This window comes from Hemiscyllium ocellatum, chromosome 31, assembly GCF_020745735.1.
Source record: "Hemiscyllium ocellatum isolate sHemOce1 chromosome 31, sHemOce1.pat.X.cur, whole genome shotgun sequence".
In the NCBI taxonomy this organism is placed as follows: Eukaryota; Metazoa; Chordata; class Chondrichthyes; order Orectolobiformes; family Hemiscylliidae; genus Hemiscyllium; species Hemiscyllium ocellatum.
The window spans coordinates 46,153,994-46,641,580 of NC_083431.1; the positions used below are offsets into that span (position 1 = coordinate 46,153,994).

The 487,587-nt window shown below is 47.1% G+C and overlaps 2 protein-coding genes across 2 annotated transcripts; one reads left to right on the forward strand and one right to left on the reverse strand.

The window, feature by feature from the left end:
- The first annotated feature begins 23,264 nt into the window (after nt 1-23,264).
- LOC132830362 (GAS2-like protein 2A) lies at nt 23,265-125,494 on the forward strand. The gene is made up of 6 exons (XM_060848009.1): nt 23,265-23,897; nt 53,842-54,083; nt 81,381-81,488; nt 87,271-87,367; nt 91,391-91,694; nt 121,834-125,494. Exons 1-6 carry the CDS (start codon nt 23,531-23,533, stop codon nt 123,614-123,616), a joined length of 2,901 nt encoding a protein of 966 aa, XP_060703992.1. The 5' UTR covers nt 23,265-23,530; the 3' UTR covers nt 123,617-125,494.
- Nucleotides 125,495-198,579: 73,085 nt separating this feature from the next.
- LOC132830503 (ras-like protein family member 10B) lies at nt 198,580-480,873 on the reverse strand. Its single transcript, XM_060848266.1, has 3 exons — nt 480,658-480,873; nt 291,674-291,798; nt 198,580-198,850 (listed from the first exon to the last, which is right to left on the reverse strand). Exons 1-3 carry the CDS (start codon nt 480,871-480,873, stop codon nt 198,580-198,582), a joined length of 612 nt encoding a protein of 203 aa, XP_060704249.1.
- Between the last annotated feature and the right edge of the window lie 6,714 nt (nt 480,874-487,587).

Here is a 487,587-nt window from a genome sequence, read left to right on the forward strand (position 1 = left end):
CCATAGTCCATATCATCCATGCCTTATATATATATATCCATGTGCTGATCTAAAAGACCCTCAAATGCCCCTGTCATATCTGTCTCCACCACTACCTCTGGCCATGTTCCAGTCTCCTACCACTCTCCAGACACCTACCACACTCTGTGTAAAAAAACTTGCCCCTCACATCTCCTTTCCCTCTCTCACCTTAAACCCTTGCCCCCTAGTTTTAGACATTTCAACACTGGGAAAAAGATTCTGACCGGCAACCCTCTCTCATAATTTTACAGATTTCTATCGCTTTCCCTCAGCCTCCTTTGCTCCAGTAAAAACAACCGAGTTTTTCCAGCCTCTCCTTAAAGCTCACACTCTCTAATCCAGGCAGTTTCCTGGTAAACCTCTTCTGCAACCTCTCCAGAATCTCCACATCCTTCCTGTAATGTGGCGACCAGCATTGGACGCAGTACTCTAAGTGTGGCCTAACCATAGTCTCATAAAGCTGCAACTTGACATCCTGACTTTTGTACTCAATTCCCTGACTAATAAAGGCAAGCATACCATACACTTCCTTCACCATCTTATCTACTTACGTGGCCACTTTCAGGGGTCTATGGGATTGAACCCCAGGATCCCTCTGTACATCAGTGCTGTACAGAGTCCTGCCATTAACTGTATACTTTTCTTTAACATTTGATCTCCCAAAGTGCAGTACCTCACACTTACCTGAATTAAACTCCATCTGCCATTTCTCCACCCATACCTACAACTGATCTATATCCTGCTGTATCCTTTCACAACCTTCCTTAACTCCACCATTCTTTGTATCATCTGCAACCTTACTAACTCACCCATCTACATTATCATCTCAGTCATTTATATATATCACAAATAGCAGAGGGCCCAGTACAGATCCCTGTGGAACACCACCAGTCACAGACCTCTAGCCTGAAAAACACCTTTCAACCACTACCTTCGGCTTTCTATGGACAAGCCAGTTCTGAATTCACGCAGCCAGTCACCATGGATCTACGCATCTTAATCTTCTGGTTGGGCCTACCATGAGGGACCTTGTCAAAAGCCTTATTAAAATCCACCTGGATAACATCCACTGCTCTATTCTCATCGATCACCTTTGACACCTACTTGAAAAGTTCAGTCAAGTTAGTAAGACATGACCTGCCCTTGCACAAAGCCAGGCCGACTGTCCTGAATTAGGCTGTGCTTTTCCAAATGCACATAAATCCTACCCCTAAGAATTCTCTCCAATAACCTCCAAAACACTGAAATGAGACTCATTTGTTTCCTGGATTGTCCCTATTTCCCTTCTTGAACAACATTAGCTACTTGCCAGTCCTCTGGGACCTCTGCAGTGGCAAATGAGGAGGCAAAGATCTTGGGCCAGGCCCTACGCAGCCATCTCCTCTCTTGCCTCTCTCAATAACCGGGGGGCTCTGGGGACTTATGATGATGAAGGGTTATGCCCGAAACATCAACTCTTCTGCTCCTCAGATGCTGCCCAACCTGCTGTGCTTTTTCCAGCTGCACACTTTACCAACTCTGACTTCTCCAGCACCTGCAGTCCTCACTATCTCCAACTCATCCCCCTTAATGGTCTTCAAACTACAGATTAAATGCTCCAGCGGTAGTGTAACCAACAAAACAAAAATAAACCAGGCTTTAAAGTACTCATAACTATGTTATTTAAAGTGCCACTCCTGGGGCTAATGATGCCCTTGCGCCCCTTCAGTGCCCACTGCTTTTGGAAGGACTCAAGTACACTGATGGGCACCATACACTCCTCCAGGGACATCTGGGTACTGACCTAAGTCCCAGATGAGAAGAAGGTTGACTGAGCCCCTCAGCCTGTTGCTTGGATCTGTTTATGGCCAGCGGGGACAGGCTCAGGTTAGTCCAATCAGGACAAACAGTCTTGACACCAACCCTCCCTCCATCCCTCCCCACCAGACCACGGGGGGGCAAAGTTCAAGTGGATGGGGTTGAAGTTGAGGAGCAACTCCCACAAAAAATGGAATCGCCGCTTAGCATCTGCATAAATATGAAACCTAGTCTCCCCGAAGTGTAATGGTGGCATTTTGGGGTCAAAAGGAAATGAGCAGGAAACAGGGCCAGTGGGCACCCAGTGAAGAAAATATCTCATGTCATCGTGACATGATGAAGCATTGGAAGTGACATCGTAGTGAGATCTCTGTCTATTTCACACATCACAGCTGTTTAAACTGCATCTGCCTAACAATGTACAAATTCACCATGAAGTATAACTCAATGATTACCGCTCTACTGGGCCAGAGAAAACAGTTTCTCCCAAATCATTCCATCAAGCCTCGACAAAACTTTGAAAACCTCTATTTCCTTTCTCCACTCACAGGATGTGTGTGTCCCCGGCTGTGCCAGCCTTTATAGTCCATCCCTAGTTGCCCTTTGAGAAGGTAGTAGTGAGCTGCCTGCTTGAACCACTGCAGCCCATCTGTTGTGGGTTGACCCACAATGCCCTTGGGGGAGGACTTCCAGGATTTTGACCCAGCAACAGTGAAGGAACAGCGATATATTTCCAAGTCAGGATGGTGAGAGTGGCTTGGAGGAGAACTTGCAGGGGGTGGTGTTCTCATGTATCTGCTGCCCTTGTCCTCCTAGATAGAAGTGCTCATGGGTAAGGAAGGTGCTGTCTGAGGATCTTTGGTGAATTCCTGCAGTGCACCTTGTCCATAGTACACACTGCTGCTCCTGAGCGTCAGTGGTAGACGGAATGGATGCTTGTGGATGTGGTGTCAATCATGTGGTTGTCTTGTCTCAGACATTGTCAAGCTTCTCAAGTGTTGTTGGAGCTGCCCCCATCCAGACAAGTGGGGAGTATTCCATCACACTCTGACTTGTGCCTTGTAGATGATGGACAAGCCTTGGGGAGTCAGGAGGTGAGTTACTTGCTGCAGTATTCCCAGCCTCTGACCTGCCCTTGCACCCACTGTGTTTATGTGGTGAAGCCAGTTCAGTTTCTGGTCAATGGTAATCCCTAATATGTTGATATTGGGGGATTCAATGATGTCAAAGGGCGGTGGTTAGATTGTCGCTTATTGGAGATGTCCACTGCCTGGTATTTGTGTGACGTGAATGTTACTTTGGTCTCCTCTTAACCTTTTCTGTTCAAAGGAGAAAACCTGTAGCTTCCGTAACCTGTCCACTCACCTGGAGACCCCTCCAATCTGATAAACTGCCCATCCACCCTCTCTGTAGCTTTGATAACCTTCCTATGATCTGGATCACACAATACCTCGCCTTTGGAAGTGCAGTCCAACGTAGTCGCACACCCCAGATTTCCCCCTGTATTTTATTCCATATGTGGTCTGTTTGTGCTAACGTGAGTAACTTGTCAGTACAGTCTGGGTTGACTGGTGGGTTCTGTGTCCATTCATGTAGTTTCTACACCAGAGTCCCTGTAGCCTGGTAATCCCTCTATAATCCCAAATCCCTCAGTAATCCTAAATGTCTCCACAACGCTGAATCCTTCAATTTAAAAAAAAACTTATAATTCCAAATCTTCCTGTAATCCCAACTCCCTCAATTTCTCAAATAACCCAATTCAAGATATCGATTGCTTACTGACATAGGTGTCTATGGTTGATTGGCTTTCCCAGGCAACCATTTCTATGCAAAGAGGACCACTTTTAATGTAATCAAACACCCTGAGCAGTTTTATAATGGGATCCATTACTCCTGACATATGATAGTTCAATGCACTGACTCCTGGCTGCTGTGCAGAGTATAAAGACACTGTCCCTTCACTGATACTGTCACTGTTGTCATTGTATTACTTTGTTCGAGTTAATAATCTTGAACGTGTCCACAATAAGCGTTAAGAGTCTTTGCTTAGCAAGCGTTACTGACTACTTAGCAATGGAACAAGCCTGCTGTATTTGCCCAGAGTGGAAGAGAAAGGCTTGCTTTTAAAGTGTGCCTATGATGACCTTAGACTGTTACAGATCACGTCTGTCCTGCTGTTTGGTGCAAGTGCAGCAGAAACCCATATCATCGCATGAAAGTACTCAGCAATCCTGCTTTTAAAGCAGAATGAATGATTTGAAGCATTTATAAGCCTGTCTTATTCCCATTTGTAGACAGTTTTCAAAAGTGCCACCTTAGCACATTCCAAAAAAAGCTTCAGAGCCAGCTAAGTGTGATGGCTGTTGGGAGGTGGGATTGACAGCAGCCATTTTGAGCACAGCAAGCTTCCACTAATGGCACTGAGGCGAACACCAGTTAATGGGGTTTTTTAATTAACATGGTTTGAGGAATTCGAAGCTATTAGGACCTTGTGCATTTATCATGTCTTGCAGTAAATCATAGAATCATGCTGTGACTTATCAAGAAAGGATTTATACTCCGTACTAGATTGGATTCATCCTGCTCCCGCCCGGTCTAACCCTCCAAATTGCCAGAATGTGACCCTTAAAACAAAGATGCTTGGGGTAAGCAAAATATTTGATTTAATCCACACAATCACTTTGTACTCAGAGAGGACACTACAGTGGAGGTTGGATAAACAGCCCAGCTGAAAATGTGTTGCTGGTCAAAGCACAGCAGGCCAGGCAGCATCTCAGGAATAGAGAATTCGACGTTTCGAGCAAAAGCCCTTCATCAGGAATCCTGATGAAGGGCTTTTGCTTGAAACGTCGAATTCTCTATTCCTGAGATGCTGCCTGGCCTGCTGTGCTTTGACCAGCAACACATTTTCAGCTGTGATCTCCAGCATCTGCAGACCTCATTTTTTACCGGATAAACAGCCCAGCCTACTTTACTGTACCATTATTCATTCCACTTATTGTAAAGAGAATGTTCAAGACAAATCATTTATGTATTTTTCAGGTTTAGCCTCACCTCAGTCATGTGGTGTACTATTTGAAATTCCATCACGAGCAGGAATGTACCCAACGTGCTTCACAGTTACACGGGCAGAATTGGATGTCCTGTCAAAGGAACTCAATGGAACCACAGATTTTGGTTTGGGGCAGAAATAAAAATCAGGAATGTTTCTAGAATCCAACTCCCCCCCTGAGGGAAACAGTCACTTGTTTGGAATTTTGACCATTGTATCCCCTGTCCAATGAAGAATGGCTGTCAAGGTTGGAGAGCCAATCAGAAGGCTTCCTGGATCAGAGGACAGCCCAGCTCCAGCACAAGGTAAGTTACCAAGAGGGCTGCTTTAACAAGAAGGTGCTCTCTCAGGCATTTCTCAACAATCTAATTGAAAATAGAGAAAACATCGATTAGTGATGCAGTTGTCAGGAGAGAGGGTTAGGCTGGTGTGGGAGACAGTCCCTCTACAATCTGGTCTTAGGCCTCACCCCCTGTATATCTCTCTGGAGCCTGGTTCCCAACAACAGGCCCATTGACATGTCAGGAAACTGGACACTGACTGGGAAGTTCCGCTTGCCTCTTTAACATTACCTTCAACAAGATTAATAGGTTGCCTGCCTTCATATTAGGGGATTCGCAGTAGGGTTAAAGTCAACGAGGTAAAAACAATGACTGCATATTAGCCGATGTCAGGGACAGAGTCAGGAAACTGCCACATGAACCAGTCGGTATTTTCCAGGCCTGTCCTCACTAGGCCTCAAAAACCCTGACCTGTGGAATCCCCTGGCACAGAAAGAAAACATTAGCTCCTTAAGTCTGTACCTCCTCTCTGAAGGTGTTATACAATTTTAACCCCAGTCATTTCCCCACAAACCCTGAAAAATGAGTTATGTGTCTTTTGAAAGTTGCTAGGTATCAGATTCATCATTATACTTGGTGGTATATTTCAGACCTTCACAACCCCGTGTGTGAGCTCACGTGCCCCCTTCTCCCTGCAGATCTTTATTTTCAATTCACAACCTTTGCTTACCCATCCATTTGTCAGAGAAATCAGCTTCTCCTTAGCTGCTCTATCTAAATTTGAGTATCTCAATTTAGTCTTGCCTTAACTTTCTCTGCTCAGAGGAGAACACTTGCAGTTTCTACAAATCCTTCACTCAACTGAAGTCTCTCAACCTGGTAACCCTCCTCTGGACCATCTCAGAAGCCTCGATAGCCTTAATATAATGTGGTGTCAATAATTGCACAAAATATTCTCGCTGGATATGAACTAATGCGTTGTAAACCTTTGGCATGACTTCCATGTTTCATATTCAATACCCCAATTTATATAAAGGCATGCCTCCCAATATATTCTCTGACCAACATGTCCTGCCATTTTCAAAGGTTTGTAAATAGGAAGTCTTGGGCACATGTATTCCTGTCCCTCCATCAAACCTATACCTATGATTTTGTACCTAGGTATCTTGTATCCAAACTGGCACAGTGAATGGTGATATTGTAAACTTTTCAGTGTACTCCTGTATTCCTGTACTTGAGCTCATGTGACAATAAAACTTAATTCTAATGCTATCATTTTGATATCATTCTTAGGGCTATAGGATTCAAAGGGGATGAGGGGAATACAGGAACAAGATATTGAGTTTGATGATCAGCCATTGACATTCTGAATGACTGACTAGGCTCGAAGGGCCAACTGGCCTCATCTTGACCTTATTTTATACATTTCTACTTCGATGATATTGTCTCTCCAAGTTTGCTGCCAATTGCATCATTTCACAATTATCCACATGGAGTTGTATTTGCCATGAGGCCCATCTCACCAGTGCATCTTATGGAGGTGGGGTAACCATCTTCACATCTATCTCTCTCTAGTACTGCTCCTGTATCCAAGGTAGTGTCGTCAGAGCTTCTGCCATCTCTGTCCCTCAGCAACTTAGGAAGCACGGATGGAGAAAACACTGGGTGTCTTGCCAGGTGTGAGAGATGCCAGTGAGATATTCGGAGAGAGTGAGGAAAAACTCAATGAGGGGGGTTGGGTCTTAAGGGGAAGCTGAGAGGAGGAGAGAGTATCAGGGATTGGAAAGATGAAAGGACAGCTAGAGGTTGGGAATAGGGAAGAAAGATGTCCGGGAGACTACAGCAAGACGAACAAAGAAATCTTCAGGGTTGGAAGGCATAGATGAGGCTAGGCAAAGTCAGGAAGGGAATTTATTACTTTTTTTCATTTCCAGCTCTCAGAGCGAACAGAGCCGTTGGCACTCCTGGGAAATCCCCACACTACCCCCTAACTGCAGTAGTGCTTATTTTGCCCCAGCACTCATGTTAAGAAGGGAATTTAATGAGTCTTTGAAAAATGTTAAATTCCAAACAGCCAATGCAGAGCAGCAAGGACAGAAGTGTGGACTCTGTGCGCGAAGAGATCACTGGAATAATTGAATTTGAATGAACCGAGGAGACAGACGAGCGTTTAAACAATAGACTAGGGGACACTGAGGCAGGAGCGAGTGACGTTATGGGGAGGGTCTTTGTGTATGGAGAATACATGCAATCATACTTAGGAGGCAATGGCCTAGTGCATTATCACTGGACTGTTAACCCAGAGACCAGGCAATGTTCTGGGGACCTGGGTTTGAATCCTGCCACAGCAGGTGGTAGAATTTGAATTCAGTAAAAATCTGGAATGAAGGGTCTAATGATGATCATGAATCCATTGTTGGAAAACCTATCTGGCTCACTAATGCCCTTGAGGGAAGGAAACTGCCATTCGTACCTGCTCTGGCCTACATGTGACTCCAGACCCACAGCAATGTGGTTGGCTCTTGACTGCCCTCTGGGCAATTTGGGGTGGGCAATAAATACTGGATTAGCCAGCGACGCACTCATCCAGTGAATGAATAAGAAACAATGCATTTGGATGCACCCCTCAGATTCAGTCTGAGCCAAGGGCGGGATTAGAGATGGAATGAGGGGGCATTGGTGGCAGAGTTAAAGCTTCAACCTTGTTAATGTTCAGCTTCAGAAAATAGTAACCCATCCACAGTTGGATGGCAGATGACCAGCCTGCCAATATGGGAAGTGAAATGATCAAGGAGGCATCAAGAATTTTCAAACAGTTACTGTGTTATGGAATAAAGGTAGATGACAACGGTCATAGTAAACAAAAGGTTCCAGAGACATGTAGGTTTGCACTCGTGGTTTACCTGAGTCCCCGAGGTTAGTGAAGGGCTTTAGTAATTGATAATTGCATCCTTTTTTATCTCATTCGCTTTCCCTCTGAAGTCTACAGTTACCTTCCTATTCTCACGAGGCCTGGGAATCTATTATTCAGCCTCACTGTCACAATTGTTGTGGAGTTGTATTCCCAGAAGGCCTCACATGCTCTGTATTTGAGAATCAGACAGCTGTCAATGCGACATCTGCCTCTCAGTGCAGACAAGTTCACAGACGTGTGAACTAATGGCGCTGGGAGGATCTGATCACCGGGTTCCCACAGAGAGCCTGGTATCCAACTCAGTGCAGTGGGGATACCTGGATTTCATTTGTTTCTGCAACTCTGTTTATTGTCGTACTCAAACCCAACCCCTCGAGGGAACAAGGCAAAACTAAAGTGTAGTAATGTGGGATTTCTCCAGATTAAATGGAGAAAATCTTATTAAAACAACTGTTTAGACACAACCCTGCTATTGATAATTACAGTTGGCGTTCTTCCCTCTGTGAGCTGATGTCCTTCATCATTGATGTTGAGTGAAAGTTCCTCTTAGAGACAGTCCCTGACTCTGGGAGTTGCAGATATATTATTGCCTGGTTCTCAGTTGTTTTTGGTTCGTTTCACAAGCAGATAATTCCAGGCATTTAATACTATCTCCCCCCCCTCAACATTCAAAACACACATAGTAAAAATATCACCGTCCAGTGACATGGGGAGGTAGGGGTGTGGTGAGCGGGAGTTGCAGTTTTTGGGGGGTGATTGGAGTTTTTTGGAATCCCCCTTTCTGAGATTTCGAGTATTTGAGTCAGGGCCTTTACTGAAGGTTTGCAATCTTCTTTCTGCTATCGCTCTGATGGGAGAGGGGAAGGATTTGTTGCTTCATATTGACGCTGCAAACAGGCTTATAAACAGTTTACCCTTTTATCGGATTAAGCTGGCTCCAAAAAGCGGTCTGCAATCGATTCCACCCTCATCGTGGCAATGAGAGCACTGTGAGATTTACACCCTTGTCAGTGAACGGCAATATAATTTATTCAAGTTAGTTATACACCGGGGATGGTTAGATCTCATCTGGAGTCCTACAGCCCTGGTTATAGAGTCATTGAGTCACACAGCATGGAAACAGATCCTTCGGTCCATGTCGAACATCATCCCAACCTGAACTAGTTCCACCCTCCTGCTCCTAGCCCATGTGCCTCCAACCTTTCCTATTCATGTATGTATCCAAACATCTTTTACATGTTGTATTTGCAACCACATCCACCACTTCCTCAGGGAGTTCATTTCACACTTGAACCACACTCTGTGTAAAAAAATTTGCCTTTTGTGTATTTTTTTTTAAATCTCTCTCCTGTCACCTTGAAATTCCCCATCTTAAGGAACAGCCAACTACCATCAATTCTATGTACACAAACCCTGTTGTACATACCCAGTGAATCATAAAATCCCTACAGTGTAGAAGCAGGCCATTTGGCCCATTGAGTCCACACCAATCCTCTGAAAAGCATCCCACCCAGGCCCAGCCCTCTACCTTACACCTGTAGCCCTGCATTTCCCATGGCTAATCCACCTAGCCAGCACATCCCTCGTGAGCAATTTAGCATGGCCGATCCACCGTGTCTTTGGACTGTGGGAGGAAACCAGAACACCCAGACAAAACCCACATAGACACGGGGAGAATGTGCAAACTGTACACAGACAGTTGTCGGAGGGTGGAAGTGGACCCAGGTCCCTGGCGCTGTGAGGCAGCAATACTAACCACTGAGCCACCGTGCCTGTACTTAGTGAGTGTATTTAGAGTGAATGCATAATTAATCCTTTCCTTCGCATCTCCCCAAGTTCTTTTACAGTTCTCATTTTTACCTATAGCATTTAAATACAAATACTTAACACTTACACCCACCTTTCCTGGCCTCCTGTCACTATGTACACTAGAGGACTTGTTTAATTTGAATGATTAATCTCCAACAGATTCTCTGCTCAGCTTTAGCATGTGCAGAGTGTATGCACAGTCTTGTTACTTCCTTGGACAGTGAACACCGTGATGAAATGGAATGGCACCCCTTGATGATGGCCTGTTTTTGGATTGTGGTTTGCAAACATTTCACAGCATTGATGGGAAAACAAAAGCAACTACCCAAAGGCAAAAAAACTCCAGGGCTTCAGGGATCACAGCTTCGTGAAAAGGAAGACAAGAAAGTGAGATTTTCCCTCTCCTTTCTCTCTGCTTTACTCCCTGAGGTAAGGAACAAATGTAATCGATGAACAGGAGAGTGAGAGACAGTGCTGAAAGTAAGAAGCTCTTCACTGCTTTTACATTCAGGACTACAGTGTAGAAGCAGGCCATTTGGCCCATTGAGTCTACACCAATCCTCTGAAAAGCATCCCACCCAGGCCCAGCCCTCTACCTGACCCCTGTAACCCTGCATTTCCCATGGCTAACCCAACCCTTTGTACAGGGTTGTGCTATCACTGTGACCATTCCTGTGGTGGGAGGCTGCTGGTCTAGTCACCACCAGGGCCAAGATGAGAAAGCAGGACATCTCAGCCCCACCAACAGAATAAACTGCCAAAGGCAAGACCAACAGGGAATTCTTGTGTAGTACTCTGATTGGCAGAGCTATTTGAAAACACAACTTCCTTCTGCCAGTGATTATTGTCATGAGGGAGACGATGAAAAGTCTTGTGCTCTCTTCTCCCTCTCCAGGCAGAGTTTCTGAAAGACTACATTATCGCTCATTAACATCCAACAGCAGAGTTTTCATTAGCTAGTCATTCACTGTGACCTTGGGGTTCTGAACATTTCTGTAATAAAAAGGCTTTGTCCTCCATTAATGTATCTCTTTGTTGTCTCACTTGAGTGAGAATACTAGTTGTCAGTACAAGAGTTTTGTTCCATTTTCAGATTGCTTGCATTGTTTGACTGGCAGCAGCTAGACTGTTAGTTCAGTCGTGTAATGAGGTAGTTAGACTGGGCCAATTCTGGTTGTGTTCAAGCTAATTATGTTATTAAACCTTAAACCTTGCTGCATGTCCAGGTGTTTGATGGTTTAGTCTTGCAAATTTGGCTGAAAAATAGAACGCTCTAGTAGATGCTGTTAAAATCCTCTTGCAGCCTCCAGCTGCTGTCTATGCAGAGCAATAATTTCTACTCATTGAATATCAGTATGATCCACTCTGGACTTAAGGATCTCTTTCTCTCTGGAAAGCTTGTTATTAGCTGCATGAAGTGGTTCCACTGCATCTTGAAGGGGCCTTTTCTTGAGGAATTTAGGGGCAGCACGGTGGTGCAGTGGTTAGCACTGCTGCCTCACAGCGTCAGAGACCTGGGTTCAATTCCCGCCTCAGGCGATTGACTGTGTGGAGTTCTCCCTGTGTCTATGTGGGTTTTTTTCCGGGTGCTCTGGTTTCCTCCCACAGTCTAAAGATGTGCGGGTCAGGTGAATTGGCCATGTTAAATTGCCCCTAGTGTTAGGTAAGGGGTAAATGTAGGGGTATGGGTGGGTTGCGCTACAGAGGGTCGGTGTGGACTTGTTGGGCCGAAGGGCCTGTTTCCACACTGTAAGTAATCTAAATCTAAACTCTTTCATAAACAAGGCAAGCTCACGTTGAAGTTCTCTGTGCATGATTGAAAGAATTTGTTTCATACAATTGGCTTCTGCTTGTGCAGACATGAGGAAGGCAAATGCAATGTTAGCCTTCATTTCTAGAGGGCTTGAATATAAAAACAGAGAGGTGCTGCTGAGGCTGTATAAGGCTCTGGTCAGATCGTTTCTAGAATATTATGAGCAGTTTTGGGCACCGTATCTCAGGAAGGATGTGCTGGCCTTGGAGGGGGTCCAGGGGAGATTTACAAGAATGATCCCAGGGATGAGGGGCTTGAGGTGCCGTTGAGAACTCTGAGTCTGTACTCAATGGAGTTTAGAAGGATGAAGGGGGACCTGAATAAAACGTACAGAATACCGAAAGACCTGAACAGAGCAGATGTGGAGAAAATGTTTGCACTAGTAGGAGAGACTAATATCCGAGGACACAGCCTCAGAATGAAGGGGCAACCCTTTGAAACTGAGATAAAGAGGAGTTCCTTCAGACAGACAGTGGTGAATCTGTTGAACCCATTGATACTGAGGGCTGTACAGGCCAAGCCATTGAGTATATTTAAGACAGAGATGGGTAGATTTTTGATACGTAAGGGCATCAAGGGATACAGGGAGAAGGCAGGAGAACAGGGTTGAGAAACATGATTGAATGGCAAAGCAGACTTGATGGGCTGAATGGTCTCATTTTGCCCCCTATGTCTTCTGGTCTTATGGTCATACACCCCTTGATTGAAAGTTCAATGATCCTGAATTCTCTTTTGAGGCTGTGAGACCTTTCCTTTGCTTGAATGAACATATCTGTCTAATTCCACAATTCTTGATATCTGCGATTCATGTAGGATGTTATCAAGCTTTAATTGCAAAGTTACTTCTTTGCCTCCCAGTGGTGGGTGTGGCTTCCTACTCTCGGAGCCACCTAACAGGGACTGTGGTTGCCATTGCTGCATCTCCTGGACAGGTTCCATACAATGTGTCGATAATTCACTTCGCCTTTATCATCTTGAAGAAGGGACTAATTCTCCTTAAAAGGGACAATTTGGAGCTCAGGAACACCATCCCCATCTCAGTCCAACCTTCAAGTGTGTTGGTTTCCTTCACTGTGAATATATTCTGAAAGAATAAACCTCTCTCAGGAAGTCCCGTTTGTGGCTGGCCAACACCTTCCTTTGCTGCCATTTCTAGCATCTGTTTTCAAAGAAATGCAGGGTCTGGGCTGTCCACTTGCAATGCCAGCACTGGATTCTCTTCAACCTCACCAACCTCCATATACATCGTATCATCCATCGTCATTTCCGCCACCTCCAAACGGACCCCACCACCAGGGATATATTTCCCTCCCCTCCCCTATCAGCGTTCCGCAAAGACTACTCCCTCCATGACTCCCTCGTCAGGTCCACACCCCCCACCAACCCAACCTCCACTGCCGGCACCTTCCCCTGCAACCGCAAGAAATGCAAAACTTGCGCTCACACCTCCCCCCTTACTTCTCTCCAAGGCCCCAAGGGATCCTTCCATATCTGCCACAAGTTCACCTGTACCTCCACACACATCATCTATTGCATCCGCTGCACCAGATGTGGCCTCCTCTATATTGGGGAGACGGGCCGCCTAATTGCGGAATGTTTCAGAGAACACCTCTGGGACACCCGGACCAACCAACCCAACCACCGCGTGGCTCAACTCCCCCTCCCACTCCACCAAGAACATGCAGATCCTTGGACTCCTCCATCGCCAGACCATAGCAACATGACGGCTGGAGGAAGAGCGCCTCATCTTCCGCCTAGGAACCCTCCAACCACAAGAGATGAACCTAGATTTCTTCAGTTTCCTCATTTCCCCTCCCCCACCTTGTCTCAGTCAAATCCCTCGAACTCAGCACCGCCCCCCTAACCTGCAATCTTCTTCCTGACCTCTCCGCCCCCACCCCACTCCGGCCTATCACCCTCACCTTGACCTCCTTCCACCTATCACATCTCCATCGCCCCTCCCCCAAGTCCCTCCTCCCTACCTTTTATCTTAGCCTGCTGGACACACTTTCCTCATTCCTGAAGAAGGGCTCATGCCCGAAACGTCGAATCTCCTGTTCCTTCGATGCTGCCTGACCTGCTGTGCTTTTCCAGCAATACATTTTCAGCTCTCTTCAGCATTGATCAACTAAAGCTATTCAATTAGCTTTGATGAATAAGAAATGTAATGCTGAGGCCTACAAGGCAGACAAGAAAGGGACTTTTTGATAAGTACATGAATATACAAAGAATGGAGAGATATGGACCAAGGGTAGGCAGAAGGAATTAGTTTAAATTGGTGTCATGTTCAGTATATGATGAAGAGCCTGTTCCTGTGCTGTATTGTTTTATGTTCTACGTCTCTATAAGTCCATTTCTTTTCCAAAGAAATGTAGCATGGATCTGGCCACTTACTCCGATTCTTCAACTTCCTGAGTTCCAATGTTTAATGGAAGACTGTCTGAGGAGTCATGGCCTCAACCAAGTATCTGAAAGGATTAATGCTTCTATTCTGGTGTCCAATTCACAGTTGGTTTCCCTAAGCCATTTGCTTAGAACCTTGCATGTTAATCTTGCAGGTCTGTACCTTCAGGGGAGTCAAATCCTTGCTGTAGGCTTCACACTCTGCAGCCACTTGTTCCATCGCCTGTATTTACTTCTGTTGGTCACCCTCTTTGCATTCACAACCCCCTACAAAACTTGGTCAGATGTCCACCAGTATGGCACGGTGGCACAGTGGTTAGCACTGCTGCTTCACAGTGCCAGAGACCCAGGTTCAATTCCCACCTCAAGTAACTCTCTTTGTGGCGTTTGCACATTCTCCCTGTGTCTGCGTGGATTTCCTTTGGGTGCTCCGGTTTCCTCCCACAGTCCAAAGATGTGCAGGTTAGGTGAATTGGCCATGCTAAATTGCCCGTAGGGTTAGGTGAAGGGGTAAATGTAGGAGAGTGGGTTACGGGTCGGTGTGGCCTTGTTGGGTCGAAGGGCCTGTTTCCACACTGTAGGTAATCTAATCTAAACTAAAATCAGTAAAGCTCCTCCATGCTTGAACCATGTCCTGTTCCTGTGCACTTGATGTAGAGTCTATTTTCTAAGTTGTCAAGTTCTTCCCATGTCTGTAAGGCCTTTCATTTCTGTACATTACTCATTTTTCTCTGGAATTTACTGTGTACCTCTCCTTGCTACTCAGGGCCCACCATCACTGAACTTCACTTTCGGCATTTTCCCCAGCTTTGGAGTTTTTTGTTTCTTTTACTCATTCACTGGCTAGGCCTGCATTTAGTGCCCAGAGGGCAGTTAACAATGAACCAGATTGCAGTTGTTGTGGATATGTTCGCCGAGCCAGAAATGTGGATTGTAGACGTTCTGTCCCCTTTCTGCCTGATATCCTCAGTGCTGTGGAGGCTCCTGTGAAGAGCTGCCATACTGCCGCAGTTGGAATGTATTTGGTTTCATTCCCACGGCTTTCGGTTGTTTGTTGTAGCGGCCGGTCTAGGTCAATGTGTTTATTGATGGAGTCTGTGGATGAGAGTCACGTTTCTAGGAATTCTCTGGCTATCCTCTGTTTGGCTTGTCCTATTACTGTTGTTTTCTCCAGTTTCCTCATTTCCCCTCCCCCCCCACCTTGTCTCAGTCAAATCCCTCGAACTCAGCACCGCCCTCCTAACCTGCAATCTTCTTCCTGACCTGTCCACCCCCACCCCCACTCTGACCTATCACCCTCACCGTGACCTCATTCCACCTATTGCATTTCCAACGCCCCTTCCCCAAGTCCCTCCTCCCCACCTTTTATCTTAGCCTGCTGGACACACTTTCCTCATTCTTGAAGAAGGGGTCATGCCCGAAACGTTGACTCTCCTGCTCCTTGGATGCTGCCTGACCTGCTGCGCTTTTCCAGCAACACATTTTCAGCTCAGATCTCCAGCATCTGCAGTCCTCACTTTCTCCTATTACTGTTGTATCAAATTTGTGGTCCTTGTCGATACAAAGGATAGCTGGTTTAGTGACTAATTGATGTTCATGCATGAGAATTGCTAGTTGCCTGCCTGCCTGTTTGTCCCACAAACCTTTACACAAACCTTGAATTAACCACATTACTGTGGGTCTGGAGTCACACACAGGCTAGGCCGGAAAAGAAGGCAGTTCCCTTCCCTAAACAGAATTAGTGATCCAGATGAGTTTTTCTGACCATGATCATCATTAAATTCCTAATTCCAGATTTTCATTGAATTAAAATTCCAGCATCTGCCAGGCAGGATTCAAACCCAGGCCCCCAGAACCATCTCTGAGTTTCTGGATTAACACTCCAGTGATAATACTGCTAGGCCGCTGCCTGTCCATCTTTGTATGGGAAGAGTCTTTACTTCAGACCCAGCCTGCAGCCCTGTGAGTCTGGTCAGCATTGTGCTATGTACGAATGTGAGGTCAACATTCTTGTGAGTGAACAGTAACAGACTTCATTGAACATACACAGAAGATGAAAACAGTTAACATCTTATGTGGAACTCTACAGACCCAGGCCCAAATCTAACATCACTGGCAAAGCTCCTTTCGCGTGTGCGCAGTACGATACCCAGAGTACTCCACTCCGGCAATGTTTACACTACAACAACCTCCACCAACCCATTTGAGTCCTTGCACTCCTCCAATTCAGTCACTTATGCAATCCCACTTTTCATTGCTCCACTAATAGTGACCTCAGCTGCCTCAGCCCTAAGGGCAAGAAATTCTTCCTTCAACCCTCTCCCCCTCTCTGTTATTCCCTCTTCTATGTTAATTCCCTTCTTAAAATCCGTATCTTTGAATTGCTGTTTGGTCACATTGCTAAGTATCTCCTTAACTGTGTTACAGTTTGTTGGGAAGCTCTCTGCTGCATTAGAGGTGCTAGATCAATGCACAGCGAAGCTGTTGTTTATGCCTTTTGAGCAACCTGTTATGAGAGTGGATGCTAGTGTTACACAGAAACCCCTTGTGGCCAGTGTTGCTCAGAAACGAATGGGAAGAAACCTCTTCTCATTCTGAGTAAAACAGTGACGCGTTGATTCTTGCACCATCGTGCTGCTGACTGTGCTTTCAACTCATAGTCTGCTTTTAGCGATGTTTAAGTCTGTACTACCAAGAATTTATTGAGAGGAAATCCTTGATGCAATGTATGTTGTGCATTTGAATAGCGTCCTTCGATAATTGTGCACCTGGGTATGAAGTTGATGGATGGTATCGAATGTGTTAGCTCCTAAATGTCTGGTTGGAGGGAGTCGTTGTTTATTTTGAAACAAGTACACAGATTGGCCATGATCTAACCGAATGGCACACTGTTCCTGATTAGCAAGATGGTTAGCACTGCTGCCTCACAGCATCAGGGACCCAGGTTCAATCCCACAGTCTGGCGACTGTCTGTGAGGAGTCTGCATGTTTTTGCTGTAACTGTGTGGGTTTCCTCCCACAGTCCAATGACACATAGGTCAGTTGGATTGGCCGTGCTAAATTGCCTTATAGTGTCCAGGGATGTGTAGGTTAGCCATGGGAAATGCAGGGTTATAGGGTAGGGAAGTAGGTCTGGGAGGGATGCCCTTCAGATGGTTGGGCTGGACTTGATGGGCCAAATGGCCTCATTCCGCACTGTGGGGATTCGAAGGGTGAGTAATCAGGTGAAAGGTAAGAGAGATTACATTGAGGAAGCGTAGCAAAATGAAATTGCAGCCGAAATGCTGGAAAGCCAGATTGGGAGGAGCTGGAAGTGACGAAAGCCGAACCAATCAGCTGCACAGAGAGAGTAGGGGGCACAGGTTAGAACTGGACATTGTTAAACTCAGTGCTGAGGGCGGAGAGCTGTTAAGTGCCTAGTGGGTAGATGAGGTGCTGACCTTGTAGTGAGCTTGAATGGAACAGTCTCGGAATCCAAGCTGGGTCACAGAATTAACAAGACAGTGATAGACGACTGAGCCTCAGGATTGCAGCCTGTACCCGAGGGGGTTTGCAAAGTGACCATGCAGTCTGGCTGGTGGTAGAGCAGATGGCAATGTGAGCAGTGAAGGCAGTCAACTCGATTATTCACAATGCCACTTGGCCAGAGTGTGTGAGGCTGTGGAGGAGAGGAAATATCATGTGTCGAACCTGTTCTGCTGGTGCAGGAACGTGCTGTAGGGCAGGGAGACAGTGTTGAGGGGCAGAAACAGGGGCAGTAAAAAGGGAAGGGAGAGAGCAGAAGATGTGTTTGGAGGTGGCATCTCACAGAAAGATAACAGAAATGGTAGTGGAAGATCTATTAAATATGAAGGCTGGTCGAATGGACTTAACATCACAGTAAGAGCACCCAGTGTGCAGTGAGATTGAACGGAAAGAGAGAGTGCAGGAAATAGGGTAGATATGTCGAGTGCCCTGTCATCCACAGAGAGAGGAACCAGCAGTGTAAGGTCACTTTGAAATGTTTTTAAAATGCCATGATGTAGGTAGCTCAACAACTAACTGGTGCTGAAACGCAGAAATACTTTGGAGTTGAAAGAACACTTTTGAAGGTATTTACAATGTTTAAAAACCTGAATCCACCCTTCATGAGGGCAGTGCAGTCCTGTCCATTAGGTAATGACAAAGAAAACCAGCAATGTCTCTCCCCCCACCAACCCCACAATGCCCCTCCCCCCACCAACCTCACAATGCCCCCTCCCCCACCAACCCCACAATGTCCCTCCCCCCACCAACCCCACAATGCCCCTCCCCCTACAAACCCCACAATGCCCCTCCCCCCACCAACCCCACAATAATCCTCCCCCACCAATCCCACAATGCCCCCTCCCCCACCAACCCCACAATGTCCCTCCCCCCACTAACCTCACAATGTCCCTCCCCCCACCAACCCCACAATGCCACTCCCACCACCAACCCCACAATAATCCTCCCCCACCAACCCCACAATACTCCTCCCCCCACCAACCCCACAATGTCCCTCCCCCCACCAACCCCACAATACGCCTCCCCCCACCAACCTCACAATGCCCCCTCCCCCACCAACCCCACAATGTCCCTCCCCCCACCAACCCCACAATGCCTCCTTCCCCACCAACGCCACAATGCCCCCTCCCCCACCAACCCCACAATGTCCCTCCCCCCACCAACCCCACAGTGCCTCCTTCCCCACCAACGCCACAATGCCCCCTCCCCCACCAACCCCACAATGTCCCACTCCCCACCAACCCCACAATGTTCCTGCACCCACCAACGCCACAATGCCCCCTCCCCAACCAACCCCACAATGCCCCCTTCCCCACCAATGCCACAATGCCCCCTCCCCCACCAACCCCACAATGACCCTCCCCCCACCAACCCCACAATGTCCCTCTCCCCACCAACCCCACAATGTCCTCCCCCCACCAACCCCACAATGTTCCTGCACCCACTAACGCCACAATGCCCCCTCCCCAACCAACCCCACAATGCCCCTTCCCCACCAACGCCCCCTCCCCCACCAACCCCACAATGCCCCTTCCCCACCAACCCAACAATGCCCCTGCCCCCAACAACTGCACAATGTCCCCTCCCCCACCGACCCCACAATGTCCCTGCCCCCACCAACTCCACAATGTCCCTGCCCCCACCAACCCCACAATGCCCTTCCCCCACCAACCCCATAGTGCTCCCTCCCCCTCCAGCCCCACAATGCCCTTCTCCCCACCAACCCCACAATGTCCCTGCCCCCACCAACCGCTCAATGTCCCTCCCCCCGCCAACCCCACAATGCCCCTACTCCGACCAACTCTACAATGTCCCTGCCCCCACCAACCCCACAATGCCCCCTCCCCATCAACCCACAGTGCCCCTCCTCCACCAACCCCTCAGTGCCCCTCACCCCACCAACCCCACCATGCCCTTCTCCCCACCAACTCCACAATGTCCCTGCCCCCACCAAGCCTACAATGTACCTGCCCCCACCAACCCCACAATACCCCCTCCCCATCATCCCACAATGCCCCTTCCCCACCAAGCTCTCTGTGCCCCTCCCCCACCAACCCCACCATGCTCTTCCCCTCACAACCCACAACTCCCCTCCCCCTACCAACCCCACATTGAATCCTGCTTCCAGGAAAGGTTGGGGGACAGCGGGGATAGTGGTGGGATTTGCCTTCAGAGCCAAACCAATCAATGGTGATGAGTTGATGAAAACAACATCAAGGACACCCCCGGGGAGCTGGGCATGGAGAGACGTTGGAGACCTGAACCCTGATCAGTCTTTCTGACCTCAGCTCACACAGAGGAATGCTACGCAAAATAGTTAAGTGCAGTAACAGCAGCAATTCGAAGCAGGCATGATGCTTTCCATTTATCAAGCACTCACACATGGAAACCAGGGAGGTCTAGCCAAATTGGCTTTAGGGTAGGAGACACAGGGTGGTGATGTGGAGGGCTGCTTGTCAGACTGAAGGCCTGTAAGCCAGCAGTGAATCACACAAGGATTAGTGCAGGGACCACTACTTTTTGTCATTTATATAAATGATTTGGATGTGAATACAGGAGGAATGGCTGGTAAGTTTGTAGATGACACCAAAATTGGAGATGTAATGGAGAGCAAAGAAGGTCACCTCAGAGCACAAAGGGATCTTCATCAAATGGACCAATGAGCTGAGGAGTGGCAGATGGAATTTAATTTTGATAAATGTGAGGTACTGTATTATGGAAATGCAAATCAGGGCAGGCCTTATACACTTAATGGTAAAGTCCTCGGGAGTGTTGCTGAACACTTGGTGTGCAGGTTCATAGTTCCTTGAAAGTTGAGTCAAAGGTAGACAGAGTCATGAAGAAGGTGTTTGATATGCTTTCCTTTATTGGTCAGTGTGCTGAATATAGGAGTTGAAATGTCATGTTGTGGCGGTACAGGACATTGGTTAGGCCACTTTTGGAATATTGTGTGCAATTCTGGTCTCCTTGCTCTAGGAAAGATGTTAAACTTGAAAAGGTTCAGAAAAGATTTACAGAGATGTTGGCAGTGTTGGAGGATTTGAGCTATAGAGAGAGACTGAATAGGCTGGGGCTGTTTACCCTGGAGCATCGGAGGCTGAGGGGTGACCTTACAGAGGTTTATAAAATCATGGGAGACACAGATCGGGTAAATAGACAAAGTCTTTTCCTCAGGGTAGGGGAGTCCAAGACTAGAGGGTATAGGTTTAAGGTGAGAGGGAATATTTTGAAAGGCACCCAAGGGACAATTTGTTTACACAGAGGGTGGTGCGTGAAGGTGCCAGAGGAAGTGGTGGAGGCTGGTACAATTACATTTAAAAGGCTTCTGGATGGGTATGTGAATAGAAATAGATGTGGGCCAAATGCTGGCAAATCATGCCCCTCAGCCTCCGACGCTCCAGGGAAATCAGCTCCAATCTATTCAGCCTCTCCCTATAGCTCAAACCCTCCAACCCTGGCAACATCCTCGTAAATCTTTTTTGAATTCTTTCAAGTTTCACAAACACCCTTCTGATAGGAGGGAGACAAGTATTACATGCAGTATTCCAATAGTGGCCTAACCAATGTCCTGTACAGCTGCAAATATGACCTCTCAACTCCTGTACTCAATGCACTGACCAATAAAGGACAGCATGCCAAACGCCCTCTTCACTATCCTATCTACCTGCGACTCCACTTTCAAAGAGCTATGAACCCGCACTCCAAGGTGCCTTTGTTCAGCTGCCTGTGCTTGGCCCATATCCATCCAAACCTTTCCTATTCATGTATTACCCAAATGTCTTTTCAATGTTGTAACTGTACTGGCACCTACCACATATGAACCGCTTCTGTGCAAAAAAGTTGCCCCTCATGTTTTTTTTCAAAAATCATTTTCCCTTCATCTTAAGAAAATCCCCCTAGCCTTGAAATCCTCACCCTAAAAAGAAGACATCTGCTATTCACCTTATCGATAACCCTTATGATTTTTTTAAACCACTATAAGGTCACCTGTTTGACCTCCTATGCTCCAGTGAAAAAACTCCCAGTCTATCCATCCTCTCCTTATAACTCAAACATTATTCCCAGCAACATCTTGGTAAATCATTTCTGAACCTTCTCCAGCTTAATACTATCCTTCCTATAACAAAGAGACCAGAACCACACTGCAGAAGTGGCCTCACCAACGTCCTGTACAATGTCAACATGACATCCCAACTCTAACCTCTGGGAGGAAAGGAATTGCCTTGTCTCTGTCTTAGATGTTTATTTTTAAACAATGACCCCTAATTTTAGATTCTCCCATAAGAGGAATCCTCCTTTCCATGTGTGCTGTGTCATGAACTGTCAAGATCTTATTTGTTTTAGTCACATCATACTTCACTCTTTCTAAACTCAAGCAGAAACAAACGTACCCTGTCCACACAAGACAACCACTCCATTCCAGGTATTAATCTGGTAAACACTCTCTGAGCTGTGTCCAATGAGCTTATAGCCTTGCCTGAATAAGTTAACAGTATGGTACACACCATTCCAAATGTGGTATCACCTGTATAACTGAAACATAACCTCCCCATCCATTCAAACCCTTCCTCAATAAAGGTTAACATTCTATGAACTTTGCTGAAAATGTGTTGCTGGAAAAGCGCAGCAGGTCAGGCAGCAGGAGAATCGACGTTTCGGGCATGAGCCCTTCTTCAGGAATGAATTCCTGAAGCAGGGCTTATGCCCAAAACATCGATTCTCCTGTTCCTTGGATGCTGCCTGACCTGCTGCGCTTTTCCAGCAACACATTTTTAGCTCTGATCTCCAGCATCTGCACTCCTCACTTTCTCCTAGAAGGTTCTATGAGCTTTCCTAATTACTTATAATACCTTCAAACTAACCCTTTTGCGATGCACTGACTGGGAGAAACAGTATTCTTGAAAACTGTTGTGTTACCACTGTCTTACCAGACCTGAGGGCTGCTCTCCCATTATAGAGAGAGAGAGAGAGAGGGACAATGTGTGGTGATTTAACCTGAGGGCCACCACACCTCAACCTCAAAGGGAGAGGTTGAGGAGAGTCCTTCATCGTAACTTCAGCTAAGTGAGAGGAATTGTATCATACTCCTTCACAAACCAACCATCCGTCCAACCCATTGAGCTAAAGTGAACCCCATTAGTATTCCTAATACCCTTATTTGAACAGGGATAAGGGAAGGGAAATTGACCAGATTTTTATGGTGGTGGAGGAGGAAGAAAGTGCCAGGGGGGTGGGGTTGGGGGGTGGGACGGTGGGAGAAGAAGTAGATATTGATCAATGTAAGGGGGAGAGAAACACATTGCAGAGGGAGAGCAACTGACCGAGGGTGGGGAAGGGAGAGCAACTGACCAGGGGTGGGGAAGGGAGAGCAACTGACCGAGGGTGGGGAAGGGAGAGCAACTGACCGAGGGTGGGGAAGGGAGAGCAACTGACCAGGGGTGGGGAAGGGAGAGCAACTGACCGAGGGTGGGGAAGGGAATGAAACTGACCGAGGGTGGAATTGACACAGAGGAGGGGAGAGAAACTGGAAGCCGGGAGGGGAAGAGGAGGTGCCCCGAGGGCAGGAGCAGCACTCTCAGGGAGATGCTGTGTGTGTGTGTGATTACTCTCGGTCCCGGGCAGGCACGGGTTAAGCCTGGAAAGGGGGAGGGACGGCTTTCCCGTCGCTAGGGAGAGGGCTCGGTTGGAAACACAAAGATGTGGCTGTAAACACCGAGACCGGGAAGGCGGGGGGAAGGTGAGGCTGCCTGACCAGACTCCTCTCCCGGAGCCCGGGCAGCAAGTTTTGGGGGAAGTTTGTGCATCGCAGGGAAGGGGCTCTGCTTTCAAGTTGGAGGGGGCTATGAGGAGTCCCTGCAACCCTCCTGAGGGGGTCTGGCTGTGAACCAAGCTCAACCTCCTTCACCCCCGGGGGAATGGCCAACCCTCACAACATCCAGTCGGCCACCGCCAAGAGTATCCGGCCGTTCCGATCCAGTGGGGAGTACCTGCTAGCCATGAAGGAAGACCTGGCCGAGTGGCTGCATGAGCTGTATGGGCTGCAGCTGGATGCCCAGGGACTGCTGGATGCCCTGCAGACCGGCTGCCTCCTGTGCACCCACGCCAACAATGTGACCAGAGTGGCCAGGGATTTCTCCCGGGAATACCCCCAGCTCCTGTCCAAGCTGAAGCTGCCCCACGCCGGGGTCACCTACACCACCTCAGCCCAGGCTGGAACTTTCCAGGCCCGGGACAACATCTCCAACTTCATCAGCTGGTGCCGCAAGGAGCTAGAGATCCAAGGTGACTGTGTAACTTTCTCCAACAGCTCCTTCCTTCTCTCTGTCTCTGTCCCTGTCTCATCCTCCAAGTCAACCCTTAACTCTGTCAAGGTACAGCCCTCAACAGTGGGGACAGCGTGGTGTCCTAGTGGTTGGCACTGTAACCTCACAGCGCCTAAATTCCATCCCATCCTTGGGTGACTGTGTGGAGTTTGCACATTCTCCCCGAGTCTGCGTGGGTTTCCTTTACTAAATTGCCCGTAGTGTCACAGATGTGTAGGTTAGGTCAGGGGTAATTGTAGGGTAATAAGGTAGGGGAATGGGTCTGGGTGGGATACTCTTTGGAGGGTCAGTGTGGACTTGTTGGGCCGAAGGGCCTGTTTCCACACTGTAGGGATTCTCTTCTATAATAAGGTACTAGCAACCAGCTGTTTGGGACTGCCAACTGCAGAGAATCCAGGAGGTGTGTATTCTAATCTGATGTGGAGGTGCCTGTGTTGGACAAAGTTAAAAATCACACAATGCCAGGTTATAGTTGAACTTGACCTTTAACCTTATTCCAAGCTGGCCTGTGGTTTTGCAGGAGCTTCAGATGTAGACCCAGTGAACATTTCTGCCTTCCACTGCTGTAAAAGATTTCCGTCCTGTCCCCTTCGAACCACTTCTTCAGTCTGTTCCTCCCCGAGAAAGCTTTTCCTCAGTGATCTCATCGTGTTGTTGCTGGGCTGTTATACCAGAGACTAGGCAATGGCCAGAGAACCTGGGTTATACCAGAGACCAGGCAATGCTCAGGGAGCGTGGGTTATACCAGAGACCAGGCAATGCTCAGGGAGTCTGGGTTCGAATCCTGCCATGGCAGATGGTGGAATTTGAATTCAATAAACATCTGGAATTCAGAGTCTAATGATGACTATGAACCCATTGTCAGAAAAACCCATCTAGTTCACTAAAACCCTTGAGGGAAGGAAACTGCCACTTTTATCTGGTCTGGCCTACATGTGATCCAGACCCATAGCAATGTGATGGACTCTTAACTGCCCTCTGGTCAATTAGGGGTGAGCAATAAATGCTGGCCGAGCCATCAATGTCCTCATCATATGAATAAGTAAAAGAAGTTCTGACTAATCATTCTATCAATCACATAAATCTGTGCCCCTCTCTGTGTAATTGATTTTCTTCATATCCCCACTAATTTGTCTAGCAATCGCCTTAAATCTGTGCTCCACCCACCCTAGTGAATGGCCCCTTCCCCAGGGACAACATGCCTTTCCTGTAGAGTCTACCCCGGCCCCTCATAACTTTGAACACCTCAATTGAGTTATCCCTCAACCTCCCCTACTCAAAAGTGAAATGACCCGAGCCTGTCCAATCTTGCCTTGTCGCTGCAGTTTTCAGGCTCTGGTAAGAAGCTTGTAAATCTGCCCTGTACTCTCCCCAGAACAATTCTGTCCTCTGGTGATCAGAAGTGTACCCAAAACACCAGCTGCCTCCAAACCAGTGTTTTCAACAGTTCCACCATTATACCCTGCTTTTGTATTCCGTACCTTGGCCAATAAAGGAAAGTGCTGTTCGGCTCTTTGACTGTTGTAAGTATCACAGTAAGTGTGATTGCTCCCTCCACCTTTGTTTTCCTTCATTCATCTGAAACCTAAATCCTCCCACCTTGTCCCCACAGATATAGCCGGACTTGCTTCTTATGTCGGTATTAAATGGACTTAATTTCAGCAAAATATGAGTAAGGAAACGAAAGGAAATTGCATTTATGTGGCAGCGTTCTTAGCTCAGACCACCCCAGTGTGTTGTTGGCCAGCTGGAGTATTGGCATTGTTGCAATGTAAGGATTATAGGTGTTGGTTTGGTCACAGCAAGGTCTTACAAACAGAAACGTGACAAATGATTGGATAAACTGTTTTTACCGTTATGTAGAGAGATCAACATTAATAGGGGCAGCAGACACAACTCCCCCATTCAACTGTTGAAATAATCTCATGAAGATTTCACAACAACAACAACTGTTTTATACAGTGGCCTTAATGTAATGTAACAGCGTTGAGGTTTCACAGCAGCAAAATGAAGCTAAACGTGACACCTGACAACTTACGGTGGAATTAGTCAGCTTGATCAATGAGTTTGGGCTTTAAGGCTGATCTTGCATCCTCTTGAGGAGGCTGGCAGGACTTGGTTTGATGCCTCACATGAAAAATGTTGCTTCCGGCTGAGCAGCAATCCCCTCATTGTCAGTCTGCTTGAAGCCAGTGAGAGAACGTGGCACAGTGTTGCAAAGGTGCATCATGGAAGGTTAAACCTGCTTCCTGAGTTCTGTGTACAAGGGGAGGTCTGACCAGCAGCGTACTGATCTCCACCTTGGGTAAGGAGGCAGATTTCGAGGGTTGGAACTCTATTGACACTGATCTGATCCATACTGGCCGTCCAAAATCCCTAACGGGCTGTGATAATGTACACTTTTACACGCATGTTGTGCGCTGCAGGTATAGATAGTGTTGGTAAAGGTTCCAATTTTCTCTCCATCCCACGCTGATCAAGAATCTCTCGCACTCTTTCCACATTCCTTGGTGTGTGCTGGAATGATTTACAAGTTGTTTTGTTTGACAGTGTTATGAACCCCACCTCCTTGGTCAACAAGTCTTGAGCTGGGATTTGAATTGACACTTGACAGTCTCCTGGGTGAGAGGGATAGGGTTCAGTGATTAGGAACATTTAAGCGATTGCTGGACATACACATGGATAGCAGTGAGTTGAGGGGTGAGTAGGTTATATTTTACATAAGGAATAAATCTCGGCACAACGTTGTGGGCCAAAGGGCCTGTTCTGTGCTGTACTTTTCTATGTTCTATTATTGAGTACAGATTTCCAAGGGGGCAGAAGAAAAGATTTCTTACCGATATTTAATTGGAGGAAATTCTTACTCCCCAAAATTGGCGGACATCAAAAAAAACATCCCTAGCTACTTCACCGGAGTGTTATCAGATAAAAATCTCTGTCAAATTTGTGGGAGTGACTAAACATAAGTGGGAAAAACATTGGCACATCGAGGCTAATGTGGGAAATGTGAACTCAATCATTCTGGAATTGTAGAATCCCTACAGTCTGGAAACTGGCCCTTTGGCTCAACAAGTCCACACCGACGTTTCGAAGAGTAACCCACCCAGACCCATTCCCCTACCCTATCTTTACCCCTGACTAATGAACTTAACCCACACATCCCTGAACACAATGGGCAATTTAGCATGGCCAATCCACCTGAACTGCACATCTTTGGACTGTAGGAGGAAACTGGAGCACTCAGAGGAAACCCACACAGACGCAGGGATAATGTGCAAACTCCCCACAGAGAGTGGTCCCTGGCGCTGTGAGGCAGCAGTGCTGACCACTGAACCACCGTGCCTCCCCACAGGAAGGGAGAACAAAAGGACAGAATGTCTTTTAAAATGGTGAATAAACTGCAGAAAGCTGTAACGCAAATGGAACTTGTGCATGAAACACAGAATGCTCGCACCAGGGGGCAGCAGGTAATCAGGAAGGTTAAGGGGACGTTGGCATTTATTTCAAGGGGTTTGGAGTGTAAGAGTAGGGAAGTCTTACTGCAAATGTACAAGGTGCTGGTGAGACTACAACTAGAGTACTGTGTGTAGTTTTGGTCCCTTTATTTCAGGAAAGATATATCATTGGAAGCACTTCATAGGAAGTTCTCTTGAACGACCTCTGGTAGGGGTGGTCTTATGAGCAGAGGTTAAACAGATTGGGACTCTACTCAAGGTGGCTCAGTGGTCAGCACTGCTGTTTCACAGCGCCAGGGACCCGGGTTCAGTTCCAGCCTCGAGTGACTGTCTGTGCTCATTCTCCCCATGTCTGCGTGGATTTCCTCCCGTAACCCAAAGATGTGCAGGTCAGATGGATTGGCCACGTTAAATTGCCCATAGCGTTCAGAGATGTGCAGATTAGGTGTATTAGTCAGGGGTAAGTGTAGAGTAAGAGGGGAATAGGTCTAGATGTGATACTCTTGGAGGGTCGGTGTGGACTTGTTGAGCTGAAGGGTCTGTTTCCACACTGTAGGGATTCTATGATTCATTGGAATTTAGAACAATGAGATGTGATCTCATTACAACATGGGAGTTTTAAGAAGCTTGACAGGGTAAATGCTGAGGGGTGTTTCCTTTCACGGGAGGATCTACGACAAGATGAAGACTGAGATGAGGAGGAATTTCTTCTCTCAGAGAGTTGGGAGTCGTTGGAAGTCCTTGCCAGAGAGAGCTGTGTGGGCAGTATATTTAAGGTTGAAGGAGATAGATCCTTGATCAGTCAGGGAGCCAGTTACAGGAAGGGGGCTGGAAAGGAGATGGGAGAAATGCCAAATCAGCCACAGTCCGCTTGAATACAAGTGCAGGCTCACGGGGCACAAACCGTCTACTGCTGTTCCCATTTCATATGGTGTTTGAAGCTTGGTGGATTTTAAGAGAATTCTTAGTACAAAATTGCTGGATAGATACATCTTTTCCAAGCTTTTCTACTTGCACTCAAGAGGACTGTTTGCAAGAATACAAATCTATCGAACCACCATCGAGCCATTGAGTCATACAGCATGGAAACACACCCTTCGGTCCAACTTGGACATGAATTGGCCTAATGCTGTGGTGAACAACTACAACTAATTCTGAACAACTTCTCCATTTACACAGTGAAGGATTCCTTCATATTGTGATGCCTACAGAGGTCTTGCGTGTGGATAGCAATGCAGTGTCCATGTGCCTGTTTGGCATTGCTAACCTGTTCACCAATATACCACTCAAGGAACTCATACACATTTGCAATGCGTAACTACATTGTGGTGATGTCAATCTACTTTCATTGTGTGAGTCAATGTTCATTGAACTTATGAATTTAGGTGGGTGGCATGGTGGCACAATGGTTAGCACTGCTGCCTCACGGCACCAGAGACCTGGGTTCAAGTCCCGCCTTGGGCAACTGTCTGTGTGGAGTTTGCACATTCTCCCTGTGTCTGCTTGGGTTTCCTCTGGTTTCCTCCCACAGTCCAAAGATGTGCAGGTCAGGTGAATTGGCCGTGCTAAGTTGCCTGCAGTGTTAGGTAAGGGGTAAATGTAGGGGAATGGGTCTGGGTGGGTTGCTCTTCGGAGGGTTGGTGTGGACATGTTGGGCCGAAGGGCCTGTTTCCACACTATGAGTAATCTAATCGAGTTGTTGTGCAGTTGAGTTAAGTTTTAACAACAGGATGTATACACAATGGGATTGCTCTGGGATCCCCATTCAGTCCAATTCTTACAAGCATCTTTGTTGGGTTCCATGAGAAACATATCTTTGGTTAATACCTAACCTTCTATCCTTTGGATATTTCTGATTTGTAAATGATATATTTGCTAGTTTTTGGATCTGTAAGTGCTTTTTAATAATTCCTTACAGATCCTAATGAGCTTCACCTTGTACTCAAATTCACCCTAGAAATGGATCAGTCAGATAGGCTCAGTGTCCATGACATGCTGGTTGAGAAATCTGTCAGACGGTTCTTTATTAATGTCTATGGCAAGCCAGCCTTCACTGGTCAAATTCACCCTTCTCATCAAACTCCAAAATGTTGCTATCCTTTACTTTTTGATCCTTGTGAGTGTTCTCCTGAGTGCAAGACCAAAAACTTCTGTAAGTTTTTTTTGTCATTTATTCTGAGGACGTGGGTATCGCTGGCTGGGCCAGCATATGTTGTCCATTCTGAATTGTCCTTGAGAAGGTGTTGGGATCTAACTTCTGGACTTGAAGCGATCCCTTTCGTGCAGGTAAAACCACGGTGAAGAAATGGCATTATAGTTCCAAAGTGCTGAGGATAGATCCTTTAGAGAATTCCAGGATCCAGTGCCACTGAAGGAATAGAATTCTACCTTCAGATCAGGTGGTGTGTGATTTGGAAATGACATTGGGATTGGTGGTGTTCCCATGTCTCTACTTCCCTTGGCCTTCTAGTGGTTGCTGTCAAAGCTCAGCAGGTCTGACAGCATTGGAGTTCTGAGGAAGAGTCACCGGACCGGAAACATTAACTTCGATTTCTCTTCACAGATGCTGCCAGACCTGCTGAGCTTTTCCAGTAACTTCTGTTTTTGTGTCCAGCATCCACAGTTCTTTCGGTTTTTAGATGGTTGAGTTTGTTGGTTTGGAAGGAACCTTAGTGAATGTCTGCCGTGCATCTTGTAGATGGTGGACATCGCTGCTACTGAGAGTGGAGTGGATATTTATGGATGTGAGGCCAATCAAATGGGTTGCTTTGTCCTGGATGTTCATGAATGTTGTTGGGGCTGCACCCATCCAGGCAAGTGGTAAGTATTCTATCACACCCCTGACTTGTGCCTTGTAGACGGTGGATAGACTTTGGGGAGTCAGATGGTGAGTTAGCTGTTGCAGGATTGCTAACCTCTAACCTGCTTTGGGATTTTTCAAGCATCCTGTTTAATTTATTTTCTGGTGAATGCAAACCCCTAGGACACTGAGAATGGTGGTTTGGAGACAGTGAAGACTGCAGATGCTGGAGATCAGAGTTGTGAGTGTGTTGCTGGAAAAGCACAGTGGGTCAGGCAGCATCTGAGGAGCAGGAAAATCGACATTTTGGGCCTGATGAAGTATTGCCATTGAATGCCAAGGGGCAATGGTTAGATTCTTTCTTGTTACCAACAGCCATTTCCTGGCACACCTGTGGTGAGAATATTACTTGTAATTTTGAGACCAAGGCTGGAGATTATTTAGATCTTGTTGCATTTGAACGTTGACTGCTTCAATGTCTGAGGAGTTCCAAATGATGCTGAACATTGTGTAATCATCTGTGAACATCCCCACTTCTGACCTTGTGATGGAGGGAGAGTCATTGATGAAGCAGCTCAAGATGGTTGGCTCAATGACATTATCCCAAGGAACTTCAACAGAGATGTCCTGGGGCTGAGATGACTGAGATGACAATCACAACCAACTTCCTGTGTACCAAGTGTGAGTCCAGTGGAAAAGTTGCCCCCGATTCCCATTAATTCCAGTTTTGCTAGGTTCCACATGGTAGACTGGTCAGTAAAGTCAGCTGAAAATGTGTTGCTGGTCAAAGCACAGCAGGCCAGGCAGCATCTCAGGAATAGAGAATTCGACGTTTCGAGCATAAGCTCTTCATCAGGAATGAGAGAGAGTAGCCAAGCAGGCTAAGTCAAGTCACATAGGATCCAGGGAGAGGGAGACAATTGGATATAAAATTGGCTTGAAGGTAGGTGACAGAAGGCGGTGGTAGAGAGTTGCCTTTTGGACTGGAGGCCTGTGTTCCACAAGGATCGGAGCTAGGTCCACTGCCTTTCATCATTTATACACATGATTTGGATGTTAATATAGGAGGCATGGTTAGTATGTTCATGGATGACATCAAAATAAGTGATGTAGTGGACAGTGAAGGAGGTTATCTTAGAATGAAATAAGACCTTGATCAGATGGGCCAATGGGTCGAGGTGTGGCAGCTGGAGTTTAATTTAAATAAATGTGAGGTGCTACATTTTGGTAAGGCAAACCGGAGCAGGCCTTATACAGATAATATTGGGGCCCTGGAGTGTGTTGCCAAACAAAGAGACCTGGGGCGCAGGTGCATAGTTCCTTGAAAGTGGAGTCACAGATTAACAGGGTGGTGAAGAATGCATTTAGCACTCTTGCCTTCATTGATAATTGCATTGAGTCTAGAAGATGGGATATCATGTTGCAGATGTACAGGACATTGGTGAGGCCGCTCTGAGAATACTGCATACAATTCTGGTCGCCCTTCTATAGGAACCATGTTGTTAAGTTTGAAAAGGTGCAGAAAAGATTTATAAGGATGTTTCTGGGACTGGAGGGTTTGACCTGTAGGGAGAGGTTGGGGCTGTTTTCGCTGGAGCTTTGGAGGCTGAGGGTGATCTAATAGAGGGTTATAAAATCATGAGGGGCATGGACAGGGTAAATAGCCAAGGTCTTTTCCCTGGGGTGGGGGAGTCCAGAACTAGAGGGCATAGGTTTAGGGTGAGAGGGAAAAGATTTAACAAGGACCTAAGGAGTAGCTTTTTCACACAGAGGGTGATACATGTATGGAACAAGCTGCCAGAGGAAGTGGTGGAGGCAGGTACAATTACAACATTTAAAAGGCATCTGGATGGGTATATGAATAGGTAGAATTTAGAGGGATATGGGCTAAATGCTGGCAAATGGGACGAGGTCAGATTGGGCTGTCTGGCTGGCATGGACAAGTTGGATCATCTGTATGACTCTCTAACTCTATGAGGACAAATCTCAATATTCTGCAATCTCTCAAGTAATTTGAAAAAGTTGCAAGATTTTAAGAAAGATTCCTTTAATTTGGATAGAATGGGTCTGTATAGGAATTTATGTTCTAACAAGTGTTAGTGAGCTAACTCTATGAGCTTGAGTGATTATCATTGTTGGTGTAACTCAAGATTGTTCAGACAGTGCTGCCCAATTGTGGAATCAAATTGATAACAGTCGGTTTATTGACTTCTGCCAGCACAGGCCAATTGAATAATGTCTGTACAGTATACACTGTGAATAATGGAAAGTATGTGTGTTTGATTTGATTGGTTAATCACTGTGACATATGACCTGTGTACCTGGTATCACATGGGCTCTGAAACACAGACCTCATTTTGCTTTGATGTGGAGGAGCCGGTGTTGGCCTGGGGTGGACAATCTTAATCAGGTTGCTCCTTCATCAAGTAGTTGTGAAGCAGGACCATAAGACACAGAATTTATAGCAAAAGATTACAGTGTCATAAAATGATATACTTAATAGGCTTAGATTGTTATAAAGTCTTTAATCTTTTACAATGGGTTACAGGTTTCAGTTCATTAATGTGTAAATCCCTGTAACCCATTCTAAAAGATGAAAGACTTAACAACAATCTAAGTTTGTTCCATACATCATCTTACTTGCATGACACTGTAATCTTTTGCTATAAATTCTGTGTCTTATGATCCTGCCTTACAACTACCTGATGAAGGAGCAGTGCTTTGAAAGCTTCACAGACAAACCTGTTGGACTATAACCTGGTGTTGTGTGATTTTTTTAACTGATTTTGCTCAATTGTGTGGTCGGCGGAGTGTCATTTTCACCCTTTTCTCTCTTAATATAAACTGTTGTGATCATTTGAAATTTGACATTCTTGTGTTGGTCCTGACGAGTGTGAAATGAAAAGCTGTAGTTCCTGTCTCTCTTTATACCACATACTCACATCAGGACAAATTAAAATTTTATCTTAAAATTCAATTTAAAATTTGAATGTGGCTTGTGACATTAAAAGTGCGTACCTGCACTCAGCAGAAGTTGCTGATAATTTACTCTTTATTGATTGACTTTGGAAAATCTCCAGTTCTTTCCACGTTTAAATTTTCCAGTGGGGTTTCCATTCCTGTCAGGGTCCTTGATCAAAGTGGATCCTCTCTTGTCCTTCTTGAACTGTGTAAAGTCTTCATCATCGTCACTGGCAGTCCCTCGTGGATGAGGATGACTCTCGTCCGCTCTCAGGGTGAGTCTGTCGGTGGCTGAGCAGACCGATGGGGCTACCACAGGCTGTGTTACACTGGGGGGAGGGAGGGGGCAGGTGGTGGTCCCAGGAAAGGGCTGACTGGGGCGTTGATGTGACCGTGTGCTCCTTTCGCTATTTTCACTTGGCTTCCATTTTCTGCCGACGGATTGAGTCGAGCTGATGGACGCCTTCCCGGATGCTCCTCCTCCTCCCCCCTTGGACTAGTGATTCCCGGGTTTCTGTGGGAATGCTGCACATTGCTAGTTGAGGCCTTGAGGGTGCCCTTGAAATGCTTCGTCTGTCCATCTGGGACTCGCCTGCCGTTCCGAAATAGAACACCTATTTCTCTCAAAGTCTTTAATGCAGTTGGTCATCGGGTTGTCTTCCAATCTTCTTTTTAACTCTTTATCCCTGTAATTTCCTCCAGTCCTCCTGCTGTCAGCCCTCCTCTAATTCTGACCCCTTGACCAGTCCTAGTTTTAATGAGCGCACTGTTGGTGACCATTCCTTCAGATCCTCAACACTGGCATTCCCTCCCTAATGCTCTCTGCTCTTTTACATTTCCTACTTTAAGACCCTCTGTAAAATATTTTTTCATCTCTGCCTTCATGTGGCTCAGTGTCAAATGTTTCTCGACATTTCTACAAAGCATTGTGGGATGTCTTGTCATATTAATGGTGTTTTATAAATACAAGCTTTGAGGTTGATTGCCTTATTGTGTTTATTCTCTAATGTCGAGGCTGGGCCAGTAAAGAGCATTCAGTTGGTGCTGCATACTAGGGTGGTGGTCCCTCCCTTCCTGTAATTCAGTGAGCAAATCGCAAGGACAGAGGTCTTTGTTATTCTTTTAAAAATAATAATTCTGTCTCCTATTTCTAAAGTGGCACTGCTGCTGTGCAAGGCGATCTTTCTAAACTGTCCTTCAGTTTATAATTACAAATGCACTGGTGGGCCACATATTGTAGGAACAATGAAATTATGCGGAATCGGTCCAGACAAGTCATTTAAAGATTGTGGCTAGATTCAAAACTAATCTAAAAAAGTCTTAGTTTGCTTATATCGGGCTGCAACACAAAAGGAAGGAATTTTGATTTCAGTGCACCAGTCAGATCCCATGTACTGCTTTCGGTTTTGGGCTCCACATCCCAAAAGCTGGAAGCAATCTCAATTGACATACTCAAACAAGAGCTGGATCGTTTACCTGAGAAGCAAGAACATGCAGGGTTGTGGGAAGAAGGTTGGAGTAGATGTCGGAGAGCTGGTGCAGTCACAAATGGGCCGAATGGCCACCTTCTATGTTGCTACAATCCTGTGATTCTGCAGGAGGTTACAGCAGCTTGGCAGAGAGTACATCCTCGATTCACTAGGTTAAGGATGTCTCAATATTCTGAGGACAATGAGCACAAAAATGGCTCGTAGTTCCTTCAGTGATGATCTGATTGAGATGTTTAAAAATGTTGAGCTTTAATTGGGTAGATGTGGAGAAACAATTTATTTTGTTCGTCAAGAACAAGGGAACAGAATCTTGAAATGAGAGGAAGGTCAGTCAGGAGAGAAATCAAGAATATTTTTTCATAAACAGTCTGTTCACACCCACAAAAAAAGAGAGTTTTGAAAAGGTTGGCATATTCAGGATTGAGATTGTCAGGACTTTGTTGTCTAAGAGTGTTTTAATGTAGCGTAGAGTCCAGACTAGAGAGATTTCTATATTTAAGACAGTCTAATGACATTGTGGCACCTGAAGTTCTGTATGAAGATACCCATCTCACCTTCTGGAGTTTAATATGGATAAATGTGAGGTATTGCATTTTTGGTTAAACAAGCATGGGCAGAGCTTATACAGTTAAAAGTAAGGCTTTGGGTAGTGTTGTAGAACAGAGACCTAGGGGCTCAGGTACATAATTCTTTTGAGGTTTGTCTCACATGTAGACAGGATGGATAAGGAGGCGTTTAACACACTTGCCTTCATTGCTGAGACCTTTGAGTGTAGGAATTGGGTTGGTCATAATGAGGTTGTACAAAACGTTGGTGAAGCCTCTTAGAGTCACAGAGATGTACAGCACGGAAACAGACCCTTCGGTTCAAGTGGTCTATGCCGAATGGATATCTTACATTAACTTCTTCGCTCTCCACTACACCTCCAATTTTGGTGTCATCCCCAAGCCTACTAACCATACCTCTTATGTTTGCATCCAAATCATATATATACATGATAAAAAGCAGTGGACCCAGCACTGAGTATTGTGGCACACCACTGGTCATGGGCCTCCAGTCTGAAAAGCAACCCTCCACCACCACCCTCTGTCTTCTACATTCGAGCCAATTTTAGATTAGATTAGATTCCCTACAATGTGGAAACAGGCCCTTTGGCCCAACCAGTCCACACCGACCCTCTAAAGAGTAACCCACCCAGACCCATTTCCTAACACTATGGGAAATTTGGCATGGCCAATTCACCCTGACCTACACAGCTTTGTGACTGTGAGAGGAAGCCAGTGCACCCGGAGGGAACCCACACAGACACGGGGAGAATGTGCAAACTCCACACAGACAGTCACCCAAGGCTGGAATTGAATCTGGGACCCTGGTGCTGTGAGGCAGCTGTGCTAACCACTGAGCCAACATGCTGCCCCTATCTACATGACTATCTTTCCCTGTATTCCATTTGATCTAAACTTGCTAACCAGTCTACCATGCAAAACTTTGTCAAAGGCCTTATTGATGTCCACATAGATCATGTCCACTGCTCTGCCCTCATCAATCCTCTTCATTACTTCTTCAAAGAACTCAATTAAGTTAGTGAGACACTATTTCCCATGTTGCCTATTCTTAAGCAGTCCTTGCCTTTCCAAAAACATATAAATCCTGTCCCTCACTTTCCTCCCACCGATGTCAGGCTCACCTGTCTATAGTTCCCTGGCTTGTCCTTACCACCTTTCTTAAATAGTGGCACCAGATTAGACAACCTCCAGTCTTCCGGAATCTCACCTGTGGCTATTGATAGACAAGCAATCACTTCCCTAGCTTCCCACAGAGTTCTAGGGTACACCTCTCTGGAGTACTTTGTCCGGTTCTGGTCACCCTGTTATAGGAAGGATATTATTAAGCTGGAGAGAGTTCAGAAAAGATTTACCAGGATATTGTTGGGAATGGAGGGTTTGAGCTATAGGGAGAGGCTGGATAGGCCGGGGCTTCTTTCCCTGGAGCGTAGGAGATTGAGGGGGTGATCTTATAGAGTTTTATTAAATCCTGAGGGGTATAGATAAAGTGATTGGTAGGTGCCTTCGAGGGTGGGGGATTTCAAAACCAGGGGCATATTTTTAGCGTGAGAGGAGAAAGATTTAAAAAAGACATGAGGGGCAACCCTTTTACTTAGAGTGGTTCAAGTGTGGAATAAACTTACTGAAGATGTAGTGAATGTGGGTAGTTACAACATTTAAAAGACATTTAGAGAAGTTCATGAATAAGAAATATTTGGAGGAATATGGGCCAAGCGGGAGGTGGCAGGTGGGACTGATTTGGTTTGGGATTATGGTCGGTATTGATTGGTTGGACTGAACGGTCTGTTTCCATGCTGCATGACTCCATGACTGCAGTCCATCTCTCTATGTGATGGAGTCAAAGTAGTATCCATATTCAGTCAGTTAGTCATGGTTATATAATGTATAGCAACATCAGTAAGTATTGATTATGTGTGTATGCGCTTGCTTACTTTGATGCTTCAATGGAACATTATCAATGTGGTGTGGGTGAAATGCAGTGGTAGTAATTTCAGCAGGGCGTCATTGTCACCCCAAGCGATTAACAGTTTTCAGATAACCGTGTAAATAGGTGGGGTTGTTAATAAACTTCAAGATATCTGACTCAACAAGAACCCGGTCTTTGTGGTATGTTTCACAGGCTAAGATGCAGAAAACCGCAAACTGCATCTGAAGCAATTGAGTGCTTTGAGGGGCTGAGTGGCCTACACACAATGATAACTGGAATTTCCCCAGCTCAGTGGGGGTGAATTTTGGGGTGTGCCTGGAGGAAATACATCGAGGCAGCTTGTAGAATGACAGACTGGCGACAGAACAGAAGGAGGACTTGGCTGGCTACGCTGGCCCCTTTAATTCACATTGTGTCAGACTTCTCCATGAAACCCCACACATTCGCCGTTTCTAAACAATAATTCACTTCCCTTTCAATGCCTTGATCGATCCTATCTCCACACACTCTCAGGCAGTGCATAGTAGCTCCTGATGTGAAATAGATTTTCCTCACACCAGGTTACTTCTTTTGCCAATTACCTTAAATCTGTCACCTCTTATATTCAATCTTCCACCAATGAGAACAGTTGTTGCTTAAACCCCCATGTTTCTGCCTCCTTTCCCTCACCTCTAAGGCTCCCACTGCCAGCTGCTACCCACTTGGTGATAGTCGATAGCCAATAAAGCTAAAGGAAATTACAATTAGTGCCTGTTTTGTGGTTTCGATTAAACATTACTGCATGGCACAGGTCCATTCCAGTTTCAAGGATCTCTCAGTGTCAGGGAGTCATTGTTCCTGTAACTAGCAGGCAAGTTAGTCGTTGAGCAGGTGATGGCCTAGTGGTATTATTGCTGAGCTGTTAATCCAGGGACCTGTGGAATGTTCTGGGCATCCAGGTTTGGATCCTCCCATGGCAGATGGTAGACCTTGAATCCAATGCAAATTGAATTCAGTACAAATCCTTAATTAAGAATAAATTCATTGTTGGGAAAAATCCATCTGATGCCCTTTAGAGAAGGTAACTGCTGTCCTTACCTGGTTGGGCCTACATGACCCAAGGCAATGTGGTTGACTTTTAACTGTCCCCTGGGCAATTAGGGATGGGCAATAAATACTGGCCTAGGCAGTGACCCGCACATCCCGCAAATGAATTTTAAAAGAAAGAGTCAGGTCAGTAAAGGACCAAAATAATATGACTCAGGGTGGGGCGACATGAATTGCCAGCTTTATCAAAACTGAAAACAAAGGAAAAATATACAAATATAATTCCTTGAGGGACTTGGCTAAGAGAAATACATTCCATATGTGGCTCTGTAAGTGGATGAGCAGAGGATTGAAGGAGGAGCTGTTAATGATCAAACTGGGGAAATAAAACATTGCAGTAAATTAATATTTTAGCCAAATTATAGAACAGTAAGTTTTATGAAGAGATGCAAGCAAAGTGGAAAATGTGGATGAGTCTGAGGTAATATGGTAAATCATGCTTTTCCTCGTCGACGCAAGATGATAGTAATGAGCACCGCGCTCTCCCACAGTGTTGATGTGTATTCCCGATAAGTGAAGCTGACTTCAGCATATATCTTCTGGAAGCCTGGAACAAATGAAAAAAGGCTCCAAACAAATTGCTGTCCAAGAATAGGCTGCATTTCTGAAATCAGCAGGGGGACGGACCCATGAAGCAATGATTTTTGTTTTGAAGGGAGTTAATCATTACTGGGGCAAGTGGGCTGCTCGATCTGTCCAGATCCAGGAGAATGATTCCAGAGATGAGGAACTTCAATTGCATAAATAGTTTGGAATCGTTGGGACTGTTTTCCATAGAAAGAGGAGATTTGATCGAGGTGTTTGAAATCACCAGGTATCCGGAGTGATTGAGAGTCTATTGGGAAGAATTGGAATGAGAACAAGTGGATGTGGATGTAAGGTAATTGCATTGGAGGCCGGGGGATAAGCCTTCTCTCGCAGTGGATGTTTTAGTTCTAGAATGCACTGTCTGAGACTGTGCTGCTGGCAGATTCAATCCAGACACTCCACAAGGAACTAGACTGTGATCTAAAACATAAGAATGTGCAGGGTTACAGGGAGAGGGCATGGGCACTGGCACCAGGCAGACTGCTCCTTTGTAGACACTATGGGCCATCTGGTCGCTTAATCTGATTTGTTATGATTCTGCAATTCTTTTTCAATATGGTGCCCGCCCAATCTCCCACCTGGTTGGCTGCCTGCTGTGAGATCAGGTTGTTGTGGGCTGGGCATGACCCAGAAGTGGTGGCACACCCACAATTATTCAAGTCCCTATGATTCAGCCTCTGTGTTGCTGTCTGCCCCCATTGCTGAAGAAAATTGACATCGACTTTTGGACATCCAGTCAATTATTACCCCGTTGAAATGTCTCATGGTTTTTTTAAAGACATTTTGTTGATGTTATGATGAGTATAGCATGTTTAGCACAGTTCTGGCTAGTGAAGAAGTAGAAATTTCTAGTGCCTTTGTACCTGATAAATTCCTGTCTCTACACAAAGCAACAAGTGAAACCACATGTTGTATATAGGGAGTATGATCAATTCAACGAGTCAATAGAAACCTGGCTCCATTCATCAAGCAGAGACGTGGGGAGCATTAACCTTGTTATTCTTTCTCGTACAACTAGTTTGGTCAGGTTTTTGCTCAGTGAGTTACAAATCACCACACATTGTGTAGCTAAGACATTTGCAAAGGAGATACTTTACTTCACCGAACCTGCACAGAGGTGAGAGTGATTTGATCCATGATCATACTGTTATTTCTAACTGTTCCTGGCCATCTCCACATTCATTGCAGCCATGCCATCTATAACAGATTGTAGCAGACTGTAAATCACAAGATTAGAGGGTCCAATCCCACTGCAGGGCTTGAGCTCCAATGTCAAGGCTGACCTTTCAGTGCTGTGCTAAGGGAGTGCTGCACCATCAGAGATACTGTCTTTTGGATTAATTGTTAAACTACGATAAAGTCTACCTGATTAGATGGATGCGAACAAACCAAAGACACTGTTTTAAAGAAAAGAGGTGTCGTCAATGCCCCTGACAACACTTGCCCCTCAAACATTATTAAAAAAGTAGGTTATCTGGATATTATCACATTGCTGTTTCGAGACATGCATATTGATTGCCATATATGCGTTATAATGTTACTTAACAAAGTAGGGTGTTGGTTAACTCTGTTGGCTGGTTAGTCATCTCAACAGTGTGAGGTCAATTGCCGCACTGGCTGCGGTTACCATGAAGGTCCCTCCTTCCCAACCTGTCCCCTTGCGTGAGGCATGCTGACCTTTAGGTTAAAGGTCCCCACCAGTTCTCTCTAATGAGAGAGCAGCCTGTGGCCTGCTGGTGCCTCTACTCACTTTCACCTTACGTTAAGAAGTACTTTGCTGACTGTATTTCGAGATATCCAGTTCTGATGAAAACGGTGATTAAATGCAAGATGTTCTTTTCTTTTAGTGGATAAAAGTAAAACCCAAAATATGTGGAAGATGGGCAGCTTCTGTGACAGTGAACATTTCGGGTCAGAGCTCTTTCAGCAGAACTGAACAGTGTTCACCAATGACCTGAAACGTGAACTCGCTTCCTGTCTGCACAGAAACTGCCCGAGCCATTCCAATGTGGCTGGAATTTTGGCTTTTTATTTGAGATTTTCTTCTCATGTAGTATTATTAATAAGCACCTGACCATTGATATTAATCACAAGTTGCTGCTGTATCTGTGCTTGGGGCATAATACACTCAAGGAACATCAGATGGGTTAGCTACTGAATCAATGAGCAGAAAGGTATTAATGTCAAATTGGGTTCAAGCAGGGATGTCAGAAAAGATAGAATTTGTTCGCCATTACACAACACATTTGAAATGTGGATCTTAAGACTGATGCTAGGAATTCCATATAGAATAACTGAAGACACATTGTAAGATGTGATAATGCCTACAAGAACTGTATTCTAATGCAACCCACTCAACCATTACCATCAAGCCAGGGGACCAACCCTGGTTCAATAGAGAGTGCAGGAGGGCATGCCAGGAGCAGCAGCAGGCATACCTAAAGATGAGGTGTCAACCTGGTGAAGCTATCAAACAGGACTACTTGCATACCAAGCAGCATTAGCAGTGAGTGATAGATAGAGCTAAGTGATCCCGCAACCAACGGATCAGATCTAAGCTCTGTAGTCCTTCCACATCCAGTTGTGAATGGTGGTGGACAATTAAATAACTCACTGGAGGGGGCAGTTCCACAAATATCCCCATCCTCAGTGAGGGAAGAGCAAAGCACATCAATGCAAAAGATAAGGCTGAAGCTTTTACTGCAGTCATCAGTCAGAAGTGCTGAGTGGATGATCCATCTCTGGCTCCTCCAATGGTCCCCAGCATCACAGATACCAATCTCCAGCCAATTCGATTCACTCCCCGTGATATCAAGAAACGTTGGAGGCACTGGATACTGCAAAGGCAATGGGCCCTGAGAACATTCCGGCAATAGTACTGAAGATGTGTGCGCCAGAACCTGCTGCTCCCTGAGCCAAGCTCTTCCAGTACAGTTACAACTATCCAACAATGTGGAAAATTGGCCAGATATGTCCTGTACACAAAAAGCAGGACAAATCCAACCCGGCCAATTACTGCCCCATCAGTCTACTCTCCATCATCAGTAAAGTGATGGAAGGGGTCATCAACAGCGCAACCAAGCAGCATCTGCTCAGCAATAACCTACTCAGTGATGTCCGGTTTGGGTTCCGCCAGGGTCACTCGGTTTCTGATCTCATTACAGCCTAGTTCAAACCTGGACAAAAGAGCTGAATTCCAGAGGGGAGGTGAGTGTGAAAGTCCTTGACATCAAGGCCACATTTGACCGAGTATGGCCTCAAGGAGTCCTGGCAAAACAGGAATCAATGGCTATCCGGGGGCAAACACTCTGCTGGTTAGTCATACCTGGACATATAAAGATGGCTGTGGTGTTGGAGAACAGTCATCTCAGCTCCAGGAGATCTCTGCAGGATTCCTCAGGGTAATATCCAAGGCCCAACCATCTTCAGCTGTTTCAGAAACTCAACAGGATTCACCACACAAACACAGTGGCCACAATAGCAAGTCAGAGGCTGGGGCTACTGCAGTGAGTAACTCACCTCCTGACTCCCCAAAGCCTGTCCACCGTCTACAAGGCACAAGTCAGGAGTGTGATGGAATACTCCCCACTCGCCTGGATGAGTGCAGCTCCAACAACACTCAAGAATCTTGACACCATCCAGGACAAAGCAGCTCACTTGATTGGTACGACATCCACAAGCATCCACTCCCTCCAGCAGGAGAAAGTGAGGACTGCAGATGCTGGAGATCAAAGCTGAAAATGTGTTGCTGGAAAAGCGCAGCAGGTCAGGCAGCATCCAAGGAGCAGGAGAATTGACGTTTCGGGCATGAGCCTCCTGAAGAAGGGCTCATGCCCGACACGTCGACTCTCCTGCTCCTTGGATGCTGCCTGACCTGCTGTGCTTTTCCAGCAACACATTTTCAACTCCCTCCAGCACCAATGCTCAGTAGCAGCAGCATGTACCATCTATAAGGTGCACAACAGAAATTCACCAAAGATCCTTAGACATCACCTTTTGAAGCCATGACCACTTCTGTCTAAAAGGACAAGGACAGCAGGTACATAGGAAAACCATTACCTTCATGTTCCCTTCCAAAGCACTCACCATCCTGTCTTGGAAATTTATCACCCTTCCTTCACAGTCACTAGGTCACAATCCTGGAATTCCCTCTCTGAGGGCATTGTGGGTCAACCCCCAGCAGGTAAGCTGTAGCGGTTCATGAAGACAGCTTGCCACTACCTTCTCAAGGTAGTTGGTTGATGAAGGGCTTATGCTCGAAACGTCGAATTCTCTATTCCTGAGATGCTGCCTAACCTGCTGTGCTTTGACCAGCAACACATTTGCAACTACCTTCTCAAGGGGCAATTAGGGATGGGCAATGGTGAGGTCCACATTCCATGAGCTAATATGAAGAAGCCCATCAGGAATCACTAACTAACCTCCCTGTGAAGCTCTAAAAATGAGTTCCCTCAGGAACAGGCAATGGCCTTTCCAGCTTGAACTCATCACCTGAGCCCTTTATTAAGCAAACCCAGGGCTGGATCTGCAGAACTGAGGGTCCCAGGCTGGGACTAGCCAATATATGCCATGAATAGTGACTCTGTTGTTCACCAATAAATGATGTTCTTTCCCAGTCAGGCCTCCCGAGTCACTACGTAAGAGCAAAAGGAACTCTTGAAGAGTGATATCCAGAAAAGGAAATGTTGGGATTTCAGCCATTTTGATCAGAGCTGGAAAATTACAGTGATCTTTTCTATTGAGGAACGTGAAGAGGGGTTGGCCAGGGTGTAGGTGAATGATGGGATGACCCAGAATGATGCAGACAGTTTACAGTGTGTGTGTACGGATGCCACAAGACAGTTGAACATGGGATAGCAGGACAGCAGATCTCTTGGGCAGAGTAGCATAGCAGCTTATTGCACATACAATATTTCCTTTTAGTGAAGTTGATGGAATTGAGTATTGGGAAGGGAGATATACAGGCAATTAATGAGAGGCAGATTACTCTGAATCCACACCCAGGTCACCTCCACCCACCTTGCATTCTGACTTAATTTGAGCCTTCCCCATCCCTCTCAGCTCAATGGTTGATGTTTTCAGTGAGTTTCATACCAAGTACGGTCAAAGGGGGAATTGAGAGATAGATGGTGATAGGGGGCATAATTTTAAGATGATTGGAGGGAGGTTTAGGGGAGATGTCAGAGGTCGGTTCTTTACACAGAGAGTGTTGGGTGTGTGGAATGCACTGCCAGTGGTGGTAGGAGAGTCAGAGACATTAGGGACATTTAAGTGACTCTTGGATAAGGCACATGGTTGATAGTAAAGTGAAGGACATGTTGGCTAGCTTGATGTTAGAGTAGGCTAAAAGGTTGGCACAACATGAGGGCTGAAGGGCCTGTACTGTGCTGTACTGTTCTATGTTCTTACTGTGCCATGGCTATGGTTCAGTTACAGGTTTGAATGATTTTAGAAAGTGTCGTGGACTGTGTGAGATGAGTGCTCCAGGCTCTGTAAGGCAGTAGGAAACCTCATGGCAATATTTCCCTTTCCTTTACTGAGGGGATTTGATTTTGCAGGTGACGGAACCTCACCAGTACCTGACCAATGTCAGCATCTGGATGGTGAATGCCAGCAGCACAAGCAATTCCGATCTTCATCTACCTCCAAATATACCTAGATTCTTGTCCCTATCTCTGGCCCAGGAGGCCTGGGTTCAAGCTCTACCTGCTTCAGCCTCCACATCTGAACAAAAACCGAAAGAGCAGTGGATGCTGTAAATCAGAAACAGAGGAAGGGTCACTGGACCTGAACCGTTAACTAGGAATTCTCTTCACAGATGCTGCCAGACCTGCTGAGCTTTTCCGGCAACTTCTGTTTTTGTTCCGCATCTAAACAGACTGATTGAAAATATCGACAATAGAGTCAGAGAGTTATACAGCAAGGAAACAGACCCTTTGGTCCAAATCATCCATGCTGACTAGATATCTTATATTAATCCAGCCTCATTTATCAGCACTTGGCCCATATCCCTCTAACCTCTTCCTATTCATATTCTCATCCAAATGCCTTTTAAATGTTGTAATTATACCAGCCTCCACCACTTCCTCTGGTGGCTCATTCCATACAGGTACCACCCACTGTGTGAAAAAGTTGTCCCTTAGGTCCCTTTAAAATCTTTCTCCTTCCACTTTAAACCAATGCCCTCTAGTCTTGGACTCCCCTACGTGAGGGAAAAAACCATAGCTATACATCCTATCCATGCCCCTCATGATTGTATAAACCTCTATAAGGTCACCCCTCAGTCTCCACAGCTCCAGGCAAATCAGCCCCAGCCTATTCAGCCTTTCCCCATAGCTCAAACCTTCCAACCCCAGCAACATCCTTGTGAATCTTTTCTGCATCCTTTCAAGTTTGACAACATCTTTCCTATAGCAGGGAGACCAGACCTGAACGCAGTATTCCAAAAGTGGCCTCAACAATATCCTGTACAGCCAAATCAACTCCTACACTCAATGCACTGACCAATAAAGGCGAGCGTACCAAATGCTACCTTTTATTTCAGCATGGGTCACTGGATCCATATCTACCCCTCTCTCCTCTCACTGACTGAGGCTAGTTACAGTACACCCAATGCTTCATGTCCCAGGTTCCCAGCCTGAACGTCCTCAACCCGAGAACTGAGCTTCTGCCTGAGCTGGTCTAAATATCGCAGTTTTATCCAGAATGCTGCCTTTATAGTGTATGCTAATAGCCTAGGCAACAAGAGTAATTAGACCAGGACAATTGAGAAATAGGACTGTGGGATATAATTATGCAAATTGGACAAATGTCAACCCCACTGTTTCATAAGACATGACATAAACTATTGACAATCTAAAGAGTTGAGGTAAAAATTATCAGTTGCTATTGCCTTTCAAACCAATATTAATTTATAATGAAATACAGAGAATGCTGGTAAAACTCACAGGTCTGGCAGCATCTGTGGAGAGAGTTAATGTTTCAAAACCAGCGTGAACATCTTTTGATGTGACCTTATGGAAGTTTATAAAATTGTGGTGGTGAATGGCTGGTGTCTTTTCCTGAGGGTGGAGGATTTCAAGGTCAGGGGGCATATTTTTGAGGTGAGAGGAGAAAGATTAAAAAAAAGACTTGGGCACAGATTTTTTTTACACAGGGAGTGATTTATGTGTGGAATATACTTCCAGAGGAAGTGGTGGATCTGAGTACAGTTGCAACGTTTAAAAGACATTTAGGTAAGTCCATGAATAGGAAATGTTTGGACGGATATGGGCCAAGCGCAGGCAGGTGGGACTAGTTCAGTTTAGGATTATGATTGGACCAGAGGATCTGTATCTGTGCTGCATGACTCTATAGATTAGGTTCCCTACAGTGTGGAAACAGGTCCTTCGGCCCAACAAGTCCACACCGACCCTCCGAAGAGCAACCCATCCAGACCCATTCCCCTACATTTACCCCTGACAAATGCACCTAACACTACTTGCAATTTAGCATGACCAATTCACCTAATCTGCACACCTTTGGAGGAAACCGGAGCACCCGGAGAAAATCCACGCAGATACTGGGAGAACGTGCAAATTCCACACAGAAAGTTGCCCAAGGTGGGAAATCATCCCAGGTCCCTGGTGCTGTGAGGCAGCAGTGCCAACCACTGAACCACTGTGCCACCCCAACTGCCAGACCTGCTGAGTTTTTCCAACATTCCCTGTCTATTCCAGATTTCAAGCATCCACAGTAATATGCTCGTAAAAGACTTATGATGGTATAGAAAGCCTGTGCATGTTAATTGATCTCTAGCAGGTCAGAGCTCTCTATGAAACACATATCATTTAAAAATGCTTTATAAAGAAACTTTCACTGACCCCAAATACAGAATAGGAAGATCCCACACTCTCTATTCAACTTGCCCCTTGATCACCCAACAACCACTTGCTGCAGGAGATTGCAGTTTGTGATCAGGACTGGGATCCACAGTGATCTTTAACCCAGTGGTTCAGACACTGATTCTGGCACGCTCTCTATCGATGAGAAAGCAGCACAGACACTAATTTGCATGCATGCCGTGTCTTCAGCAAGGTAAAATGTGCCAGAATATTTCAGAGGAACCTTCATACAATGTTAGCTTCATACGCAGCATAAGGAAAGATGGCAGGGGAGGGTAAACATGGGCGGAGTTTAGTGAAGGATGAGGCAGTGAGGCTATTGAAAAGAGAGGTGGCACAGATGAGAAGGGCTGAGTGGTCTCCGATGCTGTGTCTGTTCTATTTTTCCATAACATTTGTGGGTGGCATGGTGGCACAGTGGTTAGCATTGCTGCCTCACAGCGCCAGAGACCCGGGTTCAATTCCTGACTCAGGTGACTGACTGTGTGGAGTTTGCACGTTCTCCCCGTGTCTGCATGGGTTTCCTCCGGGTGCTCCGGTTTCCTCCCACAGTCCAAAGATGCGCAGGTCAGGTGAATTGGCCATGCTGAATTGCCCGTGGTGTTAGGTAAAGAGGTATATATAGGGGAATGGGTGGGTTGCACTTCAGCGGGTCGGTGTGGACTTGTTGGGCCACACTTGTTTCCACACTATAAGTAATCTAATCTAATCTAACATGGCAAATGTGCCGTGCTCGAGGTGAACAAATGATTTGGGGCCTTTGTTGTCAAAGTCTCCATTGTTCGGGTTGGCATAGTAGCTCAGTAGTTAGTGCTGCTGCCTCACAGTGCTAGGGACCCAGGTTTGATTCCTATCTTAGGTGATTTTCTGTGTGGAGTTTGCGCATTCTATTAGTGTCTGTATGAGTTTGCTCCGGTTTCCTCCCACAGTCCAAAGGTGTGTAGGTTGGGTGTATTGGCCATGTTAAATTGCCCATAGTGTTCAGGGATGTGTAGGTTAGGTATATTAGGTAGGAGGGAATGGGTGGGTTACTCTTTGGAGGGTTGGTGGGCCAAAGGGCCTGTTTCCACACTGTAGGGATTCTAGGTCTTCTTCATCACATCATTATGTTTGATGACCAGTAATTGATAGAGATCAATTGCTTTGTCCAGTTAATAATTGTATTATCATTGTGACAGTAGGGGTGAAATCTGCTTTCCCCTCTCAATTCTCAGCTCCAATGTTACTCATGGAGCTCACAGTTCACAGACCTTTTGTGTCAGTGTAGCAGCTCATCTTCAACCAAGAGTAACAAGATCAGTTCTCATTCAGGAAGGGTGTTGTCTTTGCACGCTCCTGTCTGGTAGTCAGGAAGAAACATCAGGGTTTGGGATAGCTGGCAGGAAAAGATTAATTATGATCTGCTTAAGACAGTAACGGAGATAGCTCTGAGAAAGATGTAAATGCAGTTTTCCTGTTTATGGTGTCAGAGAGAGCAGAGCTTGTTTAATCACAAACTGTAACATATGATAGTTAACCACTCCTCACCAAGAGATAGTATAAAAACCTGGACAAAGGACCAGAGATCCTTTATAAATATTTTAATAATATCACTATAGATGAACACCTTGTAGTGTATTACTGTCGGGGCCAGATCTGCCTTATAACACTGGGGTACTGTATTGATGGGAGCAACTGTATAACTAGCCTGTAGTTGAGTACACATCTACTCCTGTGTTGTGGCGAATGTAGCTTTAGTGTGAAAAGGACTTCCTTGTATGGTAATACAATACGGTGGCTCAGTGGTTAGCAGTGCTGCCTCACAGCGCCAGGGACCTGAGTTCGATTCCAGCTTCGGGGGACTGTCTGTGTGGAGTTTGCACATTCCTCCTGTGTCTGTGTGGGTTTCCTCCAGTTTCCTCCCACAATCCAAAATGTGCAGGCTAGGTGGATTGGCTAGATTGCCCATAAGGTTCATGGATGTGCAGGTTGGATGGATTAGCCATGGGAAAAGCAGTATTATAGGGAAGCGGGGGATGGATTAGTGTGGACTCAATGGGCTGAATGGCCTGTTTCCACACTGTAGGGGTCTATAATGCAGTACTATAATGGGATCTTCCTCTTCTTCTTTGGTAGTACCTCAGGGCCAGGGATGACTCTCAGCTACTCCAGTGTTGTGGGTCCTGAAGTGACTAAATAATCAGATACTGCTCCCATCCTCCCTCCCCGGCAGAGGCAGGGGGGTGTTTGCTAAATTGTGTGTGTGTGGGGAATGAATCCCTACAGTGTGGAAACAGGGTCTTCGGCCCAACAAGTCCACACTGACCCTCCAAAGAGTAACCTGCCCAGACCCATTCCCCTTACTAATGCACCCAGCCTACACCTCCCTGAACACTATCGGCAATTTAGCATGGCCACTTCATCTAACCTGCACATCTTTGTGATTGTGGGAGGAAACCCACGCAGACACAAGGAGAGTGTGCAAACTCCACATGGACAGTTCCCCAAGCATGGAATGGAACCCGGGTCCCTGGCAGTGTGAGACAGCAGTGCTCGCCACTGAGCGACTGTGCCGCCTCACAGATGATTTGCATATCATACACTCCTTCTGCTGTTTGCACTTGGTCTTCATCTGGGTCTGGCAGAGGCATTCAAAATGGTTGCTCGTCATTCTTCATCATTTTATATGGCCTTGGGCAAGAGATTTCCTTGAGTTAGTGGATATGATGGATTTCTTGTGAGAGTTTTGAGGACAGAGTTTTGAGTTTTGAAGTATTCTGTCAATCTGGTAACCAGCTGGTTGGAGCTCAGAGTAGAGAGTTTGTTTTGGGGTATTTGTGTCCATTATGGAGATGATGCTGCCCACTAACATGATTAATTGTTCATAACTGATGCTGAGACAATGGGGAGGTTGCTCTGGGTGAACACACTGATATTGAAGCATCGCTCCTCTGGTGGGTTTCAGGACTTTATGGAGGCTTTACTGGTGATACCCTTTGAAGGACTTGACATCTTTCTTGTACAGTGTCCATGTTTGTTACCCATACAGAAGGTAACATGGTGTCCTGTGGACAATGAGCTTGCTGCTGGGATTAAGGTCTTTGTTATCACACACACTATTCCTCAGATGGTCAGAAGTTGCACTGGAGGCCATGTTGGATTTCATCGTTGGTGCCTGTCCACACTAGAGGTGCTTGTCCATACTGAGGTATGGGAATTGGTCCAGTGAGTCTCTATGGGTCTTGATAATTGGCTGATGGTTAATAACAGCAGCATCAGGCTGGTAGAGGACCTTTGTCACCTACCGGTTTAGTCTAAGACCTGCTGTCTCACGTGCCTCTGTGAATGTGTCGATGATGGTCTAGAGCTCAGGCTCCGAGTGGACACACACAACACGGGTCATCCACACTCTGTAGCTCGAAGATGAAGGTTGGGTCGGTCTTGGTTCAGTACTGGAGGTGACGCCGGTTCAATGGTTTCCTGCTCATCCTGTAGAGAAGCTCCACTCCAGTGGGAATCTCCATGGAGATGGGGGCGGAGTGTTACCGTGAGGAGGATGGGGGCGGAGCGTTGGTGCACTGATGCAGTCTGTGACCCCACTATTGGGTCAGTGGTGGATCTGTTGGTGAGGAAAAGGGCTGGCGTGCTGTCACACAGCTGGAAGAGGATGGTGACGGATTTCTGCGGGCAGCTACATTTAAGCCAAAGGTCAAAGAAAGCCTTGTGTAGAGTTTGCAGGTTCTCTCTACATTTCTCTTGATCTTCACAGCAATAAAAGGTCCATGTCCATTGTGCGTGCCAATGCACTGGGTCCACATTGTGTCTCCAATAGGAGCTCTTCAGCCATTGATAGAAGGTGATTGAGGAGGATCTATTATTGGTGAGTACAAGTCTGTCTGTGCCCGCATAAGAAGAGGGTACGATGCACAACTCATTGATCAGCAGTTCCAACATGCCACCGTGAGAAACTGTAGTGACGTCCTCAGGAGCCAGACATGTGGCGCAACCGACAGGGTACCCTTCGTTGTCCAGTAATTGCCAGGAGCCAAAAAAACTACGCCATATTCTTCGCAGCCTGCAACACATTATCAATGAGGATGAGCACCTCGCCCAGACCTTCCGCACACCTCCATTTCTCATCTTTAAATATCCACCAAACCTCAAACAGACCATTGTTCACAGCAAACTGCCCAGCTTTTAGGATAACACGATCCAACCTTACCAGGGTACACGCTGCAAGACGTGTCAGAGTGTGGACATGGATACCACCATTACACGTGAGGACACCACCCACCGTGTAAGCGGTAGGTAGTCACGTGACTTGGTTAGCGCTGTCTATCTCATACGATGCAGGCAAGGATACCCTGAGGAATTGTACATTGGCGAGACCAAGCAGACGCTACGACAATGGATGAATGGACACTGCGCCACAATCACCAGACAGGGGTGTTCTCTCCCAGTTGGGGGAACGCTTCAGCGGTCCGGGATATTCGGCCTCAGGTCTTCAGATGACCATCCTCCAAGGCAGACTTCGGGCCAGGCAGCAACGCAGAGTGGCCAAGTAGCCAAGTTCGCTACCCATGTGGATGGTCTCAACTGGGACCTTTGGGTTCATGTCACACTACCCCCTCTCACACACACGCATGTTTACATACCCATGCACTCACACAGACCCTCTCTCATACACACACACATACATCCCCCACACTCACATCCATGCACACACCCTCTCACAGGCTTATCCCCATCACACTCACACACACACTTTACCAAGCTTGCACACATGCAAACACACACTCACACGCGCAATCTTTCTCTCTCTCCCTCCACCCTCCCCCGCTCACATCCTTCAAGCGCGCGCGCACACACACACACGCATATAAGTCTATGGGGTGCATTTGTATTTGCAGAATTATGTTTGCAGATACATTCTATTTTGCTCAAAAATGCATAATCTGCGGGCACTCAATGCAGGCAGTCAATCCATGTAATATTTTGTAAATTCCACTTTGGAAATAGAACCAGTCTGACTCAAGATTGGGATACAGACACACTCTAACCTCACACCTTTAAGGCATTGTCTGAGCTGAGATGTCACCTTTTTTTTCAGAAAACCTTACATTATCTTGAGAATGTAACTTAAAAGAAGCTCTGGGATTTACATATTAATGAAGCGAAACCTGTAATCCATGCTAAAAGATGGAAGACTTAATAACAATCTAGGTTTGTTCAATATATCATTTTACTTGCATGACACTGTGACTTTTTGCTATAAACTCTGTGTCTTCTGGTCCTGCCTCACAACCACATGATGAAGGAGCAGCGCTCCGAAAGCTAGTGCTTCCAAATAAACCTGCTGGAGTATAACCTGGAGTTGTGTGATCTTTAACTTTCTGTTCTTATACAGCACCAATCCAAAGAATAAATCAGATTTATGGGAGCAGTTCTGCAGGTTAACACAAGGGGGAGTTGCATAACATTGGTCAGGGGAGGGACGAATCTGATCCTTCCTCTTGCCCTTTCCAGAAGACCCGGATTGCCCACACCCTCCAGGAGCTTTTCCTGTTTCAGTACCACCCTCAGTTTTGGGTGTCAGACAGAAAACCGTGGATCGAAGTCCCACTGTAGAGACTTGAGCCACAGAATCTGGGGAAGTGCTGTAATATCAATGATGCTGTGCTCAGATGAGATATTAGATGGAGCCCTAGCTACCCTTTTTGGTGGTCAGATCCCATCTCACTGCTTTGGTTATATGGTCCCTCTTGTGGCACAGTGGTAATGTCTGTATCTCTGAGCCAGGAGACCCAGGTTTGAGTCTCAACTGCTCCAGAGGTGTATACATTCCTGAACAGGTTGATTAAACAATATTTACAAGTAAAGGTAGCGGCATTCAGTCCCTCAAGCCTGTCCCACCATTTGTTAAGACCATGGCTAGTCTGTTTTTGATTTAAATTCCACATTTCCATTCATAATTTTTGATTCCTTACCTGACAAGAATTGACCAGCCTCTATCTTGAAATATTCGTTGAGCCCTGTCTCCACAACCTTCTGAAGAGATTTCCTGTGAGAGAACGGATTTTCCTTCTCAGTCTCTGCTCTCAAAGGATAATTACAGTACAGAAATGAAAATGTGTTGCTGGAAAAGCGCAGCAGGTCAGGCAGCATCCAAGGAACAGGAAATTCAACATTTCGGGCATAAGCCCTTCATCAGGGCTTAATTACAGTACACCCAATACTTCATATCCCAGGTCCCCAGCCTGAACGGCCTCAACCCGAGAACTGAGCTTCTGCCTGAGCTGGTCTAAGTATCACAGTTTTATCCAGAATGCTGCCTTTATAGTGTATGCTAATAGCCTAGGCAACAAGAGTAATTAGACCAGGACAATTGAGAAATAGGACTGTGGGATATAATTATGCAAATTGGACATGTCAATACTGTCAACCCCACCGTTTCATAAGACATGACATAAACTATTGACAATCTAAAGGGCTGAGGTAAAAATTATCAGTTGCTATTCCCTTTCAAACCAATATTGATTTATAACGAAATACATACAGAGGATGCTGGAGAAACTCGCAGGTCTGGCCACATCTGTGGAGAGAGAAGCAGAGTTAATGTTTCAAATCCAGCTTGAACATCTTTTGATGTGACCTTATAGAAGTTTATAAAATTGTGGTGGTGAATGGCTGGTGTCTTTTCCCGAGGGTGGGGGATTTCAAGATCGGGGGCATATTTTTGAGGTGAGAGGAGAAAGATGAAAAAAAAAGACTTGGGCACAGATTTGGTTCATGTGTGGATGAAGTTCCAGGGGAAGTGATGGATGTGGGTACAATTATATTTAAAGACATTTGGTTAGGTAAATGAATATGCAATGTTTGGGAGGGTATAGACCAAGCCAGGCAGGTGGGATTAGTTTAGTTTGGGAATGTGGTTGATGTGAACTGGTTGGACCGAAGGGTCTGTTTCCGTGCTGCACGACTCGATGACTCATACCATGACTGGATCACAAAGAATTCTTTATTGGCTGTCAAGAACTTTGGGATAGGGCAGAGGGGAGGTGCTCTGAGATCACTGCAGGTCATTTTTTCTCGACCCGCTGCCTGTGCGTTGTCTCCTGAGCTTTGGAGGCAGCTTGGATCTGACTGCTGACCCTGTTCCAATTTGCAGATGTGTTAATGTTTGAGACCGAGGACCTGGTGCTGAGGAAAAACAAGAAGAACGTTGTGCTGTGCCTGCTGGAGGTGGCGAGGAGAGCCTCCAAATTTGGGATGTTGGCCCCGGTCCTCATTCAGATGGAGGAACAGATCGAGGAAGAGATCAGGGAGGAGATGGATTTGCCATCGGAGACCATCCCTCCGAGACCCAAACCACAGAAGGAGCTGTGTGATTTCAGAAACTTGGATGAAATGGTGAGTACACCCATGACTGCACTCTCTCGTTGACCTACACTGAGCCACACATATTCTTCATAATACCCAGTCATGGAACAAGAGACCATCCTGCCCATTGTATCTGTACTAACCCTTTGAAAGAACTATCTGATTAGTCTACCACTTTGGGCAGCACGGTGACTCAGTGGTTAGTACAGCTGCCTCACAGTGCCAGGGACCCGGGTTCGATTCCTGCCTTGGGCGACTGTGTGGAGTTTGCACATTCTCCCAGTGTCAGCGTGTGTTTCCTCTGGGTTCTCCGCTTTCCTCCCACAGTCCAAAGGTGTGCATTTTAGGTAGATTGGTCATGCTAAATTGCCCATAGTGTTCAGGGATGTGTAGCTTAGGTGTATTAGTCAGGGGTAAATGTAAGGTAGGGGGAATTGGCCTGGGTGGTTTACTCTTCGGAGGGACAGTGTGGACTTGTTGGGCCAAATGGCCTGTTTCCACACTGTAGGGAATCTATTTTCTAACATATCTCTCCAGGTATGAGGAACTTAGTTATAAGGTTAGATTGGAAATACCAGGACTGTGCTTCCGGAGGACAAAAACTGTGAGACGGGGCATGGACAGAGTAAATAGACAAGATCTTTTCCCTGGGGTCGGGGAGTCCAGAACTAGAGGGCTTAGGTTTAGGGTGAGAGGGGAAAGATATAAAAGGGACTAAAGGGCAACTTTTTCACACGGAGGATGGTATGTGTATGGAATGAGCTGCCAGAGGATGTGGTGGAGGCTGGTAAACTTACAACATTTAAGAGGCATTTGGATGGGTATATGAATATGAAGGGTTTGGAGGGATATGGGCCGGGTGCTGGCAGGTGGGACTAGATTGGGTTGGGATATCTGGTCAGCATGGACAAGTTGGACCGAAGGGTCTACTTCCATGCTGTACATCTCTATGACTCTAAGACTCTTTGTTTGAGGTGTTCAAAGTCATAAAGAGTCTGTAAAGAGGATATAGGGAGAATATTGTCGGGAGAATCAAGAACCAGTGGATATGGTTGAGAGGAATGGAAAAAGAATCAAAGATATGATGGGCAAAATGTTATTTTCATTCAGCAAGTGGTTAGGATTGGAAAGGCACTGCCTGAAACTGTGGTGAAGACAGATTGAAGGGTGGTTTTCAAAAGGAAGAGAAATAATTTGATGGGCTGTAGCAACAAGTCAGGGCATTCAGATCAATGAGTTGTTCTGACAGAGAACAGGACAGGTCAAATGGCCTTCTGATGCTCTGTGACCATTCTTTAATTCCATGATTAGATGTTTAACCTTTTCTGTCCTAAGAGTAACCACAGGCTCACCAATTATTCCACACAACCCGGGTTCATCATTCCGCGTGCCATTTTTTTGGATTACATTCCCTACAGTGTAGAAACAGGTGCTTCAGCCCAACCAGTCCACGCTGACCCTCCGAAGAGTAACCCACCCAGACCCATTTCCTCTGGCTAATGGACCGAAAACTATGGTTAATTTACCATGGTCAATTGACCGGACCTGTATACGTTTGGACTGTGGGAGAACACCCGGAAGAAACCCACGCAGACTCGGGGAAAGTGTGCAAACTCCACACAGACAGTCACCCAAAGCTGGAATCGAGCCTGGGATCCTGGCTCTGTGAGGCAGCAGTGCTAAACACTGTACCACCATGTCACCTGTTCTTTAATTAGAGAGAGTATCCTGAAGGTGGGAGATTGGATATCAAACAGCAGAGATAGGGAGATTCTAGTCCATGGTTGGGACTGTGTCAGCTTAGCTGTAGAGATACTGTGATAGGTCTGTGTTAGTTTAGCTGTGGTGATGCTGTGATGGGTCTATGTTGGGTCAGCTGTGGGAATGCTGTGATGGGTCTGTGTTAGGTTAGCTGTGACGATACTGTGATGGGTCTGTGGTAGATTTGCTGTGGCGATGCTGTGATTGGTCTGTGTGAGGGTATCAATCCAGATATGGTTGAGAGGAATGGAAAAAGAATCAAAGATGTGATGGGCAAAATGTTATTTTCATTCAGCAAGTGGTTAGGATTGGAAAGGCACTGCCTGAAACTGTGGTGAAGACAGATTGAAGGGTGGTTTTCAAAAGGAAGAGAAATAATTTGATGGGCTGTAGCAACAAGTCAGGGCATTCAGATCAATGAGTTGTTCTGACAGAGAACAGGACAGGTCAAATGGCCTTCTGATGCTCTGTGACCATTCTTTAATTCCATGATTAGATGTTTAACCTTTAGGTGCTAGGTTAGTAGTGGAGATAATGTGATGTTTCTGTAAGATGTTAGCTGTAGCGATGCTGTGATGGGTCTGTGTGAGGTTAACTATGCCGATACTGTGATGGGTCTGTGCTAGATTTGCTGTGGTGATACTGTGATGGGACTGTGCTAGATTTGCTGTGGCGATGCTATGACTGGTCTGTGTACGGTTAGCTGTGGAAATAATGTGATGCTTCTGTGTTAGATTAGCTGTAGAGGAACGTTATTGGTCTGTGTTATGTTAGCCGTAATGGGTCTGTGTTAGTTTAGCTGTGGCGATGCTGTGATGGGTCTATGTTAGGTTAGCCGTTGAGATACTGTGATGGGTCTGTGTTTGGTTAGCTGTGGAGATACTGTGATGGGTCTCTGTTAGATTATCTGTGCAATGTTGTGATTGGTCTGTGTTAGGTTAGCTCTTGCAATAATGTGATAGGTCTGTGTTTGGTTGGACTTGGGGATTCGAACTGAACTGCTGTGCACTTCCAGCACCACGAATCCATAACCTGTGTTAGGTTCGCTGTGGCGATGGTGTGATGGGTCTGTGTAAGGTTAGCTGTGGTGATTAGGTGATGGGTCTGTGTAAGGTTAGCTGTGGCGATAACATGATGGGTCTGTGTTAGGTTTCCAGCATCTGCAGTCATTGTTTTTACCGTGGGGATATTATGATGGGTCTGTGTTAGGTTAGATGTGGCAATGGTGTGAGGGGTCTGTGTTAGGTTAGCTACGACGATACTGTGATGGGCCGGTGTTAGGTTAGCTGTGGCGATGCTGTAATGGATCTGTGTTAGGGTTAGCTGGCGAGATACTGGGATGGGTCTGTGTTAGGTTAGCTGTGGGAATGCAGTGATTGATCTGTGTTAGGTTTGCTGTGGTGAAGCAGATTAGTCTGTGTTAGGTTAGCTGTGGCGATATTGTGATAGGTCTGATTAAGGTTAGCTGCGGTGATATTGTGATGGGTCTGTGTTAGGTTAGCTGTGGCGATGCTGTGATTGGTCAGTGTTAGGTTAGCTGTGGCGATACTGTGATGGGTCTGTGTTAGGTTAGCTGTGGCGATACTGTGATGGGTCTGTGTTAGGTTAGCTGCGGTGATATTGTGATGGGTCTGTGTTAGGTTCGCTGTGGCGATGGTGTGATGGGTCTGTGTTAGGTTAGCTGTGGCGATACTGTGATGGGTCTGTGTTAGGTTAGCTGTGGCGATTCTGTGATGGGTCTGTGTTAGGTTCGCTGTGGCGATGGTGTGATGGGTCTGTGTAAGGTTAGCTGTGGTGATTATGTGATGGGTCTGTGTAAGGTTAGCTGTGGTGATATTGTGATGGGACAGTGTTAGGTTAGCTGTGGCGATACTGTGATGGGTCTGTGTTAGGTTAGCTGTGGTGATATTGTGATGGGACAGTGTTAGGTTAGCTGTGGCGATGCTGTGATGGGTCAGTGTTAGGTTAGCTGTGCCGATACTGTGATGGGTCTGTGTTAGGTTAGCTGCGGTGATATTGTGATGGGTCTGTGTTAGGTTAGCTGTGGCGATGCTGTGATGGGTCAGTGTTAGGTTAGCTGTGGTGATACTGTGATGGGTCTGTGTTAGGTTAGCTGTGGTGATTATGTGATGGGTCTGTGTAAGGTTAGCTGTGGTGATATTGTGATGGGTCAGTGTTAGGTTAGCTGTGGTGATTAGGTGATGGGTCTGTGTAAGGTTAGCTGTGGCGATAACATGATGGGTCTGTGTTAGGTTTCCAGCATCTGCAGTCATTGTTTTTACCGTGGGGATATTATGATGGGTCTGTGTTAGGTTAGATGTGGCAATGGTGTGAGGGGTCTGTGTTAGGTTAGCTACGACGATACTGTGATGGGCCGGTGTTAGGTTAGCTGTGGCGATGCTGTAATGGATCTGTGTTAGGGTTAGCTGGCGAGATACTGGGATGGGTCTGTGTTAGGTTAGCTGTGGGAATGCAGTGATTGATCTGTGTTAGGTTTGCTGTGGTGAAGCAGATTAGTCTGTGTTAGGTTAGCTGTGGCGATATTGTGATAGGTCTGATTAAGGTTAGCTGCGGTGATATTGTGATGGGTCTGTGTTAGGTTAGCTGTGGCGATGCTGTGATTGGTCAGTGTTAGGTTAGCTGTGGCGATACTGTGATGGGTCTGTGTTAGGTTAGCTGTGGCGATACTGTGATGGGTCTGTGTTAGGTTAGCTGCGGTGATATTGTGATGGGTCTGTGTAAGGTTCGCTGTGGCGATGGTGTGATGGGTCTGTGTTAGGTTAGCTGTGGCGATACTGTGATGGGTCTGTGTTAGGTTAGCTGTGGCGATTCTGTGATGGGTCTGTGTTAGGTTCGCTGTGGCGATGGTGTGATGGGTCTGTGTAAGGTTAGCTGTGGTGATTATGTGATGGGTCTGTGTAAGGTTAGCTGTGGTGATATTGTGATGGGACAGTGTTAGGTTAGCTGTGGCGATGCTGTGATGGGTCAGTGTTAGGTTAGCTGTGGCGATACTGTGATGGGTCTGTGTTAGGTTAGCTGTGGTGATATTGTGATGGGTCTGTGTTAGGTTAGCTGTGGCGATGCTGTGATGGGTCAGTGTTAGGTTAGCTGTGGTGATACTGTGATGGGTCTGTGTTAGGTTAGCTGTGGTGATATTGTGATGGGTCAGTGTTAGGTTAGCTGTGGCGATGCTGTGATGGGTCAGTGTTAGGTTAGCTGTGGCGATACTGTGATGGGTCTGTGTTTGGTTAGCTGCGGTGATATTGTGATGGGTCTGTGTTAGGTTAACCGTGGCGATATTGTGATGGGTCTGTGTTAGGTTAGCTGTGGCAATGCTGTGATGGGTCTATGTTAGGTTAGCTGTGTCGATACTGTGATGGGTCTGTGTTAGGTTAGCTGTGGCGATACTGTGATGGGTCTGTGTTAGGTTAGCTGTGGCGATATTGTGATGGGTCTGTGTTAGGTTGGACTTGGGGATATGAACTGAACTGCTGTGCTCTTCCAGCACCACGAATCCAGAATCTGGTTTTCATCATCTGCAGTCAATGTTTTTACCATGGGGATATTATGATGGGTCTGTGTTAGGTTAGCTGTGGCGATGCTGTGATGGGTCTGTGTGAGGTTAGCTGTGGCGATGCTGTGATGAGTCTGGGTTAGGTTAGCTGTGGCGATGTTGTGATTGTTCTGTGCTAGGTTAGGTGTGGAGATACTGTGATTAGTCTGTGTTAGTTTAGCTGTGGCGATACTGTGATGGGTCTGTGTTAGGTTAGCTGTTGAGATACTGTGCTGGGTCTGTGTTAGGTCAGCTGTGAGAATGCTGTGATTGGTCTGTGTTGGTTAGCTGTGGCAATGCTGTAATGGGACTATGTTAGTTTAGCTGTGGAGATACTGTGATGGGACTGTGTGAGGTTAGCTGTGGCTATGGTGTGATTGGTCTGTGTTAGGTTAGCTGTGGCGATGCTGTGATGAGACTCTGTTAGGTTAGCTGTTGAGATACTGTGCTGGGTCTGTGTTAGGTTAGCTGTGGAGACACTGTGCTGGTTCTATGTCATGTTCACTGAGTAGATATTGTGATGGGCCTATGTTTGGTTAGCTGTGGCGATACTGTGATGCATCTGTGTTAGTTTAGCTGTGTTGAAGCTGGGTTTGGTCTATGTTAGGTTTGCATTGCGATACTGTGATGGGTCTGTGTTAGGTTAGCTGTGGAGATACTGTGATGGGTCTGTGTTAGGTTAGCTGTGGGAATGCTGTGATTGATCTGTGTTAGGTTCGCTGTGGCGATGCTGCGATGGGTCTGTGTTAGGTTAGCTGTGGCGATACTCTGATGGGTCTGTGTTAGGTTAGCTGTGACGATACTGTGATGTGTCTGGGTTAGGTTAGCTGTGGTGATGTTGTGATTGTTCTGTGCTAGGTTAGGTGTGGAGATACTGTGATTAGTCTGTGTTAGTTTAGCTGTGGCAATACTGTGATGGGACTGAGTTAGGTTAGCTGTGGCGATGCTGTGATGGGTCTGTGTTCGGTTAGCTGTTGAGATACTGTGATGGGACTGTGTTAGGTTAGCTGTGGCGATGCTGTGATGGGACTGTTAGGTTAGCTGTGGCGATATTGTGATTGGTCTGTGTTAGGTTAGGTGTGGAGATACTGTGATGGGTCTGTGTTAGGTTAGCTGTTGAGATACTGTGCTGGATCTGTGTTACGTTAGCTGTTGAGATACTGTGCTGGGTCTGTGTTACGTTAGCTGTTGAGATACTGTGCTGGGTCTGTGTTAGGTCAGCTGTGAGAATGCTGTAATGGGACTATGTTAGGTTAGCTGTGGCGATACTGTGATGGGACTGTGTGAGGTTAGCTGTGGCTATGGTGTGATGGGTCTGTGTTAGGTTAGCTGTGGCGATACTGTCCTGAGTCTGTGCTAGGTTAGCTGTGGGAATGTTGTGATGTGTCTGTGTTAGGTTAGCTGTGGAGACACTGTGTTGGTTCTATGTCATGTTCACTGAGAAGATATTGTGATGGGCCTATGTTTGGTTAGCTGTGGCGATACTGTGATGCATCTGTGTTAGTTTAGCTGTGTTGAAGCTGGGTTTGGTCTATGTTAGGTTTGCATTGCGATACTGTGATGGGTCTGTGTTAGGTTAGCTGTGGAGATACTGTGATGGGTCTGTGTTTGGTTAGCTGTGGGAATGCTGTGATTGATCTGTGTTAGGTTAGCTGTGGCGATGCTGCGATGGATCTGTGTTAGGTTAGCTGTGACGATACTGTGATGGGTCTGTGTTAGGTTAGCTGTGGAGATACTGTGATGGGTCTGTGTTAGGTTAGCTGTGGAGATACTGTGATTAGTCTGTGTTAGGTTAGCCGTGTCGATATTGTGATGGGACTGTGTTAGGTTAGCTGTGGCGATACTGTGATGGGTCTGTGTAAGGTTAGCTGCGGTGATATTGTGATGGGTCTGTGTTAGGTTAGCTGTGGCGATGCTGTGATGGGTCTGTGTTACGTTAGCTGTGGCGATAATGTGATGGGTCTGTGTTAGGTTAGCTATGGCGATACTGTGATGGGACTGTGTTAGGTTAGCTGTGTCGATACTGTGATTGGTCAGTGTTAGGTTAGCTGTGGCGATACTGTGATAGGTCTGTGTGAGGTTAGGTAGGGAGATACTGTGATGGATCTGTGTTAGGTTAACTGTGGAAATGCTGTGCTGGTTCTATGTCAAGTTAACTGAGAAGATATTGTGATGGGTCTGTGTTAGGTTAGCTGTGGCGATGCTGTGATGGGTCTGTGTTAGGTTAGCTGTGTGAATGCTGTGTTGTGTCTGGGATGGGTTAGCTGTGGTGATGCTATGATTGGTCTATGTTAGGTTAGCGATGGAGTGATATGTCTGCGGTAGATTTGCTGTGGCGATATTGTGATAGGTCTATGTGTGAGGTTATCTGTGGCGATACTGTGATGGGTGTGTGTTAAGTTAGCTGTGGTGTTGCTCTGATGGGTCTGTGTGAGGTTAGCTGTGGCGATACTGTGATGGGTCTGTGTGAGGTTAGCTGCGGTGATATTGTGATGGGTCTCTGTTAGGTTAGCTGTGGCGATGCTGTGATGGGTCTGTGTTACATTATCAGTGGGGATACTGTGATGGGTCTGTGTTCGGTTAGCTGTGGAGATACTGTGATGGGTCTGTGTAAGGTTAGATCTGGCGATAACATGATGGGTCTGTGTTAGGTTGGACTTGGGAATACGAACTGAACTGCTGTGCTCTTCCAGCACCATGAATCCAGAATCTGGTTTCCAGCATATGCAGTCATTGTTTTTACCTTGGGGATATTATGATGGGTCTGTGTGAGGTTAGCTGTGGCGATATTGTGATGGGTCTCTGTTAGGTTAGCTGTGGCGATGCTGTGATGGGTCTGTGTTAGGTTCGCTGTGGCGATGCTGCGATGGATCTGTGTTAGGTTAGCTGTGACGATACTGTGATGGGTCTGTGTTAGGTTAGCTGTGGCGATGCTGTGATGGGACTGTTAGGTTAGCTGTGGCGATACTGTGCTGGGACTGTGTTAGGTCAGCTGTGAGAATGCTGTGATTGGTCTGTGTTGGTTAGCTGTGGCAATGCTGTAATGGGACTATGTTAGTTTAGCTGTGGCGATACTGTGATGGGTCTGTGTTTGGTTAGCTGTGGCGATGCTGTGATGGGTCAGTGTTAGGTTTGCTGTGGCGATACTGTGATGGGTCTGTGTTAGGTTAGCTGCGGTGATATTGTGATGGGTCTGTGTTAGGTTAACCGTGGCGATACTGTGATGGGTCTGTGTTAGGTTAGCTGTGGCGACACTGTGATGGGTCTGCGTTAGGTTGGACTTGGGGATATGAACTGAACTGCTGTGCTCTTCCAGCACCACGAATCCAGAATCTGGTTTCCATCATCTGCAGTCATTGGTTTTACCGTGGGGATATTATGATGGGTCTGTGTTAGGTTAGCTGTGGCAATGGTGTGAGGGGTCTATGTTAGGTTAGCTATGACGATACTGTGATGGGTCTGTGTTAGGTTAGGTGTGGCGATGGTGTGAGGGGTGTGTGTGAGATTAGCTGTGGTGATGCTCAGATGGGTCTGTGTTGGGTTAGCTGTGGCCACGCTGTGATGGGTCTGTGTTAGGTTAGCTTTGGAGATACTGTGATGGATCAGTATTAGGTTAGCTGTAGTGATGCTCTGATGGGTCTGTGTTAGGTTAGCTGTGGCGATGTTTGGTTAGCTGTGGCGATGGTGTGGTGTGTCTGTGTAAGGTTAGCTGTGGCGATGCTGTGATGGGTCAGTGTTACATTATCAGTGGGGATACTGTGATGGGTCTGTGTTAGGTTAGCTGTGGAGATACTGTGATGGGTCTGTGTAAGGTTAGATCTGGCGATAACATGATGGGTCTGTGTTAGGTTGGACTTGGGAATACGAACTGAACTGCTGTGCTCTTCCAGCACCATGAATCCAGAATCTGGTTTCCAGCATATGCAGTCATTGTTTTTACCTTGGGGATATTATGATGGGTCTGTGTGAGGTTAGCTGTGGCGATACTGTGATGGGTCTGTGTTAGGTTAGCTGTGGCGATGCTGTGCTGGGTCTGTGTTAGGTTAGCTATGTGAATGCTGTGTTGGGTCTGGGATGGGTTAGCTGTGGTGATGCTATGATTGGTCTGTGTTAGGTTAGCTGTGGCGATGGAGTGATATGTCTGCGGTAGATTTGCTGTGGCGATATTGTGAAAGGTCTATGTGTGAGGTTATCTGTGGCGATACTGTGATGGGTGTGTGTTAAGTTAGCTGTGGTGATGCTCTGATGGGTCTGTGTGAGGTTAGCTGTGGCGATACTGTGATGGGTCTGTGTGAGGTTAGCTGTGGCGATGCTGTGATGGGTCTGTGTGAGGTTAGCTGTGGCGATGCTGTGATGGGTGTGTGTGAGGTTAGCTGTGGCGATGCTGTGATGGGTCTGTGTTAGGTTAGCTGTGGCGATGCTGTGATGGGTCTATGTTAGGTTAGGTGTGGAGATACTGTGATTAGTCTGTGTTAGTTTAGCTGTGGCGATACTGTGATGGGAATGAGTTAGGTTAGCTGTGGCGATGCTGAGATGGGTCTGTGTTAGGTTGGACTTGGGGATATGAACTGAACTGCTGTGCTCTTCCAGCACCACGAATCCAGAATCTGGTTTCCATCATCTGCAGTCATTGTTTTTACCGTGGGGATATTATGATGGGTCTGTGTTAGGTTAGCTGTGGCAATGGTGTGAGGGGTCTATGTTAGGTTAGCTACGATGATACTGTGATGGGTCTGTGTTAGGTTAGGTGTGGCGATGGTGTGAGGGGTGTGTGTGAGATTAGCTGTGGTGATGCTCAGATGGGTCTGTGTTGGGTTAGCTGTGGCCACGCTGTGATGGGTCTGTGTTAGGTTAGCTTTGGAGATACTGTGATGGATCAGTATTAGGTTAGCTGTAGTGATGCTCTGATGAGTCTGTGTTAGGTTAGCTGTGGCGATGTTTGGTTAGCTGTGGCGATGGTGTGGTGTGTCTGTGTAAGGTTAGCTGTGGCGATGCTGTGATGGGTCAGTGTTACATTATCAGTGGGGATACTGTGATGGGTCTGTGTAAGGTTAGATCTGGCGATAACATGATGGGTCTGTGTTAGGTTGGACTTGGGAATACGAACTGAACTGCTGTGCTCTTCCAGCACCATGAATCCAGAATCTGGTTTCCAGCATATGCAGTCATTGTTTTTACCTTGGGGATATTATGATGGGTCTGTGTGAGGTTAGCTGTGGCAATACTGTGATGGGTCTGTGTTAGGTTAGCTGTGGCGATGCTGTGATGGGTCTGTGTTAGGTTAGCTGTGTGAATGCTGTGTTGGGTCTGGGATGGGTTAGCTGTGGTGATGCTATGATTGGTCTGCGTTAGGTTAGCTGTGGCGATACTGTGTTGTGTCTGTGTTAGGTTAGCTGTGGCGATACTGTGATGAGTCTGGGTTAGGTTAGCTCTGGCGATGTTGTGATTGTTCTGTGCTAGGTTAGGTGTGGAGATAATGTGATTAGTCTGTGTTAGTTTAGCTGTGGCGATACTGTGATGGGACTGAGTTAGGTTAGCTGTGGCAATGCTGTGATGCGTCTGTGTTAGGTTAGCTGTGGCGATACTCTCCTGGGTCTGTGCTAGGTTAGCTGTGGGAATGTTGTGATGGGACTGTGTTAGGTTAGCTGTGGTGAAGCTATGATTGGTCTGTGTTAGGTTAGCTGTGGCGATACTGTGATGTGTCTATGTTAGGTTAGCTGTGGCGATACTGTGATGGGTCTGTGCTAGGTTAGCTGTGGGAATGTTGTGATGGGACTGTGTTAGGTTAGCTGTTGAGATACTGTGCTGGGTCTGTGTTAGGTTAGCTGTGGTGAGGCTATGATTGGTCCGTGTTAGGTTAGCTGTGGCGATACTGTGATGTGTCTATGTTAGGTTAGCTGTTGAGATACTGTGCTGGGTCTGTGTTAGGTCAGCTGTGAGAATGCTGTGATTGGTCTGTGTTGGTTAGCTGTGGCAATGCTGTAATGGGACTATGTTAGTTTAGCTGTGGAGATACTGTGCTGGTTCTATGTCATGTTCACTGAGAAGATATTGTGATGGGCCTATGTTTGGTTAGCTGTGGCGATACTGTGATGCATCTGTGTTAGTTTAGCTGTGTTGAAGCTGGGTTTGGTCTATGTTAGGTTTGCATTGCGATACTGTGATGGGTCTGTGTTAGGTTAGCTGTGGAGATACTGTGATGGGTCTGTATTAGGTTAGCTGTGGGAATGCTGTGATTGATCTGTGTTAGGTTAGCTGTGGCGATGCTGCGATGGATCTGTGTTAGGTTAGCTGTGATGATACTGTGATGTGTCTGGGTTAGGTTAGCTGTGGCGATGTTGTGATTGTTCTGTGCTAGGTTAGGTGTGGAGATACTGTGATTAGTCTGTGTTAGTTTAGCTGTGGCGATATTGTGATTGGTCTGTGTTAAGTTAGCAGTGGCGATACTGTGATGGGTCTGTGTTAGGTTAGCTGTGGAGATACTGTGCTGGTTCTATGTCATGTTCACTGAGAAGATATTGTGATGGGCCTATGTTTGGTTAGCTGTGGCGATACTGTGATGCATCTGTGTTAGTTTAGCTGTGTTGAAGCTGGGTTTGGTCTATGTTAGGTTTGCATTGCAATACTGTGATGGGTCTGTGTTAGGTTAGCTGTGGAGATACTGTGATGGGTCTGTGTTAGGTTAGCTGTGGCGATGCTGCGATGGATCTGTGTTAGGTTAGCTGTGACGATACTGTGATGTGTCTGGGTTAGGTTAGCAGTGGCGATGTTGTGATTGTTCTGTGCTAGGTTAGGTGTGGAGATACTGTGATTAGTCTGTGTTAGTTTAGCTGTGGCGATACTGTGATGGGACTGAGTTAGGTTAGCTGTGGCGATGCTGTGATGGGTCTGTGTTAGGTTAGCTGTGGCAATGCTGTGATGGGACTGTTAGGTTAGCTGTGGCGATATTGTGATTGGTCTGTGTTAAGTTAGCAGTGGCGATACTGTGATGGGTCTGTGTTAGGTTAGCTGTTGAGATACTGTGCTGGGTCTGTGTTTGGTTAGCTGTTGAGATACTGTGCTGGGTCTGTGTTAGGTCAGCTGTGAGAATGCTGTGATTGGTCTGTGTTGGTTAGCTGTGGCAATGCTGTAATGGGACTATGTTAGGTTAGCTGTGGCGATACTGTCCTGGGTCTGTGTTAGGTTAGCTGTGGCGATGCTGTGATTGGTCTGTGTTAGGTTAGCTGTGGAGACACTGTGCTGGTTCTATGTCATGTTCACTGAGAAGATATTGTGATGGGCCTATGTTTGGTTAGCTGTGGCGATACTGTGATGCATCTGTGTTAGTTTAGCTGTGTTGAAGCTGGGTTTGGTCTATGTTAGGTTTGCATTGCGATACTGTGATGGGTCTGTGTTAGGTTAGCTGTGGAGATACTGTGATGGGTCTGTGTTAGGTTAGCTGTGGTGATACTCTAATGGGTCTGTGTTAGGTTAGCTGTGACGATACTGTGATGTGTCTGTGTTAGGTTAGCAGTGGAGATACTGTGATGGGTCTGTGTAAGGTTAGCTGCGGTGATATTGTGATGGGTCTGTGTTAGGTTAGCTGTGGCGATGCTGTGATGGGTCAGTGTTACGTTAGCTGTGGCGATAATGTGATGGGTCTGTGTTAGGTTAGCTATGGCGATACTGTGATGGGACTGTGTTAGGTTAGCTGTGGCGATACTGTGATGGGTCTGTGTTAGGTTAGCTGTGGCGATGCTGTGATTGGTCAGTGTTAGGTTAGCTGTGGCGATACTGTGATGGGTCTGTGTTCGGTTAGCTGTGTCGATACTGTGATGGGACTGTGTTAGGTTAGCTGTGGCGATACTGTGTAGGGTCTGTGTTAGGTTAACTGTGGAAATGCTGTGCTGGTTCTATGTCAAGTTAACTGAGAAGATATTGTGATGGGTCTATGTTTGGTTAGCTGTGGCGATACTGTGATGGGCCTGTGTTTGGTTAGCTGTGGCGATGCTGTGATTGGTCAGTTTTAGGTTAGCTGTGGTGATACTGTGATGGATCTGTCTTAGGTTAGCTGATGCAACACTGTGATGGGTCTGTGTTAGTTTAGCTGTGGCGATACTGTGATGGGTCTGTGTAAGGTTAGCTGCGGTGATATTGTGATGGGTCTGTGTTAGGTTAGCTGTGGCGATGCTGTGATGGGTCAGTGTTACGTTAGCTGTGGCGATAATGTGATGGGTCTGTGTTAGGTTAGCTGTGTCGATACTGTGATGGGTCTGTGTTAGGTTAGCTGCGGTGATATTGTGATGGGTCTGTGTTAGGTTAGTTGTGGCTTTGCTGTGATGGGTCAGTGTTAGGTTAGCTGTGGCGATACTGTGATGGGTCTGTGTTAGGTTCGCTGTGTCGATACTGTGATTGGTCAGTGTTAGGTTAGCTGTGGCGATACTGTGATGGGACTGTGTTAGGTTAGCTGTGTCGATACTGTGATGGGTCTGTGTTAGGTTAGCTGTGGCGATACTGTGATGGGTCTGTGTTAGGTTAGCTGTGGCGATGCTGTGATAGGTCTGTGTGAGGTTAGCTAGGGAGATACTGTGATGGATCTGTGTTAGGTTAACTGTGGAAATGCTGTGCTGGTTCTATGTCAAGTTAACTGAGAAGATATTGTGATGGGTCTATGTTTGGTTAGCTGTGGCGATACTGTGATGGGTCTGTGTTTGGTTAGCTGTGGCGATGCTGTGATTGGTCAGTTTTAGGTTAGCTGTGGTGATACTGTGATGGATCTGTCTTAGGTTAGCTGATGCAACACTGTGATGGGTCTGTGTTAGTTTAGCTGTGGCGGTGCTGTGATGGGTCTGTGTTTGGTTAGCTGTGGAGTTACTGTGATGGGTCTCTATTAGGTTATCTGTGGCGATGTTGTGATTGGTCTGTGTTAGGTTAGCTGTGGCAATAACGTGATAGGTCTGTGTTAGGTTAGCTTTAGCGATAAACCTGATGGGTCCGTGTTAGGTTAGCTGTGGCGATGCTGTGATGGGTCTGTGTTAGGTTGGACTTGGGGATATGAACTGAACTGCTGTGCTCTTCCAGCACCACGAATCCAGAATCTGGTTTCCATCATCTGCAGTCATTGTTTTTACCGTGAGGATATTATGATGGGTCTGTGTTAGGTTAGCTGTGGCAATGGTGTGATGGGTCTGTGTTAGGTTAGCTACGACGATATGTAATGGGCCGGTGTTAGGTTGGCTGTGGCGATACTGTGATGGGTCTGTGTTAGGTTAGCTGTGTCGATACTGTGATGGGTCTGTGTTAGGTTATCTGTGGGGATACTGTGATGGGTCTGTGTTAGGTTAGCTGTGGCGATACTATGATGGGTCTGTGTTAGATTAGCTATGGAAATGCTATGATGGGTCTGTGTGAGCTTAGCTGTGGTGAAGCTATGATTGGTCTGTGTTAGGTTAGCTGTGGCGATGGTGTCATATGTCTGCGGTAGATTTGCTGTGGCGATACTGTGATAGGTCTGTGTGAGGTTAGCTGTGGCGATACTGTGATGGGTCTGGGTTAGGTTAGCTGTGGCGATGTCGTGATTGGTCTGTGCTAGGTTAGGTGTGGAGATACTGTGATGGGACTGTGTTAGGTGAGCTGTGGCGATGCTGTGATGGGACTGTGTTAGGTTAGCTGTGGCGATGCTGTGATTGGTCAGTTTTTGGTTAGCTGTGGCGATATTGTGATAGGTCTGTGTTAGGTTAGCTGTGGCGATGCTGTGATGGGTCTGTGTTAGGTTAGCTGTGGTGATACAGTGATGGGACTGTGTGAGATTAGCTGTGGCGATACTGTGATTGGTCTGTGTACGGTTAGCTGTGGTGAAGCTGGGATTGGTCTATGTTAGGTTTGCGTTGCGATACTGTGATGGGTCTGTGTAAGGTGAGCTGTGGCGATGCTGTGATGGGACTGTGTTAGGTTAGCTGTGGCGATACTGTGATGGGACTGTGTTAGGTTAGCTGTGGCGATGCTGTGATAGGTCTGTGTGAGGTTAGCTAGGGAGATACTGTGATGGATCTGTGTTAGGGTAACTGTGGAAATGCTGTGCTGGTTCTATGTCAAGTTAACTGAGAAGATATTGTGATGGGTCTATGTTAGGTTAGCTGTGGCGATACTGTGATGGGTCTGTGTTTGGTTAGTTGTGGCGATGCTGTGATTGGTCAGTTTTAGGTTAGCTGTGGTGATACTGTGATGGATCTGTCTTAGGTTAGCTGATGCAACACTGTGATGGGCCTGTGTTAGGTTAGCTGTGGAAATGCTGTGCTGGTTCTATGTCAAGTTAACTGAGAAGATATTGTGATGGGTCTATGTTTGGTTAGCTGTGGTGATACTGTGATGGGTCTGTGTTAGGTTAGCTATCGAGATATTGTGATTGTTCTTTGTTAGTTTAGAAGGAAAGTTTTTGTGATTGGTCTGTGTTAGGTTAGCTGTGGCAACGCTGTGAAGGGTGTATGTTAGGTTAGCTGTAGCGATACTGTGATGGGTCTATGTTAGGTTAGCTGTGGAGATACTGTGATGGGTCTATGTTAGGTTAGGTATGGCAACGCTGTGATGGGTCTATGTTTGGTTCGCATAGGTGATACTGTGATGGATCTGTGTTAGTTTAGTTTGGCGATGCTGTGATGTGTCTACGTTAGGTTAGCTTTGGAGATACTGTGATGGGTCTGTGTTAGGTTAGCTGTGGTTATGCTGTGAATGGTCTGTGTACGGTTAGCTGTGGAAATAATGTGATGCTTCTGTATTAGATTAGCTGTAGAGGAACGTTATTAGTCTGTGTTAGTTTAGCTGTGGCGATGCTGTGATGGGTCTATGTTAGGTTAGCTGAGGTGATGCTGTGATGGGCCTGTGTTAGGTTAGCTGTTGAGATACTGTGCTGGGTCTGTGTTAGGTTAGCTGTGGCGATGCTGTGATGGGTCTGTGCTAGATTTGCTGTGGCGATGCTATGATGGGTCTGTGTTTGGTTAGCTGTGGAGATACTATGATGGGTCTCTGTTAGGTTATCTGTGGCGATGTTGTGATTGGTCTGTGTTAGGTTAGCTGTGGCAATAACGTGATAGGTCTGTGTTAGGTTAGCTTTAGCGATAAAACTGATGGGTCCGTGTTAGGTTAGCTGTGGCGATGCTGTGATGAGTCAATGTTACGTTATCAGTGGGATAACTGTGATGGGTTTGTGTTAGGTTAGCTGTGGCGATTATGTGATGGGTCATTGTAGGGTTAGCTGTGGTAATGCTGTGATGGGTCTGTGTTAGGTTATCTGTGGGGATACTGTGATTGGTCTGTGTTTGGTTAGCTGTGGCGATACTATGATGTGCCTGTGTTAGATTAGCTGTGGAAATGCTGTGATGGGTCTGTGTTAGGTTAGCTGTGGGAATGCTGTGTTGTGTCTGTGATGGGTTAGCTGTGGTGATGCTATGATTGGTCTGTGTTAGGTTAGCTGTGGCGATGGAGTGATTGGTCTATGCTAGGTTAGGTGGGGAAATACTGTGATGGGACTGTGTTAGGTTAGCTGTGGCAATACTGTGATGGGACTCTGTTAGGTTAGCTATGGCGATATTGTGATTGGTCTGTGTTAGGTTAGCTGTTGAGATACTGTCCTGGGTCTGTGCTAGGTTAGCTGTTGAGATACTGTGATGGGTCTGTGTTAGGTTAGCTGTGGCGATGGTGTGATATGTCTGCGGTAGATTTGCTGTGGCGATACTGTGATGGGTCTGTGTTAGGTTAGCTGTGGAGATACTGTGCTGGTTCTATGTCATGTTCACTGAGAAGATATTGTGATGGGTCTATGTTTGGTTAGCTGTGGCGATACTGTGATGCGTCTGTGTTAGTTTAGCTGTGTTGAAGCTGGGTTTGGTCTATGTTAGGTTTGCGTTGCGATACTGTGATGGGTCTGTGTTAGGTTAGCTGTGGAGATACTGTGATGGGTCTGTGTTAGGTTAGCTGTGGCAATACTGTGATGGCACTGTGTTAGGTTAGCTGTGGAGATACTGTGATGGGTCAGTGTTAGGTTAGCTTTGGAGATACTGTGATTGGTCTTTGTTAGGTTAGCTGTGACGATGCTGTGATGGGTCTGTGTTAGGTTAGCTGTTGAGATACTGTGCTGGGTCTGTGTTAGGTTATCTGTGGGAATGTTGTGATTAGTCTGTGTTAGGTTAGCTGTGGTGAAGCAGATTAGTCTGTGTTAGGTTAGCTGTAGCGATGGTGTGATATGTCTGCGGTAGATTGGCTGTGGCGATATTGTGATAGGTCTGTGTGATGTTATCTGTGGCGATACTGTGATGGGTCTGTGTTAGGTTAGCTGTGGCGATGCTGTGATGGTTCTGTGTCAGGTTAGCTGTGGCGATGCTGTGATGGTTCTGTGTCAGGTTAGCTGTGGCGATACTGTGATCGGTCTGTGTTCGGTTAGCTGTGGCGATTATGTGATGGGTCACTGTACGGTTAGCTGTGGTAATGCTGTGATGGTTTGTTATGTTAGCTGTGGTGATACTGTGATGGACCTGTGTTAGGTTAGCTGTGGCGATACTGTGATGGGTCTGTGTTAGGTTGGACTTGGGGATACGAACTGAACTGCTGTGCTCTTCCAGCACCACGATTCCAGAATCTGGTTTCTAGCATCTGCAGTCATTGTTTTTACCTTGGGGATATTATGATGGGTCTGTGTTAGGTTAGCTGTGGTAATGGTGTGAGGGGTCTGTGTTAGATTATCTGTGGCGATGCTGTGATTGGTCTGTGTTAGGCTATCAGTGGTGATACTATGATGGGTCTGTGTTAGATTAGCTGTGGTGATGCTCAGATGGGTCTGTGTTGGGTTAAGTGTGGAAATGCTGTGGTGGGTTTATATTGGGGTAGGTGTGGCGATGGTGTGATGGGTCTGTGTTAGGTTAGCTGTGGTGAAGCAGATTAGTCTGTGTTAGGTTAGCTGTGGCGATGCTGTGATTGGTCAGTGTTAGGTTAGCTGTGGTGATACTGTGATGGGTCTATGTTAGGTTAGCTGTGGAGATACTGTGATGGGTCTGTGTTTGGTTCGCTGTGGCGATGTTGTGATTGGTCTGTGCTAGGTTAGGTGTGACGATGCTGTGATTGTTCTGTGTTAGTTTAGTTTGGCGAAGCTGTGATGGGTCTCTGTTAGGTTAGCTGTGGCGATATTGTGATTGGTCTGTGTTAGGTTAGCTGTGGCGATGCTGTGATTGGTCTGTGTGAGGTTATAAATGCAGATGTTGTGATGTGTCAGTGCTAGGTTAGTAGTGGAGATAATGTGATGTTTCTGTAAGATATTAGCTGTAGCGATGCTGTGATGGGTCTGTGTGAGGTTAACTATGCTGATACTGTGATGGGTCTGTGCTAGATTTGCTGTGGCGATACTGTGATGGGTCTGTGTTAGCTTAGCTGTGGCGATGCTATGAATGGTCTGTGTGTGCAGTTAGCTGTGGAAATAATGTGATGCTTCTGTGTTAGATTAGCTGTAGAGGAACGTTATTGGTCTGTGTTAGGTTAGCTGTAATGGGTCTGTGTTAGTTTAGCTGTGGCGATGCTGTGATGGGTCTGTGCTAGATTTGCTGTGGCGATGCTATGATGGGTCTGTGTTTGGTTAGCTGTGGAGATACTGTGATGGGTCTCTATTAGGTTATCTGTGGCGATGTTGTGATTGGTCTGTGTTAGGTTAGCTGTGGCAATAACGTGATAGGTCTGTGTTAGGTTAGCTTTAGCGATAAACCTGATGGGTCCGTGTTAGGTTAGCTGTGGCGATGCTGTGATGGGTCTGTGTTAGGTTGGACTTGGGGATACGAACTGAACTGCTGTGCTCTTCCAGCACCACGAATCCAGAATCTGGTTTCTAGCATCTGCAGTCATTGTTTTTATCTTGGGGATATTATGATGGGTCTGTGTTAGGTTAGCTGTGGTAATGGTGTGAGGGGTCTGTGTTAGATTATCTGTGGCGATGCTGTGATTGGTCTGTGTTAGGCTATCAGTGGTGATACTATGATGGGTCTGTGTTAGATTAGCTGTGGTGATGCTCAGATGGGTCTGTGTTGGGTTAAGTGTGGAAATGCTGTGGTGGGTTTATGTTAGGGTAGGTGTGGCGATGGTGTGATGGGTCTGTGTTAGGTTAGCTGTGGCAACGCTGTGTTGGGTGTATGTTAGGTTAGCTGTGGTGAAGCAGATTAGTCTGTGTTAGGTTAGCTGTGGCGATGCTGTGATTGGTCAGTGTTAGGTTAGCTGTAGTGATACTGTGATGGGTCTATGTTAGGTTAGCTGTGGAGATACTGTGATGGGTCTATGTTAGGTTATCTGTGGAGATACTGTGATGGATCTGTGTTATGTTAGCTGTGGCGGTGCTGTGATTGGTCTGTTGTAGGTTAGCTGTGGCGATACTGTGATGGGTCTATGTTAGGTTAGCTGTGGAGATACTGTCATGGGTCATTGCTAGGTTAGCTGTGGAGATACTGTGATGGGTCTGTGTTAGGTTAGCTGTGGCGATACTGTGATGGGTCGGTGTTAGAGTAGCTGTGGCGATGCTGATATGGGTCTATGTTAGGTTAGCTGTGGTGATACTGTGATAAGAGTGTGTTAGGTTAACTGTGGCGATGTTGTGATAAGAGTGTGTTAGGTTAGCTGTGGTGATACTGTGATGGGTCTGTGTTAGGTTAGCTGTGGCAACACTATGATAGGTGTATGTTAGGTTAGCTGTGGCGATACTGTGATGGGTCATTGCTAGGTTAGCTGTGGCAACGCTGTGATGAGTCTATGTTAGGTTAGCTGTGAAGATACCGTGATAGTTCTACATTAGGTTAGCTTTGGAGATACTGTGATTGGTCTGTGTTAAGTTAGCTGTAGTGATGCTGTGAGGGGTCTATGTTACGTAAGATGTGGCGATACTGTGATGGTTCATTTTTAGGTTAGCTGTGGTGATACTGTGATGGCTTTGTGTTAGGTTAGCTGTGGTGATACTGTGATGGGTCTGTGTTAGGTTAGCTGTGGCGATACTGTGATGGCTTTGTGTTAGGTTAGCTGTGGTGATACTGTGATGGGTCTGTGTTAGGTTAGCTGTGACGATACTGGGATGGGTCTGTGTTACGTTAGCTGTGACGATACTGTGATGGGTCTGTGTTAGGTTAGCTGTGACGATACTGTGATGGGTCTGTGTTACGTTAGCTGTGACGATACTGTGATGGGTCTGTGTTAGGTTAGCTGTGGCGATGCTGTGATGGGTCTGTGTTAGGTTAGCTGTGGTGATACTGTGATGGATCTGTGTTAGGTTAGCTGTGGTGATACTGTGATGGGTCTGTGTTAGGTTAGCTGTGGTGATACTGTGATGGGTCTGTGTTCAGTTATATCCTGCGAAACTGTGATTGGTCAGTGTTAGGTTAGCTGTGGCGATCATGTGATGGGTCTGTGTTAGGTTAGCTGTCGCGTTTGTGTGATTGGTCTGTGTTAGGTTAGCTGTGGCGATACTGTGATGGATCTGTGTTAGGTTAGCTGTGGCGATGCTGTGATGTGTCTGTGTTAGGTTAGCTGTAGCGATGCTGTGATGTGTCTGTTGGGTTAGCTGTGGCGATGCTGTGATGGGTGTGTATTAGGTTAGCTGTGACAATACTGTCATTGGTCTGTGTTGGGTTAGCTGTGGCGATGTTGTGATGTGTCTGTGTTAGTTTAGCTGTGACGATACTGTGATGGAGAAAGTGATGGGGGAGGTGACAGCTTCATGGTATTATCACTGGACTGTTAATCCAGAGACGCCAGTAATGGTCTTGGTAGCTGAGTTCAAATCCCACTATGGCAGATGGTGGAATTTGAATTCAATGAGGATCCTAGGATTATATTCATTGGAGGTTAGAAGATTAAGGGAAGACTTAATAGAAACTTACAAGATAATACATGGTTTGGAAAGGGTGGACACTAGGAAATTGTTTCCGTTAGGCGAGGAGACTAGGACCCGTGAACACAGCCTTAGAATTAGAGGGGGTCAATTCAGAACAGAAATGCGGAGACATTTCTCCAGCCAGAGAGTGGTGGGCCAGTGGAATTCATTGCCGCAGAGTGCAGTGGAGGCCGGGACGCTAAATGTCTTCAAGGCCGAGATTGATAAATTCTTGATGTCACAAGGAATTAAGGGCTACAGGGAGAACGCGGAGTTGAAATGCCCATCAGCTATGATTGAATGGCGGAGTGGACTCGATGGGCCGAATGGCCTTACTTCCACTCCTATGTCTTATGATCTTATGGTCTTATGGACTGCAGATGCTGGAGATCAGAGCTGAAAATGTGTTGCTGGAAAAGCACAGCAGGACAGGCAGCATCCAAGGAGCAGGAGAATCGACATTTCGGGCATGAGCCCTTCTTCAGATACTGTGATGGTCCTATGTTAGGTTAGCTGTGGTATACTGTGAAGGGTCTATGTTTGGTTAGCTTTGGAGATACTGTGATGGGTCTGTGTTAGGTTAGCTGTGGTGATGCTGTGATGGGTCTGCGTTAGGTTAGCTGTGGTGATACTGTGATGGGTCAGTGTTAGGTTAGCTGTGGCGATACTGTGATGGGTCGGTGTTAGGTTAGCTGTGGCGATGCTGATATGGGTCTGTGTTAGGTTAGCTGTGGCGATGCTGTGAAAGGTCTATGTTAGTTTAGCTGTGGAGATCCTGTGATGGTTCTATGTTAGGTTAGTTTGGCTATGTTGTGATGGGTTTGTGTTAGGTTAGCTGTGGTAATGGTGTGATGGTCTGTGTTAGGTTAGCTGTGGCGATGGTGTGAAGGGTCTGTGTTGGGTTAGCTGTGGCGATGGTGTCATGGGTCTGTGTTAGGTTATCTGTCGCGATGCTGTGAAAGGTCTGGGTCTGTGTTAGGTTAGCTGTGGTGATACTGTGATGGGTCTGTGTTAGGCAAGCTGTGGCGATGCTGTGATGGGTCGGTGTTAGGTTAGCTGTGGCGATGCTGATATGGGTCTGTGTTAGGTTAGCTGTGGCGATACTGTGATGGGTCTGTGTTAGGTTAGCTGTGGCGATGCTGATATGGGTCTGCGTTAGGTTAGCTGTGGCGATACTGTGCTGGGTCTGTGTTAGGTTAGCTGTGGCGATACTGTGATGGGTCTGTGTTAGGTTAGCTGTGGCGATGCTGTGAAAGGTCTATGTTAGTTTAGCTGTGGAGATCCTGTGATGGTTCTATGTTAGGTTAGTTTGGCTATGCTGTGATGGGTTTGTGTTAGGTTAGCTGTGGTAATGCTGTGATGGGTCTGTGTTAGGTTATCTGTCGCGATGCTGTGAAAGGTCTATGTTAGTTTAGCTGTGGAGACACTGTGATGGTCCTATGTTAGGTTAGCTGTGGTATACTGTGAAAGGTCTATATTTGGTTAGCTGTGGTGATACTGTGATGGGTCTACGTTAATTTAGTTTGGCGATGGTGTGATGGGTTTATGTTAGGTTAGCTGTGGAGATACTGTGATGGTTCTATCTTAGATTAACTGAGAAGATATTGTGATGGGTCTATGTTTTGTTAGCTGTGACGACACTGTGGTGGGTCTGTGTTAGGGTAGCTGTGGCGATGCTGTGATGGGTCTCTGTTAGGTTAGCTGTGGCGATGGTTTCATGGGTCTGTGTTTGGTTAGCTGTGGCGATGATGTGACAGATCTGTTTTAGATTAGCTTTGGCGACGCTGTGATGTGTCTGTGTTAGATTAGCTGTGACGACGCTGTGATGAGTCTGCGTGAGGTTAGCTGTCGAGATACTGTGATTGGTCTGTGTTGGGTTAGCTGTGATGATTCTGTGATTGGTTCTGTTCGTACCTCGCTCACTTCTGACTTTTGTTGGGTTCTGACTCTGCAACAACGTACCTTCTGTCATTGTTGGGTGAGAATTGCTTGAGGTTCAGATGAGAATTCTGTGTGTTCTTCCTTTGGTCAAATAGCTGCTTGGATTAATAAGCTAAGAAAGGGTGAAGGACTTTACTTTGTGGTACATATGTGTACATGCTGATAGCAGCCAGTGCACAAACAAACATGAACCAATACCAGGGATATCGACCCCAACATGGATCAAGCATGGTGACACTGTAACCCCACAGGAGACTGCCACAATGGCAGTGTACCCCAATGAGAGACAGCTGCTAAGGCACAGAACCCCAATAGGAGACTACCAAGGTGTTCCTGTATCCTAACAGGGAACAGGCACAGTGGCATGTACCCCAATAAGACGCAGTACAGGTGGTAGAGTAACCTGGCATGAGACAGCCACTGTGGCACTGTACCCTATTAAAAGACAGCACAGCTGGTACTGTATCCCGCCAGAGGATAGCTGTAGTGGTACAGTACCCAGGCAGGAATCGCAGCTGAGAAACTGGAGTTAAACATGAGATCATAATTAAGAGTCTGGACCCCAAAACCAGTTTTACCCTCAGCCCCTCACTGAGCCCGTCCTGTCTGTACCTCTGTGTGGGTCAACATTCAGCTGGGGATGACACAGACAAATTGGGTTGAACCAAATAACTGGCATGTTTTCTGTAATTTCATTACTTTGCCATTGGCCCATTCACTATACCATGTGGTCCCTTTGATATCGCTGACTGCTCACAACTGAAAGAGACCGGTTCTCATGTGGGCCCTATTTGTCCCTGTGTGCTGGACTGATACCTGGTCCTGGGGGCTTGCAGCAACAACTTGTGAAGCAGTGCATTCAGGAATAAAGAACTAGGGAAGGAGTCTCCTGACACGATTCGTAGTCAAAAGTTGCAATGCGTGATCTAGGGAAGAATATTGAATTTAAAAATTGATGCAGGTTAAAACAACTGTAAAATGGCAAATAGTATTTTGGAGTTTGTACATCAAAGTACTTAATACAAAAACAACAAGATAGTGTTCAATTTATACAAATCTTTGATTGGGCTACAGATGGGGCTCTTTCTACAGTTTGAGGCTTCCCATGAAACAGGATCCACAACTAAAACTATTATAACATGCATGAAATTGAAGCTAATGTAATGAAACAGGAGGAATAAATAGGAACAGGAAGAGGCTATGCAGCCCATTAAGCTTGTTCTATCACACACTCAGATCATGGCTGATTTATATCTTAACTCCATTGACACACTCGGTTCTGCATCCATGAACGTCCATTTTTGAACAAAAATCCACCAACCACAAGTTTGACAGTTTTGAGTCAATCTCGAAGCTGTGCCTAGGTACCTTGTATCTAAGCAGGCGCTGTAATTAGCAACATATAAACATTTCACTATACTCGTTGAGTATGTGTGACAATAAAGGCTATTCTATTCAATCTCCAGCCCCAACACCGATTTTTGCAAAACAATTCTGAATGTCCACTTGCTTTTGTGAACTTATGCACACTCTAAGACCGATTTTAAAGTTATGTCCTATTGTTCTGATCTACCGCAACATTCTCTCTGTAGACCTCCGTTGTTTCCAACTCTCTACATCCCAGAAGCTGTGTTGCAGCGACTCCCAACATCCTTCTCTAGTTTAACATTCTTCAGATTTCAATTCCCAACTTCTTAAGTCAGCTTCTTAAAAATCTTTGCAATTAAATCTATCCATCACCTCATCCCCTCTTTATAACTGTAACCTCCTTCACCCTTGCAGCCTGCTCCTGAGCTCTCCAGTGCAAATTCTGGCCCATTTCTGTCCCTTGCGCTGAAAATTTCAACCCTATGATTTTGTGAAAATCAGTGCCTTTTGAACGACCTCATACAAATATCTCCGTGTCTAATGAGACCCTTGGGTACGCATGTTGTTTCACACTGCCTGGAAGTTTTGTCAGTGAAGATCTAATCTTCAATGTGATGTTGATCACTCCTGTGATTTAATCCAGCTTCACAAGCAGACAGGAGAGACCATCGCTCTCACATCGAACAGTGGGATGGCAGGATTTGTGAGTCTTCACACTGAGTCAGAATTCTGTCAAAGAAACTTCAGAACCTGTTCTCCAATCAAACTTGATGTCATGAAGATCTTTCGGGTCATTTCTCTGAGTGGTTTCTCTAATCAACCTGTTGGGCGTGTTATTACATGAGCTTGGGGCAGTTCAGACTTGAACCCAGCTCTTTTGGTGTAAGGGTAATGACATTGTACCACAATAGGGCCCCCGTCACGATTTTAGAAAACGTAATCTATTTTTCTAATTGACCTGCTTCGAGATGTTACTATACAATCCAGAGCAGGTGGGGCTTAAACCTGGTTCTCTCAGTTCAGGGGTAGGGACACTACCACTGCACCACAAGCGTACCTCTTTTGTTGATTCCTTTCTGTATTTAACCTATTTTTTCTGATCATCCTGTACAGAGATGTTATTACACACCTCTGGAGCAATCGATGTCATGAAATTTCAAGATTTGGAGATGCTGGTGTTGGACTGGGGTGTACACAATTTAAAATCACACAACACCAGGTTATAGTCCAACAGGTTTAATTGGAAGCACACTAGCTCTGAAAACTAGCGTCGCTCCAATTAAACCTGTTGGACTAGAACCTGGTGTTGTGTGATTTTTAACTATGAAATTTCAATAACTTGAACAATTTCAGCTGTGAACAGTTCCGTCCCATTAGGGCTGACACTGAGAAGGGCTTTGGACCTAAACGGACTCTGTCACGTCCAAACAATGGTTAAAAAAATGCATTGTTAATCAGTGAAAGTGACCATAGTCCAAGATGACTGGGGACTATTCTGTCGTTAGAGAGAGAGAGAGAGAGAAAGAGAGAGAGATGGCTGGTGGTCAGTTTAACCTGAAGGCCGAGGATGAAAAGGTTGGAACTTCCTGGTGACCTCAGCCTGTACGAGAATTGGACTCATGCTGTTGGTATCACTCTACATTGCAAACCATCCATCCAGGCTATCGAGCTAACCAAACTCCCATCTAACCAGCTCGAGATGACGGAGAGGGTCAGGTGGAACATCCTCGCAGAATTAGCAGGGGGTGGGGTCTGTCAGCAGCCACTCTGCATCCTCCTAATGTTGGGTCCCGTTATTGGGATAGAGAGTGCCTTTGAGTGAGGGGGTATTCTTCCATCCCTGCTTGAGGGGAGCCTGCTCTCACATGCTGAATGTGAGTCCCCTGAGAGCTGCTCATGAATTACTAGCAGACTGCAGCAATTCACTATCCGTGAATTGGGATCTCATTCCAGCTCCTGGTGGGAAGGCTGTTACACCCCTTACTTAGTTAGGCAGAGATGGAAGTCGATGGGGTCCCCATCTCACACCTTCTGGCTGCTAGGGGAACATTAAATTCAGCCCTAGGTCTCTCAGCTGTCTTTGTATCTGCTGTGCTTTAGAGCTGGATGTTTTGTAAGCCCATAGACCGTGCTTTCAAAAGCTCCACTGAGCACATCATCCAGGCTGACCCTTCAGTGTCGCACTGCTGGAAGTGCCTTTTGTCAGGCGAGAGGATAATATTTTAAAAAATCAATTAACAGGGCAGGGGTGTCTCTGGCCATTTATTGCCCATCCGTCATTGGCCAGAGGGGATTGAGCATCAACCACATTGCTGTAGGTCTGGAGTCACATGTAGACCAGACTAGGTAAGGATGGCAGTTTCCTTCCCTGAAGGACATTGGTGAACCAGATGGGTTTTCCTGACAATCGACAATGGATTCACGGTCCTTATTAAATTCCTAATTCCAGATTTTTATTGATTTCAAATTCCACCATCTACGATAGCAGGATTCAACTTGGGTCCCCAGAACATTACCTGAGTCTCTGGATTAACAGTCCAGCATTAATACCACTTGGTCATCAGCTTCCCCATAAATTGAGTCTCTCTCTACCCTCTGGCTGTGAACAACTATTTGAAGAACAGCAAGGGAGTCCTGGCTAATACCAGCTGATCTAGTCAGTGAATTCATTGCCCATGTGGGAGATTGATCTATGTGTATATATATATATATATCTTGGCTGCTGCATTTCCTACATTACAACAGCATTTTTGAAATGCATCCCTGAGGTTGTGAAATGTTTTGGAACATTCTGAAGGGCTCTCTTTGTTTACCTGTGTTTTTTTTAACTTGGCAGGTACGTCACCTGGTGAGCCGGTGTACCTGCCCCGATCAGTTTCCCATGGTAAAAGTCTCCGAAGGGAAATACAAAGTGGGAGACTCCAACACTTTGATTTTTGTGAGGGTGAGTGGTCGTGGATATCCAGTTTTTAAAGAAATATTGGCAAGGGTGTCCGTGAACCAAGTTTGCCCCAGGTTTCAGTCATATCTTCTCTCCTCATTTGCGAAGAGGAATTTACAAACTTGCAAGCCTTTCAGAAATTCACCACTTCTTCACAGACCCACGTGCAGGGTTTTTCTGGAATAGCTGAAAAGTTGCCTCATGGCAACAAAAGGACTGGATTAAATCTAAAAACTCATTTTAGGATTCCATTGTCGTGTCTGGACAAGAGGATCATCTATGGTTTAGAACAGTCGAGTTAATAAAATGATCATTTGGGCCTGTCGGAGAAATGTCCCATTTTCCAATAAACCTCGTACACATGACCACTTAGCTTTGAAAGACCGCTCCGCACTGATGACTCATAATCTCTCCACCCAGCTACAGGTGAATACAATTCATAAAAGGTTACAAATGGCTGACTGTTGATTACAGAACAATACAGGTCTAACTACGATAGATAGTTTCATAATATTAAAAGGCTAACAATACTATGGTCTAACAACATGGATTAATTGAAAAATGGTAACACGAGGCTGGAAATATTACTAGCCTAGGCATATCGATTAATTGAAACTGATTGAGTAGCATCCTGTTCATAGTGGCAAATGGTCAATGAGTATCAATATTAAATACTCTGGTGACATCTTCTCTTCAGGGGTATTGCTTTAGCTGGAGCTCCCATGGACAGAGTGACCCCTCGGGGGACTCATCAGTGACACAATTTTGTCAGTGACAGAATCCATTTAGCGGCTCATTTAACTTACGTGTTTCCTCTGGTCAGGGCAATGGCTGTCACAGCCACTTCCTGTGAATGGCTTCTATAATTTAGCCACTGTTTCTCCTCTAAGCAGGGTAAGCATCTTACCCAGACCCCACCCCCTTACCCTTTACGGTAACCCTGCATTTCCCATGGCACCCAGCCTGCACATTTATTTGTTTGGAGATAAGTCCACTCACATTGTTTGGTTTGATGCAAGGTCCCAGTTTCGCTCCTGGGATAAGGATAGTGCTGATGATGTCAGCATTCATTGTCCCGAGAAACTGGTGGTGAGCTTGTCTCTGTTTGACACAACTGAGTGGCATTCTGAGGACAGGCCAACGTCAAATGCATTTTGTGGTTTCGTTCAATATATTTGATTATGGGATGTGGGTGTTATTGGCAAAGCCAGCAATTATTGTTCCACCCCTCATGCCCAGAGGGCAGTAAAGAGTAAACCACATTGCTGTGGGTCTGAGTCACACATCGTCCAATCCAGGTAAGGATGGCAGTTTCCTTCTCTAAAGGACATATGGGGTCCAGATGGGCTTTTATGACAATTGGCAATGGGTTCTTCCAGCACCACTAATCCAGAAAATGGGTTCATAGTTACCATTACACTTTGAATTCCATAGAACATAGAACATAGAACAATACAGCACAGAACAGGATCTTCGGCCTATGATGTTGTGCCGAACATCTATCCTAGATTAAGCATCCATCCATGTACCTATCCAATTGCCGCTTAAAGGTCGCCAATGATTCTGACTCTACCACTCCCACGGGCAGCGCATTCCATGCCCCCACCACTCTCTGGGTAAAGAACCCACCCCTGACATCTCCCCTATGCCTCCCACCCTTCACCTTAAATTTATGTCCCCTTGTAACACTCTGTTGTACCCGGGAAAAAGTTTCTGACTGTCTACTCTATCTATTCCTCTGATCATCTTATAAACCTCTATCAAGTCACCCCTCATCCTCGCCGTTCCAACGAGGAAAGGCCGACAACTCTCAACCTATCCTCGTACGACCTATTCTCCATTCCAGGCAACATCCTGGTAAATCTTCTCTGCACCCTCTCCAAAGCTTCCACATCTTTCCTAAAGTGAGGCGACCAGAACTGCACACAGTACTCCAAATGTGGCCTAACCAAAGTCCTGTACAGCTGCAACATCACTTCACGACTCTTGAATTCAATCCCTTTGCTAATGAACGCTAATACACCATAGGCCTTCTTATAAGCTCTATCCACCTGAGTGGCAACTTTCAAAGATCTATGTACATAGACCCCAAGATCCCTCTGTTCCTCCACCTGAATAAGAACTCTACCGTTAACCCTGTATTCCGCATTCTTCCAAAATGGACAACCTCACACTTGGCAGGGTTGAACTCCATCTGCCACTCCTCAGCCCAGCTCTGCATCATATCTAAGTCCCTTTGCAGCCGACAACAGCCCTCCTCACTGTCCACAACTCCACCAATCTTCGTATCATCTGCAAATTTACTGACCCACCCTTCGACTCCCTCATCCAAGCCATTAATAAAAATTACAAACAGCAGAGGACCCAGAACTGATCCCTGCGGAACTCCACTTGTAACTGGGCTCCAGGCTGAATATTTACCATCTACCACCACTCTCTGACTTCGACCGGTTAGCCAGTTTTCTATCCAATTGGCCAAATTTCCCTCTATCCCATGCCTCCTGACTTTCCGCATAAGCCTACCATGGGGAACCTTATCAAATGCCTTACTAAAATCCATGTACACTACATCCACTGCTCTACCCTCATCCACATGCTTGGTCACCTCCTCAAAGAATTCAATAAGACTTGTAAGGCAAGACCTACCCTTCACAAATCCGTGCTGGCTGTCCCTAATCAAGCAGTGTCTTTCCAGATACTCATAAATCCTATCCCTCAGTACCCTTTCCATTACTTTGCCTACCACAGAAGTAAGACTAACTGGCCTGTAATTCCCGGGGTTATCCCTATTCCCTTTTTTGAACAGGGGCAAAACATTCGCTACTCTCCAGTCCCCTGGTACCACCCCCGTTGACAGTGAAGACGAAAAGATCATTGCCAACGGTACTGCAATTTCCTCTCTTGCTTGCCACATAATCCTAGGATATATCCCGTCAGGCCCGGGGGACTTGTCTATCCTCAAGTTGCTCAAAATGTCCAACACATCTTCCTTCCTAACAAGTATCTCTTCTAGCTTACCAGTCCGTTTCACACTCTCCTCTTCAACAATATGGTCCCTCTCGTTCGTAAATACTGAAGAAAAGTACTCATTCAAGACCTCTCCTATCTCTTCCGACTCAATACACATCTCCCACTACTGTCCTTGATCGGACCTACCCTCGTTCTCGTCATTCTCATGTTTCTCACATACGTATAAAATGCCTTGGGGTTATCCTTGATCCTATCCGCCAAGGATTTTTCATGCCCTCTCTTAGCTCTCCTAATCCCTTTCTTCAGGTCCCTTCTGGCTATCCTGTATCCCTCCACTGCTCTGTCTGAACCCTGTTTCCTCAACCTTATGTAAGCCTCCTTCTTCCTCTTTACTAGACATTCAACCTCCCTCGTCAACCAAGGCTCCCTCACACGACCATTTCTTTCCTGCCTGATAGGTACATACACATCAAGGACACGTCGTATCTGCTCCTTGAAAAAGTTCCACATTTCCACCACATCCTTCCCTGACAGCCTATGCTCCCAACTTATGCTCCTCAAATCCTGTCTTACAGCATTGTAATTTCCCTTCCCCCAATTGTAAAATCTACCCTGTTGTGCGCACCTATCTCTCTCCAAAACCAAGATGAAAGTCACAGAATTGTGGTCACCATCACCAAAATGTTCACCCACTAACAAGCCCATCACTTGTCCCGGTTCATTACCGAGTACCAAATCCAATATGGCCTCCCCTCTGGTTGGACAATCTACATACTGAGTTAGAAAAGCTTCCTGGACACACTGCACAAACACCGCCCCATCCAATCTACTTGATCTAAAGAGCTTCCAATCAATATTTGGGAAGTTGAAGTCGCCCATGACTACGACCCTGTGGCTTCTGCACCTTTCCAAACTCTGTTTCCCAATCTGTTTCTCCACATCTCTGCTGCTATTGGGGGGCCTATAGTAAACACCCAACAAGGTGACTGCTCCTTTCCTATTTCTGACTTCAGCCCATACTACCTCCAAAGGCAGATCCCCCTCAAACTTCCTTTCTGCAGCCGTTATATCATTTCTAATTAGCAATGCCACCCCCCCTCCTTTTTTACCACCCTCCCTAATCTTACTGAAACATCTGTAACCAGGAACCTCCAACAACCATTCCTGTCCCTCATCTATCCATGTTTCCGTGATGGCCACAACATCGTAGTCCCTTTTTTTTACATTTAAAGTTCTCTAACTTTATTTTTAAAAAGTTATTTACAATCTGTTGTGCTCAGAAATTCCATGTTTTTATTGAATTCAACTTTCCCTAATTGCCATAGAATCATAGAATCCCTACAATGTAGAAACAGGCCATTTGACCCACCAAATTCAAACCAACCCTCCAAAGGGCATCCCTCCCAGACTTAACCACCCACCCCTCACCACCCCCACCCTGTCCCTGTAACCCTGCATTCCCTAAGGTTAATCCATCTAACCTGCACATCCCTGGATACTATGGGATGCTTTACCATGGCCAATCCATCTGACCTGCACATCCCTGGATACTATGGGATACTTTACCATGGCCAATCCATCTGACCTGCACATCTTTGGACTGTGGGAGGAAACCGGGTCACCCAGAGGAAACCCACGCAGACACAGGGAGAATGTACAATCTCCACACAGACAGACTCCTGAGGGTGGGATTGAACCTGGGCATGTTGGGATTTGAACCCAGAACATTAGACTGGGGTTTTGGATCCAGAGATATTACCAGTGCAAAATCACCTCTTCCTGGGATTATGTATGGGCCAGAGTAGACAAAGATGCAGGGTTCTTTCCCGAAAGGGCATTTAGTGAAGTTTGACATGAAGGACGATACAATAGATTCATGTTCATTTTGATGCAAGCAGTTCTTTTATTTCCAGATATTGTAAACCTGAATTTAAATTCTCAAATGACCATGGTGGTTTATTCAATTAATGTTTTCTGGATGGTGAAAATAATATTACAGTGTCCTTGTTGAGCATCAAACATATTTTTCAAAAATCCAAAATGCAGTTGACACTTGATGCCCTCTGAATTGCTATAGAATGCCTCTCAATTATAGGTCAAATCCACAAGAACTTTTATCTGGATTCTTCACAAAGGTTATCCTCTGTAGTTGCACCTGATCTGAGGCCACTTCCTAACCCTCTGTTTGACCATCACTCCTTGCCAACCCACATTGGCTCTCGGTCTGAAAATGCCTCCACTTTATCTTTCTGGTGTTTGTATCCCTTCATGACATTGATTGCCCATGTCTCTGAAAGGTTTCATAACTTTACCTTCTTGGTACCTAGGAATCGCAAGAACTGAGTGAGGCATAAATTTCAGACAGCAGCGAGCTGTCCAGTTTGTATCATCTCCGTCCACACTGTGATGAACATCTGCAAATGATGCATTAACATTGGATGTTCAAACACACCAACCCAGTGTTGCAAAAGCATTGGTCAGAATTAATAATCCTCTGTGGAACATACCTGGGCCAGATCTATAAATTTATTACTTTAATGCAGTCACAGTCATCACTATTGATCCCCTTCTGTTCCATTAATGTGGGTGACAGATTGTATTTGGATGCCAAGAAGGATTCCATAATTTGGTGCTGAATTGTGTGCCAGACTCCAATATAGATTCTTGTGTGTATTGATTTCAAGAGCTGAAAACAGCTTGTTCTAATAATTAAATTAAACAAATACAATACAAAAACATTTTGCTGGTCTTGTTCAAGGAAAGAGATATTAAATGTTCTCAAGGCTCACTCCTGCCTTTCTCTCTTATTTTGTAGATCTTGCGGAGTCTTGTGATGGTGCGAGTGGGTGGGGGATGGGACACCCTGGAGCATTACCTGGACAAACATGACCCCTGTCGTTGCACGTCACTCAGTAAGTGCCGGTCGGTCAGGAGCTGCTGGCTAGAGAGATAAGGCACAGGGTGAAGGGAGCATCCAGAGACAGCAGTACATGTATAAAGGCCATTTTCCATTTCAAACTTCAGTGGTTTTGCAGTGGGCATGTTGGGTATTTTTGTTTGGTCCTGCAAAACTTATGTGCTGTTGAGAAAAAAGGCCGATCGTGTTGAAGATTTTCATCTTGCATTAAGACCATAAGACATAGGAGTGGAAGTAAGGCCATTCGGCCCATCGAGTCCACTCCGCCATTCAATCATGGCTGATGGGCATTTCAACACCACTTACCCGCATTCTCCTCGTAGCCCTAAACATTAAACAGGGCAGTTGCAAGAATCCCAATTCAAGATGCAAATCAACAAGTGCTGGTTGGTTGAGGTATTCCCATGGAGAATGCACCACATAATGGCAATTAATCCTTAGCAGCCTGGTTTGGATAAATCTTTCACCAGGTTGGGTTCACTATGGTCAAGGTATTGTCCTAAGAAATGAACCATCAAGTGGTGTGTCGATAGCCAATTTTGGGCTGTCAGTCAGGACCCCAGTATGGTGCATTTGTAGGTACTGGAAGCTATACGTATTAACACATACAGCCCTGTTCTTTGGAAAGAATATGTGCACAGCTTCTGTTTTGAATCAGCAAAATAGGTGGCAGCTGGTGCATTACTCAGATCACTGCCCTGACCAAACAGAATCAACCTTCCTGGTTTAAAATTTAAACAATGCCAGCAGTTAACTACCGATCATCATACACCAGTGCAGTTCCATGGCATTGCCTCTATCAATTCAGAGTCTGTTTGCCAATCAATCAGTTACTTCCTCTTGTGCAGTATTAGTGTTGGTTTTCCCCTTGAATTGGTATTCTTGTGAATTGTCCTGATGACGACATGATGAAACACTTCAACAAAATGTGTCCTTTTTCAGCAATGCTTTAAAGATTCTTAATTGGTCCACTTAAAGCAAAAAAAACTTTACAGGGAGGTAGATCGCCATTCCCGTTTCATCACTCCATTGATCTATCGGAAATTCCTACTGAACAGCAGCAAGAATGGGCGTGCAATGACTCATGCAGGTGTCTTAGCTTCAGCTTGGCAGGTTATATTAGGAATGGGCAGCAAGTGGCACAAGTTGAGACTGAATTTCTGCTAAACAGGCAGTGGAAAACCAGGTTGGATAAGCCGGTGTCTTCCCCATTACTGAGAACTAGTCTGTAAGGATTTCTGACCATGCTTCACTATTCTTTTAACATTTTTAGAATAGCAAATAAGGAGAATTGATTGGACACAGTTCATTTGAATTGATAAGAGCCACTCTTGTTATATTACTACATAAGAGCTGCATGACAACAATAAAGGAACATGTAATAAAGGAAGATGAGTCACAGTGATTGTGGGATGGGTATTAGAGAGCAGAGATCTAAGAATCTGGGAGGGAAGTTGCTTAAATGCTGTAATTTGGGTTCTTCAGCAGTCTATGTTGAGCTGCTATTATCTATTTTGTATAAATCTATAAATATACATGAATATATACACACATCTGTAACCCAGAACTAGCAGTTGAGACAATGATATTCAAATTTGCTGATAACTAAATTATAGGTTTGACAAATTGTGAACAAGAGTTAAAGAGTGTAGGAGGACACGATATAACAACATGGGCAAGGAGCCAGCACACAAAGGCTTTTCTCTTTATTCTTTCATGGGATGTGGGCATTGCCACTATGGCCAGTATGTGTTACCCATCCCTAACTGCCCTTGAACTGAGTGGCATTCTGGGCTGTGTCAGAGGGCAGTTAAGAGTCAGCCACATTTCTGGGACCGACAAGGAGTAAGGATGACATATTTACTCCCATAAAGCACATTAGTGAACCCAAGGGATGAAGGAAGTTTCACAGTTGCCAGGATGGAGACTGGCTTTCAGTAGCTGAATTATTATTTGCCTTGCGGGGTTTGAATCCATAGTCCCTGAGCCATGAGGCAAATCCTCCATGACTACCAGTTTTGCACCTCACTCAGACAATAAAGTGAAGATTAGATTACCTACAGTGAGGAAACAGGCCCTTCAGCCCAACAAGTCCATGCCAACCCTCCGAAGAGTAACCCACACAGACCCATTTTCCTCTGACTAATGCACCTAACACAATGGGTCATTTAGCATGGCCAGTTCACCTGCCCTGCATGTTTTGGACTGTAGGAGGAAACCCACGCTGAGAATGTGCAGACTCCACACAGTCACCCGAGGCTGGAATCGAACCCATGCCCCTGGTGCTGTGAGGCAGCAGTGCTAACCACTGGGCCACCATGCCACCCTATTATTCCTGGAGTCGTTACAAAAGTTAAAAATTTTTGAAAAAGTATGTAAAATTCCCCAGTTTACTGTTCTTTAAGACCAGTTTGATGGATGGAAAACACAGACCAGTTTTCTAAACTTAACATGAATTACTTTTTATTTCAACTCAATAGATTCTGACTACATGTAAACAATTATATATTGTTGACATATAACTCCACTAATTAAAACTCTGATCCTCTTATATATTTCCCCTCGATGCACACAGGCATGCAAAAAACATTTGTTATACATAGAGGGAAAACCTGGGAAAGTAGTTCCTGCTCACAGGGTAGCTGGAATAATTGTTATGATTCTTCTGCCAGTTAGAGTACTGCTTCTCAGTCACCTTTCTCTGGATGCTTCCACTGGTTTTCAAGAGGCACAGGGTGGCTGGTTCAGCTACAAAACAATCAATTTAAAGTCACTGCTCACAACAAATGCTGTTGGAAAGATAAACTAGTTTCCTTCAGGATTAAAGTGGGCTTTGCTGTAGGTAACAAAGAGAGCTCCTGAACTGCTGCAGATCTGATTTCTTTTCTATATTATCAGGCTGGTCCAGCTACGTTGAGAACCAATCATCAGATGGTTGTTGGCAGGCAGAGGCCTTTGTTGTCGATAATTGGTCACTAGTCCATAGACCAATCAGCCAGTTGTACTAACCAAAGGCCTATCTGCACACGATCCATCAGCTCCAATTCATCTGCAACCAGACTTTAACCACTGCTTGAACAAGCAGCTGAATAAACAAATAAGTGTTAGGGTACTTGCTTTCAAGACAAGCAGCAATCCCACAGCAATCCTTGGCTTTAAAATGGCTCTTCTCATTTCAGTCCACCATTAGAAATGCCAATGAAATAAAAAAAAGGCAGGGTTTTTCATAGTCCAGTGACTAGGTAGTGCAGGCAGAGAAATATGTAAGTACAAAAAGGTGAGGAGTGTGGGTGTGGAAAGAATTAGAATATAGAACATAGAAGGGTACAACACAGAAACAGGCCTTCAGCCCACAATATTGTGCCGAACTTGATCCCAAATTAAGCTAATCCCTTCTGCATACCTTTGTTCCATATCCCTCCATTCCTTGGATATTCATGTGATTATCTCAAAGTCCCTTAAACACCTCTGTCGTATCTGTCTCCACCATCCCCCAGGGCAGTGCAGTCCAGACTCCTATCATTCTTTGTGTAAAAACACTTGCTGCTCACATCTCCTTTGAGCTTTCGCCCGCTCATCTTGAATGCATGCCCTGTGGTGTTAGAGATTTCATCAACTCGGGGAAAGAGATTCTGACTTGTCAGCCCTATCTATGCGTCTCATAATTTTCATTCAAGTCTCCCCACAGCCTCCGTCGCACCAGAGAAAAGAAATCCAAGCTTTTCTAGCCTCTCCTTATACTTGCTGTTTGAATAGTAAGACTGTAAATGCAGGAGAGGAGCAGAGAAGCAATAATACTTGTAGATAGCAATCTGAAAATAGTGAGACATGGTTGAATATTGAACACACTGGATAAAACTGGATGGGGAAGGCACTGACTGTGCATAAGACCTTCGATAGACTACAAATGCAGTATTATGTGAAGTTTGGGTCTTGTGCCAGCCTGCCAATTGAGTTCCAGAGCCGATGGCAGGTTTCCAGTCTTTGAGTAATAACATGACCCTTGAATTTTGAACAGCTCACAAGCAAGTGTCCAGGTTCAGCAGCCCACACAGACCTGTCAATCCTGTTCACCAGATCAAGGTTCGCCTGCCACCAAGGACAGACCAGACAAACAAACCACAGACGGCGCTCATTCTATCAAGGTCACAAAGTCCCATGCCTCCAGTGGAGTGGAGACTCAATACGCCATCTGCTGTCTCAACACGTGGCCGCAGTGCAGTTCGGCCCCCGTCACCCGATGTTCACACCCCCTCTGCAGGTCATTCAACCACGAGGACACCTCGGGACAAATCAGAGCCACGGCAACTCTTTCACACCAGGTAGGGCAGTAGTATTGGGAGTTTACATCACTGTGAGATAGTTATTAAACTGCATTGGCTCCCTATTGCTTCTGACCTCATTAGAATCTTATACATATTGATATATTCAACACAAAACCTACACTACATGCTCTGTTTATAACATCTGTTTATGTCCTCAAGACGTCTTAATTAGCCAATTAAGCATTTTGGAAAGGTAATCACTGTTTGCCTATTCAACACAGCAAATTCCTACAAATGGGATTGAAACTATGTTGACTGTAATCTGCTTTGAACACTGAAAGGGCCTTGACATCTTTAAGGATATCAAGAAACAGGCTGAACTCAGCACACAGAAACCTGAGAGACAGTCAATCCGAAACAACAGCCCATCTGGTCTATGTGTTGGTTGAATGGTAAATGTTGAGGAGGAGGACACTGGGCAAATTGTGGCCAGTAAAGGGTAAATATGAAAGGGTATTGGGCTCAAGGGGCTGTAATCACCTCTAACTGACTAGATGGGTACAGCTCCAACACCATCCAGGCCAAAGCAGGATGCTTGATGTGCATCGTTTTGGATATTTGAACTTTATTTTAAAAATAAGGGCAGATGAATTTTGGCTATTGTTTTTCTTTAGTTAGTAAAGGTCAGAAAGTCAATTTGGAACAGAGTGTCAGTCCTAGGAAAGCATGTTTGCAGGAGAGTCCCTGGGAGTACCCATATACTGTAATTGGATAAGATATTAACTATACAGTTGACCCTATTACGGGCTGAAACAACACATTAAAGCAACTAGTTTAGTTTGGATTTCAAAACAGAAGGTTTCAGATTTTATGTTAGAAGGTAGAACTGGTTCTTGTAGCTAGAAAATCAATACCATTCAGGTTAGTAAAACATCTAATTGAAGTGTGTGTTTTTCTATGTGGAACTTCTGTCCAATCTATCCTGACTCGGAAGTCTTTAAGTTGTCAGAACTGAGAATGTTTAAACCATTAGAATCAAATACAGTTCAGACCAGCGGACTTGGAAAGGAATCATAAAGAAAAGACTGAACAATCCAAAGGGAAGAAACTGGAAAGTGTCTAAAAGATTTAACTGAAAAGATTTAAAAAGCTAAGAGTAAGATTTCTCTGCGATTGAGCCTCTGTGATGGATGGTGGTGGGAAACAAGTTAAAACTTTGTTTTGATGTTAGTGTTAAGATCTCTCTAATTGTCTTCTATATATATTTTTGTTGATGTAATGAACTTGTATTCTGTTCATAAAGAGAGTCCACAGCCTCATTTGAAAATCTTCCAATGACTACCCCCATGTCAATGAACTGCACAATTTATATGGATGACCTATTAAGCCTGGTTTCATTCTGGGATCTAACTTGCCCAGTATTGCCGTCAACTGGGACAGTAACACCCCATCCACCACCAATGTATAGGTGCAGCAGTGTGTGCCACCTACAATATGTTCTGCAACAATTCCGTAGCACCTTTCAAATTGGTGACTTCTTTCACCTTGAAGGACCAGGGCTATGTTGCAAGGGAGCACCACCATTTCTCCTGCAAGTTCTCCTGCAAGCCACATACCATCCTGTCTTTGGAATATATTGCCATTCCTTCACTGTCGCTGGGTCACGATCCTGGAGCTCCTTTTGCAGCAGCACTATTGGGGTTCCTATGCTACATGGACAGAAGTGGTTCAAGAAGGCAGCTCACCACCATTTTGTCAAGGTTAATTAGGGAGGGGCAGTAAACCAGGAATGGATAAAGTAACAGCTTGACTTCTGTTCTTATGTAAAGTTTGGAAGGGGTTGTATGAGATTGGAATTTGATAGAGATACGGTTTGGAAAAGATTTGAAATGTCAGAAATTGAATAGTAAATAGTGAAAGGTTAATTGCAATGAGCAGTGAGTCAGGAACAAAAGGATGGAATTTGACAGCAGCAGTAGTAAATCCCAAATAAGGGTCAGGTGGAACTTTTTTGTACAAAATGGGGTTTGTCTATTTATTCCAACAGGATTCACCAGCAAATGGTCAATAAATTGCTAACAGGTTGTGGCAGTGAATCAGCCTGTTAGAGTCCAGTATAGCTAACAGCACACCTACATTGAGCAACCCATCTGAATGGTAGGGATTTTTATGAGGATGGGAATTTTCCGTTGTAATTGTTAGCTGTGAATCAATACCCATACTGAGACCATCATCACTGAGCCAGGCTCAGCTGAACGCTGTACAAGAAGCTGAGTGAAGCTGCTTGCAAACTTAAACTTGTCTGAAACCAGCAGAATTTTTAAAAATGAGTTAAGTGGAAGCGATTAGCAGACTAAAATAAAACAAAGAACTGTGCGGAAATCCGAAACAAAAACAGAAATTACTGGAGAAACTCCACATCTGTGGAGAGAGAAGCAGAGTCAGTGTTTCCAGTGATCTTATCTCAGTAATTAGTAGGCTGATTTTCTCCCTTTGGCATACAGCAAATAAAAAGTTGCAAGTCCTTCAAAATAAGCAGAATCTTTACAATAAACATCAGTGGTGATGGACATTTATTCAATGCAGGTTTCTGTCTCTGATCTGCTCAGGCAGTATGAGTGGTAGCAACTGCACGAGAATTTGCAATGCATAGTCCAAAGCAGCTATTAAAGCTGCTGCATTCGGAATGCTTAACAAGATATTAGATACACTTATGTAAAAGAAGAATTAAGCTAGTATGGAGAAGGAACAGAGATTAGCATTGGTCAGACTGATGAGAAGGCAACAGTGTAACAGCCTGGAGTCTGAATGGCCTCAGTATGGGCAGTAGATTAGATTAGATTAGATTCCCTACAGTGTGGAAACAGGCCCTTCGGCCCAACCAGTCCACACCAACCCTCTGAAGAGTAACCCACCCAGACCCATTTCCCTCTGACTAATGCATTATGGGCAATTTAGCATGGCCAATTCACCTGACCTGCACATCTTTGGATTGTGGGAGGAAGCCGAAGCACCCGGAGGAAACCCACACAGACACGGGGAGAATGTGCAAACTCCACATAGACAGTCGCTCGAGGTTGGAATCATAGTAGTTTCTATGGGAGGTGCTTTCTACTAATCATTCAGAATGGCAATATTCCATCCATCAAGCTGTATCACGTTTTTTTGGAGTTCAAACACATTACTGATGAGACAGAACATTAATACAGAAGGTTTCTGGTTGTACTTGATCAAAGCGATGCACAGAATGGCAGCAACTCTCAACGAGTCAGGCCCAGTGTATGTGAAGAAAACAATGTAGCCTGACCTGCTGAGTGTTTCCAGAATTCTTAGAACTTGTTTGTTTTAGATTTCCAACATCTACAAATATTGTTATTTCTCAAGGGAGTGACAAGTGCAGGAGAGCAGAGGAGAGAGAGCATAAACTACCTACTATTCTGATGGAAGAGGTGGATCACTGGGGTAGGCTGGTTGGTCTGATTATTTCTGGAACCTCCTTTTTTTGGCCAACGTTACCACGTGGAAAGTTTCCATCTCTGACACTTCTTGTCTGGTTATTATTCTGTGAAGTGGCTTTGTTGTCTTCATCACATTGAATTGATGGGTGCAGCTCCAACAACATTCAAGAAGCTTGACACTGTCCAGGACAAAGCAGCCCACTTGATTGGCAAAACGTTCACTAACATCAACTCCCTTCATCACCGATGCTCAGTAACAGCAGTGTGTACTATCTCCAAGATGCACTGCAGAGATTCACCAAAGATCCTCAGACAGCACTTTCCAAACCCACGACTACTTCCATCTAGAAGGACAAGGGTGGTAGGTACACGGGAACACCTGCAAGTTCCCCTCCAAGCCACTCACCATCCTGATTTGGAAATATATCACTATTCCCGTGTCAAGATCTTGGAATTCACTTTCTACTGGCATTGTGGGTCGACCCACTGGGTAGAATGCAGCAGTTCAAGAAGGCAGCTCATCACCACCATCTCAATGGAAACTGGGGATGGGCAATAAATACTGGCTAATCCAGGAATGTGACCACATCCCAATGAGTGAATTAAAAAAAGAAGCGTTTTCTTAAGTTGCTCATTGATTTGAGGATGATATCTAATTCAGGTTGCAGGTTTGCAAAGTCTTAATGTGACCAAACAGATCAATTCTCGACCCACAGGCATGGAGGGGCTGAGGCAGTGAGGTCTGGATCGCAGGATTTGCTTTTCCTTTCCTTATCAGAGAATATTTACAGCACGGAAAGAGGCCCTTCAGCCCATCGTGTCTGTCTCCAACATCAAACATCCATCTGTTCAAATCCCTTCTGTACTAATGTTCTGTCTCATCAGTAATGCGTTTGAACTCCAAAAAAACGTGATACAGCTTGATGGATGGAATATTGCCATTCTGAATGATTAGTAGAAAGCACCTCCCAGTCACTCCCAGCATGGAGGCTGGTGTTTGACCATCAGGGCACAGAGTGCAAGTCATTCTAGTTAATTTTGTAGAGGTTTGGTCTGAATGCCCCTGAAGTAGGGTTCAAAGGCAATATTAATAGTTGTTTGACAGCCCTGACTTGCAATCTGGAGGATGTGGTGGAATTTCTTCAGCATTCTTAAGTATCAGTGTCACATCTCCCTGCAGTACAGGAGTGTGTCTGTACATCAGGCATTTTGTTGACTTGTGGAGATCTTTCTCACCATAGTCTCCCTGCTATATAAAGGTTGAGTGGGCAGAGATGAACCCGTGTTGATCTTCTCAGCGATAATGGCTTTTTGTGTGAACTGGCTGCTGAGGTATGGAAAATGTTCGTCATATTCCAAAGCCCTCTCCTTCCAGGCATACACTAGAACTCTGTGGGAAGCTAGAGCAATGATTGCTGGGCCTCTTGCTGAGATAATTGTATCATCGATAGTCACAGGTGAGGTGCCGGAAGACTGGAGGTTGGCTTTCGTGGTGCCACTGTTTAAGAAGGGCGGTAAAGACAAGCCAGGGAACTGTACACCAGTGAGCCTGACATCAGTGCTAGGTAAAAACAATGACTGCAGATGCTGGAAACCAGATTCTGGATTAGTGGTGCTGGAAGAGCACAGCAGTTCAGGCAGCATCCAACGAGCAGCGAAATCGACATTTCGGGCAAAAGCCCTTTATCAGGAATAAAGGCAGTGAGCTGGAAGCGTGGAGAGATAAGCTAGAGGAGGGTGGGGTGGGGAGAGAGTGGGGGAGGAGAGGAAGGTGATAGGTCAGGTAGGAGGGTGGAGTGGATAGGTGGAAAAGAAGATAGGCAGGTCGGACAAGTCTGGACAAGTCATGGGGACAGTGCTGAGCTGGAAGTTTGGAACTCGGGTGAGGTGGGGGAAGGGGAAATGAGGAAACTGTTGAAGTTCACATTGATGCCCTGAGGTTGAAGTGTTCCGAGGCGGAAGGTGAGGCGGTCTTCCTCCAGGCGTCTGGTGGTGAGGGAGCGGCGGTGAAGGAGGCCCAGGCCCTCCATGTCCTCAGCAGAGTGGGAGGGGGAGTTGAAATGTTGGGCCACGGGACGGTGTGGTTGATTGGTGCGGGTGTCTCGGAGATGTTCCCTAAAGTGCTCTGCTAGGAGGCGCCCAGTCTCCCCAATGTAGAGGAGACCGCATCGGGAGCAACGGATACAATAAATGATATTAGTGGATGTGCAGGGAAAACTTTGATGGATGTGGAAGGCTCCTATAGGGCCTTGGATAGAGGTGAGGGAGGAGGTGTGGGCACAGGTTTTACAGTTCCTGCGGTGGCAGGGGAAAATGCCAGGATGGGAGGGTGGATTGTAGGGGGGCATGGACCTGACCAGGTAGTCACGGAGGGAACGGTCTTTGCAAAAGGCGGAAAGGGGTGGGGAGGGAAATATATCCCTGGTGGTGGGGTCTTTTTGGAGGTGGCGGAAATGTCGGCGGATGATTTGGTTTATGCGAAGGTTGGTAGGGTGGAAGGTGAGCACCAGGGGCGTTCTGTCCTTGTTACAGTTGGAGGGGTGTGGTCTGAGGGCAGAGGTGCGGGATGTGGACGAGATGCGTTGGAGGGCATCTATAACCACGTGGGAAGGGAAATTTCGGACTCTAAAGAAGGAGGCCATCTGGTATGTTCTATGGTGGAACTGGTCCTCCTGGGAGCAGATACGGCGGAGGCAGAGGAATTGCGTATGTTGGGAGTTCCTGGACTAGGGGGGATAGGACAGTGTCGAGGTAGGTAGAGATGAGTTCAGTGGGGCAGGAGCATGCTGAGACAATGGGTCGGCCAGGGTGGTCAGGCTTGTGGATCTTGGGAAGGAGGTAGAACCGGGCAGTGCGGGGTTCCCTGACTATGAGGTTGGAAGCTGTGGGTGGGAGATCTCCTGAGGTGATGAGGTTCTGTATGGTCTGGGAGATGATGTTTTGGTGATGGGGGGGGGTGGGGTCATGGTCGAGGGTGCAGTAGGAAGAGGTGTCCTCGAGTTGGCGTTTAGCTTCAGCGGTGTAGAGGTCAGTGCGCCAGACTACCACTGCGCCCCCTTTATCCGCTGGCTTGATGGTGAGGTTGGGATTGGAGCAGAGGGATTGGAGGGCTGCGCGTTGTGAGGGTGAGAGGTTGGAGTGGGGGAGGAGGGTAGACAGATTGAGGCGGTTAATGTCTCAGCGGCAGTTGGAAATGCAGAGGTCGAGGGCAGGTAATAGGCCAGCGCGGGGTGTCCAGGTGGATGCAGTGTGTTGAAGGTGGGCGAAGGGTTCTCCAGGTGGCACGCCGTGAAGTCGAACAATTCTTCCGTCGCCTCCCCCTCCGAGCTTACTTTCACAATCAGGATTCCCGCCCACCTTCCGAGATCCCAACATACATTCGAGGCACCACCCACGCCCTCCACCTCCTCCAAGACTTCCGTTTCCCTGGCCCACAACGCCTCACCTTCACCATGGATATCCAATCCCTCTACACCTCCATCCGCCATGACCAGGGCCTCCAAGCCCTCCATTTTCTCCTCTCCCGACGTCCCCAACAGTACCCTTCCACTGACACTCTCATTCATTTGGCTGAACTGGTCCTCACCCTTAACAATTTCTCCTTTGAATCCTCCCACTTCCTCCAGACCAAAGGGGTAGCCATGGGCACACGTACGGGCCCCAGCTATGCCTGTCTCTTTGTTGGCTATGTAGAACAGTTGATCTTCCGTAATTACACCGGCACCACTCCCCACCTCTTCCTCCGCTACATTGATGACTGCATTGGCGCCACCTCATGCTCCCGTGAGGAGGTTGAGCAATTCATCAACTTCACCAACACATTCCCCCCTGACCTTAAATTTACCTGGACCATCTCTGACACCTCCCTCCCCTTCCTGGACCTCTCCATCTCCATTAATGACGACCGACTTGACACTGACATGTTTTTACAAACCCACCGACTCCCACAGCTACCTGGATTACACCTCGTCCCACCCTATCTCTTGCAAAAATGCCATCCCGTATTCCCAATTCCTCCACCTCCACTGTATCTGCTCCCAGGAGGACCAGTTCCACCATAGAACACACCAGATGGCCTCCTTCTTTAGAGACCGTAATTTCCCTTCCCACGTGGTTAAAGATGCCCTCCAACGCATCTCGTCCACATCCCGCACCTCTGCCCTCTGACCACGCCCCTCCAACCGTAACAAGGACAGAACGACCCTGGTGCTCACCTTCCACCCTACCAACCTTCGCATAAACCAAATCATCCGCCGACATTTCCGCCACCTCCAAAAAGACCCCACCACCAGGGATATATTTCCCTCCCCACCCCTTTCCGCCTTCCGCAAAGACCATTCCCTCCGTGACTACCTGGTCAGGTCCATGCCCCCTTGCTACCCACCCTCCCATCCTGGCACTTTCCCCTGCCACCGCAGGAACTGTAAAACCTGTGCCCATACCTCCTCCCTCACCTCTATCCAAGGCCCTAAAGGAGCCTTCCACATCCATCAAAGTTTCACCTGCACATCCACTAATATCATTTATTGTATCCGTTGCTCCCGATGCGGTCTCCTCTACATTGGGGAGATTGGGCGCCTCCTAGCAGAGCACTTTAGGGAACATCTCCGAGATACCCGCACCAATCAACTACACCGCCCCGTGGCCCAACATTTCAACTCTCCCTCCCACTCTGCCGAGGACATGGAGGTCCTGGGCCTCCTTCACCGCTGCTCCCTCACCACCAGATGCCTGGAGGAAGAACGCCTCATCTTCTGCCTCAGAACACTTCAACCCCAGGGCATCAATGTGGACTTCAACAGCTTCCTCATTTCCCCTTCCCCCACCTCATCCTAGTTCCAAACTTCCAGCTCAGCACTGTCCCCATGACTTATCCGGACTGGTCCAACCTGCCTATCTTCTTTTCCACCTATCCACTCCACCCTTTCCTCCCTGACCTATCACCTTTATCCCTTCCCCCACTCACCCATTGTACTCTATGTTACTCTCTCCCCACCTCCACCCTCCTCTAGCTTATCTCTCCATGCTTCCAGCTCACTGCCTTTATTCCTGATGAAGGGCTTTTGCCCAAAACATCGATTTCGCTGCTCGTTGGATGCTGCCTGAACTGCTGTGCTCTTCCAGCACCACTAATCCTGACATCAGTGCTAGGCAGGTTGTTGGAGGGAATCCTGAGGGACAGGATGCACATGTATTTGGAAAGGCAGCATCCGAGGAGCAGGAAATTCGACGTTTTGGGCAAAAGCTTTTCCTGCTCCTCGGATGCTGCCTGAACTGCTGTGCTCTTCCAGCACCACTAATCAAGAATCTAGTTTCCAGCATCTACAGTCATTGTTTTTACTTACGTATTTGGAAAGGCAACGACTTATTAAGGATCGTCAACATGGCTTTGTGCATGGGGAAATCATGTCTCACAAACTTGATTGAGTGTTTTGAATAAGTAACAAAGAGGATTGATGAGAGCAGAACGGTAGATGTGATCTATATAGACTTCAGTAATGCGTTCGACAAGGTTCCCCATGGGAGACTGGTGAGCAAGGTTAGATCTCACGGAATACAGGGACAACTAGCCATTTGGATACAGAACTGGCTCAAAGGTAGAAGACGGAGGGTGGTGGTGGAGGGTTTTTCAGACTGGAGGCCGGTGACCAGTGGAGTGCCACAAGGATCGGTGCTGGGTCCTCTACATTTTGTCATTTACATAAATGATTTGGATGCGAGCATAAGATGTACAGTTAGTAAGTGTGCAGATGACACCAAAATTGGAGGTGTAGTGGACAGCGAAGAGGGTTACCTCAGATTACAACAGGATCTTGACCAGATGGGCCAATGGGCTGAGAAGTGGCAGATGAAGTTTAATTCAGATAAATGTGAGGTGCTGCATTTTGGGAAAGCAAATCTTAGCAGGACTTATACACTTAATGGTAAGGTCCTGGGGAGTGTTGCTGAACAAAGAGACCTTGGAGTGCAGGTTCATAGCTCCTTGAAAGTGGAGTCGCAGGTAGATAGGATAGTGAAGAAGGCGTTTGGTATGCTTTCTTTTATTGGTCAGAGTATTGAGTACAGGAGTTGGGAGGTCATGTTGCAGATATACAGGACATTGGTTAGGCCACTGTTGGAATATTGCGTGCAATTCTGGTCTCCTTCCTATCAGAAAAATGTTGTGAAACTTGTAAGGGTTCAGAAAAGATTTACAAGGATGTAGCCAGGGTTGGAGGATTTGTGCTGGTTGGGGCTGTTTTCCCAGGAGCGTCAGAGGCTGAGGGGTGACCTTATAGAGGTTTACAAAATTATGAGGGGCATGGATAAGATAAATAGACAAAGTCCTTTCCCTGGGGTTGGGGAGTCCAGAACTAGAGAGTATAGGTTTAGGGCGAGAGGGGAAAAATATGAAAGAGACCTAAGGGGCAACTTTTTCACGCAGAGGGTGGTACGTGTATGGAATGAGCTGCCAGAGGATGTGGTGGAGGCTGGTACAATTGCAACATTTAAGAGGCATCTGGATGGGTATATAAATAGGAAGGGTTTGGAAGGATATGGGCCAGGTGGTGGCAGGTGGGACTAGATTGGGTTGGGATATCTGGTCGGCATGGACAGGTTGGACCGAAGGGTCTGTTTCCATGCTGTACATCTCTATGACTCTATTTATTGGAAGTGGAGTGTTTGACTGACGCAATCTGGGTTGATATGAACTTTAATTTGGAAACATTTGAAGACAGGCCCAAGTTGCTTAGATGCAGATTTGTAAAGATTGAAAACTGTTTGCATTGCATATTTGGTTTGATTATTATTACCACGTGTACTGAGATACACTGAGAAGTATTGTTTTGCACACTAACCAGACAAATCATATCTTACAGTAGTGCATCAGGGTAAGAGAATAGAACGCAGAATATAGTTTTACTGCAACAGAGAAGGTGGAGAGAGAATCACCTCTAATATATGAGTTGGAGTAATGATGTGGAGGTGCCGGTGCTGGACTAGGGTGGATAAAGTTAAAAATCACACAACACCAGGTTATAGCCCAACAGGTTTATTTGGAAACACTAGCTTCCGGAGCTGACGACAAAGAGTCAGTTAGACTTGAAACATCAGCCCTTTTCTCTCCTTACAGAAGCTGCCAGACCTGCTGAGATTTGTCCAGCATTTTCTCTTCGAGCTTTCGGAGCGTTGCTCCTTCATCCGTGCCTAATGAAGGAGCAGTACTCCGAAAGCTAGTGCTTCCAAATAAAACCTGTTGGGCTATTATCTGGCGTTGTGTGATTTTTAACCTAATATATGAGAGTTTCATTTAAAACTCTGATAACAGCAGGGAAGAAGCTATTCTTGAGTTTGTTGGTGTGAGTCTGAATGAGTTAACACTGAGTGTGCGGTAAGACCTGCACATATTGATGAAGTCATAGGGACTTGGGGGAGAACCGCTCAGGATCTTGAAGGACTGACAGCTAACATCTGGAATTCCTTAAAATCTAGGTAACAATATGTATTAAAATTAACATCAGCTGTAGCTATTTGCTTACATGGAAAAAAATGTCTCTGTTTTCCTTGAGAAAGATACAAAATAAAGTCCCCAGACTTGACTGGGAGAATGAAGAGTTGAAGGAAATTAGTGTTAGTAAGAAAATTGTCTTGGAGAAATTCACGGGAGCTGAGAGTTGCTAAAATTCTCGGACCTGATAGTTTTTAATCCCAGAGTGTTGAAGGATGTGACGAGAGTGATAGTCACGGGTGATTATCTTGCAAAATTCTGGAGTGATTCCTGCAAGATTGGAAGCCAATGTCCCCTCAGTATTTGAGAATGGAGCAAGAGAGAGAACAAGGAACCCCGGACCCATTATTCTTATAACAGCATTTGGAAAAACGTGAGTCTCTATCATAAAGGACACTTGAGTATAAGAGCTACAATCCTGAGATGGGTGGGTTGCAGAGAAGAAGAAATAAGGGGGAGGTATTTTCTCCCAAATCCTTAGGCTAAATACAGAGATTAGATTCCTTCCAGTGTGAAAACAGGCCATTTGGCCCAAGTCCACACCTACTTTCCAAAGAGTAACCTACCCAGACCCATTTCCCTCTGACTAATACACCTAACACTGTGGGCAATTTAGCACGGCCAATTCACCTCAACTGCACACCTTTGAATTGTGGGAGGAAACTGGATCACCCAGAGAAAACCCATGCAGACACAAGGAGAACACGCAAACTCCACACAGCCAGTCGACCGAGGCTGGACTTGAAGCTGGGTCCCTGGGGCTGTGAGGCAGCAGTGCTATCCACTGAGCCACCGTGCCACCCTAAAAAGTTCCATCAAGTGTGAAGGCCTCAGCTCGAATTACCACTAGTGGTTCATCGAGAGAGAGAGGTTTTATCGAGAAAGCTCTGATAGAGAAAGTTCTGAAATCGGCCTCACCACCACCAGTGATGTTGTGGTTCTGTTCGCCGAGCTGGAAGTTTTGGTTGCAAACGTTTCGTCCCCTGGCTAGGAGACATCATCAGTGCTCTGGAGCCTCCTGCGAAGCGCTTCTTTGATGTTTCTTCCGGCATTTATAGTGGTCTGTCCTTGCTGCTTCCGGGTGTCAGTTTCAGCTGTCCGCTGTAGTGATTGGTATATTGGGTCCAGGTCGATGTGTCTGTTGATGGAGTTTGTGGATGAATGCCATGCCTCTAGGAATTCCCTGGCTGTTCTCTGTCTGACTTGCCCTATGATAGTAGTGTTTTCCCAGTCGAATTCATGTTGCTTGTTGTCTGAGTGTGTGGCTACTAGGGATAGTTGGTCGTGTCGTTTCGTGGCTAGTTGGTGTTCATGTATGCGGATTGTTAGCTGTCTTCCTGTTTGTCCTATATAGTGTTTTGTGCAGTCCTTGCATGGTATTTTATAAACTACATTAGTTTTGCTCATGTTGGGTATTGGCTCCTTTGTTCTAGTAAGTTGTTGTCTGAGCGTGGCTGTTGGTTTGGGGTGCCGTTATAAGTCCTAGGGGTCGCAGTAGTCTGGCTGTCAGTTCTGAAACGCTCCTGATGTATGGTAGTGTGGCTAGTCCTTTTGGTTGTGGCATGTCCTCGTTCCGTGGTCTATCTCTTGGCATCTGTTGATAAAGTTGCGTGGGTATCCGTTTTTGGCGAATACCTTGTATAGCTTGAAGAAGCTATACCTTGAAGAAACCATGATCTCATTCGACGTGACGGCACTGTTCACTTCGATTGACAAAACCCTAGCCAGAGAAACAATAGCCAACCTACTGGACATACATAACAGAAACCAGGAGGCGGAACCTATCAACAAAGATGGCATACTTAAACTACTGGACTTATGCCTCACTACACACTTTACATTCAACAATCAGATATACGAACAAATCAACGGAACACCCATGGGATCACCAATCTCGGGACTCATAGCAGAGGCAGTTATGCAAACAGCCCTACCACAAATTCAACCCAAACTCTGGGTCAGATATGTCAATGACACTTTCGTAATCATCAAAAACACGGAAATAGAAAAAACACACCGGATCATCAACGCCACACTCACAGGCATCCGATTCACGAGAGAAGTAGAAAAGGATAGCCAACTCCCATTCCTAGACGTGATAGTACAGAGAACACCGAACGGAGAATTCACCACAAGGGTACACAGGAAAACAACACACACAGACCAAGTCCTAAACTATGAAAGTAACCACCCCAACACACACAAACGAAGCTGCATCAGGACACTATTCAAAAGAGCTACAACACACTGCAGTACACCAGAACTGCGAAAAGAGGAAGAGGAACACCTATACAAGGTATTCGCCAAAAACGGATACCCGTGCAACTTTATCAACAGATGCCTAAGAGATAGACCACGGAACGAGGACATGCCACAACCAAAAGGACTCGCCACACTACCATACATCAGGAGCGTTTCAGAACTGACAGCCAGACTACTGCGACCCCTAGGACTCATAACGGCACACAAACCAACAGCCACGCTCAGACAACAACTTACTAGAACAAAGGAGCCAGTACCCAACATGAGCAAAACTAATGTAGTTTATAAAATACCATGCAAGGACTGCACAAAACACTATATAGGACAAACAGGAAGACAGCTAACAATCCGCATACATGAACACCAACTAGCCACGAAACGACACGACCAGCTGTCCCTAGTAGCCACACACTCGGACAACAAGCAACATGAATTCGACTGGGAAAACACTACTATCATAGGGCAAGCCAGACAGAGAACAGCCAGGGAATTCCTAGAGGCATGGCTTTCATCCACAAACTCCATCAACAGACACATCGACCTGGACCCAATATACCAATCACTACAGCGGACAGCTGAAACTGACACCTGGAAGCGGCAAGGACAGACCACTATAAATGCCGGAAGAAACATTAAAGAAGCGCTTCGCAGGAGGCTCCAGAGCACTGATGATGTCGCCTAGCCAGGGGACGAAACGTTTGCAACCAAAACTTCCAGCTCGGCGAACAGAACCACTACAACAAGCACCCGAGCTACAAATCTTCGCACAAACTTTGACCACCAGTGATGTGGTGAGGTTAAACATTGCTGCTGTGCTTTCTGGTATATGTTTCAACGATCCTACATTGAGTGGCGGCTTGTCCCAGAAGCATTGCCCTCCATCCTCCGAGTTAATTGGACTGTTGCTTCTTGCGGAGAGGTGCTGATGTTGCCAGTGGTCTCTCTTTGCCAGAGATTATAGGTTTTCTCCTTCCATGTTCTTCATATAGCAGCATGGCACATCATGACACAAACTGCTCCAGGGCTCCATTCATTGCTACTTGTGTCTGACTGTCTGCATGCGGACCCACCACAGGGGTCATGGGAGAACAGAACATTCACAACCAATCCACAATATTTCACCTGACATCTGCACACTCGCATTTCCCTTGCAGATTGGGGTCACTGACAAACAATATAAAGCAGTAATCCGAACTGACTATGTAATTAATCTTCAATTACCTCTCCCTCCCACAACACTGACCTGGGATTGGAATTGAGCCCTACTTGGATATGCTTTACATTTTAAACATCTAGCTTTTCCTTCATTTTTTTTAAAAATGGCTCCCTTCCCTTCCATTCATTACAAAGCCTGAGAAAAAAGGCTGAAAAATGTGTTGCTGGAAAAGCGCAGCAGGTCAGGCAGCATCCAAGGAGCAGGAGATTCGACGTTTCGGGCATGAGCCCGTCTTCAGGAATGAGGAGGGTGTGCCAAGCAGGCTAAGATAAAAGGTAGGGAGGGGGGACTTGGGGGGAGGGGCGTTGGGAATGCGATAGGTGGAAGGAGGTTAAGGTGAGGGTGATAGGCCAGAGTGGGAGTGGGGGCAGAGAGGTCAGGAAGAAGATTGCAGGTCAAGAAGGCGGTGCTGAGTCCGAGGGTTGGGACTGAGACAAGGTGGGGGGAGGGGAAATGAGGAAGCTGGAGGAATCTGAATTCATCCCTTGTGGTTGGAGGGTTCCTATGCGGAAGATGAGGCCCTCTTCCTCCAGGCGTCGTGTTGCCATGGTCTGGCGATGGAGGAGGCCAAGGACCTGCATGTCCTTGGCAGAGTGGGAGGGGGAGTTAAAGTGTTCAGCCACGGAACTGTTAGGTTGGTTGGTGCAGGTGTCCCAGAGGTGTTCTCTGAAATGTTCCGCACGTAGGCGGCCTGTCTCCCCAATATAGAGGAGGCCACATCGGGTGCAGCGATGCAGTAAATAATGTGTGTGGAGGTGCAGGTGAATTTGTGGCAGATATGGAAGGATCTCTTGGGGCCTTGGAGGAAAGTAAGGGGGGAGGTGTGGGTACAGGTTTTGCATTTCTTGCGGTTGCAGGGGAAGGTGCCGGGAGTGGAGGTTGAGTTGGTGGGGGTGTGGATCTGATGAGGGAGTCACGGAGGGAGTGATCTTTCCGGAATGCTGATTGGGATGGGGAGGGAAATATATCCTTGGTGGTGGGGTCTGTTTGGAGGTGGTGGAAATGACGAAGTATGATACAATGTATCCGGAGGTTGGTGGGGTGGTAGGTGAGAACCAGTGGGGTTCTGTCCTGGTGGCGATTGGAGGGGGCGGGGTTCAAGGGCAGAGGAGCGGGAAGTGGAGGAGATGCGGTGGAGAGCATCGTCGATCACGTCTGGGGGGAAATTGTGGTCTTTGAAGAAGGAGGCCATCTGGGTTGTTCGGTATTGGAACTGGTCCTCCTGAGAGCAGATACGGCGGAGACGAAGGTTAATAAAACAAAAACTAATGCTAGGCCCTGAGCAAGGCCCTTTATTACAAATCAGTTCAGAGTACGGCAGCAAGGCATTCAGGCTTCAGTTGTATGGAACCATTAGTACTGGGCCCCTGCACATATCGCTGGGGATTCTAATCTGGCTCCTTCAGAACTGCAGAGGAGCTGAAACCAGCACAGTTCCCCTGCACTGCAGGATAGTCAGGGAAATCAAAGCCCACTTCCCTTTGTAGCAGTGCGCCACATTCTAAGATTTATAAGTTCAGCAGCACAACAAGATACCTAGTGCCAGGTGGGTATGGTGCCAAGTTAGTGACAGAATGGCCAGGGTGTGATAGGCTGTCAGACAGTGGAACAGGATATCAGGGCCATGGGGGGGGGGGGGGTAAGGTATTGGTGCTGGGGGCAATTGGGACGCTGAAAGAGGAGGGGAGATGATTTGATAAGACTGGTGAGGGAGGTGGCCAGCAGGGCTTGTTGGTATTGGGCTGGTGGTTGGGGAGGTTGGTGCTTGATGGTGTGTGCTCATGGAGGTGGGGATGTTTGTCAGGGGAAATACGAAGTCGGAGGAAGAGCAGTTGGGAAAGTGCATGGTATGTTGGGTTAGGGTTGGGGTCGGAGTGAGGGTTAGCCTCCTTTTTAATTGTTTAACTTAATGGAAGCAAATCCTTTGAATTTTCCATCATTAAGGCTTCTTTTTTGGAGGGGAATACATAGGGGAATTGACATGGGAAGTCATGTGTGTGTGTGCGTCTGTGTGTGTGTGTCTGTTTGTGTCTGTGTGTGTCTGTGTTTGTGTCTGTGTTTGTGTGTGTGTGTGTGTGTGTCTGTGTTTGTGTCTGTGTGTGTGTGTCTGCGTGTGTGTCTGTGTGCGTGTGTGTGTGTGTGTAACTTTGCAGGTTCCTGACACAACTGCAGTCTGTGCTGCTCCCTGGTACCAGAATGTACAGGCCCCCAACCTGATCGTACTGCATATGTCTGTTTCTGTATAACTGGAGCATCTTCTCCACAGGTACTGTGGTATCATTCGGGAAGAAGACCATAGCGCCCACTTCCTTGAGGGGAACTGGGAGTGAGCACTAAATTCTGACGCAATGCTCATGCCTTGGAATTTCCAGGAGAATCTGAGCCAGTACAATACACTGACAGGCCTCCTCCATGTCACTTCATTTATGTGTACAGGTTTTGTTTGATGTGTACAATTTGCCCCTGTTTCTATTCCATTAAGTAAAATGTGCTTTGATTTACAGTCCCCACGCATGCAAGTGACGTGATGTAACTGAGCAACTTGTTTTCCACCTCTTAAATAAGGATATTTAATGCTGGCTATTCATCTAAATGGATCTGTTTAACAGCTGATTATTTGGTACAAGAGACCAGCCAGTCATTGCATTAATCTGCTCTCAGATGTCCAGCTAATGCTTACACAAAACACAGCTTTATTCTACAAATTAGTTCTGTATTTAACATTATCATTGTCAGTCCAGCCTCTGAATAAAAGGGAATCACTTACACTGAGGCTGTGTTTATACTGTATTTACTGAGCTCAGTGTCAGTTCCAGTGGCTGGGTTTCTTGTTTGATGGCCTGTCTGGTGTCTGACTGCTATTCTAAGAAGGGTCTGCGCATCTAACTTGTCAGCATTGGAAGAGACAAAGCTATTAAAGGTCACAATCTAATGGAATGGCAGAAAAGGCATCAGAGGATGAATGATTTCACATGTTTCAAAATCTGGTTACAGAATGCGTTGTGCTTAAAGTGTGGACTGTAGTTCTTCCCCAACCCATTTTGATTGTGTTTTCTGATTGGTTCATGGGAAGTGGACATCCCTGGCCAGACCAGGCCAACATTTATTGCCCATCCCTAATTGCCCAGGGGCTGATTAAGAGTCAGCTGCATTGATGTGGATCTGGAGTCACATGTACGCTCAGGCCAGATAAGGATGGCAGATTTCCTTCAGTAAAGGGCATTAAAGAACCAGCTGGGTTTTTACACCCCTTGACAGTGGCGTGAGTTATTACAACAATTGATATGGTCACTGTCAGCTTGGCATTTAATCACCGATTTCCGAACCTGAGGTTCTGGATTACTAACCTAGTGACATTACCACCATGCCACCACCCTCCCCATTTCAATTAATTGCTTAAATACAAGGCAAGATGTCCAAAAGGTTACAGTCACCTTTAATTTGGGTTTTGATTGACACGGGGAGGTGATGGTGGAGTGGTATTATCACTAGACTATCAATCCTGGTCACGTCCTGGGGACTCAGCTTCGAATCCTGCCAGGGCAGATGGTGGGATTTGAATTCAACGAATATTTGGTATTAGGAATCTAATGATGACCATGTGGCAATTGTTGGGAAAAACTCACCTGGTTCACTCATGCCCTTTAAGGAAGGAAGCTGCCATCCTTACCCAGTCTGGCCTATATGTGGCTCCAGAGCCACAGCAGTGGGGTTGATATTTAACTATCCTCAGGGCAATTAGGGTTGGGCAATAAATACTGGCCTCCACATACCACATATGAATTTTTTAAAAATCAGTTTGGATTTTGGTGAATGGGAGGTCAAACTGAAGTGGTCACAGTTTGGATCTGCGAACCTGAAACGTGAACACTGATTTCTCTCCACAGATCGATCATAGAATCCCGACAATGTGGGAACAGGCCCTTCAGCCCAACGAGTCCACACTGACCCTCCAAAGAGTAACTCACCCAGACCCTATTACTCTACATTTACCCCTGACTAATGCACCTATCCTATACATCCCTGGAAACCACGGACAATTTCGCATGGCCCAATTCATCCCGACCTGCACACCTTTGTGATTGTGGGAGGAAATCTTAGCACCTGGAGGAATGTGCAAACTCCATACAGGCAGTCACCCAAGGCTGGCATCGAACCTGGATCCCTCCACCTCTGAGGCAGCAGTGCTAACCACTGAGCCACCATGCTGCCCTGCGGATGCTGAGCTTTTCCAGCAATTTCTGTTTTGTGTCTCCCCGAGAGAGATTTACTCCTTCAGTTCTCTTTGCAGTTAGGTCGGACCCTGACTCTGGGTTTCCATGACAACTTCAGGACCCCCAGTAGTGTCTCAGCACTTTACAGCAGAAATTAATTTTCTTATTGGGGTCCATGTATCGAGTAACATTTGCCCAGAATTTTCTAAACTCTATTGGTGAGCTTCTAAATGCTGGAGAAGAGTTACATTTTCCTTCACATTTAACAATTACTCTTCTCTTCATATTTTATCAACGTTATTATTGTATCTTTGAATGTGGCATTTGTAATGGACTGTGCTTCTGTAAGCTTGTCATATTCTCCCTTCAGTGGTGCTGTTATAACGATGCCAATGATGATAAAGTGTAATTTTCTCTGGCTAAATTTAAACTGCAGTTTCCATTACTCATGGGATTTATTGAATGGAAAATTAAACTGAAATGGCAAAAGCTATAACTTTGCAACGGAAACGAAATTATAACCTACACAATCAGATCCAGCTACCCCTGTTCCTTAAACCCAATTGACTGAAGGCTCTATCCTCAATACAAGCCTAGTTTATATAATCTGTCTGCACGGTTTTAAACTACTTTAGCTCTCGTATTATTCTAGGTGTATCTGCATTGCTACTCTACCCATGGCCTCAGATGCTGTGTCCAGAACTAAACCTGAGCTTTATTTAACTAGAACGTAACTTCCTTTGTGTTCCAGCACTACCTTAGATAACAGCTAGCATTCCACCAATCTTTTAAAGGACTTTTTTTATCCAAGCCCATTCGTTGTACCACTGAGCCCTGAATTCACTTGGTACACTATTTGAGCTGCAGTGTACTCTTCCTATTGGCTTTCCTGCAGAGTAGTACTTTACACCTCAAGTTTACTTGGCAGCTTGCTATCACCAGGAGATACTGTTCTGACTTCTCCCCACGTCTCCTGTTTTGACTAAGTAAATGCAATGAAGGTGATGGAAACATGTTAGGGTTTTTATAATCCACCCAATCTATCCCAATAGGATGTTCAAGCTAATCATGCCTCGGCCGCAGGTTACTAATGAGCATTTAACTGTGACACAACTTGGTTTCTTACGTCAGGAAAATGGAGATTTCAGCAGGAGTCTGCTTCCTTTTTGAACACAGTTAGCAGGCAGGGGCACCAGCTGTTTGAGGCTACATTACAGGAACCTGGTGATTTCCCTGTGAGACTACAATTATTCATGCCACTGCCTATTCTGCTAATTAAACGCCCAGTTTGTTGGGGGAGTTGAACCACAGCAAGAAGATATGACATCAAACTCCTTATGTAGAATTCTTCTGAGCAATATTGTGACTGATGCTGCTGTCTCCTGCCATGATCGGGCATTGCTCTGGACTACCTGTCCTCTGTTATATTGGCAAAATGAAGGGGGGGGGGGCAAAGAGTGAGTAACTGTAGGTTAATTAGCTCAACATCCATTGTTGGAAAAATGTTGGAATCAGTTATGAAAGAAGTAAAAACAGCACATTTGTATGATCATAATGTAACCATGCAGAGTCACACAGCACAGAAACAGAAACTTTTGGTCTAACCAGCCCATGCCGATCATAATCCCAAAACAAGTAGTCCCACCTACCTTGACTCATAGAATCCTTGCAGTGTGGAAACAGGCCATTTGGCCCAACAAGACCACACTGACCCTCCGAAGAGTATCCCACCCAGACTCATTCCCCTACCCCATTACTGTATATTTCCCCTGACTTAATGCATCTAGCCTACATACCCTTGAACACAATGGGCATTTTAGCATGCCCAATTCACCCAACTGCATGTCTTTGGGAGGAAACCCACACAGACACAGGGAGAATGTGCAAACTCCACCCAGTCACCTCGAGTCTGGAATTGAACCTGGGTCCCTGGCACTGAGAGGCAGCTGTGCTAACCACTGAGCCACTGTGCCACCCTCATGTCCCTTCAAATGTTTCTTATTCACGTACTTACCTAAGTAAATTTTAAACATTGTAACTGTACCCCGAAAAATTGCTGCACACATTCTTTTTAAAATCTTTCTCCTGTCACCTTATGAATATGCCCCTGGTCTGGAAATCTCCCACCCTGGGTTTATTTAGTGAACCTGCCATTCCCCTTACCTGTGCCCCTCATGATTTTGCAAACCTCTATAAGGTCACCCCTTGACCACCTACCCTCCAGTGAGAAAAGTCCCAGCCTATCCAGCCTATTTTTCTGTCTTAAACCCTCCATTCCCAGCAACACCCTGGTAAATCTCTTCTGAACCTTCTCCAGCTTAATGATGTACTTCCAATAACAGGGCGACCAGAACTGCACACAGTACTCCAGAAGAGGCTTCACCAATGTCCCCAATATGGCGTCCCAACTCCTAGGCTCAAACATTTGAGGAATGAAGCCAGGCATGCAAAATGCCTTCTTAATTACCATATCTATATTTGACACAAACATCAAAGAATTATGTATGTGAATCCCCAGTTCTCTCTGTTCTGCAAAGCTACTTAAGACTCTATTTTTGATTGTATAGCTTTATGACTGGGAAATCGTGCCTGACTATGAGAATTCTTTGAGGAAGTCTCAGCCAGAATGGATAGAGGGAAACCAATAGATGTGTTGTACTCAGACTTCCAGAAAGCAATCAACAAGCTACCTCACGAGAGATTAACTCATGACATAAGAGCCCATGGTTATATATTGATGTGTGTAGAGAGTTGGCTAAAAGGTAGGAAACAGCGAGTGGGGAAAAAGTTTTCAGGTTGGGAACTGGTGAGCAGTGGGGTACCACAAGGATCAATGCTGAGGCTGCAACTGTTTATAATATATCTCGATGACTTACGAGGAAGGCAGTAAATGTACTGGAGCCGAATTTGCCGACGACTCTAAAGTAGTTACGAGAGCGATGCAAACAGTTTATGCGGAGACAGCAATAGGTTAAGTGAGTGGGCAAAAGGTTGGCAAATGGAGTATATATGGGAAAATATGAAGTTGTTCGACTTGGAAGGGGGAGCAAACGAACAGAGCGTTATTTAAAAGGAAATAAACTGCAGAAAGTTGCAACACAAGGGGATTGACATGACACACAGAAAGCTCGCACATGGACGTAGCAGGTAATCGGGAAGGCTGATGGAATGTTGGCCTTTATTTCAAGGGGGTTGGAGAATAAGAGTAGGGAAGTCTTACTGCAACTGTACAAGGTGCTGGTGAAGACTGTGAGCAGTCTGGTCCCCTTATTTAAGGAAGGTTTTAGTTCATTGCAGGCAGTTCAGAGAAAGTTCACTTGGATGATCCCTGGGATGGAGGGACTGTCCTTCTGAACAAAGGTGAAATAGGTTGGGACTCTACCCACTGGAATTTGGAATGAGAGGTGACCTCATTCAAACAAAGGGGACTCTTAAGGGGCTTGACAGGATTTGCCCCTCTTGGGAAGTCTAGGACCAGACAGCATAGTCTCAGATTTAAGGGGTGCCAATTTAAGACTGAGATGAGGAGGAATTTCTTTCTTAGATGGCTGTGAGTCTTTGGAAATCCTTGTCACAGCGAGATGTGGGGGAAGAATCCTTGTGTGTATACATAGAATTCACAATTCGATTTTATTGTCACAAGAGTTTTGGTCAGTAGCGGACTCGAGTTACAGCAAAGGGCAGGAAAATGGGTGTGAGGAACATTGCATCAACCATGATTCTACTGAATGGCAGATTAGGCTTGAAGCATCGAATGGCATAATCCAGTTCCTATTTATTATGATCTAACGGCCCCAGTTGCTTGTGGTGTCGTAACCTCCCACTCCCCTTCTCTGAACATACAATGAGTGTAAGATATAATTAAAGACAGAAGTGAAGTCTGTAAATGTGGATAGGTTTCTAGATAGAAACATAGGAGCAAGAGAAAGCCATTCAGCCCATCGAGGGTGCTGCACCATTCAATATGATCATGGCTGATGATCCAACTCAGTCACCTCTTCCCGCTTTCTCCCTTTGATCACTTTAGCACTGAGAACTCTCCCTAACTCCATTGTGAAAACATTCAGTGTTTTAGCCAGTGCCTTGCCCTTAACACCACAGGCTGTTATATGTTATTTAGCAGCCACCCATGCCTTGTCAACAAATCTTCTGGAAATCCAAATAGCTTGTGTCTGCTGGCTCTCCTTTGTTGAACTTACTTGTTACCTCCTCAAAGAATTCTAACAGATTTGTCAGCCATGATGTCCCCTTGACGAAGCCATGCCTATTCTGTCCAAGTACCTCCAAATACTCAGCAATTTCATTCCTAATAATGGCTTCTAGAATTTGACTAACAACTGAGGTCAGGCTAAACGGCCTGTGGTTTTCTGAGTTTTGTCTCCCTCCCTTCTTAAATAGGAATGTTGCCATCAGCAATTTTCCAGTCCTCTGGGACCCTCCATGACTCCGTTAATTCCTGAAAGATCACCACCAACACCAAAAGTCTCCTCAGCTATCTCCTTCAGAGCTCTGGATAATATCGTCCATATTGTCCAGCTGATCTATCCACCTTCAGACCTTTCAGCTTCCCCACTACCTTCTCCTTAGTGATAGCCACAATACTCACCTCTGTCCCCTGACTCTGGTGTGTTCCACTGTGAAGACTGATGCAAAGTACCTACTCAGTTCCTCCACCATGTCTGTGTTCCCCATTACTACTTCTCCAGCCTCATCTTCTAACAGTTCATTGTCCACACTTGCCTCTCTCTTGCCTTTTAGACTTCTAAAAAAACTCTTGCAATCTTCTTGTATATCACTAACGAACTTACACCCATATCGCATCTTCTCCCACCTTATTGCTTTTTTAGTTATCCTCTGTTTCCCAATTCTGTGGCTTCCACTAATTTTTATCTCATTTAGAAGCATAAGGAGACCAAAACTACACACAGTATTTCAGATGTGGTCTCACCAGGGCCTCTGTACAATTACAGCAAGACATTCCCACTCCTGTATCGAATCCTCTCACTATGAAGGCTAACATACCATTTACCGTCTTCACTGCCTGCTGTACCTGCATGCTTACTTTCAGGGACTGGTGTACAAGGACACCCAGGTCTTGTTGCACCTCCCCATTTTCCAAGTCTCATTAGTCAGACAATAATTTACCTTGCTGTCCTTGCTACCAAAGTAGATAACCTCACATTTATCCACATTGTACTTGGTCCGCCCACTAAAGGAACTTATCCAAATTACACTGAAGCATCTCTGCATCCTCCTCACAGGTCACCCTCCTACCCAGTGTTGTGCCATTTGCAAAATTGGAGAGAATGTGTCTCAGACCCATGCTTGTTTTCAAAACCAAAACATCATCGATCAAGCCAGATTTTAGTCAGCTTATGACTTGTCCACTCATAATATTATCAGCTGGGATGAAAACTTAGGTCTGACTACATTCAGTTTAAACATTCTCTCCCTTCTGCATTGATGTAGCAATGTGTACTCCGTACTCGGGTGTATAGTACTAACTCACCAAGCTCCCTTCTGCATTGATGTAGCAGTGTGTACTCCGTACTCGGGTGTATAGTACTAACTCACCAAGCTCCCTTCTGCATTGATGTAGCAGTGTGTACTCCGTACTCGGGTGTACAGTACTAACTCACCAAGCTCCCTTCTGCATTGATGTAGCAGTGTGTACTCCGTACTCGGGTGTACAGTACTAACTCACCAAGCTCCCTTCTGCATTGATGTAGCAATGTGTACTCCGTACTCAGGTGTATAGTACTAACTCACCAAGCTCCCTTCTGCATTGATGTAGCAATGTGTACTCCGTACTCGGGTGTACAGTACTAACTCACCAAGCTCCCTTCTGCATTGATGTAGCAATGTGTACTCCTTACTCGGGTGTATAGTACTAACTCACCAAGCCTCCTTCTGCATTGATGTAGCAATGTGTACTCCATACTCGGGTGTACAGTATTAACTCACCAAGCCTCCTCCTGTATTGATGTAGCAATGTGTACTCCGTACTCGGGTGTACAGTATTAACTCACCAAGCCTCCTTCTGCATTGATGTAGCAATGTGTACTCCATACTCGGGTGTACAGTACTAACTCACCAAGCTCCCTTCTGCATTGATGTAGCAATGTGTACTCCATACTCGGGTGTACAGTATTAACTCACCAAGCTTCCTTGTGCATTGATGTAGCAATGTGTACTCCATACTAGGGTGTACAGTATTAGCTCGCCAAGCTTCCTTTGGTGGTACTTCCCAAAACTTTGATCTTTGCAGATACCAGGACAAGTGCGGCAGACGTGTGGCAACACCACCTTCTGTGAATCCTGCTCTATCCACCTGCAATATGTCATTGTCTTTTTCACTGTCACTGATGCAGCATTCAGCAAGGCTGAATGAGAATATAGCTCAGTTGGTCGCAGTAGAATTGGGGGCAGGAGGTTATAGTTCACGTTCCAGTCCAAACTGGAAGCAGACATTAACTGAGTACCTCTGCCCCCTAGTGACCTGGTCTTGTAAATGGAGGCAGGGCTGGTAAGTTGATAGTACCCATTCCCTTGTAGTGTCCATCTGTCTACTTAGAGTCATAGAGATGTACAGTACAGAAACAGTGCTTTCAGTCCAACTCATCCATGCCGACCAGATATCCCAACTGAATCTAGTCCCATTTGCCACCACCTGGCCCATACCTCACTAAACCCTTCTTATTCACATACCCATTCAGAAGACTTTTAAATGTTGAAATTGTACCAGCCTCCACCACTTCCTCTGGCAGCTCTTTCCATACACACACAACCCTCTACGTGAAATCATTGCCCCTTAGGTCCCTTTTAAATCTTTCCACTCTCACCCTAAACCTATGCCCTCTAGTTCTGGACTCCCCGACCCAGGGAAAAGACCTTGTCTATTTATTCTATTCATTCTCCTCATGATTTTATAAACCTCTATAAGGTCACCCCTCAGCCTCCGATGCTCCAGGGAAAACAGCCCCAGCCTGTTCAGCCTCTCCCTGTAACACAAATCCTCCAACCCTGGCAACATCCTTGTAAATCTTTTCAGAACCCTTTCAAGTTTCACAACATCTTTCCGATAGCGGGGAGACTAGAATTGCACACAATATTCCAAAAGTGGCCTCAGTAATGTCTTGTACAACTGCAACATGACCTATACGCAGTGCTCTGACCAATAAAGGAAAGCATACCAAACACCTTCTTCACTATCCTATCTACCTGCGACTCCACTTTCAAGGAGCTATGAACCTGCACTCCAAGGTCTCTTTGTTCAGCAACACTCCCCAGAGCCTTACCATTAAGTGTATAAGTCCTGCTCTGATTTGCTTTCCAACAATGCAGCACCTCACATTTATCTGAATTAAACTCCATCTACCATTCCTCCTTCATCTCTTAGCAAAGCAGCTGTCTTTTACTCCACAAGATGATATCGGAATTCAGCCTGATTTGAAATTCTGGGTCGATCAAACTGCAGAGTTTCAGGTCAACTGACTCCTTCCTTCAATCTTTAGCTGTCCATTCTCTCACCAAGGGGATGGTCATAGGTTCAACTTAATGTCCCTCCTTGTAACTGCATAACGTGTGTGTGTGGCCATGACCTAGTGGTATTATCGCTAGACTCTGTGACCCAGATAATGCTCTGGTGAAGCCTGATTCGAATCCCACCACAGATGATGGTGGAATTTGAATCCAATAAAAATCTGGAATTAAGAATCTAATGATGACCAAGAATCCATTGCTGATTGTCAGGAAAAAGCTCATCCCTTATGTCCTTTAGGGAAGGACATTGCTGTCCCAACCTGGTCTGGCCTACATGTGACTCCAGATCCACAGTAATGTGGTTAACTCTTAACTGCCCTCTGGAAAATTAGGGTGATAAATGCCAGTGATGCCCTCATCCCATGACTGAAGGCCAAGCTACAAGCTATCAAAGATGTAGTCATACCTATGTTAAGATCACAGTTGTTATTATTACTGGACAAGCTCTTTCCAGGCTGAAATCTGGCTTGATAGATCATATTTTGGTTTTGTTGAGGTGGTTCCTCACTTGAATATAAGCTAGTGATACTGCAAATTTGGATTTTGACAGTAAAATGGAAGTTTATTTTACAAAACAAATGAAGGTAAAGTACAAGAAAAAAACAACTATTCACCTATAACACAAAGGTAAAGGTTTTGAAACATGGAGTTAAATGTCTACTTTTTGTCACTTACATAAATGATTTGGATGTGAGCATAAGAGGTACAGTTAGTAAGTTTGCAGATGACACCAAAATTGGAGGTGTAGTGGACAGCGAAGAGGGTTACCTCAGATTACAACAGGATCTTGATCAGGTGGGCCAATGGGCTGAGAAGTGGCAGATGGAGTTTAATTCAGATAAATGCGAGGTGCTGCATTTTGGGAAAGCAAATCTTCGCAGGACTTCTACACTTAATGGTAAGGTCTATGGGAGTGTTGCTGAACAAAGAGACCTTGGAGTGCAGGTTCATAGCTCCTTGAAAGTGGAGTCGCAGGTAGATAGGATAGTGAAGAAGGCGTTTGGTATGCTTTCTTTTATTGGTCAGAGTATTGAGTACAGGAGTTGGGAGGTCACGTTGTGGCTGTACAGGACATTGGTTAGGTCACTGTTGGAATACTGCGTGCAATTCTGGTTTCCTTCCTATTGGAAAGATGTTGTGAAACTTGAAAGGTTCAGAAAAGATTTACAAGGATGTTGTCAGGGTTGGAGAATTTGAGCTATAGGGAGAAGCTGAACAGGCTGGGGCTGTTTTCCCTGGAGCGTCGGAGGCTGAGGGGTGACATTATAGAGGTTTACAAAATTATGAGGGGCATGGATAGGATAAATAGACAAGGTCTTTTCCTTGGGGTCGGGGAGTCCAGAACTAGAGGGTTTAGGGTGAGAGGGGAAAGATGTAAAAGAGACCTACGGGGCAACTTTTTCACGCAGAGGGTGGTACGTGTATGGAATGAGCTGCCAGAGGAAGTGGTGGAGGCTGGTACAATTGCAACACTTGAGAGGTATTTGGGTATATGAATAGGAAGGGTTTGGAGGTATATGGGCTGGGTGCTGGCAGGTGGGACTAGATTGGGTTGGGATATCTGGTCGGCATGGACAGGTTAGACCGAAGGATCTGTTTCTGTGCTGTACATCTCTATGACTCTATATCATCTCATGAATTTAGTGTATTTTTTAGCTCCCCATGTTCGTGTCTACCTGGAGTCTTCATATGCCTGAGTTCAAATTTTCTCAGCTTCAGAGTCCCTTCATGGTTTTACCCAAACACTTCTGGTTTGGAATTATTATTAAACTCCCTGGACTGAAGTTTTTTTTAACAAATCTAAACCATTTTACACATCAATATTCAGCTAAGATTGCTGTAGAACTATCCAAACTGAAAATAAAACTGAAAGGTTTCTCTCCAGGTTATGGATATTTCCCCAAGCTTAAAAACTGTCCAGAATCTTCCACTGGAAAACCTTATATCCTAGATTGTGTACTTTCACTTGTAAACTCCTTCAGTGTAAGCAAAAACCCATTTGTTCTTGGAGGCTATCTGTCTCAAACAGTTTAAAAATAAATCCCCATGAGTGCGAAAATACTTAAAAATTAATCGTTAAACCCCTACAGACAGAAAATCCATATTCCACAATTTCAAAACTCAAATATCCAACTCAAAAATAAATGATTTAAAAATGTGTATAAAATCACACACCCTACATCATACATAACACATAACACAGTCTGTGGTTGTTGGAGGTTAATCATTCTCCGTTCCAGAACATTGTGTTCCAGGATAGTGCCAGCTTGCAGCTAGACCATTGCAACAATCAGGCTTATGATGTCAAGTGGTAAACTGCATTTGTCCTGCACCAATGCCAAATAGTGACTATCTCCAACACGAGACAATCTGACCATTTTCCCGTGATATTCAATGGTGTTACCATCATTGCAAACTGACTATCATTACCCTGGGGGTTACCATTGACCAGAAACTATGCACTACTAGCCCATATCTATACTGCTGCTACAAGAGCAAATGAAATGCTGGGAATTCTGAGCTGAGTAACTCACCTCCTGTCTGCCACCATCAACACAGCACAGGTCAGGAGCATAATGAATCCTCTCCACTTGCTTGGACGAGTGCAGCTCCAACAACGGGCAGCATAGTGGCTCAGTGGTTAGCACCGGTGCTTCGTACCGCCAAGGACCCGGGTTCGGTTCCAGCCTCGGGCGACTGCCCATGTGGGGTTTGCACATTCTCTCCATGTCTATGGGGATTTCCTCTGGGTGAGAATATTTCCTCTCATAATCACAAAGATGTGCAGGTCAGGGTGAATTGGCTATGCTAAATTGTCCACAGTTTTCAGGGATGTGTAGATTGGGTGCAGTAGTCTGGGTAAATGTAGAGTAATAGGGTAGAGGAATGGGTCTGGGTGGGTTACTGTTCGGAGGGTCAGTGTGGACTTGTTGGGCCGAAGGGCCTGTTTCCTCACTGTAGGGATTCTAATTCAAGAAACTCGAAACCTTCTCGCAAAAAGCACCCGTTTGATTGGCACCTGACCTACAGTATTCACTTTGTCCATCACAGATTCTCTGCAGCAGTAACATGTACCGTCCACAAAACATGCTGCAGAAATATACAGAATCTCCTTCTATAGCACTTTCCAAACCTGGGACCATGACCATCCAGAAATATAAAGGCAGCAACTGTATGGAACACCACCATCTTCAAGTTCCCCTCCATACCTGACTTGGAAATATACTGCCATTCTTTCAGTGTCATTAGGTCAAAATCCTAGTGCTCTCCCATTCAACAGATATGGGAGTAATTGCAGTTGGGGACAACTCATTAACTCCTCAAGGGCAGTTAGAGATGGTCAACAAATGCTTGGCTTACCAGCAATGCCCATATCCTGTAAAGGAATGAGAACACACCTGCTCTTGCTGCTAATGCTGTCCTTGATCTGGATGCTGTATTCATGCAATACACCGTGCTGTGGAGCTGTGGGGAAACTGTTTACATTCTCTTAGCTTCTGTGTCTGATGTGTCTATTGTAAATTCCTAATCAGTTCATTGATACCTGCTGCTTTGATCACCACCTGACTACAAAGGTGGGTGGGGAGAATCCTAAAGCAGGCACTGAATCACTCACCTTACATCGCCAACTGGGTGAGCACTTGTTTTAGGGAGCCTTTACCTAACGGCAGTGTCTATAACACAGGCCCAGATCCAGTATTGAACATTGCAAATAGTTTCTAACCAGCCTGTTCAGTGATGGTATTACACACCTCTGGGGCAGGGGGGCTTGAACCTGGACCTCCTGGCTCAGAGGCATGGATGCTACCACTACATCACAAGAGCCCTCAGGGAACATTGTATGGTGAGAAATTGGTCCCCTCTTGCAAACCGTCATTTTCTACTCAAGAGGCCTACGCTGTGTGGAGAAATTTCTACCCCATAATCAATTTTACTTAACTAAAGATCACCTCAGTTAACCTTGAGGATAAACTAATGCATTTCTTTCTTGCTAATGGAAATGTCTCTGATTTAGGCAGAAAGATCGGCCAGTTACTCCTTCCTACCAGACGTCAGGGAACGTTGAGAGCACCAAAGCCAACTCCAACGCTACCACAGCAGCTCGAACGGGGCGAGAGAGGAGCAGGACTTTGCCAGCACCTTCTAAATATTCTGCGACCCGGGATAACAAACACACCCTTGTGTCTCCAGTGGATGCCAAAAAAGTACCAAGTCAGCTTGCTGTTCCTCAACAACCCAATACCAGGTTGAACCAGACTTGGACCAGTGCCCAGTTTACTGAGTCTAGAGTGGACCAAAGTAACTCAAATGAAGGCAAGCCAAGCACCAGTGCAGTTTCCCAGAAATCCTCTTCTGAAATGACCCCCCGAACTTTGAAAGGCTCAGTGCGGAGTAATTCGCCTGTGCCCAGCCGGGTCAGTAAGCTCTCCCTTGTTCAAGTTGCCGAGAGGAGAAGTGACAAGGGTCAAGTGTCTCATCGCCCTCTCAGCCCGGACCGTACCTGTCAAGAAGGCTGTTGGCAGGAGCCAAAGTGTGTCAGCAAGCCACCACACGATGGAGACAGGACGTGGTCTCCACCAAAAAGTCGGATGCGCTCGTGGACGCCTGAGCCTTACAGCCTCAATAACAATAATAACAAAAGTGTGAACAGTGACATGCGCGAGCTGTGTACATACACACCTCCTCCCATCAATCCTACACAAGAGTCAGAACTCTACAAGAGCCTCGAAGATGAAATTGTGTCCAATATGAAGGCTCTGCAGGTGGGTCTACATGAGGACAATGTGGAGGGCAGTGAACCTAATGCATTTGCTTTGGCCCCCGGTCTGTCCAGTTCTTCAAAATGTAAGCAACCTGATTCTCCGACTTCATCCAAACGTTCGGTTTCCTCACTCCCCAGTCTTTGTGAGAACACTAGTCGGCCTTACAGCTGTATCAATGTGGCGTCAACCCAGACAGGGAGAGTGACTGAGAATGGCAGCAGTTTTAACGCTGTTCTGGCTGAACTTGTTAGTGGAACACAGAAACTTAATCGGGTGGACATTGAGAACTGGATAGCAAAGGGCCCAAAGATGTTGCTCACTAAATCGAGTGCTAATCCACAAGCAACAGCTTTGTCCTCTGTTGAAACCGTCACACCTTTTCCCAACAGAATTGAAGTGAAAAGTGAAAGCTGTACTAAGATTGGATCAAAATCTGTTCAGTGCAATCAACAGACCAATGACTTTAAAGGCACTAACCTCAATAATGTGAAGAGTCAAATCATGTTGGCTCAGAATAATTTGAACGCCGTTGAGGTGAATTCCAGATCCACAAATGAAGGATCTGATACTAATTCCTCGCTGGAATGGATAGATCCACCCTGCACTCTCCAGAAAGCCAAAGCTCAACAGGAAAGACAAAAGCGGTCACTGAGAAAGCCGGAGAGAGTTCCTTCCATCTACAAACTGAAGCTTCGCCCCAAGATCCGGCCCAGGAGGGACAACCGACCTGAGAAGAAGCCATCAAGAATTCCCACTCCGTTATCCTACAGAGAGGCAGACAAAACTGTAAAGGGTGTGACAAAATCTGGAAACTCCCAGAAATCCCACAAAGCCAACAGCAAGGTTTCGAAGTCCAAAGTTCAGGGAAGACAGATCCCGGCTTTACATTTCACCAAACCTGAGGAGGATCTTGGTTCAGGAGAAGACTTTTGGGTTCATCAGCGCAGTGTTTCGCCAAGTGACAGAACTGCAGCACAGCAATCCATTATACAGGACGCTGGGCAAAGACAAGAAGATGAGGAATCTTGGGTTTAAAAGCTTGAAAGAAAACCTGAGTAATAGCTCAACCTCAAGCAATCTGTTTATTGACCATCAATATTTTAGTGTGTGTATGTTGTTCCTCAACACAAACACTCCATTGCAAGGCAGAAGAAACCGCTCAGCCAGGTCCACGGTCACTCTGAAAGCCAACACGTTTTATAATGAAATTAAACCTGGTGATAATTGCATAAGACAAAAGGTACAAAAAAACCAGCAGCGTAACAATTGCACTATTTAATGCTAATTAACCCAATCGAGGAGATGGCACACGCTCATCCAGAAAGTGATAAAAAGTTTGAAAGTCAATCAAAGGGGCATTAAGTGAAAGACATTTTGTTCCTTATCAAATGACCATCTTTATACCATGATCAGCAAGAGTGAATCAATTAAAGTGTGGGGTTTCAAAACTAATTGTTTACAAACTCTGATTCGGTTTTGATGTGTTTATAAGTAGTTTCACAAATGATTATAATGAGCTTATCACAATGTCACTTGTTTTATAGATTTATATGGTGTCTTCTTTGTTTTTGATCAGGTTATTAATAATACTGTTTATTCCCACTTGGTCAGATATGAAATCCTAATTTCTCCCCTGTATTCATATTTGGATAACAACCTGAATAGTCCTAATTCTTTGATCTCGAGTCCACCCCTGACACACGAGTATGTGAGGGCCAGGCCAAATGGAACATGGGGTTATATCAATGATCAACTTTAAATTGAGAGCCCAGCCATTCGGGGGTGGGATCAATGAACGCATAATCCTAACAGAATTGGGAATAGAAACTTGGACTGTGTCCACTACAAAACTGTTGAGGCTAATTGAGCTCAATTGAAAGCTCAATGCTGATGGATATTTGCTAGGTCAGAGTATTAAGGATAATAGAACCATGACAAGACAGGTGTTCTTATACATGATGATTGAATGGTAGAAATGGTTCAAAATAATACATGGCTTGGAAAGGGTGGACGCTAGGAAATTGTTTCCATTAGGCGAGGAGACTAGGACCCGTGGACACAGCCTTAGAATTAGAGGGGGTCAATTCAGAACAGAAATGCGAAGACATTTCTTCAGCCAGAGGGTGGTGGGTCTGTGGAATTCAGTGCAGCGGAGTGCAGTGGAGGCCGGGACGCTAAATGTCTTCAAGGCAGAGATTGAAAGATTCTTGATGTCATGAGGAATTAAGGGCTACGGGGAGAATGCTGGTGAGTGGAGTTGAAATGCCCATCAGCCATGATTGAATGGCGGAATGGACTCGATGGGCCGAATGGCCTTACTTCCACTCCTATGTCTTATGGTCTTAAAATGCTAAATGAATCCTAATTTCCAATGATCCTATGGCTTATAAGTACCAGATGATTATGCAGAAGCTATGCTAAGTATTAACAAGGGCTTGGAATGATGGTTGTGGTTATTGGATGATATGTTCTCTTGTGTTCCATGTGGTGAAGTTGCTAACACACAGGACTTTGCCACATCTAGTGCCTTAATTGGAAAGCAACTGAGGGTTCATAATTGTGATGCACTTACCAGTGGGAGAATTGTTCACCAGTACACTGACCCTTCCTATCCCGCACCAGAGACTTCCAATTCTATCGCATCCACATTTTACGAAGAAATTATTTTTGTTGCTGTACTGTTGCTAATTTATTTTACAGTCAAAATAATTTCTGGAAAAGGAGTAGACAATCATAACTATTTTCAATAAAGAGATTTTTCATTGAAACATTTGTGTGACTTAATGGGGTTTTAACAACTTGTTAAGACTTGCTTCATCAATTCCTCAGGCCGCACTGATAATGGGCAATGTCATATTAACGTGCCATGCTGTAATAATGCCCTCCTGCCACTTGAGGTGCTGCAGCCTCTCACAGGTTTGTTACTTTGAAATGTCAAATTCTTGGGAATGACTTCTCAGGGATCAGCTAAAATGGAAATTTATTTGTTGATTTATATTCAATAAAATAGTTAAATTAAAAATAGTTTGTTCAGTTGGTGAATGACACCAGGAAACCGAGCAATCAAATTACTTTTTATAAAATGAGGGTGAAAAATCCAAACAAGCAAGTGGTAAGAAAACTGATTAATCACTCCAAAATATTTGTGAGATTTTTTTGTACTGCCATCTTAATGTTTCCTTTGTTGAATATGTTATTAATAAAAGTAAAATTTGCCATAGATGTCCTTGAAATAATAATTTAAAACACCAGTTTAGAATTGTGTTTTGTGACAGGTGTAGTTGCCTACAGAGTCAGAAATACTTTTAAAATGTTAAGCTCTGTTGTGCTATGGGGAACCTGTAGTCCAATTAGAAGTTCTAGATTTCACTTTAAAGAGTTATAAAGCTGTATAGCATGGAAATCCTTGGTCCAACTCACCCGTGCCGACCAAATACAGAGGAAACTCGATTCTCCGAATATCAATTATCCGAAGGTCTCAAGGTCCCGATAGAAACATGACATCAAAGAGGTGTTTCCAACCCTGATTGTGTCTTATGTTTACAATGATGGAAAATGAATATGGCTTACTGAAATGCTGCCGAGACCAGTCCTGGACTTCAGTGGGAGCCCAGGCACCGTCTCCAAATGACTGACCTCCCGCCTTCTCTCTCTTCCCACATTTTCCCTGGATTTCTGCACAGGTGTGTCCCCTAAACCCCTCCTTCCCCAGATAATCATGGGTACAGAGCAAAGTTGGAACTTATTAAAAAGTTGCAGTAAAAAATTGTGTGTGTGTGTGTGTGTGTGTGTATGTCTGTGTGTGTGTGAATTTGTGTGCCTGTCTGTGTGGCTGGATGTGTGGGGTTGTATGTGTGTCTGGCTGCGTGTGAGTGGGCGTGTGTGTGTGTGTGTGTGTGTGGTTGTATGCGTGTATGTCTGTCTGTGTGTATGTCTGTGGTGTGTGTGTGTCCGCATGTGTGTGCCCATGTGTGTGTCTGTGTCTGTGTGTGTGCCTGCCTCTGTGTGTGTTGTGTCTCTCTGTGTGCCTGTCTCTTGTGTGCCTGTGTCTCTGTGTGTCCATGTCTGTGTGTGTCTGTGTGTCTATCTGTGTGTGATGTCTGTGTGTCAGTGTGTATGTGTCTGTGTGTCTGTCTATCTGTGTGTCTGTGTGTGTCTGCGTGTGTGTGTGTGGGGGGGTTGAGCGTGTGTGTGGGGCTGTGTGTGTGTGTGTGTGTCTGTCTGTCTGTCTGTCTGTCTGTGACTGTGTGGGGGTGTATGTGAGTGGCTGTGTGTGTGTGGCTGCATGCGTGTATGTCTGCATGTGTGTGGGGCTGCGTGTATGTGTGCCTGTGTGTGTCTGTCTGTGTGTGTGTGTCTGTGTCTATCTGTGTGTCTGTGTGTGTCAGTGTGTATGTGTCTGTCTTTCTGTGTGTGTCAGTGTGTATGTGTCTGTCTGTTTGTGTGTGTCTCTGTGCTTGTGTGTCTCTGTGTTTGTGTGTGTGTGTGTGTGTGTGTCTTTGTGTGCGTGCGTATGTGTGTGTATGTCTGTGGGTGTGTCTTTGTGTGCCTGTGTGTGTGGCTGCATGTGTGTGTGTGGGGGTGGGGGGCTGTGTGTGTGTGTGTGTATCTGTGTCTGTGTGTATGTGTCAGTGTGTGTGCCTGTGTGTGTGTCTTTGTATGCGTGCGTATGTGTGTATATGTCTGTGTGCCTGTGTGCGTCTGTGTCTGTCTGTGTGCCTGTGTGTGTGTGTATGTCTGTGTGTGTGGCTGCATGCGTGTGTGGCTGTGTGTGTGTGTGTGTGTGGGGGGGGTGCTGTGTGTGTGTGTGGGGGAGGTTGTGTGTGTGTGGGGGGGTTGTGTGTGTGTGGCTGTGTGTGTGTGTGGGGGGCTGTGTGTGTGTGTGTGTGTGTGTGTGGCTGTGTGTGTGTGTGTAGGGGGGTTGTGTGTGTGTGGGGGGGTTGTGTGTGTGTGTGGGGGGGTTGTGTGTGTGTGGGGGGGGTTGTGTGTGTGTGTGTGGGGGGTGTGTGTGTGTGTGTGTGGGGGGGGTGTGTGTGTGTGTGTGGGGGGGGATTGTGTGTGTGTGTGTGTGTGGGGGGGGTTTTGTGTGTGTGTGTGTGTGTGTGGGAGGGTGCTGTGTGTGTGTGTGTGTGGCTGTGTGTGTGAGGGGGGGTTGTGTGTGTGGGGGGGGTTGTGTGTGGGGGGGGTTGTGTGTGGGGGGGTTTGTGTGTGGGGGGGGTTGTGTGTGTGGGGGGGTTGTGTGTGTGTGTGGGGCTGTGTGTGTGGGGGGGGTTGTGTGTGTCTGTGTGGGGCTGTGTGTGTGTGTGTGGCTGTGTGTGTATGTGTGGCTGTGTGTGTGTGTGTGGCTGTGTGTGTGTGTGGCTGTGTGTGTGGGGCTGTGTGTGTGTTTGTGTGTCTGGGTGTGTGGCAGTGTGTTTGTCGGGGACTGGGTCGGGGTGTGGGATTGACACAGCGAGCACTTGCTATGACTGTCCTCTGTTCAGGAGACTATGCAGCAGTACACCCCCGCAACACCCCCTTATCCACTCCACCCTCGCCACCCATCCCCGACCCCTGACCCCCATCCCCGTCCCGTGCCCGTCCCTGTCCCGGGGTGGACGGTGTCGGGGGTGGAGTGGATGGGGGGGTGTGCTGCTGCGTAGTCTCCTGAACGGAGAGCAGTCTTAGCAAGAGCTCGCTGTGTCAATCATATTAAAGTGCTGGGGGTTGTGGGCGGTTACAGCAATGCTGCAGCTCCCTTACACACAGGGGTGTCTCTGCTCAGAAACCACCCCTGAGACAGAGAGAGGGAATAAAGCAGGCGGAGTGGGGAGAAAGGAAAGTTCCGAAAACTCTGAAGATCGACTTGCAAGGGGCTCTCAGTTACAGATGTTAAATGGCTTGTTTTATCACTTGCCTTGGACAGCTACAAACCGCCCTTCACCAATATTCCTCACCGTGCCAAGGTGCCCGTTTCGATTCCACCCTCGGGTGACTGTCTGTGTGGAGTTTGTACATTCTCCCGGTGTCTGTGTGGGTTTACAGATACAGTCTATTTTTGCTCAAAAAGCACACAATCTGCAGGCAGCCAGCCCTTATAACATTTTATAAATTCCTACTTTGCAAATAGAACCATTCTGATTGACTAGTCAGCCTTTTTTATAAAACCTTAAGTTATCACAAGAATTTGACTTAAAAGAAGTTCTGGGATTTAAATATTAATGAACCGAAACCTGAAACTCATTCTAAAAGAGGAATCTCGGTTTGTTCAATGTATCGTTTTAATTACATGGCGCTGTAATCCTGGGCTATAAATTCTGTGTCTTACGATCCTGCCCCACTAGTTATCTGATGAAGGAGCAGTGCTCTGAACACTAAAGCTTCCAAATAAACCTAGTGTTGTGTGATTTTTAACTTTCCTAATGAAGGGCTTATGCCCGAAACATCGAATTTCCTGTTCCTTGGATGCTGCCTGACCTGCTGCGCTTTAACCAGCAACACATTTTCAGCTCTGATTTTTAACTTTGACCTAGTCTAACACCAGCACCTCCTCATTATACTGACATTGATAAAGGAAGCTGGAATGAATGAGTAAAGAGAGCAGTCTAAGATAATACAGTAGAGCGATGCATTTGAGAACGTCCCACGTTTTGGTGTAAGCAAAGTACATAATGAATTGAAGAGCGTTACTAAGGGGTAAGGAGCATGCTGCTTCAGGTGCAGAGTATGGGGAGGCACACATGGGTCAGAATAGTCTCTCAATGTGCTGTATTGGCTTAAAGCGAAAGATAAACCACTTTCAGCCGCAGGACATTAATCAAGTTTTGAAAATCTGCGACCTCCCTGACTCTTTCAGTCTATTATTGTCTGTCTGCTCCTCTCTTTACTCTCCACACACCAGAAAGCACTTCACAATTAGCAGAATTATCACCACCATAGTGATCTCTCAGTGCCCAGCACAGAAATCTCTCAGTGTCCCAGCATGGTGATCTCTCAGTGTCCCAGCATAGAGATCTCTCGTGTCCCAGCATAGAGATGTCGCAGTGCCCAGCATGGTGATCTCTCAGTGCCCAGCATAGAGATCTCTCAGTGTCCCAGCATGGTGATCTCGCAGTGCCCAGCACAGAGATGTCTCAGTGTCCCAGCATGGTGATCTCTCAATGTCCCAGCATAGAGATTTCTCAGTGCCCAGTGTGGTGATATTTCAGTGTTGAAAATGTGTTGCTGGAAAAGTGCAGCAGGTCAGGCAGCATCCAAAGAGCAGGAGAATCGACGTTTCGGGCATAAGCCCTTCTTCAGGAATGCTTATGCCTGAAACGTCGATTCTCCTGCTCTTTGGATGCTGCCTGACCTACTGCGCTTTTCCAGCAACACATTTTCAGCTCTGATCTCCAGCATCTGCAGTCCTCACTTTCTCCTCTGATATTTCAGTGTCCCAGCATGGTGATCTCTCAGTGTCCCAGCGTCGTGATCTCTCAGTGCCCAACTGAGAGATCACCATGCTGGGACACTGAGAGATCTCTATGCTGGGACACTGAGACATCTCTGTGCTGGGACACTGAGAGATCTCTATGTGCCCTGCATAGACATCCATCAGTGTCCCAGTATGGTGATCGCTCAATGCCTAGCATGGTGATCGCTCAGTGTTAAAGCATCATGACCTTTCAGTGTCCCAGCATGGTGATCTCTCAGTGCCCAGCATAGTGATCTCTCAGTGCCCAGTATAGAGATCTCTCAGTGTCCCAGCATGGTGATCTCTCAGTGTCCCAGGATGGAGATCCCTCTGTGCCCAGCACGGTGATCTCTCAGTGTCCCAGCATGGTGATCTCTCAGTGCCCAGCATAGTGATCTCACAATATCCCAGCATTGTGATCTCTCAGTGTGCCAGCATGGTGATCTCTCACTACCAAGGATAGAGATCTCTCAGTGCCAAGCATAGTGATCTCTCAGTTTCCCCACATGGTGATCTCTCACTGCCCAGCATGGTGATCTCTCTGTGTCCCAGCGTCGCGACCTCTCAGTGTCCCAGCACGATGATCCCTCAGTATCCCAGAATGGTGATCTCTCAGTGTCGCAGCATGGAGATCCCTCATTGCCCAGCATCGTGATCTCTCAGTGTCCCAGCATGGTGATCTCTCAGTGTCCCAGCATGGTGATCTCTCAGTGCCAAGCATAGAGATCTGTCAGTGCCAAGCATCGTGATCTCTCAGTGTCCCAGCATGGTGCTCTCTCACTGACCAGCGTCATTCTCACTCAGTGTCCCAGCATTGTGATCTCACTGTGCCCAGCATCGTGATCTCTCAGTGCCCAGCGTAGAGATCGCTCAGTGTCCCAGCATGGTGATATCTCAGTGTCACAGCATGGTATTCTCTCAGTGCCCAACATGATGATCTCTCAGTGTGCCAGCATGGTGATCTCTCAGTGCCCAGCATGGTGATCTCTCAGTGTCGCAGCATAGAGATCCCTCACTGCCCAGCATCGAGGTCTCTCAGTGTCCCAGCATGATAATCTCTCAGTGCCTAGCATGGTGATCTCTCAGTGCCCAACATGATGATCTCTCAGTGTGCCAGCATGGTGATCTCTCAGTGCCCAGCATGGTGATCTCTCAGTGTCGCGGCATAGAGATCCCTCACTGCCCAGCATCGAGATCTCTCAGTGTCCCAGCATGATAATCTCTCAGTGCCTAGCATGGTGATCTCTCAGTGCCCAACATGATGATCTCTCAGTGTCCCAGCATGATAATCTCTCAGTGCCTAGCATTGTGATCTCTCAGTGCCTAGCATAGTGATCTTGCAGTTTCCCAGGATGGTGATCTCTCTGTGTCTCAGCATCGTGATCTCTTTGTGTCCCAGCGCGGTGATCCCTCAGTATCCCAGCATGGTGATCTCTCAGTGTCCCAGCATGGTGATTTCTCACTGACCAGCGTCATTCTCACTCAGTGTCCCAGCATTGTGATCTCTCAGTGCCCAGCATCGAGAACTCTTAGTGCCAAGCATAGAGATCTCTCAGTGCCAAGCATAGAGATCTGTCAGTGCCAAGCATCGTGATCCCTCAGTATCCCAGCATGGTGATCTCTCACTGACCAGTGTCATTCTCACTCAGTGTCCCAGCATTGTGATCTCACTGTGCCCAGCATCGTGATCTCTCAGTGCCCAGCGTAGAGATCTCTCAGTGTCCCAGCATGGTGATATCTCAGTGTCACAGCATGGTGATCTCTCAGTGCCCAGCGTAGAGATCGCTCAGTGTCCCAGCATGGTGATATCTCAGTGTCACAGCATGGTATTCTCTCAGTGCCCAACATGATGATCTCTCAGTGTGCCAGCATGGTGATCTCTCAGTGCCCAGCATAGAGATCTCTCAGTGTCCCAGCATGGTGATATCTCAGTGTCACAGCATGGTGATCTCTCAGTGCCTAACATGATGATCTCTCAGTGTGCCAGCATGGTGATCTCTCAGTGCCCAGCATGGTGATCTCTCAGTGTCGCAGCATAGAGATCCCTCACTGCCCAGCATCGAGATCTCTCAGTGTCCCAGCATGGTGATCTCTCAGTGCCTAGCATGGTGATCTCTCAGTGCCCAACATGATGATCTCTCAGTGTGCCAGCATGGTGATCTCTCAGTGCCCAGCATGGTGATCTCTCAGTGTCGCGGCATAGAGATCCCTCACTGCCCAGCATCGAGATCTCTCAGTGTCCCAGCATGATAATCTCTCAGTGCCTAGCATGGTGATCTCTCAGTGCCCAACATGATGATCTCTCAGTGTCCCAGCATGATAATCTCTCAGTGCCTAGCATTGTGATCTCTCAGTGCCTAGCATAGTGATCTTGCAGTTTCCCAGGATGGTGATCTCTCAGTGTCTCAGCATCGTGATCTCTTTGTGTCCCAGCGCGGTGATCCCTCAGTATCCCAGCATGGTGATCTCTCAGTGTCCCAGCATGGTGATTTCTCACTGACCAGCGTCATTCTCACTCAGTGTCCCAGCATTGTGATCTCTCAGTGCCCAGCATCGAGAACTCTGAGTGCCAAGCATAGAGATCTCTCAGTGCCAAGCATAGAGATCTGTCAGTGCCAAGCATCGTGATCCCTCAGTATCCCAGCATGGTGATCTCTCACTGACCAGTGTCATTCTCACTCAGTGTACCAGCATTGTGATCTCACTGTGCCCAGCATTGTGATCTCTCAGTGCCCAGCGTAGAGATCTCTCAGTGTCCCAGCATGGTGATATCTCAGTGTCACAGCATGGTGATCTCTCAGTGCCCAACATGATGATCACTCAGTGTGCCAGCATGGTGATCTCTCAGTGCCCAGCATAGAGGTCTCTCACTGTCCCAGCATGGTGATCTCTCAGTGTCCCAGCATGGTGATCTCTCAGTGCCCAGCATGGTGATCTCTCAGTGCCCAGCATGGTGATCTATCAGTGTCGCAGCATAGAGATCCCTCACTGCCCAGCATCGAGATCTCTCAGTGTCCCAGCATGGTGATCTCACTGTGCCCAGCATCATGATCTCTCAGTGCCCAGCGTAGAGATCTCTCAGTGTCCCAGCATGGTGATATCTCTGTGTCACAGCATGGTGATTTCTCAGTGCCCAACATGATGATCTCTCAGTGTGCCAGCATGGTGATCTCTCAGTGCCTAGCATGGTGATCTCTCAGTGTCCCAGCATGTGATCTCTCACTGCCCAGCACGGTAATCTTTCAGTGCCCAAAATGGTGATCTCTCAGTGTCCCAGCATGATGATCTCTCAGTGTCGCAGCATAGAGATCCCTCACTGCACAGCATCGAGATCTTCAGTGTCCCAGCATGGTGATCTCTCAGTGTCCCAGCATGGTGATCTCTCAGTGCCTAGCATGGTGATCTCTCAGTGTCCCAGAATGGTGATCTCTCTGTGTCTCAGCTTCGTGATCTCTCTGTATCCCAACGCGGTGATCACTCAGTATCCCAGCATGGTGATCTCTCAGTGTCCCAGCATGGTGATCTCTCACTGACCAGGGTCATTCTCACTCAGTGTCCTAGCATTGTGATCTCTCAGTGCCTAGCATAGTGATCTTGCAGTGTCCCAGCATGGTGATCTGTCAGTGCCCAGCATGGTGATCACTCAGTGTCCCAGAATGGTGATCTCTCTGTGTCTCAGCATCGTGATGTCTCAGCATCCCAGCATGGTGATCCCTCAGTATCCCAGCATGGTGATCTCTCAGTGTCCCAGCATGGTGATCGCTCACTGACCAGTGTCATTCTCACTCAGTTTCCTAGCATTGTGATCTCACTGTGCCCAGCATCATGATCTCTCAGTGCCCAGCGTAGAGATCTCTCAGTGTCCCAGCATGGTGATATCTCAGTGTCACAGCATGGTGATCTCTCAGTGCCCAACATGATGATCTCTCAGTGTGCCAGCATGGTGATCTCTCACTGACCAGCATAGAGATCTCTCAGTGTCCCAGCATGGTAATCTCTCAGTGCCCAACATGGTGATCTCTCAGTGTCCCAGCATGGTGATCTCTCAGTGCCCAGCATGGTGATCTCTCAGTGTCGCAGCATAGAGATCCCTCACTGCCCAGCATCGAGATCTCTCAGTGTCCCAGCATGGTGATCTCTCAGTGCCTAGCATTGTGATCTCTCAGTGCCTAGCATAGTGATCTTGCAGTGTCCCTGCATGGTGATCTGTCAGTGCCCAGCATGGTGATCTCTCAGTGTCCCAGAATGGTGATCTCTCTGTGTCTCAGCTTCGTGATCTCTCTGTATCCAACGCGGTGATCACTCAGTATCCCAGCATGGTGATCTCTCAGTGTCCCAGCATGGTGATCTCTCACTGACCAGGGTCATTCTCACTCAGTGTCCCAGTATTGTGATCTCACTGTGCCCAGCATCGTGATCTCTCAGAGCCCAGCATCGTGATCTCTCAGTACCTAGCATTGAGATCTCACAGTGTCCCAGCATGGTGATCTCTCACTGACCAGTGTCATTCTCACTCAGTATCCCAGCATTGTGATCACTCAGTGCCCAGCATTGAGATATCTGAGTGCCCAGCAAAGTGATCTCTCAGTGCCAAGCATAGAGATCTCTCAGTGCCAAGCATAGTGATCTCTCAGTGTCCCAACACGGTGATCTCTCAGTGCCCAGCATAGAGATCTCTCAGTACCAAGCATAGAGATCTCTCAGTGCCCAGCGTCGTGATCTCTCAGTGTCCCAGCATAGTGATCTCTCAGTGCCTAGCATAATGATCTCTCAGTGTCCCAGCATGGTGATCTCTCTGCCCAGCATGGTGATCTCTCAATGTCCAGCATAGAGATCTCTCTGTGCCTAGCATAGAGATCTCTCAGTGCCAAGCATGGTGATCCCTCTGTGCCCAGCACAGAGATCTCTCAGTGCCAAGCATTGAGATCTCTCAGTGCCCAGCAAAGTGATCTCTCAGTGTCCCAGCACGGTGATCTCTCAGTGCCCAGCATAGTGACCTCTCACTACCAAGGATAGAGATCTCTCAGTGCCAAGCATAGTGATCTCTCAGTTTCCCCACATGGTGATCTCTCACTGCCCAGCATGGTGATCTCTCTGTGTCCCAGCGTCGCGATCTCTCAGTGCCCAGCGTCGTGATCTCTCAGTATCCTGGCATGGTGATCTCTCAGTGTCCCAGCATGGTGATCTCTCAGTGCCAAGCATAGTGATCTTGCAGTGTCCCAGCATGGTGATCTCTCAGTGCCAAGCATAGAGATTTGTCAATGCCAAGCACCGTGATCTCTCAGTGTTCCAGCATGGTGCTCTCTCACTGACCAGCGTCATTCTCACTCAGTGTCCCAGCATTGTGATCTCACTGTGCCCAGCATCGTGATCTCTCAGTGCCCAGCGTAGAGATCTCTCAGTGTCCCAGCATGGTGATATCTCAGTGTCACAGCATGGTATTCTCTCAGTGCCCAACATGATGATCTCTCAGTGTGCCAGCATGGTGATCTCTCAGTGCCCAGCATGGTGATCTCTCAGTGTCGCAGCATAGAGATCCCTCACTGCCCAGCATCGAGATCTCTCAGTGTCCCAGCATGATAATCTCTCAGTGCCTAGCATGGTGATCTCTCAGTGCCCAACATGATGATCTCTCAGTGTGCCAGCATGGTGATCTCTCAGTGCCCAGCATAGAGGTCTCTCACTGTCCCAGCATAGTGATCTCTCAGTGTCCCAGCATGGTGATCTCTCAGTGTCCCAGCATAGTGATCTCTCAGTGTCCCAACACGGTGATATCTCAGTCCCAAGCATCGTGATCTCTCTGTGTCCCAGCGTGGTGATCTCTCACTGACCAGCATCATTCTCATTCAGTGTCCCAGCATTGTGATCTCACTGTGCCCAGCAACGTGATCTCTCAGTGCCCAGCGTAGAGATCGCTCAGTGTCCCAGCATGGTGATATCTCAGTGTCACAGCATGGTATTCTCTCAGTGCCCAACATGATGATCTCTCAGTGTGCCAGCATGGTGATCTCTCAGTGCCCAGCATAGAGATCTCTCAGTGTCCCAGCATGGTGATATCTCAGTGTCACAGCATGGTGATCTCTCAGTGCCTAACATGATGATCTCTCAGTGTGCCAGCATGGTGATCTCTCATTGCCCAGCATGGTGATCTCTCAGTGTCGCAGCATAGAGATCCCTCACTGCCCAGCATCGAGATCTCTCAGTGTCCCAGCATGGTGATCTCTCAGTGCCTAGCATGGTGATCTCTCAGTGCCCAACATGATGATCTCTCAGTGTGCCAGCATGGTGATCTCTCAGTGCCCAGCACGGTGATCTCTCAGTGTCGCGGCTTAGAGATCCCTCACTGCCCAGCATCGAGATCTCTCAGTGCCCCAGCATGATAATCTCTCAGTGCCTAGCATGGTGATCTCTCAGTGCCCAACATGATGATCTCTCAGTGTCCCAGCATGATAATCTCTCAGTGCCTAGCATTGTGATCTCTCAGTGCCTAGCATAGTGATCTTGCAGTTTCCCAGGATGGTGATCTCTCTGTGTCTCAGCATCGTGATCTCTTTGTGTCCCAGCGCGGTGATCCCTCAGTATCCCAGCATGGTGATCTCTCAGTGTCCCAGCATGGTGATTTCTCACTGACCAGCGTCATTCTCACTCAGTGTCCCAGCATTGTGATCTCTCAGTGCCCAGCATCGAGAACTCTTAGTGCCAAGCATAGAGATCTGTCAGTGCCAAGCATCGTGATCCCTCAGTATCCCAGCATGGTGATCTCTCAGTGCCCAGCATAGAGGTCTCTCACTGTCCCAGCATAGTGATCTCTCAGTGTCCCAGCATGGTGATCTCTCAGTGCCCAACATGGTGATCTCTCAGTGCCCAGCATGGTGATCTCTCAGTGCCCAGCATGGTGATCTATCAGTGTCGCAGCATAGAGATCCCTCACTGCCCAGCATCGAGATCTCTCAGTGTCCCAGCATGGTGATCTCTCAGTGCCCAGCGTAGAGATCTCTCAGTGTCCCAGCATGGTGATATCTCTGTGTCACAGCATGGTGATTTCTCAGTGCCCAACATGATGATCTCTCAGTGTGCCAGCATGGTGATCTCTCAGTGCCCAGCATAGAGATCTCTCAGTGCCCAGCATAGAGATCTCTCAGTGTCCCAGCATGTGATCTCTCACTGCCCAGCACGGTAATCTTTCAGTGCCCAAAATGGTGATCTCTCAGTGTCCCAGCATGATGATCTCTCAGTGTCGCAGCATAGAGATCCCTCACTGCACAGCATCGAGATCTTCAGTGTCCCAGCATGGTGATCTCTCAGTGCCTAGCATGGTGATCTCTCAGTGTCCCAGAATGGTGATCTCTCTGTGTCTCAGCTTCGTGATCTCTCTGTATCCCAACGCGGTGATCACTCAGTATCCCAGCATGGTGATCTCTCACTGACCAGGGTCATTCTCACTCAGTGTCCTAGCATTGTGATCTCTCAGTGCCTAGCATAGTGATCTTGCAGTGTCCCAGCATGGTGGTCTGTCAGTGCCCAGCATGGTGATCACTCAGTGTCCCAGAATGGTGATCTCTCTGTGTCTCAGCATCGTGATCTCTCAGCATCCCAGCATGGTGATCCCTCAGTATCCCAGCATGGTGATCTCTCAGTGTCCCAGCATGGTGATCGCTCACTGACCAGTGTCATTCTCACTCAGTGTCCTAGCATTGTGATCTCACTGTGCCCAGCATCATGATCTCTCAGTGCCCAGCGTAGAGATCTCTCAGTGTCCCAGCATGGTGATATCTCAGTGTCACAGCATGGTGATCTCTCAGTGCCCAACATGATGATCTCTCAGTGTGCCAGCATGGTGATCTCTCACTGACCAGCATAGAGATCTCTCAGTGTCCCAGCATGGTAATCTCTCAGTGCCCAACATGGTGATCTCTCAGTGTCCCAGCATGGTGATCTCTCAGTGCCCTGCATGGTGATCTCTCAGTGTCGCAGCATAGAGATCCCTCACTGCCCAGCATCGAGATCTCTCAGTGTCCCAGCATGGTGATCTCTCAGTGCCTAGCATTGTGATCTCTCAGTGCCTAGCATAGTGATCTTGCAGTGTCCCTGCATGGTGATCTCTCAGTGCCCAGCATGGTGATCTCTCAGTGTCCCAGCATGGTGATCTCTCACTGACCAGGGTCATTCTCACTCAGTGTCCCAGTATTGTGATCTCACTGTGCCCAGCATCGTGATCTCTCAGAGCCCAGCATCGTGATCTCTCAGTACCTAGCATTGAGATCTCACAGTGTCCCAGCATGGTGATCTCTCACTGACCAGCGTCATTCTCACTCAGTATCCCAGCATTGTGATCACTCAGTGCCCAGCATTGAGATATCTGAGTGCCCAGCAAAGTGATCTCTCAGTGCCAAGCATAGAGATCTCTCAGTGCCAAGCATAGTGATCTCTCAGTGTCCCAACACGGTGATCTCTCAGTGCCCAGCATAGAGATCTCTCAGTACCAAGCATAGAGATCTCTCAGTGCCCAGCGTCGTGATCTCTCAGTGTCCCAGCATAGTGATCTCTCAGTGCCTAGCATAATGATCTCTCAGTGTCCCAGCATGGTGATCTCTCTGCCCAGCATGGTGATCTCTCAGTGTCCAGCATAGAGATCTCTCTGTGCCTAGCATAGAGATCTCTCAGTGCCAAGCATGGTGATCCCTCTGTGCCCAGCACAGAGATCTCTCAGTGCCAAGCATTGAGATCTCTCAGTGCCCAGCAAAGTGATCTCTCAGTGTCCCAGCACGGTGATCTCTCAGTGCCCAGCATAGTGACCTCTCACTACCAAGGATAGAGATCTCTCAGTGCCAAGCATAGTGATCTCTCAGTTTCCCCACATGGTGATCTCTCACTGCCCAGCATGGTGATCTCTCTGTGTCCCAGCATGGTGATTTCTCACTGACCAGCGTCATTCTCACTCAGTGTCCCAGCATTGTGATCTCTCAGTGCCCAGCATCGAGAACTCTTAGTGCCAAGCATAGAGATCTGTCAGTGCCAAGCATCGTGATCCCTCAGTATCCCAGCATGGTGATCTCTCAGTGCCCAGCATAGAGGTCTCTCACTGTCCCAGCATTGTGATCTCTCAGTGTCCCAGCATGGTGATCTCTCAGTGCCCAGCATGGTGATCTCTCAGTGCCCAGCATGGTGATCTATCAGTGTCGCAGCATAGAGATCCCTCACTGCCCAGCATCGAGATCTCTCAGTGTCCCAGCATGGTGATCTCTCAGTGCCCAGCGTAGAGATCTCTCAGTGTCCCAGCATGGTGATATCTCTGTGTCACAGCATGGTGATTTCTCAGTGCCCAACATGATGATCTCTCAGTGTGCCAGCATGGTGATCTCTCAGTGCCCAGCATAGAGATCTCTCAGTGCCCAGCATAGAGATCTCTCAGTGTCCCAGCATGTGATCTCTCACTGCCCAGCACGGTAATCTTTCAGTGCCCAAAATGGTGATCTCTCAGTGTCCCAGCATGATGATCTCTCAGTGTCGCAGCATAGAGATCCCTCACTGCACAGCATCGAGATCTTCAGTGTCCCAGCATGGTGATCTCTCAGTGCCTAGCATGGTGATCTCTCAGTGTCCCAGAATGGTGATCTCTCTGTGTCTCAGCTTCGTGATCTCTCTGTATCCCAACGCGGTGATCACTCAGTATCCCAGCATGGTGATCTCTCACTGACCAGGGTCATTCTCACTCAGTGTCTTAGCATTGTGATCTCTCAGTGCCTAGCATAGTGATCTTGCAGTGTCCCAGCATGGTGGTCTGTCAGTGCCCAGCATGGTGATCACTCAGTGTCCCAGAATGGTGATCTCTCTGTGTCTCAGCATCGTGATCTCTCAGCATCCCAGCATGGTGATCCCTCAGTATCCCAGCATGGTGATCTCTCAGTGTCCCAGCATGGTGATCGCTCACTGACCAGTGTCATTCTCACTCAGTGTCCTAGCATTGTGATCTCACTGTGCCCAGCATCATGATCTCTCAGTGCCCAGCGTAGAGATCTCTCAGTGTCCCAGCATGGTGATATCTCAGTGTCACAGCATGGTGATCTCTCAGTGCCCAACATGATGATCTCTCAGTGTGCCAGCATGGTGATCTCTCACTGACCAGCATAGAGATCTCTCAGTGTCCCAGCATGGTAATCTCTCAGTGCCCAACATGGTGATCTCTCAGTGTCCCAGCATGGTGATCTCTCAGTGCCCAGCATGGTGATCTCTCAGTGTCGCAGCATAGAGATCCCTCACTGCCCAGCATCGAGATCTCTCAGTGTCCCAGCATGGTGATCTCTCAGTGCCTAGCATTGTGATCTCTCAGTGCCTAGCATAGTGATCTTGCAGTGTCCCTGCATGGTGATCTGTCAGTGCCCAGCATGGTGATCTCTCAGTGTCCCAGAATGGTGATCTCTCACTGACCAGGGTCATTCTCACTCAGTTTCCCAGTATTGTGATCTCACTGTGCCCAGCATCGTGATCTCTCAGAGCCCAGCATCGTGATCTCTCAGTTCCTAGCATTGAGATCTCACAGTGTCCCAGCATGGTGATCTCTCACTGACCAGCGTCATTCTCACTCAGTATCCCAGCATTGTGATCACTCAGTGCCCAGCATTGAGATATCTGAGTGCCCAGCAAAGTGATCTCTCAGTGCCAAGCATAGAGATCTCTCAGTGCCAAGCATAGTGATCTCTCAGTGTCCCAACACGGTGATCTCTCAGTGCCCAGCATAGAGATCTCTCAGTACCAAGCATAGAGATCTCTCAGTGCCCAGCGTCGTGATCTCTCAGTGTCCCAGCATAGTGATCTCTCAGTGCCTAGCATAATGATCTCTCAGTGTCCCAGCATGGTGATCTCTCTGCCCAGCATGGTGATCTCTCAGTGTCCAGCATAGAGATCTCTCTGTGCCTAGCATAGAGATCTCTCAGTGCCAAGCATGGTGATCCCTCTGTGCCCAGCACAGAGATCTCTCAGTGCCAAGCATTGAGATCTCTCAGTGCCCAGCAAAGTGATCTCTCAGTGTCCCAGCACGGTGATCTCTCAGTGCCCAGCATAGTGACCTCTCACTACCAAGGATAGAGATCTCTCAGTGCCAAGCATAGTGATCTCTCAGTTTCCCCACATGGTGATCTCTCACTGCCCAGCATGGTGATCTCTCTGTGTCCCAGCGTCGCGATCTCTCAGTGCCCAGCGTCGTGATCTCTCAGTATCCTGGCATGGTGATCTCTCAGTGTCCCAGCATGGTGATCTCTCAGTGCCAAGCATAGTGATCTCGCAGTGTCCCAGCATGGTGATCTCTCAGTGCCAAGCATAGAGATTTGTCAATGCCAAGCATCGTGATCTCTCAGTGTTCCAGCATGGTGCTCTCTCACTGACCAGCGTCATTCTCACTCAGTATCCCAGCATTGTGATCTCACTGTGCCCAGCATGGTGATCTCTCAGTGCCCAGCGTAGAGATCTTTCAGTGTCCCAGCATGGTGATATCTCAGTGCCCAACATGGTGATCTCTCAGTGTCCCAGCATGGTGATCTCTCAGTGCCCAGCATGGTGATCTCTCAGTGCCCAGCGTAGAGATCTTTCAGTGTCCCAGCATGGTGATCTCTCAGTGCCCAACATGGTGATCTCTCAGTGTCCCAGCATGGTGATCTCTCAGTGCCCAGCATGGTGATCTCTCAGTGTCGCAGCATAGAGATCCCTCACTGCCCAGCATTGTGATCTCTCATTGTCCCAGCATGATGATCTCTCACTGACCAGTGTCATTCTCACTCAGTGTCCCAGTATTGTGATCTCACTGTGCCCAGCATCGTGATCTCTCAGTGCCAAGCATTGAGATCTCTCAGTGTCCCAGCATGATGATCTCTCACTGACCAGTGTCATTCTCACTCAGTGTCCCAGTATTGTGATCTCTCAGTACCCAGCATTGCGATCTCTCAGTGCCAAGCATTGAGATCTCTCAGTGCCAAGCATAGAGATCTCGCAGTGTCCCAGCATGGTGATCTCTCAGTGCCAAGCATAGAGATCTGTCAGTGCCAAGCATCGTGATCTCTCAGTGTCCAGCGTCGTGATCTCTCAGTGCCCAGCATGGTGATCTCTCAGTGCCCAGCGTCGTGATCTCTCAGTGCCCCAGAATGGTGATCTCTCTGTGTCTCAACGTCGTGATGTCTCTGCGTCCCAGCGCGGTGGTCCCTCAGTATCCCAGCATGGTGATCTCTCAGTGTCCCAGCATGGTGATCTCTCACTGACCAGCGTCATTCTCACTCAGTGTCCCAGTATTGTGATCTCACTGTGCCCAGCATCGTGATCTCTCAGTACCCAGCATTGAGATCTCTCAGTATCCCAGCATGGTGATTTCTCACTGACCAGCGTCATTCTCACTCAGTGTCCCAGCATTGTGATCTCTCAGTGCCCATCATCGAGAACTCTCAGTGCTAAGCATAGAGATCTCTCAGTGCCAAGCATAGAGATCTGTCAGTGCCAAGCTTAGTGATCTGTCAGTATCCCAGCACGGTGATCTCTCAGTGCCCAGCATAGTGATCTCTCCGTGCCAAGCATAGAGATCTCTCATTGCCAATCATAGTGATCTCTCAGTGTCCCAGCACGGTGATCTCTCAGTGTCCAACATAGTGATCTCTCAGAACCAAGCATAGAGATCTCTCAGTGCCAAGCATAGTGATCTCTCAGTGTCCCAGCATGGTGATCTCTCAGTGCCCAGCGTCGTGATCTCTCAGTGTCCCAGGATGGAGATCTCTCAGTGTCCCAGCATGGTGATCTGTCAGTGTCCCAGCATAGTGATCTCTCAGTGTCGCAGAATGGAGATCTCTCAGTGTCCCAGCATGGTGATCTCTCAGTGCCCAGCGAAGTGATCTCTCCGTGCCAAGCATAGAGATCTCTCAGTGCCCAGCATAGTGATCTCTCAGTGTCCCAACACAGTTATATCTCAGTGCCAAGCATCGTGATCTCTCAGTGTCCCAACACAGTGATATCTCAGTGCCAAGCATCGTGATCTCTCAGTGTCACAGCATAGAGATCTCTCAGTGCCCAGCATAGTGATCTCTCAGTGTCCCAACACAGTTATATCTCAGTGCCAAGCATCGTGATCTCTCAGTGTCCCAACACAGTGATATCTCAGTGCCAAGCATCGTGATCTCTCAGTGTCACAGCATAGAGATCCCTCACTGCCCAGCATCGAGATCTCTCAGTGTCCCAGCATGATAATCTCTCAGTGCCTAGCATTGTGATCTCTCAGTGCCTAGCATAGTGATCTTGCAGTGTCCCAGCATGGTGATCTCTCAGTGCCCAGCATGGTGATCACTCAGTGCCCAGCGTCGTGATCTATCAGTGCCCCAGAATGGTGATCTCTCTGTGTCTCATCGTCTTGATCTCTCTGTGTCCCAGCGCGGTGATCCCTCAGTATCCCAGCATGGTGATCTCTCAGTGTCCCAGCATGGTGATCTCTCACTGACCAGTGTCATTCTCACTCAGTGTCCCAGTATTGTTATCTCACTGTGCCCAGCATGGTGATCTCTCAGTACCCAGCATTGAGATTTCTCAGTGTCCCAGCATGGTGATTTCTCACTGACCAGCGTCATTCTCACTCAGTGTCCCAGCATTGTGATCTCTCAGTGTCCCAGCATTGAGAACTCTCAGTGCCAAGCATAGAGATCTCTCAGTGCCAAGCATAGAGATCTGACAGTGCCAAGCATCGTGATCCCTCAGTATCCCAGCATGGTGATCTCTCACTGAACAGTGTCATTCTCACTCAGTGTCCCAGCATTGTGATCTCACTGTGCCCAGCATCGTGATCTCTCAGTGCCCAACGTAGAGATCTCTCAGTGTCCCAGCATGGTGATATCTCAGTGTCCCAGCATGGTGATCTCTCAGTGCCCAGCATAGTGATCTCTCAGTGTTCCCACACGGTGATCTCTCAGTGCTAAGCATCGTGATCTCTCAGTCTCCCAACATGGTGATCTCTCAGTGCCAAGCATAGAGATCTGTCAGTGCCAAGCATCGCGATCCCTCAGTATCCCAACAAGGTGTTCTCTCACTGACCAGCGTCATTCTCACTCAGTGTCCCAGCATTGTGATCTCACTGTTCCCAGCATCATGATCTCTCAGTGCCCAGCGTAGAGATCTCTCAGTGTCCCAGCATGGTGATCTCTCAGTGCCCAGCATAGAGGTCTCTCACTGTCCCAGCATGGTGATCTCTCAGTGTCACAGCATGGTGATCTCTCAGTGCCCAACATGGTGATCTCTCAGTGTCCCAGCATGGTGATCTCTCAGTGTCGCAGCATAGAGATCCCTCACTGCCCAGCATCGAGATCTCTCAGTGTCCCCAGCATCGTGATCTCTCAGTGCCCAGCATGGTGATCTCTCAGTGCCCAGCGTCGTGATCTCTCAGTGTCCCAGCGTGGTGACCTCACAGTGCCCAGCATAGAGATCCCTCAGTGTCCCAGTGTGGTAATCTCTCACAGCCAAGCATGGTGATCTCTAAGCGCCCTAGCATGGTGATCTCTCAGAGCCCAGCGAGGTGATCTTCCCGAGCCCAGCATAGACATCCATCAGTGTCCCAGTATGGTGATCGCTCAATGCCTAACTTGGTGATCTCTCAGTGTCCCAGCATGGTGATCTCTCAGTGTTCCAGAATGGAGATCTCTCAGTGTCCCAGCATGGTGATCTCTCAGTGCCCAGCAAACTGATCTCTCCGTGCCAAGCATGGAGATCTCTCAGTGCCAATCATAGTGATCTTTCAGTGTCCCAGCACTGTGATCTCTCAGTGCCCAGCGTCGTGATCTCTCAGTGTCCCAGGATGGAGATCTCTCAGTGTCCCAGCATGGTGATCTGTCAGTGTCCCAGAATAGTGATCTCTCTGTGTCGCAGAATGGAGATCTCTCAGTGTCCCAGCATAGTGATCTCTCAGTGCCCAGCAAAGTGCTCTCTCCGTGCCAAGCATAGAGATCTCTCAGTGCCAAGCATAGTGATCTCTCAGTGTCCCAGCACGGTGATCTCTCAGTGCCCAACATAGTGATCTCTCAGAACCAAGCATAGAGATTTCTCAGTGCCAAGCATAGTGATCTCTCAGTATCCCATCATGGTGATCTCTCAGTGCCCAGCATGGGGATCTCTCAGTGTCCCAGCATGGTGATCTCTCACTGCCCAGCATGGTGATCTCTCAGTGCCCAGCGTCGTGATCTCTCAGTGTCCCCGCATGGTGATCCCTTAGGAACCCAGCATGGTGATCAGTCAGTGCCCAGCATAGAGATCCATCAGTGTCCCTGCATGGTGATCTCTCAGTGCCCGCGCATGGTGATCTCTCACTGCCCAGCGTCGTGCTCTCTCAGTGTTCCTGCATGGTGATCTCGCAATGCCCCAGCATAGAGACCTCACAGTGCCCAGCTTGGTGATCTTTCAGTGCCCAGCATGGTGATCTATCCATACCCAACATTGAGATGCCCAACATCATGATCTCTCAGTGTCCCAGCACGTTGATCTCTCAATTCCCAACATAGAGATCTCTCAGTGTCCCAGCATGGTGATCCCTCAGTATCCCAGCATGGTGATCTGTCAGTGCCCAGCATAGAGATCCATCAGTGTCCTGCATGGTGATCTCTCAGTGCCCCTGCATGGTGATCTCTCACTGCCCAGCATGGTGATCTCTCAGTGTTTCTGCATGGTGATCTCGCAATGCCCCAGCATAGAGATCTCACAGTGCCCAGCTTGGTGATCTCTCAGTGCCCAGCGTCGTGCTCTCTCAGTGTTCCTGCATGGTGATCTTGCAATGCCCCAGCATAGAGATCTCACAGTGTCCAGCATGGTGATCTCTCCATACCCAACATTGAGATGCCCAGCATCATGATCTCTCAGTGTCCCAGCACATTGATCTCTCAATTCCCAACATAGAGATCTCTCAGTGCCCAGCATGGTGATCTCTCAGTTTCGCAGCGTGGTGATCTCTCAGTGCCCAGCATGGTGATCTCTCACTGCCCAGCTTGGTGATCTCTCACTGCCCAGCATAGAGATCCCTCAGTGTCCCAGTGTGGTAATGTCTCACAGCCAAGCATGGTGGTCTCTCAGTGCCCTAGCATGGTGATCTCTCAGAGCCCAGCAAGGTGATCTTCCTGAGCCCAGCATAGACATCCATCGGTGTCCCAGTATGGTGATCGTTCAATGCCTAACTTGGTGATCTCTCAGTGTTCCAGAATGGAGATCTCTCATTGCCAATCATAGTGATCTCTCAGTGTCCCAGCAAAGTGATCTCTCAGTGTCCAACATAGTGATCTCTCAGAACCAAGCATAGAGATCTCTCAGTGCCAAGCATAGTGATCTCTCAGTGTCCCAGCATGGTGATCTCTCAGTGCCCAGCGTCGTGATCTCTCAGTGTCCCAGGATGGAGATCTCTCAGTGTCCCAGCATGGTGATCTGTCAGTGTCCCAGCATAGTGATCTCTCAGTGTCGCAGAATGGAGATCTCTCAGTGTCCCAGCACGGTGATCTCTCAATGCCCAACATAGTGATCTCTCAGAACAAAGCATAGAGATCTCTCAGTGCCAAGCATAGTGATCTCTCAGTATCCCATCATGGTGATCTCTCAGTGCCCAGCATGGTGATCTCTCAGTGCCCAGCGTCGTGATCTCTCAGTGTCCCAGCATGGTGATCCCTTAGGAACCCAGCATGGTGATCTGTCAGTGCCCAGCATAGAGATCCATCAGTGTCCCTGCATGGTAATCTCTCAGTGCCCGAGCATGGTGATCTCTCAGTGCTCAGTGTCGTGCTCTCTCAGTGTTCCTGCATGGTGATCTCGCAATGCCCCAGCATAGTGATCTCTCAGTGTCCCAGCACGGTGATCTCTCAGTGCCCAACATAGTGATCTCTCAGAACCAAGCATAGAGATCTCTCAGTGCCAAGCATAGTGATCTCTCAGTGCCCAGCGTCGTGATCTCTCAGTGTCCCAGGATGGAGATCTCTCAGTGTCCCAGCATGGTGATCTGTCAGTGTCCCAGAATAGTGATCTCTCTGTGTCGCAGAATGGAGATCTCTCAGTGTTCCTGCATGGTGATCTCTCAGTGCCCAGCATGGTGATCTCTCCATACCCAACATTGAGATGCCCAGAGTCATGATCTCTCAGTGTCCCAGCACGTTGATCTCTCAATTCCCAACATAGAGATCTCTCAGTGTCCCAGCATGGTGATCCCTCAGTATCCCAGCATGGTGATCTGTCAGTGCCCAGCATAGAGATCCATCAGTGTCCCTGCATGGTGATCTCTCAGTGTCCCTGCATGGTGATCTCTCACTGCCCAGCATGGTGATCTCTCAGTGTTTCTGCATGGTGATCTCGCAATGCCCCAGCATAGAGATCTCACAGTGCCCAGCTTGGTGATCTCTCAGTGCCCAGCGTCGTGCTCTCTCAGTGTTCCTGCATGGTGATCTTGCAATGCCCCAGCATAGATATCTCACAGTGTCCAGCATGGTGATCTCTCCATACCCAACATCGAGATGCCCAGCATCATGATCTCTCAGTGTCCCAGCACATAGATCTCTCAATTCCCAACATAGAGATCTCTCAGTGCCAAGCATTGAGATCTCTCAGTGTCCCAGCATGGTGATCTCTCACGGCCCAGCATGGTGATCTCTCACTGCCCAGCATCGAGATCCCTCAGTGTCCCAGCGTGGTGACCACACAGTGCCCCTGCATGGTGATCTCACAGTGCCCAGCATAGAGATCCCTCAGTGTCCCAGTGTGGTAATGTCTCACAGCCAAGCATGGTGATCTCTCAGTGCCCTAGCATGGTGATCTCTCAGAGCCCAGCGAGGTGATCTTCCTGAGCCCAGCATAGACATCCATCGGTGTCCCAGTATGGTGATCGTTCAATGCCTAACTTGGTGATCTTTCAGTGTCCCAGCATGGTGATCTCTCAGTGTTCCAGAATGGAGATCTCTCATTGCCAATCATAGTGATCTCTCAGTGTCCCAGCACGGTGATCTCTCAGTGTCCAACATAGTGATCTCTCAGAACCAAGCATAGAGATCTCTCAGTGCCAAGCATAGTGATCTCTCAGTGTCCCAGCATGGTGATCTCTCAGTATCCCAGCATGGTGATCTCTCAGTGTCCCAGGATGGAGATCTCTCAGTGTCCCAGCATGGTGATCTGTCAGTGTCCCAGCATAGTGATCTCTCAGTGTCGCAGAATGGAGATCTCTCAGTGTCCCAGCATAGTGATCTCTCAGTGCCCAGCAAAGTGATCTCTCCGTGCCAAGCATAGAGATCTCTCAGTGCCAAGCATAGTGATCTCTCAGTGTCCCAGCACGGTGATCTCTCAATGCCCAACATAGTGATCTCTCAGAACAAAGCATAGAGATCTCTCAGTGCCAAGCATAGTGATCTCTCAGTGACCCATCATGGTGATCTCTCAGTGCCCAGCATGGTGATCTCTCAGTGTCCCAACATGGTGATCTCTCAGTGCCCAGCATGGTGATCTCTCAGTGCCCAGCGTCGTGATCTCTCAGTGTCCCAGCATGGTGATCCCTTAGGAACCCAGCATGGTGATCAGTCAGTGCCCAGCATAGAGATCCATCAGTGTCCCTGCATGGTGATCTCTCAGTGCCCGAGCATGGTGATCTCTCAGTGCCCAGCATGGTGATCTCTCCATGCCAAGCATAGAGATCTCTCAGTGCCAATCATAGTGATCTCTCAGTGCTGAGCGTCGTGATCTCTCAGTGTCCCAGGATGGAGATCTCTCAGTGTCCCAGCATGGTGATCTGTCAGTGTCCCAGTATAGTGATCTCTCAGTACCAAGCATTGAGATCTCTCAGTGTCCCAGCCCGGTGATCCCTCAGTATCCCAGCATGGTGATCTGTTAGTCCCCAGCATAGAGATCCATCAGTGTCCCTGCATGGTGATCTCTCAGTGCTCGAGCATGGTGATCTCTCAGTGCCCAGCGTCGTGCTCTCTCAGTGTTCCTGCATGGTGATCTCGCAATGCCCCAGCATAGAGATCTCACAGTGCCCAGCTTGGTGATCTCCCTGTGCCCAGCATGGTGATCTCTCCATACCCAACATCGAGATGCCCAGCATCATGATCTCTCAGTGTCCCAGCACATTGATATCTCAATTCCCAACATAGAGATCTGTCAGTGCCCAGCATGGTGATCTCTCAGTGTCGCAGCGTGGTGATCTCTCAGTGCCCAGCATAGTGATCTCTCACTGCCCAGCATCGAGATCCCTCAGTGTCCCAGCGTGGTGAACTCACAGTGCCCCAGCATGGTGATCTCACAGTGCCCAGCATAGAGATCCCTCAGTGTCCCAGTGTGGTAATCTCTCACAGCCAAGCATGGTGATCTCTCAGTGCCCTAGCATGGTGATCTCTCAGAGCCCAGCGAGGTGATCTTCCTGAGCCCAGCATAGACATCCATCGGTGTCCCAGTATTGTGATCGCTCAATGCCTAACTTGGTGATCTTTCAGTGCCCCTGCATGGTGATCTCACAGTGCCCAGCATAGAGATCCCTCAGTGTCCCAGTGTGGTAATGTCTCACAGCCAAGCATGGTGATCTCTCAGTGCCCTAGCATGGTGATCTCTCAGAGCCCAGCGAGGTGATCTTCCTGAGCCCAGCATAGACATCCATCGGTGTCCCAGTATGGTGATCGTTCAATGCCTAACTTGGTGATCTTTCAGTGTCCCAGCATGGTGATCTCTCAGTGTTCCAGAATGGAGATCTCTCATTGCCAATCATAGTGATCTCTCAGTGTCCCAGCACGGTGATCTCTCAGTGTCCAACATAGTGATCTCTCAGAACCAAGCATAGAGATCTCTCAGTGCCAAGCATAGTGATCTCTCAGTGTCCCAGCATGGTGATCTCTCAGTATCCCAGCATGGTGATCTCTCAGTGTCCCAGGATGGAGATCTCTCAGTGTCCCAGCATGGTGATCTGTCAGTGTCCCAGCATAGTGATCTCTCAGTGTCGCAGAATGGAGATCTCTCAGTGTCCCAGCATAGTGATCTCTCAGTGCCCAGCAAAGTGATCTCTCCGTGCCAAGCATAGAGATCTCTCAGTGCCAAGCATAGTGATCTCTCAGTGTCCCAGCACGGTGATCTCTCAATGCCCAACATAGTGATCTCTCAGAACAAAGCATAGAGATCTCTCAGTGCCAAGCATAGTGATCTCTCAGTGACCCATCATGGTGATCTCTCAGTGCCCAGCATGGTGATCTCTCAGTGTCCCAACATGGTGATCTCTCAGTGCCCAGCATGGTGATCTCTCAGTGCCCAGCGTCGTGATCTCTCAGTGTCCCAGCATGGTGATCCCTTAGGAACCCAGCATGGTGATCAGTCAGTGCCCAGCATAGAGATCCATCAGTGTCCCTGCATGGTGATCTCTCAGTGCCCGAGCATGGTGATCTCTCAGTGCCCAGCATGGTGATCTCTCCATGCCAAGCATAGAGATCTCTCAGTGCCAATCATAGTGATCTCTCAGTGCTGAGCGTCGTGATCTCTCAGTGTCCCAGGATGGAGATCTCTCAGTGTCCCAGCATGGTGATCTGTCAGTGTCCCAGTATAGTGATCTCTCAGTACCAAGCATTGAGATCTCTCAGTGTCCCATCCCGGTGATCCCTCAGTATCCCAGCATGGTGATCTGTTAGTCCCCAGCATAGAGATCCATCAGTGTCCCTGCATGGTGATCTCTCAGTGCTCGAGCATGGTGATCTCTCAGTGCCCAGCGTCGTGCTCTCTCAGTGTTCCTGCATGGTGATCTCGCAATGCCCCAGCATAGAGATCTCACAGTGCCCAGCTTGGTGATCTCCCTGTGCCCAGCATGGTGATCTCTCCATACCCAACATCGAGATGCCCAGCATCATGATCTCTCAGTGTCCCAGCACATTGATATCTCAATTCCCAACATAGAGATCTGTCAGTGCCCAGCATGGTGATCTCTCAGTGTCGCAGCGTGGTGATCTCTCAGTGCCCAGCATAGTGATCTCTCACTGCCCAGCATCGAGATCCCTCAGTGTCCCAGCGTGGTGAACTCACAGTGCCCCAGCATGGTGATCTCACAGTGCCCAGCATAGAGATCCCTCAGTGTCCCAGTGTGGTAATCTCTCACAGCCAAGCATGGTGATCTCTCAGTGCCCTAGCATGGTGATCTCTCAGAGCCCAGCGAGGTGATCTTCCTGAGCCCAGCATAGACATCCATCGGTGTCCCAGTATTGTGATCGCTCAATGCCTAACTTGGTGATCTTTCAGTGCCCCTGCATGGTGATCTCACAGTGCCCAGCATAGAGATCCCTCAGTGTCCCAGTGTGGTAATGTCTCACAGCCAAGCATGGTGATCTCTCAGTGCCCTAGCATGGTGATCTCTCAGAGCCCAGCGAGGTGATCTTCCTGAGCCCAGCATAGACATCCATCGGTGTCCCAGTATGGTGATCGTTCAATGCCTAACTTGGTGATCTTTCAGTGTCCCAGCATGGTGATCTCTCAGTGTTCCAGAATGGAGATCTCTCATTGCCAATCATAGTGATCTCTCAGTGTCCCAGCACGGTGATCTCTCAGTGTCCAACATAGTGATCTCTCAGAACCAAGCATAGAGATCTCTCAGTGCCAAGCATAGTGATCTCTCAGTGTCCCAGCATGGTGATCTCTCAGTATCCCAGCATGGTGATCTCTCAGTGTCCCAGGATGGAGATCTCTCAGTGTCCCAGCATGGTGATCTGTCAGTGTCCCAGCATAGTGATCTCTCAGTGTCGCAGAATGGAGATCTCTCAGTGTCCCAGCATAGTGATCTCTCAGTGCCCAGCAAAGTGATCTCTCCGTGCCAAGCATAGAGATCTCTCAGTGCCAAGCATAGTGATCTCTCAGTGTCCCAGCACGGTGATCTCTCAATGCCCAACATAGTGATCTCTCAGAACAAAGCATAGAGATCTCTCAGTGCCAAGCATAGTGATCTCTCAGTGACCCATCATGGTGATCTCTCAGTGCCCAGCATGGTGATCTCTCAGTGTCCCAACATGGTGATCTCTCAGTGCCCAGCATGGTGATCTCTCAGTGCCCAGCGTCGTGATCTCTCAGTGTCCCAGCATGGTGATCCCTTAGGAACCCAGCATGGTGATCTGTCAGTGCACAGCATAGAGATCCATCAGTGTCCCTGCATGGTGATCTCTCAGTGCCCGAGCATGGTGATCTCTCAGTGCCCAGCATGGTGATCTCTCCATGCCAAGCATAGAGATCTCTCAGTGCCAATCATAGTGATCTCTCAGTGCTGAGCGTCGTGATCTCTCAGTGTCCCAGGATGGAGATCTCTCAGTGTCCCAGCATGGTGATCTGTCAGTGTCCCAGTATAGTGATCTCTCAGTACCAAGCATTGAGATCTCTCAGTGTCCCAGCCCGGTGATCCCTCAGTATCCCAGCATGGTGATCTGTTAGTCCCCAGCATAGAGATCCATCAGTGTCCCTGCATGGTGATCTCTCAGTGCTCGAGCATGGTGATCTCTCAGTGCCCAGCGTCGTGCTCTCTCAGTGTTCCTGCATGGTGATCTCGCAATGCCCCAGCATAGAGATCTCACAGTGCCCAGCTTGGTGATCTCCCTGTGCCCAGCATGGTGATCTCTCCATACCCAACATCGAGATGCCCAGCATCATGATCTCTCAGTGTCCCAGCACATTGATATCTCAATTCCCAACATAGAGATCTGTCAGTGCCCAGCATGGTGATCTCTCAGTGTCGCAGCGTGGTGATCTCTCAGTGCCCAGCATAGTGATCTCTCACTGCCCAGCATCGAGATCCCTCAGTGTCCCAGCGTGGTGAACTCACAGTGCCCCAGCATGGTGATCTCACAGTGCCCAGCATAGAGATCCCTCAGTGTCCCAGTGTGGTAATCTCTCACAGCCAAGCATGGTGATCTCTCAGTGCCCTAGCATGGTGATCTCTCAGAGCCCAGCGAGGTGATCTTCCTGAGCCCAGCATAGACATCCATCGGTGTCCCAGTATTGTGATCGCTCAATGCCTAACTTGGTGATCTTTCAGTGTCCCCGCATGGTGATCTCTCAGTGTCCCAGCATGGTGATCCCTCAGTATCCCAGCATGGTGATCTGTCAGTGCCCAGCATAGAGATCCATCAGTGTCCCTGCATGGTGATCTCTCAGTGTCCCTGCATGGTGATCTCTCACTGCCCAGCATGGTGATCTCTCAGTGTTTCTGCATGGTGATCTCGCAATGCCCCAGCATAGAGATCTCACAGTGCCCAGCTTGGTGATCTCTCAGTGCCAAGCATCGTGATCTCTCCGTGCCAAGCATAGAGATCTCTCAGTCCCAGCACATTGATCTCTCAATTCCCAACATAGAGATCTCTCAGTGCCAAGCATTGAGATCTCTCAGTGTCCCAGCATGGTGATCTCTCATGGCCCAGCATGGTGATCTCTCACTGCCCAGCATCGAGATCCCTCAGTGCCCCAGCGTGGTGACCACACAGTGCCCCTGCATGGTGATCTCACAGTGCCCAGCATAGAGATCCCTCAGTGTCCCAGTGTGGTAATGTCTCACAGCCAAGCATGGTGATCTCTCAGTGCCCTAGCATGGTGATCTCTCAGAGCCCAGCGAGGTGATCTTCCTGAGCCCAGCATGGACATCCATCGGTGTCCCATGATGGTGATCGTTCAATGCCTAACTTGGTGATCTTTCAGTGTCCCAGCATGGTGATCTCTCAGTGTTCCAGAATGGAGATCTCTCATTGCCAATCATAGTGATCTCTCAGTGTCCCAGCACGGTGATCTCTCAGTGTCCAACATAGTGATCTCTCAGAAACAAGCATAGAGATCTCTCAGTGCCAAGCATAGTGATCTCTCAGTGTCCCAGCATGGTGATCCCTCAGTATCCCAGCATGGTGATCTGTCAGTGCCCAGCATAGAGATCCATCAGTGTCCTGCATGGTGATCTCTCAGTGCCCCTGCATGGTGATCTCTCACTGCCCAGCATGGTGATCTCTCAGTGTTTCTGCATGGTGATCTCGCAATGCCCCAGCATAGAGATCTCACAGTGCCCAGCTTGGTGATCTCTCAGTGCCCAGCGTCGTGCTCTCTCAGTGTTCCTGCATGGTGATCTTGCAATGCCCCAGCATAGAGATCTCACAGTGTCCAGCATGGTGATCTCTCCATACCCAACATTGAGATGCCCAGCATCATGATCTCTCAGTGTCCCAGCACATTGATCTCTCAATTCCCAACATAGAGATCTCTCAGTGCCCAGCATGGTGATCTCTCAGTTTCGCAGCGTGGTGATCTCTCAGTGCCCAGCATGGTGATCTCTCACTGCCCAGCTTGGTGATCTCTCACTGCCCAGCATCGAGATCCCTCAGTGTCCCAGCGTGGTGACCTCACAGTGCCCCTGCATGGTGATCTCACAGTCCCCAGCATAGAGATCCCTCAGTGTCCCAGTGTGGTAATGTCTCACAGCCAAGCATGGTGGTCTCTCAGTGCCCTAGCATGGTGATCTCTCAGAGCCCAGCAAGGTGATCTTCCTGAGCCCAGCATAGACATCCATCGGTGTCCCAGTATGGTGATCGTTCAATGCCTAACTTGGTGATCTTTCAGTGTCCCAGCATGGTGATCTCTCAGTGTTCCAGAATGGAGATCTCTCATTGCCAATCATAGTGATCTCTCAGTGTCCCAGCAAAGTGATCTCTCAGTGTCCAACATAGTGATCTCTCAGAACCAAGCATAGAGATCTCTCAGTGCCAAGCATAGTGATCTCTCAGTGTCCCAGCATGGTGATCTCTCAGTGCCCAGCGTCGTGATCTCTCAGTGTCCCAGGATGGAGATCTCTCAGTGTCCCAGCATGGTGATCTGTCAGTGTCCCAGCATAGTGATCTCTCAGTGTCGCAGAATGGAGATCTCTCAGTGTCCCAGCACGGTGATCTCTCAATGCCCAACATAGTGATCTCTCAGAACAAAGCATAGAGATCTCTCAGTGCCAAGCATAGTGATCTCTCAGTATCCCATCATGGTGATCTCTCAGTGCCCAGCATGGTGATCTCTCAGTGCCCAGCGTCGTGATCTCTCAGTGTCCCAGCATGGTGATCCCTTAGGAACCCAGCATGGTGATCTGTCAGTGCCCAGCATAGAGATCCATCAGTGTCCCTGCATGGTAATCTCTCAGTGCCCGAGCATGGTGATCTCTCAGTGCTCAGTGTCGTGCTCTCTCAGTGTTCCTGCATGGTGATCTCGCAATGCCCCAGCATAGTGATCTCTCAGTGTCCCAGCACGGTGATCTCTCAGTGCCCAACATAGTGATCTCTCAGAACCAAGCATAGAGATCTCTCAGTGCCAAGCATAGTGATCTCTCAGTGTCCCAGCATGGTGATCTCTCAGTGCCCAGCGTCGTGATCTCTCAGTGTCCCAGGATGGAGATCTCTCAGTGTCCCAGCATGGTGATCTGTCAGTGTCCCAGAATAGTGATCTCTCTGTGTCGCAGAATGGAGATCTCTCAGTGTTCCTGCATGGTGATCTCTCAGTGCCCAGCATGGTGATCTCTCCATACCCAACATTGAGATGCCCAGAGTCATGATCTCTCAGTGTCCCAGCACGTTGATCTCTCAATTCCCAACATAGAGATCTCTCAGTGTCCCAGCATGGTGATCCCTCAGTATCCCAGCATGGTGATCTGTCAGTGCCCAGCATAGAGATCCATCAGTGTCCCTGCATGGTGATCTCTCAGTGTCCCTGCATGGTGATCTCTCACTGCCCAGCATGGTGATCTCTCAGTGTTTCTGCATGGTGATCTCGCAATGCCCCAGCATAGAGATCTCACAGTGCCCAGCTTGGTGATCTCACAGTGCCCAGCGTCGTGCTCTCTCAGTGTTCCTGCATGGTGATCTTGCAATGCCCCAGCATAGATATCTCACAGTGTCCAGCATGGTGATCTCTCCATACCCAACATCGAGATGCCCAGCATCATGATCTCTCAGTGTCCCAGCACATTGATCTCTCAATTCCCAACATAGAGATCTCTCAGTGCCAAGCATTGAGATCTCTCAGTGTCCCAGCATGGTGATCTCTCACGGCCCAGCATGGTGATCTCTCACTGCCCAGCATCGAGATCCCTCAGTGTCCCAGCGTGGTGACCACACAGTGCCCCTGCATGGTGATCTCACAGTGCCCAGCATAGAGATCCCTCAGTGTCCCAGTGTGGTAATGTCTCACAGCCAAGCATGGTGATCTCTCAGTGCCCTAGCATGGTGATCTCTCAGAGCCCAGCGAGGTGATCTTCCTGAGCCCAGCATAGACATCCATCGGTGTCCCAGTATGGTGATCGTTCAATGCCTAACTTGGTGATCTTTCAGTGTCCCAGCATGGTGATCTCTCAGTGTTCCAGAATGGAGATCTCTCATTGCCAATCATAGTGATCTCTCAGTGTCCCAGCACGGTGATCTCTCAGTGTCCAACATAGTGATCTCTCAGAACCAAGCATAGAGATCTCTCAGTGCCAAGCATAGTGATCTCTCAGTGTCCCAGCATGGTGATCTCTCAGTGCCCAGCGTCGTGATCTCTCAGTGTCCCAGGATGGAGATCTCTCAGTGTCCCAGCATGGTGATCTGTCAGTGTCCCAGCATAGTGATCTCTCAGTGTCGCAGAATGGAGATCTCTCAGTGTCCCAGCATAGTGATCTCTCAGTGCCCAGCAAAGTGATCTCTCCGTGCCAAGCATAGAGATCTCTCAGTGTCCAACATAGTGATCTCACAGTGTCCCAGCACGGTGATCTCTCAGTGCCCAACATAGTGATCTCTCAGAACAAAGCATAGAGATCTCTCAGTGCCAAGCATAGTGATCTCTCAGTATCCCATCATGGTGATCTCTCAGTGCCCAGCATGGTGATCTCTCAGTGTCCCAGCATGGTGATCTCTCAGTGCCCAGCTTGGTGATCTCTCAGTGCCCAGCATGGTGATCTCTCCATACCCAACATCGAGATGCCCAGCATCATGATCTCTCAGTGTCCCAGCACATTGATCTCTCAATTCCCAACATAGAGATCTCTCAGTGTCCCAGCATGGTGATCTCTCAGTGCCCAGCATGGTGATCTCTCCATACCCAACATCGAGATGCCCAGCATCATGATCTCTCAGTGTCCCAGCACGTTGACCTCTCAATTCCCAACATAGAGATCTCTCAGTGCCCAGCATGGTGATCTCTCAGTGCCCAGCGTCGTGATCTCTCAGTGTCCCAGCATGGTGATCCCTTAGGAACCCAGCATGGTGATCTGTCAGTGCCCAGCATAGAGATCCATCAGTGTCCCTGCATGGTGATCTCTCAGTGCCCGAGCATGGTGATCTCTCAGTGCTCAGCGTCATGCTCTCTCAGTGTTCCTGCATGGTGATCTCGCAATGCCCCAGCATAGTGATCTCTCAGTGTCCCAGCACGGTGATCTCTCAGTGCCCAACATAGTGATCTCTCAGAACCAAGCATAGAGATCTCTCAGTGCCAAGCATAGTGATCTCTCAGTGTCCCAGCATGGTGATCTCTCAGTGCCCAGCGTCGTGATCTCTCAGTGTCCCAAGATGGTGATCTCTCAGTGTCCCAGCATGGTGATCTGTCAGTGTCCCAGCATGGTGATCTCTCAGTGATCCCGGCATGGTGATCTCTCACTTCCCAGCATGGTGATCTCTCAGTGCCCAGCGTCGTGATCTCTCAGTGTCCCAGCATGGTGATCCCTTCGGAACCCAGCATGGTGATCTGTCAGTGCCCAGCATAGAGATCCATCAGTGTCCCTGCATGGTGATCTCTCAGTGCCCGAGCATGGTGATCTCTCAGTGCCCAGCGTCGTGCTCTCTCAGTGTTCCTGCATGGTGATCTCGCAATGCCCCAGCATAGAGATCTCACAGTGCCCAGCTTGGTGATCTCTCAGTGCCCAGCATGGTGATCTCTCCATACCCAACATCAAGATGCCCAGCATCATGATCTCTCAGTGTCCCAGCACATTGATCTCTCAATTCCCAACATAGAGATCTCTCAGTGTCCCAGCATTGTGATCTCTCAGTGCCCAGCATGGTGATCTCTCAGTGCACAGCATAGAGATCTCTTAGTGTCCCATCATGGTGATCTCTCTGTGTCCCAGGATGGAGATCTCTCTGTGCCCAGCATGGTGATCCCTCTGTGCCCAGCACAGAGATCTCTCAGTGCCAAGCATTGAGATCTCTCAGTGTCCCAGCATGGTGATCTCTCACGGCCCAGCATGGTGATCTCTCACTGCCCAGCATCGAGATCCCTCAGTGTCCCAGCGTGGTGACCACACAGTGTCCCTGCATGGTGATCTCACAGTGCCCAGCATAGAGATCCCTCAGTGTCCCAGTGTGGTAATGTCTCACAGCCAAGCATGGTGAACTCACAGTGCCCCAGCATGGTGATCTCACAGTGCCCAGCATAGAGATCCCTCAGTGTCCCAGTGTGGTAATCTCTCACAGCCAAGCATGGTGACCTCTCAGTGCCCTTGCATGGTGATCTCTCAGAGCCCAGCGAGGTGATCTTCCTGAGCCCAGCATGGACATCCATCGGTGTCCCAGTATGGTGATCGCTCAATGCCTACGTTGGTGATCTTTCAGTGTCCCAGCATGGTGATCTCTCAGTGTTCCAGAATGGAGATCTCTCATTGTCCCAGCACGGTGATCTCTCAGTGCCCAGCAAAGTGATCTCTCCGTGCCAAGCATAGAGATCTCTCAGTGCCAATCATAGTGATCTCAGTGTCCCAGCACTGTGATCTCTCAGTGTCCAACATAGTGATCTCTCAGAACCAAGCATAGAGATCTCTCAGTGCCAAGCATAGTGATCTCTCAGTGTCCCAGCATGGTGATCTCTCAGTGCCCAGCATGGTGATCTCTCAGTGTCCCATGATGGTGATCTCTCAGTGTCCCAGCATGGTGATCTGTCAGTGTCCCAGCATCGTGATCTCTCAGTGTCGCAGAATGGAGATCTCTCAGTGTTCCAGCATAGTGATCTCTCAGTGCCCAGCAAAGTGATCTCTCCGTGCCAAGCATAGAGATCTCTCAGTGCCAAGCATAGTGATCTCACAGTGTCCCAGCACGGTGATCTCTCAGTGCCCAACATAGTGATCTCTCAGAACAAAGCATAGAGATCTCTCAGTGCCAAGCATAGTGATCTCTCAGTATCCCATCATGGTGATCTCTCAGTGCCCAGCATGGTGATCTCTCAGTGTCCCAGCATGGTGATATCTCAGTGTCCCAGCATGGTGATCTCTCAGTGCCCAGCGTCGTGATCTCTCAGTGTCCCCGCATGGTGATCCATTAGGAACCCAGCATGGTGATCTGTCAGTGCCCAGCATAGAGATCCATCAGTGTCCCTGCATGGTGATCTCTCAGTGCCCGAGCATGGTGATCTCTCAGTGCTCAGCGTCGTGCTCTCTCAGTGATCCTGCATGGTGATCTCGCAATGCCCCAGCATAGTGACCTCTCAGTGTCCCAGCACGGTGATCTCTCAGTGCCCAACATAGTGATCTCTCAGAACCAAGCATAGAGATCTCTCAGTGCCAAGCATAGTGATCTCTCAGTGTCCCAGCATGGTGATCTCTCAGTGCCCAGCGTCGTGATCTCTCAGTGTCCCAGGATGGAGATCTCTCAGTGTCCCAGCATGGTGATCTGTCAGTGTCCCAGAATAGTGATCTCTCAGTGTCGCAGAATGGAGATCTCTCAGTGTCCCAGCATGGTGATCTCTCAGTGATCCCGGCATGGTGATCTCTCACTGCCCAGCATGGTGATCTCTCAGTGCCCAGCGTCGTGATCTCTCAGTGTCCCAGCATGGTGATCCCTTCGGAACCCAGCATGGTGATCTGTCAGTGCCCAGCATAGAGATCCATCAGTGTCCCTGCATGGTGATCTCTCAGTGCCCGAGCATGGTGATCTCTCACTGCCCAGCGTCGTGCTCTCTCAGTGTTCCTGCATGGTGATCTCGCAATGCCCCAGCATAGAGATCTCACAGTGCCCAGCTTGGTGATCTCTCCATACCCAACATCGAGATGCCCAGCATCATGATCTCTCAGTGTCCCAGCACATTGATCTCTCAATTCCCAACATAGAGATCTCTCAGTGTCCCAGCATTGTGATCTCTCAGTGCCCAGCATGGTGATCTCTCAGTGCCCAGCATAGAGACCTCTTAGTGTACCAGCATGGTGATCTCTCTGTGTCCCAGGTTGGACATCTCTCTGTGCCCAGCATGGTGATCCCTCTGTGCCCAGCACAGAGATCTCTCAGTGCCAAGCATTGAGATCTCTCAGTGTCCAAGCATGGTGACCTCTCACGGCCCAGCATGGTGATCTCTCAGTGCCCAGGGTCGTGATCTCTCAGTGTCCCAGCATGGTGATCCCTCAGTATCCCAGCATGGTGATCTCTCACTGCCCAGCATGGTGATCTCTCAGTGTTCCTGTATGGTGATCTTCCAATGCCCCAGCATAGAGATCACACAGTGTCTAGCTTGGTGATCTCTCAGTGCCCAGCGTCGTGCTCTCTCAGTGTTCCTGCCTGGTGATCTTGCAATGCCCCAGCATAGAGATCTCACAGTGCCCAGCTTGGTGATCTCTCAGTGTCCAGCATGGTGATCTCTCCATACCCAACATCGAGATGCCCAGCATCATGATCTCTCAGTGTCCCAGCACATAGATCTCTCAATTCCCAACATAGAGATCTGTCAGTGCCCAGCATGGTGATCTCTCCGTGTCGCAGCGTGGTGATCTCTCAGTGCCCAGCATGGTGATCTCTCACTGCCCAGCATGGTGATCACTCACTGCCCAGCATAGAGATCCCTCAGTGTCCCAGTGTGGTAATGTCTCACAGCCAAGCATGGTGATCTCACAGTGCCCAGCATAGAGATCCCTCAGTGTCCCAGTGTGGTAATCTCTCACAGCCAAGCATGGTGATCTCTCAGTGCCCTAGCATGGTGATCTCTCAGAGCCCAGCGAGGTGATCTTCCTGAGCCCAGCATGGACATCCATCGGTGTCCCAGTATGGTGATCGCTCAATGCCTACGTTGGTGATCTTTCAGTGTCCCAGCATGGTGATCTCTCAGTGCCCAACATAGTGAGCTCTCAGAACCAAGCATAGAGATCTCTCAGTGCCAAGCATAGTGATCTCTCAGTGTCCCAGCATGGTGATCTCTCAGTGTTCCAGAATGGAGATCTCTCAGTGCCAATCATAGTGATCTCTCAGTGTCCCAGCACGGTGATCTCTCAGTGCCCAGCGTCGTGATCTCTCAGTGTCCCAGGATGGAGATCTCTCAGTGTCCCAGCATGGTGATCTGTCAGTGTCCCAGCATAGTGATCTCTCAGTGTCGCAGAATGGAGATCTCTCAGTGTTCCAGCATAGTGATCTCTCAGTGCCAAGCATCGTGATCTCTCCGTGCCAAGCATAGAGATCTCTCAGTGCCAAGCATAGTGATCTCTCAGTGTCCCAGCACGGTGATCTCTCAGTGCCCAACATAGTGATCTCTCAGAACAAAGCATAGAGATCTCTCAGTGCCAAGCATAGTGATCTCTCAGTATCCCATCATGGTGATCTCTCAGTGCCCAGCATGGTGATCTCTCAGTGTCCCAGCATGGTGATCTCTCACTGTCCAGCATGGTGATCTCTCAGTGCCCAGCGTCGTGATCTCTCAGTGTCCCAGCATGGTGATCCCTTAGGAACCCAGCATGGTGATCTGTCAGTGCCCAGCATAGAGATCCATCAGTGTCCCTGCATGGTGATCTCTCAGTGCCCGAGCATGGTGATCTCTCAGTGCCAAGCATAGAGTTCTCTCAGTGCCAAGCATAGTGATCTCTCAGTGTCCCAGCACGGTGATCTCTCAATGCCCAACATAGTGATCTCTCAGAACAAAGCATAGAGATCTCTCAGTGCCAAGCATAGTGATCTCTCAGTGTCCCTGCATGGTGATCTCTCACTGCCCAGCATGGTGATCTCTCAGTGTTCCTGTATGGTGATCTCGCAATGCCCCAGCATAGAGATCTCACAGTGCCCAGCTTGGTGATCTCTCAGTGTCCAGCATGGTGACCTCTCCATACCCAACATCGAGATGCCCAGTATCATGATCTCTCAGTGTCCCAGCACATTGATCTCTCAATTCCCAACATAGAGATCTGTCAGTGCCCAGCATGGTGATCTCTCAGTGTCGCAGCGTGGTGATCTCTCAGTGCCCAGCATGGTGATCTCTCAGTGCCCAGCATGGTGATCTCTCACTGCCCAGCACGGTGATCCCTCAGTGCCTAACATAGTGATCTCTCAGAACCAAGCATAGAGATCTCTCAGTGCCAAGCATAGTGATCTCTCAGTGTCCCAGGATGGAGATCTCTCAGTGTCCCACCATGGTGATCTGTCAGTGTCCCAGAATAGTGATCTTTCAGTGTCGCAGAATGGAGATCTCTCAGTGTCCCAGCATAGTGATCTCTCAGTGCCCAGCAAAGTGATCTCTCCGTGCCAAGCATAGAGATCTCTCAGTGCCAAGCATAGTGATCTCTCAGTATCCCATCATGGTGATCTCTCAGTGCCCAGCATGGTGATCTCTCAGTGTCCCAACATGGTGATCTCTCAGTGCCCAGCATGGTGATCTCTCAGTGCCCAGCGTCGTGATCTCTCAGTGTCCCAGCATGGTGATCCCTTAGGAACCCTGCATGGTGATCTGTCAGTGCACAGCATAGAGATCCATCAGTGTCCCTGCATGGTGATCTCTCAGTGACCCATCATGGTGATCTCTCAGTTCCCGAGCATTGTGATCTCTAACTGCCCAGCGTCGTGCTCTCTCAGTGTTCCTGCATGGTGATCTCGCAATGCCCCAGCATAGAGATCTCACAGTGCCCAGCATGGTGATCTCTCTGTGTCCCAGCTTGGTGATCTCTCAGTGCCCAGCATGGTGATCTCTCCACACCCAACATTGAGATGCCCAGCATAGTGATCTCTCAGTGTCCCAGCACGTTGATCTCTCAATTCCCAACATAGAGATCTCTCAGTGTCCCAGCATGGTGATCTCTCAGTGCCCAGCATGGTGATCTCTCAGTGCCAAGCATAGTGATCTGTCAGTGTCCAGCATAGAGATCTCTCAGTGCCAAGCAAAGAGATCTCTCAGTGCCAAGCATGGTGATCTCTCAGTGCCCAGCATAGAGATCTCTTAGTGTCCCAGCATGGTGATCTCTCTATGTCCCAGGATGGAGATCTCTCTGTGCCCAGCATGGTGATCCCTCTGTGCCCAGCACAGAGATCTCTCAGTGCCAAGCATTGAGATCTCTCAGTGTCCCAGCATGGTGATCTCTCAGTATCCCAGCATGGTGATCTCTCACTGCCCAGCATGGTGATCTCTCAGTGCCCAGCGTCGTGATCTCTCAGTATCCCAGCACGGTGCTCCCTCAGTATCCCTGCATGGTGATATGTCAGTGCACAGCATAGAGATCCATCAGTGTCCCTGCATGGTGATCCCTCAGTGTCCCTGCATGGTGATCTCTCACTGCCCAGCGTCGTGCTCTCTCAGTGTTCCTGCATGGTGATCTCGCAATTCCCCAGAATAGAGATCTCTCACTGTCCAGCTTGGTGATCTCTCAGTGCCCAGCTTGGTGATCTCTCAGTGCCCAGCATGGTGATCTCACCATACCCAACATCGAGATGCCCAGCATCAGGATCTCTCAGTGTCCCTGCATGGTGATCTCACAATGCCCCAGCATAGTGATCTCTCAATGCCCAGCATGGTGATCGTTCAGTGCCCAGCATGGTTATTTCTCAGTGCCAAGCATGGTGATCTCTCAGTGCCCAGCATGGTGATCTCTCAGTGCCCAGCATAGAGATCCCTCTGTGTCCCAGCATGGTGATCTCTCAGTGCCCAGGGTCGTGATCTCTCAGTGTCCCAGCATGGTGATCCCTCAGTATCCCAGCATGGTGATCTCTCACTGCCCAGCATGGTGATCTCTCAGTGTTCCTGTATGGCGATCTTGCAATGCCCCAGCATAGAGATCACACAGTGTCTCGCTTGGTGATCTCTCAGTGCCCAGCGTCGTGCTCTCTCAGTGTTCCTGCCTGGTGATCTTGCAATGCCCCAGCATAGAGATCTCACAGTGCCCAGCTTGGTGATCTCTCAGTGTCCAGCATGGTGATCTCTCCATACCCAACATCGAGATGCCCAGCATCATGATCTCTCAGTGTCCCAGCACATAGATCTCTCAATTCCCAACATAGAGATCTGTCAGTGCCCAGCATGGTGATCTCTCCGTGTCGCAGCGTGGTGATCTCTCAGTGCCCAGCATGGTGATCTCTCACTGCCCAGCATGGTGATCACTCACTGCCCAGCATAGAGATCCCTCAGTGTCCCAGTGTGGTAATGTCTCACAGCCAAGCATGGTGATCTCACAGTGCCCAGCATAGAGATCCCTCAGTGTCCCAGTGTGGTAATCTCTCACAGCCAAGCATGGTGATCTCTCAGTGCCCTAGCATGGTGATCTCTCAGAGCCCAGCGAGGTGATCTTCCTGAGCCCAGCATGGACATCCATCGGTGTCCCAGTATGGTGATCGCTCAATGCCTACGTTGGTGATCTTTCAGTGTCCCAGCATGGTGATCTCTCAGTGCCCAACATAGTGAGCTCTCAGAACCAAGCATAGAGATCTCTCAGTGCCAAGCATAGTGATCTCTCAGTGTCCCAGCATGGTGATCTCTCAGTGTTCCAGAATGGAGATCTCTCAGTGCCAATCATAGTGATCTCTCAGTGTCCCAGCACGGTGATCTCTCAGTGCCCAACATAGTGAGCTCTCAGAACCAAGCATAGAGATCTCTCCGTGCCAAGCATAGTGATCTCTCAGTGTCCCAGCATGGTGATCTCTCAGTGTCCCAGCATGGTGATCTCTCAGTGCCCAGCGTCGTGATCTCTCAGTGTCCCAGGATGGAGATCTCTCAGTGTCCCAGCATGGTGATCTGTCAGTGTCCCAGCATAGTGATCTCTCAGTGTCGCAGAATGGAGATCTCTCAGTGTTCCAGCATAGTGATCTCTCAGTGCCAAGCATCGTGATCTCTCCGTGCCAAGCATAGAGATCTCTCAGTGCCAAGCATAGTAATCTCTCAGTGTCCCAGCACGGTGATCTCTCAGTGCCCAACATAGTGATCTCTCAGAACAAAGCATAGAGATCTCTCAGTGCCAAGCATAGTGATCTCTCAGTATCCCATCATGGTGATCTCTCAGTGCCCAGCATGGTGATCTCTCAGTGTCCCAGCATGGTGATCTCTCACTGTCCAGCATGGTGATCTCTCAGTGCCCAGCGTCGTGATCTCTCAGTGTCCCAGCATGGTGATCTGTCAGTGCCCAGCATAGAGATCCATCAGTGTCCCTGCATGGTGATCTCTCAGTGCCCGAGCATGGTGATCTCTCAGTGCCAAGCATAGAGTTCTCTCAGTGCCAAGCATAGTGATCTCTCAGTGTCCCAGCACGGTGATCTCTCAATGCCCAACATAGTGATCTCTCAGAACAAAGCATAGAGATCTCTCAGTGCCAAGCATAGTGATCTCTCAGTGTCCCTGCATGGTGATCTCTCACTGCCCAGCATGGTGATCTCTCAGTGTTCCTGTATGGTGATCTTGCAATGCCCCAGCATAGAGATCACACAGTGTCTAGCTTGGTGATCTCTCAGTGCCCAGCGTCGTGCTCTCTCAGTGTTCCTGTATGGTGATCTCGCAATGCTCCAGCATAGAGATCTCACAGTGCCCAGCTTGGTGATCTCTCAGTGTCCAGCATGGTGACCTCTCCATACCCAACATCGAGATGCCCAGTATCATGATCTCTCAGTGTCCCAGCACATTGATATCTCAATTCCCAACATAGAGATCTGTCAGTGCCCAGCATGGTGATCTCTCAGTGTCGCAGCGTGGTGATCTCTCAGTGCCCAGCATGGTGATCTCTCACTGCCCAGCATGGTGATCTCTCACTGCCCAGCATGGTGATCCCTCAGTGCCTAACATAGTGATCTCTCAGAACCAAGCATAGAGATCTCTCAGTGCCAAGCATAGCGATCTCTCAGTGTCCCAGGATGGAGATCTCTCAGTGTCCCACCATGGTGATCTGTCAGTGTCCCAGAATAGTGATCTTTCAGTGTCGCAGAATGGAGATCTCTCAGTGTCCCAGCATAGTGATCTCTCAGTGCCCAGCAAAGTGATCTCTCCGTGCCAAGCATAGAGATCTCTCAGTGCCAAGCATAGTGATCTCTCAGTATCCCATCATGGTGATCTCTCAGTGCCCAGCATGGTGATCTCTCAGTGTCCCAACATGGTGATCTCTCAGTGCCCAGCATGGTGATCTCTCAGTGCCCAGCGTCGTGATCTCTCAGTGTCCCAGCATGGTGATCCCTTAGGAACCCAGCATGGTGATCTGTCAGTGCACAGCATAGAGATCCATCAGTGTCCCATCATGGTGATCTCTCAGTTCCCGAGCATTGTGATCTCTAACTGCCCAGCGTCGTGCTCTCTCAGTGTTCCTGCATGGTGATCTCGCAATGCCCCAGCATAGAGATCTCACAGTGCCCAGCATGGTGATCTCTCTGTGTCCCAGCTTGGTGATCTCTCAGTGCCCAGCATGGTGATCTCTCCACACCCAACATTGAGATGCCCAGCATCATGATCTCTCAGTGTCCCAGCACGTTGATCTCTCAATTCCCAACATAGAGATCTCTCAGTGTCCCAGCATGGTGATCTCTCAGTGCCCAGCATGGTGATCTCTCAGTGCCAAGCATAGTGATCTGTCAGTGTCCAGCATAGAGATCTCTCAGTGCCAAGCATAGAGATCTCTCAGTGCCAAGCATGGTGATCTCTCAGTGCCCAGCATAGAGATCTCTTAGTGTCCCAGCATGGTGATCTCTCTATGTCCCAGGATGGAGATCTCTCTGTGCCCAGCATGGTGATCCCTCTGTGCCCAGCACAGAGATCTCTCAGTGCCAAGCATTGAGATCTCTCAGTGTCCCAGCATGGTGATCTCTCAGTATCCCAGCATGGTGATCTCTCACTGCCCAGCATGGTGATCTCTCAGTGCCCAGCGTCGTGATCTCTCAGTATCCCAGCACGGTGATCCCTCAGTATCCCTGCATGGTGATATGTCAGTGCACAGCATAGAGATCCATCAGTGTCCTTGCATGGTGATCCCTCAGTGTCCCTGCATGGTGATCTCTCACTGCCCAGCGTCGTGCTCTCTCAGTGTTCCTGCATGGTGATCTCGCAATTCCCCAGAATAGAGATCTCTCACTGTCCAGCTTGGTGATCTCTCAGTGCCCAGCTTGGTGATCTCTCAGTGCCCAGCATGGTGATCTCACCATACCCAACATCGAGATGCCCAGCATCAGGATCTCTCAGTGTCCCTGCATGGTGATCTCACAATGCCCCAGCATAGTGATCTCTCAATGCCCAGCATGGTGATCGCTCAGTGCCCAGCATGGTTATTTCTCAGTGCCAAGCATGGTGATCTCTCAGTGCCCAGCATGGTGATCTCTCAGTGCCCAGCATAGAGATCCCTCTGTGTCCCAGCATGGTGATCTCTCAGTGCCCAGCATGGTGATCTCTCAGTGCCCTGCATAGACATCCATCAGTTTCCCAGTATAGTGATCGCTCAATGCCTAGCATGGTGATCTCTCAGTGTCCCAGCATAGTGATCTCTCAGTGCCCAGCATGGTGATCTGTCCGTGTCCCAGGATGGAGATCTCTCAGTGCCAAGCATAGAGATTTCTCAGTGCCAAGCATAGTGATCTCTCAGTGTCCCAGCATAGTGATCTCTCAGAACCAAGCATAGAGATCTCTCTGTGCCAAGCATAGCGATCTCTCAGTGTCCCAGCATGGTGATCTCTCAGTGCCCAGTGTCGTGATCTCTCAGTGTCCCAGAATGGTGATCTCTCTGTGTCCCAGCGTCATGATCTCTCAGTGTCCCAGCATGGTGATCTCTCTGTGTCCCAGCATTGTGATCTCTCAGAGCCCAGCATGGTTATCTCTCTGTGCCCTGCATAGACATCCATCAGTGTCCCAGTATGGTGATCGCTCAATGCCTAGCATGGTGATCTCTCAGTGTTAAAGCATCATGATCTTTCAGTGTCCCAGCACGGTGATCTTTCAGTGCCCAGCAAAGTGATCTCTCAGTGTCCCAGCATGGTGATCGCTCAGTGTCCCAGCATGGTGATCTCCCAGTGACCAGCGTCGTTCTCACTCAGTGTCCCAGCATTGTGATCTCACTGTGCCCAGCATCGAGATCTCTCGGTACCAAGCATAGAGATCTCTCAGTGCCAAGCATATTGATCTCTTAGTATCCCAGCATAGTGATCTCTCAGTGTCCAGCATAATGATCACTCAGTGTCCCAGCATGGTGACCTCTCACTGCCCAGCATGGTGATCTCTCACTGCCCAGCGCCGCGATCTCTCAGTGTCCCAGAATGGTGATCTCTCAGGGTCCCAGCACGTTGATCCCTCAGTATCCCAGCATGGTGATCTCTGTGTCCCAGCATGGTGATCGCTCACTGACCAGCGTCATTCTCACTCAGTGTCCCAGCATGGTGATCTCACAGTGTCCCAGCATGGTGATCTCTCAGTATCCCAGCATGGTGATATGTCAGTGCACAGCATAGAGATCCATCAGTGTCCCTGCATGGTGATCCCTCAGTGTCCCTGCATGGTGATCTCTCACTGCCCAGCATCGTGCTCTCTTAGTGTTCCTGCATGGTGATCTTGCAATTCCCCAGCATAGAGATCTCACAGTGCCCAGCTTGGTGATCTCTCAGTGCCCAGCTTGGTGATCTCTCAGTGCCCAGCCTGGTGATCTATCCATACCCAACATCGAGATGCCCAGCATCAGGATCTCTCAGTGTCCCTGCATGGTGATCTCACAATGCCCCAGCATAGTGATCTCTCAATGCCCAGCATGGTGATCGCTCAGTGCCCAGCATGGTTATTTCTCAGTGCCCAGTTTGGTGATCTCTCACTGCCCAGCATGGTGATCTCTCAGTGCCCAGCACCATGATCTCTCAGCATCCCAGTGCTGTGATCTCGCAGTGTCCCAGCTTGGTGATCTCTCAGTGCCCAGCGTTGCGTTCTCTCAGTGTCCCAGCATGGTGATTTCTCAGTGTCCCAGCACAGAGATCTTACAGTGCCAAGCATAGAGATTGCTCAGTGCCAAGCATGGTGATCTCTCAGTCCCCAGCATCGAGATCTCTCAGTGCCCAACATGGTGATCTCTCAGTGTCTCAGCATGGTGATCTCTCAGTGTCCAGCATGGTGATCTCTCAGTGTCCCAGCATTGTGATCTCTCAGTGCCCAGCATGGTGATCTCTCAGTGCCCAGCATCATGATCTCTCTGTGTCCCAGCATGGTGATCTCTCACTGTCCAGCGTCGTTCTCTCTCAGTGGCCCTGCATGGTGATCTCTCAGTGTCCCAGCGTGGTTATCTCACCATGCCCAGTGTTGTGATCTCTCAGTGTCCCAGCATGGTGATCTCTCACTGCCCAACATAGTGATCTCTCAGTGCCCAGCGTCGTGATCTCTCAGTGTCCCAGAATGTTGATCTCTCTGTGTCCCAGCATGGTGATCTCACTGTGCCCAGCATCGAGATCTCTCAGTACCAAGCACAGAGATCACTCAGTGCCAAGCATATTGATCTCTCAGTATCCCAGCATGGTGATCTCTCAGTGTCCAGCACAGTGATCAGTTAGTGTCCCAGCATGGTGATCTCTCACTGCCCAGCATGGTGATCTCTCAGTGCCCAGCGTCTTGATCTCTCAGTGTCCCAGAATGGTGATCTCTCTGTGTCCCAGTGGCGTGATCTCTCAGTTTCCCAGAATGGTGAACCCTCAGTATCCCAGCATGGTGATCTCTCAGTGTCCCAGCATGGTGATCTCTCAGTGTCCCAGCATGGTGGTCTCTCAGTGCCCAGCATAGAGATCTCTCAGAGCCCAGCATCGTGATCTCACTGTGCCCTGCATAGACATCCATCAGTGTCCCAGTATGATGATCGCTCAATGCCTAGCATGGTGATCTCTCAGTGTAAAAGCATCATGATCTTTCAGTGTCCCAGCACAGTGATCTCTCAGTGTCCAGCATAGTGATCTCTCTGTACCCAGCACAGAGATCGCTCAGTGTTCCAGCATGGTGATCTCTCAGTGCCCAGCATAGAGATCCCTCTGTGTCCCAGCATGGTGATCTCTCAGTGCCCAGCATAGACATCCATCAGTTTCCCAGTATAGTGATCGCTCAATGCCTAGCATGGTGATCTGTCAGTGTCCCAGCATAGTGATCTCTCAGTGCCCAGCATAGTGATTTGTCCGTGTCCCAGGATGGAGATCTCTCAGTGTCCCAGCATGGTGATCTCTCAGTGCCAAGCATAGAGATTTCTCAGTGCCAAGCATAGTGATCTCTCAGTGTCCCAGCATAGTGATCTCTCAGAACCAAGCATAGACATCTCTCTGTGCCAAGCATAGTGATCTCTCAGTGTCCCAGCATGGTGATCTCTCAGTGCCCAGTGTCGTGATCTCTCAGTGTCCCAGAATGGTGATCTCTCTGTGTCCCAGTGTCGTGATCTCTCAGTGTCCCAGCATGGTGATCTCTCTGTGTCCCAGCATGGTGATCTCTCAGAGCCCAGCATGGTTATCTCTCTGTGCCCTGCATAGACATCCATCAGTGTCCCAGTATGGTGATCGCTCAATGCCTAGCATGGTGATCTCTCAGTGTTAAAGCATCATGATCTTTCAGTGTCCCAGCACGGTGATCTCTCAGTGCCCAGCAAAGTGATCTCTCAGTGTCCCAGCATGGTGATCTCCCAGTGACCAGCGTCATTCTCACTCAGTGTCCCAGCATTGTGATCTCACTGTGCCCAGCATCGAGATCTCTCAGTACCAAGCATAGAGATCTCTCAGTGCCAAGCATATTGATCTCTTAGTATCCCAGCATGGTGATCTCTCAGTGTCCAGCATAATGATCACTCAGTGTCCCAGCATGGTGATCTCTCACTGCCCAGAATGGTGATCTCTCTGTGTCCCAGCATCGTGATCTCTCAGTGTCCGAGCACGTTGATCCCTCAGTATCCCAGCATGGTGATCTCTGTGTCCCAGCATGGTGATCTCTCACTGACCAGCTTCATTCTCACTCAGTGTCCCAGCATGGTGATCTCACAGTGCCCCAGCATGGTGATCTCTCAGTATCCCAGCATGGTGATCTCTCAGGGCCCTGCATAGACATCCATCAGTGTCCCAGTATGGTGATCGCTCAATGTCTACAATGGTGATCTCTCAGTGTTAAAGCATCATGATCTTTCAGTGTCCCAGCATGGTGATCTCTCAGTGCCCAGCAAAGTGATCTCTCAGTACCAAGCATAGAGATCTCTCAGTGCCAAGCACAGTGATCTCTCAGTATCCCAGCATGGTGATCTCTCAGTGTCCAGCATAGTGATCTCTCAGTGTCTCAGCATGGTGATTTCTCAGTGTCCCAGCACAGAGGTCTCACAGTGCCAAGCATAGAGATTGTTCAGTGCCCAGCATCGTGATCTCTCAGTGTCCCAGCACAGTGATCCCTCAGTGTCCCAGCATGGTGATCTCTCAGGGCCCTGCATAGACATCCATCAGTGTCCCAGTATGGTGATCGCTCAATGTCTACAATGGTGATCTCTCAGTGTTAAAGCATCATGATCTTTCAGTGTCCCAGCATGGTGATCTCTCAGTGCCCAGCAAAGTGATCTCTCAGTACCAAGCATAGAGATCTCTCAGTGCCAAGCACAGTGATCTCTCAGTATCCCAGCATGGTGATCTCTCAGGGCCCTGCATAGACATCCATCAGTGTCCCAGTATGGTGATCGCTCAATGTCTACAATGGTGATCTCTCAGTGTTAAAGCATCATGATCTTTCAGTGTCCCAGCATGGTGATCTCTCAGTGCCCAGCAAAGTGATCTCTCAGTACCAAGCATAGAGATCTCTCAGTGCCAAGCACAGTGATCTCTCAGTATCCCAGCATGGTGATCTCTCAGTGTCCCAGCACAGTGATCCCTCAGTGTCCCAGCATGGTGATCTGTCAGTGTCCCAGCATGGTGATCTGTCAGTGCCCAGCATAGAGATCCATCAGTGTCCCAGCATGGTGACTCTCACTGCCCAGCGTTGTGCTCTCTCAGTGTCTCTGCATGGTGATCTCTCAATGCTACAGCATAGAGATCTCACAGTGCCCAGCTTGGTGATCTCTCAGTGCCCAGCGTCGTTCTCTCTCAGTGGCCCTGCATGGTGATCTCTCAGTGTCCCAGCGCGGTTATCTCACCGTGCCCACTGTTGTGATCTCTCAGTGTCCCAGCATAGAGATCTCTCAGTGTCCCAGCATGCTGATACCTCAGTGTCACAGCATGGTGATCTCTCAGTGTCCCAGCGTCATGATCTCTCAGTGCCCAGCATGGTGATCTCTTACTGCCCAGCGTCATGATCTCTCAGTGTCCCAGCACGGTGAGCTCTCAGTGCCCGAGCATGTGATCTCACAGTGTCCCAGAATAGCAATCTCTCAGTGCCCAGCACCATGATCTCTCAGCGTCCCAGTGCTGTGATCTCGCAGTGTCCCAGCTTGGTGATCTCTCAGTGCCCAGCGTCGCGTTCTCTCAGTGTCCCTGCATGGTGATTTCTCAGTGTCCAGCGTCGTTCTCTCTCAGTGGCCCTGCATGGTGACCTCTCAGTGTCCCAGCACGGTTATCTCACCGTGCCCAGCATAGAGATCTCTCAGTGTCTCAGCATAGCGATCTCTCAGTGTCCCAGCATTGAGATCTCTCAGTGTCCCAGTATGGTGATCTCTCAGTGCCCAGCATGATGATCTGTCACTGCCCAGTTTCGTGCTCTCTCAGTGTCCCAGCGTCATGATCTCTCAGCATCCCAGTTTGGTGATCTCACAGCGTGCAGCATAGTGATTTCTCAGTGCCCAGCATGGTAATCTCTCACTGCCCAGCTTCATGATCCCTCAGTGTCCCAGCGCGGTGATCTCTCAGTGCCCTAGCGTGTTGATCTCTCAGTGCCCAGCACCATGATCTCTCAGCATCCCAGTCCTGTGATCTCACAGTGTCCCAGCTTGGTGATTTCTCAGTGTCCCAGCACAGAGATCTTACAGTGCCAAGCATAGAGATTGCTCAGTGCCAAGCATGGTGATCTCTCAGTCCCCAGCATCGAGATCTCTCAGTGCCCAACATGGTGATCTCTCAGTGTCTCAGCATGGTGATCTCTCAGTGTCCAGCATGGTGATCTCTCAGTGTCCCAGCATTGTGATCTCTCAGTGCCCAGCATGGTGATCTCTCAGTGCCCAGCATCATGATCTCTCTGTGTCCCAGTAAAAAATGAGGTCTGCAGATGCTGGAGATCACAGCTGCAAATGTGTTGCTGGTCAAAGCACAGCAGGCCAGGCAGCATCTCAGGAATAGAGAATTCGACGTTTCGAGCATAAGCCCTTCATCAGGAATAAGAGAGAGAGAGCCAAGCCGGCTAAGATAAAAGGTAGGGAGGAGGGACTAGGGGGAGGGGCGATGGAGGTGGGATAGGTGGAAGGAGGTCAAGGTGAGGGTGATAGGCCGGAGTGGGGTGGGGGCGGAGAGGTCAGGAAGAGGATTGCAGGTTAGGAGGGCGGTGCTGAGTTGAGGGAACCGACTGAGACAAGGTGAGGGGAGGGGAAATGAGGAAGCTGGAGAAATCTGAATTCATACAGGTTGTCCTGGTTGGGTCCAAATTTTGTTGGTTGGAATGTAGTTCGGAGTCCGTGTGGGATCAGTCGGTTCCTTAGGCAGGTGCTGAGGAAGGAGATGTGGCTGTGGTAACGGGTCTGTTTGAGAACGTGGCTGAAGAGCTTCTGTGCAGAGGAGATGACCTGGGGGGTGCAGTGAGAGAGGGACTCACTGAAATCCTTGTAGAGGGAGGAAGAGAGCTTCTTCAAGGAAGGCATCCTTGTAAGAGGATTCGCAGTAGGTTAAAATCTTCGAGTAAGCAGTAGGTTAAAATTCTCTGTGTCCCAGCATGGTGATCCCTCACTGTCCAGCGTCGTTCTCTCACAGTGGCCCTGCATGGTGATCTCTCAGTGTCCCAGCATGGTGATCTCTCACTGCCCAACATAGTGATCTCTCAGTGCCCAGCATCGTGATCTCTCAGTGTCCCAGAATGGTGATCTCTCTGTGTCCCAGCATGGTGATCTCACTGTGCCCAGCATCGAGATCTCTCAGTACCAAGCATAGAGATCTCTCAGTGCCAAGCATATTGATCTCTCAGTATCCCAGCATGGTGATCTCTCAGTGTCCAGCACAGTGATCAGTTAGTGTCCCAGCATGGTGATCTCTCACTGCCCAGCATGGTGATCTCTCAGTGCCCAGCGTCTTGATCTCTCAGTGTCCCAGAATGGTGATCTCTCTGTGTCCCAGTGGCGTGATCTCTCAGTTTCCCAGCACAGTGAACCCTCAGTATCCCAGCATGGTGATCTCTCAGTATCCCAGCATGGTGATCTCTCACTGACCAGCGTCATTCTCACTCAGTGTCCCAGCATGGTGATCTCACAGTGCTCCAGCATGGTGGTCTCTCAGTGCCCAGCATAGAGATCTCTCAGAGCCCAGCATCGTGATCTCACTGTGCCCTGCATAGACATCCATCAGTGTCCCAGTATGGTGATCGCTCAATGCCTAGCATGGTGATCTCTCAGTGTAAAAGCATCATGATCTTTCAGTGTCCCAGCACGGTGATCTCTCAGTGTCCAGCATAGTGATCTCTCTGTGCCCAGCACAGAGATCGCTCAGTGTTCCAGCATGGTGATCTCTCAATGTCCCAGGATGGAGATCTCTCAGTGCCCAGCAAAGTGATCTCTCAGTGCCAAGCATAGAGATCTGTCAATGCCAAGCATCGTGATCTCTCAGTGCCCAGCATAGTGATCTCTCAGTGCCAAGCATAGTGATCTTTCAGTGTCTCAGCATGGTGATCTCTCACTGCCCAACATAGTGATCTCTCAGTGCCCAGCGTCGTGATCTCTCAGTGTCCCAGCATGGTGACCGCTCAGTATCCCAGCATGGTGATCTCTCACTGCCCAACATAGTGATCTCTCAGTGCCCAGCGTCGTGATCTCTCAGTGTCCCAGCATCGTGATCTCACTGTGCCCAGCATAAAGAGATCTCTCAGTGCCAAGCAGAACGATCTCTCAGTGTCCCAACACAGTGATCTCTCAATGCCCAGCACAGACATCTCTCAGTGCTAAGCATAGTGATCTCTCAGTGTCCCAGCATGGTGATCTCTCAGTGAGCAGCATAGTGATCTCTCAGTGCCCAGCATGGTGATCTCTCACTGCCCAGCATGGTGATCTCTCAGTGCCCAGCGTCGTGATCACTCAGTGTCCCAGCATGGTGATCCCTCAGTATCCCAGCATAGTGATCTGTCAGTGCCCAGCATAGAGATCCATCAGTGTCCCTGCATGGTGATCTCTCACTGACCAGCATAGTGATCTCTCAGTGCCCAGCGTCGTGATCTCTCAGTGTCCCAGCATGGTGATCCCTCAGTATCCCAGCATGGTGATCTCTCAGTGTCCAAGCATAGAGATCTCACAGTGCCAAGCATGGTGATCTCTCAGTGGCCAGCATAGAGATCTCTTAGTGTCCCAGCATCGTGATCTCTCTGTGTCCCAGGATGGAGATCTCTCTGTGCTCAGCATGGTGATCCCTGTGCCCAGCACAGAGATCTCTCAGTGCCAAGCATTGAGATCGCTCAGTGCCAAGCATGGTGATCTCTCAGTGCCCAGCAGAGAGATCTCTTAGTGTCCCAGCATGGTGATCTCTCTGTGTCCCAGGATGGAGATCTCTCAGTGCCAAGTATTGAGATCTCTCAGTGCCAAGCATAGTGATCTCTCAGTGTCCCAACACGGTGATCTCACAGTGCCCAGCAAAGTGATCTCCCAGTGTCCCAGCATAGTGATCTCTCACTGCCCAGCATGGTGATCTCTCAGTGCCCAGCGTCGAGATCTCTCAGTGTCCCAGCACGGTGATCCCTCAGTGCCCGAGCATGGTGATCTCTCAATTCCCAACATAGAGATCTCTCAGTGCCCAGCATGGTGATCTCTCAGTGTCGCAGCATAGATGTCTCACTGACCAGCATCGAGATCTCTCAGTGTCCCAGCATGGTGATCTCTCAGTGCCCAGCATATAGATCCCTCAGTGTCCCAGCATGGTGATCTCTCAGTTCCCCAGCATAGAGATCCCTCAGTATCCCAACATGGTGACCTCACAGTGCCCTAGCATGGTGATCTCTCAGTGTCCCAGCATGGTGATCTCTCAGTGCCCTAGCGCGTCGATCTCTCAGTGCCCAGCGTCATGATCTCTCAGCGTCCCAGTTTGGTGATCTCACAGCGCGCAGCATAGTGATTTCTTAGTGCCCAGCATGGTAATCTCTCACTGCCCAGCTTCATGATCCCTCAGTGTCCCAGCGCGGTGATCTCTCAGTGCCCTAGCGTGTTGATCTCTCAGTGCCCAGCATCATGATCTCTCAGCGTCCCAGTGCTGTGATCTCGCAGTGTCCCAGCGTGGTGATCTCTCAGTGCCCAGCGTCGCGTTCTCTCAGTGTCCCAGCATGGTGATCTCTCAGTGTCCAGCATGGTGATCTCTCAGTGTCCCAGCATGGTGATCTCTCAGTGCCCAGCATCATGATCTCTCAGTGCCCAGCATGGTGATCCCTCAGTGTCCCTGCATGGTGATCTCTCACTGTCCAGCGTCGTTCTCTCTCAGTGGCCCTACATGGTGATCTCTCAGTGTCCCAGCACGGTTATCTCACCGTGCCCAGTGTCGTGATCTCTCAGTGTCCCAGCACGGTGATCTCTCAGTGCCCAGCATTGCATTCTTTCAGTGTTCCAGCGTGGTGATCTCTCAGTGCCCAACATGGTGCTGTCTCAGTGTCCCAGCATGGTGATCCCTCAGTGCCCAGCGTCGTGATCTCTCAGTGCCCAGAATACTGATCTCTCAGTGTCCCAGCGCGGTGATCTTTCAATGCCCAGTGTCGTGATCTCTCAGTGTCCCAGTATGGTGATCTCACAGCGTGCAGCATCGTGATTTCTCAGTGCCTAGCACAGAGATTTCTCAGTATCCCAGCATGGTGATCTCTCAGTGCCCAGCTTCATGATCTCTCAGTGTCCCAGCACGGTGATCTCACAATATCCCAGTGCGGTGATCTCTCAGTGCCCTGCGTCGTGATCTCTCGGTGCCCAGCATAGAGATCTCTCAGTGTCCCAGCATGGTGATCTCTCTGTGCCCAACATGGTGATCTCTCAGTGTCCCAGCACGGTGATCTCTCAGTGCCCAACATGTTGATCTCTCAGTATCCCAGCATGGTGATCTCTCAGTGTCCCAGCATGGTGATCTCACAGTGTCCCCGCATGGTGGTCTCTTAGTGTCCCAGCATGGTGATCTCTCAGTGTCCCAGTATAGTGATCTCTCAGTGCCCAGCATGGTGATTTCTCAGTGTCCGTGCGGTGGTCTTTTGGTGGCATATTGTGGTTATGTTTCGGCGGTACATAGTGGTATTTCAGTGTGATGTGGCCTCAGCATGGATGTCTGGTCTCTCAGGATGTGTCCATATTGGTGTCCCAGCCTCAGGACCCTACAGTGCTGGACCTTTTAACGTTTGTATTTTTCTGAAGTTTTTCCCTGACAACTTCTACTGAAGCACTATACCTAGGTACCTTGTCCCTTAAGATGGTGCTGTCCGTGGGAACATATAAATCTTTCACTGTACTCACGAGTACATGTGACAATAAAGCTAATTCAGAATCACTGTGTAAAAGATGTCTCCGAATCTCTCCCAGCACAAAGGGTTTTTTTGGCCAATTGCTTTGAACCTGTGTACTTTGTAACTGACCCTACTACATTTGGAATAATTGGTCTCCATGTATCCGTCATTATTTCAACAGCTTCATTAAACCTCCCTTGCTCATTTCAGCTCTAAGACCAACAGCTGCCTGGTGTCCCCATATTGTTTAATTCCCTCATACTGTGAAACATCCAGTGTATTTTCTCCAAAAGCTTAATATCCTTCTCGAAGTATTTCATTCAGACACAAGCCCCTGGCGGAGACCAGGCCAGGATTTAATTTGCTGGCACTATTTTTCAATCTCCCATTACCTGAGGCTTTGTCTCCTGTTTAAATTGTTCTATTTTGTAATGAGCAGGCTTTTCAATTTCATCGGGAGTGAATGAAGTGGAATGATTTAACGTGTAATTGACTGCAGAGGGTAATGAACAGATTAGAATTCCCCATTCATAGGTACTCGCTTAAAATGCTGCGCTCTGTGTGCAACCGATATGAAAGACAGAGCTTTCCCAGCCCGTTTGGGTGGAGCAGGGTTCCACAGAATCCTGGTTTGCCGTTTACGGCTCCACTCATTTCAGGCAGCAGTATGGGAGTGATCTCCCTGGGACAGGATTAGGGGGTGGTGTTGCACGTACGGGACTTAGGGTTGAATGGAGCTGACTGGGTGACATATGTCGGGCCAGGATCCAATCCCCATTTCGGTGTGGGGGTGGGAGGGTGGAGGTGTGCTTGTTCTTCAAACTGTCCCCTTTACGTGTGCACAGACTAAAGGTGGTCTCAGCCTGGCACGTGGAGGTCTTCTTTGTCTTTGGTGTCCAGGTATTCCAGCAGCCCAGTGTGGGGGTCTCAGCCCAGCCTGGCTGTTTTCCCTCATGGAGGCCTCTGGCCCAGTGTGGGGGTCTCAGCCCAGCCTGGCTGTTTTCTCCGGCGGAGGCCTCTGGCCCAGTGTGGGGGTCTCAGCCCGGCCTGGTGGTCTTCTCCAGCAAAGGCTTCTGTCCCAGTGTGGGGGTCTCGGCCTGGCCTGACAGTCTCTTCTGGGCTGCTGTCCTCAGGATGTTCCATCATGTCTAAATCAGCTTTCCCTAAACCCAGTAGCCGTTAACTAAACTGTGATGAGCATTGTCTTAATTTTACTTTTTAAAAATTGTTAAGTATGACTTCTGGCACTGATGTAGGAGCCATTGATGGTGGGGGCGACTTATAAAGCTTGTATTTTTCATGTAAAAGTACACATGATAATAAATTTCTACTCTATTCTACTTGGTCCTATCTCCTCTCCCACCCTACCCCTCCCCCTTTCCCTGCACCACCTCAACAAGGTAACTGATGTTGTAACACCGTAGCAGGGAATGAACCAATCCCACCACACCATCCTCCCACTTCCCCAGTGGGATTAGACTTTGACATTGGTGGCAATGAGGAAATGCCTTAGTTTCCAGGCCCTTCCTGGACACAATTTGAATGTGAGAAAGTGAGGACAGCAAATGCTGGAGATCAGAGTCAAGAATGCGGTGCTGGAAAAACACAGCAGGTCAGGCAGCATCCGAGGAGCAGGAAAATCAACATTCCGGGCATAGGGGCTTCATCAGGAATGTGGGGTAGGAGGAGGGAGCTAAGAGATAAATGGGAGGGCGTGTGGCTAGGGGGAAGGTAACTGGGAAGGCTATAGGTAGATGCAGGGGGTGATGGTGATAGGTTGGAGCAGAGGGTGGAGCGGATAGGTGGGAAGGAAGATGGGCAGGTAGGGCAGTTCAAAAGGATGGCGCAGAGTTCAAAGATTGGATCTGGGATAATGTGGGGGGAGGGGAGATGAGGAAACTGGTGAAATCAATGTTGATGCCATGTGGTTGGAGGGTCCCAAGGTGGAAGATGAGGCATTCTCCCTCCAGGCGTCGGGCGGGTTGGATTTGGCAGTGGAGGAGGCCCAGGACGTGTGTGTCTTTGGCAGAGTGGGAGAGGGAGTTAATGAGTTATAGGGCAATGGGGTTGTTTAGTGCATGCATCCCAGAGACGTTCCCTGAAACATTCCGCGAATTGGCATCCTGTCTCCACGATGTAGAGGAGACCACATCGAGAGCAGCAGATACAGCGGATGAGGTGTTTGGACGTGCAGGAAAATCTCTGTAGGCACATTAATGATTTGGGAATATGGGTTCAAATCTCACCCCAAACATTCATTCAATAAAATCTGGAGTTAAAAAAAATCTCATGATACTTGTCACTAAAAGCCACCTGGGTCACTAATGTCCTTTAAGGAGGAAAATCGGTTTCCCTTACCTGGGCCACTCCACAGCAACGTGAATAACTTTTAACTGTCTTCTAGAGTCATAGAGATGGACAGCACGGAAACAGACCCTTCGGTCCAACCCGTCCATGCCGACCAGATATTCCAACCCAATCTAGTCCCACCTGCCAGCACCCTACCCATATCCCTCCAAACCCTTCCTATTCATAAACCCATCCAAATGCCTTTTAAATGCTGCAATTGTACCAGCCTCCACCACTTCCTCTGGCAACTTATTCCATGCACGTACCACCCTCTGCGTGAAAAGGTTGCCCCTTAGATCCCTTTCATATATTTCCCCTCTCACCCTAAACCTATGCCCTCTAGTTATGGACATCCCACCCCAGGGAAGAGACTTAGTCTATTTATCCTATCCACGCTCCTCATGATTTTATAAACCTCTATAAGGTCACCCCTCAGCCTCCGACACTCCAGGGAAAACAGCCCCAGCCTGTTCAGCCTCTCCCTATAGCTCAAATCCTCCAACCCTGGCAACATCCTTGTAAATCTTTTCTGAACCCTTTCAAGTCTCATAACATTCTGATAGGAAGGAGACCAGAATTGCACGTAATATTCCAAAAGTGGCTTAATCCTGTACAACCACAACATCACCTCCCAACTCCTGTAACTCAATACTCTGACCAATAAAGGACAGCATACCAAATACCTTCTTCACTATCCTATCTACCTGAGACTCTACTTTCAAGGAACTATATCCTCCTCCAACAACTCTCCACTGTTACTGAGCTGACAGAATGTACATGTGGCTGCATATTTCTGAGGGAGCCCTGAGCAGAATCTTTTCTCAAAAATGCAGTATTCTCTTCCTGTGAAATAAAATTGGTGATTCCAGACCCATGTTTCAAGTATACGTTTCAGCATTGTGTTCAACGTAAGGACTTTATTGAATTGAAGTTTAAGATGGCTGCCTGGAGGGTGTGAAATCATAGTTGAAGCCACATGACAATAGTAAACTCGAACAGAGACTTGTACATGATTACCTTTCATTCCAAACAGAATGTGGAATATTGGGCAAGGCAAGCTGTGAGAAGATGGATTACATGTTAAGATTAGATTAGATTCCCTACAGTGTGGAAACAGGCCCTTCGGCCCAACAAGTCCACACCGACCCTCCGAAGAGCAACCCACCCAGACCCATTCCCCTACATTTACCCCTTCACCTAACACTACGGGCAATTTAGAATAGCCAATTCACCTAACCTGCACATGTTTGGATTGTGGGAGGATACCGGAGCACCCAGAGGCAACCCACGCAGAATGTGCAAACTCCACACAGACAGTTGCCTGAGGTGGGGATTGAACCCGGGTCTCTGATGCTGTGAGGCAGCAGTACTAACCACTGAGCCACTGTTAACCTTCTTACTGTTGAACACAACTTCAAGGGAGTGTTCAAAAACCTCAGAGCCTGCACTTTTCCCCCTCCTTCACAGTTTCCCAGGTTACAGTCACTTTCTGCATGACTGCTATCCCCAGCTTCACCCACAGGGCTGGTGTTACCTACACATGATCTGTGCCCTCTGCTGATGTGTGTCCAACCACTGCACAGTGTATTTAACTATGATTAAGTGCTGGAATGGTTATTCTGTTTTCTTGCTGTACCGCTCGATGGCTCTGTAACAGTCAGTGTGAAGATAATATGCATCACAATTAGGAGGTGAGTGTTCATTAATTCTCTTGGTCATTTTCAGGACCTATCTAATTTATCATGCGTCCTCACTATAGCTAATGGAAGTGGAGACAACTCATTCAAGGTGACTTTGTTGATGTCATGTATTATCAGAATCGAGTTGACTCATTTTATGGAAGTCAAAAGCATTACGTTGACAGATTACTTTAAACCTACTCCCAGATATTTTCTTTTCTGTGTAATATGTGACCCGTGGTTTTGTGAGGTCTCTTGAAATCTTCAGATGAAGGAACTGGCTCTGGACCTGAATGCCCACGCTCTAATTGTTTCTGATATTGGACCTCACATTCCCTTTCTATGGAGTGGATGGGAAATGGAGACCAAGATTCAAAGCATCTCACCAAGCAAAGCTTACTAGGGCTGTCAGGGGAGGATACAAAGGAAACTAACCGGGGTAGGCTTTTGGTGACAAGGGAGGGACAGAATCCGTAGCAGGTCAGGGGGAAATGTGGCCAGTATTCTTTTAGTATAAGGATTTGGGAGGAGCACCTCCTGTAAACTGACCCCTCTCACTAATCGTAATTCCACTCATTAGTCAAAAGCAGACTTTTATACAGTAACTGAGTGCATGATTTCTCTGTTCCCCTTGTGTTACATGGGGTGGAATTATGTGAGATTGCTGTTATCATTGTTAAAAGACCACTTCCACTGAAGAGCAGCTTAATCAGAGTTTGCTGAACTGCCTGGTTCCTCATCCATGTGTGCGTGTACATTTCACTGCTTCCCTTTCGGAAGTACAAACGTTATGCCGCAGGGAACACAACACGATCAATTCTCTCTGGGATAAAACGGCGAGCACCCCAGCGAGTTGTTAACCTTTTAGACCGTTACTCCTGCTGTCAAATACTTGCTTTACAATCTCCTATTGGAATCCATTTTATTGGAAGCTCTCTGCTGAGGTCAAAGGCGGGGAGTACAATTTAAACAGATTACTTACATTTTATAAAGAACCAATTATGCAACTTATTGTCACCCTGGGAATGCGAGAGAATCTATCATTCTTTGAAGGTACAGATATCACAGTTGCTTTTGGACTTTGTGGGAGTGTACAGTCATTCCTGATTGGTTGTCCCTCTCTGTTGAACACTGTGAAATGTTGTACAGGAAGGATCGAGTAAGGATCATCTGGCTACTGCCAATCATGCTGCACTCTCATAATGCCACAGTTATTGTAAATTCAGGAAGCTTGTAAGACCCTCCTACTGGTATTTGTCATAGAGTAACCAAATAGACTCAGCCAATGGTGCAATTTGGAAATGTATTCCTTCATCAGTTTTGACCCACTTTCACTTCACCCCTTGGTCTCAGCAAAGTAGCTCTGTCAATGCCAGCGTACTTTTACCCAGTGGGAGCCTGTCCTTGTGGCTTTGGGTTTCCTTAGCCCTAGCCTGATCCAACAAGTTCAGTGTGGTGGTACATTCTAATGTTTTTTATGCTGTCGAATGGATCAGTCATTTCAAAGCCTCTCCCTCTTATACCATTTGTGAGTCCCTTCTCATGCCTAATTGTCAACTGCTGCAGTGAATTCTTGAAGTGATTCAGATGCAATGGTGAGGCTGCAATGAGTATTTTCAAAAGTCATCTGAAGGAGAAAGTATGTGTGGATTTTTTGTCTTAGATTAGATTAGACTTACAGTGTGGAAACAGGCCCTTCGGCCCAACAAGTCCACACCGACCCGCCGAAGCGCAACCCACCCATACCCCTACATTTACCCCTTACCTAACACTACGGGCAATTTAGCATGGCCAATTCACCTGACCTGCACATCTTTGGACTGTGGGAGGAAACTGGAGCACCCGGAGGAAACCCACGCAGAGAACGTGCAAACTCCACACAGTCAGTCGCCTGAGTCAGGAATTGAACCCGGGTCTACAGGCGCTGTGAGGCAGCAGTGCTAACCACTGTGCCACCGTGCCGTCTTAGTTTCAGTAGTTTACATGTATATAGCTGGGACTGTAGAAAATGTTTCTTTTGTGTTTAATCCTCCTCATTTAACCTGGACTACAGCTTTATTAGAAATGACAACTGGGAGTGGAATCCTCCCAGCCCTGAAGCAAGTGGGTGTTGGTGAGAAGATTATTAGATTCCCTACAGTATGGAAACAGGCCCTTTGGCCCAACAAATCCAACTGACCCTCCAGAGACTAACCCACCAAGACCCATTTCCCCCCCCACCACCATTTACCCCTAACTAATGTACCTAACACTATGGGCAATCTAGCATGGCCAATTCACCTGACCTGCACAGCTTTGGAGTGTGGGAGGAAACAGACACGAGGAGAAATTCCACAAACTCACACGGACAGTCACCTGAGGCTGGAATTGAACCCGGGTCCCTGTGAGGGAGCAGTGCTAACCACTGAGCCACTGTGCCACCCCCAACGACATCAGGGAAATCACTTGTGAGGGCCAGTGAGTTTCTTGCTGATGATGAGAGCAAAAAAGTCCCATTTTCCAACTAAATCTTGAACAATGAGGTGAGATTCTTACTAATGACCAGCAGGAGGTCTATTTACATCAAGATTTGAGAGGAGATCTTATGGAGGTTTATAAAATCATGAGGGGTATAGAAAGGGGAATGGCAGGTGTCTTTTCCTGGGGGTGGGGGATTTCAAGAGTGCGGTTATATTTTTAAGGTGAGAGGAGAAAGGTTTAAAAAAGACTCGAAGGCAACATTTTTACATGGAGAGTGGTCCATGTGTGGGATGAACTGCCAGAAGAAGTGGCAGATGCGGTATAGTTACAACATTTAAAAGTCATTTAGATAAATACATGAATGTTTGGAGCGATATGGGCCAAGTGAAGGCCGGTGGGATATGTTGAGCTTGGGATTGTGTTCAGTATGGACTGGTTGGGCTGAAGGGTCTATTTTTATGCTGTAAAACTCGGTGACTCTAGTCCTTGTGGTCCAATGGGTAATCTCCCTGCCACTGAGTCGGAAACTCCAGGTTGGAGCCCCACTCCAAGACTTGTAGACCAGGAAAGCTGTGTACATAACATGACCAAACAGGCTGATTTCCTTGTCTTGTATTCTTTCACAGAATGTGAATACAAGGCCAGCAATTATTACCCATTCCATGATGCCCTTGAACTGAGAGACATGCAGACCATTTCAGAGGGCAGTAAACAGCCAAGCGCATTGCTGTGCATCTAGAGTCAGAGGTAAGCCAGCTCAGGTAAAGACAACAGATTTCTTTCCCTAAAAGTGATTAGAAATCCTTATTGGTTTTATCATGGTTGTCATGGTCACCATGATTGAGACAAGCTTTCAATTCCTGATTTACTAATTAAGTTTAAATTCCGTCAGCTCCATAAGGTTTGACCCCACCTCCCCAGAACATTAGCCTAGGCCTTTGGATTATTTACCCAATGACATAACCATAAGGCCATCAATTCTGTTCATTTGGCAGCGGTGTCAACCTGTGACCGCTGGTGGTAAGAACAGAGAGAGACTACCAATGGGTCAAATACATTTAGAGTCATAGAAATGTACAGCACGGAAACCGACCCTTCAGTTCATCTCATCTCATCCTAACCCAACCTAGTCCCATTTGCCTGCACTTGGCCCATATCCTTCTAAAACCCTTCCTATTCATAAACCCATCCAGATGCCTTTTAAATGCTGTAATTGTACCAGCCTCCACCACTTCCTCTGGCAGTACATTCCATACACGCACCACCCCCATGTGAAAAAGTTCGTTAGGTTCCTTTTATAAACTTATCCTCTCAACTTAAACCTGTACTCTCTAGTTCTGGACTCCCCCACTCCAGGGAAAATGCCTTGTCTATTTATCCTATCCATGCCCCTCATGATTTATAAACCCCAATAAGGTCACCCCTCAGCCTCCAATGCTCCAGGGAAAACAGCCCCAGCCTATTCAGTCTCTCCCTATAGCTCAAATCCTCCAACTCTGGCAACATCCTTGTAAATCTTTTCTGAGCTCTTTCAAGTTTCACAACATCCTTGTGATAGGCCTAATCAATATCCTGTACAGCCGCAACATGACCTCCCAACTCCTATTCTCTATATTCTGACCAAGAAAGGAAAGCATACCAAACGACTTCTTCACTATCCTGCGACTCTACTTTCAAGGAGCTATGAACCTGCACTCCAAGGTCTCTTTATTCAGCAACACTCCCTAGGACCTTACCATTAAGTGTATAAGTCCTGCTCTGATTTGCTTTTCCAAAATGCAGCACATCGCATTTATCTGAATTAAACTCCATCTGCCACTTCTCAGCCCATTGGTCCATCTGATCAAGATCAAATTGTATTCTGAGGTAGCCTTCTTCACTGTCTAATCTTGGTGTCATCTGTGAACTTATTAACTATGCCTCTTATGCTCACAACCAAATCATTTATATAAATGATGAAAAGTAGTGGACCCAGCACTGATCCTTGTGGCATTCCACTGGTCACAGGCCTCCAGTCTGAAAAGCAATTCTCCATCACCACCCTCTGTCTTCAACTTTCAAGTCAGTTCTGTATCCAAATGGCTAGTCTTCCCTGTATTTCATGAAATCTAATTTTGCTAACCAGTCTTCCATGAGGAATCTTGTCAAATGCCTTACTGAAGTCTATATAGATCACATCTACCACTCTGCCCTCAACAATCCTCTTTGTTACTTCTTCAACAATCTCAGACTCAAGTTAGTGAGACATGATTTCTCACGCACAAAGCCATGCTGACTATTCCTAACTCTGCGTCTGTGTGTGTGTGTGTGTGTGTGTGTAACAAACTCACCTCTGAAGAGGAATTTCAGGAGTTTGAACATAAGAACTGCACAAAGTTTTCGGTTTGTATTCTTTCAAACACACAAAACATCTCAACTGTTGACTATTAACTGAGGTTTGAAAATATGAGATTTGACCATAAATTACTAAAAAGTTAAGAAAAGCTTGGTGCAAAGGTTTCACAGAATCAGTCCTTGCCATTTCCAAATACATATCCCTCAGGATTCCCTGCAACAACTTGCCCACCACTGATGTCCGACTCACTGCTCTACTGTTCCCTGGATTCTCCTTACCACCCTTCTTAAATAGTGGCACCATGTTAACCAATATCCAGTCTTCCAGCACCTCACCTGTGACTATCGATGACACAAATATCTCAGTAAGATGCCCAGCAGTCATTTCTCTAGCTTCCCACAGAGTTCCAGGGTACACCCGATCAGGTCCTGGGGATTTATCCATTTTTGTATGTTTCAAGACATCCAGCACTTCCTCCTCTGCAACATGGACATTTTTCAAGATGTCACCATCTAATTCCCTACATTCTATATCCTCCATGTCCTTTTCCACAGTAAACACTGATGCAAATTACTCATTTAGTATTTCCCTATCTCCTGCAGCTCCACACAAAGGCTGCCTTACTGATCTTTGAGGGGCCCTATTCTTTCCCAAGTTATCTTTTTGTCCTTAATGTATTTATAACAACCCTTTGGATTACCCTTAACCCTATTTGCCAAAGCAATCTCATTCATGTCCCCTTTTTGCCTTCCTGATTTCCCTCAAGTATACTCCTACTGCCTTTATACTCTTCTAAGGATTCACTTGATTTCTCCTGGTTATACCTGACATATGCTTCCTTCTTTTTCTTAACCAAAACCTCAATTTCTCTAGTCATCTGGCTTTCCCAATCAGAAAATTTAATTGTACAGAGGCAGTCTCAGTCTATGTTTGGAAAATTAAAATCCCTGACCATAACCACCCTATTATTCTTACAGATAACTGACATCTCCTTACAAATTTATTTCTCAATTTCCTGCTGATTGTTAGGAGGTCTGTAATACAATTCCAGCAAGGTGATTATCTCTTTCTTATTTCTCAGTTCCACCCAAATAACTTCTGTGAATGTATTCCAAGGAATATCATCCTTAAGCACAGCTGTAATGCTATCCCTTATCAAAAACGTCACTCCCCCTCCTCTCTTGCTTCCCTTTCTATCCTTCCTGTAGCATTTGTATCCTGGAACATTAAGCTGCCAGTCCTGCCCATCCCTGAGCCATGTTTCTGTAATTGCTATGATATCCCAGTCCCATGTTCCTAACCATGCCCTGAGTTCATCTGCCTTCCCTATTACGTTCCTTGTATTGAAGTAAATGCAGTTTCATTTATCAGTCGAGGCGGTGGTGCTGGAAAAGCACCACAAGTCAGGCAGCATCTGAGGAGCAGGAGAATTAACGTTTCAGGCATAAGCCCTTCATCAGGGATGGACTGTTCTACATACTTGACAAAGAGGCAGGTATGGCTGGGTCCCATGCAGGTGCCCATGGCTACCTCTTTGGTTTGGGGGTGGTGGGAAGATTGGAAGGAGAACTTTTTAAGGGTGAGGACCAGTTCAGCCAGGTGGACAGGGGTGTCAGTGGAAAGGTACTGGTTGTGACAGCGTGAGAGGAAGAAATGGAAGACTTGGAGACCTTTGTCACGGTGGATCGATGTGTACAGGGACTGGATGTCCATGGTGAAGATGAAGCATTGGGATCTGGGGAAATGAGAATCTTAGAGAGGTGAAGTATGTGGATAGTGTCCTTAATGTAGTTGGGGATTTCCTGGACTAAGGAGGACAGGTGTCGACTGTTCCACGTACTCATCAAAGAGGCAGGCATAGCTGGGTCATTCCTGATTAAGAGCTTATGCCCGAAACGTCGATGTTCCTGGTCCTTGGAAGCTGCCTGACCTGCTGTGCTTTTCCAGCACCACACTCTTGATTCTGATTTCCAGCAACTGCAACTGCAGTCCTCATTTTCTCCTCATTTAATTTATCAGTCCTTGTTCTCTAGTTTGTTCCTTCCTGCCCCTGCCCTGACTGTTTGACTCTCTCCTTTTCCCAACTGTACCAGTCTCAGATTGGTTCCTCACTATCTCCCTGGGTACCACCTCCCCACCTCCCCTCCTGAGCAGCTCTAGCAAATCTCCTCGCATATATTAGTCCCCTTCCAATTCAGGTGCAATCTGTCCTTCTTATACAGGTGACTTCTACCCCAGCAGAGATTCCAATGATCCAAAAATGTGAATCCTTTTCCCCTGCACTAGCTCCTCAGCTACACATTCATCTGCTCTATCCTCCTATTCCTGCCCTCACTAGCTGGTAGCACTGGGAGTAATCCAGATATACTATCCTCGAGGACCTCCTTTTTAAATTCCTGCCTAACTCCCTGTCATCTCCCTTCAGAATCTCAACCTTTTCCCTTCTTATGTCATTGGTTCCAATGTGTACAATGACCTCCTGCTGATCCCTCTCCCCTTTAAAACCATCCTGCACCCTCGCTGAGACATCCTTGATCCTGGCACCAGGGAAGCAACTCACCAATCTGATTTTTCACTGCTGGCCACAGAAACAACTATCTGTGCCTCTGACTTGAGAGTCCCCGATCACAACCGATTTCTTAAAACCCGACATACCCCTCACTACGTTAAAGCCAGTCTCGACACCAGAAACTTGGTTGCTCGTGCTATGTTCCCTGAGAGTCCATCACCCCCTACATTTTCTAAAAATAGTATATTTGTTTGAGATAGGGGTGGCCACAGAAGTCTCATGAACTACATGCCTACACCTCCTACCTTTCCTGGAGGTAACCCATCTATCTGACTATATCTGCAGCTTTTCTCCCTTCCTATAACTACCATCCATCTCACTCCCTAGTTCTTGTAAATTCCTTAATGCCTCTAACTGCTGCTCCAAATGATCCATGCAATCTGATAGGATTCGCAACCAAAGACACCTCCTGCAGACATAATCATCAGTAAAACGGAAACTACCTAAATTCTCACATTCAACAGGAAGAGCATATGCAGAGTAGCAGGCCTCAGGCTATAACCTCTAACTTTAGATGGATGACCTGTTCCAGCAAAAATGAGTGATTTTTCTGCCTCATGTGACTTTAGATGTGAGAAAGAAAGTGAATTGTTAACTCTGTGTGTGTGTGTGTGTGTGTGTGTGTGTGACAGTATGTGTGTGTGTGTGTAACAAACCCACCTCTGAAGAGGAATTTCAGGAGTTTGAACATAAGAACTGCACAAAGTTTTCAGTTTGTATTCTTTCAAACACACAAAACATCTCAACTATTGACTGTTAACTGAGGATTGAAAATATGAGATTTGGCCATAAATTCATAAAAAGCTAAGAAAAGGCAGAATAATAAACTTTATTTTTATACAAGCTGAGGAACCCAAATGAAGATCATCTTGATGATTTAACAACACTTCCTGTAAGTATTGCTATCCCAGTACTCATCATTAATCAGTACTCACCTTGGAAATGGAGAATCTCACCCAAACGTTAAAGGTCATAACTACTTTTCTGATAGAAAGTGTAATGATGGACCCATTAACAGTATTGATCTGAATGTGCATTAAATAAAATTGCTCCCTTTTAAACCTGCAGATATTGTTTTAGGTATACATAACAGGATATTGTAAGGATCAGGAATAACTTGGTGCAAAGGTTTCACAGAATTTTCATCTCCATCCAGCAGCTGATGTGAACAAGCTCCTGTGAAAGTATTGCAACTTTTGTCGATATTAGGGGTACTTTATAGTGATATCTTGGGTGATATCAAGAGTGATATTAGCAGTTATATTTGGGGTTATATTAGCTGTGATATTAAGGATGATAATAGCTGTGATATTATGGCCATCTGTTGTAGTTGGACTTCTAGAAGGCATTCAACAAGATACCTCACAAACATTAAGTCATGTGATAAGAGCTCATGATTTTGGGACATATTAGCACAGATAGAGAATTGGCTGATGGGCAGGAAACAGCAAGTGAGGATAAAGGGTTCTTTTTCAGATTGGCAGCCCATGGCTAGTGGCATTCTACAGAGATCAGTGCTGGGAGCACAGCAGTTTGCAGTGTATGATAATGACTTTGAGGAAGGAAGCAAACGTACTGTAGCAAAATTTCCAAATGACACAAAAATAGGTGGAAGGCAAGTTGCAAGAGGGATGCAAACAATTGAAAAAGAGATTAGGTTAGTGGGCAAAACGTTGGCCAGTGGAGTTGTTCATTTTGGAGTTGTTCATTTTGGAACGGAAGTCAAAAGAATACTATTATTTAAATGGAGAAAATGTGCAGAAAGCAGCAACACAAAGGGACTTTGGGGTACTTATGTATGAAACACAGAAAGCTAGCATACAAGGGCAGCAGGTAACCATGAAGGCTAGTGGAAGTTTGACCCTTGTTTGAAGGGGGTTGGAATATATGAGAAGGGAAGGCTTCCTGCAACTGAACAAAATGCTGGTGAGACTGCATCTGAAGGACTGTGAACAGGTTTGCTCCTCTTATTTAAGGAAAGGCATTGTTTCATTGGAGGCAGTTCAGAGAAGGTCCACTAGGATGATCCCTGGGACACAGGATATGGTCTTATGAGTAAAGGCTGAACAAGTTGGGACTCTACTCTCTGGAGTTCAGAAGGATAAAAAAACATCTCATTGAAGCATACAGGATTCTGAATGGGCTTGACAGGATAACGCTGAGAGAATGTTTCTCTTCATGGGAGAGTGTAGGACCCAAAGACATAGTTTCAGATTAAAAGGCCATCAATTTAAGACTGAAATGAGGAGGTTTTTTTTTTCTCCCAAAGGGTTATGAATGTTGGAGCTCATTGCAATCGAGAGCTATGGGGGCAGATAACAAAGCTGAGTTAAGATGGATTCGTGATCATTAGAGGAATCAATGGTTCTGGGAAAGGGGACATGAGGAATGTCAGATCAGCCATTTTTCTATTGAAAGGCAGAGTAAGTTTGAGGAGCCAAATGGCTTACTCCAGTTCCTAAACCTTGTGGTCTTATTAAGAATGATATGGGCGTTGATATTGACGGTGCTATTAGGGGTGATTCTGCAGTCTGGTGCACCCCGTGAGAGTGGCATTCTTAGATACTACAACTTGGGAAACTGTAGACATCTCTAAAACCTCTAAAAGCAGCATATTGGAGATACTGGGAATTTGCAGTAAAAATCAGAAAGTGCTGAAGAAACTCAGCAAGTCTGGCAGCATCTATGCGGGGAGAAACAAAGCTAAACTTTCAAGTTGAATATTGTTTGATTTCGATATTCTTTGAGGAGTTAATGTTGGCCAGGGCACAGCTGGGGGAATTCTCTTGCCCTTCCTCAAATACTCCAATGGGACCTTTCATGTCAGCTACAGAACAGTTTGAAACATATAAGATTCTTGTCGTGCTACAGTCTCCCTAATTTTACTTACTGCTGTACACTCCTCTGCGTGAGGCTGTGACTTCCAGAACCATTTGTATATGTGGAACCCAGGCGCAGCTCCGTGACCACACGATGCTCAGCGTAGAGGGAGTGCAGTTGGAGAGAGATGGTGGCGTAGTGTTAATGCCCTTGGACACCGAGAGGTGCCAGGACATATGATTCAATCCCACCATGTCAGCTGGTCGGATTTAAATTTAATTCATGAAAAGATATGGAATTGACAATTAGTTTCTGTGATAGTGACCATAACAACAATTGCCAATTGTTGCTCAAACCTGTCTGGGCCAATCAGGAACTTTAGGGAAGAAATCTGCTGTCATTTCCTGGTCTGGCCTACATGACTCCAGATCAACAGCAATATGCTTGACTCTTAAGAATGGCAGAGTAAGCCATTTGGGTGAAGGAATATTAGACAAAGGAGAGCGACCTGGTGGCTTGTTAGTTAGCAGTGCTGCCTCACAGTGCCAGGGCTCTGGGTTCAATTCCACCTTCAGGTGACTGTCTGTGTGGAGTTTGCACATTCTCGCTGTGTCTGTGTGGGTTTGCTCTGGTTTCCTCCCACTGTTCAAAGATGTGCAGGTTAGGTGAATTGGCCACGCTAAATTGCCCGTAGTGTTCAGGGATGTGTAGGTTAGGTGCATTAGTCAGAGGAAATGTAGATTAGGGGAAGGGTCTGGGTGAGTTACTCTTTGGAAGGTCAATGTGACTTGGGCCAAATGGCCTGTTTCCGCACTGCAGGAATTCTATGAATAAATGCTGGCCTTACTTGTGATGCACACATCCCATGAAAGAATTAAGAAATAAAAATTTTCCTCACTCAGGTGACACATTGTGGGAACAAAAATCCAACCCTATCTCTCTGCACATTGAGCCACTGCTGTCTCTCAAAGTTGAACAACTTTGCTTTCTTACAGGTTGATGAACATCCTGTCTGATTTTTCCGGTGTTATGCTGGCTCAGACCCCTATTTCATTCATCAGTTCTTGGGTCTGCGTTTTTTCCAATGTTCGTTTGAAGAAATATCCAGAGCTGCAGGTGGGATTATTGTAAAGAAAGTTTATTTGACTCTGTTACAGTATTTTGTGGGTGAAGGTAATCATTCAGTGTTTAAATTGTAGATTCTTTACTGGGAGGATCAGGAGGTTGCCTGGATAATTAACAATTGCACAAAATGTTCATTAATAATCAGAATGAGCATAATTCAAACAAAAAGTTCAGTCACTGATTAAAAACTGTAGTTAGAACGATTACAGTGTAAAAGCAGGCCATTCAGCCCACACCAAGCCTCCTAGGACCCTCCCACCCAGACCCAACCTTCTTTCTGTAACCCCTAATCCACACACCCCTGGACACTATGGGCAATTTAACAAGGTCAATCCACCTAATCTGCATAAGTTTGGACTGTGGGAGGAAACCCATGCAGACATGGGGAGAACATGTAAACTCTACACAGTCATCCAAGGGTGGAATCGAACCTAGGTTCCTGGCGCTATGAGGGAAGCAGTGCAAACCACTGAGCCACCATGCCACCCACCAATCAGACTTCCTTGCAAAACTGCCGAGAGACTGTTAAATGGCACCAGGTTCAACCTGCTCCATCTCTGTCCTTGGTTTGATATGATCTTAGTGCTGCCCAGAATCTGAGCAACAGACAAGGCAGGGAAGCAGTAACAAGGTAACATGTGTGTAACATGCATGTATTTGGTCATGCACCAAACCCTTAGGGAATGTTTTTTTCCTTCAGTTTGTCCTAAAACATCCCCAACAACCAAAAGCACCCGACATTAAAATCCATGTTTTATGGTTCATGATCACTTCAGTAATAGCAACCCACCTTCCCTCCGAGTTCACATTTATGACAATAAGTATTTGAATCAATCAGTGTGGTTTGCTGATATGTTTTGGCATATTGCTCAATATCATGCATGCTGGTTAATAACCTAATTTCCACAGATGTAGATCCCCACGTAAAACGGACCTATTTGAAAAATACATCCTTTTTTAATTCACTCATGGGATATGGATATCATTGGCCAGGTCAGTTCCTATTTGAGAATTCTAGCTGCCTTTGAAAAGGTGGTGATGAGCTGAACCACTGCAATCCATGTGCTGTAGGTTGACCCACAAAACCATTAGGGAGGGAATTCGAAGACTCTGTCTATTGACACTGAAGGAACAGGGATAGCTTTCCAAGTCAAGGTGCTAAGTGGCTTGGAGGGGAACTTTCATTGGGCTTTGTGGTGTTCCCATCTCCCCAAGCCCTTCTAAAAGGAAGTGGTCATGGGTTTGGAAGATTTTGTCTAAGAACACTTGGAAATTGTTGGCCAACCCACTTCAGTTTCTGGTCAATGGCAATTCTAAGGATGTGGATATTGGAGGATACAGTGATGGTAATGCGGTTGACTGTTAAGATGATTTGATTCTCTCTTATTGGAGATGGTCATTGCCTGATCCGAATGTTACTTGCCACTTTTCAGACTAAGCCTGGATATTGCCCAGATCATGTTGCATTTGAACATGAACTGCTTCAGTATCTGAGGAGAAATAGTGATAAAGATTGTGCAATCATCGATGAAGATCCCCATTTCTGATCTTATAATGAAGGGTAAGTCATTGATGAGGCAGCTGAAGGTGATTGGTCCTAGGGAACTACTCCAAGGAATTCCTCCAGAGAAATCCTGGCGCTGAGATGACCGATCTCCAATAACCACAGCCATCTTCCTGTGTGCCAGGTATGACTCCAACCAGTGGGGAGCTTTCTCCCAATACGCACTGATTCCAGTTCTGCTAGAATCAGTCAAATGCAGTCTTGATCAAGGGCTCTCACTCTCGTCTCACCTCTGGAATTCAGCTCTTTTGGCCATGTGTGTTTGAACCAAGGCTGTAATGAGGTCAGGAGCTGAGTGACCCTGGCGGAGCCCAAACTGGACATCACTGAGTAGGTTATTGCTGAGCAGATGCTGCTTAACAACTTCCATCATCGAGAGTCGATTGATGGAGCAGTAATTGGCCAGGTTGCGTTTGTGTACACGACATACTTGGGCAATTTTCCATATTGTTGGGTAGACGCCAATGTTGTAATTGTACTGGAACAGCTTGGCTAGGAGAATGGCAACTTCTGGAGCACATTCTATTGCCAGAATGTTGTCAGGGCTCATAACCTTTACAGCATCCAGTACCTCCAGTACGTTTCTTGATATCGCATGGAGTGAATCAAATTGCTTGAAGACTGTTATCTGTGATGTTGAGGACCACTGAAGGAAGCCAAGATGAATCATCCATTTGGCTGAAGATTGCTTCAGCCATATCTTTTGCACTGATGCAAAGAGCTTATCCATCATTGAGGATGGGGATACTTGTGGACCCTCCTTCTCCAGTGAGTTGTTTAATTGTCCACCACTATTCTTGACTGGATATGGCAGGATTGCAGCGCTTAGATCTGATCCATTGGCTGTGGGATTTCTTAGCTCTGCCTAGCTTTTGCTGTTTGGTATGCAAGTAGCCCTGTTTGGTGGCTTCATCAGGCTGACACCTCATCACCAGGAATGCCTGGTGCTGCTCCTGACATGCCCTCCTGCACTCTCCATTGAACCAAGTTGATCACCTGGCTTGATGGTAATGGTTGAGTGGGGGGGTATGTCAGGCCATGAGGTTACAGATTGTGCTGGAGTACAATTCTACTGCTGCTGATAGCTCACAATGCCTCATGGATGCCTAGTTTTAAATTGCTCGACCTGTTTGAAATCTATCCCATTGAGCATGGTGATAGTTCCACATGATAGAGGATATGCTCAATGTGAAAACAGGACTGTGTGGTAATCATTGCTACCAAAACTGTCAATGCAAGATCTGTCCCTGATGGAACAGAGATAGAGTCAGATAGACAGACAGAGACCCTGGGTAGAGGGAGCTGGGAGCAGCTGGAATGGTGAGTATGGGCTCCTTACCCTCTCCATGTTTCCCCTTCCCTCACCCTTGTCTCTACCTCTCTTTTCCCCTCGACTTCACTTTTCCCCTACCCCTCTCTTTCTCTCTCTGTCTCTTAGATGGAGAGGAATTTGTTAAGTGTGTACAAGACAACTTTCTGATTCAGTATGCGGGTGTACCTACAGAGAAGGTGAAAAACTTGTCCTACTCTTGGGAAATAAGGCGGGGCAGGTGACTGAGGTGTCAGTGGGGGAGCACTTTGGGGCCAGCGACCATAATTCTATTCGTTTTAAAATAGTGATGGAAAAGAATAGACCAGATCTAAAAGTTGAAATTCTAAACTGGAGAAAGGCAATTTTGACAATATTAGGCAAGAACTTTCTAAAGCTAATTGGACGCAATGTTCGCAGGTAAAGGGATGGCTAGAAAATGGGAAGCCTTTAGAAATGAGATAACGAGAGTCCAGAGTAAGTATATTCCTGTCAGGGTGAAATGGAAGGCTGGTAGGTATAGGGAATGCTGGATGACTAAAGAAATTGAGGCTTTGGTTAAGAAAAAGGTAAGGTATAGACAGGATAGATCAAGTGAATCCTTAGAAGATTACAAAAGCAGTAGGAGTATACTTAAGAGAGAAATAAGGAGGGCAGAACGGGGACATGAGATAGCTTTGGCAAATAGAGTTAAGGAGAATCCAAAGGGACAAAATGGTAACTAGGGAGAGAATAGGGCCCCTCAAAGATCAGCAAGGAGGCCTTTGTGTGGAGCTACAGAAAATGAGGGAGATACCAAACAAGTATTTTGCATTAGTATTTACTGAGGGAAAGAACATGGAAGATATAGACTGTAGGGAAATAGATGGTGACATCTTGAAAAATGCCCATATTACAGAGGAGGAAGTGCTGGATGTCTTAAAATGCATAAAAGTGGATAAATCCCCAGAACCTGGTCAGGTATACCCCAGAACTCTATGGGAAACTAGGGAAATGATTGCTGGGCATCTTACTGAGATATTTGTATCATTGATAGTCGCAGGTGAGATGCTGGAAGACTGGAGGTTGGCTAACATGGTGCCACTATTTAAAAATGGAGGTAAGGACAAGCCAGGGAACTATAGACCAGTGAGCCTGATGTAGGTGTTGGCAAGTTGTTGGAAGGAATCCTGAGGGACAGGGTGTACATGTATTTGGAAAGGCAAGGACTGATGAGGGATAGTTAACATGGTTTTGTGCGTGGGAAATCATGCCTCACAAACTTGATTGAGTTTTTGTGCTGGAGCTGGGTGTCACAGCATCGCAACAGACACTTCAGTCCAACTAATCCACACCGACCATGTTCCCAAACTACACTAGTCCCACACCCCTCCAAACCTTTCCTATTCATGTACTAATCTAAATGTCTTTTCGATGTTGTAACTGTTCCTGCATCCATCACTTCCCCTGGCAATTTGAAACACTCTCTGTATAAAATAAATCGCCCCTCATGTCCTTTTTAAAACCTTCTCCTCTTGCCTTAAAAATATGACCCCTCGTTTTGAACTTCCCACCCTATGTAAAAGATCTTTGCTGTTCACCCATTTTGATTTTATAAACCTCCATAAGGTAACCCCTCAACCTTGGACGGTCCAATGGAAAATGTCCCAGCCCACCCAGCATCTTCTTATAACTTAAACCCTCCAACCTCGGCAACATCTTGGAAAATCTCCTGAAGCCTCTCCGATCCTTCCTGTAGCATTGTGACCAGAACTGTACACAGTATTCCAGAAGAGGCCTCACCAACGCCCTGTGTAACCTCAACATAACGTCCCAACTCCTATATTCAAAGGTCTGAGCAATGAAGGCAAGCTTGCTAAATGCCTTCTTAACCACCCAGTCTACCTGTGACGCAAACTTCAACGAATTATGTACCTGTACCCCTAGGTCTATGCTCCCCACTGAGTTGTGACAGAACTAGGTTGGAACATAGATCAGCTTCATGCTAGTACCTGGGGTGGCTCAGTGGTTAGCACTGCTGCCTCACAGCATCAACGGTATTACTCCAGCCTTGGGCAGTTGTCTGTGTGGTGTTTACACATTCTCCCTGTGTCTACGTGGGTTTCCTCCAACAATCTAAAGATGTGCAGGTCAAGTGAATTGGCTGTGCTAAATTGTCCATAGTATCCAGAGATGTGTAGGCTAAGTGCATTAGTCAGGGGTAAATGTAGGGTAGCGGGAATGGGTCTTGGTGGTTTACTCTTTGGAGGGTTGGTATGGACTTGATAGGCCGAAGGGCCTGCTTCCACACTGTAGGGATTCTATGACAGCACCTCAGATGATGTTCTGAAGACCTTTGGATTAGTTATTGCTGAGGAAACTCATAGGAAACTATTGATAACAAATGAAAGGTGATTCTGATGAGGGAGATCAGGGGAGGGGTGAACTTTCCAACTCAGTACACAGGAGGAGCGTGGTTTGAAGATCACTGTCTGGTAAAACCGTTGAGTCCCAGTGCACGCAAGCCGAAAAGTTGCGCGTCACATGCGGTTTTAAAAAGAAGGCCCAATAAATATTTAACAGGTCCAGAGCCCCCTCATCGAGACACGAGCACACTCCCAGAAGTCCGAGCGGTAGGAAGGGGGGGGGAGGGGGAGTTGGGTCACATGACTGTACACCGGTTCCGCCGCAGGGCTCCCTGGAAACGGATAGCAGCGTGCACGTGCCTGCAGCGCACGCACCCAACAGTCTTTAAGAGTTCGTTAAACAGCATGAGGATGTGCCAGTTATACTTGGCCGAGCACTCGATGTAGCCACACTTCCATGTCTTCTTCACGAGGTTGGAAACGTTCCGCCTGGGAATAACGCGGCCCCTCTGCAAGTCCCGCTTGTTGCCGACGATGATGATTGGGATCTCGTTGGTCCCGATCATCCTGAGAGGAGAGAGTAGACAGAGAGTGAGAGAAGGTCAAAGAAACAAGTGAGTTTTGAGAAGATTTGTAGCTCAGGTTGAGGTTTTGGATGTAGGTTTGCTCGCTGAGCTGGAAGGTTCATTTCCAGACATTTTGTTACCTTACTAGGTAACATCTTCAGTGGACCTCAGGTGAAGCAATGCTGAAAATTCCTGCTTTGTATTTATATGTTTGGGTTTCTTTGGGTTGATGATGTCATTTCCTATGGTGATGTTATTTCCTGTGGTGAAGTCACTTCCTGTTCCTTATCTCAGGGGGTGGTTGATGGGGTCTAACTCGATGTGTTTGTTGATAGAGTTCCGGTTGGAATGCCATGCTCTAGGAATTCTCGTGTGTGTCTTTGTTTGGCTTATCCTAGGATGGATGTGTTGTCCCAGTCGAAGTGGTCTCCTTTCTTATCTGTATGTAAGGATACTAGTGAGAGAGGGTCATGTCTTTTTGTGGCTAGTTGGTGTTCATGTATCTTGGTGGCTAGTTTTCTGCCTGTTTGTCCAATATAGTGTTTGTTACAGTTCTTGCATGGTATTTTGTAAATGACATTAGTTTTGCTCATTGTCTGTATAGGGTCTTTCAAGTTCATTAGCTGCTGTTTTAGTGTGTTGGTGGGTTTGTGGGCTACCATGATGCCAAGGGGTCTGAGTACATTGGACGAAGACATGCACGAGAATTCTTAGAAGCATGGCATTCCAACCGGAACTCTATCAACAAACACATCGAGTTAGACCCCATCTACCACCCCTTGAGATAAGGAACAGGAAGTGACTTCACCACCAGAAATGACATCATCAACCCAAAGAAACCCAAACATATAAATACAAAGCAGGAATTTTCAGCATTGCTTTGCCTGAGGCCCATTGAGGATGTTACCGAGTAGGGTAACGAAACATCTGGAAATGAACCTTCCTGCTCAGCGAGCAAACCTACATCCAAAAGAAACAAGTGGTTGAGTACACAAGATAGTGGGCTGCACTTCCCAAAGCGGTTTCCCCATTGCCACCCCAAATGTCCTGATCCCTCTCCATCCCACCTTGCTCCATTCAGTGAAAACTAGACCACTGGCCTGAGGAGGGGTTGCGAGGGCTGGTGGGGTGGGGAGAAGACCCTATGGGGGTGTATGGGATGGAGAGCAGCCAGGGCAGTGGGTGGGATGGAGAGAACCCATAGAGCAGAGGAATGATGTTGCTTTAGAACTGGAAATGACCAAATTTTGCAACACCATTTGGGATTGTAACCCCCACTCCGGCCACCCTGATGTAAAATTTACAGAACAGAAACAGTCCATTCAGCCCAGCCTCTCAATGCTGTCCTTGACCTGTTCCATGGGGTCATCGCATTCTACTTTCTCCAATCCTGCTACCCCAGCTTTCCATCTTTCTTCCTCATCTGGTTTTCTACATTCCTCTTAAATGCAGCCCTACTATTAATTTCAACTATTTCTGGTAATACAGAAATCCACATTGTCACGATTTAAAAAAAGATGTTCCAATTTTTTCTTAAAATTTTTATGGGATTTACAAGTGATTTTTGTATTTACAACTGTCCATTTTTGCTCTCCCACCAAATGGCAACAGCATAAGACCACAGGGTATAAGAGCAGAAGTAGACCATTTGCCCTATGGGGTCTGCTTCACCATTTGATCATGGCTGATACGTTTCTCAAACCTATTCTCCTGCCTTCTTCCTGTAACCTTTGATCTCTTTATTCATCAAGAGCCTCTGTCTCAAATGACTCAATGACTTGGCCTCCACAGTCCCAATGGCAGTGAGTTCCACAGATTCACCACCCTTTGGCTGAAGAAACTCCTCCTCATCTCAGTTCTAAAGGGTCGTCCCTTCACTCTGAGGCTGCGCCTTCAGGTCCTAGTCTCTCCTACTGGTAGAAACATCTCCACATCCACTCTATCCAGGCCCCTCAGTATTCTGTAAGTTTCAATGAGAGAGAATTATACAGCATGGAAACAGACCCTTCAGTCCAACTAGTCCATGCTGACCATTTTCCCAAACTAAACCAGTCCCACTTGCTTGTGTTTGGTCCATATCTCACCAAACTTTTCCTATTTATGTAGATTAGATTAGATTTCCTACAGTGTGGAAACAGGCCCTTTGGCCCAACAAGTCTACACTGACCCTTCGAAGAGTAACCTACCCAGAACCATTCCCCTACCCTATCTTTGCCCCTGACTAATCCACCTAACATTATGGGCCATTTGGCCTAACCTGCACATCTTTGGACTGTGGGAGGAAACCGGAGCACCTGGAGGAAACCCACGCAGACACGGGGAGAATGTGCAAACTCCACACAGACAGTCACCTGAGGTGGAACTCGACCCCGAGTCCCTGGCGCTATGAGGTAGCAATGCTAACCACTTATTTAAATGTCTTTTAAATGTTGTAATTGTATGCACATTCATCACTTCCTCTGTCAATTCATTCCACACTTGAACTATTCCCTATTTAAACAAAAGTTACCCCTCATTACCTTTTTAAAATATTCTCTTTTCATCTTAAAAATAGGTCCCCTAGTTTCTAACCCACCCACCCTCAGGAAAAGACCTTTGCTATTCACCTTATCTTTGACCCTCATGATTTTATAAACCTCTGTAAGGTCACCCCTCAGCCTCCTATGCTCCAGTGAGAAAAGTCCCAGCCTATTTAGCCTATTTTTATATCTCAAGCCCTCCAATCGTGGCACCATCCTGGTAAATATTTTCTGAACCTTTTCCAGCTTAATAATATCCTTCCTATCACAGGACAACCAGAACTGGACACAGTACTGCAGAAGAGGCCTCACCAATGTCCTGTACAACCTCAACATAACATCACAACTCCTACACTCAAAGGTTTGAACAATGAAGGCAAGTGTGCTAAATGCCCTCTGAACCATCCCGTCCACCTTGAGTAAGCCCAGCCTGCAGATTCATGGCACTGACATCAGAGGCTAGACTGGGTTTCCGGTAGCTTCTGCATTGTCGAGGCAGGAGCAGAGCCAATTGATCATCAAGTTCATCCTACCTTCTTTTGGTGTTTCTGGGTGAGGAAGGAGGTTCCAGGAGGTTGCGGCAGCGGCGAATATGGTGTGGATCCAGTTGTTCCTCATGGCTGCTCCGGTGGTGGTTGGGCCCGGCATTTCGATGGCCTGGGTTTTCCCTGAGGCTTGTACAGTGTCTTTGCAGTCTGGTGGGTCCGGTCTGGTCTGGGAGTCCTTTGAGTGACTTCGGTGGTGTTCTCGTTGGCATCGGCTTGGGTCTCCTCCTGGAAGCTTCAGTCAGTCTGTGACTCCATGCAGCGTTTTCCTCAGCATCGTGGAGGGTCCGGTCAGGGTTCCACCAGCAAGCAAGTGGGGGGGTGGGGTTGAGTCCTTGAGCCCAGAGCTATGAAACAGACTAAGTGGACTTTGTCTCAAATTCTCTTCTTTTTAAATTTATTTTTCTTTAATATCGTGGACCATCAATTATTTCTTTCTTTCTTTATTAGAATCCCTACGGTGTGGAAACAGGCCCTTCGGCCCAACAAGTCCACACTGACCCTCTGGAGAGCCATTTCCCTAATCCTATATTTGTCCCTGACCAATGTACCTAACCTACGCATCCCTGGACACTGTGGACAATTTAGCATGGCCAATGCACCTATCCTGCACATCTTTGGATTGTGGGAGGAAACTGGAGCACCCGAAGCAACCGGAGCACGCAGACGTGGGGAGAATGTGTAAATATATTTAATATATTACCATGATTTTGTATGTTTGAAGGTCTGTAATGCTGGACTTTTATTTCCTTGTTTTTCTAACATTTTTTCCTAAGAATTTGTACCAAGAATCTGTTCCTTGGTATCTTTATACCTGAAGTGGTGTTGTAAGTGGTGATTGTAAACTTTTCACTGTATTCATGTGAGTACATACAACAACAAAGCTAATTCAATTCAATTCAATACCTGTGATGCAAATTTCAAAGAATTATTTACCTGAACCACTGGTCTCTGTGTTCTACAGCACTATCCAGAGCCCTATCATTAACAGCAAAAGTCCTGCTCTTGATATGATATCCCCTCACCCTCCTAATCTCCATTGATTACAAATGCAGAGTCCTCAACCGCTCCTCATATGACGAGCCCTTCATTCCCGGATCATTCTTGTAAACCTCCTCCAATGCCACCACATCCTTCTTTCAATATGGGGCTAAAAACGTCTCGTAATATTCCAAATGCAGTCTGACCAGAGCCTTGTACAGCCACAGCAGTACATCTCTGCTCTTGGATCCTGCCCTCTTGAAATTAATGATAACATTGCATGTGCCTTCCAAACTACCAACTGAAACCTGCATGCTAAACATAAGAGAATCCTGAACTAGGACTCCAAAGTTCTTTTGTGTTTCAGATGTCTGAAGCCTTTCTCTGTTTAGAAAATAGTGAATGCCTCTACTCTTGCCATGAAAGTGCCTAACACACACTTCCTTCATCCCATCTGCTACTTCTTTGACCTAACCCCTGTCTAAGTCCTCTGCCACCTCACCACCTCCTCAACACTACCTATCCCTCCACCTCTCTTTGGGTCACCTGAAAACTTAGTAATGATGCCCTCAGTTCCTTCTTCCAGACCGTTGAGGTGTAATGTGAATAGTTGTGATTCCAACATGGCCCCTGTGGAACTCCACTAGTTACTGGCTACCATTTCAAAAAAAGACCCTTTCATCCCTTCTTTCTGCCTTCTGCCAGTCAGCCAAACTTCCATCCATACCAGTACCTTCCCCAATACTATGGGCTCTTATCTTATTTACAGCCTCCTGTGTTACACCTTCTCAAAGGCCTTCCAGAAATCCAAACAGATCATGTCCATTGGCTCTCCTTTGTCTACCTTGCTTGTTACCTCATTATCTTGTCAAGTTCACTTGACAATAAAATGCTCAACATACTCAGCAGCTCTGCCAGCATCTATGGAGAGAGATTAAGAATTAACATCTCACATCTATGACAATTCATCAGAAAGTTCTCAAAGTCTCCCACAACACCAATGTTCCCAAACCTGCTAAGAATTTACAGCATTTGCTATTCTCATTTCAGATTTCCAACATCCACAGCACTTTGCTATTATAATAATATATTTTCAGTTACCATGCCAAACTCCTTCATAAACTTATCAGGTCATCTCTTAGACTTTGCTGAAAGTTCTGACATGATTCTTACAAATCTATTTTGCACCTTCTGTAGTGTTTCCATTTAATTGGGGATCAGAGTTGTGCATGGTTCCCTAAGATTTAAGATTAAGGTTTAATACTTAAAGTTTTGAAATTCTGCTTATCTAGAACCTGAACATTTTGCTTACACTTGTGATGGCTCTGCCAATCTATTAGCACTACCCTTGAGCTGTTCAGGGAGAGGTGGACACCGCAGAGAGGGGAGTGTTTTATTTTCCCCTCCAACTCTATTTTGATTTAATACCTGCCCTCTCCTCCACTGTTTGACCATGCAACATTGCCCTCTAAGAAGGGCACTGCTTGTCACTGGCCACTTGGGTGTTTCCTTTCTGCCTGGTGGTGGAAACTGAATAAAGATTTGTGCACCTTGTGTCTTTCACTGTGTCTCACACCTGCACACACACACAACATGGGCGCTCAAAAGAAAAAAATATTGCTACTTCCAGCGACTCTATGGACCCAAGTTGTTATGGTTAATGATTTGAGAATCTACAATTCTTTGCCCTTTAACTCTCAATATGAGCTTTGGGAAATGCTGAACTCACACAGAAGTTAGTCAGTTATAAATGAAATGTGATGGGGTATATTTTACTAGGAAAAATGGAGATGCGACAATATTAATGTGATAGTTGGCCATTTAAAGCAGTGGAAATGAAATCTGTGGGTGTGTGCACCCAAACATTTGTACTTGGAAGGACCAAGTTGATAAGCTTGGTTACAAAAGGGATGATTCTCAATTTCAGGCAGAGACTGCAAAAGCAAGGAAATTGCTAAACCTTTATAAGTCACGGAGAAGCACACTTTAAAGTGTCAAAGTTAAAAATCACACAACACCAGGTTATAGTCCAACAGGTTTAATTGGAAGCTCAGTAGCTTTTGGAGCGACGCTCCTTCATCAGGTAATAGTGGAGGGTTCAATCCTAACACAGAATTTATAGCAAAAATTTACAGTGTGATGTAACTGAAATTATACATTGAAAAATTGATTGTCTGTTAAGCCTTTCATCTGTTAGAATATAGTGATAGTTTCACTTCTTTCATATGTAAATCACAAAACCTTTTTTTTAAAAAGTTGCATTCTCGGGTTAGCTGTTAACAATGGGTGATAGCTAGACAATATGTTGAAGGCGTTAGCCCACTGTGTTCTCTATCTATGCCATGATGTTTAGATTGATTCTAATCTAAAAAATTTAAAGTGTCACGTATTAACGCAGCCTTAGAGGGAGATTGTGGATCTACTGGAGTGATTTCAAGGATGAGGAACTTCCATCTTGTTCAGAGACTGGAGTTAGAGCGGCGAAGGTTATTGGGATATTTAACGGATGTTCTCATCTGTTTCCACTGGACGAAGCATCATTAAGCAGAGAAGATTTAAAACAATTAATAAAAAAAATACTTGGGAGGACACGAGGAATAAAATGGTGGATATGATCCAGAATGCTCTGCCTGAGAAAACTTTGGAAGCAGATTCCATAATAACTTTCAAAAGGAGTTGGGAGCATAGTTAAAGAACATTTTTTATGGGGCTATAAAGAAACAGGCAGTATTTAGGGGCCACTAATTGAAAGCTCCTCCAATGAGCCAATAAGGCATGATGGGTTGCAGGTCCCCTTTTGGGCTATAGGATGAAATAGAAATCAGAAGTTCTCTGCTTATTTCAGAAAGGAAAGCCAAAAGTGATGACACAATTTCCTTCGGTACATCTGGGTTTTTCTTTTAGACTAGATTCCCAACAGGACGGAAACAGGCCCTTCGGCCCAACACCGACCCTCCGAAGAGTAACCCACCCAGACCTATTTCTTTACTCTATATTCACCCCTAACTGATGCACATAACTCTATGGCCAATTCACCTGACCTGCACATCTTTGGAGGATTGAGGGGTACAGGAAGTAGTCGTGGTTAGAGTGTCTGCTCTGTTTTGTACCAGAACACCATGGTGTGCCGAAACGGGGAAAGATCAGGAGCAAGCTCATCTGATTGGGCTCCCCCTCCCCCAGGTTCTGAGCACTCGCTGCCAAGCAGCAGTTGACAACCCACAAAACAAAGTTTGCATCAAAACCTATTCTGGCATCGGATGAAAGGAAAAGTTTCACTTGGAGCAAACATCAGGAGGCAGCAGTAAATGCTTTATTAAATATACTCATTTGAAAGATAGAATGTGAATATCCTGTTTCATTTTGGCTCCAGTTTGATTATGAACAGTTTTTTTTGGCATTGCAATGTTACTTCCTTCATGATGGTGAATTTTTCAAGCTTCATGTCATGAAGGTTTTGATTAAGTCATGAGAATCATTTTTGCTTAAGCTAAGAACAAAGCATTTAGCATCATTTGAACACAGCCTCCTGAGCTAGCTCTGGCAGTCAATTAGATTCCAGCCAATCTGCATCTGTCTCAATTTCATTTACACGTCATTGCTCCCCAAACCTCGAGCTCTTATGAAAGTTCTCAGCCTTGAAAGCTCCATGGAGATTTGTGGGAAAGGGAGGTCCAGATTTCACAGCATTGTGGAACAGAAGGATGCTATTTGGCCCATTGTGCCCACACCAATATGAAATGTCTTTCTTAATGTGAAAAAGTCCCTGTTGCATCTTAAGAGTCTGCCCCCATTTTCTTCAATCTCCAACTGGACAAAATATCTTCTGTATTCTCCTTCTATTGGATCCATTCACCGTTTCTTTAAACATCTCAATCCAACCACCTTACAATCTTCCACATCCAAGGCTAATTTTTGCAACCTGTCCTGATAATTTCACTCTGGTATTTTTCTGGTGACTCTGCTCCACACTTTCTCGAAGAATTCTCCATCCTGAGGTGCTGGTGCTCAGAAGTGAAGCGTTAACTACCTCCCTTTATAATTCAGCTCCCTCACAATTAAGGACAATATTACTTCCCCAGTGGTTGCTTTTTAGTCCTCACTGGTAGCTTTCAAATGTCAAATGGCATAAAAATATATCTACAAATTTGAAAAGTGTGGTGCTGGAAAAGCACAGTAGATCAGGCAGCTTCTGAGGGGCAGGAGAGTCGAAGTTTCGGGCATGAGCCCTTCATCAGGCATTGGCGTTCCCGATGAAGGACTTCTGCCCAAAACGTCGACTCTGCTGCTCCTCGGACGCTGCCTGACCGGCTGCGCTTTTCCAGCACCACACTTTTCAACCCTGATCTCCAACATCTGCAATCCTCACTTTCTCCTACATATATAGAAATACAAAGTATATTCGTTAATGAGTTGTGCTGGGACCAAAGCATGAGATTCAGTTCCAAAATAACAAATATCTGAGAAAGAATCACCACAGAATAGAAATGAAAGTTTTAGGTTGGTGATGGTAAGTAGACAGTTGCAACCTGGACACAGATTGACTGATGGTAAACAGAGTAATGGGTATTTTCCATGGTGGAGGAAGGTTTGGAGTGAAATTCCTCAGGGGTTGGTATTGGGACTCTTGCATTTCCTGATCTATATTAATGATCTAGACCTTGGTATGCAGGAGGCAGGTACAACGTTTGCAGGTCACACAGAACTTGGAGAAATTATAAACATTCGGCCCATCGGGTTTATACTTATCAAAAACTGCCACCTAATTATTCTAATCCCATTTTCTAGCAGTATAGACCCCAAAAGGATATAGACAAGATGGTGGAGTGGGTCCTGCTCCTCGGACACTGCCTGAACTGCTGTGCTTTTCCAGCACCACTGTAATCTTGAGGTAGCAGGTGAGGTTTTATTCAGAAAAGTGTGAGGTGACAGACTTTTGGTTGGGAGGAAAAAGTAACATAAAATGGGGGCTACAATTCTAAAAGGGGGTGCACGAGCAGAGGGAAGTGCATGTATATGAGCATAGACGGGACAGGTAGAGAGAGCAGTAGGTAAAGCATACAGCATCATTATTAACAGCTTAGAGAACAAGAACAAGGAGTTGTACAGTACACTTGTAAGACCTCAGCTGGAGTATAGTGTATAGCTGAGGGCACCACATTATAGGAAAGATGTGAGTGCATTGAAGAGAGTGCACAATGGTTCCAGGAATAAGAAACCTTAGTTATGAGGATCAGATGAAGAAGGTGGAGCTGTTCTCCTTTGAGAACAAGGCTAACAGGAGATTTTCAAAATCATGAGTGATTGTGTAGATAGGGAGAAACTGTTCCCGTTTGTACAAGGATCACAAACTGATCCCAGTGACCACTGGGAGAGTCCAGAACAGGCAGGTCCTCAGATCGAACCTGCGGCATTGGGAGCTGACCCACTTTCGTCAAGGGACAGGGTTCATGGAGCTGCGAGTTCAGCCAGGGCCTGTGGAGGGATTCTGCTGGATGGCGTCCTGCTCGAAGACCAATAGGACCCAGTGGGAGTCCCAGACCCTAATACTATCCATTGACACACTCACAGAACAGGAAGGAGAGTGGTTTGAGCAGGCAATACAATTGTGTCTTTTTCTTTCCTCACAGTATTGAAGCAGAAAAGAGGAAGTGACGAACAAAACACAGCAAAGATGAAATGAGAAACAGAAAAGCTACTCTCTGATTTGAATGGGCATTATTGTAATTAGTAATTAGCACAAACATCAATTTCCACTTTTTCTAGTCTAGAAGCCAACCCCAGCTCATGATATTTTTTAATCCAGCTGTTCTGGGATGTGATTACATACCTCTGGATCAGGTGGAATTAAAACCTGGCCCTTCTGGGTCAGCAGTAGGGACATTACCACTGCATCACAAGAGTGTACTGACTGACTAACTAGGTATAATATAAGAAATTGACTAATGCAAAAGTCATTTTCTTGAGAGTGAGAATAGTCTGGAATCCAATCAAATGATTCCGTTAATTTAAATATAGAATAATCGATCCCTCTAAAGAGATAAAAACTCAAATCTAATTGAACTGCTCTGATTGCGTACTTCCCTTAACAATTAAAGACCTTTCTAGATGTGTCCCACTGCAAGGAATCCGACGTCAGCAGGGTAAGAAATTACTGCTGCCTCAAATACTCACTCATCTGTTAGGGATTTAATCAACCACCCAATTAATTTCATGGAAATCAAAAGGTAGCGATGAAAAGCAAAATAGCTTTAACAGCGAAAATGTCGAGCATCAAAATCCAGGAACCAGATCCCTCTAGTTCAGGAATATATAATCACAGGAAAACTGGCCAATTACTAATTTATTAAGACTGCTTTTATCCACCATTTACCTTAGACAATTCTATATGATAAATATTTAATTATGGGTACATAATAAAATAAGATCTTGAATGAATGCTTGTGTGTCTGGGTCTGAAAGGGTTAATATCCAAGGTGCTCCATGAGTACTACCCTCTACACTGATCGGCAGAAAAGCTGAGGTTCTCGAAGGAGTTAGACTGAACGTCTGGTCTTCCTCAAGATCTCTAATAGTCTCTATCTTATTGACGTAATCTGTCACTAACTGCTAACATCCAACAAACTATATCTTGTTGGACTTAGAAAATGGGAGCAGGAAAAGGCCATTCAGCCCTTTGAGGCTGCTCTGTCATTCTACATGACCATTGTTGATCCTTTGTTGCTGCCGTTCTCTTGCATTCTCCCCACACCCCTTGATGCCTTTAAGATCTAGAAGTATCTGTCTTGTTTTTATATGTATATTCAGTGGCTTGGATGGTGAAGAATTCCATAGGATCACTATTCTTTGAGATAGAAAATGTTTTCCTTATTGCAGTTCTAAATGACCTGCCCCATTTCCTGACTTTGTTCACTGATTCTAAACACTCTCCCATGCATCCAGCCTGTCCAACTCTGTTAAAATTTATACATCTCAATCAGACTCTTCGTCTTCCTTCTAAGCTCTAGTGAATGTAGGCCCATTTGAATCAATCTCTCTTCACAAAACACTCTTGCCATCCCTGATATTAGCTGAGTAAACCTTTGTTGCACTCTCTCTGTGATAAGGGATATATCCTTTCTTAGGCAGGGAGACCAGAATTGTATACAGTACTCCAGGTGTGGCCTCACCCAGGCCCTGTTTAACTGCAGCAAGACATCTCTCCTTCTGAACTCACATCCTCTTTCCATAAAAGCCAATATATACTTGCCTCCCTAATTAGTTGCTGCACCTGCCTGTCTACTTTTGTTGACTTGTGTACAAGAACACCCAGATTCCCTTGTACTCCCATTTAAATCCTCTGTTTTTTTTTCACACTGAAGTGTATACATTTGTAATTTAAACACTTTGTGCTGCATCTGCCATGGTTTTGTCCAACCACACTACTTATTGAAATCACTTTGAAGCCTCCTTGCTTTCTCCTCACAACTTATTATTCTGCCCAGTTTTGTATTATTGGCAAACTTGGAAATGTTGACTTGTTATTGCTTACCACTTGGAAAAATAGCCATTTATTCCCACTGTTTCATGTCTGTCAATTAATTCTGAATCCACCCCAATATATTAACCCCTAACCTGTGCACTTTAATTTTGCCCATCAACCACTTTTGTGAGACAAAGCCTTCTGCAAATGCAGACATACCACATACAACTGGTTCTCTCTCAACTATGCTGCTAGTGCATACTCAGAATTCTAGTAGATTCATTAAGCATGATTTATATCTCACAAATCCATGAGGCTCTGTCCAATCCCATTAAAGGGTGGCACGGAGGCTCAGTGGTGAGCACTGCTGACCCTCAGTGCGAGGGACCCCAGGTATGACTCCACCGTTGGGCGACTGTCTGTATGGAGTTTGCATATTCTCCCTGTGTCTGCGTGGGTTTCTGGCAGGTGCTCAGCTTTCCTCCCACAATCCAAAGATGTGCAGGATAGGTGGATTGGCCATGCTAAATCGCCCATATGTACAGACTAAGGGAATGCAAGGTTATAGGAATAGGGTAGGCAGGTGGGTCTGGGTATGATACTCCTCGCAGTTGAGTATGGACTTGATGGGCAAAATGCTTTCAACTGTAGCAATGCTATGATTCTTTCCAACTGCTCTGTTATCATGTCTTTTATGATAGTCTTCTGTGGAGTCTTCTGTCTAGTTCACACACTATGTGTTCAATTATTCTGCCATTTCTTGTTCCCCATGATAATTTTCTGACTGTAAAAATAGTCTTTGCTAATATCTTTCCTCTTGACACATTTTTGAAGCTCTAACAGTCTGTTTTTATGTTCACTGCAATCTCATAACAATTCTTTTGCAATAACATAACTATCAATCTATCGTACTATCGTAGCCTCTTCTAGTTAGACTAGAAAATGGTTTTCCTCTACCACACTAGATTAAGCAGGCCTGTTGTTTTCTACACGTAAAGGATGGTGGCAGCAACATTGAGCATAAACAGCAAGCAGCTCAGACAGTGTAGTGAGCTGGCATGCTTATGCAATGAATATTATTAAATATACCTTCATAACAGATTTATTAATTCTCCAAAGCTCTCAGTTAAATCTGCTGTTTAATCTGAAAGCTTGGTTTTGACCTTGGGCTTTCACCTTAGTCCAACATGTCTCCAGATCCTGGAGGGCCCCTGTACATTGCACAGGTTTCGATCCTGCGGAATCATAAGTTCTGGACTGTATTCAGCAGAGAAACAGACAACTCAAAAGTCGATGTTTTATATTAAGGCAACAAAATAAAAGTTCTGAACCAGCAAGGGCGTTTAGAATTAAGTATTCAGTGTCATTGAGAGAGCTTGACATCTGCTGATGGGATTGGATGGAAATGTGCAGGGCATCTGATGCTGAATTAGTCATAGTGGCCAGAGGCAGTCAGCTAGACCTGGACTACAATGATTAATGTTTCCCCTTCTTTGGAAGTGGAAAATCTGTTCCGTCAAGGTTCCATAATGGGAACCAAAAGTCAAAGATGTCTTTGATAATAATGGAATTGTAGCTGAGAAAACAAAGTGTCTTGGGAAACGTGGGAAGAATAAACAAACAAACGGAAGAACTGACATCTAGAGCAAGTACCAAAAATCATTGTAAATTGAACATAAGATATTTTTATAAGCATTCAGGAATTAAAGATACCAGACCATAGGGCTGCTCTTTCATGAGAGCTGGATGACTCAGTGGTGCTTTAACTTGGAGGTCACCACAACTCCAGGTGTGGGCGGCATGGTGGCACAGTGGTTAGCACTGCTGCCTCACAGCGCCAGAGACCCAGGTTCAATTGCCGCCTCAGGCAGATTGACTGTGTGGAGTTTACACATTCTCCCTGTGTCTGCGTGGGTTTCCTCCGGGTGCTCCGGTTTCCTCCCATAGTCACAAAGATGTGCAGGTCTGGTGAATTGGCCATGCTAAATTGCCTGTAGTGTTAGATAAGGGGTAAATGTAGGGGTATGGGTGGGTTGCGCTCTGGCGGGTTGGTGTGGGCTTGTTGAGCCAAAGGGCTCTGTAAGTAATCTAATCTAAACCTCAGGTAACTTCAGTCAGCATGGGAATTGAACCCACACTCTGATAACATCATGTTACATTATAAGCAGGCTGTCTAACCAACTTAGCTAACCAGCCAAACACTGTTACTAGGCAGGTTTTTAAAACCCAAAGGCACCTGATGTCTCCTTGTCTCAAGGCATCAAATCTCATTAGTCCAAATGTTGCATGGCCTTGTGTAATCAATAAGAGAACAACACACAGTTCCACACTGAACTGTTGGGAAAAAACCTTTCCTTTGCAACAGAACAGTGTTCAAACATTCATCTTCTCGGCTTTATTCCAAATGAAATATAAATAGCCCTTGCATGTCTCCACCCTTGAAGGAGATGAAATGACGTTTTTTTAATGTGTTACATCACGAGGTAAACATGACATAATCAATAAAACCCAAAGTTATATCGTTTCATCCTCACCTGTTGTTTTGCAGAATTTATACAATTTCTCATTTATTTTCTTTTCAAATTTACAACCTATTCTAGAAGCACTTCACTCTTGATAATGCGACTGCAATTTCATTAACTTTGCTCACGATGAAAAGGATTCTTGCATTGTAAGATTGAATTAACAATCTAAATCTTGCTGTTAACAATGTAAATCTCTCGATATGGCTGTGCCCCAGGGCAGGTCTGAAGACCTCCTCGTGGGTCTGCTCCTGGGCCTGGCCAAACTGGCCATAAACAGGTCCAGGCAGCGGGCTGTGGAGGGGGTCGTTAGGGCCGACTGCTTGCCCCTCATCCGCGGTTACGTTAGAGACCAGGTGTCTCTGGAGAAGGAGCATGCAGTGACTACCAACACCCTGGAGTTGTTCAGGGAGAGGTGGGCGCCGCAGGGAGTGGAGTGCATTATTTACCCCTCCAACTCTGTTTTGATTTAATCCCTGTCCTCCCCTTCACTGTTTGGTCACACAGCATTGCCCTTTGATGTGAAGGGCGCTGCTGGTCACTGGCCACTCGGGTGTTTCCTTTCTTCCTGGTGGTGGAAACCGAATAAAGATTCATACACCTTGTGTCTCTCACTGTGTCTCACACCTGCACACACTCAACATGGGTGCTGGGGGGAGAAAATAAGCACTACCGCAGTTAGGCGGTAGTGTGGGGGTTAAAAAGAAAGAAAAAATAAATAAACAGGAGTGTCAAAGGTCCTGTTCCCTCTGACGGCTGGCTCTGAGGGAGCTGGAATCAGTGTGGGAAGGAGTCTCCCCTTGCTTACTTCAGGAGAAGGTGGTACTGATTCTGGGACTGGCTGGCCCATAGCCAGTAAGCGAAAAGAAGAAAAAAAAAAGAAGAAAAAAATAAGGCTGTGCCCATGGATCCTAGTCTCCCCACCTAATGGAAACAACTTCCCAGCATTCACCCTTTCTGAGCCATGCATTATCTTGTAAATTTCTATTAGATCTCCCTTAAACCTTCTAAACTCCAATGAATAAAATCACAGGATCCTCAACCGTTCATCGTATGTTAGGCCTACCATTCCAGGGATCATCTAGATCATGCTCCAGTGCCAGTATGCCCTCCCTGAGGTGTGGGACTCAAACTTGGACACAGTATTCTAAATGGGGCCTAACAAGAGCTTTATAAAGTCTCAGTAGTACATCGCTGCTTTTATATTCCAAAATGACAACATTACATTTTGCTTTCTTAATCACCGACTCAACCAGCAAGTTGACCTTTAGAGAATCCTGTACTAGCACTCCTAGAATCCTTTGTATTTGGGCTTTCTGAACTTTCTCACTGTTTAGAAAATAGTCCATGCCTGTATTCTTTTTTCCCAAACTGCGGGACTTCGCATTTGCTCACATTGAATTTCATCAGCCATTTCTGGACCACTCTCCTAAACTGTCTAAATCTTTCAGGATTCGCAGTAAAATCAACTAGGCAAAAGTGAGGACTGCAGATGCTGGAAACCAGAGTTTCTGCAGCCTCCCCACCTCCTCAGTACTTCCTGCCTGTCCACCTAACTGGGGGCATTCTGGTAAACTTCACCAGAATGCCCCCAGCCCCTTCATCCAGATCATTAATATATAAAGTGAACAGCTGTGGCCCCAACACTGAACCCTGCAGGACACCACTTGTCACCAGCTGCCATTCTGAAAAATAACCTTTAATCCTTTAATAATTTGCAACTTTTGTTCGGCAGTCAATCCTCAATCCATGTCAGTAGCTCACCTCAAACACCATGGGCCTTCACCTTACTCAGCAGCCTCCTGTGGGGCACCTTATCAAAGGCCTTTGGAAGTCTAAATAAATAACATCCACTGGGTTTCCTGGTCTAATCTACTTGTTACCTCTTCAAAGAATTCTAACAGGTTTGTCAGCCACGACCTCCCCTTACTAAATCCATGCTGACATGTTCTAATCTGACTCTACACTTCCAAGAATTTAGAAATCTCATCCTTAACAATGGATTCTAGAATTTTACCAACAACTAAGGTTAGGCTAATCAGCCTATAATTTTCCATCTTTTATCTTGATCTTTTCCTGAACAAGGGGGTTGCAACTGTGATTTTCCAATCATCCGGGACTTTCCCTGACTCCAGTGACTTTTGAAAGCTCTCAACCAATGCCTTCGTTATTTCCTCAGCCACCTCCCTCAGAACTCTAGGATGTAGCCCATTGGGGCCAGGAGATTTATCAAATTTTTTGCTTTTCTAGCACTTTCTCTTTTGTAATGGCTACCACTCAACTCTGCCCCTGACTCTCCTTAATTGTTGGGATATTACTCATGTCTTCCACTGTGAAGACTGGGGCAAAGTACTTACTAAGTTCTTCAGCTATTTCCTTCTCTCCCAGCACTATCCTTCCTGCATCAATTTGGAGCAGCCCAATGACTACTTTTGCCTCTGATTTGTTTCTTATGTATTGAAAGAAACTTCCTATCATTTCTAATATTACTGGCCAGCCAACCTTCACATTTGATCCTCTCCTTCCTTATTTCTCTCTTTGTTATCCTCTGTTTGTTTTTGTAGCCTTCTCAATCTTCTGATTTCCCAGTGTTCTTGGCCACCTTGTTGACTCTCTCTTTTTCTTTGATGCTTTTCCTGACTTCCTTTGTCAGTTATTGCTGTCTAATCAACACACACCCTTCCCCCTGGGATAATCTTTCATTTCTTTGGGATGAACCTCTGTACTATGTCCTCAATTAAACCCAGAAATTCCTGCCATTGTTGATCTTCTGTCTTCCCCACTAGGCTCTGCTTCCAATCAATGTTCATCAGTTCCTCTCTCATGCCCCTGTAATTCCCTTTATTTAACTGTAACACCATTACATCTGATTAGATTAGATTGCTTACAGTGTGGAAACAGGCCCTTCGGCCCAACAAGTCCACACCGACGCGTAACCCACCCATACCCCTACATATACCCCTTACCTAACACTTCGGGCAATTTAGCATGGCCAATTCACCTGACCCGCACATCTTTGGACTGTGGGAGGAAACCGGAGCACCCGGAGGAAACCCACGCAGACACGGGGAGAACGTGCAAACTCCACACAGTCAGTCGCCTGAGGTGGGAATTGAACCCAGGTCCCTGGCGCTGTGAGGCAGCAGTGCTAACCACTGTGCCACCGTGCCGCTAAATGTTGCCGTCTCTCTTTCAAACTGCAGGCTGAACTCTACCATATTATGATCACTGACTCCTAAGTGTTCCCTTACTTTCAGAATTTTTATAAAGTCTGGCTCATTACATAGCCATCCCATATTTCCAATTCCTTCATTTACTACAAACCGACTGACGCCCACAGCTACCTAGATTACACCTCCTCCCATCCTATCCCCTGTAAAAACGCCATCCCATATTCCCAATTCCTTCGCCTCCGCCGCATCTGCTCCCAGGAGGACCAATTCCACTTGCCCTGAACCTCATTACATAGCACTAAGTCCAGAATAGCCTGCTTCCTTGTGGGTTCCAGCATAAGCTGTTCCAAAACGTCATCCTGTAAGCATCCCGTGAATTCCCTATCTTTGGATCCACCGGCAACATTATTCACCCAGTTCACCTGCATATTGAAGTCCCCCATGACCACGGTGACCTTGACTTTCTGACATGTCCTATCTATTCTGAAAATGTGTTGCTGGTTAAAGCGCAGCAGGTCAGGCAGCATCCAAGGAACAGGAAATTCGACGTTTCGGGCATAAGCCCTTCATCAGGGATTTCCTGATGAAGGTCTTATGCCCGAAACGTCGAATTTCCTGTTCCTTGGATGCTGCCTGACCTGCTGCGTTTTAACCAGCAACACATTTTCAGCTCTGATCTCCAGCATCTGCGACCTCACTTTTTATTCGAAGATGTCCTATCTATTTCCTGGTACATCTTGCGTCCCTGGTCCTGACCACTGCTGGGAGGTCTGCACATAACTCCCATTATGGTTTTTTGGCCTTTGTGGTTCCTCAACTCCACCCAAACAGACTCCAGATCATCTGATCCTATGTCATTCAGTGCCATAGATTTAATTTCATTCTTAACTAACAAGGCAACTCTGCCCCCCCACCCCATCTTTTCGATTAGCTGTAAATCCTTGGATGTTCATCTGCCAGTACTGAACCCCATGCAAACACAGATTGCCCCTGGCTTTTTCATCTTGAAATAAGGTGAACGCACCCCCAAGGCACTGGAATCAATTTACTATTTTCAAAGTTTAGGTTCTCATTCCTGAAACCATTCTTGTAAATCACTTTGCAACTGTCTCCAATGCATCTACATCTTTCCTATAACTTTGCCTACAAATGTATACTATACTCCACTTGAGTTCTAACAAGCACTTTGCATGTCCAACATCACTTCTTATGCTCTATGCCTCTGATGCTCTGTGCCCCTGATAATAAAGCCAATAAACATTATGCTTTATTAACTGCTCTCTCCATCTGTCTTGCCACCTACAATGATCAGTGCACGTATGCACCCAGCATCCTCTGCTCCTGTAGCCCCTTTCAAACTGTGCCCCCTATTTCATACTGCCTTTCAATAAATGGATAGATTCTATCTTGCTAGCGATGGTCATTGGCTTATTTCTGTTTGTTTCTAATGAAATACTATATGTGTAATACAGTAATGAAATGTACAACCATTCAAGAAGATCTGATTCAAGCCTGGTCTCCATAGTAAGTGTTCACTGGTTACCCGATTAACTGAGCAAGCAACAATGATTTGCATTTATCTGGAGTTTTATATATTCCACGGAGGTCACAAAGGGCTTCAATTTCAATGGTCGTATACTAAGCAAAAGGGGAGAAGGCCATTCAGCCCATCAAGTCTAATCTGCATTCAGTTATATTTTGATTTTGATTGTGGCATTAACTTTACTGCCTATACCCACCATACCTTTGACTCCCTTGGACATTGCAACTTTCCCTAACCAGTCTACATTGCTCTCTGGGTTACAGAATTCCAAAAATATGCCAGTGGGAGAAGTAATTCCTTTTCTTCACCGTCTTAAATGTATCACCCCTATTTTTTACCCTGTTGTCTCTAGTTCTGCATTTTCCCATGGGTAGAAATATCATCTCAGCATCTACCCTATCAAGTCCTGCACAACCTTATGTGTTCCAATAGAATCATCTCCCATTCTTCTAAATCCTAATGAACATGGCCCTGAACCAGCTCAATCTTTCTTCATAAGGCAAACTCTTCACTCTGAGAATCAGCCAAATAAGGCATCATTGAACTGCTTCCAATACAAGTATGTTCCTCAAGGAAACCAAAGCTGTACACAGTCATCCAGATACGGAGTCATCAAAATGTTCTGTCTGGTTTTAACATTACCTTCCTACTTTTCTCTTTCATCACCTTTGTGATTAAAGTCAAAGCTTCATTTGCCTTCCTAATCTCTGCCTTTATTCTAGAATCTGGAATTCATGTCACAGGACATGCAGATCCCTCTGTACCACAGCATTCTGCAGTCTCCATTTAAATGGTGCGCAGCTTCTCTATTCGTCATGCCAAAGTGGCCAGTTCACATTTCCCCACATTATATTCCATCTGCCAATTCCTTGCTCACTCACTCTTGCTACCTATATTCTTCAGGAGACGCTTTAGAACCTCCTCACAACTTATTTTCCTGCATACCTTTGTGTCATCAGCGAACATGGCTGGAAAATAGTCCGTCTCTTCTTTCGAGTCATTAATAATTGATTGCACACTGTTGAGCTCACAGCATTGATCCCTGTGGCACTCTACTTGATACAGTTGGCCAGCAGGAAAATAATCATTTCACCGGACGATCTTTGCTGCAGGTTAGCCAATTGTGTATCCATCAACTCCAACATGATGAGCTCTTATCTTGTGCAGTGACTTCTACATCATCTTATCAAATGACTATTGAAAATCCAAATACAGTACACTGACTAGTTTTCCTTCATCCACCCGGCTTGCTACATCCTCAAGATATTCTAATTATTTTGTCAAACCATAATGTTCCATTTACAAAACTATGTTCACTTTGTATTACATCATTACTATTTTCTGAATGCTACTACCACCTTTAAGATGGGGTCAATAAGCTCATTTGTCTGGTTGGCTGGTTTGCAATATGGCATACTATCAGCATGCCAACAGCATGGGTACAATTCCTGTAACAATTGAAGTTATGTGAAGGACTCTCCTTCTCACCCTCCCCCCCTTGCCTGGGGCATGGTGACCCTCAGGTTAAACTGCCACCATCAGCTCACTGTCTCACTACTGAGAGAGCAGCCCTATGGTCCAGTGGGACAATGGCAACATTTCCTATTACCTCCTTCATAATGAATTACAGCATTTTCACAATGAGTTAGGCTAACTGGACTACCATTTCTTGGTTCCTTTCTTTCATCTGTCTTGAATAATGAAGTATTTTCAGTCCTTTGGGTTCTTTCCAGAATCTTGGAAATTTTGAAAGACTATAGCCAGTGCATCCTTCATTCTGCATCCAATTCTTCAATGCAGATCATTAGGTCAAGGGACAACTTTTAATCCCGTTACTTCTTTTCTGGTGATCATGATTAAGTTCTTCACTCCCTTTTGATTCAACTTTCTACTCATCTTGAGATGCTTTTTGTCTCTTCCACTATTAACAGAGAATCAAAATCCTTGTTCGGTATCTGCCATTTCATTTTTTTTCCATTATTAATTCCCCAGTTTTGCTCCCCAGATGACCAATGCTTATTTTAGCTACTCTCCTACCTTTTTAGGTGTCACACCTCCCAGTCAGTCAACTAATGCTAGTAAACTTGCCAATATCTATAAAGAGCTCATGGTAACTAATAGTTGTTGATAGTTACTCAAGAACAAATCAACCCACAATTTTTGTGCAACGTCACTATTTGATACTGCTTAAGCACCATCTTTTTTTTGCTGCAGTCTTAAAGGAGGACCCGTACAGAAGGGTCCTAGAGTGATAGAGATGTACAGCTCAGAAACAGACGCTTCAGTCCAACTTGTCCATGCCGACCAGATATTCTGAATTAATCTAATGCAACATTTAAACTATATTGCTAAGGAGGTGACTGAACTTCACTGGTTCAGTGTAGTTGGGTTTAATGAGACATTATAAGCAATTAGATAGCTCTGTGCAGTCAGAACTCAGGAAAATATTCTCGGAGTCAGTAGCTAAGTAACAGTTGGAGGAAGGAATCAAGAGGAGGTATCTGTCACTAATAGTCAAGTGCAGCACAAAATGAGGCCTGAAAGCACACACTCAGTAAGTGATTCAATTGAGCAAGACTACAGCTCAGGAAACAGTGGGAAAAACTGAGTTTGTGTCTATGAGTAACTTCTGGAGTACAGTTTTCTGAATCCAGGGAGTGTCATCTCAGGAAAAGAAGGTGAACATCCTTTACAATGCCTTTGTGTTCCTGCTTTATGTTCTCATTTATAAAATCTAGGTCTGCACAGAAGTATTTCTAAACCAACCATTATACCATCTGGCTTCAATTACCTGGAATATCCCACACCTGTGGCTGGAAAAAAATAAAAGTAAGCAGAGAATAAAGGTAGCCTCACCCCAACTTGAGTTAAATAAAAGGATACGGTAAGTGTTCTCAAAGTGTGCTCAGGAATTAACTGCATTTTACAAATCTGATAACCGTGTACTCCTACAGTTTATTATATTATCTTAACTTTCCAATAAGATTATATTCTTGGAATTTTGCAACATAAAAAAGATTATAATAGATCTCACTGATCTAGTCAAAAAATATTTCTTCATACAAAAGGTGCTGAAATCTGGAATTCTAATCTCCAACTAAGGCCAGGTTAATTGAATTTCAAGAATTGAGATTAACAGATTTTGTTATGTACACGTGTTAAGGCTTTGAGTCAAAAGAGGTTAATGGAGTTGTTAAACAGATCAGCTAAGACTCATTTTGAATGGTCGGTCAGTGTCAAGGAGCTGAACTGGCCTGATTCTATTCCCATCTTGTTTTTAGTTATGGTAACATTTTTAAAATGGGATTGTTGACTGGAGCATGGATGGAACCTGATATACAGTTCAACATTAGTTTAGTATCCAGTGCACCTACAGAGTACAAGTTGATTCAACACTGGGCATTGAAGATAATGGCGAGGATTTTCTGCAGATTTACTCTTGTATACCGAAATTTTGCCACCTCTTTGGTGAAGCTGTCTCACTTGAGCAAGAGTTACTCCAAAGACATCTTCAGTCAGAATGTGTAGGATGTAAATTTACAGATTAAAAGTTCTGCTGAAGGATATTAAAGGAACAGCTCTGGTTATTCAAGCAGAGCAAACTGTAAAGATGTCTTTTATGTAAACAGGAATCATGCACAACCAGCTGCATTTTCTATCAAGCAATATTGGACAAATCATAAAATCATAAAATGGGGAGCTTTAATGACAAGGTACATAGGAACTGCAGGAGGCCATTCAGCCCCTTGAGCCTATTTCACAATCTAATTGGATTTTGCCTGATCTGTACCCCAAACATTACAATTCAAGTTAAACATCTTATTTACAACACTGAGGCTGCACAACTTATTCAGACCATGTCGTTATCTATGTCCCACATGAACCACCTTGACTCATCTTCATCTGATCCTATCAAAAAATCCTTTTATTCGTTTTGACCTATATGTGATTATCTAGTTTCTCTTGAATGAATCGAAAATATTTGCCACAATTATTCTCAGGGTGGGAGTTCCAAACTCTCACTATTCTCTGGGTAAAGACATTTCTCTTGAGTCTACTGAGGTATTTGTTTGAGACAATTTGATATTCCTGACCACTAGATCAGGAAAGTGCCTGAAAGTGGTGATGAAAGGTGTACAATATATATTATAGATGCTGTATTTTTGGAAGTTGGATTTCAAAATGGAAGTCGAGTGATCCTGAGAAGGACTTTTTAAAACAGCCAGAAAGTCCTTCTTTCACAATGATCAAAAAGACATCATTGCCAAGAAAGCATGTGACTGCAGTCAGTGTCTGAGAGAACACCTGAAGTGTTAATGGATGGAATGTTGCTGGATCTACAGCAAACAGAGTAGACAGAACCAACCCTTCAGTTTTGTTTTGATTTCAGCAGAAGAATCAAGTTTCACAATTCAGAAGAAACCAAGAGTGTGGATCATTTCAGGGAACTAAGTGCCTTCAGCAGAAATGTTTTCTAATCGGTTAAGTTTCCAAGCCGGGAGAGTTTGGGATTGAAACTTTCAAGTTGTCAGAAAAACAACGGAACTGAAAAAGCTAAGGAGATCAGAATTATGAAAAGTTCATGCCACCAGATTCTGAAAGCAATCGTAAAATTCAAGAAGATGAAACTGGAAGCAGTTGAGTAAAAATACACTTTCACTGGACTTGAGCTTGTTTTCCAGATTGTGCTGGGGGAATCTTTATTTTGTGTTAAGATCTATTAAAACAATGGGTGGCATGGTGGCTCAGATGGTAGCACTGCTACTTCACAGCACCATGGTCCTGGGTTTGATTCCACCCTTGGGTGACTGTCTGTGTGGAGTTTGCACATTCTCCAGGTGTTTGTGTGGGTTTCCTCCAGGTACTCCTGTAATAAATTTGCATTCTGTTTTTAAAGAATCTTTGTGAATATGCAGCAGTGATTAAACGCCAAGAAAAATAAGCCAATGAAATGTTGGGATCATAATCTGGAAACATCTGATCTGCATTTGACCTGTCAAGCTGTCTCCTAATAGAGAAGGTGTCTATCTGATCATCAATTACTTCCCCTTTACGGACATTTTATAAATGGGGAAAGGCTGTGAAAATCTGAAAAACTAAGGAACTTGGGAATCTTACTTTGGAATTCTCTTAAGATTAACGTGCAAGTTCAGTTGGCAGTTAGGAAGGCAAATGCAATGTTAGCATTCATTTTGAGAAGGCTAGGGTACAAGAGCAGAGATGTACTGCTGAGGCTATATAAAGCTCTGGTCAGACTGCATTTGGCACATTGTGAGCAATTTTGGGCCCAGTATCTAAGGAAGGACGTGCTGACTTTGGAGGAATCTAGGGGAGGTTTGCAAGAATGATGCCGGGGTGAAAAGCTTGTCATATGAGGAACAGTTGAAGACTGTGGGTCTGTACGCCATGGAGTTTAGAAGGATGAAGAGTGATCTGATTGAAGCTTACAGAATACTGAGAGGTCTGGATAGAGTGATGTGGAGAAGATGTTTGCATTAGTAGGAGAGACTAGGACCCAAAGGCACAGCCTCAGAGTGAAGGGATGACCCTTTAGAGCTGAGATGAAGAGGAATTTCTTCAGCCAGAGGTAGTGAATCCAAGGAATGCATTACCACAGAGGGCTGTGGAGGCCAAGTCATTGAATGTTTTTTCAACAAGTTCTTGATTGGTAAGGGGATCAAAGGTTACAGGGAGAAGGCCGGAGAATGGGTTTGAGGAACATATCAGCCATGATCGAATGGTGGAGCAGGCTTGATGGGCTGAATGGCCCAATTCAGCTCCTTTACCTTGTGTTTTACAGAAATCTTTAACAAAATCAGAAATTGTTGGAGAGAGAAAGCAGAATCACCATTTTAGGTCTATTGACCCTTCCAGTGAACTAATCTCTGAAGAAGGGTCACTGGACCTGAAACATTAACTCCTGATAAATATAACCTTTCAGTTCTGGTGTCATACTGAAGAACAGATTTGTGGCTTTTCCAATACCGCTCTGTAATTTTTGTTATGGTCATCATTCCAATCACCGGAATGTTGTCTGGGGCTACAATATCCAATACCTTCAAGCTGTTTCTTAATATGATATGGTATGAATCCATTTGACTGAAGACTGGCATTTGTGATGCTGGGGTCCACAGGAAGAGGCTGAGATGGATCATCCACTTGGCACTTCCAGCTGAAGGTATTTGCAATTTCTTCAGCCTTATCTTTGCATTGATGTGCTGGATATCCCAATCAGTGGAATTTGTGAACACACATCCCCTTGTTATTTGTGAGATGTTTAGTTTGCTCACTACTACTCCCAACTTGATCTGGTGACTGCTGACCTTATCGCTGATCCGTTTGTTGCGGGAGATGCTTAACTCTGTCTATCACTTGCTGGTTTTGCTGTTTGACACACAGGTAGTCCTGTTTGGTTGCTTCACCAGGTTGACACCTCATCTTCAGGTTTGTCTGGTGATGTGCTGGCATGCCCTCCTGCACTCTCTAATGAACCAGGCTGACCTCCCAGTCTGACAGTCATTGTAAATTGGACATTATTCCAGGCCAACAGGTTAAATATTAAGCTTGGATACAAGGTTAAAGCCTTCTAAACTACATTGTTCCTTTTTTAAAGCTTATATCTGTTTCCTCAGATTCTTCTGTTCCTCTGTCCTTTTTAGACAGTTCATCTTCAAGGAGTCTTTGGCCTCCTTACTCTTTCTACCAAATCATACTGCCTTGCATTTTACTATATTTATTGAGTTAGAAATCACACAACACCAGGTTATAGTCCAACAGGTTTAATTGGAAGCACACTAGCTTTCGGAGTGATGCTCCTTCATCAGGTGATCGTCATTAAACCTGTTGGACTATAACCTGGTGTTGTGTGATTTTTAACTTAGTACACCCCAGTCCAACACCGGCATCTCCAAATCCTGGTTATATTTATTGAGGTTCACTTACCAATTACATGTCCAGTCTGCACTATTAATAATCTCTTGTACATCAAAATAAACAGGGAACTGTGGATGCTGGGAGTCTGAAACAAACAAAACAAAATTACTGGAGAAACTCAGCAGGTCTGGCAGCATCTGTGGAAAGATCCCTTCCCAAATATTGCCAGACCTACTGAGTTTCTCCACCAATTTCTCCTCTTCTACTTTATCACCTTTCTTCTCTGTTTTAGTTTTATTCCCAAATTGCTGCCAACAAAAACGAAGAAATTTGATTTTGATTTTGATTTAACTTATTGCACCCTTTTGTCATTTATCCTTTCCTCAATGAAAAGAATGCAACCTTGATGATGTAAACTACACTCCAAACTTAGCCTTTAAGCAAAGGCATTTTTCTGCTGAATGGATGTTGTATCTCCTCCAATGTATCCTTCTGGAGTTGCAGTGCCTTGAGCTGTACACGGTATTTCAGAGGAGGTTTGACTAACATTTAGCAGAATTTAAACATAATTTCCTTCCGTTGATTAGCAAGCCCTCAGTATTCCATTAACCTTTTTAGATGCTTTTCGAAGGTGTCCACAAGCTTTAAAAAGTTGTGAACTAAGGACACCCAAATCTCTTTGCTCTGCCAGGATTCCTGGGTTGTCACCATTTACAAAATAGAAGAAAGAACAAGGAACAATACAGCACAGGAACAGGCCCTTCAGCCCTCCAGGGCTGGGCTGACACATTCTGCCCTTCCATATTAAAACTGTCTTCATTTATGGACCCATATCCCTCTATCCCTTCCACCTTTTGTCCAGGTGCATCTTGAATGCTGCTATTGTGTCTGCTTTCACCACCCCCTCTGCAGGCACCCACCATTCTTTGTGTGAAAAACCTGCCTCACATATCTCTTTTCAACTTTCTCCCTAGCAACTTGAACCTGTTTCCCCTAGTAACTGACCCCTCCACCCTGGGAGAAAGCCTCATACTTTCCACTCTATCCATGCCATTCCCAATCTTATAAACTTCTATCAGGTTGCCCCACACTGTTCTGTGTTCGAGTGAATACAAGCCCAGTCTATCCAACCTTCCTTCATAGCTAAAATCCTGGTCAACATTTTCTGTAACCTCTCCAAAGCATCCGCATCCTTCTGATAGCGTGGTGACCAGAACAGTACGCAATATTCCAAGTGTGGCCTGACTCCAGTTCTGTACAGCTGCAGCATAACTTGTCTATCCTTATACTCATTGCCCTTCCAATGAAGACAAGCCATTTTCAGTGATCTGTGGACCCGCACACCCAGGTTCCTCTGCATATCAATATTCCTAAGGGTTCTGCCATTTTTTGTATAATTTCCACTTTTACCCTAACTTATCTTTCTTGTTTACAAACTGAATGGCCTTCTACGCTGTTTGCCATCTGTCAATGTTTTACCCACTCCAAACTCCCAATTAGATTCATATTGGACACAAAATATTAACTCTGTTTCTCTCTCCACTGACCTGCTGAGTTTCTTCAGCACTGTCTTTTTTTTTGTTAAATCCAGGCTTTCATTTGGCATATATTTTTGCCCTTCTATCAAAATAAATTTCACAGCTTTAATTATACCTTATACAAGCTTGGCTGCAGGTCCAGAATTACAAAAGTATTATCTCAGCAGGGTTTCAGTTATCAGAACTAGAGAAAACTGTTGACTTTGTTTGATTGACAACTTTAAGTTATTTTAATAAATGGTTCTTCTGTGACCTTTTTTTTAATGTTTATATGCAGAACAAAAGAGATATGAAGTGCTTGAACCCCCTGTTATTGATCATTCAATCATCTGTTTGACACTTAATGGGTTTGTAGGAAAAGCAGATTTGCTTTTTAAAAGATTTATGAATAGATTTTTATTAAACAGCTCCATATGTTGTTATGTTTATTTCAGGGTCCAATGACTCTATGCTTAGTGTATACTATGTGAAGAGACATGGCAGGCAATGAATTGGCATAGATGTTCTGAGGAAATATGGAGGGTAGGGGGGGGACAAATGCTTTACCATGAAAGATATGAAGGATGGAGGGAGTGGATGCAGGGTACAAGGGCTAGATGACCTATCACCTTTATGACGGCTAGAAGACAGTCCAAGAGAACCAAGGTGGGTCTTCTGACCAGTTCACTTTGTAAGTTGGTCGCCCTTGTGTCTTCCTCCCATTTTCTCCCTGCAACATCGGAAGGAAAGTTCCACCACATGTGGGACTTGTTACAGGGGCAGTCCAGTGAGTCAGGAAATTGTCCAACTCATCCATATGTCCCTCCATTGTTTTTAATCCAGGCCATAATATAACCCTGACATCCCAAATCATCATCATGAGTGCTTTTCTGAAAGCAGTTTCTTGGCTTCTTTCTGACTCCATCTTGTCATTTTCCAATAACTTGCTTAGTTTTCCTTGAAACCTCTACCTTTTCCTGACTCCATTTAGTTGAATGGCTCTGATCGTTCTCTCTCCTCAGCCTTTCTTCATTTGTTAACACTCCCTGTCCGGTTGATCTTTTCCATTTCCTTCCAAATGCCTCCTGTATGATGTTAGTGTCACATAAACTATCAGTTTGATTTTTACTCATATCTAGCAACAGTCAAAATACATAGATTAGATTAGATTACTTACAGTGTGGAAACAGGCCGTTCGGCCCAACAAGTCCACACCGACCCTCCGAAGCGCACCCACCCAGACCCATTCCCCTACATTTACCCCTGCACCTAACACTACAGGCAATTTAACGTGGCCAATTCACCTAACCTGCACTTTTTTGGACTGTGGGAGGAAACTGGAGCACCCGGAGGAAACACACGCAGACAATGAGGCGGGAATTGAACCCAGGTCTCTGGCCCTGTGAGGCAGCAGTGCTAACAACTGTGCCACCATGCCACCCATAGGGCTGGTAATTGCTACCAAAACAATTGAATACTGGGGAGTGGGGGTGACCACCAGAAAAATGCCCCTCCTGCCCTCTGGAACATGACACTGAGAAATTTTGAAGGAGCTACTGGTTCCATTAAAGGCTACTTCTGACCCATGTTTGCTGATAGGTTTACTAATGAGTAGCAAGTCTAGGAGAATAACAGCCTATGACTAGAGGAACATGAGAAGGCTAAGATGGGTGGTGAACATGGTTGGTGAGGCCAGGGTGGAGGAGGCAGGGAATATCAGGGGCAGTGCATGTGCCAGGCATGGAAGTGGGGGAAGCAGACAATTTGTTGGGTGAGGCAGGAGGTGAGTGCTTAAAAAGAGGAGGGGAAGATAAGTGGCTTCAAAGAGGAAAGGGGGCAGGTGCAAGTGACTGCAAAAGTGGGGAGAGGTGATGGAAGGAAGTCAGTGACTGTGAAGAGGAGAGGATGTGGAAGGGGAATCCCAGTAGCTACACAAGGGGAAAGAGAGCAGACAGGGAGCCTGTCAACAAAGAATACCTTGTTAACTGGGAGTCAGGAAAACCTGCTGTCACAGATAGTTAATTCCATGCAAATTAATGTGCTTTTTATAAAGTGTCTGTCAGATATTGATAAAAATCTTATTGCTAACTTACGGCTGTTATCTTGTGCCAATTCAATTAATAAGGTTTTTATGAAATTTTAACATTCCTTGTGCTTTAAGTTTAATGGAGAGTGCCTTATAATTGGGGATATTAATGACTTCCTTTAATTCTACTTTTGAGAGTCCAAATGATCCTAGAACACAGAGTCTAATTGATCCAGTATTTCTGTGATGGCTAATTGAATCGTAGGAGGTTCACTTAGAGACATTCTCAATCTACCTCACTTTTATTGTTTCTGTCATCTTCCAGTACACTTATCTCCTGACCCACTTGCTCTTCCTTACAATGATACTATTTCAACAAACAAGGATCAAGGGTAGGCCCCTTGGCCCTTCACACCCGCTCCGTCATTCAATAAGATCATGGCTGATCTGGTTTTAGCCTCAATGCTACATTTCTGCATATCTCACAAATCAGGCAACAATTCCCAATATATCACCTCCTAATTGAAACCTTCCAGTTGTATTCTTTCACTTGTGGACCTTTCAAATGTTTTGGTGCTATCCTACCTGATTGTGTGAGTCTTCCTAGAAATGTGTTAATCTGATACAACATTGTGAATTTAACCTTTATTTCAAGAACTTCTCCCTAATCAACTTTAATGGACCTCTAATCTCATGATCCCATAGCCAATCCAATAGACTAAACTCTGTAGATTATCTGGAGAATGTCACACTGCAAATAATCAGAAATCTAAGCCTTTGTTCTACTCCTGTGGGTTTTTATGGCCGGGTGCTTTCATTATAGTTTTAAGAGTCTGATGGTATCTCTCCAAAACTCACTATTTTATAGACGATATTCAATTATTTCATACACAAACTGCTGCTGCCCTGGAAAGTTTAGAACATGATCAAATTTTGTCTCCACTGGTAGTCCAAATGACTAAAAGACTGAATTATTGTTTCCACCACTATCTTACCTGTAACCATTCTTTAAAGGAGGTATCTTTCCATTAGACAAAAATCCTTTTATATCTCTTACCTACCCTATGTACCTCACTCACAGCAGTAATTACTCCAGTTACTTACTTGTAGTTAAATTTGCAGCATTTTCCTTTTGATTTCGCTTTTCTGACTCATTCTTACTCCAGTACGTCTCCTGGAATTCCCTCACAGCCTCCAGCATTCTGAGTGAAGGTGTTCCCCCTTGTTACTATGGAAACACTTCAGCCTTTGATTTTCACCTCACCTTCAGGACTTTCCCTTCAGTGACGTGGCCTCCATTACACTCAGTGGGAGAGAACTCCACAGGCTCAGTAGCCTTTTTGAGATTTATGTATTCCTCTTCATCTCAGTTCTAAATGGTCTATACCATATCCTGAGACCGGGACTCTTGGTTCTAGAATCCCCAACCAGGATAAACATCCTCCCTGCGTCCAGCCCTGTTAGAATTTTATGTTTCAGTCAGATCCCCTCTCATCCTTCTAAATTCTAGTGAATACAAGCTCAATTGAACCAATCTCCCCTCACAGGACTGCACTTCCATTCCTGATATCAGCCGAGTAAACCTTCACTGCCATACCCCTCTGTGGCAGATACAACCTTCCTTGGATGGGGAGATCCATCCTGCACACAGTACTCCAGCTGTGGTCTCACCAAGGCCCTGTATAACTGCTGTAAGACTTCCTTCCTTCCAAACTTACATCCTCTTGCAAAGAAGCTTAATGCAACATTTTCCTTCCTCACTGCTTGATTCCTGATGAAGGGCTTATGCCCAAAACATCGATTCTCCTGCTTCTCAGATGCTGCCTGACCTGCTGTGCTTTTCCAGCACCACACTCTCGACTCTGATCTCCAGCATCTGCAGTCCTCACTTTCTCCTGGTTGCTGCATCTGCCTACGTAACATTGATAAATACACAGGGACACCCAGATCCCTTTGTATATCCACACTTATTGATAACTCACCAATTAAATAATACTCTTCCTTTGTTTCATGCTGAAGTGGACAACTTCACATTTAGCCATGTTGTACTGCATCTGCCCTATGTTTTCTCCACTCACTTCACTTAGAGTCATAGAGACGTACAGCATGGAAACAGACTCTTTGGTCCAACTCATCCATTCCAGCCACTAACCTCCGACAGACTCATAGAGTCATAGAGATGTACAGCACAGAAACAGACCCTTCGGTCCAACTCAATCATGCTGACCAGATATCCGAAATTAATCTAGTCCCATTTGCCAGCACTTGGCCCATATCCCTCTAAACCCTTCCTATTTATACACCCATCCAGGTGCCTTTTAAATGTTGTAATTGTACCAGCCTCCATCACTTCCTCTGGCAGCTCATTCCATACATGCACCACCCTCTGCGTGGAAACATTGCCCCTTAGATCCCTTTTAAATCTTTTCCCCCTCCCCTTAAACCGATGCCCAGTAGTTGTGGACACCCCTACCCTGGGAAAAAGCCTTTATCCATCTACCCTATCCATGTCTCTCATGATTTTATATACTCCAGGGAAAATAGCCCAAGCCTATTCAGCTTCTCCCTATAGCTCAAACCCTCCAACCTTGGAAACATACTTGTTTCAAGTTTCACAATGTCTTTCCTATAGCTGGGGGACTAGATTTGAACACAGTATCCCAAAAGTGGCCTCACCAATGTCCTGTATATAATATCCCAATATAACATCTGAATATAACATCCCAACTCCTACACTCAGTGTACTGACCAATAAAGGAGAGCATACCAAACGCCTCCTTCACTATCCTATTTACCTGTGACTCCACTTTCAAAGAACGAGAAACCTCTGCACTCCAAGGTCTCTTTGTTCACTTGCCTCAATCAACTTGAAGCCTAACATAGAAAATTGGAGCAGGATTAGGCCATTTGGCCCTTTGAATCTGCTCCATTATTCAATACAATTATGGCTGATTATCAATAGCTTGTACTTGCTTTTCACCCATATTCCTTCAGCCCCAGGAGCTATATCCAAATCCTCCTTGAAATCAAACAATGTTTTCACTTGCACTGCTTTCTGTGGTAACAGATTGCACAGGGTCACCATGCTCTGAGTGAAGAAATTACTCCTCGTCTCAGTCCTTCGTGGTTTTTCCTGTATCTTTAGGCTGTGATCTCATTCTAGGCTCCCGTGCCATTGGGAACATCTGCGTCTATTCTATCTAGTCTTATTATAATTTTATAGGTTTCTATGAGATTTCCATTAACCTTCTGAACTCCAGCAAATATAATCCTAACTGATAGAGCCTCTCCTCAAAGGTCAGTCCTGCTATCACAATAATCCGTCTACTAAACCTTTGATGCACTCTCATCTTTGTCAGATAGGAGACCAAGTGTTCTTGGTGTAGAGTCACTAAGACCTTGTGTAATGACACCAAGGCATCCCCCCCATACTCAAATCCTCTCATGAAAACGAACATACCATTTGCCTTCTTTACTGGCTGCTGAGCCTACCTACAGCTACAAAGACATCCTCATTATACACAGCCCTCTCTCAATTTATAACCATTCAGATAATAATCTGCCTTCCTGTTTTTCTATGAAGCCTCCTCACTTCCTCCCTCACGATGCACAATGCTCCCAGTTTCGTTGTTAGCAAATCTGGAAATGTTGCATTTGGTTCTCTCATCCAGGTCAATTCTGTATTTCATGAATAGCTTGGGCCCAAGCACTGATCCTTGAGAGATCCCATTAATCACTGCCTGCTACTGGAAAAAGGCCCATTTATTCCCAGTCCGTGTTCTGTCCGTCAAACAATTCTTGACCCACGCCAATACATCATCCCCAACCCATTTGCTTTACTTTTGCCCACTAACCTCTCACAGAGTCTAGAGTCATAGAGATGTACAGCACAGAAACAGACCCTTCAGTCCAACTCAAGCATGCTAACCAAATATCCTAAATTAATCAAGCCCCATTTGCCAGCACTTCGCCAGTATCCATCTAAACCCTTCCTATTCATATACCCATTCAGATGCCTTTTAAATGCTGTAATTGTACCATCGTCCACTACTTCCTCTGGCAGCTCATTCCATACACGCACCACCCTTTGCAAGAAAAAGTTGATCCTTAGGTCCCTTATATATCTTTCCCCTCTCATTCTAAACCTATGCCCTTTACTTCTGGACTCCCCCACTCCAGGGAGAAGACCTTGTCTATTTACCCTATCCATGTGCCTCATGATTTTATAAACCTCGATTAGATCACACCTCTCAGCCTCCAATGCTCCAGAGAAAACATCCCCAGCCTGTTCAGCCTCTCCCTGTAGCACAAATCCTCCAACCCTAGCAACATCCTTGTAAATCTTTTCTGAACCCTTTCAGGTTTCACAACATTTTCCTATAGGAGGGAGACCAGAATTGTATGCAATATTCCAAAAGTGGCCAAACCAGTGTCTTGTACATTTGCAACATGACTTCTGAACTCCTGTGCCAATAAAGGAAAGCATACCAAATATCTTCTTCACTATCCTATCTACCTGCGATTCCACTTTCAAGGAGCTATGAACCTGTCTTTTGAAAACCAAATACACCAAAACCACTGGTCCTCCCTGATCTATTCCGCTGATTACATCCTTAACAGACTCCAGTTGATTTGTTAAGCCTGATTTCCCTTTTATAAACCAATGCTGGCTGTATGCAATCCTATTAATGCTTTCCAAGCGTTCTATTATAGAGTCATAGCTTCTTGCAGCATGGAAACAGATCTTTCGGCCCAACCAGCCCATGCCGAATGTAATCCTAAACTAACCTAGTCCCACCTGTCTGCTCCTGGCCCATATCCCTCCAAACCTTTCCTATTCATGTATCTTTCCAAATGTTTTTTAAATGTTGTAATTGAACCCACCACTTCTTCAGGAAGTCCATTGAACACACAAACCACCCACTTTACAAAAGATTTGCCTTTCATGTCTCTCCTCTCAACTTAAAAATGCTCCCCCCCCGTCTTTAAATCCCCCGTCCTAGGGAAAAGACATTCACCATTAACTCTATCTATACCTTTTCATTATGTTATTAACTTCTGTCAGGTTGCCTGTCAACTTCTTACGCTCCAATGAAAAAAGACCAGCCTTTCTTTATAACCTTCCATAGCTGGCAACATCCTGGTAAATCTCTTCTGAGCCCTCTCCACCTTAATAATATCCTTTCTGTAACTGGATGACCAAATGGGGAGGTGATTACCCCGTGGTATTATCACTGGACTGTTAATCCAGAGACCCAGGCAATGTTTTGGGGTCTGGGTTTGAATCCCACCATGGCAGATGGTTGAATTTGAATTCAACAAAAAAGCTGTAATTAAGGGTTGAATAATGACCATGAATCTATTGTCAAATGTTGGAAAAACCCATTTGGTTCACTAATGTCCTTACCTGGTCTGGCCTACATGTGACTCCAGACCCACAACAATGTGGTCGACTCTTAACTGCCCTCTGGGGAATTAGGGATGGGCAATAAATGTTGGCCCAGCCAATGATGCCCTCATCCCATGAATGAATAAAAAAACTGGACACAGTATTCCGGAAGAGGCCTTACCAATGTCCTGTACAACCTCAACATGACGTCCCAACTCCTATACTCAAAGGACTGAGCAATAAAGGCAAGTATGCTAAATGCCTTTTTAACCAACCTGTCTATACATGATGCAAACTTCAAAGAATTATGTACCTGCACCCCTCGGTCCTTCTGTTATTCTGTCTTTTGGAATAAACATTAGCATTTTCCTGAGTATTGGCGTTAGGCTAATTCTTTTTACTCTCTCCCTCCTTTTTTTAAACAGTGGGCTTGCATTAGCTACTCACCAGTCCATAGGAACTGCTGCAGAGCCTATACAATTTTGGAAGATGACTGCCAATGCACCCATTATTCCCAGTCCACTTTCTTTAAGACTCTGCGTGTAGATTATCAGACTGTGGGTATTTGTCAGTGTTTAACCCCATTCATTTCCCTTATGCACCATTTTCTCACGAATACTGATTTCCTTCAATTGCTTAGCCCAAGATGGTGGGCATTCTCTGCTATTCATTCCTTACCTCGGTTAGCTGCCTTCCTTTCACACTCCTACTTTCTAATCCTTTCGAATTTATGGGGCTGACAGAAAAACGGTTCAGTTTTGTGGAGCAACTCATAATTGTCAGCCATTATTGCTGACTGTCTAGCAGTTGCCACCCTTGGTTCTTCAACATCAGTTCTTATTACAGATGGCAGTGAGGATTTTAAATACCTCTGAGAGTCATCTCTCTAAGGATTTTTTGTGTAGACTCAACAGATAATGCTTGTTTCCACCTGTTTAAAATTACTTTGCTTAACTCTTTCAAATTCAGTGGAGAATTGCCAAGGCTGCTTCCTCACATTTTGAATTAATCGCTTCTACTTCCAGCACTCATATGCAGCCAAATCTTTTTTAAGACATGTCATAATCCCTAGAAACCTCCTCTGCCATTGAAGCATAAATTTCCTGTGCTTTAGCTGTCAACTTAGACTGGGAAATCTCTTTAGACAATTATTTCATATCGCCATTTTGTCAAAAGATATTAAAAAAATGCCTTCACATCCTTTTTCTCAAATTTTGGCATGGACTTAAACATTCCTTACTGAACTTTCAATTATAGACTCAGATTCTTCTTATCAGAAACTATATAATTTTAAGCTAAACTTCCTTATAGCTGTTTACCTGCGATTATAATTTACTTATTTGCAATAAACAATAGATCTGGTTAAGCATGGAAACCTGGTTAATGTTTTCTGTTCACTTGGAGACTTTGCATACTTTGGTTAAATCTATATTTTTTGTGGTAAAGATCTCTTCCTTTTTCTCTGCATTATAATTTTCTTATCTTCATTCCCTGCCCTTTTAAATTAGATTACTTACTTACAGTGTGGAAACAGGCCCTTCGGCCCAACAAGTCCACACCGACCCGCCGAAGCGCAACCCACCCATACCCCTACATTTACCCCTTACCTAACACCACAGGCAGTTTAGCATGGCCAATTCACCTGACCTGCACATCTTTGTGACTGTGGGAGGAAACCGGAGCACCCGGAGGAAACCCACGCAGACACGGGGAGAATGTGCAAACTCCACACAGTCAGTCGCCTGAGTTGGGAAATGAACCCGGATCTCAGGCGCTGTGACGCAACAGTGCTAACCACTGTGCCACCGTGCCCGCCCACAAATCTTCTTAGTTTTTAATCTGCCTTTCCTTCATTGTCTTCCTTTTGGAATTCATCTCCAGTTTTATTTTAATCTCCAGTTGCTTTAATTTTTCCTCATACTCCAATTCCTTCAACTGTAACTGAATATCACCTGATTTTGATGTTTCACTACCTGGTGTCTCTGGTATTTCTGCTTAGTCCAACTTCTATGCTAATACTTCTTCTTAGTTGTAGCCATCCCCAGTATATGTAAGTACCAATTGAAATTACATGATGTTTAGAACTCCTTTAAGACTGTCAGGAGCACCTTAAGAAATCAAGACCTATAAATAGAGAGGCGAGACATACCACCAGCACTTCACCAGAGATTCTCACTGCTGATGTTAGCAAGTATGGTGACAAAACATCTGAAAACAAATCTTCTGGCTCAGCGAGCTAACTTATATACTTATCATCAACCTGAGCTACAAATCTTCTTCAAAATCACTATCAGGAGCAGTTCAGCCACCTGCAGCAAGTCCTGTGTAATTTTGTATTCACAGAACCAAACCAGGTATTTTCGCTATATTTATCAATGACTGTTACCAACTCAAATTCTTGTCTCTTTCAAATTAATTCCAGATGAACCCTCAATTCCTTGTTCCCATTCATTTGGCATCCATTCTCAAACCTTACTATTGCTGGAATAACCACAAAAATTAAAGATTTAACCAAAGTATGCAAAGTCTCCAAAGGAACAGAAAACATTAACCAGGTTTCCATGCTTAACCAGATCTGTTGTTTCTTGCAAACAAGTAAATTATAATCACAAGTAAACAGCTATAAACTATCAACGTACGGCTTTGTTGTATAAAACTCTAACCTCCTTTTAAATTCGCTACACACACATACAGGTCAATACAGACAAAGAAAATGGATCGTCTGAGTGAAGGGAAAAATGATGGGAACAATAGCACCAGTCTCCATAATTCGCAGAGATAATCTTTTGGCTTGCCAAGACTTTCTGTCCTTAAATCTCTTTCCTTCAGTTTCCTTCAATATTTTGCGGGAGGCACAGGATGAATGATACATTCATTGCAAAGTCTCTTATTTACTGGCTAAGAGTAATAGCTTAAAGTAATCGGTGGGAGAAAGTAATTGTCTTTTTCAGGTATTTTGCCATAAGGAGACATAGCACTTTCCCTTCCAGAGGTCCAAAGGCTTCTCACTGTATCGTTCACACCCACAAACTGTTCTATCTCCCAGGAATCAGAGAATTGTTGTCAGGCTCATGGCTTTTTGGCATCCATGAACTAATCACAATTGCACAAACCAATTAGCTGCTGATCTGTCTATATGGAAATCTATTTTCCACAGTTCTCTCTATTTGCTTTACCAATTAATGTCCCTGGGTAACATCTATGTTGCTTCCTGTCTTTGTAACATTGACCAACTTGGATTTGTGGTGTTTCTTCCCACATCAAAATTGTCGGTAAGTGTGATGAACAGTTGAAGTCCCAACACAGATGCTAGCTTCTCACAACTTGTCAGGTGCAATTAGAATAACGAACCTTTGTTCCTTCTTATCATCTCCAGCTGCTCAGTTAGTTTCCTAGCCAGGTCAGTAATTTATCTAAGGCTTCCAATTTATCTGACAGTCTTATCATAGAATCTTATATTCCCTACACCGTGGAAGCAGGCCAGTTAGCCAATCGAGTCTACACCAATTCTTCGATAGCATCCCATCCAGACCCACCCCATCCCTGTAACCCTGTATTTCCTATGGCTAATCCACCTAGTCTGCACATCTCTGGACACTGTGGGCAATTTAGCATGGCCAATACCCCTAATTTGTGCATCTTTGGAAGGAAACCAGAGCAGCTTGAAAAAATCCACGCAGAGACGAGGCAATGTGCAAACACCACGCAATCACCTGAGGGTACAATTGAATCCTGGTCCCTGGTACTGTGAGGCAGCAGTGCTAACCACTGAGCCACTGTGCCTGTGCAAATCCACACAAGAAACAACCATCGATTCCTCTGTCTGCAACTTTGAACATCTCTTCAAAAAATTCAATCAGATTAATCAGACTTCCCTTTACAAAGCCCAGCTGGTTCACTCTGATCGACTGAAAGTTTCAGATATTCTGTAATCCTGTCTTTAATTATTGACTTTCAGCAACAGATGTTAGACATACTGACCAATATTTTCCTAGTCTTTCTCTCTCTCTCTCACACACATAATGCTGTGATTTGTGCTATTTTCCAATCCAAATGGATGGTTTCAGTACAGAACAGCTCCAAATGTAACAGAGCTTCAATGTTCTCAAATGTCATTCTTAAAATCCTGGGAGAAAATTGTTATTCCTTATTGCCAATATACTCATCATATCTGTTACTCGGGGCATACTCATTTTGAGGAGTCTCTCTGGGGCATTTCAGATACCACACTGCCCTTCTACTTGAACATGTCTGCCATTTCCTTCTGGTCATTGACAACATCATTGTTAGCAGTTACCAAAGAGCCCCTGACCTTTCACCTATATATCTGCGTTGTCCTTCCTAGTTCTTTGCGTTATGTTCCATTTTGCTCTGATCCACGCTTTTCCTCTTGCATTCTTGTACATTACTTTTTACGATATTCCTTGTCTTTTTTGTCATTCAGGGCTTTTTTTTTGGCAAGTGATACTCTTTCCCCCCTTGAACATCTCCCTATGATCTTCTAAAATAAGACAGACGTTGGGAGTCTGAAATAATACTCCAGGATGCTTCTTTTGCTCTTTCAATTCCAAAGAAGAGTCTTACTGGACTTGAAGCGTTAACTCTATTTCCCTCTCTGCAGATGCTTTTCATCCAGCACTTTTCATCCCTCTGATTGGTTTGTTTTTTCCATTAACAGCTTTGACCAGTTTACAATTGACATTCTCTATCTCATTTCACTGAAGTCATCCTTTCCTTATGACAAAATGTCACCCTGATCTGATGCCGTGATGGAGTTGCGAAAGGGGAGCTGGCAGGTGTGGGGTAAAGGGTTAACCGCCAAACCTCAGGATTGATAATATTAGATTAGATTACTTACAGTGTGGAAACAGGCCCTTCGGCCCAATAAGTCCACACCAACCCGCCGAAGCGCAACCCACCCATTCCCCTACATTAATCCTTTACCTAACTCTACGGACAATTTAGCATGGCCAATTCACCTGACCCGCACATCTTTGACTGTTGGAGGAAACCGGAGCACCCGGAGGAAACCCACGCAGACACGGGGAGAATGTGCAAACTCCACACAAACAGTCGCCTGAGGCGGGAACTGAACCTGCCTCAGGCGACTTATCATGATGACTTGATGGTCACATGATGAGGAGACTCTAGCATGAGCAGGAGTTCTAGCTTAAACCCAGCACCAAAATGGGGGGTTGGTGTGAATGAATAATGACTGAAAAAAGATCCAAGAGTATAGTTATATGTTTACCTTAGAGTGAGGTTTCACAACCATCATCCGGAATGCAACCCGATAACAGTAGTGAGCTGATTGGCTCACTGGCCTGAAGCAGTTTGCCCTTGTGTGATTTTCCCACAGATGGAGGCAAAATAGTTAACCACCTGTAAGTGGCAGATCAGCAATTAAGGATGTAAAAGGAGAATTAAGGCTAATTATCACAGACCAGTTGGAATTTCCCACAGGCTGTGACTTCCTTTGCATGGCACCTGGGCACTAGGCCATAGAAGGAGGCCTTTTCCATCAGGCCCTGGCTAAGTTATAATCCTGTCAGGTTCTGAGGCCTTTCCGGTTATACCTGGCCAGGGTCCAGCTATAATTTGCCTTGACAAGGGTTTCAGACTTCTATAATGGTGGCTCGGTGACTGCGACCGTTGGTCCAACTCGTCCATACCAACCAGATATCCTAAATGAACCTCGTCCCATTTGCCAGCACTTGGCCCATATCTCTCTAAATCCTTCCTCTTCATAAACCTGTCCAGATGCCTTTTAAATGTTGTAATTGTACCAGTCTCCACCACTTCTCTGGCAGCTCACTCCATACACATACCATCCTCTGTGTGATTGAGTTGTCCCTCAGGTCCCTTTTAGATCTTTCCCCTCTCACCATAAACCCGCTAGTTTTGGACTTCCATACTCCAGGGAAAAAGACCTTGTCTATTCACCCTACCTATGCTCCTCATGGTTTTATAAACTTCTATAAGGTCACCCTCAGCCTCCAACGCGCCAGGGAAAACAGCCCCAGTCTATTCAGCCTCTCCCTACAGCTTAAACCCTTAAACCCTGGCAACATCCTTCTAAATCTTTTCTGAACCCTCTCGAGTTTCACAACATCCTTTGTGTAGGAGGGAGACAAGAATTGCATGCAGTATTCCAAAAGTGGCCTAATCAATGTCCTGCACAGCTGCAACATCACCTCGCAACTCCTAAACTCAATGCACTGACCAACAAATGCCTTCTTCACTATCCTGTCTAACCAGAACTCCACTTTCAATGTACCTGCACTACAAGGTCTCTTTGTTCAGCAACACTCCCCAGGGCTTCATCATTGGTGGCTCAGTGGTTAGCACTGCTACCTCACAGTGTCAGGGACTCAGGTCGATCTCAGCGTTGGGTGACAGTATGTGTGGAGTTTGCACATTCTCCCTCTGTCTGCTTAGGTTTCCTCCGGGTGCTCTGGTTTCCTCCCATGGGCCAAAGATGTGCAGGTTAGGTGAATTGGCCATGCTAAATTGTCCATATTGCTTTGGGATGTGTAAGTTAGGGGCATTAGTCAGGGGTAAATGTAGAGGAATGGATCTGGATGAGTTACTGGTTGGAGGGTTGGTATGGACTTGTTGGGCTAAATAGCCTGTTTCCACACTAGGGATTCTATGATGAAGTCCTGCTCTGAATTGCCTTTCCAAAATGCAACATTTATTTAAATTAAACTTCATCTGCCACTGCTCGGCCCATTAGCCCATTCAATTAAGTTCCCGTTGTACAAAGAACAAAGAACATTACAGCACAGGAAGAGGACCTTCAGCCCTCCAAGACTGCGCCGATCCATATTCTCCGTCTAAATCTGCCACCTATTTTCTAAGGCTCTGTATCCCTTTCCTCCCTGCCCACTCATGTATCTGTATGGATGCATCTTAACTGATGCTATTATTCCCACCCCTACCATCTCCGCTGGCAATGCATTCCAGACACCCACCACCCTCGGTGTGAAGAACTTTCCACGTACATCTCCCCTAAACTTTTCCGCTCTCACTTTGAACTTGTGGCCCCTAGTAACTGAGTCCTCCGGTCTGGGAAAAAGCTTCTTGCTCTCCACCCTGTCTGCACCCCTCATGATTTTGTAGGCCTCAATCAGGTCCTGAAGAAGGGCCCGAAACGTCGATTCTCCTGCTCTTTGGATGCTGCCTGACCTGCTGCGTTTTTCCAGCAACACATTTTCAGCTCTGATCTCCAGCATCTGCAGTCCTCACTTTCTCCTCAATCAGGTCCCCCTCTGTAATTGGAGGTAACCTTCTTCGCTGTCCACTACACCTCCAATTTTGGTGTCATCTGCAAATGCATGCTGTGGGGTTTTTTTTTGTGGTTTGGGAGACCTGCTATTGGTCCTCCAGCTTTAACAGCCTGCACTGAGCTCACCCTCTTGGACCATTCATTGGCCAATTTAAAGATAAGGGCTGCCTGGCACCTCCTGCCAACACACTGAGAGGTTGGGGGTGGGCCTGATTGACTCCAATGCTAAGGTCCCCATCCAAACTCCAAAATACTGCTCTCAGTAGCTCCTTCACATTTTGCCTTTCAAACCCGACCTTGAACTCGACCATTTTGCAATCACTATTAGATGTGAATTCACACACTGGCGCAGTGTTAACTAAATCTGTCTGGTCGTTCATTACTAAATCTAATATCCCCTACCTCCTTCTTAATTCTTCATAAGCTGTCACAGAAACCCCTCCTTACAATACGCAGTCAGGGTGGCCAGTTGCTGCAGGCTTTTCAAATTGGATTGAGATAATACAATCACCAACTGGTTTACCAAGGGTCCCAGGCTCAAGCCCCACCTGCTCCAGAGATGTGGAATAACATCTCTGTATGGGTTGATTAGAAAAATAGGTTAATTTTTTTATATAAAAGCAAACCCTTGGGGCCCTCTTGTGGTGCAGTGGTAGTGTCCCTTCCCTGGACCAAGAAACTTAGGTTTAAGTCCACCTACTCCAGAGGTGTGTCATAACATCTCTGCAACAGGTTGCTTAGAAAAACAGGTGAGAAAAATTGACAGCACCAGCTTTATTTAAATCATAGTGTGCCAGGGAGCAGCTGGAGAATTCCTCATTATTTTGGGCGGCACGGTGGCACAGTGGTTAGCACTGCTGCTTCACAGCGCCTGAGACCCGGGTTTAATTCCCAACTCAGGCGACTGACTGTGTGGAGTTTGCACGTTCTCCCCGTGTCTGCGTGGGTTTCCTCCGGGTGCTCCGGTTTCCTCCCACAGTCCAAAGATGTGCAGGTCAGGTGAATTGGCCATACTAAATTGCCCTTAGTGTTAGGTAAGGGGTAAATGTAGGGGTATGGGTGGGTTGCCGCTTCGGCGGGTCGGTGTGGACTTGTTGGGCCGAAGGGCCTGTTTCCACATTGTAAGTAATCTAATCTAATCTAATCTAAACTCTCTGACTTGCTTGGTTATTGTCCTTGCTTTGAATGCCTACCTTCCTGCAATCCTGGCCTCTTACACCCCTGTTGTATCTGTCCTGTCATTGATGCCGTGCTTTCAAATGCAAGGGGGCTAGATTCTAGGATTCGTGTCCAAAACCCTTCCTACTTCCTATCTCCCTTCACTCTTTGAAGCCACTCCTCAAATCCCACCTCTGGATGAGCATTTGTTCGGCTGTTTCACTGCCCTGGATTTCCTGATGACCAGACAGCCGTTATTCCGAGGTAAATGCTTTTGCTGAATTTCCATCACAGCAGACTCTGAGAGAATCATCGGGGAAACTGATGGTTCAGCAGAGCAATTTCTCTCTGTATGAAACCTCCCTGAAAGTCTCCATTTAGCTCAGAGGGTTCAGATAAAATTAAGTACGTGGTTACTCAGGCAAATTTAAATATAAAATACATATTCGAACTCCTGAGTAAACTGATGCCACATTGCTAATTATACCTCTCTAGACCCTGACCCAGCACACAGCATGCCCCCCCCCCACCTCTGGGATCCTATCTGCTTCACCCTTTTCCGGATCTGACCCACGTTTAGCACTCTGTCCGTGAACACCCCCTTCCCCAGTGCTTGACACATTCCCTCCTTCTCCCAAATATATGGACCCAAATGCTCACCGCCCACCCCGATAGACCAGATCCGACTACACCCCCCACTCAGCCTCTGGACCCATCCCCACCCCACTCTGCTGCAACTAGACCAGTACCAACGTTCCCACTACTGGACCCAAAGACCCCAGACTTGACACTGAACCTCCCCTGCCTCTGCTGGACCCTATTTCTCTCTCGGGCCTGACATATTCTGAACACTGCATTGCTTACATTCCAGCTCACACCCTGGGAATGTACACACTTGACATTCTATCGTCTTTCCACTTGGCATCCTAGCCATCTGGTACTCAACCCCCTACCCAGGTAGATCTCTACCTACCTGGCACCTTGGCACTCTACCATCTGGCACCCTAACCCAAGCAAAATTCCAAGATGCCATCCCATCTATCTGGCACCCTAATTATCTGGGATTTTGCCACCTCACCCACCTGGCGTAATACTAGTATCCTATCCACACCCATTTGGCATCTTAATACTGATACCTTATCTATCTGGTATCTTGGCACTCTACCCACCCGGCACTCTCAGTTGACTGGACAGCTGGTATGTGATGCATGGTAATGCCACCAGCAGGTTCAATTCCTGTACCAGCTAAGGTTACCCTGAAGGTTCCACCTTCTCATCTTTGCCCTCACCTGAGAATAGAACATAGAACATAGAACATAGAAGGATACAGCGCAGTACAGGCCCTTCGGCCCTCGATGTTGCGCCGACCGAGTCCTACCTAACCTATACTAGCCCAATAACTTCCAAATGCCTATCCAATGCCCGCTTAAATGAACATAAAGAAGGAGAGTTCACCACTGATACGGGCAGGGCATTCCATGAACTCACAACCCGCTGTGTGAAGAATCTACCCCTAACATCTGTCCTATACCTACCACCCCTTAATTTAAAGCTATGTCCCCTAGTAACACCTGACTCCATTAGCGGTAAAAGGTTCTTAGTATCTACCCTATCTAAACCCCTAATCATCTTATACACTTCTATCAGATCTCCCCTAAACCTTCTCTTCTCCAATGAGAACAGCCCCAAGTGCCTCAGCCTTTCCTCATAAGATTTTCCTACCATTCCAGGCAACATCCTGGTAAACCTCCTCTGCACTCGTTCTAAAGCTTCCACATCCTTCCTATAGTATGGCGACCAAAACTGCACACAATACTCCAGATGAGGCCTCACCAGAGTCTTATACAACTGCAACATGACCTTAGAACATAGAACAATACAGCACAGAACAGCCCTTCGGCCCATGATGTTGTGCCGAACATCTATCCTAGATTAAGCACCCATCCATGTACCTATCCAATTGCCGCTTAAAGGTCGCCAATGATTCTGACTCTACCACTCCCACGGGCAGCGCATTCCATGCCCCCACCAATCTCTGGGTAAAGAACCCACCCCTGACATCTCCCCTATACCTTCCACCCTTCACCTTAAATTTATGTCCCCTTGTAACACTCTGTTGTACCCGGGGAAAAAGTTTCTGACTGTCTACTCTATCTATTCCTCTGATCATCTTATAAACCTCTATCAAGTCACCCCTCATCCTTCGCCGTTCCAACGAGAAAAGGCCGAGAACTCTCAACCTGCCCTCGTACGACCTATTCTCCATTCCAGGCAACATCCTGGTAAATCTTCTCTGCACCCTCTCCAGAGCTTCCACATCTTTCCTAAAGTGAGGCGACCAGAACTGCACACAGTACTCCAAATGTGGCCTAACCAAAGTCCTGTACAGCTGCAACATCACTTCACGACTCTTGAATTCAATCCCTCTGCTAATGAACGCTAATACACCACAGAATGTGGTGACCCTCAGGTTAAGCCACCACCAGACCCCTCTCTCTGATGAAAGAGCAGGAGTATGACTATAGACTCAATGCCCTTACCCACTTGGCACCTTACCCCCTTACCCATCAGGTTCCCTACCCTCTCAGCATCCTAAGACCGCACTAACCTCATGGACTTGCTTTCTGACAGCAGCTGTCAAAGTGCCTGACGAGGATGTTAGACTTCAGAATACAAAAGCTGACTGCTGTGTAAAGGGGCGGGGAGGGTAGAGGATGGTGTGGGAGCAAATTACTGCAGATGCTGGAATCCATACTGAAAACAAAAAAATGCTGGAGATCACAGTGAGCCAGATAGCACCAGAGAGACAGCAAGCTAATGTTCAGAGTCTAGATGACTCTTCATCAGAGCCGGTGCTGTATCTTGCCTTCCTCTGATAGTCCTGAGCCATGAAAGAGCTGTCAGAAGGGAAGCACAGCTCCATATTTCTGAGGGAGCCCTGAGCAGAATCTCCTCTCAGAAATGCCGAGCGTTCTCCTTTCATGACAAAGGAGTGAGGTTGAATCAGAAAATCCAGCCACATGTCTTCACATATTCCTGTGTCAAATTTGTTCTGACACTTCTCTGTGAAGTACCTTACAAAGTTTTGTCACGTTCAAGCTGCTAGGTTATTCCTAGCCATCCCTGATTTAATATTTCACAAACAAATTGGGTTTATTGAAGATTCAGCAAACATTCTCAGGGTGTCAAAGCTACCAGAAGTCTTGGGTCATGGACAAAGATTCCTCCTTCTGTATCCCACCTGCTTCCCCCCTCAGCTCATATTCAGCCCTCCTCCATGTCGATCACTGCCTGAAGGCCGTACCGAGGGTGGGGAAGGCTGGCCTTGCTAGTGACAGTCACACGCCTGGAATGAATTAGTTATGTCTGTCATCACCTGCAGATTCTATCAACCTACGAAGGGCCTATAACTGGACTAACATGGAGAAAGGGCTGTTTGAAGACAAAGAACAATACAGCACAGGAACAGGCCATTCGGCCCACCAAGACTGCACTGACACATGCTGTCTTTCTAAACTAAAAAGCTCTTACCTCTGCATATCCCTCCATTCCTGTCTATTCATATATCAATGGTAGCCATGATGTGGAGGTGCTGGTGTTGAATTGGGGTGGACAGAGTCAGAAGTCACATGACACCAGTCAAACAGGTTAATTTAAAATCACAAGCTTTTAGAGCACTGGTCCTTTGTCAGGTTTTGACTTCTGACTTTCTACATGTATCAATCAAAATGCCTTTTAAATGTTGTTACTCTACCTGCCTCCTTGTGGGTGGGGTCTTTCTCCATGTGGGTGGAGTTTGTCTCCATGTGGGTGGAGTCTGCCTCCATGTGGGTGGAGTTTGTCTCCATGTGGGTGGAGACTGCCTCCATGTGGGTGGAGTCTGTCTCCATGTGGGTGGAGTCTGCCTCCATGTGGATGGAGTCTGTCTCCATGTGGGTGGAGTCTGCCTCCAGTGGGTGGAGTCTGCCTCCATGTGGGTGGAATCTGTCTCCATGTGGGTGGAGTCTGTCTTCATGTGGGTGGGGTCTTTCTCCATGTGGGTGGAATCTGTCTCCATGTGGGCAGGGTCTGCCTCCATGTGGGTGGAGTCTGCCTCCATGTGGGCGTTGTCTGCCTCCATGCGGGTGGACTCTGTCTCCATGTGGGTGGAGTCTGCCTGCATGTGGGCGTTGTCTGCCTCCATGTGGGTGGAGTCTGTCTCCATGTGGGTGGAGTCTGTCTCTATATGGGTGTGGTCTGCCTCCATGTGGACAGGGTCTGCCTCCATGTGGGTGGAGTCTGTCTCCATGTGGGTGGAATGGGGGCTCAGTGTAAAAGCTGGGCCTCATTAACCCTATCAGGTTCTTGGGTAGTATCCCACAGTGCTATTTGGAAGATGAGCCAGAGAGGTTCTTCACGGTATCCTGACCAGGATATTACCCTCTGACCAAAATCACTAAAACCAGGTAATTCTATCCTTGCCACTTTGCTGTTTGTGGCATTTTGCTGCAGCGGTGACACCAGCATTACAAACGTCTTCCTGGTCTGTAAAGAAACTTTGGATGTCCCTGTGATCACGGAAGGCATGAAATAATGTCGATCTGCAGTCAGTCACTCAGACAATTCCATTACAAATCCTTGTTCTCCCCACAGGCTAGTTAGACCTCGTCAAATTGTGTAACATCTGTCGAAGCTGGCTTCTCTGTGAGATGTGTCAGGGATGAACACATTCTTGTCACATTTCTCTAATCCCGAGATTTCCAAAAAATAACAAAACAGGGACAGGATGCATCCATATGTCAGAATCCAACTGAACACGAATCAAATGAATCCATACAAGAAACTGGAGTTTTTCAATTGGCAAAAGGTTCAGGGAATATATTTGGCTCCCAGAGGTCAATCACTCAACAGTGATCTTTTTCCCCATATGATTGGAAGTTGTAAAATCTTGAAAAGGAACGTGGAGATGCTTTACAAAGACAAGCCAGATGTTGCTCAATTTCACCAGGCTCTCACCTTATGCTGTCATTGCCCTGTGGGGTTTTTATTGCTAAAAGAAGTACTTCAGGAGTTGAGAGCAGCCCTGCAGAGTATACCATTAAGATTACAAACAAAAGAGAATGTTGGCCACAAGGGGATACACTTAAGAGATGACAAATTTCTGGTTTAGTGCAATCAGTTTGGAATTTTGATAGAATCATTTTGCCAAAGACCATGCTACCGCTCTGTTTGAGTTATAGATTCATTCATTCCCTCCTTTTTATATATATATATATATATATATCCTCCCTGCTTTGTTCTTTACCTTTTATGATCCTCCCCAGGCTGAGAGCAGGGAATATTGTCAAGTGACTACATCCCCACTCTCTCAATGCACACCACACTACAACACTTACATTGTGATTATCCATTCAGTGGGTTTCATTGGCTGGGCCAGCATTTATTGCCCGTCACTAATTGCCCTTGGGGAAGGGGGTGGTGAGCTGTACCTATCCGACAACATGGAAAAATGGGTAGGTATGGCCTGGGCATGAAAGGCAGAAAAACATCTACTTGCTACCTCATTCATCTTCCTCTCAATCTTCAGCAAAGTAATGAAAGGAGTCTTCAACAGTACCGACAAATGGCATTTGCAAAGTAATACCCTGTTCAGTGATGCCCAGTTTGGGTTCTACCAGGACCACCCAGCTCCTGATCTTAGCACAGGCTTCGTTCAGACATGGACAAATGTGCTGAATTCCAGAGATGAGATGAGAATGACAGCCCTTGAGGCCATATTTGACTGAGTGTGGCACCAAGGGGACTGAGCAAAATTAGATTAGATTACTTACAGTGTGGGAACAGATCCTTCAGCCCAACAAGCCTATACCAACCTTCCGAAGCGCAACCCACCCGGACCCATTCCCCTACATTTACCCCTTACCTAACACTACTGGCAATTTGGCATGGCCCAATTCACCTGACCCGCACATCTTTGGACTGTGGGAGGAAACCGGAGCATCCAGAGGAAACCCACACTGACACGGGGAGAATGTGCAAACTCCACACAGTCAGTCGCCTGAGGCGGGAATTGAACCAGGGTCTCTGGCGCTGTGAGGCAGCAGTGCTAACCACTGTGCCACCGTGCCGCCCTTAAAGTGTGGGAACCAGATGAAAAGTCGCCGGTGATTGGAATCATGCACAGGTCATAGGAAAATGTTTTTGTTGGAGGTCAGTCATCTCAGCTCCAGGACAGCTCTGCAGGAGTTCCTCAGGGTAGTGCCCTCAGCCCAACCACCTTCAGTTGCTTCATCAATGACCTGGAGTGTTGGATGATGAGGGGTGACCTTATAGAGGTTTACAAAATCAGAGGGGCATGGATTGGGGGCCAAAGTCTTTTTCCCAGGGTAGGGGAATCCAAAACTAGAAGGGCGTAGATTTAAGATGAGGGAGTAAAGATTTAAGAGGGACCTAAAGGGTAACTTTTTCCATACAGAGGGTGATGTGTGTATGGAATGAGCTGCCAGAGGAAGTGGTGGAGGCTAGCACAATTACAGCACTTAAAAATCATCTCGGTGGCATGAATAAGCCCACCCAAACCGTCGATTCTCCTGCTCCTCGGATGCTGCCTGGCCTGCTATGTTTTTCCAGCACCACATTTTTCAGCTCTGGTACTCCAGCATCTGCAGTCCTCACTTTCTCCTTTAGAGGGATATTGGCCAAGTGCTGGTAAATGTGACTAAATTAATTGAGGGTATCTGGTTGGCATGGACGAATTGGAATGAAGGGACTGTTTCCGTGCTGTACCGCTGTATAACACTGCTCACTATCATCCAGAACAAAGCATTGCATTTAATTGGCACCCCAAACACCACCTTCAACAAAATGTCCTCTACTATCAATGGACAGTGGCAGCTGTGTTCTATCTAGAAAATGCAGTGCAGTGAAGCACCTTCTACAGCAGTTTCCAAATCTGGAACATCTACCATCTAGAAAAACAAAGGCAGCAGATGGGATGGGAACAATGCTACCTGCAAGTTCCTCTCCAAACCACACACCAACTTTACTTGGAAATATATCACCGTTTCTTTGCTGTCACTGGGTCAAAACCCTGGAACACTTTCCCTAACAGCACTGTGGGTGACCCTACACCAAATGGACCGCAGTTCTTCACCACCACCTTCTCACGGTCCATTAGGGAGGAGCAATGATGCTGATCCAATCAGTCTCAATCACATCCCATACTGGCTACAGGCAAGCATGCTCCTGGGTCAACGTGCCCTCCAATTTCCTCATTTTTCTTATAATGAAGCAGCTTGGTCCCGACAAGGATCCCTCCCTCAGAAGTGAGATTATAAAACAAGATGTCTAAAGATGTGCAGGTTGACCATGCTAAATTGCCCACAGTGCCCAGGACTGTGCTAGATAGGTGGGTTAGCCATGGGAAATTCAGGTTTACAGGGATAGGGTTGGTAGTGGAGGGGTGGGGGGGTCTAGGTGAGGTGGGTCGGTATGCACTCGATGGGCCGAATAGCCTGCTTCCACACTGGAGGGATTCCATGATTCTATATGATTATAACTGAGATTCTTTGCAGCTAACACCCTGATAAATCAACAGGAAGTTATTTGTATAATGTACCTGTAGCTAATGAAGAACTGTTGCAGTTTGAGAGAGGCTTTTTGTATACAAGCTGTTCTGGCTTCAGGCCTATCACGTTGAGTCTCCAGCTGGTACTGATCCTTTATCTTCTGTTGAGTGTCAGCTCAGTTGGCATCCAGAAGGAGAAAGGATGCTAGACTTTGCTCAGATGAGTGTTTCCAACAGGAGGCAGACTGAGTTCAGTCCAACTGGGATAGTTAACACTCTGTTTTCCTATAGATGTAAAGTGCGCACTGTCTCCTCACAGAGGGCTTTATTTTAAGATGTTTTCTCGATGCATGATTTTACCCCATCAATGAGTGGCAGTTCCCTCGATGCATTCATCACAGATCACAGCAGCTCACCGTGAAACAACAACTTTGAATAAAACGTCTTTAGATGCTTCGTAGCAACATCACCAGGGAAAATGTGAGATGTTAGCACAGGTGTTAAGAGTTGAGTCAAGGAGTGACTCAAAAGAGGAGGGTGAAACAGAGCGGAATTATTCTATGGTAGGTTTTACAGTCTTCCAATTGGAGATGCCCCATCCTGTGAACTGTTTTATCAATCCTGACTCATCTCCTCTAGACTGAGACTTGGGGGTTCGACACAACCCATTGAAGAATTAGGAACACAGCAGAGATAGACTCATCCCATAGAGCACCTTCTTCTAGGCTGGGAACCCTTGTATTAGTTTGTTTTTTGGAGACTTCTGGATTCCTTTCCATCTTAGCTGCCAGCCTCCTTCCAAACAGTCTCTTCTCCTTCCTCATTTTCTTTCTTCATTTCCCTTTGAAATGTTTCGCATTCAGCCCCTGATCTCATTTGATTTATCGGTTAGGTAGCTGTCGCATAGATCCCTGTTCAGTTTCAAATTATCCTCCACTATTTTTGTTTGTTACACCTTTTTGAAAAGGCAGCCTATGATAATGTTATCAACTTGCCTGTCAATCATTAATTCAGCTCGTGTCATACCAACAATTTACCATCCTCCAATTAATTAGCTTTCTGCTGGGTAGCTCCTTTTATTTGATGCAATGCCCAATTGTATAATATTGTAATTATTGCCCCCTAAGTCTTCCACTATTGACTCTTGATTGAGCTAATTCTCCAGCACCAGATCCGGCAATTCTTCTTTCCTTGTTAGCCCAGAAACATGGGGTTGAAACGTATATTGGCTGAGTATCAATGGAGCCAGGGGCCGCTGGTTGTAGTAGGCCTGGAGCCCGGGGCCGCTGGTTGTAGTAGGCCTGGAGCCAGGGGCCGCTGGTTGTAGTAGGCCTGGAGCCGGGGACAGCTGGTTACCGGGGAGCTGGCAGTGGCAGCAGAACCACAAGTTCCTGGTTCGAGGCGGGGTCGGCCGAATGACAAAGAGCTGAAGAGTGGCAACTCCAACGTCGAGTTTCCTGCTCCTCGGATGCTGCCTGACCTGCTGTGCTTTTCCAGCACCACTCTAATCTTGACTCTGATCCCCAGCATCTGCAGTCCTCGCTTTCGCCTTGCCAATCTTCCTTCCCACCTATCCGCCCCACTCTCCACTCTGACCTATCACCTTCACCCCCACCCCCATCCACCTATTGCACTCTCAGCTACCTTCTCCCCAGTCCCACACCCTCCCATTTATCTCTCCACCCTGGAGGCTCCTAGCCTCATTCCGGATGAAGGGCTTTTTGCCCGAAACGTGGATTTTCCTGTTCCTTGGATGCTGCCTGACTTATTGTGCTTTTCTAGCATCACTCCAATCCAGTCTCCATTAATAGCTATTCACCCTCCCAGCCAGATCACCATCCATTCCTTTGTCTGCCCAATTGTTGTTCTCTCTCTTGGGGCTCTATCCCCACCTACCATTTACTCCTTACCCTCTCCCCCTCTCAATCTTCTGCACATAAACCGACATTTTTCGAGCTATCATCAGTTCTGAGGAATGGTCACTCAATCTGAAATGTTAACTGTGTTTTCTCTCCACAGATGCTGCCAGACCTGCTGAGTTTCTTCAGCAATCTCTGTTTTTGTGACTGATTTACAGCAGCTGCAGTTCTTTTGGTTTTTTATGAAGGAATGTCGTCACAAAATAATAGGGCACTCACTTAAAACTGAGATACCAAGGAATTTCTCTGGCAGAGGGTAGTGAATGTTTGGCATTCTCTACCCTAGACAGTTGTAGGGGCTTGGTCACTGGAAGTATTTAACAGGGAGGTAGATACATTTTAGAAATTGAGGAGTTGAGGGCCATCATGAGCTGGCACTCAAGAGGAATTGAGGTCTCGGGCACACCAGCCATGTCCTTATTGAATGGCAGAGCAAGCTGGAGGGGCTGAATGGTCTATTGCCGCTCTAATTTTGTCATGCTGTTATTGTGAACCTGATAGTTCTGGATGAGGTGCAAAGGTAGCAAGGCAAGGGAAGGCAAGGATGCTGTGAGCACCCAGGTCGGCTGAACTGAGTTAGCACCAAGTCAGCAAGCAAACAGCTCATGGTCCAATTCATGAGCTGGGTGCTGGGTATCCTCAGTGGAGCCAGGAAGGACCAAGCAGCAAGGTGGGGTGTACAGGTACCCTCTGAGTTTCATATCCAGAGGGGTTCTTGGAGTCTAGCTTGCATCTAATGGGTGGAAAAATTGATACCTGCATTGTGAGAAGCCAGATTGCCGCGTAGTGCAGGTGAAGGTGAGCGAGAATCCACATTAATAGGCCTCTCATGCTCCCAGTGAGAATCTAGTGTCAACCTCCATCACTCTGGTGGAATACCTGACTGGTTGCTCTTGGCCCTCTGTCCCACGTGTCTCACAATCGACCAATTATTCAGATTCCATCCATTCTGATAGGAAGAACACTTTTGCATCTGTACAATTCCCCAGGAAATTTGCTCCGCTGTGTATTGTAAATCGCAGCAAATGAGTCGACCCAGCATTTAAAATGGCCCCTTTTGGTTAGCCCCAAAGTCACACCATTTGTATGATCTTTTGATCTCTCTGATTGTAAATTCACTGCCTGAGTACGTCATTTTACCTGATGAAGCGGCAAGGCTCTAACAGCTTACGATTTCAAATAAACTTGCTGGACTACGACCAGGCGTTATGTGATTTATGACCATAGGATTTTAAGATGCACCTACCCTCTGGGTTGGATTCTGATGACATTTCATGGCAATCACCCACACTCATCCCAACATTGGAAGGCATTTTTTGAAAGCTTCAAATGTCAACTTGCATGCAGATATCTATAGCATTCAGCATTAGCTGGTGGTCTGTCCAATACACTCAGTAGTGTAATGGTACCTGAAACAACTTCACAGAGATGAGTATCCCAGCACCCAGTCACCCTTTACTTACATGTACTTGACATTGGTTTGACTTCCTCAGAGTTGTCTCCTAGAGTGAACAGAACCCCTGATCCTCCTGCTTATATTTGTCAGCCTGGGCTCCCTGACTGAAACAGATTAATAGCCTCAATCAGGGAACTCATATTCTATGAGGTCCCCCTGCCTGACCTCGTTACAATCACTGCCGTTCAATTAGCTCTACTATAACATGATGAATGAATTCTTGTGCAACCCTGCATTTTAGATAAATTGTGCTTTAGAAATCGCACTTAAAGTGTTGGTGCTGTAATCACGTTATAGCCAACACACATTTTAAAATTTCATCTTTTAGAAACTGCATCCTCAATTCATCAATCGCGTTATAGCGAAATCACATTGGCGAAACACATGTTATAATAGAATGACCTGTACCTCTATGATTTGTCACAGTAATGTAAATTTCACTTTCAAATTCCACATTTGATTTTAAGCCTTTTCACGGCTTTTAAAAGTGACCAAACACATTGACTTAAAATTGCTGGAGATATCACCTGACCACCTAGTGGCCAAGTTTCAAAGCGGCTTAGATAACACTAGCAAACTCCACTGAGGAGCCCTGGAAAGACTTTAGACAATAGACAATAGGTGCAGGAGTGGGCCATTCGGCCCATCGAGCCAGCACCACCATTCATTATGATCATGGCTGATCATCCTCAATCAGTATTCTCTTCCTGCCTTATCTCCATAACCCTTGATCCCACTGTCTCTAAGAGCTCTATCCAACTCTTTCTTGAAAGTATTCAGCGAATTGGCCTCTACTGCCCTCTGGGGCAGAGCATTCCACACAGCCACCACTCTCTGGGTAAAGAAGTTTCTCCTCAACTCTGTTCTAAATGGCCTACCCTTTATTTTTAAACTGTGTCCTCTGGTTCTGGACTCACCCATCAGCAGAAACATGTTTCCTGTCTCCAGAGTGTCCAATCCTTTAATAATCTTATACGTCTCAATCAGATCCCCTCTCAGCCTTCTAAACTCAAGTGTATACAAGCCCAGTTGCTCCAATCTTTCAACATATGATAGTCCCACCATTCTGGGAATTGATCTTGTGAACCTACGCTACACTCCGTCAATAGCCAGAATGTCTTTCCTCAAATTTAGAGACCAAAACTGCAATCAATATTCCAGTCTCATCAGGGCCCTGTACAGCTGCAGAAGGACCTCTTTCCTCCAATACTCAATTCCTCTTGCTATGAAGGCCAGCATGCCATTAGCTTTCTTCACTGCCTGCGGTACCTGCATTCTTGCTTTCATTGACTTACACCTCCTATTTTATTTTTATTTATATTTTTATTTTATTTAAACCTACATTTCACACGTTGGAGAGGAATCCATCATCTGCATTTACCAAGCTTGGAGACAATGAACCTGGAAATATGCAAATAGGTTAGTCATTCAGTCAGCTGGGGCAGAGGTAAAAGAATATTTTTTTTTCACTGCAGAACTGAAAGACTGTGGAAATCTCTCTGTTTCACAAGAAGAAGAAAAGTACCTGGTGACAATATGGATTAAAAAGAAATGCCAGAAAACTAAAAGTATCTGCAATGGTCACCAGCAGGTGAATCAGGAAACCCACTAAACAATTGTGGTCTCTCATAAAAATGTTTCATTTCAGGGACACCCGAAGGACTTGAAGCTGTATATTCCCATTATCTTCCTTTTCTACTGGACAATGTCCAATTCAGTTTTGCTTTTGTGCGTTTATGCTTGATGTTGTGACTTCTGAGGAGTTGGCAGGTAATAAAATTCTTCTTTCTTTCAATACCTTGAAATCGATTCCTGATTGTTTCTGGTGAAAACATTTTAATTGGGGAAAGATATAAGCAGTGTGTGAAAAAGAACTTCAATCTTTGTTGCAGCCAATGAGGAAGGTTAAGAAGAAGGGAAACGATTCACTCCTTATCATCTGGTCATAATATGCTCATAACTGTTGTGGTTCTGTTCGCCTTGAAGCTTCACAGGAGGCTCCCAAGCACTGAGGATGTCACCTAGAAAGGGGACGAAACGTTTACAACAAAAACTCCCAGCTCGGCGAACAGAACCACAACAACGAGCACCCGAGCTACAAATCTTCTCCCAAACTATGTTCATAATTCTTGATCATGTCCAAGACCCCTTAAGAATATATTATTTCTCCACACTGAAAGTGGAGTCTCAGGTAGATAGGATAGTGAAGAAGGCGTTTGGTATGCTTTCCTTTATTGGTCAGTGCATTGAGTACAGGAGTTGGGAGGTCATGTTGCAGCTGTATGGGACATTGGTTAAGCCACTTTTGGAATACTGTGTTCAGTTCTGATCTTCCTGCTATAGGAATGATGTTGAAAGGGTTCAGAAAAGATTTACAAGGATGTTACTGGGATTGGAGGGTTTGAGCCATAGAGAGAGACTGAACAGGCTGGGGCTACTTTCTCTGGAGCATTGGAGGCTGAAGGGTGACCATATAGTGTTTTATAAAATCATGAGGGCATGGATGGAGAGAATAGCCAGATTCTTTTTCCCGGGGTAGGGGAGTTGAAAACTAGAGGTTTAAGGTTGGAGGGGAGAGGTTTTAAAGGGACCTAAGAGGCACCTTTTTATGCAGAAGGGGGTGCGTGTATGGAATGAAATGCCAGAGGAAATGGTGGAGACTGGTACAATTACATTTAAAAGCCTCTGAATAGGTATAAGAGCAGGAAGGGTTTAGAGGGATATAAACCAAATGCTGGCAAATGGGACTAAATAAGGATATCTGGTCGGCATGGAGGAGCTGGACCGAAGGGTCTGTTTCCACGCTATACATCTCTGTGACTCTATGACACTGGTGTATTTTCCTTAATCAATATTACCACCTTTCCTCCTTACTCCCTTTGCCTGTGTTCCCTGGACACCTTGTATGAGGTGCATTTAGGACTCTGCTCTGTGTGTTTTCTTGAACCAAGTCTTTGGTGTCATCGTGATCCCATGAGGCTCTTTGTGTCTATAATGCACCAACCTCTTGACTAACTCTGATACAATAGGGGTCATCACTTGGGTAAATGAATCCCCTGAGCTCTGTAGCCAGGTAGTTCGGTGGACATGTGAGGGGCCAAATGGCCTCGTCCTGTTCCTATTTTTAATGATCCAAACCGAGAGAATACTCTGCATTGGGGCGATGGTTGGAGCAGGGTCAGACATGCTCACTGTCTCTAAGATTGATATCATCTCCAGCAAAATTCGGAATTGGCAGCACCACTGCCCCTGCAGGAATGGCCTGGCCAAGTACAAGGAGACTCTGTGGGCCAGCATAAATGGAGAAAATGCCACTTGAATCCTACGTGACTCCAGCCTAGAGCTAGTTGATAGATACTTTATAAATCTTCAGATGGGACGATGCCTAGAATGAGCACTAGAATAGAATATGGAGGACACATTGAATACTAAGAGGAATAGTAGTACTGACAGAAAAATAAATGAGTTCAACTGCATTAATGTTGGCTCCAGAGAATTTATCTCAAAGGAGAGAGGCCTGTGGAGGAGAATAGGTTCTTGATAGACAAGGGAGATGAAGGGTATTGGGATAAATGAGAATAAGAAATCTGAAGGATTAACAGATCACAAACACCAGAGCAGGTATAAGTGGTCAAGTAGCCTACTTCTGCCACTAAGTTGTGCAGTAACTGAGGAATTTTGGAAAGTGTGTTAACATTCCGTTTTGCTCTCCAACATATTGATCATGTGGCTGATTCATAATTGAACAAATGTGTCCTCTGTGGTTGTAGTTATGGGGAGGAAAAAAGAAACTCCCAAAGCCAAGATCCAATATTAAAACAGAGTTCAGTGAACTGAAAGGAAAGAAATTTAATGTAGATCTTGGGAGACCTCAAGATAAAAAGCTAGAAAAGGAATCAATTCTGAAAGCAGAAAAAAAAAGTCTTTAGAAGACTCCAGAAGATTTATAAGAGATGAGTCAAAGAGAGTCAAAACAGATTGTGGAACGTCGAAGTGAAGGTACAAGGCTTTAAAACAGAATTTAAATTCGACTCAGGAGCAGGAGTTCCGACACTGGCAGACAACTCACTGTGACTGAGGACTGTAAGGGTCAGACTAGGGAAATTAAAACTCTAAGAGGCACAGACCTTCAGTATCATAATCAAATCACTGCAAAGCTTAATCACAGAGGAGAGTCAGGGAAATACACTGAGGAATCAGAACACTTACATTGTTAAGCAGAAATACTTGTCATAGAGAGTGGAAACGTACTTCAAAATGAAGACAGGAACGAATTTGTGAGAATTTCTAAAGCTTTTAAAAGCTTTAGCCAAATTGAAACAGGGAGTACCAATCACTCTGCAAGAAGTTGCTCAACTCTTCTGCTTTGTCCACCTTCAGGAAAATTCCTCACCCTTTAACGAGAAAGGTAAAATCTCAGTTCAATTGTATCATGGGTGACAGGATCAATGGGTGCTCAGGACTAGTAACTGCTCCCGACATGAATGGAGAACAAAGAGTGTGTGCGGATCTCATTCGCTTAAATAAAGGAGCTAGGAGAGACATCTACCCGACTTTACTCAACCAGAGAGCTCTTTTTGATAACTTACAACATACAAATGCAAACATTGGAACATTACAGAGCAGAAAGGGTTGAAAAGCCTTAGTGAGAAGCAGTAAGCAGTGTCAGCGCCAAGCACCCACAGCTGAGATAGTTCAGACTTGTGCAGGGAGCAGGGTTGGCTTAAAACAAGCAGGCTGTAAAATGAGCATTGCACCCATTCCCATTAGTTTCACATTACCTCCCAATATTCTTGGGGTCAAAGGACGATGTTATTACCACCCAACCTCCACTCTCCCCACCTCAGTCTGTCCAGATCTGGACCTGAAGTGTCATTCAAAGATATTTTTCAGAATCACCCTTCACTGACCACAGGTCCTATCCCATTACATGGGAGATAATTGCATGCACTGAACTGGAAACCTGGCTAAATGGGGAATTCAAGCAAATGTCCTCACTTACAAGGAGTTAACAGCTAAGGTAATTGATCTGTCAGAGGGACAGGACGTGGAAAGAAATAGCCTTGGACTTTCAATTTCAGGCTACCTCAGACAAAGACATTAATTTGTATTCTATCATTGATGCAGTGTTGCAGAGGATCAGGTCAGAAGAATTCTGACAAGCCTTAATTCAAAAATGCAGAAAGGTGACAGGGACTGCTTCTACAGCTGGGGGGGATTGTTTAACAAAGAAGATGCTTGTGATTAATAAGGCTAACAGAACGTTGAAGCATCAATGTTATCAGCTTGGCCTGAGAAAGAGGATGTGTTTCAGCCTCTCCTGTCTGTCCTCCTGCGCATTCACATCATGACTAGGCCTCAACTCTCTTTATTTACCTTTGATCCACATCCCCTGCCAAACTTAACCAATGAAAATATATTCATCGTTGCCTTCTCAGCACTGATTGTCTCAGTGACCAGGAGCTACTGGGGATTACAGCAACGCAAAAGTGATTCCTGATTGCCCTCCTGAATGGTCTGGTTCTAATCTTAAAATCTCATTCCTTCATTCTTGACATTCTAACCGTAGGAAATATTTCTCCGTGTCTAAATCCTTGTAACATTTAAAAGACTTTGATCAGATCACTCCTCAATCTTCTATCAGTGCAGGATGCAAGTCAGACCCTTTCATAAGTGAACCCTCCAGGTTAGAGCATAGAACATAGAAAAATACAGCACAGTACAGGCCCTTCGGCCCTCGATGTTGTGCCGATCCAAGCCCACCTAACCTACACTAGCCCACATTCCTCCATATGCCTATCCAATGCCCTTTTAAATGCCCATAAAGAGGGAGAGTCCACCACTGTTACTGGCAGGGCATTCCATGAATTGAATGGTGGGTCTTGCTTTTTTTCATTCATTCACAAGATGAGGTTTACACTGACTAAGCCAGCAATTATAGCCCATCCCTAATCGTCCAGAGGGCAGTTAAGAGTCAATCACATTGTCAGTCACACATAAGCCAGAGCAGATAAGAATGACAGTTTCCTTCCCTAAAGAATGTTATGAACCTGGTGGGTTTTTCCTGACAATGGTCATCATTAGACTCTTCATTCCAGTTCTTTTTAAAATTAAATTCAAATTCCATCATCTGCCATGGCAGCATGTAAACCTGGGTCCCCCAAACATCAGCTGGGTGTCAGTATTAAGAGTGCAGTGATAAAACTGCCGGGCCATCGCCTCCCCAGTGTTTGGAGAACCAGGACCAATCTGCTGTAAGCTTCAGCAGAATGTCGAGGTAAGGAAGTGCTTCCTCTTAGAAATCAGAGGATGAACTGAGATACTGTCTGTCCGCTCAATTGTATATGAAAGATATAATGGTACTAATTCCAAGGAAAGCAGAGAGCTCTCTCAATCTCCTACAGAGCTGACATATCTCCATAATGAGAGTGGTTTACCATACTTTACACCTTCAGGGTAGCCTGAGGAAGTATTAAGGGATCCATTAAATAAGAGTTCATTGAAAGAAGGCGGTGATCAAGTGCTGAATCAATTTGGACAGTCACAAGGCAGAATTAACTACATCTAGCAAGGATAAAGTTCTGCTGATTCACAGTTTCCGGGCGTCTGATAAAGATAGAGAAAGATTCTGAGGCATTTACAGCTTGTATCTCCTTCGGCAGTGTCAGCTGTTTGAGCTCTGGGAAAAGGCTGCTGCTTTGATTTCAAATGTATGCTTTTGTGAGCAACAGTGAAGTAAATATGTCAGAATTTTGCCTGAGGAAACTGAGGGCAAGAGTCAAACTTCATTCCTGGAGGATCTATCAACTTTTCAACGTGAAAGAAAAATGTTTCCTTTTCTTTGAAATGCTAACTGACACTCTTGACAGGCAAGTTTTTTTTTATAAATCATTTACAGAACGACAGTGCTGCTGGCTAGATCAGCATTTATTGTCCATCCCTAATAACCCAGAGGGCAGTTAAAAGTTCACCACATTGCTGTGGGTCTGGAGTCACATATAGGCCAGACTGGGTAAGGATGGCAGTTTCCTTCCCTAAAGGGCATTAATGAACAAGATTAGTTCTTTTTAATAATTGGCAAAGGATTCATGGTCATCATTCGACTCTTAATTCCAGATATTTATTGAATTCAAATTCCACCATCTGCTGTGGTGGGATTCGAGCCCAGGGTGTTACTTGGATCTCTGGAGTAACAAATCAGCACTGATACCACTTCCCCCTAAAGCCAGAGTTTAGGATTACAATCCAGTGTGGTACTGAGAGAATGTTGGTTTGTAGGAGGTGCTGTCTTCTCGGGTGGGTGTAAAACAATTGTAGACAAAATCTGGAATTCTCCTCAGTGACCTGGTCAATATATTTCCCTCAACTGACATTGCTGCGACTAGGCAAGATCTCATTGCTGGTTATGGGATCTTGCTGTGTGCATTTCTACCAAAGATTGGGCTTCATACCAGATATATATATTAGCTACAAAGCACTTCAGGCTGCCCTGAGATCGGAACAGGTGTGAGGCAAATACAAATCTTTATGTCTTTTGCAGCCAAAATGAACATCTCCAGGTGAACTCGGGGAAGAGAGGATGTAACATACTGAAGATACCAATCACATGAGGTCCACATGAAGCCTCCAGTGCCGCGGACTTGTATGTGCTTCCTGTGATTGTGCCTTCACTTCAAAGAATAGGCCGCCACCAGTTCTTTCTGGGTGGAGTCTCAGGAGAAGACGAAAGGAGCCGAGGAGGAATAAAAGCTCAAATGAAATGTTAAACATTTTTCAGTTCTTCCAATTCCCTTCAGCTAACCATCAGGAGAGCACAGCCACAGACTTCAGTCTGAATTTCACAGCCAGCTCTGTAGTAGGTGCTCGAGATGGTCAATCCAGGCAAGAGGCTGGTGTTAATAGAAATCAAACATGGCCCAGTCATCCTCCCACTGGCATCAGGGCAAGGAGTGGCACAGGGGCTGCTGGGAGTGGAGTAGGGATGTCTGTAAGACTAGCCTTGATGATCTGCAGATTGTATTCGGGGAGAGAGGACCAGTGAAATTTGGAAGAAAAGTCAAAACAGTAACTCTCTCCACAGATGCTGCCACATCTTTTGAGTTTCTCCGACATTTTCAGTTTTTATTTCAGGTCTCCAACATTTTGACTATTTTGCTTTTATTTCATGACATTTATCAAACTTCAACAACTGAATCCCTCCTAAAAGTCACGCATTTGCATTCACTGCCCCATATCAAAACCTTTAAAATCACTTGGAGCTGCCAATCAAACTATGAAATGACAGGCAACCCACTGTGATAACCAGTCATGCAGCACTAGTCCTGCATAGTGTCGGCAATTCTTAGAGAAGGTGCAACAAAATCTTCACTAGAATGATTCCTGGGATGAAGAAATTGTCCTCTGAGGAGAGATTGATTAAGCTAGGCCTCTATTCCCTGAAGTTTAGAGGAATGAGCTGTGATCCCATTGGACACATTAGGACTGGGAGCAGGTTATTTTACCCCCATTTCACTATTCAATAAGGCCATTGCCAATCCGATAGTGACCTCAACTTCATTTTACCTGCCTGATCTCATAATCCTCAACTCTTTCATTAGTCACAGGTCGATCTATCTCGAGCTTAAAAAATGTTCAAGAGCCCTGCCTCCAACACTCTCTGGGAAAGAGAATTGTCCAGACTAACCAACCCCCAGGGTTCATCTCTGGTGTCCTTATCCTTTACCTAGTGTCATTCATTTTAATCTCATATACCTTCTCTTAAGAAGCTTGATGGGGTGCATATTTCTAGATTAGAGTGGTGCTGGAAAAGCACAGCAGGTCAGGCAGCATCCAAGGAACATATATCCCCTGGCTGGACAATATAGAACGAGGGGTGGCAATCTCAGGACGTGGGCTCAGCAGCTTTTGACTGAGATGAGGAGAAATGTCGTCATTCAAAAAGTGGTTGACCTTTGGAACTCTCTAACTCAGTGGATTATGGCCGCTCAGTTACTGAACCCATTTATGGCTGAGATGAATAGACTTTTGGGCGTTAGGGGGATTAAGGGAGTACTCCTGGAACATCAGCCACAAATTTGTTTTAGTCCCCCGAACTGAGGAGATTTTAAATCCCCTGTTTATATATTTTTATATACTCCTGTTATTCCCACATAACATTTGCTTATTTTTCTGTTGTATGTGTATGTAGATGCAGGACAGCAGTGAAGACACCGTGTGCAAATCATTTCATTCAATATTTCCACCACCAGGAAAAACACCCATGTGGCCAAGGCACCAGTAACAAGCAGAGGCAAACAAGTTCGGCACAGTGGCACAGTGGTTAGCACTGCTGCCTCACAGCGCCAGAGACCCAGGTTCAATTCCCGATTCAGGCAGCTGACTGTGTGGAGTTTGCACGTTCTCCCCGTGTCTGCATGGGTTTCCTCCGGGTGCTCTGGTTTCCTCCCACAGTCCAAAGATGTGCAGGTCAGGTGAATTGGCCATGCTAAATTGCCCGTAGTGTTAGATAAGGGGTAAATGTAGGGGTATGGATGGGTTGTACTTCGGCGGGTCGGTGTGGACTTGTTGGGCCGAAGGGCCTGTTTCCACACTGCAAGTAATCTAATGTAAAAAAGGTCAATGATTACGTCAAGAAAATGAAGGGGGAAGGTCAGGATTAAACCCAAATAGAATAGGAGGGGGAGGAAATAAAGTATTTCACACCCCTGCCGCAGTGCCAATCTCTCCCGAAAGGGATTGAGAGTGTTAGTGGACATTGTGTGCTCCCTCTGCAAGGACCCCTGGGCTTGAATATATCCACGGAAAAATGAGTCTCTCCAAAGCCCACTGCCCGGTCCTGTTCATAGCCAACCTGGCCAGGCCCAGGAGCAGACCCAGGAGGAGATCCTTTGACCTGCCCATACCCCTCCGCGCTGGATCCCAAAGATCAGGAGGATGGGGCTGAAGTGCAACCAAAAACATAGCAACATGTTCTTTAGGTAAATAAATATTGAGTGATGGGTGAGCTCTATGATCTGAAAGATGTAGTGGGAATGTACCATTCCTGTCATTCTGATTTGACACACACTCCAGCTCCTTCATTGCTGCTGGAAGATCAATGTGGAACTTCCTCCCTTAGAGAGAGAGAGCACTGTGGCATTTCTAACCATGCCGACTGCAGTCCTTCAAGAAGGTGCTAGTCAAAGGTAGCCCAAGAGGGTTTGCAAGAAATGCTTGACTTGTCTGAATGCGTAATGAAGTTTACAATGTCAGCAGCCGAGCAAGGATGACCTTGGTTTAACGTTTATAATACAATCTGCACAGCAGCTCTATCTGCCAGCTGTAATAGTCATTCACTGTCATAGGGCAATGGTTTACAGCACAAATTAAATCACAAAGTTTGGCTTTGTACAAGTTGATCTAGTCCTGACTCCCGAGACACACATTGCAATGAGACACGTGCTTAGCAAACAGTTGATTTATAAGCCTACAGTACTCTGCTGAGCAAACAGGGAGTTATGTGATTGAGCAGCAAGGGCTGCCTCTGTACAGAGAGCTAATTTACCGAGCCCACTGCGCATTACCTTGAATTTCTTTAGTTCTGGTTGACCAATAACAGTTACACAGTAATTTTGCAGCATAAACGGAAAACAAGCAATGAAATGGGATTCATAGCAGTGACTGTGCAGCAGATCAGCAGCAGAACTGTACTCCAGCACAATCTGCAATCTCACGGCCTGGCATATCCCCTACTCAACCATCACCATCAAGCCAGGGGACCAACCCTGGTTCAATGGAGGGTGCAGGAGGGCATGCCAGGAGCAGCAACAGGCATACCTAAAGATGAGGAGTCAACCTGGTGAAGCTATCAAACAAGACTATTTGCATGCCAAATGGCATAAACAGCAAGAGATAGACAGAGTTAAGCTATCTCACAACTAATGGGTCAGATCTAAGCTCTGCAGTTGTGAATGGTGGTGGACAATTAAATAACTCACTGGAGGAGTATGCTCAAATACCCCCATCGTTAATGATGGAGGAGCCCAGCAGATTAGTGCAAAAGGTAAGGCTGATGCATTCACAACAATCTTCAGTCAGAAGTGCTGAGTGGATGATCCATCTCGGGCTCCTCCAATGGTCCCCAGCATCACAGATACCAATCTCCAGCCAATTCGATTCACTCCACGTGATATCAAGAAACGGTGGAGGCACTGGATACTGCAAAGGCAATGGGCCCTGAGAACATTCCGGCAATAGTACTGAAGATGTGTGCGCCAGAACCTGCTGCTCCCTGAGCCAAGCTCTTCCAGTACAGTTACAACTATCCAACAATGTGGAAAATTGGCCAGGTATGACCTGTACACAAAAAGCAGGACAAATCCAACCCGGCCAATTACTGCCCCATCAGTCTACTCTCCATCATCAGTAAAGTGATGGAAGGGGTCATCAACAGTGCAACCAAGCAGCATCTGCTCAGCAATAACCTACTCAGTGATGTCCAGTTTGGGTTCCGCCAGGGTCACTCAGTTTCTGATCTCATTACAGCCTAGTTCAAACCTGGACAAAAGAGCTGAATTCCAGAGGGGAGGTGAGTGTGGCCACATTTAACTGAGTTTAGCATCAAGGAACCCTGGCAAAAACTGGTATCAGTGGGTATCAGGGGACAAACACTCCCCTGGTTAGAGTCATACCTGATACAAAGGAAGATGTTTGTGGTTGTGGAGGGTCAGTCATTTCAGCTCCAGGACATCTCTGCAGGAGTTCCTCAGGGTAGTGTTCTAGACCAAACCATCTTCAGCTGCCCTCTGTCATAAGGTCAGGAGTGGGGACGTTTGCTGATAATTGCACAGCAACTTCTCAGATACTGAAGCAGTCAGTGCTCAAATGCAACAAGATCTGGACAATATCCAGGCTTGGGCCGACAAGTGGCAAGTAACATTCGCACCACACAAATGCAAGACAATGACCATCACCAATAACAGACACTCTAACCACAGCCCCTTGACATTCAACAGTATCACTATCACTGAATCCCCCACTGTCAACATCCTTGGGGTTATCATTGACCAGAAACTCAACTGTGCTCACCACATAAACACAATGCTCCAAAAGCAGATCAGAGGCTGGGGATACTGCAGCGAGTAACTCACCTCCTGACAGGAGTGTGATGGAATACTCCCCACTTGCCTGGATGGGTACAGCTCCAACAACACTCAAGAAGCTTGACATTATCCAGGAAAAAGCAACTCGCTCGACTGGCAACACATCTATAAACATTCAATCCCTCCTCCACAGCACTCAGTAGCAGCAGTGTGTACTATTTACAAGATGCACTGCAGAAATTCACCACAAAGATCCTCAGGCAGCACCTTCCAAACTCACGACCACTTCCATCTAGAATGACAAGAGCAGCAGATACTAGGGAATGCCACCACCTGCAAGTTCTCCTCCAAGCCGCTCACTATCCTGACTTGGAAATATACCACTGTTCCTTCAGAGTCATTGGGTCAAAATCCTGAAATTCCCTCCCTACTGGCATTGGGGGTCAACTCACAGCAAGTGGGCTGCAGCGATTCAAGAAGGCAGCTCACCCCCACCTCCTCAAGGGCAAATAGGGATGGGTTTTCAATGCTATCAAAATGTCCCATTGAATAAAAATGATTTTAAAAAAGATACAGTCTGCCACCAATAAGGTTGCACTGGGATCAATGAAGGAAATTCTTTCAACTCAGTGACAGATTTGTGGGTAATCTGGACTAACTGCATTCAGATACGGAGGAATTGAGGCCTGGGTTGTAAAGACCAGTTAAAACCTAAAGATCAGAGCGGGGACAGGGCCTAGAGATTAAAACCATACGATCATAGGGGAGCAGAGTCGAGAGTGTGTTGCTGGAAAAGCACAGCAGGTCAGGCAGCATCCGAGGAGCAGGAGAGTTGATGTTTCGGGCTTTCTGATCAGGAATTCCTGATGAAGGTCTTATGCTCAAAATGTCGATTCTCCTGCCCCTCAGATGCTGCCTGACCTGCTGTGCTTTTCCAGCACCACACTCTCAACTCTGATCTCCAACATCTGCAGTCCTCACTTTCTCCTACATCATAGGAAAGCAGTAGGCCATTCAGCCCCTCAAGCCAACATTCAATTAGAACATAGCTGATCTGATTGTAATCTCTTTGAATAAAATAGTTACATTTTATATTTTTTTTAAAAAATGGGACCATCATTGAATCAAGAGAAGTTGGAAATGTAAAAACCAATATATCAACTAGCTCATTAGTGACTTCATCTAAGACACTAGGATAAAGAACCTTGCATTTCTCAGCCTCCAGCTCCAGCTATTTACTCAGGGCCACTTCTCTGATGACTCGGAGTTCCTTCCTCCCTTCCCATTCCTGATTTATCACTGTTTCTGGGATGTTACTTGTATCCTTTATTGTGAAGACTGATGCATAACACCAGCTGAACTCATCTACCAACTCCTTATTTTCTGTTTTCTTTTCCCCCAGTCTCTCCACGAATATACCCAGTGTTCACTTTGTCAATTCTTGTACTTTTTAAAAGATTTTATTATCTGTTTTTATTTTTCTGGTTAGCTTTCACTCAATTTTACCCTCATTAATTTCTTGGCCAATCTTTATTGTTTTTATAATCAGTCCAATCTTCTGACCTGTCACTGAACAATGATATGCTTTACCTTTAGGTTTCATGTCATCTTTATAGTTAACTATGGATGGTCAGTCTGTCCCTTGCAATTTTTCTTACTCATTGGAACTTATCTATTCTACCCATTCTGAAATATTCCTTTAAGTGTTGTCCCATATGACCATAAGATATAGGAGCAGAAATTAGGCCATACAGCCCATTGAGTCTGCTCTGCCATTCAATCATGGCTGATAGGTTTCTCAACCTCAATCTCCCCCTTTCCCCCTGTAACCCTTGAACCCCTTGATTCTCAAAAAATCTATCTATCTCAGTCTTCAATGACCAGGCCTCCAAGCCTTCTGTGGCAATGAATTCTGTAGATTCACCACTCTCTTGCTGAAGAGGTTTATCTATCTCCATTTCAAAGGTTCTTTCCTTTACTCTAAGGCTGTGCCCTCAGGTCCTAGTCTCTCCTACCAATGGAAATATCGTCCCAACGTTCACTCTGTCCAGGCCATTGAGTATTCTGCATGTTTCAATTAGATCCCCCCCTCATCCTTTTAAACTCCATCGAGTATAGACCCAGAGTTCTCAAACGTTGAGCTTTCTATTCCTGGAACCATTCTCGTGAACCTCCTCTGAACACGCTCCAGGGCCAGAATGTCCTCCCTGAGAAATGGGGCCCAAATCTACTCACAATACTCCAAAAGTGGTCTGACCAGATCCTTATAGAGCCTCAGAAGTACAGCCCTGCTTTTAGATTCAAATTCTCTCAAAATAAATGCATTTGTCTTCCTAACTACTGACTCAACCTGTAAGTTTACCTTGAGAGAATCTTCACGTTTCTTTGCCCTTCAGATTTCTGAATTTTCTCCCCAGTTAGAAAATAGTCCCAGCCTCTATTCTTCCCACCAAAGTGCATGGCCTCACACTTTCCCACGCTGTACTCCATCTGCCACTTCTTTGCCCACTCTCCTAACCTATCCAAATCCTTCGGCAGCCTCCCTAGCTCCTCAATGTTGCCTGTCCCTTTACCTACCTTTGTATCATCTGCAAATTTAGCCAGAATGTCCTCAGTTCCTGCAGCTAGATCATTAATGCATAAAATGAAAAGTTGTGGTCCCAACACCGAGCCTTGCGAAATACCAAATCTCATCCTTCACAATGGATTCCAGGATCTTACCCATGACCGGGGTTAGTAATCAGTCTATAATTTTCCATCTTTTGCTTCACTCCATTTTGAAAAAGGGGTGTCACGTTAGCAATTTTCCAGCCCTCTGGGACCTTTCCTGACTCTAGTATTCCCTGAAAGGTCACCACTAACGCTTCCACTATCTCTTTAGCAATCTCCCTTAGAACTCTGGGGGGTAGTCCATCTGGTCCAGGTGATTTATCCACCTTCAGGTCATTCAGGTTTTCGAGTACCTTGTCCTTAGTGATGGCTGCCATACTCATCTCTGCCTCCTCATTTGCTTGAATCTTTGGAATATTACTCATGTCTTCCCCCATGAAGACCCACATGAAGTAATTATTCAGTTCCTCAGCCGCTTCCTTGTTCCCCACAACTATCCCACACCCACTCTGCCCACATCCCTATCTTTTCAGTCAGATGTATTTCCTTGAATATTTAGCTCCCTTTCCTGATCCCCTTGCAGCTATGTCTCTATGATGCTCACCACTTCATACCTGCTCATTTCAATCTGCACCACAATCATTCTCCTTATATTGCGTGCATTTAGATATAACACCTTCTGTCCTGTATTAACCGTCCCTCTTCTCATTGTCACTCATTTATCCTGTCTGCTTGAAGTTTGATTGTTAATCTTTAAATCTCTAAGTGAATTTGTGATATCAATCTAGCCAGCTTTATTTTCACACCCTCAAAATAGTCTCAAACCCACTTTCTCTCCCTCAAACTAAACATAATATTTATTCATAATATGGATGGTGTACCTTCATTATAAGGTTATTAATTAACCCAATCCTTTTGCACAATACCAACTCTAGTATATCCTGCTTTCAGATTGGCTCCAGAGCATGCTATTCTAAGAATCTATCCTGAAAATATTTTATGAACTCTTCAGCTAGGCTATCTTTGCCCATATAACTTTTCCAGTATTAAAATCACCCATAATTATTGCTGTGACTATCTGGCAAACTCCCACTAAGTTCCACCCTGTCATGTAGTTATTGTGAGGGATCTGTATAATACTCTTAGAAGTGATTTCTCGCCTTTATCATTTCTCCCTTCCACTCAAATCATGTACACGTTTTTGTTTCCTGGACTTAAGTCATCCTTCTCTATTGTGCTAAGATTGTCATTAACTAACAGAGCCACCCCTCCACCTTTTCCTAGCTTTCTGTTATTCCTAAATGTTCTGTATCCTTCAAAATTAAAGCTCCAATCCATGTCATCCTGTAACCATGTACCTGTAATGGCTTCCAGAACTAACCACTTATTCATATCTATTTGTGCTCTCAGTTCCTGAGTTTTGTTTCAAAAGTTATGAGCATTCAGATGTAGAGTCTTTAGTTTTATCCTTTTATTCTTTTTGTATATTCTGGTTATATCTTTTGGTTGACTCTTAGATTTGTGCTCTCCTGTCATGATCTGTTTATTGTTTCTCATATTAATACCTTCCATATTGGCCTTGACTTTAGGTCTTTGATTTATTATGTCTTTCCAAATTTGATCACTTGCTAGCAGTATTTAGTTTAAAATCCTCTCTACTTCTCAATTTTGCAATTGTTAAGAACATTGGCCCAGCAGGGTTTAGGTGGAGGCTATCCCATCAGCTCAGATCTCACTTTCCCCACTACTGATGCTCATCCCCCACAAATAGAAACCTACTTCTCCTACACCAGTCTTTGAACCTTGTGTTCATCTCTCTAAGCTAATTTTCCCTGCCAATTTGCCCACTATTTAGATAATAATCCAGAGATTACGATTTGTGAAGTTTTATTTTTCAGTTTGGCACCTAGCTCCTGAAACTGATTATCCAAAGTCCTTTCTTTGTCCTGTCATTGTCATTTAGATTAGATTAGATTCCTTACAGTATGGAAACAAGCCCTTTGGCCCAGCCAGTCCTAACAGACCCTCCAACGAGTAACCCACCCAGTCCCATTTCCCTCTGACTAATGCACCTAACACTGAGGGCAATTTAGAATGGCCAATTCAACTGATCCTGCTGCCTCACGGCACCAGGAACCTGGGTTCAATTCCAACCTCAGGTGATTGTCTGTGTGGAGTTTGCACATTCTCCCCATGTCCACATGGGTTTCCTCTGGGTGCTCTCGTTTCCTCCCACAGTCCAAAGATGTGCAGGTTAGGTGAATTGGCCATGTTAAATTGCCCGTAGTGTCCAGGGATGTGTAGATGAGGTGTATTAGTCAGGAGTGATAATTGGGTAGGGGAATGGGTCTGGGTAATCTTTGGAGAAATGGTGTGGACTTGTTGGACAGAAAGGCCTGTCCCCACACTGTAGGGATTCTACGTTACAAACTCCAGCGTACTATTGTAGGTCGCTCTCGAGTGCTAAGTCATACTAAGTTGGTGAGTTTTATTTTCTCCTAAAATAATTGGCCTAGGTGCCTCATTTAATCAGTTTTAGCTGCTTCTTAATTAAGTTGCCCTTTCTGTGGGGACCTTGTTAAAGCCCTGTAAAGCCTGGCAACTATAGAATTTAAACTGTATATTTCAAACCTAAATCAAAAGATACAGCCAGGGCCCACAGATTAAAATTCAGAGCAAGGGGCTGGAGTTGAAAATACAGGGAACAGCGAGTCAGAGCCCTCTCTCCCCTCCCCCCCTCCCCACCCCCCCCCCCAACACACACACACACACACACACACGCACACACGCACACACACACACACTGTGTATCTATCTATACCTTTGTGTGTGTATGTGAACAGCTCTGTACATATGTGTAAGCAAGGGTATATTTTTGGCTCTTTACAAATGTACAATGCCTATCTCCTTTACAAGTATGTAAGTTGTACCTTAGCAAGAGGACTCTTAACAAAGCAAGTGAAGCATCAAAGTGAGGATAAAGAAGGATCTACATCGTTCAGTTGCAAACAGTTGCTATTGCTATCGAATTAAGGTAAATCAAGACATTTATGCTAATGCTGCATTACAGTAGGCCAAGAACGCAGGTCACCTTGGCAACAACACCATTTTAAAGCCATCACCTCTGATCTACTGCCAGGACCAGATCAGGCAGAACATTATTGGTTTAAATTACAAATGATTTCAGGATTCTTCTCTAAAAACCGGTAATCAACCAGTAATAATGAAGAGGCATTGGGCTGTAATTGAAGGCAGGCAATTTGATTAAAACACAACTCCATTTGTATCGTCCTTCAATCAACTAAGCTGTCCTCTCCAGCACATTTATTATTCAATTGTAACACTGATAATGGAATAAACACAACTATGTAAGCATCAATAAGTAGACTTGTCTGGTCTCTGTGTCAGTCTGTCGTACCTGGTGCCATCCATATAAATTGTGACACTATTTATAACAGTGCACGTACTACATTTTATCCAGTCTTTTCTCTCAATGAGATTCATATGGTGGTTAAGAGATCATTTCAGCATTTTCTCATTAAACTATACAATGAGCTATAGAGATAAGGATAATGCAGAAGTTAAATGTCTAAGCTGGGAGAAGGCCAATTTCAATATCATCAGATAGGATCTGGTAAACATAACTGGGAGCAGCTCCTGGCAAGTAAGTCGACATTTGGAAAATGGGAATCTTTTAAAAGTAGTACAGTGAGAATTCAGGGCCAGCGTGTTCCTCTAAGGGTGAAGGGCAAGTACAGCAAGTCCAGGAAACTCTAGATATCAAGGGAGATCGAGTGTTTGATAAAGAAAAGAAGGAAGCATATGTCAGGTACAGCATGTTAACAACAGGGGAGGCCCTTCCAAGCTATGTAGTGGGTGACACAGGCGGCATGGTTAACACTGCAGCCTCACAGCTCCAGGGATGTGGGTTCGATTCCAACCTTGGGCGACTGTCTGTGTGGAGTTTGCACATTCTCTCCGGGTGCTCCGGTTTCCTCCCACAATCCAAAGATGTGCAGGTCAGGTGCCAAGCTAAATTGCCCATAACGTTCAGGGATGTGTAGGTTAGGTGCATTAGTCAGGGGTAAATATAGAGTATTAGAGTAGGGAAATGGGTCTGGGTGGATCACTCTTCAGAGGGTTGGTGTGAACTTGATGGACCAAAGGGCCTGTTTCCATGTTGTAGGGAATCTATGATTAATCAATCCTTGGAAAGGCAGGGAGAGTCAGCATGGATTTGTTAGAGGCAGCCTCTGTTTGAGTAGTTTAATTGAGTTTTTTAAAAAGGTGACTAAATATATTGATGAGGGTTGGGCAGTTGATATGGTTTACATGGGCTTCAATAAGGCTGTTGACAAGGTCCCACATGAAAGGTTGGTCCAAAAGGTAAGAGGAGAAAGTAAGGACTGCAGATGCTGGAGATCAGAGCTGAAAATGTGGTGCTGGAAAAGCGCAGCAGGTCAGGCAGCATCTAAGGAACAGGAGAGTCGACATTTCAGGCATGAGATTCCTGAAGAAGGGCTCATGCCCGAAACGTCGATTCTCCTGCTCCTTGGATGCTGCCTGACCTGCTGCGCTTTTCCAGCAACACATTTTCAGCCCAAAAGGTAAGAGCCCATGGGATCCAAGGCAAGTTGACAAACTGGATCTAAAATTATCTTAGAAATAGGAGTCAAAGAGTATTGGTGGAGGATTGTTTTTGGAATAGAAAGCCTGTGACCAGTGCTGTACCAGCAAGGTGCTGGGATCCTTGCTGTTTGTGATGTACGTTAATGACCTGGATGTGAATGTAGAAGGTAAAATTAGTGAATTAGCAGATGACACAAAAATTTGGCACTGTTGATAGTGAGGAGGATGGTCTCAGGCTATAGTCTGACAACGATCAGCTGGTAAATTGGGCAGAGCAATGGTAGATGGAATTAAATACTGATAAATGTGAGGTGTTGCATTTTAGAGGTTCAAATGAGGGCCAGATATCAAATGATAGATCCCTAGGGAATACTGAGAAACAACGGGACCTTAGTGTTCAAGTCCGTAGACTCCTGAAGGTGTCAGATAGACAATATAGTGAAGAAATCAAACAGGGTGTTCACATCTATTAGCCGGGTGTGAAATAAAGGAGCAGGGAAGAACCTTATGAAACACTGGGTAGGCCACAGATGGAATACTGTGTACAATTCTGGTCACCACACTATTGGAAGGGCGTGATGACATTGGAGAGGGTGCACAGGAGATATAGCATGGGATGGAAAGTTTCAGGTATGAGGAGTGAATGAATAAGGTGAGTCTGTTTGCCCTGGAGCAGAGGAGGCTGAGGGGCGATCTGATTAAGGGATACAAAATTATGAGGTACATAGACAGTGCAACTCATGAGAATCTCTTCCCAAGGCAGACGATCAGAGGGGCTAAGTTCAAGGTGAGGAGCAAATGGTTTAGAGAAGATCTGAGGGAGCATTTTTTTCCTTCTGAGGCTGGCAGGAATATGGAAAGCACTGACTCTTGCAACATTGCAGATGGGTCTGAAAAAGCAGTTAAAACACCAGGGTAAATAAACTATAGACCAAGGTACAGGGAAAATTGGATTAGTGTAGATTGTTTTTTGTTGGTCAGTATAAACGTGCTGGGCCGAAGAGCCTGTTTCAATGCTGTGTGACTATACGGCTGTAATGTACAGTCCTCACCACCTGCAGGCATCCGTGTTTAGATTGGATTGTTAGTCGAACTGAACAGATTAAAAGTCTGAACCATTAGCTGTTCACATTAAAGTCAATGGAGTGTTGCCATTTGTATGGTGCCCCATGTTCGGTTTATTTTGGGCAGGAACACTGGCGTCACTGACCTGTTCAAACCTGATTAAGATGCACTGAAAGCAAAAACTACAGGGAAACAATAATCAAAACAGGAAGTACTGTTAGTGCCCAGCAGCTTGCAATTTTGAAGCTCAATAGGAACAGCTATTAGGACCAGCACTTTACAGCTTTCTCGAGTCAACATGGAGCTCAACAATTTCAGATCATGAACATAGCCCCTATTTTATTTCCTTCACCTTTGCGGAGTTCGGTCTCACTCATATTTTCCTCTTCTTTTATTTTTTGCTTTGTAGCAACAGCTGGCCATCATTCTGCCACCTGGACTCCCACCCCAGTCCAACACTGGCACCTTCACACTCCTGGACTTTACTAGTTCCATTCCCATTGCGTCTGGATTTCACTTCGTCATTTCATCCCTTCTGTCTTCCACCCTGTCACAGACTCTTCCTTTGTTCTTTTTGACACCTTCCCATTTTCACCACCTTAAAGCCTGACACATTTCTAACATTCCCCAGTTCTGAAACATTGGGTGGAGTGTTCCCAGGTCTTCAGCGCATGGGTAAGGTGTGAGAAAATATGAGGAGATTGTAAAATACTGGAATCCCTCGATGTTGATATTTCCTCTTAATGTTTCAATGACAAGTTCTGAACCTTGCTAAGAGGCAGTGATTACCTGATTTCTATGCATTTGCGTGTCATTATTAGCTGGTCTCCTCATGTTTATTTTGTATTTACTTTTATTGCCCACCCCTAATTGCCCATCAGAGCCAACCACATTTCTGTGGGTCTGGAGACAGATGGAGGTCAGACCAAGTAGGATGGCACTCACTTTCCCTAAAGGACAATAGTGAACCAGATAGGTTTTTCCTGACAATCGATCACTGATTCATGGTCATCATTCGACTCGTAATTCCAAACTTTTATTGAATTCAAATTCCACCATTGGTCATGGCAGGATTCAAACGTGGGTCCTTAGATTGTCACCTGGGTCTCTGGATTAAAAGTCCAACAATAATACCACTAGGCCATCAACTCCCCTTCAAAGGGAGAATTTGCAACTTGCAATTCTTGCTTCCTCTCCAGAGAAAGTAGATGGCTACAAATCCTGCCTTGAGAGTCAGAGTGGTTCCCTGGATAACGCAGATCACTGTTTGCTTCTCCAGCCCTCCATTTTAACATCCCTCCACCAATGTGTCTTGAACACTCCATGGACAGTGTTATCATCCACATTTCATCAACACAATTTAGCATCAGCAAACCATCAGCCTCGGCACATTATCATGGGCTGGTCTTGGAGCAATTTAGAATCAACTTCAGCTCTTCAGGATTTCACTCTGGAGTTCAGGGATGCCTTTATCTTGTCAAGTTGTGACATTAGGACATCTCATGCATCTACAAATTGGTCTGAACTTCATTTCTGAGCACTCACTCCGCACTTAATGGAGGGTTGTCAACCTCTGTGGATTGCATAGCTTAGCCAAAAGGCGATGGTTAGCAGTTGGTAGAGATGGTCGCTATGGAAGATGAGGTTGGTGAGAGCCATTCAGTAGAGATTTAGCATTCGACAATGACATTGGTCATCCGTTAGTATTAGTGAGGTTTGTTTGCAGTGGCAGAGGTAAAGGGAGTCTGCAGTAACAGAGAGAAGATGGTGGAGAGTAGAAGATCATAAAACTTTTCCTGTGTATTTCATCTGACCTGGAGACAGCACTGACCTGGGCCACATCTGTGTCCAGGCCGGCTGTGTGTGGTTAGATTAGAGTGGCGCTGGAAAGGCACAGCAGGTCAGGCAGCATCTGAGGAACAGGAAAATCGACATTTCGGGCAAAAGCCCTTCATCAGGGAGCCTCCAGGGTGGAGGGATTAATGGGAAGGGGGTGTGGGGCTGGAGAGAAGATAGCCAAGAGTACAAAAGATGGATGGAAGTGGGGATGAATCAATTTTACTCCCTGCTGGAGTGCAGCAAATTGTTCACCCTCTTCCTACATGGCATCCAGCTTCTGTTATACTCATTACAGGCACTGACCTGCAATGCTGCCTCACTCCAACCCTCACCGGACGCAATGGGAAGGCTTCCTGCTGCCATTCCTGATGAACTTCCTGACAGCCTGGAGCAGATCCTGCAGTTAGTGAGGCCTCACTGAAACATGGGCCGTGGGGATGAGTCGACGTTCCTGCTCCTCTGATGCTGCCTGATCTGCTGTGCTTTTCCAGCACCACTTTGATCTCCAGCATCCGCAGTCCTCACTGTTGCCCGGCTGTGTGTAGTGCTCTGCTAGATAGAGGATGGCACTCCTCTTGACCACTCCATCTACCTCCGGGTCCGGATATGAAAATGAGGTGCTACTTTGCCTTTGTGGGACATTTCCATTTCCAAAGAGAATAAAGTATAAGGTTGTTCCTGGCTTGAAGCATCTGAACTTCAGCTGGGCTTTAAATGTGGTCCCAGCAGTTTGTATTTCAGATGGTCGCAGTGAACAGAGGGAATTTCATCTCTCCTGCTACATGATCACATGAGGGATGTCAAAGACGCTGGATGCATAACTCTTTAGGTGAGGAACAGAAAATAGCTCAAGATGCCACCGTGAGCGGCACGGTGGCTGTGGGCAGCACGGTGGCACAGTGGTTAGCACTGCTGCCTCACAGCGCCAGAGATCCGGGTTCAATTCCCACCTCAGGCGACTGACTGAGTGGAGTTTGCGTGGGTTTCCTCCGGGTGCTCCGGTTTCCTCCCACAGTCCAAAGATGTGCGGGTCAGGTGAATTGGCCATGCTAAATTGCCCATAGTGTTAGGTAAGGGGTAAATGTAGGGGTACGGGTGGGTTGCGCTTTGGCTTGTTGGGCCGAAGGGCCTGTTTGCACACTATAAGTAATCTAACCTAATGAGTAACAGTGAACTACAGCCAGGTACCCACTGTGAAACCCCCTGAAAATAATATATAGCCTAAAAGAGAGAGAATCCACTCAATGCTATCTCTGTGACTGGGATCTTCCATTTTGAGAATTAGAATTAGGTTTTATTGTCTTGTATCTTCAAGGTACAAAAGTACAGGAGTACTTTGAAAAGTGTACAATGTTGCCAACACACAGTTCCATCTTAGGGACATAGTACTTAGGTACAAATCTTAGGTAGAAAAATAGAGGGAAATACAGAAGAAATGTACACTACATTACAGGGATACATAGTATAAGTAGGAAAACAAGAAATAAAGCTAAAAAGAATAGACATTACAGTCTTTCTGTAAGGGCTTCCACATGGTCTGACCAGGCTCCACCCATTCCCAATCAGCAGCCATCTTTACACGGGGTCCCACTGGCTGCCTCCTATCAGAGCCTCCTGGCATTGGATAAACAACAGGTCCTCACTCCCACTGGGACTGAGCTCGGGATTTCTCACACAATCGATTGCTTTGCAGTTCATTTTGTTTATCATAAATAAAGGCTATCCAGGCACCCGTTCATTCACCACAAACCGAGCACACCATCCAGGTCATCCCCCTCCAGAGCAGAACAACAGCACAGGGCCCATGTTTCGTGAGGCCACACTCACTGCAGGATCTGCTCCAGGCTGTCCTGGCAAGGAAGTTCATCAGGAATGGCAGCAGGAAGCCTTCCCATTGCGTCCGGTGAGGTTTGGAGTGAGGCTGCATTGCAGGTCGGTGCCCGTGGTGTGTATAACAGAAGCTGGATGCTGTGTAGGAAGAGGGTGAACAATTTGCTGCACTCCAGCAGGGAGTAAATTGCACAGACCTCTCAGTGCAGGTTCACCCTGGGAAGGGTATCTGTCTGTGCCACTCATGGGCATAGCACATCAGGACACGGACTGCCAGCCTCAGCCTCACAGACATGATGTACAGTGAAGAACACGCAGGACTCTTGTGCTGCCAACCCTTCTAACACTGCCCAGTGGTGGCATCCCATCATCACTTCCTGGGGAGAGCCTGGCACCTTGTGTAGGATTGAGCAAATCATCTAAAATAGTGGACCAAAACCCCAGAATATTCAAAAACTTTCAAAAGTAAAGGAGCAGCTGGGCTGAACTCTGGGAAAAATACATGGCTGCTTGGAACCATTGTTCAGCCCGGATGAGGGGCTTTTGCCTGAGATGTTGATTCTCCTGCTCCTCGGATGCTGCCTGACCTGATGCGCTTTTCCAGCACCACACTCTCGACTCAGATCTCCAGCATCTGCAGCCCTCACTTTCACCTATTCCAATTTATGCCTCGATTCTCAGAGAACAGTCAACCAAACTTAACACTCTAGACTGGGTTGAAATCACGCAACACTTGGTTATAGTCCAACAGGTTTATTTGGAAGCACTAGCTTTCAGAGCGCCGCTCCTTCATCAGGTGGTGAAGGAGCAGTGCTCTGAAAGCTAATGTTTCCAATTAAACCTGTTGGACTATAACCTGGTGCTGTATGATTTTTAACTTTGTACACCCCAGTCCAAAACTGGCTCCTTCAACTCTCGACTGAAACTAACTTTTACACCTCTGGCTACCCAACATAGACAGTGTGGAACCTGCATAGATACCAGACATTCAACTTCTATCAATATTCATTCACAGAAATATCAAACTTTCAACTGCAATCAAAATCCATTTCCACATGCTCTTAACTATCGAGAAGCCAACTGACCTCAAAGAGAGCACCAGCAACACAACAGCAAGTGTCAATTTGGCACAAAGATACGAGGCCCACAATTACTATAATTGCAAGCCCCAATCTCACCTGAAGGTGTTAACCCCTTAGCTATCTCCCCACAAGCTATTCCCCTGGCAGCTAATCCCCCAGGAGGTGTTCCAAATTGCAATCCCCAGAAGAAGAATGCCAACAGTTAATTCCAGCGGCTATTTTCCAAGAGCTATTTCTGGAAGGGAGGATCCCAACAGCAATTCTCAAAACTACTGACACAGACCTGTCCTGTACTGGGGGAACCAACAGCAACTGACCACCACCAACAGACCTGAGAACTGACACCCTCAATAAAACAACTCATCTGACCGACACTGCAAGGTCCCAGACACCTCCTGAGGTGAAACCCAGCCTGCAAAAACCTCCAGAAAGTCAGGAACACCAAAGACTCACCCGTTAAATCCAATACGCGTCCTACTGCATCAGCAGACTCAATCAAGGCTTAAGGCCTACACAGTTGGAAGTATTCAGTGAGGCACTGGGTACAGAAGCAGGAACAGCCAGCTAGTACCTCAAAATCATGTTTGTTTTTCCTGGTGGTGAGCTGAAACTCCCAAGAGCCCAAAGTTTCCAACCCAGCTGGCAGGGGGGGTGAAGGTGGGTGGTGACAGTGCAGGGAACCCCAAGGGGAGGAAGCCTGATTAAAGTCTGTGATTAAAACTGCTATTTAGCTTCTAATAGTGTTTAACTTGTGTCTAATTTAACAACGTATTTAATTACTATCCTCCGTTTAGTTGATTGTGTCAATTTCACTGTTTAGTAGATTTGCCATGATTTCTTGTATTATCCTTCCCCCTTGTATTTGAAAAATGCAAAGATTCTTTTGCCCTGAAACACCCGTCTACTGTTTTCTTCATTTCACATTCCTAAATAAGTTCTGTCCAAACCAGAGTGTCCAAATCTGAGGGTGACTCGAACACTTGAAAATCAGCAAATTACTGATCGCAAACCAGAAACCCAACATTTTGTATGGAAAGGAATGTGCATCCATTGCAATCACACTCAATCTTTCTCTTTCTCTCTCAGCAGGATAAGATGGCTCACAAGAGCAGGGACAGGGTCCTCATCTGCAGAAGGGTGCCTGATACTCTCAGCCTCACCCCTTCTGAAGAACGGGTGGTGAAATTGCCAGGGAAGGACCTGAGCTATTCCTGTGCCAATAGGGAGATGACCATGACCCAAAAGCTCAGATGTGTGGTCAGTCCCACATTGGTCGATGTCAGGGATTGTCCATTTTCCGAGGAGGAGAAGGACAGTCAACATTTCGGGCGTATGCCCATCATCAGGAATGAGGACATTCCTGATGAAGAGCTTATGCCCAAAACGTCGATTCTCCTGCTCCTCGGATGCTGCCTGACCTGTTGTGCTTTTCCAGCACTACACGTTTCGACTCTGATCTCCAGCATCTGCATTCCTCACTTTCTCCCATTGTCTATTCCACCAATTAACCAGCAGTTCATTCCCTTCTCCTCCACTGCAGGGACCAGTGGCCACCAGACTAAGAGGAAGCACAAAAGGGTCATAACTTCCCATGCAGCACCACCTCTGGGGGTGATTTCTCTGATACCTCTGAGGACGCATCAGCACAGGGTTCACACACATTACAGTGTGGAACATGGTGGAATGAATTGCCAGAAGGAGTAAAGCATGCAGGTACAGTTACAATGTTTAAAAGATATTTAGATAGTTAGATGAATTGGAAATGTTTGGAGTGAACTCGGCCAGGATCAGGCAGGTGGGACGAGTTTAGTTTGGGATTGTGGTCAGCATGGACTGGTTGGACCGAAGGGTCTGTTTCCGTGCTCTTTGACTCTATGACTCCATCTCCACCTGACCACACGAACGCAACTTGGTTGTAGCAAGGTTTACATGGCGTAACGGGCTACAATGCAAAATCAAACAGAAACACGGGCAGACTCATCTCTAAAACTCCAAGACTGAGGTCTCAGCTCCCCTCTCTATAACTGGATCCTTGACTTGCTGACTCGCCGACTGCACTCAGTAAGGACAGACAACAAAACCTCCTCCACCATAATCCTCAACACCAGTGTCCTGCAAGGCTGCAGACTCAGCCCACTCCTACACTCCTTATACACTCACCACGGTGTGGCCAAATTCTGACCTGACTCCATTTACAAGTGTGCTGACGACACCACCATTGTAGGATCTCAAACAACAAAGACACAAAATACAGGAAGGAGATGGGGTACTTAGTGGCACTGGTGTAAAGATAACAATCTCTCCATCAATGTCAGTAAAATAAAGGAGCTGGTCACTGAATTCAGGAATTGTAGTGGAGGACATCAATGGTGCTGTCTGCATCAATGGTGCTGAGGTGGAGATGGTTGAGATTGTCAAGTTCCTGGGAGTGATGATTACTAACAATCTGTCCTAGTCTATCCACATCAATGTGAGGGTCAAGAAATCACAACAATGCCTCTATTTCCTCAGGACGCTAAGGAAATTCAGCATGTCCACAAACAGTATTATCAGTTTTTATAGATGCAGCATAGAGAGCATTCTATCTGGATGCATCACAGTATAGTATGGCAACTCCTCTTCCCAAGCCCACAAGAAACTACAGAGAGTGGTGAACTCAGCCCAGTCCATCACACAAACCAGCCTTCCATCCATTGTCTCCATCTACATTTCCTGATGCCTCAGGAAAGCAACCAACATAATCAAAGACCCTTCCCACCCTGGCTATATTCTCATTCAACCTCTTTCCTCGGGTGGAAGATATAAAAGTGTGAATACGTGTACGAACAGATTCAAGAACAGCTTCTTCCCCGCTGTTATCAGACTAATGAACAGATCTCTCAAATGTTAATGTTGATCTCTCTCTCTCTCTCTCTCTCTGCACCTTCCCTGCAGCTGTAACACTGTATTCTGCCCTCTGCTCTGCTATCCTGATGTACTCTGTATGGTAGGATCTGCCTGTAGAGCATGCAAAACAGCACTTTTCACTGTGTCTCAGAGGGTGTGACAACAATAAATCAAACTCAAACTCAAACCCCAGCGACCCCATCACCTGCAGAAGCTCAGGCCAAGGAAGGTGCACTGCTGCAGGACCCTGGCTTTAGGCTGGGGTCCTCTAAGCTCTAAGCTCCAAGCATGTCCACAAACAGTATTATCAGTATTATCGGGTCCTCTGCTGTTTGTAATTTTTATTAATGACTTGGATGAGGGAGTCGAAGGGTGGGTCAGTAAATTTGCAGATGATACGAAGATTGGTGGAGTTGTGGACAGTGAGGAGGGCTGTTGTCGGCTGCAAAGGGACTTAGATATGATGCAGAGCTGGGCTGAGGAGTGGCAGATGGAGTTCAACCCTGCCAAGTGTGAGGTTGTCCATTTTGGAAGAACAAATAAGAATGCGGAATACAGTGTTAACGGTAGGGTTCTTAGTCAGGTGGAGGAACAGAGGGATCTTGGGGTCTATGCACATAGATCTTTGAAAGTTGCCACTCAGGTGGATAGAGCTTGTAAGAAGGCCTATGGTGTATTAGCGTTCATTAGCAGAGGGATTGAATTCAAGAGTCGTGAAGTGATGTTGCAGCTGTACAAGACTTTGGTTAGGCCACATTTGGAGTACTGTGTGCAGTTCTGGTCGCCTCACTTTAGGAAAGATGTGGAAGCTTTGGCGAGGGTGCAGAGAAATTTACCAGGATGTTGCCTGGAATGGAGAATAGGTCGTACGAGGATAGGTTGAGAGTTCTTGGCCTTTTCTCGTTGGAACGGCGAAGGATGAGGGGTGACTTGATAGAGGTTTATAAGATGATCAGAGGAATAGATAGAGTAGACAGTCAGAAACTTTTTCCCCGGGTACAACAGAGTGTTACAAGGGGACATAAATTTAAGGTGAAGGGTAGAAGTATAGGGGAGATGTCAGGGGTGGGTTCTTTACCCAGAGAGTGGTGGGGGCATGGAATGCGCTGCCCATGGGAGTGGTAGAGTCAGAATCATTGGCGACCTTTAAGCGGCAATTGGATAGGTACATGGATGGTTGCTTAATCTAGGTTAGATGTTCGGCATGACATCGTGGGCCGAAGGGCTGTTCTGTGCTGTATTGTTCTGTGTTCTATGTTCTAAGCCCCCAGAGGATGCCACCAGGGTATACCAACCAGCAGGCTCCCTCCACCACAGTAGTAGGTATTAGGGTGGCACTTTGACATCGAGGACGGTAAAGAAAACAAAAGCCTTTTGAAGTCCTCTGGGTGGCATGGGCATTGAATCAACAAATGCAATCTTCAGTTATGTAACTTTATCATTACTTTCACTGTTCTAGCCTCTGCTGTGGTCTCAATGACCCATTAGATGCTGACACGACTGAAGTGAAAGGAATGGTATGTCATCCACATGAAGATGCTGCATGAAGTTATGGAATTCTCCTTAGCAAAAACAAGTCAATTCCTGCTCTTTCTAACTGAAAGCAGGTTAATGATCTCCACTGCTTACTCTTTCACTCATAAAACTCTCCCACAATGCAAACAACTTCCCATTAATACCTCTGGAACTCACTCTGTCATACTGTATTTTTAAAAACTGCGGCTCTAGAAATACGGAGAAATTAATCAATAAATCCCCTCATAAACATGGATCAAAGCATACTTGTCACCAGTTAAAAATCCAAACTCTAAAACACTTATATTAGTGTATAGATAAATCAACAGAGAGTGGCTCAGTGGTTAGCACATCTGCCTCACAGCACCAGGGACCCAGGTTCAATTCCGCCCTCAGGTGACTGTCTGTGTGGAGTTTACTTGTACTCCCTGTGTCTGTAAATGTGCAGGTGAGGTGGATTGACCATGCAAAATCACCTACACTGTAAAGGGATGTACAGGCTAGGTGGACTGGTCATGGGAATTGCATGGCTATAGGATAGAGGGATGGGTCTGTGGAGGATTGTGTTCGGAGGATTGGTGTGAATTCAAAGGGTTTACTTCCACACCGTAAAGATCCTAGATATGTAACATGGAAGAGATCAGCAAGAGTAAATCTGGGATGTTAGGAGGCAGAGTCAGGAGAAATGATGATGTGGGTGAGATGTTCAACAAATGTTGCCGGTTTTCATGATATAAGACACTTAGCAAGTTTTGGATTTAGTGGCAGGGATCAGAGATTTGGGAAAGTTAGTAGGTTAAAATTAATATTAATGCATAAAATGATAATGTAGAAATGAATGGGACTAAAACCTACAAAATCCCTTGGCCTGTCAGTCAACAGTGTAAGATTATAAAAGAGGTAGTTTGATAAATCATGAACACTTTGGCTTTGACGTTTCATAATTCCCTAGATCTCGAATTCTGTGAATTGGATACAGCAAGAATTATCCTCATACGCATGGAAGGAAGGAGATAGCAAACGGAGAATTGTAGGCCTGGTATTGACTTCAGGAAAATATTTGCATCTTTTTAGGAACATAGCTTAGAAGATCATGCCATATTGTGTGGAGTGAACAAGGATTCATGATTGGGGGAATTGAGCAACCTGTTAGAATCTTATGAGGATAAGGGTAATGTGGTGGATGTAGTGTATTTGCATTTTCCAAAAGCATTTGATAATGTGAGATTGTGTGGTAAGGTATAGCTCAGATAGAAGATTAGTCATGTGACTTTCCAAGTATGTGTATTAGAAATAGGAGGAGGCCCATTAGGCCTGCTCTATCATAAATAAGACCATATATAATCTGTTAGTGTTTCAAACTCCATCTTCTCATCTATCATTGGAGACCTTTGATGCCTTTGTCTAACAAGAAGCTATCTACTCAAATAAAATCAAGATACTGTAGATGCTGGAGATCTGAGGGAGAGAAACCCAGCAGGTTTCAGAGTTAACTGCGAAACTAAGTTATTGTATCATGTCTTTCTTTGGAACCGAAGGTGGGGTGGACAATAAGAAGAGAAAGCAGTGCGGCTGCTGGAAATCAGAAACACAAACAGAACTTACTGGAAAAGCTCAGCAGGTCAGGCAACACCTGTGGAGAAAAATCATAGTTAACGCGTTGGGCCCAGTGACCCTTCCTCAGAATTGGACAGTGATGGATTTTATGCTATTGATACCGTGTGAGAACGAACGAGTAGAAAGATGATTAGGGGACCCAGAGCAAGAGACAAAGGGAGTGCTAATGGTAATAAGGGAGATGTTGAGATGCAAAATCGGTGTTAATTGTGAGTGTAAATAGTAGGAAATAGGTCAGCTCTGCTGAAAGCAAACCCATGCCAACAAGATGTAGGGAGAAGGGAGGGTGGAGGATGTATACTCAAAATAGAGGGCAGTGTTGATGGTTTGGAAAATGAGGTGCTGCTCCTCCAGCTGGCATGAAGCACTGCTGGAATACTGCACAGAAAGGTTAGCTTGGGAGCAAGGAAATGGCAAGCAGCTGGAAGCTTGGGGAGGAGGTGTTTCAGAAAGTGCACACCCATCTACGTTTGGCCTCACCACTGTAAAGAAAAACGTTCTGTGAGCAATGAATACAGTGGACTCGACTAAAAGTAATATAAGTAATACATTGCTTCATCTGGAATGTGTGTGGGGGGACTGAAACAGTGAGGAAGGAGGCGAAGGTGTCCCTCCTGTGAATGCACTGTAAGGTTCCTTTGGGGAGTGAGGGAGTGTAGGAGTGTGTGACAAGTGGGTCAAGAGTACGGGCCCTGTGGAAGCTGAAAATGGAGGTGGCTGAAAGAGAACTTTACCTAAACCACACTCAGGGGGCCTCTATCAGTATTCCTCACTCTCCACCCCAGCAGCTTCCACATTCAAATGGTTCTTTTCCTAATTGCAACATGCCACCCACAAATACATCTTCCTGTCCCTTCCCTGACAGCGCTCCACAGGGATTCATTTCACTACAACAGACTGGCGTACGCCTCAATCTAACAAACTACCTCCAACACAGCTGCTTGAGGTTTATAATGCAAATAAAACCATTTACACGACTTCTGGCATTTATTTTTTTGAACGGTTGCATGTGTGGAATCATGGATCAAGCAGAGTTCTCTAGATCCTAAATAATCTCACTGTATGGCCTGGGGAATTCTGAACTTGTATTTCACCCTGAATCACCAACAGTCTGATTAAGCTATTAGACTCAGGAATATCTAACTTATGAAGCAACATTATTCCCAGTTAAAGAGAAGATCCTGCAAGAGATGGACAGTGACGCTGATTTGCTTGCTGTATAGAGTGTGAAGAAAGTCTCTTTGCTGGATGGAGCTAATCAGTTGAAAGATGTCGAGGACATGGACAATCAGCAGCTGGAGAGTGTGATAGTCCTGGATGGAAGATAAGAATCCTCTCAACAGTGTCACCATCATCAGAAACTGATGGATACCATCAGGACGGCGGTGATTGCAATGCGAACCCAAAATGAAGAAGAGGGAGTTGGGAAATAGGGGATCTCCAGAGCAGCAAACAGATTTTGCTCATGGCAGCCCAGGTCTGTCCTGTGGTTCTCACGTCATGACATTGTGTGGAATATTTTTCAAATAACAAACCAGATTAGAAGGCCGTGGACAGTGTGGCCTGGTCTGGCATCTACACCACCTGCGAGAGTGGCCAAATTAGGCCACTTGGATTTTGGTGGAGACGTACAGATTTGGTACACAATCCTTTTACCAATTATGTCATTCTTACTGCAGATCTATTTTATTTGGAGAAATGTTTTCTCATTTGCCCTTGTTTTACTCTTTCTTTGACTTTGTGGTTTAATTGAAGCTGATTGCAATGCAGGCAGTGTCCAATATGGATCTGCAGCATTGTTACACACAAACAGAATGATGTCATCACCCCGCCCCGTGATTTGAGCAGAGCACATTAGTCTTTTCAGAGATGACATTTACACCATTTACAGCAAGATTCCAAGGGGCAAAATCTGTGTTGTGTTTTAAACTAAACTGCAGCTGAATTCAATTACAAGGCATAGAGTTGAACACTTTTCCTCAGGCTGATAATTGAAACACATTTGTCACAATTAGTTCGGTGTCTTTGCCCAATTGCTTATTGTTTTTACTCACAGGAGGATTTCTCACTCTCTTAACGTTATCTTATGCATCTATTTGATTGTTGTTTTCTTTCCCTATCAGTATCCATTGCTTCCCATTCCTCGGTTGTATAATGTTACAACCTCCCTTACTAACATTAAGTTTCCCTAAAGTGGGATGTTACGTACGTTCTCGCTTGATCTCTTCATAGTCATGTTTTTGCCATTCTTTCTTCCGCTGTCCCTCAACATTGAGTCATGCATCATTAGTGGGCAGCACGGTGGCACAGTGGTTAGCACTGCTGCCTCACAGCGCCAGAGACCTGGGTTCAATTCCCGACTCAGGCGATTGACTGTGTGGAGTTTGCACGTTCTCCCCGTGTCTGCGTGGGATTCCTCCGGGTGCTCCGGTTTCCTCCCACAGTCCAAAGATGTGCGGGTCAGGTGAATTGGCCATGCTAAATTGCCCGTAGTGTTAGGTAAGGGGTAAATGTAGGGGTATGGGTGGGTTACACTTCGGCGGGTCGGTGTGGACTTGTTGGGCCGAAGGGCCTGTTTCCACACTGTAAGTAATCTAATCTAATCACGGAAACGGATCCTTTGGTCCAACCAGTCCATGCTGAACATAATCCCAAACTAAACTACTCCCATCTGCCTGCTCCTCCTGACCTTTGTCCCTCCAAACCTTTCCTACTCATATATTTATCCAAACGTCTTTTAAGTGTTGTAATTGTACCCACATCCACCAGTTCCTCCAGAAGTTCATTCCACACGCGAACCACCCTCTGTGGTCGCAGGTAGATAGGATAGTGAATTGGTATGCTTTCTTTTATTGGTCAGAGAATTGAGTACAGGAGTTGAGAGGTCAGGTTGCGGCTATACAGGACATTGGTTAGGCCACTGTTGGAATATTGCATGCAATTCTAGTCTCCTTCCTATCAGAAAGATATTGTGAAACTTGAAAGGCTTCAGAAAAGATTTACAAGGATGTTGCCAGGGTTGGTGGATCTGAGCTACATGGAGAGGCTGAACAGGCTGGGGCTGTTTTCCCTGGAGCATCGGAGGCTGAGGGGTGACCTTGTAGAGGTTTACAAAATTATGAGGGGCATGGATAGGATAAATAGACAAAGTCTTTTCTTGGGGTCAGGGAGTCCAGAACTAGAGGGCATAGGTTTAGGATGACAGGGGAAAGATATAAAAGAGACCCAAGGGGCAATTTTTTCACGCAGAGAGTGGTACGTGTATGGAATGAACTGCCAGAGGAAGTAGTGAAGGTTGGTACAATTGCAACATTTAAGAGGCATTTGGATGGGTATATGAATAGGAGGGATATGGGCCGGGTGCTGGCAGGTGGGACTTGATTGGGTTGGGATATCTGGTCGGCATGGACGGGTTGGACCGAAGGGTCTGTTTCCATGCTGTCCATCTCTATGACTCTATTTCCAGCCGTTCTTTGTAACTCAAACCTTCCATACCTGGCGATATTCTGGTACATCTCTTCTGAACCCTCTCCAGCTTAATAATATCCTTCCTATAACTGGGCGACTAGTTCTAAACACAGTATTCCAGAAGAGGCCTCATCAATGTCCTGTACATCCTCAACATGACTTCCCAACTAACATAATCACTGTAAGTTTTTAAACAGTATTATGCTGAGGTTTTAGAAGGAAGATTTGCATTTATATAGTACCTTTCACAATCTCTAGGCATGTTGAAGTGCTTCAAACCAAACAAAGTATTTTTACTGTTACTGTTCTATGCTGATCAATTTGCACACACCAAGGTCTCAAATGTAGGAAAGAGACAAATGACTGAGCAATCTGTTTTGGATGTAATGAGTCAGGATGCTGCGAAAGCTCCCTTGTTCCATTGTGCCATAGCTCAAAGATGGAAGAAGAGTCGGATGGGGCCTTGCTTCGGCATCTTACCACGAAACAGCAACCTCCAGCAACAGGGTACTTCTTCAGCCCTACTCTGAAGTTTAAGCTCAAGGCTTTAAGGCAGTGTCAAAGTCTCAACCTTCCAATAGAGCCAAGACAGATGTCAGGCAAGCCTGGAGCACCACTATTGATTTCTAATGACCAGAATCCATTTGAAGAAAATTAATGTTGTATCCATATATATCCTGGACTACGGGGTTTTATCTCTGAAATGAAGAAATATGAGATTTGACCTAATAGATTTTTTCTTTTCACTGAAAGATAGCAACTCAATATATCTGATATCTCTGCTTATTGCTCCTGGGAAATGCTACATTGCTCCATGTCCCTCTACCCTTCCCCATTCCATGTAAGGTCACACACTCTAAAAGCTCCTGTAAATTTGAAACAAACAGTGAAATATCCATCGACTTACGCTGTCCCTCTGGCTGTTCCTGGGGCTGAGCAAACTGTACACTTACTTTGTTGGTTGCAAAAACTTCGGACCTGGTAATCTGCTAAAGCATTTGAAAGTGTTGGAAGTGTTCAGAGTTGACTGGAAGGTTGAGAGGATCGTTGCGGACTATACATGGGGCAGACAGTTACAAACAGGATAGCATTCGGTGAAACTGAGCCTGGCGTATGTGGGCGCAGGGTATGATAAGATTCTCCACTGTCACCATCGTTTTTTATTCACAGTAAAAGGAACTTCATTGAAATACCGGAAAGTGTCAAAGTAGGAGATCAACTGAGGCAGGTTGTGTGACAACCAGATTAGAAGGATCAGCTCAGCAGAAGAGCCACAAATACTAACAAACAGGGTGAGTGGTAAAAGCTTATGGAATGAAAATGAATATGAGAAAATTGAAAGTTATGAAGATTGGAAGAAATGTGGTGAAAAAGTCAAATGATGGAGATAGCAATTTTAGTGGCAAGAATCATAGGCCCTCTATAACATGGGATCATTCAGCCCACTGGGTCCACACCAATCCACCAAAGAGCATTCCACCCACCTTATCCACCCATTTACCATGGTTAATCCACCTATTCTGGACAGCCCTGGGCACTAGGGGCAATTTAGCATGGCCAATCCACCTACGTAGCCACCTTTGGACTGTGGGAGGAAACCCAAGCAGACACAGGGACAATGTACAAACTCCACACAAACAGCTGCTGAGGGTGGAAGCGAACTCAAGTCCTTGTTGCTATGAGGCAGCTGTGGTAACCACTGAATCACTGTGCTACCCCAGACAGTAGGCCATTCAGCCCTTCCAATTCCACTTTGCTATTCAGTGAGACCATGGCTGTTCTTCAACAACAACATGATTTGCTCACATTATTCCATATCCTTGATGTTTTCAATATGTAGAAATCTGTCGACCTCTGTCTTGAAAGGACTCAATAACTGAGCCTTCGCAGCATGCTGGAGCAGAGAATTCCCAAGATTCACCACTTTTTGAGTGAAGAAATTCCTCATCATCTTATCCTTCAGTAAAAACTCAGGATGATATCAGTTCGCTGCAAGATGATCATCTATAATTGGAAAATTGATAGGACCAGGGTGTGTTGGCTTTAATTACCAAAGATTGCTGTGTTATGTTGTATTACCAACAAAAACAATCCTGTACTAGGTAACTTGAAGTTCTGTAATCCAATTTTCCAATGGGTAACCACAGAAACTTAACTGGAAGTTCATCTTTTAAACAAATTTCAATTGGGAATCCACATTTAGCAGAATTGTTTTAATCATTCATAGGATTAGGGCATTGCTGGTTAGACCAGCACTTATTGCCCAGAGATAACATGCAAAATAAACACAGCCCTCAGATTTCTGAGGAGGAATCTTCAGTGTTTGCAACAAGACCACCAGCTCTCTATGGACATCAAAGATGCCATGGCAATATTCAAAGAAGCTGGAGAATTCTCTGAGTGACTTACTCAACATGTATAACTGAACTGATCACTAAAACCGATTCAATATCACATGACACCAGGTTATAGTCCAACAGGTTTATTTGATATTTGATATCGCAAACTTTCAGAGCGCTGCTCCTTCATTGGATGAAGTCAGGACGAAAGCTTGTGATTTCAAACAAACCTGTTGGATTACAACCTGGTGTCATTTGACATCTGACTTTGTCCACCCCAGTCTAACACAAGCCCCTCCACATCATTACTGAAACAGGTGGCCTTCCATGACATTGTTGTTGTGAAACCTTACAGAGCACCCATTGTACATTACAGTATGTACATTGTACATTACAGTATGTACATTGTACATTACAGTATGATTGCACCTGACTGGTGTAAAACAATTGGGATGCTCTGTGAGTGTGTAAGTTACTATATATCATGTTTTCTGATTGTTGGCAAAACCAAGCATTTTTGCTTCTCTTCACAACACAGAACCAAATCAATTAATCCCCAAAAGAAAACTGCATCATCAAAATGAGATGCAACTGGTACACAATTTATTAGCTTACATTCCTGTGATCAATATCTTACAGATTGTCCCTGTTCTCACTGACTGCTACCTCCATCACATGAACAATGGGTATAACCTTTGGATTCCTCCATTGGTTGCAGAGAAGTACAAGTACAGCTACAGTGAAGCTGCTCTTTTACGAGAAGCATAATAATCGCAGGCCATCTCTTCCTCTGTACCATTATGTGCAGCCTCTCAATGTTCTGTGAGAAGTGAACTCTCAGAATGAGAAACTGGATGATTGCTGCCTCTTAAAAGTGCTGCGGAAGGTTTTGATTTGATGTTGGCCCTCATTAAAATCATATTTACCCAGTCTCTGTCATTGCATCATACAGCTGAACGCTGACAATATTGAAGGTTCTGAAATGAAGCTTAGAATTTGCCACAATCCGAGCAAGAATTCAGTTGTCTTGCATGAGCAGATTGATTCTTCCTGCCTGTCTGTCTGCCTCTTTGTCAGTCATCAAGGCTGGGATACATGGGGAAGGCTTGAAGGAAAGGATTGGACAGATACTGTATCTGACCATCTCCCATTCCTTCCGGCTTTACAGGGATTTGTACAGAGACAATGCGTTATATCGGAACTTACAAAATAAGAATAGAAACAACATCAGGAGTAGCACTGCTGCCTCAGTGCGCCCGGGTTCGATTCCAGCCTCGGGTGACTGTCTGTTGGAGTTTACACATTCTCCCCTTGTCTGTGTGGGTTTCCTCCCACAATCCAAAGATGTGCATGGTGGACTGGCCATGCTAGATTGTCCAGGGGTGTGCAGCTTAGGTAGAATGGCCATGGGGAACGCAGGCTTACAGGGATTGGCTAGTGGAAAGGATCTGGGTGGGGATGCTCTTTGGAGGCTCAGTGTGGACTCAAGTGGTGTACTTCCACATGGTAGGGATTTTATGATCAGGAGCCCCAAAGCCTTTCCCACGCATAAGCCTCACCATCAAAGTGAGGTCTGATGGGAACACAGTTGCCAATCAGCGCCCAGCAAGCTCAAGCAGAAGGATCTGTTAGGGGGGGAATTTTATGAAGACTGACCAGGGAGGCTCCCCTGCTCTCTGAAATAATACATTTGATTTTTTTTTGCATCCCCCTCAATAGGCTGAATTTCCCACTCAAAGTTCAGCGCTGTCACCACAGTAGCATCCCCACAGTGCCACATGGAGAGTCAGTCTGAACTCACTGACTGAGCTTGTGAAGGGTTGCTCAAACCCACAAAGCTGCTGGTGAAAGTCCTCCCAGAGATATGCACACACATGTGTTACAGGGTCAGGAAAACAGTGGGTTAGAGTCCCAATTAATACTTAATTCATGTTAAACTCCTCTTACCTTGTGTCTAATATCTGTTGTCGGATTGTTTTGATGTATTCGAAGCTGTCAAAGCAGCAGATGTCGTAAACCAGTACGTAGGCATGAGCACTCCGTAGCCCCCGGCAACACGTGTCTGCCCATTCCTGGAAATGACAGGCAAGTTGGGATTAATCCATTACATTCTCAATTAGCCTTAATTAGTTTTAACAATTAAAAATGGAACTTTTCTAAGGTTAGCGCCCAATAGGACAACTGGCACCGAAAAAATTACAGGTCAAGTAAAATGTGATTATCCTCAGAGCACTCTGAAAGGGGTCTTTTATCTCTGATTTCCCCCTGAGAATGGATGCACTGGAGGGGGTGCAGAGCAGGTTCACTGGGTTGATTCTGGAGTTGAGGGGGTTGGCTTATGAGGAGAGACTGGGTAGACTGGGATTATATTCATTGGAATTTAAAAGAATGAAGGGGGATCTTATCGAAACATATAAACATTGAAGGGTAGAAGCAGGGAGACTGTTTCCACTGGTGTGTGAAACTAGAACCAGGGGGTATTGTCTCAAAATAAGGGGGAGCAGATTTAGGACTGAGTTGAGGAGAAACTTCTTCACCCAGAGAGTTGTGAATCTATGGAATTCTCTGTCCTCTGAAGCAGTTGAGGGTGCCTCGTTGAATGTTTTTAAGGCAAAGGTTGATTTTTGACCAGTAAAGGAATTAAGGGTTACGGTGAGCGGGCGGGTAAGTGGAGCTGAGTTTATGGAACGTTCAACCATGATCTTACTGAATGGCGGAGCAGGCTTAACATGACGGATGGCCTACCCCTGCTCCTGTTTCTTATGTTCCTATATTCTCCCATCACGTTGGTAAGTACTGGGAAGGGACATTAAATATTGCAGGAAGACTCACAATTTCTGCTTTGGAGTCCTGCTTTTCAGTTTGGTTGGTGTTAAGCATTTCGAATATGCAGATAATCCACACTAGAATGGCACAGAAAAGGAAGCCAGTCTTTATGGAAATTGTACATTTTTTCAGGTTTTTTTTCAATTTGTGTATACCAAGACAATGCATTAAAACTGTTACAGAATACACATGAAGGAAAAGCTGTGTACAGTATGCATAATCTGGGCAAAATTGGATTGTCACTCAATGTACAATTAATCACACCACTGGGGGCAGCAATGTTAGCTTTATGGTGCCGGATTATTTTCCTGATTTTTTTTTTCTTATTTATTTTGACATCGGATATGGACATTTGTAGTTCATCCCTAATTGCTGTTGAACAGAGTGATGGGGGTATTTCAGGGTCAACTACTTCGCTCTGGCCTTGGAGTCACATACCAAGCATGAAAAGGCAATTGGAGGCCAGATGAATCTTTCCCGCAATTGATGACAGCTGCCATCTGAGTTTGTATGAATTTAATTTCAATTCCTTTTTCGGTCAGGTCTCCAATTTAACATTCACTTCAACCTCACCTGCTTTGCACTGCCACCCAGCTCTCGCCCAATGGGACCAGGATAGTCACATGATTCCCAACAAGTCAAACCAATCAGGAAACCGAGGGACACAAGTGACAAAGACTAAACTGTAGGACATAGAACATGGAACATTACAGCACAGTACAGACCCTTCAGCCCTCAATGTTGCACCAATCTGTGGAACCAATCTGAAGCCCATCTAACCTACATTATTCCATTTTCATCCCTATGCCTATCCAATGACCATTTAAATGTCCTTAAACTTGCCAAGTCTACTATTATTGCAGGCAGTGCATTCATGTCTCTCCTACTCTCTGAGCAAAGAAACTACCTCTGGCATCCTTTATCTATCACCCCTCATTTTAAAGCTATGTCCCCTCATGCTGGCCATCGCCATCGGAGGAGAAGGGCTCTCACTGTCCAACCTATCTAACCCTCTGATTATCTTATATGTCTCTATTAAGTCACCTCTCAACTTTCTTCTCTCTAATGAAAACAGCCTCAAGTCCCTCAACCTTTCTTCATAAGATCTTCCCTCCAAACCAGGCAACATCCTAGTAAATCGCCTCTGAACTCTTTCCAAAGCTTCCACATCCTTCCTATATTGTGGTGACCAGAACTGTACGCAATACTCCAAATGTGACCATGTCAGAGTTTTGTACAGCTGCAACATGATCTCATGGTTTTGAAACTCAATCCCTCCACCAATAAAAGTTAACACATCATATGCCTTCTTAACAACCCTATCAACCTGGTTGGCAACTTTCAAGGATCTATGTACCAGGACACCTAGATCTCTCTGCTCATCTACATGACCAAGAATCTTACCATTAGCCCAGTACCCTGCATTCCTATTACTCCTTCAAAAGTGAATCATCTCACACTTTTCCACATAAAACTCCATTTGCCACCTCTCAGCCCAGCTTTGCAGCTTATCTATGTCTCTCTGTAACTCACAACATCCTTCATCACTATCCACAACTCCACCGACCTTAGTGTCATCTGCAAATTTACTAACCCATCCTTCTATGGCCTCATCCAGATCATTTATAAAATGACAAACAGTGGACCCAAAACCGATTCTTGTGGTACTCCAGTAGTAACTGAACTCCAGGATGAATATTTCCCATCAACCACCACCCTCTGTCTTCTTTCAGCCAGCCAATTTCTGATCCAAACTGCAAAGTCATCCTCAATCCCACGCCTCCATATTGTGTGCAATAGCCTACTGTGGGGAACCTTATCAAACACCTTATTGAAATCTATATACATCACATCAACCACTTTACTCTCATCCACCTCTTTGGTCATCTTCTCAAAGAACTCAATAATGTTTGTGAGGCACGACCTATTCTTCACAAAACTGTGTTGACTATCGCTAATCAACTTATTTCTTTCTAGATGATTATAAATCCTATCTCTTATAACCTTTTCCAACACTTAATCCCACAACTGAAGTAAGGCTCACTGGTCTATAATTAACAGGGTTGTCTCTACTCCCCCTTCTTGAACAAGGGGACAACATTTGCTCTCCTTCTGGCACTATTCCTGTAGACAATGACGACATAAAGATCAAAGCCAGAGGTTCTGCAATCTCCTCCCTGGCATCCCAGAGAATCCTTGGATAAATCCCATCCAGCCCAGGGGACTTATCTATTCTCATACTTTCCAGAATTACTTATACCTCCTCCTTATGCACCTCAATCCCATCTAGTTTAGTAGCCCATTTCTCAGTATTTTCCTTGACCACATTGTCTTTTTCCAGTTGAATACTGAAAATAAGCATTAATTTAGCACGTCTTTATCTCCTCTAATTCCACGCACAACTTCTAACTACCATGCTTGATTGGCCCTAATCTTACTCTAGTCATTTTTTTATTCTTGATATATCTATAGAAAGCTTTAAGATTTTCCTTGATCCTATCCGCCAACGACTTCTCATGTCCCTTCCTGGCTTTTCATAGCTCTCTCTTTAGGTCTTTCCTGGCCAACTTGTAAGTCTCAAACACCCTAACTGAGCCATCACATCTCATCCGAACATAAACCTTCTTCTTCCTCTTGTCAAGAGATTCAACCACAGCTCCTGCGCACAACACCTCCTCCCTGTATGACAGGTACATACTTATCAAGGACACACAGTAGCTGTTCCTTGAACAAGCTCCACATTTCAATTGTGCCCATCCACTGCAGTTTCCTTCCCCACCCTATGCATCCTAAATCTTGCCTAACTGTATCATAATTGACTTTCTCCCAGCTCTAACTCTTGCCCTGCGGTATATACGCATCCCTTTCCGTCACTAAAGTAAACATAACCTAATTGTAGTCACCATCATTATAGTGCTTTGCACTTGATTTTACAACTGCAGAAACCAGGATTAGATCAAAGATGGGATCAGTGCATATTGTTGGAGAACGGGGTTATGGAGCCCATGACAGTGTGAAATCACGAACAGTCAGTTCGGCAACAATGTGCGCTTCTGCCACGTGAATTAGCTATAATGTGAACTTTCCTTACCTGTATTGGCTATAACATGATTGAAGTCCCATTGGTTTAAATGGTGCTGTTATTACACGATTTTCTTGTAATGGGGGATCACACAAGAATGAAACTTTTGCATTATATCAAAACAGACTGCATGTTGGGTGACTGAGGTGGAATGTGAAATTTTGATTTCCAATAGGGGGAGTGGGGGGGATTGCATTGCAAGGTACTGTTAATGGTGTGTGTTTCTTTTAACTTTCTCATTGGATGTGGGTTTTGTTGGTTGAGCCAACATTTATAGCAATTGGAAAGGGGGTGGTGAGCTGCCTTCTTGAACCACTGCAGTCCATGTGCTGTCGGTGGATCGACAGTGCCATCAGGGAGGGAGTGCCAGGATTTTGACCCAGCGACAGTGAGGGAAATATTTCCAATATAATTCGAAGCCTGGATGGTGACTGGCTTGGAGGAGAACTTGAGGGTGATGGTGTTCCCATGTATTTGCAGCTCTAGTCCTTCGAGATGGGGGTGGCTGAATGTTTGGAAAGTGCTGTCTAAGGATCTTTGGTGAAGGACATCTTATAGGTGCTGCTACTACTGAGCGTTGATTTTGGCAGAAGTAGATGTTTGCGAAGGTGGTGCTAATCATGCAGGCCGCTTAGTGGGTGGCATGGTGGCACAGTGGTTAGCACTGCTGCCTCACAGCGCCAGAGACCCGGGTTCAATTCCCGACTCAGGCGACTGACTGTGTGGAGTTTGCACATTCTCCCCGTGTCTGCGTGGGTTTCCTCTGGGTGCTCCGGTTTCCTCCCAAAACACAAAGATGTGCGGGGTTAGATGAATTGGCCATGCTAAATTGCCCATAGTGTTAGGTAAAGGGGTAAATGTAGGGGAATGGGTGGGTTGCGCTTCGGCGTGTCGGTGTGGACTTGTTGGGCTGAAGGGCCTGTTTCCACACTGTAAGCAATCTAATCTAATCCTGGATGTTGTTGAGCTTCTTGAGTGTTGTTGGGAGCATTTCGGCACACACCAGACTCTTGCCTTGTAGATGGTGGACAGGCTCTGGGGAGTCAGGAGGTGAGTTACTCACTGCAGTATTCCTAACCTCTGACCTGCTCTTGTTTCTGCCACATCAAGCCTCACAGCAACCCGTGATGGTAATATGCCTGCACGCCATGATTGCCCATTGGCAGGAAACCTTTTACAACTGCACCAGGCCTTCAAGATAAATTCAGCAGTGCTCACCTATCCTGCAGCACTGGAGGTTGTGGCGTGCATGTTAGCTTTGTGCAGTTGAGTGTGAGTTCATTGGTGTTGCGAAGCTGGACACTGCAGTGTTAGGAAATATGGTGGGCAACACAAGGGCAACTCACTTGGAGGCTCAGGAGGGAACGGTTTAGTGACCTGGGTGCACTGGATGGGGCTTTAGTTACAGAAAATAGACCAAGTTGAGATTCTCTCTGCTCACCAGTTCTGTGAAGTCAGTCCCTGGTGCAGCTCATTAGACTGTTCACCTTCTTTCCACAGTTCAGCTGCTGGAGAATCCGCGGGTTATCATCCAATACTCTCACAACCTCCGGAAAAGGAGAAGAGGCTGGAACAAAGTCTCCAGCTACCCCACAGCATTGGTGGCAGAACCCATCACCAGGAAGCAGCCATGGGGGAACACTGCCAATCAGGGAAGGCATGGTAGAAGGTGGGCACTGGTCTTTGGCAGCAAAGTCATGGGTCCGATGTATGGTGTTCCTGTTGGTTCAGGAGGCTCTTTAAAACCCTTCAGGAACTGCAACGTTGACCGTTGATGGTGGGTTTCACCCTCTGGAAAGCCACCCCCTTCACAGACTCGCCCATGTTTCCCCAGCACTCTGCTGACACTAAACGTTTCATTCAGTCTCATGTGGGAAATGGGGTGAGGACGAGAGGGTAGAGGTGACACATAGGAAACAGCACGTCCTGGAAGTGAGCTGACTCTCAATCCCACTGCAAAGATCTCAGATAAGAACGGACAGCCACTGTGATCTGTTTTAAGATGGTTCCCCACCACAGCTCTTCATGGGGGAAAGCTCCCCCTGATGGATTTACTGCTGCCACCCTCTTTCCTGGTAACAATCCACATTGCCTGCTTAAACGAGTGAGGCAGAAGCTAAAAACTTGGTCATCTAACAAGAAAAGGCTCCTATCTTAACCAAGACATGGCCTGTTGCATGGTAGACATTGTGTTACACTGGTAAGATTGATGAAGCATTGCTGAGATTATGAGGAGACCACCCAAGTCTTACTTCACTGAGATCCAAATCTATATCTTCCCAACCAAGTCCATGTGATATTATGATGGTTGGTGATGTATCTTGCATCACCTTAATCTTTTCAGATTCTTACATCCTTATACAACACACCAGTCATCCAGAGTGAGCAGGCAGTGGAATCATTGTACTGGAGTTTATAGCTGCAAATTTAGCTGACATCCCTCCCACCTCTCACCCATCACTCATTCATAAATTGATGATAATTAGGTTGGCAATTCCACATCATCACGCCAGCCTCCGATATTACTGATACCAAGTGGGCATGCAAATGGGAAACTTGCCCGTCGTTTTGAACTAACCAATCAAATGGCTCGTGAGATTGCTAAAGACGCAATCTCTCTCTCAGTTGGAGCACATTACAGAGGAAACAGGCACCCCCCCCCCATGGAGTAGGCACTGGGCCATTGGTGTCACCCTGTAGAACGCAAAACCTCCAATTGTCACTGAACCTGATGTCTCCTGGTCCCTGGCAAGGAGCGAATTTGATGAGCTTTTTTGAAAAGTGACCTCCCATATCCAAAACTGGCTGGGTAGACTGTGAGGTATTGTGACCATCTTGTTGTGAAGATTTGTAGCACATTGTAATGTTTATTTGAGAACTAAAGTGGAGGAAAATGGATTTTAAGTTTTAGAGTTCTGTGAAAATCTGATCTTTCTTAAAGCTCAGAAAGTCATTTTGAACATTGAGTTACAACAGCATTTCCAAAACATTGTGTGATTTCAGCGAAATGACCAGAATGTTAATTGTGTAAGTGAATAATTGTTAAGGTATTTGCTGACTTTGGTTTTATGACCCAGAGAGAAAGCGGAAGGGTCTGAAACAGATTCGTGCATGTTGAAGAATCAGATAACAGCAGAAGTGTTGTTATAAGCAGTTTCCAAACTGTTAGGCTAAGGAACAAGTCCTGAGTTACTTAGAACTCAATGAGGTGATAGCTCAAAAAGTAGAAGACCGTAGAGATGTCAGAGAGATCCAACAAGGCTGTGGAAGACATGAGTTTGCTTAAGGTTAAGGAAATAGTGAGCTGAGTTAGCAGCTTGCTTTACAGGTCCCAGGGAGAGATAAAAGAGGGGAAGCAAATAGCATTGAGCAAGTACCCGAAGTGTATTTGTACAGTGTACCAGATAAGGAAGAAGAATGGAAATATGAGTGTCTCCTTTGACAATACTTTTGCCAAAAGGTAGCAGGTACATGGGAACAGTACCTCCTGCAAGTGTCCCTCCAACACACAGTCTGGCTTGGATATATGTTGCCATTCCTTCACTGTCACTGGGTCAAAATCTGGGAACTCCTTTCCTAACACCATTGTGAATTTACCAAAACCATGTGGATTAATACAACTCAAGTAGACAGCTCTTCACCACCTTCACACAGGTAATCACAGGTGAGTAGTGAATGCTGGCCTGACCAGTGAGAGGCAAATCCTGTGAAAAGAAACGTTAAATTATTCTGTCCCACTAGAGGCATGCACTCCAAATCGATTAACCGAACCTGAATACTGTGAGTGCTTTGAATCTGTCATAAAACAGTAAATATTGGAAAGAGGTCAGGCATTAAGTTGTGAGAGTGACCTTGCTCCTCTCTCCATCCCTTTGTCCTTGATCTATTTGCTTAAAAACTGTTTGGTTATAATATCTTCCACCTCTGGGGAAAGGTCGTTCACCTGATATATCCCCCTTTACAGATGCTCCTTGGCTCGTTAAATGCTTCAAGCAATTTCTATTTTTATTTCTCTTATTATCACTGTATGGCCACCAGAGACAGCTACATAAACTAAACTGGCAGCTCGTTCCAGTACGTGACAAATCCACCTTATTATTCCATCTCGGCATTCCCTATCCATCTACACAGTCTTTGATCTGAATAGTCAGCAATTTGCCTACTCTCCACCTACACAGAGGCTACCTCACACACAGCCACTTGGCCCAAAAGCTCTGTGCTGGCGTTACACTGCTGATGAGACTCATACAGTCATAGATGTCCACAGCATAGAAAAAGGCCCATTGGCCATTGCATCCATGCCAGAAGAAACAACATCACTATTCTAATCCCATTTTCCAGCACTTGGCCCATGTCCTTTGATGCCTTGACTCCTCCTGACCATATTCACTGAACCTCATTAGCATAACCCTCCCTTTCTTTCTCCTTAAATACCTCAATGCTACCATCTTCATTCCTTGTCGTAACACCAGTACATGTACATCAGTATAAAAATATAACCAAAACAACTACACTGTGACTACAATCGGTGTGGAAGAAGGAGAGTTGAAGAGATCCCATCAGACTCTTGATTTGGAGATTTATCGCTGTTCCTTCATTGCTGTTTGTTCAAACTCTGTCCCTGCTGAAACTCTCGATGTAACGACATGATATAAGCCAGATTCATTGCTGCAGTTCCATATATGTATCACAATCTTCCCATGGGCAATGACGGATAGGGAGTGAGTGATGGATTGACCAGCAATGTCAAACTACCAGGAATGACTTTATATTATGATCAATCACCAAGGAAACAAACCATCTCTGAGCAGTTTCCTTGATATTCAGTCATGACTAAGCAGTATACATTTGTAACTTCTATCCTGACTCCCCACAACCAGTCCACTGTCTACTAGGCAGAGGTCAGGTGTCTGATGGATGCCCTGCCCCCCCCGGTGTCTGGATAGGTGCAGCTCCAGACTACACCTTCAGGGCCTTGCACTGACGATAATCAGACACTGGAGGCTGGAATCGTATAAACTCAAAATGGCAGCGAGGGGTAGGAGTGGGCTTCAGTGACAATGGACATGGCCACCAACAAGGACAGAGGTGGGGAGGTGAACTAGCTCCACAGAGGCTGGTATCCCGTCACCAAGTTACCCCTTATTTACACGTGAAAAGGCCTTGACCCTGATCCAGCTCCCTCAGAGCTGGCTCTCAGAGTGAACAGGACCTCTGACACTCCTGTTTATGTTTTTTACTTTCCTTTTTTTTGTTTGTCTTTATTTCTCTCAGAGTGAACCGAACCACTCAACCTCCTGTTTATTTTGTTCTTTTCATTCTATTTTTTCTTTTTCATTTTCTTTTTTTTATTTTACCCACACACTACCGCCTAACTGCAGTAGTGCTTAGTATTTCCCCAGGGTCTGGGTGGGTTGTTCTTCGAAGGGTCGGTATGGACTTGTTGGGCCGAAGGGCCTGTTTCCACACTGTAGGGAATCAAATCTAATCATTCACCCATGTTGTGTGTGTGCAGGTGTGAGACACAGTGAAAGATACAAGGTGCACGAATCTTTATTCAATTTCCACCACCAGGAAGAAAAGAAATACCCAAGTGGCCAGTGAGAAGTAGTGCCCTTCACATCAAAGGGCAATGCTGAGTGATCACTCCTGTTAACATGTGTCAGGAGAGATAAAAGAGGGGAAGCAAATAGCATTGAGCAAGTATCCGAAGTGTATTTGTACAGTGTACCAGATAAGGAAGAAGAATGGAAATATGAGTGTCTCCTTTGACAATACTTTTGCCAAAAGGTAGCAGGTACATGGGAACAGTACCTCCTGCAAGTGTCCCTCCAACACATAGTCTGACTTAGATATATATTGCCATTCCTTCACTGTCACTGGGTCAAAATCTGGGAACTCCTTTCCTAACACCATTGTGAATTTACCAAAACCATGTGGATTAATACAACTCAAGTAGACAGCTCTTCACCACCTTCACACAGGTAATCACAGGTGTGTCAGCCAAGGCTTCCAGACTGGACCATATTAACAGCCTCAAGCAGGGAATCTGGAAGCAGATCATTCAGCCTATTGGGTCCACATCAACCCACCAAAACAGCATTTCAGCCATACCCAATCTATCCCTGTATTTGCCATGGGTAATCCACCGCGTCTGCACATTCCTCAGACACCATGCTGTCCCTATCTCTGAGCCCCCATGCTGTCCCTATCACTGAGTCAACATGCTGTCCCTATCACTGAGACACCGTGCTGTCCCTATCACTGAGACATTGTGCCGTCCCTATCACTGACACACCATGCTGTCCCTATCACTGAGACATTGTGCTGTCCCTATCACTGCGACACCGTGCTCTCCCTATCACTGAGACATTGTGCCGTCCCTATCACTGACACACCATGCTGTCTCTATCACTGAGACACCGTGCTGTCCCTATCACTGAGACATTGTGCCGTCCCTATCACTGACACACCATGCTGTCTCTATCACTGAGACATTGTGCTGTCCCAATCACTGAGATATTGTGCTGTCCCTATCACTGAGACACTGTGCTGTCCCTATCACTGAGCCACTGTTCTGTCTCTATCTCTGAGTCACTGCACTGTCCCTATCACTGAGTCACAGATCTGTCTCTATCTCTGAGGCACCGTGCACTCCCTATCACTGAGACACCGTGCTATCCCTATCACTGAGACATTGTGCCGTCCCTATCACTGAGACACCGTGCTGTCCCTATCACTGAGACACTGTGCTGTCTCTATCACTGAGAAACTGTGCTGTCCCTATCACTGAGTCATTGTGCTGTCTTTATCTCTGGACATTGTGCTGTCCCTATCACTGAGATACCGTGCTGTCCCTGTCACTGAGACACTTAGCTGTCCCTATTACTGAGACATCATGCTGTCTCTATCACTGAGTCACTGTGCTGTCTCTATAACTGAGCCACTGTGCTGTCCCTGTCACTGAGACACGATGCAGTCCCTATCAAAGAGACAGCATGTCTATCACTGAGACACTGTGCTGTCCCTATCACTGAGACACTGTGCTGTCCTTATCACTGAGACATTGTGCTGTCCCTATCATTGAGTCTCTGTGCTGTCTCTATCACTGAGCCACTGTGCTGTCCCTTTCACTGAGACACGATGCAGTCCCTATCACGGAGTCACTGTGCTGTCTGTATCACTGAGTCACTGTGCTGTCACAATCACTGAGTCGCCGTGTTGACCCAATCACTGACACACCGTGCTGTACCTGTCACTGACTCACTGTGCTGTCCCTATCACTGAGACACCGTGCTGTCTCTATCACTGAGTCACTGTGCTGTCTCTATCACTGAGACACCGTGCTGCCTCTTTCACTGAGACAATGTGCTGTTCCTATCACTGAGACACCGTACTGTTCCTATCAGTGAGACACTGTGCTGTCCTTATCACTGAGACACCGTGCTGTCCCTTCCTCTGAGACACCGTGCTGTCCTTATCACTGAGTCACTGTGCTGTCCCTATCACTGAGACATTGTGCTGTCCTTATCACTGAGTCACTGTGCTGTCCCTATCACTGAGACATTGTGCTGTCCCTATCACTGAGTCACTGTGCTGTCCCTATCACTGAGATATTCTGCTGTCCCTATCGCTGAGTCACTGTGCTGTCTCTATCACTGAGACACCGTGCTGTCCCAGTCAAAGAGCCACAGTGCTCCCTTATCACTGAGACACTGTGCTGTCCCTATTGCTGAGACATTGTGCTGTCCCAATCACTGAGACACTGTGCTGTCCCAATCACCGTCTCACCGTGCTGTCCCGATCACTGAGACACTGTGCTGCCTCTATCACTGCGACACCGTGCTGTCCCGATCACTGAGACACTGTGCTGCCTCTATCACTGAGACACTGTGCTGTCTCTATCACTGAGACACTGTGCTGTCTTCATCACCGAGACACTGTGCTGTCGGTATCACTGAGTCTCCATGCTGTCCCTATCACTGAGACACCGTGCTGTCCCTATCACTGAAACATTGTGCTGTCCCTATCGCTGAGCCACTGTGATGTCCCAATCACCGAGTCACCGTGCTGTCCATATCACTGAGACACCGTGCTGTTCCTATCGCTGAGCCACTGTGATGTCCCCATCACTGAGTCACTGCACTGTCCCTATCACTGAGTCACAGAGCTGTCTCTATCTCTGAGTCACCGTGCAGTCCCTAGCACTGAGCCATTGTGCTATCTTTATTTCTGAGTCACTTTGCAGTCCCTATCTCTGAGATTCTCTGCTGTCTCTATCACTGTGTCACTGTACTGTCCCTATCACTGAGTCACTGTGCTGTCCCTATCACTGAGTCACTGAGCTGTCACTATCACTGAGACATTGTGCTGTCCCTATCATTGAGACACCGTGCTGTTCCTATCGCTGAGCCTCTGCACTATCCCTATCACTGAGACACTGTGCTGTCCCTATCACTGAGTCACCGTGCTGTCCCTATCACTGAGACACTGAGCTGTCCCAATCATTAAGTCACTGTGCTGTCCCAATCACTGAGTCACTGTGCTGTCCCAATCACTGAGACACAGAGCTGTCCCAATCATTAAGTCACTGTGCTGTCCCTATCACTGAGTCACCGTGCTGTCCTTATCACTGAGACATTGAGCTGTCCCAATCATTAAGTCACCGTGCTGTCCCTATCGCTGAGACACTGTGCAGTCCCTATTGCTGAGAGACTGTGCTGTCCCAATCACTGAGTCACCGTGCTGTCCCTATCACTGAGACACCGTCTGTCTCTATCATTGAGAGACCGTGCTGTCCCTATCACTGAGACATTGTGCTGTCCCTATCACTGAGACACCGTGCTGTCTCTATCACTGAGACACCGTGCTGTCCCTATCACTGAGACACCGTGCTGTCTCTATCACTGAGACACCGTGCTGTCCCTATCACTGAGACACCGTGCTGTCTCTATCACTGAGACACCGTGCTGTCCCTATCACTGAGACACCGTGCTGTCCCTATCACTGAGACACCGTGCTGTCCCTATCACTGAGACACCGTGCTGTCTCTATCACTGAGACACCGTGCTGTCCCTATCACTGAGACACCGTGCTGTCCCTATCACTGAGACACTGTGCTGTCCCTATCACTGAGACACCGTGCTGTCCCTATCACTGAGACACTGTGCTGTCCCTATCACTGAGTCACAGAGCTGTCTCTATCACTGAGCCATTGTGCTGACTTTATTTCTGAGTCACTTTGCTGTCCCTATCTCTGAGATTCTGTGCTGTCGCAATCACTGTGTCACTGTACTGTCCTTATCACTGAGTCACTGAGCTGCCCCTATCACTGAGTCCCTGAGCTGTCTCTATCTCTGGGTCACCCTGCACTCCCTATCACTGAGTCACTGTACTGTCCCTACGACTGAGCCAATGTGCACTCGCTATCACTGAGCCCCTGTGCTGTCCCTATCGCTGAGACATTGTGCTGTCCCTATCATTGAGACACCGTGCTGTTCCTATCGCTGAGCCGCTGCAATGTCCCAATTACTGAGACACTGTGCTGTCCCTATCACTGAGTCACCGTGCTGTCCCTATCACTGAGACACTGAGCTGTTCCAATCATTAAGTCACTGTGCTGTCCCAATCACTGAGTCACTGTGCTGTCCCAATCACTGAGACACAGAGCTGTCCCAATTATTAAGTCATGGTGCTGTCCCTATCACTGAGTCACCGTGCTGTCCCGATCACTGAGACACTGAGCTGTGCCAATCATTAAGTCACTGTGCTGTCCCAATCACTGCGACACCGTCCTGTCTCTATCACTGAGCCACTGTGATGTCCATATCACTGAGTCACTGTGCTGTCCCTATCACTGAGACACCGTGCTGTCTCTATCACTGAGACACCGTGCTGTCCCTATCACTGAGACAGCGTGCTGTCCCTATCACTGAGACACCGTGCTGTCCCTATCGCTGAGCTACTGTGATGTCCCTATCACTGAGACAATGTGCTGTCCCTATCACTGAGACACCGTGCTGTCCCTATCGCTGAGCTACTGTGATGTCCCAATCACTGAGACACCGTGCTGTCCCTATTACTGAGACAGCGTGCTGTCCCTATCACTGAGACACCGTGCTGTCCCTATCGCTGAGCTACTGTGATGTCCCAATCACTGAGACACTGTGCTGTCCCAATCATTAAGTCACTGTACTGTCCCTATCATTGAGCCACCGTGCTATCCCCATCACTGAGACACTGTGCTGTCCCTATCACAGAAACACTGTGCTGTCTTTATCACTGAGACACTGTGCTGTCCCTATCACTGAGACACTGGGCTGTCCCTATCACTGAGCCACTGTGCTGTCTCTATCTCTGAGTCACTGCACTGTCCCTATCACTGAGTCACAGAGCTGTCTCTATCTCTGAGTCACCGTGCAGTCCGTATCACTGAGTCACTGTACTGTCCCTACGACTGATCCACTGTACTCTCGCTATCACTGAGCCACTGTGCTGTCCCTATTTCTGAGTCACTGTGCAGTCCCTATCTCTGAGACTCTGTGCTGCCCTATCACTGAGTCAATGTTCTGTCCCTATCACTGAGCCACTGTGCTGTCTCTATCTCTGAGTCACTGCACTGTCCCTATCACTGAGTCACAGAGCTGTCTCTATCTCTGAGTCACCGTTCACTCCCTATCACTGAGTCACTGTACTGTCCCTACGACTGATCCACTGTACTCTCGCTATCACTGAGCCACTGTGCTGTGCCTATCGCTGAGCCACTGTGATGTCCGTATTACTGAGACACTGTGCTGTCCCTAACACTGAGTCACCGTGCTGTCCCTATCACTGAGACACCGTGCTGTCTCTATCACTGAGACACTATGCTGTCTTTATCACCGAGACATTGTGCTGTCCCTATCACTGAGACACTGTGCTGTCCCAATCACCATCTCACTGTGCTATCCCTATCACTGAGACACTGTGCTGTCTCTATCACTGAGACACTGTGCTGTCCCTATCAATGAAACATTGTGCTGTCCCAATCACCGAGTCACTGTGCTGATAATATCACTGAGATACCGTGCTGTTCCTATTGCTGAGACACTGTGCTGTCCCTATCAATGAAACATTGTGCTGTCCCTATCGTTGAGTCACTGTGCTGTCCCCATCACTGAGACACTGTGCTGTCCCTATCACTGAGACACTGTGCTGCCCCAATCACCGAGACACTGTGCTGATAATATCACTGAGATACCGTGCTGTTCCTATTGCTGAGACACTGAGCAGTCCCTATCACTGAGTCACTACACTGTCCCAATCACTGAGCCACTGAGTTGTCCCTATCACTGACACACTGTGCTGTCCCTAACACTGAGACACTTCACTGTCCCTATCACTGAGTCACAGAGCTGTCTCTATCACTGAGTCACCGTGCAGTCCCTAGCACTGAGCCATTGTGCTATCTTTATTTCTGAGTCACTTTGCAGTCCCTATCTCTGAGATTCTGTGCTGTCGTAATCACTGCTTCACTGGGCTGTCTCTATCTCTGAGTCACCGTGCACTCCCTATCACTGAGTCACTGTACAGTCCCTACGACTGAGCCACTGTGCTCTCGCTATCACCGAGCCACTGTGCTGTCCCTATCACTGAGACACTGAGCTGTCCCTATCAGTGAGACATTGTGCTGTCCCTATCATTGAGACACCGTGCTGTTCCTATCGCTGAGCCTCTGCACTATCCCTATTACTGAGACACTGTGCTGCCCCAATCACCGAGACACTGTACTGATAATATCACTGAGATACCGTGCTGTTCCTATTGCTGAGACACTGAGCAGTCCCTATCACTGAGTCACCGTGCTGTCCCTATCACTGAGACACTGTGCTGTCCCTATCACTGAGTCACCGTGCTGTCCCTATCACTGAGACACTGAGCTGTCCCAATCATTAAGTCACTGTGTTGTCCCAACCACTGAGACACCGTCCTGTCCCAATCACTGAGACACAGAGCTGTCCCCATCACTGAGACATGGTCCTGTCCCTATCACTGAGTCACCGTGTTGTCCCGATCACTGAGACACTGAGCTGTCCCAATCATTAAGTCACTGTGTTGTCCCAACCACTGAGACACCGTCCTGTCCCAATCACTGAGACACAGAGCTGTCCCCATCACTGAGACATGGTCCTGTCCCTATCACTGAGTCACCGTGTTGTCCCGATCACTGAGACAATGTGCTGTCCCTATCACTGAGTCATTGTGCTGTCTCAATCACTGAGATGCTGTGCTGTCCCTATCACTGAGTCACTGTGCTCTCACTATCACTGAGACACTGTGCTCTCGCTATCACTGTCTCACTGTACTGTCCCTATGACTGAGTCACTGTGCTGTCCCAACCACTGAGGCATTGTGCTGTCCCAATCATTAAGTCACTATACTGTCCCTATCACTGAGTCACTGTGCTGTCCCTATCACTGAGACACCGTGCTGTCTCTATCACTGAGACACCGTGCTGTCTCTATCACTGAGACACCGTGCTGTCCCTATCATTGAAACAACATGCTGTCCCAATCACTGAGTCACTGTACTGTCCCTACGACTGAGACACTGTGCTCTCGCTATCACTGTCTCACTGTACTGTCCCTATCACTGAGTCACTGTGCTGTCCCAATCACTGACACATTGTGCTGTCCCAATCATTAAGTCACTGTACTGTCCCTATCACTGAGTCACTGTGCTGTCCCTATCACTGGGACACCGTGCTGTCTCTATCACTGAGACACTGTGCTGTCCCTATCACTGAGCCACTGGGCTGTCTCTATCTCTGGGTCACTGCACTGTCCCTATCACTGAGTCACAGACCTGTCACTCTCTCTGAGTCACCGTGCAGTCCGTATCACTGAGCCATTGTGCTGTCCCAATCACTGAGACACGGAGCTGTCCCAATCACCGAGTCACCATGCTGGCCCTATCACTGAGACACTGTGCTGTCTTTATCAACGACACAATGTGCTGTTGGTATCACTGAGTCACTATGCTGTCCCAATCACTGAGCTACCGCGCTGTCCCTATCGCTGAGTCACTGTGATGTCCCTATCACTGCGACACCGTGCTGTCTCCATCACTGAGACACTGTGCTGTCCCGATCACTGAGTCATTGTGCTGTCCCTATCACTGAGCCACTGGGCTGTCTCTATCTCTGAGTCACTGCACTGTCCCTATCACTGAGTCACAGAGCTGTCACTATTTCTGAGTCACTGTGCAGTCCCTATCTCTGAGCCTCTGTGCTGTCCCAATCAGTGTGTCACTGTACTGTCCCTATCACTGAGCACTCCCAATCACTGTGTCACTGTACTGTCCTATCACTGAGTCACTGAGCTGTCTCTATCTCTGAGTCACCATGCACTCCCTATCACTGAGTCACTGTACAGTCCCTACAACTGAGACACTGTGCTCTCGCTATCACTGAGCCACTGTGCTGTCGCTATCACTGAGTCACTGTGCTGTCCATATTACTGAGACACTGTGCGGTCCCTGTCACTGAGACACCATGCTGTCCCTATCACTGAGCCACTGTGCTGTCTCTATCTCTGAGTCACTGCACTGTCCTATCACTGAGTCATAGACCTGTCACTCTCTCTGAGTCACCGTGCAGTCCCTATCACTGAGCCATTGTGCTGTTTTTATTTCTGAGTCACTGTGCAGTCCCTATCTCTGAGCCTCTGTGCTGTCCCATTCAGTGTGTCACTGTACTGTCCCTATCACTGAATCACTGAGCTGTCTCTATCACTGAGTCACTGAGCTGTCTCTATCTCTGAGTCACCGTGCACTCCCTATCACTGAGTCACCGAACTGTCCCTACGACTGACCCACTTTGCTCTCGCTATCACTGAGCCACTGAGCTGTCCCTATCACTGAGACAATGTGCTGTCCCTATCACTGAGTCACTGTACAGTCCCTACGACTGAGACACTGTGCTCTAGCTATCATTGTGTCACTGTACTGTCCCTATCACTGAGTCACTGTGATGTCCCTATCACTGAGACACTGTGCGGTCCCTGTCACTGAGTCACCGTGCTGTCCCAATCACTGAGACACTGAGTTGTTCCAATCATTGAGTGACCGTGCTGTCCCTATCACTGAGACACCATGCTGTCCCAATCACCGAGTCACCGTGCTGCCCCTATCACTGAGACACTGTGCTGTCTCCATCACTGAGACATTGTGCTGTCTTTATCACCGAGACAATGTGTTGTCGTTATCACAGAGTCACGGTGCTGTCCCAATCACTGAACCACCGTGTTGTTCCTATCACTGACACACCGTGCTGTCCCTATCGCTGAGCCACTGTGCTGTCCCTATCACTGAGACACAGTGCTGTCCCTATCACTGAGTCACTGTACAGTCCCTACGACTGAGACACTGTGCTCTAGCTATCACTGTGTCACTGTACTGTCCCGAACACTGAGTCACTGTGATGTCCCTATTACTGAGACACTGTGCGGTCCCTGTCACTGAGTCACCGTGCTGTCTCTATCTCTGAGTTACTGCACTGTCCCTATCACTGAGTCACAGATCTGTCTCTATCTCTGAGGCACCGTGCACTCCCTATCACTGAGCCATTGTGCTGTCTCTATTTCTGAGTCACTGTGCTGCCCCTATCACTGCGACACTGTGCCGTCCCTGTCACTGACTCACTGTGCTGTCTCCATCACTAAGACGCCGTGCTGTCCCTATCACTGAAACACCAGTCCTTGCCACTGAGACACTGTGTTGTCCCTCTTACTGAGTCATTGTGCTTTCTCCATCACTGAGGCACCGTGCTGTCCCTGTCACTGAGACACCGTGCTGTCCTTATCACTGAGACACAGTGCCGTCCCTATCACTGAGACACCGTGCTGTCCTTATCACTGAGACACTGTGCTGTCCCTATCACTGAGACATTGGGCTGTGCCTTTCACTGAGATATGGTGCTGTCCCTATCACTGAGACACCGTGCTGACCCTATGACTGAGCCACTGTGAAGTCTCTATCACTGAAACACCGGGCTGTCAATATCACTGAGACACTGTGCTGTCTCGATTTCTGAGTCACTGTGCAGTCACTATCTCAGAGCCTCTGTGCTGTCCCAATCACTGTGTCACTGTACTGTCCCTATCACTGAGTCACTGAGCTGTCCCTATCACTGAGACATTGTGCTGTCCCTATCACTGAGACACTGAGCTATCCCAATCATTAAGTCACTGTGCTGTCCCTGTCACTGAGTCACTGTGCTGTCCCTATCACTGAGTCATTATGCGCTCTCAACAACTGATCGACGGTACTGTCTCTATCACGGAGACACTGTGCTGTCTCTATCACTGAGACACTGTGCGGTCCCTATCACTGAGACACTGTGCGGTCCCTATCACTGAGACACCGTGCTGTACCTGTCACTGACTCACAGTGCTGTCTCTATCACTGAGACACTGTGCTGTCTCCATCACTGAGACACTGTGCTGTCCCTATCACTGAGACACCGTGCTGTACCTGTCACTGACTCACAGTGCTGTCTCCATCACTGAGACACCGTGCTGTCTCTATCACTGAGACACTGTGCTGTCCCTATCACTGAGACACCGTGCTGTACCTGTCACTGACTCACTGTGCTGTCTCCATCACTGAGACACAGTGCTGTCCCTATCAGTGAGACATTGTGATGTCCTTACCACTGAGCCACTGTGAAGTCTCTTTCACTGAAACACCGTGCTGTCCCAATCACTGAGACACTGTGCTGTCCCAATCACTCAGAAACTGTGCTGTCCGTATCACTGAGTCACTCTGCTGTCACAAACACGGAGCCACGGTGTTGACCAATCACTGAGACACCGTGCTGTACCTGTCACTGACTCACTATGCTGTCTCCATCACTGAGACATCGTGCAGTCCCAATCACTGAGAGACCTTGCTGTCCCTATCACTGAGTCACTGTGCAGTCCCAATCACTGAGACACCGTGTTGTCCCTATCACTGAGACACCGTGCAGTCCCAATCACTGAGACACCGTGCTGTCCCTATCACTGAGACATTGTGCTGTCCCTATCACTGAGGCACCGCGTTGTCCCTATCACTGAATCACTGTGCTGTCACTATCACTGAGACACCGTGCTGTCCCAATCACTGACACACTATGCGCTCTCAACAACTTATCGACGGTAGTGTCTCTATCACGGAGACACTGTGCTGTCCCTATCACTGTGACACCGTGTTGTACCTGTCACTGACTCACTGTGCTGTCTCTATCACTGAGACACAGTGCTGTCCCTATCACTGAGACACCGTGCTGTCCCTATCACTGAGACACCGTGCTGTACCTGTCACTGACTCACTGTGCTGTCTCCATCACTGAGACACAGTGCTGTCCCTATCAGTGAGACATTGTGATGTCCTTACCACTGAGCCACTGTGAAGTCTCTTTCACTGAAACACCGTGCTGTCCGTATCACTGAGTCACTCTGCTGTCACAAACACGGAGCCACCGTGTTGACCAATCACTGAGACACCGTGCTGTGCCTGTCACTGACTCACTATGCTGTCTCCATCACTGAGACACCGTGCAGTCCCAATCACTGAGAGACCTTGCTGTCCCTATCACTGAGTCACTGTGCTGTCCCAATCACTGAGACACCGTGTTGTCCCTATCACTGAGACACCGTGCAGTCCCAATCACTGAGACACCGTGCTGTCCCTATCACTGAGACATTGTGCTGTCCCTATCACTGAGGCACCGCGTTGTCCCTATCACTGAATCACTGTGCTGTCACTATCACTGAGACACCGTGCTGTCCCAATCACTGACACACTATGCGCTCTCAACAACTTATCGACGGTAGTGTCTCTATCACGGAGACACTGTGCTGTCCTTATCACTGTGACACCGTGTTGTACCTGTCACTGACTCACTGTGCTGTCTCTATCACTGAGACACAGTGCTGTCCCTATCACTGAGACACCGTGCTGTACCTGTCACTGACTCACTGTTCTGTCTCCATCACTGAGACACTGTGCTGTCCCAATCACTCAGAAACTGTGCTGTCCGTATCACTGAGTCACTCTGCTGTCACAAACACTGAGCCACCGTGTTGACCAATCACTGAGACACCGTGCTGTCCCTGTCACTGACTCAGTATGCAGTCTCCATCACTGAGACACTGTGCAGTCCCTATCACTGAGAGACCTTGCTGTCCTATCACTGAGTCACTGTGCTGTCCCTATCACTGAGACATTGTGCTGTCCCTATCGCTGAGTCACCATACTGTCCCTATCACTGAGACACCGTGCTATCACTACCACTGAGCCACCTTGCTGTCCCTATCATTGATACACCGTGCTGTCCCAATCACTGAGACACTATGCGCTCTCAACAACTGATCGACGGTACTGTCTCTATCACGGAGAGACTGTGCTGTCCCTATCATTGAGAGACTGAGCTGTCCCTATCACTGAGACATTGTGCTTTCCCTATCATTGAGACACTGTGCTGTTCCTATCGCTGAGCCTCTGCACTGTCCCTATTACTGAGACACTGTGCTGTCCCTATCACTGAGACACTGAGCTGTCCCAATCATTAAGTCACTGTGCTGTCCCTGTCACTGAGTCACTGTGCTGTCCCTATCACTGAGTCACTGAGCTGTCTCTATCTCTGAGTCACCGTGCAATCCCTATCACTGAGTCACTGTATTGTCCCTATGACTGAGCTACTGTGCTCTCGCTATCACTGAGCCACTGAGCTGTCCCTATCACTGAGACACTGAGCTGTACCTATCATTGAGACACTGTGCTGTCCCAATCACTGAGACACTATGCGCTCTCAACAACTGATCGACGGTACTGTCTCTATCACGGAGACACTGTGCAGTCTCTATCATGGAGACGCTGTGATGTCCCTATCACTGAGACACCGTGCTGACCCTATCACTGAGCCACTGTGCTGTCACTATCACTGAGACACTGTGCTGTCCCTATCACTGCGACACCGTGCTGTCCCTATCACTGAGACACTGTGCTGTCCCTATCACTGACTCACTGTGCTGTCTCTATCACTGAGTCACTGTGCTGTCTCTATCACTGAGACACTGTGCTGTCCCTATCACTGAGACACCGTGCTGTCCCTATCACTGAGACACTGTGCTGTCCCTATCACTGACTCACTGTGCTGTCTCTATCACTGAGTCACTGTGCTGTCCCTATCACTGAGACACTGTGCTGTCCCTATCACTGACTCACTGTGCTGTCTCTATCACTGAGTCACTGTGCTGTCCCTATCACTGACTCACTGTGCTGTCTCCATCACTGAGACGCCGTGCTGTCCCTATCTCTGAAACACCAGTCCTTGCCACTGAGACACTGTGTTGTCCCTCTTACTGAGTCATTGTGCTTTCTCCAACACTGAGGCACCGTGCTGTTCCTGTCACTGACTCACTGTGCTGTCCTTATCACTGAAACACTGTGCTGTCCTTATCACTGAGACACTGTGCTGTCCCTATCACTGAGACATTGGGCTGTGCCTTTCACTGAGATATTGTGCTGTCCCTATCACTGAAACACCGGGCTGTCAATATCACTGAGACACTGTGCAGTCACTATCTCTGAGCCTCTGTGCTGTCCCAATCACTGTGTCACTGTACTGTCCCTGTCACTGAGTCACTGTGCTGTCCCTATCACTGAGTCACTGAGCTGTCTCTATCACTGAGTCATTATGCGCTCTCAACAACTGATCGACGGTACTGTCTCTATCACGGAGACACTGTGCTGTCCCTATCACTGAGAGACCTTGCTGTCTCTATCACTGAGACACTGTGCTGTCTCTATCACTGAAACACCGTGCTGTCCCAATCACTGAGACATTGTGCTGTCCCTATCGCTGAATCACCATACTGTCCCTAACAGTGAGACACCGTGCTGTCCCTGTCACTGAGACATTGTGCCGTCCTTATCACTGAGACACCGTGCTGTCCCTATAACTGAGAATCCGTGCTGTCTCTATCACTGAGTCACTGTGCTGTCCCTATCACTGAGACGCTGTGCTGTCCCTATCACTGTGACGCCGTGCTGACTCTATCACTGAGACACTGTGCTGTCCCTATAACTGAGACACCGTGCTGTCTCTATCACTGAGACACTGTGCTGTCCCTATCACTGCGACGCCGTGCTGTCCCTGTCACTGACTCACTGTACTTTCTCCAGCACTGAGACGCCGTGCTGTCCCTGTCACTGAAACACCATGCTGTCCTTATCACTGAGACACTGTGCTGTCCCTATCACTGAGACACCGTGCTGACTCTATCACGGAGACACTGTGCTGTCTCCATCACTGAGACACTGTGCTGTCCCTATCACTGAGACACCGTGCTGTACCTGTCACTGACTCACAGTGCTGTCTCCATCACTGAGACACCATGCTGTCTCTATCACTGAGACACTGTGCTGTCCCTATCACTGAGACACCGTGCTGTACCTGTCACTGACTCACTGTGCTGTCTCCATCACTGAGACACAGTGCTGTCCCTATCAGTGAGACATTGTGATGTCCTTACCACTGAGCCACTGTGAAGTCTCTTTCACTGAAACACCGTGCTGTCCCAATCACTGAGACACTGTGCTGTCCCAATCACTCAGAAACTGTGCTGTCCGTATCACTGAGTCACTCTGCTGTCACAAACACGGAGCCACCGTGTTGACCAATCACTGAGACACCGTGCTGTACCTGTCACTGACTCACTATGCTGTCTCCATCACTGAGACACCGTGCAGTCCCAATCACTGAGAGACCTTGCTGTCCCTATCACTGAGTCACTGTGCTGTCCCAATCACTGAGACACCGTGTTGTCCCTATCACTGAGACACTGTGCTGTCCCTATCACTGAGGCACCGCGTTGTCCCTATCACTGAATCACTGTGCTGTCACTATCACTGAGACACCGTGCTGTCCCAATCACTGACACACTATGCGCTCTCAACAACTTATCGACGGTAGTGTCTCTATCACTGAGACACCGTGCTGTTCCAATCACTGAGACACTATGCGCTGTCAACGAATGATCGACGGTACTGTCTCTATCACTGAGACATTGTGCTGTCCCTATCACGGAGACACTGTGCTGTCTCCATCACGGAGACGCTGTGCTGTCCCTATCACTGAGACACCGTTAGATTACTTACAGTGTGGAAACAGGCCCTTCGGCCCAACAAGTCCACACCGACCGGCCAAAGCGCAACCCACCCATACCCCTATATTTATCCCTTACCTAACACTACAGGCAATTTAGCATCTTTGGACTGTGGGAGGAAACCAGAACACCCGGAGGAAACCCACGCAGACACGGGGAGAACGTGCAAACTCCACACAGTCAGTTGCCTGAGGCAGGAATTGAACCCAGGTCTCTGGCGCTGTGAGGCAGCAGTGCTAACCACCGTGCCACCGTGCCGCCCCCGTTCTGTCCCTATTACTGAGACACTGTACTGTCCCAAATATTGAGACACCGTGCAGTCCCTATCACTGAGACATTGTGCTGTCCCAATCATTGAGACACCGTACTGGCCCTATCACTGAGACACTGTGCTGTCCCTATCATTGAAAAATTGTGCTGTCACTATCACTGAGACACCGTGCTGTCTCTATCACTGAGACACTGTGCTGTCCCTATCACTGAGACACTGTGCTGTCTCTATCACTGAGACACCGTGCTGTCTCTATCACTGCGACACTGAGCTGTCCCTGTCACTGAGTCACTGTGTTGTCTCTATCACTGAGACACTGTGCTGTCCCTGTCACTGAGACACTGTGCTGTCCCTATCACTGCAACGCCATGCTGTCCCTATCACCGACTCAATGTGCTTTCTCCATCAATGAGACACCGTGCTGTCCCTGTCACTGAGACATTGTGCTGTATCTATCACTGAGTCACTGTGCTGTCTGTGTCACTGAGACACTGTGCTGTCCTGATCACTGTGACACCGTTCTGTCCCTATCACTGAGACACTGTGCTGTCCTTATCACTGAGTCACTGTGCTGTCCCTGTCACGGAGACGCTGTGCTGTCTCTATCACTGAGTCATTGTGCTGTCTCTATCACTGAGCCACTGAGCTCTCTCAATCACTGATCGACGGTGCTGTCTCTATCACTGAGTCACTGTGCTGTCCCTGTCACTGAGACACTGTGCTGTCCCTATCACTGAGACACTGTGCTGTCCTTATCACTGAGTCACTGTGCTGTCCCTGTCACTGAGACACTGTGCTGTCCCTGTCACTGAAACACCATGCTGTCCTTATCACTGAGTCACTGTGCTGTCTGTATCACTGAGACACCGTTCTGTCCCTATTACTGACACACTGTGCTGTCCCAATCATTGAGACACCGTGCTGTCCCTATCACTGAACATTGTGCTGTCCCTATCACTGAAACACCGTGCTGTCCCTATCACTGAGACACTGTGCTGTCCCTATCACTGAGACACCGTGCTGTACCTGTCACTGACTCACTGTGCTGTCTCCATCACTGAGACACAGTGCTGTCACCATCAGTGAGACATTGTGATGTCCTTACCACTGAGCCACTGTGAAGTCTCTTTCACTGAAACACCGTGCTGTCCCAATCACGGAGACACTGTGCTGTCCCAATCACTCAGAAACTGTGCTGTCCGTATCACTGAGTCACTCTGCTGTCACAAACACGGAGCCACCGTGTTGACCAATCACTGAGACACCGTGCTGTCCCTGTCACTGACTCATTGTGCAGTCTCCATCACTGAGACACTGTGCTGTCCCTATCACTGAGGCACCGCGTTGTCCCTATCACTGAATCACTGTGCTGTCTCTATCACTGAGACACCGTGCTGTCCCCATCACTGAGACATTGTGCTGTCCCTATCGCTGAATCACCATACTGTCCCTAACAGTGAGACACCGTGCTGTCACTATCACTGAGACACCATGCTGTCCCTATTACTGAGACACCGTGCTGTCCCAGTCATTGAGACACCGTGCTGTCCCAGTCATTGAGACACCGTGCTGTCCCTGTCACTGAGACATTGTGCAGTCCTTATCACTGAGACACTGTGCTGTCCCTATAAATGAGACACCGTGCTGTCTCTATCACTGAGACACCGTGCTGTCTCTATCACTGAGACACTGTGTGGTCCCTATCACTGAGACACTGTGCGGTCCCTATCACTGAGACACTGTGCGGTCCCTATCACTGAGACACCGTGCTGTACCTGTCACTGACTCACAGAGCTGTCTCCATCACTGAGACACTGTGCTGTCTCTATCACTGAGACACTGTGCTGAACCTGTAACTGACTCACACTGCTGTCTCCATCACTGAGACACTGTGCTGTATCCATCACTAAGACACTGTGCTGTCTCTATCACTGAGACACGTGCTGTCTCTATCACTAAGACACTGTGTGGTCCCTATCACTGAGACACTGTGCGGTCCCTATCACTGACTCACTATGCTGTCTCCATCACTGAGACACCGTGCAGTCCCTATCACTGAGAGACCTTGCTGTCCCTATCACTGAGTCTCTGTGCTGACCCTATCACTGAGACACCGTTCTGTCCCTATCACTGAGGCACCGCGTTGTCCCCAGCACTGAATCACTGTGCTCTCTCTATCACTGAGACACCGTGCTGTCCCCATCACTGAGACATTGTGCTGTCCCAATCACTGACACACTATGCGCTCTCAACAACTGATCGACGGTACTGTCTCTAACACGGTGACACTGTGCAGTCTCTATCACGGAGACGCTGTGCTGTCCCTATCACTGAGACACTGTGCTGTCTCTATCACTGAGTCATTGTACTGTCTCTATCACTGAGACACCGTGCTGTCTCTATCACTGAGCCACTGAGCTCTCTCAATCACTGATCGACGGTACTGTCTCTATCACGGAGACACTGTACTGTCTCTATCACTGAGACACAGTGCTGACCCCATCACTGAGACATTGTGCTGTCCCTATCGCTGAATCACCATACTGTCCCTAACAGTGAGACACCGTGCTGTCACTATCACTGAGACACTGTGCTGTCCTTATCACTGAGTCACTGTGCTGTCCCTGTCACTGAGACACTGTGCTGTCCCTGTCACTGAAACACCATGCTGTCCTTATCACTGAGTCACTGTGCTGTCTGTATCACTGAGACACCGTTCTGTCCCTATTACTGACACACTGTGCTGTCCCAATCATTGAGACACCGTGCTGTCCCTATCACTGAACATTGTGCTGTCCCTATCACTGAAACACTGTGCTGTCCCTATCACTGAGACACTGTGCTGTCCCTATCACTGAGACACCGTGCTGTACCTGTCACTGACTCACTGTTCTGTCTCCATCACTGAGACACAGTGCTGTCCCTATCAGTGAGACATTGTGATGTCCTTACCACTGAGCCACTGTGAAGTCTCTTTCACTGAAACACCGTGCTGTCCCAATCACTGAGACACTATGCTGTCCCAATCACTCAGAAACTGTGCTGTCCGTATCACTGAGTCACTCTGCTGTCACAAACACGGAGCCACCGTGTTGACCAATCACTGAGACACCGTGCTGTCCCTGTCACTGACTCATTGTGCAGTCTCCATCACTGAGACACTGTGCTGTCCCTATCACTGAGGCACCGCGTTGTCCCTATCACTGAATCACTGTGCTGTCTCTATCACTGAGACACCGTGCTGTCCCCATCACTGAGACATTGTGCTGTCCCTATTGCTGAATCACCATACTGTCCCTAACAGTGAGACACCGTGCTGTCACTATCACTGAGACACCATGCTGTCCCTATTACTGAGACACCGTGCTGTCCCAGTCATTGAGACACCGTGCTGTCCCAGTCATTGAGACACCGTGGGGTCCCTGTCACAGAGACATTGTGCAGTCCTTATCACTGAGACACTGTGCTGTCCCTATAAATGAGACACCGTGCTGTCTCTATCACTGAGACACCGTGCTGTCTCTATCACTGAGACACTGTGTGGTCCCTATCACTGAGACACTGTGCGGTCCCTATCACTGAGACACTGTGCGGTCCCTATCACTGAGACACCGTGCTGTACCTGTCACTGACTCACAGAGCTGTCTCCATCACTGAGACACTGTGCTGAACCTGTAACTGACTCACAGTGCTGTCTCCATCACTGAGACACTGTGCTGAACCTGTAACTGACTCACACTGCTGTCTCCATCACTGAAACACTGTGCTGTATCCATCACTAAGACACTGTGCTGTCTCTATCACTGAGACACCGTGCTGAACCTGTAACTGACTCACAGTGCTGTCTCTATCACTGAGACACCGTGCTGTCTCTATCACTAAGACACTGTGTGGTCCCTATCACTGAGACACTGTGCGGTCCCTATCACTGACTCACTATGCTGTCTCCATCACTGAGACACCGTGCAGTCCCTATCACTGAGAGACCTTGCTGTCCCTATCACTGAGTCACTGTGCTGTCCCTATCACTGAGACACCGTGCTGTCCCTATCACTGAGGCACCGCGTTGTCCCCAGCACTGAATCACTGTGCTCTCTCTATCACTGAGACACCGTGCTGTCTCTATCACTGAGACACCGTGCTGTCCCCATCACTGAGACATTGTGCTGTCCCAATCACTGACACACTATGCGCTCTCAACAACTGATCGACGGTACTGTCTCTAACACGGTGACACTGTGCAGTCTCTATCACGGAGACGCTGTGCTGTCCCTATCACTGAGACACTGTGCTGTCTCTATCACTGAGTCATTGTACTGTCTCTATCACTGAGACACCGTGCTGTCTCTATCACTGAGCCACTGAGCTCTCTCAATCACTGATCGACGGTACTGTCTCTATCACGGAGACACTGTGCTGTCTCTATCACTGAGACACAGTGCTGTCCCCATCACTGAGACATTGTGCTGTCCCTATCGCTGAATCACCATACTGTCCCTAACAGTGAGACACCGTGCTGTCACTATCACTGAGACACTGTGCTGTCCTTATCACTGAGTCACTGTGCTGTCCCTGTCACTGAGACACTGTGCTGTCCCTGTCACTGACACACCATGCTGTCCTTATCACTGAGTCACTGTGCTGTCTGTATCACTGAGACACCGTTCTGTCCCTATTACTGACACACTGTGCTGTCCCAATCATTGAGACACCGTGCTGTCCCTATCACTGAACATTGTGCTGTCCCTATCACTGAAACACCGTGCTGTCTCTATCACTGAGACACTGTGCTGTCCCTATCACTGAGACACCGTGCTGTACCTGTCACTGACTCACTGTTCTGTCTCCATCACTGAGACACAGTGCTGTCCCTATCAGTGAGACATTGTGATGTCCTTACCACTGAGCCACTGTGAAGTCTCTTTCACTGAAACACCGTGCTGTCCCAATCACGGAGACACTATCCTGTCCCAATCACTCAGAAACTGTGCTGTCCGTATCACTGAGTCACTCTGCTGTCACAAACACGGAGCCACCGTGTTGACCAATCACTGAGACACCGTGCTGTCCCTGTCACTGACTCATTGTGCAGTCTCCATCACTGAGACACTGTGCTGTCCCTATCACTGAGGCACCGCGTTGTCCCTATCACTGAATCACTGTGCTGTCTCTATCACTGAGACACCGTGCTGTCCCCATCACTGAGACATTGTGCTGTCCCTATCGCTGAATCACCATACTGTCCCTAACAGTGAGACACCGTGCTGTCACTATCACTGAGACACCATGCTGTCCCTATTACTGAGACACCGTGCTGTCCCAGTCATTGAGACACCGTGCTGTCCCTGTCACTGAGACATTGTGCAGTCCTTATCACTGAGACACTGTGCTGTCCCTATAAATGAGACACCGTGCTGTCTCTATCACTGAGACACGGTGCTGTCTCTATCACTGAGACACTGTGCGGTCCCTATCACTGAGACACTGTGCGGTCCCTATCACTGAGACACCGTGCTGTACCTGTCACTGACTCACAGAGCTGTCTCCATCACTGAGACACTGTGCTGTCTCTATCACTGAGACACTGTGCTGAACCTGTAACTGACTCACACTGCTGTCTCCATCACTGAGACACTGTGCTGTATCCATCACTAAGACACTGTGCTGTCTCTATCACTGAGACACCGTGCTGAACCTGTAACTGACTCACAGTGCTGTCTCTATCACTGAGACACCGTGCTGTCTCTATCACTAAGACACTGTGTGGTCCCTATCACTGAGACACTGTGCGGTCCCTATCACTGACTCACTATGCTGTCTCCATCACTGAGACACCGTGCAGTCCCTATCACTGAGAGACCTTGCTGTCCCTATCACTGAGTCACTGTGCTGTCCCTATCACTAAGACACTGTGCTGTCTCTATCACTGAGACACCGTGCTGTCTCTATCACTGAGCCACTGAGCTCTCTCAATCACTGATCGACGGTACTGTCTCTATCACGGAGACACTGTGCTGTCTCTATCACTGAGACACAGTGCTGTCCCCATCACTGAGACATTGTGCTGTCCCTATCGCTGAATCACCATACTGTCCCTAACAGTGAGACACCGTGCTGTCACTATCACTTAGACACCGTGCTGTCCCTATCACTGATACACCGTGCTATATCTATCACTGAGTCACTGTGCTGCCTGTATCACTGAGACACCGTTCTGTCCCTATTACTGACACACTGTGCTGTCCCAATCATTGAGACACCGTGCTGTCCCTATCACTGAACATTGTGCTGTCCCTATCACTGAAACACCGTGCTGTCCCTATCACTGAGACACCGTGCTGTACCTGTCACTGACTCACTGTGCTGTCTCTATCATTGAGACACAGTGCTGTCCCTATCACTGAGACACCGTGCTGTACCTGTCACTGACTCACTGTGCTGTCTCCATCACTGAGACACAGTGCTGTCACCATCAGTGAGACATTGTGATGTCCTTACCACTGAGCCACTGTGAAGTCTCTTTCACTGAAACACCGTGCTGTCCCAATCACTGAGACACTGTGCTGTCCCAATCACTCAGAAACTGTGCTGTCCGTATCACTGAGTCACTCTGCTGTCACAAACACTGAGCCACCGTGTTGACCAATCACTGACACACTGTGCTGTCCCTGTCACTGACTCACTATGCAGTCTCCATCACTGAGACACTGTGCAGTCCCTATCACTGAGAGACCGTGCTGTCCCTATTACTGAGACACTGTGCTGTCCCCATCACTGAGACATTGTGCTGTCCCTATCGCTGAGTCACCATACTGTCCCTATCATTGAGACACCGTGCTATCACTATCACTGAGACACTATGCGCTCTCAACAACTGATCGACGGTACTGTCTCTATCACGGAGAGACTGTGCTGTCCCTATCATTGAGAGACTGAGCTGTCCCTATCACTGAGACATTGTGCTGTCCCTATCATTGAGACACTGTGCTGTTCCTATCGCTGAGCCTCTGCACTGTCCCTATTACTGAGACACTGTGCTGTCCCTATCACTGAGACACTGAGCTGTCACAATCATTAAGTCACTGTGCTGTCCCTGTCACTGAGTCACTGTGCTGTCCCTATCACTGAGTCACTGAGCTGTCTCTATCTCTGAGTCACCGTGCAATCCCTATCACTGAGTCACTGTATTGTCCCTATGACTGAGCCACTGTGCTCTCGCTATCACTGAGCCACTGAGCTGTCCCTATCACTGAGACACTGAGCTGTACCTATCATTGAGACACTGTGCTGTCCCAATCACTGAGACACTATGCGCTCTCAACAACTGATCGACGGTACTGTCTCTATCACGGAGACACTGTGCAGTCTCTATCACGGAGACGCTGTGATGTCCCTATCACTGAGACACCGTGCTGACCCTATCACTGAGCCACTGTGCTGTCACTATCACTGAGACACTGTGCTGTCCCTATCACTGCGACACCGTGCTGTCCCTATCACTGAGACACTGTGCTGTCTCCATCACTGAGACACCGTGCTGTACCTGTCACTGACTCACAGTGCTGTCTCCATCACTGAGACACCATGCTGTCTCTATCACTGAGACACTGTGCTGTCCCTATCACTGAGACACTGTGCTGTCTCTATCACTGAGACACTGTGCTGTCTCTATCACTGAGACACCGTGCTGTACCTGTCACTGACTCACTGTGCTGTCTCCATCACTGAGACACAGTGCTGTCCCTATCAGTGAGACATTGTGATGTCCCTATCACTGAGACACCGTGCTGTACCTGTCACTGACTCACTGTGCTGTCTCCATCACTGAGACACAGTGCTGTCACCATCAGTGAGACATTGTGATGTCCTTACCACTGAGCCACTGTGAAGTCTCTTTCACTGAAACACCGTGCTGTCCCAATCACTGAGACACTGTGCTGTCCCAATCACTCAGAAACTGTGCTGTCCGTATCACTGAGTCACTCTGCTGTCACAAACACTGAGCCACCGTGTTGACCAATCACTGAGACACCGAGCTGTACCTGTCACTGACTCACTATGCTGTCTCCATCACTGAGACACCGTGCAGTCCCAATCACTGAGAGACCTTGCTGTCCCTATCACTGAGTCACTGTGCTGTCCCAATCACTGAGACACCGTGTTGTCCCTATCACTGAGACACCGTGCAGTCCCAATCACTGAGACACCGTGCTGTCCCTATCACTGAGACATTGTGCTGTCCCTATCACTGAGGCACCGCGTTGTCCCTATCACTGAATCACTGTGCTGTCACTATCACTGAGACACCGTGCTGTCCCAATCACTGACACACTATGCGCTCTCAACAACTTATCGACGGCAGTGTCTCTATCACGGAGACACTGTGCTGTCCCAATCACTGTGACACCGTGTTGTACCTGTCACTGACTCACTGTGCTGTCTCTATCACTGAGACACAGTGCTGTCCCCATCACTGAGACATTGTGCTGTCCCTATCGCTGAATCACCATACTGTCCCTAACAGTGAGACACCGTGCTGTCACTATCACTTAGACACCGTGCTGTCCCTATCACTGATACACCGTGCTATATCTATCACTGAGTCACTGTGCTGCCTGTATCACTGAGACACCGTTCTGTCCCTATTACTGACACACTGTGCTGTCCCAATCATTGAGACACCGTGCTGTCCCTATCACTGAACATTGTGCTGTCCCTATCACTGAAACACCGTGCTGTCCCTATCACTGAGACACCGTGCTGTACCTGTCACTGACTCACTGTGCTGTCTCTATCATTGAGACACAGTGCTGTCCCTATCACTGAGACACCGTGCTGTACCTGTTACTGACTCACTGTGCTGTCTCCATCACTGAGACACAGTGCTGTCACCATCAGTGAGACATTGTGATGTCCTTACCACTGAGCCACTGTGAAGTCTCTTTCACTGAAACACCGTGCTGTCCCAATCACTGAGACACTGTGCTGTCCCAATCACTCAGAAACTGTGCTGTCCCTATCACTGAGACACTGTGCTGTCTCTATCACTGAGACACCGTGCTGTCTCTATCACTGCGACACTGAGCTGTCCCTGTCACTGAGTCACTGTGTTGTCTCTATCACTGAGACACTGTGCTGTCCCTGTCACTGAGACACTGTGCTGTCCCTATCACTGCAACGCCATGCTGTCCCTATCACCGACTCAATGTGCTTTCTCCATCAATGAGACACCGTGCTGTCCCTGTCACTGAGACATTGTGCTGTATCTATCACTGAGTCACTGTGCTGTCTGTGTCACTGAGACACTGTGCTGTCCTGATCACTGTGACACCGTTCTGTCCCTATCACTGAGACACTGTGCTGTCCTTATCACTGAGTCACTGTGCTGTCCCTGTCACGGAGACGCTGTGCTGTCTCTATCACTGAGTCATTGTGCTGTCTCTATCACTGAGCCACTGAGCTCTCTCAATCACTGATCGACGGTGCTGTCTCTATCACTGAGTCACTGTGCTGTCCCTGTCACTGAGACACTGTGCTGTCCCTATCACTGAGACACTGTGCTGTCCTTATCACTGAGTCACTGTGCTGTCCCTGTCACTGAGACACTGTGCTGTCCCTGTCACTGAAACACCATGCTGTCCTTATCACTGAGTCACTGTGCTGTCTGTATCACTGAGACACCGTTCTGTCCCTATTACTGACACACTGTGCTGTCCCAATCATTGAGACACCGTGCTGTCCCTATCACTGAACATTGTGCTGTCCCTATCACTGAAACACCGTGCTGTCCCTATCACTGAGACACTGTGCTGTCCCTATCACTGAGACACCGTGCTGTACCTGTCACTGACTCACTGTGCTGTCTCCATCACTGAGACACAGTGCTGTCACCATCAGTGAGACATTGTGATGTCCTTACCACTGAGCCACTGTGAAGTCTCTTTCACTGAAACACCGTGCTGTCCCAATCACGGAGACACTGTGCTGTCCCAATCACTCAGAAACTGTGCTGTCCGTATCACTGAGTCACTCTGCTGTCACAAACACGGAGCCACCGTGTTGACCAATCACTGAGACACCGTGCTGTCCCTGTCACTGACTCATTGTGCAGTCTCCATCACTGAGACACTGTGCTGTCCCTATCACTGAGGCACCGCGTTGTCCCTATCACTGAATCACTGTGCTGTCTCTATCACTGAGACACCGTGCTGTCCCCATCACTGAGACATTGTGCTGTCCCTATCGCTGAATCACCATACTGTCCCTAACAGTGAGACACCGTGCTGTCACTATCACTGAGACACCATGCTGTCCCTATTACTGAGACACCGTGCTGTCCCAGTCATTGAGACACCGTGCTGTCCCAGTCATTGAGACACCGTGCTGTCCCTGTCACTGAGACATTGTGCAGTCCTTATCACTGAGACACTGTGCTGTCCCTATAAATGAGACACCGTGCTGTCTCTATCACTGAGACACCGTGCTGTCTCTATCACTGAGACACTGTGTGGTCCCTATCACTGAGACACTGTGCGGTCCCTATCACTGAGACACTGTGCGGTCCCTATCACTGAGACACCGTGCTGTACCTGTCACTGACTCACAGAGCTGTCTCCATCACTGAGACACTGTGCTGAACCTGTAACTGACTCACAGTGCTGTCTCCATCACTGAGACACTGTGCTGAACCTGTAACTGACTCACACTGCTGTCTCCATCACTGAAACACTGTGCTGTATCCATCACTAAGACACTGTGCTGTCTCTATCACTGAGACACCGTGCTGAACCTGTAACTGACTCACAGTGCTGTCTCTATCACTGAGACACCGTGCTGTCTCTATCACTAAGACACTGTGTGGTCCCTATCACTGAGACACTGTGCGGTCCCTATCACTGACTCACTATGCTGTCTCCATCACTGAGACACCGTGCAGTCCCTATCACTGAGAGACCTTGCTGTCCCTATCACTGAGTCACTGTGCTGTCCCTATCACTGAGACACCGTGCTGTCCCTATCACTGAGGCACCGCGTTGTCCCCAGCACTGAATCACTGTGCTCTCTCTATCACTGAGACACCGTGCTGTCTCTATCACTGAGACACCGTGCTGTCCCCATCACTGAGACATTGTGCTGTCCCAATCACTGACACACTATGCGCTCTCAACAACTGATCGACGGTACTGTCTCTAACACGGTGACACTGTGCAGTCTCTATCACGGAGACGCTGTGCTGTCCCTATCACTGAGACACTGTGCTGTCTCTATCACTGAGTCATTGTACTGTCTCTATCACTGAGACACCGTGCTGTCTCTATCACTGAGCCACTGAGCTCTCTCAATCACTGATCGACGGTACTGTCTCTATCACGGAGACACTGTGCTGTCTCTATCACTGAGACACAGTGCTGTCCCCATCACTGAGACATTGTGCTGTCCCTATCGCTGAATCACCATACTGTCCCTAACAGTGAGACACCGTGCTGTCACTATCACTGAGACACTGTGCTGTCCTTATCACTGAGTCACTGTGCTGTCCCTGTCACTGAGACACTGTGCTGTCCCTGTCACTGACACACCATGCTGTCCTTATCACTGAGTCACTGTGCTGTCTGTATCACTGAGACACCGTTCTGTCCCTATTACTGACACACTGTGCTGTCCCAATCATTGAGACACCGTGCTGTCCCTATCACTGAACATTGTGCTGTCCCTATCACTGAAACACCGTGCTGTCTCTATCACTGAGACACTGTGCTGTCCCTATCACTGAGACACCGTGCTGTACCTGTCACTGACTCACTGTTCTGTCTCCATCACTGAGACACAGTGCTGTCCCTATCAGTGAGACATTGTGATGTCCTTACCACTGAGCCACTGTGAAGTCTCTTTCACTGAAACACCGTGCTGTCCCAATCACGGAGACACTATCCTGTCCCAATCACTCAGAAACTGTGCTGTCCGTATCACTGAGTCACTCTGCTGTCACAAACACGGAGCCACCGTGTTGACCAATCACTGAGACACCGTGCTGTCCCTGTCACTGACTCATTGTGCAGTCTCCATCACTGAGACACTGTGCTGTCCCTATCACTGAGGCACCGCGTTGTCCCTATCACTGAATCACTGTGCTGTCTCTATCACTGAGACACCGTGCTGTCCCCATCACTGAGACATTGTGCTGTCCCTATCGCTGAATCACCATACTGTCCCTAACAGTGAGACACCGTGCTGTCACTATCACTGAGACACCATGCTGTCCCTATTACTGAGACACCGTGCTGTCCCAGTCATTGAGACACCGTGCTGTCCCAGTCATTGAGACACCGTGCTGTCCCTGTCACTGAGACATTGTGCAGTCCTTATCACTGAGACACTGTGCTGTCCCTATAAATGAGACACCGTGCTGTCTCTATCACTGAGACACCGTGCTGTCTCTATCACTGAGACACTGTGTGGTCCCTATCACTGAGACACTGTGCGGTCCCTATCACTGAGACACTGTGCGGTCCCTATCACTGAGACACCGTGCTGTACCTGTCACTGACTCACAGAGCTGTCTCCATCACTGAGACACTGTGCTGTCTCTATCACTGAGACACTGTGCTGAACCTGTAACTGACTCACACTGCTGTCTCCATCACTGAGACACTGTGCTGTATCCATCACTAAGACACTGTGCTGTCTCTATCACTGAGACACGTGCTGTCTCTATCACTAAGACACTGTGTGGTCCCTATCACTGAGACACTGTGCGGTCCCTATCACTGACTCACTATGCTGTCTCCATCACTGAGACACCGTGCAGTCCCTATCACTGAGAGACCTTGCTGTCCCTATCACTGAGTCTCTGTGCTGACCCTATCACTGAGACACCGTTCTGTCCCTATCACTGAGGCACCGCGTTGTCCCCAGCACTGAATCACTGTGCTCTCTCTATCACTGAGACACCGTGCTGTCCCCATCACTGAGACATTGTGCTGTCCCAATCACTGACACACTATGCGCTCTCAACAACTGATCGACGGTACTGTCTCTAACACGGTGACACTGTGCAGTCTCTATCACGGAGACGCTGTGCTGTCCCTATCACTGAGACACTGTGCTGTCTCTATCACTGAGTCATTGTACTGTCTCTATCACTGAGACACCGTGCTGTCTCTATCACTGAGCCACTGAGCTCTCTCAATCACTGATCGACGGTACTGTCTCTATCACGGAGACACTGTACTGTCTCTATCACTGAGACACAGTGCTGACCCCATCACTGAGACATTGTGCTGTCCCTATCGCTGAATCACCATACTGTCCCTAACAGTGAGACACCGTGCTGTCACTATCACTGAGACACTGTGCTGTCCTTATCACTGAGTCACTGTGCTGTCCCTGTCACTGAGACACTGTGCTGTCCCTGTCACTGAAACACCATGCTGTCCTTATCACTGAGTCACTGTGCTGTCTGTATCACTGAGACACCGTTCTGTCCCTATTACTGACACACTGTGCTGTCCCAATCATTGAGACACCGTGCTGTCCCTATCACTGAACATTGTGCTGTCCCTATCACTGAAACACTGTGCTGTCCCTATCACTGAGACACTGTGCTGTCCCTATCACTGAGACACCGTGCTGTACCTGTCACTGACTCACTGTTCTGTCTCCATCACTGAGACACAGTGCTGTCCCTATCAGTGAGACATTGTGATGTCCTTACCACTGAGCCACTGTGAAGTCTCTTTCACTGAAACACCGTGCTGTCCCAATCACTGAGACACTATGCTGTCCCAATCACTCAGAAACTGTGCTGTCCGTATCACTGAGTCACTCTGCTGTCACAAACACGGAGCCACCGTGTTGACCAATCACTGAGACACCGTGCTGTCCCTGTCACTGACTCATTGTGCAGTCTCCATCACTGAGACACTGTGCTGTCCCTATCACTGAGGCACCGCGTTGTCCCTATCACTGAATCACTGTGCTGTCTCTATCACTGAGACACCGTGCTGTCCCCATCACTGAGACATTGTGCTGTCCCTATTGCTGAATCACCATACTGTCCCTAACAGTGAGACACCGTGCTGTCACTATCACTGAGACACCATGCTGTCCCTATTACTGAGACACCGTGCTGTCCCAGTCATTGAGACACCGTGCTGTCCCAGTCATTGAGACACCGTGGGGTCCCTGTCACAGAGACATTGTGCAGTCCTTATCACTGAGACACTGTGCTGTCCCTATAAATGAGACACCGTGCTGTCTCTATCACTGAGACACCGTGCTGTCTCTATCACTGAGACACTGTGTGGTCCCTATCACTGAGACACTGTGCGGTCCCTATCACTGAGACACTGTGCGGTCCCTATCACTGAGACACCGTGCTGTACCTGTCACTGACTCACAGAGCTGTCTCCATCACTGAGACACTGTGCTGAACCTGTAACTGACTCACAGTGCTGTCTCCATCACTGAGACACTGTGCTGAACCTGTAACTGACTCACACTGCTGTCTCCATCACTGAAACACTGTGCTGTATCCATCACTAAGACACTGTGCTGTCTCTATCACTGAGACACCGTGCTGAACCTGTAACTGACTCACAGTGCTGTCTCTATCACTGAGACACCGTGCTGTCTCTATCACTAAGACACTGTGTGGTCCCTATCACTGAGACACTGTGCGGTCCCTATCACTGACTCACTATGCTGTCTCCATCACTGAGACACCGTGCAGTCCCTATCACTGAGAGACCTTGCTGTCCCTATCACTGAGTCACTGTGCTGTCCCTATCACTGAGACACCGTGCTGTCCCTATCACTGAGGCACCGCGTTGTCCCCAGCACTGAATCACTGTGCTCTCTCTATCACTGAGACACCGTGCTGTCTCTATCACTGAGACACCGTGCTGTCCCCATCACTGAGACATTGTGCTGTCCCAATCACTGACACACTATGCGCTCTCAACAACTGATCGACGGTACTGTCTCTAACACGGTGACACTGTGCAGTCTCTATCACGGAGACGCTGTGCTGTCCCTATCACTGAGACACTGTGCTGTCTCTATCACTGAGTCATTGTACTGTCTCTATCACTGAGACACCGTGCTGTCTCTATCACTGAGCCACTGAGCTCTCTCAATCACTGATCGACGGTACTGTCTCTATCACGGAGACACTGTGCTGTCTCTATCACTGAGACACAGTGCTGTCCCCATCACTGAGACATTGTGCTGTCCCTATCGCTGAATCACCATACTGTCCCTAACAGTGAGACACCGTGCTGTCACTATCACTGAGACACTGTGCTGTCCTTATCACTGAGTCACTGTGCTGTCCCTGTCACTGAGACACTGTGCTGTCCCTGTCACTGACACACCATGCTGTCCTTATCACTGAGTCACTGTGCTGTCTGTATCACTGAGACACCGTTCTGTCCCTATTACTGACACACTGTGCTGTCCCAATCATTGAGACACCGTGCTGTCCCTATCACTGAACATTGTGCTGTCCCTATCACTGAAACACCGTGCTGTCTCTATCACTGAGACACTGTGCTGTCCCTATCACTGAGACACCGTGCTGTACCTGTCACTGACTCACTGTTCTGTCTCCATCACTGAGACACAGTGCTGTCCCTATCAGTGAGACATTGTGATGTCCTTACCACTGAGCCACTGTGAAGTCTCTTTCACTGAAACACCGTGCTGTCCCAATCACGGAGACACTATCCTGTCCCAATCACTCAGAAACTGTGCTGTCCGTATCACTGAGTCACTCTGCTGTCACAAACACGGAGCCACCGTGTTGACCAATCACTGAGACACCGTGCTGTCCCTGTCACTGACTCATTGTGCAGTCTCCATCACTGAGACACTGTGCTGTCCCTATCACTGAGGCACCGCGTTGTCCCTATCACTGAATCACTGTGCTGTCTCTATCACTGAGACACCGTGCTGTCCCCATCACTGAGACATTGTGCTGTCCCTATCGCTGAATCACCATACTGTCCCTAACAGTGAGACACCGTGCTGTCACTATCACTGAGACACCATGCTGTCCCTATTACTGAGACACCGTGCTGTCCCAGTCATTGAGACACCGTGCTGTCCCAGTCATTGAGACACCGTGCTGTCCCTGTCACTGAGACATTGTGCAGTCCTTATCACTGAGACACTGTGCTGTCCCTATAAATGAGACACCGTGCTGTCTCTATCACTGAGACACCGTGCTGTCTCTATCACTGAGACACTGTGTGGTCCCTATCACTGAGACACTGTGCGGTCCCTATCACTGAGACACTGTGCGGTCCCTATCACTGAGACACCGTGCTGTACCTGTCACTGACTCACAGAGCTGTCTCCATCACTGAGACACTGTGCTGTCTCTATCACTGAGACACTGTGCTGAACCTGTAACTGACTCACACTGCTGTCTCCATCACTGAGACACTGTGCTGTATCCATCACTAAGACACTGTGCTGTCTCTATCACTGAGACACGTGCTGTCTCTATCACTAAGACACTGTGTGGTCCCTATCACTGAGACACTGTGCGGTCCCTATCACTGACTCACTATGCTGTCTCCATCACTGAGACACCGTGCAGTCCCTATCACTGAGAGACCTTGCTGTCCCTATCACTGAGTCTCTGTGCTGACCCTATCACTGAGACACCGTTCTGTCCCTATCACTGAGGCACCGCGTTGTCCCCAGCACTGAATCACTGTGCTCTCTCTATCACTGAGACACCGTGCTGTCCCCATCACTGAGACATTGTGCTGTCCCAATCACTGACACACTATGCGCTCTCAACAACTGATCGACGGTACTGTCTCTAACACGGTGACACTGTGCAGTCTCTATCACGGAGACGCTGTGCTGTCCCTATCACTGAGACACTGTGCTGTCTCTATCACTGAGTCATTGTACTGTCTCTATCACTGAGACACCGTGCTGTCTCTATCACTGAGCCACTGAGCTCTCTCAATCACTGATCGACGGTACTGTCTCTATCACGGAGACACTGTACTGTCTCTATCACTGAGACACAGTGCTGACCCCATCACTGAGACATTGTGCTGTCCCTATCGCTGAATCACCATACTGTCCCTAACAGTGAGACACCGTGCTGTCACTATCACTGAGACACTGTGCTGTCCTTATCACTGAGTCACTGTGCTGTCCCTGTCACTGAGACACTGTGCTGTCCCTGTCACTGAAACACCATGCTGTCCTTATCACTGAGTCACTGTGCTGTCTGTATCACTGAGACACCGTTCTGTCCCTATTACTGACACACTGTGCTGTCCCAATCATTGAGACACCGTGCTGTCCCTATCACTGAACATTGTGCTGTCCCTATCACTGAAACACTGTGCTGTCCCTATCACTGAGACACTGTGCTGTCCCTATCACTGAGACACCGTGCTGTACCTGTCACTGACTCACTGTTCTGTCTCCATCACTGAGACACAGTGCTGTCCCTATCAGTGAGACATTGTGATGTCCTTACCACTGAGCCACTGTGAAGTCTCTTTCACTGAAACACCGTGCTGTCCCAATCACTGAGACACTATGCTGTCCCAATCACTCAGAAACTGTGCTGTCCGTATCACTGAGTCACTCTGCTGTCACAAACACGGAGCCACCGTGTTGACCAATCACTGAGACACCGTGCTGTCCCTGTCACTGACTCATTGTGCAGTCTCCATCACTGAGACACTGTGCTGTCCCTATCACTGAGGCACCGCGTTGTCCCTATCACTGAATCACTGTGCTGTCTCTATCACTGAGACACCGTGCTGTCCCCATCACTGAGACATTGTGCTGTCCCTATTGCTGAATCACCATACTGTCCCTAACAGTGAGACACCGTGCTGTCACTATCACTGAGACACCATGCTGTCCCTATTACTGAGACACCGTGCTGTCCCAGTCATTGAGACACCGTGCTGTCCCAGTCATTGAGACACCGTGGGGTCCCTGTCACAGAGACATTGTGCAGTCCTTATCACTGAGACACTGTGCTGTCCCTATAAATGAGACACCGTGCTGTCTCTATCACTGAGACACCGTGCTGTCTCTATCACTGAGACACTGTGTGGTCCCTATCACTGAGACACTGTGCGGTCCCTATCACTGAGACACTGTGCGGTCCCTATCACTGAGACACCGTGCTGTACCTGTCACTGACTCACAGAGCTGTCTCCATCACTGAGACACTGTGCTGAACCTGTAACTGACTCACAGTGCTGTCTCCATCACTGAGACACTGTGCTGAACCTGTAACTGACTCACACTGCTGTCTCCATCACTGAAACACTGTGCTGTATCCATCACTAAGACACTGTGCTGTCTCTATCACTGAGACACCGTGCTGAACCTGTAACTGACTCACAGTGCTGTCTCTATCACTGAGACACCGTGCTGTCTCTATCACTAAGACACTGTGTGGTCCCTATCACTGAGACACTGTGCGGTCCCTATCACTGACTCACTATGCTGTCTCCATCACTGAGACACCGTGCAGTCCCTATCACTGAGAGACCTTGCTGTCCCTATCACTGAGTCACTGTGCTGTCCCTATCACTGAGACACCGTGCTGTCCCTATCACTGAGGCACCGCGTTGTCCCCAGCACTGAATCACTGTGCTCTCTCTATCACTGAGACACCGTGCTGTCTCTATCACTGAGACACCGTGCTGTCCCCATCACTGAGACATTGTGCTGTCCCAATCACTGACACACTATGCGCTCTCAACAACTGATCGACGGTACTGTCTCTAACACGGTGACACTGTGCAGTCTCTATCACGGAGACGCTGTGCTGTCCCTATCACTGAGACACTGTGCTGTCTCTATCACTGAGTCATTGTACTGTCTCTATCACTGAGACACCGTGCTGTCTCTATCACTGAGCCACTGAGCTCTCTCAATCACTGATCGACGGTACTGTCTCTATCACGGAGACACTGTGCTGTCTCTATCACTGAGACACAGTGCTGTCCCCATCACTGAGACATTGTGCTGTCCCTATCGCTGAATCACCATACTGTCCCTAACAGTGAGACACCGTGCTGTCACTATCACTGAGACACTGTGCTGTCCTTATCACTGAGTCACTGTGCTGTCCCTGTCACTGAGACACTGTGCTGTCCCTGTCACTGACACACCATGCTGTCCTTATCACTGAGTCACTGTGCTGTCTGTATCACTGAGACACCGTTCTGTCCCTATTACTGACACACTGTGCTGTCCCAATCATTGAGACACCGTGCTGTCCCTATCACTGAACATTGTGCTGTCCCTATCACTGAAACACCGTGCTGTCTCTATCACTGAGACACTGTGCTGTCCCTATCACTGAGACACCGTGCTGTACCTGTCACTGACTCACTGTTCTGTCTCCATCACTGAGACACAGTGCTGTCCCTATCAGTGAGACATTGTGATGTCCTTACCACTGAGCCACTGTGAAGTCTCTTTCACTGAAACACCGTGCTGTCCCAATCACGGAGACACTATCCTGTCCCAATCACTCAGAAACTGTGCTGTCCGTATCACTGAGTCACTCTGCTGTCACAAACACGGAGCCACCGTGTTGACCAATCACTGAGACACCGTGCTGTCCCTGTCACTGACTCATTGTGCAGTCTCCATCACTGAGACACTGTGCTGTCCCTATCACTGAGGCACCGCGTTGTCCCTATCACTGAATCACTGTGCTGTCTCTATCACTGAGACACCGTGCTGTCCCCATCACTGAGACATTGTGCTGTCCCTATCGCTGAATCACCATACTGTCCCTAACAGTGAGACACCGTGCTGTCACTATCACTGAGACACCATGCTGTCCCTATTACTGAGACACCGTGCTGTCCCAGTCATTGAGACACCGTGCTGTCCCAGTCATTGAGACACCGTGCTGTCCCTGTCACTGAGACATTGTGCAGTCCTTATCACTGAGACACTGTGCTGTCCCTATAAATGAGACACCGTGCTGTCTCTATCACTGAGACACGGTGCTGTCTCTATCACTGAGACACTGTGCTGTCCCTATCACTGAGGCACCGCGTTGTCCCTATCACTGAATCACTGTGCTGTCTCTATCACTGAGACACCGTGCTGTCCCCATCACTGAGACATTGTGCTGTCCCTATCGCTGAATCACCATACTGTCCCTAACAGTGAGACACCGTGCTGTCACTATCACTGAGACACCATGCTGTCCCTATTACTGAGACACCGTGCTGTCCCAGTCATTGAGACACCGTGCTGTCCCAGTCATTGAGACACCGTGCTGTCCCTGTCACTGAGACATTGTGCAGTCCTTATCACTGAGACACTGTGCTGTCCCTATAAATGAGACACCGTGCTGTCTCTATCACTGAGACACGGTGCTGTCTCTATCACTGAGACACTGTGCGGTCCCTATCACTGAGACACTGTGCGGTCCCTATCACTGAGACACCGTGCTGTACCTGTCACTGACTCACAGAGCTGTCTCCATCACTGAGACACTGTGCTGTCTCTATCACTGAGACACTGTGCTGAACCTGTAACTGACTCACACTGCTGTCTCCATCACTGAGACACTGTGCTGTATCCATCACTAAGACACTGTGCTGTCTCTATCACTGAGACACCGTGCTGAACCTGTAACTGACTCACAGTGCTGTCTCTATCACTGAGACACCGTGCTGTCTCTATCACTAAGACACTGTGTGGTCCCTATCACTGAGACACTGTGCGGTCCCTATCACTGACTCACTATGCTGTCTCCATCACTGAGACACCGTGCAGTCCCTATCACTGAGAGACCTTGCTGTCCCTATCACTGAGTCACTGTGCTGTCCCTATCACTAAGACACTGTGCTGTCTCTATCACTGAGACACCGTGCTGTCTCTATCACTGAGCCACTGAGCTCTCTCAATCACTGATCGACGGTACTGTCTCTATCACGGAGACACTGTGCTGTCTCTATCACTGAGACACAGTGCTGTCCCCATCACTGAGACATTGTGCTGTCCCTATCGCTGAATCACCATACTGTCCCTAACAGTGAGACACCGTGCTGTCACTATCACTTAGACACCGTGCTGTCCCTATCACTGATACACCGTGCTATATCTATCACTGAGTCACTGTGCTGCCTGTATCACTGAGACACCGTTCTGTCCCTATTACTGACACACTGTGCTGTCCCAATCATTGAGACACCGTGCTGTCCCTATCACTGAACATTGTGCTGTCCCTATCACTGAAACACCGTGCTGTCCCTATCACTGAGACACCGTGCTGTACCTGTCACTGACTCACTGTGCTGTCTCTATCATTGAGACACAGTGCTGTCCCTATCACTGAGACACCGTGCTGTACCTGTCACTGACTCACTGTGCTGTCTCCATCACTGAGACACAGTGCTGTCACCATCAGTGAGACATTGTGATGTCCTTACCACTGAGCCACTGTGAAGTCTCTTTCACTGAAACACCGTGCTGTCCCAATCACTGAGACACTGTGCTGTCCCAATCACTCAGAAACTGTGCTGTCCGTATCACTGAGTCACTCTGCTGTCACAAACACTGAGCCACCGTGTTGACCAATCACTGACACACTGTGCTGTCCCTGTCACTGACTCACTATGCAGTCTCCATCACTGAGACACTGTGCAGTCCCTATCACTGAGAGACCGTGCTGTCCCTATTACTGAGACACTGTGCTGTCCCCATCACTGAGACATTGTGCTGTCCCTATCGCTGAGTCACCATACTGTCCCTATCATTGAGACACCGTGCTATCACTATCACTGAGACACTATGCGCTCTCAACAACTGATCGACGGTACTGTCTCTATCACGGAGAGACTGTGCTGTCCCTATCATTGAGAGACTGAGCTGTCCCTATCACTGAGACATTGTGCTGTCCCTATCATTGAGACACTGTGCTGTTCCTATCGCTGAGCCTCTGCACTGTCCCTATTACTGAGACACTGTGCTGTCCCTATCACTGAGACACTGAGCTGTCACAATCATTAAGTCACTGTGCTGTCCCTGTCACTGAGTCACTGTGCTGTCCCTATCACTGAGTCACTGAGCTGTCTCTATCTCTGAGTCACCGTGCAATCCCTATCACTGAGTCACTGTATTGTCCCTATGACTGAGCCACTGTGCTCTCGCTATCACTGAGCCACTGAGCTGTCCCTATCACTGAGACACTGAGCTGTACCTATCATTGAGACACTGTGCTGTCCCAATCACTGAGACACTATGCGCTCTCAACAACTGATCGACGGTACTGTCTCTATCACGGAGACACTGTGCAGTCTCTATCACGGAGACGCTGTGATGTCCCTATCACTGAGACACCGTGCTGACCCTATCACTGAGCCACTGTGCTGTCACTATCACTGAGACACTGTGCTGTCCCTATCACTGCGACACCGTGCTGTCCCTATCACTGAGACACTGTGCTGTCTCCATCACTGAGACACCGTGCTGTACCTGTCACTGACTCACAGTGCTGTCTCCATCACTGAGACACCATGCTGTCTCTATCACTGAGACACTGTGCTGTCCCTATCACTGAGACACTGTGCTGTCTCTATCACTGAGACACTGTGCTGTCTCTATCACTGAGACACCGTGCTGTACCTGTCACTGACTCACTGTGCTGTCTCCATCACTGAGACACAGTGCTGTCCCTATCAGTGAGACATTGTGATGTCCCTATCACTGAGACACCGTGCTGTACCTGTCACTGACTCACTGTGCTGTCTCCATCACTGAGACACAGTGCTGTCACCATCAGTGAGACATTGTGATGTCCTTACCACTGAGCCACTGTGAAGTCTCTTTCACTGAAACACCGTGCTGTCCCAATCACTGAGACACTGTGCTGTCCCAATCACTCAGAAACTGTGCTGTCCGTATCACTGAGTCACTCTGCTGTCACAAACACTGAGCCACCGTGTTGACCAATCACTGAGACACCGAGCTGTACCTGTCACTGACTCACTATGCTGTCTCCATCACTGAGACACCGTGCAGTCCCAATCACTGAGAGACCTTGCTGTCCCTATCACTGAGTCACTGTGCTGTCCCAATCACTGAGACACCGTGTTGTCCCTATCACTGAGACACCGTGCAGTCCCAATCACTGAGACACCGTGCTGTCCCTATCACTGAGACATTGTGCTGTCCCTATCACTGAGGCACCGCGTTGTCCCTATCACTGAATCACTGTGCTGTCACTATCACTGAGACACCGTGCTGTCCCAATCACTGACACACTATGCGCTCTCAACAACTTATCGACGGCAGTGTCTCTATCACGGAGACACTGTGCTGTCCCAATCACTGTGACACCGTGTTGTACCTGTCACTGACTCACTGTGCTGTCTCTATCACTGAGACACAGTGCTGTCCCCATCACTGAGACATTGTGCTGTCCCTATCGCTGAATCACCATACTGTCCCTAACAGTGAGACACCGTGCTGTCACTATCACTTAGACACCGTGCTGTCCCTATCACTGATACACCGTGCTATATCTATCACTGAGTCACTGTGCTGCCTGTATCACTGAGACACCGTTCTGTCCCTATTACTGACACACTGTGCTGTCCCAATCATTGAGACACCGTGCTGTCCCTATCACTGAACATTGTGCTGTCCCTATCACTGAAACACCGTGCTGTCCCTATCACTGAGACACCGTGCTGTACCTGTCACTGACTCACTGTGCTGTCTCTATCATTGAGACACAGTGCTGTCCCTATCACTGAGACACCGTGCTGTACCTGTTACTGACTCACTGTGCTGTCTCCATCACTGAGACACAGTGCTGTCACCATCAGTGAGACATTGTGATGTCCTTACCACTGAGCCACTGTGAAGTCTCTTTCACTGAAACACCGTGCTGTCCCAATCACTGAGACACTGTGCTGTCCCAATCACTCAGAAACTGTGCTGTCCGTATCACTGAGTCACTCTGCTGTCACAAACACTGAGCCACCGTGTTGACCAATCACTGAGACACTGTGCTGTCCCTGTCACTGACTCACTATGCAGTCTCCATCACTGAGACACTGTGCAGTCCCTATCACTGAGAGACCGTGCTGTCCCTATTACTGAGACACTGTGCTGTCCCCATCACTGAGACATTGTGCTGTCCCTATCGCTGAGTCACCATACTGTCCCTATCATTGAGACACCGTGCTATCACTATCACTGAGACACTATGCGCTCTCAACAACTGATCGACGGTACTGTCTCTATCACGGAGAGACTGTGCTGTCCCTATCATTGAGAGACTGAGCTGTCCCTATCACTGAGACATTGTGCTGTCCCTATCATTGAGACACTGTGCTTTTCCTATCGCTGAGCCTCTGCACTGTCCCTATTACTGAGACACTGTGCTGTCCCTATCACTGAGACACTGAGCTGTCCCAATCATTAAGTCACTGTGCTGTCCCTGTCACTGAGTCACTGTGCTGTCCCTATCACTGAGTCACTGAGCTGTCTCTATCTCTGAGTCACCGTGCAATCCCTATCACTGAGTCACTGTATTGTCCCTATGACTGAGCCACTGTGCTCTCGCTATCACTGAGCCACTGAGCTGTCCCTATCACTGAGACACTGAGCTGTACCTATCATTGAGACACTGTGCTGTCCCAATCACTGAGACACTATGCGCTCTCAACAACTGATCGACGGTACTGTCTCTATCACGGAGACACTGTGCAGTCTCTATCACGGAGACGCTGTGATGTCCCTATCACTGAGACACCGTGCTGTCCCTATCACTGAGACACTGTGCTGTCTCCATCACTGAGACACCGTGCTGTACCTGTCACTGACTCACAGTGCTGTCTCCATCACTGAGACACCATGCTGTCTCTATCACTGAGACACTGTGCTGTCCCTATCACTGAGACACCGTGCTGTACCTGTCACTGACTCACTGTGCTGTCTCCATCACTGAGACACCATGCTGTCTCTATCACTGAGACACTGTGCTGTCCCTATCACTGAGACACCATGCTGTCTCTATCACTGAGACACTGTGCTGTCCCTATCACTGAGACACCGTGCTGTACCTGTCACTGACTCACTGTGCTGTCTCCATCACTGAGACACAGTGCTGTCCCTATCAGTGAGACATTGTGATGTCCTTACCACTGAGCCACTGTGAAGTCTCTTTCACTGAAACACCGTGCTGTCCCAATCACTGAGACACTGTGCTGTCCCAATCACTCAGAAACTGTGCTATCCGTATCACTGAGTCACTCTGCTGTCACAAACACTGAGCCACCGTGTTGACCAATCACTGAGACACCGTGCTGTGCCTGTCACTGACTCACTATGCTGTCTCCATCACTGAGACACCGTGCAGTCCCAATCACTGAGAGACCTTGCTGTCCCTATCACTGAGTCACTGTGCTGTCCCAATCACTGAGACACCGTGTTGTCCCTATCACTGAGACACCGTGCAGTCCCAATCACTGAGACACCGTGCTGTCCCTATCACTGAGACACTGTGCTGTCCCTATCACTGAGGCACCGCGTTGTCCCTATCACTGAATCACTGTGCTTTCACTATCACTGAGACACCGTGCTGTCCCAATCACTGACACACTATGCGCTCTCAACAACTTATCGACGGTAGTGTCTCTATCACGGAGACACTGTGCTGTCCCTATCACTGTGACACCGTGTTGTACCTGTCACTGACTCACTGTGCTGTCTCTATCACTGAGACACAGTGCTGTCCCTATCACTGAGTCACTGAGCTGTCTCTATCACTGAGTCATTATGCGCTCTCAACAACTGATCGACGGTACTGTCTCTATCACGGAGACACTGTGCTGTCCCTATCACTGAGAGACCTTGCTGTCTCTATCACTGAGACACTGTGCTGTCTCTATCACTGAAACACCGTGCTGTCCCAATCACTGAGACATTGTGCTGTCCCTATCGCTGAATCACCATACTGTCCCTAACAGTGAGACACCGTGCTGTCACTATCACTGAGACACCATGCTGTCCCTATTACTGAGACACCGTGCTGTCCCTGTCACTGAGACATTGTGCAGTCCTTATCACTGAGACACTGTGCTGTCCCTATAACTGAGACACCGTGCTGTCTCTATCACTGAGACACCGTGCTGTCTCTATCACTGAGACACTGTGTGGTCCCTATCACTGAGACACTGTGCTGTCCCTATCACTGCGACGCCGTGCTGACTCTATCACTGAGACACTGTGCTGTCCCTATCACTGAGACACTGTGCTGTCCCTATCACTGCGACGCCGTGCTGTCCCTGTCACTGACTCACTGTGCTTTCTCCAGCACTGAGACGCCGTGCTGTCCCTGTCACTGAAACACCGTGCTGTCCTTATCACTGAGACACTGTGCTGTCCCTATCACTGAGACACCGTGCTGACGCTATCACTAAGTCACTGTGCTGTCTCCATCAGTGAGACACCGTGCAGTCCCTATCACTGAGACATTGTGCTGTCCCAATCATTGAGACACCGTGCTGGCCCTATCACTGAGACGTTGTGCTGTCCCCATAACTGAGACACCGTGCTGTCTTTATCACTGAGACACTGTGCTGTCCCTATCACTGCGACACCGTGCTGTCCCTATCATTGAAAAATTGTGCTGTCCCTATCACTGAGACACCGTGCTGTCTCTATCACTGTGACACTGTGCTGTCCCTGTCACTGAGTCACTGTGCTGTCCCTATCACTGAGACACTGTGCTGTCCCTATCACTGAGACACCGTTCTGTCTCTATCACTGCGACACTGTGCTGTCCCTGTCACTGAGACACTGTGCTGTCCCTGTCACTGAGACACCGTGCTGTCTCTATCACTGAGACAACGTGCTGTCTCTATCACTGAGTCACTGTGCTGTCTGTATCACTGAGACACTGTGCTGTCCCTATCACTGAGACACCGTTCTGTCCCTATCACTGAGACATTGTGCTGTCCCTATCACTGAGGCACCGCGTTGTCCCTATCACTGAATCACTGTGCTGTCACTATCACTGAGACACCCTGCTGTCCCTATCACTGAGACACGGTGGTGCCCCAGTCATTGAGACACCATGCTGTCCCTATCACTGAGACACTGTGCTGTCCCTATAACTGAGACACCGTGCTGTCTCTATCACTGAGACACCGTGCTGTCTCTATCACTGAGACACTGTGCGGTCCCTATCACTGAGACACCGTGCTGTACCTGTCACTGACTCACAGTGCTGTCTCTATCACTGAGACACTGTGCTGTCTCCATCACTGAGACACTGTGCTGTCCCTATCACTGAGACACCGTGCTGTACCTGTCACTGACTCACAGTGCTGTCTCCATCACTGAGACACCGTGCTGTCTCTATCACTGAGACACTGTGCTGTCCCTATCACTGAGACACCGTGCTGTACCTGTCACTGACTCACTGTGCTGTCTCCATCACTGAGACACAGTGCTGTCCCTATCAGTGAGACATTGTGATGTCCTTACCACTGAGCCACTGTGAAGTCTCTTTCACTGAAACACCGTGCTGTCCCAATCACTGAGACACTGTGCTGTCCCAATCACTCAGAAACTGTGCTGTCCATATCACTGAGTCACTCTGCTGTCACAAACACTGAGCCACCGTGTTGACCAATCACTGAGACACCGAGCTGTACCTGTCACTGACTCACTATGCTGTCTCCATCACTGAGACACCGTGCAGTCCCAATCACTGAGAGACCTTGCTGTCCCTATCACTGAGTCACTGTGCTGTCCCAATCACTGAGACACCGTGTTGTCCCTATCACTGAGACACTGTGCGGTCCCTATCACTGAGACACTGTGCGGTCCCTATCACTGAGACACCGTGCTGTACCTGTCACTGACTCACAGAGCTGTCTCCATCACTGAGACACTGTGCTGTATCCATCACTAAGACACTGTGCTGTCTCTATCACTGAGACACCGTGCTGAACCTGTAACTGACTCACAGTGCTGTCTCTATCACTGAGACACCGTGCTGTCTCTATCACTAAGACACTGTGTGGTCCCTATCACTGAGACACTGTGCGGTCCCTATCACTGACTCACTATGCTGTCTCCATCACTGAGACACCGTGCAGTCCCTATCACTGAGAGACCTTGCTGTCCCTATCACTGAGTCACTGTGCTGTCCCTATCACTGAGACACCGTGCTGTCCCTATCACTGAGGCACCGCGTTGTCCCCAGCACTGAGACATTGTGCTGTCCCTATCGCTGAGTCACCATACTGTCCCTATCATTGAGACACCGTGCTATCACTATCACTGAGACACTATGCGCTCTCAACAACTTATCGACGGTACTGTCTCTATCACGGAGACACTGTGCTGTCTCTATCACGGAGACGCTGTGCTGTCCCTGTCACGGACTCAATGTGCTTTCTCCATCACTGAGACACTGTGCTTTCCCTGTCACTGAAACACCGTGCTGTCCTTATCACTGAGGCACTGTGCTATCTCTATCACTGAGTCACTGTGCTGTCTGTATCACTGACACACTGTGCTGTCCCTATCCCTGAGACACCGTTCTGTCCCTATTACTGAGACACTGTGCTGTCCCAATCATTGAGACACCGTGCTGTCCCTATCACTGAGACACTGTGTTGTCCCTATCACTGAGACACCGTGCTGTCTCTATCACGGAGACACTGTGCTGTCTCTATCACTGAGTCATTGTACTGTCTCTATCACTGAGCCACTGAGCTCTCGCAATCACTGATCGACGGTGCTGTCCCTGTCACTGAGTCACTGTGCTGTCCCTGTCACTGAGACACTGTGCTGTCCCCATCACTGCGACACCGTGCTGTCCCTATCACTGAGACACTGTGCTGTCCCTATCACTGACTCACTGTGCTGTCTCTATCAGTGAGTCACTGCGCTGTCTCTATCACTGAGACACTGTGCTGTCCCTATCACTGAGACACCGTGCTGTCCCTATTACTGAGACACTGTGCTGTCCCAATCATTGAGACACCGTGCTGTCCCTATCACTGAGACATTGTGCTGTCCCTATCACTGAGACACTGTGCTGTCCCTATCACTGAGACACCGTGCTGTCCCTATCACGGAGACACTGTGCTGTCTCTATCACTGAGTCATTGTACTGTCTCTATCACTGAGCCACTGAGCTCTCGCAATCACTGATCGACGGTGCTGTCCCTGTCACTGAGTCACTGTGCTGTCCCTGTCACTGAGACACTGTGCTGTCCCTATCACTGAGACACTGTGCTGTCCCTATCACTGAGACACCGTGCTGTCTCTATCACTGAGACACTGTGCTGTCTCTATCACTGTGTCATTGTACTGTCTCTATCACTGAGCCACTGAGCTCTCGCAATCACTGATCGACGGTGCTGTCTCTATCACTGAGTCACTGTGCTGTCCCGGTCACTGAGACACTGTGCTGTCCCTATCACTGAGACACTGTGCTGTCCCAATCACTGCGACACCGTGCTGTCCCTATCACTCAGAAACTGTGCTGTCCATATCACTGAGTCACTCTGCTGTCACTAACACTGAGCCACCGTGTTGACAAATCACTTAGACACCGTGCTGTACCTGTCACTGACTCACTATGCTGTCTCCATCACTGAGACACCGTGCAGTCCCTATCACTGAGAGACCTTGCTGTCCCTATCACTGAGACACTGTGCAGTCCCTATCACTGAGACACTGTGCTGTCCCCATCACTGAGACATTGTGCTGTCCCTATCCCTGAGTCACCATAATGTCCCTATCACTGAGACACCGTGCTGTCCCTATCATTGAGACACCGTGCTGACCCAATCACTGAGACACTATGCGCTCTCAACAACTGATCGACGGTACTGTCTCTATCACTGAGACACTGTGCTGTCTGTATCACTGACACACTGTGCTATCCCTATCACTGAGACGCCGTGCTGTCTCTATCACTGAGCCACTGAGCTGTCCCTGTCACTGAGTCACTGTGCTGTCCCTGTCACTGAGACACTGTGCTGTCCCTATCACTGCGACACCGTGCTGTCCCTATCACTGAGACACTGTGCTGTCCCTATCACTGACTCACTGTGCTGTCTCTATCACTGAGTCACTGCGCTGTCTCTATCACTGAGACACTGTGCTGTCCCTATCACTGAGACACCGTGCTGTCCCTATTACTGAGACATTGTGCTGTCCTTATCACTGAGACACTGTGCTGTCCCTATAACTGAGACACTGTGCTGTCTCTATCACTGAGACACTGTGCTGTCCCTATCACTGCGACACTGTGCTGTCCCTGTCACTGACTCACTGCGCTGTCTCCATCACTGAGACGCCGTGCTGTCCCTATCACTGAAACACCAGTCCTTGCCACTGAGACACTGTGTTGTCCCTTTTACTGAGTCACTGTGCTTTCTCCAACACTGAAACACCGTGCTGTCCTTGTCACTGAGACACTGTGCTGTACCTATCACTGAGACACCGTGCTGTACCTGTCACTGACTCACTGTGCTGTCCTTATCTCTGAGACACAGTGCCGTCCCTATCACTGAAAGACCGTGCTGTCGTTATCACTGAGACACTGTGCTGTCCCTATCACTGAGACATTGGGCTGTGCCTTTCACTGAGATATTGTGCTGTCCCTATCACTGAGACACCGTGCTGACCCTATGACTGAGCCACTGTGAAGTCTCTATCACTGAAACACCGGGCTGTCACTATCACTGAGACACTGTGCTGTCTCTATTTCTGAGTCACTGTGCAGTCACTATCTCTGAGCCTCTGTGCTGTCCCAATCACTGTGTCACTGTACTGTCCCTATCACTGAGTCACTGAGCTGTCTCTATCTCTGAGTCACCGTGCACTCCCTCTCACTGAGACACCGTGCTGTTCCTATCAATGAGTCACCGTGCTGTCCGTATCACTGAGACACTGTACTGTCCCTATGACTGAGACACTGAGCTGTCCCAATCATTAGGTCACTGTGCTGTCCCTGTCACTGAGTCACTGTGCTGTCTCTATCAGTGAGTCATTATGCGCTCTCAACAACTGATCGACGGTACTGTCTCTATCACAGAGACACTGTGCTGTCCCTATCACTGAGACACTGTGCTGTCTCTATCACTGAGACACCGTGCTGTCCCCATCACTGAGACATTGTGCTGTCCCAATCACTGACACACTATGCGCTCTCAACAACTGATCGACGGTACTGGCTCTAACACGGTGACACTGTGCAGTCTCTATCACTGAGACACTGTGCTGTCCCTATCACTGAGACACTGTGCTGTCTCGATCACTGAGTCATTGTACTGTCTCTATCACTGAGACACCGTGCTGTCTCTATCACTGAGCCATTGAGCTCTCTCAATCACTGATCGACGGTACTGTCTCTATCACGGAGACACTGTGCTGTCTCTATCACTGAGACACAGTGCTGTCCCCATCACTGAGACATTGTGCTGTCCCTATCGCTGAATCACCATACTGTCCCTAACAGTGAGACACCGTGCTGTCACTATCACTTAGAAACCGTGCTGTCCCTATCACTGATACACCGTGCTATATCTATCACTGAGTCACTGTGCTGTCTGTATCACTGAGACACCGTTCTGTCCCTATTACTGACACACTGTGCTGTCCCAATCATTGAGACACCGTGCTGTCCCTATCACTGAACATTGTGCTGTCCCTATCACTTAAACACCGTGCTGTCCCTATCACTGAGACACCGTGCTGTACCTGTCACTGACTCACTGTGCTGTCTCTATCATTGAGACACAGTGCTGTCCCTATCACTGGGACACCGTGCTGTACCTGTCACTGACTCACTGTGCTGTCTCCATCACTGAGACACAGTGCTGTCACCATCAGTGAGACATTGTGATGTCCTTACCACTGAGCCACTGTGAAGTCTCTTTCACTGAAACACCGTGCTGTCCCAATCACTGAGACACTGTGCTGTCCCAATCACTCAGAAACTGTGCTGTCCGTATCACTGAGTCACTCTGCTGTCACAAACACTGAGCCACCGTGTTGACCAATCACTGAGACACTGTGCTGTCCCTGTCACTGACTCACTATGCAGTCTCCATCACTGAGACACTGTGCAGTCCCTATCACTGAGAGACCGTGCTGTCCCTATTACTGAGACACTGTGCTGTCCCCATCACTGAGACATTGTGCTGTCCCTATCGCTGAGTCACCATACTGTCCCTATCATTGAGACACCGTGCTATCACTATCACTGAGACACTATGCGCTCTCAACAACTTATCGACGGTACTGTCTCTATCACGGAGACACTGTGCTGTCTCTATCACGGAGACGCTGTGCTGTCCCTGTCACGGACTCAATGTGCTTTCTCCATCACTGAGACACTGTGCTTTCCCTGTCACTGAAACACTGTGCTGTCTGTATCACTGACACACTGTGCTGTCCCTATCCCTGAGACACCGTTCTGTCCCTATTACTGAGACACTGTGCTGTCCCAATCATTGAGACACCGTGCTGTCCCTATCACTGAGACATTGTGCTGTCCCTATCACTGAGACACTGTGCTGTCCCTATCACTGAGACACCGTGCTGTCTCTATCACGGAGACACTGTGCTGTCCCTATCACTGAGTCATTGTACTGTCTCTATCACTGAGCCACTGAGCTCTCGCAATCACTGATCGACGGTGCTGTCCCTGTCACTGAGTCACTGTGCTGTCCCTGTCACTGAGACACTGTGCTGTCCCTATCACTGCGACACCGTGCTGTCCCTATCACTGAGACACTGTGCTGTCCCTATCACTGACTCACTGTGCTGTCTCTATCACTGAGTCACTGCGCTGTCTCTATCACTGAGACACTGTGCTGTCCCTATCCCTGAGACACCGTGCTGTCCCTATTACTGAGACACTGTGCTGTCCCAATCATTGAGACACCGTGCTGTCCCTATCACTGAGACATTGTGCTGTCCCTATCACTGAGACACTGTGCTGTCCCTATCACTGAGACACCGTGCTGTCTCTATCACGGAGACACTGTGCTGTCTCTATCACTGAGTCATTGTACTGTCTCTATCACTGAGCCACTGAGCTCTCGCAATCACTGATCGACGGTGCTGTCTCTATCACTGAGTCACTGTGCTGTCCCTGTCACTGAGACACCGTGCTGTCCCAATCACTGCGACACCGTGCTGTCCCAATCACTGAGTCACTGCGCTGTCCCTATCACTGAGACACTGTGCTATCCCTATCACTGAGACACTGTGCTGTCCCAATCACTGCGACACCGTGCTGTCCCAATCACTGAGACACTGTGCTGTCCCTGTCACTGAGACACTGTGCTATCCCAGTCATTGAGACATCGTGCTGTCCCAATCACTCAGAAACTGTGCTGTCCATATCACTGAGTCACTCTGCTGTCACTAACACTGAGCCACCGTGTTGACAAATCACTGAGACACCGTGCTGTACCTGTCACTGACTCACTATGCTGTCTCCATCACTGAGACACCGTGCAGTCCCTATCACTGAGAGACCTTGCTGTCCCTATCACTGAGTCACTGTGCAGTCCCTATCACTGAGAGACCGTGCTGTCCCTATTACTGAGACACTGTGCTGTCCCCATCACTGAGACATTGTGCTGTCCCTATCCCTGAGTCACCATAATGTCCCTATCACTGAGACACCGTGCTGTCACTATCACTGAGCCACCGTGCTGTCCCTATCATTGAGACACCGTGCTGTCCCAATCACTGAGACACTATGCGCTCTCAACAACTGATCGACGGTACTGTCTCTATCACTGAGACACTGTGCTGTCTGTATCACTGACACACTGTGCTATCCCTATCACTGAGACGCCGTGCTGTCTCTATCACGGAGACACTGTGCTGTCTCTATCACTGAGTCATTGTACTATCTCTATCACTGAGCCACTGAGCTGTCCCTGTCACTGAGTCACTGTGCTGTCCCTGTCACTGAGACACTGTGCTGTCCCTATCACTGCGACACCGTGCTGTCCCTATCACTGAGACACTGTGCTGTCCCTATCACTGACTCACTGTGCTGTCTCTATCACTGAGTCACTGCGCTGTCTCTATCACTGAGACACTGTGCTGTCCCTATCACTGAGACACGGTGCTGTCCCTAATACTGAGACATTGTGCTGTCCTTATCACTGAGACACTGTGCTGTCCCTATAACTGAGACACCGTGCTGTCTCTATCACTGAGACACTGTGCTGTCCCTATCACTGCGACACTGTGCTGTCCCTGTCACTGACTCACTGTGCTGTCTCCATCACTGAGACGCCGTGCTGTCCCTATCACTGAAACACCAGTCCTTGCCACTGAGACACTGTGTTGTCCCTCTTACTGAGTCACTGTGCTTTCTCCAACACTGAAACACCGTGCTGTCCTTGTCACTGAGACACTGTGCTGTACCTATCACTGAGACACCGTGCTGTACCTGTCACTGACTCACTGTGCTGTCCTTATCTCTGAGACACAGTGCCGTCCCTATCACTGAAAGACCGTGCTGTCGTTATCACTGAGACACTGTGCTGTCCCTATCACTGAGACATTGGGCTGTGCCTTTCACTGAGATATTGTGCTGTCCCTATCACTGAGACACCGTGCTGACCTTATGACTGAGCTACTGTGAAGTCTCTATCACTGAAACACCGGGCTGTCACTGTCACTGAGACACTGTGCTGTCTCTATTTCTGAGTCACTGTGCAGTCACTACCTCTGAGCCTCTGTGCTGTCCCAATCACTGTGTCACTGTACTGTCCCTATCACTGAGTCACTGAGCTGTCTCTATCTCTGAGTCACCGTGCACTCCCTCTCACTGAGACACCGTGCTGTTCCTATCAATGAGTCACCGTGCTGTCCCTATCACTGAGACACTGTACTGTCCCTATCACTGAGACACTGAGCTGTCCCAATCATTAGGTCACTGTGCTGTCCCTGTCACTGAGTCACTGTGCTGTCCCTATCACTGAGTCACTGAGCTGTCTCTATCACTGAGTCATTATGCGCTCTCAACAACTGATCGACGGTACTGTCTCTATCACAGAGACACTGTGCTGTCCCTATCACTGAGACACTGTGCTGTCTCTATCACTGAAACACCGTGCTGTCCCAATCACTGAGACATTGTGCTGTCACTATCGCTGAATCACCATACTGTCCCTAACAGTGAGACACCGTGCTGTCACTATCACTGAGACACCGTGCTGTCCCCATCACTGAGACATTGTGCTGTCCCTATCGTTGAATCACCGTGCTGTCACTATCACTGAGACACCGTGCTGTCCCTATTACTGAGACACGGTGCTGTCCCAGTCATTGAGACACTGTGCTGTCCCCGTCACTGAGACATTGTGCGGTCCTTATCACTGAGACGCTGTGCTGTCCCTATAACTGAGACACCGTGCTGTTCTATCACTGAGACACTGTGCGGTCCCTATCACTGAGACACTGTGCTGTCCCTATCACTGAGACACCGTGAGGTCCCTATCACTGAGACACCGTGCTGTACCTGTCACTGACTCACAGTGCTGTCTCCATCACTGAGACACTGTGCTGTCTCCATCACTGAGACACTGTGCGGTCCCTATCACTGACACACTGTGCTGAACCTGTAACTGACTCACAGTGCTGTCTCTATCACTGAGACACTGTGCTGTCTCCATCACTGAGACACTGTGCGGTCTCTATCACTGAGACACTGTGCTGAACCTGTAACTGACTCACAGTGCTGTCTCCATCACTGAGACACTGTGCTGTCTCCATCACTGAGACACTGTGCTGTCTCGATCACTGAGACACCGTGCTGTACCTGTCACTGACTCACTGTGCTGTCTCCATCACTGAGACACAGTGCTGTCCCTATCAGTGAGACATTGTGATGTCCTTACCACTGAGCCACTGTGCAGTCTCTTTCACTGAAACACTGTGCTTTCCCAATCACTCAGAAACTGTGCTGTCCATATCACTGAGTCACTCTGCTGTCACTAACACTGAGCCACCGTGTTGAAAAATCACTGAGACACCGTGCTGTCTCTATCACTGAGACACTGTGCTGACCCTATCACTGAGACACTGTGCTGTCTCTATCACTGAGACATTGTACTGTCTCTATCAATGAGCCACTGAGTTCTCTCAATCACTGATCACCGGTGCTGTCTCTATCACTGAGACACCGTGCTGTCTCTATCACTGAGTCACTGCGCTGTCTCTATGACTGAGACACTGTGCTGTCCCTATCACTGAGACATGGTGCTGTCCCTATTACTGAGACATTGTGCTGTCCCTATCACTGCGACACTGTGCTGTCCCTGTCACTGACTCACTGTGCTGTCTCCATCACTGAGACGCCGGGCTGTCCCTATCACTGAAACACCAGTCCTTGCCACTGAGACACTGTGTTGTCCCTCTTACTGAGTCACTGTGCTTTCTCCAACACTGAGACACCGTGCTGCCCCTGTCACTGACTCACTGTGCTGTCCCTGTCACTGACTCACTGTGCTGTCCTTATCACTGAGACACAGTGCCGTCCCTATCACTGAGAGTCCGTGCTGTCGTTATCACTGAGACACTGTGCTCTCCCTATCACTGAGACATTGGGCTGTGCCTTTCACTGAGATATTGTGCTGTCCCTATCACTGAGACACCGTGCTGTCACTATCACTGAGACACTGTGCTGTCTCTATTTCTGAGTCACTGTGCAGTCACTATCTCTGAGCCTCTGTGCTGTCCCAATCACTGTGTCACTGTACTGTCCCTATCACTGAGTCACTGAGCTGTCTCTATCTCTGAGTCACCGTGCACTCCCTATCACTGAGTCACTGTGCTGTATCTATCACTGAGACACCGTGCTGTTCCTATCAATGAGTCACCGTGCTGTCCCTATCACTGAGACACTGTACTGTCCCTATGACTGAGACACTGAGCTGTCCCAATCATTAAGTCACTGTGCTGTCCCTGTCACTGAGTCACTGTGCTGTCTCTATCACTGAGTCATTATGCGCTCTCAACAACTGATCGACGGTACTGTCTCTATCACGGAGACACTGTGCTGTCTCTATCACTGAGACATTGGGCTGTGCCTTTCACTGAGATATTGTGCTGTCCCTATCACTGAGACACCGTGCTGTCACTATCACTGAGACACTGTGCTGTCTCTATTTCTGAGTCACTGTGCAGTCACTATCTCTGAGCCTCTGTGCTGTCCCAATCACTGTGTCACTGTACTGTCCCTATCACTGAGTCACTGAGCTGTATCTATCACTGAGACACCGTGCTGTTCCTATCAATGAGTCACCGTGTAGTCCCTATCACTGAGACACTGTACTGTCCCTATCACTGAGACACTGAGCTGTCCCAATCATTAGGTCACTGTGCTGTCCCTGTCACTGAGTCACTGTGCTGTCCCTATCACTGAGTCACTGAGCTGTCTCTATCACTGAGTCATTATGCGCTCTCAACAACTGATCGACGGTACTGTCTCTATCACAGAGACACTGAGTTCTCTCAATCACTGATCACCGGTGCTGTCTCTATCACTGAGACACCGTGCTGTCTCTATCACTGAGTCACTGCGCTGACTCTATCACTGAGACACTGTGCTGTCCCTATCACTGAGACACGGTGCTGTCCCTATTACTGAGACATTGTGCTGTCCTTATCACTGAGACACTGTGCTGTCCCTATAACTGAGACACCGTGCTGTCTCTATCACTGAGACACTGTGCTGTCTCTATCACTGCGACACTGTGCTGTCCCTGTCACTGACTCACTGTGCTGTCTCCATCACTGAGACGCCGGGCTGTCCCTATCACTGAAACACCAGTCCTTGCCACTGAGACACTGTGTTGTCCCTCTTACTGAGTCACTGTGCTTTCTCCAACACTGAGACACCGTGCTGCCCCTGTCACTGACTCACTGTGCTGTCCTTGTCACTGAGACACTGTGCTGTACCTATCACTGAGACACCGTGCTGTACCTGTCACTGACTCACTGTGCTGTCCTTATCACTGAGACACAGTGCCGTCCCTATCACTGAAAGACCGTGCTGTCCCTATCACTGAGTCACTGTGCTGTCCCTATCACTGAGACACCGTGCTGTCCCAATCACTGAGACACTGTGCTGTCCCTATCACTGAGGCACCGCGTTGTCCCCAGCACTGAATCACTGTACTCTCTCTATCACTGAGACACCGTGCTGTCCCCATCACTGAGACATTGTGCTGTCCCAATCACTGACACATTATGCGCTCTCAACAACTGATCGACGGTACTGTCTCTATCACGGAGACACTGTGCAGTCTCTATCACGGAGACGCTGTGCTGTCCCTATCACTGAGACACTGTGCTGTCTCTATCACTGAGTCATTGTGCTGTCTCTATCACTGAGCCACTGAGCTCTCTCAATCACTGATCGGCGGTGCTGTCTCTATCACTGAGTCACTGTGCTGTCCCTGTCACTGAGACACTGTGCTGTCCCTATCACTGAGTCACTGTGCTGTCCCTGTCACTGAGACACTGTGCTGTCCCTGTCACTGAAACACCATGCTGTCCTTATCACTGAGACACTGTGCTGTCCCTATCAATGATACACCGTGCTATATCTATCACTGAGACACTGTGCTGTCTGTATCACTGAGACACCGTTCTGTCCCTATTACTGACACACTGTGCTGTCCCAATCATTGAGACACCGTGCTGTCCCTATCACTGAACATTGTGCTGTCCCTATCACTGAAACACCGTGCTGTCCCTATCACTGAGACACAGTGCTGTCCCTATCACTGAGACACCGTGCTGTACCTGTCACTGACTCACTGTTCTGTCTCCATCACTGAGACACAGTGCTGTCCCTATCAGTGAGACATTGTGATGTCCTTACCACTGAGCCACTGTGAAGTCTCTTTCACTGAAACACCGTGCTGTCCCAATCACGGAGACACTATGCTGTCCCAATCACTCAGAAACTGTGCTGTCCGTATCACTGAGTCACTCTGCTGTCACAAACACGGAGCCACCGTGTTGACCAATCACTGAGACACCATGCTGTCCCTGTCACTGACTCATTGTGCAGTCTCCATCACTGAGACACTGTGCTGTCCCTATCACTGAGGCACCGCGTTGTCCCTATTACTGAATCACTGTGCTGTCTCTATCACTGAGACACCGTGCTGTCCCCATCACTGAGACATTGTGCTGTCCCTATCGCTGAATCACCATACTGTCCCTAACAGTGAGACACCGTGCTGTCACTATCACTGAGACACCGTGCTGTCCCTATTACTGAGACACCGTGCTGTCCCAGTCATTGTGACACCGTGCTGTCCCAGTCATTGAGACACTGTGCTGTCCCTGTCACTGAGACATTGTGCAGTCCTTTTCACTGAGACACTGTGCTGTCCCTATAAATGAGACACCGTGCTGTCTCTATCACTGATACACCGTGCTGTCTCTATCACTGAGACACTGTGTGGTCCCTATCACTGAGACACTGTGCGGTCCCTATCACTGAGACACCGTGCGGTCCCTATCACTGAGACACCGTGCTGTACCTGTCACTGACTCACAGTGCTGTCTCCATCACTGAGACACTGTGCTGTATCCATCACTAAGACACTGTGTTGTCTCTATCACTGAGACACCGTGCTGTACCTGTCACTGACTCACAGTGCTGTCTCCATCACTGAGATACTGTGCAGTCCCTGTCACTGAGAGTCCTTGCTGTCCCTATCACTGAGTCACTGTGCTGTCTCTATCACTGAGACACCGTGCTGTACCTGTCACTGACTCACAGTGCTGTCTCCATCACTGAGACACTGTGCTGTATCCATCACTAAGACACTGTGCTGTCTCTATCACCGAGACACCGTGCTGTACCTGTCACTGACTCACAGTGCTGTCTCCATCACTGAGATACCGTGCAGTCCCTGTCACTGAGAGACCTTGCTGTCCCTATCACTGAGTCACTGTGCTGCCCCTATCACTGAGCCACCGTCCTGTCCCTATCATTGAGACACCGTGCTGTCCCAATCACTGAGACACTATGCGCTCTCAACAACTGATCGACGGTACTGTCTCTATCACGGAGACACTGTGCTGTCTCTATCACTGAGACACTGTGCTGTCCCTGTCACTGAAACACCATGCTGTCCTTATCACTGAGACACTGTGCTATCTCTATCACTGAGTCACTGTGCTGTCTGTATCACTGACACACTGTGCTGTCCCTATCCCTGAGACACCGTTCTGTCCCTATTACTGAGACACTGTGCTGTCCCAATCACTGAGTCACTGCGCTGTCTCTATCACTGAGACACTGTGCTGTCCCTATCCCTGAGACACCGTTCTGTCCCTATTACTGAGACACTGTGCTGTCCCAATCATTGAGACACCGTGCTGTCCCTATCACTGAGACATTGTGCTGTCCCTATCACTGAGACACTGTGCTGTCCCGATAACTGAGACACTGTGCTGTCCCTATCACTGAGACACTGTGCTGTCCCGATAACTGAGACACTGTGCTGTCTCTATCACTGAGTCATTGTACTGTCTCTATCACTGAGCCACTGAGCTCTCGCAATCACTGATCGACGGTGCTGTCTCTATCACTGAGTCACTGTGCTGTCCCTGTCACTGAGACACTGTGCTGTCCCAATCACTGCGACACCGTGCTGTCCCTATCACTGAGACACTGTGCTGTCCCAATCACTGAGTCACTGCACTGTCTCTATCACTGAGACACTGTGCTGTCCCTATCACGGAGACACTGTGCTGTCCCTATCACTGAGACACTGTGCTGTCCCAATCACTCAAAAACTGTGCTGTCCATATCACTGAGTCACTCTGCTGTCACTAACACTGAGCCACCGTGTTGACAAATCACTGAGACACCGTGCTGTACCTGCCACTGACTCACTATGCTGTCTCCATCACTGAGACACCGTGCAGTCCCTATCACTGAGAGACCTTGCTGTCCCTATCACTGACTCACTGTGCTGTCCCTATCACTGAGACACCGTGCTGTCCCAATCACTGAGACACTGTGCTGTCCCTATCACTGAGGCACCGCATTGTCCCCAGCACTGAATCACTGTACTCTCTCTATCACTGAGACACCGTGCTGTCCCCATCACTGAGACATTGTGCTGTCCCAATCACTGACACATTATGCGCTCTCAACAACTGATCGACGGTACTGTCTCTATCACGGAGACACTGTGCAGTCTCTATCACGGAGACGCTGTGCTGTCCCTGTCACTGAGACACTGTGCTGTCCCTGTCACTGAAACACCATGCTGTCCCTATCACTGAGACTCTGTGCTGTCCCTGTCACTGAGACACTGTGCTGTCCCTGTCACTGAAACACCGTGCTGTCCCTATCACTGAGACACTGTGCTGTCCCTATCACTGAGACACTGTCCTGTCTCTATCACTGAGTCATTGTGCTGTCTCTATCACTGAGCCACTGAGCTCTCTCAATCACTGATCGACGGTGCTGTCTCTATCACTGAGTCACTGTGCTGTCCCTGTCACTGAGACACTGTGCTGTCCCTATCACTGAGACACTGTGCTGTCCTTATCACTGAGTCACTGTGCTGTCCCTGTCACTGAGACACTGTGCTGTCCCTGTCACTGAAACACCATGCTGTCCCTATCACTGAGACACTGTGCTGTCCCTATAAATGAGACACCGTACTGTCTCTATCACTGAGACACTGTGCTGACCCTGTCACTGAGACACTGTGCTGTCTCTATCACTGAGTCATTGTACTGTCTCTATCACTGAACCACTGAGCTCTCGCAATCACTGATCGACGGTGCTGTCCCTATCACTGAGTCACTGTGCTGCCCCCGTCACTGAGACACTGTGCTGTCCCTGTCACTGAGACACTGTGCTGTCTGTATCACTGAGTCACTGTGCTGTCCCTGTCACTGAGACACTGTGCTGTCCCTATCACTGAGACACTGTGCTGTCCCTATCACTGAGTCACTGTGCTGTCCCTGTCACTGAGACACTGTGCTGTCTGTATCACTGAGTCACTGTGCTGTCCGTATCACTGAGTCACTCTGCTGTCACAAATCACTGAGACACCGTGCTGTACCTGTCACTGACTCACTATGCTGACTCCATCACTGAGACACCGTGCAGTCCCTATCACTGAGAGAGCGTGCTGTCCCTATTACTGAGACACTGTGCTGTCCCTATCACTGAGGCACCGCGTTGTCCCTATCACTGAGTCATGGTGCTGTCCCCATCACTGAGACATTGTGCTGTCCCTATCGCTGCGTCACCATACTGTCCCTATCACTGACACACCGTGCTGTCACTATCACTGAGCCACCGTGCTGTCCCTATCATTGAGACACCGTGCTGTCCCAATCACTGAGACACTATGCGCTCTCAACAACTGATCGACGGTACTGTCTCTATCACTGAGACACTGTGCTGTCCCTATCACTGAGACACCGTGCTGTCTCTATCACTGAGACACTGTGCTGACCCTATCACTGAGACACTGTGCTGTCCCTGTCACTGAGACACCGTGCTGTCCCTATCACTGAGCCACCGTGCTGTCCCTATCACTGACTCACTGTGCTTTCTCCATCACTGAGACACCGTGCTGTCCCTGTCACTGAAACACCGTGCTGTCCCTATCACTGAGACACTGCGCTGTCCGTATCACTGAGTCACTCTGCTGTCACAAACACTGAGCCACCGTGTTGACCAATCACTGAGACACCGTGCTGTCCCTGTCACTGACTCAGTATGCAGTCTCCATCACTGAGACACTGTGCAGTCCCTATCACTGAGAGACCTTGCTGTCCTATCACTGAGTCACTGTGCTGTCCCTATCACTGAGACATTGTGCTGTCCTTATCGCTGAGTCACCATACTGTCCCTATCACTGAGACACCGTGCTATCACTATCACTGAGCCACCGTGCTGTCCCTATCATTGATACACCGTGCTGTCCCAATCACTGAGACACTGTGCTGTCCGTATCATTGAGTCACTCTGCTGTCACAAACACTGAGCCACCGTGTTGACCAATCACTGAGACACTGTGCAGTCCCTATCACTGAGAGACCGTGCTGTCCCCATCACTGAGACATTGTGCTGTCCCTATCCCTGAGTCACCATAATGTCCCTATCACTGAGACACCGTGCTGTCACTATCACTGAGCCACCGTGCTGTCCCAATCACTGAGACACTATGCGCTCTCAACAACTGATCGACAGTACTGTCTCTATCACGGAGACACTGTGCTGTCTCTATCACGGAGACGCTGTGCTGTCCCTGTCACTGAAACACTGTGCTGTCCCTGTCACTGAGACACTGTGCTGTCCCTGTCACTGAGACACTGTGCTGTCCCTATCACTGCGACACCGTGCTGTCCCTATCACTGAGACACTGTGCTGTCTCTATCACTGAGAGACCTTGCTGTCTCTATCACTGAGTCACCGTGATGTCCCTATTACTGAGACACTGTGCTGTGTCTATCACTGATACACCGTGCTATATCTATCACTGAGTCACTGTGTTGTCTGTGTCACTGAGACACTGTGCTGTCCCTATTACTGACACACTGTGCTGTCCCAATCATTGAGACACTGTGCTGTCCCTATCACTGAGACAACGTGCTGACTCTATCACTAAGTCACTGTGCTGTCCCTATCACTGCGACACCGTGCTGTACCTGTCACTGACTCACTGTTCTGTCTCCATCACTGAGACACAGTGCTGTCACTATCAGTGAGACATTGTGATGTCCTTACCACTGAGCCACTATGAAGTCTCTTTCACTGAAACACCGTGCTGTCCCTATCACTGAATCACCGTGCTGTCCCAATCACTGAGACACTGTGCTGTCCGTATCACTGAGTCACTCTGCTGTCACAAACACTGAGCCACCGTGTTGACCAATCACTGAGACACTGTGCAGTCCCTATCACTGAGAGACCGTGCTGTCCCCATCACTGAGACATTGTGCTGTCCCTATCCCTGAGTCACCATAATGTCCCTATCACTGAGACACCGTGCTGTCACTATCACTGAGCCACCGTGCTGTCCCAATCACTGAGACACTATGCGCTCTCAACAACTGATCGACAGTACTGTCTCTATCACGGAGACACTGTGCTGTCTCTATCACGGAGACGCTGTGCTGTCCCTGTCACTGAAACACTGTGCTGTCCCTGTCACTGAGACACTGTGCTGTCCCTGTCACTGAGACACTGTGCTGTCCCTATCACTGCGACACCGTGCTGTCCCTATCACTGAGACACTGTGCTGTCTCTATCACTGAGTCACTGCGCTGTCTCTATCACTGAGACACTGTGCTGTCCCTATCACTGAGACACCGTGCTGTCCCTATTACTGAGACATTGTGCTGTCCTTATCACTGAGACACCGTGCTGTCTCTATCACTGAGACACCGTGCCGTCCCTGTCACTGACTCACTGCGCTGTCTCCATCACTGAGACGCCGTGCTGTCCCTATCACTGAAACACCAGTCCTTGCCACTGAGACACTGTGTTGTCCCTCTTACTGAGTCATTGTGCTTTCTCCATCACTGAGGCACCGTGCTGTCCCTGTCACTGACTCACTGTGCTGTCCTTATCACTGAAACACTCTGCTGTCCTTATCACTGAGATACAGTGCTGTCCCTGTCACTGAGGCACCGTGCTGTCCCTGTCACTGACTCACTGTGCTGTCCTTATCACTGAGACACAGTGCCGTCCCTATCACTGAAACACCGTGCTGTCGTTATAACTGAGACACTGTGCTGTCCCTATCACTGAGACATTGGGCTGTGCCTTTCACTGAGACACTGTGCTGTCCCTATCACTGAGACATTGGGCTGTGCCTTTCACTGAGATATTGTGCTGTCCCTATGACTGAGCCACTGTGAAGTCTCTATCACTGAAACACCGGGCTGTCACTATCACTGAGACACTGTGCTGTCTCTATTTCTGAGTCACTGTGCAGTCACTATCTCTGAGCCTCTGTGCTGTCCCAATCACTGTGTCACTGTACTGTCCCTATCACTGAGTCACTGAGCTGTCTCTATCTCTGAGTCACCGTGCACTCCCTATCACTGAGTCACTGTGCTGTATCTATCACTGAGACACCGTGCTGTTCCTATCAATGAGTCACCGTGCTGTCCCTATCACTGAGACACTGTACTGTCCCTATGACTGAGACACTGAGCTGTCCCAATCATTAAGTCACTGTGCTGTCCCTGTCACTGAGTCACTGTGCTGTCCCTATCACTGAGTCACTGAGCTGTCTCTATCACTGAGTCATTATGCGCTCTCAACAACTGATTGACGGTACTGTCTCTATCACAGAGACACTGTGCTGTCCCTATCACTGAGACACTGTGCTGTCTCTATCACTGAAACACCGTGCTGTCCCAATCACTGAGACACTGTGCTGTCCCTATCACTGAGGCACCGCGTTGTCCCTATCACTGAGACATTGTGCTGTCCCTATCGCTGAATCACCATACTGTCCCTAACATTGAGACACCGTGCTGTCACTATCACTGAGACACCGTGCTGTCCCCATCACTGAGACATTGTGCTGTCCCTATCGTTGAATCACCGTGCTGTCACTATCACTGAGACACCGTGCTGTCCCTATTACTGAGACACGGTGCTGTCCCAGTCATTGAGACACTGTGCTGTCCCCGTCACTGAGACATTGTGCGGTCCTTATCACTGAGACACTGTGCTGTCCCTATAACTGAGACACCGTGCTGTTCTATCACTGAGACACTGTGCGGTCCCTATCACTGAGACACTGTGCTGTCCCTATCACTGAGACACCGTGAGGTCCCTATCACTGAGACACCGTGCTGTACCTGTCACTGACTCACAGTGCTGTCTCCATCACTGAGACACTGTGCTGTCTCCATCACTGAGACACTGTGCGGTCTCTATCACTGAGACACTGTGCTGAACCTGTAACTGACTCACAGTGCTGTCTCCATCACTGAGACACTGTGCTGTCTCCATCACTGAGACACTGTGCTGTCTCTATCACTGAGACACCGTGCTGTACTTGTCACTGACTCACTGTGCTGTCTCCATCACTGAGACACAGTGCTGTCCCTATCAGTGAGACATTGTGATGTCCTTACCACTGAGCCACTGTGAAGTCTCTTTCACTGAAACACCGTGCTGTCCCAATCACTGAGACACTATGCTTTCCCAATCACTCAGAAACTGTGCTGTCCATATCACTGAGTCACTTTGCTGTCACTAACACTGAGCCACCGTGTTGACAAATCACTGAGACACCGTGCTGTCTCTATCACTGAGACACTGTGCTGACCCTATCACTGAGACACTGTGCTGTCTCTATCACTGAGACATTGTACTGTCTCTATCACTGAGCCACTGAGTTCTCTCAATCACTGATCACCGGTGCTGTCTCTATCACTGAGACACCGTGCTGTCCCTATCACTGAGCCACCATGCTGTCCCTATCACTGAATAACTGTGTTGTCCCTATCACTGAGACACTGTGCTGTCCCTATCACTGCGACACCGTGCTGTCCCTATCACTGACTCACTGTGCTTTCTCCATCACTGAGACACCGTGCTGTCCCTGTCACTGAAACACCGTGCTGTCCCTATCACTGAGAGACCTTGCTGTCTGTATCACTGAGTCACCGTGCTGTCCCTATTACTGAGACACTGTGCTGTCTCTATCACTGATACACCGTGCTATATCTATCACTGAGTCACTGTGTTGTCTGTGTCACTGAGACACTGTGCTGTCCCGATCACTGAGACACCGTTCTGTCCCTATTACTGACACACCGTGCTGTCCCAATCATTGAGACACCGTGCTGTCCTTATTACTGAGACATTGTGCTGTCCTTATCACTGAGACACTGTGCTGTCTCTATCACTGAGACACTGTGCTGTCCCTATCACTGAGACACTGTGCCGTCCCTGTCACTGACTCACTGTGCTGTCTCCATCACTGAGACGCTGTGCTGTCCCTATCACTGAAACACCAGTCCTTGCCACTGAGGCACTGTGTTGTCCCTCTTACTGAGTCACTGTGCTTTCTCCAACACTGAGACACCGTGCTGCCCCTGTCACTGAAACACTGTGCTGTCCTTGTCACTGAGACACCGTGCTGTACCTGTCACTGACTCACTGTGCTGTCCTTATCACTGAGACACAGTGCCGTCCCTATCACTGAAAGACCGTGCTGTCGTTATCACTGAGACACTGTGCTGTCCCTATCACTGAGACATTGGGCTGTGCCTTTCACTGAGATATTGTGCTGTCCCTATCACTGAGACACCGTGCTGTCACTATCACTGAGACACTGTGCTGTCTCTATTTCTGAGTCACTGTGCAGTCACTATCTCTGAGCCTCTGTGCTGTCCCAATCACTGTGTCACTGTACTGTCCCTATCACTGAGTCACTGAGCTGTCTCTATCTCTGAGTCACCATGCACTCCCTATCACTGAGTCACTGTGCTGTCTCTATCACTGAGACACCATGCTGTTCCTATCAATGAGTCACCGTGCTGTCCCTATCACTGAGATACTGTACTGTCCCTATCACTGAGACACTGAGCTGTCCCAATCATTAGGTCACTGTGCTGTCCCTGTCACTGAGTCACTGTGCTGTCCCTATCACTGAGTCACTGAGCTGTCTCTATCACTGAGTCATTATGCGCTCTCAACAACTGATCGACGGTACTGTCTCTATCACAGAGACACTGTGCTGTCCCTATCACTGAGAGACCTTGCTGTCTCTATCACTGAGTCATTGTGCTGTCTCTATCACTGAGCCACTGAGCTCTCTCAATCACTGATCGACGGTGCTGTCTCTATCACTGAGTCACTGTGCTGTCCCTGTCACTGAGACACTGTGCTGTCCCTATCACTGAGACACTGTGCTGTCCTTATCACTGAGTCACTGTGCTGTCCCTATCAATGATACACCGTGCTATATCTATCACTGAGTCACTGTGCTGTCTGTATCACTGAGACACCGTTCTGTCCCTATTACTGACACACTGTGCTGTCCCAATCACTGACACACCATGCTGTCCCTATCACTGAACGTTGTGCTGTCCCTATCACTGAAACACCGTGCTGTCCCTATCACTGAGACACCGTGCTGTCTCTATCACTGAGACACTGTGCTGTCCCTATCACTGAGACACCGTGCTGTACTTGTCACTGACTCACTGTTCTGTCTCCATCACTGAGACACAGTGCTGTCCCTATCAGTGAGACATTGTGATGTCCTTACCACTGAGCCACTGTGAAGTCTCTTTCACTGAAACACCGTGCTGTCGCAATCACTGAGACACTATGCTGTCCCAATCACTCAGAAACTGTGCTGTCCGTATCACTGAGTCACTCTGCTGTCACAAACACGGAGCCACCGTGTTGACCAATCACTGAGACACCATGCTGTACCTATCACTGACTCATTGTGCAGTCTCCATCACTGAGACACTGTGCTGTCCCTATCACTGAGGCACCGCGTTGTCCCTATCACTGAATCACTGTGCTGTCTCTATCACTGAGACACCGTGCTGTCCCCATCACTGAGACATTGTGCTGTCCCTATCGCTGAATCACCACACTGTCCCTAACAGTGAGACACCGTGCTGTCACTATCACTGAGACACCATGCTGTCCCTATTACTGAGACACCGCGCTGTTCCAGTCATTGAGACACCGTGCTGTCCCAGTCATTGAGACACCGTGCTGTCCCTGTCACTGAGACATTGTGCAGTCCTTATCACTGAGACACTGTGCTGTCCCTATAAATGAGACACCGTGCTGTCTCTATCACTGAGACACCGTGCTGTCTCTATCACTGAGACACTGTGTGGTCCCTATCAGTGCGACACTGTGCTATCCCTGTCACTGAGACACCGTGCGGTCCCTATCACTGAGACACCGTGCTGTACCTGTCACTGACTCACTGTGCTGTCTCCATCACTGAGACACAGTGCTGTCACCATCAGTGAGACATTGTGATGTCCTTACCACTGAGCCACTGTGAAGTCTCTTTCACTGAAACACCGTGCTGTCCCAATCACTGAGACACTGTGCTGTCCCAATCACTCAGAAACTGTGCTGTCCGTATCACTGAGTCACTCTGCTGTCACAAACACTGAGCCACCGTGTTGACCAATCACTGAGACACTGTGCTGTCCCTGTCACTGACTCACTATGCAGTCTCCATCACTGAGACACTGTGCAGTCCCTATCACTGAGAGACCGTGCTGTCCCTATTACTGAGACACTGTGCTGTCCCCATCACTGAGACATTGTGCTGTCCCTATCGCTGAGTCACCATACTGTCCCTATCATTGAGACACCGTGCTATCACTATCACTGAGACACTCTGCGCTCTCAACAACTGATCGACGGTACTGTCTCTATCACGGAGACACTGTGCTGTCTCTATCACGGAGACGCTGTGCTGTCCCTGTCACTGAAACACCGTGCTGTCCTTATCACTGAGACACTGTGCTATCTCTATCACTGAGTCACTGTGCTGTCTGTATCACTGACACACTGTGCTGTCCCTATCCCTTAGACACCGTTCTGTCCCTATTACTGAGACACTGTGCTGTCCCAATCATTGAGACACCGTGCTGTCCCTATCACTGAGACATTGTGCAGTCCCTATCACTGAGACACTGTGCTGTCCCTATCACTGAGACACCGTGCTGTCTCTATCACGGAGACACTGTGCTGTCTCTATCACTGAAACACCGTGCTGTCCCAATCACTGAGACACTGTGCTGTCCCTATCACTGAGACACTGTGCTGTCCCTATCACTGAGGCACCGCGTTGTCCCTATCACTGAGACATTGTGCTGTCCCTATCGCTGAATCACCATACTGTCCCTAACAGTGAGACACCGTGCTGTCACTATCACTGAGACACCGTGCTGTCCCCATCACTGAGACATTGGGCTGTCCCTATCGCTGAATCACCATACTGTCCCTAACAGTGAGACACCGTGCTGTCACTATCACTGAGACACCGTGCTGTCCCTATTACTGAGACACCGTGCTGTCCCCATCACTGAGACATTGTGCAGTCCTTATCACTGAGACACTGTGCTGTCCCGGTAACTGAGACACCGTGCTGTCTCTATCACTGAGTCACCGTGCTGTCTCTATCACTGAGACACCGTGCGGTCCCTATCACTGAGACACCGTGCGGTCCCTATCACTGAGACACCGTGCTGTACCTGTCACTGACTCACAGTGCTGTCTCCATCACTGAGACACTGTGCTGTCTCCATCACTGAGACACTGTGCTGTCTCTATCACTGAGACACCGTGCTGTACCTGTCACTGACTCACTGTGCTGTCTCCATCACTGAGACACAGTGCTGTCCCTATCAGTGAGACATTGTGATGTCCTTACCACTGAGCCACTGTGAAGTCTCTTTCACTGAAACACCGTGCTGTCCCAATCACTGAGACACTGTGCTGTCCCAATCACTCAGAAACTGTGCTGTCCATATCACTGAGTCACTCTGCTGTCACTAACACTGAGCCACCGTGTTGACAAATCACTGAGACACCGTGCTGTACCTGTCACTGACTCACTATGCTGTCTCCATCACTGAGACACCGTGCAGTCCCTATCACTGAGAGACCTTGCTGTCCCTATCACTGAGTCACTGTGCTGTCCCTATCACTGAGACACCGTGCTGTCCCAATCACTGAGACACTGTGCTGTCCCTATCACTGAGGCACCGCGTTGTCCCCAGCACTGAATCACTGTACTCTCTCTATCACTGAGACACCGTGCTGTCCCCATCACTGAGACATTGTGCTGTCCCAATCACTGACACATTATGCGCTCTCAACAACTGATCGACGGTACTGTCTCTATCACTGAGACACTGTGCAGTCTCTATCACTGAGTCATTGTACTGTCTCTATCACTGAGACACCGTGCTGTCTCTATCACTGAGTCATTGTGCTGTCTCTATCACTGAGCCACTGAGCTCTCTCAATCACTGATCGACGGTGCTGTCTCTATCACTGAGTCACTGTGCTGTCCCTGTCACTGAGACACTGTGCTGTCCCTGTCACTGAAACACCATGCTGTCCTTATCACTGAGACACTGTGCTGTCCCTATCAATGATACACCGTGCTATATCTATCACTGAGTCACTGTGCTGTCTGTATCACTGAGACACCGTTCTGTCCCTATTACTGACACACTGTGCTGTCCCAATCATTGAGACACTGTGCTGTCCCTATCACTGAGACACTGTGCTGTCCCTATCACTGAGACACCGTGCTGTACCTGTCACTGACTCACTGTTCTGTCTCCATCACTGAGACACAGTGCTGTCCCTATCAGTGAGACATTGTGATGTCCTTACCACTGAGCCACTGTGAAGTCTCTTTCACTGAGACACCGTGCTGTCCCCATCACTGAGACATTGTGCTGTCCCTATCGCTGAATCACCATACTGTCCCTAACAGTGAGACACCGTGCTGTCACTATCACTGAGACACCATGCTGTCCCTATGACTGAGACACCGTGCTGTCCCAGTCATTGAGACACCGTGCTGTCCCTGTCACTGAGACATTGTGCAGTCCTTATCACTGAGACACTGTGCTGTCCCTATAAATGAGACACCGTGCTGTCTCTATCACTGAGACACCGTGCTGTCTCTATCACTGAGACACTGTGTGGTCCCTATCACTGAGACACTGTGCGGTCCCTATCACTGAGACACCGTGCGGTCCCTATCACTGAGACACCGTGCTGTACCTGTCACTGACTCACAGTGCTGTCTCCATCACTGAGACACTGTGCTGAACCTGTAACTGACTCACAGTGCTGTCTCCATCACTGAGACACTGTGCTGTCTCCATCAGTAAGACACTGTGCTGTCCCTATCACTGAGACACCGTGCTGTACCTGTCACTGACTCACTATGCTGTCTCCATCACTGAGACACCGTGCAGTCCCTATCACTGAGAGACCTTGCTGTCCCTATCACTGAGTCACTGTGCTGTCCCTATCACTGAGTCACTGTGCTGTACCTATCACTGAGGCACCGCGTTGTCCCCAGCACTGAATCACTGTGCTCTCTTTATCACTGTGACACCGTGCTGTCCCCATCACTGAGACATTGTGCTGTCCCAATCACTGACACACTATGCGCTCTCAACAACTGATCGACGGTACTGTCTCTATCACGGTGACACTGTGCAGTCTCTATCACGGAGACGCTGTGCTGTCCCTATCACTGAGACACTGTGCTGTCTCTATCACTGAGTCATTGTACTGTCTCTATCACTGAGACACCGTGCTGTCTCTATCACTGAGCCACTGAGCTCTCTCAATCACTGATCGACGGTACTGTCTCTATCACGGAGACACTGTGCTGTCTCTATCACTGAGACACAGTGCTGTCCCCATCACTGAGACATTGTGCTGTCCCTATCGCTGAATCACCATACTGTCCCTAACAGTGAGACACCGTGCTGTCACTATCACTTAGACACCGTGCTGTCCCTATCACTGATACACCATGCTATATCTATCACTGAGTCACTGTGCTGTCTGTATCACTGAGACACTGTGCTGTCCCAATCATTGAGACACCGTGCTGTCCCTATCACTGAACATTGTGCTGTCCCTATCACTGAAACACCGTGCTGTCCCTATCACTGAGACACCGTGCTGTACCTGTCACTGACTCACTGTTCTGTCTCCATTACGGAGTCACAGTGCTGTCCCTATCAGTGAGACATTGTGATGTCCTTAGCACTGAGCCACTGTGAAGTCTCTTTCACTGAAACACTGTGCTGTCCCTATCACTGAGACACCGTGCTGTACCTGTCACTGACTCACTGTGCTGTCTCCATCACTGAGACACAGTGCTGTCACCATCAGTGAGACATTGTGATGTCCTTACCACTGAGCCACTGTGAAGTCTCTTTCACTGAAACACCGTGCTGTCCCAATCACTGAGACACTGTGCTGTCCCAATCACTCAGAAACTGTGCTGTCCGTATCACTGAGTCACTCTGCTGTCACAAACACTGAGCCACCGTGTTGACCAATCACTGAGACACTGTGCTGTCCCTGTCACTGACTCACTATGCAGTCTCCATCACTGAGACACTGTGCAGTCCCTATCACTGAGAGACCTTGCTGTCCCTATTACTGAGACACTGTGCTGTCCCCATCACTGAGACATTGTGCTGTCCCTATCGCTGAGTCACCATACTGTCCCTATCATTGAGACACCGTGCTATCACTATCACTGAGACACTCTGCGCTCTCAACAACTGATCGACGGTACTGTCTCTATCACGGAGACACTGTGCTGTCTCTATCACGGAGACGCTGTGCTGTCCCTGTCACTGAAACACCGTGCTGTCCTTATCACTGAGACACTGTGCTATCTCTATCACTGAGTCACTGTGCTGTCTGTATCACTGACACACTGTGCTGTCCCTATCCCTGAGACACCGTTCTGTCCCTATTACTGAGACACTGTGCTGTCCCAATCATTGAGACACCGTGCTGTCCCTATCACTGAGACATTGTGCTGTCCCTATCACTGAGACACTGTGCTGTCCCTATCACTGAGACACCGTGCTGTCTCTATCACGGAGACACTGTGCTGTCTCTATCACTGAGTCATTGTACTGTCTCTATCACTGAGCCACTGAGCTGTCCCTATCACTGACTCACTGTGCTGTCTCTATCACTGAGTCACTGCGCTGTCTCTATCACTGAGACACTGTGCTGTCCCTATTACTGAGACACTGTGCTGTCCCAATCATTGAGACACCGTGCTGTCCCTATCACTGAGACATTGTGCTGTCCCTATCACTGAGACACCGTGCTGTCTCTATCACGGAGACACTGTGCTGTCTCTATCACTGAGTCATTGTACTGTCTCTATCACTGAGCCACTGAGCTCTCGCAATCACTGATCGACGGTGCTGTCTCTATCACTGAGTCACTGTGCTGTCCCGGTCACTGAGACACTGTGCTGTCCCTATCACTGAGACACTGTGCTGTCCCAATCACTGCGACACCGTGCTGTCCCTATCACTGAGACACTGTGCTGTCCCAATCACTGAGTCACTGCGCTGTCTCTATCACTGAGACACTGTGCTGTCCCTATCACTGAGACACCGTGCTGTCCCTATCACTGAGACACTGTGCTGTCCCTATCACTGAGACACCGTGCTGTCTCTATCACGGAGACACTGTGCTGTGTCTATCACTGAGTCATTGTACTGTCTCTATCACTGAGCCACTGAGCTGTCCCTGTCACTGAGTCACTGTGCTGTCCCTGTCACTGAGACACTGTGCTGTCCCTATCACTGAGACACTGTGCTGTCCCTATCACTGCGACACCGTGCTGTCCCTATCACTGAGACACTGTGCTGTCCCTATCACTGACTCACTGTGCTGTCTCTATCACTGAGTCACTGCGCTGTCCCTGTCACTGAGACACTATGCTGTCCTTATCACTGAGACACAGTGCCGTCCCTATCACTGAAACACCGTGCTGTCCCTATCACTGAGACACTGTGCTGTCTCTATTTCTGAGTCACTGTGCACTCCCTATCTCTGAGCCTCTGTGCTGTCCCAATCACTGTGTCACTGTACTGTCCCTATCACTGAGTCACTGAACTGTCTCTATCTCTGAGTCACCGTGCACTCCCTATCATTGAGTCACTGTGCTGTCTCTATCACTGAGACACCGTGCTGTTCCTATCAATGAGTCACCGTGCTGTCCCTATCACTGAGACACCGTGCTGTTCCTATCAATGAGTCACCGTGCTGTCCCTATAACTGAGACACGGAGCTGTCCCAATCATTAAGTCACTGTGCTGTCCCGTCACTGAGTCACTGTGCTGTCCCTATCACTGAGTCACTGAGCTGTCTCTATCACTGAGTCATTATGCGCTTTCAACAACTGATCGACGGTACTGTCTCTATCACTGAGTCACTGTGCTGTCCCTATCACTGAGTCACTGTGCTGTCCCTATCACTGAGACACCGTGCTGTCCCTATTACTGAGACACCGTGCTGTCCCTATTACTGAGACACTGTGCTGTCTCTATCACTGAAACACTGTGCTGTCCCAATCACTGAATCACTGTGCTGTCTCTATCACTGAGACACCGTGCTGTCCCCATCACTGAGACATTGTGCTGTCCCTATCGCTGAATCACCATACTGTCCCTAACAGTGAGACACCGTGCTGTCACTATCACTGAGACACCGTGCTGTTCCTATTACTGAGACACGGTGCTGTCCCAGTCATTGAGACACCGTGCTGTCCCTGTCACTGAGACATTGTGCAGTCCTTATCACTGAGACACTGTGCAGTCCCTATAACTGAGACACCGTGCTGTCTCTATCACTGAGACACCGTGCTGTCTCTATCACTGAGACACTGTGCGGTCCCTATCACTGAGACACCGTGCGGTCCCTATCACTGAGACACCGTGCTGTACCTGTCACTGACACACAGTGCTGTCTCCATCACTGAGACACTGTGCTGTCTCTATCACTGAGACACTGTGCTGTACCTGTCACAGACTCACAGTGCTGTCTCCATCACTGAGACACTGTGCTGTCTCTATCACTGAGACACTGTGCTGTACCTGTCACTGACTCACAGTGCTGTCTCCATCACTGAGACACTGTGCTGTCTCTATCACTGAGACACTGTGCTGTACCTGTCACTGACTCACAGTGCTGTCTCCATCACTGAGACACTGTGCTGTCTCTATCACTGAGACACCGTGCTGTACCTGTCACTGACTCACTGTTCTGTCTCCATCACTGAGACACAGTGCTGTCCCTATCAGTGAGACATTGTGATGTCCTTACCACTGAGCCACTGTGAAGTCTCTTTCACTGAAACACCGTGCTGTCCCAATCACTGAGACACTGTGCTGTCCCAATCACTCAGAAACAGTGCTGTCTGTATCACTGAGTCACTCTGCTGTCACTAACACTGAGCCACCGTGTTGACAAATCACTGAGACACCGTGCTGTACGTGTCACTGACTCACTATGCTGTCTCCATCACTGAGACACCGTGCAGTCCCTATCACTGAGAGACCTTGCTGTCCCTATCACTGAGTCACTGTGCTGCCCCTATCACTGAGGCACTGCGTTGTCCCCAGCACTGAATCACTGTGCTCTCTCTATCACTGAGACACCGTGCTGTCCCCATCACTGAGACATTGTGCTGTCCCAATCACTGACACACTATGCGCTCTCAACAACTGATCGACGGTACTGTCTCTATCACGGAGACACTGTGCAGTCTCTATCACGGAGACGCTGTGCTGTCCATATCACTGAGACACTGTGCTGTCTCTATCACTGAGTCATTGTACTGTCTCTATCACTGAGACACCGTGCTGTCTCTATCACTGAGTCATTGTGCTGTCTCTATCACTGAGCCACTGAGCTCTCTCAATCACTGATCGACGGTGCTGTCTCTATCACTGAGTCACCGTGCTGTCACTACCACTGAGACACTGTGCTGTCTCTATCACTGAGACACTGTGCTGTCCCTATCGTTGAGTCACCATACTGTCCCTATCCCTGAGACATCGTGCTGTCACTATCACTGAGCCACCGTGCTGTCCCTATCATTGAGACACCGTGCTGTCCCAATCACTGAGACACTATGCGCTCTCAACAACTGATCGACGGTACTGTCTCTATCACGGAGACACTGTGCTGGCTCTATCACGGAGACGCAGTGCTGTCCCTATCACTGAGACACCGTGCTGTCTCTATCACTGAGACACTGTGCTGTCCCTTTCACTGAAAGAATGTTCTGTCCCTATTACTGAGACACTGTGCTGTCCCTATCACTGAGGCACCGTGTTGTCCCTATCACTGAGTCACGGTGCTGTCCCCATCACTGAGACATTGTGCTGTCCCTATCGCTGCGTCACCATACTGTCCCTATCACTGAGACACCGTGCTGTCACTATCACTGAGCCACCGTGCTGTCCCTATCATTGAGACACCGTGCTGTCCCAATCACTGAGACACTATGCGCTCTCAACAACTGATCGACGGTACTGTCTCTATCACGGAGACACTGTGCTGTCTCTATCACGGAGACGCTGTTCTGTCTCTATCACTGAGACACCGTGCTGTCTCTATCACTGAGACACTGTGCTGTCTCTATCACTGAGTCATTTTACTGTCTCTATCACTGAGCCACTGAGTTCTCTCAATCACTGATCAACGGTGCTCTCTCCATCACTGAGACACTGTGCTGTCCCTGTCAGTGAGACACCGTGCTGTCCCTATCACTGAGCCACCATGCTGTCCCTATCACTGAATCACTGTGCTGTCCCTATCACTGAGACACCGTGCTGTCCCTGTCACTGACTCACTGTGCTTTCTCCATCACTGAGACACCGTGCTGTCGCTATCACTGAAACACCGTTCTGTCCCTATCACTGAGAGACCTTGCTGTCTCTATCACTGAGTCACCGTGCTGTCCCTATTACTGAGACACTGTGCTGTCTCTATCACTGAAACACCGTGCTGTCCCAATCACTGAGACACTGTGCTGTCCCTATCACTGAGACACCGTGCTGTCCCAATCACTGAGACACTGTGCTGTCCCTATCACTGAGGCACCGCGTTGTCCCTATCACTGAGTCACTGTGCTGTCTCTATCACTGAGACAGCGTCCTGTCCCCATCACTGAGATATTGTGCTGTCCCTATCGCTGAATCACCATACTGTCCCTATCATTGAGCCACTGAGTTCTCTCAATCACTGATCAACGGTGCTGTCTCTATCACTGAGTCCCCATTACTGAGACACTGTGCTGTCACTATCACTGAGCCACTGTGCTGTCCCAATCACTGAGACACTATGCGCTCTCAACAACTGATCGACGGTACTGTCTCTATCACGGAGACACTGGGCAGTCTCTATCACGGAGACGCTGTGCTGTCCCTATCACTGAGACACCATGCTGTCTCTATCACTGAGACACTGAGCTCTCTCAATCACTGATCGACGGTGCTGTCTCTATCACTGAGTCACTGTGCTGTCCCTGTCACTGAGCCATCGTGCTGTCCCTGTCACTGAGTCACTGTGCTGTCCGAGTCATTGAGACACCGTGTTGTCCCTATCACTGAGACATTGTGCTGTCCCTATCACTGATACACTGTGCTGTCCCTATAAGTGAGTCACTGTGCTGTCCCTGTCACTGAGACACTGTGCTGTCCGTATCACTGATTCACTGTGCTGCCCTATCACTGCGACACCGTGCTGTCCCTATCACTGAAACACTGTGCTGTCCCTATCACTGAGTCACTGTGCTGCCCTATCACTGAGACACTGTGCTGTCCCTATCACTGCGACGCCATGCTGTCCCTGTCACTGACTCACTGTGCTTTCTACATCACTGAGACACCGTGCTGTCCCTGTCACTGAAACACCGTGCTGTCCTTATCACTGAGACACTGTGCAGTCCCTAACACTGAGACACCGTGCTGTCTCTATCACTGAGTCACTGTGCTGTCTGTATCATTGAGACACTGTGCTGTCCCTATCACTGAGACACTGTGCTGTCCCAGTCATTGAGACAACGTGCTGTCCCTATCACTGAGACATTGTGCTGTCTCTATCACCGAGACTCTGAGCTGTCCCTATTACTGAGACACTGTGCTGTCCCTATCACTGAGAGACCTTGCTGTCTCTATCACTGAGTCACTGTGCTGTCCCTATCACTGACAGACCGTGCTGTCCCTATTACTGAAACACTGTGCTGTCTCTATCAATGAAACATCCTGTTGTCCCTGTCACTGAGGCACCGCGTTGTCCCTATCACTGAGACATTGTGCTGTCCCTATCGCTGAATCACCATACTGTCCCTATCACTGAGACACCGTGCTGTCCCAATCACTGAGACACTATGCGCTCTCAACAACTGATCGACGGTACTGTCTCTATCACGGAGACACTGTGCAGTCTCTATCACGGAGACACCGTGCAGACCCTATCACTGAGTCATTGTACTGTCTCTATCACTGAGCCACTGTGCTGTCCCTGTCACTGAGACACTGCGCTGTCCCTATCACTGAGTCACTATGCGCTCTCAACAACTGATCGATGGTACTGTCTCTATCACAGAGACACTGTGCTGTCCCTATCACTGCGGCACCGTGCTGTTTCTATCACTGAGCCACCGTGTTGTCTCTATCACTGAGACACTGTGCTGTCTCTATCACTGTGTCATTGTACTGTCTCTATCGCTGAACCACTGAGCTCTCTCAATCACTGATCGACGGTGCTGTCTCTATCACTGAGTCACTGTGCTGTCCCTGTCACTGAGACACTGTGCTGTCTCTATCACTGAGCCATCGTGCTGTCCCTATCACTGAGTCACTGTGCTGTCCCTGTCACTGAGACACTGTGCTGTCCCTATCACTGAGCCACCGTGCTGTCCCTATCACTGAGTCACTGTGCTGTCCCTGTCACTGAGACACTGTGCTGTCCCTATCACTGCGACGCTGTGCTGTCCCTATCACTGATCGACGGTGCCATCTCTATTCATGAGTCACTGTGCTGTCCCTGTCACTGAGACACTGCGCTGTCCCTATCACTGAGTCACTATGCGCTCTCAACAACTGATCGACGGTACTGTCTCTATCACAGAGACACTGTGCTGTCCATATCACTGTGGCACCGTGCTGTCTCTATCACTGAGACACTGTGTATCCCTATCACTGAGACACTGTGCTGTCCCTATCACTGAGACACTGTGCTGTCTCTATCACTGTGTCATTATACTGTCTCTATCGCTGAACCACTGAGCTCTCTCAATCACTGATCGACGGTGCTGTCCCTATCACTGAGACACTGTGCTGTCACTATCACTGAGACACTGTGCTGTCCCTATCACTGACTCACTGTGCTTTCTCCATCACTGAGACACCGTGCTGTCCCTGTCACTGAAACACCATGCTGACTCTATCACTAAGTCACTGTGCTGTCTGTATCACTGAGACACTGTGCTGTCCCTATCACTGAGACACCATGCTGTCTCTATCACTGAGTCACTGTGCTGTCTGTATCACTGAGACACTGTGCTGTCCCTATCACTGACACACAGTGCTGTCTCTATCACTGAGTCACTGTGCTGTCTGTATGACTGAGACACTGTGCTGTCCTTAACACTGAGACACTGTGCTGTCCCTATCACTGCGACACCGTGCTGTACCTGTCACTGACTCACTGTGCTGTCTCCATCACTGAGACACAGTGCTGTCCCTATCAGTGAGACATTGTGATGTCCTTACCACTGAGCCACTGTGCAGTCTCTTTCACTGAAACATCATGCTGTCCCAATCACTGAGACACTGTGCTGTCCCAAATCACTCAGAAACTGTGCTGTCCGTATCACTGAGTCACTCTGCTGTCACAAACACTGAGCCACCGTGTTGACCAATCACTGAGACACCGTGCTGTCCCTGTCACTGACTCACTATGCTGTCTCCATCACTGAGACACCGTTCTGTCCCTGTCACTGACTCACTATGCTGTCTCCATCACTGAGACACCGTGCAGTCCCGATCACTGAGAGACCTTGCTGTCTCTATCACTGAGTCACTGTGCTGTCCCTATCACTGACAGACCGTGCTGTCCCTATTACTGAGACACTGTGCTGTCTCTATCACTGAAACATCGTATTGTCCCTGTCACTGAGGCACCGCGTTGTCCCTATCACTGAGTCACTATGCTGTCTCTATCACTGAGACACCGTCTGCCCCATTCACTGAGACATTGTGCTGTCCCTATCGCTGAATCACCATACTGTCCCTATCACTGAGACACCGTGCTGTTCCTATCATTGAGACACCGTGCTGTCCCAATCACTGAGACACTATGTGCTCTCAACAACTGATCGACGGTACTGTCTCTATCACGGTGACACTGTGCAGTCTTTTCACGGAGACGCTGTGCTGTCCCTATCACTGAGCCACTGTGCTGTCTCTATCACTGAGACACTGTGCTGTCCGTATCACTGAGTCACTCTGCTAAACACTGAGCCACCGTGTTGACAAATCACTGAGACACCGTGCTGTACCTGTCACTGACTCACTATGCTGTCTCCATCACTGAGACACTGTGCAGTCCCTATCACTGAGAGACCTTGCTGTCCCTAATACTGAGTCACTGTGCTGTCTCTATCACTGAAACACAGTGCTGTCCCAATCACTGAGACACTGTGCTGTCTCTATCACTGAGACACCGTGCTGTCCCTATCACTGAGAGACCTTGCTGTCTCTATCACTGAGTCACTGTGCTGTCCCTATTACTGAGACACTGTGCTGTCTCTATCACTGAAACACCGTGTTGTCCCTGTCACTGAGGCACCGCGTTGTCCCTATCACTGAGTCACTGTGCTGTCTCTATCACTGAGACACCGTCTGCCCCGTTCACTGAGACATTGTGCTGTCCCTATCGCTGAATCACCATACTGTACCTATCACTGAGCCACCGTGCTGTCCCAATCACTGAGACACTATGCGCTCTCAACAACTGATCGACGTTACTGTCTCTATCACGGTGACACTGTGCAGTCTCTATCACAGAGACGCTGTGCTGCCCCTATCACTGAGCCACTGTGCTGTCTCTATCACTGAGGCACTGTGCTGTCCATATCACTGAGTCACTCTGCTGTCACAAACACTGAGCCACCGTGTTGACAAATCACTGAGACACCGTGCTGAACCTGTCACTGACTCACTATGCTGTCTCTATCACTGAGACGCCGTGCTGTCCCTATTACTGAGACACTGTGCTGTCTCTATCACAGAAACACCGTGCTGTCCCAATCACTGAGACACTGTGCTGTCCCTATCACTGAGGCACCGCGTTGTCCCTATCACTGAGTCACTGTGCTGTCTCTATCACTGAGACATTGTGCTGTCCCTATCGCTGAGTCACCATACTGCCCCTATCACTGAGACACCGTGCTGTCACTATCATTGAGACAACGTGCTGTACCAATCACTGAGACACTATGCGCTCTCGACAACTGATCAACGATACTGTCTCTATTACGGAGACACTGTGCAGTCTCTATCACGGAGACGCTGTGCTGTCCCTATCACTGAGACACTGTGCTGTCTCCATCACTGAGACACCGTGCTGTCCCTGTCACTGAAACACCGTGCTGTCCTTATCACTGAGACACTGCGCTGTCCCTATCACTGAGACACCGTGCTGTCTCTATCACTGAGTCACTGTGCTGTCTGTATCACTGAGACACTGTGCTGTCCCTATCACTGAGACACTGTGCTGTCCCTATCACTGAAACACCATGCTGTCCCTATCACTGAGACACTGTGCTGTACCTGTCACTGACTCACTGTTCTGTCTCCATCACTGAGACACAGTGCTGTCCCTACCAGTGAGACATTGTGATGTCCTTACCACTGAGCCACTGTGAAGTCTCTTTCACTGAAACACCGTGCTGTCCCAATCACTGAGACACTGTGCTGTCCCAATCACTCAGAAACTGTGCTATCCGTATCACTGAGTCACTCTGCTGTCACAAACACTGAGCCACCGTGTTGACCAATCACTGAGACACCGTGCGGTACCTATCACTGACTCACTGTGCTGTCTCCATCACTGAGACACTGTGCAGTCCCTATCACTGAGAGACCTTGCTGTCTCTATCACTGAGTCACTGTGCTGTCTCTATCACTGAGAGACTGTGCTGTCCCTATTACTGAGACACTGTGCTGTCTCTATCACTGAGACACCGTCTGTCCCCATCACTGAGACATTGTGCTGTCCCTATCGCTGAGTCACCATACTGTCCCTATCACTGATACACTGTGTTGTCTTTATCATTGAGACACCGTGCTGTCCCAATCACTGAGACACTATGCGCTCTCAACAACTGATCGACGGTACTGTCGCTATCACGGAGACGCTGTGCTGTCCCTATCACTGAGACACCGTGCTGTCTCTATCACTGAGTCACTGTGCTGTACCTATCACTGAGACACTGTGCTTTCCCTATCAGTGCGACACTGTGCTATCCCTGTCACTGAGACACTGTGCTGTCCCTAAAACTGAGACACTGTGCTGTCCCTATCACTGAGACACCGTGCAGTCCCTATCACTGAGACACCGTGCTGTCTCTATCACTGAGACACCGTTCTGTCCCTATTACTGAGACACTGTGCAGTCCCTATCACTGAGACACCGTGCTGTCTCTATCGCTGAGACACTGTGCTGTCTCTATCACTGAGACACCGTGCTGTCTCTATCACTGTGACACTGTGCTGTCCCTATCACTGAGACACCGTGCTGTCTGTATCACTGTGACACTGTGCTGTCCCTATCACTGCGACGCTGTGCTGTCCCTGTCACTGAGACACTGTGCTGTCCCTGTCACTGAGACGCTGTGCTGTCCCTGTCAGTGAGACACTGTACTGTCTCTATCACTGAGCCACTGAGCTCTCGCAATCACTGATCGACGGTGCTGTCTCTATCACTGAGTCACTGTGCTGTCCTTATCACTGAGACACTGTGCTGTCCCTATCACTGCGACACCGTGCTGTCCCTATCACTGAGAGACCTTGCTGTCTCTATCACTGAGTCACTGTGTAGTCCCTATCACTGAGGCACCGCGTTGTCCCTATCACTGAGTCACTGTTCTGTCTCTATCACCGAGACACCGTCTGTCCCGTTCACTGAGACATTGTGCTGTCCCTATCACTGAGACACCGTGCTGTCTGTATCACTGAGACACTGTGCTGTCCCTATCACTGCGACGCTGTGCTGTCCCTGTCACTGAGACACTGTGCTTTCCCTGTCACTGAGACACTGTGCTGTCCCTATCACTGCGACACCATGCTGTCTCTATCACTGAGACACCGTGCTGTCTCTATCACTGAGCCACTGAGCTCTCGCAAATCACTGATCGACGGTGCTGTCTCTAACACTCTGTCACTGTGCTGTCCCTGTCACTGAGACACTGTGCTGTCCCTATCACTGAGACACTGTGCTGTCCCTGTCACTGAAACTCCATGCTGTCCTTAACACTGAGACACATGCGCTGTCCCTATCACTGAGACACCGTGCTGATTCTATCACTAAGTCACTGTGCTGTCTGTATCACTGAGACACTGTGCTGTCCCTATCACTGAGACACAGAGCTGTCTCTATCACTGAGACACTGTGCTGTCCCTATAACTGAGACACCGTGCGGTCTCTATCACCGAGAAACTGTGCTGTCTCTATCACGGAGACGGTGTGCTGTCCCTATCACTGAGACACTGTGCTGTCCCTGTCACTGAGACACTGTTCTGTCCCTATCACTGAGTCACTGTGCTGTCCTTATCACTGAGCCACCGTGCTGTCCCTGTCACTGAGACACTGCGCTGTCCCTATCACTGAGTCACTATGCGCTCTCAACAACTGATCGACGGTACTGTCTCTATCACAGAGACACTGTGCTGTCCCTATCACTGAGCCACCGTGCTGTCCCTATCACTTAGTCACTGTGCTGTCCCTGTCACAGAGACACTGTGCTGTCACTATCACTGAGACACTGCGCTGTCCTATCACTGCGACACTGTGCTGTCCCTATCACTGACTCACTGTGCTTTCTCCATCACTGAGACACCGTGCTGTCCCTGTCACTGAAACACCATGCTGTCCTTATCACTGAGACACTGCGCTGTCCCTATCACTGAGACACCGTGCTGACTCTATCACTAAGTCACTGTGCTGTCCCTATCACTGAGACACTGTGCTGTCCCTATCACTGAGACACTGTGCTGTCTCTATCACTGAAACACCGTGTTGTCCCTGTCACTGAGGCACCGCGTTGTCCCTATCACTGAGTCACTGTGCTGTCTCTATCACTGAGACACCGTCTGCCCCATTCACTGAGACATTGTGCTGTCCCTATCGCTGAATCACCATACTGTCCCTATCACTGAGACACCGTGCTGTTCCTATCATTGAGACACCGTGCTGTCCCAATCACTGAGACACTATGCGCTCTCAACAACTGATCGACGGTACTGTCTCTATCACGGTGACACTGTGCAGTCTCTTTCACGGAGACGCTGTGCTGTCCCTATCACTGAGCCACTGTGCTGTCTCTATCACTGAGACACTGTGCTGTCCGTATCACTGAGTCACTCTGCTAAACACTGAGCCACCGTGTTGACAAATCACTGAGACACCGTGCTGTACCTGTCACTGACTCACTATGCTGTCTCCATCACTGAGACACTGTGCAGTCCCTATCACTGAGACACCCTCTGCCCCGTTCACTGAGACAATTTGCTGTCCCTATCGCTGAATCACCATACTGTACCTATCACTGAGCCACCGTGCTGTCCCAATCACTGAGACACTATGCGCTCTCAACAACTGATCGACGTTACTGTCTCTATCACGGTGACACTGTGCAGTCTCTATCACGGAGACGCTGTGCTGCCCCTATCTCTGAGCCACTGTGCTGTCTCTATCACTGAGGCACTGTGCTGTCCATATCACTGAGTCACTCTGCTGTCACAAACACTGAGCCACCGTGTTGACAAATCACTGAGACACCGTGCTGTACCTGTCACTGACTCACTATGCTGTCTCTATCACTGAGACGCCGTGCTGTCCCTATTACTGAGACACTGTGCTGTCTCTATCACAGAAACACCGTGCTGTCCCAATCACTGAGACTCTGTGCTGTCCCTATCACTGAGGCACCGCGTTGTCCCTATCACTGAGTCACTGTGCTGTCTCTATCACTGAGACATTGTGCTGCCCCTATCGCTGAGTCACCATACTGCCCCTATCACTGAGACACCGTGCTGTCACTATCATTGAGACAACGTGCTGTACCAATCACTGAGACACTATGCGCTCTCGACAACTGATCAACGGTACTGTCTCTATTACGGAGACACTGTGCAGTCTCTATCACGGAGACGCTGTGCTGTCCCTATCACTGAGACACTGTGCTGTCTCTATCACTGAGCCACCGTGCTGTCCCTATCACTGAGTCACTGTGCTGTCCCTGTCACTGAGACACTGTGCTGTCCCTATCACTGACTCACTGTCCTTTCTCCATCACTGAGACACCGTGCTGTCCCTGTCACTGAAACTCCATGCTGTCCTTATCACTGAGACACTGCGCTGTCCCTATCACTGAGACACTGTGCTGTCCCTATCACTGAAACACCATGCTGTCCCTATCACTGAGACACCGTGCTGTACCTGTCACTGACTCACTGTGCTGTCTCCATCACTGAGACACTGTGCAGTCCCTATCACTTAGAGACCTTGCTGTCTCCATCACTGAGTCACTGTGCTGTCCCTATTACTGAGACACTGTGCTGTCTCTATCACTGAGACACCGTCTGTCCCCATCACTGAGACATTGTGCTGTCCCTATCGCTGAGTCACCATACTGTCCCTATCACTGATACACTGTGTTGTCTTTATCATTGAGACACCGTGCTGTCCCAATCACTGAGACACTATGCGCTCTCAACAACTGATCGACGGTACTGTCGCTATCACGGAGACACTGTGCTGGCTCTATCACGGAGACGCTGTGCTGTCCCTATCACTGAGACACCGTGCTGTCTCTATCACTGAGACACTGTGCTGTCCCTATCACTGAGACACTGTACTGTCACTATCACTGAGTCATTGTACTGTCTCTATCACTGAGCCACTGAGCTCTATCAATCACTGATCGACGGTGCTGTCTCTATCACTGAGTCACTGTGCTGTCCCTGTCACTGAGACACTGTGCTGTCCCTATCACTGAGACACTGTGCTTTCCCTGTCACTGAGACACTGTGCTGTCCCTAACACTGAGACACTGTGCTGTCCCTATCACTGCGACACCGTGCTGTTCCTATCACTGAGTCACTGTTCTGTCTCTATCACTGAGACACCGTCTGTCCCGTTCACTGAGACATTGTGCTGTCCCTATCACTGAGACACTGTGCTGTCCCTATCACTGAGACACTGTGCTGTCCCTATCACTGCGACACCATGCTGTCTCTATCACTGAGACACTGTGCAGTCCCTATCACTTAGAGACCTTGCTGTCTCTATCACTGAGTCACTGTGCAGTCCCTATCAGTGAGAGACCTTGCTGTCTCTATCACTGAGTCACTGTGCTGTCCCTATCACTGAGGCACCGCGTTGTCCCTATCACTGAGTCACTGTTCTGTCTCTATCACTGAGACACCGTGCTGTCCCTATCACTGAGACATTGTGCTGTCCCTATTACTGAGACACTGTGCTGTCCGAGTCATTGAGACACCGTGCTGTCCCTATCACTGAGACATTGTGCTGTCCCTATCACTGAGACACTGTGCTGTCCCTATAACTGAGACACCGTGCTGTCCCTATTACTGAGACATTGTGCTGTCCCTGTCACTGAGACACTGTGCTGTCCCTATCACTGAGTCACCGTGCTGTCCCTATCACTGAGACACTGAGCTGTCCCAATCATTAAGTCACTGCGTTGTCCATATCACTGAGTCACTGTGCTGTCTCCATCACTGAGACACCATCTGTCCCGTTCACTGAGACATTGTGCTGTCCCTATCGCTGCGTCACCATACTGTCCCGATCACTGAGACACCGTGCTGTCAATATCACTGAGCCACCGTGCTGTGCCTTTCATTGAGACACCGTGCTGTCCCAATCACTGAGACACTAAACGCTCTCAACAACTGATCAACGGTACTGTCTCTATCACGAAGACACTGTGCCGTCTCCATCACTGAGAGACCGTGCTGTCCCTGTCATTGCAACACCGTGCTGTCCTTATCACTGAGACACTGTGCTGTCCCTATCACTGAGACACTGTGCTGTCTCTATCACTGAGTCACTGTGCTGTCTCTATCACTGAGACACCGTGCTGTCCCTGTCACTGACACACTGTGCTGTCCCTATCACTGAGACACTGTGCTGTCCCTATCACTGAGACACTGTGCTGTCCCTATCACTGAGACACTGTGCTGTCTCTATCACTGAGTCACTGTGCTGTCTCTATCACTGAGACACCGTGCTGTCCCTGTCACTGACACACTGTGCTGTCCCTATCACTGAGACACTGTGCTGTCCCTATCACTGAGACACTGTGCTGTCTCTATCACTGAGTCACTGTGCTGTCTCTATCACTGAGACACTGTGCTGACCCTATCACTGAGACACTGTGCTGTCTCTATCACTGAGACACTGTGCTGTCTCTATCACTGAGCCACTGAGCTCTCGCAAATCACTGATCGACGGTGCTGTCTCTATCACTGAGTCACTGTGCTGTCCCTATCACTGAGACACTGTGCTGTCCCTATCACTGAGAGACCTTGCTGTCCCTATCACTGAGTCACTGTGCTGTGCCTTTCATTGAGACACCGTGCTGCCCCTATCACTGAGACACTATGCGCTCTCAACAACTGATCGACGGTACTGTCTCTATCACAGAGACACTGTGCTGTCCATATCACTGCGGCACCGTGTTGTCTCTATCACTGAGACACTGTGCTGTCCCTATCACTGAGACACTGTGCTGTCTCTATCACTGTGTCATTATACTGTCTCTATCGCTGAACCACTGAGCTCTCTCAATCACTGATCGACGGTGCTGTCTCTATCACTGAGACACTGTGCTGTCCCTATCACTGAGACACTGTGCTGTCTCTATCACTGTGTCATTATACTGTCTCTATCGCTGAACCACTGAGCTCTCTCAATCACTGATCGACGGTGCTGTCTCTATCACTGAGTCACTGTGCTGTCCCTGTCACTGAGACACTGCGCTGTCCCTATCACTGAGCCACCGTGCTGTCCCTATCACTGAGTCACTGTGCTGTCCCTGTCACTGAGACATTGTGCTGTCCCTATCACTGAGACACTGTGCTGTCCCTATAACTGAGACACCGTGCTGTCTCTATCACGGAGACACTGTGCTGTCTCTATAACTGAGACACCGTGCGGTCCGTATCACTGAGACACCGTGCTGTCTCTATCACTGAGACACTGTGCTGACACTACCACTGAGACACTGTGCTGTCTCTATCACTAAGTCATTGTACTGTCTCTATCACTGAGTCACTGTGCTGTCCCTGTCACTGAGACACTGTGCTGTCCCTATCACTGCGACACCATGCTATCCCTATCACTGCGACACCATGCTATCCCTATCACTGAGACACCCTGCTGTCCATATCACTGAGTCACTGTGCTGTCTCTATCACTGAGTCACAATGCTGTCTCTATCATGGAGACACTGTGCTGTCTCTATAACTGAAACACCGTGCTATCCCTATCACTGCGACACCATGCTATCCCTATCACTGCGACACCATGCTATCCCTATCACTGAGACACCCTGCTGTCTCTATCACTGAGTCACTGTGCTGTCTCTATCACTGAGTCACAATGCTGTCTCTATCACCGAGACACTGTGCTGTCCCTATCACTGAGCCACTTTGCTGTCACTATCACTGAGACACTGTGCTGTCCCTATCACTGAGACACCGTGCTGTCCGTATTACTGAGCCACTGTGAAGTCTCTATCACTGAAACACCGTGCTGTCCCAATCACTGAGATACTGTGATGTCCCTATCACTGAGACACTGTGCTGTCACTATCACTGAGACACTGTGCTGTCTTTATCACTGAGTCGCCGTGCTGTCTCAATCACTGAGATGCTGTGCTGTCCCTATCTCTGAGTCACTGTGCTCTCGCTATCACTGAGACACTGTGCTGTCCCGATCACTGAGTCATTGTGCTGTCCCTGTCACTGAGACACTGTGCTGTCTCTATCTCCGAGTCACTGTGCTGCCTCTATCACTGAGTCACTGAGCAGTCTCTATCTCTGAGTCACCCTAAACTCCCTATCACTGAGTCACTGTACTGTCCCTACGATTTACCCACTGTGCTCTCGCTATCACTGAGCCACTGTGCTGTCCCTATCACTGAGACACTGTGCTGTCCCTATCACTGAGACACTGTGCTGTCCCTCTCACTGAGACACTGTGCTGTCCATATCACTAAGATACCGTGCTGTTCGTATCGCTGAGACACTGTGATGTCCCCATTACTGAGTCACTGTGCTGTCCCTATCACTGAGACACCGTGTTGTCTCCATCACTGAGACACTGTGGTGTCCCTATCACTGAGTAATTGTTCTGTCTCTATCACTCAGTCACTGTGCTATCCCTATCACTGAGACACTGTGCTGTCCCTATAACTGAGACACCGTGCTGTCTCTATCACGGAGCCACTGGGCTGTCCCTATCACTGAGACACAGTGCAGTCCCTATCACTGAGCCATTGTGCTGTCTCTATTTCTGAGTCTCTGTGCAGTCCCTATCTCTGAGCCTCTGTGCTGTCCCTATCACTGTGTCACTGTACTGTCCCTATCACTGTGTCACTGTACTGCCCCTATCACTGAGTCACTGTGCTGTCCCTATCACTGAGTCACTGAGCTGTCTCTATCTCTGAGTCACCGTGCACTCCCTATCACTGAGTCACTATACTGTCCCTACGACTGACCCACTGTGCTCTCGCTATCACTGAGACATTGTGCTGTCCCTATCATTGAGACATTGTGCTGTTCCTATCACTGAGTCACCGTGCTGTCCCTATCACTGAGACACTGAGCTGTCCCAATCATTAAGTCACTGTGCTGTCCCTATCACTGAGTCACTGTGCTGTCTCTATCTCTGAGTCACCGTGCAATCCCTATCTCTAAGATTTTGTGCTGTCTCAATCACTGTGTCACTGTACTGTCCCTACGACTGAGCCACTGTGCTCTCGCTATCACTGAGCCACTGAGCTGTCCCTATCACTGAGACACTGAGCTGTACCTATCATTGAGACACCGTGATGTCCCTATCACTGAGACACTGTGATGTCCCCAGCACTGAGTCACCGTGATGTCCCTATCACTTAGACACCATGTTGTCCCTATCACTGAGCCACCATGCTGTCCCTATCACTGAGTCATTGTGCTGTCCTATCACTGAGACACTGTGCTGTCCCTATCACTGAGACACTGTGCTGTCCCTATCACTGAGCCACTGGGCTCTCACCTATCACTGAGTCACTGGGCTGTCTCTATCTCTGAGTCACTGCACTGTCCCTATCGTTGAATCACTGTGCTGCCCCTATCACTGATTCACTGAGCTGTCACTATCTCTCAGTCACCGTGCTGACCCTATCACTGAGACACCGTGTTGTCTCTATCACGGAGACACTGTGCTGTCTCTATAACTGAGACACCGTGCGGTCTCTATCACGGAGACGCTTTGCTGTCCCTATCACTGAGACACGGTGCTGTCTCTATCACTGAGTCATTGTACTGTCTCTATCACTGAGTCACTTTGCTGTCCCTGTCACTGAGAAACTGTGTTGTCCCTATCACTGAGACACTGTGCTGTCCCTATCACGGAGACACCGTACTGTCCCTATCACTGAGACACCGTGCTGTCCCTATCACTGAGTCACTTTGCTGTCTCTATCACTGAGTCACTGTGCTGTCTCTATCACTGAGACACTGTGCTGTCCCTATCACTGAGACACTGAGCTGTCCCTATCACTGAGACATTGTGCTGTCCCTATCATTGAGACACCGTGCTCTTCCTATCGCTGAGACTCTGCACTGTCCCTATTACTGAGACACTGTGGTGTCCCTATCAGTGAGTCTCCATGCTGTCCCTATCACCGAGACACTGAGCTGTCCCAATCATTAAGTCACTGTGCTGTCCCTATCACTGAGTCACTGTGCTGTCCCTATCACTGAGTTCCTGAGCTGTCTCTATCTCTGGGTCACCGTGCAGTCCCTATCACTGAGTCACTGTACAGTCCCTACGACTGAGCCACTGTGCTCTCGTATCACTGAGACACTGTGCTGTCCCTATCACCGAGATATTGTGCTGTCCCTATCATTGAGACACAGTGCTGTCCCTATCACTGAGACACTGAACTATCCTAATCATTGAGTCACTGTGCTGTCCCAATCACAGAGACACCGTGATGTCCCTATCACTGAGACACTGTGATGCCCCCAGCACTGAGTCACCGTGTTGTCCCTATCACTGAGCCACCATGCTGTCCATATCACTGAGTCCCTGTACTGAACCTACGACTGAGCCAGCGTGCTGTCCCTATCACTGAGACACTGAGCTGTCCCTATCACTGAGACACTGTGCTGTTCCTATCACTGAGACAGTGTGCTGTCCCTATCACTGAGTCATTGTGCTGTCCTATCACTGAGACACTGTGCTGTCCCTATCACTGAGACACTGTGCTGTCCCTATCACTGAGCCACTGGGCTCTCACCTATCACTGAGTCACTGCACTGTCCCTATCGTTGAATCACTGTGCGGCCCCTATCACTGATTCACTGAGCTGTCACTATCTCTCAGTCACCGTGCTGACCCTATCACTGAGACACCGTGCTGTCCCTATCACTGAGACACTGTGATATACCTAGCACTGAGACACCGTGCTGTCTCCACCACTGTGACACTTAGCTGTTCCTGTAACTGAGACACCGTGCTGTCTCTATCACTGAGACACTGTGCTGTCCCTATCATTGCCTCACTGCACTGTCCCTATCAATGAGTCACAGAGCTGTCTCGAACTCTGAGTCACTGTGCAGTCCCTATCTCTGAGCCTCTGTGCTGTCCCAATCACTGAGTCCCTGTACTGAACCTACGACTGAGCCAGCGTGCTGTCCCTATCACTGAGACACTGTGTTGTCCCTATCACTGAGACACTGTGCTGTCCCTATCACTGAGACACTGTGTTGTCCCTATCACTGAGACGCCGTGCTGTCCCTGTCACTGAGACACTGTGTTGTCCCTATCACTGAGACACTGTGCTGTCCCTATCACTGCGACACCGTACTGTCCCTATCACTGAGACACCGTGCTGTCCCTATCACTGAGTCACTTTGCTGTCTCTATCACTGAGACACTGTGCTGTCCCTATCACTGAGACATTGTGCTGTCCCTATCATTGAGACACCGTGCTCTTCCTATCGCTGAGCCTCTGCACTGTCCCTATTACTGAGACACTGTGGTGTCCCTATCAATGAGTCACCATGCTGTCCCTATCACCGAGACACTGAGCTGTCCCAATCATTAAGTCACTGTGCTGTCCCTATCACTGAGTCACTGTGCTGTCCCTATCACTGAGTCCCTGAGCTGTCTCTATCTCTGGGTCACCGTGCACTCCCTATCACTGAGTCACTGTACGGTCCCTACGACTGAGCCACTGTGCTCTCGTATCACTGAGACACTGTGCTGTCCCTATCACCGAGATATTGTGCTGTCCCTATCATTGAGACACTGAGCTATCCCAATCATTGAGTCACTGTGCTGTCCCAATCACGGAGACACCGTGATGTCCCTATCACTGAGACACTGTGATGTCCCCAGCACTGAGTCACCGTGATGTCCCTATCACTTAGACACCATATTGTCCCTATCACTGAGCCACCATGCTGTCCCTATCACTGAGTCCCTGTACTGAACCTACGACTGAGCCAGCGTGCTGTCCCTATCACTGAGACACTGAGCTGTCCCAATCACTGAGACACTGTGCTGTTCCTATCACTGAGACAGTGTGCTGTCCCTATCACTGAGTCATTGTGCTGTCCTATCACTGAGACACTGTGCTGTCCCTATCACTGAGACACTATGCTGTCCCTATCACTGAGCCACTGGGCTCTCACCTATCACTGAGTCACTGGGCTGTCTCTATCTCTGAGTCACTGCACTGTCCCTATCGTTGAATCACTGTGCTGCCCCTATCACTGATTCACTGAGCTATCACTATCTCTCAGTCACCGTGCTGACCCTATCACTGAGACACCGTGTTGTCCCTATCACTGAGACACTGCGATATACCTATCACTGAGACACTGTGCTGACCCTATCACTGAGACACCGTGCTGTCTCTATCACTGAGACACTGTGCTGTCCCTATCACTGAGACACTGTGATATACCTATCACTGAGACACCGTGCTGTCTCCACCACTGTGACACTTAGCTGTTCCTATAACTGAGACACCGTGCTGTCTCTATCACTGAGACACCGCGCTGTCCCTATCACTGAGACACTGTGCTGTCCCTATCATTGCCTCACTGCACTGTCCCTATCAATGAGTCACAGAGCTGTCTCGAACTCTGAGTCACTGTGCAGTCCCTATCTCTGAGCCTCTGTGCTGTCCCAATCACTGTGTCACTACACTGTCCCTATCACTGAGACACTGAGCTGTCTCTATCTCTGAGTCACCGTGCCCTCCCTATCACTGAGTCACTGTACTGTCCCTACGACTGAGCCACTGTGCTCTCGCTATCACTGAGCCACTGAGCTGTCCCAATCACTGAGACATTGTGCAGTCCTTATCACCGAGTCACTGTGCTGTCCCAATCACTGAGCCACCGTGTTGGCCTTATCACTGAGCAACCATGCTGTCCCTATCACGGATTCACTGTGCTGACCCTATCACTGAGACACTGCGCTGTCCCTATCGCTGAGCCACTGTGATGTCCCTATCACTGAGACATTCTGCTGTTCCTATCATTGAGACACCGTGCTGTCCTTAACACTGAGTCAATGTGCTGTCCCTATCATTGAGACACCGTGGCGTCGCTATCACTGAGACACTTCACTGTCCCTATCACTGAGTCACAGAGCTGTCTCTATCTCCGAGTCACTGTACTGCTCGTATCACTGTGTCACTGAGCAGTCTCTATCTCTGAGTCACCATGCACTCCCTATCACTGAGTCACTGTACTGTCCCTACGACTGAGCCTCTGTGCTCTCGCTATCACTGAGCCACTGCGCTGTCCCTATCACTGAGACACTGTGCTGTCCCTATCATTGAGACACCGTGCTGCCTCTATCTCCGAGTCACTGTACTGCCCTTATCACTGTGTCATTGAGCAGTCTCTATCTCTGAGTCACCATGCACTCCCTATCACTGAGTCACTGTACTGTCCCTACGACTTACCCACTGCGCTCTCGCTATCACTGAGCCACTGTGCTGTCCCTATCACTGAGCCACTGTGCTGTCCATATCATTGAGACACCGTGCTGATCCTATCGCTGAGCCACTGTGATGTCCCCATCACTGAGTCACTGTGCTGTCCCTATCACTGAGTCACTGTGCTGTCCCAATCACTGAGCCACCGTGTTGTCCCTATCACTGACATACTGTGACGGCCCTATCACTGAGACACCGTGCTGTCTCAATCACTGAGACACAGCGCTGTCCCTATCATTGAGACATTGTGCTATCACTATCACTGAGACACTGTGCTGTCCCTATACCTGAGACACTGAGCTGTCTCAATCACTGAGCCACTGGGGTGTCCCTATCACTGAGACACCATGCAGTCCCTATCACTGAGCCATTGTGCTGTCTCTATTTCTGAGTCACTGTGCAGTCCCTATCTCTGAGCCTCTGTGCTCTCGCAATCACTGTGTCACTGTACTGTCCCTATCACTGAGTCACTGTGCTGTCCCTATCACTGAGTCACTGAGCCGTCTCTATCTCTGAGTCACCGTGCACTCCCTATCACTGAGTCACTGTACTGTCCCTACGACTGAGCCACTGTGCTCTCGCTATCACTGAGCCACTGAGCTGTCCCTATCACTGAGACATTGTGCTGTCCCTATCACTGAGCCACTGAGCTGTCCCTATCATTGAGACACCATGCTGTCCTTAACACTGAGTCACTGTGCTGTCCCTATCACTGAGACACCGTGGTGTCGCTATCACTGAGACACTTCACTGTGCCTATCACTGAGACACAGTGCAATCCCTATCACTGAGCCATTGTGCAGTCCCTATCTCTGAGCCTCTGTGCTCTTGCAATCATTGTGTCACTGTACTGCCCCTATCACTGAGTCACTGAGCCGTCTCTATCTCTGAGTCACCGTGCACTCCCTATCACTGAGTCACTGTACTTTCCCCACGACTGTCCCACTTGCTCTCGCTATCACTGAGCCACTGTGCTGTCCCTATCACTGAGACACGGAGCTGTCCCTATCACTGAGACATTGTGCTGTCCCTATCATTGAGACACTGTGCTGTTCCTATCGCTGAGCCTCTGCACTGTCCCTATTACTGAGACACTGTGCTGTCCCTATCACGGAGACACTGAGCTGTCCCAATCATTAAGTCACTGTGCTGTCCCAATCACTGAGTCACTGAACTGTCCCTATCACTGAGTCACAGAGCTGTCTCTATCTCTGAGTCACCGTGCAGTCCCTATCTCTCAGATTCTGTGCTGTCTCCATCTCTGAGTCACCATGCACTCCCTAACACTGAGTCACTGTGCTGTCCCTATCACTGAGACACCATGCTGTCCTTAACACTGAGTCACTGTGCTGTCCCTATCACTGAGACACCGTGGTGTCGCTATCACTGAGACACCTCACTGTGCCTATCACTGAGACACAGTGCAATCCCTATCACTGAGCCATTGTGCAGTCCCTATCTCTGAGCCTCTGTGCTCTTGCAATCACTGTGTCACTGTACTGCCCCTATCACTGAGTCACTGAGCTGTCTCTATCTCTGAGTCACCGTGCACTCCCTATCACTGAGTCACTGTACTTTCCCCACGACTGACCCACTGTGCTCTCGCTATCACTGAGCCACTGTGCTGTCCCTATCACTGAGACACGGAGCTGTCCCTATCACTGAGACATTGTGCTGTCCCTATCATTGAGACACCGTGCTGTTCCTATCGCTGAGCCTCTGCACTGTCCCTATTACTGAGACACTGTGCTGTCACTATCACTGAGTCACCGTGCTGTCCCTATCACTGAAACACTGAGCTGTCCCAATCATTAAGTCACTGTGCTGTCCCAATCACTGAGTCACTGCACTGTCCCTATCACTGAGTCACAGAGCTGTCTCTATCTCTGAGTCACCATGCACTCCCTATCACTGAGTCACTGTACTGTCCTTATGACTGTGCCACTGTGCTCTCGCTATCACTGAGCCACTGAGCTGTCCCTATCACTGAGACATTGTGCTGTCCCTATCATTGAGACACTGCGCTGTCCCTATCACTGAGACACTGTGATGTCCCTATCACTGAGACACTGTGATGTCCCTATCACTGAGACATTCTGCCGTCCCTATCATTGAGACACCATGCTGTCCTTGACACTGAGTCACTGTGCTGTCCCTATCACTGAGACACTGTGCTGACCCTATAACTGAGACACCGTACTGTCTCAATCACTGAGCCACTGGGGTGTCCCTATCACTGAGACACCGTGCAGTCCCTATCACTGAGCCATTGTGCTGTCTCAATTTCTGAGTCACTGTGCAGTCCCTATCTCTGAACCTCTGTGCTCTCGCAATCACTGTGTCACTGTACTGTCCCTATCACTGAGTCACTGAACTGTCTCTATCTCTGAGTCACCGTGCACTCCCTATCACTGAGTCACTGTACTGTCCCTACGACTGACCCACTGTGCTCTCGCTATCACTGAGCCACTGTGCTGTCCCTACCACTGAGACACGGAGCTGTCACTATCGCTGAGACATTGTGCTGTCCCTATCATTGAGACACCGCGCTGTTCCTATCGCTGAGCCTCTGCACTGTCCCTATTACTGAGACACTGTTCTGTCACTATCACTGAGTCACCGTGCTGTCCCTATCACTGAGACACTGAGTTGCCCCAATCATTAAGTCACTGTGCTGTCCCAATCACTGAGTCACTGAACTGTCCCTATCACTGAGTCACAGAGCTGTCTCTATCTCTGAGTCACCGTGCAGTCCATTTCTCTGAGATTCTGTGCTGTCTCTATCTCTGAGTCACCATGCACTCCCTAACACTGAGTCACTGTACTGTCCCTACGACTGAGCCACTGTGCTCTCGCTATCACTGAGCCACTGAGCTGTCCCTATCACTGAGACATTGTGCTGTTTCTATCATTGAGACACTGCGCTGTCCCTATCACTGAGACACTGTCCTGTCCCTATCACAGAGCCACCGTGCTGTCCCCATCACTGAGACACTGTCCTGTCCCTATCACTGAGACACCGTGCTGTCCTTATCACTGAGACACTGTGTGGTCTATCACTGAGACACTGTTCTGTCCCTATCACTGAGTCATTGTGCAGTCCCTATCTCTGAGCCTCTGTGCTCTCGCAATCACTGTGTCACTGTACTGTCCTTATCATTGAGTCACTGTACTGTCCCTACGACTGACCCACTGTGCTCTCGCTATCACTGAGCCACTGTGCTGTCCCTATCACTGAGACATGGAGCTGTCCCTATCACTGAGACACGGAGCTGTCCCTATCACTGAGTCAACTGAGCTGTCTCTATCTCTGAGTCACCATGCACTCCCTATCACTGAGTCACTGTACTGTCCCTACGACTGAGCCACTGTGCTCTCGCTATCACTGAGCCACTGAGTTGTCCCTATCACTGAGACATTGTGCTGTCCCTATCATTGAGACACTGCGCTGTCCCTATCACTGAGACACTGTGCTGTCCCAATCACCGAGTCACCGTGCAGTCCCTATCACCGAGACACCGTGCTGTCCCTATCATTGAGACACCGTGCTGCCTCTATCTCCGAGTCACTGTACTGCCCTTATCACTGTGTCATTAAGCAGTCTCTATCTCTGAGTCACCATGCACTCCCTATCACTGAGTCACTGTACTGTCCCTACGACTTACCCACTGCGCTCTCGCTATCACTGAGCTACTGTGCTGTCCCTATCACTGAGCCACTGTGCTGTCCATATCATTGAGACACCGTGCTGATCCTATCGCTGAGCCACTGTGATGTCCCCATCACTGAGTCACTGTGCTGTCCCTATCACTGAGTCACTGTGCTGTCCCAATCACTGAGCCACCGTGTTGTCCCTATCACTGACACACTGTGACGGCCCTATCACTGAGACACCGTGCTGTCCCTATCATTGAGACATTGTGCTATCACTATCACTGAGACACTGTGCTGTCCCTATCACTGAGACACTGTGCTGTCCCTATACCTGAGACACTGAGCTGTCTCAATCACTGAGCCACTGGGGTGTCCCTATCACTGAGACACCATGCAGTCCCTATCACTGAGCCATTGTGCTGTCTCTATTTCTGAGTCACTGTGCAGTCCCTATCTCTGAGCCTCTGTGCTCTCGCAATCACTGTGTCACTGTACTGTCCCTATCACTGTGTCACTGTACTGTCCCTATCACTGATTCACTGTGCTGTCCCTATCACTGAGTCACTGAGCCGTCTCTATCTCTGAGTCACCGTGCACTCCCTATCACTGAGTCACTGTACTGTCCCTACGACTGACCCACTGTGCTCTTGCTATCACTGAGCCACTGTGCTGTCCCTATCACTGAGACACTGAGCTGCCCCTATCACTGAGACATTGTGCTGTCCCTATCATTGAGACACCGTGCTGTTCCTATCGTTGAGCCTCTGCACTGTCCCTATTACTGAGACACTGTGCTGTCCCTATCACGGAGACTCTGAGCTGTCCCAACCATTAAGTCACTGGGCTGTCCCAATCACTGAGTCACTGAACTGTCCCTATCACTGAGTCACAGAGCTGTCTCTATCTCTGAGTCACCGTGCAGTCCCTAACACTGAGTCACTGTACTGTCCCTACGACTGACCCACTGTGCTCTTGCTATCACTGAGCCACTGTGCTGTCCCTATCATTGAGACACCGTGCTGTTCCTATCGCTGAGCCTCTGCACTGTCCCTATTACTGAGACACTGTGCTGTCCCTATCACGGAGACTCTGAGCTGTCCCAATCATTAACTCACTGGGCTGTCCCTATCACTGAGTCACTGAACTGTCCCTATCGCTGAGTCACAGAGCTGTCTCTATCTCTGAGTCACCGTGCAGTCCCTAACACTGAGTCACTGTACTGTCCCTACGACTGAGCCACTGTGCTCTCGCTATCACTGAGCCACTGTGCTGTCCCTATCACTGAGACACGGAGCTGTCCCTATCACTGAGACATTGTGCTGTCCCTATCATTGAGACACCGTGCTGTTCCTATCGCTGAGCCTCTGCACTGTCCCTATTACTGAGACACTGTGCTGTCACTATCACTGAGTCACCGTGCCGTCCCTATCACTGAAACACTGAGCTGTCCCAATCATTAAGTCACTGTGCTGTCCCAATCACTGAGTCACTGCACTGTCCCTATCACTGAGTCACAGAGCTGTCTCTATCTCTGAGTCACCATGCACTCCCTATCACTGAGTCACTGTACTGTCCTTATGACTGAGCCACTGTGCTCTCGCTATCACTGAGCCACTGAGCTGTCCCTATCACTGAGACATTGTGCTGTCCCTATCACTGAGACACTGCGCTGTCCCTATCACTGAGACACTGTGATGTCCCTATCACTGAGACATTCTGCCGTCCCTATCATTGAGACACCATGCTGTCCTTAACACTGAGTCACTGTGCTGTCCCTATCACTGAGACACTGTGCTGACCCTATAACTGAGACACCGTACTGTCTCAATCACTGAGCCACTGGGGTGTCCCTATCACTGAGACACCGTGCAGTCCCTATCACTGAGCCATTGTGCTGTCTCAATTTCTGAGTCACTGTGCAGTCCCTATCTCTGAACCTCTGTGCTCTCGCAATCACTGTGTCACTGTACTGTCCCTATCACTGAGTCACTGAACTGTCTCTATCTCTGAGTCACCGTGCACTCCCTATCACTGAGTCACTGTACTGTCCCTACGACTGACCCACTGTGCTCTCGCTATCACTGAGCCACTGTGCTGTCCCTACCACTGAGACACGGAGCTGTCACTATCGCTGAGACATTGTGCTGTCCCTATCATTGAGACACCGTGCTGTTCCTATCGCTGAGCCTCTGCACTGTCCCTATTACTGAGACACTGTGCTGTCACTATCACTGAGTCACCGTGCTGTCCCTATCACTGAGACACTGAGTTGCCCCAATCATTAAGTCACTGTGCTGTCCCAATCACTGAGTCACTGCACTGTCCCTATCACTGAGTCACAGAGCTGTCTCTATCTCTGAGTCACCGTGCAGTCCATTTCTCTGAGATTCTGTGCTGTCTCTATCTCTGAGTCACCATGCACTCCCTAACACTGAGTCACTGTACTGTCCCTACGACTGAGCCACTGTGCTCTCGCTATCACTGAGCCACTGAGCTGTCCCTATCACTGAGACATTGGGCTGTTCCTATCATTGAGACACTGCGCTGTCCCTATCACTGAGACACTGTGCTCTCGCTTTCACTGAGACACTGAGCTGTTCCAATCACTGAGTCACTGTGCTGTCTCTATCCCTGAGACACCGTGCAGTCCCTATCACTGAGCCACTGTGCTGTCTTTATAACCGAGACACTGTGCTGTCCCTATCACTGAGACACCATGCTGTCCTTAACACTGAGTCACTGTGTTGTCCCTATCACTGAGACACCGTGGTGTCGCTATCACTGAGACACTTCACTGTGCCTATCACTGAGTCACAGAGCTGTCTATCTCTCTGAGTCACCGTGCAGTCCCTAGCACTAATCCATTGTGCTGTCTTTATTTCTGAGTCACTGTGCAGTCCCTATTACTGAAACACTGAGCTGTCCCAATCATTAAGTCACTGTGTTGTCCCTATCACTGAGACACAGTCCTGTCCCTATCACAGAGCCACCGTGCTGTCCCCATCACTGAGACACTGTCCTGTCCCTATCACTGAGACACCGTGCTGTCCTTATCACTGAGACACTGTGTGGTCTATCACTGAGACACTGTTCTGTCCCAATCACTGAGTCATTGTGCAGTCCCTATCTCTGAGCCTCTGTGCTCTCGCAATCACTGTGTCACTGTACTGTCCTTATCACTGAGTCACTGTACTGTCCCTACGACTGACCCACTGTGCTCTCGCTATCACTGAGCCACTGTGCTGTCCCTATCACTGAGACACAGAGCTGTCCCTATCACTGAGACACGGAGCTGTCCCTATCACTGAGTCAACTGAGCTGTCTCTATCTCTGAGTCACCATGCACTCCCTATCACTGAGTCACTGTACTGTCCCTACGACTGAGCCACTGTGCTCTCGCTATCACTGAGCCACTGAGTTGTCCCTATCACTGAGACATTGTGCTGTCCCTATCATTGAGACACTGCGCTGTCCCTATCACTGAGACACTGTGCTGTCCCAATCACCGAGTCACCGTGCAGTCCCTATCACCGAGACACCGTGCTGTCCCTATCATTGAGACACCGTGCTGCCTCTATCTCCGAGTCACTGTACTGCCCTTATCACTGTGTCATTGAGCAGTCTCTATCTCTGAGTCACCATGCACTCCCTATCACTGAGTCACTGTACTGTCCCTACGACTTACCCACTGCGCTCTCGCTATCACTGAGCTACTGTGCTGTCCCTATCACTGAGCCACTGTGCTGTCCATATCATTGAGACACCGTGCTGATCCTATCGCTGAGCCACTGTGATGTCCCCATCACTGAGTCACTGTGCTGTCCCTATCACTGAGTCACTGTGCTGTCCCAATCACTGAGCCACCGTGTTGTCCCTATCACTGACACACTGTGACGGCCCTATCACTGAGACACCGTGCTGTCTCAATCACTGAGACACTGCGCTGTCCCTATCATTGAGACATTGTGCTATCACTATCACTGAGACACTGTGCTGTCCCTATACCTGAGACACTGAGCTGTCTCAATCACTGAGCCACTGGGGTGTCCCTATCACTGAGACACCATGCAGTCCCTATCACTGAGCCATTGTGCTGTCTCTATTTCTGAGTCACTGTGCAGTCCCTATCTCTGAGCCTCTGTGCTCTCGCAATCACTGTGTCACTGTACTGTCCCTATCACTGTGTCACTGTACTGTCCCTATCACTGAGTCACTGTGCTGTCCCTATCACTGAGTCACTGAGCCGTCTCTATCTCTGAGTCACCGTGCACTCCCTATCACTGAGTCACTGTACTGTCCCTACGACTGACCCACTGTGCTCTTGCTATCACTGAGCCACTGTGCTGTCCCTATCACTGAGACACTGAGCTGCCCCTATCACTGAGACATTGTGCTGTCCCTATCATTGAGACACCGTGCTGTTCCTATCGTTGAGCCTCTGCACTGTCCCTATTACTGAGACACTGTGCTGTCCCTATCACGGAGACTCTGAGCTGTCCCAATCATTAAGTCACTGGGCTGTCCCAATCACTGAGTCACTGAACTGTCCCTATCACTGAGTCACAGACCTGTCTCTATCTCTGAGTCACCGTGCAGTCCCTAACACTGAGTCACTGTACTGTCCCTACGACTGAGCCACTGTGCTCTCGCTATCACTGAGCCACTGTGCTGTCCCTATCACTGAGACATTGTGCTGTCCCTATCATTGAGACACTGCGCTGTCCCAATCACTGAGCCACTGTGATGTCCCTATCACTGAGACACTGTGCTGTCCCTATCACTGAGACACTGTGCTGTCCTTAACACTGAGTCACTGTGCTGTCCCTATCACTGAGTCACTGTGCAGTCCCTATCTCTGAGCCTCTGTGCTCTTGCAATCACTGTGTCACTGTACTGCCCCTATCACTGAGTCACTGAGCCGTCTCTATCTCTGAGTCACCGTGCACTCCCTATCACTGAGTCACTGTACTTTCCCCACGACTGACCCACTGTGCTCTCGCTATCACTGAGCCACTGTGCGGTCCCTATCACTGAGACACGGAGCTGTCCCTATCACTGAGACATTGTGCTGTCCCTATCACTGAGACACGGAGCTGTCCCTATCACTGAGACATTGTGCTGTCCCTATCATTGAGACACCGTGCTGTTCCTATCGCTGAGCCTCTGCACTGTCCCTATTACTGAGACACTGTGCTGTCACTATCACTGAGTCACCGTGCTGTCCCTATCACTGAAACACTGAGCTGTCCCAATCATTAAGTCACTGTGCTGTCCCAATCACTGAGTCACTGCACTGTCCCTATCACTGAGTCACAGAGCTGTCTCTATCTCTGAGTCACCATGCACTCCCTATCACTGAGTCACTGTACTGTCCTTATGACTGAGCCACTGTGCTCTCGCTATCACTGAGCCACTGAGCTGTCCCTATCACTGAGACATTGTGCTGTCCCTATCATTGAGACACTGCGCTGTCCCTATCACTGAGACACTGTGATGTCCCTATCACTGAGACACTGTGATGTCCCTATCACTGAGACATTCTGCCGTCCCTATCATTGAGACACCATGCTGTCCTTAACACTGAGTCACTGTGCTGTCCCTATCACTGAGACACTGTGCTGACCCTATAACTGAGACACCGTACTGTCTCAATCACTGAGCCACTGGGGTGTCCCTATCACTGAGACACCGTGCAGTCCCTATCACTGAGCCATTGTGCTGTCTCAATTTCTGAGTCACTGTGCAGTCCCTATCTCTGAACCTCTGTGCTCTCGCAATCACTGTGTCACTGTACTGTCCCTATCACTGAGTCACTGAACTGTCTCTATCTCTGAGTCACCGTGCACTCCCTATCACTGAGTCACTGTACTGTCCCTACGACTGACCCACTGTGCTCTCGCTATCACTGAGTCACTGTACTGTCCCTACGACTGACCCACTGTGCTCTCGCTATCACTGAGCCACTGTGCTGTCCCTACCACTGAGACACGGAGCTGTCACTATCGCTGAGACATTGTGCTGTCCCTATCATTGAGACACCGTGCTGTTCCTATCGCTGAGCCTCTGCACTGTCCCTATTACTGAGACACTGTGCTGTCACTATCACTGAGTCACCGTGCTGTCCCTATCACTGAGACACTGAGTTGCCCCAATCATTAAGTCACTGTGCTGTCCCAATCACTGAGTCACTGCACTGTCCCTATCACTGAGTCACAGAGCTGTCTCTATCTCTGAGTCACCGTGCAGTCCATTTCTCTGAGATTCTGTGCTGTCTCTATCTCTGAGTCACCATGCACTCCCTAACACTGAGTCACTGTACTGTCCCTACGACTGAGCCACTGTGCTCTCGCTATCACTGAGCCACTGAGCTGTCCCTATCACTGAGACATTGGGCTGTTCCTATCATTGAGACACTGCGCTGTCCCTATCACTGAGACACTGTGCTCTCGCTTTCACTGAGACACTGAGCTGTTCCAATCACTGAGTCACTGTGCTGTCTCTATCCCTGAGACACCGTGCAGTCCCTATCACTGAGCCACTGTGCTGTCTTTATAACCGAGACACTGTGCTGTCCCTATCACTGAGACACCATGCTGTCCTTAACACTGAGTCACTGTGTTGTCCCTATCACTGAGACACCGTGGTGTCGCTATCACTGAGACACTTCACTGTGCCTATCACTGAGTCACAGAGCTGTCTATCTCACTGAGTCACCGTGCAATCCCTAGCACTAAGCCATTGTGCTGTCTTTATTTCTGAGTCACTGTGCAGTCCCTATTACTGAAACACTGAGCTGTCCCAATCATTAAGTCACTGTGTTGTCCCTATCACTGAGACACCGTCCTGTCCCTATCAAAGAGCCACCGTGCTGTCCCCATCACTGAGACACTGTCCTGTCCCTATCACTGAGACACCGTGCTGTCCTTATCACTGAGACACTGTGTGGTCTATCACTGAGACACTGTTCTGTCCCTATCACTGAGTCATTGTGCAGTCCCTATCTCTGAGCCTCTGTGCTCTCGCAATCACTGTGTCACTGTACTGTCCTTATCACTGAGTCACTGTACTGTCCATACGACTGACCCACTGTGCTCTCGCTATCACTGAGCCACTGTGCTATCCCTATCACTGAGACACGGAGCTGTCCCTATCACTGAGTCAACTGAGCTGTCTCTATCTCTGAGTCACCATGCACTCCCTATCACTGAGTCACTGTACTGTCCCTACGACTGAGCCACTGTGCTCTCGCTATCACTGAGCCACTGAGCTGTCCCTATCACTGAGACATTGTGCTGTCCCTATCATTGAGACACTGCGCTGTCCCTATCACTGAACCACTGTGCTGTCCTTATCACTGAGCCACTGTGCTGTCTCTGTCTACGAGTCACTGTGCTCTCGCTATTACTGAGACACTGAGCTGTCCCTATCACTGAGACATTGTGCTGTCCCTATCATTGAGACACCGTGCTGTTACTATCGCTGAGCCTCTGCACTGTCCCTATTACTGAGTCACCGTGCTGTCCCTATCACTGAGTCACCGTGCTGTCCCAATCACTGAGTCACCGTGCTGTCCCTATCACTGAGACACCATGCTGCTCCATCACTGAGACACTGCGCTGTCCCTATCATTGAGACATTGTGCTATCCCTATCACTGAGACACTGTGCTGACCCTATAACTGAGACATCGTGCTGTCTCAATCACTGAGCCACTGGGGTGTCCCTATCACTGAGACACTGTGCAGTCCCTATCACTGAGGCATTGTGCTGTCTCTATTTCTGAGTCACTGTGCAGTCCCTATCACTGAGCCTCTGTGCTCTCGCAATCACTGTGTCACTGTACTGTCCCTATCACTGAGCCACTGAGCTGTCTCTATCACTGAGTCACCGTGCACTCCTTATCACTGAGTCACTGTACTGTCCCTACGACTGAGCCACTGTGCTCTCGCTATCACTGAGCCACTGAGCTGTCCCTATCACAGAGACATTGTGCTGTCCCTATCATTGAGACACTGTGCTGTCCCTATCACTGAGACACTGAGCTGTCCCAATCACTGAGCCACTGTGCTGTCCCCATCACTGAGACACTGTCCTGTCCCTATCACTGAGACACCGTGCTGTCCTTATCACTGAGACACTGTGTGGTCTATCACTGAGACACTGTTCTGTCCCTATCACTGAGTCATTGTGCAGTCCCTATCTCTGAGCCTCTGTGCTCTCGCAATCACTGTGTCACTGTACTGTCCTTATCACTGAGTCACTGTACTGTCCCTACGACTGACCCACTGTGCTCTCGCTATCACTGAGCCACTGTGCTGTCCCTATCACTGAGACACGGAGCTGTCCCTATCATTGAGACACGGAGCTGTCCCTATCACTGAGTCAACTGAGCTGTCTCTATCTCTGAGTCACCATGCACTCCCTATCACTGAGTCACTGTACTGTCCCTACGACTGAGCCACTGTGCTCTCGCTATCACTGAGCCACTGAGCTGTCCCTATCACTGAGACATTGTGCTGTCCCTATCATTGAGACACTGTGCTGTTCCTATCGCTGAGCCTCTGCACTGTCCCTATTACTGAGTCACCGTGCTGTCCCAATCACTGAGACACCGTGCTGTCCCTATCACTGAGACACCATGCTGCTCCATCACTGAGGCACTGCGCTGTCCCTATCATTGAGACGTTGTGCTATCCCTATCACTGAGACACTGTGCTGTCTCTATAAGTGAGACATCGTGCTGTCTCAATCACTGAGCCACTGGGGTGTCCCTATCACTGAGACACTGTGCAGTCCCTATCACTGAGGCATTGTGCTGTCTCTATTTCTGAGTCACTGTGCAGTCCCTATCCCTGAGCCTCTGTGCTCTCGCAATCACTGTGTCACTGTACTGTCCCTATCACTGAGTCACTGAGCTGTCTCTATCACTGAGTCACCGTGCACTCCTTATCACTGAGTCACTGTACTGTCCCTACGACTGACCCACTGTGCTAGATTAGATTACTTACAGTGTGGAAACAGGCCCTTCGGCCCAATAAGTCCACACCGACCCGCCGAAGCGCAACCCACCCATACCCCTACATTTACCCCTTACCTAACACTACGGGCAATTTAGCATGGCCAATTCACCTGACTCGCACATCTTTGGACTGTGGGAGGAAACCGGAGCACCCGGAGGAAACCCACGCAGACACGGGGAGAACGTGCAAACTCCACACAGTCAGTCACCTGAGGTGGGAATTGAACCCAGGTCTCTGGCGCTGTGAGGCAGCAGTGCTAACCACTGTGCCACAGTGCCACCGTGCCGCTCTCGCTATCACTGAGCCACTGTGCTGTCCCTATCACTGAGACACGGAGCTGTCCCTATCACTGAGACACGGAGCTGTCCCTATCACTGAGTCAACTGAGCTGTCTCTATCTCTGAGTCACCATGCACTCCCTATCACTGAGTCACTGTACTGTCCCTACGACTGAGCCACTGTGCTCTCGCTATCACTGAGCCACTGAGCTGTCCCTATCACTGAGACATTGTGCTGTCCCTATCATTGAGACACTGCGCTGTCCCTATCACTGAGACACTGAGCTGCTTCCATCACTGAGACACTGTGCTGTCCCTATCACTGAACCACTGTGCTGTCCTTATCACTGAGCCACTGTGCTGTCTCTGTCTCCGAGTCACTGTGCTCTCGCTATTACTGAGACACTGAGCTGTCCCTATCACTGAGACATTGTGCTGTCCTTATCACTGAGACACTGTGTGGTCTATCACTGAGACACTGTTCTGTCCCTATCACTGAGTCATTGTGCAGTCCCTATCTCTGAGCCTCTGTGCTCTCGCAATCACTGTGTCACTGTACTGTCCTTATCACTGAGTCACTGTACTGTCCATACGACTGACCCACTGTGCTCTCGCTATCACTGAGCCACTGTGCTATCCCTATCACTGAGACACGGAGCTGTCCCTATCACTGAGTCAACTGAGCTGTCTCTATCTCTGAGTCACCATGCACTCCCTATCACTGAGTCACTGTACTGTCCCTACGACTGAGCCACTGTGCTCTCGCTATCACTGAGCCACTGAGCTGTCCCTATCACTGAGACATTGTGCTGTCCCTATCATTGAGACACTGCGCTGTCCCTATCACTGAACCACTGTGCTGTCCTTATCACTGAGCCACTGTGCTGTCTCTGTCTACGAGTCACTGTGCTCTCGCTATTACTGAGACACTGAGCTGTCCCTATCACTGAGACATTGTGCTGTCCCTATCATTGAGACACCGTGCTGTTACTATCGCTGAGCCTCTGCACTGTCCCTATTACTGAGTCACCGTGCTGTCCCTATCACTGAGTCACCGTGCTGTCCCAATCACTGAGTCACCGTGCTGTCCCTATCACTGAGACACCATGCTGCTCCATCACTGAGACACTGCGCTGTCCCTATCATTGAGACATTGTGCTATCCCTATCACTGAGACACTGTGCTGACCCTATAACTGAGACATCGTGCTGTCTCAATCACTGAGCCACTGGGGTGTCCCTATCACTGAGACACTGTGCAGTCCCTATCACTGAGGCATTGTGCTGTCTCTATTTCTGAGTCACTGTGCAGTCCCTATCACTGAGCCTCTGTGCTCTCGCAATCACTGTGTCACTGTACTGTCCCTATCACTGAGCCACTGAGCTGTCTCTATCACTGAGTCACCGTGCACTCCTTATCACTGAGTCACTGTACTGTCCCTACGACTGAGCCACTGTGCTCTCGCTATCACTGAGCCACTGAGCTGTCCCTATCACAGAGACATTGTGCTGTCCCTATCATTGAGACACTGTGCTGTCCCTATCACTGAGACACTGAGCTGTCCCAATCACTGAGCCACTGTGCTGTCCCCATCACTGAGACACTGTCCTGTCCCTATCACTGAGACACCGTGCTGTCCTTATCACTGAGACACTGTGTGGTCTATCACTGAGACACTGTTCTGTCCCTATCACTGAGTCATTGTGCAGTCCCTATCTCTGAGCCTCTGTGCTCTCGCAATCACTGTGTCACTGTACTGTCCTTATCACTGAGTCACTGTACTGTCCCTACGACTGACCCACTGTGCTCTCGCTATCACTGAGCCACTGTGCTGTCCCTATCACTGAGACACGGAGCTGTCCCTATCATTGAGACACGGAGCTGTCCCTATCACTGAGTCAACTGAGCTGTCTCTATCTCTGAGTCACCATGCACTCCCTATCACTGAGTCACTGTACTGTCCCTACGACTGAGCCACTGTGCTCTCGCTATCACTGAGCCACTGAGCTGTCCCTATCACTGAGACATTGTGCTGTCCCTATCATTGAGACACTGTGCTGTTCCTATCGCTGAGCCTCTGCACTGTCCCTATTACTGAGTCACCGTGCTGTCCCAATCACTGAGACACCGTGCTGTCCCTATCACTGAGACACCATGCTGCTCCATCACTGAGGCACTGCGCTGTCCCTATCATTGAGACGTTGTGCTATCCCTATCACTGAGACACTGTGCTGTCTCTATAAGTGAGACATCGTGCTGTCTCAATCACTGAGCCACTGGGGTGTCCCTATCACTGAGACACTGTGCAGTCCCTATCACTGAGGCATTGTGCTGTCTCTATTTCTGAGTCACTGTGCAGTCCCTATCCCTGAGCCTCTGTGCTCTCGCAATCACTGTGTCACTGTACTGTCCCTATCACTGAGTCACTGAGCTGTCTCTATCACTGAGTCACCGTGCACTCCTTATCACTGAGTCACTGTACTGTCCCTACGACTGACCCACTGTGCTAGATTAGATTACTTACAGTGTGGAAACAGGCCCTTCGGCCCAATAAGTCCACACCGACCCGCCGAAGCGCAACCCACCCATACCCCTACATTTACCCCTTACCTAACACTACGGGCAATTTAGCATGGCCAATTCACCTGACTCGCACATCTTTGGACTGTGGGAGGAAACCGGAGCACCCGGAGGAAACCCACGCAGACACGGGGAGAACGTGCAAACTCCACACAGTCAGTCACCTGAGGTGGGAATTGAACCCAGGTCTCTGGCGCTGTGAGGCAGCAGTGCTAACCACTGTGCCACCGTGCCACCGTGCCGCTCTCGCTATCACTGAGCCACTGTGCTGTCCCTATCACTGAGACACGGAGCTGTCCCTATCACTGAGACACGGAGCTGTCCCTATCACTGAGTCAACTGAGCTGTCTCTATCTCTGAGTCACCATGCACTCCCTATCACTGAGTCACTGTACTGTCCCTACGACTGAGCCACTGTGCTCTCGCTATCACTGAGCCACTGAGCTGTCCCTATCACTGAGACATTGTGCTGTCCCTATCATTGAGACACTGCGCTGTCCCTATCACTGAGACACTGAGCTGCTTCCATCACTGAGACACTGTGCTGTCCCTATCACTGAACCACTGTGCTGTCCTTATCACTGAGCCACTGTGCTGTCTCTGTCTCCGAGTCACTGTGCTCTCGCTATTACTGAGACACTGAGCTGTCCCTATCACTGAGACATTGTGCTGTCCCTATCATTGAGACACCGTGCTGTTACTATCGCTGAGCCTCTGCACTGTCCCTATTACTGAGTCACCGTGCTGTCCCTATCACTGAGTCACCGTGCTGTCCCAATCACTGAGTCACCGTGCTGTCCCTATCACTGAGACACCATGCTGCTCCATCACTGAGACACTGCGCTGTCCCTATCATTGAGACATTGTGCTATCCCTATCACTGAGACACTGTGCTGACCCTATAACTGAGACATCGTGCTGTCTCAATCACTGAGCCACTGGGGTGTCCCTATCACTGAGACACTGTGCAGTCCCTATCACTGAGGCATTGTGCTGTCTCTATTTCTGAGTCACTGTGCAGTCCCTATCACTGAGCCTCTGTGCTCTCGCAATCACTGTGTCACTGTACTGTCCCTATCACTGAGTCACTGAGCTGTCTCTATCACTGAGTCACCGTGCACTCCTTATCACTGAGTCACTGTACTGTCCCTACGACTGAGCCACTGTGCTCTCGCTATCACTGAGCCACTGAGCTGTCCCTATCACAGAGACATTGTGCTGTCCCTATCATTGAGACACTGTGCTGTCCCTATCACTGAGACACTGAGCTGTCCCAATCACTGAGCCACTGTGCTGTCCCCATCACTGAGACACTGTCCTGTCCCTATCACTGAGACACCGTGCTGTCCTTATCACTGAGACACTGTGTGGTCTATCACTGAGACACTGTTCTGTCCCTATCACTGAGTCATTGTGCAGTCCCTATCTCTGAGCCTCTGTGCTCTCGCAATCACTGTGTCACTGTACTGTCCTTATCACTGAGTCACTGTACTGTCCCTACGACTGACCCACTGTGCTCTCGCTATCACTGAGCCACTGTGCTGTCCCTATCACTGAGACACGGAGCTGTCCCTATCATTGAGACACGGAGCTGTCCCTATCACTGAGTCAACTGAGCTGTCTCTATCTCTGAGTCACCATGCACTCCCTATCACTGAGTCACTGTACTGTCCCTACGACTGAGCCACTGTGCTCTCGCTATCACTGAGCCACTGAGCTGTCCCTATCACTGAGACATTGTGCTGTCCCTATCATTGAGACACTGTGCCGTCCCTATCACTGAGACATTGAGCTGTCCCAATCACCGAGACACCGTGCTGCCTCCATCACAGAGACACTGTGCTGTCCCTATCACTGAACCACTGTGCTGTCCTTATCACTGAGCCACTGTGCTGTCTCTGTCTCCGAGTCACTGTGCTCTCGCTATTACTGAGACACTGAGCTGTCCCTATCACTGAGACATTGTGCTGTCCCTATCATTGAGACACCGTGCTGTTCCTATCGCTGAGCCTCTGCACTGTCCCTATTACTGAGTCACCGTGCTGTCCCTATCACTGAGTCACCGTGCTGTCCCAATCACTGAGACACCGTGCTGTCCCTATCACTGAGACACCATGCTGCTCCATCACTGAGGCACTGCGCTGTCCCTATCATTGAGACGTTGTGCTATCCCTATCACTGAGACACTGTGCTGTCTCTATAAGTGAGACATCGTGCTGTCTCAATCACTGAGCCACTGGGGTGTCCCTATCACTGAGACACTGTGCAGTCCCTATCACTGAGGCATTGTGCTGTCTCTATTTCTGAGTCACTGTGCAGTCCCTATCCCTGAGCCTCTGTGCTCTCGCAATCACTGTGTCACTGTACTGTCCCTATCACTGAGTCACTGAGCTGTCTCTATCACTGAGTCACCGTGCACTCCTTATCACTGAGTCACTGTACTGTCCCTACGACTGACCCACTGTGCTAGATTAGATTACTTACAGTGTGGAAACAGGCCCTTCGGCCCAACAAGTCCACACCGACCCGCCGAAGCGCAACCCACCCATACCCCTACATTTACCCCTTACCTAACACTACGGGCAATTTAGCATGGCCAATTCACCTGACTCGCACATCTTTGGACTGTGGGAGGAAACCGGAGCACCCGGAGGAAACCCACGCAGACACGGGGAGAACGTGCAAACTCCACACAGTCAGTCACCTGAGGTGGGAATTGAACCCAGGTCTCTGGCGCTGTGAGGCAGCAGTGCTAACCACTGTGCCACCGTGCCACCGTGCCGCTCTCGCTATCACTGAGCCACTGTGCTGTCCCTATCACTGAGACACTGAGCTGTCCCTATCACTGAGTCAACTGAGCTGTCTCTATCTCTGAGTCACCATGCACTCCCTATCACTGAGTCACTGTACTGTCCCTACGACTGAGCCACTGTGCTCTCGCTATCACTGAGCCACTGAGCTGTCCCTATCACTGAGACATTGTGCTGTCCCTATCATTGAGACACTGTGCTGTCCCTATCACTGAGACACTGAGCTGTCCCAATCACTGAGACACTGGGGTGTCCCTATCACTGAGCCACTGTGCAGTCCCTATCACTGAGCCATTGTGCTGTCCTTATCACTGAGCCACTGTGCTGTCTTTATCTCCGAGTCTCTGTGCTCTCGCAATCACTGTGTCACTGTACTGTCCCTATCACTGAGTCACTGTACTGTCCCTATCACTGAGACATTGTGCTGTCCCGATCACTGAGATATTGTGCTGTCCCTATCACTGAGTCATTGTGCTGTCCCTATCACTGAGACACCGTGCTGTCCCTATCGCTGAGTCACTGTGATGTCCCCCTCACTGATAGAGGGGGACATCAATGGATATTGATAGATTACATGAATGGGCAAATTAATAAGCGGGTATCAATTCTGGACCAAAAGAGGATGGATTGGGGTACTTCCTACATGGTATGAAGTTCAGTACAGTGGATGTCTAAAAAAATTTGGAGGTTCAGATGAACAGGTCTTTAAAATACCATGAACAGGTGCAGAAAATAGTTAAGAAATCCAGTGGGTTGCTGGATTAGAAGGATACCGAAGTGGTGCTGCAGTTCCTGAGTAGGCCCCACGTGAGGATCTGGGCCTGAGGAAGCATATAGGAAGCCTTGGAGGGAGTACAATGTATGTTGACATGAATGAGACCTGGATGTCAGGGGGTTATGTCAAGAGGAAAGATTATCCAAGTTAACCCTGGTTTTCTCCAAAATTTAGAAAGTTAACGGATGATCAGGTCAAAGTCTTCAAGATATTAACAGGAAAAGACAAGGTAGATAACGATAAATTATTTCCACTGGTTGGGGAGTCTCGAACTAGAGGCATAATCTGAGAATTAGGGCCTGGACAGATGTCAGGAAGCCCTTTTACACACGAAGGGTGGGAGAGATTTGGAACTCTCTTCTGCAAATGGCAGTGGATACTGGATCAGTTCTTAATTTTAAATCTGAGATAAACAACCTTTTGTTACACAAAGGTATTAAGAGATTTGGGCCAAAGACAGGTATGTGGAGTTAGGGCACTGACACCGTGCTGTCCCTATCACTGAGTCACTGTGATATCCCCCTCACTGAGACACTGTGCTGTCCCTATCACTGAGACACTGTGATGTTCCTATCACTGAGGCACCGTATTGTCCCTATCACTGACACACCGTGCTGTCCCTATCGCTGGGCCACTGGGTTGTCCCTATCACTGAGCCACTGTGATATCCCTATCACTGAGACACCGTGCTGTCCCTATCACTGAGACACCGTGCTGTCCCTATCTCTGCGTCACTGCACAGTCCCTATCAATGAGTCACAGAGCTGTGTCTATCTCTGAGTCACCGTGCAGTCCCTATCACTGAGCCATTGTGCTGTCCCCATCACTGAGACACTGTGCTGTCCCAATCACCGAGTCACCGTGCAGTCCCTATCACTGAGACACTGTGCTGTCTTTATAAACCGAGGCACTGTGCTGTCCCTATCACTGAGTTTCTGTGCTGTACCTATCACTGAGTCACTGTGCTGTCTCTATCTCTGAGTCACTGTGCTGTCCCTATCACTGTGTCACTGAGCTGTCTCTATCTCTGAGTCACTGTGCTGTCCCTATCACTGAGTCACTGAGCTGTCTCTATCTCTGAGTCACCGTGCACCCCCTATCACGGAGTCACTGTACTGTCCCTACGACTGAGCCACTGTGCTCTCGCTATCACTGAGCCACTGAGCTGCCCCTATCACTGAGACATTGTGCTGTCCCTATCATTGAGACACTGTGCTGTCCCTTTCACTGAGTCACCGTGCTGTCCCAATCACTGAGACACCGTGCTGTCTCTATCACTGAGACACCGTGCTGTCCCTATCGCTGAGCCACTGTGATGTCCCCATTACTGAGACACTGTGCTGTCCCTATCACTGAGTTTCTGTGCTGTCCCTATCATTGAGACACCGTGCTGTCCTTAACACTGAGTCACTGAGCTGTCTCTATCTCTGAGTCACCGTGCACTCCCTATCACTGAATCACTGTACTGTCCCTACGACTGAGCCACTGTGGTCTCGCTATCACTGAGCCACTGTGCTGTCCCTATCACAGAGACATGGAGCTGTCCCTATCACTGAGACACCGTGCTGTTCCTATCACAGAGCCACTGTGATGTCGCTATTAGTGTGACATTGTGCTGTCCCTATCACTGAGTCACTGTGCTGTTCCAATCACTGAGCCACTGAGCTGTCCCAATCATTAAGTCACTGTGCTGTCCCAATCACTGAGACACCGTCCTGTCCCTATCACTGAGACACTGTGCTGTCCCTATCACTGAGACACCGTCCTGTCCCTATCACTGAGTCACCGTGGTGTCGCTATCACTGAGACACTTCACTGTGCCTATCACTGAGTCACAGCGCTGTCTCTATCTCTGAGTCACCGTCCAGTCCCTAGCACTGAGCCATTGTGCTGTCTTTATTTCTGAATCACTGTGCAGTCCCTATCTCTGAGACACCGTCCTGTCCCTATCACTGAGACACTGTGCTGTCCCTATCACTGAGGCACCGTGCAGTCCCTATCACTGAGCCATTTTGCTGTCTCTATTTCTGAGTCACTGTGCAGTCCCTATCTCTGAGCCTCTTTGCTCTCGCAATCACTGTGTCACTGTACTGTCCCTATCACTGAGTCACCGTGCTGTCTCTATCCCTGAGACACCGTGCTGTCCCTATCGCTGAGCCACTGTGATGTCCCTATCACTGAGACACTGTGCTGTCCCTATCACTGAGTTTCTGTGCTGTCCCTATCACTGAGACATTCTGCTGTCCCTATCATTGAGACACCATGCTGTCCTTAACACTGAGTCACTGTGCTGTCTCTATATCTGAGTCACCGTGCACTCCCTATCACTGAGTCACTGTACTGTCCCTACGACTGAGCCACTGTGGTCTCGCTATCACTGAGCCACTGTGCTGTCCCTATCACTGAGACACGGAGCTGTCCCTATCACTGAGATATTGTGCTGTCCCTATCATTGAGACACCGTGCTGTTCCTATCACTGAGCCACTGTGATGTCGCTATTAGTGAGACATTGTGCTGTCCCTATCACTGAGTCACTGTGCTGTCCCAATCACTGAGCCACCATGTTGTCCCTATCACTGAGACACTGTGCTGCCCCTATCACTGAGACACAGTGCTGCCCCTATCACTGAGACAATGTGCTGTCCCAATCACTGAGCCACCGTGTTGTCCCTATCACTGAGACACTGTGCTGCCCCTATCACTGAGACACTGTGCTGTCCCTATCACTGAGACACGGAGCTGTCCCTATCACTGAGATATTGTGCTGTCCCTATCATTGAGACACCGTGCTGTTCCTATCACTGAGCCACTGTGATGTCGCTATTAGTGAGACATTGTGCTGTCCCTATCACTGAGTCACTGTGCTGTCCCAATCACTGAGCCACCGTGTTGTCCCTATCACTGAGACACTGTGCTGCCCCTATCACTGAGACACAGTGCTGCCCCTATCACTGAGACAATGTGCTGTCCCAATCACTGAGCCACCGTGTTGTCCCTATCACTGAGACAATGTGCTGTCTCCATCACTGAGCCACTCTGCTGTCCATATCACTGAGACACTGTGCTGTCCCTATCACCAATGACAGGGATTTTGAACTGGCAGACTTTAAAGAGAGTGAAGTTGACTCATAATTTTTGAAAGGTCCTGGATGTTTCTAGAGCATTGTTGACAGCTGTCACCTGGAAATTAATGCTTTATTTCTAGAGTGTGCAGAGAAACCGAGGAGCATTGGTTAATCGTCTCTCACCCGCAGTCTTACCGCCAAGTGATGGGTCTTCATTTAGACTTGGTGAGTGAGAATAAACCAGGGCTGGGATCTGGTTTCTCTTTGGTGTGTGAAATGTAGACAAGCAGACCATTAGATAGCCCCACCCTTTCACGTGTTGACAGCAAGAGAGAGAAAAAAATCCTTTTGATTCTTTACGAGAATAAAAAATTTACTATTTAAGGGGTAAAAACTGAAAGAACTGTGAATGCTGTGAGTCCAAAACAAAAAGAGAAACTGCTGGAAAAGTTCAGCGGGTCTAGCAGCATCTGTGGTATTTAAAGGGACCGATTTAAGGAGTCTTGTGGTGCAGTGGTAGTTGTCCCTACCTCTGAGCCAGGATGTCCAGGTTCAAGTGCCACCTGCTCCAGAACAGTTTCATAATATTCTTAAATGGTGTGATTAGGAAACTGTTTAAAAACATCACCACGTGCCTCACTGACAGTGTCTGACCTACCTCTGGGGCTGATGAACAGATGGGGAGATGTGAAATGTGAGGACTCTGAGTGTAGAATGTCAATGTTGGAGACAATGGCAGAACAAGGTCTTTTTGGAAGTTGAGTGGTACAGTTCAACTGATGTTGGAAAGGCACAGCTGGTCAGGCAGCATCCGAGGCGCAGGAGAGTCGACGTTTCAAGCATAAGCCCTTCATCAGACAAAGAGTTAATGCTCAAAATGTCAGCTCTCCTGCTCCTCGGATGCTGTCTGACCAGCTGTGCTTTTCCAGCAACACGCTTTTTGATGTCCAGCATTTACTGTCCTCACTTTTATTCTGGGTCAATTGATGGTTGTCATGGGGAGCTGCCAACTTGATGAGAGGTCAGAGGAGGCTGGAGGAACTGGGCACTTTACAAAACTCTCAGACTGATTCTGGAGGCTGAAGACTGAGGGACACGCTGAAGCTGGGAGTGAAGGGGAAACAGTCAAACACAGCTGAGGTTGAGCACCTCAAAATGGATCAGAGGGAGTGTCATGATTTCACTCTGAACTCCACTGACTCCACCATTGACTGAAGGAGGATGTATCCATCAGTTAACCACTGAAATGGGACTTGAAATAAATTGAATAGCCAGGCAGCTTATCCAAAGTGGTCAGGTGATTTATACACAAATGCCTCTAGATTTGTATGAACATTTTAGCTGGAGGACTTAATCTCCATGATTATGACAGGGAAATAATTACACATTAATTATTCTGGCTTCAGGAAGGTTATTTGTGCTTGGATCCTTGGTATATAAAATTGAAATATTGCCATCTATCTGTAATGAGTAACTCACTTCCAGATCAGACATTAGACCTCTGTTGTCGTTCGTCAATGCAGGTGGCTTCAATATCTCAATGTAGCTTTCGTTGAAGAGTGGCTAATGTTGCTTTTAAAATTGATTTTTATCTCTATGAGTTTGGCAGACTGGTTGATGAGAAAGCGTGTTCAATAATAATCTTCATACTCAGGCGTTTTTAAAACTCTATTTATTATGTTTTAATGCTAGATTCTGTTATATGTAGCATTCTGTGAAATATCAGGTTGTTATCCTATTGCTACACTACTGAAAGACTCTTCTCAGTGTGCACTTCTCACTAGTTCTCTCATGCACTCCCCTAATGAACACCACTCATGCCCAGTTAGAAATAGTCCTGTTACAGGATCCTAAAGCTCTTACACAAGAATTCTCACAATGTTGTTTCTTCAAATTACCAACATCAACAAGTGATTACTTCAGTCTTTCATCCCATTTACTCCTGGTAAGACCTTGCTGTCAGCAAACTGGCAGCTGTATTGGCATACATTACAACAATGGCTTCCAAACATAATTCAGATGGACACATTTGGGACATCTTGAAGATCTCACATTTTCTGCTCCCTTCACAGGGCAGCACAATGGCTCAATGGTTAGCACTGCTGCCTCACAGCACCATGGACTGGGGTTCAATTCCAGCCTCAGGCGACTGTCTGTGTGGAGTTTGCACATTCTCCCCATGCCTGTGTGGGTTTCCATTGGGTGCTCAGGTTTCCTCCCACAGTCCAAAAATGTGCAGGTCAGATGGATTGGCCATGCTAAATTACAAATGGTGTTCAGGGATGTGTAGGTTAGGTGGACTAACCATGGGAAATGCAGGGATAGGGTAAAGGGATGGGATGCCCTTCAGAGAGTTAGTGTGAACTTGATGGGCTGAATGGCCTGCTTCACAGTGTAGGGATTCTAGATGAGGTCCTGGACAGAAGCAAATGTTAACCTGACTTTTCTTCAATGATTCTGCACGGCCTACCAACTTTGCCAGCATTTTCTGTTTTTATCTCAGGTTTCTAGCATCAGCATTTGTTTCTTTATTTGATGTAACTGCGGTAGTGCTTATTTTTTTCTCCCTCATTGATGTATACTCTCATTGCCTCATACTGAGTGGCCACAGAGAAAGGGAATAAAACTGGCCACTGATTCAGACATTAAGGAAAACATGACAGAAAATTAGGCAGCATTGTAGACAGCGTGGATGACAGCATGCAATTACAAATGGACATTGATAGATTACATGAATGGGCAAATTAATAAGCGGGTATCAATTCTGGACCAAAAGAGGATGGATTGGGGTACTTCCTACATGGTATGAAGTTAAGTACAGTGGATGTCTAAAAAGATTTGGAGGTTCAGATGAACAGGTCTTTAAATTGCCATGAACAGGTGCAGAAAATAGTTAAGAAATCCAGTGAGTTGCTGGATTAGAAGGATGCCAAAGTGGTGCTACTGTTCTACAAAATCCTGAGTAGGCCCCACGTGAGGATATGGGCCTGAGGAAGCATATAGGAAGCCTTGGAGGGAGTACAATGTATGTTGACATGAATGATACCTGGACGTCAGGGGGTTATGTCAAGAGGAAAGATTATCCAAGTTAACCCTGGTTTTCTTCAAAATTTAGAATGTTAACGGATGATCAGGTCAAAGTCTTCAAGATATTAACAGGAAAAGACAAGGTAGATAACGATAAATTATTTCCACTGGTTGGGGAGTCTCGAACTAGAGGCATAATCTGAGAATTAGGGCCTGGACAGATGTCAGGAAGCCCTTTTACACATGAAGGGTGGGAGAGGTTTGGAACTCTCTTCTGCAAATGGCAGTGGATACTGGATCAGTTCTTAATTTTAAATCTGAGATAAACAACCTTTTGTTACACAAAGGTATTAAGAGATATGGGCCAAAGACAGGTATGTGGAGTTAGGTCACTGATCAGCTATGATCTCATTGAATGGCAGAACAGGCTTGAGGGATTGAATGGCCTACTGCTGCTCCAACGTTTCTATGGTTTCAGCTGTAATTACTGAAATACAAAGGACCAAGTCTGTTCATCTCTCTGGCGTTTCCAACTCTGGTCAGTGATGGCAGGGAATGGAGATCTTGGTGGACACTGTTAACATGGGGCCAGGCAGCATCTCAGGAATAGAGAATTCGACGTTTCGAGCATTCTCTATTCCTGAGATGCTGCCTGGCCTGCTGTGCTTTGACCAGCAACACATTTTCAGCTGTGATCTCCAGCATCTGCAGACCTCATTTTTTACTGTTAACATGGGGCTCTACTTAGTCTCCAGGTGCCATCCTCCAATGCCTCCCTGCCTCCTTTTATCCTTTGACACCACCACAGCCATTTTGCACCCATCCCTCATCAGGTGGAAACCCATCACAATAACCTTTACCTCCAGCCATCCTCCCTGCCTCCTGCCTTATGATGTTTGTCCTCTGTGCTCCCCCTGTTGCGGTCCTGGTTATAGTCACTACTAATAACACCCCTCTCAGTAACCTACCACACCTTCTGAAGCATCTTCATGGGATTCTGTGGGTGTGCAGGTATGTGCTAAGTAAGCAAACAGTAGGAGAGCAAGTAAGCAGCTTGATGCCATGTGTGAGCGGGGTGCCCATCCCTGAACACAAACTGCCCTGGCTGCAGCCTTTCAATGCTAGCTGTCTGTGCTCCCTGACATTAACAAGGTATTTAACAAGCAATGATCCACCTTGACCTCTTTTTCTTCCTCCTCACAGTACACTGGCTGAGAGTCAGCCTCTGAAATTGAGAAGATTCTCATTTCCTGTTTTTTTTAAACAAAACATTTTAATAATCCCCCTTGATTTGCAACTCCACAATGTTAAACTCACCACAGCACACAGAAAAGGTGCAGTGGGTTGCTCCCAGTGTCAGACAGAGGCCTCAGTTAACCTCTCATGTGATTCTGATACAAATGTCACCATAGCCCACGTTATTCAGGCTGCAGAAAGATTTCATCATGTGATCGTTGATAAACCCACTTTGTTTTTTAAAGGTCTCATCTACAACAAAAACTTTCAGTAGCTTGTTAAATCCCCAATCCTACAAGTATTTGCATTCATCGTACTACATCAAAGACCTTTAGCTGGAGAATCCCTACAGTGTGCAAGCAGGACATTCGGCCCATAGGTCCACACCGACCCCCCCCCCCCACTCCCATAACCCCCCCGTATTTTCCATGGCTAATTCACCCAGCCTGCACAGCCCTAGACATGATAGGCATTTTGGCATGGCCAATCCACTGACTTGCACATCTTCGGATTGTGGGAGAATACCAGAGCACACAGAGGAAACCCACGCAGACACAGGGAGAATGTGCAAACTCTACAGAGACAGTCAATCGAGGCTAGAGCCCAGCTCCCTGGCATTGTGAGGCAGCAGTGCTAACCACTGAGCTGCCCTGTAGTGCCAATCATGTCGACCTTTCAATCAAATTGTGAACTGACAGTCACCCCACTGTGACAATGTGTTGTAAAATCAGACAAGCAGCACCAATCCTATAATGAATTCCCTCAGACTTATATCAACAGACTGAAATAGGACACTTTTTAAACGACTTGTTTTCAATTTACATTAAATATAAATGCTTTCTTGATGAAGGCCTTATTTCCAAAACAGCGACTCTCCTATTCATTGGATGCTGCCTGACCTGCTGTGCTTTTCCAGTGCCACACTTTTCGACTCTGACTCTCCAGCACCTGCAGTCCTCACTTTCTCCTTATATGCAGGGACATGCTTTGGCAACTTAACAGTTTCAATGAATGTATCCATATTTCACGCACATTCATGTATACTTTAAACCACCTCAAAGAGCACTTGATCCCTCCCTAAGGGAGCTTGCCTTCTCTCTAAGGGCTTCTTTCATTCTCAGATGTGCTCTCAGACCTATCCAAAAGCCTAATTTACTGCTTCAAGCAACTCTGTTAACTTTAGTCCTCTCCCTGAAAAGTTGTGCCTTGGATATTCCACCATTGAAAATCGCATCTGTTTGAAAGAAACGGTACTTTTATATGTGTGATTACCTCTCAGGACCAGGAATGGGTAAAGTACAACTCAGGTGAAAGTGAGGACTGCAGATGCTGGAGATCAGAGTCAAGAGAGTGGTGCTGGAAAAGCACAGCAGGTCAGGCAGCATTCGAGGAGCAGGAAAATCAATATTGCAGGAATAACAAAGTATAACTCACTCTATGCCCCCACACTATTACCCTCCCCTCAGCGACGATGGTGGACGCTGAGGTGGACTTCCGATCTAGGCCTCCAAATACCAGTTTGGCCTCTTGACCATTGTAAACATTTAGTCCTGAGCATTTGGCTGGAGCCCTAATCATAGTTACAGCTATGACTTCAGAGTGTCATGTATTCTGAGAAATCAACTTCCAGTTAAATGGCCCCGAATCTTGGTCCTCAAATGATGAAACGTACGAGTTGAAATTTTAAAAAAAGCACCGAGGTTAACCCCAACATCATATTGAGGACAGCCCCGCACAGCTGATGTCCCAGTCTTCAATGGGATGTGGGCATTGTTGGCGAGGCCAGTGTTCGTTGCCCGTCCTGAAACGCCCTCAACCTACCTGGGATTGTAAGGCCATGGGGGAAGAGTCAACAATGGGGCCTGGAGTCGCATGTGGGCCAGACTAGCCAGATCACTTCCCTAAACGGGCAGATGTGTGTGTGAGTACAGTCCCCAATAGCTTCACGGTCACCATTATAAAGACCGGCTTTCAAATCTGGATTGAGATATCCCCAGCTGCTGCATTTAGGTTTGAGCACGAGTTCCCAGGGTATTAAAACCAGGAGTCTCTGATACCCTCATTCAGCATCAGCAACACTACACAGGCCTGTCCCCCAAACTGACTTGACATATTGGATTCCTGAGCCTCTACAGTGAGAAATTACACATGGCAGTTATCAATTTCACAGAAAGATTTCTGAACTGTGGAATAGCTGTGGTATCAGTTTAAAGCATCATGCCCTCCTCTCCTCGCTGAGCCTATTGATAGGTTTATCATAGAATTCCAATAGAGTGGAAGCAGGCCATTCAGCCCATTGAATTCACACTGACCCTCCAAAGAGCATGCCACCCAGACCTACCCCTCTATCTTATCCCTGTGACTCTGCATTCACCATGGCTAATCCATCTAGCCCTCACATCCCTGGAGACTATGAACAATTTAGCATGGCCAATCCACCTAACCTTGAGCAAATACTCAATCCAACTTTCCAACTTCGCAAATATTTTTACACTCCTTGACCTCCTTCATCTACTTGGCGAGGCTGGGAGGAGGTCGAGGGAGTAGATCTTCCTTATCAAGATCAGGATTTGGAAATCCACACTTCTCCTATTTAGGAATATGTAGAACCTGAGAGATGTGACAAGCATCAGAGTCATATTCACCCTGTAGTTTTAGTCACTCATGGTATATGGGCAATTCTGGTAAGGCTAGCATTTACTGTCCACCTCCTATAGCCCTAGAACTTAGGGCGATTGTTGAGCCATTTCAAAGAGCAGTTGGTCATGAGTCACATGTAGGCCAGACTAGGCCATGATGGCAGATTTCCTTCCCGAAAAACGTTAGAGAACCAGATGGATTTTTACAACAGCCACTCATGATTACACAGAGTACTTAGGGTGGCTTTTAAGTCCAGATTTTTGTTGAATTTGAATTTTTAACCCAAGGGGCAGTATGGATTCAATGGGCTTAATGGCCTGCTTCCACACTGTAGGGATTCTATAATTTTGATGTCCTCCCTCAGGTGCAATGCTCAGAAATGGATACAGTGCTCTAGTTGAGACTGAATCAGTGTTTAATAAACATGCACTATACTTCCTTTTATACTCTCTGCCTCTCTTTATAAAGTTTGAGATCCTATATGTCTTATTTTCTACTTTCCAACTGGCCATGCCATGTTCAACAATTAGTGCATATATGTCCTCGCTGCATTGCTCCTGCACTTAGAGCCATACCCTGTATTTATGGTCCTGTTCCTTGTGCCTCCTGTTAAAATATTTAGCTGCCACAAGTCCCAGTCAAAAGGTTGGCTCGCCGTCCCTCTGGTTCAGTGGCAGACTTGGTCTGATAATGCTGGAAGTGCTTTGGTCTGATTTACTATGCTGGGGGAGAACTTGTTTCTTCTGTAACACCATGCAGGAATCAAAAATTGTTAGCTTAAAAATGTGTTGCTGGAAAAGTGCAGCAGGTCAGGCAGCATCAAAGGAGCAGGAGAATCGATGTTTCGGGCATCAGCCCTTCTTCTTATGCCCAAAACGTCGATTCTCCTGCTCCTTTGATGCTGCCTGACCTGCTGCACTTTTCCAGCAACACATTTTTAAGCACTGATCCCCAGCATCTGCAGTCCTCACTTTCTCCTAATCAAAAATAGTTAGACAAACACAACTCTTCCTATTAAATGATCCCTTGTTAATGTTCTACGAGCTTCACATTAAATATACCTGGAGTAAAACAGCGCTGAATAATTCTCATGTTATTACAAACCCACAGGAGTTCCTCACATTTGCCGCCTCTTCATTAAAAAAACAACAAAGATGACTTTCAGCGCAATATGCTGAGCGATGCTGTTGGGGGGTGTATCTTAACAGGCACAATAAATACATGTCACTACTTTCTTAGTTATACTTCATAATGATGAACTTAATAAGAGTTGAATAGCAGCCCTGAATTTGGGTTTGGATGCGCCTTTTTCTCAAGTTCACAGGCATTTGGAACATAAGTGAGAAATGCAAGATCATGGAGGGTTGGTGCAGACCCAATGGGCTGAAAGGCCTACTTCCACACTGTAGGGATTCTATCATTCAATACATGGTACTGAAATGAAAAGACATCTCTTCTGGTTTCCCCTTGGAATGAGAGGAAGTACAACGACAAAACAAGATCCACGAGGAGTCTTTTTATTCACTCATGAGATGTGATTTATAACCCTAATTATTACCCGAATTATTTATTTATTACCCTGATTGTTACCCTAATTATTTATTTATTACCCATCCCAAACAGCCCAGAGGATAGCTAAGAGTCAACTGCACGTTGTGGACAGTGGAGCGAGAGTCACATATAGTCTGGATTAGGTATAGAGGCAGTATCTTTCCCTAAAGTGAAGTTAATGAGCTTTTATGACAACTGTCACCTTTAGAGTTATAACATTATGGTCATTACTGTAGTTGAGAGTGTAGTGCTGGAAAAGCACAGCAAGTCAGGCAACATCCAAGGAGCAGGAGTATCGACGTTTCGGGCATAAGCCCTTCATGAGGAACTCTAATCTCCAGCATTTGCAGTCCTCACTTTCTCCTAGGTCATTATAGTAGCTTTTTAATTCCAGATTTCAAAAAAATTTGAACATAAATTTCAACCATCTACCATGGTGGGATTTGAACCATGTTCCAAAAGCAGTACTCTTGATTTCTAGCCCAATGGCATTGCCACTGCCTTCTGAAATACTGCAGCTAACATGTGTTTCTGACTGACCAGGAAACCACTCTCCTCACTCCCTCTACTCTCACCATCAACCTGAGTTAGAACAGAAAGTTTAACAAGTTCATCATCAAGCTGTTTAACATGAGGCCTCTAACGCAGCCGAATGTCAAGGTCAATTACCGTGAGGTTGGTTCCTTGATAAGGCTGGAGAAAGTGAGGACTGCAGAGGCTGGCGAGTCAGGGTCAAAAGGTGTGGCGCTGGAAAAGCACAGCAGATCAGGCAGTATCCGAGAAACAGGAGAATTGACGTTTTGGGCATAAGCTCTTCATCAGGAATGTGTGGGGGGGTGGGGAGCTTAGAGACAAATAGGAGGGTGGGGTGGGGCTGAGGGGAGGTAGCTGGGAAAGCGATAAGTAGATACAGGTGGGGGATAATGGTGATAGGTTGGTGGGGAGGATGGAGTGGATAGGTGGGAAGGAAGATGGACAGGAAAGACAGTTCAAGAGGGAGGTGCAGAGTTGGAAGGTTGGATCTGGGAGATGGTGGGGGGAGGGGAGATGAGGAAACTGGTGAAATCGACATTGCTCCCGTGTGGTTGGAGGATGCCAAAGTGGAAGGTGAGGCGCTCTTCCTCCAGACGTCAAGTGGCTAAGATTTGGCAGTGGAGGAGGCCCAGGACTTGCATGTCCTTGGCGGAGTGGGAGGGGGAGTTGAAGTGGTCAGCCACAGGGTGGTGGGGTTGTTTAGTGTGTGTGTCCCAGAGATGTTCCCTGAACCATTCCACGAGTTGCCTTCCTGTCTACCAGATGTAGAGGACACCACATCGAGACCAACGGACAGAGTAGATGAGGTGTTTGGAAAATCTCTGCTAGATGTGAAAAGATCCTTTAGGGCCTTGGACAGAGGTGAGGATGGAGGTGTGGGCACAGGAGTGGGGAGAGAAATATATCTCAAGTGGTGGGGTTAACTGTAGATAGCAGAGGCTGATGCATTGTATCCGGAGATCAATGGGGTAGAAGGTGAGGACCAAGGGGTTATATCCTTGTTGCGGTTTGAGAGGTGGGGTTTAAGGGCGGTAGTGTGGGAAGTGGAGGAGATGCGATGGCCGGCATTGTGGGAGGGCGATTGTGGTCCTGGAAATAGGAGGCTACCTGGGATGTCCTGGAGTGGAATTGCTCCCTCCTGGGAGCAGTTATGGCGAAGGCAGAGGACTTGGGAATAAGAGGTAGCGTTTTTACAGGAGGGCGGATGGGAGGAGGTGTAGTCTGGGTAGCTGTGGGAGCGGTGGGTTTGTATTAGATGTCTGCACTGAGTTGGTCGCTAGAGATGGAGTGGTCCAGGAAGGGGAGGGAGGTGTTCGAGATGGTCTCGGTGAACTGATGGTCAGGGTGGAAGGTGTTTGTGAAGTTGATGAACAGTTCCACCTTTTCATGGTAGCCCAAGGTGGCGCCGATACAGTCATCGTTGTAGTGGAGGAAAAGATGGGCAATGTGCCGGTGTAACTATGGAAGATGGACTGTTCTACATACCCAATGAAGAGGCAGGCTTGGTGGGGCCCATGTGGGTGCCCATGGCAACCTCTTTGATCTGTAGGAAGTGGGAGGATTCAAAAGAGAATTTGTTGAGGGTGAAGACCATTCCGCCAATTGAATTAGTGTGTCAGGGGAAGGTTACTGGTTGGGTCGGGGGGAGAGGAAGAAACAGATGGCTCAGAGGCCTTCGCTATGGTGGATGGGCGTGTGTAGGGACTGAGTGTCCCTGGTGAAGAAGAGACACTGGGCACCGAGGAATTGAAAGTCATGGAGGAGGTAGAGGGTGTCCCGAATGTATGTGGGAAGTTCCTGGACCAAGGGGGACAGGAAAGTGTCGAGGTATGAGGAGATAGGTTCAGTGGGGCAGGAACAGCCAGAGACGATGGGTTGATCAGGACAGACAGGTTTGTGGGTTTAGGGTAAGAGGTAGAACCAAGAGGAGTGGGGTTTGCGGACGAGAAGTTGGAGGATATGGATGGGAGGCCCCTGAGGTGATGAGGTTGTAGATGGTCTGGGAGATGATGGTTTGGTGATGGGAGGCGAGGTCGTGGTTGAGGGAGCAGTAGGAGGAGGTGTCCGCGAGTTGGCACCTGGCTTCAGCGGTGCAGAGGTCAGTGCGCCAAACTACCACTGCACCCCCCTTGTCCAATGATCTAATGGTGAGGTTGGGTTAAAGCGCAGGGAGTGGAGGGCTGTACGTTGTGAGGGTGAGAGGTTGGAGTGGGTGAGGGGGGGGTGGACAGGTTGAGGCAGTCAATGTCACGGCGGCAGTTGGACATGAAAATATTGAGAGTGGGTAACAGACCAGCATGAGGTGTCCAAAAGGATGGAGTATGTTGGAGGCAGGAGAAGGGGTCCTTGGAGGGTGGGTGGGAGTCACGATTGAAAACGTAAGCAAGGAGGCGGCGGGAGGAAAGTTCGATCTCGCAGCGCAACTGGAATTCATCGACCCAGGAGCAAATTGGGATGAAGACGAGGCCTTTACTGAGGACTGATTGTTCATCCTCAGTAAGGGGCAGGTTTGAGGGGATGGTGAAAATACGGCACAGCTGGGGGTTGGGGCTTAGTGTTGAGCTGCAGTTGGGAGTGGGGGCAGAGACTGTCACTGGAGTGGGAGTGGTCATGTGATCATGGGAGACATCACCAGGGGAAGTGATGTAAACAGCAGTGTACGGCGGGGGAGGGGGGGAAAGCAGAGCACCCGCGGCGGTGGAACTGACACGTTGGCTGGCACTCACGGCTGCAGAGGTGACATGGTCAGCGGGGCTTCGGTATGGGGGCGGAAGTGAGGTAGACGGTGGCAGTCATGGGGGTGGAGGTGACATGGTGGGCAGCATTCATGGAGGTTTCAGCAACAGAGGTTTTGCCAGTAATCATGGGGCCAGTGGTCCTGATGTCAATGGCAGAGGCAGTGGACTCAATATCGAGTTCAACAATTTTTAAGGCCTGGGGCACCTTCCCTCATGTCCTTACCCAACACCCCCCACACCAGGGCTTGTTGTGACATGGTTGGCCATTACACACAACCCCACTGTTAGCCACTAACAGGCCCCATTAGTAACTATTAGCAGCTACTTCCAGGCTGATTATTACCCATTCCTTTGTCTGTCCAACTGTTTGTCTCTCTCTTTGGGCTCTATTCCCACCTAACATTTACCCCTTTGCCCTTCCCCCCACTCTACCTTCTGCATAAAACCTTACTTTGTCCTAGTTACCAACAGCTGCAAATGTGTTGCTGGTCAAAGCACAGCAGGTTAGGCAGCATCTCAGGAATAGAGAATTCGACGTTTCGAGCATAAGCCCTTCATCAGGAATAAGAGAGAGAGAGCCAAGCCGGCTGAGATAAAAGGTAGGGAGGAGGGACTAGGGGGAGGGGCGATGGAGGTGGGATAGGTGGAAGGAGGTCAAGGTGAGGGTGATAGGCCGGAGTGGGGTGGGGGCGGAGAGGTCAGGAAGAGGATTGCAGGTTAGGAGGGCGGTGCTGAGTTGAGGGAACCGACTGAGACAAGGTGGGGGGAGGGGAAATGAGGAAGCTGGAGAAATCTGAATTCATACCTTGTGGTTGGAGGGTTCCCAGGCGGAAGATGAGGCGCTCCTCCTCCAGCCGTCGTGTAGTTGTGTTCTGCCGGTGGAGGAGTCCAAGGACCTGCATGTCCTCGGTGGAGTGGGAGGGGGAGTTAAAGTGTTGAGCCACGGGGTGATTGGGTTGGTTGGTTCGGGCGGCCCAGAGGTGTTCTCTGAAGCGTTCCGCAAGTAAGCGGCCTGTCTCACCAATATAGAGGAGGCCACATCGGGTGCAGCGGATGCAATAGATGATGTGTGTGGAGGTACAGGTGAACTTGTGGCGGATATGGAAGGATCCCTTGGGGCCTTGGAGGGAAGTGAGTGTGGAGGTGTGGGCGCAAGTTTTACATTTCCTGCGGTTGCAGGGGAAGGTGCCGGGGGTGGAGGTTGGGTTGGTGGGGGGTGTGGATCTGACAAGGGAGTCACGAAGGGAGTGGTCCTTGCGGAACGCTGATAGGGGAGGGGAGGGAAATATATCCTTGGTGGTGGGGTCCGTTTGGAGGTGGCGGAAATGGCGGCGGATAATACGTTGTATGCGCAGGTTGGTGGGGTGGTAGGTGAGAACCAGTGGGGTTCTGTCTTGGTGGCGGTTGGAGGAGCGGGGCTCAAGGGCGGAGGAGCGGGAAGTGGAGGAGATGCGGTGGAGGGCATCGTCGATCACGTCTGGGGGGAATCTGCGGTCCTTGAAGAAGGAGGCCATCTGGGTTGTGCGGTGTTGGAATTGGTCCTCCTGGGAGCAGATGCGGCGGAGACGAAGGAATTGGGAATATGGGATGGCGTTTTTACAGGGGACAGGGTGGGAGGAGGTGTAGTCCAGGTAGCTGTGGGAGTCAGTCGGTTTATAATAGATGTCTGTGTTGAGTCGGTCGCCCGAGATAGAAATGGAAAGGTCTAGGAAGGGGAGGGAGGAGTCTGAGACAGTCCAGGTGAATTTCAGGTCGGGATGGAAGGTGTTAGTAAAGTTGATGAACTGTTCAACCTCCTCGTGGGAGCACGAGGCAGCGCCGATACAGTCATCGATGTAGCGGAGGAAAAGGTTGGGGGTGGTGCCAGTGTAGTTGCGGAAGATGGACTGTTCCACATATCCTACGAAGAGGCAGGCATAGCTGGGGCCCATGCGGGTGCCCATGGCAACTCCTTTAGTTTGGAGGAAGTGGGAGGATTGAAAAGTATCTCGGGCGTTACTAACACCTTCCATCCCGACCTGAAATTCACCTGGACTGTCTCAGACTCCTCCCTCCCCTTCCTAGACCTTTCCATTTCTATCTCGGGCGACCCCCCACCTTTTCCTCCGCTACATCGATGACTGTATCGGCGCTGCCTCGTGCTCCCACGAGGAGGTTGAACAGTTCATCAACTTTACTAACACCTTCCATCCCGACCTGAAATTCACCTGGACTGTCTCAGACTCCTCCCTCCCCTTCCTAGACCTTTCCATTTCTATCTCGGGCGACCGACTCAACACAGACATCTATTATAAACCGACTGACTCCCACAGCTACCTGGACTACACCTCCTCCCACCCTGCCCCCTGTAAAAACTCCATCCCATATTCCCAATTCCTTCGTCTCCGCCGCATCTGCTCCCAGGAGGACCAATTCCAACACCGCACAACCCAGATGGCCTCCTTCTTCAAGGACCGCAGATTCCCCCCAGACGTGATCGACGATGCCCTCCACCGCATCTCCTCCACTTCCCGCTCCTCCGCCCTTGAGCCCCGCTCCTCCAACCGCCACCAAGACAGAACCCCACTGGTTCTCACCTACCACCCCACCAACCTGCGCATACAACGTATTATCCGCCGCCATTTCCGCCACCTCCAAACGGACCCCACCACCAAGGATATATTTCCCTCCCCTCCCCTATCAGCGTTCCGCAAGGACCACTCCCTTCGTGACTCCCTTGTCAGATCCACACCCCCCACCAACCCAACCTCCACCCCCGGCACCTTCCCCTGCAACCGCAGGAAATGTAAAACTTGCGCCCACACCTCCACACTCACTTCCCTCCAAGGCCCCAAGGGATCCTTCCATATCCGCCACAAGTTCACCTGTACCTCCACACACATCATCTATTGCATCCGCTGCACCCGATGTGGCCTCCTCTATATTGGTGAGACAGGCCGCTTACTTGCGGAACGCTTCAGAGAACACCTCTGGGCCGCCCGAACCAACCAACCCAATCACCCCGTGGCTCAACACTTTAACTCCCCCTCCCACTCCACCGAGGACATGCAGGTCCTTGGACTCCTCCACCGGCAGAACACAACTACACGACGGCTGGAGGAGGAGCGCCTCATCTTCCGCCTGGGAACCCTCCAACCACAAGGTATGAATTCAGATTTCTCCAGCTTCCTCATTTCCCCTCCCCCCACCTTGTCTCAGTCGGTTCCCTCAACTCAGCACCGCCCTCCTAACCTGCAATCCTCTTCCTGACCTCTCCGCCCCCACCCCACTCCGGCCTATCACCCTCACCTTGACCTCCTTCCACCTATCCCACCTCCATCGCCCCTCCCCCTAGTCCCTCCTCCCTACCTTTTATCTCAGCCGGCTTGGCTCTCTCTCTCTTATTCCTGATGAAGGGCTTATGCTCGAAACGTCGAATTCTCTATTCCTGAGATGCTGCCTGGCCTGCTGTGCTTTGACCAGCAACACATTTGCAGCTGTGATCTCCAGCATCTGCAGACCTCATTTTTAACTAGTTACCAACAGTTCTGAGAAAGGGTCACTTGGAACACTAACTCTGATTTCTCTCCAGAGATGCTGCCAGACCTGCTGAGTTTTTCCAGCAATTTGTTACCAAACTACACTAATCCCATTTACCTGCCTATTACACCCTTTTACGCAATTTAAGTACTCATCAAGGTGCTTCTGAAATGTTGTGAGAGACTCTGCTTCCATCACCCTCTCAGGCAGCACGGTCCACCACCCTCTCAGGCAGCACGGTCCACCACCCTCTCAGGCAGCACGGCCCACCACCCTCTCAGGCAGCACGGCCCACCACCCTCTCAGGCAGCATGGTCCATCACTCTCTCAGCAGCACGGCCCACCACCCTCTCAGGCAGCATGATCCATCACCCTCTCAGGCAGTATGGTCCATCACCCTCTCAGGCAGCATGGTCCACCACCTTCTCAGGCAGCACGGCCCACCACCCTCTCAGGCAGCATGATCCATCACCCTCTCAGGCAGCATGGTCCACCACCCTCTCAGGCAGCACGGTCCACCACCCTCTGAGTGAAACAAACACTTCCTCAGATCTCCTCTAAAGTATTTGCCCCTGATCTTAAACCTATGCCCTCTGGTCCTAGACCGATCTGCCAAGGGAAGAAGATTCCCATGATCTACTCTTCCCATGCCTCTCATAATTTTGTAAAACTCAATCAAATCCCCACCATCTCCTCTGCTGCAGGGAAAACAAACCCAACCTATGTGGTCTTTCCTCGTAACTGAGACTTTTCATCCTCGGCAGGAACCTCTCTCTGTTAGGAAGCTTGAGCTTCCACAATGTTCATAGAATCCCTACAGTGAGGAAACAGGCCATTTGGCCCAACAAGTCCACACCAACCCTCCAACGAGTAAGCCACCCAGACCCATTCCCCTACCCTATTACTTTACATTTCCCCTGACTAATGCACCTAACCGCCATGTTCCCGAATACTGTGGGGCAATTTAAGCATAGCCAATTCACCTAACCTGCACGTTGTGGGAGGAAACCCAACAGACACAGGGAGAATGTGCAAACACCACACAGACTGTTGCCCGAGGTTGGAATCGAACCTGGGTCCCTGGCGCAGTGCTAACCACTGAGCTACCGTGGATGATTTACTGCTGATTTAATGATTTTTAATGAACTCCACTGCAAGTAGCTTCTGCTGTTTTAAAAGCAACAACCAAAACAATCCCCTCATCATGTGATTTCTTCAATTTCAAAAGGTGGTTGCAATGAATGTGTTCACACCCATCTCACACACAATAAGTTCTGAGGATTTACTTTGTCCAAGGTGAAACGGAGACAGAGATTGGCTGGAATTCCATAATTCATTTGTTAATGATCCATCCTCAAAAAACAGAATGATAGATAGATGCATATGTCCATATTTAAGCCGATGTTTATTTGGGCCTCAGGATTGCAGGGAATTCAATATGTCAAAGGTCACATGGCTTGCAGCAGCCATTTTAAGAGGCTGTTTTTGTCCAGATTTTACGAGTATTGGCTGAAAGTTTGTAATACACAGGAACTTGAGAAAACAAAGGCCTTCACTGATACAATGTCATACACAGTCAGAACCAGAACACTGCCAATGACATGTAGTTTCAAAGGTCAGCATTATAGGAAATGTGGAAAACAGATTACTGCACAGTGTGTTCCCATGAAAAGGAATATGACAATGGCCAGATAGTCTGGCTTTTGTGAACTAGAAACTTTCTAGTTTAATAATATCCTTTTGTGAAGGGATATTTTAAACTAGAAAGTGTGCAGAAAAGATTTACCAGGATGCGACCTGAACTGGAAGGTTTAAGTTATAAGGAAAGGTTGGATAGACTGGGACTTTTTTCCCTGGAGCGTAGGAGATTGAGGGGATGATGCAGAGATCAGATAGATAGCCAAAGGCTTTACCCCATGGTAGGAGAGTCTAAAATTGGAGAGCATAGGTTTAAGGTGAGAGGGGAGAGATACAAAAGGATCCAGAGGGGCAATTCTTTTCACACAGCAGGTGATGAGTGTCGAGATTGAGCTGCCAGAGTTAGTGGTGGAGGCAAGTACAATTTTATTATTTAAGAAACATTCGGACAGGTATGTGGTTAGGATTGATATGGAGGGGGTGGACCAAACATAGGCAACTGAGACTAACCTAATTGTGAAAACTGGGCAGCACGAATAAGTTGGACTGAAAGGCCTGTTTTCAGGTTATAAATCCCGAAGACTCTAGCTGACCAGGGTACAGCCCACAGTGATGGAGCTGCCTTCCATTGTAAGTTGTTGCATCAGAGTGTGGGGAGGGGAGCTGAACACTTCAGTCAGCTCCAGACCCCCGACCTCACAACACACACACGCATTGCTTCATTCAAAGTTGTCTCATTCCAGCTGCACCATGCTTAGACTTGTTATCTGTTCCAGCAAAAGCACATTCTTCATTGAAATGGCTGAACTGAGAATACTGGATGATCAGGATTTCTGTTCTTGTTACAATGAAATAGGCTGTATCTTGGCGCTGACTGTTGGATGTATTTCTGCCCACAGCACTGCTTTCGTATTCAAACACCAAGCTGGATATAATAGTTTTTAGATAGAAGAAACTCAAGAGGATTGCTAAATCCGAGGGCACTGATTAGATTGCAGAAAATGCATATTATAAAAGTGTAATATAAAATTAGAATTGCTTTAAGTCTGTAGGGAAGCCTGAAATCATCTTTCAACTCCCTCTTTGATATGATAGTACAGATGCACCATTATTCATATCGAATAATAATTTTGAAACTAATCTACTTGCTCGGAAACATTTGCACAAATCCATCGCCTTAAAAGTAGGTCAAGTATTTATATCCATATACTCTCTTTAAAATCCTATTTTTGTTTCTACAAATGCAACAATGGTGATACCACACTGTCAAAGAGGGGACCAAGAAGCATCTTAGAATATTCAGTGCCATTTTTCCATGTAAGTATCTAACCTTGTGTTTTGAATCCTCATTATTGTAAGACCATAAGACATAGGAGTGGAAGTAAGGCCATCCGGCCCATCGAGTCCACTCCACCATTCAATCATGGCTGGTGGGTATTTCAACGCCACTTACCCACACTCTCCACCATACTATTTTGTGATGCATATTCTCCGGGGACCTGAGATGGGATTTCTTTGGAGTGGAACCAGCAATGTCTGCACGCCTGTAACTGGTAGGGCAGAGGGCTAATGTAAACATGATAGATCGAATGGCTTTCCTTTTCACTATTACAATTCTGTGACTTGCTCAATTAAAGTTGGCACTGAGTGTTCTTTGTGATTCGCAAGTGCTTCCATTTCTTATGGCAAGGAGCAGTTCAAGAAGAAGATGCGGAGATATGGATTGCGTAGGTCAACTCATTCCTCACTTGCCCTCTACTCTCCATTTCAACAGCAAGAAATCCATGACTGCGTAACATGGTGGAAGCAAAGTGCTAAAGCTTGGCGCTTAACATGACATGGTTCACATCAACTTTAATACCACGCTGACCCATTGGTCAGATACTGAGTGATGTAGGAATGAGACATGCAAATCTGAGAGATCTGTGGGAGATCTCTGATCACCATTGATAACAAGAGTCATAGAGTTATACAACACTGAAACAAACCCTTCCAACCAATTCGTCCATGCCAACCTGATATCCTAAATTAATCGACTCTCATTCGCCAGCATTCAGCCCATTTCCCTCTAAACCCTTCCTAATCATATATCCATCCAGATGCCTTTTAAATGATGTAATTATACCAGCCTCCCACAAACAACAATCACCATTGAGTCATAGAGTCATAGAGATGTACAGCATGGAAACAGACCCTTCGGTCCAACCCATCCGTGCTGACCAGATATCCCAACCCAATCTGGTCCCACCTGCCAGCATCCGGCCCATATCCCTCCAAACCCTTCCTATTTATATACCCATCCAAATGCCTCTTAAATGTTGCAATTGTACCAGCCTCCACCACATCCTCTGGCAGCTCGAAAGCAAACACCAGATAATCATGTTTCTAATGTTGATGTTTGTGTGCGAAATATTTTTTGTTTTATTCATTCAATGATTCTGAACGGTTTTGAAGACGAGTCATACCAGACCCAAATCTGCTTAACTCTGCTTCTCTCTTCACAGATACGTGGGAACACCACCATCTGCAAGTTCCCCTCTAAGCTCCTCACCATCCTGCCTTGGAAATATACCCCCATTCCTTCACTGTCGCTGGGTCAGTATTCTAGAATTCCCTCCCCAAGGGCATTGTGTATTAATGGCAATTAGGGACAGGGAAGAAATGCTGGCCAGCCAGTGACACCTGTGTCCCACTAAAGAATTTTAAAAATCCATCAGTCCTGCTAAGTTTCTCCAGCAATTTTGTGTTGTTTGAGCTAACCACTCACCACCTGGAAAGGGTAATTAAGGTCGAAATTCCTCCCCTCAATTGTAGGTGTCTGACTATGTCTTTCAAATGCTGGAATCTGCAGGACTAGGGGCCACATTCTAGACTGTGAGATCAGACTGGGTGAACTGTTTCTCATGCTGGTCCAGAAACGATGGGCTGAATGTCCTCTGGCATAAACCTAAGTTTCTATCTGACAATGGAATAACCTGACATTGAAAACCTCCTGATGGATGACATTGGTATGCAATGAGTTACCACTAGAAACTGATATCCACAAACTCCATGCTGTGAGCTGAAATGGTGATGATTAGTCTGTTCATGTTCCAATAATAGAAGGTGCCTGGTGAAAGTGTTTGACATAAATTGTATAAGACAGACAGGGATAATTTAATATCTCACCGCACTTCCAAGCATGGTCTCTGTACTTCACTCAGAGACTCTGCTCACAATAAAAATCATATTAAAAATATAGAGTTATGGTGTGGTCTTGGGTTAACACACAGACCTTAGATGTGAATTCTGCCTCATCTTGCTCACTCTCCTAAAATTCTGTTAAAAATCATAAATTCAGATGAACAAAGGGAAAGATTAGAATGTATTGTTATTTTGCTAAAGCCTACTTGAACTTAGAATTCCTTCTGAGAGATACAGAACCTGTGTTGAGTAAGAAAGGACTTGCATTCGTGTAGCACCTATCATGACTTAATACTATTTCAAAGCACTTTAGGTTCAAGAAAGCACTATTCAAGGAGTAGTTGTTGTGCAACATAGAGACAAAAGCAGCCAATTTGCTCACAGTAAACTCCCACAGTAAACTCCAGCAATGTGATAATAAGCAGGTAATAAATGAAAGGGTACTATTGGACCTAAAAGAAAGGGTAAGGTCCTCTTGTAGCACAGTGGTCATGGACTGGGAGGGTTGGGTTCAAGTCCCACCTGCTCCAGAAATGTGTAATAACATCCCTACACTGATTAGAAAAATAGGTGAAAAAAAGCAGGTAATATGTTTGGTTTAATGTTATTTGTTGAGGGATTAACATTAACCAGGGGTCTGCAGATAATGGCTCTGCATTTCTTCAAACTCTTACCAGGGGTCTCTTTTAAATCTCCACCTGACTGGACAACCAGGACTCATTTCAATTTTTAATTGAATTTAATAATTGCTTTTAATTAATGATACCTAAGACAGCTCTACTTTTCTTCAATACCGAACAGGAGTATCAGGCTAGATTATGTGTTTCTTTTCTGAAATGGGACATGAATGCACAATTTTTTGACTCGCAGGTAAGTGCTGCCACTGAATCATTGTCAAAAGATTTTAAAGGAGAAACAGATCATTAAGCCTTTAAAAGCTGTGAGTAAAAGTATGGAAATGGAATTTGTGATCCCAAATACAGAGACAGAGAGCCAATTGTTGTGATTAATCTCCTACAATAACCACAGGAGGACTCAGCACCAACTTCAGTGAGAATCTGTCTTACACTGACTGAGCAGAAATTCATCTGATACTCTGTGTGAGTCTGTCCCAGCTGCATCCAAAAAATAGAGAAAACCATCAACCTTTTTACTCCTGCAATCATGTACACATATATTCTTTACATTTAATTCTCCACAGCAAGCAGAAAGATTCTTGGGTCTTTCCCTTAGCCTATCTACAGGAATTCTTAAATACTCTCTCATCTGATTCAAGCCATAGAGTGTACAAGGTCGCTCTCCGGTCATTTCAGCTGAGGTTCAAGGGTCATGCCAGCTAAAATGTGATTTGGTATTTTGTAGCTGAAAATGTGTTGCTGGAAAAGCGCAGCAGGTCAGGCAGCATCCAAGGAGCAGGACAATCGACGTTTCGGGCATGAACCCTTCTTCAAGAATCATCAATGGTCTTACGGACCCAGATTTAATTCTACCCTGTGCGGAGTTTGCACATTCTTGAAGAAGGGCTCATGCCCGAAATATTGATTCTCCTGCTCCTTGGATGCTGCCTGACCTGCTGCGCCTTTCCAGCAACACATTTTCAGCTCTGATCTCCAGCATCTGCAGTCCTCACTTTCTCCTTTGATTTATTGTAGTCAAGTATATTGAAAAGCTTTGTTTTGCGAGCAGTAAGATCATAAGGTGCTTAGACAGAGCGAAGCCTACAGGTTACACTGCACAGGAGGTGAACGAAACAGGGTCAATTACTTAGAATCCTTACAGCGTGGAAACAGGCCATTTGGCCCTACAAGTTCACACCAACCCTTCAAAGAGTAAGCCACCCAAACTCATTTCTGAATATTATAGGCAATTTAGCATAGCCAATTCACATAACCGGCACATCTTTGGATTGTGGGAAGAAACTGGAGCAAGCCCACACAGACACGGGGAGAATGTGCAAACTCCACACAGACAGTCACCTGAGGCTGGAATTGAACACAGGTCCCTGGTACTGTGAGGCAGCAGTGCTGACCACTGAGCCACCATGCCACCATCTATGCTAGCAAGATCAACATCATTTAAAGTTAGAGAGCCCATTCATCAGTCTGATCACAACAGGGAAGGAGTTGTTCTTGAACCTGTGCCTTACCATACCAGCTTGTAGGGTGCTGTCCCACTCCTTTATATAAAATCTTATTTAATTCCTATTGCACCACCATTAAAAATAACCATGATTTGGGGGTGCCGGTGTTGGACTGGCGTGTACAAAGTTAAAAATCACACAACACCAGGTTATAGTCCAACAGGTTTATTTGGAAGCACTAGCTTTCGGTGCGCTGCTCCTTCATCAGGTGGTTAGTGGAGCTGCTGTGATCCACTTATATAGGCAGAGCTGTGTCTGCAACTGCAGCTAAACCAACAGATTCCCTCACGCTATAAGTGCTTTCACTGTTTTATTTATTTATTTTAAAAACTCACAATAGCTAGGTAATAAATACTTTGCTATGTTTTATTAATGTGTAACTTGTACCCTGTGTTTTCAAGTCTAATTACAGAAATCACAGAAATGTTTTGTTTTTTTAAAAATTGCCATGGAAAAGGATCGTAACTTTAAAATTCTCTTCCTGGTCCTTCTTGTTGCAATTGAGTTGTGGGTTTGTCAGTTTATGCACCAATTATTCATGGTGGCAGGTTCTAATGGCAATTGCTCTGTTGACTACACGTATGGTAGGATAAGCATTAATAAAATGGCAGTTTGAAACAAAGGTAAATGTGCACTTCACCACATTTTGCACCCTCCTCTTTAAAAATGGCAGCAAATTTAGCTACAATGCCTTGAGATAATTGGCAGGGTGATGGTCTGTGATTGACAATCATGTAAACCCTGGAAGATGTCTTGCTCTGGATTTGCGCAGGTTTGCGAAGTAGCGGTAGCGGTGTCAACAAATGCATGGAAATGAGGATCGGCCAATCGTCTTTCAGAGAGCTGCCCAATCATGATTGAATTTCCTCAGCCATGTAAAATTCCATGTGTTCAGGCAGAGTCCAATGAGGCACATGCACCGTACCCAAAGCTGTTCATTATTCAGTGCAAGGTGTCTTACTTTCAGAACATTTCTACTTTAATTTCGAGTCACTGCCTCTGTGGTCTCTCCAATAAAGCCAATCACATGTTACAGTCAGGATTTGTGCTTTATTGCCCAATGTCTTCCTACAAAAAAGCATAACTTGAGCTGTGGTAATAAAGCTCTGTGCTGAATTAACTAAATACTATCAAGTTGTACATTCATTAAAATGCTCTCGGGTCTTCCGACTGCAGTTTAATTAACAGTCAGGTGCAATCAATTAATATTCATGAAGGTGATTTAAATTGCAGATTGCATGTGACTGGACAGAGCAATAAAACCTGATTCCTGTACCATTAAAGACGGCTAATGAGCCCATTAACTACCAAGAATATGTTCTGTGTTTCTGACTTGTTCTTATTCTCTTGCAAGAAACCTCTGTCCTTTGAATACTAATTTCCTTAGCAGTTCAAGCTGACTTGCTGTCCATGCCATGTGTCATCACCCTGATGCCTCCCTCTTGCCCTCTCCAGTGATTGGCCAGTAGCTGGACAATTCTGTTCCAAAGTCTCCTGCCTCAGTTGTGTTTTCTTCACAGTCTAACGCCTGCACTCCGCCAACACTTACAGATGTGATTCTGTGATGGTAATTGGTGGAGAGTGAAGAATGGGGTAGAGGGATTGGAGAGTGTTAAAGGTGAGAAATTACAAGAAAAGAAGCAAAATGCTGTACAACATGGTCTACTGTCGAAAATAAGCTTGGGCAAGGAGTAGAGAATAGGGCTAAGAGCGAAGTACATCCATATAAGGAAACAGTTATTGAAGCTCAGTGCTTAGCACTGGTACCTCACAGTGCTCTTTGGAAGGTTGGTGTGAACTCGATGGGTTGAATGGCCTGCTTCCACACTGTCAGGATCTTATGAAAGGGACAATGGAAAAGGAACAATTAACAGTTAATGGCAGGAGCAGCTGTTATTTGTGTTGGTCAACATTGCCATGTTATATGACCCCTAGGTAACAGGTCACACAATACTACTGAGAACATGTTCTGTGTTTCTGACTTGTTCTTATTCTCTTGCAAGAAACCTCTGTCCTTTGAATACTAATTTCCTTAGCAGTTCAAGCTGACTTGCTGTCCATACCATGTGTCATCACCCTCCCTCTTGCCCTCTCCAGTGATTGGCCAGTAGATGGACAATTCTGGCATGGTGGCTCAGTGGTTAGCATTGCTACCTCACAGTACCAAGAACCCTGGTTCGATTCCAGCCTCAGACAGACTGTCTATGTGGAGTGTGCACAATCACCCTATGTCTACGTGGGTTTCCTCTGGATGCTCTGGTGTCCTTCCACAATGCAAGGATATGCAGGTCAGGCAAATTGACCATGCTAAATTGCCCACAGAGTTCAGGGATATGAAGGTTAGGGGTAAATATAGAGAATGGGTCTTGGGGGGGGGGGTTACTCTTTGGAGGGTCAGTGTGGACTTGTTGGGCCAAATGGCCTGTTTCCACACTACAGGGATTCTAAGTAATTATATAGCTTAAGACAGTCATACAAGTATTAATCATAATGAATAACCTGGGTGTTTCAGGAAAGGATATATATAACTTGGAAGTGGAAGTCCTGTTGGAATTAAAGGACACAGCACCATGCAAGAAAATAAGCTGCACCTTGTTTTTGCAGTAAAGGGCTGACCCGGGGACACAGCCTTAGAATTAGAGGGGGTCAATTCAGAACAGAAACGCGGAGACATTTCTTCAGCCAGAGAGTGGTGGGCCTGTGGAATTCATTGCAGCGGAGTGCACTAAATGTCTTCAAGGCAGAGATTGATAAATTCTTGATGTCAGAAGGAATTAAGGGCTACGGGGAGAATGCGGGTAAGTGGAGTTGAAATGCCCATCAGCCATGACTAAATGGCGGAGTGGACTCGATGGGCTGAATGGCCTTAATTTCACTCCTATGTCTTATGGTCTTATATAGTTTACTTCAGTCCAATGTTGCATGTAACCATTGTGATGCCAAAATGTAGAATATGTTAGTTTCAACTGTAACTAGCGAAGTGTCTTTTACCTTGACACCCAGATCTCTCCACGCTATACAAAAGCTGGAATAAAGCCCTGTTTGTTACAATCTATTCAAACTGAAGACTCAATGTATGAAATTCCCTACAACAGGCAGATGTAGGGCAGGACACTGCTCTGCTCTCCTTCGACATATCTGTGCTGTCCACCTGAACAGGCAGGAAGGGGCTTGGTTTAATCCCCGCTGCCTCCTTCAGTTCCAGGAAAACCTCCTAAAACCAGCAGAAAATTCTCCTCAATTAGTAGAATTACTCCAATAATGATACGTAAAATCATTGGAATTTTAAAGTAATTGACAATGATCACCAGGCAATCTGGAGAGCTGCTCTGGAAGCAAGTTTTAAATGTGCATTGGGATTTTCACGGCATTAAGGGCATCCTGCTGTACTAAAGGAGTGCTTTTGTGAAGCAGCCACTCTTAAGGTAGGAAACACGGCTGACAAACCGAGCACAGCAAGATCCCATAAGCAACAAAACCCACAATAAGATGAGACGGGGACAAACGTCCCTGCAGTTGTACAGACCATGCCAGGGAAACAGCACTTACCCAAGAGAGCAGATGGAAGCTGGTGTGTCGTCTGACAGCTGTCACCTCTTGCACATAACGCAATAGTGATTGGATTGCCAGTCTAGTATTGGTGCTCTAAAGTGGGTTTTGAACTAAAAGCCTCCAGATTTTTAGTGAGGCTGGCATCTTCATCTCCCCAGTCCCTTATCTGATGGTGCTCTGAATTGGACAGATCCTGAGACAGCTAAAATGTTTGTACCCAGATTCTTAAAAGAAGAATCAGAGATCCTGAAACATGACCACAAAACAGAGTGAAACTGACACAGTACAGTATGATTATAGGACAACTACAACGTAGAAGAAACTGATCTATCAGTTTGCATTGATCTCAGTCACCTTCTTGTTTCAGTCTGACATTACCAATTCAGCAGTGAGGTTGGGAGTTTAGAAATGCATCCGTGGGACATGGACATCGTTAATATTGGCACATTTATTGCTCTTCTTTAGTTGTGCAGGCACAGGGGGGTAATTGATATTCCTCTCATACGACTGTACTCTGCCTGGTGAAAGAAATTCTTACAGTGCTGTTAGCTCCAGGATATTGGCTTGACAACACTTAAGATATATTGATATATGGTCTGACAGTTTGCAATTTGGAAAACAACTTGGAGCTGATGCTGTTCTTCTCGATAGTGGGGATCACATGTTGGGAAATGTTGTCAAAGCAACCTCATGGCTACATATTCTGTGCATTACACACCTTGCATCCGCAGTGTGCAATGTTCTGAAAGCATTTTTTTTTGGTGAGCATGGCTGCTCCAACAGTTACACAATTTTCTCATTTGCTGCAATATCCCTTCTTTGAAGATTATGGGCATGACGGATAATTTGGAGGCTGGGAGAGTACAGCGAGCCAAGTAGCATCGGGGTGGGGGGTGGAGAAGTCAACATTTCGGATGTAACTCTTCTTCAGGACTCAACCAGTTTGAGGGTTACACCCGAAACGTCGACTTTATCACCTGATGCTTCCTGGCTTGCTGTGTTCCTCCAGCCTCCTGCCTGTCCCTCCTGATGCTGCTTGGCTTGCTGTGTTCCTCCAGCCTCATCCCTGTCCCTCCTGATGCTTCCTGGCTTGCTGTGTTCTTCCAGCCTCCTGCCTGTCCCTTCCGATGCTGCCTGACTTGTTGTGTTCCTCCAGCCTCCTGACTGTCTACCTGAGATTCCAGCATCTGCAGGGGTTTTTGTCTCTAATAATGGATAATTGAGCCTTTTCAAAAAAAAAAGTCCCTTCATGATCTTTTCACAGAACAGCTTGGTTCCACTGAAGAAAATAATGGGTTACATTTGTAGATTTCCTTGAATGTAGGAAACCATTCCAATATACTTCCTGGAGATGGGAAGAAATTGGATACCCAGAGAAAAGAAGAGACAAAATGGGAATAACCAAGGGTTTGTATGGTGGAAACGTTTCTTTAACGATGTGGTTTTTGATTATCAAAATGAGTGTTAGTGGATTACCTGTCCATTACAGATCGTGCTCCCTATTCTATTTCATTACAATCAAAGGTATCAAATGTCAGGCTGGGTGTATTAAGCAGCTTATCAAATATGGCACCAGAGCCAATTGCTGCCCCCGTGTGTTTGATACAGGAAGGAGTTAGACAGGAGCTGGCATTTAGAGATGGGATTCCAGAGCACTGAGCCTGAAGGAACCATCCCCACCAAATGTGAGGCAGGATAAGGAGAATGATACAAGGGGTGGAGTCAGAGGTAGAGGGGAAGGTGACTGGAGGATGGGAAGACCTGACAGAATTGTCAAGAGGCCAACTCATGCTAAACCTCCAGCCAAAACAAGAGCCAGTGTTGGTCAGCAGGGATAGAGGGCATGAGCAAAGGAGGACTGATAAGCTGCGGAACAAGTCAAGGGCAGCAGATCTCTGGATGAGTGGATTTTTATGGATGGGGAAATGAGTGCCTTGGAATCATTAAATTGGAGATGAGATATGGTTTCAATAGCAGATGGACTAAGGTGGACAACTGATAAACAAGTGGAAAGACTTCAAAAATTATTTCACCAGATAATTAATCTGTCTTAGTTTCACTTATCAGTTTATGATATAACTAATCGGGTTTACAGTTTATGATATATCTAAACTGTTATACAGAATAACGAATCTGTCTCAGCCAAACTAACCTGTTTTATGGTTTAACTAATCTGTTTCATGGTAGAGCTAACCTCTTTTGCAACATAACTAACCCGCTTCAAGCTGTAACTAATCTGTTGTTTGGTTTTGCTAATCTCTCTCACAGAGCAGATTTCCACTGAGTTCCACAATGGAAACATTTAACCTCACTTTGTTTTTCTGAGACCAGTCAATCTACTGTGCATTTTCACCAACCTCGAGTCTGATTTATGATTTGCTGCACAGAATTCACACGGAATAAAGCAATTGTGCTGTTACAATCTCGAGATGAGATCCAAGACATGAGCTGAAAGACTGGAGAAGTAAAACGCTCAAGGAGTTGAACTAACATTACTCACTTGTCTTTCAAGTTGAGATGGCTGTCTCAGTGCTTTATTGCATTGTAAACTAAACCTGTCTTAGCACTTTCTTCTTAAGAGCTCGACCATCTACTGTCATAATAGATCTGTGTGGATAGGACACTTTCAGGTACCTCACTCTACAATCATTGTCGAGCTTTAACCAGAAGCGTTGGCAGTTACTCAACTCCAGACGGTATCGTACAAAAGGTCATGACTGTGCTCTTAGTGGATTATGATGACTGACTGATTCTTCCAAACTCCAGCTGGTGGTGCCAAGAGCAATTATAGCATTTGAACGATATCCAAATTTATATCAATGCAAACTAGAGACTAATGTGGGGGTTGGGGGCTAAACTGGATAGCTCCATTGCTGAACACTCACTGTGTATGGTGGAGCAGGCTTTAATCAAACTGATACAGGCAGTACACAAATCTATATACCTCAGCCCAGGTTCGTGGAAGATAAGCACCATGTAAAGTTAAACTTATGCCTGGGGAATTGTATACTTTCTGCAACAGAGGCTGGCACTGCTCGAACAGAATTGGAAGATCTTCAGGAAGGCTTCAAAATATACAATAGACAGGGGAGCATGGCCCCAGGTTGTGGAGCTGCACTCGAGTCACTGGTACAGGAGGAGGTCTGGAGGATGGAGGTTCTCCTCCCTAAGTGAGCTCGGCTGCCCTCCAGGCCCTAGAGGTGATTGGAAGCAAGAGTTTAATGCTGTCAATGTCAACAGCCTTCTGCCAAAGATGTGGATGCATTGCCACAAGAACGTTAATGATGCCATTTGGGTCAATGCCCCCTTAACGTTTACGTTTTATTCTCGTGTAGGATATGGACATCACTGGCTGGCCCAGCAGTTATTGCCCATGCCTAATTGCCTTTGAGAAGTTGGTGGTGAGCTGCCTTCTTGAACCGCTGCAGTCCACCTGATGATAAATGAAAACATGACAGTCCACCTACTATGATAAATATACCAACTACACCAACCTCACACATGATTCAATTCACCACCTCGCCCTCACTCACATAGAAATATAATCTGTATCGATCATGGTTCAAGCCTTTGAGTTATGGTTGCATCCCAGCTTTATATATTGACCAATGCTGTTAGAAACACACTGACATAATACACTTACAGCTACCAACTTTAGCAGGCACAATACATTCACACACTTCCCCACTTCTTCTCCAGGACAGAGTGGCCCACAGGGACAGTAACATGATGCTTCCATAGATGCATCAGGAAATCTACAGGCTAGCACAAACACTCTGGCGGTACAAATACAAATCCTAATATGGAAACTGAGGGATATTTAAATTTAGTTAGTTAAATAAATCTGGAAGACAACGCTAGTATCAGTAATGGTGAAAATGGCAACTACTAGAATATCGAATTGGTTCACTAATATCCAATATGGAAAGAATATTGGCCTACACGTGACTCCCTGCAACACTGCAATGTGGCTGACCCTTACCTCCCCTCTGAAATTGTCACTCAGTGGTATCAAGTAGACACCAACAGACTGCAATATTCCAGACTGGTATCCCAGTGAAAAATTGATCAGTTAGCAATAACACACTCAGCCAACAGGAGGCAAATCCTGCCAGTCAACCCTGGAATTAGAGAACTGCCCTGCAGACGAGTCAAGCAGCAACCTAACATGATCACACTGACAGACCATATCTCTGAGATGATATCCTTGACTCCTACACCACCATCCCCAGGTACAGCCTGTTGCATGGACAGCGCACAGCCAGCAGAGGTGAGATACAATGGAAAACAAGAAACCCTGAGAGCCCTCAACGTTGGTTCTGGACCCAATGATATCTCATGGCATCAGGACAAACATGGGCATCCAAACCTCCTGCTCATTACTACTTACCACTCCCCCACTGTTAATGAATCAAAAACCCCCACCATGCCAAGCTACACTCTGAAGAAGTACTCTGGGTGAATGTCCATCATCAAGATGGCTTGTTAGTACCTAAACAGGGTCAGACTAGGTCTGCAATGAGAGAGCCAAAAAGAGGGAAATTCATCCTCACAAGTCTACTTACTACAGTCATATCTGTCCATGGCAGTGTCGGTAGGACTGATCACAGTCGAAGGTGTGGTGCTGGAAAAGCACAGCCGGTCAGGCAGCATCCGAGGAGCAGGAGAGTCAATGCTTCGGGTATAAGCCCTTCATCAGGAATGAGACTTGTGAGCCAAGGGGATTGAGAGATAAATGGGAGTGGGGTGGGGCTGGGGGTAAGGCAGCTGGGAATGCGATAGGTAGATGAAGATGGAGGAGAAGGTGATAGGTTGGAGAGGAGGGTGGAGCAGATAAGTGGGAAGGAAGATGGACAGGTAGGGCAATTCAAGAGGGCAGTTGCCCAGTCGGAGGGTTGGGACAGGGATAAGGTGGGGGGGAGGGGAAATGGGAAAACTAGTGAAATTGACATTGATCCCATGTGGTTGGAGGGTCCCAAGGCAGAAGATGAAGCGTTCTTCCTACAGGCATTGGGTGGTTAGGGAGTGGCGATGGAGGAGGCCCAGGACCTGCATGTCCTTGATAGAGTGGGTGGGGAAATTGATGTGTTCGGCTATGGGGTGGTGGGGTTCATTAGTGCGGGTGTCCAGGAGATGTTCTCTGAAATGATCCACAAATTGGCGTCCTGTCTCCTCGATGTAGAGGAGACCACATCGGGTGCAACGGATACAGTAGATGATATATGTGGAAGTACAGGTAAATTTCTGTCGGATGTGGAAGGATCATTCGGAGCCTTGGACAAAGGAGAAGGGAAGGCGTGAGCGCAGGTTTTGCACTTCTTGCAGTGACAGGGGAAGTTGCTGGGATTGGTGTGTGAGCTGGAGGAGGGTGCGGATCTGACGAGGGAGTAGCAAAGGGAATGGTCTCTCCAAAACGCAGTTAGGGGTAGGGAGGGAAATATATCTCCGGTGGTGGGGTCTGTTTGTAGATTGAGGAAGTGGCAGAGGATGATATGATGTATCCAGAGGTTGGTGGGGTGGAAGGTGAGGACCAGGCGGAGTCTATCCTTGCTGTGATTGGAGGGGTGGGGTTCAAGGGCAGAGGTGCGGGAAGTGGAGGAGATACGCTGGAGAGCATCATCGACCATGTGGAAGAGGAAATGGAGGTCTTTGAAGAAGGAAGCCATCTGGGAGGTTCTATGGTGGAATTAGTCCTTCTGGGAACTGATGCGGTGGAGGCAGAGGAATTGGGAATATGGGATAATGTTTAGGACTGATGACAGCATGGTCCTTGTGAAGATAAAATACTATCTTCACACTGCATCATATGTGGTCCAACCACTTTTACTAAATGAAATAGATACAGAACGGACCAATCAAATGAAAACTGGACATCTATGAGGTGCTAAGGCCATCATCAAGGGTAGAATTTAATTTGTTAATCTGTATCCCTGACTCTCAGATTACTGGGGGACAAACCCTGGATCGGTGAAGAGTGCAGGAGGGTGTGCCAGCTCCATGATTCATGGTAAATAACAACATAACTCTGACATCAGCACAAGAGGACACGTTTTTCTAGATTAAACATGTGAGAGAGATGTTTGGGGCATGACACTTGAGAAATGTATTCAATTGTTTACTCTGTCATTAAAGGAGGGCTGTGATACATGAGCCCTATAATGAGGTCAGGAGCTAACAGTTTCAGGGACTGAAATGCAGACTCCAACAAACTGCAATATCCAGACTGGTATCCCAATGTGCAGTTAGTAGCACTGCCTTAAAGCACAAAAAAAAATCAGCCACTCACCTAGAAGGACAAGAGAGGCAGTTGTATGTGAATATCACTGCCTGCACATTTCCCTCCATGCTAGACACCATCCTGACTGAAATGATATCACTGTGCATTCACTGGGTGGATATTCCAGGCACTCCCTCTCAAGCAGCACCTCTGGAGGTGTCTCCACCACATGGACAGCAGCAGCAGCTCAAAAAGGCGGTTCAACACCATCTCTCCAAAGACAGGTTGGAATGGTTAGTAAAGGCCTGCCTTTCCAATGATGCTCACATTCCATTGATTAATAAAAATAAACAGCAGCTACAACTGGCAAGGTTGGCACCACTTCCCATGTCAGATCACCATGGTGCCAGGGATAATCACAGCATCCATCCTCAAGACAATGGCCACTAGCATCATTGAAACTGTTGAGAATGATGGCTCTGTTCATTTGTCAAATCCCACTTCACCCTCAACACTCAATCTGTTACGATCTGCAAATTGCAGATGGTGGAAATGTGCTCCTCTTGTTTTCCTCCGTCCTGTTGTCCTTCAATTCCAACCTTCTCACTGAGCATTTCTACTTTTGTTTGGTTTTATTCATCCCTGGGAAGTAGGCATCACCAGCTGGGTTTGAGAGGTTGGGGATGAGCTGTCTTCTTGAAACATTGCAACTACTTGGTGTGGGTAGACTCTCAATGCTGTTAGGTAGGCACTTCCAGGAGTTTGACCCAGTCACTGTGAAGAACCAGCGAGATGGTTCCAAGTGAGAATGGTGTATGGTTTGGAGAGGACTGCCCACGTATCTGCTGGTGAGTTAGGAAGCTGCTTTTGAAGGAGTCTTGGTGAATTTCTGTTGTGCATCTTGTAGATGGTACACACTGCTGCTACTGAGCGTTGGTGGTGGAGCTTACGTTTGTGGATGCAGTGCTAATTAAGTGGGTTGCCTTGTCCTGCATAGTGTCAAGCTTCTTGAGTGTTGTTGGGGCTGCACTGATCCAGGCAAATGGAAATGTTCCATCACACTCCTGACTTGTGCCTTGTAGATGGTGGACAGGTTTTTGGGAGCCAGGAGGGTGCGTTACTCGCCGCAGTACTCCTAACCTCTGACCTGCTCTCGTAGCCATTGTGTTCATAGACATTTTCTCATCAACCTGTTCAGAAATAAAATTAGACACCAGTGGAGGAGATGGGAATTGAACTCAGGTCACCTGAGACACTACCACTGCATCATCAACAGTGTTTATATAACTTGTCAGTTGCTGAAAATGTGATGCTGGAAAAGCGTAGCAGGTCAGGCAGCATTCAAGGAGCAGGAGAATTTACGTTTCAGGCATGAGCCCTTCTTCAGGAAAAGGAGATGCGCTGGAGGGCATCGTCGACCATTTGGGAGGGGAAATTGGGGTCATTGAAGTAGGAGGCCATCTGGCATGTCCTGGAGTGCAATTGCTCCTCTTGGGGGCAGATACAGCAGAGGGGGAGGAATTGGGAGTCAGGGATAACGTCTCCACAGTGGGGTTGGGAGTAGGTGTAATCCAGGTAGCTGTGGGAGTCAGTGGGTTTGAAGCAGATGTTCATGTTGAGTTGGTCGCCGGAGAAGGAGACAGAGAAGTCCAGGAATGAAGTGTAAAACCTACACCTGCATCTCCCCTCTCACCTCCAGCCAAGGCCCCAAAGGATCCTTCCACATCCGACAGAGATTTTCCTGCACATCCAAACACCTCATCTACTGTATCTGTTGCTCTCGATGTGGTCTCCTCTATGTCAGGGACATAGGACACCAACTTGCAGAACGTTTCAGGGAACATCTCTGGTACACGTGCACCAAACAACCCCACTGCCCTGTGGCCGACCACTTCAACTCTCCCTCCCACTATATCAAGGACATGCAAGCCCAGGGCCTCCTCCAGTGGCAAATCCAGCCCATCCGATGCCTGGAAGGAGAACGCATCATCTTCCACCTTGGGACCCTCCAACCACATGGCATCAACGTCGACTTCACAAGTTTCCTCATCTCCCCTACCCCCACCTTATCCCAGATCCAATCCTCCAATTCAGCAGTATCCTCTTGAATAGTCGTACCTGTCCATCTTCCTTCCCACCTATCCACTTCATCCTAACCTCCTATCTATCACCATCACCCCCTACCTGTATCTACCTATCGCCTTCCCAGCTACTGTCCACCAGCCCCACCCTCACCCTCTTATTTATCTCTCAGTCCCCTTTCCCCTCTCCCCACATTCCTGATGATGCCTGAAACATCATTTCTCCTGCTTCTCGATTGCTGCCCGACCTGCTGTGCTTTTCCAGCGCTACACTTTTCAACTCTGATCTCCAGCATCTGTAGGTCTCACTTACTCCCTGTTGGCACAATGAGGCTGAATTTAAGTTTGTAAACTTTCTAATCTGTGCTGAAACTTTTGAGTGTTTCATTTTGTCTTTGAGCTAAGAGGACTGCGCGTCTCTCGGCCTAACATGATTGCATATAATAGGAAGACTTGCATTTATGTAGCCCTTCTGCGTGTATGCATTGTTGTAAAGTAGGAAACAGTAGCCAATTTCCCGCAGTAAATCCCACATCCAAACAATTTTGTTCTTTCAATGCTCATTAAGGGATGAATTTTAGCCAGGACACCCAGGAGAACACTTCTGCTCTTTTTTTTTGGAAATAGGGATATTTTCTGTACACTTGAAATGGCGGGTAGTGTAATGGTTTAATGTCCATTATAAGTTTGCAGATGACACCAAACTTGGAGGTGTAGTGGACAGCGAAGAAGGTTACCTCAGTTTACAACAGGATCTGGACCAGATGGGCCAATGAGCTGAGAAGTGGCAAATGGAGTTTAATTTAGATAAATACGAGGTGCTACATTTTGGGAAAGCAAATCTTAGCAGGACTTATACACTTAATGGTAAGGTCCTAGGGAGTGTTGCTGTACAAAGAGACCTTGAAGTGAAGTTTCATAACTCCTTGAAAGTGGAGTCACAGGTAGATAGGATAGTGAAGAAGGCATTTGGTATGCTTTCTTTTATTGGTCAGAGTATTGAGTACAGGAGTTGGGAGGTCATGTTGCGGCTGTACAGGACATTGGTTAGGCGACTGTTGGAATATTGCGTGCAATTCTGGTCTCCTTCCTATTGGAAAGATGTTGTGAAACTTGAAAGGGTTCAGAAAAGATTTACAAGGATGTTGCCAGGGTTGGAGGATTTGAGCTACAGGGAGAGGCTGAACAGGCTGGGGCTGTTTTCCCTGGAGCGTCGGAGGCTGGGGGGTGACTTTATAAAGGTTTACAAAATTATGAGGGGCATGGATGGGGTAAATAGGCAAAGTCTTTTCCCTGGGGTCAGGGAGTCCAGAACTAGAGGGCATAGGTTTAGGGTGAGAGGGGAAAGGTATAAAAGACACCTAAGGGGCAACTTTTGGGTGGTACGTGTATGGAATGAGCTGTCAGAGGAAGTGGTAGAGGCTGGTACAATTGCAACATTTAAAAGGCATTTGGATGAGTATATGAATAGGAAGGGTTTGGAGGGATATGGGCCGGGTGCTGGCAGGTGGGACTAGATTAGGTTGGGATATCTGGTAGGCATGGACGGGTTAGACCGAAGGGTCTGTTTCCATGCTGTACATCTCTATGACTCTATCCCATCTAAAAGATGGCATTTCCCATACTGTAGCACTGGTGCTGCAGTGCTGCACTGGTGCATCAAGCAAGATGACAATACCCTGAAGTGTGACTTGAATCTGCAACTCTCAGACTCAGCTGTGCTACACACTAAATCAAAGGTGCCATTACAGAACACAGCATAAAATATATCTTCATGGAACAATCGTCCATTAATTACTATAATTCTTCACCCAGAATCACTTTGATTTCAAATTTTGAAAAAACACATTTAATACAAAGAAGGTTTCAGTGGGAAACTAGGGAATTTGTTTGTACTATGGAAGTTCAGTTGCTGTTTTCCATTGAGGAATGTGGCCGTCATTTTAAAATCAGCCAGATAAACGTTCGAGTCCTGTATGTGCTAATGGTTGTGTCACAACACCAGAACATAATGAGTGTCAATGTGAGTAATATGTCTAGATTAGAGATCAGAAGTGTAAAACTTGGCCAGATCATCCTTGGAAATAAATCACTACAGAAAAATAACCTTGAAACGCACTGTGGTTCCTGTGTGTGGCTCAGACCTTCCAGTTCCTGAATAGCTATGCTTCCCCAAATGCATGGACTCATGTGTCCTCTTCATGTTTTACAAGGTGAATGAAGCTGTAATAACAGGGATTTGACAATATTTAGGGGAAGCAGAGAGAGGGATTCTCCAGGCTGTAACCATGACAGCAGTATTATTGGAGAGCTAGGAAATATTGTCGCACCTGCCTGTGAGTAGTGAGCATATACCAAGTAGATCAAGAAAGGAAAAAGGCCATTCATCCCAACAAGTCCATGCTGGTCTTCATCCTCAACTTAAGACTTCAATCCTTCTTCATCCAATTTTATCAAAGTGGCTCTCTGCCAAATGCTTATTTAGCCTCCCCTTAAATGTATTTTTGCAATCTATGTTATCTATATTGTCTATGCAATCTACATTAATGACTTGCTGTTTCAACAAATTGCACATTCTCACCATTGTCTGAGTGGAAGAGGTCTCTTCTGAATTCCTTGCTGGACTTCTTGATGATTATCTTGTATTGTCAGTGTCGAGTTTTGCTATTCCCCATAAGTGAAACAATTTCTCTGAAGCCATTCTCTAAAGGGTTTCCATCATTTTGAAGACCACTATTATGTCTCTCCTCGGTTTTTCGATGTTCAACTGAAATGAGACCTAGTTTGTTCAACATTTCCTGATAGGTCTGAGCTCACAATTATATTATCATTGAACTGAGACTTGTTTGCATGGTCTCCAGTAACTCTGCAACCTTATTATAAGCAAAAGAGCTAGGCAAGTGCATAACCAATGAATCAGAACAAAGTTCCGCACTCCTGCATCATCCAGTCACAAATGCAAATGTTTATAAGATGGCTATGCTCTGAATTGACTCTCCTAATTTAATATTAAATGGAGAACATGAACTTCTTTTAATTATGCCAAATCCATATGACCTAGTTACCAGGGAGACTGGGGAAGATGGTCAATTCTCATTTAGAGTATTATGTTAATTTTCACACACGAACACAACAGTAGAAGCAGCTGGTCTTGTAATTGGCAGACTTTCCTTCTCAATAACTTTGGAAAAAGAGAGAGAGAGAGATGCTGCTGTATACTGCAGGGGAAATGTCCATCATCTGTACAACAGAACACATGCTCTCGGGTCAAAGAAACAAAATTGGTGGAAATTTAAGGGGAGTGGAGACCTTATTGCTGGAAGTCAGCTCAAGGATTCTCAGGCAACTGAGGGAAATGTCTTTCAATGGACAGGGAGATGTGGAGAAATGAGAAGCTTGGAGTAACTTTGGGATGATTTCTGTCAAGACTATATTTGTAGAGAGTCTACAATTCTTGCAGTAAAAAGTGAGGTCTGCAGATGCTGGAGATCAGAGCTGAAAATGTGTTGCTGGTTAAAGCACAGCAGGTCAGGCAGCATCCAAGGAACAGGAAATTCGACGTTTTGGGCCAGAGCCCTTCATCAGGAAAATGATGAAGGGCTCTGATGAAGGGCTCTGGCCCGAAACGTCGAATTTCCTGTTCCTTGGATGCTGCCTAACCTGCTGTGCTTTAACCAGCAACACATTTTCAGCTACAATTCTTGCATGCTGTCATTGATTCTGTTCAGAAATGAGTAAGGAATAATTGTTCTGCAGCTTTGAGTATTACTTGCCTACTTAATAAAATTTAGTCCATGCTGATTTTCATTTCTTTATCACACTACAAATCTTAAGCTTCAAATCTTTTAATGTGATTGAAACAGCAAATCTCTTTGGTTCTACAAGGATCAGGACGATGGTGAAGGACAATTAAATAGCCAGCATAAAGAGGAACCTCAATAATTGCACCTAACCTCTGTAAGGTGGAACCCAGCACATCAGTACAAAAGACTGAAGTACTTGCAACAATCTTCAACTGTAAGTGTCAAGTTCATAATCCCCCACCCTGACACCTGATGAAATTTTCTCCAACGTGGATGCAAATCTTCAATTTGATTTATTCCGCACGATACCAAGAAAAGGTTGAGTTCACTGGTAGCATTCCCAGCTACCTGCTCCCCAGCCCCACCCCTACTCTCATTTATCTCTCATTCCCCCTTGGCCCACAAGCCTCATTCCTGACGAAGGACTTATGCCCAAAACATCGACTCTCCTGCTCCTTGGATGCTGCCTAACCTGCTGTGCTTTTCCAGCACCACACTCTTCGACTCTGATCTCCAGTATCTGTAGTCCTCACCTTCTCGTCCTTCACCGGGTACTGCAAAGGCTACGGCCTCTGACAACCGCCTGGTGATATTTTTGAAGATGTAGTCTCCAGTAATGGCCATGTCTCTAACCAAGCTGTTCTGGTACATCTACAACACTGAAATCTACCCAACAGTTGCCCAGTACAAGCACAATTCACCCATTTATTGCCTTATCAGTCTACTGTTATCCATCAGCATACTGATGGAAGCTGCCAACAACCGATGATGCTAAGGAGGACTTTGATATTTGATGACATTGACTCAGCAATAACTGATCTATAGTTTGCCAGGGACACTTGGCTCTAGATCTTACTACATCCTTCTTCCAAACTTAGATAAAAGACCTGACTCCAGGGGGAAGCAAAAAAGGACAGCCACTTGATATACTGGGTAAATATGATCAAGTTTGGCATCAAATGCCTGAGCAAAAATAATGGCATTTCCATAGTGATATTGGGACTACACTAGTAATGATAATGGCTAATGCTCCAGGGATGTGGATTCAAGTCCCAGCACAACAGATGGTGAAACTTGAATCCAATTAATAAATTTGAAATTAAAAGCTTGCTGGATGGTGAGCACGAAACCACTGTTGCAAAACTCATCTGCTTCACTTATGTGCTTTAGGGGAAGAAAAATCTGTCATCCTGTGACCTACATCAGATTCAGGATCCACAAAAATGTGGCTGACTCTTAAATGGTCTCTGAATTGCCCAAGTAAAGCTCTCAGCTGTAACTACAAAGTTTTAAAAAAGGCAATGATACTTGACAGGATCACATGGCATCAACCAAGCAACCAGAAATGACAATGGCAAGCAACGACTTCCTCACTATCATAGGGTCATCAAAACCCTGTGGTATGGAAGCAGGCCATTCAGCCCATTGAGTCTATACCAACCCTCGGAAGAGCATCCCCATCCTCGGTGAAGAGGAAGCCCATGACAGTGCAAAAGATAAAGCTGAAGTATTCGCAACAACCTTCAGCCAGAAATGCCAATTTGATCATCCAATTTGGCCTCATCCTGAGGTCCCCAGAATAACAGAAGCCAGTTTCAGATTCACTTCAGGTGACACCATGAAATGGCTGCAGGCTGAAGGCATTGCTCAGATAATGAAGCAGTTCATATCCAAATGCAATGAGACTTGGACACTGTCCGGGCTCAGACTGACAAAGTGGCGAGTAACATTCATGTCACACAAGTGCCGGGCAATGTCCACCTCCAATAAGAGAGATATCAACGAATTCAGTGGCATTCCCATTGCTGAATTCTCTGTTGTCAAGACCTGAAACGAAAATGGACTGGCCATATAAATACTACAGCTACAAGAGCACGTCAGAGGCTTGGAATTCTGTGCTGAGTAATTCACCTTTGTCTATCATCTACAAGGCGCAAGTCAGGAGTGTGATGGAATAGTCTCCACTTGCATGCATTAGTGTAGCTCCAAAAACACTCAAGAAGCTTGACACCATCCAGGACAAAGCAGCATCTGAGTGGCACCACATCACCATCTTCACTCTTTCCTCCACCAATTATTAGTGGCAGCAGTGTGTACCATCTACAAGATGTACTGAAATAACTCCCCAAGGATTCTTAGACATCACGTCACCAAAGCTACAACCTCTACAATCTAAACGTAGGAACACAAGAACTAGGAGCAGGAGTGGGCCCTTCGCCCTGTGCTCTGCCATGGCTGATCTGTTCATGGACTCAGCTCCACCTACCTGCCCTCTCACCATAACCCTTAATTCCTTTATTGTTCAAAAATCTGTCTATCTTTGCCTTAAAAACATTCAACAAGGTAGCCTCAACTATAAGAACAAGGGCAGCAGGTAGCTGGGCACAGCACCATTCTCATGCCATCCTGACCTGGAGTGACATTGTTGTTGCAAAGTCAAAGTCATGGAACTCCCTCCTTAACAATGCTGTGTGCTGCAATGGATCAAGAAAGCAGCTAACCACCACCTTCTCAGGGAATCTTAGGTATGCCTAGGTAATGCTGGCCATTCCAACACGTCCCACATTCCGTGAATAAATAAAAATTTTAAGTCAGTGGGTAACAGGAATAATCTCTCCACTGTCTGGAATCATATGCAGTACAAACAGTGATAATTGTTATATGCCAATAATTTTATCCCCAGGACATTGCTGCAGGAATGTGTCTACATAATTATGTCAGAGGGTAGGTATCCTGCAGTCGGAGTAGTGCGTCCCCTAATTCCTCAATGGCTGGCCACAATCCGCAAGGCCAAATCTCCACTTGCTTAGATAGATGCAGTTTCCAACAACACTCAAGAAGATGGATCCCATCCAAAACAAAGCAGCCCATTTGCATGGCACCCCATCCAACATGTTCAACACCGATGTAGGGTGTCAGCAGTATATTGCATATACAAGGTGTACTTTAGCAATTCACTTTCAGCACTTTCCAAAACTGCACACTTAAAGAAAAAGGGCAAGACGTACGTTGGAACACTAACCATGTTCCCCATCATGTCACGTGCAATCCTAACTTGGAACTATGTGCCTTCACCCGATGAAGGAGCAGCGCTCTGAAAGCTTATGATTTCAGATAAACCTGTTGGACTATAACCTGGTGTCATGTAATTTCTGACTTTGTCCACCCTAGTCCAACACCGGCACGTCCACATGATGGAACTGTGTAGCTACTCCTTCACTGTTGCTCGGTCTTGGAACTGCCTTCCCCACAGCATCTTTGTTGGACTTACATCATATAAGCTGCACCCCCTGCAGAAAGTACCTCACTACAACTTCAGTGACAGTTTGAAATGAGCAATAAATGTTGGCTGTGATAACAATACATGGGGCTGCACTGTGGCTCAGTAGTTAGCACTGTTACCTCACAACGTCAGGGACCCGGGTTCGACTCTAGCCTAAGGCAACTGTCTGCGTGAGTTTCCTCCCACAATCTGAAGATGTGCAGGTTAGGTGAATTGACCTTGCTAAACTGCCCAGAGTGTTCAGGGGTGTGTTGGTTAGGTGCATTCGTTAGAGGTAAATATAGATTAACAGGATGGGGGAACGGTTCTAGGTGGGTAACTCTTTGGCGGGTCAGTGTGGACTTGTTGGGCCAAATGGTGGATTAGTGGTGCTGGAAGAGCACAGCAGTTTAGGCAGCATCCAAGGTACAGCGAACTCGACGTTTCGGGCAAAAGCCCTTTTTACCTTGTTGGACCAAATGGCCTATTCCCACACTGTAGGGATGAATGCAGTCATCAGAACTTTACATAGGCCTCCATACATGATTGAATTAAGATTTAATTTAATATTAATAAAATTTCTTGACTTTTCAATTCTACATCTCTCTAAAGATAAAATGTAATATTCGTTTTGCTTTAATTCTTTTGGTGGTTTCTGTATTTGTTTTCACAGAGCCCTTTTCTCCCCTACCTCATTTAGATTCTTATTTTCCAAATTATATGCACCTTCCTTACTTTTCCTACTAAAATATATTGCCTTCCACTTATCTGTGTTAAAATTCATTCACTAATTACATGTACATTCTACAAGTTTAAAAATGTGTGGATACAATCTATAGGACCTCAGCATTGACTATTCGCACAAACATATTTCCCTTTAAAATAAAGAAACTGTAGCTTTCGACTCACCTATGCAAGTTGCAAACAGCAGATCTGTACTGATTCTTGTCGAACCCCTTCCACTAGTTCCTTCCAGTCCTTTACTGTGACCCTCTGTTCCTTGCTATCTCTCCTTAGTTCTGCATGATCTGACCTTATTCACTGCTCTATTATGTGGCATTTTATTAAAAGCCATATTGGAATTCTAGTCAATTTATATCTACCATATTACACACTCTATTGTCACTTTATAGAATTTAATGAGGTTAGCCAAGCAAGGCTTTACTTTTTGAAATCCATCCTGATTATTCATTATTATATTATTAGTTGCTACATGATTTTCTGGTTTCTCCTTTCATAGTGATTCTATTTCTTCTCCTGCTCTCTGAGCAGTTTCTATCCCTGTTCTCATTTTTAGATATAAAATTAACAACCTGCCAATCCTCTGGTGCTGCATATTTTGCTTATAAATTATGTAGATATTACACAAAAAACATGTATTAGTGCCTCCATTAGTTCTTCTCCAGGTTGCATTTTAACATGCGAATGCAATCCAATAGACCTGAGGTTTTATCCTCTTTGAGCTTGATTAGTTTACTTAATTCTTCACCTTTTCAAAAATAAACTTTATTGTGGTTATATCATTTCTAGTGATGCCCACTCAATCTTGCTGGAGCACATCAAAGGACAATAATGTTTTAATATTTCTGTCATTCTATTATTACTGCTTTGTGTAGTCCTGTTTCTATCTTGACCTTTTTAAAATAAATCAGCAGAATGTTTTATTATTTTGTTTTGTTTTATGTCCTTTGGAAAGCAATTTCAGAGATCATTATTGCCTTTCAAATTATTTATTGACATTTTCCTAATCCCTTTACATGTTTCACTGTGGTGCTGTCCATGTTTTCATTGTTTTTTTTTACTTCATTATTTGTCAACACTAATTCCTCCTCCCCCCCCCCACTCCCTGATTCTGTTCTCAGCTTTTCAAAAGCAGATTTTCTGACATCTATCGGTCTGGCTTTTGACATGCTAATGTCCTTCTCAATCATCTCCTTAAAGTGGTCACTATTTTATGATTACTACTGCTTAGTTGCTCCCCTGTTTCCACTTCAACACTCCATTAGCCATCTCTTCTCATGCTGAAACCAAAAGAGAAAATGCTGGAAATTCTCAGCAGGTCTGGCACATCTGTAAGGAGAGAAATGAGCTGACGTTTCGAGTCTAACTGACCCTTTGCTGAGAATTTCCAGCATTTTCTCTTTTGGTTTCAGAATCCAGCATCCGCAGTAATTTGCTTTTATCTTCTCATGCTGAGATTGTCCAGGACATTGTAGGGCCACTTTTGGAGTGTTGTTGTGGTTGCCCTGGTAGAGGAAGGATATCATTAAATTTGGAGATGGTTCAGAAAAGATTTACCAGGATGGTGTTGTGATTGGAGGATTTTAATTATAAGGACAGGTTGGATAGGTTGGGACTTGTTTCCTGAAGTATAAGAGGATGACGGGTAACCTTATAGAGGTTTATAGAAGTATGAAGGGAATAAATGAGGTGGATAACAAAAGTCTTTTCCCTAAGGTGGGGGAGTTCAAAACCAGGGGGCATATTTTTATGGTGAATGGGGAAAGGTTTAATAGGGGCTCGAGGGGCAACTTTTTCACACAGAGGATGGTTAGTATGTGGAATGAAATGCCAGAGAAAGTGGTAGATGCAGGTATGGTTAAAACATTTTAAACATTTGGATAAGTACATAAATAGGAAAAATTTAGAGCAATATGGGCCAAATGCTGTCAAGTGGGGTTAGTTTAATTTAGGGAACTTGTGCAGCATGGATGAGTTGGATCGAAAGGTCTGTTTCTGTGCTGCATGATTCTAAGACTCGTATTCCTGATCATCTGATTCAGCAATGAATCCTCCCTTATTAGGCTTCTTACATACCGAGTTAAATGGAATTCTGTACAAATTGTAGCAATCCTGTTCCTTTCTCTTTTTTACATCCAGAATGACAGATTTGTTACAATGCAGTAGGAGGTCATTAAGCCCATTGTGTCTGGACTGGCCCTTCAAGCATTTTCACTGAGTGCCAATCACTTGCATTCTCCCCATAAGCCAGCACATTGTTTATATTTAATCTGCCTCAATCATGCCTTCCTCTGTCACACTTCCAGGCAGTGCACTCCACTCGTTGAATGGAAACATTTTTCTCACCATGCATTCAGTTCTTTTGAAAAATACTTGAAATGTGTGCCATTTTGATTCATTTACAAGTGAGAACAGTTCTCCCTACCTACTCTGCCCAGCTCCTCAATGATTTTGAAAACTTCCATCAAATTTCCTCTTAGCCTTCTTCTCTCCAAGGAAAACAGTCCTGACTGCTCCAGCCTTTTGTCAGAATTTATCCCTGAAGCCATTCTCACAAACCTCTTCTGTATGTCAGTCCTATTATAGTGGCCCCCAGGACTGTGCACAACACTCCAGCTGAGGTCGAACCCGTCTCTGACAAAATATCATTATAAATATCCTACTCTTGCATTCCATGCTTCTGTTAATGAAGTCCAGACACTGCGTTTTATTAACAGCTTTCTCTACTCATCCAGACACCTTTAATAACTTAGGTCTCTTTGCTCCTGAACAGCCATTTTGAATAGTACCCTTTATTTAATACTGTTTAAAGATGATGGATTTCAGGGATATGAACTTCTGCCATAGGGAAAGTAAGGACTGCAGGTGCTGGAGATCAGAGGAGAAAGTGAAGTCTGGAGATGCTGGAGATCAGAGTCAAGATCGGAGTGGTGTTGGAAAAGCACAGCAGGTCAGGCAGCATCCGAGGAGTAGGAAAATTGATGTTTCAGGCAAAAGCCCTTCATCAGGAATGAAGGCTGATGAAGGGCTTTTGCCCGAAACATCAATTTGCCTGCTCCTCAGATGCTGTCTGACCTGCTGTGCTTTTCCAGCAGCACTCCGATCTTGATTCTGCCATGGGGAGTCAGTTCATTGAACAAGTTAACTTTCAACTCAGATCCAGCACGGCAGTGGGTGGCACGGTGACTCAGTGGTTAGCACTGCTGCCCCACAGCACCAGGGACCCGGGTTTGATTCCAACCTTGGGTGACTGTCTGTGCGGAGTCTGTACATTCTCCCTTTGACTGCGTTGGTCTCCTCTGAGTGCTCCAGTTTCCTCCCACAGTCCAAAGATGCACCAGGTTAAAATTCACACAACACCAGGTTATCATTCAACAGGCTTATTTGAAAATACAAGCTTTTGGAGTGGTGCTCCTTCGTCAGGTAGCTAGTCAAAGATGTGCAGATTAGGTGGATTGGCCATGCTGAATTGCCCATAACGTTCAGGGAGGTGTGGGCTAGGTGGATTAGCCATGGGACAATTAAGGATACTGGAATAGGATAGGGTGATGGGTCTAGATGGGATCCTCTTCAGGGGGCTGGTGTTGACTCAATGGGTCAAATGGCCTGCTTCCACGCTGTATGAATTCTATGATCCTTGGGTACAATGGGCAGGGCATCCTCTGAAGTAGTGTGACTCAGAGTACAGGATTTTCATCCTTTTCTTTCCTCCTCTGTCATTGCTCTGCCACATTAAAGTGTTTGGATGACAGAGCGTGATGCAAAGAGATATAGCCATTGTCAATGATTGGCAGCAAGCACCTCTTAGAAATTTGTGTTTAATGCTGTCATTTTCATGTTCCAAGGGGAGATTTGACATGTTTGCTTTTTCTTCGCCGGGAATGCCGGTCTTTTGAGTGTTGAGAAAACAGGCCCTGGTAAGGGAGATGCATGAAACAAAAACAGAAACTCAGCAGGTCTGGCAGCATCTGGAGAGAGGAGGCAGAGTCAATGTTTCAGGTCTGGCGACTGTTCATCTGAACTGATAGCAGCTGGGAGGAAGCAGTACTTATTCTGAAGATGATATTGGGGGTGGGTGGGGGAGAGGATAGATGAAGAGAGAGCCCAGACAGAGGGAGTTATGAAATGGATGGGCAGATTATTGATAGTAGGCCAGGACAGAAGAGAAGCTGAATAAGTGATGACTACAGAAAGTAGGAGAGAATGGGTCAGCTATGGTGAAAGCAGTCCATGTCATGACAGGAGAAAGTGAGGACTGCAGATACTGGAGGTGAGCGTGAAATTATTGCATTCCCAGCTACCTTCCCCTTCCCCAGCAGCGCCCCCCCCAGCCCACAAACCTCATTCCCAAAGAAGGGCTTATGCCCAAAATGTCAGTTCTCCTGTTCCTTGAATGCTGCCTGACCCCCTGTACTTTTCCAGCATCCCACTCTTGACAGAACCTGCGTGTAGCAGTGGGTTAAAAACATGTGGAAGGATAGAATCAGTCTCTAAAGCTATTGAACGTGTTGAGTCCTAGAGGCTACACGCTCTCTGCTGGAAAATGAGATGCTGCTCTGAGCTTTCACTGAGGCTTGCTGGAACACCGCAGCAGGCCTGTGACAGAAATGGTGTGAGAATACATGGTATGTTGAAGTGGCAGGCAACTGGAAGCTCAGGGTCATTTTTACAGACACAACGATCTACAAAATGGTTACCCAGTCTGCATTTCATCTCCCCAGTGTAGAAGAGGTTACACTGTATACAGCGAATACAGTGTGCTAGACTGGATGAACTGCAGCTAAATCGCTGCTTCACCTGGAAAGGCTGTCTCAGACCTGAATAGTGAGGAAGGAGGAAGTTACAGGCAGGAGTTACTCCTTTTGCAGTTGCATTGGGAAGGTGTTGTGTAAGTGTGGGGAGGTATTGGGAATAGAAGAGTGGACCAGGGTGTCCAGAAGGGAATGCCGCTCGCAGAATACAGACAGAAGAGGGAAGGAGAATGTGTGTCTAGGGGTCATGGCATCCCTTGAAAGGTGACTGATTTGGTGGCTTACAATCCTTTCAGTATGGAGGCTGGTGGGGTGGTAAGTGAGGACCAAGGGCACCATAACATTGAGGTGGGATGGAATGGAAGGGGTGAGGGCAGATGTACGGGAGATGGAATGGACACGGCTAAGGGCCCTGTCAGCCAAGCTAGCAAGGTTTCCTTGATTGAAACATATGCTAAGAGCTAATGTACTAGCATAGATTAATGACAGACTAACAGGCAGAAAACGGAGAGGAGGAATAAATGGGTCATTCTTGCCTTAGTGGGTTGTGACCCGTGGAGTACCACAAGGATCAGTTACTTGGGCCCCAGCTGTACACAATCTGCACCAATGATATAGGGACCAATTGTAATAATTCCAGGCCTGCAGCTGATGCAGGTGAGGCAAGAATGTGTATTGTGGGGAAGATGTAAAATACTTACAGGAGGGTTTGGACAGGCTTCGTGAATGGGTAAGAATAAAGCAGATGGAATATAATGTGGAAAAATGTGAGGTCATCCACTTTGGTAGAAAGAACATATGTGCAGAATGATGGTGAGGAGTTGGAAAGAGTAGAAGGCACACAGCATTCTTGTCTTGGTAAAGGCATTCAGCGTGCTTGCCTTTATCAGTTGGGGCATTGAGTATAAAAGTCATGTTGGTAAGTCAGCTTGAGGCTGCATAAGACTTTATTTAGGCCACCTTTAGAGTATTGTGTGCAGTTCTGGTTGCTACACTATAGGAAGGGTGTGGAGGCTATGGAGATGGTACAAAAGAGGTTGACCAGGATGATGCCTGAATTGGAGTGTATTAGTTGGAAGGAGAGATTGGACAAACTTGGATTGCTTTCACCAGAGGATTGGAGGTTGAGGGGTGACTTGTTAGAAGTTTATGAAATTGTGAGAGGCATGGATAGAGTCATAGAGCATAGAGATGTACAGCATGGACGCAGACCCTTCGGTCCAACCCGTCCATGCCGACCAGATATCCCAACCCAATCTAGTCCCACCTGCCAGCATCCGGCCCATTTCCCTCCAAACCCTTCCTATTCATTTACCCATCCAAATGCCTCTTAAATGTTGCAATTGTACCAACCTCCACCACATCCTCTGGCAGCTCATTCCATACACGTATCACCCTCTGTGTGAAAAAGTTGCCCCTTAGGTCTCTTTTATATCTTTCCCCTCTCACCTTAAACCTATGCCCTCTAGTTCTGGACACCCCACCCCAGGGAAAAGACTTTGTTTATTTATCCTATCTATGCCCTTCATGATTTTGTAAACCTTTATAAGGACATCCCTCAGCCTCCGACGCTCCAGGGAAAACAGTCCCAGCCTGTTCAGCCTCTCCCTATAGCTCAAATCCTCCAACCCTGACAACACCTTGTAAATCTTTTCTGAACCCATTCAAGTTTCACAACATCTTTCCAACAGGAAGGAGAACAGAATTGCACGCAATATTCCAACAGTGGCCTAACCAATGTCCTGTACAGCCACAACATGACCTCCCAACTCCTGTACTCAATACTCTGACCAATAAAAGAAAGCATACCAAACGCCTTCTTCAGTATCCTATCTACCTGTGTCTCCACTTTCAAGGAGTTATGAAACTTCACTCCAAGGTCTCTTTGTACAGCAACACTCCCTAGGACCTTACCATTAAGTGTATAAGTCCTGCTAAGATTTGCTTTCCCAAAATGCAGCACCTCACATTTATCTAAATTAAGCTCCATCTGCCACTTCTCAGCCCATTGGCAGTATGCTGTACTGTTGTATGTAAATGCACAAAAGGAATGGGTAGTCTTTGTTATAGGTCACTAAAAGCTAACAAGGCTATTGTATGAGAAAGGCTAATGGAAAGTTAATCTTTATTGCAAGAGGATTTGAGTACAGGAATAGTGAAGTCTTGCTTCAGTTTTGTAAGAGCTTGGCTCGACCGTACCTGGAGGATTGTGTGCTGTTCAGGTCCCTGATCTCAGGAAAGATATTGCCATCAAAGCAGTGAAAGGAAGGTTCGCAGGATGGTGGGACCATCCTACAAAGAGAGATTGGGCAAATAGGGCATGGATTCTCTAGAGTTTAGAAAAATGAGAGATGATCATATTGAAGGTGGGACAGAGTTGAGATGCTTACTGTTCCTACATTCTTGAAGGCAACGAAGTGTTTGATCAGCCATGATCAGCTTAAATGGTGGAGCAGGCTCGATGGACTGAATGGCCTCCTCCTGTTCATATATTTGTAGAGCTGGCTACGAGAAGGACATCAGTGTTTGTTTGATGGTCCTCCTGTTCAAACCAGAGGATGGGGATGAGGCAGTGACGGAACTTTGCTAGTGCCTTTATACAACACTGAGAAATAAACCAAATCTCACTGCAGATGGGAGTGTAATAACAACAACTGCTCTGCTTACTGGAAAGTTTGTTGACTTGCAGAGATCTTTGGTGGCAAACACTTAACTGCCATTGATACAGTGTAGAAACCAACTAGCCCACACTGACCCTCCAAAGAGTAACCCACCCAGACCCATTTCCCTCTGACCAATGCACCTAACACTATGGGCAATTTAGTGTGGCCAATTCACCTGACCTACACATCTTTGTAATTGTGGAAGGAAACCGGAGCACCTGGAGGAAATCCACACAGAATGTGCAAACTCCACACAGACAGTCGCCCGAGGCTGGAATCGAGCCTGGCACCCTGGTGCTGTGAGGCAGCAGTGCTAACCACTGAGCCATGATGCCACCCTTGCTCATAGAAGCCTCTTCTAGTCAATTACTTTTTGGTTAGTTCAAGTTGATCAAGTTCACATCTCATATCAATTATCATTCTACACTTTCATTCATTTCACTAACTTGTTTCATTCATACATTTCATATTTCTTCATTCATCTCTCTTCCACTGTAGAGTGACAGGCGGATGTCCTTATTATCATTTATCATTATCTATCTGGATTCATTGTCTGTTTCTCTAATGGTTGTCACCTTTCTCTACCGCTATTTTATGACCTTTCAGAAGTTCTGCTCTGCACCTCCTTTTTCATCTTCCTTTCTTAGTCAGAAGTTCTACACCCTGCAAATTAACTCTCAAATCTGCCATGTCTCAGTAACTGCAACTCTAACTGGTTCCTCACAAAATATCTTCAATCAGATTTTAAATTGTTACCTTCAGTTTTCCTGTTTTATTACAGACACGGCGTGGATTGCTGTATAGTTTCACTCAAATTTGACCACAGTCCTTTACATGTTACTTTCAAGGTTTTTTTTTACATTTCTGTTCAATGATTCCATTTAGTCCCTATCCATTTATATTTCCCCTTTCAAGTCTGCCTTCTTCTCCTCTTTCCTGTTTCATTCAGATATAGGTATATTTCATTTCCCACACCTTGCTAGTTTCCAGTCTTTGTCACCTGTACATTTACCCTTTTCTCTAGCACCTGACCCCATTTTAATTAAGATGGATCCCTTCCCATTGGTACATCCCTTTCTTGTTCTGGACTTGTTGCCAGATTCCCTGTAAAGGAACACCGCTTTCATGCAGCAGCCCTTTAGTCACATATCATTCTGTCTCAGTGCCAATTTACACATGGTCTGGTCATTAATCCAGAGATTATTATCCTCAAAGTCCTTCCTAAGTTAGGCCTTAAAAAGGTAGAGGTGGGAATCCACAAAATATTTATTAACTATTTAGAAATGACACAATATACAAAGGTTACAGGCCAAGTTGCTGAGAAATGGGATTTGGATAGATGGATCTTTGATGACCAGCATGGATACAATGGGCCAAAGGGCCACTCTCCATGCTGTAAAATCTCTATGATTCTCTGTAGAATATTGCTGATAGACTGGGTTCCCCCTGGGTGAGGGAACCAACAAGACAGAAAAATATATTTGATCTCATCCTTGCCAATCTGCCAGCTGCAGACGCATCTGTTCATGACAGTATCAGTAAGTGTGACCACCACACAGTCCTTACTGAGGTGGGGTCCTCTGTTCACATTGAGAATAACCTCCATCATGTTGTGTTTCACTATCACCATGCTAAATAGGTTAGATTTTGAACCGGTCTTGCAGCTCCAGACTTGACATCCATGAGGCATCGCTTCAACAGCAGCAGAATCATATTCCAACACAATCTCCAATTTCATGGCTAGGAGATGAACAGTGCAGGAAGACATGCCAGGAGCAGCACCAGGCAAACCTAAAACTTCAGCCTGGTGAAGTTACCAAACAGGACTGCTTGCATGCTAACCAGCATGAGCAGCAAGTGATAGAGGGAGTTTAGCAATCCCACAACCAATGGGGTCAGAACTAAGCTCTGCAGTCCTGTCACATCCAGTCGTGAATGGTAGTGGACAATTAAACAATTCACTGGTGAGGAGACTCCACAAGTATCCCCATCCTCAATGATAGAGGTACCAACACATCAATGCAAAAGATAAGGCTGAAGCATTAGCAACAATCTTCAGCCTATTTGATGCACGTGATATTCAGAAACGGTTGGAGGCACTGGATATTGTAAAGGCAATGGTGTCTGACAACATTCTGGCACTAGTACTAAAGATTTGTGCTCCAGAAATTGCTGGTCCCCTAGCCAAGTTTTTCCAGTACAGTTACAACGCTGGCATCTACCCGACAATGTGGAAAATTGCCCAGGTATGTCCTGTACACAAAAAGCAGGACAAATCCAACCCAGCTAATTACTGCCCCACCAGTCACCTCGTAATCATCAGTAAAGTGATGGTAAGCATCATTAATAGTGCCTGACGCAGCTCTTCCTCAGAGATAACCTGCTCAGTGATGCCCAGTTTGGCTTCTGCCAGGGCTACTCAGCTTCTGACCTCTTTACAACTTTGGGAGATGAAAGCGACTGTCTTTGAAATCAATGCCACATTTGATTGAGTGCAGCATCAAGAGCACTAGCAAAACTAGACTCTTTAGGGGGCAAGGAAATATTGGCTACTGGTCAAAGTGAAGGGAATATGGTTGTGGTTGTTGAAGGTCAGCCATCTCATCTCCTGAATTTCTCTGCAGGGATTCCTCAGGGTAATGTCCTAGACCTAACAGTGTTCAGCTGCTTCATCAATGACCTTACCTCCATCTTAAGGTCAGAGTTGGAGATGAAGCGGGATGGCACAGTGGCTCAGTGTTTAGCACTGCTGCCTCACACGCCAGGGACCCAGGTTCGATTCCAGCCTTGTGCTCCGGTTTCCTCCCCCAGTCCAAAGATGTGCAGGTTAGGTGAATTGGCCATGCTAAATTGCCCATAGAGTTAGGTGCATTATCAGGGGTGAATGTAGGGGAATGGGTCTGGGTGGGTTGCTCTTTGGAGGGTCAGTATGGACTTGTTGGGCCGAAGGGCCTGTTTCCACACTGTAGGGAATCTAAATTTTAAAAAATTAAAATGTTTACTGATGATTGCATAATGCTCAGCACCATTTGTGACTCCTTAGAGACTGATGCAGTCCATTTGCAAATGCAGCAAGATGTGTACAGTATCCAGGCTTGGAATGAAAAGTGGCAAGTCATTGCAGCTTTGATCTAAACATGGGCAAAAGAGCTGAATTCCTGAGGGGAGGTGAGATTGATATCCCTTGACGTCAAGGCTGCTTCCGACCGAGTATGGCATCAAGGAGCCCCAGCAAAACTGGAATCAGTGTGTATTGGTGGGGGGAGAACTCTCCACAGGTTGGAGTCATACATGGCACATGGGAAGATGGTTGTGGTTGTTGGAGGTCAGTCATCTCAGCTCCAGGACATCTCTGCAGGAGTTCCTCAGGATAGTGTCCTAGGCCCAATTGTCTTCAGCTGCTTCGTCAATGACCTTTCCTCCACTAGAAGGTCAGGAATGGGGATGTTTGCCAATTTCGCAGTGTTCAGCACCATTCATGACTCGTCAGACATTGATGCAATCCGTGTTCAAATGCAACAAGATCAGGACAATATCCAGGCTTGGGCTGACAAATGGCAAGTAACGTTTACGCCACACAAATCCGGGCAATGATCATCACCAACAAGAAACAATCTAACCACCACTCCTTGGCATTCAATGGCGTTACCAACACTGAATCCCACCATCAATGTCTTAGGGGTTATCATTGACCAGAAACTCAACTGGACTTACCACATAAATAGTGGCTATAAGAGCAGGTCAGAGGCTGACAATACTGCAGCAAGTAACTCACCTCCTGCCTGCAAATCCTGTCCTCCGTCTACAAGGCACAAGTCAGGAGTGTGATGGAATACTCCCCACTTGCCTGGATGGGGTGCAGCTCCAACAACACTCAAGAAGCTTGGTACTGTCCAGGACAAAGCAGCCCACTTGATTGGCATTATGTTCACAAGCATCCTCTCCCTCCACTATCAATGCTCAGTAGCTACAGTGTGTATCATCTACAAGATGCAGAAATTCACCAAAGAGCCTCAGACAGCACCTTCCAAATCCACAACCACTTCTATCTAGAAGGACAAGGGCAGCAAATACATGGGAACAACACTACCTTCAAGTTCCCCTCCAAGCCACTCACTATCCTGACTTGGAAATATATCACCATTCCTTCACTGTTGCTGGGTCAAATTCAGGAATTCCCTCCCTCATGGTATTGTGGGTCTATCTATAACAGATGGATTGCAATGGTTCAAGAAGGCAGCTCACCTTCTCCTGAACAATTATGGATTAGGAATGAATGCCGAGCCAGAGAAGCCCACATGCCCTGAATAAAATTTTAAAAGGTAGCAAAATAACTCCACGAAGGCCGGTATATCGTCAACACGTCACTCTTTATTTAAACATGCATTGTACAAGACACTGACCCAGCTGGCACAAGGCTGGGTCCTACAGTGAGCACATCCCCTGACACTGTTCTTTTATATCTGTCAGCCAGGGCTCCCAGATTGGATCAGGTTGAGAACGCTAATCAGGAATGTCTTAATTCTATGAGCTCCTCCTGACTGACATTGCTCCAATCCCTGCAAGGAGTTATCATTTCATCTATTTTAACGTTTTCTAAATTTGTCATTTTTTCAAAGACAAACTTACATTAAATGCTAGAACGTGGAACAAAAATATTTAAAACTTGCTGCCTTGCTTTCACACCCACCAGTATAACTTCTGAAATCAGAAAAAAAGGACCCCCTTCCCTCACTGCGTTGATTTCCTACTCAAACTGAACTCTAAATTTCCCATTCTGTTCATGAAGCCATCAGTTAACATTGTGATCTGTGGCTCGGCTGTCTTTTCAGACAGTGTCTTCCAAATTGCAATAATTCACAGTTTAAAACAAATTCGCATCCTCTGCTGACTCTTTAAACAACTTCATATATCCTCCTGCCTGTGGATATAGTTCCTCCCTGCTTCTTTTATTCTTCATTCATTGCTCTTGAGAAGCTGCCTTCTTAAGTTGATCATATCACAAAGATACACCCACAGTTTCTTTTTCCTGAGCTTTTTCATATAACTGAATAGCTTGCTGAAGAATCATAGAGCATGGAAATAGACCCTTTGTTCCAACCAGTACACGCCACATATAATCCCAAACTGGACTAGTCCCATCTGACTGCTTCTGACCCATATATCCCTCCAAACTTTTCCTATTTGGGGGAATATTTATCCAAAAGTCATTTAAACATTGAAATTGGTTATTCTACAAACGAACTATTCTCTGTGTAAAAAAATGTCTTCTTTAAATCTCTCTCCTCTAACCTTAGTCTTGAAATGCCCCATCCAGGGAAAAGACAACTACCATTAACTCTATCTATAGCCCTTATTACTTTATAAACCTCTATAAGGTCACCTCTCCAGTGTAAGAGTCATAGCCTATCCAGCCTTTCTTTATAATTTAAACCCTCCATACCGGCAACATCCTGGTAAATTTCAACAATGTTTGTATGAGTCTGGGACCATATGTAGGCCAGACTTTGTAAAGAAGGCAAATTTTGTGACAATCTCATGTTATTAACAAGATTAGTATTTTGTTTTTGAGATTTGATTCATGAATTGGATTTGAATTATGAATTGGTAGGAATTGAACTCACACCGATGGCACACCAGACCCCAGTGCAGTCAGGGATGGTTTGCAATCAGGCACGTTTTGTCATTGAGTATGGTCGCACAATGTCTGATCTGTGATAGGTTGATCAGAGTTCCTGTACTGAGCAAGAGGGAAAGCTTAAACCCTGAAAAAAAAAGCAGAAACTACAAAAAATATAAAAGAATCTTTTTAAAAACTAGATCTGAGTAAACATTTCTATAAAATTAGTCAACCCTGCAGAGTATCATGTACTTCCATTACCTCCTGTGTAGCAAGGTGCTTTTAAAGCTAATTGCTTTCTTTATAGCTTCCCTTCCGGTAATGGCTATGGGTGACAAGCAGTCTGTTGCCAGCGCTATGTCAAAGGTCGCTGCCAAACTTCTGCCAGACGCAGGGGTCTGCCAATGCATCTTCAGAGCAGTCCATGGCATTACCTTTCCTCAGTTAAAGATTCGGAGCTTTTGGGTGATTCACCCTTCAGTTTGCATCTGACTATTGGAAGAGCTGCTGTCAGCTGTGATCACCTGATGCTGAGGTTAAGAGCTGACCAAGTCAGGAACTGGAAACATGAGGCTTGACTCTACCACCCTTGGCATAACCCATCACAACATTCATACATTCCGTCAACACACGTCAGTTGCAAACTCCTCTCGTCAATCCACAGCCTTGATGTTGCTTTCCCAGCATGCAGTCGGGGAAATAATGAGGACCTTACACTGAAAGATCAAACATGAAAATGACGCGCTGAGGAGCTCTGTGATTTGACAGCATTACTTGCAGCACTGAACAAAATACAGAGACTTCAATTTTAACAGTCACAATCCCTGTGGAAAAATGTGCTCTGAAAATATTCTTGGCCGAACTACAATGATTGATAGAAATTCAGCCATGCAGCATCTAGATATCCAGGTCTACATGAGGGAGCGGGAAATGTGTGGTTCCAGAGGTGAAAGGTTTAGAAGCCTATCACCTCCACACTAAACCATCCCCCCAGGACTGCATTAAGGGATACTGGCTCTGGGAAACATGACCTGAAAATGTGTTGCTGGAAAAGCACAGCAGGTCAGGCAGCATCCAAGGAACAGGAAATTCGACGTTTTGGGCATAAGCCCTTCTTCAGGAAAGAAGGGCTTATGCCCGAAACGTCGAAACTCCTATTCCTTGGATCTCCAGCATCTGCAGACCTCACTTTCTCCTCTGGGAAACATGGCCAGTATTGTCTCCATTTTCAGACACACAGTCTATTAGCCTTGCAAATAACACCCACCGTTGGAAAATAAAACCAGAGAGTTGAGCCAAAGTAACAAACCTGGTTATGGATCATTCATTTTCACTACCTTGATGAAAATGTCAGCTATCCAACAGTGTAAGGTATCGCTCTCAGTAATTGCTGCTGACAAGATGTTTTGTGAAACAAGTCAATGGGCTCTCAGGGGATTACTGTTATAATCCTTGCTGTAGAATTGCCCCAGCGCTTGCCAAGACTGGTGCTGCATCACCATTTATATGATCAACACGAAAATAGTTTATTTTACAGTCTTTATGATTGTGAGCAAAAGGCCAGTTAAAACCTGATTGTTTTATGAAGCTCAGCAGATGGAGTTGCTGACTCAGAGAATGGGTCACTGCTCCCAGGCTATCACCTAGTTTGACAAGCAACAGATTTTCAGATTCAGGACCCCCTTTAGATTTTCTCCATATGAGGCAGCGTCCAGTGACATGGCTGAAGCATTGTCCAGCCCCTGTAGATTCCTGGTTAGAGACAAAAAAAACTGCAGCTGCCTAAACAGAAAAACTGGAGCCTGGAAGAACACAGTGAGCATCAGGAGGTGGAGATGCCAACGTTTCCGGTGTAACCCTTCTTCAGGATTCTTGGTTCTGGATGCCGACAGACAAATGCAGTTGCTGTCCAGAACAGACATTTTATCACAGGGTGCAGGCTGTTATCAGAGTTATGCTTTTGTATCCGGTAATAGTTCTGAAGGGAATGACACTCATGTTACATTGGCTGCACCTAGTCTATTCATGTCACACACAGCCTTTGGTTGAAGATAGGTGTTCTATCCCAATGTTCAGAGGGAGAAGGTCTATCAGCGCAGTGGCTCAGTGCTTAGCTCTACTGCCTCAAAGCGCCAGAAACCCGGGTTCAATTTCAGCTTCAGGTGATCTTCTGTGTGGAGTTTGCACATTCTCCCTGTGTCTGTGTGGGTTTCCTAAAGGTATGCAGGCTCGGTGGTTTGGACATGCTAAATTGCCTATAGTGTTCAGGGATGTGTAGGTTAGGTGCATTTGTCAGGGGAAGTGTCGAATAATAGGTAGGGGAATGGGTCTGGGTGGGATACTCTTCAGAGGATCGTATGGACTTGTTGGGCCAAATGGCCTGTTTCCACACTGGACGGATCCTATGAGTACCAGCTCCCTTACGTCCTAGCAATTATTTCTGACCAAATATAGTTGCACTTCTTGCTGTGGTACAATACAGCTTCTTGTTATCTAATAACGGTACCTCCTTTGTAGATACTTACGGTGATATCTATCAGTAACCAATAGATACTTTCAGTGGTATCTATCACTCATCAATATATAAGCCCAAGAAAAAGAAAAGAAATGGGTTGGTGGCAGTGGACAACATTCTCCAGCAACAGATATTGGCAGAAATTAGCAATAGCACAAGGTACCAGCAGCAGTCATCTGGGAAAATATCATATCTACAACTCTATCACTTCATAAATTCTAGGAACATCAGCACAATCCAATAATTTTTAAATATAAGAAGATTGAATTTTTATATGACACAAAGCTGGGTGGACGGGTGAGCTGTGAGGAGGATGTGGAGAAGTTGCAGTGTAATGTGGATAAATGTGAGTTTATCCACTTTGGTAGTAAAAAAGGAAGGCAGATTATTATATGGATGGGTGTAAATTGAGAGAGGGGAATGTTCAATGAGACTTGGGTGTCTCTGTGCACCAGTCACTGAAAGTGAGCATGCTGGCAAGAAGGCAAACTACATGACAGCCTTCATAGCGAGAGATTTGAGTACAAGACCAAGGAGGTCTTGATGCAGTTATACAGGGCTCTTGTTGAGGCCACACTTGGAATGTAATGTGCAGTTGTGGCCTCCTTATCTGAGGAAGGATGTGCTTGCTACAGACAGAATGCAGCAAAATTCCTGGGATGGTAGTATTGATGTATGAGGAGAGATTGAGTTAGTTGGGATTGTATTCACAGGAGGTTAGAACCATGAGGGAAGATCTCGTAGAAACCTAGAAACCTCTAACAGGACTAGAGAGGTTAGAAGAAGGAAGGGTTTTCCTGATGCTCAGGGAGTCCAGAACCTGGGTCATAGTTTAAAGATTGTGGGTAAATCTTGTGATTGAGATGAGGAGAAATGCCTTCTGCCAGAGATGGTCAGCCTGTGGAAGTTACCACCACAGAAAGTAGTTGAGTTCAAGTTATTATGTGTTTTCAAGAAAGAGTTGATACACTCTCATGGCAAAAGAGATCAAAGGGAGGGGGGGGGGAGGGGGGGGATTAGGGTATTGAGCTTAGTGATCAGCCCTGATCAAACTGAATGGTTGAGCAGGCTTGAAGGGCTGAATGGCCTACTCCTGCTTCTATCTTCTGTTTCTAATATTGGCAGCAATCGCAGGTCTGGGACAGGAATTTGTGAGTTTGCACTGCATGCTGAGACTTTAAGGACATGATAGACATAGGGTCAGAGAGGTCTACAGCACAGAAAAAGGCCCTTCAGCCCATCGAGTCTGTGCCAGCCAAAAACAGCCACTGAAATATTCTGTGTCCCAGCACTTTGCCCATAGCCATGTATGCCTTGGCATCACAAATGTACCTCTTAAATGTTATGAGGGTTTCTATAAGCACAAAGAACAGTACACCACAGGAACAGGCCCTTCAGCCCTCCAACTCTGCACTGACACATGTTGCCCCTCTGTACTAAAACTGTCTTCACTTACAGGATCCTTTCTATTCATGTATTACAGGCTGTGAGGTCCAGATTCCCACTACCCTCTGTGCACCACCCTCAAAAGTGTTTTCCCTTGCATCTGAACTTTGCACTCCTTACCATAAATCTATGCCCTCGATCACTGATGCCTCTATCCAGGAGAAACATTTCTTCCTATCTACCCTGTCTATGTCCCTCAGAATTTTATCCATCTCAATCATGTCCTCCTCAGTCCCCTCTGCTCAAATGAAAACAACTTCTTATCATAATTAAACCTCTCCAGCCCAGACAACATCCTGGTAAATCTTCTCTGCACCCTCCCCAGTGCTTCCAAATGCCTCCTATAATGTGGATTCCAGAACAGCTATGGCCGAACCAACGTTTTATACAGCTCCAGCATAATCCCTGTACTCTTAAACTCAGTGCCTCAGCTAACTAAAGCAAATGTCCTTGTCCTGTCTTTTTACCACTGTCGCTACCTGTTCTACTATCTTAAAGGACATGTACACTGAGGTCTGCATAATCTTTGGTGGTTCCAGGGTCCGACCATTCCTCATGCATCCCTCGCCTTGTTTGTCCTGTCCAAGTGTATCACCTCATATTTATCTGGATTGAATTCCATTTGCATCTGACCAGCCTCTATATCCAGTTTGTTATTCTGGTAATGCAGCTTTGAATCAAACTTTAAACTGAAGAACTGTCTACCCTCTGAGCTGGATGTAAAAGAAAATCTCCAGAGGACTGTTTCATAGGAACACAGGGCAACTCAACCTGGGTCTCTGACAGACATTTTATTTTTCAAACCAGATCAGCAAAAATAAGTCATTATCCATTTATTGCTTATGGGAGCTCGCGAGTTGGCTGCCACTTCTCTCAGTTTTAACAACAGTGACCACACTTCAGCATGGTACTTAACTGGCTGTAAAATGCTTCAAGAGGGCCTGAGGGTATGAAAGATGCAGCGTAAAGGCAAATCTTTCTCTCTGTGAGTTAATAAGATCAGTGAGAGCTTTGTATTGTTAGAGAAGACAACTTGCAGTGTATTCAGAAGAGTAAAAATGGGGTGAAAATACATACTGTAATGAAATCATCAGGAAAACCTTACGCTTTAATAACAGAATTCAATGTCCATGGGTCACCTTATAACTTGCCAACACTGAATCTCTGACTGTTTATTCCCTCGTTGCTGTGAACATGCAGTATTTACTCTGTGTGTCGAGTTGCTGAGTAATATGACTGTCATCAAACTTGGGTCAGTAACCTTGCACAATAAACTGAAAGATTTAAATTCAGACTGCAAGATCTCAATTAGCCTGATTCAGAGAAATAGGCAGAAAAAAAGACTACTTTAAATCAACTTCTCCTATGGAACTGCAGATAAACTGATTGTGAAAAATACAGAGGACAGAAAAAAGGGCTCCACTGTAGTTTCGACTGTGGGTGCCATTGTGATACCAAAATGTCCATACATTTTCTGAGCGTTACCAATGCACCCATGTGTATACTCAATAACATTTTTCACACACTATCACCAACAGAGATAATACCTGACTCCCTTGAAGTGGAGCTTATGTGCTTTCTTGTACTGAGGAGTTGGCACATTCACCCCCTGACCAGGCTACAGCCCAGTCTCTGATGCCATTCACAGAGACACAATGAAAGAATGTGCAGTGCCAGTATTGAAGTTGGTGGCTGTGAGGATGAAATTGTGTAATGGCATTTCTTTGCTCCTGGTTTCTCATCTTTTTGGGCCTCTGTCTCTCGCACCAACTGTTAACCAGGTGCCTGTTCCTGGATATCAGAAAAGGGTAGGATTGGGTCAGGGAACGGGGAATACCAAGAGGTGCATGCTTACACCATCTTGCATCTTGTGGTCTGTAGGATAAGCAGGAGGTGGGATGTGAGAAGGACAATTCCACAGGAACGTGCTATCATTCGGCACAGCTTCAAACCCACTGCAGGCCACATTCCTGAAACTACAAAACTGCCTACTCTATGATCCATGATCCCTCCACCACCCCACCCACCAAGTGAAGTGCTGCCATTTCACATTATGGGCCTTACCCTGTAAGTGAGAGGGCACTGAGCCAGTGAGTATGGTGATGCCCCCTGTCACCGTTGAGTAGCTGGCACAGTGTGCCCGCTGCAAGATGTGAGTGTGAGGCCTGTAGTGGTGTTTAGTGTATGGGGAATGAGATGAGGCAATGAATTGTTGAATATGAGTCATGATTGGCAGAGGTTGGTGATAGGTGAGTGATGGCAGTATCGTGAATGGAGCAGCCTGTGTGTGTCTGTGAGTGTATGTGTGTGTGTGTGTGTGTGTGTGTGTGTGTATATGTGTGTGTATGTGTCTGTGTGAGTTTGTGTGTGTGTGTCTGTGTGTGTCTGTGTCTCTGTGTGTATATATGTCTGTGTATGTGTGTGTATGTGTGTCTGTGTGTGTCTCTGTGTGTATATATGTCTGTGTATGTGTGTGTATGTGTGTGTATGTGTCTGAGTGTGTGTATGTGTCTGTGTGTGCATGTGTCTGTGTGTGCATGTGTGTATGTGTGTCTGTGTGTGTATGTGTGTGTCTGTGTGTGTATGTGTCTGTGTATGTATGTGTGTGTGTGTCTGTGTATGTGTGCGTGTATGCTTCTGTGTTTGCGTATGTGTGTGCGTATGTGTCTGTGTGTGTGTACGTGTCTGTGTATGTGTCTGTGTGTATGTGTATGTGTGTGTATGTGTATGTGTGTGTATGTGTCTGTGTGTGCACGTGTGTATGTGTGTCTGTGTGTGTATGTGTGTGTCTGTGTGTGTATGTGTCTGTGTATGTATGTGTGTGTGTCTGTGTATGTGTGCGTGTATGTTTCTGTGTTTGCGTATGTGTGTGCGTGTGTGTCTGTGTGTGTGTATGTTTGTCTGTGTGTGTGTATTTGTGTGCATGTGTCTGTGTGTGTATGAGTCTGTGTGTATATGTCTGTGTGTATGTGTATGTATGTGTGTATGTGTCTGTGTGCGTGCACGTGTGTGTGCATGTGTCTGTGCGTGTATGTGTGTGTCTGTGTGTGTGAATGTGTGCGTGTATGTGTCTGTGTGTGTATGTTTGTCTGTGTGCGTGTATGTGTGTGTGTATGTGTCTGTGTCTGGGTGTATGTGTCTGTGTGCGTGTGTGTCTGTGTGTGTGTGTCTGAATCTGCGTGTGTGTATATGTGTGTATATGTCTGTGTGTGTGTCTATGTGTCTGTGTGTATGTGTGTGCGTGTATATGTGTTTGTGTGTGTGTGTATGTGTGTGCGTGTGTCTGAATCTGTCTGTGTGTGTGTCTGTGTGTGTGTGTCTGTGTGTGTGTCTGAATCTGTCTTTGTGTGTATGTGTGTGTGTCTGTCTGTGTGTGTGTGAGTCTGTGTGCGTGTGCGTGTGCGTGTGCATGTGTGTGTGTTTGTGTGTGTGTGACTGTGTGTATCTGTGTGTATGTGTGCATGTGTGTGTCTGTGTGTGTGTGTGTGTGTGTGTGTGTGTGTGTGTGTGTGTGTGTGTCTGAGTCTGTGTGTGTGTGTGTCTGTGTGCGTGTGTGTATGTGTGTGTGTCTGTGTGTGCGCGTGTGTGTGTGTGTCTGTGTGTCTGTGTGTGTCTGTGTCTGTGTGTGTGTGTGTGTGTGTATGTGTGTGTGTGTCTGTGTGTCTGTGTGTGTCTGTGTCTGTGTCTGTGTGTGTGACCAACAGCTAACCTGTAGGAATATGGCCCATGTGAATGTGTATTCAATAATCTTGACAACTCCATGAGGACAATGAATGTTTGTGGCACTGCATCTGGATCCTCAGTGGAAACTGCAGGCACTGTCCTCAGTGGTCATTTGCTGTCATTCCCTTGATAACTGTTAAATGGAAGTAAAGCCTATTCCGTGCTGAATGCCTGAGGGAAGTGGATATCCCTTCAGTTCCCTGCATCCACCCTCTTTTACTGAAGCAAGAACCTGAGGACAAACCCCCTCGACCATCGAGTCATTTCAACTCTTCCTTCACTTAGAAACCCTCACTGACCCAGTTTCAATCCCGACTGCATTTACAGGGTGCCTTCTGACTTGATGTTAGACAGGGGTTCCAGCTTTCAGTGAGGCTAGCTTTGTATGTCCCCCTGCCAACCCCTCCCCTACAGAGGCATGAAGCCACTGTGCACACTGAACCCTGAGCCGATTGTCACGATTGGCGACAACATTAGCACACTACCTGCATCCCCACAAACTGGTAAGAAGTGTTAATTGTGATGTTTATCTGATTACCAGCGAATTCTATCTTGTTCCCAAGCAGAATTCTGTTACAATGACTCTTGGAGGAAAATGAGGATGAAATAAAAGTGGTGGTTTGATCTTGTCCCCCACCTTTTTTTCCTTAATCTGAATCAATACACAGTCCTCGGTTTGTGAACACTATTCTCGGTCTGTACACAGTCCTCCACTTATCTGTAGATTTTCTGAGTCTGGTGCACACATTCTCAGGGTGTTATCATTATTTTGAGTTTCCAATAGTTATTCTGGTTCTATAGCTTGTACCCACTTTCCTATAGTCTCTCAGTCACAGACACTGATGTGCCACTTTCCAATGCTGACTGACAGGTAACAGCTGCATGCCCTTCTGGGCACTGGCCCTCAGTTGGGAAATAAGTCTTCCCCATCATTGCCTCCTGTCGCTTTTCCAGTCTGCTGGATTTGCAATATTCACTGAGATTCCAAAACTCTAGACAGGGAGCTTCAGAGATAATAGCAACTGTAAGCTTTCCCTTTGGAATTCAATGCTAATGAGAACAGGCCAGACTCCTGCAGATAAAAATTGCAAGTATTTTCTTTTCTAAAATCAAGGTTGGTGAGACGCAACTTCACACAGAAATATAACCAGTTCTGAACTCAAAATGTTAACTCTATGTTTCTCTCCACAGACACTGCCAAACCTGCACAATTCCTCCAACATTCCCTGTGTTTGTTTCAGATTTCCGACATCCACAGTATTTCCCTGATTAACTGATCAGCTGATTGTGAATTGATGGCTTGTTTGGTATCTCATTCTCACTAAACTATCCTTAGTTGAGAAGGAATATAAAATGGGCAGTGAATGTGTAATCAATGCTTTACCTAATTACATTCTGAACTATCTAGTGCCCAACTTCAGCTTTACAGATCAAAACATCAAGAAAATCCTTTAACAGCTCAGTCTCGCAGTCTGATGCAGTTTTAATGACTTGTGCCCACATTGTCTTCTATCCCATTGTACCCTGTAAGAACAGTGGGCCATCTCCATAACTTGTTGATCAACTATTGCCCTTTAACAGGTAAGCACTTGGCATTGTCCTCAAATTGCCATGTTCACATCATACAATAGTCTGTCAATGATATGTGCCCACTATTGAAAAAAAAATGCCAACATACTGTATATCCTTGATATGCCAATAGTAACCTATCCAGTCATTGCATTAATTTATTTTCAGAAAAACTAATTAACACAACCTTGCTTTGTCCTGTTATACAGGAGTTAATGATACTATAATGTTGCAGCTACACCCTCAAGCCATGCTCATGTGTAACAATACAGGGATCCCTAGCTGAAGCTTGGAGATAGTGTCCTACTGGATGTTAATTTAGATAATTAGGATAATTTCTGAAGCACATTTGCATCAGACCAATCAATTCCAGGTATCAAAGGACAGGACACTGTTGGAATAAACTTAAGGCAAAGGGCCCCAGATGAGTTAAAAAAAAACAGTGTGGCAGACAGTCAGAGTTCTGAAGCCAAAATTGGGCTAACGAAGGCACAAGACTGAGGCCTCTTCCTCTTCCTGATTGTCATGGATATTCAAGACCAGGAAGTGAGTCAGGAAATCCACAGACTACGATGCCTGCTGATAACATTGATCTACGTGGTAGGGATCATGAAGACTCCTTGTATTAGGGGCTCTGGGGAAAAACACTTGAAGATGGGATCTCAGGATCAGTAGGCCAAACACAGTAGCTTGAGTGAAGTGAAAAACTTCCAGTGCCTGGAATTCGTGGTGGCAGATTGTTTGGCAAATGGATTTGATTGGTCACAGCATTGCTACGGCGAGTACACTTGTTAGATGATGACTGACAATTAAGTACTAAACTTATACAGTATAAATGTTGTCTTCTCTTTAAATCAGCATTTCTTTCAGATTGACCAGATGAGTGCAAGACAAAAAACTTCAACAAAATATGTGTTTCTTCAGCAATAACTGGATAGTAACAAAATGCAAAAGATGAAATAGATATTTGGAGTAACGAGAAAGCAGAAAATCAAGAAACCTCTTTCAAAGACAGTGGCCAAGAATAGAGAGAATTGTGAAGGTTGTCTTGAGAGGAAAGAGAAAGAGAGGAAATGTAAGTGATGGTGATGGGACTTCCAAAAGAAAGGGTGACAGGGTGGTTCAGTGGTTAGCACTACTGCCTTACAGCGCCAGGGACGCAGGTTCGATTCCTCAGGTGACTGACTGTGTGGAGTTTGCACATTCTCCCCGTGTCTGCGTGGGTTTCCTCCCAGAGTCCAATAATGTGCAGGTTATGTAGAATAGCCATGGTTCCAGGAATGTGCAGGCTGTATGGTTTAGCTATGGGAAATGTAGGGTTGAGGGGGTGGGATGCTCCATGGAGGATCGGTGTGGCTAAATGGCCTGTGTCCACATTGTAGGGACTCTATGATTCTAAGGAGAAGAGCAGACAGAAAGTTGTGGTGGCGTTGGAAGTGGAGTAGGTGACGCATGAGAAGATGACAAAGAACAATCAAAATGTATTGTGGTAGTGCCATGTAAAATAAGCAAAGTCAAAGTAGAAGATGAAGATAATGGCTAAGGAACATTACGGGTTGAATAAGAGAAACTAGCTACAGCTTTCTCCCCGTGCCTGTGTGGGTTTCCTCCCACAATCCAAAGATGTGCAGGTCAGGTGAATTGGCCATGCTAAATTGCCCGTAGTGTTAGGTGTAGGGGAATGGGTCTGGGTGGGTTACTCTTCAGAGGGTCGGTGTGGATTTGTTGGGCCGAAGGGCCTGTTTCCATACTGTAGGGAATCTAATCTATAAAAATAAAACTTATCCTGTGGTTAAATTAAACACAGAATTTTGCTTCAAAAATATTAGGCCAGTAAAACCTGAGGAAGTCAAGCAATGCAAAGTCAATTTGCATAGAGAAAAATTAGAATTTGCATTCACATTCCCTGAATTATTAAACCACCTGGGGCTTAAGTGAGGAAATTTAGTGGATAAGCAATCCAGAGGTCTAACATTATAAATTCAAACCTTACTGCGACACCACTTGAGGTTAATTTAAAATATTAGGAAATATAAAGCTAATAAGTACAATTAAAAAGGTCTTATAAATACACAACTGTTTTCAATAATAGGATAGGGAAACCAGCCATTCTATGTAATCTGCAATCCAAATTGAGCGAACAAGCTCCTAAGTAAAATCAAGGCATCAGCTGCACAAGAGAAGGTAAACCACACTACCTCAGGGAGAATCGTAGAATTGAATCCCTACAGTTTGGAAACAGGCCCTTCGGCCCATAACGTACACACTGACCCTCCGAAGAGTAACCCACCCAGACGCATTCCCCAAACCCATTACTCTCCATTTCCCATGTGACTAACCTACACATCCCTGAATACTATGGGCAATTGTCATGGCCACTTCACCTGACCTGCACATCCTTTGTACTGTGGGATGAAACCGGACCACCCAGAGGAAACCTGCACAGACACGGGGAGAATGTGCAAACCCCACACAGACTGTTGCCCGAGGCTGGATTCAAACTTGGGTCCTTGATGCTGTGGAGCAGTAGTGCTAACCACTGAGCCACCGTGCCAGCTGTCTGCGGAGATAAGGGATGAGCAAAAAAAATGCAGCCTTGTCAAAAGCACCCACATCCTGAGAGTAAATTAAATTGCTCTGATGTTTGGGTTAATCTGCGAAGGCAAATGATAAAGGTATGGAGTATGCAGGTCATTACTGGGCTAGGGAATGAGGTGCAAACTTTTGATGATCCAAGTAACCTTTAATAAAAGAATTATAAAACTGGGTGACCAGGCAGAGAGGAATTAAGAGGGACAAAGCAGAACTGTAGGAAGTAATGTAAGGTATATAAAATTATTGAAAGGGAACAAAGGTGTAAAAAAGGCAGAGAAATCTGTCACTACAAGCTGAGCTGTTTTAGGTTATTAGTCAGGCAATTGATTTTACCACTTGTCAACAGAATTGACCATTAATTGAACCTACTTGCTACTAGCTTTGATAAGATAGCCTTCCATTCACCAAAAACATAGCCCCCGTGACCCGAGGGGAACCTTGGAGATCAAAACGATTACCTGGAGAGTGTTGACTGGGAAGGATGGAATGGGTGGGAAGTCCATTATCTGTAGGTCGTGCACATGCTCGTTCATGACCACAGCGGGCAAGTAGACACGACGTGCTTTTGTGGGCCGATAGTGGTCACTGTAATCGTTGTAGAGAAACTGGTGCACAATTGCTGATTTCCCAACCCCTTGCGCTCCAAGGATTGCTATTTTGAAAGTTGTCACCATGCCGTTGCAGGACATGTGGTGTAGATGGCCGGCGGGCGTGCATATTCCAGGGACTGACGGTCAGATCATTGCGAGAACCATGGTCACATAGCTCCAATCAGTCTGCTCTTGAACAAAGGAAAGAAGCCATTAGGACCCATCATTCAACACACACGCACACACAAATGCACACACACACACAGATACACACTCACAGATACACACTCACAAATACACATACACACAGATATACACACTTAGACACACACACCACACATATAGACACACACATTCAGACACATATGCACACATAGATACAAAAACACACAGACATACAGACTCATAAACACATACACAAATGCACACACACACAAATGCACACACGCACAGATACACACTCACAGATACACATACACACAGATATACACACTTAGACACACACACACACCACACATATAGACACACACATTAAGACACACACGTACACATGGATACACAAACACACAGACATACAGACTCATAAACACGTACACATATGTACATGCACATACACACTCAGACAATACATGTACACACTCAGGCATTCACACTTGCACACTCAGACACATATTTGTATACAAAATACACACAGATACGTACACATATATACTCAGGCACATACACTCAGATGTATACACACACATATGCACATACACTCAGACATGAATACACACACAAATGCAGATACATGTATAAACAGATATACACACTTAGACAGATACCCACCACACACATAGACACACATACATGCATAGATACATAAACACAGACATACACACTCATACACACATATAGACACACACACACACTCAGGGAATAAATATACACACTCAGACATATACACTTGTACACTCAGACACACATGTGTACACACATATACACACAGATGGAAACATATATACTCATGCACATATACTCAGACATGAACACACACACAGTGTTCTTACACCTGCTTTTCAAATAAAAGTTATTTGGGTCATCACTGAGTAGCTGAACATTAGTTGTCATTGAATTGGAATGATAAAAGGAAATAAAACTTGACACTATAAAAGGCCATTTAGCCTACCACGCCTGCGCCAGCTGACAAGAGGCTAACCAGTCTAATCCCACCTTGTAGCTCGAAACCGTTACTCTCAAATATACACACTGTACACATTTTTAAAAATGTTATGAGGGATTTTGTCTCTATCGTCTTTCAGGCAGCAAGTTCCAGATCTCAATCACTCTCTGGGTGAAAATATTCCCCCCTGAATCTCATCTAAATGTCCTACTCCCAGTCTGCATCTATGAGTGGAATTGACACTATCCTCTGCATCAGAGTCAGTCTAGATGGCTGTATTGTCTGCCTAGAGTTTCAATAGACAATAGACAATAGGTGCAGGAGTCGGCCATTCTGCCCTTCGAGCCTGCACCACAATTCATTATGATCATGGCTGATCATCCTCAATCAGTATCCTGTTCCTGCCTTATCCCCATAACCCCTGATTCCACTATCCTTGAGAGCTCTATCCAACTCTTTCTTAAACGAATCCAGAGACTGGGCCTCCACTGCCTTCTGGGGCAGAGCATTCCACACAGCCACCACTCTCTGGGTGAAGAGGTTTCTCCTCATCTCTGTCCTAAATGGCCTACCCCTTATTTTTTAGTTGTGTCCTCTGGTTCAGGACTCACCCATCAGCAGAAACATGTTTCCTGCCTCCAGAGAGTCCAATCCTTTAATAATCTTATACGTCTCAATCAGATCCCCTTTCAGTCTTCTAAACTCAAGGGTATGCAAGCCCAGTCGCTCCAATCTTTCAACATAAGATAGTCCCGCCATTCTAGGAATTGACCTCGTGAACCTACGCTGCATTCCCTCAATAGCCAGATTGTCTTTCCTGAAATTTTGAGACCAGAACTGCGCACAATACACCAGGTGTGGTCTCACTAGGGCCCTGTACAGCTGCAGAAGAAGTTTCAGATATTTCAGCTCTTGATTGAACTTGCAGTTGGAAGGGGACGATCTATTGGTTGTGATCCATGTTGATACCCACAACGTGGTTAGAACTAGGAAGGATGTTCTGTTGTGGACGTTTGAGAAGCTAAGTGCCAGATCACAAAGTAGAACCTGAAAGGTAATAAGCTCTGAATTATTGCCTGAGCTACATGCAATTTGGCAAAGGATGTATCAGATTAAAGAGTGGATGTGTGGCTCAAGGAGTGGTGTAGGAGAATTGGGTTCCTATTCATGGGGCACTGGCAAAAGCAATTAAGACTAAATGTTACAAAGTGAACATGCATAAGTCACAAAAGGTTAGTGTGCAAGGACAACACATAATCAGAAAGACAATAGGATGTTAGTCTGTATTACTAAAGTAATTGAACATAAAAAGGATGTTGGTGTTTTAGATATGATGTGGAGTGCCACTGGGGTGGACAAAGTTAAAAATTACATAACACCATGTTATAGTCCAACAGGTTTATTTGGAAGTACGGGCTTTTGGAGTGCTGCTCCTTCATCAGGTAGTTGGTGGGGCAGGATCATAGGACACAGATCCTACTCCACCTGAAGAAGGAGCAGTGCTCTTAGAGCTTGTACTTCCAAATAAACCTGTTGGACTAAAACCTGGTGTTGTGTGATTTTTAATTATATTTTAGATATGCAGGGCTCTTGCGAGACCATATCTTGAATACGATGCACAGTTTTGCTCTGCTTATTTGAGGAATGATGTAAATGGATCAGAAGTAGTTCAGAAGAGGTTTCTGAGATTAATTCCTTGAATGAGTAGATTATCTGATGAGGAAGATTTAGATGGATTAGACTTGGATTCACGAGAGTTCACAAAAGCGAAGGGGTGGATCTTACTGAAGCTTGTCAGTGCACAGCAGTTCAGGCAGCATCCAACGAGCAGCGAAATCGACGTTTCTGGCAAAAGCCCTTCACCAGGAATAAAGGCAATGAGCTGGAAGCATGGAGAGATAAGCTAGAGGAGGGTGGGGGTGGGGAGAAAGTAGCATAGAGTACAATAAGTGAGTGAGGGAGGGGATGAAGGTGATAGGTCAGGGAGGAGAGGGTGGAATGGATAGGTGTAAAAGCAGATAGGCAGGTAGGACAAGTCATGGGGACAGTGCTGAGCTGGAAGTTTGGAACTAGGGTGAGGTGGGGGAAGGGGAAATGAGGAAGCTGTTGAAGTCCACGTTGATGCCCTGGGGTTGAAGTGTTCTGAGGCAGAAGATGAGGCGTTCTTCCTCCAGGCGTCCGGTGGTGAGAGAGCGGTGGTGGAGGAGGCCCAGGACCTCCATGTCCTTGGCAGAGTGGGAGGGGGAGTTGAAATGTAGGGCCACGGGGCGGTGCAGGGACCAGTTACGGTGGAGGCGGAGGAATTGGGAATACGGGATGGCATTTTTGCAAGAGGTAGGGTGGGAAGAGGTGTAATCCAGGTAGCTGTGAGAGTCGGTGGGTTTATAAAAAAGGTCAGTGTCAAGTCAGTCATCATTAATGGAGATGGAGAGGTTCAGGAAGGGGAGGGAGGTGTCAGAGATGGTCCAGGTAAATTTAAGGTCAGGGTGGAATGTGTTGGTGAAGTTGATGAATTGCTCAAACTCTTCGCGGGAGCACGAGGTGGCGCCAATGCAGTCATCAATGTAATGGAGGAAGAGGTGGGGAGTGGTGCCGGTGTAATTACGGAAGATCAACTGTTCTATGTAGCTAACAAAGAGACAGGCATAGCTGGGGCCCGTACGTGTCCCCATGGCTACCCCTTTGGTCTGGAGGAAGTGGGAGGATTCGAAGGAGAAATTGTTACGGGTGAGGACCAGTTCGGCCAAACGAATGAGAGTGTCAGTGGAAGTGGAAGGGTACTGTTGGGGACGTCGGGAGAGGAAAAAATGGAGGGCTTGGAGGCCCTGGTCATGTCGGATGGAGGTGTAGAGGGATTGGATATCCATGGTGAAGATGAGGCGTTGGGGGCCGGGGAAACTGAAGTCTTGGAGGAGGTGGAGGGCGTGGGTGGTGTCTCGAACGTATGTAAGGAGTTCCTGCACTAGGGGGGATAGGACAGTGTTGAGGTAGGTAGAGATGAGTTCAGTGGGGCAGGAGCATGCTGAGACAATGGGTCGGCCAGGGTGGTCAGGCTTGTGGATCTTGGGAAGGAGGTAGAACCGGGCAGTGCGGGGTTCCCGGACTATGAGGTTGGAAGCTGTGGGTGGGAGATCTCCTGAGGTGATGAGGTTCTGTATGGTCTGGGAGATGATGTTTTGGTGATGGGGGGGTGGGGTCATGGTCGAGGGTGCAGTAGGAAGAGGTGTCCTCAAGTTGGCGTTTGGCTTCAGCGGTGTAGAGGTCAGTGCACCAGACTACCACTGCACCCCCTTTATCCCGCTGGCTTGATGGTGAGGTTGGGATTGGAGCAGAGGGATTGGAGGGCTGCGCATTGTGAGTGTCAGAGGTTGGAGTGAGGGAGGGGGATAGACAGGTTGAGGCTGTTAATGTCCCAGCGGCAGTTGGAAATGAAGAGGTCGAGAGCAGGTAATAGGCCAGCGCGGGGTGTCCAGGTGGATGCAGTGTGTTGGAGGTGGGCAAAGGGGTCCTCGGAAGGTGGGTGGGAATCCTGATTGTGAAAGTAAGCTCGGAGGCGGAGGCGACGGAAGAAGTGTTCGATGTCACGGCGTGTATTAAATTCATTGATGCGTGGGCGGAGGGGGATGAAGGTGAGTCCTTTGCTGAGGACTGATCATTTGTCTTCAGTGAGGGGGAGGTCTGGAGGGATGGTGAAAACTCGGCAGGGCTGGGAGCTGGGATCTGGTGTGGGTGTGGAGCTGGGAGTAGGGTCGGAGCCAGTAACTGGAGTGGGTGTGATGGTGGGGGGAATGGGGGTGGAGAACATGAAGAACATGAGAACATGTAAAACCTGTGCCCACACCTCCTCCCTCACCTCCTGCCAAGGCCCTAAAGGAGCCTTCCACATCCATCAAAGTTTTACCTGCACATCCACTAATATCATTTATTGTATCCATTGCTCCCGATGTGGTCTCCTCTACATTGGGGAGACTGGGTGCCTCCTAGCAGAGCGCTTTAGGGAACATCTCCAGGACACCCGCACCAATCAACCACACTGCCCTGTGGCCCAACATTTCAACTCCCCCTCCCACTCTGCCGAGGACATGGAGGTCCTGGGCCTGCTTCACCGCCGCTCCCTCACCACCAGATGCCTGGAGGAAGAACGCCTCATCTTCCGCCTCGGAATACTTCAACCCCAGGGCATCAATGTGGACTTCAACAGCTTCCTCATTTCCCCTTGCCCCACCTCACCCGAGTTCCAAACTTCTAGCTCTGTCCCCATGACTTGTCCGGACTTGTCCTACCTGCCTATCTTCTTTTCCACCTATCCACTCCACCCTCTCCTCCCTGACCTATCACCTTCATCCCCTCCCCCACTCACCCATTGTACTCTATGCTACTTTCTCCCCACCCCCACCCTCCTCTAGCTTATCTCTCCATGCTTCCAGCTCACTGCCTTTATTCCTGATGAAGGGCTTTTGGCCGAAACGTCGATTTCGCTGCTCATCGGATGCTGCCTGAACTGCTGTGCTCTTCCAGCACCACTAATCCAGCATCTGCAGTCATTGTTTTTACCTTGAAGCTTGTCAGATCCTGCACAGTGGTGACAAGGTGCATGTGGAAACAAGGTTTCTGCAGGTGGGTGAATCCAGAGCAAGGTGGACACTGCTTTAAAATTAAGGGTCACCCTTTTAGGGCAGAGATGAAGTGACATTTTGTCTCTCAGGGGATTGTGTGACTTTGGAACTCTGTTTCAGAAGGTGACGGAGACAGAATCATTGAAGATTTTTAAAGGAGAGGTAATTGGATTTTTACTAGTCAGGTAAATCAAAGGTTGGTGGAAATAGGTGGGGATATGGAACTTGGAATGCAAATCATCAGCCACGAACTGATCGAGTGATATTAAACATCACACAACACTGACATATAGTCCCACAGGGTTATTTGAAAACACAAGCTTTCAGAGCCCCACTTCTCCTTCAGGTAGCAAGTGAGAGAGGATATATCAGACACTGAATTTATAAGTTAAAGATCAAAGGGTCATACAACTGATGCAAATGTGCTGAACAAACCTAGATGGTTGTTAAGTCTTTAATCAGTTAAAATGGAGATGCAGGTTTTGATAGGTCAATATTAAATCCCAGAATTTCTTTCAAGTCACTGCCCTGAGATAACTGAAGGTTTTCTCAATATAAAAGAGGTGACATCTCAGGTCAGACAATGCACTTCAGGTGTGAAGCCCTGTTAGAGTCTGTCTGTGTCTTAACCTGGAGTCGGGGAGAAAGTGAGGACTTTAGATGCCGACCATCAGAGTCAAAATGTGTGCTGCTGGAAACGCACAGTGGGTTAGGCAGCATCTGAGGAGCAGGGGAGTCAATGTTCGGGCATAAGCCCTTCCTTCATCAGGAAGCCCTCGAATCAGTTGTTTGACCTTTTGATCTTTTACTCATTAATTCTGTGTCCGATGTATCCTCAGAGGATTTGTGTGTGTGTGTGATTGTGTGAGAGAGTATGTATATGTGTGAGTGTGTGTGTGTGTGTGTGTGTGTGTGTGATTGTGTGAGAGAGTATGTATATGTGTGAGTGTGTGTGAGTGTGTGTGTGTGTGTGCGTGTGCGTGTGTGATTGTGTGAGAGAGTATGTATATGTGTGTGTGT

Excerpts from the sequence above, each read along its gene's own strand:
- LOC132830362 (XM_060848009.1), top strand. The coding sequence starts at position 23,531 with ATGGCCAACCCTCACAACATCCAGTCGGCCACCGCCAAGAGTATCCGG. Across the intron at positions 87,368-91,390 it reads CTGTCGTTGCACGTCACTCA|CTCACAAGCAAGTGTCCAGG; the intron begins GTAAGTGCCGGT and ends AATTTTGAACAG. Across the intron at positions 91,695-121,833 it reads CGGCAACTCTTTCACACCAG|GCAGAAAGATCGGCCAGTTA; the intron begins GTAGGGCAGTAG and ends TCTCTGATTTAG.
- LOC132830503 (XM_060848266.1), bottom strand. The coding sequence starts at position 480,873 with ATGGTGACAACTTTCAAAATAGCAATCCTTGGAGCGCAAGGGGTTGGG. Across the intron at positions 291,799-480,657 it reads TCCCAGTCAACACTCTCCAG|GAATGGGCAGACACGTGTTG; the intron begins GTAATCGTTTTG and ends TGTCATTTCCAG. Across the intron at positions 198,851-291,673 it reads CAACAGATATTAGACACAAG|GATGATCGGGACCAACGAGA; the intron begins GTAAGAGGAGTT and ends CTCTCCTCTCAG.